The sequence below is a fragment of the Phyllobates terribilis genome, unplaced genomic scaffold (genome assembly GCF_046119375.1).
Source record: "Phyllobates terribilis strain yellow unplaced genomic scaffold, ASM4611937v1 Scaffold_3__8_contigs__length_932513732, whole genome shotgun sequence".
In the NCBI taxonomy this organism is placed as follows: Eukaryota; Metazoa; Chordata; class Amphibia; order Anura; family Dendrobatidae; genus Phyllobates; species Phyllobates terribilis.
The window spans coordinates 306,836,064-307,412,779 of NW_027362763.1; the positions used below are offsets into that span (position 1 = coordinate 306,836,064).

The 576,716-nt window shown below is 42.9% G+C and overlaps 1 protein-coding gene across 4 annotated transcripts; it reads right to left on the reverse strand.

Moving 5' to 3' along the window:
* Positions 1 to 19,129: 19,129 nt before the first annotated feature.
* PEX5L (peroxisomal biogenesis factor 5 like) lies at positions 19,130 to 427,727 on the reverse strand. 4 transcript variants are annotated; one of them, XM_073674969.1, is made up of 15 exons: positions 427,289 to 427,727; positions 158,198 to 158,263; positions 153,868 to 153,972; positions 120,021 to 120,132; positions 103,890 to 104,099; positions 100,333 to 100,456; positions 99,895 to 99,994; positions 57,973 to 58,059; positions 41,264 to 41,380; positions 40,695 to 40,838; positions 37,062 to 37,132; positions 36,422 to 36,619; positions 33,288 to 33,450; positions 32,077 to 32,234; positions 19,130 to 25,601 (listed from the first exon to the last, which is right to left on the reverse strand). In XM_073674969.1, exons 1-15 carry the CDS (start codon positions 427,307 to 427,309, stop codon positions 25,397 to 25,399), a joined length of 1,881 nt encoding a protein of 626 aa, XP_073531070.1. In that variant the 5' UTR covers positions 427,310 to 427,727; the 3' UTR covers positions 19,130 to 25,396. The 4 variants fall into 4 exon arrangements, with proteins under 4 accessions (XP_073531070.1, XP_073531069.1, XP_073531071.1 ...); XM_073674968.1 differs by having other exon boundaries at positions 33,288 to 33,453; positions 427,289 to 427,725; XM_073674970.1 differs by lacking the exon at positions 158,198 to 158,263 and having other exon boundaries at positions 33,288 to 33,453; positions 427,289 to 427,725.
* Between the last annotated feature and the right edge of the window lie 148,989 nt (positions 427,728 to 576,716).

The window sequence follows — 576,716 nt, forward strand, 5'->3', positions numbered from 1 at the left end:
TTATTCATCTGTGTATCGATGGAATGAATTTGGTCAGTAGATAGATCTACCTTGGCACTCACATATGTCGATTCGAGAGTCTTATCAATCTCAATAATGGATTTGAGGTTGAGTTGAATCAAAAGTTCCATGAATTTCCTGGATGTATCATTGCACACCTGCTCCCAATCTATAATAAAATCCTTGTCCTCAATAGAAAAGGATGGTATGGCATGTACCCTCAGGCCCCTAGGTATCAACTGTTTCAGGATATAATTTTCTAGAAAGACCTTATTCCACCATAACCGGGTCCTCTTAAACAGTAGGTTTCTAATTGTATTAGTAACTGTGTCAGCCTGTGAACCAATAGAATCCATAGCACCACTGTTACTAAACACTTCTTTGATTTGTCCCTGCCAGGATAATTCCCTGGCTTTAAGATCCATATCCAGAGTAGATGAAGCCTGTGTAAAGCACAGCAAAAGTATGAGATACAAAAAACACTGAATGTAGCAACACAAGTTAATAATCATAATAGGACCCGCAAGTCGCCAAATCCATGGGAAATAGTGTGCTTGCTATATGGACCAATTTAGAATGGCAGACCATTCGGTAAGAAATATAACAAAAGAAGAACCACCGAATGATTGGTCCAAATCAGAAAAGAGACAAAGTAAATTACATAAAAGAACCTGATTAGTCTACTAGAACGTGGCTCTGGCAGAGGCTAATATCATACTACCATAATTGGAAGACCTGAAAGCCATTGTTACACCTTTGTAGCTGTCAGGTACAACAGCTACTGCGAAAATCAGATGGCACAGCTTCTAGGCCTGTACTGCATATGTGAATGTCAAGTACTTGAAGGGGTTTTCCCACGAACAAAGTACACTTTAATTAATAGATCTCGGACTAATAATAAGTTCCACAATTGAATGTGTTAAAAAAAATGTTCCTGTGCTGAGATAATCTTATAAATGTGCCCCGTCAGGAACATGGTCTTATCATACCACAGCTCCTGGGCAGGGGAGGAAACAAAAGACAATACAAACAGGACAGCATGAGATCCCAGCTAATTCTTTTTGTGATGTAAAATATTTCACTGCTTGTTTTTAAGCAATGTTTCACCTCAAAGAAAGAATCAGCTGTGATCTCATGCTGTCCTGTCTGTCTTGTGGGAAAACCCCTTTAAGGTGAATTCACATCCGAATATGTTATGGCATATCACTAGGATGTCTAAGATGTAAAGGAACCTAAACATTATAATTGATATGAGTTTGACCTCCTCATCATGGGAATGAATGGTTCATGATCCACCTTAGCTAATTTAATGAGCAGCGACAGTCTCTACACAGTAGGTAAATAGGAACATCACTGAGCACTGTGAGGTGCTTATTCATTCTATGTCTGATCCCCATTTGAACCTTGGCCCTCAGTTTGTTTTATGTGGTAGATCAATAAATGTAGGACACAATCACTCTACCAAACAAATCTCTCTGGCGTTTATTTTTTTTAACGGAATAGTGCCCTCTAATTAAGGAAGTTTTAAGAAGAAAACTAATTAAATGTTACATTTGGGGTAGGCAAAATATTATACCTTGTTAGGAGAGGGAAGTGGTAGTTTTCTTGTATTTCACTTATAATAGATGTGTCACCAGGTCAAAAGTGGCCAGTTTTTGCTGTTATTTTATTCCCGCTGATCCATTGAGTTTTCAATCTGCCATATGGTTCTAGAAATAAGGACTTTTTTTATTTAGGGCTACTTTTTATATTCTTTGCCAAGTGGGTGTTGCTCACAGGGTAATCATGCAGCGCAGCCTAAAGACATTTGTTCCGAGCACGCTGCTAGGTTTAAATAGGGGCGAGACAGGTTTCATGAATTTTTTGGAATCCTGGGGGAACCGTCACTCAAGGCGACCATATACTGAAGCTTCTCTCAGGCACAAACACGTAGGTGGATTCTCTTGCTGACCAGACACATTTGACAAGAGTCTTCATGAACAATGGAACAGTAGATTTTAATGCAACAGCTCGGACAGTCCAAAACATTAGTCTCTTAAAGCAACAGGCTTCAATAACAGTAATAGCTTCTTCTTGCAAAGGCACATTAAAAAACAGTCTTTCTTAATAGCACAGTACAGCACAGATCAAGTCTCTTTAGCAGCACCCTTCTATGCACCCACAACAACAGGTTTTTCCTTCACAAAGGCACAATACTACACAGCATTCTTTATCCTGCATTGAGATGGAGGGGGGAGGGCTTGATGAGGGAGATGATCCCTGTAACACAATTCATTCCAGTCCTTATCTTCCTGCCAGATGACAGACTTCCTGAACTAGCAATGCAGGGTAGCTGACCTTTGCCTAGCTTTACCCTTGACTTGACTTCTGTTCACTTGCCTGCTCTTCTGTCAGGAACAGATCACGCACATCTCTCTGTTTGGCTGCAGCCATAATAGTAAACAACTCCCCCACAATTCCCCTGGGGCTCTGCTAACCACTCCCTGTCTCCTGTGACTGTGTTAACCCCTTTATTTTCTGGATGCTTCTGAAGCAGCAGCACTACTTCTGCATGTCACACTGTTCCCTCCTTTTTGAATGTCGCCCTCGACATTCGCCTTAATTGATCCATTGACCAATTCTGAGACAGTGGTGAAAGTTAAGTAACTTTATATACAAATTGGCATTGTCAAATTGGTATAACATTTATAAATATTGATAACTTATTCTACGACCTTTTTCTTGTAGTACTACTGTAAGAAATAAACAATTAGCACAATTAATGTCTCTTCAGCTAGAGCTTTTCATACATCTTCAACCAGCTTTCTCTCTCACTAGGCCAAACAAGTCTTTCCACCAGGTAACATTGTCCATACTGTCTCTCAGTGGTGAATACCACTCAAGTGGGCTTACCTGGTCCATAGGCAGAGATACCTGTTTCCAATCGACAGATTTGGCACTTGGCTTGGTTCACCAACTGTCTCAAACGTCAGCATCACAGGCCTCCTCACTTCTCGAGTCGACATCCTCCTGGTAGGTTGATCCTCAGATATCACGGGTTCCTCGGTTGCAGGAGTTCCTTCTGCCGCACTCATTTCTCGTACTTCCTCAGATGATCTTGGAACTGCCTCTATAAGTTCCTGTACTTCTCTTGAATCATCCATTTCCACCTAGTCTGGTAATTCTGCTACTCCTAAGTGTCGATCGGTCTCTTCAGTGACCAGTGTTTGATCATCAGATCTGAATTGGACTTCATCTCTACTGCTTGGTACAAACTCTGGAGCCTCGGGACTTAGTTCAGTCTCCTGAGGATGGTACGTCCCTCTCCTTGCCAATCCGAGAAATACAATGGTGTGCTCTTCCTCATCGGAACTTTCAAGGTCACTATCCAACTCCGGAGCTTCAGTCTGTGGTGGTCCCTTAGTTGATCTCGGTCGATGTCAGTCTGCTTCTGGGAAGTTTTGTTGTGGTGGGAGATAATCACAGAGTAGTAATAAATTCCGATGGACTATTCTGGTTTTCTTGTCCCCTGTTTTCAATCGGATTTCATACGCTGGACTGTCATCGGCTTTCTTCTTTATGACCACATACACCTTGTCTTCCCAGTACAAAGAAAGTTTTACTGGACCACCTTTTTCACTTACGTTCTTGACTAGTACCCGGCTTCCCGGTGTCAATTCTGCTCCATAATATTTTCGATCATAGTACTCCTTACTCTTGCTCTGCCCTTGCGTAACCACCTTGGACGCTATGTTGTATGCCTCTGCCATCCGTTCCTTCCATTTCTGAACGTACTCCGGATAAGTTTTGTAAGTCTCTGACACCGGAGTATCGAACATGGTGTCCATTGGCAGTCTTGGCGAATGGTCCATACAATAGGAAGAAAGGTGAGTAACCCATTGCCTCGCTCTTTGTACAGTTATATGCATGTACAACTTTTGACGGATAACTCTTCCAGTCTTTCTTCTCATCAGCTGTTAAAGTGTGCAAGATCTATAAAAATGTCCGGTTAAAATGTTCCACTAGTCCATTCCATTCTGGATGATAGGGTGTTGTGTGGGATCTCTGAATTCTACAGTACTTTCCTAACTTGGCCAAGAGCTGGTTCTCAAATTCTCTTCCTTAGTCATGGTGTAACCTCGTAGGGAACCCAAACTTCAAAGCAAAATCATTGAAGATCTTCTTTGCCGCTGTTCGACCCGATTTATTGGTGGTGGCATATGCTTGAGCAAATCGAGTAAAATGGTCCATCACCACCAATATGTATTTGTAACCACCCTTGCATGTCTCGAGATGTAGAAAGTCTATTGAGACCATCTCAAATGGGTACGTAGTTTGGATGTTGCCCATAGGTGCCCGGGTTGATGTGTTGAGACGTTTATCTTTCAGACACCCACACTCCTTGGTCACGTACCTCTCAATATATCTCTGTATGTACAGCCAGAAGAAACGTTCATGGATCAATTTGGTTGTCCTTTCCACTCCCAGGTATCCCATATTTTCATGGAGTTCTTTGAAGACCAACCTACGGAATACTCTGGGTAGTACCAACTGCCGGTTTTGTCCTCCTTTACGATACAGGATACCGTTTTCACTGAGGTAGAGCTTTGTCCATTCTTTAACTAAAACAGATACTGCTGGTGACTCATTATCTCTCTCCCATTTACTTGAAAACCGATTTTGGTCCACATAAGGTAGTATTCTGCCTATTATCTGATGTTCCTGTTGTGCTTTATGGATTTTTCCTTTTGGTACTTGTTGAATGGACAGGGGGTGATCTTGTTCTTTTGCTCTTACACTGGTTTCCACTGTCAACAGACACCACAATGGTGTGTATTCCTCTTGATGAGCTTGTACTGCTTGAGTAGTGCTCTCAATAGCTTCCAGACTGACTTCCTCTGAACATTCTTGCATGAACTGCTCAGGCTCTAGTGTCATTCTCGACAATCCATCAGCATCCCCATTGCATTTTCCTGGCCTGTACTTCATACTGAAATTGAAGTCAGCTAGTTCAGCGACCCATCTCTGACCCATTGCATTCAATTTCGCTGTAGTGAGGACATAGGTCAGAGGGTTGTTGTCAGTGTATACCTCAAACTCTTTGCTGTAATAGAGATAATCTCTAAATCGTTCACAGATAGCCCATTTCAATGCCAGGAACTCCAATTTTCTGGAATGTAGATGGTAATTCTTCTCGGCGTCTGTCAACGTTCTGGAACCGTAACCGATAGCTCTCAATTTTCCATCTTGATGCTGATACAGGGCAGCTCCCAGTCCAACTTGAGAAGCGTCACAATGAAGGACAAATGTTAGGTTGAAATCAGGATATCCGAAGATGGGTGGTTTTACCAGGTAATCTGCTAGTTCTTCCAATGCCTCCTGGTGATCTGCTGTTCAGAGAATAGGCTGTTAGGATGAAACTGTGTTGTTTCTTTTAGGCCCAGTCCTGCCCGCATTCTTTTTCTCCATGGGTGTTGTTGACTCTGTCGTCCCCCCCAAGAGGAGGTATAGTGGGGCGGCAATCCTGGAGAAGTTCCGAATGTAAGTACGATAGTAGAAGAGGAATCCCAAGATTTGCTTCAACTCCCCGACAGTAGAGGGCTGCTTGTCTTTTAAGGCCAGTACCGGAGCAATTTCTGCTTGGTCCATGGTATATCCTTCTCCGGACACAATTTTCCCTAGAAATCGGACTTGCCTTTTGAACAGTTCACACTTCTTTTGGGGTCAACTTAACACCGTGTTGTTGATAACGCTGGAGTACAGTCCTCACATGTTCAACATGCTCCCAGAAGGTTTTGCTGTGTACCACATTGTCATCCAAGTACGGCTGGCAGATATCATCCCTCAATCCTTCTAAACATGTCTCCATGCTCCTCTGGAATTCTGCTGGAGCTGAACTGAGCCCAAATGGTATGCAGATCCACTCATATAATCCCCACAGTGTGATGAACGCTGTCAAGGGTCTACTGGACTCTTCGACAAACCCTTGCTGGTATGCCTTACCCTGATCGAGGACAGAGAACCGGGTACTTTCTGTTAGGCTATCCAGCATATCTTGGATCTTTGGTATAGGGTGCCGATCAGGTACTGATATTCGGTTTAGTTCCCGGTAATCACAGCATGAACAGAAATAAACACTTGAAATAGATCACTCTGTTGGTAATGACTCTATATAATATATGTGTTTTACTTTTTGTATTGAAGAAATGAAATAAATAAACTTTTTGATGATATTCTAATTTTGTGAGAAGCACCTGTACTTGCTTTTCATGAAGTGTGGTTTTCACCAGGATTCAAACTCACAATCTCTAACATGGCAGACAGAAACTGTATGAGTGAGCCACAGACAGCTCTACTAAATATTGAAGAATTTTCTTTGCCTACAGATCTAAATATGTGTAAATATGTAAATGCACATGCAATGCATTAGCATGTTTATGTTTTATATATCTGAGTCTAATGTAAATATACATGTAAATGTGTGTGTGTATATGTAGGTGGAGCCTGATGAGAAGGATGAGAAGGAGGAGTGGAGGGGAGATTAGATATAAGTCCTGCACATTGACCCTTCACTGTCGATGTCCCCCACACTAGTGAGTTAGAGTTCCATTTGAATATTGTGAGTAAAGATGGAGGTAATGTACATAGGAAACATTGGTCTCTCTTTTGAAAGTCAAACTCACAATTAATGTTTGTAACACCGCCTCAGACTTCTCCACAAAGCTTTAAGTCACCTTGAATTTATGGAGTTGAAGGTGGATCCTGCTTGCCCTTAAAATTGTAGACTTTCAGCCCAGGAGAGGCATGTGAGGTTAGGGTCCCAACAAAGGGGTACGCCTTGTCACGGCTATTGGGCTCTCATGAATTGACCAATTTGTGCGCTAAGTACCCTCAATAATGCAGTTACAATTTAATATATTCAATGTTTGCATATTTTAGCATCTCAGAGTGTATCTGTATTTTCTTGGTTTTATTGAATAGTTGTGACGGCTTGCACCTGTTCACAGAGTTACATAGGTTGAATATGATGGACCTAGATCTTTTTTCAACCTTTCTCCACCAATTGTACATTTTGTCACTAATTTAACTATAACCCACAATTTTATGAGTACTGAGGAAATCATCCAGCCCTTTTTTGAAACTGTTATAGTGTGTGCCATCACTACTTCTTGTGGTAGGGTATTCCACAGTCTGAATGCTCTAACTGTAAAAAAACCTTTCCTATTTAGCTGCCGGAATCACCTTTCTTCCACCAGTAATGAGTACCCCCTGGTCCTTAGTGTGGTCTTTGGGATGAATAAGTCATGTGCCAGTCCTTTGTAGTGGCCACAGGTATATTTATAGATGTAAATGAGATCTCCTCTGAGGCGTCGTTTTAAACAAGTTAAACAAGCCCAACTTTTTCACCCTCTCATCATATGAGAGGCCTTCCATCCCTTGTAATAATCTAGTTATTCACCTTTGAAATGAATATAACTTCTGAATACCCTTTTTAAAATATGGAGCCCAAAACTAGATCCCATATTCTAGATGTGGCCTCACAAGTGATTTATAAAGGGGTAACAATACGTTGGGATCGCAGGATTTTATTTCTCTTTTTATACATCATAAAATCTTGTTTGCTTTTGTGGCTGCTACTTGACATTGAGTATTGTTGCTTAGCAGTGATGGGCGAGCACTAAAATGCTCGGATGCTCGTTGCTCGGGTCGAGCACATTTGAATACTCGGGTGCTCGATCCGAGCAATGAGCCCAATGTAAGTCTATGGAAAACTCGAGCATTTTTCAGGCGGCTCCCTCTGGCGGTCTGCAGAGGGCCTAAAAATTGCCCAAATCGATGGGAACAGTGTTTAAATGGGAAGGGAACAGCATGGGGAAGACCCCTGGAAGCATTTCTGACTCCCAGGTCACTGCTGTCAACAATGTTGTCAGAGGTATTACGCCACTTTTACGGACTCACAATAAAACAATAAAACAAAACCAAAATGGATTTTCCTGGGAAATATGTTAAGGAACATCCTTTCCAGGGTAATGACTTGTATATAAGGCAAAATAAATAACCAAAAACAAAAATGCTCCTCCACACCTTGGGCTATGTTCACACGTAGCGTTTTTGATGCGTTTTTGCACTTTTGCATTGGTTTCAACCATGATAAATGCATTCACCAGGAAATGTCATTTTAACATTTTGCAACCTAATCTGGCCACGTGGTGTGTGAGACATGATCAGACGCATTCTGTTTCATTTATGAAGGAGGGACTTTGAAAGTCACAAAGCCTATTTTTATAGGGCCATCAGGCGGCCTTTACTATTCTTAAAGGGCCGGCAGTCGGCCCTCGCTATTCTTAGAGAGCCATCAGCCGGCTATGCTTTGTTGTTCCCGTTACTAAAGATTGGGTCTCCTATACTGTTATTGTGTATGCAGTGAGTGGCAGGGCTGTCCAAAATTTGGACACATTTAATACCCCTTTGAAAATTTGGATGCACCCCAATACCCCTTGGAAGAGACTTAGAGGAGGGCCTCCTGAAAACCATGTTCCCATTATTAGTAAGTGAGTCTTCCATACTGTTTGCCTATGCAGTGAATGCAAGGGCTGCCAAAAATTTGGAGGCACTCCAATGCCCCTTGGAAGAGACATGGAGGTCAGAGGGCCTCCTGAAAACAATGTTCCCTTTATTAGGAAGTGAGCCTCCATTGTGTTTGCCTATACAGTGAATGCAAGGGTTGCCAAAAATTTGGAGGCACTTCAATGCCCCTTGGAAGAGACGTGGAGGTCAGAGGGCCTCTTCAAAGCAATGTTCCCATTATTAGGAAGTGGGTTTCCCATTGTGTTTGCCTATGCAGTGAATGCAAGGGTTGCCAAAAATTGGGAGGCACTCCAATGTCCCTTGGAAGAGACGTAGAGGGCCTCATGAAAAAATGTTCCCATTATTAGGAAGTGGGTCTCCCATAGTGTTGGCCTGCGCAATGAATGCAAGGGTTGCCAAAAATTGGGAGGCACTCCAATGCCCCTTGGAAGGGATGTAGAGGGCCTCATGAAAAAAAGTTCCCATTATTAGGAAGTGGGTCTCCCATAGTGTTGGCCTATGCAGTGAATGCAAGGGCTGCCAAAAATTTGGACCTACTCCAATGCCCCTTGGAAGAGACGTAGAGGAGGGCCTCCTGAAAAAACAATGTTCCCATTATTAGGAAGTGGGTCTCCCATTGTGTTTGCCTATGCAGTGAATGCAAGGGTTGCCAAAAATTTGGAGGCACTCTAATGGCCCTTGGAAGAGACGTGGAGGTCAGAGGGCCTCCTGAAAACAATGTTCCCATTATTAGGAAGTGAGTCTCCATTGTGTTTGCCTATACAGTGAATGCAAGGGTTGCCAAAAATTTGGAGGCACTCCAATGCCCCTTGGAAGAGACGTGGAGGTCAGAGGGCCTCCTGAAAACAATGTTCCCATTATTAGGAAGTGGGTTTCCCATAGTGTTGGCCTATGCAGTGAATGCACGGGTTGCCAAAAATTGGGAGGCACTCCAATGCCCCTTGGAAGGGATGTAGAGGGCCTCATGAAAAAAAGGTTCCCATTATTAGGAAGTGGGTCTCCCATAGTGTTGGCCTATGCAGTGAATGCAAGAGTTAAACTGCAAAAATATGGAGGCACTCCAATGCCCCTTGGAAGAGACATGGAGGTCAGAGGGCCTCCTGAAAACAATGTTCCCATTATTAGGAAGTGGGTCTCCATTGTGTTTGCCTATCCAGTGAATGTAACGGTTGCCAAAAATTGGGAGGCAGTCCAATGCCCCTTAGAAGAGATGTGGAGGAGGGACTCATAAAAAAATGTTCCCATTAGAAAGGCATAGGTCTCCTATACTTGTAATGCCAATGCACTAAGTATATGGTCTGACAAACATTTACCGCTGGGGGGTATACATGAACATTCTGTATAATTTTTTTTTTACGGGCATCATAAACACCCTTTAAAAAAATTATGCGGATGTTGCATCACGGACACCCTGGTGATGTGGTGGTGGAGGATGAGGATGAGGAGAAGGAGGAGAACAAGAGCAAATAGCCAAAATCAGGAAGCATATACCCATGTGTGGGTGTGAAAAGGTGCATGGGAATGCACCTCCCAAAAAAAGACATTGGATTTGAGTTTATGTTACGCTGCTATCATTCGGTGGTGTTGACAAGTCTGGCCCAATCCAGCCCTTGTTCATTTTTATAAGAGTCAGTCTGTCAGCATTTTCAGTTGACAGGCGGATGCGCTTATCAGTTATAATTCCACCAGCGGCACTAAAAACACGCTGTGATAAAACGCTAGCGGTAGGTCAGGCCAGGACCTCCAAGGCATAGAGAGCCAGTTCATTTCACGTATCCAGTTTGGATACCCAATAATTATAAGGCACAGAGGAATCACGGAGGACATTGGTACCGGTGGCAAGGTACTCCCTCAGCATCTTCCCAAACTTTGCACTCCTTGTGAGAGTACCCCGCGCCTCAGGGCCTGTGCGATGGGAGGGGCTGAGAAAATTCTCCCAGAACTTTGACAGTGTTCCCCTGCCTCTGCTGGATTGGAGTTGTGTCTCTCTCACCTGTAGTCCTTGGTTGTCCAACGAACTGTGACCTCTACCGCCAGGGTTTTCAGATGGGAATTTTTTTAATTGTTCCGCAACAAGGGCCTTCTGGTACTGCCCCATTTTTGTAGACCTGTCTGCCTCAGGAATAAGAGATATAAAGTTCTCCTTGTAGTGCGGGTCTAGAAGTGGGTCTAGAAGTGTCACCAACTGTCTCCCAAAATTTTGAGAACGCGAGGGTCATTAGAAGGTCAACGTAGCATAAACTCAGCCATGCGTGCCAGACTGCTAACAGGCAAGACTTCCGTGTCCTCACCCAGAGGACGAGTGACCATGCTCTCCTTCTCTTTCTCTCTGTTCTCAGGCCATCCATGCTGAACAGACGTATGACAGTTGTGCAGGTAGTACCATCTATAGAACATGAAACTGGCTCCTGTTCTTCCTCCTCCTCTTCCTCATTGTCACCCAATCCACGCTGGGATGCGATGTGGCTGGGTTGTGTGAAATCACCCTGTATGGTTCCTTGCTCCATCTCATCGTACTCCGCCTGCAATGCATCCTCTTTGATTGTGAGCAGAGAGCGTTTTAGAAGACAGAGAAGTGGGATGGTGATGCTGATTATGGTGTCATCGCCGTTCACCATCTTGGAGTCCTCAATGTTTTGGAGGATGGTACATATGTCTGACATCCATGTCCACTCCTGAGGTCTTATGTGTGGAGTCTGAACTGAATACCGACAGCCTTGTTGATGATGGTACTCAACAACTGCCCGCTTCTGCTCACAAATCCTTCCCAACATCTGCAGTGTAGAGTTAGAACGCGTTCGGACATCACACACCAGTCTTTTAGCCAGAAGCTGCAAACGCTGCTGAAACACGGCAAGGGCGGCGGAAGCTGTAGGGGACTTTATAAAATGGGCACACAGGTGGCATACTTTAACAAGTAGATCCGGCAGCTCCAGGTAGGATTTGAGAAACCGCTGAACCACGAGGTTAAGCACATGGGCCAGGCATGGTACATGTGTGGGCTCTCCTCGCCTCAGAGCTGCCACCAGGTTCCGGCCATTGTCACACATGACCATGCCTGGCTGTAGGTTCAGCGGTGTGAGACACATTTCTTCCTGCTCTTTCTGAGCTGTCAACAACTCTTCAGCATTGTACGGTTTGTCACCTAAGCATATTAGCTTCAGCACACCCTGTTGCCGCTTGGCCGAGGCCGTGCTTCAGTGCTTCCAGCTTGTGACTGATGTGGTCATTTCAGAGATGGAGGCTGAAGAGGAGGAGGAGGCTGAGGAGGATGAGGTGCAGGAGCTGTAGACTGTGGGGGAAACCCTGATTGACCTAGGGCCTGCAATCCTTGGCGTCGGGAGGACGTGTTCCGTCCCAAGGTCTAACTGGTTCCCGGCTTCCACTATGTTAACCCAGTGTGCTATCAGCGAGATGTACCATCCCTGCCCACAAGCACTTGTCCACATGTCAGTGGTTAGGTGGACTTTCTCGGTAACTGCGTTGTTGAGAGCATGGCTAATGTTTTGGGACACGTGCTTGTGTAATGCGGGGACGGCACACCGGGAGAAATAGTGGCGGCTGGGGACCAAGTACCGAGGGACTGCCGCCGCCATCAGGTTGCGGAATGCTTCCGTCTCCACGAGCCTAAAAGGCAAAATTTCAAGCGCAAGCAGTCGTGAAATGTGGGAATTTAGTAGTGTGGCCTGTGGGGCGTTGGCTGCGTATTTGCGCTTGTGTTCCAAGGACTGGGGCATGGACAACTGAGCGCTGCACTGGGACAAGGACGTGCTTCCTGATGCTGCTAATTGAGAGTGTGGAATGACAGGTGCAGGGCAGGAGGCATCTTCGCATGCACCATGGACAGGGGATTGGCTTGCATGCACAACAGTGAAAGAAGCAGTGATGCCACCCACATACACTGTTCCTGGACCCTGGGGTTCGGCCCACAAAGTTGGGTGCTTTGCTGCCATGTGCCTGATCATGCTGGTGGTGGTCAGGCTGGTAGTTTTGCCACCCCTGATGATGCTGGCCTGGCAGGTGGTGCAAATGGCCTTTTTGGGGTTATTGGCAGAGTCTTTAAAAAAACAACCAGACTCGGGAAGACTTAACAGTTGTACTGGCAACTTCCTTTGTGTTGGTGTTACAGGAAATGGTTGCCTGCCTTCTGTCTGTGGCCATCACACTGCTTCTTTCTGCCTGTTGGGGTGCTCTGCCACCCTCCCCCTGTGTGCTGCTGTCCTCGCTCTGCATGTTCTCCTGCCAGGTTGGGTCAGTTATTATTTCATCCACCCCCTCATCTTCCACTTCTGCACCCTGATCCTCCTCCTGACTTTCTGGCAATTGTGTCTCATCATCGTCCATCTCTTGTGACACTTTCCCACTCTTGCCTTCATGTGACCGTGGCTGTTCAAATATTTTGGCATCGCTACATGCGATCTCCTCTTGCCCCGCTTCAAGTGACCGGGCGAGAGGCCCAAATCTATAAATGGAAAAGTGAACAGCTCTTCGGTGTGTCCAAGTGTGGGATCAGTTGTCTCTGGGCACTTGGCATGGTGGGAAGAAGGAGGTTCAGGGTGAGGACTATGCGGTCCAGACTCACGGCTACTCAGAATTGATCGTGTGGAAGACAGGGTGGTGGTGGTGGTGGTGGCTAAGTGACTGGAAGCATTATCTGCTATCCAACCAATAACCTTTTCACACTGCTCTGTGTTCAATAGTGGTGTTCTGCGGTCACCTATTAATTGGGACAGGAAGGTCGAGTGAGAAGATGTGGGTGTTTGTTGTGGCACAATTTCAGCTTGCCCACGGCCTCGGCCTCTGCATGCACCATCACTATCACGTCCAGTTCCCTGTCCCTTGCCACGTGCCTTGCCCATTTTAAATGGAGGACAATATCTTCCACGCTCACTACAAATGGCTGAATTTGGAGTGAACTTATATGTGATCAGTGTGACGGACAATCCACAGTTTTAAATAGCTGGCCTGTAGGTAACCATTTTTAACAGCAAACTGGTGTCAATTGCTTCACTGACACACTGGAACAAATTTTTAATGGAGGCCAGAAATGGCAGTATTTTCTGAAAACGTATATGTGATCCGTGTAACGGAGAAAACACAGGTTTAAATACCTGGCCTGTAGGTAACTATTTTTAACAGCAAACTGGTGTCAATAGCTTCACTGACACACTGAAACAAATTTTTAACCCCTTTACCCCCAAGGGTGGTTTGCACGTTAGTGACCAGGCCAATTTTTACAATTCTGACCACTGTCATTTTATGAGATAATTACTCTGGAACGCTTCAACGGATCCCCCTGATTCTGAGACTGTTTTTTCGTGACATATTGTTCTTCATGATTGTGGTAAAATTTCTTCGATATCTTTTGCGTTTATTTGTGAAAAAAACGGAAATTTGGCAAAAATTTTGAAAATTTTGCAATTTTGAAAATTTAAATTTTTATGCCCTTAAATCAGAGAGATATGTCACACAAAAGAGTTAATGAATAACATTTCCCACATGTCTACTTTACATCAGCACAATTTTGGAACCAAAATTTTTTTTGTTAGGGAGCTATAAGGGTTAAAAGTTGACCAGCGATTTCTCATTTTTCCAACAAAATTTTCAAAACCATTTTTTTAGGGACCACATCACATTTGAAGTCACTTTGAGAGGTCTTTATGACAGAAAATACCCAAAAGTGACACCATTCTAAAAACTGCACCCCTAAAGGTGCTCAAAACCACATTCAAGAACTTTATTAACCCTTCAGGTGCTTCACAGGAATTTTTGTAATGTGGAAGAAAAAAATGAACATTTAACTTTTTTCACAAAAATGTTACTTTAGACCCAATTTTTTTTATTTTCGCAAGGGTAACAGGAAAAAATGGACCCCAAAATTTGTTGTGCAATTTCCCCTGGGCACGCAGATACCCCATATGTGGGGAAAAAACACTGTTTGGGCGCACGGCAGGGCTCGGAAGGGAAGGAGCGCCATTTGACTTTTTGATTGTAAAATTTGCTTGAATAATTTGCGGACGCCATGTTGCATTTGGACAGCCCCTGATGTGCCTAAACAGTGGAAACCCCCCACAAGTGACCCCATTTTGGAAACTAGACCCCGAAGGCACCTATCTAGATGCATAGTGAGAACTTGGAACGCCTAGGTGCTTCACAAATTGATTCGTAAAAATGAAAAAGTATTTTTTTTTCCACTTTTTCATTTTTACAAATCAATTTGTGAAGCACCTGAGAGTTGCAAGTGCTAACTATGCATCTAGATAGGTGCCTGGGGGGGTCTAGTTTCCAAAATGGGGTCACTTGTGGGGGAGCTCCGCTGTTTAGGCACATCAGGGGCTCTCCAAACGCGACATGGTGTCCGCTAACAAATTGAATGGAAAATCGTCTCAAATTGTTAGCGGACACCATGTTGCGTTTGGAGAGCCCCTGTGTGCCTAAGCATTGGAGCTCCCCCACAAGTGACCCCATTTTGGAAACTAGACCCCCAAAGGCACCTATCTAGATGCATAGTGAGCACTTGGAACTCTCAGGTGCTTCACAAATTGATTCGTAAAAATGAAAAAGTGGAAAAAAAAACACTTTTTCATTTTTACGAATCAATTTGTGAAGCACCTGGGGGTTCCAAGTGCTCACTATGCATCTAGATAGGTGCCTTGGGGGGTCTAGTTTCCAAAATGGGGTCACTTGTGGGGGGTTTCCACTGTTTAGGCACATCAGGGGCATATGGGGCGGACACTCGAGCACCCGCGATACTCAGTGCATACCCGAGCACCCGATGCAAACTCAAGTAGCGAGCACTTGCGTTCAACACTAGTTGCCATATCGTCATTTTTTTTTTTTTTTTTTTTTTTACTTTTGAAAAAAACAACAACCCCAAACCTAACATTAGCACAGCTCCAACCCCAGCCCTAGCGTTTATTTTTTACGCCATTCCTCGTGCGGTATAAGTGATGAGATTACTTTATTCTTCGGGTCGGTGCGATTACAGCGATACCAGAATCATATCGGGTTTTTATGATTGACAGCTGTCACACACTAAAAGACACATATTTTGTAAAATCTAGTTTTTGTATCGCCATATTTTGGCCGACAGAGTCATGTGATGGCTTGTTTTTTGCGGGATGAGTTGACGTTTTTATTGGTGCCATCTTCAGGCATGTGACATTTTTTGATCGCTTTCTATTCCAGCTTTTTGGAGGCAGAATAAACAAAAACCAACAATTCAGGAATTGTTTTTTTTTACATTTTTTTATGCTGTTCCGCGTGTGGTAAAATTGATAAAGTAGCGTTATTCTTCGGGTCAGTACGTTTACAGCGGTACCACATTTATATAGTTTTTTATGTTTTGGCGCTTTTACACAATAAAAGCTATTTTATAGAAAAAATTATTTTTTTGCATCGCTTTATTCTGAGAGTTGTAACTTTTTGATTTTTCGGATGATGGAGCTGTGTGGCAGCTTGTTTTTTGCAGGACAAGATGGCGTTTTCAGCGGTACCATTTTTATTTATATTCGTCTTTTTGATCGCGTGTTATTCCATTTTTTGTTTGGTGGTATGATGATAAAGTATTGTTTTTGCTTTGTTTTTTTGTTTTTTTTTACCGTGTTCACTGAAGGGGTTAACTAGTGAAACAGTTTTATAGGCCAGGTCGTTAAGGATACGGCAATACCAAATATGTGTACTTTTATTGTTTGTTTGTTTTTTTTCAAAATAATATTTATTGATGGGTACATTATATTTTTATTTTTAGTGGATTATTTTTTTTAAATATTTTTACAAATTTTTTTTATTTTTTTTTTCACTTTCTGGGAGTTTTTTTTACTTTTTTACTTTGTCCCACTATGGGAATTTCACTTTTTTTATTCTGATCGCCTGCATGGCACAGGAATGCAGCACCATCCCTGTGCCATGCAGGCAGTCAGCGCTGGACAGGGAGAAGATAGTTTGGAGATGCACTGCGCATGTCCAAACAATCTTCGTGCTGTCTGGTGACCCGGATGTTGTCATGACGACATCGGGTCATCATGGCAACACCCGGGAAGCCGCGGCAGACAGCGCTGGAGGCCGGAAGAGGAGGTGAGTATTCCGATCACCTCCCCTTGCCACCGCAATGCTGCGATCGACTTCGATCGCAGCATTGCGGGGGTTAATGTGCTGGGTGTGGTGCAGGACCGCTCCCTGCACATAGTACCGGGTGTCAGCTGTGACGATCAGCTGACACCCGGCGGCGATCACGCCCGCACAGCCTGTGTGCGCGCGTGATGACGTACTAATAAGGGTCAGGCTCTTAAAGCCCAGGGCACAGACGCGTATTAGTACGTCATGGGCTTTAAAGGGGTTAATGGAGGCCAGAAATGGCAGTATTTTATGAAAACGTATATCTGATCCATGTGATGGAAAAAACACAGTTTTAAATAGCTGGATTTTTAGCGCTGTAATATGGAAAGGACCTGGCTGTATTCTGCAGTGCCAACAAGCAAATGGCGCAGAAAAAACGTGTTCTCTAGATTGCTTTTTAAGCAAATAATGAGGATTAAGATCCAAAAAAAAATTATTGCTGGCCCCTGAGACCTGGGCCTATGTCTAGAAATATCTAACAGCAGCAGACAAAAATGGAATGGAGCCTCTTGTGCTACATGCACTGCAGTCTGCTATATACCCTACCTGCCTGCCTATATACACTGCCTGCCTGATATCTCTGCAGATGGATTAGTCCTCAGAAGGACTGATTGTTGAGATAGATATGTGTCTCTAATATAGTTTTGTACACCTACACTAACTAGAAACAAGCAAATCTCTCCCTAGCTCAGCAGCACCTCTCCCCACACTGCCTGATTCCAGAGTGACTGTGAGACTCTGATATAGACCTGATGACGCTGTGCGGCCAGCCAATCACTGTAATGCCACAACCAACATGGCTGCGGCATTACAGTGAGTGGCAGACAATCCCTGCATGTTCATTGGCTCTGTAAAGTGTGCCAAACATGCAGGGAGGGGACCCGAGCTCCCGCCGAGCGACCCCGGAAATACTCGGCAGGCGCCGAGCATCTCGAGCAGTGAGATGCTCGGGCGAGCACCGAGCAGTAGCGAGCATGCTCGCTCATCTCTACTGCTCAGCTTACTTGTAACCAGAATACCCAAGTCCTTCTCCTGCTCTGTAGTCCCACGTATACTCCCATTTAATGTGTATGCAGCAATAGGATTACTTCATCCTAGGTGCATTGCTCTACATTTATCTACAGTAAACCTCATCTGCCAAGTGTTAGACCATTCAGACATTTTAACCAGATTATTTTGCAATACTGTAATGTCAAGGTCAGATTTTAATAACCTACATAGCTTGATGTCATCAGCAAAGACTGATACTTTACTCTCAATCCCATCCCCACGGTCATTAATAAAGAGGTTAAAAAGAATCGGTCATAGCACAGATCCCTGCGGCACCCCACTGTTGACTGTATCCCAAATAGAGAATGTACCATTTACGACGACTCTGTTTCCTGTAATTTAGCCAATTCCTTACCCATCTGCATATAGTTTCCCCTAGTCCTTAATTCTGTAGCTTCAGTATAAGGCTGTTATGTGGTATAGTATGAAATGCCTTTGCAAAGTCCAGATATATCACATCAGCCGTGTTACCAACATCCAGATTTGCACTTACCTCCTCACAGAAACCCAACATGTTGGTTAGACATGACTTATCTTTCATGAATCCGTGCTGGGTGTCAGTTGTTATATTATTCTCTGCAATGTATTTCTGCAAGTCATCTCTTATAATACCCTCAAAAACTTTACACACTACTGATGTCATTCTTACCGGGCAGTAGTTACATGGATCCACCTTCTTACTTTTCTTAAATATCGGTACCACATCGGCCATTCTCCAACCCTGTGGCACCACCCCTGTTGCAATAGAGTCTAAGAATATGAGATTCAGTGGTTTGTCAATTACTGAGCTCAATTCCCTCAGTATCCGTGGAGGAATGCCATCTGGGTCAGGGGATTTCTCAATGTTTAATTTGCTCAGACGCAGGCGTATTTCATCTTGTGTTAAACTAGTTATATCAGGTGGTGAACTTTGATTTTTTTGCCTTTTTGAATGATCCCTGGAACAGACAATTCATTGGTGAACATGGATGAAAAGTATGTGTTTAATATCTCAGCCTTTTCTTTGTCCTCTATAATTATCTTATTATCGTCTTTCTCATTTGTCTTTTTCTATTTGGAGGTGCTGGCCAGTTTTTTGATATTTGCCCCATTTTACACTGTCAAATTTCTCTCCATAATGAATAACAACATAATAACTCAATCAGCCCTTATTTAAAGGTCCTTTTACGTAGGCTGATGGAAGCTGTATGGGCACAAACAATCGCTGCCATCTTTTCACAGGCAAATGATTAGAAACAAGAGCTGTTATGATTGACTCTTTGGTCATGGTTGGAGGATGAGGAATAAAATGTCCTCTGCAAAGTGACTTACTTTATATGTAAAACACGTTACTGTTCAGACAAAACACATTCACACAATAAACCCAATAAAGCCAGAAAGCAAGTGTTCTCTTTTGCTAGTGTGATTTAATTGTGCATCATGGTTATATGTACAATAAATACATCATAATGCATGCTTTTGGTTAATAGACTGAAAATACATATATGTTATGTTAAATACATGCAACAAGGCAATACCTGAGGTTATAATATTCTCTTAGAAAATGTCCTTTTTACAAATCAGATGCCTTTGACCATCAAAGGATACACGTTTTAAAAATATAAATTTTTCTTTCATTACCTTTGGGTGTATAAATATCATATTGCATGGAGATTACTAGAACTGTCGTCTTAGAAAAGTTGGGAGAAATATGACCTAGAAATGGACCTTATTAAACAATGCCTGTGAACTGGCTTCAGATGGGATGTGGCACTGTGCCATCTGACAAATTCCTGTTTTTTCACCGATGTGAAGTATCAGAAGTTGTCCACTGATTGGGCTTAATACATAGCCTTTATCACTATCAAAGTGGCAGCAGAAAACAGAGAACATGTTGTTGTTCAGTAGATTGAAATGGCTAAGTGCTCTTGAATCAAGGCTCCATTGACTCGTGGAACATTATAACTTATGTTCTGTAATTATATTTTTCAGCACTGTATGGGCTTTATGGGAGCGGGTTGGGGATATACAAGTAATAAGGCCACCGGTTTAGCTACTTCCATTTAACTTCTAGTACTATTAGGAATTGATCTGAGGGTAGATCGCTATGGCAGTGAAGTTTTTGTAATGATAATGCATAGGTGATTAATCCATATCTTCCCTGGGTAACCAGCTAAATTTGTTACCTACTTGGAATGTATTAGAGGGGTCCTTAATGATCAATAGATGAGGCATTATGCATACAGAATTTGTTCATCACTTATTACCAATAAATGATATTCTCTTAATTCAGCTCAATTTTCCTTCTATAATTAACTCGTAAATATTAGTTACGCACAGTATAGAATAGTTATGGACAGGGCACTGCAATCTGTGGGGCTCCAGATTTTCAAATGAGTATTATGTAAATGGGTTGAGACGCAATATTTTCTTTCTTATGAATTTTCCATAAATGTCACAGATAAGACAGCCACAGATCTGTCATGATAATTTACAATGCAAACTGCATACGTTATTAAAACGATGTATTGGACCTGATGAAGCTGGTGTACTAACTTCAAAAATCTATGGCAGATTGACTGTCATTCCATTTTAAAATTTTTACTGGCTGACATAAAAATGAGCTGCTCATTTCAATATCAGGATTATTCAGCCATTCTCTGATTACTTTTCAGAGTAAATACACCATCCTCATCAGGACTAAGAGTTCTATATAATAATATATGGCATCTGTAGTGATATCTAGTGACAGATCTCTTTAAAGAAGAATACATTCTCAGTCCTGTTTACTGATCTTTCTTAAAGGGAATCTGTCACCAGGTTTTTGCTATGTAATTTGTGAGAAGCATGACGTAGGGGCAGAGATCGTGATTCCAGTGATGTGCAACTGTATGTTGTCATTTTGATGAAATCACAGTTTTATCCACTGCAGATCTACCAGTTCTCTGAATGCAGACTCTGTATACCCCCGCCCACACCACTGATTGGCTGCTTTCTGTGTACACTGTGCATAGGCAAAAAGCTGCCAATCAGTGGTGAGGGTGGGATTATATAGAGCAGGAGGACTACATGGCACGAGACAACTAGTCCTCTAGTGATAATGTTCTGCTGATAATACAGTGATTTTATTGAAAAATCAACACACATCCCTGTAAGTGACAATCACTGTAATCAATGTTTCAGCCCCTACATCATGGTGCTCTCAGATTACATAGCAAAAAGCTGCTGATAGATTCCCTTTAAGCAATAAAAAGAAGATTTACAGATATATGACTGGAAATTTAGGTTATGTAGGTATATTTAACCAAAAAGTTGTTATCTTCATAACAGAGTCCCTTCAAAAATAGAGCAATCAAACAGGGTTATTTTAAGACGGCAACATAATCACAGCAGAGGAAGAAGCTAATCAAAACGAGGATTAGAAGGAGACTTAGAGCAGTAGGACACCGTATGAGAAATATCTGCGCAGACATTAGATTCTGATTAGGAGGTATTGAGGAATGTACTGTAAGAACGTCTATGCATTGATTCCTATTTTAATAAAATCTACTTATAGAACATTTTGTACCATGATACTCAGAAGTCTAGGCTAAAATAATTAACAAAGATTACATTACAAAACTGGATTTCTTATTAATTTCAGTATATTTAGAACCATTTGGCTTTCTACAAAATGCATTAATTTAGGCTAGGGCTGCACGGCGATGTGACACTAAGGTCAGTATCACACTGCAACATTGGGTCCAATTATTTCCCATGGTGTCGCCCTGCAACGTGCGATCTATCGCAACTGCAGCATAGTCGCAAATGTTTCCAAATGTGTTGGATTTTATATCGCTGGTTTCAAGATATACATAGACTCCAATGCAAGTTGCATGTAATAGCGACTTGTCGGTGATTTGTTGCTTTGTTGAGCAAGTCTCAGACAAGATTCATAGATGTGCTTGGTCGAACAACACATGTAGCCCCAGCCTTAATAGAATGTGTAATAAACTTTTTCTACACATATATGATTATGGATTTAAAACAAGCAAACTCCTATAAGAGTAATTAGTGCTTCTACATAATTAAAGGGAAGTTATTGTCAGAAAATTACCTATTGTGTAAATCTAATTTTTGTGTTAAATGTATTTTTTAAATCATTTTTGGTAATGTTTTAATTTTTCAGTATCACAATCTATGTTAAAAATTAAAAATAGAAATCTTACAATTTTCACATTGGTCACTGGGGCTTTTTTTAGACTCCAACTTCCTGTTGTTTCAGGAAACAACACATGTACATAGCCACAATGGTTAGATCCTGCCTGTATTGAAGCATCTAATGAGCATGTGCAAAGGTCAGGGTCAGCTGTGACATTGCCTTCTGTGTTTGGTGGATCTTGTGCTATCAACTGTCTATTAGGGTTATCAATCACTGTGATCTTGCCTTTGATAATAAAAAGCACAAAAAAATGGCAATGTGAAAATTGTAAGATTACTAATTTTGCTTTTTAATAATGATCTTGACATAAAAAAAAACTTTTATAACACTAATATAGTTCCAAGTTTATATGAAGGTCACATGCAACATATCAAAGATAATATAGCCCTAAAAAAACTGTGACAAAACAAAAATACATGTAAATCAAAACCCTGATTTAAACAATAAGTCATTTTCTGATAATACACTTCCTTTAAAAAGCCACTGTAAATGACTTCTATAAATCACCTTTCTCTTCTTAAACAGTCACATGTCACTAATTTCTCATAAGAAATAAATGATAGATGGAAACCTGGAAAATGACTATTACTAATGTATACAGCAGTTTGTGAGTGGTATCAGAGGGGAACAAGCAAAATGGGCCACATTTTTGTAACAAGTTGTGCCAAAATATGAAGTAGATGGCATGCACCAAAAATGTTATGTTTTGGCCGGTTGTTACACCTTCCTCGTGCGTTACTTCAGTCATGAGATGGCTTAGGGAACAGAAACATTTCTACGGCTCACAGTACTGTTCTAGATTCTGTCTCTAAAAGCACTATGTCCGCTGTGACAGATCTATTTTGAAATGGATCCTAATAATTCCAGACACTTCCCATTCACCTAATGAGGTTTGTCAAGTTTTCTGTTTGTTTATTGCAAGAACAGAACCAGAGACTACTTTATTCTTGCTATCAAAAAGTTATGGAAACCCAATGGAATAGAGTCCATTGCTAACGTGAAAAGAGCCTAAAATATCTATTGAGTTGCACCAAATTTATTGTCTAATTCATGATGAGCTGTGGCATTCCTTGCGCCAGAAATCTTATTCCAGTCACTGACTAGAGTGAGATTTGTTGCTATGATCACAGAGGCGCATGACACTTGTCAGATGCTCCTGATTCATTAAGAGGCATGCAATTGTTAATGAGTCAGGAGCATCTGACACCGCCACACACCCTCTTATCAAGACCGGAGTGAAAATCGCTAGTCTTGATGAATGGGGACCTTAATGTGTATATTTATGTCTCAAATATACCTTAATAGAAAATGTTAAGGTAACAGGTATCTGGTGTTTTGGATTTTGACATGCCTGATCCTTTGTTCCTAAGTGTCTTGTAGCAGTTTATTTCCTTCTCCCCACTGAATCCTACTAACAGACAGCGTTGTGCAACTGATATCCAGATGAATATAGCTCACAAATCAATGCCAAGATTAGGTATTATTGTATCCACTTTTCAGCAAGATTAGATACATAGGGATTTCAGCATCTACATGTGAACATTGGCTACATTTACTTACAGCAAAATTATAATACTGAGGAATTAAAACATAAAATATATAAGAAAGATGTATAGCTTTTAATTTATATTGTGATAAAGCATTAGTAAAGGAGGGTCCACACGGAGCGCGGAGCAGCTACAGTCACCGCTCATGGCACTGTGAGCGGTGACTGTAAGCACGCCCGGGCACTTTGACAGCTCAGGCTTCAGTACATCTATGCAGAGCAAGCAGGCAATGACTGAAAGTCAGCGGCTCCTAGGAGGAAAGAAGTTAATTTTCTCCCAGTAGCTGCTCTTTCAATAATGTGGCCAGGCAGCATTGTAATGCTATTCACCTGCAGATTAACCCTATAGGGTTATACCTTACTAGTTTTCTTACATCTAAATCTGGAAATTGCTTCAACTTGCAATTCACTTCCCATCAATGACTGGCAGAGTGAGAAGGCTAAAAGGTAGAGTTCAATAGTTACCATTTTTTGCTCAGAGAGCCAGGAACGAAGATGGGAGCAGAAGGGGACAGAACCTATTGTGGTCCTAGATCTATAGGTGTAGAAGAAATGCCAGCTCTGTCTATGATGCAAGAATACCTTCCCATTTATAACATGACCGCATGCACACTACTAAAGAAGCATTACCAGCGCTACTCCTGTATGGTCACATTTAAAAGAAACGTCAGTAAGTTTGCAAAATAGATAACATTAATAATATAATAAAAATATAATTACCATATAATATAAATATAAGCGGAGCTGTGTTTTTGAGGCTCTATACCATGTTCTATCATGAAATCCTGGAATGCTGTTGGTTTGGTTCATTCTATCAAATCTTCTCATTGCAATGGTTTAGCAGTATCTAAATTAGGAGCTGGCGTCCTTTGGTTGTATAGTAGTAATAGCAAGTTCCAGCTTGCCGCACAAATCTCAGGTTACCACTGGTCGACATGGGATTTTGGAGAACCTCAATCTGCCAAGCTCAAGTCAATATGAAGCTATTTATGTATATAATTTCTTTCCATTTTCTACACTAAAGCAATTTTATAATTCAGAGTACACAAAATGGTAACTAAATGTCTACAAAATATAGAAGTAGAATATATTTGGTCCTATCCGCCATATTGGCCAGACTTTACAATTCTTCAATACTACTTGATGCAGAAACATTGCATAAATAAAACATAGACTAAAGTGCAAATGTACAGTCACAAACAGGCATGTTATAGCCTCATTCAGTGCAATTAACTGATTGTGTAGTAAAGTCAATATCAAATTTGGCAGTTGGCTATACCTGCGGACAATACAACTGATATATCTGCTAAGAAAGGCAACTACCGTCATTCTAACAGCTCTCTTGGCTGTGAACGGGATTTCTGTAGCTTTATTGTGACGTGCATTGCATCGTATAGGTAGCATTTCTTGGAAAGTGCAACCTTACGTTTTTTTTTTTTATTCTATATGGTTATGCAAAACAGTACTAATAAAACTACATAATATCAACTAACATGTTTAAAGATCACACAGGCTGTGAACGATATATAGATCCTCATGCATTGGTTAGGGCTTCTTCCATGTTCTGCAGGTGGTTGCGGTGCTAGTTTATATAGGAAGCACCTCCTAAACATTGACATCCAATAATGAAGAAGAAGAGCACTAGTTCTGCCTTAAAACAGAATTCGTCCCCTGTATACCAGTCATCTAATATAAGAATATTTCTATGCAAATAGTCATCAATGGAAATATGTGAGTCTTCAAACTGTCCATAAAGTAGGATCCATGTACAACTTCTTGTCAATTGTGCTTTTTGTGTCAGATATAACCCAGCAAGCTTTGGGAAAAAAAGCCAAGTTATCTGGTGGAAGTACTGGATATCATGCCCAGCTGAATTCAGTGAGCATAACTTTCTTAGTAAAAAATAAAACTGTCCTTGAGACCTAGAAACTTTTTCAAGATTCTATATTGAATGCTCTTAAGAGGATATCCAGGTCTCCAACATTGGCGGCATGAAAGAGTTCTGGTTGGTCCATCATGGATAGCGCTATCCTGAGTGCTGCCCAGATGTTGCCTGATATTACGGGATGCTGAGCTGGCTGATGAATTTTACTTTTCCTCTGCAGATTTAGAGCTGTCAAGAAGTTGCTAACGGCCTCTCTAAAGAAAAAAAACATACATGTTATAAGGCGATCAGCAGCGTCACACATGTAATACTAGGGCTAAATAATCACCGTACTAATCGCAATTACATTAATGTGATCTTCTCTTATATTTTATGGTGTGAAAATTGAATCTTCAGTAATTGGTATCAAGAAGAATAGTAGTCATTGGGCAGTCTTCTGGTATTGTAAGATAGTGAACCATTAGGGGCACACATCCCTTTAATTCTTTCTTTGAGCATTGCACTGTAATGTACAGTACAGACCAAAAGTTTGGACACACCTTCTCATTTAAAGATTTTTCTGTATTTTCATGACTATGAAAATTGTACATTCACACTGAAGGCATCAAAACTATGAATTAACACATGTGGAATTATATACCTAACAAAAAAGTGTGAAACAACTGAAAATATGTCTTATATTCTAGGTTCTTCAAAGTAGCCACCTTTTGCTTTGATGACTGCTTTGCACACTCTTGGCATTCTCTTGTTGAGCTTCAAGAGGTAGTCACCGGAAATGGTCTTCCAACAATCTTAAAGGAGTTCCCAGAGATGCTTAGCACTTGTTGGCCCTTTTGCCTTCACTCTGCGGTCCAGCTCACCCCAAACCATCTCGATTAGGTTCAGTCTGGTGACTGTGGAGGCCAGGTCATCTGGCGTAGCACCCCATCACTCTCCATCTTGGTCAAATAGCCCTTACACAGCCTGGAGGTGTGTTTGGGGTCATTGTCCTGTTGGAAAATAAATGATGGTCCAACTAAACGCAAACCGGATGGAATAGCATGCCGCTGCAAGATGCTGTGGTAGCCATTCTGGTTCAGTATGCCTTCAATTTTGAATAAATCCCCAAAAGTGTCATCAGCAAAGCAACCCCACACCATCACACCTCCTCCTCCATGCTTCACGGTGGGAACCAGGCATGTAGAGTCCATCCTTTCACCTTTTCTGCATCGCACAAAGACACGGTGGTTGGAACCAAAGATCTCAAATTTGGACTCATCAGACCAAAGCACAGATTTCCACTGGTCTAGTGTCCATTCCTTGTGTTCTTTAGCCAAAACAAATCTCTTCTGCTTGTTACCTGTCTTTAGCAGTGGTTTCCTAGCAGCTATTTTACCATGAGGCCTGCTGCACAAAGTCTCCTCTTAACAGTTGATGTAGAGATGTGTCTGCTGCTAGAACTCTGCTTGGCATTGACCTGGTCTCTAATCTGAGCTGCTGTTAACCTGCGATTTCTGAAGCTGGTGACTCGGATAAACTTATCCTCAGAAGCAGAGGTGACTCTTGGTCTTCCTTTCCTGGGGCGGTCCTCATGAGAGCCAGTTTCTTTGTAGCGCTTGATGGTTTTTGCAACTGCACTTGGGAACACATTCAAAGTTTGCCCAATTTTTCAGACTGATTGACCTTCATTTCTTAAAGTAAAGATGGCCACTCGTTTTTCTCTACTTAGCTGCTTTTTTCTTGCCATAATACAAATTCTAACAGTCTATTCAGTAGGACTATCAGCTGTGTATCCACCAGCCTTCTGCACAACACAACTGATGGTCCCAACCCCATTTATAAGGCAAGAAATCCCACTTATTAAACCTGACAGGGCACACCTGTGAAGTGAAAACCATTTCCGGTAACTACCTCTTGAAGCTCATCAAGAGAATGCCAAGAGTGTGCAAAGCAGACATCAAAGCAAAAGGTGGCTACTTTGAAGAACCTAGAATATAAGACATATTTTCAGTTGTTTCACACTTTTTTGTTAACTATATAATTCCACATGTGTTAATTCATAGTTTTGATGCCTTTAGTGTGAATGTACAATTTTCAAAGTTATGAAAATACAGAAAAATCTTTAAATGAGAAGGTGTGTCCAAACTTTTGGTCTGTACTTTATGTGTATATGGCCTTCTCTGTGTTATTGGGGTTGCAGTTCTTGCAATTCAATGTTGTTGGTTTTTCAGATAAAAATACCAGATTTCTAGGAGGTTTTTATATCAAATATGACTTGACTCATATACAGATACAATGACAGCAACACTCCAGGGTTCAAACAAAGCAGTGTTCTTTATTCACCCACGTATGCAGATAGCATGTGCAGTGCTGCTCCTTGCATACATTGTGATTCATGTTTGTTACCGGATTGGGGGTTGGGTTTCTCTCTTGTAAGTCAATTTGCTGGCCTCAAAATCTGCAGTATTAAAGGGACCCTGTCACTATTCATGCTGCCAAATACACGGGCTGCATAAAGCAGAGCCTGGCTATCGGAGAGACCTGTCAATCACTGAGAAAAGCAAGAGCTGGACTAGTCTCATCTCTGGATATGTTTCCCAGCTGGATCCTCTAACTACCGTATATACTCGAGTATATGCCGACCCGAATATAAGCCGAGGCACCTAATTTTACCACAAAAAACTGGGAAAACTTATTGACTTGAGTATAAGCCTAGGGTGGGAAATACAACAGCTACTGGTAAATTTCCCCATACTGGTAAGCATTTCCCCCTCATCCCCAGTCCTGGTATGCATGGCCCCCTCATCCCCAATCCTGGTATGCATGACCCCCTCACCCCTAATCCTTGTATGCAGGGCCCCCTCATCCCCAATCCTGGTATGCGTGGCCCCCTCATCCCCAATCCTGGTTTGCATGGCCCCCTCATACTCAATCCTGGTATGCATGGCCCCCTCATCCCCAATCCTGGTATGCATGGCCCCCTCATCCCCAGTTCTGGTATGCATGGCCCCATCATCCTCAATGCTAGTATGCATGGCCCCCTCATCCCCAATCCTAGTAAGCATGGGTCCCTCATCCCCAATCCTGGTATGAATGGGCCCCTCATCCCCAATTCTAGTATGCATGGGACCATCATCCCCAATCCTGGTATGCATAGGCCCCTCATCCCCAACCCTGGTATGCATGGCCTCCTCATCCCCAACCCTGGTATGCATGGCCCCCTCATCACCAATCCTGTTATGTATGGCCCCCCAACCCAATGCACATGAAAAAAATAAACACTTCTATTCACCTTCCTTCCTCCCCTCTGCTCCAGCGCTGCATCCTGTTCTCAGCTGATCTCAACATCACTGCCATGCTCCCTCAGATGCCGAGGTTAGCTGCCGGAATATTCACTCCTCTCCACGCAGGGACTATGGGCGTGGAGAGGAGTGAATATCCAAGTTCTTTAATAGCGGATGCACAGTGTCAGTGGCGCCGCAGCTCCTGCAGCTGCTCAGGGGTCCTCCGTGCCCGCTACTACAGAGAATGAATATTCACTCTTCTCCACACCCATGGCAGTGGAGAAGAGTGAATATTCATACTCTCTAATAGTGGGCACGAAGGATCGCTGCAGGAGCTGTGGCGCTGCTGACACTGTGCGCCCGCTATTAAAGAAATTAATATTCACTCTTCTTCACTCCCATGGGCATGGAGAAGAGTGAATATTAATTTTCCTTTAGCAGCGGGCACACGTGGTAGCTGCCGCAGCGGCTATTGAGTGTGCCCCGCTCCTCCGCAGCAACTTCCCCCCACCACTACCCACCACCGGAATGTACATACTATACCCGAGTATATAAAGTATATACCCGAGTATAAGCCGAGGGGGGCTTTTTCAGCCTAAAAAATGTGCTGAAAAAGTCAGCTTATACTGGAGTATATATGGTATATTTTTTCTGAAACACCAGAGCATTTCAGCGAACAATATGCCTGTCTATGATGGTACAACTAAATTTTGTTCATGCTGCCTATAATTTGGGCAGAATAAATAACTTGATAGATTGCCTTTAAAGGGAATCTGTCAGCAGGTTTTTATTATGTAATCTAAGAGCAGCATAAAATAGGGTAAGAGAGCATTATCCCAGAGATATCTCACTTACTGGGCTGCTTGGTGTAGTTTTGATAGAATCCGCCTTTTATCTGTTGTAGATGTAGCAGTGGTCAGAATGCTGAGCTGTGTATAACTTTGCCCACATCCCTGATTAGCAGCCTCCTGCGTACACTGTGCATTGTCAGCAATCTGCTAATCAGTGATGGGGCGGGGTTACACAGATTAGCCTGACTGCCCTGCACATGGGGCCTAATCAGGAAGTGATCATTTTCTGCTGATAAAACACTGATTGCATTGAAAGTACAACACACATTCTTGTAAGTGACAGTCCCCTGGAATCAGGCTCTTCGCCCCTACATTATGCTGCTCTCAGATTAAATAGCAAAAACCTGCTGACAGATTCGCTTTAAGCAAATTTTCGGGTAAGTTAGTAAGGATTGTATCGTATGAAACGTTTTGCCATTTTAAAACAAATGCAAGAGGAAGAGCCATCATCTAGGCATTAAAGGGAACAGTATATGTCCCCAAATGTTACCTGCAAATATAGGGTTAATCTGCTGCTTAATAGCTGAAAGCGTGGGTATCGGAAGCAGATGAACTTTATTCCTCCCAGGAGCTGTCAGTTTACAGTCATAGAGGAGTGCACTTAGTAGTTAAAGTAACTTTTCAATACACAGTGCAGAGCAAGCTGTCAATCAAAGTACAGCTGCAACTCACTGTGTACTGAGTGGTGTCTGAAGCGGCGCCAGCTGCGCCTCTATGACTGAAAGCCGGTAGCTCTTGGGAGGAATCAAGTTCATTTTGTAGCCGGACTTTCAGTAAAGTGGCCAGACAGCATTGTAATAGTATAAACTTGAAGATTAACCCTGTGGGTTAATAGCATCTGGGGAATGACAGGTTTCCTTTAAGGTCCCAATGCATGTAAATAAGTTGAGCTGTTTGGGAACCCCTTTATGTAATTTTTAGATGTGCATCCACATTCTTGTTTAGACATGAAGCTTAGATGGAGTGCTGTTTCACATAATATTAGCCTGTACTCACCTCCGGTGTGGGCGCTGTTCCAGCGATGAGGCCACTGGCTCTACTGGGGCTCCGTGATGTTGTCATCCAGGTCCAGCAGCCAATTAGCAGCAGCTTCACTCTCACTTCTACAGGCGAAATTGAAACCCAAAAGAAGTGAGTGCTGCTGCTGATCTCTGACTTCCTTTGAATGGCAGTGACGTCCAAAGGAAGTGAGAGTAAAGGTGCCGCTAATTGGCTGCAAGACTCGAATGACATGACAACATCACGCAAGCCCCAGGAGAGCCAGTGCCATCATCGCTGGAACAGCATCGACACCGGAGGTGAGTATAGGCTGCTGTTATTTTATAAGGGGGAATATAGCAATTGAGAAGGGGATGAGCGAGTAGTGGACACCTCCTTTAAGTAAACTGTTGGTCCAGTAAGAACTGATTTTTAGGGGCGTGATTATATCCCTCTTAGATGTGCACCCAGCTTAGGGCCTTAAGATGTCACTATTACACAAGTCTCAAACACATTTTTCACAGCATGTAGAATAGTCCCCAGGAGGTTCTGTGCTACTCATGTAGAAGAACAGAGTTGTAACTTTTCATCAATGTCTGAGCATGCAGGAAAAAAACACATTGTTATCATTTCACGTTCATTCACCAATTTATTCCCTTTGCATTACTAAAAGTCTGATGTTATTAACAGGAGAAATGGCTAGCAGATTGTTCCTGTAATGCACACAATCATCGTGACTATTTCTCCTGAACACTGGAGAAATAACCGTTTTATGCAGCTTCTCTCCTCTTCAGCACAAAAAACAAAAGGATTCCCAAAGGAGAATCTTCGTACATTATATCCATGAGCTCTTATTAAGCTAAACATATAAAACTTGCTAAATGGTTATAATAATTGGTCTTGGTGGTAAGTCCTGTGTGTAAGTCCTAGTTTATATAGAACGTAGAAAGAAATGTAGTAAGAGATAAGAAAATGATGGGTGACATAATTTGGGAGAGGTGAAAAGTGTGTTCACCGACTCTAAACACCAATGAAAGATAAATTCTTCAAACATAACTTTTATTTCAATACTTAAAAAGTACTTAAAAAGTAATACAAAGAAAGAATAAAAAACAAAAATATTTCATCCAATATTCACATAGGCAGATATGGGGACATAGCCCTACAATGATACTATTGTCTCCCTGCCTAGCAGCGGAGGTTGGCACCCTTTACCTACGCAATGACGCCCCCGCTCAACGTCGACTGTCCCGGTCTGACCCTATTGGGCCCTAACCAGGGATAGGTGAGGTGCAATGATATGTATAAGGGAATAGTAAACCTATGGAAAAAATTCAGTCACCTGAATTTTTTCCAGAGGTGGATGAGGAAGGACATTGCTCCCCTCCCTGTCTATTATGACTACATTTATAAGCTAAGGCCATGATCTTTTTGACTTGATTTGTGTGTTTTAAGGGCCATCTGAAAGTATTCTCTCCTGCTGAACCTATCTAAGGGGAAACGCGTTGAGTCTAATGGCATACTAGAGTCGATGATCAGAGTTGTTTTTCTACACCTAGTCCTACTATTAGTCTGTGACAAGAGGTGAAAGGTGTGCTGAAATATACAAACTTTTCGTAACTCTTTGCATTACTAACCTGTAAGCACCAAGGTTAATGCAGCTTATTCCTAAATTGTATCTTGATCTAATGAAGCCTGGTTGTATTTCCAGAGCTTTTGTGTAGGCTTCTACGGCTTCTTCACTTCGATCTCCATTTGCTAATGTTGCGCCTAGACGGTTCCACAATGAATAGTCCTGTCAAAAAAAACAAAACATTTTATACTAATACATGAATTTTCAAAAATCCTTTATTGTGCCCTATTTATGAAAATAACAGGATGTACTGCTGCAACCTGCAGCTTCTACTGCTATCAGCCCTTCCTTTAAAATGCCAGAAAGTGATGTAATAAGCATGGCAGTTTTTTTTCAAAGACTATGAGCCCAATTCATCAAAGTGTTTTGTTAGTTTTCTGGAGTAAGATTCCTTGAAATTTAGCAAAAATTCTCGGCCAGCTTCGCTAAAATCAGTAGAGTTTTGTTGTGGTGAGACCCGCCTGTCAAATTCACCAAAATTTATGTCACTCTAGTCTCTGACTGGAGTAGCATTTCTGGCAATTGAAAGGTGCACATAATTCATTTAGCTTAAAGAATTAGGTTAATTTTACTCCAGTGGTGCCTTCATTAAGACTGGAGTACAAAACGACATTCTTAAACCACCACTCCAGTGTTTTATTTTTATTGCAGCATTGGAGTGGTGCCAGTAATGTAAGGTCCCTGTACTTACCAGGCGCTGCCTTTATCTGTTCCCAGAGCCGCTCTGGTCAGTCTCCAGCAGTTTTTGACCTGTTTGCTGGGGGGATTCAGAAGTCACAACTCAATGTAAGTCTATGAGAGCCAGAATAAGGGCAGAATGAGTCTCTCATGGAATTACATTGAGAGGTTATGACCGTTACCTCTAACTTCTAGTCATTTAGAAGTTGTGATAACAAGATGGTGGAGCAGGACTGGAGCGGCGCTGGGAAGAGCAGAAGATGGTAGGTGGTGAGTATAATACTAAGTGCAGTGACCTTACATTAGTAGCTGAAATAAAAACCACACTGCAGGGGTGCTGTAATGAATCGGGCCTGTAAGTATACTTGAAACACTTTTATTTTACAGTACAGTGGAAAGTAAAGGAGGGGGTGCTTACAGGTATTCATTCAAAACTTAAAAAAAAATTTGTTTGCAATAATTTGAAGATAGAAAATAACAACATGCTAATGAAAATATTAGCTCTGTTTTTTCTTTAAATTCTAAAAAACTACTTACATCTGGTCGGACCAATAAGGCAGAGTTGAAAGCATCCACAGCTCTTTCAAACTCTCCACTAAGGTTGAATAAGACTCCCAGCCCAGTCTGCAAGTCAGGATCTACTAGATCACCGTTCTGATGTGCTGCTTCCAGGTACAACTCTTTCACCTCTTCTAGAGAACTACTAAATTAAACAAAAAAAAAAAAATCAGGATCAATAAATTATTACTTGAGACATTGGAGTCTCATCCTGCATTGCAATGCAATCTTTTAGAAAACGTAGCTTATATATACAGTATACTCCTATTTATGCAAAGACAGATTTGACAGCAATATTTCTATGTTAACTGTGAAATAAATGTAAAAAAAAAAGTTTAATTATATTAGAAACTGTGAATTGTAATATGCATTGTTTTCTCCCCACTAGTGTTCCATATTTCTGGGTGATTGTTTAGTAATTTAGTGAAATATAGCCTAGTGTGATAACGCAGAGCTCCATCGGTTATAAATTATTTTTTTTGTGGATAAAATGTATTTCATTGTGGTTATTCTTTTTACTGGGGAATAACAAACTGCCGCAGTGTTGATGATTGACCCCCAGATGTCAGATGTGTCAGTCAGTCTCGTCTTACAGCTAAAATGAATCTCATCTAGAATATGGATAAGGAGTAATACCAATGACTGCACATGGCATAAGTGTATTGGCATTTTGTGAACTCTTGTCTATTTTTATACATTTGTAATTTTTGGGTGGTCCTCTGGTGTAAACAGCACTAAATTGTTAAACACTTAATGAGAGATTTAATTTTTAATCTGCTACATGATAAATACAATCCTTGCAGCAGGGAAGTAGTTTCAAGCATTCAGGCAGCATTTCAGGTTTGTATTTTGGTGAACACGTTTCCTTAAGCTTGGAGATATCTGCTGTCAATACACATTAATTCCATGAGCTGACCTTCCTGATTAAGCTGAAGCAGCCTCCATAAATAAAGTATTCTTCAATAAGTTCTGAGAATCAAATTGTAAAACCAGTTCCATGGAGTAGGCATACAAATGAAAAATTAGGTCTGGAGCGACTACAGTTGATATTAAAATGCCTTCTATCACACTCAGGGGTCAGGAGAAGATTGCCGTCCTGATGAGGGGGCGGTGTGGAGTGCGAAGCAAACGCCTCATAATGAATCAGGATTATCTGACAATTAGTGTACACCTCCATGTGCACCTCGTCACAAATCTTACTCCAGTCCTGGCTGGAGCGAGAATTATGGTGTAGTGGACCGCCACCACTCGTCATGAATTTGATGAGCGGCGTCTGCCATCCACCTGTTGCAGCTCAGCCTACTTCTTTGGAGCTGGGCAAAAGTGGTGTGAGAATGCCAAAAGTCGCAACATTTTGACGCATCATATATTGTCAAAATTTTGCAACTTGTCAAAGCTTTTAATGCCAGAATTCTGACATAAAAGCTTTGATGAATCGGGCCCATTGAGTTTCAGAAGCAACAATTCGGAAGCTCTATCAAGTATTTAATTTAGTTGATAATTCTGTTTCAAGACTTGATAAAGAGTTATAAATGTAGCAGTAAAGGGGTTGTCCACTACTCGGTCAACTTCTCCTCAATTGCTATACTCCCCCATGTAAAATAATAACAACAGCCTATACTCACCTTCATTTATCAGCGCCGGGTCTCCTGGGGCTTGGATGACGTTGTTATGCCATGTGAGCCCTGTAGCCAATCAGCAGCCACTTTACTCTCACTTCCTTCATACAAAATTGACATTTGGAAGAAGTGAGAGTTGCTGCTGCTCTTACGTCCAGAACACCACCATGAATAGAGAATGGTATCTAAACATTGTCCATGAGCATCTGCTCCTAATGATCCAGTAACAATTTGGTGATGAACAATGGTTTTTCCAGCATGATGGAGACTGTGTCATAAGGCAAAAGTGATAACTAAGTTGCTCGGTGACTAAAACATTTAAATTTTGGGTCCATGGCCAAAAATTCCTCAAGAAACTCCTCAGGTATCAATCACATTGAGAATCTGTGGTCAATCCCCAAAAAGCAGATGGACAAACAAAAACACAGAAATTATGAAAAACCTCAACCACTGATTAAACAATAATGGGTTGTGGTCTGTCAGGATTTGGCCCAGAAGCTGATATCCAGATGTCAGGGTGAATTGTAGAAGCTTTGAAAAATAAGGGTCAACACTGTAAATATTAAGTCTTTGATGTATTTGTCAATAAAACTGTAAAAACGTCTGAAATGCTTATAATTGTACTTCAGGAAAAATATATATATCTTTGTACCGTGTTAGCCAGTAGAGAAAAAAATATTTAGATTTGAGAGTCCTCAGTGGTTGATACCTTTTAATGGCTAACTGAAAAATGGTAACAAATTGCAAGCTTTCAAAACTACTCAGGTCTCTTCATGAGGAATAGTATAACACAAAATCTGAAGAGTAACATATTTATACAAAGCAAGACACATAAATACTGCAATAGATGAGACAGGTGACGTAAAGTAGAACTATTGCTATGGGAGAGGGATAAATAGTTGTGGCCGTTAATATTGGAATAGTTCATAGATAAGGAGTGTGAAAGTTTTATTATCCTGTGATTAAAGTCTGGTCCAGGCTGTGATGCCCCCAAAGGTCTGAGGGGCACATTCTTAGTTGATGTAGAATGACATAAATCCATTCGACACATTCATTCCTGCTCTGAAGTTGGCAAAGGTCATCATGAGTTTATATTCCCAAACTTTCACACTCCTTATCTATAAACTATTCCAATATTTACAGCCACAACTGTTTATCCCTCTCCCATAGTAATAATTCTGCTTTACGTCATTTATCTCATCTATTGAATTATTCTTGTGCCCAGTTGTGTATAAATACGTGAGTCTTCAGATTATTTGTTATACTATGCCTAATGAAGAGACCTGAGTAGTTTCGAAAGCTTGCAATTTGTTACCATATCTTCAGTTAGCCAATAAAAAGTTATCAACCACTGAGGACTCTCAAATCTAAATATTTTTCTATAATTGTACTTCAGTAACCATAGAAATATCCGATTAAAAGATCTAAAAACAGCAAAACTTTGTGAAAACCAAAATTTGTGTCAGTCTTGAAACATTTGCGCATGAATCTCACCTCTCCCAGACAGATTTTGACATTCTCCGTGTCAGGTTTGGGGATTCAGATTTACCCTTTACTAGGTACTTATATCTGTGATTTTGCCTCATCCACATCTTCAGCGCTTCATATGCTTCGTTTTGGTGTCCCATATTGGTATAGCTGACAGCTAAGGCCATGAGAGCTTTTAAATTATTTGGTTGTAGCTGTAAGCACCTAGAACATAATACAAACTAAGAAAATTAATTCCCGTTAAAATCACAAAATTAATCATATAAATGAATTATGTACAGTGGGGAAACATTGTTAAAGATGACATTCCTTCATTATAATCAGTCATTTTTACTTTCTGAATTATTTACCTGATTGGTTAAATAGTTTGAACCTAAAATTAGTATCTGCTAATGGAAGAATTGTGTTGTGAGTATAGATTCCTATTAATAAGGGTAAAATCACACAATCGATTTGTTGCAGTAATTTCTGTGCTTGTCCTATTCATCTCAATGGGATTACAGAAAAGCACGTGCTTGCCACCTGAGCAATCCTATTCGATTCAATGAAACATTCTCTATTTAAATAAGGATATATTAAAGATAATTTCTCATGTACATGCTGAAGTGGATTCTTTTACAGTTTAATGATTTAATTTGAAACTCACCTCTGTAAAGATACAATCGCTGCCTGTTCATTTTCATTCTCCGCCTGTGTAATGCCAAGGTATTGCCATGCCTGTAATAGAATTATTTACAATTTTCTAATAATTCTAATTTCTCTTCAAATGGTCACTGTCGGTTTCAAAAAATTTCCACAAATCAATAGTGTAAGTGAACATGACAAACTTTGTAATATATCTTATCAGATAAATTTTCTGCGTTCTCCACTTATGAGCCACTTCTTTACCTCCCCTCTGCCTCCTGAACTTACCATTCACTCTGAAAATCATCCTAAGGCTATGTTCCCACACGTTATGCTCTTCAGCGTATTTTGCTGCAGATTTATATGAAAAATTTCAGCTGCTTTTTGCAGTACCAGCAAAGTCTATGAGAAACCAGAATTCTCTGTTCCCACAAACTCTTGTGTTTTTTTTACTGCGTGTCTTGTGCCTTGGTTGTGTTCTTGGAAAATAGAGTATGTCACTTCTTTCAGCATTTCTGCGGCGTTTTTTCGCCCATTGGAAGTAATGGGTGGTGAAAAAAACGCAAATGCGTTTTTTCAGCGTTTTTGATGGCAAAATAGAATGGGTTTCATTTTTTCGCAGAACTTTATGTACATGCCTAAATAGAGACAGAAGGACGGTGAAAAAAACACTGAAAAAACGCATCAAAACCACATAAAAAACACAGCAAAACCTGCAGATTTGACGCAGCTGATTTCCTGCGTGAGATCAGTTTTGCTGCAGATTTCTGACTGAAAAAAAACACAACATGTGGGAACATAGCCTTAATCTGTCTCAGTCAAGACAGACTGACAGCACACAGACATATAAGGATACAGGTCCTATTAAATTCTATGGCGACAAGAGGAGGGAGGAGGAGTGAGGCGCACCCAGCACAGTGAGAAACAAGGCACGCACAGGAAGATTTTACTGCAGCTTCTAGTAAGTTTTACTTCAGTGTTGAATTCACAGCTACACTGCTAAGTACTGCTAAATAATGTCCTCCAAAATGCTGCTGATTCTGTGTGCTACAAAAAGACAAGAGAGCAGGAAAGCAGGAATCCATCTCTCTGTATGTAAAGTATACAGAAGACATCACTATAGCTCGCATCCACACACTATCAAAGAGACAACTAGAAATTAGAGATAGATCCTGCATAGGGAAAAACTGGAGAAAATTACTAGCTATAAGTCAATTAATGACCGGAAATAGTCTTGTTTCTCATATGAGAGCTTATTCTGAAAAGATATCTCAAGCAAAAGGCACACTTTAAAGTGGTATTTTCAGTGTACAATGGGGCCACAATTTTGAGTTAATTGTGGGCACAGTCTGGAGGGAACAGAACAGGTTAAACCCAGCTTCTTTAGATTCAGTCTTTCATTTTGCACTCCCGTCCTTAAAGGGGGTCCACATCTGGGGATATTTTTTTTTCTTACTTAAACGCATGCAGTTGGGGCTAAAAATCATTTTTGCAATTGGGTTTCCTTAAAAATGTTGCACCGTTTGCCACCTATACCCTCTGTATTATACTGTCTATTGTTGGATACAGAATGAATTGCCGAGGTTGTCCACTTCATCTTTATTTTATCAGATGTGTTGGGGACATGATTTTGTAGCACTTACTACCATACAGGTACGACAGGTTCTCCTCCTGCTCTTTCCCCACAGACTGCACAGATCTCCAGTCCATACAATGGCTGCTGGTGGAGGAGCCGGTGACCAGACCTGTCCATCAGTCTCATCCAACAGAACAGCAGGCTCATGTGAGATTGTCAATTGTACAAGACTGATGGACAGGTCTGCATTAGGCAAATAGTGTAGGTGCGCTATATAAGCAGCTTTGCACTTCATGGTGGTCATGTTAATGAATGATGCATGTGTATATCTGATATTGCTGTAATTATACTGACAGAAGGAATAAAGTTAGCCTGTAAACTGTGCTAGTAATCTTATGTTTTAGCATCTCAGGGCATTTGGAAACCTGAAATGGTGCCTGACAAACATCCTAATAAAGTCTGTGCTTGAGTCAAGGTGCACATTAGGGCCACATATTGGACTTTTCTAAAATGTCTAAATTACTTTTTGAATATTTAGAAGTGAGCAATTGGTGGGCAATTTTTTTGGATGCTTCTTATTAATAGCCCCCTCAAAGCCAATTCAGAACTAAATTGGTCTCTAAAAAATATTTATTTTTACAAAATGATGCCAACATAATATTGGTGCTAATTAAACTCGTTGTGTAGTATGACCATCTGTGTTACCAGCAGAGAAATTCAAATTGAAAAACACATTTTCCCAAATTATCTGTAAATTTTAGGACCGCTGTGCAGTGTGCGTAGAAGACTGTAAGAAACAAGTGGCAGCAGAGTAAGCAAGACATCGGTGTTGATCTCATAATACCAATGTATTAGCAAGTGATATAATGCAGATTAAAACCCATATGTGAAAACGATCTTAGAGTGGCAACCCTCTTTAAGGATTAAGTAAAATTCATTCACGTGTACCTATGTGAGTACCTTGCAGTGGTCCTTTTTTGGCAGCTGACATCTAACTGCCAAGTGTTGGCTTCTTCATTAGACTCAAGGCCCCGTCACACTAAGCGATATCGCTAGCGAGATCGCTGCTGTGTCACGGTTTTGGTGACTCACCAGCGACCTCACCAGCGATGTCGCTATGTGTGACACTTTGCAACGATCAGGCCCCTGCTGTGAGGTCGCTGATCGCTGCAAAGTGTCCTGGACCATTTTTTGGTCGTTGGCCTCCCGCTGGCCAGCACACATCGCTGTGTGTGACCAGCGGGACCAACGATCTGGCTGGTAACCATGGTAAATATCGGGTTACTAGGGGCACGCGCGCACTTAGTAACCCGCTGTTTACCATAGATACCACTCTGCTACGGTGAGCGGAGGCTCCAGCGCACCGTAGCAGAGTGGTATCCATGGTAAACAGCGGGTTACTAGGGGCACACGCGCACTTAGTAACCCGATATTTACCATAGTTACCAGCCTGCTCCTGCTTAAGCAGCAGGCTGGGAACGGGAGCAGGATATCGTGGAACGATTCTTTCCACGATATCGCTGCTCCCCTCATCGCTGGTGAGCCTGCCTGTTTGACAGCTCACCAGCGATGTATTAGCGATGCAGCAACGATCCCTGACAGGTCGCATCGTTGTCGGGATCGCTGCTGCATCGCTTAGTGTGACGGGGCCTTAAGCCCTTAACTGCAGTATCTCATGCACTACCTTGATGGCAGCTCTGCTGCCAAGTGACTTTGTACCACTGCTATTGACTTTCTTTAGGAGAACCTGAGAAATAAATCTTATGTCAAGGCTTATTCAAACTAATCTTCCTTGACAAGTCTCTTAAATTATCTCCCGGTATAAAAGTAGTGCATATCCTTCCTAGAATTTCCATTGTGTGGATTAACAAGGGTGATTTCCAATACATTAAGTTACTAATTGGCTTTTATTCTTTAATCCGTTCTTTGTAGCCTAATTGAGCTTTCTAAACGAGCATCCTTTGTATAATTAGCATGCAGGATTTTACGTTACAGACTTTAGAAAAAAGCATGTATCACCTTGAGAATTAAAATTGCTAAACTATTAATATAATGAAACAGCTATGTAAACTTAGCTACCTCGGCATCATTAGGGTCTTGTAAAATGGCAGCCTCCAAGTACAGGATGGTCACTGGTAAATCCCCTTCTTTTAGTTTCTTCATTCCTTCTTCAAAGGCTGCAGAACACTCTCTAAATGGGTTCTCCGTATGGAAATAGTAACCCTGCACCGGAATAATACAAATTACATAGTTTATTTTATTTTTTTATGTCAACAATAAATTGAAAATAAACTATACTAATAACATTTATCTATCTTTGAAAAATAGAAGCAGCACTCCAAAAGATCCAATATATTGTGCTTTTATTGATCCATCATGTCAAAGGTGGCAACGTTTCATCCCTAGTTAGGGACTTTTTCAAGACTTGTGAACAGAGGAGCTTCTTTACACTGCGCAATATTAATATGTATGTCTACGCCTTTGTCCACTTTGTCCAGACCTCGCTGAATGTTATGTGCAGCTCTATAATGAAGTCCTGGTCGCCTTTAAGACTGCCATATTACACCAAAATAACCACCACAAAGCATGAGCAATTGGCATGAGCCTTTCGTGATCTGCCACAGAATCACTGCCTACAATGTACATACCGTTTCTTTGGAAGATGTTCCAGATGGATTGGATGAACTTGAATTATCAGAAATCCAGTTTCGTCTTGCCATTTCCTCCCATTCAGCTTGCATCTTATCCCAAAATTCTGTGTCTGACTAGGAAAGATATAATGAAATCTTTAGCTCATTTTACAATTCATCTATAGGTTTCTTCTATAGTGCCTTTAAAAACATTAACCACAATATGGCAGTGAGTATAAAAAGCAAGATTAGCATACAGAAGAACAATGCACTACACACAATTAGTCACTCCTGACTAGAGGTATAACACCTGATAAGTGAATGTTGGAGCTTCTATAAAGCCCCCGTCACACTAAGCGAGATCGTTTTGTGACGCAGCAGTGACCTCAGCAGTGATCTCGCTACGTTTGACACTTAGCAGCGACCAGGCCCCTGCTGTGAGATCGCTTGTCATGTCGGAATGGTCTGGACATTTCTTTGATCGGTGAGGTCCCGCTGGGTAGCAAGTATCGGTGCGTTTGACACCTTACCAACGACCTTGTTAGCGACCCAGACACAGAAACACATAGGCGTGCATTGTTATACAGATCGTTACGGGTCGCCGCATCGTTGCTGCGTCGTTGGGAAGATCTGACTGTTTGACATCTCACCAGCGACCACATAGCGACGCAGCAACGATCCCTGACAGGTCGTATCGTTGTCGGGATCGCTGTAGCATCGCTTAGTGTGACGGGGCCTTAATGTACAGAACAAATGCAATATATTACATATGAATAGAGATGTACTGTACATTATCAAACTCATTTCTGTATCTGCCCTGTGTCATCTTCTTCTGTTAACATTTAAAAAACTGTATGCAACTTTATAGTAAAGAATACAAAGTACATAAAGTATTAGCAGATCACTTAGACCTTATGCGGCTGGTATATTTACTTTGATAATGTCAGAATGGCTGCATAATCCTTTCTCAATGTTAAATTTCAGTCTCTACCCACTTAACTTGACTGACAGTTCATCAGTCCCTACTCCCTGAGCTCACACTTTGTATAGCAGTACCTTATTACATAGTTTACTGTCTTATTATGCATGGCACCATCCTTTATTACATAGCATCCTCTCTTGTTATGTACAGCGCCATCCCTTATTACATAGCATCCTCTCTTGTTATGTAGTGTCATCCCTAATTACATAGCATACTCTCTTGTTATGTATAAGACCATCACTTATTACATAGCATCCTCTCTTGTTATGTACAGTGCCATCACTTATTTCATAGCATTCTCTCTTATTATGTACAGTGCTATACTTTATTACATAGCATTCTCTCTTTTTATGTACAGCCCCATCCTTTATTACATAGCACCCTCTCTTGTTATGTACAGCACCATCCCTTATTACATAGCATCCTGTCTTGTTATGTACAGTGTCATCCCTTATTATGTAGCAGCATCCACTCTTGTTATGTATAAGACCATCCCTTATTATGCAGCATCCTCTCTTGTTGTGTACAGTGCCATCCCTTATTACATTGCATTATCTCTTGTTATGTACAGTGTCATCCCTTATTACGTAGCATCCTTACTGCAGCTGTCAGTAAGGCTGAGTGGGTAGAGACTGAATACATGTGAACTCATGAGCTCTATTACTTTTTAGCATGACTCTGTCACTTTAATTTCAGAATAAGAAAGCCATTCTGAATGGATTAACAAAGTGCACCATGTCTCCAACTGTAAGACACCAGTATATTAAGGCATGTATATCTGTACTAAAAAAAATCTTGATGCTTAGGAATAGGTAATGACCCTTATGACCAATACAGCTTTGGCTGGTGCTGTTAACTTGATTTCTTTAAAATTCTAAAAAAAATCACCTGCAAATATAGAACCTAGAGTTATCCTCTTCTGCCAAGCTTTTCAAATTCTTTTCAGTCATTTCCTAGTCAAAATTACAGACAACTTAGTGAAAATTGGCTGACAACTGATTAATGCTTCCCGGAAAGTTAACTTTGACATTTTCATTGTGGTATCAAAATTTCACCCAAAAATGTAAAATCTGAAAATTTAAGAACTTTTAATTACAATAGATTTTTTTGGGGAAATGATAATATCGAACAACAAAAACTTCCAGTTTCAGTAAACTAGACAGCTAATGAGCTTAGCGATTGGCTGCAGCGCTGTTGATGTAATGTCAGTGCAGCAGACAAACAACAAAGACTAGGGCAAACCCCTGTTTTTTCTACACTAATTCCTTCCTGGGAACAATAGTGTACTGAAACAGGAAAACTCCTTTATATATTTTTCATTGTAGATGAGAATGAATAAGGTTAAAGCTCTGATAATGTGCAAGCTACATTTTGTTTTCATATAGCTAATCAGAGAGAAGCAAGAGCGCTTCATCATATCTTCCAATGCTCTGTCGAGGAGAGGCCACTCTGTCGCTTAATATGTTTACATATTTAATCAAGTATAGATTAGTTAGAAATAGCAGAGACTTGATGGGTTCCCTTTGTGGATTTTAAAGCAGCAAATTAAGAGCTGGGTAAAACAATTCTTTGAAAATATAGAGAAAGATGACCTTCTTTCAGCGGTAGGGAGTCAGTAGTTAGTAAAGGAAATATATTTTGTAATACAAGAAGATAATTTTCTCTCACAAATGTCAAATTAAATAGTTCCAATTTGTTCCTTATATGGCAAACAATCACCCATACTTATTAAATGGGAAACCGTTGGGGAAATCTGACATGGAGAAGGACCTGGGCGTCTTGGTTAATAGCAAATTAAATTGGAGTGCCCAGTGTCAGGCAGCAGCTGCGAAGGCAAATAGAGTCATGGCATGCATCAGAAGAGGAATAGGGGCATATGATGAGAACATTGTTCTTCCTCTGTATAAAGCGCTGGTAAGGCCGCACTTAGAATATTGTGCACAGTTCTGGGCTCCGGTGCTCAGGAAAGACATATTGGAGCTAGAGAGGGTACAAAGGAGGGCGACTAAGGTAATAAAGGGAATGGAGGGACTAGAATACCCAGAGAGGTTGTCAAAATTAGGTCTATTTAAGTTGGAAAAGAGAAGGCTTAGGGGAGACCTCATAAACATGTATAAATACATCAGGGGGCAGTACAGAGATCTCTCCCATGACCTGTTTATACCAAGGATGGTGACAAAGACGAGGGGGCACACTATGCGTCTGGAGGAAAGGAGGTTCCTGCACCAGCATAGAAGGGGATTCTTTACGGTCAGAGCCGTGAGACTCTGGAACTCTCTGGGAGAGGAAGTGGTGATGTCCAACTCACTTAAAGAGTTCAAGATAGGCCTGGACGCCTTTCTTGAGAACAATAAAATTACATCTTATGCTTAATTAATTAATCCAGGGATTTAATCTGACTGCCAGATTGGTGTCGGGAAGTGAATTTTTCCTCAATGATGTAAATTGGCCTATACCGCATGGTTTTTTTTTGCCTTCCCCTGGATCAACGCTGCGGAATAGCTGTAGTGCACAAGAAATAGGCTGAACTGGATGGACGCTAGTCTTTTTCCGGCCTTACAAACTATGTAACTATGTAACTATGTATGCCAAAAAAACCCCACAAATACATAGTAAAATAGGGGATCACATTTTTAATGTAGAGGTGAGGGAAAAAGTAAGTAAACCATTTGTAATTACCTATATATTGCATTGATTAGTAATAAATATAGTGTTTAAGTAAGCACTTTGACTAAACATCAACATTGAGAAAAGTAAGTGAACCCTTGAAATTAAAAACCTGTTTATAACCTCAAAATTATCACCTTCAAATGTTGATGGTGAATTTTCAAACTTTCCACTCAGCAAATATGTTTTAGTTCATCTATATTCTTGGGATTTCTTACATGTGAGGCCTCTTCAGATCTTATGACATCTTTATAGGGTTTAGCTGAGCACCATTCTTCAGTTTATTTACTTGTACACTTTGAGTCATTGTCTTGTTGTGTATACTGTCTGCTGCACTTACATTCTCCTGTAAAATATTTGATATACCATTGAATTAATTGTCCCGTCAATGATCACAAGCATTCTAAGCTCTGAGACAGCCAAGAAGTCCCAAATCATTATCCATCCACCATGCTTCACAGTTAGGATGAGGTTTTGTTATTAGTGTAATGTGTTATCTTTTCTACAATATAGCATACAACATAGTGTTATGTATCCATATAGTCTTGGGCAAACTTGACTTGCTTTGTGAACACTTTGTGAATTTGCTTCCTTAAACACTATCCTTGTTCAGTGTTTTTTTATTAGTGGTCACATGAACAAAAGTACTTTACTCTTTATAGAGCCTTCAGTAGTTTTTTTGTATTTATTATTTAATGACATTCGGCTCGATTTCAAGCCATGGCAACTTGATAGATGAATGTTCTGTAGGAAGAGCGATCTTGTGCAAGACTAGATAGGTCCACCAGGGTCTTCTCCTCTGTTATCTTGATAGTATCAATCCATCGGGTTGCTGGTCTTCCTCTTCACTTTAGTCCTTCTTATTCTTCCAACCACGAATTCCTTCCAGTGATAACTCTGTTCGTATGGTATGTCCAAAGTAGGCAAATCATAGCTTGGTTATCCTTGCTTCGAGTGACATGTCTGACTTGATTTGCTCCAAAATTGATTTGCTTGTTTTTCTTGCCAGCTATAGTACTGATAAGATCCTTTACCAGCACCACATTTCGAAGGCGTTGATTCTTCTTCTTTCTTGCTTCTTTATCGTCCAGGTGTCGCATCTGTATGTTTCAAATCTGTATGTTTTTGTATTTACTCTTGTTTTTTTCTCACCCTTTTGAGGTTTACCTGTTGGGTTCTTGAGGAAATCTTAACAGGACACTCATTCATAGGAGGAGTAAGAATAGTTTCAAATAGTCTCCATTTGTAGACAAATTGTTCAATGGTGGATTAATGTACACCCAGATATAATTTAGAAATGGCGTTGGTTCTTTTTCTAGCTTCATGCTATGACTCATCTTTATATGGGCATGCAGGTCATTGAAAGTTAAATAAACTGAAACCTTGATATCTGCAATCTTAAGACTTACTGCAGAAAAATTATCTTTTTTCTTAATATGTTAGGACAGAAACCTTCCTGAAAGTCTGCCTCCAAAGCTTATTTTAATGCTTAGTGCAGTCTCTGTATGTAAATTCATCCCCTTGATGCATGTGTGACTTCAAGCATCGTTCATGAAAGCTTGGGTCTGCGCAGAACGCCACTGTCCTCACTTCAGCACACTGTTCGGGTACTGGCTTCAAATTTCTTCTGTGCAAATTTAAGAGCAAAAGAAGTCTGCGAATACAGGGATACCCATGATGAAGCCATAATCCTGGTGGCAATACGCGTGGGTGTTCTCCCTCACCACTGTTCACTTAGGCAATCACATATAGGTGACTATCTGTTTGTGCCAACAATAGGTTTTTATTTGCTGCTATATATGTTAATATCCTCTATTGCTGTTTAAGTGATTGTTGCACTTGGTATCCCTTATTGCAGGTCAGATAGTCGGTTTATCCTGTTATGTACTCAAGTATTCACAACTCTGTATTGCATTTCAGTACTATCTGAACTATTTTCCAACTAATTGCAGAAATTGGTTTTCCTCTTTTTTCATTCAATACTTGTGTAGGTGCCTTATAATAATCTATCAGTTAAGAACAGTGGAGATCTTGTTTTATTTTAACTTGATCTTGTTTATTATAGCCAGTTGTGCTTTTTAAATGGTTTTAATTGTTTTTCTATGCTCTGGTTTGTCTGTTATCTACTAAAGATTTGATATTTATTAATATTTGGTGTACCACTGTATTCGCAGACTTCTTTTGCTCTTACATTTACTGTCTACTGGTATATGGTAGGTTGATCCCAATATTTTATTTTGAGTGGTGCCCACTATCATAGTATTTAAAATTTCTTCTGCGCAGGCGCAACCCAGATATAGTGGAGAGAACCTAATCAAAGTGAACCTGTCAGTCAATTCACAATGTCAAAACCACCGGCAGCATGTATCGTGCAGTCAGGTTTGATTTTCTCAAAAACACTATGGTATTTCAGAGAAAACACATTTTGAAAATTTGGCTTCTTTCCGCACCACTCTTTTTGAATTTACACACAAGGGAGAGAACTGTCAATCAACTATAGCAGTGTAGAGAGAAGTCAGCCGAGGGCGGCATTAGACTAGTCGCACAACTTCATCAATGGAAAAATATAAAAGTTACGAATCAGTTGATGGATAGGTTTCTCCTGTGTGTACGTGGGGAGAGACCTGTCAATCAACTGCAGAGGGTGGGGAGAAGCCAGTCAGGGACCTCATTAGAGTAGTCAGGTTTCTCTCTATAGTCCCCAGCTGGATCTTTATACAATGTTTTCACTGAAACGGAGCAATTGTTTTTCTAAAAAAAAACATACCTGGCTGCAATGGTAGAGCCAGGCTCTGTCCCATAGTGCGGTCAGCATGAATCAACTAACAGATTACCTTTAACAAAGTATGCATGTCTCCAGAAGCACAAGCTGGGCTCAAGATACTGTATTGGGCTTTATTCTGGCATATTTGCAATTTTCTCTGTGCAACATTCACTGTGTACTTATTACATAGGGTCAAATTAGTCTGCGCACTTATAGTTTAATTCCCTGATGGGTTTAATTTCCCAAATTGGGACACTTTGGAAGCTTTTATGCTGTTATGGCAGCTTAGGTTCTCTGCAAATAGTACGTTTGATGTATTCTAACAAAATCTGCACTCCAAGGCTACGTTCCCACGATAAGCTTTTGATGCGTTTTTTACGCAGCACATGTTCGAAAAAGATGCAAGTAATCTACTTTACTTAATGGGTGCAGAAATGGTGCAGAAAATCTGCAATATCAAAAACTCACCAAAAGCTCAGCGTGGGAACGTAGCCAAAAAGAAAAAACTTTGCTTCCCTTCCAAGCCCTGCAGTGTGGCAGATTCCAACCACATATGGTATATTACTGCATTTGTAAGAAATTGTGTTACATATTATAGGAAGCATGTTCTCCTATTTCCCCATGTGAAAATGAACAATTTGTGGAATTTTTTTTGTGAAAAAAAATCTAATTTGTTATTTATTTTCACAACCCAGTGTTATAAAATTCTATGAAACACATATAGTGTCAAAATTCTCCCTATACCCCTAAATGATTTATTTGATGGCTATAATTAGTAAAATTTAGTTGTATTATTGGGGGGGTTTCTGCCACCTACGGGAGCTCTGCAAATGGAATCTGCAAACTATTCCATAAAAATCTGTACTCCAAAAGTCAAATAGAATTATTTCCCTTCCAAACCTTGTCATTTGGCAAAATAGTGGTTCACAACAACATATGGTGTACTGCCGCATTTGGGAAAAATTGGGTACCAAATTGTGCGGTACATTTTCTCCTATTACTTTTGTGAAATGAAAATTTGAGGCTGAATCAACATTTTAGTGGAAAACATAATTTTCCATGGCTTTTGGTTATAAAATTCTTTGAAAACACCTGTGGGCTCAAAAAGCCTTTTATACCCCGAGATGAATACTTTGAGGGGTTTAGTTTCCAAAATTGGGTCACTTTTCAGTTTATATTATTTTGGCACCTCAAGGGCTCTGCAAATCCAAAACGGTGTGCTCAAAAAGTCAAATTGTGCTCCTTCCCTCCTGACCTGTTTTGTGTCCAACAGCAGTTTCCGACCACATATGAGATATTTCCGCATTTGTGAGAAATTGTGGTTTCATTTTTTCCTATTATCTCTTGTGAAAGTTAAAATTTTAGGGCTAAATCAATATTTTAGTGCAATAAATGTAATCTTTCATTTTTTTCTTTCCACTTTGCGTTAATTCCTGTTAAGCTATTTTGTGTGGCGTGACTATCTGTTTTAAGGATATTAAAATTTATATTTTGAAAATTGCTAATTTTTCAAAATTTGAAACAATTTTCAGATATTTACATATATAAATGCCAATCATATCAACCTAAATTGGCAACTAACATAAAGGGCATTGTGTCACAAAAAACAATCACTTTACGCGATAAAAGCATTACAAATTATTATCACATATGGAGACACGTCAGATTTGAAAAATGCGGCTCGGTCAGGAAGACCAAAACTGCGGTGGTATAGATACAGTATGTGCACATAACGTATTTTAGACATGTGTTAACTCAGTGTATTTTTCAGGAGGGAGATACTTCAAGACATGTTGACGTCTTCTGTCCTGAACAGTCTTTTTTGGAGTCCTTTCTGAGAGTTGTTTGCGTCATCTTTGGCTATTGGCTTTAGATGGCTAGTAAGCAGCTTGCAAGCGGAAGCCACCTGAACAATGGTCCGGGCACGTTTAGCTATTTCACATCTTTGGAAACGAATTAAAAGAAGCTCAAAAGACTAAACAAAAGCACACAAGTCAATTTTACCTTGCAATACATATGTTCATTGTTTTAGCATTTATTTAGCGCTTTTTCAGGGGGTTATGGAGTGTTACCACCTGAAAAAGATGTTTAACCCTCTTTGCACATATTTGCAACTGTTGAACCTATTTAAGATTTAAATATTGATATCGATGGTGATTTGAATCCATACCAGGTATTAATGTTAACACAACAATGTATATAGAACCTGTCAGTACTGAATTTTGGACTTCATATTTAAATTTTTTTGCTCACATTTGTAAAATACACTTATTTTGGTGGCCCCTTTGACCAATAAATATTCAGTCAAACAGTTTTTTTCATTGCCTATTTGTAGGGATGGCAGCCCTTTTGTGGTCTGATTGATAAACTTAGAAAATGGAGTGTGAATTTTTGTGTAAATCTAGATGACTACAAAATTACTGTACTGTAGGTCTCAGAATAGATGAACTTATACATCGGAAGCTGATATATAGTCTTTAAATGAATGGCTTCTGAGTAATTACATCTGCCATCTCGCTATGCCCACACTATCCATAAATAAAGCCTTCACTATGAAATAACCATCATCTCCCAGAGACTTTTTCATTTTATCCAGATCAAATATTTGAGCGATAAATAAAGCTCACTTTTTTGTGCAACAATCACCCGTCACCTTCATCTAAATCTCATATTTTGTAGAGTAAAATGTTGATTTTGTACAATAAGAAAATTTCCCAGTAAGATTCTGGTGGTTTATAAATGTATGTCTTGTGAAAAATATGTTGCTTACATGTCCATGGTTTCAGCACAGGTGACACTGATGAGTAGATTAAGATCAGAGCTTCTGAAATTATTGCTAATATGTTAAAGGCCTTGATGCATTATTAACTCGCTTTATCCCCCCATATCATCCCCTAAAAAAAGAAGAAAAACCTTAACGTAACATTAAATTTTTTAGCACTCCCCAATACTATATAAGGGAGTTCTAAATAAAAGAAGTGACGGTGACAACAGCCGTGTTGCGATTACCTTGGCTGCCCTTGTCTTTGTCATTATTGTCATATCACTAAATTTACAGCATAAGAAATTATGAAATTAGAGCTTTGGTGCATGAGACTGAGCCAAAACGAATGAAAGGGAAAGTAGAGCAGTGGCTCATAGCAACCATTCAGGTTTCAGCTTTTTCTTTTCTAAATGACCTTATAAAATGAGAATTGGAATGGAATGGATGACTTCAACAACTGGTCCACTTTCTATTACACTACTTTTGATCAATCTCCCTGATTATGATTACCTCTTGAAAGACAGTTAAAATCAGAAGAGAAACCTTTAACCCCTTCATGACCGGGCCATTTTCTGTTTTTGCGTTTTCGTTTTTTTGCTCCCCTTCTTCCCAAAGCCATAACTTTTTTATTTTTTTGGTCATTATGGCCATGTGAGGGCTTAATTTTTGTGGGACAAGTTGTACTTTTGAACTACACCATTGGTTTTACCATATTGTGTACTGGAAAAAGGGAAAAAAATTCCAAGTGCGATGAAATTGCAAAAAAGTGCAATCCACAGGTGTTGTTTTTTTTTTACCATGTTCACTTAATGCTAAAACTGACCTGCCATTATGATTCTCCATGTCATTACAAGATCGTAGATACCAAACATGTATAGGTTCATTTTTATTTAAAGAAGTTGTCCATTACTTTCACATTGATGCCCTATCCATAGGATAGGGCATCAATGTATGATCGGCCGGGGTCCCACACGCAGCACCCCCGTCGATCAGCTGTTACCGGTGCTGGCGGCGGCGGCCGCCGGCCAGAAGTACTCACCTGCGGGGCTCTGCCGTTAAGTGGTAGTGGCCGCCACGGTGTACTGCACATCCGCCTACCATTAAATTGAACAGGAGACGGATGTGCAGTACACTATGACGGCCACTACCACTTGACGGCGGAGCCCTGCAGGTGAGCACTTCTGGCTGGCGGCCGCCGCCGGCACCGATAACAGCTGATCGGCGGGGGTGCTGCTTGCGGGACCCCGGCCGATCATACATTGATGCCCTATCCTACGGATAGGGCATCAATGTAAAAGTAGTGGACAACCCCTTTAAGTGGTGAAAAAAAATCCAAAGTTTGTTAAAAAAAATAAATAAAAAATTGGCGCCATTTCCGAGACCCATAGCATCTCCATTTTTCAGGATCTTGGGCCGGTGAGGGCTTATTTTTTGCGTGCCGAGTTGACATTTTTATTGATATAATTTTGGGTAGATACAATGCTTTGATCGCCCCTTATTGCATTTTATTGCAATGTAATGGCGACCAAAAAAACGTAATTCTGTCATTTAGAATTTTTTTCTGTTACGCCGTTTACCAATCGGACTAATTCTTTTTTTATATTGACAGATCGGGCAATTCTGAATGTTGCGATACCAAATATGTGTATATGTGATTTATTTTTATTGTTTTATTTTGAATGGGGCGAAAAGGGGGTGATTTAAACTTTTATATTTTTTTTATATTTTTAAAAACATTTTTTTTTTACTTTTTGCATGCTTCAATAGTCTCCATGGGAGACTTGAAGCTGCAATTGTCTAATTGCCTCTGCTACAGACAGGCAATCATCAGATTGCCTGTGTGTAGCAGAATTGCTCATCTGCTATGAGCGCTGACCGCTGGGTGGCGCTCATAGCAATCTGGCAATGACAACCGCATGGGTCTCCTGCAGACCCCAGGTTGTCATGCCAGCCCATAGGCAACCCGAGATCATGTGACGGGGTCGCCGATGGGTGGGGTTAGTGACACGCTTCCGGTAAGCACGAGTTAAATGCAGCTGCAGAGATTGACAGTGGCATTTAACTAGTTAACAGCAGTGGGTGGATCACGATTCCACCCGCAGCTGTTAGGAACACATGACAGCTGTACCGGTCTGCTGTCATGTGCCCGGAAAGGTGCGGGCTCATCGCTGGAGCCCGCACTAAAGGGATGGACCTGACATGTGCTGTACTATTACGACACACATTGGAAAGGGGTTAATGAAGCAATCCCATGAGGTTTTTTCACTAAATCTGTGTATATGTAGTGTAGTTTGTGTGTGTTAACATTCTCACCTACTGCAGCGTTTTCCAGTATCCAGCGCCGTTCCTTTCCACTTCTGCGTGACGTGTCCGCTCTTCAGCCTATCTACTTCACTTTATGCTCTGTGTGCGGGAAGTCTCTTTTACTATGTAAGTCTATCAAACCTCGCTCTGACGCTCCAAAGGCTTATATTGTAAAAGCCACTTGTGGGTCACACAAAGTACAGTGTGTCCCGGAGAGTGTGAAGAGCGGTGACGTCACTCAGAAGTGGAGCAGAACGGCGCTGGGATGCAGGATAAAGGAGAAGGTGGTGGTGGGTGAGTATATTAACACACACTACACTACAGACACATATGCACCGATTTAGTGAAAAAAAAAAACTTCATGGGAAGGCTTCTTTAAGATCGGTTAGGCTATGTGCCCACGATGCATAAATGCTCAGGATTTTTTCCTGAGCGTTTCTGCATCTCCCTGGCAGAAAAAACGCATGCGGATTGTACATGCGGATTGTACATGCGGATTGTACATGCGTTTTTCCTGCCAGGGACATGCGGATGTGAAGCGTTCTTCACTTGCATTTCCGCATGTGGGTTGACAAGCGCTTTCCAAGAGATTTTAGCATCACTTGGAAAGTGCTTGTCAACTTGGTCACACTATATAAATCCATGCAAACAGCATGGATTTATATAGTGTGACCCGAGAGAATGTCAAAAAAATATATATATATACAGTACAGACCAAAAGTTTGGACACACCTTCTCATTTATAGATTTTTCTGTATTTTCATGACAATGAAAATTGTACATTCACATTGAAGGCATCAAAACTATGAATTAACACATGTGGAATTATATACTTAACAAAAAAGTGTGAAACAATTGAAAATATCTTATTTTCTAGATTCTTCAAAGTAGCCACCTTTTGCTTTGATGACTGCTTTGCACACTCTTGGCATTCTCTTGATGAGCTTCAAGAGGTAGTCACCAAAAATGGTCTTCCAACAATCTTGAAGGAGTTCCCAGAGATGCTTACCACTTGTTGGCCCTTTTGCCTTCACTCTGCGGTCCAGCTTACCCCAAACCATCTCGATTGAGTTCAGGTCTGGTGACTGTGGAGGCCAGGTCATCTGGTGTAGCATCCCATCACTCTCCCTCTTGGTCAAATAGCCCTTACACAGCCTGGAGGTGTGCTTGGGGTCATTGTGCTGACCAATGATGGTCCAACTAAATGCAAACCGGATGAAATAGCATGCCGCTGCAAGATGCTGTGGTAGCCATGCTGGTTCAGTATGCCTTCAATTTTGAATAAATCCCCAACAGTGTCACCAGCAAAGCACCCCCACACCATCATACCTCCTCCTCCATGCTTCACGGTGGGAACCAGGCATGTAGAGTCTATCCGTTCACTTTTTCTGCTTCGCACAAAGACACGGTGGTTGGAACCAGAGATCTCAAATTTGGACTCATCAGACCAAAGCACAGATTTCCACTGGTTTAATGTCCATTCCTTGTGTTCTTTAGCCCAAACAAGTCACTTCTGCTTGTTGCCTGTCCTTAGCAGTGGTTTCCTAGCAGCTATTTTACCATGAAGGCCTGCTGCACAAAGTCTCCTCTTAACAGTTGTTGTAGAGATGTGTCTGCTGCTAGAACTCTGTGTGCCATTGACCTGGTCTCTAATCTGAGCTGCTGTTAACCTGTGATTTCTGAGGCTGGTAACTCGGATAAACTAATCCTCAGAAGCAGAGGTGACTCTTGGTCTTCCTTTCCTGGGGCGGTCCTCATGTGAGCCAGTTTCTTTGTAGCACTTGACGGTTTTTGCAACTGCACTTGGGGACACTTTCAAAGTTTGCCCAATTTATCAGACTGACTGACCTTCATTTCTTAAAGTAATGATGGTCACTCATTTTTCTTTACGTAGCTGCTTTATTCTTGCCATAATACAAATTTTAACAGTCTATTCAGTAGGACTGTCAGCTGTGTATCCACCTGACTTCTGCACAACACAACTGATGCTCCCAACCCCATTTATAAGGCAAGAAATCCCACTTATTAAACCTGACAGGGCACACCTGTGAAGTGAAAACCATTTCCGGTGACTACCTCTTGAAGCTCATCAAGAGAATTCCAAGAGTGTGCAAAGCAGTCATCAAAGAAAAAGGTGACTGCTTTGAAGAACCTAGAATATAAGACATATTTTCAGTTGTTTCACACTTTTTTATTAAGTATATAATTCCACATGTGTTAATTCATAGTTTTGATGCCTTCAGTGTGAATGTACAATTTTCATAGTCATGAAAATACAGAAAAATCTTTAAATGAGAAGATGTGTCCAAACTTTTGGTCTGTACTGTATATACTTACCTTCTGATGGCCCCCGGTGTCCTGCTTTCCCTCTGTTCTCTCTTGCCGGCAGCGGTACACTGAAGGACCTGCCGACGTCAGCGTCGCGTGACCCGTCACATGACTATGACGTCAGTGCAGGTCCTTCAGTACATCGCGAACTGCCGGCATGCGAGGAGGAGCGCACCGCGGGCCGCCAGAAGGTAAGTATATATTTATTTTTTATTTTATTCTTTTTTTTTACAGTTTTCTATGGTACCCAGGTCAGGAGGAGAGTCTCCTCTTCTCTACACCCGGATACCATCCGCACATTAGAACGCGTGGATTACGCATCTACATATACAGTGATGCGTAATCCATGCGATCTAATGCAAGTCAATGGCGGCGAGGACGCAGCACTTACGCAAAATAATTCGTAGTGCTGCTTTTTTTTCCGCAATGATAATCCGCAGCGGAAATTTCCGCAGCATGTGCATAGCACATGCGGATTATCATTGAGGAACATGGCAGGCCTTCTACCATGCGTTTTTTAAGCATTTTTGCAGCGTTTTTGCCACTGCGGAAAAGCTTAAAAAACGCATCGTGGGCACACAGCCTTACATTTTTTTTTCAAGATGCAGCTAAGAAAAAAAAAACACCTAATGTATGAACCAACCCTAAATGATAGTAGTTCCCAAATGAGATGGTAATTGTAGTGACTGCAAATCCATAGTTTTTGTTTTTTTCCTGAATTGGCTTTAATTGAAGGAGTTTTGAGATTAAACAAAATCTATAATACAATTCTTATTTACTATTTACTTATTTTACTCGCTTATATAGCGCCATCATATTCCTCAGCACTTTACACTCATTATCATCACTGTCCCTATTGGGGCTCACAATCTACATTCCCTATCAGTATGTCTTTGGAGTGTGGGAGGAAACCGGAGAACCTGGAGGAAACCCACGCAAACATGGGGAGAACATACAAACTCCTTGCAGATGTTGTCCTTGGTGGGATTTGAACTGAATCCTTTCCATTATTTGCAATCCTCAAAAATAAATTGAAGTGGTATACAAAAAAACTTTTTATACTCACCTGCCTAGGCGCTGTATACTACCTACTGTTACTATGGGAGCGAGAAAAACTGTAACAAAATCCCATTTGGTGTGGATTTGTTGCTCAGGGTTTCTGTCGATTTGTAGAAACTCTTCAGCAAATCAGCCGGTGATGAATGTATCTTTAAGGTGACCACAGACATAAAACACCTCTTTCCTGTACAACTGTGCAGCCAACTGTGACTCTTCTGACTTCTCTGTCAACATGTCTGTTTGAACCTAGTTGAATTTGCATGTGAATTTTACTGATGGAGGGGGATCAGTAGTGGTTAGATGGCTCTTGTAGAGCTTATCTTATAGGAAACAAAAAATAAAGATACAACCAGCTTGATACCCTTTTTTTCCTAAAAAGAAATATAAGGCTGTGTGCCCACGATGCGTTTTTTAAGCGTTTCCGCAGCGGCAATTCCGCTGCAGAAACGCTTAAAAAACGCTTGGTAGAAGTTCTGCCATGTTCCCCAATGATAATCCGCATGTGCTGTGCACATGCTGCAGAAATTTCCGCTGTGGGTTATCATTGCGGAAAAAAACGCAGAACTACCAATTATTTTGCAGAAGCGCTGCGTTTTCGCCGCCATTGACTTGCATTGGAACGCATGGATTCCACATCACTGCATCTGTACATGCGGATTACATGCGTTTCAATGTGCGGATGGTACCCGGGTGTGGAGGACAGGAGACTCTCCTCCGGACCCGGGTTCCATAGTACCTGTAAATAAAAGAATAAAATAAAAAATAAATATTATATTTACCTTCTGATGGCCCGCAGTGCGCTTGTCTTCGCTTGCCGGCAGATCGCGGTGGACTGAAGGACCTGCGCTGATGTCATAGTCATGTGACGGCAGGTCCTTCAGTGTAGTGTACCGCGAGCTGCCGGCAAGCCAGGACGGAGCGAAGCAAGACTCCGGGGGCCATCAGAAGGTAAGTATAGATTTATTTTTTTATTTTTTACCATTCTTTACGGTCACACTATATAAATCCATGCTGTTTGCATGGATTTATATAGTGTGACCAAGTTGTCAAGCACTTTCCAAGTGATGCTAAAATCGCTTGGAAAACGCTTGTCAACCCGCATGCAGAAATGAAAGTGAAGAACGCTTCACATCCGCATGTCCCTGGCAGGAAAAACACATGTACAATCCGCATGTACAATCCGCATGCGTTTTTTCTACCAGGGAGATGCAGAAACGCTCAGGAAAAAATCCGGAGCATTTCTGCATCGTGGGCACATAGCCTAAGAGAACTTTTGGGCTGAAATTGTTGGTGGAATCCTCGCCAGCTTCAGCTTTCATTCATCTTTGGATAGATGGACTTCAATCAGGTTCTCAACTTAGGCTATGGGCCCACGATGCAGAAATGAAGCGGAAAATTTCCGCTTCATTTCTGCATGTCCTTGCCAGTAAAACCGCGTGCGGAATTTAACACGCGTTTTTGACATGCGGAATTGCCATGCGTTTTTCTAATGCATTGAGTAGGCGATTCCGCATGCGTAAACGCACAAATAATGGACATGCTACGGATTTTTCCGCACATAAAATCCGCTACGGAAAATTCCGCAGCATGGGCACAGAACATGCGGATTGTCATTGGGGACCATGGGGCACGTATTACCAAGCGTTTTTCAAGCGTTTCCGCAGCAGAAATTCCGCAGCAAAAACGCTTGAAAAATGCATCGTGGGCATGAAGCCTAAGGTTCATGCTATTCAGATTTTTTTTTTTAAAGAAAATGGGAGTAGACTACAAATGTGTTTTTTTAATTAGTAATTGACATTTTCTGCCTTTATGGTGATATGACATGAACATACATTTCTACAGTATGTGATACACATTACCTCAACTGCAGCCTTTGCTCTCTCAAATTCTTCTTCTAATGACTGGTTTCTAGACAAATATGCTCCTCCCAAGCGCGATTCTCTACCCTGAAAAAAAGCATTAAACATTATGTTATAAAGCACTCTAAACATTTACTGTTAATGCAGCATATTGTGTATATTGTATATTAATCATACTAGATTATTCCCAATTCTGAATCCCTAATTCTACATTTGCTTGCTTAATTAGTACCTTGCCCTTTCTATAATCAGAAGTCTGATATTCCATGAATTCTAATAGTCTAGAACTTGTTAGCCCATTTGTTTGAAGGCGAACGTGGAGAACCCTACACTGACATGACAGTACTATACTGTATATCAACATTTTATTTGACCTTGTATTGGTGCAGTGTCATGAAAGACCTCTGATGGCACTTGTGAGCCTACATATTTGGCCAAAATTCAAACTAATATTTCATTTTAGCATTTGTGTAGGACGCACCTTGGCCTTATGTTGTTGGGAAGAATTGGGTGTCAGTGCTTTGTGTAGTGTACTTAGAAGACACTAGACTGCCCACCTAATCTAACACTATGGGTGTCACTAATAGTCTGTAAGCTGGCACTACACGGGCACTACATGGAACTGTATGACTGGCACCCCATAGAAACCCTATGTATTTGTGAGTATAATTTTATGCAGGTACACCATCATTAATAGTAGTTGTAAATTGATGTTTATGAGAGTTATCCACCTGCGCCATGTGTCTGAATTCTGAACGGATTTGGAATTTTAACCTTTCCTTTTATCACCACCTATGACCTATTTGTGTGATTAGAAATATATTTTATCCCATTTTCTGTGATTTGCTTTCCTTCCTTCAATCTCTGATGATTTCAGGAATATAGCTGGAAGTTTATCATGACTGGCATTTCATTTACCAGTCTTGTACCCACAGTAAGGTGTGCCATATTTACTAAGAGGTACATGCCTCCTAACCAATTTGCCACATCATTGGGCTGTTTGTGCACCAGAAAATGAAATCTGACCTATCCATGAGCTACCCTAACCAAAAGTAAATTTATAGTGTTATGGCATGCCCTGCTTTTTTCTATTTTTTATTTTTTTAGAAAAGTGCTGTCACAAAAAAGGCAAAAAAGTCGCATAAATGTTTGCAGGTTTCACCTGCGATAAATTTTGTGACTTTTTGTTGCCAGTTTTTTTTGGGTGTAATGGGGATGATAAACTCCATTTATAGAGTGACCCCTAACACGCATAATCAGTGCAAAAAAATACCAAGTTAATCAAGATACGCATTAGGTTGTATGTAGCTTTTATATAAAAGTACACCATATGTAAGTACAAATGACATTTAATTCATGTCCTCTCTCAAACCCCCTTTCATAGTGATGTTCTTTAGCCTGTATTGAGATGCCCATTCTTCTGAAATCATCTTGTATGTCATATCATGCCACTGTTACCAGGCTCTGCTATCTCCTGTCTCTAATCTTCTGTACCTGCGTCATCATGGTGTTTTTGCGGTCTCGCTAGTGAAGCACTTACAGTCTGGTTTTAATGATTTGCATCTACCAGAACAGCATTTAGAAAAATCATACAGTCTTAGACCTTCTGATTGACAAGTTATAATTGATCTGAATATGTCTGTTGCATTGGAAACAATAGATAAACTCACTATTGATTCTTTTGTCCTATGGACTTATGTTGTGTACTATCGCTCTCATCATTTAAGTAGGGTTCCTCCTTGCCTCCCCTTTCCCTTTTTTGCTAGGCTACCCGGGGTTTACTATTACGTTTTCCTTCTGCATCTCCAGATGGAAACACAATAAACAGTTTTGATTTCCAGGACATTTTTTATGCTGAAGATTCCCAATTGTACACTACTACATTTATACCGGAGCTGTCTAATTTGTCAATCCTTCTCTCTAACTGAATCTCAAGTTTTCCAAAACTGTAAGGTCACATTCAGATGTCCATTTTTCATGCACATGTCCTATCAGTGTATTTCACAGATTGAAAAGTACTCTTTATAACCTATGAAGCTGTTCACTCGTTCGTGATTTTTTTTTGCGAACCAAAAATTCGTCTGAATGAGGCATAAACCTTTTTTTTTACTTTTTTTTCCTGAAAATTGCAAAAGCTATAATGCCTCTTTCATGTCCATTGCAATGAACGAAAATAAATGTTAATATTCCAATTAATATTTGTAGAGATGAATGCCCTGGATATTTGTAAGATTCTCCTTCTTCTGCAGCCCAGAAATAGCATAGAAGATAGAGAGAAGGCAAAGTGGCATGGTGCATTCCTAACACTGCTGTGAAAATGCATGCGGTCAGATCCATAAGCAATACGTTTATAACATCTGTCAGGTGCACACAACCCATTTAATATTTTTATAGTTTTTTTTAAACCAATATAAAGCTGTGTGGAATATTTTGGAGCTACAGTATGTAATAATGAAAAAATCTTTGCACTGATTTTCAATAATACTTGCCTTGTAAGAAAATAATAATAATAATAATAATAATAATAATAATAATATCATCATTATCATCATCATACACTAACTCCTAGAAAAAATAATAAATCAGGTGAAGTATAGGTTAAAGTATTATTCCCATCCCAAACATTTATGAGATGTCCACAGGAAATATTATTGCCCAACTGTGGGACCTGCATCTATCTCGAGAACAGCACATATACCATAAATATCCAAGATGGGACAACACCTTAAATGTTGATGTTAAAGGCAGTAAATGGTAGTTTTATCAGATTTCTTGCCATTCATGTGCAAACTTTATGTATGCATAAACAGGATTTACAGTGGGAATAAAAATAATATCTCATTTTTCAAACGCCTATATGGCTTTATACTGCATTAATGTAGGTGTTTTATTTGACCTTTACAGGTGTAGTCATGCTTTTATGATCTATTGTGTAAGAAAATTTTCAGGACATAAGTCAAGAGTGCATGTCCTTTGAGTATTGCCAAAATAGAAGTAATGGTTCACTAGCTGGTTGGATATACATTAATATGCAAAAGTTTTAGGCAGGTGTGAAAAAATGTTGTAAAGTTAGAAAGGTGTTAACAGTTTATTTTTATCAATTAAAAAATGAAAAGTGAATGAACTTGCATAGTTGTTGCAGGAACTCAAGAAGGAGGTTGCTGCAAACATCTTAGAAAACTAACCACAGGTCTTTTGTAGACATAGGCTTGTGCAATTACTTCAGTATCTTCATGTAATCCCACGCAGACCCGATGTTGAAATCAGGACTCTCTAGAGGTCATACTATTATTATTTATTATTATAGCGCCATTTATTCCATGGAGCTTTACATGTGAAAAAGAGGTATACATACAAAAACAATTACAATGATCTTTAACAAAACGTTACGGCGACTGGTACAGGAGGAGCAAGAACCCTGCCTGCGAGGGCTCACAGTCTACAAGGGATAGGTGAGGATACAGTAGGTGGGGGTAGCTAGTCATGCAGCGGTATCGTGGAGCGATGGTTACTACTGGAAGCCATGATTAGGGTCTTGAACTGGAGGCTCTGGGCAATGGGGAGCCAGTGGAGGGATTGACAGAGAGGAGAGCCCGGGGAATAGCGAGGGGACAGGTGGATTACTCAGGCAGCAGAGTTTAGGATAGATTGGAGGGGTGCGAGAGTGTTGGAAAGAAGGCCACAGAGCAGGAGTTTGCAGTAGTCAAGGCGGGAGATGATGAGGGCGTGCACTAGTGTTTTTGCAGATTCGTGGTTGAGGAATGTGAAGATCTGGGAAAGATTTTTGAGTTGAAGTCGTTAGCAAGTGGAAATGGCTTGAATATGTGGTTTGAAGGAGAGATCAGAGTCCAGGGTTACCCCAAAGCAGCGAGCTTGCAGGACTGGGGAGAGTGAACAGCCATTGACGTTGATAGGTCAGATGGGGGGAGATGAATGAGCTAGTGGAAAGATGATTAATTCAGTTTTATCCATGTTAAGTTTTAGAAATCTAGCAGAGAAGAAGGATGAGATAGCTGACAGACATTGTGGGATTTTGGTTAGTAGGGAGGAGATATCGGGTCCAGAGAGGTAGATCTGTGTGTCATCAGCATAGAGGTGATACTGAAAGCCGTGAGACTCTATGAGCTGCCCCAGGCCAAAGGTGTAGATGGAGAAGAGCAGGGGTCCTAGAACTGAACTTTGGGGGATACCGACAGATAGTGGGCAAGATGAAGAGGTGGTGTGTGAGTGGGAGACACTGAATGTCCTTTCTGCTAGGTATGACGCAATCCAAGATAGGGCCAAGTCTGTGATGCTGAGAGATTACAGAGTTTGTAGTAAGAGGGAATAATCAACTGTGTCGAAGGTAGATGACAGGTCTAGGAGGAGGAGAACAGAGTAGTGTCGCTTTGATTTGGCGGTTAGTAGGTCGTTGGTGACTTTAGTCAGGGCAGTTTCAGTAGAATGGTGCAGTCAAAAGCCAGATTGGAGGCGGTCAAAAAGAGAGCAGGAGGAGAGGTGGGAGGACAGTTCAAAGTGGACATTTTGTTCCAGTAGTTTTGAGGCATAGGGGAGAAGTCATATGGGGAGGTAGCTTGTCAGAGAGGATGGGTTAAGGGAGGGCTTTTTGAGGATGGGTGTGATTGAGGCATGTTTGAAGCATGAGGGGAAGACACCAGTTGTTAGTGACAGGTTAAAAAGGTGGCTTAGGGTTGGGATGAAGATAGTGGTAAGGTTGGGGATGAGTTGGGATGGGATTGGGTCAAGTTCACAGGTGGTGATGTGTGATTTGGTGAGTAAAGAGGAAAGTTGATCTTCCGTAATGGTGGAGAAGCTGGTTTTGGAGGAGGAGGATTGAGTAGGTGTGAGGAGGGGCTGGAGGGACTTTAGGCAAAAGCTTTGTCTGATGGTGTCAATTTCCTGCTTGAAGAATGAGGCAAAGTCTTCGGCTGAGATGAGAGGAGAAGGAGGAGGCGCTGGGGGGCGGAGGAGAGAATTGAAAGTGTTAAATAGCTGTTTAGGGTTGTGAGACAGGGAGGATATGAGAGATGAGAAGTATGTTTGTTTTGCTGCAGTGAGTGTGGACTTGAAGGTAGTGAGGGACTGTTTGAATGCAATGTCGTGCTCATTGGAGTGGGACCTTTTCCATCTACGCTCAGCAACCCTGGAGGCCCATTGCAGTTCTTTGGTTAGGCTGGTGTGCCAGGGTTGCCTGTTGATTGTGCAAGCTTTGGTATGTGTGAGGGGGGCTACCGAATTGAGAGCTGCAGCTGTTGTGGTGTTATATAAAGCGGCAGCAACATCTGTGTCATGTAAGGAACTGATTTCTGTAAGAGGGAGGAGGGATTCAGAGAGTGAGTGTAGGTCAAGGTGTTTAAGATTTCTGCGAGGGTATGCAAGTTTGTGGAGTGGGGATTGTTGCCCTGGAGAGGAGAGGGTAGAGAATGTAAGTAGGTTGTGGTCAGAAAGAGGGAGGGGAGAGTTAGAGAGGTTAGACAGGGAACAGAGGCAGGTGAAGATGAGGTCCAGAGTGTGGCCATCTTTGTGAGTGGCTGCGGAAGACCATTGAGTAAGGCTGAAGGAGGAAGAGAGATAGAAGCTTAGAGTCAGCTGAGAGGGAAGTATCGATGGGGATGGTGAAGTCACCCATAATGATAGTGGGGATGTCAGCAGAAAGGAAATGAAGTAGCCAGGTGGTGAAATGGCCTAAGAAGGTGGTGGCTTGTCCTGGGGGACGGTAAATGACAGCCAGTTGGAGGTAAGATTGTAAGAAATACAGGCAGATACTTATCCGTCATGCAATACTATCAGGGAGGTGTCTGATAAGTTCCAAATTTATTCGGCAGCAGGACAGTGAGCCCAAACAGCCATTGTCATTAAGATATATATTCATTGTAAAGAAGAAAGGAGTCCTGGAAGTGATGCTATGGCCCACAGAGCTGTAATCTCAACATCACTGAGTCTGTTTGGGATTAAATGAAGAGACCGAAGGACTTGCGTAATCTACATCCACAGAAGATCTGTGGTTAGTGTACAAGATGTTTGGAACAACCTCCCTGCTGAGTTCCTTCAACAACTGTGTGCAAGGGTACCTAGATGAACTGATGCAGTTTAGATTTATCTTTTCTTCATTCACTTTGCATTTTGTTAATTGATAAAAAATAAACTATGTACACTTCTATTTTTGAAAGCATTCTTACTATTCAGCATTTTTTCCCACGTCTAAAACTTTTGCACAGTATTACGTGTTGGTGTTAGGCATATTAATAGAATGTTATCAGGACAGATCCCCATAAATAAGTTGATCTGTTAGAGGCTGTACAAGACATACCTACTGTACAATTGCTCTAATACTCTGTTCAGGCGCTACAATACCTCTTCTCAAAAGCCACAAGTATGAACACATTTTCTACAATGATGTTATCATCGTCAGTGTTGGCTGCATGCGTGATTGAGACAATAGACACTCTACCCAGCAGAAGTAAAGGCCAGGGAATAATAATGAATCCAATCTCCCTCAGCAGTCAGGCAATAGATTCTGATCAGTCCCATAATAGGAATTCAAGTAATAAGATTATGTTAGGGATTTCAGTATCCTGTCCTATTGTGAAGACGCTCTATGCACAAATTATCCATTACAAATCATTTTGTCTTTACAGCAGTACAGTGGTTCCCTCATTAAACTATCAGTCCGTCTAAAAATAAATGTAGAACCATCGAATCCAAGCTTAGTATATAAGGCTTAGGCCAGTTTTACACCACATTTTTGCAATTTTTAACATCTTCAAGTGTATTGTAAACAAAACAAAGCGATCCATTGTAAAACTGATACAAACTGATGCATTTTATTTTCAATTACGTATGTCCATTTATTTAAAATATATGTTCTATCCGTTTATATATTTTGTCAAAAATAAAAACAGAAGTTTTTTTTTTTAACGACAAAGGGAAGAATGTGAGGAGATCATGGGACTTGTTTTCTGGAAAAAAAACTCAGTGGCATTATAAGAGGTGACCTGCAAAAATATATTGCAGAGAATCATATAATAACTGACAACCAGCACGAATTCATGAAAGATAGGTCGTGTCTGACCAACATGTTGGGTTTCTGTGAGGAGGTAAGTGCAAATCTGGATGTTGGTAATGCGGCTGATGTGATTTATTTGGACTTTGTAAAGGCATTTGATACTGTACCACATAGCAGCCTTAAGCTTTTATCACGTTTTTGATGGTGCGTGTTTTCCCTGCGTCAAAAATGCCACGTCTTATAGTTCCAGCAAATTGGATGTGATTTATAGAAACCTCATGGCCACTGTACTTCTTATTTATGCTGCGTAAACTGACCTGCGGTGCGTTTTTCAAATCTGCACCTTGTCAATTTTTCTTGCGGGTACGCCGTTTTCTGTGCAGGTTTCCCCATAGACTTACATTAGATGCAGAAAATCTGCACGTAAAAAACGAACATATGTTTCTAGTGCTTTTCCGAGGTGGAAACGCATCAAAAACTCATGTAATCTGCACCTACATATGTCAATAAAGTTTTAGAAGCAAGGCAGCTTTATTTAAAGAATGGCACAACAATCAAGAGACAAACACTGCAGCGTTAAAAACACGATAAAACCGTATTAAAAAAAAAAAAACACACAAAAACACAGTGAAAAAAGCAAGTAGCCTAAATAATAGGTGCAGAAATTCTGCAACATCAAAAACGCACCAAAAGCTCATAATCTCATGATGAGAAATTGGAAAAGTTGGGCTTGTTTAGCTTAGAAAGACATCTCAGAGGAAATCTTATTTATGTGTATAAATACATGTGTGGTCAGTACAAAGGACTGGCACACGACTTATTTCTTCCAAAGACCATACTAAGGACCAGGGGGCATTCATTACAGGTGGAAGAAAGGCGATTCCGGCACCTAAACAGGAAAGAGTTCTTTACAGTTATAGCAGTCAGACAGTGGAATGCCCGACCACAAGAGATAGTAATGACTGATACTTTGACAGCATTGAAAAAAGGGCTGGATGATTTCCTCACAACAAATGGCATTGTGGGTGATAAATAATCTATCAATATTGAAGGTATAACTGGTGGAGAAAAGTTGAACTTGAAGGACCGGAGTCTCTTTTCAACCTATAAAACTATGTAACTATGTAACTATTTGCATCACACACAATGATGATGTCGCGCCAGGCCAGCTAATCAGCAAAGGAGCAGTGGATGCTGTCAGGAAAGAGGTGGTTCTCAAAGCTCCTATGTGTAGGCCACAGACTACTGATGTGGCTGGGTCTTGCAAATCAATTTACATCAACTCTACAATGTATATTAAGACTAATATTCATATTTAATTACAGAATCCATGAATCTAAGGCTCTGTTCACATGTCTGTTCAGACATTCCATTTGTAGGTTCCGTTTAAGGGACAGACTGTAGCGCCAGCATCCCTGCACACTGTCCCTCTTCCCCAGCAAGGACGCCGGCTCACTCACTGCTGCGGGCCACGTCCCGCTCTTCCTCCTTCTTCTGGGTCTGTGAGTGCACAGGGTGCGCACATGGTGCACAGATCTCAGGGCAATGTGCTTAGAGCGTGCGGCCACTTTAAGAGACGGGGAGCATGTGCGCTGTCCCAAAGTGTCCCCGGCCAATTGCTGGAGGACATTTAAAATTTAAGGCACCTCCTCCAACACGGAGGTGCCTGAGCAACGTTATATGTTCGTTATTAACACGCTTACTATTTCTCAAGCCCCAGTGCTCATATCCTGTATACCTGCCAGTCTATCAACTGTGCCCGCCTGCCTATCTATCACCTGTGCCTGCCTGTCCATCAGTCGTGCCTGCCTGTCTATGGAAAAAAAAAATGAAAAATGGAAATGAAGATTTAAAGAGGCTGAAAGTAAATTGCAAGGCAGTACTATAAGCAGTGAGCAAATGTAAGGAATAAGCATAGCTTGTAAGAGACAAAAAAACTTTGTGAGAGAAAACATTACCAATAAGGCTTACCATTTGGCCTCAGCTAGTCTTTAAATTTTCCTAAAAACAACACGCTGGGCACGGCCATCAGGCTACCACATATACTGCTCCTATACGGGTCTGCCCCCCTTCTTAAAAAAGATCCAGAAGTCCACTGTGTACTGCCCGGTTCAAGTATCCTGGATTACCATATTATTGTCCTCAGAAGCACTTACTCTCTTTTTAAGAAACTCAAAGATGCTGCAGAAGAGATATCAGAATTGGAGGTGCAACTAAGGTGCCTTGAGGGTTAGAAATACCTGACACTTGAATATTGACCTATGTTTTATAAGTGCTGGCACCAAGGCCTGCCAAAAATCCTGGACTACTTCTTTAAATGTAGTATGGAACTGTGAATTACACATTACATTTTAACAAAACCAACATGGAACCAATGTTATCTGTCCCCACCTGCTCGATAACAAGAACATGCACTACTACATGCTCTACTTTATACTGAACGTACAAAAAACTCTATTGAGATAGAGGTAACTAGAATATGTGTAAACATGAAAAAAACTCTAAAATAATAATTTTTATTCTGATTCCTTTTAAAACACACCAAAAAACCCTGTGATATGCAGGTAAGAAGGTTCATGATTATATCAAGATCTGTCCAATATCCCTGTAATGCAGGTACCGGAATGCAACGCACAGAGACACAAGGCGAGAACAGTCAGAGATGTTTGTAAACAGTTTTATACAACAGGTATACTGAAACAAGGGATTAGCAACAAGGGTAATGAACAGTGGTTTGAAATATCAGAAAAATACAAAATTTCTCAAAGTAAGGCGCAGTCTCTTAAAATAAGGCGCAGTCTCTTAAAGTAAGATGATGCCCTCAAGCATGAGAGACACCACACAAGTTCTTTAACTGTGAATTTGGCCCTAGCGGGGGTCACCGGTTATTCCCGCTAGGCCGTGAGTCTCTTTCAGGATGAATTCAATTAAATCACGTTGTGCTACTTTAGCCCCAACCGTTCCCCTCCCAACCTGAGTACTTAAACCCAATTGTCCCCGGTAACGTGAGTGAGCAGTGGAAGTGACGGCCCTGCTCACGTATGCACCTCCTCTCTGCTTGGCCGTTGGAGGCAGTCTCTCGAGCCTTGGATAGGGGGGTCCAGGCCTCGTCTGTCGGCGGCCGATGTCGGGTTCCACGAACTCACTCAGCACCGCGATCAAGTTCCTAGTATCCTCAGCAGGCACAGCACTCGGGTCACAACTGTGAGGGATCCGGAGCTCTTTTACCGGTGCCCGGCTGGAGCACCTCTCAGGCCTCTGGATTTGGCCTGTCACGCGGGGTTTCTCAGGACGCAGGGAGCACGTCTGCTCCTCTCTGCTGCTTGGCGCCAAAGACCCCTCAGGTTTGGCACGCTGGCCTCTTATCTCTCTGAACTCCTTCCTGGAAGTCACCTGATCGGGTCCAGCGTCTGAATCTGCCCTCCCTGCAACATCCCTTGTATATTTTGGTTCCGTTTGACTGTCTCTGGCCAGTAGATGGCAGTCTCGCTCCATCCTTGAAACATCATGTTGAAGTTCTTTTACAAGCTTTCTTGCTCGTTCTACATCCCTTAGGGACTATTTAACATTGAGTCAAAAAATAGAAATAGATAACCACACATGGGCCAGGAAGTCTTAAACATGATAAACATTCATATACAATATAGACTTAAAACTGCCCTATCTTAAAAAGCCTCAACTGATACTGCCTGTCATGGAGGTTGGCACCCTAGTATACCAATCTGGCGCCCCCATTCAACGGCGGCTGTCCCTCACTTTCCCTGCTAGACTCTGATAATGTGAGTTATAAACAGGTAATGAGTGACTGCCTACTCTAATACATTTTTCATACTATGCTAATAGATAAATAGAGAATGCAGCATAATGGCAAACTTATCTCATATTCTGGAAATCACCCCAACGCGTTTCCCCTTCCTGTAGGTTCATCAGTAGGACAAATGTACAGGACTCCAGAAAATTATGAGTGAAGATCTTGCTCAATGAAGAATATGGCAGGCTATGCTAGTATATGCCACGGCTGTATTTAAATATCGTGCTCAATCATAGCCCCGTAAATCTCATACACCTACTTCTGATACCGTCCTCCCCATCCTGTATTGTCTCCTGTCTGCAGATTGAGACTGCGCATGCCCAGTACCCAGGACGCTAGAGGTTGCGTCGTCAACGAGCAGCACACATCGCTTTCTAAACCGGAAATGACGTTTGCGTTCCACGATGACCCGCAAAGGAGGTCGGCTAAGTTCGAAAGATTATTGCACACACATCTCCCTGGGGTATCCGCATCAATATTGCGACAATAGAGAAAAGACTTCCCCGCCTATATTCATTCCTGGCTTAATAGTTATGATAAGAAGTAACTCCTCATGATCCAATTAAAGGAGAATAGTATCTTTATCAAGTATAATTATATATATACATAACAAACTCACTACGCCCAGGGAAGTTCTAGTCCCTATGGAGATGATAAAAATAATAGAAAGGAGAGGAGGGGAGAGTAGATTTTTTTGATCTACTCAAGGAGATTAAAGATTGATATACAGTACAGACCAAAAGTTTGGACACACCTTCTCATTTAAAGATTTTTCTGTATTTTCATGACTATGAAAATTGTACATTCACACTGAAGGCATCAAAACTATGAATTAACACATGTGGAATTATATACTTAACAAAAAAGTGTGAATCAACTGAAAATATGTCTTATATTCTAGGTTCTTCAAAGTTGCCACCTTTTGCTTTGATGTCTGCTTTGCACACTCTTGGCATTCTCTTGATGAGCTTCAAGAGGTAGTCACCGGAAATGGTTTTCCCTTCACAGGTGTGCCCTGTCAGGTTTAATAAGTGGGATTTCTTGCCTTAGAAATGGGGTTGGGAATATCAGTTGTGTTGTGCCGAAGTCAGGTGGATACACAGCTGATAGTCCTACTGAATAGACTGTTAGAATTTGTATTATGGCAAGAAAAAAGCAGCTAAGTAAAGAAAAACAAGTGGCCATCATTACTTTAAGAAATGAAGGTCAGTCAGTCTGAAAAATTGGGAAAACTTTGAAAGTGTCCCCAAGTGCAGTTGCAAAAACCATCAAGCGCTACAAAGAAACTGGCTCACATGAGGACCGCCCCAGGAAAGGAAGACCAAGAGTCACCTCTGCTTCTGAGGATAAGTTTATCCGAGTCACCAGCCTCAGAAATCGCAGGTTAACAGCAGCTCAGATTATAGACCAGGTCAATGCCACACAGAGTTCTAGCAGCAGACACATCTCTACAACAACTGTTAAGAGGAGACTTTGTGCAGCAGGCCTTCATGGTAAAATAGCTGCTAGGAAACCACTGCTAAGGACAGGCAACAAGCAGAAGTGACTTGTTTGGGCTAAAGAACACAAGGAATGGACATTAGACTAGTGGAAATCTGTGCTTTGGTCTGATGAGTCCAAATCTGAGATCTTTGGTTCCAACCAACGTGTCTTTGAGCAACGCAGAAAAGGTGAACGGATGGACTCTACATGCCTGGTTCCCACCGTGAAGCATGGAGGAAGAGGTGTGATGGTGTGAGGGTGCTTTGCTGGTGACACTGTTGGGGATTTATTAAAAATTGAAGGCATACTGAACCAGCATGGCTACCACAGCATCTTGCAGCCGCATGCTATTCCATCCGGTTTGCGTTTAGTTGGACCATCATTTATTTTTCAACAGGACAATGACCCCAAACACACCTCCAGGCTGTGCAAGGGCTATTTGACCAAGAACGAGAGTGATGGGGTGCTACGCCAGATGACCTGGCCTCCACAGTCACCAGACCTGAACCCAATCGAGATGGTTTCGGGTCAGCTGGACCGCAGAGTGAAGGCAAAAGGGCCAACAAGTGCTAAGCATCTCTGGGAACTCCTTCAAGATTGTTGGAAGACCATTTCTGGTGACTACCTCTTGAAGCTCATCAAGAGAATGCCAAGAGTGTGCAAAGCAGTCATCAAAGCAAAAGGTGGCTACTTTGAAGAACGTAGAATATAAGACATATTTTCAGTTGTTTCACACTTTTTTTGTTAAGCATATAATTCCACATGTGTTAATTCATAGTTTTGATGCCTTCAGTGTGAATGTACAATTTTCATAGTCATGAAAATACAGAAAAATCTTTAAATGAGAAGGTGTGTTCAAACTTTTGGTCTGTACTGTATACTTACCCTCCGATGGCCCCCGCAGTCTTGCTTCGCTCCGTCCCGGCTGCCGGCAGCGGTAGAGTGAAGGACCTGCTGACGTCAGCGTCGCGTGACCCGTCACATGACTCTGACGTCAGCGCAGGTCCATCATTCCATCGCGAAGTGCTGGGAAGCAAGGAGGAGCGCAGCGTGGGCCGCCGGAAGGTAAGTATACATTTATTTTTTATTTTATTCTTTTTTTACAGCTTTTTTAATGGTACCTGGGTGTGGATGAGACTCTCCTCTCCTCTACACGTGGGTACCATCCGCACATTAGAACGCGCCAATTACGCAAGTAAAGATGCAGTCTTGCGGAATTGGCGCATTCTAATGCAAGTCAATGGCGGCTAAAACGCAGCACTTCCGCAAAATAATTGGTAGTGCTGCGTTTTTTTCCGCAATGATAATCCGCAGCGGAAATGTCCGCAGCATGTGCACAGCACATGCGGATTATCACTGAGGGACATGGCAGGCCTTCTACCATTAGTTTTTTAAGCATTTCTGAAGCCGAAACGCTTAAAAAACGCATCGTGGGCACACAGCCTAAGACTGATTTTTCAAAGGTTTTATGGACTGATGAAATGAGAGTGACTCTTGATGGGCCAGATGGATGGGCCAGAGGCTGGATCAGTAAAGGGCAGAGAGCTCCACTCCGACTCAGACGCCAGCAAGGTGGAGGTGGGGTACTGGTATGGGCTGGTATCATCAAAGATGAACTTGTGGGACCTTTTCGGGTTGAGGATGGAGTGAAGCTCAACTCCCAGACCTACTGCCAGTTTCTGGAAGACAACTTCTTCAAGCAGTGGTACAGGAAGAAGTCGGTATCGTTCAAGAAAAACATGATTTTCATGCAGGACAATGCTCCATCACATGCATCAAACTACTCCACAGCGTGGCTGGTCAGTAAAGGTCTAAAAGAAGAAAAAATAATGACATGGCCCCCTTGTTCACCTGATCTGAACCCCATAGATAACCTGTGGTCCATCATAAAATGTGAGATCTACAGGGAGGGAAAACAGTACACCTCTTGGAATAGTGTCTGGGAGGCTGTGGTGGCTGCTGCACGCAATGTTGATTGAAAACAGATCAAGCAACTGACAGAATCTATGGATGGAAGGCTGTTGAGTGTCATCATAAAGAAAGGTGGCTATATTGATCACTAATGTTTGGTTTTTTTGTTTTTAGATGTCAGAAATGTTTATTTCTAAATTTGTGCACTGATATTGGTTTACCTGGTGAAAATAAACAAGTGAGATGGGATTATATTTGGTTTTTATTAAGTTGCCTAATAATTCTGCACAGTAATAGTTACCTGCACAAACAGATATCCTCCTAAGATAGCCAAATCTAATAAAAACCCACTCCAACTTCCAAAAATATTAAGCTTGGATATTTATGAGTCTTTTGGGTTGATTGAGAACATAGTTGTTGATCAATAATAAAAATAATCCTCTAAAATACAACTTGCCTAATAATTCTGCACACAGTGTACATAACTGCATGGGGAAGATGGCTTTTGGCACATATTTTTCAATAGCTTCTGGTTTGCGAAAAAAGACAGAAAAATTCACAAACTTTTCAGTCCATTTTATACAATACAAGATTGGTAGTAAACATACAATGTAATACATCTCCCATCTGCTGACCCGAATGAAACACTGACTTGATTTACGGTTTGTTACAAATGAATTTTTCAACATGTATTTATTTGTTTATTGAGTTAATTCTTGCTGCTTTAGTATTTTACCAGTTGTTTATATGTTTTTTTTGTTCCCATACGTAGAAATAAAAATAATTTTTCAAGTTTTATTTAAATACTTGGACTCATGTTGCTGAATAAAGAAACACCAGACCTGAATAGAACAGTTTTACCAGTTTTTGCAACTGATGTTTTTTTTAATAGAACATTGAAAGTTAGGAAATGCAAACATTTTTCTGGAACAAAAGGAAAGAAGGAAAAAAAGAAGGTATGAAGTGAGGAAATCAACTAGTCTCTGTATGATGTCATAAGCACAGATATGGATAAGGACAACCAGAAAGTTATACAGAGCTGTGATGGCCCTTATAAATAAGGACCTTATTGACATATTTGACCCAAGAAGTTAAGAGAAATACTCTTTACATTTTACTTTGTCCTCATGACCATTTATTACTCTACAGTGGCCTGCGAACTTATTTTTCGCGTTTTGCTACCTCACAACCTGGAAGTTCACTGTTTTTTTTAGAGTTTGCATCAGTTCATGTAAAGAACATGCCTACAACAGTGAACATTTGGTTTTCTTTATATTGTGAAGCAAACAACAAATAGGACAAAATAACTGAAAACTGCAGTATGCATAACTATTCACCCCCCTAAAGTCAGTACTGTGCAGAGATTAATTTTTCAGCAATTACAGCAGCAAGTAGCTTTGGAATAAGTCTATATGAGCTTTCCACATCTTGCCATTGGGATTTTGCCCGTTCCTCAAGGCAAAACTGCTCCAGCTCCTTAAAGTTAGATGGTTTCCTCTGGTGAACAGAAATCTTAAAGTCTGACCACAAATTCTCAGTTGCATTAAGGCCTGGGCTGTTACTAGGCCACTCCAAAACATTTACACGTTTCCCCTTAAACCATTCGAGTGTTGTGTTGCAGTATGCTTTGGTCATTGTCTTATTGGAAGGTGAACCTCTGTCCCAGTCTCAAACCACTGACAGACTGAAATAGGTTTTGCTCAAGATTCCCCTCGACTCAGACCATTTTCCTTGTACCTGCTGCTGAAAAACATCCCCACAGCATGATGCTGCCACCACCATGTTTCACTGTGGGCATGGTCAGACTGGACTGGCAGGGTACCGGGAATTTTCCCGGTGGGCCCCGCCCCCTGCTGCAGAGGAGAGGGGGAGAAGAGAACGAAAAAACAAAACAAAAAAAACCTGCGGTTTTAAGGGGCACAGGCCCTTTAAAAGTGCAGGCACAGTGTATGCAGGGACGTGCGCACGCGGCGTTTATTACCTGAACCGCCGCGGCGCACGTCCCAGTGAAGCAGCTGAAGCTACGCATCTCCCTTCGCCGGCCGGCGTATGACGTCATCGTCATGCGCCTGCTGTGAAGGAGGCACGCAACTCAGCCGCCAGAGAAGGAGGACACCGCACGGGAGCGCAGGAAGGTAAGAGGTATCTCTGTGAGTGTGTGTGTGTATGTATATGAGTGGATGCAGAATGGGATGGGCCCCTGGCTGGACACACAAGTGGAAACCCTGGCTGGACACACAAGGGGGAGCCCGGCTGGACACACAAGGGGGGGCCTGGCTGGACACACAAGGGGGGGGCCCTGGCTGGACACACAAGGAGGAACCCTGGGTGGACACACAAGGGGAACCCTGGCTGGACACACAAGGAGGGGCCCGGCTGGACACACAAGAGGGAACCCTGACTGGACACTCGAGGGGGGGCCCTGGCTGGACAAATGAGGGGGAACCCTGGCTGGACACACGAGGGGGAACCCTGGCTGGACACACGAGGGGGGCCCTGGCTGGACACGAGGGGGAACCCTGGCTGGACACTCGAGGGAGGGCCAGGATGGATATGTGGGGGGGCAGGCTGGACACATGGAGGCCAGGATGGATATATGGGGGGGGCGGATATATGGGGAGCGGGGCAGGCTGGACACATGGAGGCCAGGATGGATATGTGGGGGGGCAGGCTGGACACATGGGGGCTAGGATGGATATGTGGGGGGGTGGACTCGATACACGTGGGTTAGGATAAATATATGGAGGGGCCATGCTGGACATATGGGGGCCAGAAGGGATATATGGGGGGTGTCAGGATGGATATATGCAGGGGGGAAGGGCAGGATGGATATATGAGGGGGAAGGCTGGACACATGGAGGCCAGGATGGATATACTGTATGGGGGGTCAGGCTAGACACATGGAGGCCAGGATGGATATATGGGGGGGGGATGGACACATGGAGGCCAGTTTGGATATGAGGGGGCAGGCTGGACACATGGAGGCCAGGATGGATATATGGGGGGGCAGGCTGGACACATGGAGGCCAGAATGGATATATGGGGGGCCAGGCTGTACACATGGGGCGCTAGGACGGATATATGGGAGGGGGCAGCCTGGACACATGGAGGCCAGGACAGATATATGGGGGGCAGGCTGGAAACACGGAGGCCAGGATGGATATGTGGGGGGGGCAGGATGGATATATGAGGGGGCAGGCTGGACACATGGAGGCCAGGATAGATATATGGGAGGGGGCAGGCTCGATACACATGGGCTAGGATAAATATATGGAGGGGCCACGCTGGACACATGGGGGCCAGAAGGGATATATGGGGGGGTGTCAGGATGGATATATGCAGGGGGGAAGAGCAGGATGGATATATGAGGGGGCAGGCTGGACACATGGAGGCCAGGATGAATATATGGGGGGGCAGGCTGGACACATGGAGGCCAGGATGGATATAAGGGGGGGCAGGCTGGACACATGGAGGCCAGGATGGATATATGGGGGGGCAGGCTGGACACATGGAGGTCAGAATGGATATATGGGGGGGCAGGCTGGACACATGGAGGCCAGGATGGATATATGGGGGGGCGGGCTGGACACATGGAGACCAGGATGGATATATGAGGGGGCAGGCTGGACACATGGAGGCCAGGATGGATATATGGGGGGGCAGGCTGGACACATGGAGGCCAGGATGGGTATATGGGGGGGAAGGCTGGACACATGGAGGCCAGGTTGGATATATGGGGGGGTAGGCTGGACACATGGAGGCCAGGATGGATATATGGGGGGGCAGGCTGGACACATGGAGCCAGGATGGATATATGGGGGGGCAGTCTGGACACATGGAGGTCAGAATGGATATATGGGGGGGCAGGCTGGACACATGGAGGCCAGGATGGATATGTAGGGGGGAAGGCTGGACACACGGAGGCCAGGATGGATACATGGGGGGGCAGGCTGGACACATGGGGAGCTATGACAGATATATGGGGGGGGGCAGGCTGGAAACATGGAGGCCAGGATGGATATGTGGGGGGGCAGGCTGGCCACATGGGGGACTAGGATGGTTATATGGGAGGGGGCAGGCTCGATACGCATGGGCTAGGATAAATATATGGAGGGGCCACGCTGGACACATGGGGGCCAGAACGGATATATGGGGGGGTGTCAGGATGGATATATGCAGGGGGGGGAGGGCAGGATGGATATATGAGGGGGCAGGCTGGACACATGGAGGCCAGAATGGATATATGGGGGGGCAGGCTAGACACATGGAAGCCAGGATGGATATATGGGGGGCAGGCTGGACACATGGAGGCCAGGATGGATATGTAGGGGGGAAGGCTGGACACATGGAAGCCAGGATGGATATATGGGGGGGCAGGCTGGACACATGGGGCGCTAGGACAGATATATGGGGGGGCAGGCTGGAAAAATGAAGACCAGGATGGATATGTGGGGGGGCAGGCTGGCCACATGGGGGACTAGGATAGTTATATGGGAGGGGGCAGGCTCGATACACATGGGCTAGGATAAATATATGGAGGGGTCACACTGGACATATGGGGGCCAGAAGGGATATATGGGGGGGTGTCAGGATGGATATATGCAGGGAAGGGGGGGCCAGGATGGATATATGGGGGTGCCAGGCTGGACAAGGGTCTTTATTACTGTTTGGGGGCCAGATTGAGGAACATACTTTATTAGTTTATGGTGGCCAGTGGGGAACATTATTATTTTAGAGTCCAATTAGGGACATGTTTACTTCTGTAATATAATTTACTTTTTAGGAAATTGTTTTCCATGGGATGGGACAAAAGAGGGGTCCTGTTACTGTGCAGGGTGGCACTATATCGCTTTTTTTCTTCAACTGTTGTAGTGTAGAAGTCGGAGGGGGGTGGGGGGGAGTGGGAATGTGCTCTAGAAGAGATCAGTTGTTTATAACTGTGTGCTATTTTCTGCAGAGATGATTCCACTTACACTACACACGTGGTTAAAATTGTTGGTACCCCTCGACTAACAAAAGAAAAACCCACAATGGTCACAGAAATAACTTGAATTTGACAAAAGTAATAATAAATTTAAAATCTATGAAAATGAACAAATGAAAGTCAGACATTGCTTTTCAACCCTGCTTCCACAGAATTTAAAAAAAAATTAAGCTGATGAAATAGTCCTGGACAGAAATCATAGTACTCTTAACTTAATATTTTGTTGAACAACCTTTTGAGGCAATCACTGCAATCAAACGATTCCTGTAACTGTCAATGAGACTTCTGCACTTCTCGACAGGTATTTTGGCCCACTCCTCATGAGCAAACTGCTCCAGTTGTCTCGTGTTTGAAGGTTGCCTTTTCCAGACAGCATGTTTCAGCTCTTTCCAAAGATGCTCAATAGGATTTAGGTCAGGGCTCATAGAAGGCCACTTCAGAATAGTCCAATGTTTTCCTCTTAGCCATTCTTGGGTGTTTTTAGCTGTGTGTTTTGGGTCATTATCCTGTTGCAAGACCCATGACCTGCGACTGAGACCAAGCTTTCTGACACTGGGCAAAACATTTCTCTCTAGAATCCCTTGATAGTCTTGAGATTTCATTGTACCCTGCACAGATTCAAGACACCCTGTGCCAGATGCAGCAGACCAGCCCCAGAACATAAAAGAGCCGGCTCCATGTTTCACAGTAGGGACAGTGTTCTTTTCTTGATATGCTTCATTTTTCCATCTGTGAACATAGAGCTGATGTGCCTTGCCAAAAAGTTCCATTTTTGTCTCATCTGTCCATAGGACATTCTCCCAGAAGCTTTGTGGCTTGTCAACATATAGTTTGGCAAATTCCAGTCAGGCTTTTTTATGATTTTTTTTCAACAATGGTGTTCTCCTTGGTCGTCTCCTATGAAGTCCACTTTGGATCAAACAACGATGGATGGTGTGATCTGACACTGATGTTCCTTGAGCTTGAAGTTCACCTATAATCTCTTTAGAAGTTATCCTGGGCTCTTTTGTTACCATTCATATTATCCGTCTCTTTGATTTGTTATCAATTTTCCTCCTGTGGCCACGTTCAGGGAGGTTGGCTACAGTCCCATGGATCTTACATTTCTGAATAATATGTGCAACTTTGGTCACAGGAACATCATGCTGCCTTTAGATGGTCTTATCACCTTTACCTTTAACATGCTTGTCTATAATTTTCTTTCTAAGCTCCTGAGACAACTCTTTCCTTTGTTTCCCCCGGTCCATGTTGAGTGTGGTACACACCATGTCACTAAACAGCACAGTGAGTATCTGTAGCCCTATATACAGGCCCACTGACTGAATACAAGATTGTAGACACCTGTGATGCTAATTAGTGGACACAACTTGATTTAACATGTCCCTTTTGTCACATTATTTTCAGGGGTACCATCATTTCTGTCCAGGCCTATTTCATGACTTTAATTTTTTAAAAATTCTGTGGAAGGAGGGTTGAAAAGCAATGTCTGACTTTCCTTTGTTCATTTTCATAGATTTTTAATTTATTATTACTTTTGTCAGATTCAAGTTTTTTCTGTGACCATTGTGTTTTTTTCTTTCATTAAACGAGGGGTACCAACAATTTTGACCACGTGTGTTTATAGTATATATAGAGCTCCTGTGTATGTCACTGGTGATCACTGTATTACCTATACACTATATACAGAACTCCTGTGTATAATGTCACTGGTGATCACTGTGTTACCTGTACACTAACACTATATACAGAGCTCCTGTGTATAATGTTACTGGTGGTAATAACAGTGTTGTTAGTATTGTGGTTTGTATTCAAGATCAGTATTGTAGTATTTGGTCACTTTGGGGTGGTAATATGTGGTCTGGTCATGGTATTTGTTCCTTGTATGTGGTATTATTCGATCACTATGTGGTGGTAATATGTGATCTAGTCATGGTGTGGCGATATTTGTCCCTTTTGTATGTGGTATTATTGGTGTTGATATAGTGGACTGTGTTGTGTATGGCGGTCATTTTGTTCTCGCTGATATTAACTAGGAAAAGATTTTTTTCCATTAGGCCTCAGCCCCACCATCAGTATTTGGTCAGTATTTTTTCTCAGGAGTGGCTGTCAAAACCAGGAGTGGGTGATAAATGCAGAATTGGTGACTTGTTTCTATTAGCCATTTCTCTGATTGTTCCTCATCTGGTTTTGGCTCCCACTCTTGAGAAAAAATACTGACCGGATACTGACCGAATACTGATAGTAGGGACGTGGCCTTAGCGATTAAATACTTGGACCAGAGCGGCAGAAATGCACTTACAGGGGTTCTACGGTGAAAACAAGTAATCACCTCTCCACAGGATTAGTGATAATATTGATTGGTGGGGGTCTGATTGCTGGCACACACTGGCAGAATGTGGAGATTTTCTCCCCATTAGACTGGAGCGGCATGTGAGATGCGACCACTGATCCATTCATTCCCTCAGTGGCTGTGAGCGCTGCTCTTTTTTGAAAGTCCCCAAGAGAATGAATGGAGCTGCGGTCAGGCGTCCCACCTGTCGCTGCATTTTAAAATGGGGATAAGTATCCTGACAGGGATAAAACGTCCCCATTCTTCAGATAGGTGCGTTTTCCAATGTTTGAACACAAACGCTCAATATGTGATCACCTATCCTGTGGAGCCAATGGATCGGTGATAACTTGTTTTAACCAAAGAATTCCTTTACTGCAAACTACAGTAATTGTACACCCCAGTTATAGTGTCGCATAGTAGATGTGCAGGAGCTGCCAGTCAATGCTCCACTATAACAGGGATAGCGGATAACAGATATTTGCATATTGCTGTAGGTGGGCCCCAGACACCCAAGTCCGACCCTGACTGTGGTCTTGAGGTGATGAGCTGTGCTGGTTTGGCGCCAGACATAGCTTTACCTTGGTGACCAAAAAGTAAAATTTTGGTCTCATCTGACCACAGCATCTTCCTCTATACATTTGGGGAGTCTCCCACTTGTCTTTTGGCAAACTCAAAATGAGCCTAACAATTTTTGTGTGTAAGTAAAAGCTTTTCTGTGCCCACTGTTCCATAAAGGCCACCTATTTGGAGTGTATGGCTTATTGTGGTCGTATGGACAGATACTCCTTTGGTCTCTGTGCTGCCTCTCTTATTAATGCCCTCCTTGCCCAGGCTGAGAGTTTTGGTGGGTGGCCCTCTCTTGGCAGGTTTGTTGTGATACCATGTTCTTTCCATTTCATGATAATGGATTTGATGGTGCTCCGGGGATCATCAGAGATTGCTGTACCAGTCGCCGTCACATTGTGTTCAAGATTATTGTAATTGTTCTTGTATGTATACCCGTTCTTCACATGTAAAGTGCCATGGAATAAATGGCGCTATAATAATTATAAATAATAATAATAATAATTGGGATATTTTTTTAGAACCCAACCCTGACTTGTACTTCTCAACAACGTTGTCCCTGACTTGTTTGGAGAACTCCTTGGTCTTTATGGTTTTTGGTTAGTGGTGCCTCTTGCTTAATGGTGCTGCAGCCTCTTTTCATAAAAGGTATGTATATACTGACAGACCATGTGACACTTAGATTGCACACAGGTGGACGTCCTGTCACTAAGCAAGTGACTTAAGAAAGTAATTGCTTATACCAGAAATTATTAGCTGCAAAAGGGGAGAATACATATGTAGCGCCCCGAGGACTTGGTCGCTACAGAGGTATTGCACCTCATCCAGAGGTGTGATATCCCACTCCCGGGTAAGGATGGAGTATGGATCAAGGCTCAGTAGGCTGCATACAGCACACACACCCCATTTCCGAGGGACAGCTCAACGGTGCTCCCACTAGACAGAAGTGCAGGCACGACAGCATCTGTCCCTGGCTGGAGTGGGGAGGGGGGTGGAATACCCAGTGCTGTAGGGGCAGATAGGGGTTGGGTCCTGAGCATAGGTAGGAGCCCATTGGTTGCTAGTCACCTGGGCTCATGGTCGGAGGGAGGTATAAAAGGTGGGCACCATCTTAGGACAGTCAGTCAGTTCGGTTCAGTCTGTGAGGAGAAGTGGAGAAGACAGGGAGCAGGGGCTCTGTAGGAGCTCTGCTCAAAGGCGGGCCTGAGACGAGGCCGGGGCCAGAGAGAGAGAGAGGAGAAGGAACAGTGGAAAGGAAAAGGGAACAAGACCAGAACAGAAGTAACAAGTGAAACAGAAAGGCTCAGGAACGAGAAGAAAGAGAGACCCCTAAGGACCCAGGAGATTGCGGGTGACGGGTTGGCAGAACAGGGTACCGGATCCCAAATTGGTAGAAGCAAATCATCTTCAGCCAAGAACCGGAGGTCGTGACCAGCCCTTGGTGCGACCCCTCGCTACACCTTGCTAGGAAGGCATACCATAGAGGGTCAGGGACGTGGGCACGTAGCCCTCCCAAGAGAAGGCCCGCAGGAGCTGGACATAAGCTTGGTCACTGGTGGGGCACGAGCCAGAGAAAGGACGGAAAGGAGCTTTGAGACATACTCCAGAAAGACCTGGGAGTTGACCGAGTCCCCTGCCTGGTGGACGCAGCACGGCTTGGGTGGTCACTGCTTCACGAGAGTAACCTGGAGAATACAAACTGTGAGTAAAGGACATTGGATTGCAACACGTTGTCTGTGACTTCTTGCTTCTCCGGCACTGTTGGTATTGGGACTATCTGCACTATCACCCCCACCATCCACGACACTGCCCTGGGGCTGTACTCTTCCAGTGGGGAGTCACATTACCTAAGCTGCATACACCATCTGCCCCAGCGGTCTGCCTTGCAGCGGCGGTCCACACTGACCGCATTCCACGGGTGGCGTAGTCGGACTATTATCTCACTAATAAGACTGCCACTGAATTGACCACCCTGGGCACGGACCGGGTCAGCGCCACGGAGACTACAACCCCCAGCGATCCGGCTCCGGGTATTCCCTGCACACACGTGCACGCACGACACAGGCCCAGGGAGCGCGTCACATATGCACATGCCAATTTTTAGTTATTTGATCCCATAAATTAAATGAATGCCTATATTTTTCTTACTTTACTTCACCAAATTAGATTATTTAGTCCTGATGCATCACTCACAAATCGGATTACAAAAATATTTAAACACAGGTTGTAATGTAACAAAACAGGCAAAAAGCCAAGGGGGGGGGATACTTTCGCAAGCGACTTTATGTCATCAGAAGCCTGCACTGGCTCAGAGCTACAGGACTCAATCCAATTGGTCTCAGTATAAGCCTGCTTTTCTGCACACTGAGCTGCACCGATGTGGCTCATGCTGCTGTGTTGAACATCCCCAGATTTTGTTGATCATTCTCATATTTTTTTTTATTTCTCCCGGTTTGACTTGCTTAGGACCACATAGACTCTGTGGTTATGTTAGGCATTTACAGATAACGAGAAGCAGATGGCAAATTGAAGGAATGGATGCTTAAGTGACTTATCAATAGGTCAGCATATGGATGTGCCTCAGAATAGCTTCAATTCCCTTAATACCATTTCCAGGTATTTTAGAGCACACTGTCAGCACCACTGTATTAGTTCTTCTCCTCAGGGGTGATTTAATAAGGCTCTTCCCGCAGAAGGTTGAGAAACTTTTACTGTGTTTTTAGATAACTGTGCTGATAATTTAGCTGTTCTGGCAAAGATTCATGAATTACATTTTATTAAGATTTATTTTCACTTTGAAAAACTTCTGTTCAGTGTCTGCTTACCCCAATGAGTGCTGCTATAGGGAAAATTAAGAATATTCCCTTATCCCTTGTATATGGATTTATGTGAACAATCACATTGGGTTTGCAGGTTTTGGCGTTTTTTTATTTGTGAAAAAACATTGTGTTTACCTGATCATTGCATTGCATCTGTTTGTAATTGTTACGTCACTCTCTGACTCTTATGAAGGTCAGGACTGACATTCTGATTGATTGTACCTGAAGAAGGGGACGGACCGTCCCTGAAATGCGTAGTCCAATAAAGTCCCAAGTTTACTGTTATCCTGTACCAATCATTCACGGTAGCGTCTGGATGATACAGTGATTTTCTCTCTTCTCTGGCTTCTAAAACTTTTCCATAGTACTGTAGTTTTCAAATAATTCTGCCATATAATGACAAAATTATACGAAATAATACTGCCCACACACAGATCAAAAAATCCCACCACAGTAACCATATAATACTACCATCTAGTGACTTAAGAATACCACAATAATGTGAGCAAATACCAGCGACATACTATCATTCAGTATATAACCACAAGGTAGTCATATTGCCCCAGAGTCATTCTGGAGAATAAAGTTATACAGCAGTAATCAGGCACAGTCAAAAGCATAATAAAGTTTAGTTCTGATCTATATTCAACAACGTTTCAGATTCTAGTTGTTTTGCAACATATCTCTATTGTCTCAGGCAACACTGTGCATTCACAGATGGTGTATATGGCAAAGTAACCCATTACAATGTCAATTTTATTTCCCCATAGTAGATTAAACGGAATCAGTCAGCATATTTTTGCTACCTCATCTGAGAGCAGCATGATGTAGGCAAAGAGACCCTGAATCTAACAATGTATCACTCAGTTTACTGGGTGCAGCTGTTGTGACACAATCAAAGCTCTTAGATGCAGCATGAAGCAGAGCTGAGAAAGCTAACCCCGCCCACACCAGTATAGATTTCTCTAAACAGTGAGCAGCTTATCACAAAAGGGGTTGGAGTCAGACTAGAATGCATGCGCAGCTGTAGCTGCTGTAGATAATTAATTATAATAATCACCAGGTAATAAAACTTTCATTGTAAGCAAATAGCACACAGCCTGGCATATGACACATCGTTGAAATCTGTGTTTTAACCCCTACCTCATGCTGTCCTCAGATTACATAGCAAAAACCTGCTGACAGATTCCTTCTAAGGGCCCGATTCAACAAAGTATTCATGCCAGAATTCTGTCGTAAAAGCTTTGAAAAGTTGCAAAATTTAGGCTCAACTCGGAGTTGAGCCTAAAATTTTGGAACTGTTGGTGTTTACAGCAGTTTATCCCAGCTTCGACAAAATGGGCGGAAGTGGGGCAGGATGGGAGCGTGGCAATCTCCACTCATCAAATTCATGACGAGCAGTGGATTTGTGGTGAGGCGCACACAGAGATGTACATTGCTCGTCCAATGCTCCTGATTCACGAGCATATACCTCTTCATGAATCATGAGCATCTGACTCCAGCGTGCTCTCTCCTCAACACCGACATGAACAACACCGGTCTTGATGAATCAGCACCATCGTTTCTCAAAGCAACGACTTGGACTCTCATTGGTACCTGACGATTCTCTAAACATTGCCTATCAGGTGCCTGTGTCAGCTATGTGCCTCTAAACCATAATGCCATTAAAGTACTTACCACGCTCTGGAGGGTTAAACAACTGGACTGAAATGATCCTGATAATTTATTTTAATAATAACATATGATCATAAGGTTAAACTTATGGGACAATGCAGGAAATTAGTGGTAAAGATCATGAAGAAGTTTACTTGCACTAACTAGATAAAACGGGGCTGTCATCTGACATAGAGGGTGTAGGGGCCATTGCAAGCTGGGCAGTTCAGTTTTTGTGGTGAGGCCATCAGTACGAATAGGACCCTGCATAATACGTGATGTTGAGTGGTGCTAGTTTTGCAACTATTCTGCATATTGTCCAGTAGTGTCTCTACATGCAAGATATTGGATCACACTGGAGAATATATCAAAACAAACTCTTTACTGAGCAAATATTTGGCAGTTCTCATACGCATACATATTGGCAAGTTATCGTACTGCATCAACCTCACGTAGTGAATGTTTCCCTCCAGTTATTCTTAGTCGTCCTCCTCACTATGGCAAAGTGTGCACTAATGTAAAAGTTTTTTCTTTTAACTATAACAATGATGGATTACCTATCCTTAAGATCAGGAATATGGAGGAGCCATGACACTATAACTCACTTCTGAATAGTTAAGCTTTACTACCACAACCTAGGTCCATGTACAGAAGACCAGTTGTTTTGTCTGGAAAACTTCTTTAACTTGATGTCACTGCATTTTGTTGAAAAAAACAAAAATCTTTACTGTTTTAAAGTATAAGATGAGACATGGGTATAAAGGGCCTTTTTCTTGTACTTGTGGAGACTAGAGAAGAGCGAGCATGCTCGTTTAACCCTTTCGCCGAGCACAATCGGGTGCTTTCCGAGTGTCTTCGGCATGCTCGTATATTAGGTTTGAGTCCCTGCGTCTGCATGATTTATGACTGTTAGACAGCCTGTACACATGCAGAGATTGTCTGTTTGTTAGAGAATCCTCACATGTGTTGAGGCTGACTAACAGTCATAAATCATGCAGATGCAGGGTCTCGAACTTAATATACGAGCACGCCGAAGATACTCGGAAAGCACCCGAGTGTGCTTGGCGAAAGGGTTAAACGAGCACGCTCGCTCTTCACTAGTGGAGGCCACCAGCATACAGAATGTGTTTATATATCCCAAACTTTGCGGAGTTTACCGCGCTTTAGATGCTTTGTGAGTTCACTGGGAGATCAGCAGCTTGTTAATGGTAACCCTGCAAATGGACTTTAATATGTCATGGGAAAATTGATATGCAAATTAGCTCACATCCAGAACAAAGATTGCCATCTCTCTAGTGCCATCTACTTAAGGAAGCTACTCTATAAGTCAATTTTGACCCTTTAAAAAAGTTTGCACAATGACTTAGGGTGTAGGCCATCCCATAGTTTCCTCTTTCATTTGGAGAAGACTCTAGTTTGGTTTGCATCCTTAGACACGTTGCAAGACTTGTGAAAGGTTCGGACATTGCCTTATTGGCTGGCACTGGAATTACATTTTTTTCATCTGGAGGAGAGCTATTTTGCATATGAAGAAATATGCAAATTTGAACTATTATTGTTATAGAAGACACAATGATTGGATGTTTTTTATATCACTGCAGATCTATTTCTTTAGAACCCGAAGGCATCATGTTGTAATAGTGAATGTAGTAATGTAATGGTAAATGTTACTAGGAATGATTATTACTTGCAGATATTTCTATACTGAAACTATTCAAAAGATGTATGTTTGATGGGTTTCAGGGAAAGTGGACATTAACTTAGCATTTTATGCGGCTCAAATAAACAGTGTAATTTCCAAATGGGGAGCCACGGGATGCATAAAATCCATTACATTCAAATTCTAATTTGGGAGAACTTCAGAAGTACAGAATCAGGAATAGAGATGTCAGACACTCATCTACTATTTAACACGACAGGAGGCTGATTGTGTTGTCTCAACAACTGCCATTCTGTATTCATGCTAGTTGTTTCTTACTTGTCAAGACTAGCCCACCATTAACCTGTCACTTTCCACGACTGAGCGGCCAGGAGATGCAGCTTGCAAGAACAGAGCCTGTGAATCTCTGCATAAATATACAGTAGGTTTGGGACCACAAAAACATGAGCAATGAGCATGCAAATATATTTTCTAATAGAAGCCATACTTCTCCCGGACATGCAGGAGGCTGATTATGAAGCACCAATAAAATTATGGCAAGAAATGAGTAACGCAATTTGTCTGTGTACCTAAGGAATTCCTTAAATGAGCTGTTCGGTGACTATGTATTGGTGCACAGAGACTTCCTAGAGCTCCATGGAACAGCAGTGCAGCTCCAAGGGAGTCCCTCCGCCTCTTCTGTGACGCACTGGTGACTGCGCATACATGATGATGTCATCATGTACTCGCCGGCATATACGCGCGCCACTCATCAGGAGGATACCTGAAGTGGAGCTGGAGGTAAGTATGAAAAACTTTTTTTTAATAAAACAAATTAAATAGATGTGGGGGGAGCAAATGATGATGAATTTAGGGTGGTGGACGGGGGACAGCAAATAATGAAGGATTGGAGGTGGGGGACAGGGACAGCAAATAATAATAGATTGGGGCTGGGGACAGCAAATAATGATGGATTGAGGTTGGTGGACGGGGGACAGAAAGTAATGATGGATTGAGGGTGAGGGACAGCAAATATTGATGGATTGGGGGTAGGGGACGGGGAGCAGTGAATGATGATGTATTGAGGGTGCGGTGGGGGAGTGCAAATCATTATGGATTGATGGTGGGGAACAGGGGACAGTGAATGACAGATTGAGGCGGAGGAGAGCAAATAATGATGAATTGGGGGTGGGGGACAGCAAATGATGACTTGGGTGTGTGTAGGGGAGAGCAAATGATGATGAATTGAGGATGGGGTACAGCAAATGATAATGAATTGAGGGTGGGTGGGAAGAGCAAATGATAATGAATTGAGGGGGGGAGCAAATGATGATAAATTGAGACTGGTGGATGGGTGACAGCAAATGATAATGAATTGAGGGTGGGGAGACTAAATGATTATGTATTGAGACTAGGGGATGGGAGACAGTAAATGATAATGAATTGAGGTTGGGGGACAACAAATGGTGATGAATTGGGGGTGCAGGAGAGTAAAGGATGAATTGAGTGTGAGGGAGAGCAAATGATGCTGTATTGAGGATGGGGGAGACCAAATGATGATGAAGTGGGGGAGGGAGAGAGAGGACATTACATAATGAATTATGGGGGAGGGATCATGTTAATATAATGAATCGGGGGAGTGGGAAGTACAGAGTGGGGGTATTGAGGATGCAGGAGTGTGACTGGTAGTCAATTGTGGGAAAAGAGTACAGGTGTTAATTTATATATATATTGAGTGGGGAAAGTGGTTATTTATAGCTAGTTGGGTGCACAGTGTTGGATTACAATTTATATTTGGAATGGTGGGTTGCATAATAACTAATTACATATTAATGGTGGGTGAACGTCTGTATTCAGCTGTGTAGTGTAGAAGTTGGGGAAAAAATGGGGAATGTGCTCTGGAAGAAGTGCTCTAGATAACTATGTTATTTTACACAGAGACGAGTCCTGGCTGGAAGAAATGATGGAGGTCTGTGCTGGATGAAGAAGAAAAGCGAACATGATGGACTTAAACTAGAGACGTCACCGGTGAGTCAGTGTATTACCTGTACACTTACACTATACACTATATACTATATACAGTACAGATCTCCTGGGTATAATGTCACTGGTGATCACTGTATTACCTGTACACTATATACAGAGCTCCTGTGTATAATGTCACTGGTGATCACTGTATCACCTGTACACTGACACTATATACAGAGCTCCTGTGTGTAATGTCACTGGTGATCCCTGTATTACCTGTACATTGACACTATATACAGACCTCCCATATATAATGTCACTGGTGATCACTGTATTACCTGTACACTGACATTAGATACAGAGCTCCTGTGTATAATGTCACTGGTGATCCCTGTATTACCTGTACACTGACACTATATACAGAGCTCCCATGTATAATGTCACTGGTGATCCCTGTATTACCTGTACACTGACATTAGATACATAGCTCCTGTGTAAAATGTCAGTGGTGATCCCTGTCTTACCTGTACACTATACACTATATACAGAGCTCATGTGTATAATGGCACTTATTGTAATATTAGTATTGTGTTTTTTATTTTTTATTAATGATCAGTATTGTAGTATATGGTCACTATGTATGTGACACATTCCCTTAAAGAAAAATATACCTAAAAAGAATATTGGATATTTTAAGAAATGTTTAATAGGTTAAAGTAGAGTAGGGCCCTGCCAAAAGAGTCTTCTTGTCGTGGTGGTGGCTTAAAAAATCTTTTGGCCAAAACAAAAACTGCTGGCTATTTATGTGATATGGGATATGGTGTTTGGTGGGAACTGTTAATGTGTGATTAGTGAGGATGTGGTGCAGAGGTGGAGTTTTTCCAAGAGTGGGCGGTGGGACTGTGGAAGGTTCAGTGGTGGAGCTGGGGTGGAGCCTGGGCAGAGACTCAAGGGGGCCCAAAAATTTTGTCAGTATGGGGCCCTGAAATTCCTGGTGGCAGCCGTTTGTATGTATATTGGTGTACAGAGTGTGACTAGTGTGATTCAGGAGTGCAAGTGAATGGTGTGTGTACTGATGTACAGAATGTGTCTAATTTATATGTATACTGGTGTGCCGAGTACAGATGAACTTCGAAACTTGCCATTAATCGATTCTGGGAGGCGCGATAAGTAGCAAAAGTGATGAGCACCAAACAACATTTTCCCCATAGGATTATTATGGTTCCCAAACCAAAGACAATGCAGTTTTTAAGGCAATATGTAAAAACTGATTGTGTCATATATCATCACTTTACATGAGAGATAAAAATGAACAAATACATGAATTAAATAAAATAAAAACTTCATTTTATCTGTATAAATAAGAATCCATAGCCTAATGGGATAGTGGAAGGAGAGTGGTAAGAAAGAAGGGACACCTCTAATAGAACATTGGAGTTTGCACTTCAGATGTTCTTTCTTTTTTTCTGCCTGTCCCTGATAAGAAATGCACAGGGCAACAGCTACTGCGTGACTAGTGCATGACCCTTTGTCCAGGATGGAAAAGGTAGTGAGTCATGAGACAATATCTAACTCACATGTCGATTACCAAATAAACGACGTGTACTGGGACAACACTTTTACGGCACAATGCGTCAAGTGCCAAATTAGATGAGTTTCAAAGCAATTGAGTACCAAGGGGTGACTGTATATGGATGTGTGCAGGTTTAAAGTGTGTGTACCCTGGTGTGCAGTGTATGTGTAGTGTGTCTGTATATTGGTGTGCAGGTGTACAGTGTGTGTCTGATGTGTATGTAGACTGGTGTGCAGAGTCTCTGGAGTGCATGGATGTGTGCAGGTGTACAGTGTGTGTCTACTGGTGTTCAGACTGTGTCTGGTGTGTATGTATACTAGTGTGTAGAATGTGTATACTGGACAGAAAGTCTGAAATGTCAGCGGTTGTGCAATGTATATATACAGATATATACACTATGCTTAGTGTGTTGTGTGTATACAGATGTGCACAGTGTGTTATGTATATACAGATGTGCAGTGTGTCTAGTGTGTTCTGTGTATAGAGATGTGCACAGTGTGTTATGTATATACAGATGTGCACAGTGTATTGTGTGTATACAGATGTGAACAGTGTATGTAGTGTGTTGTGTATACAGATGTGCACATTGTGTTGTGTGTATACATATCTGCACAGTGTGTTTAGTGTGTTGTGTGTATACATATGTGCACAGTGTGTTGTGTGTATACAGATGTGCACATTGTGTTGTGTGTATACAGATGTGCACAGTGTGTTGTGTGTATACATATGTGCACAGTGTGTTGTGTATACACATGTGCACATTGGGTTGTGTGTATACATATATGCACAGTGTGTTCAGTGTGTTGTGTGTATATAGATGTGCACAGTGTGTGTAGTGTGTAGTGTGTTGTGTATACAGATGTGCACATTGTGTTGTGTGTATACGTATATGCACAGTGTGTTCAGTGTGTTGTGTGTATACATATGTGCACAGTGTGTTGTGTATATACAGAAGTGCACATTGTGTTGTGTGTATACAGATGTGCACAGTGTGTTGTGTATATAAAGATGTGCACAGTGTATTGTGTGTATACAGATGTGCACAGTGTGTGTAGTGTGTTGTGTATACAGATGTGCACATTGTGCTGTGTGTATACATATGTGCACAGTGTGTTCAGTGTGTTGTGCGTATACATATGTGCACAGTGTGTTGTGCGTATACAGATGTGCACAGTGTGTTCAGTGTGTTGTGTGTATACAGATGTGCACAGTGTGTTGTGTATATACAGAAGTGCACATTGTGTTGTGTGTATACAGATGTGCACAGTGTGTTGTGTATATAAAGATGTGCACAGTGTATTGTGTGTATACAGATGTGCACAGTGTGTGTAGTGTGTTGTGTATACAGATGTGCACATTGTGCTGTGTGTATACATATATGCACAGTGTGTTCAGTGTGTTGTGTGTATACATATGTGCACAGTGTGTTCAGTGTGTTGTGTGTATACAGATGTGCACAGTGTGTTCAGTGTGTTGTGTGTATACAGATGTGCACAGTGTGTTGTGTATACAGATGTGCACAGTGTGTTGTGTGTGTACAGATGTGCACAGTGTGTTGTGTGTATAAAGATGTGCACAGTGTGTTGTGTGTATACAGATGTGCAGTGTGTTGTGTGTATACAGATGTGCACAGTGTGTTGTGTATACAGATGTGCACAGTGTGTTGTGTATACAGATGTGCACAGTGTGTTGTGTGTATACAGATGTGTACAGTGTGTTTATACAGATGTGCAGTGTTGTGTGTATACAGATGTGCACATTGTGTTGTGTGTATACAGATGTGCAGTGTTGTGTGTATACAGATGTGCACATTGTGTTGTGTGTATACAGATGTGCACAGTGTGTTGTGTATAAAGATGTGCACAGTGTGTTGTGTGTATACAGATGTGTACAGTGTCTTGTGTATACAGATGTGCACAGTGTGTTGTGTGTATACAGATGTGCAGTGTTGTGTGTATACAGATGTGCACATTGTGTTGTGTGTATACAGATGTGCACAGTGTGTTGTGTATAAAGATGTGCACAGTGTGTTGTGTGTATACAGATGTGTACAGTGTGTTGTGTATACAGATGTGCACAGTGTGTTGTGTGTATACAGATGTGCACAGTGTGTTGTGTATACAGATGTGCACATTGTGTTGTGTGTATACAGATGTGCACAGTGTGTTGTGTATACAGATGTGCACAGTGTGTTGTGTGTATACAGATGTGCACAGTGTGTTGTGTGTATACAGATGTGCACATTGTATTATGTATACAGATGTGCATAGTGTGTTGTGTGTATACAGATGTGCACAGTGTGTTGTGTGTATACAGATGTGCACAGTGTGTTGTGTGTATACAGATGTGCACAGTGTGTTGTGTATACAGATGTGCACAGTGTGTTGTGTGTATACAGATGTGCACATTGTGTTGTGTGTATACAGATGTGCACATTGTGTTGTGTATACAGATGTGCACAGTGTGTTGTGTATACAGATGTGCACAGTGTGTTGTGTGTATACAGATGTGCACAGTGTGTTGTGTGTATACAGATGTGCACAGTGTGTTGTGTATATACAGATGTGCACAGTGTGTTCAGTGTGTTGTGTGTATACAGATGTGCACAGTGTGTTGTGTGTATACATATATGCACAGTGTGTTCAGTGTGTTGTGTGTATACATATGTGCACAGTGTGTTGTGCGTATACAGATGTGCACAGTGTGTTCAGTGTGTTGTGTGTATACAGATGTGCACAGTGTGTTGTGTGTATACATATGTGCACAGTGTGTTGTGTGTATACAGATGTGCACAGTGTGTTCAGTGTGTTGTGTGTATACAGATGTGCACAGTGTGTTGTGTGTATACAGATGTGCACAGTGTGTTGTGTGTATACAGATGTGCACAGTGTGTTGTGTGTATACAGATGTGCACAGTGTGTTGTGTATATACAGATGTGCACAGTGTGTTATGTGTATACAGATGTGCACAGTGTGTTGTGCGTATACAGATGTGCACAGTGTGTTCAGTGTGCTGTGTGTATACAGATGTGCACAGTGTGTTGTGTGTATACATATGTGCACAGTGTGTTGTGTGTATACAGATGTGCACAGTGTGTTCAGTGTGTTGTGTGTATACAGATGTGCACAGTGTGTTGTGTGTATACAGATGTGCACAGTGTGTTGTGTGTATAAAGATGTGCACATTGTGTTGTGTGTATACATATGTGCACAGTGTGTTGTGTGTATACAGATGTGCACAGTGTGTTGTGTATACAGATGTGCACATTGTGTTGTGTGTATACAGATGTGCATAGTGTGTTGTGTATACAGATGTGCACATTGTGTTGTGTGTATACAGATGTGCACAGTGTGTTGTGTATACAGATGTGTAGTGTGTATACAGATGTGCACAGTGTGTTGTGTGTATACAGATGTGCACAGTGTGTTGTGTGTATACAGATGTGCACAGTGTGTTGTGTATACAGATGTGCACATTGTGTTGTGTGTATACAGATGTGCACAGTGTGTTGTGTATACAGATGTGCACAGTGTGTTGTGTGTATACAGATGTGCACAGTGTGTTGTGTGTATACAGATGTGCACAGTGTGTTGTGTGTATACAAATGTGCACAGTGTGTTGTGTGTATACAGATGTGCACATTGTGTTGTGTGTATACAGATGTGCACATTGTGTTGTGTGTATACAGATGTGCACAGTGTGTTGTGTATACAGATGAGCACAGTGTGTTGTGTATACAGATGTGCACAGTGTGTTGTGTGTATACAGATGTGCACAGTGTGTTCTGTGTATACAGATGTGCACAGTGTGTTGTGTGTATACAGATGTGCACAGTGTGTTGTGTGTATACAAATGTGCACAGTGTGTTGTGTGTATACAGATGTGCACAGTGTGTTGTGTATACAGATGTGCACATTGTGTTGTGTGTATACAGATGTGCACCGTGTGTTGTGTATACAGATGTGCACAGTGTGTTGTGTATACAGATGTGCACAGTGTGTTGTGTGTATACAGATGTGCACAGTGTGTTGTGTGTATACAGATGTGCACAGTGTGTTGTGTGTATACAGATGGGCACAGTGTGTTGTGTGTATACAGATGGGCACAGTGTGTTGTGTATACAGATGTGCACAGTGTGTTGTGTGTACAGATGTGCACAGTGTGTTGTGTGTATACAGATGTGCACAGTGTGTTGTGTGTATACAGATGTGCACAGTGTGTTGTATATACAGATGTGCACAGTGTGTATACAGATGTGCACAGTGTGTTTATACAGATGTGCAGTGTTGTGTATACAGATGTGCTCAGTGTGTTGTGTGTACAGATGTGTACAGTGTGTTGTGTATACAGATGTGCACAGTGTGTTGTGTATACAGATGTGCACAGTGTGTTGTGTGTGTACAGATGTGCACAGTGTGTTTATACAGATGTGCACAGTGTGTTGTGTATACAGATGTGCAGTGTGTTGTGTATACAGATGTGCAGTGTGTTGTGTATACAGATGTGCTGTGTGTACAGATGTGCACAGTGTGTTGTGTGTGTACAGATGTGCACAGTGTGTTGTGTGTATACAGATGTGCACAGTGTGTTGTGTATACAGATGTGCACAGTGTGTTGTGTGTATACAGATGTGCACAGTGTGTTGTGTGTATACAGATGTGCACAGTGTGTTGTGCGTATACAGATGTGCACAGTGTGTTGTGTGTATACAGATGTGCACAGTGTGTTGTGTATACAGATGTGCACAGTGTATTGTGTGTATACAGATGTGCACAGTGTGTGTAGTGTGTTGTGTATAAAGTTATATGAAAAAGTTTGGGCACCCCTATCAATCTTAAGCTTAATGTTTTCTAAAAATTGGTGTTTTTGCAACAGCTATTTCAGTTTGATATATGTAATAACTGTTGGACACAGTAATGTTTCTGCCTTGAAATGAGGTTTATTGTACTAACAGAAAATGTGCAATCTGCATTCAAACAAAATTTGACAGGTGCATAAGTATGGGCACCTCACCAGAAAAGTGACATTAATATTTAGTAGATCCTCCTTTTGCAAAAATAACAGCCTCTAGTCGCTTCCTGTAGCTTTTAATGATTTCCTGGATCCTGGATGAAGGTATTTTTGACCATTCCTCTTTACAAAACAATTCCAGTTCAGTTAAGTTTGATGGTCGCCCCCGAGCATGGACAGCCCTCTTCACATGATCCCACAGATGTTCAATGATATCCAGGTCTGGGGACTGGGATGGCCATTCCAGAACATTGTAATTGTTCCTCTGCATGAATGCCTGACTAGATTTGGAGCGGTGTTTTGGATCATTGTCTTGCTGAAAGATCCATCCCCTGCGAAACTTCAACTTTGTCACTGATTCTTGAACATTATTGTCAAGAATCTGCTGATACTGAGTGGAATCCATGCGTCCCTCAACTTTAACAAGATTCCCGGTGCCGGCATTGGCCACACAGCCCCAAAACATGATGGAACCTCCACCAAATTTTACTGTGGGTAGCAAGTGTTTTTCTTGGAATGCTGTGTTTTTTTGCCGCCATGCATAACGCCTTTTTGTATGACCAAACAACTCAATCTTGGTTTCATCAGTCCACAGGACCTTCTTCCAAAAAGAAATTGGCTTCTCCAAATGTGCTTTTGCATACCTCAGCCGACTCTGTTTGTGGCGTGCTTGCACAAACGACTTCTTTCGCATCACTCTCCCATACAGCTTCTCCTTGTGCAAAGTGCGTTGTATAGTTGACCGATGCACAGTGACACCATCTGCAGCAAGTTGATGCTGCAGCTCTCTGGAGGTGGTCTGAGGATTGTCCTTGACTGATCTCACCATTTTTCTTCTCTGCCTTTCTGATGTTTTTCTTGGCCTGCCACTTCTGGCCTTAACAAGAACTGTCCCTGTGTTCTTCCATTTCCTTACTATGTTCCTCACAGTGGAAACTGACAGGTTAAATCGCTGAGACAGCTTTTTGTATCCTTCCCCTGAACAACTATGTTGAATAATCTTTGTTTTCAGATCATTTGACAGTTGTTTTGAGGAGCCCATGATGCCACTCTTCAGAAGAGATTCAAACAGGAGAACAACTTGCAAGTGGCCACTTTAAGTAGCTTTTCTCATGATTGCATACACCTGGCTATGAAGTTCAAAGCTCAATGAGGTTACAAAACCAAAAAAAGTGCTTTAGTAAGTCAGTAAAAAGAAGGTAGGAGTATTTAAAACAATAAAATGATAAGGGTGCCCATACTTATGCACCTGTCAAATTTTGTTTGAATGCAGATTGCACATTTTCTGTTAGTACAATAAACCTCATTTCAAGGCAGAAACATTACTGTGTCCAACAGTTATTACATATATCAAACTGAAATAGCTGTTGCAAAAACACCAATTTTTATAAAACATTAAGCTTAAGATTAATAGGGGTGCCCAAACTTTTTCATATAACTGTACAGATGTGCAAATTGTGCTGTGTGTATACATATATGCACAGTGTGTTCAGTGTGTTGTGTGTATACATATGTGCACAGTGTGTTGTTCGTATACAGATGTGCACAGTGTATTCAGTGTGTTGTGTGTATACAGATGTGCACAGTGTGTTGTGTATACAGATGTGCACAGTGTGTTGTGTGTGTACAGATGTGCACAGTGTGTTGTGTGAATACAGATGTGCACAGTGTTGTGTGTATACAGATGTGCAGTGTGTTGTGTGTATACAGATGTGCACAGTGTGTTGTGTATACAGATGTGCACAGTGTGTTTATACAGATGTGAACAGTGTGTTGTGTGTATACAGATGTGCAGTGTTGTGTGTATACAGATGTGCACATTGTGTTGTGTGTATACAGATGTGCAGTGTTGTATGTATACAGATGTGCACATTGTGTTGTGTATACAGATGTGCACAGTGTGTTGTGTGTATACAGATGTGCACAGTGTGTTGTGTGTATACAGATGTGTACAGTGTGTTGTGTGTATACAGATGTGCACAGTGTGTTGTGTATACAGATGTGCACATTGTGTTGTGTGTATACAGATGTGCAGTGTGTTGTGTATACAGATGTGCACAGTGTGTTGTGTATACAGATGTGCACAGTGTGTTGTTTGTATACAGATGTGCACAGTGTGTTGTGTATACAGATGTGCACAGTTTGTTGTGTGTATACAGATGTGCACAGTGTGTTGTGTGTATACAGATGTGCACATTGTGTTGTGTGTATACAGATGTGCACATTGTGTTGTGTATACAGATGTGCACAGTGTGTTGTGTGTATACAGATGTGCACAGTGTGTTGTGTGTATACAGATGTGCACAGTGTGTTGTGTGTATACAGATGTGCACAGTGTGTTGTGTGTATACAGATGTGCACAGTCTGTTGTGTGTATACAGATGTGCACAGTGTGTTGTGTGTATACAGATGTGCACAGTGTGTTGTGTGAATACAGATGTGCACAGTGTGTTGTGTATATACAGATGTGCACAGTGTGTTGTGTATACAGATGTGCATTGTGTGTTGTGTGTATACAGATGTGCTCAGTGTGTTGAGTATACAGATGTGCACATTGTGTTGTGTGTATACAGATGTGCACAGTGTGTTGTGTATACAGATGTGCACATTGTGTTGTGTGTATACAGATGTGCACAGTGTGTTGTGTATACAGATGTGCACAGTGTGTTGTGTATACAGATGTGCACAGTGTGTTGTGTGTATACAGATGTGCACAGTGTGTTGTGTATACAGATGTGCACTGTGTGTTGTGTGTATACAGATGTGCTCAGTGTGTTGAGTATACAGATGTGCACATTGTGTTGTGTGTATACAGATGTGCACAGTGTGTTGTGTATACAGATGTGCACATTGTGTTGTGTGTATACAGTGTGCACAGTGTGTTGTGTATACAGATGTGCACAGTGTGTTGTGTATACAGATGTGCACAGTGTGTTGTGTATACAGATGTGCACAGTGTGTTGTGTGTATACAGATGTGCACAGTGTGTTGTGTGTATACAGATGTGCACAGTGTGTTGTGTGTATACAGATGTGCACAGTGTGTTGTGTGTATACAGATGTGCACAGTGTGTTGTGTGTATACAGATGTGCACAGTGTGTTGTGTGAATACAGATGTGCACAGTGTGTTGTGTATATACAGATGTGCACAGTGTGTTGTGTGTATACAGATGTGCACAGTGTGTTGTGTATATACAGATGTGCACAGTGTGTTGTGTGTATACAGATGTGCACAGTGTGTTGTGTATATACAGATGTGCACAGTGTGTTGTGTGTATGCATATGTGCACAGTGTGTTGTGTATACAGATGTGCACAGTGTATTGTGTGTATACAGATGTGCACAGTGTGTGTAGTGTGTTGTGTATACAGATGTGCACATTGTGTTGTGTGTATACAGATGTGCACAGTGTGTTGTGCGTATACAGATGTGCACAGTGTGTTGTGTGTATACAGATGTGCACAGTGTGTTGTGTGTATACAGATGTGCACAGTGTGTTGTGTGTATACAGATGTGCACAATGTGTTGTGTGTATACAGATGTGCACAGTGTGTTTATACAGATGTGCACAGTGTGTTGTGTGTATACAGATGTGCACAGTGTGTTGTGTATATACAGATGTGCACAGTGTGTTGTGTGTATACAGATGTGCACAGTGTGTTGTGTGTATACAGATGTGCACAGTGTGTTGTGTGTATACAGATGTGCACAGTGTGTTGTGTGTATACAGATGTGCACAGTGTGTTGTGTATATACAGATGTGCACAGTGTATTATGTGTATACAGATGTGCACAGTGTGTGTAGTGTGTTGTGTATACAGATGTGCACATTGTGTTGTGTGTATACATATATGCACAGTGTGTTCAGTGTGTTGTGTGTATACATATGTGCACAGTGTGTTGTGCGTATACAGATGTGCACAGTGTGTTCAGTGTGTTGTGTGTATACAGATGTGCACAGTGTGTTGTGTGTATACAGATGTGCACAGTGTGTTGTGTGTATACAGATGTGCACATTGTGTTGTGTGTATACAGATGTGCACAGTGTGTTTATACAGATGTGCACAGTGTGTTGTGTATACAGATGTGTAGTGTGTATACAGATGTGCACAGTGTGTTGTGTGTATACAGATGTGCACAGTGTGTTGTGTGTATACAAATGTGCACATTGTGTCGTGTGTATACAGATGTGCACATTGTGTCATGTGTATACAGATGTGCACATTGTGTTGTGTGTATACAGATGTGCACAGTGTGTTGTGTGTATACAGATGTGCACAGTGTGTTGTGTGTATACAGATGTGCACAGTGTGTTGTGTATACAGATGGGCACAGTGTGTTGTGTGAATACAGATGTGCACAGTGTGTTGTGTGTATACAGATGTGCACAGTGTGTTGTGTATACAGATGTGCACAGTGTGTTGTGTATACAGATGTGCATAGTGTGTTGTGTGTATACAGATGTGCACAGTGTGTTGTGTGTATACAGATGTGCACAGTGTGTTGTGTGTACAGATGTGCACAGTGTGTTGTGTGTATACAGATGTGCACAGTGTGTTTATACAGATGTGCAGTGTTGTGTATACAGATGTGCAGTGTGTTGTGTATACAGATGTGCAGTGTGTTGTGTGTACAGATGTGCACAGTGTGTTTATACAGATGTGCACAGTGTGTTGTGTATACAGATGTGCACAGTGTGTTTATACAGATGTGCAGTGTTGTGTGTATACAGATGTGCACAGTGTGTTGTGTGTATACAGATGTCCCGCTGATGAGTATACAGACATGCATGATAAGTATACAGAGGTGATAAAGGTGTGGATTGTGTGCAGGTTGTATATGTGCGCTCCTGTGCAGTCTATGTACATACAGAATGTTTGAAGGGACTTAGATTTTGTTATATTCACCTTTTGCTTTTAATAAAAGTTAACACATGAAAAATCAAACATTTGAAACTTTTCATAGTGAACTGCGCAGAAGCAGGGAGGGCTGCATGCTGACGCCATTGCCTGGGGAGCTTGTTCCTATATCAGGGTATTTTTAAACAAGCCCTTAAAAGATTATAAGAAATAATAAAAACAGTACTGCTATCCCACACAAGCCCATTGCTTGCCCAGGAATAGGATTTCAGATTCTGCTGATACCTTAGACTGTGACTGTCACACTTACTTTTACAGCAGGTGCTATTTCAAAGTCAGATGTTTGTTCTGTTTCCACTACATTCCTCCTGTCTCTGGTGGGCTCAGCCGGTGATCTGCCATCTGTAGACCTGGGAAAAGAGCCATGGACACATCATAATGTTATTAGTAAGGACCGAAGGCTGGAATCACACAAGCAGTTTCTGATAAGAGTTTTTGGCCCAGTTTTTATATTCAGTTCTTGGAGAAAGCTTAAAAAAAGAATGAAAAGTATAAAGATAAGCCGGATGCTTTCAAGTAATCACGAGAAACATGACATATATTTTCTTTAACTACGTTGTGCCAAACAACTATATTTCTTATATAGTCACAGAAGCATTGCCTAGAAATTATTTAATTAGCATGTACACCCTATTATTTCATAGCTTCAGTATATGCTTTTTCTTCTATTAGAGGACACCACATTTACCATAAAAGCTCTTTAGAAGATCCCTTGGATGATAATTTTCTCTCCTGGACCCGATGACTGTCGCTGCTTTTATCTCCTCGAAAACATCCATCACCCCATTTCTCCAACTGTGTCTGAATGTGGACTAAAAGGAAGCAAGAGATGTTCACACAAAAGACAAATAAGAACAGCTTCTTTTATTTTATATAGGATTCAGAGCAAAATCGGACATACAGTGATGTGGTATTATATTCAAGCCTATCAATGAATACACACCACTATTGCCATCATTTATAGATGTACTAAACACTATGGCACTGAGTAAACCATAGTATAAATATAAAAGCTATCACAAAAGAAAAAGTTTAATAAGTAATCCTCTGCTCCCCCAATAATTCTCTGCTCCCACTCTTTAGAATCAAGACTTTTTAGGAGGCACTTATTGTACAAAGGCATGGAAAACCATTGGCCCTAAAATAATAAGAAGAATTGTTATGAAAACGTAAAAGGGTTGTCCTCTACTTTTATTATTTTCTCCTTACAGTTTTCATTTTCTCCTCCTCTTCATCCGAGAGCCATAACTTTTTTATATTTCTGTCAATATAGATGTATGAAGGTCTGTTTTTTGGGGGACAAGTTGTAGTCTGAATGAAACCATCATTTTACTATATAGAAATAGGGAAAATTGGAAAAAGGTCCAAATAAAATGGTGAAAAAAATGCAATTTCACCATGGTTTCTTGAGGTTTATTTCCAGGTAAGTAATTTCCAGGTAAGTAATACCAAACATAACTTATTAAGTTATTTTAGTGACTTAAAAAATTGTGTGTGAGGGCTTGGAGGATTTTTGTGTTGCAAATTGGAAATTTTAGGGTAGATCTGATGTTTTATTCGTTTCTTATTGCACTTTTTGTTGTGTTATGGTGACTGAAAAAATGCAATTTTGTAGGTTCAATGCATTTCCTCTTTACAGCGTTTATTGATTGGGTTAATTCATTTTATATTTTGATACATAGTACTTTTATTGCTGTCATCACAACCCATCGACTCCCAATGATGATGTCGTGGGGTGGAAAATGGGAGCCCAACGAATGTCCAGGCCAGATTGCAGCACTTAAATGCCCGTTATTGACAGTGGCATTTAAGAGGTTTACAGCAGTAATCAGCTTTAGCTCTGATCACAGCTGTTAAGAGCAGATGCCAGCTATGCAATACAGCCAGCATCTACTTTATTTGGAGTGGGCTCAGCACCTGAGCCAGATACAAACACCTTGACACTCTCCATGACACATAACACATTATGGAGCGTTAAGAGGTTAATAAATGGGCCCATGGTAGACTGAAAATTAAAAAAAAATTCTACTATATTGCACCACCCCATTCTTCTGTGCTGCTTCCCATATCTTTGTTGGTCTCTTCACTCCCTCTTCTAGCATGGAATGCCATGTGACTTATGCAGCCAATCAGCAGCCAATGGTTGGCAGCAGCGGTCAAGTGCCCTTTAGGATGAACAAGAGAGCTAGGAGACTGTTTCCTCAGGCTTAGATATCATATGACTGATCCAACTAATCAGTGGCTGCTAAATGGCTGCAGCAGTCAGTGACGTTCACTGCCTGAAGAAGGCAAAAGACCAGCAGGGCATATGGGCAGTAGTACTGAGGTCTATTAGGAGAGTGTACATTTTTTTTTATTTTAAGACCATCATGGGCCCATTTTGACAATAATAAAAAGTAGTGGACAACTCATTTAGGAAACTTCTATGGCCCATTACATGGAGTTATAGAGTTAAAGTAAAAAAATTGATTTGGATTAAGGTATCTGAGAGTTATATGAAAATAGCATGGTTGGCTGCAGCAATTGTAAGCAACGTCAGTCACATTCTATAGAATGAAACACGCAGTAAATTGTGAAATTGTTTACTTGCAAAGTCAGAGATGAGTTAGGCCAGATTACCACATCTGTGTGTTGGACCGAGTACAGTCCGTGAAGCATGGGCTGGCTGCAGGTCTCTTAATCGGAACTTGTTAGCTTCATATAACGCCTATAAAGCTGTTGAGTTCGGTCAAGAGATCCGTGGAGACCATGCACATGGACTGTGACATACAGGTGTGTGAATGCAGCCTAGGAGTGCATTTACATTGCAAGAGTATTGGGAATGTGCTCATAGGTTGTCGATCACCCAACAAACAGGGAAAATGACTGTTCATCAGATGAAATTACGTTTAAAGGAAACCTGTCCTGTGAAAAAAGCTATTAACCTGCAGATATGGAGTTAATCTGCAGGTTAATAGCATTCTGAATTTTAGGGCCCCGCACTTTGGGCCCCGCTGCTGGGAGGAAATTAACTTTATTCCTCCCAGCAGTGTTTGGATTTCAGTTACAGGGGCGGCACCGGCGTGGGTTCAGTCACTGTTCTGTACATAGAGAGCAGGAGCTGTAACCACGCCCCCCGGCCAAGACTGACAGCCGGCCCTTAATGCTGAGCTGCTGTCAGTCCGTGCTGGCCATGTTTGCCGACATTGCTCTCTATATACTGAGCTGTGACCGAAGCCGTGCTGTTGACACTCCTATCGCCAGCGTGACATCACAATGCATCTATAATCTTTCACTGGTACGGTGAGTTACGCGACATTTGTCATTATGAACATTCAAAGCTTTTACATTACAGACAACTCAGGTAAAATGTATTCAGACTTTACTTTAAAATTAAAGGAATCTTCCAACTTTTATTAAAAAAAAGCTAAAAAATAGTTAAAGGGAATCTGTTAACAGGTTTTTGCCACCTCATCTGAGAGCAGCATGATGTAGGAAAAGAGACCCTGATTTCAGCGATGTATGACTTATTTTACAGAGTACAGCAGTTGTGACACAATTAGAGTTTTTAGATGCAGCAGAGCTGATAAAGCTGCCCCTGCCCACACCACAGCTTTCTGTCTACATTGTCTATTGACAGTGAGCTTCTTATCAGAGAAGGGGGCATGGTTGGGTCAGGGCTCACGTGCACTGTGATCCGAGCAATGATAATTTCCTGGTGATAAAACCTTTGTCGCATGGAAACAGCACACAGACTAATAAGTGACACATTGCTGAAATCTGTGTTTAGCTGCTACATAATGCTGTCCAGATTACATAGTAAAAAGCTGCTGACAGATTCCCTTTAAAATGGTTAGAAAAAAAATAAACAATACTGACAGCTTCTCCAAATCCAGCGTACTTGGTCTGATGGACCCTCCAATTTTGCCAAACTACTGTCTCAGTGATGGGAGCCATAATGCCAGTAGTATGGCATGTGATTAGTGTGCCCACTGATTAAATGAAGCAGCCACACGTTGACCGCCTGTATACAAAGATAGAGAGGGCCGTCAAAGAACCGATGTTTGATCTGGGGGAAAATAAGGATACAAGGGGTTTATTTTTTCATTTTATACCAGTGATAGCTGTCTTTTAAATAAATGTTGGATGACCCCTTTTATATAGGTATAAACTGCCTAAGTGTTAAATACTGAGACATACGTAGAGTGTCACCATGTGTAATTCTCTTCCAAATGCTGGTGACTACATCTGTATTGTAATCATTACCTAAATCCAAAGAAGATTTTTCTGGAATTTTTATAGATTTTGTGCTTCTTTCAGCTTCAGGTTTAATGAGGTCAGAGTCATCCGCCTTCTTTTTAATGGATTGTCCTTTAGAGGGTTCACCTTTTAGAACTGTTTCTGTCTTTTTCCCTTTACTCTGAGGTGGTGGAATTGGTTCACTCAAATCAAGAAGATCCAAACCTGGAGATAAAACTAAGGAGAAATTCAAATTTATATTTTTAGTAAATGTTATCTACTAAAGTAATTTTCATAAAATTTATATTTTCATTTGTGAAGTATATTGTACTAAGAATTTTATACGATTAATTTTAAGGCAGCTTCTCAGTAGTCTTTAAAGGGGTTGTCTACTACTAGGACAACCCGTTCTTGATCTAAATGTTTGGACCCGATAAAATAAAAAAGCTTATACTCGCCTCCCATGCCGGCATTGTTCCAGCTGTGTCACCACTTGTGGTCTCGGGGCTACCGTGTGGTTGTTATGACAAGTGAGCCCGTCACCCAGTCAGCGCTGGTGTCACTATCCCCACCTTCACACGAATTAAACATGAAGAGGAAGTCAGGCCGGCAGCTGATCTTTGACTTCCTCTTCATGTTTAATTTGTACAAATCTGGGGACAGTGACGCCAGCACTGACTGGGCGACGGGTTCAGTGTCACAGCAATCACACGGGATCCCCATGATCACGAGCGCCGACACCACTGGAACGGCATTAGTATATGTGAGTATAAGCTTTTTTATTTTATCAGGACAAAGATTTTGTTACGCTCACGCCCGGACTGACTGGCGTGAGCGTGATTAGTGATCCCGCTGTACCATGAACCGAGGAGTGCCTGGAGGGGCGTAACTAAGTATCAACCTGATCCGACCAAGGTCGCACGGTGGCTCAGTCGACTCCGTGAACCAAGGAGGAACCGAGCAGAGGGACCAGGTGCTACTCCAGGTCAGACCCCGGTCACAGCTGTTGACCCACACCGGGGAATGCAGGAACAGGCAGGTTAGACTGGCATACAGATAGGTGGGTATTGGCAGGCACGGCTGGTATGCAGACAGGTGGGTACTGACAAGCACGGCTGGTATGCAGACAGGTGGGTACTGGCAGCACGGCTGGCATGCAGACAGGTGGGTACTGACAAGCATGGCTGGTATGCAGACAGGTGGGTACTGGCAAGCATGGCTGGAGTGCAGACAGGGAGATACTGGCAAGCACGGCTGGAGTGCAGACAGAGAGGTACTAGCAGGTTGAAGCGCAGGCTGGGAGACAGGAACAGAGCCACAGATGCGGTAGACAAGCAGAGTAAAGTGAAACCGCTGGAGCGGAGGACAAGGCAGAGCCAAGGGGAACGACCGAAGCGGTGGACAAGGCAGAGCAGAGCAAAACCGCAGGTGCGGTGGACAAGACAGAGCAGAGCGAAACCGCCGGAGCGGTGGACAAGGCAGAGCAGAGAGGAACCACCGGAGTGGTGGTCAAGGCAGAGCAGAGCGAAACCGCAGGTGCGGTGGACAAGGCGAAGCAGAGCGAAACCGCAGGTGCGGTAAGCAAACAGAGCAGAGCGAAACTGCAAGTGCGGTGGACAAGGCAGAGCAGAGCGAAACCGCCAAAGCGGTGGACAAGGCAGAGCAGAGCGAAACCGCAGGTGCGGTGGACAAGGCAGAGCAGAGAGGAACCGCCGGAGCAGTGGGCAAGGCAGAGCAGAGAGAAACCGCTGGCTCGGTGAGCAAGCAGAGCAGAACAGGGCTGAAGGTGCAGGCAGAGAGGACAGGGCTGTGTTCACATGTAACAGACTGGAAGATACAGGAAGATGGCTAGAACACAGGAGGTAGATACGGAGGAAGGGAAAAGGGACGAGCAGAACCAGATACACACAAGGTACTTATAATGAAGTAGCGAATGGACACAAAACTCACAAACAGAAGTGCAGAGACAACGAGTTGGAGTTAGGTGCAGGTTCAGACACTGCAGGAAAAGGGAGGGCATGGACATAGAGACAAACAGGTAACAGGCTAGGAGACAGTTCAGACAGGAACTGAGACTGCAACGAGATACAGGAACGAGCCTGGGTATACGGCCCCCAGGGTGGCGGAAATAGACTAGAAGTCACAGATAACAGGCCTGGGTATACAGTCCCTAGGGTGGTGGAAACAGACAAGAAGTCAGAGATAACAGGCCTGGGTATGCAGCCTCCAGGGTGGCAGAAACAGACTAGAAGTCAGAGATAACAGGCCTGGGTATGCAGCCCCCAGGGTGGCAGAAACAGACAAGATACAGGACAAGACCTGGCAACTCAGAGGCAAGGAGAAAACTGATAGTTAGTGTTGCTCAGGCACCTCCTTCTGGGTGGAGGGGGTTTAAATATCCAGTGACTCACGGCAATAGGCTGGAGACGCATTAGGGGTGCGCCCACAGCAGCTATAAGAATCAGGAAGTAATCGGGCTGCTGCCCTAAGCAGTCAAACAAGAGACATGCAACCAGCATGAACTGGAGCAAGGTTTGCAGGCTGGACTGATGGGTAAGATTGCGATCTTGCATGGTGGGAGGTGGTGCACTATGCAAGCACGCTGCCAGGGATGTTACAGTACCCCCCCTTTAAGCCCCCTCTTCTTCAGGCCTGCAAGGGTCTTCTGCAGAGAATTTGGAGGCCAATCCTTCTCTTCAAGAGGATTACCTCTTCTGTCTACTAGAGGAAACAAAACTGGTCTCATCATCTTGGTGACTAGTATGCTTCCTCCTATCAAGCCATCCTCAGCAACAGATGAAGTGAGTGAAGTACCAGGAACAGCACACAGGAAAGTCTCTCTCCATTTGTTATCAGGTAGCACCCTGGTGGATTCAGGAGACAACTGGAGGTCCTCCGCCTGGTTAGAGGGGTGCAGAGACATGGGGGTAACCACCGCCTTAACGTACACTTTGCCAAGCTTACTGGATGAAGTGGGCGGTGTACCAGGTACCAGGTGTAGGAAAGTCTCTCTCCGTTTATCAGGTATCACCCCGGGGCATTCAGGACACAACTGGAGTTCCTCCGCCTGGTTGGAGGGGTGCAGAGACTCGGGGGTAATCACTGCTTCAAAGTACACTTTGCCAAGCTTACTGGATGAAGTGGGCGAAGTACCAGGTACAGGGTGTAGGAAAGTCTCTCTCCATTTGTTATCAGGTAGCACCCCGGAGGATTCAGGAGACAACTGGAGGTCCTCCGCCTGGTTGGAGGGGTGCAGAGACTCGGGGGTAAACACTGCCTTGATGGACGTAAGACCAGATTTATTAAAGACGGAGGGTCCTTGCTTTGAGACCATCTTCAATCTGGTTTCAGAGATGACATGTCTGTGAGGCGGGACGGTACCTGAAGCCAGACCATTAGTACAATTGTCGAGACTGTGTGGGGACATCGCCTCCGCTTCTCTACCTTCAGAGACATCAGCGCACAGCGAGTCAGCGACTAGCAGATCTGGTGAAGAAGAAGAAGAAACTGCTGACTGTCCTGAAGATATGGGGACTGGACACCCCTTGTACCTTAGCAGTCCCCCAGGATACACCATGCAGGATCTCCAGACCTGAGCGGGCACTAGATCTCTCGGCTCTGGACGACCTGTAGGTAAGCCAGTCAGCACCTGGAATGTGAACTTCTTCATGTGTAATGCTCCAATCTGGAGCCTAATTTGTACAGACATATTTTGACTGTTTCTGAGTAGGGCTCGTCCTTCCGCTGACAATGCCCAAACCGGCTTCTGGAGTTTTCGGACGGGAATCAAACACTGATTCTTCAAGGCTTTAAGCCCAAAACTTCCGGTTAATCCGAGGCCTTCACTTGCCACAGAGACAGTCACGGTCATCTGTGGAGAGGAAACACTAACGCCAAGGGCAGCTTCTCCTACAGGCCTAATGTCTTGGGATTCTCCAACCTTCGCTGGACAAAGAACGTCAGTGGGTCCCAAACAACCGCAGCGGGACCGCAATCTGATTTTGTGACTGAGTTCTGGACTCTGCTTTGCCTGACGAACATAGTCATCCTTCATGGATTCAGTGCGGGTAGCTGCCTTTACAGGCTGGGAAACAGGAGGACTTTGGGAGGACAGAACCTAACGTGATGGTTTACCTCTACGACTTGCATGTCTGGACTGCCTCTTGAGGTTGGGAAGAGAAGTATTCTGTGGAGCATAGTCATCCTGTGTGGATTCTGGGTGGGCAGCAGTCTCTTCAGGCTGGAGAACTGGTAGGCTACCTACACACATTACCCATTGGGGCTGCTCTGGGATATTGGGAAGGGAAGCTTTAGCAGAGGCTTCAGGATTAGAGTCATCGAAGACCATTAGAAAGGCCACCAGGAAGGTCTGCAGGTCAAAGACGATAGGATCCCATGCTTCCAATAGGGGGGTGATCCATTTCAAGGCATCACCCGCTAGGTAGGACATCATAAATGCCACTTTAACCCGATCGGTAGGAAAATAGTGAGCATAGAACTTGAAATGCAGCATGAATTGCTCCACAAACGCACAGCTTCGTTTTGGATCCCCATAGTACTGTGGCGCATCAGCAGGAACGAGTGCTGATAGATTAATTTGGGCTGGTGCGTAAATCGCCGGGACCTCGGCTTGCAAAAAAAATTTTTCTTGGTGCACGTAATCGCCAGACAAGGATTCAAATGTCTCTGAGAGCGAAGGGCCGTGGGGCTCAATGGGAACCATGGCCTGAGCAAACTGTTACACTCGCGCCCGGACTGACTGGCGTGAGCGTGATTAGTGATCCCACTGTACCATGAACCGAGGAGTGCCTGGAGGGGCGTAACTGAGTATCAACCCGATCTGTCCAAGGTCGCACGGCGGCTCAGTCGACTCCGTGAACCAAGGAGGAACCGAGCAGAGGGACCAGGTGCTACTCCAGGTCAGACCCCGGTCACAGCTGTTGAACCACACCGGGGAATGCAGGAACAGGCAGGTTAGACTGGTATACAGACAGGTGGGTATTGGCAGGCACGGCTGGTATGCAGACAGGTGGGTACTGGCAGCACGGCTGGTGTGCAGACAGGTGGGTGCTGACATGCACGGCTGGTATGCAGACAGGTGGGTACTGGCAAGCACGGCTGGAATGCAGACAGGTGGGTACTGACAGCACGGCTGGTATGCAGACAGGTGGGTACTGGCAAGCACGGCTGGTATGCAGACAGGTGGGTACTAGCAAGCACGGCTGGTATGCAGACAGGTGGGTACTAGCAAGCACGGCTGGAGTGCAGACAGGGAGATACTGGCAAAAACGGCTGCAGTGCAGACAGGGAGGTACTAGCAGGTTGGAGCGCAGGCTGGATAGGGTCCAGTACAGACTGGGAGACAGGAACAGAGCCGCAGATGCGGTAGACAAGCAGAGTAAAGCGAAACCGCTGGAGCAGAGGACAAGGCAGAGCCAAGCGGAACCGCTGGAGCGGTGGACAAGGCAGAGCAGAGTGCTGTGAGCAAGCAGAGGAGAGCGAAACCGCAGGTGCGGTGGACAAGGCAGAGCAGAGTGAAACCGCTGGAGTGGTGGACAAGGCAGAGCAGAGAGGAACCGCCGGAGTGGTGGTCAAGGCAGATCAGAGCGAATCCGCAGGTGCGGTAAGCAAGCAGAGCAGAGCGAAACCACAGGTGCGGTGGACAAGGCAGAGCAGAGCAAAACCCCTGGAGCGGTGGACAAGGCAGAGCAGAGCGAAACCGCAGGTGCAGTGGACAAGGCAGAGCAGAGAGGAACTGCCGGAGCGGTGGGCAAGCAGAGCAGAACAGGGCTAAGGGTGCAGGCAGAGAGGACAGGGCTCTGTTCACATGGAACAGACTGGAAGATACAGGAAGATGGCTAGAACACAGGAGGTAGATAGGGAGGAAGGGAAAAGGGATGAGCAGAACCAGATACACACAAGGTACTTACAACGAAGTAGCGAATGGACACAAAACTCACAAACAGAAGTACAGAGACAACGAGTTGGAGTTAGGTGCAGGTTCAGACACTACAGGAAAAGGGAGGGCATGGACATAGAGACAAACAGGTAACAGGCTAGGAGACAGTTCAGACAGGAACTGATACTGCAACGAGATACAGGAACGAGCCTTAGTATACGGCCCCCAGGGTGGCGGAAATAGACTAGAAGTCACAGATAACAGGCCTGGGTATACAGCTCCCAGGGTGGTGGAAACACACAAGAAGTCAGAGATAACAGGCCTGGGTATGCAGCCCCCAGGGAGGCAGAAACAGACAAGATACAGGACAAGACCTGGCAACTCAGAGGCAAGGAGCAAACTGATAGTTAGTGTTGCTCAGGCACCTCCTTCTGGGTGGAGGGGGTTTAAATATCCAGTGACTCACGGCAATAGGTTGGATACGCATTAGGGGTGCGCCCACAGCAGCTATAAGAATCAGGAAGTAACCGGGCCGCCGCCCTAAGCAGTCAGACAAGAGACATGCAACCAGCATGAACTGGAGCAAGGTTCGCAGGCTGAACTGATGGGTAATAATTGCGGTCTTGCATGATGGGAGGTGGTGCACTAAGCAAGCACGCCGCCAGGGATGTTACAGATTTAGATCAAGAAGGGGTTGTCCTAGTAGTGGAGAACCCCTTTAATGGTTCAAGCCAAATTCACAATTAGCTAGCCTATATTGATGAGCGAGCGTTTCTATTAACCCCTTCAGTGTCTGTCTGACAGGCAGTCTCTGTGTGTCAGCTGTGAAACAGTCATGACACTAGCAGGCGCGGCAACATAAAAAGAAATGACAAGCACGCCAAAATACTTGGCGAGCACCCGAGTGTGCTCGCCGAAAGGGTTAATGATGAGGCATACTCACTCATCACTACTAGCCTACCATTTTAAGACTGGCTATACACATTATACAGTGGTCCGAACAGTTAGCTCTGCCTACCCCACTATACACAAGGCCAAGTGTGTATGTATTCTCAGTAGGAAAGAAGAAGTGAAGCCGCTGCCAGATTCCTGGTAGGTCATATCTTCTTGAGAGCAAAAGAAATACAACAAAAGTTGGATTTCAACTGCCCAATCTTTGTTTTCCCAATCATCAGCTGTTGGAGTAAATTCTACATATACTTTATATATAAATTCTACATATTGTGAGGCAGTGACTGGGATCGTATACGAGGGACGGTACAGTTATATGAAAAAGTTTGGCACCCCTATTAATCTTAAGCTTAATGTTTTATAAAAATTGGTGTTTTTGCAACAGCTATTTCAGTTTGATATATGTAATAACTGTTGGACACAGTAATGTTTCTGCCTTGAAATGAGGTTTATTGTACTAACAGAAAATGTGCAATCTGCATTCAAACAAAATTTGACAGGTGCATAAGTATGGGCACCTCACCAGAAAAGTGACATTAATATTTAGTAGATCCTCCTTTTGCAAAAATAACAGCCTCTAGTCGCTTCCTGTAGCTTTTAATGATTTCCTGGATCCTGGATGAAGGTATTTTTGACCATTCCTCTTTACAACACAATTCCAGTTCAGTTAAGTTTGATGGTCGCCGAGCATGGACAGCCCTCTTCAAATGATCCCACAGATGTTCAATGATATTCAGGTCTGGGGACTGGGATGGCCATTCCAGAACATTGTAATTGTTCCTCTGCATGAATGCCTGAGTAGATTTGGAGCGGTGATTGGATCATTCTCTTGCTGAAAGATCCATCCCCTGCGTAACTTCAACTTTGTCACTGATTCTTGAACATTATTGTCAAGAATCTGCTGATACTGAGTGGAATCCATGCGTCCCTCAACTTTAACAAGATTCCCGGTGTCGGCATTGGCCACACAGCCCCAAAGCATGATGGAACCTCCACCAAATTTTACTGTGGGTAGCAAGTGTTTTTCTTGGAATGCTGTGCTTTTTTGCCGCCATGCATAACGCCTTTGTGTATGACCAAACAACTCAATCTTGGTTTCATCAGTCCACAGGACCTTCTTCCAAAAAGAAATTGGCTTCTCCAAATGTGCTTTTGCATACCTCAGCCGACTCTGTTTGTGGCGTGCTTGCAGAAACGGCTTCTTTCGCATCACTCTCCCATACAGCTTCTCCTTGTGCAAAGTGCGTTGTATAGTTGACCGATGCACAGTGACACCATCTGCAGCAAGTTGATGCTGCAGCTCTCTGGAGGTGGTCTGAGGATTGTCCTTGACTGATCTCACCAATCTTCTTCTCTGCCTTTCTGATGTTTTTCTTGGCCTGCCACTTCTGGCCTTAACAAGAACTGTCCCTGTGTTCTTCCATTTTCTTACTATTTTCCTCACAGTGGAAACTGACAGGTTAAATCTCTGAGACAGCTTTTTGTATCCTTCCCCTGAACAACTATGTTGAATAATTTTTGTTTTCAGATCATTTGACAGTTGTTTTGAGGAGCCCATGATGCCACTCTTCAGAGGAGATTCAAACAGGAGAACAACTTGCAAGTGGCCACTTTAAGTAGCTTTTCTCATGATTGCATACACCTGGCTATGAAGTTCAAAGCTCAATTAGGCTACAAAACCCCAAAAAAGTGCTTTAGTAAGTCAGTAAAAAGTAGGTAGGAGTATTTAAAATAAGAAAATTATAAGGGTGCCCATACTTATGCACCTGTCAAATTTTGTTTGAATGCAGATTGCACATTTTCTGTTAGTACAATAAACCTCATTTCAAGGCAGAAACATTACTGTGTCCAACAGTTATTACATATATCAAACTGAAATAGCTGTTGCAAAAACACCAATTTTTATAAAACATTAAGCTTAAGATTAATAGGGGTGCCCAAACTTTTTCATATAACTGTATATATCCGCCAGAATGTGTAGAGAGACCTATTAAACCCATGGGAGTGCATTGCAGTCACAAACTCACCTGCGGCTGCAAAGCAGGAATGAAGGTGAGCATTGACCTGGTCAGGCTATCTGGCTAAGGCAGATTAGTAAAACCCGGCAGGGCCTTCATTTCTTGGAGGAGGCTACAGGAAGGCAGTGGGGCGGCCTCCTCCCTCCAACCCGGTTTTTCCAGTGGCTCTTGCCACAGGTCCTTTAAAAAAACCTGCATTAAGGATTAGTGTTGTTCAGTGTTGGGACCTGCTAGAAACATAGCAGGAAAGCTTGGCGGGCCTGTGTGTAGCTGAACCTACATCTGGGAAGGCTCTGCACCCGTCAGGCTCTGAGTGGCGCGGCCGTTGCCCAGGGCAACCGTTGTTATGGACTTATGTTAACCTGTCTGCGAACCAGAGGACTTTCTGTTTTACCCGTGAGTGCTGAATAAAAGCTGCTTATGTTGGACTTGCTTGGGTCACTGCCTCAGTTACTGCACGGTGTGAACACCGCCGCCTTACAGTATCCTATACTTTAGCCTTTGGAGTAAATTCTACACATACTTTATATATAACTTCTACATATCCTATACTTTAGCCTTTGGAGTAAATTCTACACATACTTTAGAAGGTTGGCTAGTCACCGCGATATCAGATATATATCTAATGTGTATGGCCAGCTTTAGTTCAGATTTTTAGAAAACGCTTCTTGAATAATTTAGCAAAGATCTCTACAACACAGTTATTTTTTTTTTAATGTATAAGCCTTAAAGTGGATCTCTCAACAGATTTAACAATACTAACTGCATACATTATTAAATAGATCTATCCTACCTAATGAAACTGGTGTACTTATTTTGAAGATCCAAGTAAGGATTGATATATTATTGTTTTGAGTTTTCCTGTCTAATATTAAAATGCTCAATATTATAGAGTTATTCTGAAATGGATTTTCAAAGAAATTACACCAGTCTAATCTTTATAATAATGTATGCAGTTTTTATTGCTTAATTTGGTGATGGATGCACTTTAGAGGGAAATTTGTCAGCAGGTTTTTGCTATTTAATCTGAGAGCAGCATAATGTAGGGGCAGAAAGCCTGATTCAAGGGATGTGTCACTTATTAGGCTGTGTGCTGTACTTTCAATACAATCATTGTTTTATCAGCAGGAAATTATCACTACTGGACTACATGTATCATGCAAAACAGTCAGACTAATCGGTATTATTTTCGCCCCCACCAATGATTGACATCTTTCTGGAAATTGACGCTGTACACAGGAGGCTGCCAGTCAGGGGTGTGAGTGGGGTCATACACCGCCCAGAAATCTTAACTCGGCTATATCTACAACACATGGATTCTATCAAAACTGCACCAAGCAGCCCAGTAAGTGATATGTTGCTGGAATCAGGCTCCCTATCTGTACAGATTCCCTTTAAGTTTTTGGACCATGTAAATGAATAGATTGTATTTCATTATTCTGTGCATTAGTGTGTTGTTATTTTCTATAGTCAGCAACTAGAAGAAAGCATTGTGCAGGTAAAAATTAGCTAATATGGAAAGCTGAGATTGCCAGACTGGATGTTGTTTAGGTGCATAGCTCCAATATCTGCTAGAGAAAATGCAAAAATCCATCTGGAGTCCCAGCAGATCTTGGCATCCAATTGTGTCTGATATTCTTAAATTAAACATAACACATTCTTCCAAACTCTGAAAACAGCTGGTCTTGGTCAACTGGGGAGTCACAGTGCAATACATTCCAGTAAAATAATTGTGTGATTACATCGTACAGTTATCATTAATTCATGTAATCCTAAACGTGGACAATACTATCCGTGTTAGCAAAACTGAGCTTATTTTAACAAGTCGATACAAAGCAGCCTTGCTTACCAAATCCCGATGGGACTAAGGCTGGCTTCTAGTTTGCTGCGCTGGAACATAACTGTGATTACAAGGCTATTTGTGCATTAAATGTATCAGATCACATTTGAGATCATTAAAATAATGATTATTGGATGAATTGAAGATGCAAAAAAAATGCAAATTTTTGTAACATTTTGCCTGCGTTCTTTCATAAACTTCGAATTAGTCAAATCAGATACACAGTGTTGTAAAATATCTCTGAAGAGCAGTTCTGCTAAAATATATAAAACATATAAGCAAAATCATTTTATTTGTAAAGCAGCTCTGAAGTTTTCAAGTTATTTTTTACATGACCTCTACTAAACGTTTAGAAGGTCCTGGTCCTTAGGGCAAGGGCTGGATCCCCTTGGCCTGGGTGGGCCTTCAGCTCAGCCAAGTGGTTGATTTGTGAACTCAAATGTCTTTAACTTTTTAGTCTATATGAAACATATTGTAGTACATATATAATATATATATATATATATAATATATATATATATATTTATATATATATATATATATATATATATATATACAGTTATATGAAAAGGTTTGGGCACCCCTATTAATCTTAAGCTTAATGTTTTATAAAAATTGGTGCTTTTGCAACAGCTATTTCAGTTTGATATATGTAATAACTGTTGGACACAGTAATGTTTCTGCCTTGAAATGAGGTTTATTGTACTAACAGAAAATGTGCAATCTGCATTCAAACAAAATTTGACAGGTGCATAAGTATGGGCACCCTTATAATTTTCTTGTTTTAAATACTCCTACCTACTTTTTACTGACTTACTAAAGCACTTTTTTTGGTTTTGTAACCTCATTGAGTTTTGAACTTCATAGCCAGGTGTATGCAATCATGAGAAAAGCTACTTAAAGTGGCCACTTGCAAGTTGTTCTCCTGTTTGAATCTCCTCTGAAGAGTGGCATCATGGGCTCCTCAAAACAACTGTCAAATGATCTGAAAACAAAGATTATTCAACATAGTTGTTCAGGGGAAGGATACAAAAAGCTGTCTCAGAGATTTAACCTGTCAGTTTCCACTGTGAGGAACATAGTAAGGAAATGGAAGAACACAGGGACAGTTCTTGTTAAGGCCAGAAGTGGCAGGCCAAGAGAAACATCAGAAAGGCAGAGAAGAAGAATGGTGAGATCAGTCAAGGACAATCCTCAGACCACCTCCAGAGAGCTGCAGCATCAACTTGCTGCAGATGGTGTCACTGTGCATCGGTCAACTATACAACGCACTTTGCACAAGGAGAAGCTGTATGGGAGAGTGATGCGAAAGAAGCCGTTTCTGCAAGCACGCCACAAACAGAGTCGGCTGAGGTATGCAAAAGCACATTTGGAGAAGCCAATTTATTTTTGGAAGAAGGTTCTGTGGACTGATGAAACCAAGATTGAGTTGTTTGGTCATACAAAAAGGCATTATACATGGCGGCAAAAAAGCACAGCATTCCAAGAAAAACACTTGCTACCCACAGTAAAATTTGGTGGAGGTTCCATCACGCTTTGGGGCTGTGTGGCCAATGCCGGTACCGGGAATCTTGTTATAGTTGAGGGACGCATGCATTCCAATCAGTATCAGCAGATTCTTGACAATAATGTTCAAGAATCAGTGATAAAGTTGAAGTTACGCAGGGGATGGATCTTTCAGCAAGACAATGATCCAAAACACCGCTCCAAATCTACTCAGGCAACAATTACAATGTTCTGGAATGGCCATCCCAGTCCCCAGACCTGAATATCATTGAACATCTGTGGGATCATTTGAAGAGGGCTGTCCATGCTCGGCGACCATCAAACTTAACTGAACTGGAATTGTTTTGTAAAGAGGAATGGTCAAAAATACCTTCATCCAGGATCCAGGAAATCATTAAAAGCTACAGGAAGCGACTAGAGGCTGTTATTTTTGCAAAAGGAGGATCTACTAAATATTAATGTCACTTTTCTGGTGAGGCGCCCATACTTATGCACCTGTCAAATTTTGTTTGAATGCAGATTGCACATTTTCTGTTAGTACAATAAACCTCATTTCAAGGCAGAAACATTACTGTGTCCAACAGTTATTACATATATCAAACTGAAATAGCTGTTGCAAAAACACCAATTTTTATAAAACATTAAGCTTAAGATTAATAGGGGTGCCCAAACTTTTTCATATAACTGTATATATATAAATAAAAATGTATATATATATATATATATATATATATATATATATATATATATATACAGCACAGACCAAAAGTTTTGACACACCTTCTCATTTAAAGATTTTTCTGTATTTTCATGACTATGAAAATTGTACATTCACACTGAAGGTATCAAAACTATGAATTAACACATGTGAAATTATATACTTAACAAAAAAAGTGTGAAACAACTGAAAATATGTCTTATATTCTAGGTTCTTCAAAGTAGCCACCTTTTGCTTTGATGACTGCTTTGCACACTCTTGGCATTATCTTGATGAGCTTCAAGAGATAGTCACCGGAAATGGTTTTCACTTCACAGATGTGCCCTGTCAGGTTTAATAAGTGGGATTTCTTGCCTTATAAATGGGGTTGGCACCATCAGTTGTGTTGTGCAGAAGTCTGGTGGATACACAGCTGATAGTCCTACTGAATAGACTGTTAGAATTTGCATTATGGCAAGAAAAAAAGCAGCTAAGGAAAGAAAAACGAGTGGCCATCATTACTTTAAGAAATGAAGGTCAGTCCGATAAAATTGGGCAAACTTTGAAAGTGTCTCCAAGTGCAGTTGCAAAAACCATCAAGCGCTACAAAGAAACTGGCTCACATGAGGACCGCCCCAGGAAAGGAAGACCAAGAGTCACCTCTGCTTCTGAGGATAAGTTTATCCAAGTCACCAGCCTCAGAAATCGCAGGTTAACAGCAGCTCAGATTAGAGATCAGGTCAATGCCACACAGAGTTCTAGCAGCAGACACATCTCTACAACAACTGTTAAGAGGAGACTTTGTGCAGCAGGCCTTCATGGTAAAATAGCTGCTAGGAAACCACTGCTAAGGACAGGCAACAAGCAGAAGAGACTTGTTTGAGCTAAAGAACACAAGGAATGGACATTAGACCAGTGGAAATCTGTGCTTTGGTCTGAGGAGTCCAAATTTGAGATCTTTGGTTCCAACCACCGTGTCTTTGTGCGACGCAGAAAAGGTGAACGGATGGACTCTACATGCCTGGCTCCCACCGTGAAGCATGGAGGAGGAGGTGTGGGGGTGCTTTGCTGGTGACACTGTTGGGGATTTATTCAAAATTGAAGGCATACTGAACCAGCATGGCTACCACAGCATCTTGCAGCAGCATGCTATTCCATCCTGTTTGCGTTTAGTTGGACCATCATTTATTTTTCAACAGGACAATGACCCCAAACACACCTCCAGGCTTTGTAAGGGCTATTTGACCAAGAGGGAGAGTGATGGGGTGCTACGCCAGATGACCTGGCCTCCACAGTCACCAGACCTGAACCCAATCGAGATGGTTTAGGGTGAGCTGGACCGTAGAGTGAAGGCAAAAGGACCAACAAGTGCTAAGCATCTCTGCGAACTCCTTCAAGATTGTTGGAAGACCATTTCAGGTGACTACCTCTCGAAGCTCGTCAAGAGAATGCCAAGAGTGTGCAAAGCAGTCATCAAAGCAAAAGGTGGCTACTTTGAAGAACCTAGAATATAAGACATATTTTCAGTTGTTTCACACTTTTTTGTTAAGTATATAATTTCACATGTGTTAATTCATAGTTTTGATGCCTTCAGTGTGAATGTACAATTTTCATAGTCATGAAAATACAGAAAAATCTTCCAATGAGAAGTTGTGTCCAAACTTTTGGTCTGTACTGTATATATACAGTTGAAACCAGAAGTTTACTTACACTATATAAAAAGACACATATGCTTGTTTTTTTCGATATCTAACATGAAATCAGAATAAACCTTTCCCGTTTTAGGTCAATTAGGATTACCATAATTTTTAATATTTGCCAAACGCCAGAATAATGAAAGAGAGAGAATGTTTTAAGGCATTTGTATTACTTACTGCAAAGTCAAAAGTTTACATACACTAAGATTACTGTGCCTTTAAACAATTCTGGACTGCCCATATGATGACATCATATGTTTGGAAGCTTCTGAAGTTCTTGTGAAGATGATAGCGGAAGCTGGTAAGATTGTGTCAATATCCACAGTGAAATGAGTACTGTATCAACATGGGCTGAAAGGCCACTCTGCCAGGAAGAAGCCATTACTCCAAAAGAAACATAAAAAAGCCAGATTAATGTTTGCAAATGCACACAGGAACAAATACCTTATTTTTTGGAAACATGTCCTTTGCTCTGAAGAAATTAAAATTGAACTTTTGGGCGTAATGACCATTGTTACGTTTGGAGGAAAAAGGGAGAAGCTTGGAAGCCTAAGAACACCATTCCAACTGTGAAACATGGGGGTGGCAGCATCATGTTGTGGGGTTGTTTTGCTGCAGAAGGGACTGGTGCACTTCACAATATAGATGGCATCATGAGAAAAGAAGATTATGTGGCAATACTGAAGCAACATCTCAAGACATCAGCCAGGAAGCTAAGCTTGGGCGGAAATGGGTCTTACAAATAGACAATGACCCGAAGCATACTGCCAAAATGGTAACCAAGTGGCTTAAGGATAACAAAGTCAATGTTTTGGAGTGGCCATCACAAAGCCCTGATCTCAAATCTATTGAAAATTTATGGGCAAAGCTGAAAAGGCAGATGTGAGCAAGGCGTCCTACAAACCTGGATCAGTTACACCAGTTTTGTCAGGAGGAATGGGCCAAAATTCTGACCAACTATTGTGAGAAGCTTGTGGAAGGATATCCCAAACGTTTCACCCAAGTCATTCAGTTTAAGTGCAATGGTACCAAATACTAATGAAATGTATGTAAACTTTTGACTTTGCAGTAAGTAATAAAAATGCCTTAAAACATTCTCTCTTTCATTATTCTGGCATTTGTCAAATATTAAAAATGATGGTAATCCTAACTGACCTAAAATGGGAAAGGTTTATTCTGATTTCATGTCATATATAGTGTATCTAAACTTCTGGTTTCAACCGTGTACTGTATATATATGTATGTATGTGTATATACCGTAGCTATATACTGTATATGTGGCTCTGACTTCTGTTTAATTTCCCAGCTTGGAAGAAAATGAAATAACTGGATTATCAAGCTGTGGATTACTCTTTGTACAGAAGAGAATGGGAGAGATTCTAACTTCGGGACTCTCTCACAATTGCAGGCTTTCAGTGGAACACAAACACTTTATTTTAACAATCATGATTCCAATTTTGTACAAGCAGTTTTTTTTTCAGATGGAGTAAAGGCTGCCAAAAGAAATGATTCCATCCCGGAGACAAGAGTTGATTACACTATACAATTACCTGCTGTATTTGAAGTTACTGGCCTGGCCTTTGCTTCTGATTTGGTTTCGCACAGAAAGTCATCAATAGATGGGCTGAGAAGAGGCCTGCTTTCTTGTTGTTCATTCACCAGCTGGAAATTGAATAGAAAAAGAAAAAAAAAGAAAAAAATCTGTCAGATAATCACTGGCAGAAAACTCCAGATGATGAAAATGGAGCTATGCTGGAGAAACAGGATGTCTAGGAAGCTTGCATGGTAAGATTATTACAATTATTAATCTGACAATCTAACTGTCCTGTGTTGATTTGTATAGTAGTGTATGGATATGGTCAATTTTGTAACCAGAGAAATCAGCATCATACAAATTTCAAAAATTAATGGAAATGTAATATATCTAAGGGTTGATAGACAGATGACTTGTAAGGGTATATACACATGTAGCATATTTGTTGCAGACATTATTGTGACTGTACCGTCATCTGAATGGAGTTTATAGAAATCCATGTGTTTCCTGTCAAAACATATGCTTTTAGATGTATGGATCTAAATACGGTCATGGAAATTTATGCAACTAATTTGCTCAAACTTTGTAAAAATATTTGATGTTCAAGAGTTGATTTTAAGGATGTCAGTTGTGAGGGATATGATATTTTAGAGCTTTGCCCATGCATAGTTGGATTGACATAACTTATCCTCATAGCCAGTCATTCAATGTTAAAGGGAATCTGTCACCCTCTCCATGCTGCCCAAACCATGCGTAGCATGAATCAGAAGTATGCAAATAACAAAAGTTCACCATCAGCTCACCAGAACGGGTAGTTGTTCACAATGGGTGTGTTGCATTGGAAGGATCCCAGGTGAAGCAATTCAGTACATACAAACAGGTATCCAGCCTCTGCCCAAAAGCTTTTATTTTCTTAAAATCATTAAATCATTAAAAACAAAGGGAAACACATGACCTACGTGTTTCAAGTATTAAAAGCTCTTAGTCAAATTACTAGTGTTTCCCTTTGTTTTTGACTACTTCTATTTTTAGAGAATACCAATAAATAATGATTTTAAGAAAATAAGAGCTTTTTGGGTAGAGGCTGGATACCTGTTTGCATATAGCATGAATAAGAGCCTTGCTTCATGATTGCAACTCCAGCGTATCATAGAAAATATAGTTAGAAGATCCATCTGGGGACCATAGGGGGAGTTTAGACTAGTCTGGCGACTCCCCTAAACGGTTTCTCCCTACTCCACTCTATGTGATTGACAGATCTCTCCCATAGTGAGGGACCTGTCAATCACCTGAAGCAGCCCTGTAAAAAAACGGGCTCTTCTAACTATATTTTCTCTGAAACACATCGGCTTGCAGCCAGGCTCTGATTCATGCTGCCCATTGTTTGCGTAGAATGAATCGCATGATCAATTCCCTTTAATACGTACTCATACATCCAACATAGATGAGGCAAAAAGAGATCCCTAAGAAAATAGATGAATTCTGAATGGTGCATCTAGGCAATACTATCAATTTGTGTCTGCATTAGATATAGACATTAAACCAATAGTGTGTCTACCTACTCCCATCAGATCAGTGACCCTCTGAAATGTACGTAAATACAGTATTAGTTTCAGTAAGTTCTATCTGAAGAGGTTTGGGTCTGGGATCCAAATTTTTGAATACATAGATTAAAAAAGTTGTTCGATTCACTTGCACATGTAAATATTGTTTGGAGAATTCTTTGCAGAGTGCACCACACAGCAATTACAGATGTAGCCAAGTTTAACTATACAAAAAGCTTGATAAGTTGGCACAGAAAGTTACCTTACTTTAGTGGATTAAGATAAGTTAACATTGTTATCTGATGCTTAACTTGAGATTGATCAATGGCTTTTGCACTTTTCTGGGAGTGCTATGTTACCGGCTGTCTCTTAAACATGGTTATATCTGTACATCATCTTATTAATATTTACATGCAATTTGGGGAACTTACCGTAAAGGGTGGAGGAGGGGTTTGTTTGGGGATAAGAGCAAAACTTTTCAACAACTTTTCAACAACTACCAATTGGTAACATTTTTTTTAAATGAAAAGTCACATTTATGGGTTCTACTATAGCCCAGGCCACCTCCTTACACTGACTTTGATTCCATGCTCTTACACACTAGGAATATTTAAAAAGATTGTGATTTTATATATTAGTTTATAACACCACTTGCAGTTTATTTAACATTTTCAGCAAATAACCAGCTAGAACTCTGATGACCCCAATATGAATATGCAGCGCGCTTTCTTTCTTTTTACCTTCAGTAAGGATTGTGAGAACCATAATGCAAACTTTCCAAATATACCAAGTGGCACAAATGGACCTGACCTGCTTCTAAGGTTCAGTACGAAAGTGAGATAGACGAGACAAGGACATGAGGTTATTCTTTGAAGATGTGAGTCATCTAAAACTCATCCAAGGAATATAACATTTCCATTTTGATAGTTGCAATCTTGTAAATTATTTTCTGTTAGAACACACAGAAAATGTATTTTATCCTATAAAATTACTGATGTGGGAACACTGCACTGGTAACACACTAGGAGTGATGTAAAAAACTAGTACAGATAAAAACATTATGCGCTGTCATTAGTAACCTTATCAGAATTCAGCTTTTATTTTTTCAAAGCACATGTTATCTTATCATAAAACAAAGATAACGTTGGCTTCAATAAGAAATATCTCCTGTCGAATCCATATTAGGGTATGTGCACATGCTCGGTATTTGCAGATTTGTCTGCTGCAAGAACCAGAGTGTTTTTAGGAAAAACGCTTTGTAAAACAGGTACATTTTTGTGTACGTTTTCTATGCGTTTTTGCTTTCATTCTTTTCTCATTCATTTGAATTGGTGAAAATTGTTGCAAAAACGCTGAATTAACACTCTGCAGATTTGAAAAAACGCTTTGAAGGTTCTAATCGGCAAGGAAAAAAATGAGCAACATGTGCATGACATCAGAAATCACATTCACTTTGTTAGTACTATAAATTGCAATTGTTTTTTTCTCCGGCAAAAAACCCCGGAAAAACAAAGCAAAAACACAACGTATAAACAAGTCCTTAGGGAGTTATGTAAATGGTAACTATGTCAAATAAAGTTTCCAAACCATTAGGTAAATTAGTAGTCATAGCATACAGCGCAGTAATTCTGCATTGAGGGATTTTCTCTGGATTAAAAATTCTAAATGACTTTATGATTGTTGATTTCTGAGACACATCACACAGTCAGAGCATGAATCGAATGTGTTCTTACGGGAGGCTATTTTTAGAAGTGGAGATCATCTTCTAAGTGAGACATTCAGGGTGTATCTAAGTAGAAAATCAGCAGAGACAAGAAAACTGTCGCAAGAGAAGAAGAATGTCACAGGAGATAGCTGAGGGTCACTAAATGTAGGAAACATTGTCAAAAGTACAATAAAAACTCCAATTCTTTTGACAATAAAATCTAAACTGGATCAATAATATAGAACTGCAAGAATAAACTGGTAGAAGAGGAGAGTGATGTAGGAAGATGAGAAAGTAAAAAACAGAGTGAAGGAAAATAAATATTGTGCAATAAAGAAGAAAAAAGATAATTGTTTAAAAAAGAAGAAATGGCATGAATGAATGAAGGCAAAAAGCAAAATATGAAGGAGGCAAAAGTCAAGGAATTAAAAGAAAAAACTAAAGGTAGAGAATTAAAATTGTAAAGTTTTTTTGTGATTGTTCATATTAAACTGTTGTGAACAAGCAGCAGCTACAAGATCTTTTTCTAAGGCTACAAAAACTGTGAGTGTAACGCCGGTGTCCAACTGTGCTAGGGTTTAGAGCAGGTTTCTCTAGTTAGGACGCTGTAGCAACGTGGCCCGATTATCAGAAGTCAGGCAGGAAATTAGCAGAGAGTAGTTGACAGAAATTGTTTATTCTGTTTATAGCATTGCATAGCTGGAGCACGGCTTGTGTGACGCGCTCCAGCTGTGTCTTCTTGTAACCACTATTGTATTTATTATTACAATTTTTAGTCTTATTTTCTGGCATATAAACCTCTGTCTCTCAATAAAGCCGGTGCATTGATTCTGTCTCCTCGTCTACTGTACCGTATTTGAGTCCTGCCCACCGGTGTCGTTCAGGCACCGCTACACTAGCAACCTGGGAGAGTGCAGAAATCAGAGCAGATGCATGAACATGCTCTGGTCCAAACTGTCTTCAGGAGCGTATTGCACCCGCCCCTGGCAAAGCAGGAAGCCCGAAGAATCACATTTAATGCCTGTGGATTTAGAATGGGATATTATAATTTATAAAGGAATGTTATAAGCTCCTGTAGGTGTAATATGTAGGCGTCCAAATACTTTTGTTCATTTAGCGTATTTTAAATAATTGAAAATAGAGATAAGTAACAGAAATAACCTATTTTTAAATCATGCATCTGAATGAATGATACAATCAATAAAACGCTGCTTTCAAATGCCTTGTAGAATTTGAACTACTTCCCTGAGACATTTGTGTATTTGTCCATGCTAATGTGATTAACCAACATGATTTCTAAAGAACTACACTCCGAGCCCTTGGAGGAGAATGTGTGTGTGGGAGTAAAGGTCTACTTCATTAAATGTTGTCACTGATCATGCAGCTTACACTCACTGTAATCTTGCCATGATTTAACAGTTCACTAGTTTTTTGGCAACTAAGTATATCTTTTATTCTGTAGAAAGGCCTGAATGAAAATGACTGGATTCAATTTATTAGTCTCCATACCGAGATAACAGTAAAAACTGCATAGCAATGAAAAACTTGTAATTTAAATTGAAATTCCAGAATTAGATGGATCTAGTAGAGCAACTTCTCATATGTGATGGTGATTAAAATAGATATGCTTTTACAGCACACCGAGCATTATCACTTGCAAGAAAATGATGACGCTACTCATTTTTCCGCTAGTAGTTAATTGGTTCTGTACTTTACATGTTCACAAACCCTTTCAATAAAGAAACGCTAATTATTTCTGAATTATAGGAATTATCTTATTTTTAATGTTTTGCTTGAAAATTGTTAATTTTCAAAAGGGACATATCAACTAATTTGTCCTGTGCATTTTATAATAAAACATGTTGATAAATGTTGTCTTATCACATTGTACAATTCAATGTTGTTGCTACATGTTGATAACATTTTTGATTGGGCCATTTATTAGTTAAATTGTGCAGGTCATGAGCTGCTTACATTGTTCTACTCTGTACAGTATATACACAGGTAGCCAGACACACATTTAATGGACACTTTCAGGTACAGAGTTTTAAATTATGCAATTTGTCATTCTGAGTTTATCAATTAGGTTACTACTGAAAGCAGTTCTCTAGCCTTTACCATACACATACAGCCCCTTACAATTACCAGATCTTAGTCTAATAGAATGTGCATAATTATGTATCCAACCAATCTTCACAAACTGCTTCATTCACATTTACTACATCAATTGTAACATAAGAATATTTAAAGGCGTTGCACTAAATTTGGAATTGATACCTATCTTTGGGATAGGGAATAACTTCTTGATATGCTTGGGGTTCCTGCCGCTGGGACCCTCACTGATACAAAAAAACAGGACTCTGAAGAGCAGGGGTAGATGATGCGCACCTCTGCTCCATTCATTTTCTATGATATTGCTAGAGATAGCCAAGCGCTGCGTTTACTGGTCTTCAGGTTCCCATTAAGAATTAATGACGCAGAGGTGCGAATGACTGACCAGCTCTCCATGTAAATAGAACTCTTCAGAGCCTTGGTTTTCAAGATCACTGAGGGTCCCAGCTGTCGGTCCCCCTGCGATTGGAAAGTTATTCCCTACCCTATTGATAGGGGATAACTTTCAAACACAGTACAACCCCTTCTAATTCCTCTCCCAGGATCAAAGGCAAAAATTGTTGGTATTAATTTGTTAACATAAGAAAAACCCACAATGGTTACCGAATAACTTGAAACTGACAAAAATAATTTTCAATTTAAATGTACTGAATATCAACTAATGAAAATCAGACATTTCCTTTGAATTGTGGTTGAACAGAAAAAAAAACAAAACCATGTAATAAAAGTGACTTGCTTGGAGATGGTCTCATAGTCTTTACCTTTAGGCATGTTTGTCTATAATTTTCTTTTTAATCTCCTGAGACAACTCTCTCCTTAGCTTTCTTTCATCCTTGTCCAGTGCAGTACACACCATGATACCAAACAGCACAGTGACTACTTTTCACTCTGTAAAGCACCACTTCAGTGCTTTTTTTATTTCAGTGCTGGAGTGGTGCCACTAATGTAAGCTACCTGCCCCTAGTAATATACACTGTGTTCCAAATTATTATGCAAATAATATTTTCTCAGATTTTCCCAAATTACCTATATGAATTGCAGTCATTGTAATTTTCCAGTCAAATAACTATTAGAGTACAATTGAAAGGTTTTTGTACAAACTGCCTGTGATAACAGTATATTTTTAAAAAAATAAAAAACTCAAACTGCACTCAAAATGCATGTTCCAAATTATTATGCACAGCAGAGTTTTCAACCTTTTCATTTTAATAAAGAACAAAAAAATGGTCATTTTTGAAATTATAAGCATTAGCAGGTTATTACAAACTGAAATCAAACAGTTTTCAACTCAAAACTTTATTCTAGGTGATGTTACATTTGCACATAGGACCCCTTGTTCGAAAGGAGCTTCTGAACTCTCTCGTCCATTGAATTTGTCAGGTTTTGGATGGTTTCTGCTTCAATTGTTTTGCATGAGGACAGAATACCCTCCCAGAACTGTTGCTTAGATGTGAACTGCCTCCCGCCATCATAGACACTCCTTTTGATGATGCTCCAGAGGCTCTCAATGGGGTTGAGGTCAGGGAAGCATGGGTGCCACACCATAAGTTTGTCCCCTTTTATGCCCATAGCAGCCAGAGATGCAGATGTGTTATGTGCAGCATGAGACGGGGCATTATCATGTATGAAATGATCTCGATGGTCCAGATGGATGGAGTGGAGGATGGCTGGTTGATGGACACCCCATGCAAACACGGCTACGGCGCTAACAAGGAGGAGGTGGAGTAATGTTTTGGGCTGAAATCATGGGGAGAGAGATTGTCGGCCCTTTTAGGATCCCTGAAGGGGTAAAGATGAACTCCATAATGTATGTTGAGTTTCTCAAACAGCACTTCCTTCCATGGTTCAAGAAGAAGAACCGTGCATTCCGCAGGAAGATCATTTTCATGCATGATAATGCCCCGTCCCAGCTGCTGTCTTCAGTTCTTCGTGGTGCCACTTTGGTACTGATCTGTCATTTTGTGACCCCAACTTCTGACTCAGGAAGTCAGAGGTAATGGTCACAAGTTCCCAATGGAAGCGTATAAGAGCCTCGTTCTGGCTCTCATAGACTTACATTGAGTAGTGACCCCTGGCTCACCCAGCAAACATTGAAGCGATCCGGGAGGTCACAAACTGCAGAAGACGACCAGAGTGGCGCTGATAAGAGAAGGAGATGGCGGCTGGTAAGTATAGTACTAGGGGCAGGGAACTTAGATTAGTGATACCATTCCAGCGGTAAAATGAAAAAAAAATGCTGGAATGGTGATTTAACTAGGCAGACTATGAATTTAAATTTAGATCCAGTTGAAAAAGTTCTAAGAAATTAATTCCTTGAATGAATTCCATAATGCTTTCATCGTCAAGAAGACATCTATAGCAATGTACAGAATATGCTAATAGTTCCGTCAGCAAACCATCCACTACTATTCCATATGAGAAACAAAAATAAAAAAAAATGAAATGTCAATTTGCCAGCAATTTCCCACTGGCAGTTCATGAATATTTTACGGAGCAGGAATTAAAAGCAATTCTATGAATGTGTTAACCATGTGAATTGCTTCATATGCCTGTAGCGTATATGTTTGTAGCTGAGCTGACATTTGCATCAGAATATAGACTGTATATTATACATAAGACTTTGTATCTATAATGCCTCCTTAGGTTTGTAAAGAAGTAATTATAGTAACTCTAAGGCCGGTTTCACATATACTTCAAACACAGATCATGGTGCATTACCCAATCCGACTACCGGGTCTCCTGAGCTGAATCCATATCTACTTATAAGGGGGTTAGCCGATGTCAGGAGACCCAAGTGTTGCAGTACGAGTACAGTCTTTGTTTCACAAATGTGTAAAACTGGCCTTACTGTATGCAAAACTGAACCTCAGAGTAAGAGATTTACAGTGCAACAAAAAAAAACGAATAGAAAATGCACAGCAACTATATGTCAAAAACATAACTAGTGATTGCATCACATAAGGGCTATGGCGGCATACACACATACCCTCCAGATGGTGTATGGTAGGAGAGCCCATGATTATGGCACATGACCGTTTAATTATGACGCTGCTAGAGTAGCTTGTACCTGTGGCCATATTTTTTATATATGGATGCAAGTTTTCTGCATCCTGTTATTACAGCTTATTCTGAAATATTACCTGCAACATGTGTGCACATGAGAAATAACACTAGTTTTGACCATTATTTGAGCTACATCACAGATTTTTATACAATTTTAGCTCTTTGCTGGTTCTACCCATATCTTCCAGTGTCTCTGGGCTGGGTGATGGAGACTAGCTGCTATGATGCATTGCATACACTGCACACAGTGATACAAGAGATTCCTGCTCTCCTATCTCTGTGAAGCACATGTTCAGAAGCAGCAGCATGGAGGACATTATAGTACTGAGCAGTGTAGCTTTGAATACAGCTCTGGGGGGAAATAAAATACTTAAAAATACTTAATAGAAAGCAGAAGCACAAGTACGTGTGCATTTCTCTACAGCTCTCTCTCTCTCTCATATTTTGCTCTTCCCTCCACCCCTTTCTACATACTTTAGCAGACAGCTGTATCTTGGTCCCTTGTCTTGAGTAAGAATGATTTTATCTGAGTGAATGATAAGTGCAGGAAGCAGGGGGATGAGAAGTGGCTCATAAGAGTAGAAAGCTATATTGCAAAGTTTGTACTATTGATTACATATGGATTTCAGTAGTTTGTCTAGAATAATTTGCGTGTGGTGCAGTTTTAGAGAAATGTATACTTTATTATTTGTAATGCTTGTATCCTCTCACTATAATGCATGATCTGAGTTTTCAGTGTACATGAGATGTAAACTAACCCCAACCTCAAAACAATGATTGACAGCTTTCTCCTTATAAATATAAGGTGACCCAGCGAGGTAGCCGTGGGTGAGCTGTAGCCCCTGCTCTCTTTGACACCCTACAGACAATTTGTGTCCTCGCTCTGATGTATGGCTGGGTATGTGACATTCTTCACTTACTTCAAACCATCCGATCACAGCTGTCTCCAGGCATTTCTCTTCTGGGACCAGGGCAGCAATAAATTCAGAGGACACGAAGTTCTTAACCATAACTGGGATTTTACTTGGGGGAGAGGCGTATATACAGTATTTACAGTCAGATACATTGGATAAGGCCCAACAGGTTTTCATCTCCCATACAGGTGCTAGAAACATCTTCAGCCCTGGTGCCCTCTTTAGGTGAAGCATCTCTCTGATTGTATTCTCTGTCCCAAGAGATGTTTCCTCACCAGTGACAGTGTGTCCGGATCTTATATCTCCCTCACGGCTTAACCTGGAGTCCTATCTTCCTCTGCTGCCTGCAGACTAGAAGTGCCCTGGGGTCTTCAATACCTCTGATGAGTTTCTCCGGCCGGCTAATGTGACTCCTGCGTGAGGATAGGGAGCCCCCATCTACCCTAGCAGCCAATTTCCCTGGCTGTCCGCCCGTAAGGCTTCCTATCACAACTCTGACAGGGCTCCAACTGACACTTTCTGGAAAATTCTCCAGATGTTACCTAGGATGCCCCGCCCCCTGCGGCAGTTAATTCCTCACTGTCATTCTGGTAGCAGGCTCTCACTAACAGCAGCACCCGACAGTGGCATCATGTGGCCGATTAAAAGTACTACAGCCCCACAAGGAAATATGTCAAACTAAACCCTAGATATACTCCATGCCTGAGCGAGACACTGTGTTCCCCCCTCTACTCTACTGACTGTACCACTGAAACTAACCCCTTAACTTGACCAAACAGCAGTTCAGAAAGATCTAACTATGGGAACATGTTATTCTAACTACTTTAGTACCAAAGGAAGGTTACACTCGTCTTCACTATTACATAACTATGCTTAGGGAGAACTGTAACAAAGGACTGAACAATGGGCTTAGTCCACAATTAATGAAAGGTGTAAGTTTTTCTAAAATTACACCAAACTCATACATATTTTTTTTTATCGAAAGCCCTAGATCATGCTCTCTACCTAAGTGCATAAAAATGTGTCAGTGCCATAAAGTACACTAGGTTGCGGTCTATTACAGCCCAGTCCCAAAGGAGAAGGGCCTCCAATGATCCTATCCCTCTGGATCAGAAGGCCAAAGCAAGGGTCATTTTGGTTGTACTCCCAGCATCCACCTAGAACGCAAACAACAGTGGAACAAGGAGCTCATTCTAGATTGACTCCCTTACTGAAGGATAAGAGACAGTGGTTTGCATGGGGAAGCAGAAACTGATGGCCACACACTTTCCCCTAAACCAATCAGGAGAGAACCCATAAGGGAAGAGCACCCCAAAAATTCAAAGTGACAAAATACACATACAAAGAATGGAAGACAGTGCAAAACAAATAAAATAAACTGTGAGGATGTTTACAGTGTAATTCTGCCTGGTCCTTCTGTCTCAGCCAAGAGGCCCAGAAAAAGGGGCGGTGCTTAAAAAAGCATGAAAGAAGAGGTGCATGCTACTGTGCCATGAAATTAATTTGGGATCCCATACCCAGTAAATTAAAGGGGCGGTCCAAAGTCAAAATAAATTCTTTTCTAAATCCTTATCTGTTTAGTGTCATAATCTAGAATGATTTATAATATACTTTCATTAAAAATTCCCTACTGTTCCCTAACTACACTATCTAACAGCAATTCTATTTTTTTCCCTACTTCCTTTCGGATGACACTTTGTTTGAGAATCCCAGTGCATGCTGGGATACTCAAATGAAGCATCATCACGGGGCAGAGGCTGCCGTCACTGCCATAGTCGCTGACTCCTCCCTGAAACAAAGCATCATCAGTGGTGCTTGCTTCACGAGCAGGGCTAGTCCCTGCTCTGCTCCTGCGCGCGTTGTGGACTGTGCACAATCACAGTGCACAGTGTTGCTAGCTCAGATCAGCAGTGAAGAGGCGGCAACAGAACGATGTCATAATACCCAGCGTGTAAAGACCCGTGACGTCACCTGTGAGGAGAAACAAGTTTCCCTATTTGCGACCCCCATTTTCTCTGAAACACTGCTTACGTATATAGTATAACATAGATGTCATGTGGCTTTGTCCATGGTCGCCTTGTATCTATTAATAAGGTTTTCATGGGCAAGCTTTGTACTAGCTACTCCAAGTATCAGATCCCAAGGGAACCTTGGCCTTTACTCTTTAAACCCTACAGAGATGTGGACCTACACAAGTCCTCTGTTTTGAGTTAATGGAGCAGCTGCTAGCCAGTGGAATGGACTGTCAGAAATGGTCAGATACACCAGGTCAGAACAGGTGGTACAGACAAAGAACAAAATCATAAGTCAGAAGAATAGTCAGTAAACGGTCAGAGGTCTTGAAATTGGACAAAATGCTAAACTATCAAAGCTGAACACAGATGTGTGACCCATATTAAGAAGTACTTATAACTGGCAAGGAGACAGTAACTCAGGGGTATAAATAGTGAGTAGTTCAATTTAGGCTCAAAGAGGAAGTAATTAAGAATCAAACCAAGGAATTAACTTCATAGCTCCCTGCCTGGGATGGCATCACAAGTCGTCGGGAATCAAACCAGCCCCCCCAGTTGACAGTCTGCGTTGCCCACATTGAAGGTGCAGCGCTGCCCAGCAACTGAAGCAGAAACAGAGGAAGTAGATACTGACATGGTTGTTACAATACATATCTACAATGAGGCAGCCTGGCCCTGTTTAGAACTGTCTATCGTTCCGGGAACGTGAATCACCTGACAGGTGTACTTTAATATTTGCTTATTTTAACACCCCTTACAAATTAGAAGATGTGTTTATATATAGGGGTCGTTATCTCGCTAATGGTAAAAGAAACTGGGCAGTTGAATATCTAGTCGATCCATGTTCCTTATCAAGCTATTTGTCCGTTTTTATGAATGTCTCATTTTGAACTTTTATTTATTAATTTAATTTTTACTGTGCAGCTAATGCTAAGTTTTGGTAGGATTTATAGCCACAAATGACACAATCTGTCTTTTCAGTTTCTGTGCTTGATGCAAAATTGCATGAAAGCAATCAGAATGTAAATGCAGCTTTTTCTTGTGTTGAAAATGTGAATTTTTTTTAAAGTGATTTAGCAATTTATAGTATTTGGAGAACTTTTACTGCATTATTTAATTAAGTATCTTGATTTCCAATAGTAATTGTAGTTTTACTATAGCTATTGGCGTTTACACAAAAATGGAGCAGTTGCCCAACCAATCAGTTAGCGGCTTTTATTTTCCAAAGGGGCCCTATATGTTAGAGTTAAAATGCATACAATAGGCAACTCTTTTATCTTTTTCCTACTGCTTTAATTTATATGTCTTTCATAATATGTCCAGATATGCTCAAACTGTAAAGATCTGTGGGGAACAAATAGGAGCATAATAAAAAAACAAAATGTATTGAAGGAGGGCAAAAAATAAAACAAGGACTAAGCAGCTATATATAGATGCAATAGTCCGATTTAGAACTGAATTGGGAATATTTTATTAAAGTGAATCTGTCAGTAGGGTCAACCCTTCTAAGCCGTCTATATGGGCATGTAGGTCATAAAACGTTGGATAAAATGATACCTTGATATCTGCAATCCGAGGTTTTGTTACAATGAAATCCATGTTTTTCTTATATGTAAATGAGTTGTTCCAGGCTATGGGTCAGACACTGATCTCCATGAGAATCTTCCTGCAGAGATTATTTTAAATGAAAGGGGGCACTACCAGTGTAAATCAAGTAATAACAGACACTTTGCGCTGATAATTACACAAAACTCTACAGTGATATCACAGCTAAAACAGTACAGCAGAAATAAAGCTTGTCTCATTACAAAAAGATTTGCAGTCCTCTCAAAGTGCTTCAGCTTCCATCTCACAAGCAGCCAGTCTGTGTGTTGGTTACAATCAGGCACAGCTCTGTAGCAGAATTGACAGCACCATGTGAGGATAACTGCTGCAAATGTTTGTAATCAGACAAAAATTCACTTCTGCTGTACCGTGTTACTTCTCATCTCACTGCAGAGCTGTGTTTGATGAGAGCAAAGTGTCAGTAATTACATGTCTCACACTGGTAACTCCCCCTTTGATTTAAAATATGCTCTAAAAGCAGATTCTCATGCAGATCAGTGTCCGGCCCATAACCCTGAACAGCTCATTTACATATAAGAAAAAGTGGATTTCTCTGTAATTAGACATTGGATCACAGAATTCAAGGTTTCATTTTATTCAACATTCTAGGACTGCTAAAACTTATAGAGCATCAGAAGGAGGCTCCATAGGCTTTATATGACTGATTTGGGAAAGGTTGTGGGAAGCGTTGGACTACGTCCAACCTGCATTTTTTTTTTATAATAAATTGGTGAAGGAGGGACAATGTCTTGTTTTTATTTCTCTCTTTTTATGTTTTTTTCAGGTTTCCATTTGAGGACTACGTCGGATTCCCTAGACTACATCGGACCTGTATGTTTTTTTTCTTAATAAATTGGTGAACCAGAGAAAGTGTTGGGGAGTGATGTTTTTAAATAAAGTATTTTTGTGTGCGTGTTTTTTACTTTTTCTTACTGAGTTAGTAATGGGGGTGTAATTTTTGGTTTCTTTTTGGTTGTCTTTTTCCACCATTAGGAATACTTAAATGGAAGAAAAGGGAAACACCAGACAACAGTTTCTCTAAATAAATATTACAACCCCAGGTCGTTAGGCAAGGGGGTAGGAAATTGGGCCAAAAGTTAAAGGGGTTGTAGACATATGATGTTTTATTTTTAGATTATCAATATTAGATCAGTGACGGTCAGTCACCCCTAATCACTAGTTGCTATAAGCTCTTGCAGCAGATGGATGTAATCATTGAGCAGATCTGAACAGCTCAGCTCTGTTCAATGTGTAGTAGGCTCTGTAGGGTACTGCAGAACAGCTTCTGCCCTGGGTGGCAAAACTTGGTGGCACCATCACAGAGACATATTGTGATCTTTGTTATGAGGGCCCCCTGTCTTCTATTCACACCACCCAAAATACTTCTCACATCTGGATGTTTTTTCTGTCGTAAGTAATATAGGGAATTGTAGAAGCTAAGATGACAGTTATGATGTGTTAATATAAAGTGATTATAGCATAACTATTTCAGATAAAATATTTTATTTTAATTTTTGTGATATTTTTGTTGCAGTTACTCACAGATGGCAGTGTTATTTGCAGCATTTTTTTCTTTATTATCACACCATACTGTAGATGTGGCATTTTTATGATTATTTTACCCATTGTTTTCAAATGTGAAAAACGTCCCTACATTTGGTACATTTGGTTCTGTGCATTGAAATGGGAAAATTGTACTCGTTGTTCAGTAGATTTGTTTGAGTGATACAACTGTCCTGCACTATTACTGCAGAATTACTTTGTCAGAGGCTTTATAGCAACAGGCTGTAAATTGTCACTTTTTTAGTAACAAGCCATGCAGTTTATGTTGTCAAAAGGATTATAACAGAATATGAAATGTCAAATGGCCAAACAATGATAACAACAGAATTACCATGCTACTGTATGTCATATGTCTCACAGGTTCCAATAATGGTAAGCTGTTCGGCAGCACATTGACTGTAGTGTTAGCCATTATTATGCTAAAGCTTTACGAGGTCTCCAATGTGTAGCAATAATATGCTTGCATTATCCCAAGTCAGGGATCTCATTTTCCCCTAGCAGGAAAAGAAAAAAATCTCACCATTTTGGCGGTTTTTGTGATTACCAAAAACTTTTTCCCCAGCAAACAAACATTTGCTAGTGCCCCAATTTGTAGCAGGACTATCAGACTATCTACTAGCGCCACTGTACTCCTTTTTTAAGGTACTTATTAAACATTAAATGAGTTATATCCTTTCAAATATAATTGGCCCCATGCTGGGTTTGGTTTTAAAATAAACAAACTGTGCTGTACACTTCTTCCCCAGGTCCACGGCGAGTCTCAGCCACTGTTTCCGATGCCCAGCATTGCTTGCTGAGCTGATGTCACATCAACAGCATGGCAGCCAATCAGTGAGCTCAGTGCCTCGGAACCTGGTGTTACTTCTACATTGGAATGATCCGCTGAACTCACTGATTGGCTGCCATGCTGTCAAGGTGATGTCAGCACTGCAGCAAATGCAAGACATCGAGAACAGCGGACGATGCTCGTCGTAGACCTGGGGAGGGAGAGTACAGTACATTTTTATTTTTTCCAAATAAAATGCAGCTAGGGACAAATCATATTTGAATGGGAACCACTCCTTTAAGGTCACTTGGATAAGTCTTCAAAATAGCCTTCAAAAAAGTGCAATAAAAAGTTATCAAAAAGTCATATGTGCCAGAGATTCAAATGAAAACTGAATTTTCGCCTGCAACAAAATAAGCCCTCATATAACTTTATTGACAAAAAAATTGTAAAACTTATGATTCTCAGAATATGGTGACACAAAAACTATTTTTGTATTTATTGTACAAAAGTAGTAAAACAAATAAAACTATAAATAAACTGTAAAAATTTGGTATCGCCATAATCATGCTGACCAACAGAATAAAGTTAAAACCTTGTTTGTGCAGCACATGAATAGCGGAAAATATAAAATATCAGAAGACATTAGCAGGACTGCTGGCTTATTTTCTATTTCTCACCATAAAGAGTAAATAAAAGATAGGTAGTAATAAATTCTATGTCGACAAAAAAATAAAAATATTATAGCCCCAAGAATATAACAATGAAAAAAATAAAAAAATAGCTCTGTCCTAAAGCCCCAAAATGGGCAAACCCTTAAAGGGGTAGTCCGGTCAAAAGTGATAAGTCTGCAGTCACACTGATAATAGTGTTAAAAAATAGAAAAAAAAATCAAAATACACATATTTGATATCGCTGCATTCGTAAAAGTCTCATCTATCAAAATAAAAAGTAAATTAATTCGTTCAGTAAACGTCGTAATGAGAAAAAAATCAAAACGCCAGGATAACTTTTTTTGGCAGCCACAACATTGCAATAAAATGCAAATCATATTTGCCCTGACAAGGTATCAGTAAAAACATCAGCTCAGGGCGCAAAAAATAAGCCTTCATACAGCCCCATATCCCAGAAAAAGAAAATGTTACGGGTCTCGGAAAATTGCGACAAAAGCAACATTTTTATTTTTACAAATTTCAGAATTTTTTTTCACCACTTAAATAAAAAAAACTCTACATGTTTGGTATCTTCGGTTCTTCGAACTCATACTGACCTAAAGAATCATATTGCTAGGTCTGTTTTACCATATAGTGAACATGATAAATAAAAAACTCAAAAAAACATTGTGGAACTGCACTTTTTTTGCAATTTCAACGCACTTAGTATTTTTTTTCCTGTTTTCCAGTACACTATGCGGCAGAATGAATCATGTCATTGAAAAGTACAACTTGTCACGCAAAAAACAAGCCCTCATATGTCTATGTGGACGGAAAAATAAAAAGTTATATGGCTCTTGGAAAAAGGGGAGGAAAAAACAAACAAAACAACAACAAAGAAATCGACCGGGGATGAAGGAGTTAAAATCCTTGTAATAGCCATATAATAGCAGCACGAGAGCTCCCTGCAGACTTCATACTTCGGATGTTCATGATGGGTTTACTAACAAAATGAAAACATAATCATCTATAAAATGTAGTTAGGGTTAGAGTACCTCCTTAATTCCTAAATGTGTAGACAGTTATCAGGCATTAAGTTCAATATTTTCACTTGAAACCACCCTAGTGACCCCATAACAACACTAGGCAGGAAGTGTTGTCATAGGGATTTTGGAACACCAGGATGGTGCTTAACAATTCAAATGTAACTTTTTTGTGTAAAATAGACTTTAGTAAGAAGTATGTAGGAGCTCTCTGTTAAAAATTACATTTAACTAGTTGATCCTATGAAAAAGTTCTTCTTACTGACTCTCCAGTTTGTAAAACCTATTTTATCAAACATTTTTAGGTCATTCTTAATTAATACAAGGAGTTCTGTGATTAGAGTCCTCATCTCTTGGTCAGAGCTTAAGTGGTTATAAAGAGCATCTCTATCTGGAGGACCTGTCCTGTAGGACAGTGGTCCCCAACCTTTTTTGCACCAGGGACCGGCTTTAAGCAAGACCAGTTTTCCATGGCCCGGTGGGGGTGGGGGCGGGGCTTTGGTCATATGAGGGTGGGGTTATGGAGGGGTGGAGCTGTATGGGGAGGATGCTGGCGGGACCTCGGTGTACAGCGCTGTTAAGTAGCAGCATTGTACATTGAGCGTCAGTGTATACAGCGCTGCTGCTTAGCAGCGCTACACACTGAACACCGGTACCGGGAGCCGCGTCACTGAAGCCAGTCTGCTGCCCCAGCACGCCCCACATAACATGTTCTGCCGGGGGCGTGTCAGTGAGGAGAGCCTGCCGCCCCACCCCGTCAGGAACACACCATGCTGTGCAGGAGGGCCGCGTCACTAAGACCCGCCCCGTGACGTACAACAGGTACCATGCTGTGCTGTGGAGGGCTGCGTCACTAAGACCCACCCGACGCCCCACCCCGTCCTGCATAATGTTCTCTGCCGGGAGCTGCGAGCTGTCACGGCTATGGCAGAAAACATTATAAATCCACACAGAGCGAGTTCTGACCAGGCGCAGGGCCGCGGAGCTAGCTGTCAGCGGCAGGGCCGGCTCCAGGTTTTTCTGGGCCCCGGGCGAAAGAGTCTCAGTGGGCCCCTTTAACACATACCACGATTCATGATGCAGAGATACGGCGGAGAAATATATATATATAGTACAATGCAAAGATTTCACTTCATGAGTGATATCTATTGTAAATTCTACAATAGCTCAGAAACCGGTGAATCGCTCCACACAGAATAGTGGCCCCCATATAAGGCTCCATACGGAATACTGGCCCCCATATAACGCTTCATACGGAATACTGGCCCCCATATAACGCTTCATACGGAATACTGGCCCCCATATAAGGCCCCATACGGAATACTTGCCCCCATATAAGGCCCCATACGGAATACTTGCCCCCATATAAGGCCCCATACGGAATACTTGCCCCCATATAAGGCCCCATACGGAATACTGGCCCCCATATAAGACCCCATACGGAATACTGGCCCCCATATAAGGCTCCATACAGAATACTGGCCCCCATATAACGCTCCATACAGGATACCGGTCCCCATATAATGCTGCATGCAGGCTGTTACCCCCCACATAATGCCCCATACAGGCTGTCCCCCCCCTTATAATGCTCCATGCAGGCTGTTACCCCCCACATAATGCCCCATACAGGCTGCCCCCCCTCTTTATAATGCCCCATGCAGGCTGTCACCCCTCCTCTTTATACTGCCCCATGCAGGCTGTCACCCCTCCTCTTTATACTGCCCCATGCAGGCTGTCACCCCCCCTCTTTATAATGCCCCATGCAGGCTGTCACCCCTCCTCTTTATAATGCTCCATGCAGGCTGTCACCCCTCCTCTTTATACTGCCCCATGCAGGCTGTCACCCCTCCTCTTTATACTGCCCCATGCAGGCTGTCACCCCTCCTCTTTATACTGCCCCATGCAGGCTGTCACCCCTCCTCTTTATAATGCCCCATGCAGGATGTCCCCCCCTCTCTTTATAATGCCCCGTGCAGGCTGTTCCCCACCTTATAATGCCCCATGCAGGCTGTTCCCCACCTTATAATGCCCCATGCAGGCTGTCACCCCTCCTCATTATAATGCCCCAAGCAGGAATCCCCCCCTCTTTATAATGCCCCATGCAGGCTGTTCCCCACCTTATAATGCCCCATGCAGGCTGTCACCCCTCCTCTTTATAATGCCCCAAGCAGGATGCCCCCCCTCCCCTCTTTATACTGCCCCATGCCTCCATACATTAAAAAAAAAAAAAAAAATCAAATACTCACCTCCCTTCTCCTCACCTGCTACCTGCTGCCTGCTGCCCGCCGCTCGCTGCTCGGCTCCGAACTCCAGCGTTGTAGTTTCTTCCCGCTCAGCGCTCCCTGTGACGGCTCATGGGAGGGCGCGGTGTAAAGACGTCACCGCGCCCTCTGACCTGAGACGTCACAGGGAGCGCAGAGCAGGAAGACAGCTGATCTGCGGAGGCACGGGGAGAGGTAAGTATCCAGCTGCCGGGGCCCTGAGCAAGCGGCGGAGAAGGGCGGGCGCTGACACCGCTCTCCTCCGCCCATAGCCCAGCGGGGTGCGCGACCGCCAGTGGGCCCCTCTGCCTGCTCAGAGCCCCGGCATTTGCCCGGGTGCTGACGCAGGCCCTGGTCAGCGGCGCCGCGGACCGGCTGAAAAACCCCAACGGCCCGGTCCTGGTCCGCGGACCGGCGGTTGGGGACCTCTGCTGTAGGACACAGACAGCTCAATGGACGTGTGTGTGTGTGTGTTTCTGTCTATCTATGTGTGTCTGTGTGTCTATCACTCTGTTTATAATGACTTCACTTTTTGAATTGAAGAACTGAAATAAATAACTAAATAACTTTTTGAAGATATTCTAATTTAGTTAGATGCACCTGTATATGAATGTGTGTGCTCTGTGTATACATGGGTGTGTGCTATGTGTTTATGTGCTCTGTGTATACATGGGTGTGTGCTATGTGTTTATGTGCTCTGTGTATACATGCGTGTGTGCTATTTGTGTGTATACATATGTATGTGTATGTGCTCTGTGTATACATGCGTGTGTACTATGTGTATGTATACATATATGTGTGTGTATATGCTCGGTGTATACACACGTATGTGATATATGTGTATGTGCTCTGTGTAAACAAGCGTGTATGCTATGTGTGTGTATACATATGTGAGTGTATGTGCTCGGTGTGTACATGCGTGTATGCTATGTGTCTGTATACATATATGTGTGTATATGCTCGGTGTATACATGCGTGTGTGCTATATGTGTGTGTATGTGCTCTGTGTATACATGTGTGTATGCTATGTGTCTGTATACATAGATGTGTGTATATGCTCGGTGTATACATATGTGTGTGCTATGTCTGTGTATACATATGTGTGTGTATGTGCTCTGTGTATACATGCGTGTATGCTATGTGTGTGTATACATATGTGTGTGTACAGTACAGACCAAAAGTTTGGGCACACCTCATTTAAAGATTTTTCTGTATTTTCATGACTATGAAAAGTGTACATTCACACTGAAGGCATCAAAACTATGCATTAACACATGTGGAATTATATACTTAACAAAAAAGTGTGAAACAACTGAAAATATGTCTTATATTCTAGGTTCTTCAAAGTAGCCACCTTTTGCTTTGATGACTGCTTTGCACACTCTTGGCATTCTCTTGATGAGCTTCAAGAGGTAGTCACCGGAAATGGTTTTCACTTCACAGGTGTGCCCTGTCAGGTTTAATAAGTGGGATTTCTTGCCTTATAAATGGGGTTGGGAGCATCAGTTGTGTTGTGCAGAAGTCAGGTGGATACACAGCTGATAGTCCTACTGAATAGACTGTTAGAATTTGTATTATGGCAAGAAAAAAGCAGCTAAGTAAAGAAAAACGAGTGCCCATCATTACCTTAAGAAATGAAGGTCAGTCAGTCCGAAAAATTGGGAAAACTTTGAAAGTGTCCCCAAGTGCAGTTGCAAAAACCATCAAGCGCTACAAAGAAACTGGCTCACATGAGGACCGCCCCAGGAAAGGAAGACCAAGAGTCACCTCTGCTTCTGAGGATAAGTTTATCCGAGTCACCAGCCTCAGAAATCGCAAGTTAACAGCAGCTCAGATTAGAGACCAGGTCAATGCCACACAGAGTTCTAGCAGCAGACACTTCTCTACAACAACTGTTAAAAGGAGACTTTGTGCAGCAGGCCTTCATGGTAAAATAGCTGCTAGGAAACCACTGCTAAGGACAGGCAACAAGCAGAAGACACTTGTTTGGGCTAAAGAACACAAGGAATGGACATTAGAAAAGTGGAAATCTGTGCTTTGGTCTGATGAGTCCAAATTTGAGATCTTTGGTTCCAACCACCGTGTCTTTGTGCGATGCCGAAAAGGTGAACGGATGGACTCTACATGCCTGGTTCCCACCGTGAAGCATGGAGGAGGAGGTGTGATGGTGTGGGGGTGCTTTGCTGGTGACACTGTTGGGGATTTATTCAAAATTGATGGCATACTGAACCAGCATGGCTACCACAGCATCTTGCAGTGGCATGCTATTCCATCCGGTTTGCATTTAGTTGGACCATCATTTATTTTTCAACAGGACAATGACCCCAAACACACCTCCAGGCTGTGTAAGGGCTATTTGACCAAGAAGGAGAGTGATGGGGTGCTACGCCAGATGACCTGGCCTCCACAGTCACCAGACCTGAACCCAATCGAGATGGTTTGGGGTGAGCTGGACCGCAGAGTGAAGGCAAAAGGGCCAACAAGTGCTAAGCATCTCTGGGAACTCCTTCAAGATTGTTGGAAGCCATTTCCGGTGACTACCTCTTGAAGCTCATCAAGAGAATGCCAAGAGTGTGCAAAGCAGTCATCAAAGCAAAAGGCGACTACTTTGAAGAACCTAGAATATAAGACATATTTTCAGTTGTTTCACACTTTTTTGTTAAGTATATAATTCCACATGTGTTAATTCATAGTTTTGATGCCTTCAGTGTGAATGTACAATTTTCAAAGTCATGAAAATACAGAAAAATCTTTAAATGAGAAGGTGTGTCCAAACTTTTGGTCTGTACTGTACATATGTGTGTGTATGTGCTCTGTGTATCCATGCGTGTATGCTATGTATGTGTATACATATGTGAGTGTATGTGCTCTGTGTATCCATGCGTGTATGCTATGTATGTGTATACATATGTGAGTGTATGGTCTCTGTGTATCCATGCGTGTATGCTATGTGTGTGTACACATATGTGCGTGTATGTGGCACATACCATGTATATGTAGCATCCACATTTATAAATCCCAGCAGCGCAGACGAGAATTCATAGGTGTAAACATATCAGCAATCGCCCAATGATTGGTCAAAATGCTGCTCATTCATCGGGTGATTGGATTGTTTATGGTAGAACAAAAACAGCACATCGCCTGGCAAAAACTGCAGATATGCTGCTGATAACATGATATGTATGGGGACAGATTGATCTACTAGTGATTGTTCTGTCCCCCACATTCTTCGTCAGCCTGTGTAACAAGGCCGGTAAATAAGCGCCGAAGGACTTCAATATTGTCGATAGCTCTCTTTGAACTGCCTAAACTCAGCGCATGTTAATGCAACCGAAATGTTTCTGTGTGATGGTTCAATATGTCAGCATTTAGGACCCCACTTTAAACTTTTGCCCAGGGCCCCACTATGTCTAAAACTGGCCCTGCATACTGGCCATTGAATCTAAGAAGGAAAATTTCTGCTTGTGAAGAGTGCCAATCCAGCATAAGGAGACTTTTAGGCCATGCAATGCTCCTCTTGAAATTTAAATATGCAACTAGTCTTTTCAACGAAGAAGAGAACTTGAACTCTAGTGTCACCTAATGAGAGTAGCAGCCCTAAAAGTCAATGTTGATTGTTTAATGAGCCTTACACATGACTTAGGATAAGAAACCAAACCCGACGTGTTTCAGGGTGTTTGTCCCTCATTAATGAAAAGCAGGCGGTCTGATTTGGTTAGGTGAGATGCTTCTGACAGAAGGTCTAAGGGGGAATGTTTCTTCTTGTGGGGAGTGCTAAGCCAGTGAAGGGAGACTTATAGGCAATGTTCCTCTGGAAATTTATATATACAAATAGCCTATTCGGAGAGTTTATGTACTTCCTCTCTGAAGAGGGTTTTTTGCATATTTAAATTCCTAGAGGAGCATTGTATGGCCTATAAGTCTCCTTACACCGGCTTGGCACTTTGCACAAGGAGAAACATTCCCCGATAGACATTCCAACAGAGGCTTCCGCCCCTAGCTAGGTCATACACACCAAAACACAAGTCTGCAAATGGAGTGTCTCCTTTGGCTTCTTATTCTAAGTCATGTGGCAAAGCTCATTAAAGGGTCAATACTGACTTTTAGGATTCCTTTTCCTCTCTGAAGAAGGTATTTGCATACTGGCCATTTAAATGGGGCCAAGTTTGCAAAAGTACTCATTATTAGGGAAAATGGGAGATCACTAAATGCCATCTCTGTGGTCATATAGGGCATAGGATCAGTAATTAAGACAACCCCTTTACATTTTTCAGGTAAATAAAGAAATTCAGATTATTATACACTGAACAGTGTATGGGCACGGGCAGACGACCATAGATTCTCTCATCTGAAAAAATCTGGTCAATTATGCAAATGACACTTTGATCAAACTCTGAACAGAGTTTGATCAGAGTATGATCACAGTATGATCCGATTCTCTTGGATGAGTAGAAGATGGAGAAAAAAATGTGTCCATCTTCTCCATTCTGTCAGACCGTGGATTCGGGCAGCACTCAGATGTCACCCGAGTGCAGTCAGATGTTTTCCATGGACTTATTGACTTGCACGCCCAACGCAATCCAAACATCAGATCAAACTCGGGCATTCAGTGATTTTTCCCTCAGACAGACTCTGTCCGAGAAAAAAATTCGGACATGGTACTATAGAATAACATTGGTCCGAGTGCGATCTGATGTTTTGCCAGATTGCACTCTGACCTATAATATGGTCGCCTGCACGAGCCCTAAGACTGATAGGGCATGTATATTTCAATATAACCTATATCCTAAAGTCCATTATTTACTATAACAAGATATAGAACTATTTGCCTTCACCCTCAGCAGTTATAAAATGTAATGAAATTCATGGGTCACAAAAACATATCACAATGTACAGTTATAGCACAGATTGCTTTGGGTGGATTAATGATCACTCTGAAATTGGACCATCAGCATAATATGATCAGCTTACTATAGATTCTTACCATAGTATTTATTGAGAGGTCGTCCCAGAGTTTATGCTCTCGGAGATTATAATGCCAGACGCAATGCAATTAGCTAATAGCAGCTTTAATCCTCTATTCATATTGACAATCTCTCATTAAAGACATTGCTCAATTGAAAAGAGAAGCTCATTTTAAAGAAGCGTTTCCCTATAATTCGATGTATTATAGATAACCAATGGAGAATAAATGCAAATATTGGATAAAATATTTGTAATATGTGTTCAATGTGTCCTCGTAATTTGGGATAATAAAGGCTAAGTCTTCCTTTGGAGGCAACTTTTTATTTATTCTCACAGTGAAATATGAACTAGTTTTTGAATCTTGATCAGCAATGGCAGAAGATTTGTTTCTACAGTAAACATGCAGAATTATGTGTCTCCATGGTAACAAACTCTTGACAGTCTGTTCCTGCAGTCATACCTCATGTTATTTTCTCCCTACGTTTTGCTAAACTACTGAATGCATGTAGGGGAAAATTGGGGACAAAAGGAAGGGAGTATAAGTTTCTAATATGTCTCTGAAATGGCACTGATGAATTTATTTGTATAAAGAGAATAAATTCATGGCTCTAGACAATTTCTCTTTTGTTTTTAAAGGGGTTGCCAAGCCTTAAGCTACAAGTCTACAGTCACTCAATGGGACTGCAGACTTGTGAATCCTGACATTGCACGCACTGTGTGCTGTGATGACTCTCTACTGCCAGTGCTGGGAGCTGCGGGCACGTGACCCCAAGTATGTGATTTGTATACATACGGTCACGTGCCGACTAGACGTGCGCAGCCTTGCTCAATGCATGTATGCACAGTCTAGTTGGAATGTGGCTGGAATATGACTGCCGGCACCGGCATCGGAAAATCCGCACAGCGTGCAGTGCAAGCGATATGAGGATTCACAAGACTACAGTCACATGAAGTGACTGCAGACTTGTAGCCTAAGGCCGGACAACTCCTTTAAATGATTTTTAGCATAGGATATGGTCTCAATTCATGTATGATTTTGCAGGCATGTGTTCTGGAAAAGCCACTTTCCTGATATTGAAGAGGCTGCAGTGCTGCTTATAGCACTCCAGTCACTTTTCAGCACAGCCATGCTCCCGGCCTCCAGGCACTGCACAGCTGAGTGGCAAAGACTGCTGTGCAGGAGAAAAACATTAAAGGAGTGATATAGTGCTTTGGATCAGCAGGAGTTCCAGAGGTCAGACCCTCTAAATATAAAGTGATGACTAGTGATGAACGAGCGTGCTCGTTTAACCCTTTAAACGAGCAGGCTCGAGTATTCGCCGAATATTTTCGGCGTGCTCGGCATCTAGGTTTGATCCGCCGCGGCTGCTTGTGTCACGGCTGTTAGACAGCTGTGACACAAGCAGGGATTTCATGTTTGTTAGGCAATCCCTGCAAGTGTCACATCTGTCTAACAGCAGCGACAGCTGCGGTGGATCAAACCTAGATGCTGACCTCACCGAAAATACTCGGGGAGTACCTGAGTGTGCTCGTTTAAAGGGTTAAACGAGCACGCTCACTTATCACTACTGATGACCTATCCTAAAAATATACCATCACATTGTATATTTTGGAAATATTTTATATGAAAGACTGACTTTTGCACAATAAACTGTGTGTACTCATCTTTTTGAAGGGAATCTGTCACCAGTTTTTTGCTATGTAATCTGAGAGCAGCATGTTGTAGAGGCTGACTACAGCATCTCAGCTCTGCTAGAACTGCAACAGAGAAAACTGTGATTCTATCATAACTACTGCTCCTAGTAAACTACAGTGGAGAAAATAAGTATTTGATACACTGCTGATTTTGCAAGTTTTTCCACCTACAAAGAATGGAGAGGGCAGTAATTTTTATCGTAGGTATACTTCACCTGTGAGAGACAGAATCTTAAAAAAAATCCAGAAAATCACATTGTATGATTTTTACATAATTAATTTGCATTTTATTGCATGAAATAAGTATTTGATACTATAGAAAAACAGAACTTAATATTTGGTATGGAAACCTTTGTTTGCAATTACAGAAGTCAGATATTTCTTGTAGTTCTTGACCAAGTTTGCACACATTGCAGCAGGGATTTGGGCCCACTCCTCCATACAGATCTTCTCCAGATCATTTAGGTTTCAGAGCTGTCGCTGGGCAACATTGAGTTTCAGCTTCTTCCAAAGATTTTCTATTGGGTTCAGGTCTGGAGACTGGCTAGGCCACTCCAGGACCTTGAAATGCTTCTCTTGGAGCCATTCCTTAGTTGCCCTGGCTGTGTGTTTTGGGTCATTGTCATGCTGGAAGACCCAGCCACGACCCATCTTCAATGCTCTTACTGAGGAAAGGATGTTGTTGGCCAAAATTTTGTGATACATGACGCCATCCATCCTCCCTTCAATACTGTGCAGTCGTCCTGTCCCCTTTACAGAAAAGTACCCCCAAAGTATGTGGTTTCCCCCACCATGTTTCACGGCTGGGACGGTGTTTTTAGGGTTGTACTCATCCTTCTTCCTTCAAGCACGTCGAGTGGCGTTGATACCAAAAAGTTCTATTTTGGTTTCATTTGAACACATGACCTTCTCCCATGCCTCCTCTGGATCATCCAAATGGTGATTAGTGAACTTCAAACAGGCCTGGACATGTGCTGTCATGAGCAGGGGGACCTTGCGTGCCCTGCAAGATTATAATCCATGACGGCATAGTGTGCTACTAATGGTAATGTTTGAGATAGTTGTCCCAACTTTCTTCAGATCATTGACCAGGTCCTCCCATGTAGTTCTGGGCTGATTTCTGACCTTTCTCAGAATCATCCTTACACCACAAGGCGAGATCCAGCATGGAGCACCAAACCGAGGAAGATTGACAATCATCTTGTGTTTCTTCCATTTTCTAATAATTGTGCCAACAGTTGTTGCCTTCTCATCAAGCAGCTTGCCTATTGTCCTGTAGGCCATCCCAGTCTTGTGAAGGTCTACAATTTTGTCCCTGGTGTCCTGAAACAGATCTTTGGTTTTGGCCATGGGGGAGAGGTTGCAGGGTGATTGACTGAGTGTGTGGACACGTGTCTTTTAAACAGGTAATGAGTTCAAACAAGTGCAATTAATACAGGTAATGAGTGCAGAGTAGGAGGGCTTCTTAAACAAAAACTAACAGTTCTGTGAGAGCCTGAATTCTTGCTGGTTGGTAGGTGTTCAAATACTTATTTAATACAATAAAATGCAATTTAATTATTAAAAAATCATACAATGTGATTTTTGGTTTTTATTTTTAGATTCTGTCTCTCAGAGTTGAAGTTAACCGTGATTAAAATTACAGTCCTCTCCATTCTTTGTAGGTGGGAAAACTTGCAAAATAGGCAGTGTATCAAATACTTTTTTTCCCCACTGTAATTGACACATCACTGGAATCAGGTTTTCTGTCCTTGCATCATGCTGTTGTCAGATTACATGGCAAAAACCTGCTGACAGATTACCTTTAAATGTTAAAAGGAATAGTATAGCAATCTTTAGATTTTGAGGTTTGGCATCACTTGTAAGTGTGTATAGCCAACTGAGTTTTGCACAATAATTTATATGTATCCTTATTTCACTATTTTAAATGTTAGAGAGAATCTGTCATCACGATTTTGCATGTTAAAGTAAAGGCATGACCATAATGACGCTGTTATTCAGATTCAATAAATATCTTTAGAGAAGAAATCCGCATAGTGGTTTAATCAGCATTACAAGATTGGGTGAAATAAACGTTCAGTGCATATGGGTGGGACTGTGGGTGGGGTCTTTGGCTTCTGCTCATACCCTCTGCCTAACTCTGGTGTTTGGATCTTTGACGTGTTTTAAAATTCGCTCAGGCTCACTAGCAGGCAGCACTTGCACAGATTGGTCTCCTGGCAGTCTTAAGTAGAATTGCACAGGTGGTGCATCCACATATTTCAATCTTGATTCAATGACGAGCCAAGATCTAAATCCGCATGCACCGCCACTGGCGCCATTTTACTGAAGATGGCTGCAAGGTCAATCTGAGAATTTACGCCGCCACCGGTGCCATTTTACTGAAGACCGCCGAGATATCAATCTGTACAAGCACCGTCCATGGTGAGGACAGCGCCGGTGCAAACTTTAAACCATGAGGAAGATACAGACACTAAAACCAGGCAGAGGGACAAGGCGAGAGCCAAAACCCTACCCAAAATCCTGCCCCTATGCACAGTAAGTTTATTTCACCCAAACTTCAAATGCTGATTAAGCAACAACCGGAATGTGGATTTTTTCACTAAAGGTACTTATTGAATCTGTATAACAGCATTAAGAAAGCAGGCGGTAAGATCCTGAATGACAGATATGTGTCATCAAGGTGGTTGGCCTCAGTAATGTAAAGTTTGTACTAGTAATACTAGGTTACTGAGAGAATTTTAATTTGACTAGATTTTGGGTGCGGAATTTAGGAGAATTCAAAAGAGTCTCGATGAGAAAGATCAATCCAATAATCCAGCCCAGGGCTTACAGGCCTAATAACAGCAGCTAGGTTAGCACAGCAGAGTGGAGTTTGGGCTGGGGATCAACAGAGGTGTGTTTGTTTCATTATTCTGAGGAAGGCTGTTTTCATTTTAGAGCTGTAAAGTTTATGATGGACAATAAACTTTATGCTGTTTTGATGTAAAAATCCTGTGCGGGTGCATATCAAAGCTGCTAACAGAGAGCTGAAACCTCACACAGCGCTATTACGGCCATGTCTTTACTTAAAACGCGCAAACTTGTGATGACAGGTTCTCCTTAACGTATGATATACGTTGCAATCTTAATGTTTTTAGTTTTTGCATCACTTATAAGCCTGCTATATCTGTGTATAGCTATAAGAGACATACAGTTGTACTCAAAAGTTTACATACCTCGGCAGAATTTTTCCTTTCTTGGCCTTGTTTCAGAGAGTATGAATGATAACAAAAAATCTTTTTCTCCACGCATGGTTATTGGTTGGGTGAAGCCATTTATTGTCAAACTACTGTTTTCTCTTTTTAAATCTTAATGACAACCAAAAACATCCAAATGACCCTGATCAAAAGCTCACACACCATGGTGATTTTGGCCTGATAACATGCACAGAATTTGACACAAATGGGTTTGAATGGCTACTAAAGGTAACATCCTCACCTGTGACCTGTTTGCTTGTAAACTTTTGAGCACAACTGTATATACCTTAGGGCAGAGGTCCCCAACCGCCGGTCCGCGGACCAGGACCGGGCCGTTGGGGTTTTTCAGCCGGTCCGCGGGGAGAGGGGGCCCCTCCAGCCTCCAGCAGGGCCGCCATCAGGGCATGACTGCCCTGACTCCAGTATGGGGCCCGGCCGGTAGGAGCCCCCTCGGAGCCCCCCTCTTGTGCGTCTCTCTCCTCATGGGGCCCCCGGCCGCATGCTAAGCGCCGGGTCCGGGACACCTTAGCGCTGCGCTGCTGCGGCAGCACCTTCATGATTCCCCTGACTTCCGGTCATGTGACGGCGCCGTCACATGGCCGGAAGTCAGGAGAACCTGGTGTCAGCGATTTGGACGAGCGCCAGGATTCTGCAGGGATCGCATGGGGGTAAGTATAACAAGTCTTATTTTTTTTTAAATACAATTAACTAGGAGTGGGGGGAATGGGAGATGCACATGGGGGGAGGGGAGAGATGAGAGATGCACATGGGGGAGGGGAGAGATGAGAGATCCACATGGGGGGAGGGGAGAGATGAGAGATGCACATGGGGGAGGGGAGAGATGAGAGATCCACATGGGGGGAGGGGAGAGATGAGAGATGCACATGGGAGGGAGGGGAGAGATGAGAGATGCACGGGGGGGTGAGAGATGCACGGGGGGATGAGAGATGCACGGGGGGTGGATGAGAGATGCACGGAGGGGGATGAGAGATGCACGGAGGGGGATGAGAGATGCACGGGGGTGAGCTGCACATGGGGGGGTGAGAGATGCACATGGGGGGGTTATGTTTACATAACTTTGTTGCCTTATGAAGGGCGGGGGGGGCCCCCAAAAATTTCTTGCACAGGGGCCCACTACAGTCTGTGTCCGCCCCTGGGATGAAGTAAATGCAGCTGAACAGCAGCTGTCAGGACAGCTGCCCTGTCCTGCTGCAGGGCGTGATGGGGCCTCAGTGATGCGGCTCCTGGCACAGCACATTATGTGGGGCTCCTGGCATAGCTCCTGGCGGAGACCTGGTCTACACTATATGATAAGTATGCACTAAACTCCAAATCCCTCCATTACCCCGCCCCCATATGACCAAAGCCCCGCCCACCCCACCCCCTCCTTGCTGGGCCATGGAAAAATGATCTTGCTTCAAGCCGGTCCCTGGTGCAAAAAAGGTTGGGGACCACTGCCTTAGGGTATGTGCAGACGATCCAGAGACGGCTGCGGCCCCGAGGCGGCGGAGAAGCAGCCTCCGGCTTCCGCTCATTATGTAAATGAGCGACGGCCGGGTTTTTTTTTTTCTCACAGGTGGGCTTTCCCCATAGAAATTAGGTCTACGGGGAAAGCCCGCATTCAGACCCGCAGGAGGAAATAGACATGTTGCGGTCTGGAAAGACGCGCCGCATGTCTGTTTCCGCGGGTGTGCCGCAGAAACATAGTGGGTATGGGATTTGTATAAATCTCATCCACTATGCTGTAACATCTGGTCACTGCGGATTGCATGCAGCGCACTTGTGCTGCATCCAATCCGCAGCGAACACTGATCGTGTGCACATACCCTTAGAGTTGCCCTGCAATATGTAGAACATGTATGCCTATTGCCCACGCAAGAAAGTGCAAAGTTCTAATGTTTATAGATTATGAAATACATGAAGGAAATTTGTCCTTATTCTAGCAAGAGACTATTTCTCTTTGTTTCAGTAATCTGATGCATAGTTTAAATGTAAAGAAATAAATGATATTATCTTTATTATAAAGTCAAGAAACACAAGCAGTAGTATTCTCAATGTGTAGATGTGTAGATACAACATTTATAGCATCCCTGAACTTTGGGATAGTAAAAAAAACACTTTTTGGGTGTTGTAAATGCATGAAAAGGGAATCTGTCACCACATTTGACTTATCTAAACTATTAATATGGGCACACAGGTTATAGACTGCTGAGGAGAGTGATACCTGTATGTTTCACATCAAATGTGTTGTTGTTGAGAAATCATCTTTTATCATTTTATATAAATGAGCTCTTCCAGGCTATGGGGAGGATGCTGCCTGGATGATAACTCCGCCTCCAGAGATTATTTTACATGAAGGGGGAGTTACCAGTGTGAGACAAGTAACTAACACAAAACAGGAGAATAAAATTTGTCTTCTTCCAAGCACATTTTTTGCTTCCCTCTGAGATCTGCTGTATTGTAACAATATTGCAGCCCTGTCTGCCTGTGAGATGGAAGCTGAAGCTGAGAGGCACCTGCAGATGTGTCAGGTATAATCATACATAGCTCTGCAGTGAGATCAGGAGAGCAGAGAGTGGCCATTACATATCACACTGATAACTCTCTCTTCATGTAAAGTAATCTCTGGAGGCAGAGTTATCATCCAGGCAGCATCTTCCCCAGAGCCTGGAAGAGGTCATTTATATAAAGTGATAAAAGATGATTTCTCAACAACATGACATCTGATATAAGACATGCAGGGAGGAATTTTTTCAGCATTCTATAACCTGCATGCCCATATTAATAGTTTAGATAGGTCAAATGTGGTGACAGATTCCCTTTAACGGAAGAGTCAAACAGCTGTATAACTCAGACGGGGATTGCAATGCAATGCTCGGACTGGCCGTTGGCTCTGCCGACCTGAGCTTGACAGCATATATTTCTAAGCAGCTGTCACGCTTGGGTCAGGAGAGTCAATGGCCAGTCCGAGCATTGCATAGCAATCCCCGTCCGAGTTATACGGTTGTTTGACTCTTCCCTAATACATACCGATCAAGGAATTCTGACAGTTTATTGAATTGTAATATGAATAAAAATACAAGTTAAAAGCTATGGACATCTCTGAAATGGAAAACTTATTTTTACATTTGTTAGTAGGTACCTTTAGTTAATAAAATTGTCCTAAGTTATATGATATGCAGTTGGCAGCTTGACCCAATTTTCAGATTTTCCTCTTGTGGGAGTGTCTCTGCCAGTAACATAGGCTGGTTCTGAGGTCTGTATATATCCAGGGTACGGCTGATTTCACTGGCATTCATCAGCACAGCTTCAATTTTGTACTTTCCTCTCCATGTGTTTTCTTCCTTGTGCTCTTTGATATATTTTCCCTTCTCTCCACTGCAAGTCTATAAAGCCCCTCTTTCTCCTGCTATCTCTAACACTGAGAGAAGTGAGGGAAGGAGCAGAGAGCCTCCAGGAGCAGTAGCAGGAGCTCTGACAAATCTGTATCAGTTTTGCAAAATCACTGAGCTAGATAAAAGACTTACAGACACTATGTAGCAGCAAAATGGTAGAACATTTTTAATGAAGACTATTTAGCAATTTTTTTTAACTTTTCATTTAGAAAGCAAACAAACAATATAAAATAATACTATGTGAAGGTTGTTTAACTTTTTATTTAAAAGGAACCTGACAGATCTCCAATGTCCTTCAACCCACCAGCATTTGTATATTCCTCTTTAAACACCCTGCCTAACAGTCCCTTTATCCTATTCAACACATACAGATATTTAAAAAAAAGTCTTTTTACAGTCCGCATATTAAAAAACGGACTGTAAAAAGACTTTTTTTTTTAATCATCTGTTTATGTCAAATAATATAAACCGACTGCTAGGCAGGGTATTTAGAAAGGAATATACAAGTGCTGGTGGGTTGGATGGCATGGGGGACCTGTCAGGTTTCCTTTAAGATGCAACCAAACAAACAAAAAATAATTGTGTGTGAAGGTGTACATAGCCTTTAAGGTACATATATAAAATTCAAATTTCCCTGAAATGTTCAGAGTACTATGTAAAACAAAAATTGCATTTAAATGTGTTTGTTAGAAACTGACCTTAGGTTCTGTTTTTGTAGAGAAATCTCTCATCTTCACATTGATCAACTAAAATGACACAGACAATACCAACATAAAACCAATTTAGGGCTCCCATGTCTCCACTTCTAACCACCCCTCATAATCTGGATAACTCTGGATACATTAGTAAAAGCAATATATATGATACCAGTGATCAGTAGGGAAAATGATTTCAGACCTGAGCAAACTTCAGTAATTTACCTCCCAAACATTTTAGCTTACATTTATGGGAGCCCTATACACAACACACTGTCACAAACACCACATCACGTCATTTAAATGATCTCCCAGACTGGTCCACCAGGTAAATCAGTTAAATGTAGTTGCACCAAAAAGTCACAGAAATAATAAAAGAAACCACGTTACTGTAAAACTGACATATGCATGCTGTGCCCATGAGTGCATGGTTCATTCATTCAGTGCTTTTAATTGTCATCCTTTGACATATCATTACTCATATAGTAGAGGATATTTGGTGGAGACATTCAGAACACAAAAGCTGTAGATGCTTTTTTTAATATTACTGTTGGAAATAATCATAGATATTAGCATTTAGATACAAGAGCCAGGTGCATGTGTCAGTTTCTTGAAATCCAAGGTGGCGCCCACCTGTGAGGTCATAGTAAGGAGGGGCTTTTCCTCTGCAGACGGCTGTTTCGGTATCTCCTTCATCACCATGGCAACAGCCTTGTCTGCCGCCCTAGCGCTTTTCCCCTACAATAGTGAAATCAACAATGACTTGTGTCAGGAACATGTGATCTTGGCAGAAATCCCCAAAAGAAAATCCCACTAGCCCCAGATAGAGTAAAACACAGTGATCTAATGGCAATGGTATGTAGGATAGTTTCACGCTAAGAAAGGAACATAGAGCATTCAAATAAACATACATGTTGAGAATAATGAGAATAACCACTAGATTTTTTTTTAGGCGGCAACTTGATTGGTTTCTAGGGGTTTTGAGAAGTTTGGGTTTGTGGAACGTCATAGAGGGTTTCTCTAACTTTTGAGAGTTAAAGGGGTTGTCCACTACTTTAGATTACCCCCCAATGTTTCCCCCTGGGGCCCTAAGACTTTTTGTAAATACCTTCCGTTGCAGATACTGCCTGTGAGTGGCGCTATCACTGGCCGCTCACAGGCATCACGTGACCCCCGGCTGCTGCCGACTCTGACATCCGCTGATGTCACAACAAGTGCTGGCAGCAGCCAGGGGTCTTTTTCTTCCTGGTTCCATGGTGGATGCCAGGCTGTGGGCTGGGTTACCCCTCCGTGTCACACCCGGCATCCACCGTGTGCTTTGCCTTTCCCCATTCATTGGGAAAACTCGCGGTGGATGTTGTGTGTGATGCGGGAGGTAACCCCGCCCACAACCCAGCAGTCACTGCGGAGATCCCAGCACTGAGTCATGCCTCACTTGTCGTGACATCAGCGCGGGGTCACGTGAAGCCTGTGAGTGGCCACCGATAGCGCCACTCACAGGCATCATCAGCAATGTAAGGTAATTACAAAAAGTCTTAGGGGCCCCGGGGGGAAACATTGGGGGAGCAGACAGAACCACTGCAAGGACCTCTCAGTGGGATGAGAGTGGACTGGTATTACGTGATCAATAATATATTTGAGTAGGCATGATATAATACTATATTGGCTGCCTGCAAACTTCACCAGTAGATCACCTAAAGTTAAAGCAGTCAATCTACTTGGAACCCCTCTTAGTAATTCATATAATATAAAAACTCTTTTCGAAAATTAGTACAAATTGGACCAAAGTAGTGAAAAACAGTCTACTAAAAAAACATGTATAGTAACCATATTGTCATTATGTGTCAAGTATAGGTAAAAAATAATGAATCTGCAATTTTTAAGCCATGAGTACCATTTTGGTTTCTTTGAAGTATGTAGTGTAGATGGAAATCAGTGGGTTTTATAGTGATTGCTTACAATTTGTAATCTTCACTAACAATATGAAATTTAGAGAATGACTGGTTGTTTGGTGGATATCTCATCTGCACAAATTTGTGACAGATTTGTCATCACCTTTTCAGTAAACCATAGAAAGATATCAATCACTGAGGACTCTTAATTTTTTTTTTATTGTCATTAGTTCATACATGCCATGTCTAAATTAGGCAGCAATTTATTTTTTTTTACACATTTCATAAATACGGTATTGTAAAGAAAGCAAACCGCAAAAGAAAAAGGAAAAGTTATTGGCATTAAATTACACATGGTATAAATACATCAATCTCCTTTTCTTTGATAAATCTAATGCTTCAGGAGAAAACTATGCATAAGCTAGAAATAATAGTACGTAGTGTAAGTTCTTCCATCAAAGAAAGAATGCATGAGATTTACCAAGGAGAATTACTCATGGGAATCCACTTCATTAAACCTGCATATAATAGCTGCGCTATAATACAGTGATTCATGCCTGTGCGTAGCTGTGTACTGAATCCCATATTAACTGCAGAACTAAGTAACCTGCGGAGAATTCAAACATGTCACATCTTCGGTAGTGCACCCCGAGCCTGAAACATGCTATAAATACAGGTAAAGTCCCATGCCATTAAGCACACAGTGTAGCAGTAGGTTAAAGCGGCATTATTCTGGTTAAACAGTTCTCTGATTTATAATTAGATCTAATTGAACTAAATAATCATCTTTAATTCGGTGAGATATATTTGTATAGGTATGCTATAGGCAATGTTAGCACTCGTACATAATTAAAGATGCTCTTTGGGTATTTGTAATTATGCATGAAAGCTAAAGAACAATACTCAGAAGTAAGGATGGGTGAATCAACAGACAAATCAAATTTGTTTCGAATTTACCAAAATTCGGCATTTTGCTGGATTCATATGGACTGCGAGGGGGTTAAAGGCAAATAAAAATGAATGCTCACCTTAGCTTCTCACCTGTTCCTACTGTCTTCTGGCTTACTAGGTCCCTCCTCATACTCTACTGGAGCCAGCATCTGAAGTACAGGTGAAGAGTGGAGTCCGGCGCCTGAGCCTAAAAAGGCAGCAAAAATCTGCGGCAGCAGTGACAGGTGAGGTGCTATGTGAGCATGAATTTTTATTGTTTTTAACCCCTTCCTGGCCCATCCGTTTATTATGCTTTGGGGTCAGGAGAATTCAGAGCATAAAAAATAGCTTTTTTAATGGCAATCATTAGTGATCATTGGATGCAAATTGAATTTCCTGGTCAATTTTGAGCGATTCTGCAGAATAGAATTTTGGCAGGTTCACCCATCTCTACTTAGTAGATATCGTTATTTTTAAATTCCATAATAATAGTTTATAAACAAGATGATTTAACCATGGTAAAGATGGATTATTTACAACGTGGAATTAATGATGAACTCGTCACTACGAAAAAGCTGTCCAATCTGCAGGCAATGTGTAACAGAGTAGAGCTGATTGTTATATAGTTTTATAGAAATAGGTTTGCTAGAACTTGTAATTTATTGATTAAAGTACAGTTTCTTTGTATGTGTAGGCGTCCAGTAGGTAGTCCTATTCTGTGATTGACAGATATCTTTGAATGCATACTTACTGTATAGAGTAGGACCACCCATTGGATGCCTAATGATAGAAAGAGCTATACTGTATCCTTCCTACAAAAATATACATCAGTCTGCTCAGCTCCTCCTCCTTTATCTATATAATGCTGGCGGATTGGACACCATTTGCATAGTGACATGTTTCCTTTAAGGCTTATTCTGTTAGGTATAGCCCATATCAAAATAAGGCTTGCAGCCCAGTCTACTGAGGATCAGGCTAGATAATATCAAAGTTATTCATCTAAACTATGAGAAGATTTTGGAACCATTTCAGAATTTGTCATTATTCCCATTTATATGGGACTTTTTCTTTACTCAAATGCAGCTTTAACACATGATACACAAAGAGAAACACAGTCAACAGCATTGGACACTGGAAACTTACACGTTCTCTAGAGCACACACAGAGGAGAAACTATTTTAATGGCTGAAACATAATTTTGCAAAAATGCACTCAAGGTCAGTTTTGCCTACTGTGTTCCCCAAAGCTGCTATGCCCTAGGTCGCTGTACAACCTCTTGGTCTTCACTTTAAAGAGGACTTATCACTTGCCATTGAAACACTTTTTTGCTTGGTTTTTTTTTGTTCCCGCACCTCTCTATCCCTGAGATGTGCCCCCTCTTTTAAGCCAAGTGGGTGGGGTCCTCACTTCTTTTCTATGGGAATCTCCTTAAGGACCAGTTGGCTAAAAAAAACCTAGATTTGTATATAGGAAAGGAGGACCTCGTCTCAGGAATGAGAGGCACAGAAATAAAATAAAAATAAAAAAGACCAAGTAGAATCATATATATATATATATATATATATATATATATATATATATATATATATTTATTTATTTATGGCAAGTGACAGGTCCTCTTTAACATGTTAGGGGGGCATTTATGGCTTGTTGTTATCTGCTATTTGTTATGTGCCAGTGATTTATTTTATAGTAAATTGACAGAATACATGAAGACACCAACAATAGTTGCATCCACTGTGTGTAAGTTGCAGATTAAATTTGCAGAAGTTCAAATCAATATAATACAATTCTACTTTTTGTTACAATTTCTAATAAAAATGCACTTTATCATGCTGAGATGAATAATTAAAGACCAGTGTCGCCTTGCTCTATGATTACGGTAGTTATCTTCATGACATTATCAGTAGCTCATTATTTATATGTAGTGCACTGCAAACGCATACTGATCATTGATTAAAGATTACGGAGTATTAGTATATTTCATTCATAGCCTAACCTATATTTTAGTACATCTATCAGCATGCATCTAAATGCAAACATTACTATACTCCGACACAAAGCAATCTAGAGCATATCTATATGGTTTTAACAGCTATGCATGCAAGTGAATAGTTTTCTTGTATAGAAAAACAACCCACCAAAATTGGGGTCAAGTCACTTTTTGGAAGATTGAACCACTTTTTCTTCAAGGTCACACCTACTACCTGAAAAAAGCCATGACACTTTATTAGATCACATCTGTTGCCGTTTAGCAACTATGTAGAATAGAGATGCAGTAGATTTGCTTGAGAACTACATATAATTACTCGCTTATGAATTTGAAAGAAATATAGCATGCTGTATACTATTGTATTATTTATAATACACATCATATTCGGGTCTGATGCAGCGCTGTCTTGCCACTACTGTTACAGTCATCTGTGCCAATACTTCTATCTACATTTACAGGGGTTGTCAACGACTTGGACAAGCCCTTCTTAAATAATGTGGTACCCCAAGTAACCTTATACTGACCTTCTGCACCAGCACTGTTCCAGCGATGTTGGCACCGGGTTTTCTGGAGCTTGCATGACATTTTTATATATGAGCACTGCAGCCAATCAGCAGCAGTGGCCACTGATTGACTGCAGTGCTCATGTAACATAACAATGTCATGCAAGCACGGACATCGCTGGATTATTGCTTGTGTGGGAAGTATCTGTTTTTTGTTTTTTTTTGTATTACATTGGTGACTACCGTATTAAAGGAGGGGTTGTCTAATTAGTGGACAACCCTTTTATGATGATGATGATACATCTCAATATTACCTGGATGCATACACCTGCTTATTATTCATGATATTGTTCTTGTTGGAAAATTATGTGTGAAATTTGTAAGTCTTGGGTAATATGTATTCACCAGATTATAGGTCTGAGGGTGTGCAACTGCCAAGACAATGCTCTTCGATAACAACCATTGTTGTGTCCATGGAAAAGGTTTTATATCTGTAGGCACACTGGATGCAAGCAGATAATCCATGTAGCTTAAAGGGAATCTGTCAGCAGGGTTTTGCTATGTAATTTGACAGCAGCATGATTTAGGGACAGATTCCCTGATTCCAGCGATTTATCACATCATTTACTGGGTGCAGTAGCTGTGATAGAAGTACAGTGTTCTCTGCTGCAGAATGTTGATCTGTGTATAATCCCTCGCACCCCTCTGATAAGCAGCTTTATGTGTACACTGTATATTAAAGTCCTTTAGTGATAATCTCCTGCTGATAAAACACTGATTTTATTGAAACAGCAAAACACAGCCCAGCAAGTGACACATCCCTGGAATCATGTTCTCCGCCCTTATTTCATTCTGCTCTCAGATTACATAGCAAACAAAAACTACTGATGGATTTCCGTTAAGTCTTCAATATCTGCACTTGGGTATCAAATTGCCATAAACTATTACTATTTCACATTGAGGTCAAACCTCTTTTTACTAAGGAACCAAACATTTGCTGAGCTACTGAATGTGAAAGCTATCTTAACCCCTTAGTGACCAGGCCAAATTTTTCAAATCTGACATGTCAGTTTATGTGGCAATAACTCAGGAATGTTTCAACGTATCCAAGTGATTTTGAGATAGTTTTTTTTGTGACACATTACCTACCTATCCTGTGGATAAATGATAACTTTTTTCAGCAGATAACACCTTTAAGTATAACTTATAGTTTATTAAATAGCAGTCAAGAAGGCGGCCCTGATCAGTGATTGACAGCCATTTCTGTATGCACACTTATACAGGGATAGCTGTCAATCACATTAGACCGCTCCCCTGGACCGCTAAGCCCAGAATGATCTGGGATTTCAATTAAAAAAACACAAATTATACTGAATCATTCTCCATAAATCTATATATCAATCAACTCAGCTTCTCCTACTCTAGAACATGCTGCTCATAGATTGCACCACATTTCCAAACTGACTTGTTCCATTGAAGCATGTATTTGAAGATTTAATATGCTAATCAACACACATATTGTGTCACTGAATGCAATGCAATGTATTGGTCATTTATAGCCAATGGAATCTAGCGGCTGCCACAGACATAACAACCCGTAACAAAGCAAATATAAACAGGGATCAATAACAATAGTCATACGATTTTTTGCTTCATATGCCAGAACAAATATTAAACTTGTTTTAATTTTACTTTAATTGCCAATGTCCAAAATGGAAAAACCTTATGAAATTATTGGACGTGGTGTATTAATGCTAAATAATTAAAAAATATATATATTATTGATCAAAAAAAGTTTTTCTTTTGCTGAAAAAAAGTTGTATTATTGTTACCATTTCATGATACACATATTATTGAGTTCCGGCACCTGCTATGTAAAGTCATACCATAATTCGAGTGCCCGCTGCTCCTGTTTTGCTGAGGCACTGTTGATTTAAAGGGGTTGTCCAGGTTTATCCTGAAAGTCTGCAGTCAGTCTATGCAGACTTGTGAATCCTCACATACAAGTGAATTCATTGAGGCAGCCCACGGCTAGTCAGAATTCGGCCTGGAGTATGCCTATGCATATCTGCAAGCTGCACTGGTGGAGGAGACATCATGGCCTGTATCTTTGAGCGGTGCGGACACTGTCCAGCCAGGGTTCAGTGTGGCCTGTGGTGTTACCCAGTCAGTCTGGTGGGTGTGCACCACACCTAAGTTAAAGAGGATTTGTCACCAGATCAACAGTGTCTTGCTTTTGCTCTTATTTTATTTTGACTGCTCCCTGGGCATTTTTTTTGCATCCAGAGATGTGGTCCTTAGTATATAGTGCTAATTTTTATGGTCTTTACTAAAGGGGCATGACTCACAGAATCCTTTGGGGTATGTCTTTAAGATCATAATTACCTTGAAAGCCACACCCCCTTGGTAGAGACCATAAAAATTTGCACTGAGTAGAAAGGACTATATTTCTGGAACTGAGTGGTGGATTTTAACAAAATAGAAAAACGAATACTCACAGGATTGGTGGAATAAAATAAGCACAAAAACTGGACACATGACCTAGAGTCTGGTCCCCTTTAAACACCCCGCTTACTGCAGGGAGTCACCAGATATTGTGCCTGGATTACTCCCTGAACTATTTCTGCCTCTGTGACCGCCCCTGATAATAACCTTGGCCTGTCTGACTACGCTTTGACCAGATCATCTGGTATCTGACCATGGCTATTTCTCTGACTATGGTTTTGTCACCTGGTTCTGTCGCTGCAGTTCCTGACCCAGCTAGTAATACTACTCTTTTCTCAGGCTTACTCTTCTGCTCAACAGCTACTTTATGTATACGAACCAGTGGTCCCCTCAGTAAGTCAAGATCCCCATATAAGGGGTATAGGATGAAGACTGGAGTACCTCTGGGATCTGCTAGACCGGGGATGTCAAACTCAAACACACAGAGGGACAAAATTAAAAACTTGGACAAAGTCGCGGGCCAACCAGTATACAGTATAATGGCCCCACAAAGTCCTCCATACAGAATAATGGCCCCCACATAGCCCTCCATACAGAATAATGGGGCACATAGTCCTCCATACAGAATAATGGGCCCCACATAGTCCTCCATACAGAATAATGGGCACCACATAGTCCTCCATACAAAATAATGGGTCCCACATAATGCTCCATACAGAATAATGGGCGCCATATAGTGCTCCAGTCAGACTAATGGCCCTACATAGTCCTCCATACAGAATAATGGGCCCCACATAGTCCTCCATACAGAATAATGGACACCACATAGTCCACCATACAAAATAATGGGGCCCACATAGTCCTCCATACAGAATAATGGCCCCATATAGTCCTCCATACAGTATAATGGCCCCACATAGTCCTCTATACAAAATAATGGGCCCCATATAGTCCTCCATACAGTATTATGAGCACCACATAGTCCTCCATACAGAATAATGGCCCCACATAGTCCTCCATACAGTATAATGGTCCCTCATAGTCCTCCATACAGAATAATGGGCCCCATATAGTCCTCCATACACAATAATGGCCCCACATAGTCCTCCATACAGAATAATGGCCCCACATAGTCCTCCATACAGTATAATGGCCCCCACATAGTCCTCCATACAAAATAATGGGCCCCACATAGTCCTACATACAGCGTAATGGCCCTACATAGTCCTCCATACAGTATTATGACCACCACATAGTCCTCCATACAGAATAATGGCCCCACATAGTCCTCCATACAGTATAATGGCCCCACATAGTCCTCCATACAGAATAATGGGCCCCATATAGTCCTCCATACAGAATAATGGGCCCCACATAGTCCTACATACAGCGTAATGGCCCTACATATTCCTCCATACAGAATAATGGGCCCCACATAGTCCTCCATACAGTATAATGGCCCCACATAGTCCTCCATACAGAATAATAGGCCCCACATAGTCCTCCATACAGTATAATGGCCCCACATAATCCTCCATACAGTATAATGGCCCCACATAGTTCTCCATACAGAATAATGGGCCCCACATAGTCCTCCATACAGTATAATGGCCCCACATAGTCCTCCATACAGAATAATAGGCCCCACATAGTCCTCCATACAGTATAATGGCCCCACATAGTCCTCCATACAGAATAATGGCCCCACATAGTCCTCCATACAGTGTAATGGCCCCACATAGTCCTCCATACAGAATAATGGCCCAATATAGGAGAGGTGTTTCTGCTGTTGCGGACCAAATCTAACTACCCTGCAGACTAGATTTGGCCCACGGGCCAGAGTTTGACATGTATGTGCTAGAAAGAGTGGCTAAAGCCAAGTCTGTTCGAGTTAGCCTTTTTGAGATGACAGCCTCAGACTTTGCAGAGATAAAGTAATGATCATGAATCATACATACTGTGTGTCTTAAATTACTGTCAGCCTATGCAATGTCTAAAATGCCTGCTTTGGATTTCTTCACAAACAGTAAATTGCTATTTTGTTTAGATTTTCTGAAAATCTAATGGAAAATGATTTGTTATAAAAAATCATGCATCCTTTCTCTTAAGCAATATTGTATTATAAAAAACTGTTCTATCGTACCACTCCAGAAATAGACAATGCAAGCAGTTTCTGGAGTCCATTCAGCCTTCCTGCCTGTCAAGCACAGAAAATCTGATATATAAAAGGCTGTTAAAAATATACTATATCTTCCCTTGTTAAACAAGAACTATGAAAGACATCTGGAGGAGACATGCATTGTCTACAAGATCATGATCATAATGGAGGAACATTACCTAAAAATACAGTTGTTGGCATGAACATACGTAAACAGGTAGAAAAGGGACCCCATGCAAGAATTGTACATGGATCCTTTGCAAGCTAATAACTAATAATGAAGAACCCAATTCATGTGTCTCTAGCAAACATTACCCATAAATGTAAAGTATGAAATTCATTAGCTTAAGATTTTCATGCAAAATTCTAGACAGTAGGAAGCTGCTTCTTGCTTGCCAATCTATTACCAACTTGATATCCAAGTTGAGGACTTCAATGATTAGGACTTACTATAATATGAAATGTAAATGACTACCGTATTTTTTTGACTATAAGACGCACTTTTTTCCTCCAATATTTTGGAGGAAAGTGGGGAGTGCATCTTATAGTCCGAACCTTTTAATTTAATGTCTTGTTGCTGTGGGTGGTGGGGGTGTGGGGAGAGCGGCAGCAGCAGAGGAGTGAGGCACAGGAGGCAGGAGCTGCTGCAGTCTACACTGTCCCCGCTGCTAAGGAAAATGAATATTCACTGCTCCCCACGCCCACGGACGTGGGGAGCACTGAATATTCATTCTCCTTAATCACGGCGTACAGTGTCTGCAGCAGCTGCGGCTCCTGCAGCGCTCATTTGTGCCCGCTGCTAAAGAACATGAATATTCACCCCCTCTCCACACCCATGGGAGTGGAGAAGGGGTGAATATTCATGCTCTTTAATAGCGGGCACACGTGATTGCCTGGCAGCTGCAGGAGCTGCGGCATGGCTACAGTGTGCGCACGCTATTAAGGAGAATGAAATCACTGCTCCCCAAGTCAATAGTAACCGCGTGGGGAGCAGTGACTATTTCAGCAGCTGATCTCCCTATGTGAGCGCGCACGGCAGTGACATCATATGCGTTGCTCACACAGAGAGATCAGTGCTGGCAGCAGAGCAGGACGCGACGCTGGAGCAAAGGGAAGAAAGGTGAGTAGGAGTGTTTATTTTTGTGTGTGATGGGGATGGAGGTGCCATACATATCAAGATGTGGGGGTGCGATTCATACCAGGATGTGTGGGTGCCATGCATACCATGAAGAGGGGGGCATGCATACCAGGATGAGGGGTGCCACGCACATCAGGATGAGGGGTGCCACACACACCAGGATGGGGGGTGCCATGCATACCAGAATGAGGGATGAGGAGTGCTAAACATACCAGGATGGGGGATATTAGTACAGAATTGGGGGATATTACCCCTATAACAGTGTTAGCAGTAGACCCCCTCCCCATAACAGTGCATCATGACCACATTTGTTGCTTACATTTTTTTTTCTACATTCCTCCTCTAAAACCTAGGTACGTCTTATGGTCCGGTGTGTCTTATAGTCCGAAAAATATGGTAATTACAAGTGTAATGGGTAAAAATCAGTTCAGCAAAACTATAGTTGACAGGATTGATCCATGGAGGATTGACTTTGAGTCATTTTTCACATGGCCTAGAGCAGTCAATCTAGAGCATTATCACTGTAAGTATAAAAGATGGGGGCTGGCAAAGGTGCGCCATTTTATTTTTCCACAGTTTAGGGTTAGGAGATCACAGCTCATTCCTCGTGGGAATAGATAAAGGCTTAGGGCTCGCTCACACCAGCGTGAGGGATTGCACTCGGACCAATGTTATTCAATGAGACAGTGCAGATCTGAGTTTTTTTTCTCAGCTGTATTCGGCGTGAGAAAAAATCAGAGCATGCTGCAACTTCACTCTGAAATCGGATGGGTGTGAGAAAAAAATCAGATGCTATATGGACCATCAGTATAATATCCAATTTTTACTGATAAATTACAATTCTGTTGCATAGGAAAGTGTAAATGGTCCTGTAAATGATTAATAACTGAATAGTAAAAAAAAAGACTGCACACGGACAGCAAACGGATGACAAGTGAGAAAAAATCGTACCACTTTTCTGAATGAAAATTGGACAGATTTTTTATATGCTCGTGTGATCCCAGCCTTAGGCCACGGCCCCACTATCAGTATTTGGTCAGTATTCAGTCAGTATTTTTTCTCAGGAGTGGGAGCCAAAACCAGGTGAGGAACAATCAGAGAAAAGGTATAATAGAAACAAGTGCAGCAATTCTACATTGATCACCCACTCCTGAGAAAAAAATACTGACCAAATACTGATAGTGGGGTCTTGGCCTTAGCCAGATAAGTTTAGGTCACTTGGACATTACTAAGGCTGTAATGGCATCACAAAGCTTAACACAAGTTCAATGCACTCCCAGAAAACCTAAGAATGTTACACTTATTTTCCGGGCAATTAGAAGCTTTCCAGTATTGCGTTTCATGGTGAATTAATTTGACGCAAATCAAATTTTTTGGGGAAAATTCATAGAAACAGGCAAATTAGAATTTTAAATAATCCGCTCATCTATAAGCAAAAGCATACATGAGCATAAAATAAAGCATTTTATATGGAAAAGGAAAATAAATGAATGGTGGAATAGTATCACTAAATACTTCATACAATCCAAAGCCCTGGAAGTCAGATAAATAAAAAGGCATCATAAATTAGCTTAAAACGTCAGTCACTAACATCAAACTGGAGTGCAAATCCATTTGTGTGTAAAGTCCACGTAAGTGTGTAATAAATTATGTAAAGGGATTTTTGTAGAATAGTAAAACAATATGTTAGTAAAATAGCATAAAAGAAATAGCATAGTGTAAGTATGGAATCGTCCTAGGGTTAAAATGAAATGCAATTAACTGCAAAAAAATTTGTTTTTTTTCCAGTTACTTATTGGAATAAAACTAGTTATATTTCTTAGGTGACGAGTAAATGTCTAAAACTAGAGCCAAATAACAGAAATGCTGGCTTGGTTCATTCCTATATAAAAGAAAGTGCTGAGGACAGCAAAATTGAAGATATTGGTTCATTAGATGACTCGACACAGCTACATCAGTGTGGTTTGACAGACTACTGAAAAGATTGGTTTAGGATTCAGGAGAAATTATAACAGGACGCCTGAGGCTACTACCGTATGGATTTCATCCCCAAATGGCAAGAGAGGGTTTATTGGTATAGGGTTTATAAAACCATCATTAATACTATATCACACAATAGCTTTATTGCAGAATGTGTACTTGGTCAGATTTTTATTAAAAAAGGTGTATATATTGTGATCGGGGTGGACACATCACATATGAGCAGAATATACAACATATCTCCATTATAATACATTGGACACCCTAAAGTTCAAACTATTCCAAAAAAGAATACGAATAGTTACATTGGCAAAAAGTAGTCAATAATCAAACAACTTTATTATATAGTTTATATAAATCATTAAAAATAAATGTATTATACAAAACACAAAAAAGGAGAAGGGACTGTTACATACACGCCGCTAGATTCAGATAGGGGCGAGACAGGTTACATGAATTCTTTGGAATCCTGGGGGGACCGTTACTCAGGGCGACCATAGACCATGTGCTGCAGATTCTCTCAGGCACACAGGGGTATTGACCCTCAGGCACAGACACGTAGGTTGTTTCATTTGCTGACCAGACACACTTGACAAGAGTCAAGTAGAACAGCAGCATTTAATAAGAAGCTGCACAGCCAGTACAAGTTAAGTCTTATGAGCAACAGGCTCCAGTGACAAACAGTACAGTTTCCTTAGCAGCACAGCAGTTCACAGTTTTCCCAGTAGTACAGAACAGCACAGTTCTAATGCAAAGGCACATTAATGAACACAACATTCTTTACAGCACAGTGAGATGGAGGGTTTGCTGAGGGAGATGATTGCTGTGACACCATTTCTTCCAGTCCTTATCTTTCTGCCCGACAATACTCTGCTCTGTTAGTTCAGGAACTCTACCTGACCTGTGCTTAGCTTCACGCCTGACTTGAATCCTTTTCACTTGCAGGGGCGCTTCTATGAGATAGAGAACACACGCACCACTTTTCTCTTCGGCTCCAGCCAGACCTTAAACAACTTCCCCACAATCCCCCTGGGGTTCTGCTAAAACACTCGCCTTCTCCAGTGACTGTGTTAACCCCTCTAGTTGCTGGATGCTTCTGGAGCACAACACTTCCTGTCTCATGTGCATGTGTTACTTCTAATAGTTGCTGAATGTTTTTAAAGCAACAGCACTACTTCTGCATGTCACAAGACTCATAGTCAAAAAGATGTTATTGCCCAATACACTGCTAAATCAGTACGAATTCTCCAAAGGTCAGACCATAAATCAATATAAGAGTTACATATAGGGTACATAATCAAACATATTGATCATAATTAGAGATGAGCGAACTTAAAAGTTCGGGGTTTGCACCAGTGGTAAATGCCGAACACGGGCTTCTCCTGGAAGTCCGTTGCAAAGTTCGGAGTTCCAGGGAAAGTCCATTGCAGAGAGAGTTTTTTTCCAGATCGGGTCTCTATTGTTTTCAATGAGGTTCGGGTTCTGGTTCAAGTTCGGGTACAGTTCTGGTATCCAAACTGAACTTTGGACTAAAGTTCGGGTCAGGCACCAGAACCTGAACTTCCACGGGACCGCTCATTCCTAATCATAACATATTTGAATTTTACCAGATTCAGTATAATATGCTTGAATTCATTATAAAAACATAGGACTATAAAGCTGAACCTAGATACAAACTTGAGGGATTCCAAAAATTGATCTAAGATAAGTATTTAACATAATTTTAATATTTTGTAAACCATTATATTCATCATTTTGGGTTAGAAAGTGAAGATTGTAATTTCTCTTTTTGAATTGTGAGGAATAAGGAAAAATAATATGTGCAATTACAATGCGTTTTGGTTTGTGGTTTGTACTATATGGTCGAGATCACATATGAATGAAGAATGATTTACACAGCTCATTGAAACAGCGAAGTTTCACATCTGTCTGACTGTAATGAACAATTTCCAGCCTTGGAAACCTGATTTTAAAACCATTATTTCACTGCTATTCACATACCCGCTAACTAGGAAAGAATGGAATGCTTCCAAGGGATATTGAACGTGCTCAGTTAATGTTATGAAATAACATAGCAGCTTTGTCTAAGCAGACAATGGTCTACAGACAAACACTACATGATTAATAGGAAAAAATATCTAGAAAGTGATTGTCACATGAATTTGCAATTGTCTTCCAAGGCAGGAGACAATTTGAATGTATCATCTCGTCACAAACTGAACACAATTATTGTAGCTCAAACTCACCAATAACCTGCAGATTTATTCATTCGGTGCTTAGCAAGTACACAAGGATGTGCTACCATCATCTGTTATCAGTCGTACTGAAAACCAAGTCAAATGAGATAATTAAGGAATCCACGCCCTCTATCTGACATTCCCATACGTTTAATGTTGCCATATCTTAGGTTTAAAAAAAATTGGAGGACATCCAGCTATGAAGCCTCTCGCAATAAATATCTTGTGTCAGACAACATCTTACAAGGATGATAGCCAAAACACAAATAGGTTGTTTTTGGTCCCTTTAAGGTAATCTCTCACCAGGTTTTTGCTACCCCATCTAAAAGCAGCATGATAAAAAGGAAGAGATCCTGATTCCAGCCAATCCTACGATGTATCACTTACTGGGCTGCTGGCTGCAGTTTTGATAAAATCACAATTTTATGCTGCAAATCTATCACAAACCTGGTGACAAGTGGAACACACTTAACAAATCACATATGCCCTGAAGTCAGTGGAACAGCAACATATTTCCAGATGTCCAAAAAGAAGATTTGGCCATAAAATTCAGTGTAAATGAAAAATATCCTTTATTTAATATCCATTAAAATTCAGTGGCATCGTGATGGTACATATGTGTTGACACGTTTAGACCGTAAAGTCTTAATTGTTACGATATGTCACAATTAGGCTATGTGCCCACGATGCAGAAATGCTCAGGATTTTTTCCTGAGCATTTCTGCATCTCCCTGGCAGAAAAAAACGCATGCGGATTGTACATGCGGATTGTACATGCGGATTGTACATGCGTTTTTCCTGCCAGGGACATGCGGATGTGACGCGTTCTTCACATGCATTTCCGCATGCGGGTTGACAAGCGCTTTCCAAGCGGCAGGGATTTATATAGTGTGACTTTAAAGAATGATAAAAAATAAAAAATAAATCTATACTTGTGATGGCCCCCGCAGTCTTGCTTCGCTCCATCCAGGCTACCGGCAGATCGCGGTACACTGAAGGACCTGCCGTCCAACCGCCATCTGCTGGCAAGGGAAGACAAGCACACCGGGGACCATCAGAAGGTAAATATAATATTTATTTTTTATTTTATTCCTTTTTTTTACAGGTACTATGGTACCAGGGTCCGGAGGAGAGTCTCCTCTCCTCTAGACCCGGGTATCATCCGCACATTGAAACGCTTGGATTCCGCATCTACAGATGCAGTGATGCGGATGTCATGCGTTCCAATGCAAGTCAATGGCGGCGAAAACGCAGCTCTTCCGCAAAATAATTGGTAGTGCTGCGTTTTTTTCTGCAATGATAACCCGCAGCGGAAATTTCCCCATCATGTGCACAGCACATGCGGATTATCATTGGGGAACATGGCAGGCCTTCTACTGTGCGTTTTTTAAGCGTTTCTGCCGCTGCGGAAATGCTTAAAAAACGCATCGCGGGCACACAGCCTTGGGACCTTACAGTCAAAACGCGTCAACGAATATTCATCACCATGATGCCTATTTAATATTAATGCATATTAAAAAAAAGGATATTTTTCATTATACTGGATTTTTCAGCCTTTTTTTTCTTTGACATTTTGCCTGGAAAAACCAATGGACCGGCCGACATCCCAGTACTATGCGGTGAGCTAATATCCCCTTTTTTTTCCTTGTATACTCACAAATTATCAAGGATTTTGTCTTCCCATATGAGTTGAACTGTTTTGCCTCTATGTGTTGTATACCAATTTGTTGGCTCTTTATTATGAAATTGATTTTAATACACACAGGTATATATATATATATATATATATATATATATATATACAGTGAAGAGCAAAAGAGTAACAATGATTTGAACTTGTGACTTTAAGGCTCCATATCTCAACATCCACTACTGCTTTGCATTTCAGATTCCCATCATTTTATAGACAATCATCTTGGCTATCTCATACATTAATTTGACTTACAATTATTTAGCATATGATTAGCTATGCAGATTCTCGGTATGTCACTGCATTGTTACTGTTTAGCTCCTGGTGGTGGAAAAATCTCTCTCTTCCTGCATACTACAAAATACAACCTGTTCTCACATTCCCTAATAGCTCAGTATGTTGTTAGGTTTATTCCCAAGTGAAAGGTCAATGGTTCAAATCAAAGAGCAGCCATGAGGATTTCCCAGGAAAAGAGAAACAGCATCATCCAGCTCATCGAGAGCGGTCTCTCGGCCAATAAAATTGCCAAACTGCCTTGTGTGAGTGCCATAACAGTTGGAAGAATACGAAATGAAGTCCGTCCATCCATTCAAAAGCCAAGAGATGGACATCCAAGCAAAATATCAGAGTCAACAAGTCGGTTCATCATAGGGTCAAGGCAGCACAGTGGCTCAGTGGTTAGCATTATAGCCTTCCAGCGCTGGAGTCCTGGGTTCAAATCCCACCAAGGACAACATCTGCAAGGATATATGTTTGTATGTTTTCCCCATATTTGTGTGGGTTTCTTCCGGGTTCTCCGGTTTCCTCCCACACTCCAAAGACATACTGATAGTGAATGTAGATTGTGAGCCCCAATGGGGACAGTGCCCATAATGCCTGTAAAGCTATGTGGAATTAATGGCGCTATATAAGTGAGTAAAATAAATAAATTAATAAATTAATCCTGGTGCGACAAACACGGCAGTGGAGATGCTTCTTAATAATGAGATCTTAGACATCCATGCTAGCACCATGTGATGCACGTGCTGGGTTGTGCACGCGTCTTCTTGTGCAAAGTGGCTTCGGAGATAAGTGGCAGTTATTTCAGAGGCCATGGACTAACATCCGTCTTCTTCTTCTCTTTTCACACAGGTACATGCTCTTCTCCTGCATAATTCCTCTGCTTGCTGTATGCCGCCATCTAATGCTCTGCTCTCCTGATTCAACTCACTGGTAGAATTCTCTGCTTGATATTTCTGCTTTATCTGTCCCTTTCCACTCAATACTCACATATGTCTGTCCTTTCCCCACTGTAGACTTTATCTGATGTTTAGAGGTGCTAAACTGCAGAGCCTGCAGAGTCTTAGCCCTGTCTTTGATCACCCAGCCATCTCCTGGTGAGATGACCAGCTGCTAATTTAGCCACAAACAGCTCCCACAATGCCCCTCACCTGATGGTTTAGTGTTCCCTATATATTTAGAAGCTCTTTAAGGGGTGCACGCATCTTCTTGTGCAAAGTGGCTTCGGAGATAAGTGGCAGTTATTTCAGAGGCCGTTAGTCAGGGCAGGAGTCAGGTAACCAACACTTTGACCACTTACTCTCTTTTAACTATGTTTCTGTTAGCTCTCACTTTTTCCTCTATTGTCCTCCACTTTCTAATAACCCCTCAAATCCCTACACCTAGTAAGAAACTCTTCATCTCTCCCTCCATCCTCCCCATTCATCTCACCTCCTCCTCCGAATTATTCCTCAACATTCAATCCTGGATCTCCAAACACAGACAGCCACCTCATGCTCTCTCTTGCTCCCACCTGCTAACACTTTCTCTGCTCCTCCTCACTGCTGGAGATATCTCTCCAAATCCTGGTCCTCCTCGCCATATCCCCACAGTTACTTCTACCTCCTATCCACGACCTTCCACAAACTGTCGCAACCCTTCTAACCTCATACCCATCCAACTAATCCCCACTTCCTTAGTTGCTCTAACAGGAGCTCTATGGAACGCTCGCTCCGTCTGCAACAAACTTTCCGACATCCACGACCTTTTCATTACTAACAAACTTTCCTTCCTCGCCATTACCGAAACCTGGCTCACCCCCTCTGACACAGCCTCCCAAGCTGCACTTTCATATGGCGGATTCCACCTTTCCCACACCCCCCGCCCCAACGGCAAACATGGCGGAGGCGTAGGCTTTCTCCTGTCAGATACCTGCGCTTTCACCCAAATATCACTGCCACCCTCTGTTACACTCCCCTCTTTTGAGGTGCACTGTGTGCGCATCTTTTCCCCCTCTGACCTCCAACTGGCCGTCATCTACCGACCCCCAGGGCTAGCCACCACTTTCTTAGACCACTTCACCACCTGGCTGCTTCACTTCCTTTCCACTGACATCCCCACTATCATAATGGGTGACTTCAACATCCCCATTGACACTTCCCACTCGTCTGTCTCTAAGCTCCTATCCCTCACTTCCTCCTTCTGCCTTGCTCAATGGTCTTCGGCAGCTACTTATAAAGATGGCCACACACTGGACCTCATCTTCACCCGCCTCTGTTCCCTATCTAACCTCTCTAACTCTCCCCTCCCTCTCTCTGACCATAACCTCCTCACATTCTCTTCCCTCTCCTCTCCAAGTGCACAATCCCCACTCCACAAACTTACACACGCTCGCAGAAACCTCAAACACCTTGACCTACACTCACTCTCTGAATCCCTTCTCCCACTTACAGACATAAATTCCTTACACAATGCAGATGTTGCTGCCGCTTCATATAACACCACAATAGCTGCAGCTCTCGACTCGATCGCCCCTCTCACACATACCAAATCTCGGACAATCAACAGGCAACCCTGGCACATCAAACTTACTAAAGAACTGCGACGGGCCTCCAGGGTTGCGGAGAGGAGATGGAAAAGGTCTCACTCCATCGAGCACTTCATCGCATTCAAGCAATCCCTCACTATCTTCAAATCCGTGCTCACTACAGCAAAACAAACCTACTTCCCATCTCTCATATCCTCCCTGTCTCACAACCCTAAACAGCTATTTAACACTTTCAATTCTCTCCTTCGTCCCCAGCACCTCCTCCCTCTTCTCTCATCTCAGCCGAAGACTTTGCCTCATTCTTCAAGCAGAAGATTGACACCATCAGACAAAACTTTTGCCTAAAGCCCGCACAACCCCTCCTCATATCTACTCAACCTTCCTCCTCCAAACCCCACTTCTCCACCATTACAGAAGGTCAAGTCTCCTCTTTACTCTCCAAATCACACCTCACCACCTGCGAACTTGACCCAATCCCATCCCACCTCATCCCTAACCTTACCACAGTCTTCATCCCAACCCTAACCCACCTTTTCAACCTGTCACTAACAACCGGTGTCTTCCCCTCATGTTTCAAACATGCTGCAATCACACCCATCCTCAAAAAGCCCTCCCTTGACCCATCTTCTCTGACTAGCTACCGCCCCATATCATTTCTCCCCTTTGCCTCAAAACTACTAGAACAACATGTCCACCTTGAACTGTCCTCCCACCTCTCCTCCTGTTCCCTCTTCGACTGCCTGCAATCTTGCTTCCGACCGCATCCCTCGACTGAAACTGCCCTTACCAAAGTCACCAATGACCTACTAACTGCCAAATCCAAGTGACACTACTCCATCTTCCTCCTTCTGGACCTGTCATCTGCCTTCGACACAGTGGACCATTCCCTCTTAATACAGATTCTCTCATCTCTTGGCATCACGGACTTGGCCCTATCTTGCATCTCCTCATACTTAACAGACAGGACATTCAGCGTCTCCCACTCACGCACCACCTCCTCATCTCGCCCCCTATCTGTCGGTGTCCCCCAAGGTTCAGTTCTAGGACCTCTGCTCTTCTCCATCTACACCTTTGGCCTGCGACAGCTCATAGAGTCTCACGGCTTTCAGTATCACCTCTATGCTGATAACACAGATCTACCTCTCTGGACCCGATATCTCCTCCCTACTATCCAAAATCCCACAATGTCTGTCTGCCATCTCATCCTTCTTCTCTGCCAGATTTCTAAAACTTAACATGGATAAAACAGAGTTCATCATCTCTCCACCCTCTCATTCATATCCCCCATCTGACCTATCCATCAACGTCAATGGTTATTCACTCACCCCAGTCCCACAAGCTCGATGCCTTGGGGTAACCCTGGACCCTGATCTCTCCATCAAACCACATATCCAAGCCCTTTCCACTTCCTGCCGACTCCAAATCAAAAATATCTCCCAGATCCGTGCATTCTTCTGCAAAGACTCTGCAAAAACACTAGTGCATGCCCTCATCATCTCCCACCTCGACTACTGCAACCTCCTGCTCTGTGGCCTCCCATCCAACACTCTTGCACCCCTCCAATCTATCCTAAACTCTGCTGCTCGACTAATCCACCTGTCCCCCCGCTATTCTCCAGCCTCCCCCCTCTGTCAATCCCTTCACTGGCTCCCCATTGCCCAGAGAATCCAGTTCAAAACCCTAACCACGGCATACAAAGCCTCCATACATCTGTGACCTAGTCTCCCGGTACTTACCTGCACGCAACCTCTGATCCTCACAAGATCTCCTTCTCTACTCCCCTCTTATCTCCTCTTCCCACAATCGCATACAAGATTTCTCCTGTGCATCGCCCCTACTCTGGAACTCTGTACCCCAACACATCAGACTCTCGCCTACCATGGAAGCCTTCAAAAGAAACCTGAAGACCTACCTCTTAAGACAAGCCTACAACCTGCAGTAACCACCGCTCCACCACATTACTGCATGACCTCCTCTACCCTCACCTACTGTATCCTCACCCATCCCTTGTAGACTGTGAGCCCTCGCGGGCAGGGTCCTCGCTCCTCCTGTACCAGTCGCTGACTTGTTTTGTTAAGATTATGTAAATGTTTTTGCTATGTACAGTACAGACAAAAAGTTTGGACACACCTTCTCATTTAAAGATTTTTCTGTATTTTCATGACTATGAAAATTGTACATTCACACTGAAGGCATCAAAACTATGAATTAAGACATGTGGAATTATATACTTAGCAAAAAAGTGTGAAACAGCTGAAAATATGTCTTATATTCTAGGTTCTTCAAAGTAGCTTTGCACATTCTTGAAATTCTCTTGATGAGCTTCAAGAGGTAGTCACCGGAAATGGTTTTCACTTCACAGATGTGCCCTGTCAGGATTAATAAGTGGGATTTCTTGCCTTATAAATGGGGTTGGGACCATCAGTTGTGTTGTGCAGAAGTCTGGTGGATACACAGCTGATAGTTCTACTGAATAGACTGTTAGAATTTGTATTATGGCAAGAAAAAAGCAGCTAAGTAAAGAAAAACGAGTGGCCATCATTACTTTAAGAAATGAAGGTCCGTCAGTGCGAAAAATTGGGAAAACTTTGAAAGTGTCCCCAATTGCAGTTGCAAAAACCATCAAGCGCTACAAAGAAACTGGCTCACATGAGGACCACCCCAGGAAAGGAAGACCAAGAGTCACCTCTGCTTCTGAGGATAAGTTTATCCGAGTCACCAGCCTCAGAAATCGCAGGTTAACAGCAGCTCAGATTAGAGACCAGGTCAATGCCACACAGAGTTCTAGCAGCAGACACATCTCTTCAACAACTGTTAAGAGGAGACTTTGTGCAGCAGGCCTTCATGGTAAAATAGCTGCTAGGAAACCACTGCTAAGGACAGGCAACAAGCAGAAGAGACTTGTTTGGGCTAAAGAACACAAGGAATGGACATTACACCAGTGGAAATCTGTGCTTTGGTCTGATGAGTCCAAATTTGAGATCTTTGGTTCCAACCAAGGCGTCTTTGAGAGACGCAGAAAAGGTGAACGGATGGACTCTACATGCCTGGTTCCCACCGTGAAGCATGGAGGAGGAGGTGTGATGGTGTGGGGGTGCTTTACTGGTGACACTGTTGGGGATTTATTCAAAATTGAAGGCACTGAACCAGCATGGCTACCACAGCATCTTGCAGCGGCATGCTATTCCATCCGGTTTGCGTTTAGTTGGACCATCATTTATTTTTCAACAGGACAATGACCCCAAACACACCTCCAGGCTGTGTAAGGGCTATTTGACCAAGAAGGAGAGTGATGGGGTGCTACGCCAAATGACCTGGCCTCCACAGTCACCAGACCTGAACCCAATCGAGATGGTTTGGGGTGAGCTGGACCGCAGAGTGAGGGCAAAAGGGCCAACAAGTGCTAAGCATCTCTGGGAACTCCTTCAAGATTGTTGGAAGACCATTTCCGGTGACTACCTCTTGAAGCTCATCAAGAGAATGCCAAGAGTGTGCAAAGCAGTCATCAAAACAAAAGGTGGCTACTTTGAAGAACCTGGAATATAAGACATATTTTCAGTTGTTTCACACTTTTTTGTTAAGTATATAATTCCACATGTGTTAACTCATAGTTTTGATGCCTTCAGTGTGAATGTACAATTTTCATACTCATGAAAATACAAAAAAATCTTTAAATGAGAAGGTGTGTCCAAACTTTTAGTCTGTACTGTATATCCCTATCACATGTAAAGCGCCATGGAATAAATGGCGCTATGATAATAAATAATAATAATAATAAGTCTTAAAGTTGAAGAAGCCTCGACTTCAATATCGTCATGAGAAGCGTTGGCTCGAGTTTGCAAAAAGGTACAAGAAGTGAGCAGTATAAGATTGGAAACAGGTGATTTGAAGCGATGAGACAAAAGTCAATACACTTGGCTCTGATGGCTGCAAAGGGTCTGGAAGAAACAAGGGAAAAAGGGGTTAACGGATGGAGAAATTGAAGGAACTGTTAAATTTGCTGAAGGAAGCCTGATGATATAGGTTGTTTCGCAGCCAAAGGTGTTGGATATTTGACCAGGATCGATGGTTGTCTCGAAGTTGAGCTATATGTGAGTTTCTTACAATACAAATTACTTTGTACACTTGAGTATTATGGATAGGAAAAAGAAGACATAGTGTTCCAGCACGACAAAGACCCAAAGCATACATCAAGATTGGTGAAGAAATGGTTCAATGACAAGGACGTAGAGGTGCTGGATTGGCCCTCATATTCCACAGATCTCAACCCAATTGAACACTTGTGGGTAAAGTTAAAGAAAAAACTGTATACATACCCAAAACAGTCAGCCAGTATGCACCAACTTTAGGAACATGTAAAAGAAACCTGGGATCAGATGTCGGTCAAGAGCATGTTTGAATCTGACTGAGAGCATGCTCAGAATGATCCAGACAATGTTGAAGCCAAAGGTGGATTTACAAAATACTGACAAAATAATAAAAATTTAAAGTTAGATTTTTAGGAGCAAAACAGTAACAATGAGGTGACATGACAATAATTACATAACTAATCATATGCTAAATAGTTGTAAGTCAAATTTCTGTATGAGATAGCCAAGATGATTGTCTATAAATTTATGGTAGTCTCACATTCTAAACAGTAGTGGATGATGAGCTATGGAGCCTGAAAATCAAAGTTCAAAACATTGTTACTCTTTTGCTCGTCACTATAAATATAACCAATTCCTATACGTTTAAATATGTTCTGACCCTGCATTGTTTATGTATATTATTGTCCATAGAGGTTTCCCACAGTAGCTCCCCCCACCAAATTGTAGTCTTTTTGTATTCTTGAATTGCTTGTACCCAAGATCTCACAGCCCGGGAAGGTCACGCAGAACTACCCACTGTGATCTTTATGTCGAACAGCTCTCTGCTGCTCCCTATCATTTGGACAATTTCACTATTGACTGATGATTAACGTAGGAGGCGGTGGGCTGTTTGCATTAACAGGTGCATGGTATATACATCTCTGGATTCCAACACATGGTATATATGTGTATACCCCCCATATGATCACTGCTAACTTCACGATAATACAAGAAAGATTATTAGCTGCCACCACCAGTTGGGTTTTATACAGGCTGACTGGATGCCTGGTTCTGGTTCTGGTAGCGTATGGCTTTGAGCGCAGTTTACAAAACAAAAGGAACAGAACTATTTCATTTTATATTTAATTCAGAATGATAGGCAGTAGTTATAAAAAATATACAAAATATTTTACAACGGGGAAACTTACTAAATCTATTTTGACAGCAATAGCTTCAGATTTAGGGAGAGAAGAACTCCAGGGAAAAATGAACAGCACCTACAGTGAACTGTGCCTCCACGTACTGACTACGCCCAACAGTTGCATTTGCCTTTTATTAGCTCCTACGTTACACCTACACACCTCCCCTTCATGACTCCCTACAGGGCTGGGCTTGAGATGTGGCTTCAGTTTCAGAAAATTATAAGATTACTTAAATTGACTATATCTTTGCTCCAGAGAGTCGCATGTGCTTAATATCGACATCATGATTTTATCTTTACATAGAGACCAAATATGCCAGGTGTAGCCTCGTCTATCAGGTCCGTATTCAATTGATATGATTCTGGTCATCGCTCAGCAACGTTAAACCATGATTTGCATTCTCCACTTCATCACATTTTCAAAAATCAGATTTTCCTATCTATTCGATTGACACAGTTCATGCAAACCTCCCTTCTTAATTTTCTTGTAAGCAGACAGAGGATCCCAGATCTTTACGTTTTTTAAAACGCTTATCTCGATCGTAAATCTACTCCACATTCCAAAAGCAGGGCCTCACATTTGTTAGCCATTGGAAGGTTCCCTTGGTTACCTAATTCAAAAGGAAGAGTGAGAGAATTCTCCTGCGCTCACTGCAAGCGCAGGAGAATTCTCCCACGCTGTCAGTGACATGCATGAGGTGAGCTGAGTTCATTGGACATGAACTCGGCTCATCTGGATGCCGTCACAGCGAGACACTGAGGAGCGCAAGCATGCCTGCCCTTCTCAGTGTCTGCGCTTCTCAGTGTCTTCGGCATGGCAAGCTGGATGGCAGCTTTCTGCTGCGATCCAGCCTGTCATGTGAATGTAGCAGAGCAGGAGCCGTCCTGGGAACCATGGAAAGGTAAGGATGAGGTTGGTTTATTATTTTATTTTTATTGCAGGAGATCGTTGGCTTCAGCTGGAATGGGCGTGATGGTAAGTATGGTTTAATTTAGAACATTAAAGAATTGTGTGTTTATTTCAATTAAAGGACTTTATTCTGGGTGTTTGTGTTTTATTTTAACTTTGACTGTGGGGTTAGTAATGGGAGTGTCTTATAGACGCCTGTCCATTACTAACCCGGGCTTGATGTCAGCTGGCATTATTAGCTGACATCAACCCCAGCCCTATTACCCCACTGCCACCGCTACAGGGCAGTGGGAAGAGCGAGGCTAAGTGCCAGAATTGGCGCATCCTATGGATGCGCCATTTCTGGGACGGCTGACGGCTGGTGTTTCTAGCCTGGGAGGGGGCCAATATTCATGGCCCCCTTCCTGGGCTATTAATATCAGCCCCCAGCTGTCTGCCTAGCCTTTGCTAGCTATTAAAATAGGGGGGACCCCAGGTCATTTTTTGGGGGGGTCCCCCATTTTAATAGCTGGTAAAGGCTAGGTATTCAGCTGGGGTCTGATATTAGTAGCCTGGGAAGCTCCGTGGGTATTACCCCCTTCCCAGGCTTCAAACATCTGCCCCAGCCGTCTGCTTAACCTCCGCTAGAGCCTAAAATTACGGGGAAGCCTACGCCAATTTTTTTTTTAATAAATCCTTTATTTTAACACTAAATGACAAGTACAGTAACCAACACTGTCACTCTACTTATATATAGTTATTATATATGTGACTGACATCTTTCTATCTATCTAATCTATGTGTGATGCTCTATTCTTTCTGTTCTAAATTGTCGGGTACCAATGTATGCCGCTGAAGAATTGCCGGCCGGCTTTTTTAAAGAGACGGGTGCATGAAAACACTATTATTTTTTTTTTAATAAATCCTTTATTTTAACACTAAATAACAAGTACAGTAACCAACAATGTCACTGTACTTATTATATATGTAACTGACATGTTGTTATCTATCTAATCTATGTGTGATGCTCTATTCTTTCTGTTTTAAATTGTCAGGTACCGGTGTATGCCGCTAATGAATTGACGGCTTTTCATGTTTCACTGTGAGCACTGTTCCCATTGATTTGGGCAATCACTGTAATGCCACAACCACCATGGCTGTGACGTTACAGTGAGTGGCAGACAATCCCTGCATGATTGGTGCTCTAAATAGAGCCAGACATGCATGATGGGGACTCGAGCTCCCGCCCGAGCATCTCGAAAGTACTCGGCGAGCTCCGAGCATCTCGAGTACTGAGATGCTCGGGAGAGTACCGAGCAGTGGCGAGCATGCTTGCTCATCACTAGTAGGAATCCATCTCTTTGTGTGTACTGTGTATGGGAGACACCCACTAGCTCACAGACAACTAATAAGTAGAGAAAGAGCCCACAGAGAGGAAAACTTGCAATAAATCCAAGTAAAAAAGTATATAGTGGCCAAAGAAAGATGTGCATACACATGGCAGCTTATTCTGAAACGTACTCTACCTGGAATGACAGCTACACTTTAAACTGTTCTCCATTTTCTAAGAGGGAGAATACTAGGTACATTTTATTACAAGAAAAGCAAAATAATTCTATAAAAAAAAAAAGGAAAAAAAAACTGCCTTAGTACAAACTGAAAACATTTCCAAAGGAAAAAATTGATAACTTCAACATTTGTCATAAAAGACTATAAAGCTACTCATAATGGGAAGTGGACAGCAAATGCTGTAGATATACTATATGTTCTACATCTATTGATTAAATCAGGTTTATGATTGCATGTATTTTTTTAAATTTAGCATTGTATTTTTTTTTTACATATCACAATCTGTATTAAAAATAAAAAATAGTAATCATCGAATTTTCACACTCGCCACTGGGGCATTTTTATATTTAGAATTTCTTTTGTTTCAGGAAACAACAAATGTACATAGCCACAATGGTTGGATCCCGACCCTATTTTTTGTTTAAAGTGTCTAATGAGCATGTCCAAAGGTCATTGTGAAGGGAGGGAAAGAGGAGGGATGATCACCTGTGACCTTACCTTTTTTGAATGGTGGATCCTGTTTTATATACCTGTCATTGTAGTCCTGCCATTGCTAATGAAAATCCTTGTCTTCATGAAAATGAATACTGAAAGGACAATCAGTGTGAGTTTAAAAAGTTTAAAAAATTCCTAGTGGCCAGTCTGAAAATTGCAAGATTACTAATTTTGATTTATATTTAATAAAAATTGTAATGCGAAAAAAAGCCAAATATTTTTTAAAAAATACACGTAACACAAAAACCTGATTTAAAGAATAGGTCATATTCTTATTCTTTTAAATTAATACATTCTGAGTACTGGATACAAAATCTTTCATTCCTGTCAACCATAGTGGGAGGTGAGAGGCAACAGAACCTCCTGGGTCCTGTAAGTAGCAAACAGGCAATAAATCTAGTTCATCCATAAATGTTTAAATTTACTTTAGTCTCAGGTATCAGCAACTTGACCATTTGGGATGAAATGTAATAGGGCTGCGTAAGGAACAACACCTGCACATGGGATCTGTTTTCTTTGTTAGGAATTTGTTAATTCCGCTGTGTCTTATGGGGCTAAAAATAAAATAAATGTTGGCATATAGAACATTTAGCTTCTGTGCAGAATGTTGCAGTGCTATTAACATTATGGACTACTAAAAATTAAGCATTGAAAATGACTCAGTGAAAATGCAAAGTGAGACAGGTGTTATTGAGACGCAGGAGAGAAATGCTGAGGATATTTAACAAACTTCTCAAACAGCTGGTGGTAAATTGTTATGCGAGATTAACATTTTTGTTACGGCTTTTCTTACAAAATATTATACAGAAAACTATTGGTAATTTGGTTTTTAAGCAATTCATATTCCTCCCATTCTTCAAAAACATACTGATCAATTTAATGTCTTCCTTTGAGATTAGCCTAGGTGTGGGTCTGTCGATAATGGGCTTTATTGTGATTGTGGTAGAAGGCAGTGATGTTCATCTGTTTGTTCTTTGACTTAAGGCCCCGTCACACTTAGCGACGCTACAGCGATCCCGACAACGATACTACCTGTCAGGGATCGTTGCTGCGTCGCTATGTGGTCGCTGGTGAGCTGTCAAACAGGCAGGCTCACCAACGATCAGGGGAGCAGCGACATCATGGAAAGAATCTTTCCACGATGTCCTGCTCCTGGTTACCAGACTGCTGAAGCAGGAGCAGGCTGGTAACCATGATAAACAGCAGGTTACTAGAGGCACACGCGCACCTAGTAACCCGCTGTTTATCATGGTTACGAGCCTGCTACGGTGAGCGGGAGGTTACCGCTCACTGTAGCAGAGTGGTAACCATGATAAACAGCGGGTTACTAAGTGCGCGTGTGCCCCTAGTAACCCGCTGTTTATCATGGTTACCAGCCTGATCGCTGCTCCCGCTGGTCACACACAGCGATGTGTGCTGACCAGCGGGAGGGCAACGACCAAAAAATGGTCCAGGACATTCTGCAGCGATCAGCGACCTCACAGCAGGGGCCTGATCGCTGCAAAGTGTCACACATAGCGACATCGCTGGTGAGGTCGCTGTTGCGTCACCAAAACCTTGACTCAGCAGCGATCTCGCTAGCGATCTCGCTATGTGAGACGGGGGCTTTAAAGGGAACCTGAGAGTAGCTTCATGCTGCCCCAACCATAAGTCAGGTACTGGCCGCATTTATACTTTGAAAAGCTGTTTTCTTTTATGACTTTCTCAAAGCCATTCCCAACGGATTCTCCCTGCCTCACTCCCCTGGACTGACAGATCTCTACCCTTTTAGGTGTATAGGGAAAGACCTGTTAGCGTACAGGAGTGGGGCGAGGAGAAGCCACCACGGACCAGCTTTGGACTAGTCATCCAAGCCACATAGGGGCCGACATGCCAGTCTTAATGAAGGGCTTGCTGCAGTACAATGTGCCAAATTCATTAGGAGGCATGTGCCTCCGTGCGCCTCTTGAGAAATGATGTTCCAGTCAGAGACTGGAGTAGCATTTCTAGACTAAGAAACACCGGCAGTTTTTCCACTTTTTACATGCGGCATGACCACACACTGTGCTGGCTCCTAACCACTCTGCCCATTTTGGTGGAACTGTTTTAAGCTTGTGACAAAAAAAAAAGATTTTTCAAAGTGTTTTTCAACAGTTTTTTGCCGAAAGCACTCTGATAAATCGTCCCGATTGTTCCTGACCAGCATTTCAAAGTATGTTTTTTTCTGAAACGTATTTTAGCGTAAAATATACATATTTGCAATAACTTTGCCAGTGCCTTATTCATGTTTCCTGTAGTTCGGGCAACAGGATGGTACTGTCAGGTTCTTTTGAACTTCATTGTTATTACTCTACTTGATCTGCTCTTGCGCTTCTCTGTTACTTTGATTTCTTTTTTGTCTATAGATGATTACATCAAGAGTCGTTCCATCTAATGTGCTTTGGGGGGAATGTCTTTATAGTGGTCAGAAACCTGCATTGCAAATAGTTATGTAATAAACTTTTGTCTACCTACTAAGGCGAGCCTATCAGCCTATCAGCTTGTGGCGTACTGCTTATACAGGTAACTCAGTAATAAGACTGTGCATCCAGACTGTCAGGATTGTTGCCTAAAAGCATATGACTATGCGGGGCATTTGGTGAGCAGTATAAGTAAACTAGAGTTCTACCCAAAATTAAGATTTATTCTTATTAATTAATACAAACAGCAAAGCATACAGAACTTAAAAAAACAGGCGGATGTTTTGTTAAAGAAGCACTCCCATCAAAGTTTTTATCCTCTTAATATATTGCAATCATCATATTATATAGCACTGTGTACTTGCAATTGCTCATTTTGTCTTTCTACCCAGCTAATTTTTCTCTTTTCCATTAGGTCTATAACATCACATGATTAAAAACAAACTAGCCGAATCCTTCTAAGCTCTATGTAGAAACAGGAGGTCAATTTTCCTGCATGAGTCAACAGTCACTGCAAAAGTCCCTGGCGGGAGGGGGGGGGGGCGCGGCTGGGTCAGGAGCGGAAGAGAGGGATGACTCATGCAAAGAAAAGAGACTTCCTGTTTCTACATAGAGCAGAGAAATGATAATTAACTGGGTAGAAAAGCAAAATGAGCAATTGTAAGTACACAGTGTTATATAATATGATGATTGCAATATATGAGGAGAATAAAAGCTTTGATGGGAGGAGTGCTTCTTTAAAGGTTTAAAAATGAACATTGAATCTTCTTCTAGTTTAACAGTCAAACCCTGTTGAAAAAAAAATAAATCCCAGTAAAAAAAGGCAAATGTTTTTATAGGAATTTATTCAAAAGATTATGCCCAATGGGTCCAGGCAGAATATGGCAATTATGGTGTGGTGCTTAGCTCAGTTATGAAGCTGATAGGGCGCATTCCAGTTCAGCCCAAGTTGTATGAGGTTGAGCAGCAATACCATATACAACCTATGGACAAGAGTGGTGCTGTCCCTGGTAAAAAAAAAAACGGTTTAGAATCCTAGACAACCCAATTACAGCCAAAACAGGGTTGTAGAATTAAAGGGAGAAACAAGAATGATTATGAAGAAAATCTTTTATGCTTTGTCAACAGTACCTGTGGGTAAAAGTCTTTAACAACATTGTTTCCTGCTGCCGATAGCTGTGTTCTAGTCATTATCACCACTGCCTCATTGTCAGCTATGTCTGTGCTGCACTGGGATCTTCCACTACCATCTCAATTGTCTGGCCGCCTACCCCCATGTATCTGTAAGCAGTGGTGCACCCGCATTCTTCCTTAGATGCTGCATTATTTTTAGCTTTACTCTAATAGCTTTCCAGACATGAAAGCAAAGAGGTAAAACCCGATCATGTCAGCTTCCTATGACCCAGCTGTACATATTTCGCAGTTACTTCTCCTTGTTATTTCTAATGCAAAAAATAAAAATGCAGAATCCTGAAAATCAGTCATAAATGAATGGAAAATTTTACACTGTGTGCACAATTTTTAGGCAAGTGAGTATTTTGACCACATCAACATTTTTAAGTTGATTTTCCAACTCAACGCTGTATTAACATGAATGATTATTGGATGGAGCAGATCGGGTGATGTGTATTTGTGTAATGAGGAGGGTGAGGCCTAATGATATCAACACCCTTTATCAAGGTGTGCAGAATTATTAGGCAGCTTGTTTTCCTCAGGCAAAATGGGACAAAAAAAGATTTAACTGACTCTGAAAAGTTAAAATTCATTAAGTCAGAGGAATATAGCAGTCTTGAAATTCCTAAGATATTGGAGCGTAGTCACAGAACCATCAAAATGTTTGTTGCAAATAGTCAACAGGTTCCAAAAAATGTGTTGAGAAAAAAAGATGCCCATTAACTGCCAAAGGTTTGAGAAGAATGAAATGTGAAGCGACCAAGAACCCATTTTCCTCCAGTGGGGTCAAATTCCAGAAAAGCAACCTCCCTGGATTGCCGAAAAGTACAAGGTGTTCAGGGCTCAGAGACTTGGACAAGGTATGGGAGGCCGAAACCCTACTGCCATTGAGCAAGACACAGAAGTTGGATCATCAAGACTGGGCCCTTCCTGGTACAATGTCTCCCTTTCCTGGTATAATGTCCTACATCCTGGGGCCCTTTCTGGTATAATGTCTCCTAGGTCGACTGGTGTTCTCTTCCATAGCCAACACAGAAGCCGGCAGCTGACTTCAGCGTGCAAGTGACGAACAGTGCATGACATCACTGCCATGCGCTGCCAGTGACTTGCAACCCGATGTCAGCTACCAGCCTCTGTTTGGCCTGCAGCGTGTATTGCAGTGCAGTGACCTGATGGGTTTGTGCGCCTAAATATATTTAGGCTGATTGTGCGCCCTAGCTGTTGGTGTTAGCAGACCCCCCTCCTGCATGGGCCCGGTTGCAGTCGCACCCTTGGCAACGGCGATCATTACGCCTCTGCTATAGATACAAAGCCACACATTTAAAAAGAGTACTTAACCCCTTCACGACATCCGCTGCCCATGTACGGCGCAAGTCAAAAGTAGGTGTACGGAGCGGGCTCACATGGCGAGCCCGCCCCATACCCAGCAGGTGATGGCTGTGTATTACAGCTAGGATCTGCCACTAACTGCCACGATTGTTAACCTGTTAAATGCCACTGTCAATCTCTGACAGTGGCATTTAATAAGCGCCGGCATGCGTGCGTGTCCTTCTGCGCCCATCTGCACACCCGGCCTGTGGCCGGTATTCGAAGGAGACTGTGATTTTTGCTATATGCAGTGATGCTGCGGCAATACTGTATATAGTACAAGCGATCGCATCTTCAAGTCTTCTAAGGGGGCTAACAATAACAGTGAAAAGTAAAAAAAAAATATTTTAAAACATATGAAAAAAAAAATTGAGTTCAAATCACTCCTCTTTTCACCCTTTGAAAATAAAGATACTAAAAAAATACACGTGTGTTATCGCTGAATTCAGAAAAGTCTGATCTTTAAAAATATAAAAACAATTGCCCCTTTTCGGTAGACACCATAAACGAAAAAAATTAAAGAACACCAAAATTATGTTTTTTTTGGTCTCAGCAATTCCACAAAAAAAAGGCTGTAACAAGCGATCAAAAAGTCACATCTATCTCAAAACAAAATAGTATCAATAAAACATTATCTTGCCCCGCAAAAAATAAGCCATCACAGAGCTCCATTGGCATAAAAATAAAAATGTTACGGGTCTCGGAAAATTGCCACACAACCCCAAAAAAATTTTGGGGAAAATTTCTGATTTTTTTTTACCACTAAAATAACAAAAAAACTGAATATGTAGGGTATTGCCATAAAGGTATTGATGAGGAGAATCATATTGCATGGTCATTTTTACCACAAAATGTACATTGCAGAAACAATTCCCAAAAAACAAAGTCAGAATTGCGTTGTTTTTTTTTTCACAATTTCACCGCACTTTTTTCCCATTTTCCAGTACACTATGTGGCAAAATGAATGGTGTCATTCAAAAGTACAACTCGTCCCAAAAAAAAACAAACCCTCATATATCTATGTGGACAGAAAAATAAAATAGTTGAGGCTCTGGGAGAAAGGTGAGGAAAAAAAGGAAACACAAAAACAGCCTCATCGTGAAGGGGTTAAGTAGTGCTCGTCAGCGGCTACAACACAATCGATGGAGTTGTCCTGTCCGGTTCTGCACTTGATAATATCCGGCCACCGCCAGGGTCAAAAGTAGCTGATCGGACCTCCACCAATCTGGTATTGATGTCTTATCCTAATGATGGGTCTTCCATATGCCAGTACTAGAGCAACCCTTTAAATAGATAAAATAATAGAAACTATATATGTAATTACATATTAATGACAATCTTGTAATGGTATCTATTATATTACATATGTAACCAATAAAAACAAACAAAGCTTCCTGTTAGGATATAGGAAGGGTTAATCATATTTTCCATGCATTTCAAGTATTATTTTCTCTTAATGTAATTTGTGTGTTTTTTTTTTAAACTTTTATTCCTTGTTCATTGCTTTGCACACCAGAATATAACAGAGAAGATTATATGAAATGGCATCTCCAATATTCTCTTGAGGAGAAGGAGAAGGGAAAAAATACCACATCTAGGGAAATACAATACACTCTGCTAGACGCTGAGATGAAAATACAAAGCTAGAAGCAAAAAATAGCCAAGTATGTTAGTGATATTGTGCCGATTTTATTGTCACTTAGTGTGTGCTGGATTAGGACACAAAGAATATGGTTGACAACAGATGTAACAGCAAAGAAACAAGTGACAAAGTTCAACTGTTAGGAAATATCTGTGTATTACATGTAATGAGAAGTCTTATAGTAATGATATAGTCATAGATAACAAGGTAGACTGATGTCAATAAGGAAGACGTCCACTATGCTCGTCAATCAGCGGACACCTATGTACTTTATCTCTCCAGAATTCAGGCCAAACTTCTCTTCTCACTAGTCCGCAGTGGCGTTTAGGTTCTGTCCTTGATTAGCCTAGTAGATGAGGTATTAGCATATGAACGTCTCTCCTGGATGACCGCTCTTCTCACCAGTCACGTTTCTTCTATTAACATTCTATTAATATCCTTTATGAATAATTAGCCGGACACAATGTCCTTTAGTTAAGCACATTGAACTTTTGGATCTTTACATGATATTTAATGTCTTTATAATATACACAATATCAAAATGAGTTTCTATTTAATATCCAGAATTCTTTTTTTAATAAAGGTTAGCATTCATTTCCTACAAGGGATTCTACATTGCTCTTGCATCTTAGAATTTTAACTTTTCCACTATTCAGTTACACTATTAAAATTGAGGTATACTTAACAATCGTTTTAAACATCGTATGCAATCCTATGCAATATTGTGACAAGGGGTAGTCAAAAGTAAGCATTTGCCCAGGATACCACTTGTAATGTAAGCAGACATAATTTGTTTTATAAAAAAAAAATCACAAAAAAATCTATATTTCAGATGCTTTATGCCATGTCAGCGTGACTACCTATACAGTGTAATCTGGTGATTCCTTCTCTGCACTATAGAGGAGCGTTCTTGGGCACCTTTGCTCCAATCAGCCTGAAATGACACGATTATGGGGTACTGATGGATTTCCATGGCATCTGCTGAAGGCTTTCGACTCTTCTTGAAGGCTCAGCATTTGTGTGACTACAGTGTCTGCAGGTGTGCAATGCATGTGTGACTGGAGGGTGTGCAGTGTGTGACTGGGGTGTGTGCAGGTGTACAGCTTGTGTGTGACTGGACGGTGTACAGCGTATAAATGACTGGTGCATGTGTAGGTGTGCAGCATTTATGTGACTAGAGAGTGTGCTGCATGTGAGTTATTGGAGTGTGTGCAGATATGCAGCGTGTGTGAATGAGGTGTGTGCAGGTGTATAGAATGTGTGTGACTTAAGTACGATATGTCCTGGTGTGCAGTGTGTGTGAATAGAGTATGCAGGTGTACAGTGTATGTGCAGATGGGCAGGGTGTGTGACTGGTGTGTGCCAGTGGTCAGTGTGTGTGCAGTGTGTGTGACTAGTGCATGTATGTGCAGGTGTGTAGTGGTACTGGTGTGTGTGCAGTATGTGTGACTGGGGTGAGTGCAGGTGTGCAGTATGTGAGACTGGGCTGAGTGCAGGTGTACAATGTGTCTGTTGGTGCCTGTGCAGGTGTGCAATGTGTGTGATTGGTGTGTGTGCAGGTGTGCAGTATGTGTGACGGGTGTGTGTGCAGGTATGTGGTGTGTGACTGCTGTGTGTACAGTGTGACTGGTATGTGTGCAGCAGTATGTGTGACTTTGGTGATCGCTGGTGTGCAATGTGCCTGGTGTGTGTGCAGTGTGTGACTGGTGTGTGCAGGTGTGCAGTATGTGTGACTTGGGTGAGTGCAGGTGTGCAGTGTGTGTGACTGGTGTGTGAGCAGATGTGCAGTGTGATTGGTGTGTGTGGAGCAGTATGTGTAACTGGGGTGAGTGCTGGTGTGCAGTGTGCCTGGTGTGTGTGCAGTGTGTGACTGGTGTGTGTAGGTGTGCAGTATGTGTGACCCTGGTGTGTTCAATATGCAGATTGTCTATAGATATTGTATTGTAGTTGTGTAGTGAATGGAAAAGTGTCTCCGTTTGTAAAATATATACAGATGTTTGTATGACAAGTCATAGTATTTCCTTCTTCCCTAATGCTTTTGCTTTTAGAACTCTCCTGTTAGGTTTTTTCTAGTTTGCTGGTCACATGACCTTTTTTGCCTATTTAATCCGGCTCCGCCCTCCTGGCCTTGCTGGACTTCATTGTAATTTCTACTCTTGAGCTAGCTTGGTGCTCTGTTACCTTTCTTAGTCAGTTTTGCTAGGTCTTCGGACCTCTATGTTCTATGTTGTTTGTTTGTCTTTTCTGCTACAATTTCTGCTAGGAGGTGTCCATCTTTCTCCCAGTCCCTAGTTCTTGTAGGGATCCCTTCCTCACATCTATAGGTCTTCGTTCAGACTAGCCGAGGACTTTAGCGGGTCTGATCGCAGGATCAGGTTCCCCGTTACATCGTAGGGATCCAGCTTAGTTTTATTGTAGGGACAGATCTCCTGTCTTTCCTTAGTGCTTGTAGCAGATCATAACAGTAAGTCCCGCCAAAAAATTTCTCTAAGGAAAGACCTCCAGTTTCCATCATGGTCTCGGTTCAGGATTTGGCTCAACGCTTGCAGGGACTCTCTCTGGAGGTGGCTAAGCTCCAACAACACGTGAGTAGCTGTTCTGGAGCAGATTTTGTAGAGCCAAAGGTACGTCTGCCTGATCTATTTTTTGGTGAACAACAGGATTTTTTTTCCTTTAAAAATGCTTGTTTATTGTATTTTCGTTTGAGACCCGGATCCTCTGGTGATGAATCACAGCGCATAGGGTTCATAATGTCACTTTTGCGCAAAGAACCTCAGGGATGGGCCTTTTCTCTCCAACCTAGTGATCCGTGCTTTAGATCAGTGGATAGTTTTTTTTCTGCTTTGGGGTTGTTGTATGATGAACCTGATCGTGTCTCATCTGCTGAGTCTGAATTAAGACGTTTGAGGCAGGGATCAGGTAGTGTGGAAAATTATTGTACTCACTTCCGTTGGTGGTCTGCTCAGGTTGGGTGGAACGATTCAGCTTTGAAATGTTTGTTTCTTGCGGGGCTAGGTGAAAGGGTTAAGGATCTGCTGATTGCTTATCCTTCACCTGGAAACTTGCAGGAGGCAATGCAATTAGCTATACGGGTGGACAGGAGACTGCGTGCAAGGGTTAATGAGAGTAAATCCTCTGCCATGTCAGCTCCGAGTCTTGAGAGGGTCTGTACTGACATTGGAGAGCCGATGGAGATTGGGGCGATGTCACCCCGCTCTCAGGAAAAAGACCGCAGACTTTCTGAAGGTTTGCGCTTTTATTGCGGTGGATCTGACCATTTCATTAGGAACTGTGTGCTTCGTGTGAACAAAGAAAAAAAAAGGTCAGTTACGCCCGTATAGCCTGTTTAAATACTAAGGGTGTACTTCTTTCTGCTACTACCACTGCTCAGGAAGAATTAATTGAATTTCGGGTATTTGTGGATTATGGTTCTACTCTAAATGTGATTGATGGGGGGTTCTTGGAAAAACTTAAATTAGAACCCAAACCTTTGTCATCCCCTATTGCTGTGGTTTCTGTCAATGGCTCTCCCTAAAAGAGTGTTACTTACAAGGTCTGTGAATTTCCCCTCACTATTAATGGTATTCACCAAGAGAATTTGGATTTGGTAGTATTAAATAATTTGCCTTCTCCAGTAGTGTTGGGGTTACCCTGGTTAAAATTGCACAATCCTGTACTGGATTGGTCTACCAATGAAATTAAGTCCTGGAGCCCTAAGTGTTATGACAAGTGTTGTAATGGGCGCATTGCTGCTGTGGATAAAGGGGAATTACCTGTACCTATTCAGGATTTTTGGAAAGTTTTTTCTGAGAAAGAATCGCAAATTTTGCCTCCCCATAGAGACTATGATTGTACCATTGAATTTGTCCCTGGAGCGACTCTTCCTAAAAGTCGTTTATTTAATCTTACTATTCCTGAGAGAAAGGCTTTGGAGGAATACATACAGACAAGCTTGGCCGCAGGTCACATTAGGCCTTCCAAGTCTCCTGTGGCTGTTGGATTTTTTTTTGTTAAAAAAAAGGACGGCGGTTTACGTCCTTGTCTGGACTTTCGTGAGATTAATAAAATTACTGTACGCAATCCTTACCCACTGCCATTGATTCCTGATTTGTTTAACCAGTTAGTGGGGGCCAAGTGGTTCTCTAAAATTGATCTCCGGGGGGCATACAATTTGTTGCGCATGAAGGAGGGTGATGAATGGAAGACTGCTTTTAACACTCCTGTGGGTCATTTTGAGAATCTGGTTATGCCTTTTGGTCTTACCAATGCTCCAGCATTTTTTCAGAATCTTATTAATGACATCCTTAGACCTTTGATCGGCAAAAATGTGGTTGTGTATTTGGATGACATTTTGATTTATTCGCCGGATCTGGAGTCTCATTGGCGGAGCGTACGTGAGGTTTTACAGTTATTAATGGACAATTCGCTTTTTGCTAAGCTAGAGAAATGTGAGTTCGCTGTACAGAGAATTAGTTTTTTGGGTTACATTATCTCCAGTGAAGGTTTTGAGATGGATCCGGTTAAAGTTCAAGCTGTGCAGGAATGGCCTAGGCCTATTGGTTTGAAATCGATACAGAGGTTTTTGGGTTTCGCCAATTATTACTGAAAATTCATAAAAAAAAATTCTATTATTGTCAAACCACTGACCGATCTCACCAGGAAAGGTGCTAATGCGGTTCAGTGGACTTCTGAGACCATTGAAGCTTTTGTGTTTTTAAAGGAGAGGTTCACCTCTGCTCCCATCCTTATGCAGCCTGATGTGACTAAGCCGTTTTTGGTTGAGGTTGATGCTTCTTCTGTGGGGGTCGGTGCGGTGTGGTCTCAGGAAAGCAAGGATGGAGTACATCCCTGTGCCTTTTTTTCAAAAAAATTTTCTGAACTTAATTACGATATTGGTAATCGGGAATTGCTGGCTATTAAACTCGCATTTGAACACTGGCGTCATCTCTTGGAAGGTGCTGAATTTCCCATTCAGGTTTTCACTGATCATAAAAATCTGATCTATCTTGATGCTGCCAAGCACTTGAATACCCGTCAGGCTAGGTGGGCACTTTTTTTCTTGCGGTTTAATTTTTCCGTTACTTACATCCCGGGTACCAAGAATGTTAAAGCTGATACTTTGTCTCCCAGCTTTTCTCCCATGGTCGGTGCTGAGGAGGAGGAGGAGAGCATTTTACAAGAAGGTGTTGTGATTGCTGCTTTGGACTCCATTTTGGAGGATGAGATTCTTAAAGCTCAAGAGAATGCCCCATCTAACACTCCCCATGGGAGGTTGATTGTGCCTAGGACCTTTAGGAGAGATTTGTTTGTTGAGTGTCATGAGTCTCGGTTGGCAGGTCATCCAGGAATTTCTGAGACCAAGAGACTTGTGGGTCGCAGTTTTTGGTGGCCTGGATGGCAGAAGGAAGTCATTAAGTGGGTGCGTCAATGTACTGTGTGTGCTAGATCTAAGTCTTGCTCCTGCAGCGGGGTTGCTTTGCCCTCTGGAGGTTCCTAGTGCACCTTGGACACATCTGGCTATGGACTTTATTACTGACCTTTCCCTCTCTGAGGGTTTCACCCCCATCTGGGTGGTCGTGGACCGTTTTAGCAAGATGTGTCACTTGGTTCCCTTCATCAAACTGCCTTGCGCTAAGACACTCGCTAAGGCCTTTGTCAAGGAAATTGTCAGACTACATGGCGTTCCTACTGACATTGTTTCTGATAGGGGACCTCAGTTCGTGGCTCGTTTTTCGCGTGCCTTTTGTGACAGGTTGGGAGTTCATTTGTCGTTTTCATCCGGATATCATCCTGAGTCTAATGGCCAGACAGAAAGAAAGAACCAGGATGTTGAGCAGTTCTTGCGTTGCTTTGTGACAAACAATCAAGAGGGGTGGTCTGAGTTTCTGCCACTTGCTGAATTTGCTCTTAACAACCATACATCCTCTTCTGCTGGGTGTTCGCCTTTTTTTTGTTGTTCTGGGAGACATCCGTCTTTTGGGTCATTCTCCAAATTGGTATCGGCTGTGCCTGAGGAGGAGAGTTTTTCCGGTGATTTGGAGAGAGTTTGGACGGATGTGCGTGGTAATCTTCAGGAGGCTAACAAAAAATCTAAGAGGTACTTTGATAGGAAACGGCAAGAGGTTTCATTTGCTATTGGTGACATGGTTTGGTTGTCCTCTAAGAATCTGCGATTGCGGATTCCTTCTAAAAAATTGGGTCCCAAGTTTGTAGGGCCCTTTAAGGTGCTTCAGATAGTTAACCAATCTGCTGTTAGGTTGGAGGTTCCTACCTCCTGGAAGATTAATCCGGTGTTTCATGTTTCTCTGTTGAAAAGAGCTGATGTGTCGGATGGTGACGCCTCGGCCACTGTTCCTCCGGTGGTGGAGGACGGGGAATATGAAATTTCCCGCATCCTAAATTCTAGACGGTATAGAGGGAGTTTGCAGTATCTCGTCGCTTGGAAGGGTTTCGGACCCGAGGATAACTCATGGGTGAGGGCGGATGATGTTTCTGCTTCCAGACTTGTCAGAGCGTTTCACAGGAGGCTTCCTGATAAGCCCCGGCCTAGGGGATCCGGAGGATCCTCTTAGAAGAGGGGGTACTGTTAGAACTCTCCTGTTAGGTTTTTTCTAGTTTGCTGGTCACATGACCTTTTTTGCCTATTTAATCCGGCTCCGCCCTCCTGGCCTTGCTGGACTTCATTGTAATTTCTACTCTTGAGCTAGCTTGGTGCTCTGTTACCTTTCTTAGTCAGTTTTGCTAGGTCTTCGGACCTCTATGTTCTATGTTGTTTGTTTGTCTTATTTCTGCTACAATTTCTGCTAGGAGGTGTCCATCTTTCTCCCAGTCCCCAGTTCTTGTAGGGATCCCTTCCTCACATCTATAGGTCTTCGTTCAGACTAGCCGAGGACTTTAGCGGGTCTGATCGCAGGAACAGGTTCCCCGTTACATCGTAGGGATCCAGCTTAGTTCTATAGTAGGGACAGATCTCCTGTCTTTCCTTAGTGCTTGTAGCAGATCATAACATTTGCTTGTTATACAACTTGTGCATCCCCAATGTAACAAACTAATGTACATATGCCATTCATTATGAGACTTTGCCTTGGGTAGGAAAAGTACTTGTCCTGCCACTGATCTAATGCATATGTGTACATAAAACCTCAGAAGAAAAGCAGACAGAAAATTACACTGTATCATTACTTTTTTAGCAGAAACTAGGCCAAAATGCTGAGGCAGATTATGAAAAATGATGTACACTCCATGAATCAATAGCGTGTAGATCCACCTTTAGCAGTAATATTTTGTAATTGTTTTCTACATGACTATTAGTCTCCCACATCATTCTGGAGGAATTGGTACCCAATCTTCTTGACAATGTAGCTTAAGATCATTGGGGTTTGTAGACAATCGTTTTTCAATGGGGTTGAGGTCTGGACTTTGACTGAGCCATTGCAACATAAATAATGAAAAGTTGCAATTTATCATGTATTCTTGTTCTTCGGAGGTTGTACTTACCTAATTTTAAGACGTTCTACGGACCAGATTTTTTACATGCCCAGATACTTAAAGGGAATCTGTCACCACTTTGGAGTTATCAGACCTCTACTATGGCCATACAAGTGATAGAAAACTAAATCTATACATACCTGTATAGCCCATGACAGATTCCCTTTAATTTCATAGCACTCAAAGAGGGTGTACTTAATTTTTTTCATGACTTTTTTTACTGGACGCCATCAGTTTGTTTTGAATTAACGTAATGAAAAAATGATATAACAATGTAATTCAAAAAAGTTAATGGTGGAAACATCTCTACATTTATTGTATGATATATGAAAATTGATAAACTGAATTTACATTCACGGTGCTCACAAATGTTTTTACCCCCATCCTTAGTTCTAGCATTGACTTTGCTTTCTTCTTAACCCTATATTTTTTTTTATAAAATATCCTTGACCACATTACTTTCATTCTTTCCCTATAAGTTTAAGATTTTCTCTTCTTCATTTCTAAACACGGTAAGATAAGTTGTCATAGATCTCTCTTTGTAGCCAAGACATCTCAGGACCTGGAGCATGATCCTCTGCTTGCTATAGTTCTTCCATAAATGCTAATTTTCACCTCTTTCAGTTGTTTTTATAAAGCGCTAGACATTTTACTGGTGCAGAATAAAATAATTCTTGCAGGAGCCTTCTGTATTAATGGAACACTTGTGTGACTCCAATTAGAAGGTCATCTTCTCAGCCTGAAACATTTTATGATATTGTATAAATTACAGTCTGTAGCCTCCATGTCATCTATAAATGTTACAGTTCTCTAAATAAATGGGATTTCCGTGCAGGCGAGGGCCGAGCACTACAGCAAATTGTTTGGAAAAAGGCAGTAGATCTGTAGTGTGCATGAATCTAGATGAATATTAATGAGGTCTCCTGCAATAATGTAAGGCTGAAAAGTTCAATACTCAATTCTCTTTCTCTCTGAAATGCTGGAAATAAGAAAATGTTTTCCTTTACCCTATGAATGCATCATGGTGTATCAATAATTCAGCTGCCTCAGGTGACCTTGTACAGCTCTTTCCTTCATACATGTCGGATCGTTAGTTCATTGTAGCTGATCTCTTTAAAAGTTTGAAAGGTTTGTAGGATAATGCTTGTTGTCATAAATTAGATATGAGAATGTATTATATATATATATACAGCTTAAAGGAAACCAGCATCTAAATATCAATCACATTTCCTCTCCTCAAAAGTAGTCAAGAGTTGGTCCTACAACACATGGTACATTCTTACTACCACTAACCTCTTGGTATTATTATTGCGGCACATCAGGTTTCTATTCTAAAAATGAATGCATTGATAATTAATTTAACTCACCACTTTGGTATAATTAAGTAATAATATATAAGCACTAGAGTTTGCAAAATTTCTCATAATTACAAAATATTGTATTTTAACATAAATAAATACAGTATAAAAGTATATACAGGTATTCCTATTCCAACTTAGAAGAGTGTGATACAATTGGATGTTGCATCATCATGTGTCACCGCCCATTAAATGATGTGTTAGGCACAGACTTGGAACACCTTCACGTAGTTCCTGGTTGCCAAATTCCAATATTTGATGAGATTGTCCCAATATATTAGAAACAGTCTCTGCAAATTTGTGAATGCGCTAGGCCAAAAGGGTGGCAAGGTTCTTTAGTATTAGGGTCATTCCTGGACAGGACTGTAGATGAAACTTAAAGGCCACTATTTTGGTAACAACAATATTTTTAAATATGGTATTTTGGTCAGCACTTTGCATCAATATTTGTAAACCAAAACTATAAGTAGAAAATAAACAGCGAAAATTTATAATGGAAAGATTTGCACCTATTCTGTGTTTTAGATCCAATGCTGGCGTTGGCTTACAAATACTGATCCAAATATGTACCAGACTGCTGTCATGTGAAAGCAGCCTTAATATGACTAGGTCTTCATTAGTGATATATAGTGAAGGAAATAATTATTTGATCCCTTGCTGTTTTTGTAAGTTTGCCCACTGACAAAGACATGAACAGTCTATAATTTTAAGGGTAGGTTAATTTTAATATTGAGAGATAGAATATCCCCCCCAAAAAATCAAGAAAATCACATTGTATAAATTAGATAAATTTATTTGCATTTTGCAGTGAGAAATAAGTATTTGATCCCCTACAAACCACTATGAGTTCTGGCTCCTACAGACCAGTTGGACGCTCCTAATCTACTTGTTACCTGCATTAAAGACAGCTGTCTTACATAGTCACCTGTATAAAAGACTCCTGTCCACAGACTCAATTAATCAGTCAAACTCTAACCTCTACAACATGGGCAAGACCAAATTGCTTTCTAAGGATGTCAGGGACAAGACCATAGACCTGCACAAGGCTGGAATGGGCTACAAAACCATAAGTAAGACGCTGGGTGAGAAGGAGACAGTAATAGTAAGAAAATGGAAGAAATACAAAATGACTGTCAATCGACATCGATCTGGGGCACCATGCAAAATCTCACCTCAAGGGGTATCCTTGATCATGAGGACGGTGAGAGATCAGCCTAAAACTACACGGGGGGAACTTGTTAATGATCTCAAGGCAGCTGGGACCACAGTCACCAAGAAAACCATTGGTAACACATTATGCCTTAAAGGTTTAAAATCCTGCAGTGCTCGCAAGGTCCCCCTGCTCAAGAAGGCACATGTGCAAGCTCATCTGAAGTTTGCCAATGAACACCTGGATGATTCTGTGAGTTATTGGGAGAAGGTGCTGTGGTCAGATGAGACAAAAATTGAGCTCTTTGGCATTAACGCAACTCACCATGTTTGGAGGAAGAGAAATGCAGCCTATGACCCAAAGAACACTGTCCCCAATGTCAAGCATGGAGGTGGAAACATTATGTTTTGGGGGTGTTTCTCTGTTAAGGGCACAGGACTACTTCATCGCACCAATGAGAGAATGGATGGAGCTGTACTGTAAAATCCTGAGTGACAACCTCCTTCCCTCCGCCAGGTCATTAAAAATGGGTCGTGGCTGGGTCTTCCAGCAAGACAATGACCCAAAACATACAGTCAAGGCAACAAAGGAGTGGCTCAAAAAGAAGCACATTAAGGTCACGGAGTGGCCTAGCCAGTCTCCAGACCTTAATCCCATAGAAAACTTATGGAGGGAGATGAAGCTCCGAGTTGCCAAGTGACAGCCTCAAAATCTGAATGATTTAGAGATGATCTGCAAAGAGGAGTGGACCAAAATTCCTCTTGACATGTGCGCAACCCCTATCATCAACTACAAAAAACATCTGACTGCTGTGCTTGCCAACAAGGGTTTTGCCACCAAGTATTAAGTGTTGTTTGCCAGAGGAATCAAATATTTGTTTCTCACTGCAAAATGCAAATACATTTATCTAATTTATACAATGTGATTTTCTTGATTTTTTTTGGATATTCTATCTCTCAATGTTAATTAACCTACCCTAAAATTACAGACTGTTCATGTCTTTGTTAGTGGGCAAACTTACAAAAACAGCAAGGGATCAAATAATTATTTTCCTTCCCAGCTGCCTTGAGATCATTAACAAGTTCCCTCCGTGTAGTTTTGGGCTGATCGCTCACCTTTCTCATGATCAAGGATACCCCACGAGGTGAGATTTTGCATGGTGCCCCAGATCGATGTCGATTGAGAGTCATTTTGTATTTTTCCATTTTCTTACTATTGCACCAACAGTAGTCTCCTTCTCACCCAGCTTCTTACTTATGGTTTTGAAGCCCATTTAAGCTTTGTGCAGGTCTATGATCTTGTCCCTGACATCCTTAGAAGGCTCTTTGGTCTTGCCCATGTTGTAGAGGTTAGAGTCTGACTGATTAATTGAGTCTGTGGACAGGAGTCTTTTATACAGGTGACTATGTAAGACAGCTGTCTTTCATGCAGGTAACAAGTTGATTAGGAGCGTCCAACTGGTCTGTAGGAGCCAGAACTCATAGTGGTTTGTAGGGGATCAAATACTTATTTCTCACTGAAAAATGAAAATACATTTATCTAATTTACACAATGTGATTTTCTTGATGTTTTGGGGATATTCTATCTCTCAATGTAAAAATTAACCTACCCTTAAAATTATAGACTGTTCATGTCTTTGTCAGTGGGCAAACTTCCAAAAACAGCAAGGGATCAAATAATTATTTCCTTCACTGTATATATATATATATGTATATATATATATATTTTTTTTTTATATATCTGAGTATCTATCTCCATTGTGTTATACACACTTTAGTATATTACCTTTTTATAGTATGTTAAATGCAGATGGTCTGTACCCCTTTCTTTTGAGGCACCCCTGTCATATATGGTTTTATTTTTAATGTTTATCTAAATAAAAATTCAATGTTTTACATGACCATAGATCTCGTCTTCATCTGTGAAATAATAGTCTCAGAGTTTTGGATTTTCATGTATTAATGAAGTGCTATGCTACAATTGGAAATATAGTATAGTTTTTCTGATTCGCTATGTCTCTTTCCTCATGTACAGGCATTGCAGGACATTAGGTATCCATGGTTACGACCACTGATATAGTGACAGTTAGTAAGCTAGTTGCTAGTGGTTGTAACCATGGATACCTAAGGTCCTGCAATGCCTGCACATGAAGAAAGAGACAAGGCATAGAAAGAGAAAAACTATACTACATTTCTAATTGTTAGCATTTGCTAATATTATTATTATACCTACTACGTATTGGTATAGGATCTTGGAGATGGGAATACCCCTTTAAGCATGTATTTGCCCCTAAAAATCCTCAATGGGGTACTAACACTTGTGCTATTGTGAATGTAGTCACAGACTTTTGTCACAGTAGCCTTTTGGGCATTTCTGAATGAGATCATAAATTAAATTAATACTATTTATATGCTTATTACTAATTATGTATATGGTTGCTGTGATTTTTTTAATGACATGAGTTTTTCTTCTGTCACAATTCTGTCGTCAGATTATTCGGGGCCAGGGTCTCCTTCCGTGTTCCTAACGCTAGGGGGGACCTGAAATCAGACGCTGCAGTCTCCTGGACGCTCTCTGTTGCGGTAAACCTGTGATAGTACCCCCCCCTTCTACCCGGGGCCAGGGGCTCCTTCCCTGTTCCTAAAGCTATGGGGGACGTGAAATCAGAAGCTGTGGTCTCCTAGACACTCTCTGTTGTGGTAAACCTGTGCCAGTACCCCCCCTTCTAAGAGGGACCTCTGGAACTTCAGGGCTGGGTTTATCAGGGTGTACCACGTGAAAGGACTAGATCAACCTGACCGCATGGACATCAGATGCTGGTACCCACATCCTCTCTTCAGGACCGTAACCCTTCCAGTGTTCCAGATACTGAAGAGACCGACAAACCAAGTGAGAATTCACGATCTTAGCTATCTGAAACGCCAAATTCCCATCAACAATGACCGAAGATGGAGATGGTGATGATGTTTCAGAGGAGGCTATTTAAAGTAAAGTTTACAGGCCTCCCTGAAAGCAACAATCTTGTCACCCCCCAGAGAACCTGTCAGGCAAAGTGACCTTGGGCTCCTCCAGGGATTGTTTTGGAGTTGCAGTCCACAAACCAGACATGTTCAAGTGCTGCAAAACAACAGAGCAAAGATCTGCCACCTCTAGACTGAGCTGCTCCAGTTGCCCAGTCAGAGCAGTAACACGATCCATGATGGATCAAAAAATAGTATGAGCCAGTGTTACTGTCACGATTCTGTTGTCAGATTACCCAGGGCCAGGGGCTCCTTCCCTGTCCCTAACGTAAGGGGTACCCTAGCTATCCCTGCTCCCCAGATTACTTTTGATGGTGAAGATGCTGGAGCCAAGTACCTTGCTGAACACCTGAATGAGCCCTATATCTGTCCATTTCTCCCACCAAGGGAAGTGGGGAGAAATAGTGTATGTATATACAGAAACCAGACAAATAAGGAAGGACAGACAGAGATAAATGAAAATACCAGTCATACAAATAAGCACTCACAGACAACAGAGAGGAATACTGGAAAGAAAAGGAAAGGAAACTAAAGAGAGGAGAGGATGAGGATTTGGACACAGCTGAAACACCTAGCAACTGTCACAGATAAACACTCCAAGCTCCTCTACCAACAACCAACTCCTCCACTCCTCACCAGGCAGTACAAGACTTAACACTGGCAATTTAGTATATATAGGGAAGGGGAGTGGCCAATACTGAACTGCTGAGATCATCTAAGCAGGGAAGCTTCCGAGACTCCAATATGAACAGATTAACCCCTGTACTGCTAACATAAACCTACACCGCTTAATATGATGAAGAAGTGCTTCTGATCATGCAGGAGTACATGAAATCAGATGCTGTGGTTGTAATTTCAAATGCTGGAGTATATGACACAAGTTTTGGCATTTTAGCTGTTTACCAAAACATGTTCAAGATACAGTTATCTAATCAATATAGGCTTGAAGTGCAGAATTGCAGCTTTAATTTGAGGGTATTCACACCCTAATTGGAGTAATGGTTTAGGAATTACAGTTCTTTAATATGTAGCTGACTATTTTTCAGGGTACCAAAAGTAATTGGACAATTATCTCAAAAGCTGTTTAATGGGCTGGATGGGCTATTCCCTTTTTAATCCATCATCCATTACGCAGGTAAAAGGTCTGAAGATGATTCCAGGTGTGGCATTTTCATCTGGAAGCTATGGCTGTGAACCCACAACATGCGGTCAAAGGAGCTCTCAATGTAACAGAAATGACGTCATCCACACAGTGTTCCTCTTCATGCTTCTGCACAGGTGCACTTCTCTCTGCCCTGCTGAGGGCAGGGCAAAGTATTGCAGTATGTATGCACTGGGAAAGGTCAAAAGAGTGCCGACGCATGCACACTGCAGTACTTTGCTCTGCACTCAGCAGGGCAGAGAAAAGTAGCGTGAAGGGGAGCACTGTGTGGATGACGTCATCCACAAGAAGCACAGAAGTAGAACAACATCGCAAGAAGAGAGGAGGCACAGGACCAAGACCAGCGACGCCCATCGGACCGGACTGCCCCGTAGATGAGTATAATAAAAGGTATTTTTTTTGCCATGCAGGGCGAATTGGAAACATATGTGCAGCATTATAGAATGCTGCCACATGGGTCTGAAAGGTGGTGGCCATAGGTTATATCGTAAAATACTGGTGATAGGTTCCCTTTAACTTGTATTAGGTATAAAATATGCAAAATGTATGCACTGCCTCTGAGCCAAATTCCTCAATATTGAATCGGTTCGTTTAGCTTTGAAACATTTTTTTTTCTAAGGCATACTGTGCAAAAAATGTCTACAGTGAAATGATTAAGTGGTGCACTTTGTCACACATGTCAAATATGCATCCGGGAAACTAGGCATCGGCACATAAAGATGGTTAATTAAACAAAGAGGATTGAAGCACCTACAAAACCAAGCCTACATGTTCTTTCCCAAGTGACATGACCCCACCAGAAATGAATGTATGCTTTGCAAAGCGAATAGTGAACTCTGACATCAGTTATGATTAGCAATATGTGAAAAGTGCCAAAAGCAGCAATTCGTGCTCTGCCATAGACACCCATATCATTAGATATACATTATAGCAGATGGAATATTTGTCAGCCACTCATGTTTGAAGATTTCTGGATTTCTGCCAATGTTAAGATTAAATTGCTCAGTCAAAGAGAAAGCAGCTGGTTAATGGAAGTGATAAAACGTGAAACATATATTTTTATCTGAACAAGGAGACCAAACATGCCCTAATAATTTCTTGACCTCTGCTTGTCAAAAGACTATATGAATCACACACGCACAATGATCTATTGGGCAACCTATGACTGTTCTCTATTACAATATAGTCTATAAGTAATTTGTTGGTCACCCTCCTTGAAGAATCAGGCATGACTGAGAAGTGGCGTTTTCATGCGCCTCACCACAAATCCTACTTCTGTCAGGGACTGGGGTAAAATTTTTAGTGTAAGGTTACGTCATGAATTAGACAAGCTGTGGTGTCATGCCCCCATTCTGCCCTGCTACACCCCAGCTCTGCCCATTTTAGCAGAGTTGGGCAAAAATGGCATGAAAATGACAAAAATTGCAACATTTTTGCACAACTCAACAAAAATTTTGCAACTCTTCATAGCGACTTATGCCAGATTTCTGGCATGATAAATTGGGGCCATAGTCTTAAAATGCTTAGATCGATGCCACAGTCTCAAATACCAATATTATTGGAGGATAAGAAACTGCATTACATACTTAGTTCAGGCTGTCAGGTACTTGCCCGTCGTACAGGTACGTTGGGTAACAAATAGCCTAACAGTCACTTTGAGCAACGTGAAATGTGCAAAACTTGGTTACATCACAAGGATTTTTGAATTGTGGCGGAATGCCTTATAAGATGTGCAAGTATGCCTTTCCTATTAGGTCTTTTTCTAATTTTGGTAACACACAGTCCTTTAATATTGAGAGTTATATAAATTGCAACATTGATCATGTGGTTTGTGTTTTTCGATGTCATTTGAATTTTAGTTGTGTTTTTTTATGGGATTTGATTTATAAATCTTTTTGTCTTATTGCTAATTAAGATTTTACATTATGGAGTGAGTACTATGTTTGTTGAATGGTTAACATGAATATAATTAGATGTATTTATTCTATTCATATGTTCTAAGGTTACAAAGGATTGGTAGTCATGTATATATCACTATGCTTTCCTTTATATACACCCATTGATCATGCTTATATGTGTCTGTTTAGGTGTATGGGATGTTCCCAGGTGATTAGCTTGGAACTAAGTTACATTTGTTTCCAGTTGCTATCAGATCACGGAAATTCCATTACCTCTATGTTCTGTGAGGAGTTTTCTTCATTATTTAAACAAAGTTCATTTTAGTAGCATGACCCATAAATAAAGAGGAAATTTGGTCTGAAAAGTATAGCAAAATGCTCATATTAGAGTATTGTTTGTACCTGGAATGATCTTTTTAATTTTTGCTGGAATAAAGATTGCCAAAATATTATTTAAGTCAAAATATGGCTGTATTCATTGATATTGATGATCTACCTGGCAACCCTACTATTAAGCCTGTTTTCACTGGGGGTGGATGTATGTAAGTAAACACGTAGAGCAGAGCTGCAAAGCACATCTCCATTCACTGTGTAGCAGCCACTGGCTGGTGCTGCAGAACAGCTCCTAATCTTCTGAGCAGCTCCTATTTGTTTGGGAACTGTTTTGCAGCACTCATCAGCTGCTGCTACACATTTAATGGAGCTGTACTTTGTAACTATGTTCATAATGTTTCCATCTGACCATCACCGATCTGATATCGATGACCTAGCCAAAGGATAGTTGACGAATATTCTTTACCCAAGCAGCCTCTTATTCCAGGGTACCTTTACACTAAGGTAACCAGATTTAAGTACTAAAAGTTCAGATCTACACACTTTTATGTGATCTGGAGGTCACAGATTGTCCCATTGATCCTAAAACAACGCAGTGTTTAAGTGGAATGTATGGCTACGGTTCTTTATATTAGATCCCTTAGCACCGAATGTAAAGCGATATGATGTTTCCTGTAATTGATTATGTTGAAAAATCATGGATGTGCTGTATATTGCTGCAAAGTTTATGGCTTCTTCCAGCAACCAGTCAGTATATTAAGAAAGAATACAAATTGTGAAGACCCGAAGTCTTCCATGGGCGTAACGCTACTCAGACAACACAGGGTGAGGATAAAACAATGTGGCAATACTTTATTGAACCACAAAGCGGACAATAAACATATAGAACAGTCCCAGCAAATACTCAAGATGATACAACATTACACAGTCTTACCCTTCCTTGTCCGCCCACCTGGGATAGAACAGCTGCGACTTTGATTCTCTCTCAAGTCTGACTGCCACAAAAAACACATGTCCCTCCTGCTTCTCTGGGCTCAGCCCCCTGAATGGCAGAACTGCTCTCACCCTCCCCTTCCCAAAACTAAGTGTGCATTAGTGGAGGTATCTTTCTCAGGTCGACCGAATCACCTGGGTCTACAAGTGAGACTCCCTGTGGTGAAGGTTCCGCCGGATCTTCTTTCAACAGTTACCCAATGGGCCTAGACGATTTTTGAACAATGGTTAGAGGCTCCTGAGATACTAATGAGCTTAGTGGAATGTTGAACACTTTACAAGTTAAATTAGTGTACATAAACTGATGAGCAAGCAGAACATTAGTAAAACACAGCCAGCAATCTCTAATAAAACACAATAAGGTATTTCTCTTGGATTAACAAATCTAATCGTCTGGCTAATTAAGATTTTAAGTTGTATCGTCACACAAGTTATTTACGAGATTTTCTCAAAAAATGGTAATAGGTTTCTGGAGTGGGGAGAGAAGAGAGGGTCCTCCACAAAATCCAGACAAACCAGGTATTGGGATATAATCAGATCAAGGGTTAACTTCATAATCATGTAGAGGATTGGGCTTATTCATGCTGAATTACACAATCATGTAATATCTACACTTTCCTGAGACAGAACTTTTATTACATTTATATATAGTACATTTCCAGCACCATCTGACAACCATCTCTGGGATTCGGCAGAAGGAAGCCCTTTGGTTATCAGCAGGCTATCAGTGAGAGTGACTGACACAGACCTTTGAATCGGTACGTTTTCTAATGGTAATTCCTGTCTGCGTAGTATAAAGGTAGCTATAAATTCATATAATACCTCAGGGCTTTCCGGTCACCCTGAATTATCTTGTTATTAAAGCAATATTTCTTTTTATTTTGTCACTTAAGAGAATTGTTCTGTTCTACTTAATATAGGCAACAGTACTACAAGTCCCACAACAGTTCACGAGGCACAAACTGGCTACCTGCTCTATTCTACATTTTCTACAGAACTAGTATTTCTCTGGCATTTTGGCCACTCTTTATATCACTCTAAAATAAACTGAAGCAATATATTAAATCAGAGCCAGGGTTGTAATCCTCGATAAGGAGCTTTTGTGCATATTTTCTACTTTGGTATCTACAGTTTAATTTACAGTAACGACTTCACTTTTATTCCTAAAAGGAAATATTGAGCTTTGGCATGCTACCTAAAATCTAAAAGTTGTCTTAATGTACTGATGGATTCATATAATGAGTGGCCCATTTTCGTGCAAACATAATTAAAACATCTTAATGCAGTATAAAAATCTGGAATAATCTGTAATGATCTGGAAAATATTGTGCAATAATAAATAATATGCCTGGCAAAAATAAAGAATAGAAATATAGAAATTATAATATATAATAGATACATTAACACCTGGCTGAGAAATCAAATCCGATCCATAAAATTATAAAAATTGTCTGGACTCCAAGACACCCATTCACATGATACTCAAAAATGTCTTATTGGGGATCAGTCGTATTAATGCACACTATTTACTGAAGTTATAGGGTACTACAGGTAGAGTTTAAATTCTGTTTAGAGGCTTAGTAGAGCACCCCCTACAGGGCAAAAATAAAGTTTTATTGTCCTTGCAGCTGCTGGCTACTATTCATTGGGGTGGTACAGGGAGATGTTACAGAAAGGGAATGTTTACAGTCACCGCTCCTGTATGTAGCTGTCAGTCAAAATGCTAGGGAATGACTATAGTGTGCTCACTTTATAGTGAGCGGTGACTGTATTAGCTCTTTGCACTGCACCAACTGGAAGTGAGAGATGAGTAAACATTTTGTGATTTTTGCCATTTTTATGCCATCTTGTCCACATCCTCCAAAATAAGTGGGAGGAATGAGATACCTCTTAAAGGGAATCTATCACCAGGTTTTTGCCACCTAATGTGAGAGCTGCATAATGTAGAGACAGAGATCATGATTCCAGCGATGTGTCACTTACTGAGCTGCTTTGTGCAGTTTTGATAAAATCACTGTTTAATCAGTAGGAGATCATCATTAGAGGACTACATGGCCTGCTGCCAGGTAGTAAAGCATATTCATGAGCTGTCTATAAGCCAGTCCACACCACTGATTGGTAGCTTTCTGAGTACACTGTACATGGGCAGAAAGCTGCCGGTCAGTGGTGTCGGCGGGGTTATAGAGCTCCACATTCAAATAATCTGCAGCAGAGAAAATAGTAATTTTATAAAAATGACAGCATGCAGACCAGCAAGTGACACATCACTGGAATCAGGGTCTCGGTCTCTACATCATGCTGCTCTCAGACGGATAAGCAAAATCCTGGTGACAGATTCCCTTTAATGAATCAGGTGCATCTCACTCCACCAGGGCTACCAACCGTCCGAAAATTCCTGTACCGTCCGTAAAAATAGGGCAAAAAATAATGAACATGTCCGTGATTTTTCTGAAGCTGGAGAGGCTTGTACAGATTTTTATGACTGCATTTATCACCTTTTTACAGTTCACAGTGAAGGCAGCTGATGTCTTCATACCAGATTTATAGTCTGTAGACATGTATCATTTATAATACTAATTTATTATGCTCATTTAATGTGTCCATAAAAAAAAAGTTGTCTGTTTGATTTTTTGACAAGTTATCCAGAAAAAACAAAAAAATAAAGTTGGCAACTTGCATTCCACTATGTTCCCTATCAATACCAGTGTAAATGATGGCGATCTTGAAAAATCAGGACCATAGTGTTTTTGGATGTGACAGGTTCCCTTTAAAATTTTAAAAGTTCTCTTACATGTGCTATCATTTTAATGCTAGCATTGATTCCTGTTTAAGTTTATGGTATTTCTTTGACAGACACCATGAAAACCCTTCGAGATGCCTTTGGCTATGATTCCAGTAGAGTCTTGTTATTCTTTGTCTAATTCTGAATGATTATTATTTAAAAAATCAGTAAACTCCTGGTTTTATCTGAATTCACAATACTTTCCCATCAGGTAAATAACTGTACTTAGTTATCTTAGCACAGTAGGATTCATAAAACATTAGGCTAGATAATTTCTTTTGCCTAGGCATAGACTTCAGTATACAGTACATCAGACAACTAACTGCTGTGCGCATCTATTTTAGATTCCCAATGGCCTGTACACACAGTGGGCTCCGATCAATAAAACCGTGAGAAATGCTAGTGACAATCTAATAACCCTACAGACCATTAGACATTATATCATTGACCTACAACATCCATAGGATCCGATAAAAACACATACAAACAACAAAACTCAATTTATGAAAACACAATTAAAATTGGAAAATTCAATATTATCCCCGAATACAGTGTGCATTACCAGGAAGATGAACATAAAATGCAAAGTTCAGCTAGTTCACAAGGGTCACAATGTAGCTATTTGTGAAAAGAAAAACTGAGCATTCATGTAAGAAGAACATGTATTTTATGCACATCAATGCATTCTTATTTACTATATTATTTGCTATAAAAATAAAGGGGCCGATTCATTATTCGCTTTGTACCAATTTTGTGTCCACTATTTTGTTGTTTTGCTCTTGTTTGCACCATATTCATTTTTCCATTTGCGCATTGTGTGAACCAGGGCGATGGGGAACAGCCAAGGCAAAGCATCAGAATTGGCATATCTAATGTGGTGCGCCACTTCTGGGGCAGCTGCAAGTTGGTATTTTTTAGGCTGGAAAGGGCCCAATAACCAGGGTCCTTCCCAGCTTGATAATATCAGCATACAGCTTGTCTGCTTTACCTTTGCTGGTAACAAAAAGTGTGGGGGACCCCACCCCATAAAAAGCTGTCCAATAAGTTCTACAGGGTGCGATTTTATAATCTGTCAGGGGTTTATGCAATTATATGTCTCTCTATAAGTATTTCTTTCTACACTGTGTGCAGAATTATTAGGCAAGTTGTATTTTAGAGGATTATTTTTATTATTGACCAACAACTATGTTCTCAATCAACCCAAAAGACTCATAAATATCCAAGCTTAATATTTTTGGAAGTTGGAGTGTTTTTTTTTTTAGATTTGGCTATCTTAGGAGGATATCTGTTTGTGCAGGTAACTATTACTGTGCAGAATTATTAAGCAACTTAATAAAAACCAAATATAATCCCATCTCACTTGTTTATTTTCACCAGGTAAACCAATATCAGTGCACAAAATTTAAAAATTAATTGTTTTGGTTTTTGTTTTTGCATGTCAGAAATGTTTGTGATCAATATAGCCACCTTTCTTTATGATGACACTCAACAGCCTTCCATCCATAGATTCTGTCAGTTGCTTGATCTGTTTTCGATCAACATTGCGTGCAGCAGCCACTACAGCCTCCCAGACACTGTTCCGAGAGGTGTACTGTTTTCCCTCCCTGTAGATCTCACATTTTATGATGGACCACAGGTTCTCTATGGGGTTCAGATCAGGTGAACAAGGGGACCATGTCATTATTATGTCTTCTTTTAGACCTTTACTGGCCAGCCACGCTATGGAGTAGTTGGATGCATGTGATGGAGCATTGTCCTGCAAGAAAATCATGTTTTTCTTGAACGATACCGACTTCTTCCTGTACCACTGCTTGAAGAAGTTGTCTTCCAGAAACTTGCAGTAGGTCTGGGAGTTGAGCTTCACTCCATCCTCAACCCGAAAAGGTCCCACAAGTTCATCTTTGATGATACCAGCCCATATCAGTACCCCACCTCCACCTTGCTGGCGTCTGAGTCGGAGTGGAGCTCTCTGCCCTTTACTGATCCAGTCTCTGGCCCATCCATCTGGCCCATCAAGAGTCACTCTCATTAATCAGTCCATAAAACCTTTGAAAAATCAGTCTTAAGATATTTCTTGGCCTATTCTTGACGTTTTATCTTATGTTTCTTGTTCAAAGGTGATCGTGTTTCAGCCTTCCTTACCTTGGCCATGTCCCTGAGTATCGCACACCTTGTGCTTTTTGATACTCCAGTAACGTTGCAGCTCTGAAATATGGTAAAACTGGTGGCGAATGGCATCTTGGCAGCTTCACGCTTGATTTTCCTCAATTCATGGGCAGTTATTTTGCGCCTTTTTTGGCCAACACGCTTCTTGCGACCCTGTTGGCTATTTGCCATGAAACACTTGATTGTTCAGTGATCACGCTTCAAAAGTTTGGAAATTTTAAGACTGCTGCATCCCTCTGCAAGACATCTCACAATTTTGGACTTTTCAGAGCCCGTCAAATCTCTCTTCTGACCCATTTTGCCAAAGGAAAGGAAGTTGCCTAATAATTAAGCACACCTTATATAGGGTGTTGATGTCATTAGTCAACACCCCTCCTCATTACAGAGATGCACATCACAAGATTTACTTAATTGGTAGTTGGCTCTCAAGCCTATGCAGCTTGGAGTAGGACAACATGTATAAAAAGTATCACGTGATCAGTGTATAGTCTGTCTGTCTATGTCTATTTTTATCTATTATTTCTATGTATTATCTATATCTATCTATTATCTAAAATAAAGGTTGAAAAAACACATGCAAAAAATGCATCGAAAACGCATCAAAAATGCACATTTTTGCCACTGCGTTTTTCCTGCCAAGTGATGCAGAAATGGTGCAGAAATTTCTGCATCCAAATACTCAAAGTGTGCACACAGCCTAATCGTACTTCAGTAACCATACAAACATCGGATTAAAAGATCTAAAAACACTACAGCAGTAAAACTTTGTGAAAACCAAAATTTGTGTCAGTCTCAAAACTTTTGGCCATGACTATAGAAAAGAAACAAGTATTTTCTGGGAAAATTAGAGAATACATTAAGAGAAGATATAATGAGAACTAAAAATGTACTGGTGACCGGTGGAGAGGTTGTTAGATGAAATTATTAGCACAATTTATTCACATACAGCGGGGGGGGGGGGTATAGATGAAATTTACAGAGTTACAGCTAAACTTGATTTAAATATATTATTCACTATAGAACAAGTCAGCAAATGATGGGGAAAAAATTGAAGATAGAAAGCTGGAATTGAGTTAAATTTATGCTTTATAAATTTGTATTCTGCACCCCCTAGTGGCAACCTTGAATTGCATAAATGTATGCATTTAAAGTACCATTCTGGGGTATTTTTTTTATTTCACCACTGGAATGGCATCAGCAATATATGTTCCTTGTGTATAGTAAAATATTTACCGGTCACTGTTTTCTACGGGTCCTTCTCTCCCATCTTATGACCATATCTCTGACTGGCTGAAAATCACTGCTAACGGTCCTTATTTGTCTTAATGTAAGTCTATGGAGTCTCGTTCTGAGTCTCAGACTTACATTGAGAAGTGTCTTCGGTTCTGAATAGTAGACACTGAAGTAATCCGGTTAGTCACAACTCCGGTCACATGGGGCAGAAGAGGACCAGAGCAGGACTGGGAAGAGCAGGAAATGGTGGCCAGTAAGTATTTTACTATACGCAGGGAACATACATTAGTGATACCACCCCAAAATAAAAAAATACCCCAAAGTGGTACTTTAACAAATCCATGCATGTATGTTTTAATAATTTTATATTACATTTAATGTTAAATTAGTGAATTAATTTATTCAATAAAAATTGGGTTGATAAAACTTTAGGTTATGTTTACAATTTGTATGTATCAAAATTTGCAACATGGAAACCTTCCACTGCAGTAAAGAAGTCTTACTAGTATTTTCTATCACTTACTTATTGATCAAGGTCTAACTGCTGTAGGGATTTTACTCACTTGCTTGCCATGGGAGGCAAACTGGAGGCATGTTCCTTTAAATCTTCATGTTGGTTTATTACATCATAAACCCAGCAAAAGTAAAAAGAAATACAAACAGCCTTTAGTTCAGGCAAAACAAAGTAAAATGTCCTTTAAGCAAGTCTCTGCTTAAGTCAGTCCTGTGGGCACACAGGCTGCGTAGCATTCAGCTCACTGGCTAAGTCCGGCAAAACAACACACAGTAGGCCTTCTCCCTCCAAACACACAGACCATGTGCCAAACAACAGCATCCATTTTAAAGGCTGCTAACCATACCCAGAGGTAAGGTATGTGGGTAGCTGGACACGCCCAACTCTCCAAGCTACCCATAACCCGGTCGCAGGTGCACCAAATGATCCTCTTAGTGCTTAAGTGCACTAGATAAACACTCCAGGTTACATCACAGAGGACAGCCATCTCTGTGATACATATCTCCCATCGACTATGCAACCATTAGCCACCTCACACTGCATTGGCTGCAGTATCATTGTGACACTGGGATATGAACACTTATATTCTCTGCATTTTTCTTTCATTCCTGTCTGTCTTCCCTTGTCTATTTGGTTAGTGTAATCCTATACACTTCAGCCTCACACCTCCTTGGGTAGGGGAGGGAATAGATAAGGTTTAAGATAGGTGTCAGCAAGGTACGTGACCCCGACATCTCCACTTTCCGGGGTAATCTGGGGGACAGGGAAAGACTAGGAAGCCCTCTAGTTTGAGGGATCAAGTAGGCGCCCACCATCAGGCAATCTCTAATGCCCGCCATACAAATTAAATAACTGTTGGCCAAACGGCCATCTCTGCTATCTCTCCTTTACACAGGAGCACTTATTCGGTCCAGTGCTCCTGTGTTCTCTATGAGAGGGCCTTTGCTAGAGCAGTCAGGAGGTGTCTTATCTACAGGGGAACAAAAGGATCGTCAGTCTGAAATTGGATATGGCAGATTCTAACCCGACAATTGTCGAGGGCCAACACACAGATTAGACTGTCAGTGTTATTGGCGGTTTTAGCCAACATTAGTCTAATGTGTCTGGGGGGAGGTTACAGTCCCTAAGATATTTCACATCTCTTCAAAAAATGCTAAGTTTTTACCCCTATGATGGGAAAGAAGAAAAACAAAAGTTTACCTGATATTGGGATGTGAAAATAGATAAAATAATAGCAAAAATATCCTATTGCCCACCCAATAGGTGAAATATGATACATTTTATTAGACACTGAATATTAACTGCATTCTACATGACAAAAATGAGCCAAGTCTGCAGTTATTGGCAGTAAATGGCTATTTCTTGAATTTAATTAGCTGACACCCTCCTTTAAGCGTGATTTTTCTTGGTTCATATTACCACTTACAGCTATATTACATCTTATTAGATTGTGGTCAAAGATGGACACTGATGTCTTGTGTAATGACATTTTACCTTGGTGCAGAGGCTTAATTGTTTTCATCAGAGCTGGGATTAATATAATCAAAGACCAGCCACATGTTCCATAAGTGTATTTTTAATTACAGAGCCCTGACATCAAACAGTTTGTTCTGTATTTCTGCCCGTTAGATTTATTTTTAGATCTATGAGTTATGAATAGGGGATATTATTATAGTGTACAGAATGTTACATTGGTCAAGAGTGAATTTTACAAATTAATCCATGACACCCTCTCTAAAAGTAGGAAATTAATTTCTAATAATTTGACAAAAAAAAAAATATTTTAACTTTTTCAATTATTAATTTATTGAAAATAAGTTATCATGAATATATGTTTTTCTAATCTACTATTATTCAACATTTAGCATATTTACTGGATTTTTGCTACCCAATCATGACTACAATGTCTTTAAAAAATTAGATGTTTCACCAAATTTTTCATGATGATCTGGACACACGATGTAATTGTGGCTGCAGAATGGAATTTTTTTTCGCCTCTCTGTTGTGCAGATATTAGCAATAAAATTATTTGGCACCTAATGAGTTAAATTTTGTTAAGTCCCAGTGGGTGCTATCAGATGGCAACAGTGAAAGTACACACCCCTAGTGAAAACACCCAACTGGACTTAACTAAAATTAACTCATCAGGTGCCAAATACTTTGATTGCTAATATCTCCGCAATGGAGGGGTGAAACTAAAAACAAACCAAAATGTTTTATTCCGTTCTGCAGCCACTATTACATGGCGTGTCCAGCTCAACATGTAAAATTTGGTGAAAGGTCCTCTAAACTGGCACCAAAGGCAAAAATCTAAGTGTCCAGTTTCGTCAATAAGACTCTGTGATAACTTGGATCAGATTGTAATTTATAAAATGTATTCTTTATCCATAATGTCAATGCCCATGCCATATTGTGCTCATATTAACCTGAAGGTCATTCAAACTAAAAAAAAAAATTCTTGTCCTCCTTATTGGCGCCTAAAATGCAGTGTTTTCTGCCCTAACCACAAATAATTTTTACCAAGATACTCTAAACAAATTTACAGATGTCACACATTTGCTATTTGAGGAGAACAGTGTAGAACATATATAGGGATCTTTGTTTTTTTTGGGACTTAAGGGTTATGTCGGGAGACAAATTAGCCTTAATATTTGCCATATTCAGAATTAAAAGATTATTTTATGTAATATATTTTTTTGGCTACACCATCTACATTAGCATAAACCCCCCCAAAAATATAATTTCTCCCCAATGTTTTGCCATATTTATTTGTATATTTTAAAAAAAAAATCCCAAATAGAAAGTGGTTCAGTTTTAATGCGGTAAGTTCTCCATGCTCCACAAAATAAAACCATTTTTCAAGACTATGGAATAAAAAAAATTAATCTTTAGAATCTGATATTAAAAACCACTGGTAAATTCCCGAGATTGGGAAAAACACTGTCAATGTGGTATGTGACTGCTAGTGGCACAGGGCCGTGTACAGAGGTTAGGAGGTAATAAAATTAAACTATCCTTTTCATATTTTTACTTTATAATTTTAATAAATATCATTTTGGACATTTTTTTCCTCAGTGCCCCTTTTGTGATGGGTGCTGTTCGAATATATTATTAATTCTACTATATTTTAGGGTTGTAAAGCAGAGGCCTCGTTGTTTTAACCTCCTTAATGGGTACAGGAGTATCTATGCGGCGAGACTTCCCACTTTCACTGAACTTTAAATGACGGTTGAAGAGTAGAATATTATGATGAATATTTTTGTCCGACTTTGATTGAGCTACCTCACAAGTGCTCAATGCAAGTCTATCAGAGCCAGAACGAGACCAGAACGAGGCTCTCATAGATTTGTGTTGAAAAATTACCTCCATGATACACTGCAGCTGCCGGCAGATCACTTTGCTGGAGACAGACGGGAGCGACGCTGGATAACGATGAAGGTGGCGGCAGGTGAGTATCAGACAGGGGGCAGGAGAATTACATTTAAAGCACCACTCCAGTGGTGCAATAAAGAAAACGCTGGAGTGGTGCTTTACGATATTCAAGCACAAGACCCTGAAATATTAAAGAGTCAAAGCAACTCAATTAAGAGCAAATTAACTATCTGAATATGAATAGATAAAATTAGCCATGACTTTCTCAAGGTTGAACATGTTCACGTACTGACAGTTGGACATTATCAGATATTTGACTCTCGGATGTGGACTGCATGAGGTTGACCAATCATAAACAGGCAGCTTTATACATGGGAAAAAAAGAACACACCCTCCTCTCCTCACTGATTTCTGCAGCTACTGTCTAGAGGTACAGCTGAGTTGAGTTATGTATCATTACAAACACTTCCATACCTCTTATCACAGTTCTGTCAGCTCTCACCCCCCCCACACTGACTGTCCTGAGATTAGCTTTGGAAGTGTTTGTAATGATAGATATGCAAATTACACATGCTGCTATAGAACACTGTGAAGGGGAAAGTGGAGCTGGAGGGAAACAAAAGAAGAAGGGCACAAGTAGAAACTGCTGAGGCTTCTAGTGCAGTGGGAAAACTGGTAAAAGTCAAGTCATATCATGGCCAGAACTAGTGTTATTCCTCATATACACACATGTATTCTGAAAAGTATCATGAAAGTACAGTTACATGTTAAATTACTCAGAAACATATTGCCCAAAAGTAAGCACACATTTAAAGGGGTATTCCCATCTCCAAGATCCTATCCCAATATGTAGTAGGTGTAATAATAATAATATTAGCAAATACCTCCAATTAGAAATGTAGTATAGTTTTTCTGATTCACTATGTGTCTTTCCTCATGTCCAGGCATTGCAGGACCTTAGGTATCCATGGTTATGAGCACTGATATAGTGACAGTTAGCTAGTTGCAAGTGGTCGTAACCATGGAAACCTAAGGTCCTTCAATGCCTGCACGAGGAAAGAGACCTAGCGAATCAGAATAACTATACTACATTTCTAATTGAAGGTATTTGCTAATATTATTATTAATACACCTACTACATACTGGGATAGGATCTTGGAGATGGGAATACCCCTTTAATTCTGGATATCAGCATAATACCAAGATCAAAACAGGAGTGTCAAGAAGAGGGGGTCTAATACTGTACATATAGTTGCTGCAAAGCAACTTCATATCACTTGGAGCACATGGGAACCTACTAGATAAGTCAAACAAACACAGCATACGCTAACAGAAGTCATCTAAACACTGCTACAAGTTTTTACCATTTCCTTTTCTTACTGCACTAAAAATACTGATTATTTTTGATTGATTGATGATCTTATTTTTTCAATGTGCAGTGTTCACTTTTTATCGAGGCATTTGACATTATTGGGCCAAGCTTCAGAGTTGGAAAGGAAGAATTGTGACTGACATGTACTTTACAATCACCGAGAAAATTCTGGAATAATTGTAAATATATATAAAGTCCTATTTTCATTGTAAAGCAGTTATAGGACACAGGGGTCTAATTCCATATTCTGCTTGAGAAATCCTAATTTATTGAATACAGCCTTTTTACATAGAGAACATTATAAGAGATACGCAGAACATTAGTGGAGAACCATGGCATCATGGAAGCTTTTCACTGTTATGCCCATGTTATGTACTGAAGGATGTCTGCAGACTTCAATAAGTGTAAGCCCCGAGGCTTTACTCTAAAATGAAAGGAAAGGAGGATTAGACGGTTATTTTCTTGCTGAAATAGTGGCTAACAAGATTAGGACAGATCCAGATTCCTCTAAGCTAAAGAAGGTTAGCCAGACCATTTCACAGAATAAGCACAAAAGGATCCTGTGCCAAGATGTACACTTCTTTCCTTAAAATTGCTCCTCTTAGTGTATTTATATTAGTCATTACTTAAACGATGAAAATTGAATTTTATGGCAATATTTTTTTTCCTTTCCTTAGAGATTGTGAACGTTGTATGTGTTTCAACGTGGTTTATGGTTGTTGGAGTGAAGATCAACCGCTATAAAAAATGTGTTTTGTACGGATTGCAGAGAACAGTAAGCCCTGCTTTACTAGTAATGTGCATCAAACTGTCTCTAAGGAAACATAGGGCAGAATATGCCTGAAGTTATGAGCCTATTTAAAATTATGATATATAAATGTATAGCACAAGATTAAATGTCAAGATGTTAAATGATGTCAAAGCAGAATTTTAGTACATTTTCAATAGCCTTTACTGTACATGGGTATGTTTCATTGATGTCAAGTTCTATATAACTCTGAATGTATCCTGTAAATCACAAGTCTGGAATAAAAAAAATGACTGCAACAACACCATGATGCTCATTCCTACGAGACAAGCCTGGACTACTATTAAGTCAGCCCCCGACTGATCACTTCAACATACAGCCAAGTAGGTCTTAAAGGGGCTGATCACAGATTGTAATCCTGATGAAACCAAAATCAGCTGTAATCTGCTATCAAGCATAGCAGCATGGGTTTAATTACTCTTACGCCAAGTGCACACTTTCAGTATTTGGTCAGTTTTTTACTTCAGCATTTATAAGTCAAAACCAGGAGTGGAACAATCAGAGAAAAGGTACAATAGAAACACGTCACCACTTCTGGATTTATCACCCACTCCTGGTTTTGGCTTATAAGTGCTGAGGTAAAAACTCACCACTCAACATGTGCATGTGGCCTAAGGCCACGGCCCCACTATCAGTATTTGGTCAGTATTTTTTCTCAGGAGTGGGAGCCAAAACCAGGAGTGGGTGATAAATGCAGAATTGGGTGGCCCTCATTGCAATCTGGTCATGACAACCACAGGGGTCTGCTGCAGACCCCGGGTTGTCATGAAAACCCATTGGTGACCTGCGATCATGTGACGGGGTCATCGATGGGCGGAGTTAGTGGCGCGCTTTAATGATGCTGTCAGAGATTGACAGCGGCATTTAACTAGTTAACAGCCACGAGTGGATCGCGATTCCACCTGCGGCTGTTGCGGGCACATATCAACTGTATAAATCAGCTGACATGTGCCCGGTTCAGTGTGGGCTCGGCGCCGGAGCCCGTGCTGAACCGGGGGTTCCGACGTGGTACATAATAGTTAAAACATGACATACCTAAAAGAGATGGAAAACACAGAATCAAAAATGTGATAAAAATTCATGTAAAAAACGCACTCAAAGACGCAATAAAAAATGCAAGTAACCTAATTTACATAATAGGTGCAGAAAATCTGCAACATCAAAAACTCATGAATACAAGACTTACCAGGCGACAGATTTCCCCTGATAAAACTAGAAGTGACACAAAAATAGGATATAAAAACATACATTTTATTATCAAAAAATGAATAAAACAACAATAAAATAGGAATAAGGTGCTAATGAAAAAAGGAAACATGAGAGCTTCAAAGTGTTGGTGTGTGTCAAATCCTCAAACTGCATGTAAATGGATGGACTGGCCCGTTTGAACCATTAGGCTATGTGCCCACGATGCAGAAATGCTCCGAATTTTTCCTGAGAGTTTCTGCATCTCCCTGGCAGAAAAAACGCATGCGGATTATGCATGCGTTTTTTCAGCAAGGGAAAAGCGTTTGTGAGATGTTTTTGCATGCATTTCTGCATGCGGGTTGTACATGCGTTTTCCTGCCAGGGACATGCGGATGTGAAGCGTTCTTCACATGCATTTCTGCATGCGGGTTGTCAAGTGCTTTCCAAGCGATTTTAGCATCACTTGGAAAGTGCTTGACAACTTGGTCACACTATATAAATCCATGCAACCGGCATGGATTTTATATAGTGTGACAAAGTTAGTTAAAAAAAAGAATAAAAATGGTAAAAAAATAAAAAAAAACATTATACTCACTTTCCGATGGCCCCCGGCCTCCATCTCCGGTCTCGCCGGTGGCCCGCGGTGGTGTAAAAGGACCTTTCATGCCGTCATTTAGTCATGTGACAGGTCACGCGACCGCCGACGGCAGCGGTCGTGTGACCTGTCACATGACTAAATGACATCATGGAAGGTCCTTTTAGACCATCGCGAGCTGCCGGGGAGCCAGGACGCATCATACAGGAGACAGGGGGCCATCGGAAGGTGAGTATAATAGTTATTTTATTCTTTTTTTTACAGGTACTATGGTACCCAGGTCTGGAGGAGAGTCAGCTCTTCTCCAGACCCGGGTACCATCCGTACATTGAATCGCTTAATATTCGCATGTGCACATGTAGTGATGCGGATATTAAGCGATTCAATGCAAGTCAATGGCGGCAAAAACGCAGCGATTATGCAAAATAATTGGTAGTGCTGCGGATTTTTCCGCAATGATAATCCGCAGCGGAAATTTTCACAGCATGTGCACAGCACATGCGGATTATCATTGGGGAACATAGCAGACCTTCTACCAAGCATTTTTTAAGCGTTTCTGCGGCGGAATTGCCGCTGCGGAAACGCTTAAAAAACGCATAGTGGGCACACAGCCTTAGTGTCAGATCCTCAAACTACATGTGAGTAGGAGTGAATGGACTGGCCCTTTAAGGGGGAAAAGCCTCCTTATAAAGTGCTCATGTGCATTACAAAGAAATAGTTTTTATTAAGCTGGCCATGTAGTTTGAGGATCTGACACGCACGAATATTTTGAACTCAGCCAAAATGCACCTTATAAAGAGGCTTTCTTCTCCCCTTAAAGGGCCAGTACGTCCATTCACATGCAGTTTGAGGATTTGACACACACCAACACTTTGAAGTCATTTATATTATATTATCTAGCATTGTATCTATATTATATAGTAAAGATACAAGTTGTATATTCCAGATGACCTCATGGGAAACCAGTTAAATGAATTATTCACAGTGAGGATATGAATTTTGCTCCCTACATGATCTCATAGGACACCTTGTTGCATTTGATGCTAAGTATATTATTCAGTGAGTCTCAGTGAGTCTTTCCTAACATTGTGTTCTAGTGGACATATACTGTTTCATTATTGAGTTGTTTAGATTTGGAAATATCTTTTTGTTTACGATAACATTGACTATTATTACAATATTTGTCTTTTACTGTGATATTTATCCTTAGGGACAATTTATAGAAAATAAGAGCAACATCATTCATTTGATACTTATCTGTCACGTTGTTAATCATGAGCTCCCATGTTTCCTTTTTTCATTAGCATCTTATTCCTATTTTATTGTTGTTTTATTCATTTTTTGATAAGAAAATATATGTTTTTTATATCCTATTTTTGTGTCACTTCTAGTTTTATCAGGGGAAACCTGTCACCAGGTTAGTCTTGTATTCATATGCTTATTCTGAAGTGCAAAGACTTTATGCGTAGTAGATAAAAGGACGAACTCTTTACGTAACATCAAAAACTCACCAAGAGCTCATCATGGGAACGTAGCGTTAGAGTTTGAGCAATTGCTAGCGACCTTGTTTTTCTCCAATCAACACGGCTTTTAGTTAGCTACAACATATGAGTTGTAAAAGTTTAATAACATATTAACTGTACTCCTCAGTGCATTATTTCTGGTGATAATACTGTTGTTGAATATACTGTAACAGTCCTTACTTTGCTGAAACTGCGATCAACATTGATCAGGGTGCTGAAGGGTTAAACAACTGGAAAATGGCATTTTCAACATGAAAACAAGCAAATCTTTTAATTGCTAGGTAAAGCACAAGCTACACACAGCATCCCGGCTTCTAGATAAACTTCTTATCATTTTTTAAAAGGACTAATAAAAGCAAAACAGAAAATTCTCCCATTTTCTTTATTTTTTCATTATTAGCATGCCAAATAATTTACATACAGAAACAAAATTATGAGCATAAGCAGATTTACGCTTCTGTTGTGCAACTTCTTAGAATATTTTTTCCAATCACTGCTCAGTCTGTATGGAGAGAATTTTCAAACTACTTAACATCTCATGCGAAACCAAAGATTCTCAATTACATTGTTACCATCTGGTCCCATCAAGTATTACTGTTTGCATGGGTTTTCATCAGTTTTCTTTGAGAATCCTGGAGCAGACTTTTGTAGCTTTGAAGTGCTTCACACAGTCGGCTGGCACACTGCAAACTTTACTACTGAGTATGCAAAAACTTGTGATGAAATGGATTTATTGGCTTCGGTGACAATGAGGTTTAATGGCGATATGTGACTATTTGCAAAATTGTACTGTTTAATTTTGATTTTAATAAAAGTATTTTTTTTTTCATTGACCCTCCAGGAGAGTGGTGGGCAGATTGCTAATTGCATTCCACAAGACGACCGCCCATTGGCAAAAATGTAATCCATACTGACATAATAATCAATACTGAAATAATACTAGGAGATTTTTCAGATTCACCAAGAGGCAGTTAGCCATGCATAAGCTATGCGCCCACATAGCATAAAAGCTGTGGGTTTTTATTTTAGCAAAAAATCCACTGCATTTAAGGCTACGTTCCCACAATGAGCTTTTGGTGAGTTTTTGAGGTTGCAGATTTACTGCACCATTTTTGTACATATTAAGTAAATTAGGCTAGATGCATTTTTTTTCATTGCGTTTTTGTTTGCGCTTTTTTTACATGCGTTTTTATTTACTTTTTATCTCCTGTAGGTATATCATTCTTCAACCGTCATCAGTTGTGTCCCTGCTTTTAATGCGGGCTTCGGCGCTGAGCCCGCATCTTTCCCTGCACATGACAGCTGATCTGATCAGCTGTCATGTGCATCTAACAGCTGTGGGTCGGTGCGTGATCCACAGGCGACTGTTGACAAGTTATAATGCAGCTCACCATTATTGGCACCTCTTCATTTTTTTCATTGACTGTACAATATCTTCAATAGCTTCTCAGAAATAAATGGAAATGCACCAAAGTTATATCCTCAGGATTTTTTAATTAGTGGTCCAAAGTAATACAACAATAATACATTGTTTTTCAACTTCCATGCTGCAATTTCAAAGAAAAAACAGAATAAACAGCATGTGCAGCAATAAAGGCACCCCTAACTAATACTTGGTTGCGCACCCTTTGGCATTGCTGACAGCCTACAAACATTTCTTGTAGCTATCTATAAGCTTTTTGCACTTCTCAGCTTGAATTTTCTCTCACTCTTCCCTCGCAGTTTGTTCAATGGCAGATTTCAGGTCACCCCAAAGAGTTTCAATGGGATTGAGGTCAGGAGTCAGACTCATTGCTGGACATTTTTTCTTTTTCAACCATTCGTGTGTACTTTTGGATGTGTACTTTGGGTCATTGTCTTGCTGGAGGACCCATGATCTTCAACTCTAACCAAGTTTTCTTACACTGCGAAATTTTGCTCTAAAATCTCTTGATAATTCTCTGATTCATGATTCCTGTGATATGGTCAAGGTCTCCAGTACCAGACACAGCAAAGCAACCCCACAGCATTATGGATCCTCCACCGTGCTTAACTGTTGGTAAGGTGTTCTTTTCCTTATAAGCTTCATTGCGTCGTCTGTAAAAAAAACTGTTGCTTTGCATTGCCAAAAAGCTCTATTTTTCTTTCACCTGTCCACAGAACATTTTCCCAGAAGGATTGTGGTTTGTCAAGGTACTCTTTGGCAAAGATCAGTCATTCCTTTTATGTATTTTCTTCAGCAATGGTTTCGTCCTTGGCCTTCGCCCATAAAGCTGTGCTTGGTTTAGTGTGCGGCGTATGGTACTTGTTGAAACCATGACCCCAGACTGTTCCAGGTTGGCCTTCAGGTCTTTGGATGTTTGACATGGTGCTTTTTCCACCATTTGCACCAACCTTCGAAGACATCGCTTGTCAATTTTCCTCTTTCCCCCACATCCAGAGAGGTTCTTGATGGTTTCATGCTTGGCGAACTTCTTATTAACATACCAAAGACCTTGGTATTGAAACTGGGATACCAAGGTCTTTGGAGATGGCCTTCTAACCTTTGGAAGGCTTGCGCTTGCTAATAATAGCAGTTCTGAGGTCCTCAGACAGCTGCTTTGTCTTCACCATTGTGACAAAAGAACAGGGCCTACTATGTACCTTTTTAAAACACTGAAGTCATCATTCATTGGCTAATTCATGTAACATGGGCACCGACAATCACAGGTGAATCTCTTCTGTGATTTACCACAGGTGAGTCAAAATGTTTTTCCATACTAAATTAATGTAAAGGGTGCCAATACCAGTGTCACAGCAAGCTTTAGGTTTTTATATTTTTCCCTCCCATTGTTTTTGTTTTAAATTATTGTTTATCATTTGCTCTTTTGTATTTAACACGAGTGATCTATACAAAAAAATATATTTCACTTGATTCATTTTTTTCAGGAGATATTCCACATTATGTACTTAAACTTCATGGGTGCCAATAATGATGAGCAGGACTGTAAATGCCGCTGTCAATCTCTGACAACGGCATTTAACACACACTGCCCGGAAGCACGCCACAAGATGGGTTGTCATGAGAGCTGAAGACCCCCATGACTGTCATTGTAAATCTATGAACTCCAGCCTGTGGGCGGCATTCATAGGAGATCATGATTTATGTTACACATAGAATGGCTGAAGCACTGCTATGTGTAGCACAGGCGAGCTCATGATCACAGCTTCAAGTCTCCTAAGAGGACTATTGAAGCCAGTAAAAAATATATATATATTTAAAAAATATATATATTAAAAAATAAACAATACACAAAACTTCAAATCACCCCGTTTTGGCCCATTCAAAATAAAACAACTAAAAAAAAAAAAAAAAATAGACATATTTGGTATTACTGGGTTCTTAAATGTCTGACCTAATAATAATAATAATAATTTTTATTTCTATAGTGCCAACATATTCCACAGCACTTTACATTTTACCTAAAAATATAAAATAAATGAATCCAATCGGTAAAAGGCATAACGACAAAAAAAATTGAAACGCCAGAATTGAGTTTTTTTAGCAGACGCAACATTGCAATAAAATGCAATAACAGGCGATCAAAACATCGTATCTACCCCAAAATGATATCACAAAAAACATCTTCTCAGTGAGCAAAAAAAAAGCCCTCACTCAGCTCCATATCCCGAAAAATGGAGATGCTACGGGTCTCGGAAAATGGCGACTTTTTTTTTTTTACAAACTTTGGATTTTTTTTTCACCACTTAAGTAAGAAAAATATTTGATATCTGTGTACTCGTACTGACCTGGAGAATCATATTGGCAGGTCAGTTTTAGCATTTAGTTAACATGGTAAATAAAAAAAACAAAAACAATTGTGGAATTGCACTTTTTCTTACAATTTCACTGCACTTGGAATTTTTTCCCATTTTCCAGTAAACTATATGGTAAAATCAATGGTCTCATTCAAAAGTTCAACTCATCCCGCAAAAAACAAGCCCTCATACAGCTATATTGATGGAAAAAAAAAAAAAGTTATGGCTCTAGGAAGAAGGGGAGCAAAAAACGAAAAAGAGAAACGGAAAATCGCCCGGGGTGAAGGGGTTAAACAAAGCTGCTTTGTTTTAGGTATTTCACTTTGACAAACCTTTATTGATAATGATAATATTTGTTTTTTATGCGTTTCAGCAATGGAAACGCACCAAAAACACATCTTTGTGTTTTTACTTGCAGTTTTCCTCATCTAATGCAAGTCTATGGGGAGAATCTGCACATAAAACTCAGCGTACTCGTAGAAGAAAATTTATATGTTGTGGATTTGGAACACGCACTGCAGGTCAGTTTATGCTGCGTAAAATAAAAAAGCTCAGTGGGTATGATATTTCTACAAATCACTTCCACTTTGCCGGATCTGTAAGACAGAGAAGATACGAAGTGTCAAAAACTCACCAAACGCTTATCATGGGCAGACAGCCTAACAGTTAAAATAATGTATGTGATTTGATGCTTAGTGTACATTTAAAGATATTGTTGAACTGTATATTTTTTGGTGTGTTTTTTTTCCTAAAGGATTCTATGGTATGCCTGAAAAAAAGCATATAAAAATGTCTTCGTGCTTTTAAGTGCAGAATTCCAGTGTATTTGTACAAAAAAATCTCATTAAAATCTGCGCTAAAATCAGCTTCAAATCTACACCAAAAATGCATCAAAAAAGGATAAAAAATGCAGCAAAAACACAATAAGAGCAGATTGCTATTATTTTGCTGCATATTTTGATACAGACATCTGAATAAAAAAAACAGCGGAAAAGAACATAATTTTTGCACATGGGAACAGGGCCTAAGGCCTCTTTCACACATCTTGATATTACTGGTACTGGAAAAAACAGTACCCATGCTATCTGTGTGTCCGTGTGTCACATCCGTGTGGCATTCGTGTACCATCCATGTGCAGCATTAGTGTGACATGTACCGCCATCTTGGAAAAAGCAGTATAGTTAGCGCTGTTCCCAACTCTCATCATTGTCACCTGGTCTCCCTGCGATCAGCAAGACCAGGTGACGCTGATGACACTTGTAGTCAGGACCCACCATCTGATGACACTTGTAGTCACCACCTGTTGTCTGTGTATCACACGTATTAAACAAATAATTTTTAACAAAAAACTGAGTGTGGTCCCCCTTAATTTTCCTAACCAGCTGAGGAAAAGCCGACAGCTGGGTGATGTCAATATTATTCTTGAAAGGGGAAAATAGCCATAAAGTTTCCCAGCCTATTACTAACAGCTCACAGCTGTCTGCTTAGTCTTTACTGGTTAGTAAAAAGGGGAGGCCAAAAAAAAATGTTCCCCTAACTTTACTTACCAGCAAAGGCTAAACAGACAGCTGTGGGCTGATATTAATAGGCTGGGAAGGGGCCATGGATATTGGCCCCCTACCAGACTAAGAACACCAGCCCTCAGCCATCCCAGAAATGGTGCATCCGTTAGATGCACTGGTGCATTGGCAAGTGAGGTAATAGTTTTGGGATTGATGTCAGCTTTATTATGGCCGCTGACATCAAGCCCAGAGGTTAGTAATGGAGAGGTTTACCCATTTAGTAACTTAAAAATCAAAAATCAAAGAAATACTCATCTGTCCATCGTTAATTCATAATGATGAGGTCCCATAACGATCCCCAACTGTGCTACATCCGAATGGCGTGGTGAGCGGTGACATCAGTAACGTGACCGCACACCATGCCAGCCGGAGCACAATGAGAGTAATGTGAGAAATTTCCGGCTGCAGTGAAGAGTGGTGGCATAATTAAGGTTACTCAGGTCACAGGCAGCGGTTCTCAAGGTAAGCTCTGTGTGAGCCCGCCTGTGAACTGCTTTAACCTTACTGATGACATGACTCGAAGTATGAGAAACATCTTCTTTTTTTTTTCAGTCACAACTTTTTACTAACCAGTAAAGACTAAGCAGACAGCTGTGAGCTATTATTAATAGCCTGGGAACCTTTATGGCTATTGGCCCCTTTTCAGCTGGTTAGGAAAAATAAGAGGGGACCACACGCCATTTTTTAAAAATTATTTATTTAATACGCACAATACACAGACGGCGGGTGTGACAATAATGAGAGTTGTAGTTAGCGCTTTCACAGATGGCGTATGCTGATTACAAGTGTCATCAGCATCATCTGGTCTTACTCTTCTCAGGGAGAGCAGGCAACAATGATGAGAGTTGAATTCAGCACCTGGTGCCTGGGAACAGCGCTAACTGTACTGCTTTTCTCAGGCGCCAGTACATGTAACACGGATGACACACAGATATTATCCGTGCACAGTACGTATTGCGGACTGTGCTGCCGGTAAAAAACGGACATGTCTACGTGTTTTGCACACATGGGAACACACTGACATGAACGCAGACCCATAGATTTGAATGGGTCTATGTGTGTAAGTGTCTCCAGTACGTGTGAACACTGTCATCACATGTACTGGAGACATTGACATGTGAAGGAGGCCTAAAAGGGGTTTTCCAGGATTAGAAAAATTTGGTTGCTCTTTAAAAAAAAAATAAAAAATATACCACCCCTCACCACAGGTTTTATGTGAAATGTCAGCTCAGCTCCATTTGCTTTAATAAGGCCTATTTACAATACCACTTCACAATTTTTTTCTAACATTTTAAAAACATTTAGCACAAAAATTAGACCTTAAAAGTCAGTAACAATTTTCAACATATATGGCATATTTACAGCTTGCACATGACTACCTCTACAGTCACTTCTATTCATAGAAGTGACACTATTGATACATGAGCATTAACATGACTCATTAAAGGGCCCCACTGAATTGGGAGTAATGAGTGGCTGATACCTCGTGCATCACATGGGACTTGCACCTGCACAGTAACTAGTAAAAAATAAATACAATAAATACATGATGTGTCATTTTATATAGTTTATTACACTACTCCTCAACATCTGCTACTCTAGTTTAATTGTATATATACAAATTAATAATACCAAAGTTAAAGTCAGGCTATAAAACAGAGTTGTAAGTGCACAAGGATTTAGGTCACTGAAGAGAGTGAATTTGTCCTCATTTTCTAAAGCATTTTTCTGTTTATGCTGCAGAGCAATGTGGAGATAGCAGCTGTGTGACCAGCATTTCCATTTATCACTGATGCCTCCATTGTTCTTGTCAATAGAGAGCAAGTACATCTTGCTCCTGCTGGGTTTGTTGTTATTTTTTGGTGCTGACTTGTATTCCTTACATTTGGGCTCATAGTTATACTTATTTCTACAATCTTATTAGTTAAATAATAAGATGTTTAAAGTAAAGAGCATCTGATATTTGATGTTGTAAAATTGAATTACTGAAATGTATTGCAGCTATATTGCACAAACACCTTAGTGCTGTCATCAGAATTTAATGATGTCATCATAAGTCACCTCATTGTTTCATAATCCGCATAAAACAGCAACAACAAAAATTAAATCAGAGTTTTAGTTCCAACTCTATTCAATTAATATTCATAAATGACTTTCTGTGTCGCTGTACATCTCATTACTTTTTTCTTTTATTCCTCTCGTTGTGCAATGGTTTTATCACTGGAGTTCTGCAAAGGGCTTTGTAAAGGGAGGGAGTTCTCAGCCAAGAATAGGCACTAAGCATGGTCACCCTTGTACACACTTATCAGAAGGTATGGCTGACCTCTTAGAGTAATGCAGCTATCAAAGATTCTAAATGCTCTGCTGTGTAAATTAACCTGTGAATGGCTCAATAAGATGTACAGTACAGATGAATAGTGCAGACCCCTTTCCATATAGTGCCATGTTTTCACCTGGAATGAATGCTACTAGAGCTAAATACCTAGTGTAGACCCCGTTTCCATATATTGCCATGTTTTCACCTGGAAGCAATGCAATTAGAGTAAAATACCTAGTGTAGACCCCTTTTCCATATAGTGCCATGTTTTCACCTGGAAGCAATGCAAATAGAGTAAAATACCTAGTGCAGACCCCTTCTCCATATAGTACCATGTTTTCACCTGGAAGTAATGCTACTACAGTAAAATACCTAGTGTAGACCCCTTTTCCATATAGTGCCATGTTTTCACACGGAAGCAATGCAACTAGAGTAAAAGACTTAGTGCAGACCCCTTCTCCGTATAGTGCCATGTTTTCACCCGGTAGCAATGCTACTAGAGTAAAATACCTAGTGCAGACCCCTTTTCCATATATTGCCATGTTTTCACCTGGAAGCAATGTTACTAAAGTAAAATACCTAGTGCAGACCCCTTCTCCATATAGTGCCATGTTTTCACCTGAAAGCAATGCTACTAGAATAAAATACCTAGTGTAGACTCCTTTTCCATATAGTGCCATATTTTCACCTGGAAGCAATGCTACTAGAGTAAAATACCTATTGTAGACCCATGTTCTATATAGTGCCATGTTTTCACCTGGAAGCAATGCTACTAGAGTAAAATACCTAGTGCAGACCCCTTTTCCATATATTGCCATGTTTTCACCTGGAAGCAATGTTACTAAAGTAAAATACCTAGTGCAGATCCCTTCTCCATATAGTGCCATGTTTTCACCTGAAAGCAATGCTACTAGAATAAAATACCTAGTGTAGACTTCTTTTCCATATAGTGCCATATTTTCAACTGGAAGCAATGCTACTAGAGTAAAATACCTATTGTAGACCCATGTTCTATATAGTGCCATGTTTTCACCTGGAAGCAATGCTACTAGAGTAAAATACCTAGTGCAGACCCCTTTTCTATATAGTGCCATGTTTTCACCTGGAATAAATGCTACGAGAACAAAATACCTAGTGCAGACCCCTTTTCCATATATTGCCATGTTTTCACCTGGAAGCAATGTTACTAGAGTAAAATGCCTAGCGCAGACCCCTTTTCCATACAGTACCATATTTTTACCAAGAAGCAATGCAACTAGAGTAAAATACCTAGTACAGTCTCCCTTTCCATATAGTGCCATGTTTTCACCTGGAAGCAATGTTACTAAAGTAAAATACCTAGTGCAGACCCCTTCTCCATATAGTGCCATGTTTTCACCTGAAAGCAATGCTACTAGAATAAAATACCTAGTGTAGACCCCTTTTCCATATAGTACCATATTTTCACTTGGAAGCAATGCTACTAGAGTAAAATACCTAGTGCAGACCCCTTTTCCATATATTGCCATGTTTTCACCTGGAAGCAATGTTACTAAAGTAAAATACCTAGTGCAGATCCCTTCTCCATATAGTGCCATGTTTTCACCTGAAAGCAATGCTACTAGAATAAAATACCTAGTGTAGACTCCTTTTCCATATAGTGCCATATTTTCAACTGGAAGCAATGCTACTAGAGTAAAATACCTATTGTAGACCCATGTTCTATATAGTGCCATGTTTTCACCTGGAAGCAATGCTACTAGAGTAAAATACCTAGTGCAGACCCCTTTTCTATATAGTGCCATGTTTTCACCTGGAATAAATGCTACGAGAACAAAATACCTAGTGCAGACCCCTTTTCCATATATTGCCATGTTTTCACCTGGAAGCAATGTTACTAGAGTAAAATGCCTAGCGCAGACCCCTGTTCCATACAGTACCATATTTTTACCAAGAAGCAATGCAACTAGAGTAAAATACCTAGTACAGTCTCCCTTTCCATATAGTGCCATGTTTTCACCTGGAAGCAATGTTACTAAAGTAAAATACCTATTGCAGACCCCTTCTCCATATAGTGCCATGTTTTCACCTGAAAGCAATGCTACTAGAATAAAATGCCTAGTGTAGACCCCTTTTCCATATAGTGACATATTTTCACTTGGAAGCAGTGCTACTAGAGTAAAATACCTATTGTAGACCCATGTTCTATATAGTGCCATGTTTTCACCTGGAAGCAATGCTACTAGAGTAAAATACCTAGTGCAGACCCCTTTTCTATATAGTGCCATGTTTTCACCTGGAATAAATGCTACGAGAACAAAATACCTAGTGCAGACCCCTTTTCCATATATTGCCATGTTTTCACCTGGAAGCAATGTTACTAGAGTAAAATGCCTAGCGCAGACCCCTTTTCCATACAGTACCATATTTTTACCAAGAAGCAATGCAACTAGAGTAAAGTACCTAGTACAGTCTCCCTTTCCATATAGTGCCATGTTTTCACCTGAAGGCAATGCTACTCCATCAAATACTGCTATATTCAGACTGGTGTTGAAGTATATTTTCTTCTCAAAAATTTAAATGGCACAAATATACATTACCATCGAACTTGCATACCAAAACAAAAAATACATACTGCAACAAATCTGTTTATACTCCCACACAAATCTACATACTATGGCACATACATCTACGCTCTGTGACACTTACACATGTGTAGTACATTCAGACACACTTGTGACACTGTGGCACACATACTGTACATTCCCACATATCGGCTGCTATTTCTTGCTAGAAAAAATGTTGTACAGAGCCTTAATGTCCGTAAAAGTCTATACAGTCATACTATTTCTCATGCAAATTCCAGAGTTATAAATGTTTTTACTACTGAGGTATTTCTTACTTGTAAGAGATCCCCTACAAAACAGTGACATATTGTGGGACCATTGTGCTAGCTTAAAGGGGTTTGTCAATTTATCTTTATTTTAAAAAATTGAGTTTGGAACATGATGATTATGGATATTATACTAATACATAGTTATTACAGGTTCTCCAGCTATCACTGCAGAATGCACATAGCTCCTGTTGTAAAACTATCTTCTGATCATGTGACCAGACCTGTCTTTAAACTATATGCAGTATATTTCAATTAGAGAAGGCTGATGGAGAGTTCTTTTCATGCTCCTCCATCAGCAGTCATTCTGAGAAAAGGAGATCTTTGCAGCCTGTAAGCAAGGCTGCTCTAACAAGTGCAGGAGGGAAACCTATGCTATTTTTATATTAGTGTCACAAAATCATGTCCTCAACATATTTCTTAAAATAAATATAAAATGGCCAACCCCTTTAATGTTTTCTGACATAATATTTCTCATGGATTCTCCTTTATACAAAATCAGAACCAGTACCAAGCAACTATATGAAGCTCTGTACAAACTCATAGGCACACAAAAGTATGTGTACATCACCTGTTTTAGATCTTGCACTGGGCCTTTCTCCTTGTCCTGTGACTGACTCTCTGTACTAGTCCGTACATCTCTGAGGTCATCACCCAAGGCTTTTAAAGGCTAACTCAGGCACTCATGTGTTCCTGAGTATTCAGGAAAAATTGCTCCTAAGTAGCAGATGTTTTATGGTAGTTTGCCTAATCATCCACTTCTCTTACCTCCAGCCAGTTGTCCAATAATCTCTCTGGCAAACTAAACTCCTGTGTGTTTTCCAGCAATCTGCAACTACTTGTCAGTATTCCGGGTTTTCTAGGTAACCTTGTGAATGATTTTGCCCTCTGTTAAGATGGAGTTTGCTGTTTTGTATGCCCTACTTCCTGTTCGTTTGTTTAAAACCTGGCTCAGGTGCTGGCTTCCTTGCTGGAGTATTCTGCTTCCGTTTCCCTTCAGTCCAGCTGCCTTACTATTATCTCCCAGATCTCTTGTGTATTTACCAGGTTAATCTTCATGTGTTTCTCAGCAGCAGCCAGTGGCTCTGGACATTCTCTGCCTATGTAAGCTACACTCACTGTGTTATCATTAACCTGTTGACTTTGGAATTTAACCCTTGGCTCACTCTACCCGGTAAGAACTGTGTTTCTGAACTGTGTTGTTGCTTAACCCTTCGTTCACTCCCTCCGGTGAGGGCTGCTGGAACTATTTACTGGAATATTACTTAAATGTGAACTTGTTTCTGGACTTCCCTGAATCTACGCCACATCTAGGATTAACTTGTGAACTTGTTCTTGGACTTCCCTGTGGCTACTGCATACCTGGATCTGACTTTTACTACACCCGCAGTGTTTGAATCAAGCCACGTCACCAGTGTGTCAGACTTTCCTTTTAATCACATTTGTGTGAGGACTCCGTCGTAAGAACATTACCGACTTTGCTATATAGGTTTCAAAGACTTAATATTGCTGGACTTATTTCATTGTATGTCACTACGGGTTATCTGCATATTGTTTTTGGGTGTTATTGCTGTTGCACAAATACACTATTTGCACTAAAGAAACCCGTCTCTGCTTGTTCATTGCCCCACGCTATCAGAATCCTCGAGTTCCTACAATAGTATTACACTACTTTTCAGCTTTGTCCTTTGCATCTTGATGTATTGCATTTTCAACTTTGTTGTTACAAGCTTAATAATAACGACATAATCTCTACTAATACTAGTGCTATTCACACCTTGGGCTTTGCAAGCACTGTACCTGATTTTAATTCATCTCTGCTATTCCTATGCTGCCTATACTCACACCTGTTCTGTTCCTCTGTATATAATTGTATTTCTGCAACACATTACTGAACTGCCTATATATCTATTACTATTGTGTATAACTGCATTTCTCTAAGCAAGATTCCCAATTGCCTATACAACTATTATTCCAGTGTATAAGTGCATCTCTGCAAGCAAGTTACCAGATTGCCTATACTTCTGTTCCTTTATCTACACACCTGTTTCTGATTCATATGGTGCTTTCTGCTCCACTTGTCTGTTTGCCATCCTGCATAACCAACTGTCCTGGTCATCATTGGTCTATGTGGTGTCCAAATAGACATGCTCAGCTGCACTATTGCCTCCAGTCCATGCTTAATTTTATTGTTCAGTTGTAGCATATAAAACCTAACTTCAATCTCAATATTGAATAGCATTTAATTAGTCATTTTAAACCAATACAAATGATCAAGATTCATTTGTCATTTTATGTTTGAAGCACCTTAACAATTATATAGTAAAAAATAACCAATATAATTAGGACTTAAAAAAAATAAATATCTTTTTAGGTCACTTGAATGACCAATAGCTATTATATTTACTATAATGTCGGGACCAAGAGCAGAGAGAACATATTATCAGTGTATAGCTCATGGTGAACGGTAGATCAATTCTTTAATCAGGTAAACACATGCATGGTGACCTAGAATCTAGAAACCTGACACAGACTAGAGAAAACAAAATAAGCAAGGAACTGCTGTAAAGACACACAACTACAAAAATTACTATGTATAGCAGGCTTCATTTGTAGAAAAATAAAAGCTTTATAGTGTTTGGTTCTTCCATACTCAATTTACCCAAGTCGCTCTCCCCACATCAACTTAGCCACAGATAACAAATATTACACAGGAAAAGTAAGCTCATCCACCCCCAGATAGGACAAAGCACAAGGAAATTTTGGAGCATTGCAATTTCAAGCAATATAAATAAAAAGTATAAAAGTATATACAGTATCAAAGTCCTTTTCTTACAAAAACAACAATTTATGATCATATATCAAAATCCAACATCAGTACTATATACAACGCACACACATTTTAAATGAAGGAAGTCTTTAGTCTTCAAGGTCATCCAATTAGAAACTTTTAACCCCAGAATGATGATAAACTGAGAATATAGTACTATTTCATATTTATTATTTCAATAATCATTCAGAATGGTATGTAATACTTTGTGTAACATTAATTCCTAAAGGTGACCTAGGCTTCAAAGTATAAATCCACTATAATTCCCAGTTAAGGAGTTATATTCTATAATCTCCACTCATCATTTTTTCCCTGACTTTTTCAATCTTTCCCAAATGATATGAGGTTGTGGAAGATCTCAATTTTCATTGATTTACTGCCTCAGAATGCCGTCTTCTGAAACATATTTTAAAGTGGACTCATAGTACAATCCGCAAATTAAATACTGCAACATGAGCATATGACCAAATAGGTCCCATAACATGTATTGCAGTACGGACAACTCATTTCATCCAAAACATGTAATAAAAAATGTGGGTGAATTAATTAGAACAAAAATAAATACCACAGATAATGAAAGATTTTTCTTCAGAATCAAAAGAAGGCATGTAGAAATTTAAAAGAAACACATTATCTGGATTGGATGTTAAAGGGACTCTATCAGCACAGAATGACTGTTCAAACTAGTCCTGCCACTAGGTGCATCACGGCAGGCCAATCGTTTATATACACCTTCCCACCTGCTTTTTGTCCCTCTATCTCTACCACCCCTTATTTGATTGACAGCTCTGGCTTCATAGAGCGAGAGATAGATGGAAAAGAAGCAGATGGGAAGATGTAGTTAAATAATTGGCCCTGCCATGATGCACTGAGCGCCTGTGCTTGGTTTGAACAGTCATTCTGTGCTGTGAAAATCCCTTTAAGAACGGTAGTTAAGAAAATGAATATAACAGCTGTACTAGGTGAAAAGAAAAAGCAAAATATACACAAGGGTGTTCTCAATAGAAATACTTTTATTACATATACATTGTGACAAAGTCACTGGCAAAGTACTGGAGGGAAGATGTGTAGCACTGAGATCATTAGCTCTAGTAATATAAACACAGAAAAATGTTCCAGCACACAAAGTAAAGAAAGAGGTCAGCCATGTTTAGTGCTAGGGTGATTAAACACCTGTATATCTGGAGCTGTCTTGCCAGGTGAGGAAAAGCTAAACCTTGGGTTGTTTGTTTCTGAAACAGGTGGTTTCCCGAAGCAACAAGGAATATGCCATATGTTATGTTTTTCTGTTAGGCCGGGAAGGCCGTGTTTGTTTTGCTAACATTGCCGTGGTTTATGCCGTTCCCTTAATAAACCACGATGGAAAATTTAAAGAGACAGTGTTCCTGTGTCTACCTCTATGTGCAGCCTAGTGAGGCGATCAATCACAACAGACATTACGTAATTTTATGATATAAGAAGAATAATTAGAAAATGTGTTTCCATATTATACCAGGATTAAAATATTAACCACTCTGGTAAATTTTGTAGCTAAAAAACTCCCACAGTTGATAATTTGCTATCCCTCCATTTTCATCAGAGAGATCAATAATAATATTACTTTCAGGTTAAAAACGCTTGTTTTTTTCTGTCTCGGTCACCGCAAATGCACGTTGTAAACAAGTAGCAAAAACTAAAGTGTTTTCATTCACGTTCCCTAAAAAAAACTTATCAGAATATTAGCAACATCAATTGCAATATGTACTACATAATCTAATTTGGCCACATGTACATGTTGTGATAATTAACATGTGGTCTGTTGTACGCAACTGCTTTAAACTGGGAATTGTGGTGAATTTATACTTTGAAGACAAGATCACCATTAGATATTAATATTAAACAAAATATTATTGACCATTATAATTAAATAATAAATACTAAATCATAAGATAAGATAAGATAAGATAAGATAAGATAAGATATACTTTATTTATCCCGGAGGAAATTGCGGTATCACAGCAGCAGAACACAGATCTCGAACATGACACATATGATAACAAAACATTTGGAATGCTTTAGACATTGCTTTTCAGACATTTGTTAAACACCCCCATAGCTGTTGGAACAAACGATCTCCTGTATTTTTCCTTTTTACACCTTAGTTGTATTAGGCGATTGCTGAATGTGCTCTTCTGTTTCGCAAACAGTTCATAAAGCGGGTGTGTGTTGTTGCCCATTATAGCTCTGCACTTCTTCTTAATCCTATCCTCTACCACCTCTTCAAAAGTCCCAAGCTGTAGGCCCACCGTCGCGCTAGCCTTCTTTATAAGTTTGTTGAGCTTGTTGGCGTCAGCAACACGCACACTGTTACCCCAGCAAATTATTGCCGCAAAGGTGGCACTAGCCACAATGGATTGGTAGAACACCTCAAGCATTTTGCCACACACATTAAAAGACCTTAACTTCCTTAGGAAGTACAATCTACTCATCCCCTTCTTGTAGACCTTCTCCATGTGGCACTTCCAGTCTAGCTTGCTATCCAGGTAAACCCCCAAATATTTGAAACTGTCCACCATCTCCACATCCTGACCGTCAATGGTAACAGGTAGGCATACCTTCTTGCACCTTCCATAGCTCATCACCAACTCCCTGGTTTTCTTAACATTTAGTTCTAGATGGTTAGCCTGGCACCATACTACAAAGTCCGCAACCACCCTTCTATATTCCTCTTCGTCCTGGTCCTTCCCAATACCGCCAACTATCACAGAGTCATCCGAGTACTTCTGGAGGTGACAACGGTCTGATTTATACTGAAAGTCAGCTGTGTACAATGTAAAGAGGAATGGCGACAGCACTGTTCCCTGCGGGGCTCTGACACTGCTCAGTACACTATCTGATGTAGCCGTCCCCCACCTAACAAACTGTGGCCTATCCGACAGGTAGTCAATTATCCAATTCACAAGTCCCTCATCCACCGCCATTTTAATCAACTTTCCTCGCAGTAAGAGTGGCTGTAATGTGTTGAACGCACTAGAGAAATCAAAGAACAAAGCACGCACTGTGGTTCCATCATTGTCCAAAAAGGAATGTACTGTTTGTAGCAGAGACGCTACAGCATCGTCCACACCCAGTCCCTGCCAGTACGCAAACTGAAGAGCATCAGTATGCGCCATCACCCTCGGACACAAGTGAGCAAGTACTATTCTCTCCAAGGACTTCATCGCATGCGATGTTAAGGCCACCGGTCTATAGTCCCCCGGGGAAGCCGGGAAGGTAGTCTTGGGAATCGGCACCAGGCAGGAAGTCTTCCATAGCACTGGTACTCTCTTTGATTGTAAGCTCTGGTTAAAGAGATGCTGGAAGACAGTACATAACTCATTTGCACACACTCTGAGGACACGTGGACTGAGACCGTCAGGCCCTGCTGCTTTGCCAATGGCCAGCTTACTAAACTGGTCCCTCACGTCATTTTTGGAGACCGAGAAATGATCTATTTCACCCCCTGTTAATTTAGCTAGTTGTTCCCCGGCCTCCTCCCCCTTCCCTGCTGCTACCGCACCTTTATTGCTGAATCTATTGAAGAACTGATTCATTTCATTAGCCATTGTAAGTCCACCACCCCCCTGCTCCGACCTTGCCTTAAACCCAGTCACTAGCTTCATTCCAGCCCACACCTCTCTGGAGCTTTTTTGTGCAAATTGATTTTCTAATTTAACTCTGAATGCCTCACGGGCAATCTTAATTTTCCCCTTTAGGTCTCGCTGTATAATTTTCAATGCCTCCTTGTCCTTCCTTTTAAAAGCCAGTTTTTTCATGTTTAGTAAATGTTTCAACTCTTTTGTAATCCATGGCTTATTGTTTGCATAACACCGAATCTCTTGAACAGGTACTACAATATCCATACAGAAGTTGATGTAATCAGTAACTCTGCCAGTAATCTCATTAACATTACATTTCTCTTTCATGGTACACAACACCTCCCAGTCTGTACAGTCAAAGCAGTCTTGTAACGCCTCCTCTGCTGCTGGACACCACTTCCTTATCTTTTTAATTGTCACTGGTTGTTTGCGGACGTCTGGTTGGTAAGCAGGAGACAATAGTATGAGGTTGTGGTCAGATTTCCCCAGGGGGGGTAATGCAGCCGATGAATAGGCATTCTTAACATTAGCAAAGAGGAGATCCAGTGTGTTGTTGTCCCGTGTAGGACATTTGACATATTGATAGAACTTTGGTATTGCAGATGAGATCTTTACTCGATTGAAATCCCCAGAAATTACAGTTAGAGAGTTTGGGTGTTTAGTCTGAAGCCGGGCCATCACCCCTGACAACACATCCCCAGCAGCCTCTGGGTTCGCAGATGGTGGTATATACATCACAACTACAATAACAAGAGTGAATTCTCTAGGCAGATAGTAAGGCCTGAGGCCCACTGCTAACAGTTCAATATTTGGACAGCAATGTTTCTCCTTAACAGTTACATGCCCCTGATTGCACCATCTGTTGTTAATGTAGAGTATCACTCCTCCACCTTTTTTCTTGCCGCATCTAACTCTCTCTCTATCAGCCCGAACCATTTGAAACCCTGGTACCGAGACACATGAATCTGGGACCTCCTCATGCAGCCAGGTTTCTGTAAAGCACATGAGACTGCATTCCCTAAACTCCTTCTGGGTCTTACTCAGAGCCAGCAGTTCATCCGACTTATTTCCCAGCGATCGTACGTTACCCATGATAATGGATGGGACCACTGGTTTAAACCTTCTCCTCCAGGACTTGATCTTCTTGCCTGCTCTGCAGCCTCTGAAAGGTCTCCTTATTTCCCGTGGAACATTCAGTATTGCCACTGCTGGAGAAGACTTTATCCTGCGCAGTTCCAGAAGACGATCCCTAGAATACACTGCTCGTTTAGCAACAGACCTAGGGTCCACCATCCCATCATTATTTCCACCCGTCACACCAGTCCTCTCCATGGCAAATCGTATACAGTGACCTCCACCGCTCACATATGGCTGTATCCCTGTCACAGGCTGTGGGTAGCAGCATGCATCCTTCAGTAGCATTAGCTGAGATGGTCCGTATTGCGTGCCCCAGAGTGTCTGTACCTGCAGGAGACTTGTAAGTGGTGGAAGAAGATCCAGGTGCAGATCTCGTGCTGTGTGCCCAGCAGCAGTTGATAGTGTGGGAAGTGTTGTATCTTCCATCCCCAATAGACGAGTATACAGGAACGTTGCAATCCAGAGAAGGTAATAAAATAATAAAATAAAATAACTGTAACAAAACTGTAACTAAAATAAAGTAGAAGCTTCTGCTGCTGCAATGGGCTGCCAGTAGTCCGGCGCCGTATTGTCTCCACAATCTAGCAGAGAGGCAGACAGGCATGTCCACACCCTCCGGAGTCAGAAAGTGAAAGTCATATTATATTCTCAGTTTATAATCACTCAGGGGTTAAATCTTTCTCGATAGAATTGCATCACCATGTGAGCCCGCAGATAACAAATATTACAGCCACAAGCCTTTCTTATTATATCAATGCTTCATATCTATAATCCCCTTTAACAAACCTAGTGTAAAGCCAAAACAATGTAGGCTCCATCCTAACAAATGTCTTCTCATGATCACTAATGCTTTGTACCTACAATCCCCTTCAATAAACCTAGAATAAAGCCAAAACAATGTAGACTCTGTCCAAACAAATGTCACATGTTCTCATACATTAAACCTGCAGAAAGACAAAATAGCAGGATGATGATGATGATGATGATGAAATCAATTACAGAGCTTTAGACTGGTATTTCCTCGTACAACATATGAGCCGAAGACCCTTTTACCTAAAAAAACACCTTTCACATGAAGACAGACATAAATTGCACTTGGACTCAACATTATTCTGTTGCCTTAAATTCAACAAGGACAAAATCCAGCAAGTAACATGAAACAAATGTAGGTCATTTTCTACTTATCAACATGATGATGATTACTGGGCATCTTACTATAATATATTATTTTGCTCTACATCTGCACAAACTCAACAAAACTCTTGTAAAAATACAGGTCAGTTTTCCACATCTTGCCACTGGAATTTTTGCCCATTCATCATGTCAAAACTGCTCCATCTCATTTGAGTTAGATGGTTTCCTCTGTTGAACTGCAATCTTCAAGTCTGACCACAGATTCTCAATTGGATTAAGGTCTGGGATTTGACTAGGCCACTCCAAAAATTTTACACGTTTCCCCGTAAAACATCCCCATAGCATGAAGCTGCCACCAAGTTTCAGTGTGGGGATGGTGTTCTTGGGGTGATGAGCTGAGTTGGTTTGGCGCCATAGCGTTTACCTTGGTGGCCAAAAAGTTACATTTTGGTCTCATCTGACCACAGCATCTTCTTCCATACATTTGGGGAGTTTCCCACATGTTTTTGGCAAACTCAAAACGAGCCATAAAATTTTATTGTTATTTTTTCTGCCCAGAAGACCCAAAAAGAACATATAACATACACCCTAAAATGTAACTTTTAATAGATATTTTAAAAGATAATATCAATAGATCAAGGACAATAATCCAGATAAAAGTATCGGGGAGGGATAAAAGTAGGGTAGCACAAATCGCATCCAAACTTACCCTATAGGGCCCTAAGGGAGGAATGCTCTACCCAACAGCGGAGTAGTCACCCTAATGTGTCGACGTGGTGTCCCCACTCCATGGAGGCTGTCCCTTACCTGTCCCTACCACTCCCCTATACAGACATACAAACATAAAAAACCAAAGGCATCCCAATGGTAGGAGACCAAACAGTCATATCAGGAGAACTGACATGCTGTGAAAAATATACATAACCATGCATCAGCTATGATCAGGTGGGAATAGAATATCACTAGTTCACCAAAAATATACTTTGTTGCGTGGAAAATAAAAAACAACAAAATAATGGGTGAAAAAATTAACAAATGAAAAAGATCACCATCAGTCAGTATCAATATTTCCCACAATATCAATATTTCAGTTGTGATCAGGTGGGAATAAAATATCACTAATTCCCCATATGTATAATTAAACTAATTTGTTGCGTGGTGGGTAAAGGACATCAAGATGGTGGTCGACTATAGGTGAAAAAAATGGAAAAAATCACCATCAGTCAATATCTATATTTCCCACAGAGCAAACAATAGATAATAAGGAAGATTGAAATAAGCAATAAGAATGTTCATTGGAAAATACCTGGTAAATAGTATATATGCCAGCAGCGGCCGCTAAATAGAGGGGGATAATGTAGGATATCCTATATACTTATAGAGAAAAATACTGTAAGCCCATTAAACCGTATGTCTTGAAAAAAACTTGTACAGATATATTAAAGACTAACAAGAGATATCTATTGTCTAATTGTCCCAGACTCATGGACCAGGGATACCGACCATGAGGAAAATATATACAGTCAACATGACATAATGCCGATAATGATTTCTTAAAAATTGGGTATAGTGGTAGACGAGTAGACTTTAAATGAAGCTAGAGAAGTTCAACTGTTCATTAATACCCCCTGGATTTTGGGATTCCAGCCAGAAAATCCATCTACATTCTTTCTGCAGGATCATTCTGTCCCGGTCACCCTGGCGAACCGACGGGCTGATGACTTCAACAGAGCGAAACGAGATAGAATTTAAATCTCCGCCATGGTAAGTATTTACGTGTTTCGCTAGAGGTGTGTCCCTTTTGTGTCTAATATTACCTAAATGTTTTCCAATACGGATTTTTAAACTGCCTCTTGGTTTTCCCAACATAATCTTTCAGGCAGGTGCAAGTACAAAGATATACTACACCTGCAGTTGTACAATTAGCAAAAAGTTTGTTCTTATATACCCGTTTGGTTACTGCACTGGAGAAAGTGTCAGAAGGTGAAATAAATTTGCAAAAGCTGCAGTGGCCACATTAAAGGTACCAACCGATCTTCTATCCAACCAGGTGCCCTCCCTCTTTGGGGGGGGGTGAAGTGGCTATGTACTAGGTGGTCCCTGATTGACCTCCCCCTCCTAAGCGTGACTGAGGGCGAATCTGAAATCCACTTCTTAATATCGGGCTCAGTTTGCAGTACGCCCCAGTATTTTTTTCTGCCCACTCTTCCATAAACGCCACCTCTATGGAGTTTATGACTTATTGTGGTCGTATGGACAGATACTCCAGTCTCTGCTTGGGAACTCTGCAGCTCCTTCAGGGTTACCTTTCGTCTCTGTGCTGTCTGATTGATGCCCTCCTTGCCCGGTCTGAGAGTTTTGGTGGGTGGCCCTCTCTTGGCAGGTTTGTCATGGTATCATGTTCTTTCCATTTCATGATAATGGATTTGATGGTTCTCCGGGGGATCATCAGAGATTGGGATATTTTTTTTTATAACCCAACCATGACTTGTACTTCTCAACAACGTTGTCCCTGACTTGTTTGGAGATCTTCATGGTGTTGCTTGGTTAGTGGTGCCTCTTGCTTAATGGTGTTGCAGCCTCTGTGGCTGAAAAGGTGTGTATGTACTGACAGACCATGTGACACTTAGATTGCTCACAGGTGGACTTACTTTCACTAAGCATGTGACTTATGAAGGTATTTGCTTGTACTAGAAATTTTTAGGGGCTTCATTGCAAAAAGGGTGAATATATATGCACATACCAATTTTTAATTATTTGATCCCATAAATTTAATTTATGCCTATATTTTTCACTTCACCAACTTAGACTATTTAGCGCTGATGCACCACACACAAAATCAGATTTCAAAAATATTTTTTAAACACAGGTTGTAATGTAATAAAATAGGTAAAAAGCCAAAGGGGGTAAATACTTTGGCAAGCCACTGTAAATCACAGGAAATTGTAAAGATAACTAACTATCTGCTAATAAAACCTATTCTCCTTTGCACCTATAGACCAAATATAATGCAATGTATTTTAAAAAGTTGTAGAGAATTATATGTGATCTGTTACATTAGTCACATTTATATAAAATACAGCAAGCAGTTTGATCTTACTGTTCATGTACACCACATCTCTCCTTCAGCATTTATTTATTTCCTTCTGTTCTCTGCATGGGATCTGTAGGATGAGAGTCCTGCAATGACTTTACTTCACAAACAGAATAAAATGCCAACATTTCATGAAAACAGAATTTTTCTTTTGTTATGCTGGAGCCGTGATCCTGCTTGTTATCCAGCCACATAACTTCTGAAGTCGAAAGTATAAATATATCAAAAACACATTCATTGAAAACACAATAGTTAGCTCCACGCTACCCATTGACACCACGCCAATCCGAAGGGAATATGTAGCAATCTTTTCTGTGACCTAGAAGTGGCTGTAATGGTATTCAAACCTTAAACAGTCAATGGTAGAAAATGTATCCGGTTCATAAGAAGAGGTAAATAGTGCATTTTAAGCATACGTGTGATCTATTGATAATCAATAAAGCAATTTACCAATCATTTTGTAAAGAAAAGAAAATGTTATATTTTTGATAAACACAATTGCAGATGATATTAGGTTTCCTACGGTTACAGAAATCAAGAAATCACTATAAAGCTATTAGGAATTGGGCAATGTTATAGAATTGTGAGAATGCTGCCTGAACCACGGGCAGCATGAATAACCAGACATGTTCCCTTTAAACCCTTGAAGATGGGGCCATTTTGTTTCACTTTTGATTTTTTTTTCTCGGCCTTCAATGGGTGAAATTTAAAAAAAAAATAGCAATTCTTTCATTATTTTTTGTTTTCACTACATTTATTTTGTGATTAAAAAATGACATGGTATCTTTGTTCTCTAAATCAGTATGGTTATGGTGATACCACATGTACAGTATATGTACACACGCTCATATAGTGTCACGATTAAGAGTAGGGATGAGCGGACCTGTGCAAGTTTGGGTTCTGGTACCTGACCCGAACTTAAGTCCAAAATTCAGTTTGGGTACCAGAACTGTACCCAAACTTGAAACAGAACCCGAACCCCATTGGAAACAATGGAGACCCGAACTTTGGATCCAGAAAAAAATCTTTCTCTCTCTCGCTCTCTGCAACGGACTCCCTCCAGAACTCCGAATATTGCAACGGACTTCCAGGAGAAATCCGTGCTCAGCGTTTAGCACCGGACAGTGTCCAGTACAAACTCCAAACTTTTAAGTTCGGGTTCGCTCATCTCTAATTAATAGCGTTTTGCTCGAAACGCATAGACCAGATGTCTGGACTAGTGTTGAGCCACCCCCGTAGTGTTCGAGTTCGGTTCGGTTCGTCGAACACCCGTGTGTTCGCCGAACTGTTTGTCGAACTGTTCGTCGAACACCTTCGAACACCGTTAAAACCAATGGCAGGCAAACAAAAACACATAGAAACACATAGAAAACACCTTCAAAGGTGTCCAAAAGCTGACAAACTGCTCAGAAGACACAACTAACACATGGAAAAGTGACAAGTACATATAGTCATGCGAAAAGAAAAGAGGTGGAGGAGTAAAAGGAGGGTGAGACACAGATATAGGCATGTCATGCCCTTCTAAAATCCAAAAAGTGAGAAGCCGAGACGGCCAGTCCGCTCCTGCCCGTGCCACCTCCGTGTCGCCGGGTTTGTGCCAGAGCCGCGGTGAACCCTGACGGCCAGCCCCCCTCTCCCAATACTGGTGCCTGTCCGCTGGTGGGTCGAGAGAGCCCCCCTGTGGTGGAGGCAGCTCTAAGCTTTTTAATTTAAATTGTCCCTCTAATTTGAATGAATACACTTTAAATCCATTTACAAGGATCTATTGGAGGGCAAGTCTCATGCCAGCAGCCGCGTAATTCCAGCTCCAGTAGCGTCCACTAAAGCTGCTGCAGTTAAAAAGCTTTTATAAGGATCGAGCTCGGCTGTCCACCGCAAGGCATCCTAGTGCCAGTCCCAGCCCCTATGCCTTGGGGTGCCTCCTGATGCTCTTCACTGAGTATCCCGTGGTCCCAAAGCATTTCCTTTGAAAAAATTAAGTGTCCAAACTACAGGTGGTGTAGCTTGCTTAACAGCCGGGATAATCCGCTGACTAGCAGACACTGCTACTAGGCACAAAGTATTTCCTGGGCTAGATGCAGTTAAAAATTTGTAAGTAGATACTCTCGTTGGATGCTGAGAAAGCATTCCATAGAGTCTCCTGGCACGCCATATATGATTCTCTTAAAAAGATTGGGGTAGGGGTCTAGGGGACCCTTTTATAGCCAAAATCACGGCCCTGTATCACAATACGTCACCTAGGCTGAAGATAAATGGAACTGTAGCACCGAGGGCTCGGTTGCTACAGATGTATTGCACCTCACCCAGAGGTGTGATATCTCACTCTCAGATAAGGATGGAGTGTGGATCAGGACCCGACACCTGCATGCATTACACCACATTGCCGTGGGGCAGGGCGACCAATATGCCCCTGAGATGGGCACGACAGTCCCTGTCCCTGGCTGGAGTGGGGGGAGGGAACACTGAGGAAGGGGAACCCTGCAGTGCAGGAGCAGGGAGGAAGCAGTTCCTGGGTGCATTGAGAAGGGAGTATAAAAGGTGGGCACCATCTTAGTTCAGTGCAGAGAAGTCTGAGCAGAAGTGGCAGGGAGCAGGGGCTCTGCATGAGCTCTGCTCCGGAGGCGGGCCTAGTAACAGAGGCCCAGGCCTGCAAGAGGGAGAAGGAAGGAAGAGGAGCGGAGAAGGCTCCAGGAACGAGGAATGAAGGGATCCCAGGGGTGCGGACGGGCGAGTCGCCACCGCACGCCCGAATCCACCTGCGTGGAGGGGTCAGGCCAAAGGGGGAGACTGGTCCCCGAACTAGTGGAGGCAGGAAACGACCCTCAGCTAGAAACCGGAGGCTCTGACATTTTATGTGGCGCAGCCCCTTGCTCCACCCGCTAGGAAGGCACCACATAGGGTCAGGGAAACTGGCGCCAAGTTTACCAAGAGGAGGCCCGAGGCAGCCGGACAGAAGTGTTGGTAAGAAAGGCCAGACAAAGGACACACAAAGGGGGTCCTGTGAAGCGCTCCAAAGTTATCTGGGAGTTGTCTGAGCCCCTCACCTGGTGAGCACAGTACGACGTGGGCAGCCGTTACCTGCAGACGTGGTCTGGATAATAAGAACTGTGAGTAAAGGCCCTGAACTGCATCACTGACTCCGTGTCGTTACTGCTGCTGCCCTGCACCATCACCCCCATCCTCCGCATACACTGCCCTGAGGCTATACTCCTCCCGTGGGGAGTTATGCTACGCTCTGCTACACCCACAACACCAGCCTTAGCGGTCTGCCCTGTAGCGGAGGTTCACTCTGACCGCAATCCACGGGTGGCGTAGTCGGACATTTAAACATCAAAACCACATAAATAGTTCCGCCACTGGTTTGACCGCCCTGAGCCACGGAACCGGATCGCCGCCACGAAGACTACAACCACCAGCATCCACCAAAAAGGGTCCGGCTCCGGGTGTCCCAAGGCCCAGGGGGTGCGTCAGAACATTTTCATCACCTTTCACAATCACCAATGGGACAAGACAGGGATGTCCTCTGTCCCCTCTCTTATACATCCTAGTGACGGAGCACCTGCTCTCATCAATTCGCCATAACCCCAATATTAGGTGGATTGAGGTGGGAGGCACCGAGTACAAGTGCTCTCTATTTGCTGATGATGTCCTAGTATATATCACTCAATCACATATATCCATCCCTGCTGTTATGGCTGAAATAGATCACTTTGTTACATGGTAAAATTTTAAAATCAATGCAGCGAAGTCTGAGGCCCTCGATGTCTCCCTCCCTAAATCCATATAGGATTCCATCCAGTCCAACTTTCCCTTTGCCTGGCCCTCACAGGGTATCAAATACTTAGGAATTCCTATTCATAGAGACCTCTCCCATCTATGTTATCTTAATTTTGGGCCCTTTATTGAACAATTCCATACAGACCACGGTTGGCAAGTTAGAACTGTAAGATTCACTACGTGAACCACTGGTGTTTTGTGGAAAAGCACATGTACACCGCGTTCCAAATTATTATGCAAAAAGTGTTTAGGAGTGATAAGGGAAGAATTTGTTTGTTTGTCAGTTAAACTCATTGATGGTGATGTGTGTCAGGGCTCTTTATATCACTGTAAGCAATTGCAGACACCTGTGCTAATTAGTTTGGCAGGTGTGTCCCATGAAAGGCAAGACTACTTAAGAAGGCTCTCTCACATTATTAAGCAGCCTACATTTTCTGCCAAAATGGGAAAGAAAAAGGATGTGTCGGCTGCTGAGAAGCAACAAATTGTGGAGTGTTTAGGTCAAGGCATGACTACAATCAACATTGTGCGATGATCAGGATGAAGTGTCTTGGCAATCAAGAAGTATGTAGCTGATTCACATTACACACGTGTGCGTGCTGATAAGGGCAAATTGAGGACTCTTTCCTACAGGCAATTACGTCAGGTTGAAAGAGCAGCGGCAAAAAAGCCTTGTCATAGCAGCAGACAAGTTTTTGAAGCTGCTTGTGCCTCCAACGTCCCCCGAACAACAAGATGCAGGGTCCTTCAGAGGTTTGCAGCTGTGCATACGCCATCCTGTCGACCTCCTCTATCCACTTCACACAAGCAGAAACGGCTCCAGTGGGCCAAACATTACATGAAGACTGATTTCAAAACTGTTTTGTTCACGGATGAGTGCCGTGCAGCGCTCGATGGTCCAGATGAATGGAGTGGAGGATGGCTGGTTGATGGACACCCCACGCAAACACGGCTACAGCGCCAACAAGGAGGAGGTGGAGTAATGTTTTGGGCTGGAATCATGGGGAGAGAGATTGTCGTCCCCTTTAGGATCCCTAAAGGCGCTAAAGATGAACTCCATAATGTATGTGGATTTTCTCAAACAGCACTTCCTGCCATGATTCAAGAAGAAGAACCGTGTATTTCACAGCAAGATCATTTTTCTGCATGATAATGCACCATCTCATGCTGCACATAAAACATCTGCATCTCTGGCTGATATGGGCATAAAAGGGGACAAACTTATGGTGTGACCCCCATGCTCCCCTGACCTCTACCCCATTCAGAACCTTTGGAGCATCATTAAAAGGAGTGTCTATGATGGCGGGAGGCAGTTCACATCTAAGCAACAGCTCTGGGAGGGTATTCTGTCCTCATGCAAAACAATTGAAGCAGAAACCATCCAAAACCTGACAAATTCAATGGACGAGAGAGTTCAGAAGCTCCTTTCGAACAAGGGGTCCTATGTGAAAATGTAACATCACCTAGAATAAAGTTTTGAGTTGAAAACTGTTTGATTTCAGTTTCTAACAACCTGCTAATGCTTATAATTTCAAAAATGACCATTTTTTTGGTCTTTATTAAAATGAAAAGGTTGATCGAAAAGTTTGGGGGATCTAAGAGTGTGGCAACCCAGTAGTCATGATTACTTCGAATTCTGACAATATGAGGGTCATGCTGCAGGTAGTGCAGCAAGAAGGCACTTATGTGTCTTGCGCATCTCGGAGCCCCAAAATTATTTTCCGGGCTAGATGCAGCTAAAAATTATTTTTAATTTTAAATCTGGTGAAGCTTATTATAGATGGCCTAATAGGATCAGTGCTGCACACTGCTACAAAGCCCAAATTATTTTCCAGTCAAGATACAGATAAACATGATTAGTAATTTGAAAGCTTAAAACGGTTGGTAGGGTGATTTTAACCAATCATCAAGCTTTTACTCTCCCCAGGATGACACAGGGGTAGAAAAGTCGTTTCGGATCCATGATTTGTTCATCTTTATGAACGTGAGTCTGTCTACATTATCAGTGGAGAGCCGCGTGCGCTTATCTGTCAGCACACCACCAGCAGCGCTGAACACACGTTCAGACAGAACGCTGGCTGCGGGGCATGACAAGATCTCCAAGGCGTAAGTGGCTAGCTCCGGCCATTTATCCAGATTGGAAGCCCAAAAAGAGCAAGGGTCCAGTGACACAGTCGTGGCTTCAATGTTTACTTGGAGATACTCCTCACCATCGTCTCTAGGCGTTGACTATGTGTCAGACTTCTTGTCTCCTGTGGCCTTGCAAAGGATGGGCTAAAAAAGTGGTGAAATGATTCCGCAAAATTGATGTTACCAGCAGATACTGTGGTTCTGTTACGGTTTGAGTGCTGAACACTTGACGGTCCCACGGTTGGCAAGTTGGAACTGTGAGATTCACTACGTGCACCACTGGTATTTTGTGGAAAAGCACATGTAAGATTCTGCAACAGTCTCTGCTGATACTCCTGCATGCGTGCATCCCTTTCTATGGCAGGAATAATTTCTGCAAATTTACTTTTGTACCGGGGATCTAACAGTGTGGCAACCCAGTAGTCAGGATTATTTCTAATTCTCACAATTCGAGGGTCATGTTGCAGGTAGTGCAGCAAGAAGGCACTCATGTGTGTTGCGCATCCAGGAGCACCAAGTCCCTGTTGTGTTGGTGGCGAGGTAACAATCATGCTTCCTTCCTCTGTCCTCTCCCCCCAACCTCGCACAACAGAAATGTGATCAAGGTCTCCTTCATCTGATGAGTCTTCCATCAGTTCGTCCTCCACTTCTTCCTGGGCTCCTGCACCTTCCTCACTAGTTTGGCTGCTACCATGCGCCCTGGTAAAATCATCTCCCCCACCCTCACATGCCTGCCGCCTTGGTGCTGCCGACCGTCTGGACCTTGCAGATGTTAGCCCTTCCGCATACAACTCCTCCTCCTCTACTTCCTCCACCTCCTCTTGTGCCACCACCTGACTCCGAATTCTGTTTAACATGTGCTCCAGCATGTAAATCACCGGAATAGTCATGCTGATAATGGCATCGTCAGCATTAAACATCTTCGTCGCCATTTCAAAACTGTGCAGAAGGGTGCATAGGTCCCTGATCTGAGACCACTCCTCCAGCGTGATTTGCCCCACCTCTGAATCTCGTTGGCCCAGGCTATACGTCAGAACGTATTGCACCAGGGCTTGTCGGTGCTGCCACAGTCGCTGCAACACGTGCAGAGTTGAATTCCACCGGGTAGGCACATCGCATTTTAGCCGGTGAAGTGGCAGGCCCAACGACTTCTGTAGAGATGTAAGTCGCTGAGCTGCGGGATGCGAACGGCGGAAGTGAGCACACAGCGACCGTGCCCTCTGCAGAAGGCCATCTAGTCTGGGATAGTGGGCTAAAAATTGCTGGACAACCAGGTTCAACACGTGAGCCATACAAGGCACGTGTGTGACATTGCCCCGGCGAAGGGCCGCACCCAGGTTTGCAGCATTGTCGCACACGGCCTTCCCTGGTTTCAGGTCCAGTGGAGACAACCATTCATGAAATTGGTTCTCCAGAGCTGACCACAACTCCTCAGCTGTGTGACTCACATTTCCCAGACATTTCAATGTAAAAACCGCCTGATGACGTTGAGCCCTACTGCCAGCATAGTAAGGAGGTGTGCAGGATCCCTTCTGCGCAGTTAGAAAGCTTGTGGCATGACCAGACAGGCTTTGGGTGCAGGTGGAAGACCGAGAGGAGGTTGAGGAGGCAGAAGCAGTGGAGGAACTTTGACATAAAGAGGATTGACGCACAACTCGTGGGGACGGCAAGACTTGGACAGCAGCCCCTTGTCCTGCTGTCACCATAGTTACCCAGTGCCCAGTCAGCGACATGTAACGCCCCTGTCCATGCCTACTCGTCCAAGTGTCTGTGGTGAAATGCACCCTGTCACACACAGAGTTTCTCAAAGAAGCGGTGATGTTGTGTGCGACATGCTGGTGGAGCGCAGGCACACCTTTCTTTGAGAAGTAGTGCCGACTGGGCATCTGGTACTGGGGCACTGCGACGGACATAAGGTCTCGAAAATCCTCTGTGTCCACCAGGCGGAAAGGCAGCATTTCTGTAGCCAAGAGCTTGCAGATGGTGAAATTCAACCTCTTAGCTTTCTCATGGCTAGGAGGAAATGGTCTTTTACTTGTCCACATCTGAGGGACCGAGGGCTGGCTATTGTGCTTAGACGGGGTTGATAAGGGTGTCCCCGGCAAACTGCCGGTCTGTGAGGAAGATGCAGGCGGACATGTTAGGTTGCCTTGATCCAAAGGTGGTGCTATCGATGTCGGACAGCGCTCAAGACCAGCTGGTGTTACCACCTCCAAAGAAAATGATGACTTGCCAATCACGCTGGCTGTTGCGGGTAAAGAGGTGGCAGGTCTGCGCCCCAAAACAGGTGTGACTGCTGTCCCCCCAGTCACAGAGGATGAAGAGGCCGCGGATGCACAAGATATGGCAGACGGTGGTTGGCCCGGCCGGCTAGGCCGCATTGTAGCACACTGAGCTTCCCACTGCAACTTATGCTTCATGTCCATGTGCCGGTTCATGCATGAAGTACTCAAACTATGTATTTTTTGGCCTCTACTTAGCTTTTGCTGACAAATGTTACAGATAACATGAGTTGGGTCATCTTTATAGATCTGAAAAAATGCCCAGGCTATGCAAGGCTTAGCACCCATGCGACCTGAAGAGCCACCACGACTTGTGGTGAGAGGCAGAGTTGTGTTTGAGGATGCAGTTGTTGACGTGCTTCCAGTACTACGTCTCTGTCCAGGAAGGCGCAACCTGACCTCGTCGTCACTAGCATCTTCCTCCACCTCCTCTGCTGACCTCATCTCTTGGCTGACTGTGCGTTGACAGTAAGTGGGATCTCCGACCTCATCATCATCACCCTGTGCGTTATCACACCCGTCGTCCTCAGAGCCAACCTGTTCCTGCCCTGACAAAAAACTAAAGTTGTCGCTCCAATCAGGTATTTGAGTCTTATCATCGTCTTCCTCATTGTCTCCACCAACAGGAGTTACAGTTTGGGAATGAGGGTCTACATTATGGTCAGAACCTTCTGCGTCTGGTCCTGGATCCGACTCATAAAGATTCTGGGCATCAGTGCAGATCATTTCCTCGTCTGGATTCACAGAAGCGCTGGAGTCGACCTCTGATTCCCAGGCTATAGTATGAGTAAACAGCTCTGCAGACTCAACCATCTGTTCTACCTCATACTCAGACGGGCAGCTGGAGATTTGGGAGCTGTGAGGAAGCAAGTGCGATTTGGGTGACACCTTTGAGGACTGGAGTATTTGTGATGTTGAAGTTGATGTGGAGGAGAGCCCACTTAAAGGAGCACTTGATATCCGTTGAAGCACCTGCTGTTTTTGTGCCTCATCTGGAATTTGTAGCGATTGGCGTGGCCGTAAGAAAGGGATCTTATCACATTGTCCGCTAAAAGAAGTAGACATTTTAGTTTGGCTGGAAGATGGTCTTTCTTCTGCACCTACCCCACGGACACAACCTTTTTTCCCCTTCCCAACACGCCTATTCCCCTTTCCACCAGCAGCAGGCCTTTTTCCACTCATTTTGGTGGTTAACTAATTCACAACTCTGGAGTTGTTTGCACAAAAAAACAATGGATGGTAACCGAGCAGAGCTGAGTGGCCAAACTGTGGTATTAGGCCAAAACTATTGGCTGGGTTAGATGCAGAAAAAAATTATTTTTAATTTGCAACCTGATGGAGGTCAGTATAGATGGACTAATAGACCAAGTCCCACACACCGCTAGAAGCCCAAATATTTTTTCAGAGCTAGATGCAGAAATTTTTTTTATTCAATTTGCAACCTGATGGAGGTCAGTATAGATGGACTAATAGACCAAGTCCCACACACTGCTAGAAGCCCAAATATTTTTTCAGAGCTAGATGCAGAAAAAAATTATTTTTAATTTGCAACCTGATGGAGGTCAGTATAGATGGACTAATAGACCAAGTCCCACACACCGCTAGAAGCCCAAATATTTTTTCAGAGCTAGATGCAGAAAAAAATTATATTCAATTTGCAACCTGCTGGAGGTCAGTATAGAAGGACTAATAGAACAAGTCCCACACACTGCTAGAAGCCCAAATATGTTTTCAGAGCTAAATGAAGAAAAAAATTATTTTTAATTTGCAACCTGATGGAGGTCAGTATAGATGGACTAATAGACCAAGTCCCACACACTGCTTGAAGCCCAAATATTTTTTCAGAGCTAGATGCAGAAAAAAATTATTTTTAATTTGCAACCTGATGGAGGTCAGTATAGATGGACTAATAGAACAAGTCCCACACGCTGCTAGAAGCCCAAATATTTTTTCAGAGATAAATGAAGAAAAAAATTATTTTTAATTTGCAACCTGATGGAGGTCAGTATAGATGGACTAATAGACCAAGTCCCACACACTGCTAGAAGCCCAAATATTTTTTCAGAGCTAGATGCAGAAAAAAATTATTTTTAATTTGCAACCTGATGGAGGTCAGTATAGATGGACTAATAGAACAAGTCCCACACGCTGCTAGAAGCCCAAATATTTTTTCAGAGATAAATGAAGAAAAAAATTATTTTTAATTTGCAACCTGATGGAGGTCAGTATAGATGGACTAATAGACCAAGTCCCACACACTGCTAGAAGCCCAAATATTTTTTCAGAGCTAGATGCAGAAAAAAAATATTTTTAATTTGCAACCTGATGGAGGTCAGTATAGATGGACTAATAGACCAAGTCCCACACACCGCTAGAAGCCCAAATATTTTTTCAGAGCTAGATGCAGAAAAAAATTATATTCAATTTGCAACCTGCTGGAGGTCAGTATAGAAGGACTAATAGAACAAGTCCCACACACTGCTAGAAGCCCAAATATTTTTTCAGAGCTAAATGAAGAAAAAAATTATTTTTAATTTGCAACCTGATGGAGGTCAGTATAGATGGACTAATAGACCAAGTCCCACACACTGCTAGAAGCCCAAATATTTTTTCAGAGCTAGATGCAGAAAAAAATTATTTTTAATTTGCAACCTGATGGAGGTCAGTATAGATGGACTAATAGACCAAGTCCCACACACCGCTAGAAGCCCAAATATTTTTTCAGAGCTAGATGCAGAAATTTTTTTTATTCAATTTGCAACCTGATGGAGGTCAGTATAGATGGACTAATAGTCCAAGTCCCACACACTGCTAGAAGCCCAAATATTTTTTCAGAGCTAGATGCAGAAAAAAATTATTTTTAATTTGCAACCTGATGGAGGTCAGTATAGATGGACTAATAGACCAAGTCCCACACACTGCTAGAAGCCCAAATATTTTTTCAGAGCTAGATGCAGAAAAAAATTATTTTTAATTTGCAACCTGATGGAGGTCAGTATAGATGGACTAATAGAATGATGCTATGCCCAAAAGATTTTACTTCACTAGGTGCAGTAAAAAAATTGGTATTCTATACACAGGTGGTATATCTTGCAACACAGATAGGCTACTCCACTGACTAACACACTCTGCAATAGGCCAAAAAGGATTAGCTTTGCTAGATTCAGCCAAATGCTGTGAAAAAAACTTGCACAGCACTGGCACAGACCTGCCTGGCAAAAACTGATAGGAACTGATGTAACCTAGTCCTGAAAAGGACTCCAATTACAATTAGTCTTTACTCCCACAATCTATCTATTTAAGAGCACAGACCTGCTTGATAAAAGTCGTAGGAAATGCTGTAACCTAGTCCTTAAAAGGACTGCAATCACAACTATTCCCTACTCCCAAGCTATCTGTATATTTGTGCGAAAATTGGCTTGAAATTAACAAGGTATAGCGCACACAGCAACAGCGGTGCCGTCTAACACGCAGCTGCAGCAGTGAGAAAATGGTGGCGACGGGGAAAATGGCTTGGTCTTATAGGGCAAGGACATGTGACATACACTGCCAATCACACATGCCCTTGCTTGTGTGAAAAAAAGCACTTCGCTCCGTGTGTGCGCTGCTGATAGGCTGACAGATTGCACCTCCCCACTGCAAATGCGGGAAAGAGAAAAAAAAATGGAGATCTTCATTGTTCCTGCAGAGATCCATCCCCTGCCCCTCCCCCCGCCCCGCTGTACACTCAAACTGCGTATTAACATTAATTTTCATCATTACTGAGAAAAAATCCAGTTATGATTTTGGTGCACGAACAGTTATCGAACATAACCTCGAACAGCCGAATTTTATTTAAATTGTTCGTGTTCGCCGAACGGCTCGAACACCGCCCAAAACAGCTCGAATTTGAGATTGGCGAACAGTTCGAGTATAACAACGCTCATCTCTAGTCTGGACGCTTACTGCGATGATTTTACTTTTTTACAGTTTTTAATGTTACTCCAAGTAAATGTGTAGTTTTAGATTTTTTTGTTTTGATATAGCGACTGCTGGATGAAAACCTTTATCACACACACACTATATATATTTTATATATGTGTTTTTTCTTTGTTACTTAAAAAGATGGGCTTAAATTGCCTTATTCTAAGAGCCATCACTTTTTTATTTTTCTTTTATAGAGTTGTATCATATTTTTTGTGAGATGAGCTGTAGTTTTTCTTAGAACTATATTGAGGTCAATAAGACTTTTCGATCTTTATTCCATTTTTTCAGATGTAACAAAACAAATGTAAATTCTGCCATTTCCATTTTAGCATTCACTCTAAGGATTAAATATTATATTTTATTAGCGTTGACCAGGTGGCAAGACCAAATATGTTCAATTTTATTCTTTTAGATTTAGTTACTTTTCAAGTAAAAGGGGCAATTACAATTTGATAGTCTTTTTAATATTTTTATATTTTTCATGTTTTTATTGCTTTTTACATTTTCCTATGTTAGATCCCTTAGGTGACTTGAACCAGCGATGACTTATACACACTGCAATATTAGTATCACATCATTTTTGGTTCCCCTATAAATCTTGATAATGCATTGGTAAGCATTCAGCTGCAATGACAACACCATCAGCATTGGGATCATTGGCACCTTTTCCGTTTCTAATCTCTGAATGGAAATGTAAACTTTCCCAATTTGTTAAATTTTCTTCCTAAATGCAGAGCTAAGCAACTTTCTAAATAGTCTTCATGAACAATTTTCTACCATTGTGCTATTGCACCATAAGTCCCTTATCTATCTTTGACAAAACTGATATAAATTTGTCAGAGCTTCTTCTCCTTCTCCTGACAACTCTCTCTTCTCCCTCTCCCTGCCCTCTGTGTTAGAGATAGCAGGACTGAGTGGGGAGGTGTTGTACAAAGATCTGCATTGGAGAGAAGGGAAAGTATCTCCGGGAGGGCAGAAAAAAGCATAAAGACAAGGAAGAGGAGAGGAGAGGAAAGTACTGTATTGGAGCTGTGTTAATACATAGAAGCAAGTGAAGACAGCAGCACACAGGGGTCACCCAAGACCTCACATCCAGCTTGTACTACTGGGAGAGAAACTCCCACCCAAATAAAATCTCAAACTTAGATGATTCTGTAAACTGCACATATGGAGGTGTGAAAATGGATGAAACAATGAAGATTGCAGACTGAAACTTAGTGCAAATGAAACCACTAACAAGCAAAAATCATTTTTTCACATGTAAGGTGTCAGGTTTGACAAAAGCATCTAAGAGGTTAGACTGTTCAGATCAGATGTAGCTCCATTTGCAGGTTACTCTCAGGTGCAGGCTGTACAACACAGTTGGCACCTAGCTGCATAGAGCAGGCTCAGCTTCTCAGTCTGCTGTATACAGCAAGTATGAACATACACTGAACATAAATGCCGATTGTCGTCAACTGTTGAAAAAGGTCTTTCCATTTTCTTTACATCCATGTAGAAATCTCCTGTATGAGCTTTGTCAAAAGAGTGACATTCATTTTCAGAATTGAACATATGCACTAAAATGTTGGCTGTTTCCAACACCTGAATGCTATCACCATTCGCTACATTAATAAACTTCCATTACATGTATCGTAAAATACTTCGGCATTATTAAAAAATACAGCAACAGTTTTTAATGGCTTTTATTTTACATTGCATCGCTTAAAACATATCTTTTTTTCTGACATTTTTAAAAGTCCATAGAGAAACATGGGAAAAATGCCAGGGAAAAGAACCTATTCCTTGAGAATATTGCATTTGGATGAAAATCTAAAAATGCTAGAAATGCTCAAAAGCAACACAAAAATGCCTCTTAAAATGTGTTGCCTGAAACATGTTCAATAATGCACTATAGAATTGAAAGCATCAGGTTGCCTAATGAAAAATCCTAAAAACACCCCAAAGTGTTTGTTCATTGATGTCTGAAACCCTTTAAGCTGTTTGTACAGGACAGTATGTTTTACTTACTACACAAAATCAATTAATTATTAACTGAGATTCCCCAGGCAATGATAAATGAGATCGTACAAAAATGAGGGATTCTGTCTCATCAGTTGTCTAGGAAATTTGTAAACGTTTTCTACATCTGAAGACGATGACAAACTGGCAAAGACGTATCTGGACTAATTTGTGAATTTAGAAAATAACAGCAAGATTTTTAAATGAATGAGATGTCAGCAATGACAAGCTTAGCATGGGGCAATCTGATCTAATTACTACAGGCTTTCATCTCAGGTCACACCGAATAACAGTCATTTCTTTTCCTGGCCCAGGCTTTGATTGGAGAGCCGTGGTCACAGACAGGGATGCAGAACTGGATCAGGTTATTCACATATGAAGAGGATCTGAATTTATATTCCAAAACATTTGCTGATATATTATTGCTCAAATAATAAAACTCTCCTAAATGCTCCTCCTGCATTAGGGCTCATGTACTTGCTTTATAGGATGGTATGCATCCAAAATATAGGGACTCTCCACTGAGTTATTATAACTACTATTATTCAAAATAATAATAATGATATATATACACACAACAATAATATATTATACACCTCATTTCAGCAATTCCTATTAAGTACTTTACCAATTAATATATTACTATTTTGTAATAATAATAATAATAAATAGTAACATATTAATTGGTACAGTACGTAACAGGAGTTAAATCAATTGTACGCTATGGCAGAGTCTTTCCTACAGAGTAAATACATTGTTAATAACCAGAGGAGTGGAAACTTGTCCCATGAATCATGAAATGGGCATAGAGAGGAAAAGAAACACCAAACTCTACATAACAGACATTAATCATAATGATAGAGGTCATTTTGACTTTTCCTTTAGTCTATGAACGCCACAGCAATGACATATGTGAAAAGTCCTAATCCCCGGGCAGAGAGCTTTTCTGAAGCTCCACTGCCAGCAATACAGAATAGCAGAGCAGCTCCAGGGGAGATCCCGTCGCTTTTTCTGTGACGGCCACAAGAAGAAATAGATCCCCGGGGACCAGAGCAGAGCGCCAAGGGAATGGGAGCAAGGTGAGTATGTGTTGTTGTTTTTATTTTTTGGTTTTATATGTGTGTGTATGGGATATGTGCCTGTATATAGAGACGCTAAGTGGGGGCTCAACTGTATATTGAGGTCTATGTGGGGTCTCATACTGAATATAGGAGGCTATGAAGAAGATCATTTTGTATATAGAAGGCTATGGGGGCTCACATTATATAGGGGGATTTGTGGGGACCAGGGCCGGCTCCAGGTTTTTGTGGGCCCTGAGCGAAAGAGTCTCAGTTTAACACATACCATGATTCATGATGCACATATACCGCAGAGAAATAAATATATATATATATATATATATATATATATATATAAATATATATATATATAGTTATAGTACCATGCCAAAGATTTCACTTCTTACATTACACGACCGATATCTATTGTAAATTCTACAATAGCTCAGAAACTGGCGAATCGTTCCATACAGAATACTGGTCCCCATATAACGCTCCATACAGGATACTGGCCCCCATAAAATGCTCCATACAGGATACTGGCCCCCATAAAATGCTCCATACAGAATACTGGCCCCCATATAACGCTCCATGCAGGCTGTGCCCCCACATAATGCTCCATGCAGGCTGTTCCCCCCACATAATGCCTCATGCAGGCTGTTCCCCCCACATAATGCCCCACGCCGGCTGTTCCCCCCACATAATGCCCCATGCAGGCTGTTCCCCCCCATATAATGCCCCATGCAGGATGTCACACCCCCTCCCTTTTAATGCCCCATGCAGGATCTCACTCCCCCCTCCCTATTAATGCCCCATGCAGGATGTTACTCCCTCCCCCACCCTTTTAATGCCCCATGCAGGGTGTCACACACACACCCCCTTTTAATGCCCCATCCAGGATGTCACTTCCCCCCCATTTAATGCCCCATGCAGGATGTCACACCCCCTCCCTTTTAATGCCCCATGCAGGATGTCACTCCCCCCTCCCTATTAATGCCCAATGCAGGATGTCACTCCCTCCCCCACCGTTTTAATGCCCCATGCAGGGTGTCACACACACACACCCTTTTAATGCCCCATCCAGGATGTCACTTCCCACCCATTTAATGCCCCATGCATGATGTCACCCCCCCTCCCTTTTAATGCCCCATGCAGGATGTCACACACACCCCCTCCCTTATAATGCCCCAGGCCTCCATACATAAAAAAAAAAAATCAAATACTCACCTCACTTCTCACCTGCTGCCGCTGCTCTACTCTGGACTACAGCGTCGCCTTAGTCTTCCCGCTCTGCGCTGTGAAGGCTCAGGAGAGAGCGCGGTGGAAAGACGTCACCACGCCCTCTGACCTGAGACGTCAGTCAGAGGACGCGGAAGACACCGGAGCTGCTGCGGAGGCACGGGGAGAGGTAAGTATTGTTTCGCCAGCTGCCGGGGCCCTGAGCAAGGGGGAGTGCCACCACACCGCTCTCCTTCGCTCACAGGTCCCATAGCGAGGCGGAGTGCCCGACGGCGAGTGGGCCCCCCCTGCCTGCTCAGGGCCCCGGCACTTGCCCGGGTGCTGACGCCGGCCCTGGTGGGGACTCATACTGTATATAGGGGGCTATGTGGGGGCTCATACTGTATATAGTAGGCTATGGGGGCTCATACTGTATATAGAAGGCTATGTAGGGACTCATACACTCATGGCCAAAAGTTGTGGCACCCAAGAAATTGTTCCAGAAAATGAAGTATTTCTCCCAGAAAATTATTGCAGTCAGACATTTTTTAGACACCTTTATTTCCTTTGAGCCTAAAAAAAGCAAATTGGACATCATTTCACACAAAATCCCAAAAATGTGCAGGACAAAATTATTGGCACCCTCAACTTAATATTTGGTTGCACGCCCTTTGGAATAAATAACTGAAATAAATCGCTTCCTATGACCATCAACAAGCTTCTTACAACTCTCAAAAGATATGCTTTACCAAAAAGCTCTAACTATGTCTCATCTGTCCACAAGACGCTTTCCCTGAATGATTTTGGCTTACTCATGTACATTTTGACAAGTTGCAGTCTAGCTTTTTTATGTCTCTGTGTCAGCAGTGGGGTCCTCCTGGGTCTCCTGCCATAGCGTTTAATTTCATACACATGTTTCACAGATAGTTTGAGCTGTAACTGATGCACCCTGAGCCTGGAAGACTGCTTGAATTTATTTGGAACATGATTGGGGCTGCTTATCCACCATCCAGGCTATCCTGTGTTGCAATTTTTCATCAGTTTTTCACTGCCATCCACATCCAGATTAGCTGCAATGCCAGGGGTTGTAAACTTCTTATGTTGCACATGGTGGACAAAGGAACATCAAGATCTCTGGAGATGGACTTGTAACCTTGAGATTTTTGATATTTTTCAACAATTTTGGTTCTCAAGTCCTCAGAAAGTTCTCTTCTCCTATTTCTGTTCTCCACGCTTAGTGTGGCACACACAGACAAACAATGCAAACATTGAGTCAACTTCTCCCCTTTTTATCTGGCTTCAGGTGATTTTCATATTACCCACACTGATTACTTGTCATAGGTGAGTTTACACGAGCATCACATACTTGAAACAAAGTTGTTTACTCACAATTTTTGAAAGGTGCCAACAATTTTGTCTAGCCCATTTTTGGGGTTTTGTGTGAAATTATGTCCAATCTGCCTTTTTTTCCTTTTCTTTTTTGTGTTGTAGCAATATGCAGAAATGAAATAAATGTGTATAACAAAGCATGTGCAATTGCATTAATTTTCTGGGAGAAATATTTCATTTTCTGGAACAATTTCAAAGGTGTCAATACGTTTGGCCATGACTGTATATAGGAGGCTATGAAGGGCTCACACTCTATATCGGAGGCTATATGGGGTTCATACTGTATATAAGAGGCTATGTGGGCTTATACTGGACATGGGGGAGTTGTGGGGCTCATACTATATATTGGGAGCTATGTGGGGGCTCATACTGTATATAGGAGGCTATGTGGGGGCTCATAATATATATCGGAGGCTATATGGGGTTCATATTGTATATAAGAGGCTATGTGGGCTTATACTGGATATGGGGGAGTTGTGGGGCTCATACTATATATGGGGCTATGTGGGGGCTCATACTAGATATAAGGGGCTATGTGAGGGCGCATGCTGTTTATAGGAGGCTATGTGGATGCTCATACTATATAAATAGGAGGCTATATAAGGGCTCATACTGCATATAGGAGGCTATCTGGGACTCATACTGTATATTGGAGGCTATGTGGCACCTCATACTGTATATAGGAGGCCATGTGGGGACTCATACTGTTATAGGGGGCCATGTGAGGGTTCATACGTATATAGGAGACTATGTGGGCTTATACTGTATATAGGGGATTTGTGGGGGCTCATACTATATATGGGGGGCTTTGTGGGGGCTCATATTGTATATAAGGGGCTATGTTGGGGCTCATACTGTTATAGGGGGCCATATGAGGGATCATACTGTATATAAGAGGCTATGTGGGGCTCATACTGTTATAGGGGGCCATGTGAGGGCTCAAACTGTATACAGCAGACTATCTGGGGGGTCACACTATATATAAGGGGCTGTGTGGGAGCTCATATTGTCTATAGGGGGATGTCAGCGTACTTAATTCTGCTCAATATTAAGTGATACAATTAATATTAATAAAAAAAAATTAATCAATATGTTAATATTAATATTGAGCAGAATTAATTTCAGCCTATTGGTTCGGCCCTTTACAACAGTCACTCCACAGGAAAATTAATTTCCAACCCCTGCTTTATGTATAGCGCTATGTTATATATAGCATTGTGCATACTGGAAAAAAATTGGCACAACGCATATAGCACTCTGCTTTCTCTCTCTTTTTGCATCTGCAGATGTGCACCAGAGCACTTGTGTGTTAATCACATAACCTAGCACATGACACATCAAGAGGATCATGTGACATGTCATGTGATACACTGGGTGCTGGGGGGAATGGGTGACACATCTTCTAAACTGCACGGGGCCCTGGCTTTTCTTAATCCACCCTTAATCATTAATAATACTTTTTATTAAAGGGGTTGTCTCAAGTTCATAAATGGGTAAAATTGCAAAGTGATTGTAAAAACAGGTGATTTTGCAGTTTACTCTTTATTAAAAATTCTCTTGGTTCTAAGAAAGGAGGGATTTTTAGTTTCATAGAGAATAACTTGTTGCCTAGGTTACCGGCCACCCTTCATTCACAGCCTGGGTGTTTACTTAGGCAAGGAGAGCATAGCACGAGTAGACTTCATACTTTACAGCCTGCTAATGTCAGGCGGGAACTGGCTGGATCGCTGGATCCAACCAGCTTCAGTGTCCCTGCTCTTCTTCCATACTGCAGGGCAAAGATACCTCTACTAGCAGTATAGGAGGGAGCTCCCCGTTCATTCCACTGGCCTGAACTGTCAATGTTCAGGTGCACACTGTCCCCCAGCCAAGAACGAAGATGGGGGCTGGGAGTAGTGCTCTCCTGAAGATTCATAGTGAGAAAACCCATTTAAAGTCAAATAAGATGAGATATGGTCAGCCTAGTGGAATGCTCTTTCAGTGGTATGTGAATGCATGATTTCCTTATTTTAATCATTTGTTGTGCACCTACTGCCTAGGCGCTAGATGTTATTCTACACTGCATAACACCTAATATTACAAAATCCACAATAAGTAGGTATGAGTATAGACTAATGTTTGCCATTAGTCTAACAGAGTGAAAAGGGTTTTCCCACGATTGGTAGAAATGCCTGTTTATATCATATAACAACTCACATGTATTGCGGAATACCGACATGCAATACCCACAGTAACTGACTTCCTGGTTGATACTGCAGATGCTTAATCTTTATTTAAATTGTACACCCAGTTACACTGTTCTACAGCCAAATTAGTTCAGAGACGAAAACAGTTGAACGTAACTAATGTTGTGGTTCTGAAAACGAATATGATGCTTAAATTTACTGATTGGCTCTAATTTTCAAGATTAAGGAGGTTGTAATTACTAATGACACCTTTTATGCAGGCTTATAAAAAAATTGCGTGTTTATTATTTCATCATCATTATTTCATTGTTAGTAGCTAGTCTATTACATCATCTATTTAGTCATCTTAGGGTGACCAATAGTGATGAGAGAGTATGTTCTGTTAACCCTTTCGGCATGCTCCTGTACTCGCCGAGTATCTCCAGCGTGCTCGACCGTTATGTTTTAGTCAATCCGTGCGCATGATTTGCGACTGTTTGACAGCTTTAATACATGTGCGGAATGCCTAAGAAACAGGCATTCCTCATATGTATTAAAGCTGTCAAATAGTCGCAAATCATGCGCACGGAGTGACTAAAACATAATGGCGGAGCATGCTGAAGATACTTGGAAAACACCTGAGCATGCTCGTAAATCTTGAGTAACAAGCATGCTCGCTCATCACTAGTGACCAACCAAAAAACGCTAACTCAGCTCCGATCACGTAATCCTAATTACAGTTGCATCACCTACTTTTATAAATGCTTGGTGTGTAAGGTATACAGTTTTAGGATTTCTTAGCTTATTTTCTTAGCATATTGACATGTTTCTATATGTTTTTTCAGATATGTCTCATTCTTGCATTAACAAAGCGGATAGTTTTTGCTACATATGCAAAGAAGTCACTTTCGCGTCACAAAGGCGAAACTTGACTACCATGATAAGGAAAGCCTACAACCTGTATTTTGGCGGCAGAATATTAGATCAGGGCAAGAGTTAAGCTCCACATATACAATGTAATCGATCTGCATCACATCTTACCCAGTGGTTGCATGGGAAGAGGCAATCTATTCCTTTTGCACTTCCAATGATATGGAGAGGGCCAACTAATCACACTACCAATTGCTATTTCTGCATGATGTCCCCCATTAGGAAAGGAGTTTCAAGGAAGAAGAAGTGGACTTTACAGTATCCAAACATTCCATCTGCAATATGCCCAGTAACATATGCAGAAGAATTGCCGGTTCCAAAAGCACCAGAAACATTTTCAGTCGAGTCAAGTGAGGAAGAAAAGGGCGCTTGGCGTCATAAGGCATTTTCCTCTCAAGACCCACACTTTCTGTCGGCAACCGCAACTGAATCACAACTTTTAACCCAAAGTGAACTGACGATCTTGTTAGAGATTTTGATTTGCCCAAGAGTAAGGCTGAGCTTTTAGATTCCAGGCTACAGTGCAATCTCCTAGCAGGCGATATTCGTATTTTATTGTTCCACATCCGTGATAAAGTCCAATACTTCAACATGGAGGGTCATCTTGTGGCATGCAACAACATCAACAGTTTAATGGAAGCTCTGAAGATAAGTCATAATCCAGTGGAATGGAGGCTTTTTATCGATTCATCCAAAACAAGCCTAAAAACCGTCTTGCTGCATAATGGCAATGCTCTACCTTCAATTACAGTTGGCTATGCAGTCCACATGAAAGAAACATATGACAACATGAAACAGCTGTTGAGGTGCCTGAACTATGACCAAAATTTGTGGTCCCTCTGTGGTGACTGTGGTTGCCCTCTTACTTGGTCTCCAGGATGGATACAAGTCATGCAAGAGAATATCACTACAATAAAAGAGATTGGCCTCTCTGACATTCACTTCAGCCAGGGAGTAAGATTGTCCTGCATCCAGCACTTTTTGACCCACATAAGATATTTTGTTACCACCACTGCATATCAAGTTGGGCCTAATGAAGAACTTTGTAAAGGCAATGGATAAAAATGCAAAAGCATTCAAGTATCTCATTGATTAATCTCCAGGGTTGAGTGAAGCAAAGATAAAGTAAGGAGTCTTTATTGAACCTCAGATTCATAAGCTTCTTCAAGATGAGGAGTTTCTCTGTTTGTAGCAGGGCAAGGAAAAGGCTGCATAGGTAATATTCACATTAGTGGTAACTAATTTTTTCGGAAACTCAAGAGCAAATAACTATGAAGAGTTGGTAAAAATCTCTTCAAAACATATAAGAATCTTGGCTGTAACATGTCCTTAAAGATTCATTTCTTACATTTGCATCTAGACTTTCTTCAACCAAACTGCGGAGCAGTGAGCGACGAACACGGTGAAATATTTGCGGAGAAAAGAAATCAAGGAAAATGGAATCCACCAATGCTTGCAGATTACTGTTGGACAATTGTAAGAGATGATCTGATGCAGGAGTACAAGAGACAAACAATGAGGACCAAATTTGTAGTGCAATTTCAGTAACTGCTTAGAATTCGCAATGGTGCTTAGACATGTTTTAGTTATTTCAATTGTTGCTAAGATTCCTCTAAATAAATATCAAAAAATTGGCATAACAAAATATTCTGCATCTTTATATTTGCAAAAATACTAAAGTTTCAAAGTACTGAAACTTTTATGCATTAATTATATGTAGCAGTAAAGGAACACTCTTTGATATAGAAACAAGAGGTATTAAAAATTTTCATTGTCAGATTTGAATTTAGGTCAAAATCATTACGAAATGGCTCATTTCAGAACTGAACCTGACAACTTTTGAAAATATGTAGAACAGTGTTATTATAGCGCATAATCTAAATAAGTGTTGCTCTTCATAACACTATGAACCAGTCATGGTTTGTGATGTCTCTTAGGTTTCCATTTTCAGAGCAGTAAAATATCATGTTAGTATACAACACTGGGATATCCAGACAAATAGCCATAAATCTCCAGAATGGGGGTCCTCCTACCCCTGTACCAGCTGATGGGGCAGCGACATTCAGGCAGAGAATCACGGAAGAGGGGACCATGTGACGCGCCCCCTGGGCCAGTGTTGTTGGGGATACCCGGAGCCGGATCAGATGGGGGTTGTAGTCTCCGAGTGGCTGTGACCCGGTCCGTGCCCAGGGTGTCAAGCTCAGTGTGTGGCAGTCCTTATGATGTTTCTAGATGTTTTTTTGTGTCGACTACGCCACCCGTTGATTTGCGGTCAAAAGGCCGCCGCTGCAGCAGGGTCCACTGAGGCTGGTGATGTGTGTGCAGCTTAGGTAGTATAACCCCCAACGGGAGGGGTATAGCCTCAGGGGGTCAGTTGCAGAGGATGGGGGTTGTGGTGGTGCAGCGAGGATGGAAATGAGACTCAGAGTCGGGCTGTGCAGTTCAGGGTTTTTTTTACTTACTGCAGTTGTTCTGGTCACTCTGGCCTTGAGTGACCACCCGAGCCGTGCTGCGTCCACCAGGTCCTGGACTCGGTCAACTCCCAGGCAACTCCGGAGTGTGGTCCTGAGCTCCCTTTCTGTCCTGTCCTCTTCTCTGGCCTTCCCCACCAGGGATCCACCTATGTCCGGCTCCCTCGGGCCTCTTGGTGGTAAACCCTTGTCTCTGGGTTCCCTGACCCTATTCCTGGTCTGCCTTCCGGGTGGATTTAGTGGGTGATCGTGGCAGATCGATCCTGCCCACGACCTCCGGTTCCTGGCTAAGGTGTGCTGTAGCCTCTGCCAGCTTGGGATCCGGTACCCTGTTGCCAACTCTTCACCCTCTGGTCTAATTTGGGCTCTTGGAGTTCCTTCTTTCTCCCCCTCTGGGTCTTTCTTTCTCCTCTCTCTCTTTCTCTTGGCCTTGGAGCTGCTCTTCTCCTCTGCTCTGCTTCTCTGACTCAACTCTGACAGACTGACCCTGATCTAAGATGGTTCCCACCTTATATACTCCCTGTATGTGTGAGCTCAGGTGACCAGCACCCAATGAGCTCCTAACTTTACCCAGGCTGCTCCCCCTATCTGCCCCTACACTACTGGGATGTTCCACCCCCCTCCCACTCCAGCCAGGAATAGACACTGTCGTACCTGCACATTTCTCTAGTGGGAGTACCATCGGTCTGTTCCCCGGAAATGGGATGTGTGTAGTGCATGCAGCTAACTGAGCTCAGTTCCACACTCCATCCTTACCCGGGAGTGGAATATCACACCTCTGGCTTGAGGTGCAATACCCCTGTAGCAGCCGAATCCTCAGGGTGCTACATTCCCCCCTGGTAAATCACAGCATGTCCTCGGGCTGTAAGAGAACAAAAACATCCACAAACATACAATTATTTTTTTTTCATAAACATCATAAACATATAAAACAATATATATATTATCAGCAATAAACTTTTCATATAAATAACTTTTCATAAATAACATTCTTGTTCCTCCGGCCACGGTGCAACTTGTGACCGGGTAAAGTGCGACAGTCTCTTGAAGAAACACGGTTTCCTATAAAACCGGTAGGGGGCGCTTTAGGAAGCGCAACTATATACAAAGGGAATATGGCCGCTCTCAGTCCTCGGCCAGGTAATGGGAATAGGGACACACGGGGTTAACAGTTCACTCTTGTCCCAACGGGGACATATTTTAAGCAGCAACAGTTCTTGGTACCCCGACGGGCAACTTTATACAGTCTCTCTCTACCGTACTTCAACGACGGCGTCCTCCTGCTCCTTCTTTAGATTCTTCAGACCCGTCCGGGTCCTCTTGCTCCTCCTCACACCGCAGCTCCTCCTCCATCAGGTGATGCACATGGAGGGCGTAGGGTCCTTTGGCACACTTGTGCCGGGTGAAGGTGACCTCGTCCCCTACATACAGGTCACGACCTCTGTGTCCCTCCGGCAGATGGCTTTCTACGTCTCTGCGAGTTACAAAGACGTCGCCGGGGGTCTGATGGTCTCTGATAAAGCCCCATCCGTGCTGCATGTTGAATTTTATCACAGTCCCGGTGGAAGGGGGACCATGAGCTGCACGGGGATTCCTCCTGGTCCGGCTCTTCTGCTCCGCGCTCCTTATCTGCGCTTGCTGTTCCCGGACCCGCCTCTCTCTCCGCTCCCTCTCGAAGACCTCGAGCTGCTGCCGGCAGCACTCTGCACGCTCCGCTGCGGCCGCCCGAGTCTCCTGAGTGAACCCCATGAGGTCTTCTCCGGTGGGGTCCCACTCAAACTGTGCCTCTTCCAGCGGGGGTGAGGTCCTCTTTACAGGCTTCGGAGCCGGAATCAGGGGCTCGCACATGGGCCTTGCTCTCTGGAGTTCCAGCTGAATGTACTCCTGGGGCCATACAAAGGGCTGCCCATCCGGGCACGTATGCTGGGCAAATAGATTTTCACCCAGGTGCGGCACTCTAGATGTTGTGGGCGCGCTGATGGTAGTGGCGCCCGGGTCGACCAGGCCTTGCGACCAGGCTTGGGGCACCCTAAAGGCAAAGGGCACCGTAAGAACGGCGGCGCCCGTGGTTACTCGGCCCTGCGGCCAGGCCGGTGGCTCCGCGGAGGTAGGGGGCGCTGTTGGTATTGCGGCGCCCGGAGGTACTAGGCCTTGCGACCAGGCCGGTGGTATTTCCTGCTTGGCCACGCTCGAGGTCGAGGCGTGCGACGTCACAGGGGTCGCGGCCGCGGTTTCCGGTTGAGGCCTAGTCGGCGGCGGTGACGATGCAGCGACGGGCACGGCAGGGGGAACTTCGGGCTCTGCGACGGGGAGCTGGGGCAGGCACGCGGTTTCCCGGCTCGGGGTAGAGACGTCCCCTTTACCTGCCTCCGTCCGTTCAGCTCCCTTCTCGGCGCCGTCTCCTGCCTTCATTCCTCCTGCGCCATCCTCAGAGGCGGTCTGTCTCCTCGTCTCGGGTGGCGTGCTCCGCTGACGGGTTTCGGTCTGCTGGGCCATCTCTCGGCTCCACTCCGCCAACGTCTCTCGCTGCACCCGGGCCATCCTCCGTGCGAGGCCCTCCAGCGCGGTCTGTGCACACACCCGGTCTCGGGGGAGCTGTGTTAGGATCTCCAGCAGGCCTTCTGGAGTGGCGACCTGCAACAGGCTCCTGACCACTGGGTCGGTGCTGCCTGACTCTCCCTCCATCTCCGGGTAGGCTCTCTCTGGACTCTCTTCCAGACGTCTTGTCTCCGGGTGCGCTCTCTCCAGACTGCTCCAGGTGACACCCATCTTTGTTCTCTTCTTCTGTCTCCGCCCACATCGAGGGTGGTCCCGGGGCAACTTCAGTTCCAGGGGCAGTTCTCTTACGCTGATGGACACTTCCAGCATCACAGTCTCTGTTGGTGGGCGCGGTTTCCGCTTTTGGCGCCATTCTTCGACCTGGCCCACGATGGGAGGTGGCCTCTTGCCACCCTCTGGCACGCCCATAATGGCGTCCGCTCTTCCAAGGCGGGAATCGTCTCCCAGTGGCGGGAAACTCCATGGATGGCGGGAAAAAGCTGCAAATGGCGGACAACCGGCGGGAAACAACCTGTGATGGGGTCCGTTGGCGGGGACCCTCCGGAACCGGCAGGAGACTTCTTTTTAAGGTAACGGTGAACTTTTCTTCAGGCACGCAGTACCCGGTTGTTGTGGGCACGTGATCCTGCCGACTACGCCAAAGTTGACGCGCCCCCTGGGCCAGTGTTGTTGGGGATACCCGGAGCCGGATCAGATGGGGGTTGTAGTCTCTGAGTGGCTGTGACCCGGTCCGTGCCCAGGGTGTCAAGCTCAGTGTGTGGCAGTCCTTATGATGTTTCTAGATGTTCTTTTGTGTCGACTACGCCACCCGTTGATTTGCGGTCAAAAGGCCGCCGCTGCAGCAGGGTCCACTGAGGCTGGTGATGTGTGTGCAGCTTAGGTAGTATAACCCCCAACGGGAGGGGTATAGCCTCAGGGGGTCAGTTGCAGAGGATGGGGGTTGTGGTGGTGCAGCGAGGATGGAAATGAGACTCAGAGTCGGGCTGTGCAGTTCAGGGTTTTTTTTACTTACTGCAGTTGTTCTGGTCACTCTGGCCTTGAGTGACCACCCGAGCCGTGCTGCGTCCACCAGGTCCTGGACTCGGTCAACTCCCAGGCAACTCCGGAGTGTGGTCCTGAGCTCCCTTTCTGTCCTGTCCTCTTCTCTGGCCTTCCCCACCAGGGATCCACCTATGTCCGGCTCCCTCGAGCCTCTTGGTGGTAAACCCTTGTCTCTGGGTTCCCTGACCCTATTCCTGGTCTGCCTTCCGGGTGGATTTAGTGGGTGATCGTGGCAGATCGATCCTGCCCACGACCTCCGGTTCCTGGCTAAGGTGTGCTGTAGCCTCTGCCAGCTTGGGATCCGGTACCCTGTTGCCAACTCTTCACCCTCTGGTCTAATTTGGGCTCTTGGAGTTCCTTCTTTCTCCCCCTCTGGGTCTTTCTTTCTCCTCTCTCTCTCTCTTGGCCTTGGAGCTGCTCTTCTCCTCTGCTCTGCTTCTCTGACTCAACTCTGACAGACTGACCCTGATCTAAGATGGTTCCCACCTTATATACTCCCTCTATGTGTGAGCTCAGGTGACCAGCACCCAATGAGCTCCTAACTTTACCCAGGCTGCTCCCCCTATCTGCCCCTACACTACTGGGATGTTCCACCCCCCTCCCACTCCAGCCAGGAACAGACACTGTCGTACCTGCACATTTCTCTAGTGGGAGTACCATCGGTCTGTTCCCCGGAAATGGGATGTGTGTAGTGCATGCAGCTAACTGAGCTCAGTTCCACACTCCATCCTTACCCGGGAGTGGAATATCACACCTCTGGCTTGAGGTGCAATACCCCTGTAGCAGCCGAATCCTCAGGGTGCTACACATGCATGTGTGCGACTCTCTATATTCAGTTTTTTGGAACTTAGCTGAGCGAGCTTTCCTAATTGTTACACTGAGTCCCATAAAAGTGAATAGAAAAAGCAACAGTGACCTGTCATTCAAAAACAGGATCATTGTCTGAGATACCAATCTAATTGGTTTGGACTTGATACAGCACAACACAACTTGTTAACTGATAGTACATACAAACTATATTGCAAGTGTATATGGCAGGAGGGTCTGTCATTTTGATACTTGTAAATGTGCTTGAATTCTTTGGGTGCTGGTCACATATGTTGTTGAAGTCACTACCGTTTTCTTTGGAATACTTTCATGCATTTTTTTCTAGGATGTTTTTTGGACTTGATGTCCCTTTTTGTAAATTGCTTTTAATTTTAGTGCAGGGATTTACAAAACATGGAGAACTACTGACGCAGGTTGCCACCTTGCATATTCTGGCCAAAATATCAACTAATACCTGATGTATGTTATTTTTTCTTTGCAGGATGCAGCCAAGCCCTGTAGTGTTGGTGAGGGAAATTGGGGTTCCTGTCCTTGTGGAGTGCATAGAGTTATAGAGTTCACTCCACAAGGCGCCGCTCCGATCATCTTCTGCAGTTTGTGACCTGCTAGATCACTCCAGTCTTTGTTTGGCAAGCCAGAAGTCACAACTCAATGTCAGTCTGTGAGAGCCAGAATGAGGCAAGAATGAGGCTCTCATAGACTTACGTTGAGAGCTTGTGACCGTTATCTCCGGTTAGTCAGAAGTTATGGTCACAAAATGTCAGCGGGAGACCGGAGCTGTGCCAGGAAGATTGAAGACAGCAGCTGGTGAGTATAATACTAGGGTCAGGGAACTTAGATTAGTGGCACCACTCCAGCGCTGAAATAAATATAATGCTGGAGTGGTGCTTTAACATGGGAGCCTGATGCATCCTGCAGTACATTAGTGTTGTGACCAGGTATTGGTAACCATGGCTGCTTTTTTTCTGTGATTTTTTTTGGATATATTGTCTATTTCAGTGAAATATTTTCATGCATGCCTGGTGCAACATTGTTCAGATCACAATGCATGAATATTTATAGAATCTACTCAATGACTCCAAAGGGTCCTGGCACCCCTCCAGATCACTTGGGAGCTTTCATTCAGTGACCAAGAAACCAAAGTCATTCCTAAAATAAAGCTGTCACAGTAATGGCCTTTTTAAAATAAAAATCTAAAGTTCTAAAGTGACAGTGTATATATAGATTTACCATTACACCTAGATTCAATATCATACAACCTAAATGATGTGTACTGTATGTGCCATTTTTATATGATATGTATATTATCAGATTTACGTGAACTAAATGCCTTGAGATTTACTTATATTAGTCATTTAATTTGCATTTTCTCTAGTTTTTTCAAAGCATCATTAATATAGCAATATATTTGTTAAAACTCCTAAAACGGGTGTTAATTTACGTTACTAGTAGAGTTAACTGTAAGTCAAAAAACAAAAGTCAATTTTTCACTGATGCAGCAATCCAAGCTAATCTGGTGAAAGGCATCTCCAATCTTATAATGAGCCGTCTGAAATGCTGAATTTCCATTTTGCTATAATAACATGAAGTCATTGGGAATTTAGTGACGGGACATAAAAAGAGGCTTCTGTATAAGAGAGATTACCAGAGTCATCTTTATGGGTAATTGGCAGAGCCAATTCAAAAGATCCCTCAAAGCAATTTAAAGTAGTGCATTTTAATTGATTCTAACTTGGCAGTGATAAGAATTCATGGATGTGGACATTTGCTTTTTCAGTCAAGTAGCGAGGTTATTCAGATTGCCACACAGTATTTTGTCTCCCCACATCAGTTATTTCAGCACCAGTATTGCCTCAAAGAAAATGCCACTTGCAATCAGCCAAAACGCAATGCTCGCTTTTTGTCTAGCACCAACCTTTCTCCGAATGAAGAGTTGCAATACATAAACTTTAAGCAGTGTTGACATGTGTAGCGAGTAAAGTTTGCTCGAGCTGATTCTAAGCGATAGAAATTCTTTCTTTGAAATTGTCTTTTTCTGTGAAGTGGTCAATATCTGGGCTAGTAATAAGGTGAGATTTTGGACAAGATCTCAAGCAATGCAAAGGTGTAAAAATAAAATTAGGTTCTGTAAAGATCACGTCACTTATTTTTTATTTTCATCAAAGAAACTTCTAGAAGTGTCAGCTATAGAATATGAAAACACAACTTTTCTTTCTTGAAGAGGCAGCAAGAATGATCCACAATTCCTTGCAGGTACACACATTACATATTTATATTTATTTATTTTACTCACGTGTATAGCGCCATTATTTCCACAGCGCTTTACAGATATTATTGGCACTGTCCCCATTGGGGCTCACAATCTAGATGGTCTTTGGAGTGTGGGAGGAAATCGAAGGAAGCCCACGCAAACACGGGGAGAACATATAAACTTCTTGCAGATGACGTCCTTGGAGGGATTTGAACCCAGGACCCCAGCGCTGCAAGACTGCAGTGTGTGTATGTGTTCTTAAAGCGCACCTATCACTAAATTTTAATTTTTTTTTTAATTTAAATTAAATGCAGATGTAATAACATTTAGAATTTGACCAAAACATAATAACCAAGGCATATACCAAGTGGGAGAAAAACTCCCTTTATTGGCACGAGCCTCTGATTCAACTGAGCTGACTCCAGCTGAAGTCGCCTCCGGGCTTGGGATTCCTCAGCTTCTCAAGCAGTGATGAAGGTTGTCCGCAACCGAAACGTCGCCACACCGGGCTAATAAAGTCCATATTTTTTCAAAGAACTTTTGGTGGTGCTGCCTGACGTTTTTTTGCTATAGATATAGAGATATATGGAAAAATATCAGCATCAGCCAAAAACCTTCAAATTAGGAAAAAATAGAATGGAAACAGCCCCTCAATCAAAATAAGTGATACAGACTTTATTCCCCCATCTGATCTGGATGGATTCGGCCTTTCTCACTTATTTCCACTGCAGCGCTGCTTCAACTCTATTATTCAACTTGCTCCATTTTTAGCCAGGAGATGTAAATGTGGATCTTTATTAGCAGATATGGGTGATACATGCTGTGGTTACTCTGTAGTCTTCTCTCTGACTCTACACATAGTATATATAGACAGGAGACCCCTTTATATAGATTGTCCTCCTTTCTATTACGACCATTTGATAAATGAGCTCTTAGGGTCACTACACTGCTGACCAGAGGCGCTGCCTAGCAACCAGCCGCTGTGGGCGTGTCTCAGAACACAGCACGCTGAGCTGCCAATCCCAAGATGGCCGCTCCCATAACTGTGATTCTCTAATTTCATAATGCAAGTAATTCTTCCAAAGGTAATTTATTTCATGTTAATTTAGATCTATAATCTCCTTACTGTAATATACCATAATATGTGTGAAGGTGATAGGTCCGCTATAAAGTGGTTAACCACTACTTTCCATGTCCCTTTCATATGCTCTACCTGTCATAGATCAGCACTTCATTAAATCCCTTGCTTTGTCATATCCTGCTGTAACCTGAGCTGCTCTTCTGGTCACATGATCTCTGGCGGAGAATCTCCTGCTTCCTGTGATGTCACCTCAGATTCTCCCTCACTTCCAGGCTGAATACGGGGCTTAGCGTGTGAGTGGGCGGAGTAGGTGGGCAGGGCTTAGCGTGTGAGTGGGCGGAGTGGGTGGGCAGGGCTTAGCGTGTGAGTGGGCGGAGTGGGTGGGCAGGGCTTAGTGTGTGAGTGGGCGGAGTGGGTGGGAAGGGCTTAGTGTGTGAGTGGGCGGAGTGGGTGGGCAGGCCTTAGCGTGCAAGTGGATGGACTAATTCAGCAGACCTCACTGTTTCTGTGAATGGTGTACACCAAAGACAACTGCTTAAAGGCAATGCCATATACCACAGACACCTGCTTAAAGACAACGCCGTATACCAAAGACAACTGCTTAAAGGCAATGCCGTATACCACAGACACCTGCTTAAAGGCAACGCCGTATACCACAGACACCTGCTCAAAGGCAATGCCGTATACCACAGACACCCGCTTAAAGGCAATGCCGTATACCACAGACACCGGCTTAAAGACAACGCCGTATACCAAAGACAACTGCTTAAAGGCAATGCCGTATACCACAGACACCTGCTTAAAGGCAACGCCGTATACCACAGACACCTGCTCAAAGGCAATGCCGTATACCACAGACACCTGCTCAAAGGCAATGCCGCATACCACAGACACCTGCTTAAAGGCAACGCCGTATACCACAGACACCTGCTCAAAGGCAATGCCGTATACCACAGACAACTGCTTAAAGGCAATGCCGCATACCACAGACACCTGCTTAAAGGCAATGCCGTATACCACAGACACCTGCTTAAAGGCAATGCCGTATACCACAGACACCCGCTTAAAGGCAATGCCGTATACCACAGACACCGGCTTAAAGGCAATGCCGTATACCACAGACACCTGCTTAAAGGCAATGCCGTATACCACAGACACCTGCTTAAAGACAACGCCGTATACCCCAGACATCCGCTTAAAGGCAATGCCGTATACCACAGACACCTGCTTAAAGGCAATGCCGTATACCACAGACACCTGCTTAAAGGCAATGCCGTATACCACCGACAACTGCTTAAAGGCAATGCCGTATACCACAGACTCCTCCTTAAAGGCAATGCCGTATACCACAGACACCTGCTTAAGGGCAATGCCGTATACCATAGACAACTGCTTAAAGGCAATGCCGTATACCACAGACACCAGCTTAAAGGCAATGTCGTATACCACAGACACCTGCTTAAAGGCAATGCCGTATACCACAGACACCTGCTTAAAGGCAATGCTGTATACCACAGACACCCGCTTAAAGGCAATGCCGTATACCACAGACACCGGCTTAAAGGCAATGCCGTATACCACAGACACCTGCTTAAAGGCAATGCCGTATACCACAGACACCTGCTTAAAGACAACGCCGTATACCCCAGACATCCGCTTAAAGGCAATGCCGTATACCACAGACACCTGCTTAAAGGCAATGCCGTATACCACAGACACCTGCTTAAAGGCAATGCCGTATACCACCGACAACTGCTTAAAGGCAATGCCGTATACCACAGACACCTGCTTAAGGGCAATGCCGTATACCACAGACAACTGCTTAAAGGCAATGCCGTATACCACAGACACCAGCTTAAAGGCAATGTCGTATACCACAGACACCTGCTTAAAGGCAATGCCGTATACCACAGACACCTGCTTACAGGCAATGCTGTACACCACAGACTGAATGCATCTACTTGCTATATCCATAGGACAACCCTCTCATCACGAGGACACATGTTGAACTTTCATAACACATATGATGAAGGCAATTTACTTCCTATCTCTCACCTTAGTATGATATTTATAAATATTTTGTTCTGTTTAGTAACCTTATTTTTATTATTTAATCTGTGATACAGCCATCATTTTCCTACGAGGTGCTTTAAAAATTTTTAGTTATTGGCAGCAATTTAACCAGGCTGTTGCCTTTAAGCACTTGTCTTTTGTGCATGGAATTACCTGTTAAGCAGTTGTATTTTGTGTATGGCATTTCCTGTTAAACAGTTGTCTTTTGTGTATGGAATTGCCTGTTAAGCTGTTGTCTTTTGAGTATGGTATTGCCTGTTAAGGAGTTGTCTTCATTATACTAATAGTTGTAATGCACACGCCCGGGCTGAGTGGCGTGTGCGTGTATGTGTAGTGATTCCACTGGACTGTGCCGGAGAGTGAATGCCTGGAGGGGCGTAACTAAGTATCCATCCGATCCGACCAGGGTCGCACGACGGCATACGACGCCAGTGCACCAAGGAGGAACCAAGCAGAGGGACCAGGTGCTACTCCAGGACAGACCCCGGATACGGCTGTTGACCCACACAGGGGAATACAGGAACAGGCAGGTTAGGCTGGCACACAGACTGCTGGGTATAGGCAGACACGGCTGGTATGCAGACTGGCGGATGCTGGTAAGCACGACTGGTATGCAGGCAGGGAGGTACTGGCAGGTACGACAGGTTGGAGCACCGAGTGGATAGGACCCAGTACAGACTGAGACTCAGGAACAGAACCGCAGATGTGGTGGAAAAACAGCAGAGTGAAGCTGCCCAGAGCGGCGAGCAAGAGCAGAACAAGACGAGGCCGCCTGGAGCGGTGAGTGAGAGAAGAGCAGGACAAGGCCGCCTGGAGCGGTGAGCGAGAGAGGAGCAGGACGAGACTGCCGAAGCAGCGAGCAAAGGGTCAGAGCAGAGCGAGACTGCCGGAGCAGCGAGCAAAGGGTAAGAGCAGAGCGAGACTGCCGGAGCAGCGAGCAAAGGGTCAGAGCAGAGCGAGACTGCCGGAGCAGCGAGCAAAGGGTCAGAGCAGAGCGAGACTGCCGGAGCAGCGAGCAAAGGGTCAGAGCAGAGCGAGACTGCCGGAGGAGCGAGCAAAGGGTCAGAGCAGAGCTAGACTGCCGGAGCAGTGAGCAAAGGGTCAGAGCAGAGCGAGACTGCCGGAGCAGCGAGCAAAGGGTCAGAGCAGAGCGAGACTGCCGGAGCAGCGAGCAAAGGGTCAGAGCAGAGCGAGACTGCCGAAGCAGCGAGCAAAGGGTCAGAGCAGAGCGAGACTGCCGGAGCAGCGAGCAAAGGGTCAGAGCAGAGCGAGACTGCCGGAGCAGCGAGCAAAGGGTCAGAGCAGAGCGAGACTGCCGGAGCAGCGAGCAAAGGGTCAGAGCAGAGCGAGACTGCCGGAGCAGCGAGCAAGGCAGAGCAGAGGGGACAGGGCTCTGTTCACATGGAACAGACCGGAAGGGAAAGGCAGAACCAGGTACACACAGGATACTTGCAAAGAAGTAGCGAGTGGACCACAGACACCAGCTTAAAGGCAATGTCGTATACCACAGACACCTGCTTAAAGGCAATGCCGTATACCACAGACACCTGCTTAAAGGCAATGCTGTATACCACAGACACCCGCTTAAAGGCAATGCCGTATACCACAGACACCGGCTTAAAGGCAATGCCGTATACCACAGACACCTGCTTAAAGGCAATGCCGTATACCACAGACACCTGATTAAAGACAACGCCGTATACCCCAGACATCCGCTTAAAGGCAATGCCGTATACCACAGACACCTGCTTAAAGGCAATGCCGTATACCACAGACACCTGCTTAAAGGCAATGCCGTATACCACCGACAACTGCTTAAAGGCAATGCCGTATACCACAGACACCTGCTTAAGGGCAATGCCGTATACCACAGACAACTGCTTAAAGGCAATGCCGTATACCACAGACACCAGCTTAAAGGCAATGTCGTATACCACAGACACCTGCTTAAAGGCAATGCCGTATACCACAGACACCTGCTTACAGGCAATGCTGTACACCACAGACTGAATGCATCTACTTGCTATATCCATAGGACAACCCTCTCATCACGAGGACACATGTTGAACTTTCATAACACATATGATGAAGGCAATTTACTTCCTATCTCTCACCTTAGTATGATATTTATAAATATTTTGTTCTGTTTAGTAACCTTATTTTTATTATTTAATCTGTGATACAGCCATCATTTTCCTACGAGGTGCTTTAAAAATTTTTAGTTATTGGCAGCAATTTAACCAGGCTGTTGCCTTTAAGCACTTGTCTTTTGTGCATGGAATTACCTGTTAAGCAGTTGTATTTTGTGTATGGCATTTCCTGTTAAACAGTTGTCTTTTGTGTATGGAATTGCCTGTTAAGCTGTTGTCTTTTGAGTATGGTATTGCCTGTTAAGGAGTTGTCTTCATTATACTAATAGTTGTAATGCACACGCCCGGGCTGAGTGGCGTGTGCGTGTATGTGTAGTGATTCCACTGGACTGTGCCGGAGAGTGAATGCCTGGAGGGGCGTAACTAAGTATCCATCCGATCCGACCAGGGTCGCACGACGGCATACGACGCCAGTGCACCAAGGAGGAACCAAGCAGAGGGACCAGGTGCTACTCCAGGACAGACCCCGGATACGGCTGTTGACCCACACAGGGGAATACAGGAACAGGCAGGTTAGGCTGGCACACAGACTGCTGGGTATAGGCAGACACGGCTGGTATGCAGACTGGCGGATGCTGGTAAGCACGACTGGTATGCAGGCAGGGAGGTACTGGCAGGTACGACAGGTTGGAGCACCGAGTGGATAGGACCCAGTACAGACTGAGACTCAGGAACAGAACCGCAGATGTGGTGGAAAAACAGCAGAGTGAAGCTGCCCAGAGCGGCGAGCAAGAGCAGAACAAGACGAGGCCGCCTGGAGCGGTGAGTGAGAGAAGAGCAGGACAAGGCCGCCTGGAGCGGTGAGCGAGAGAGGAGCAGGACGAGACTGCCGAAGCAGCGAGCAAAGGGTCAGAGCAGAGCGAGACTGCCGGAGCAGCGAGCAAAGGGTCAGAGCAGAGCGAGACTGCCGGAGCAGCGAGCAAAGGGTCAGAGCAGAGCGAGACTGCCGGAGCAGCGAGCAAAGGGTCAGAGCAGAGCGAGGCTGCCGGAGCAGCGAGCAAAGGGTCAGAGCAGAGCGAGACTGCCGGAGGAGCGAGCAAAGGGTCAGAGCAGAGCGAGACTGCCGGAGCAGTGAGCAAAGGGTCAGAGCAGAGCGAGACTGCCGGAGCAGCGAGCAAAGGGTCAGAGCAGAGCGAGACTGCCGGAGCAGCGAGCAAAGGGTCAGAGCAGAGCGAGACTGCCGAAGCAGCGAGCAAAGGGTCAGAGCAGAGCGAGACTGCCGAAGCAGCGAGCAAAGGGTCAGAGCAGAGCGAGACTGCCGGAGCAGCGAGAAAAGGGTCAGAGCAGAGCGAGACTGCCGGAGCAGCGAGCAAAGGGTCAGAGCAGAGCGAGACTGCCGGAGCAGCGAGCAAAGGGTCAGAGCAGAGCGAGACTGCCGGAGCAGCGAGCAAGGCAGAGCAGAGGGGACAGGGCTCTGTTCACATGGAACAGACCAGAAGGGAAAGGCAGAACCAGGTACACACAGGATACTTGCAAAGAAGTAGCGAGTGGACTCTAAACTCACAAACGGGAGTACAGGGACAACGAGTAGGAGTTAGGTACGGGATCAGATTCTTCAGGAAAAGGGAAGGTACGGACATAGAGAAAAACAGGTAACAGGCTAGGAGAGTATTCAGACAAGAACAGACACAGCAGCAAGATACAGGAGCGGGTCTAGGTATGCGGCCCCTAGAAGGCGGAACGAAAAGGCTAGGAGCGTGTTCAGACAGGAACAGGCAAGATACAGGAACGGGTCTAGGTATGCGGCCCCTAGAAGGCGGAGAGAACAGGCTAGGAGCGTGTTCACACTGGCCTGGAAATACAGCCTCCAGGATAGGCAGAAGACAACAGGCTAGAAGATAGTTCAGACAGGACACAGTTCAGACACGGGAACTGATACCGCAAGGCAGGAAGCATAGACAGGACCTGGCACATCAGTGACAGGAAGCCAACTGACAGAACACAATGCTCAGGCATGGATTCCAGGGAGGAGCTGGGTTAAATACCAGGTGACAGACAGCAATAGGCTGAGGACGCACAAGGGGTGTGCCTGCAGCAGCTACAAGAAGCAGGAAGTGATCGGGCGCCGCCCTTAAGCAGCAGAAACAGAAGCAAGCAGACAGCAAGGAGGGAAGCCAGGCTAGCAGACTGGACTGGAGATCAAGTGCGCGCTCTTGCACAGTGGGAGATGGGCCACTATGCAAGGACGCCGCCAGGTATGTTACAATAGTGCAGAGATTCTTTACATTCAGATCTCTCCCCATCCATCCATTGTTCCATCCCATCATCCATGTCAGTGAGGGGGGGAGCGGGGGATAATCTTTATTGGCAGGGCAGGTTTTGTGCATTACTTCTATTCCCAGCACTATCCTTTAATAGAGATTGTGCTGGGCATGAGTGTGACGCTGGGGGAAAAGTGGGAGATGTTTCAGCGGAGTTACAGGGAAAATGCTCACTTCTGGCTTGCAGCCCAGCACAAGGAATGATTGGAAATGTAGTAAAAAGAGAGCTAAGGATTCTGAACAGGAAGTGATCACTATGACAACAGAGCGGCTGCCAGGACACAGAAAGTGAAGCAAATAGGCATAAAACAACATGAGACGTAGCAGAAGAGGTATAGGGGGATCTTTAAGGGCATTATCCTTAAGCATTTATGGCAAAACTAGTAATTAAGTCTGGGTACTGGACAACCTCTTTAATGTCAGATTCTACATTGTGGACCATAACTAATAATACTAATACCCTAAAAGGAGAAGTGCATTTTGCAAACATTTGTCCAGGCATTCAATTTGTCTAGACCACGGTAAGCCCATTAGGCCCTGGTATCTGCCCAGGTTTGCTATATATTGATGCAAGGCTTAGCTTAGCCATTTGTGTTCCTTATTATGTCCGACTTAAAGTACACTCTACCAAACTTGCTATAAAATCTGCAAACTATCATGGGATGCTGAGACCTAAGGTTTACCAGCAGAGAGGCCATTTATTTCACACTACTGAAGAAAATGTCTACTATAATCCCAGAAATGAATAAATATAGCCATACACATAAATAATATATTTAAACATTGAAAGAACGCATTGTACAATATGGAGACAGGCAATGATAGCTTTCAGTTAGTGTATCGGGCACTGTAGTTTGTTACTGACATCTTTGCAGGAGGGTGACAGTTTTTGGATACTCAGATCTTCTATGGAAACATTGTTTATTCTCTCAATATGTGTCCATGTGCTGGATTTAGTAACAAAAGTGACTGCAAACAGTATTTTTAGGAATTTCAGTCAAGTATTCTAACTTATTAATATAAGTGCATACTACTCATCAATAAACAAGCCAATGATATCACGTGGATTCTATACAACCAGTGAAAAAAGCAAAGGTATAAGGGATTCACTAATAACTGGAATATCTGCTTTTCTTTTGACACCCAGTAAAAACATAAAAATGGATCATTTTAAGTAAGTATATAACTTAGACTTTGTAGTTTAACCCCTTTACCCCCGAGAGTGGTTTGCACGTTAATGACCGGGCCAATTTTTACAATTCTGACCACTGTCACTTTATGAGGTAATTACTCTGGAACACTTCAACGGATCCCCCTGATTCCCTGATTCTTAGATTTTTTTTTTTTCGTGGCATATTGTACTTCATGATAGTGGTAAAATTTCTTGGATATCAGTTACGTTTATTTGTGAAAAAATCAGAAATTTGGCGAAAATGTTGAAAATTTTACAGTTTTCTAAATTTTAATTTTTATGCCCTTAAATCAGAGAGATATGTCACACAAAATAGTTAATAAATAACATTTCCCACATGTCTACTTTACATCAGCATAATTTTGGAACCAAAATTTTTTTTTAGTAGGGAGCTATAAGGGTTAAAAGTTGACCAGCGATTTCTCATTTTTCCAACAAAATTTACAAAACCATTTTTTTAGGGACCACATCACATTTGAAATGACTTTGAGGGGCCTTTATGACAGAAAATACCCAAAAGTGACACCATTCTAAAAACTGCACCCCTCAAGGTGCTCAAAACCACATTCATGAAGTTTATTAACCCTTCACGTGCTTCACTGAAATTTTTGGAATGGGGAAGAAAAAAATGAACATTTAACTTTTTTCATAAAAATGTTACTTTAGACCCAAATTTTTTTATTTTCGCAGGGGTAATAGGAAAAAAATGGACCCCAAAATTTGTTGTGAAATTTCCCCTGAGCACGTAGATACCCCATATGTGGGAAAAAATACTGTTTGGGCGCACGGCAGGAATCAGAAGGGAAGGAGAACCATTTGACTTTTTGAATATAAAATTTGCTTGAATAATTAGCAGACACCATGTTGCATTTGGGGAGCCTCTGTTGTGCCTAAACAGTGGAAACCCCCCACAAGTGACACCATTTTGGAAACTAGACCCCTTAAGGAACTTATCTAGATGTGTGGTGAGAACCTTGAACCCCTAGGTGCTTCACAGAAGTTTATAACCTTGAGCCGTAAAAATAAAATTTTCACATTTTTCCAACAAAAATGTTTTTCAGCCTCCAATTTTGCATTTTCACAAGGGTAACAGGAGAAATGACACCATGCAATTTGTTGTGCAATTTCTCCTGTGTAAGTCGTTACTTCATATGTGGGGGAAAACCACTGTTTGGGCACACGGCAGGGTTCGGAAGGGAAGGAGCGCCATTTGACTTTTTGAATGTAAAATTTGCTTGAATAATTAGCGGATGCCATGTTGCGTTTGGGGAGCCCCTGATGTGTCTAAATAGTGGAAACCACCCCTCTCCCCCACAGTGACTCAATTTTGGAAACTACATCCCTCTATGATTTTAGCAAGGGGTATAGTGAACATTTTGAACCCAGAGGTACGACACAGAATTTGATAACATTAGGTCATCATATTGAATAAGTTGTCATTAGTCTTGAGTGCAAGTGCTCGCTATTTGAGTTTGCATCGGACACACGGGTATGCACCAAGTATCGCGGGTGCTCAAGTGACATGTTCGAGTCCCTGCCCTGCATGTTTCACGGTTATTGGACACCCAAAAAAACCCATGATCGCTCGTGCATGGCAGGCAATCCCAGCAAGTTTTTTTGGGCTGTATAACAGCTGCAAAGCATTTGGGGCGGAGACTCGAGCATGTCACTCGAGCACCCACTATACTCGGTGCATACCCAAGCACCCGATGCAAACTCAAGTAGCGAGCACTTGCGCTCAACATTAGTTGCCATATTGTTGTCATTTTTTTTCTTTACTTCTGAAAAAATCCCAACCCTAACCCTAGCACAACCCTTGCCGAACTCTAACCCTAGCCTAACCCTAACCCTAACCTAACCCTAACCCTAGTCTAACCCTAGCACAACCCTAACCCAACCCTAACCCTAGCCCAACCCTAACTCTAGCCCAACCCTAACCCTAGCACAACCCTAACCCTAGCACAACCCTCACCCTAATCCTAGCACAACCCTAACACTAGCACAATCCTAACCTTAAAGTTTTTTATGCTGTTCCTCGTGCAGTATAAGTGATTAGGTGTCTTTATTCTTCGGGTCGGTGCACTTACAGCGATGCCAGATTCATATTGCGTTTTTGCATTGACATATTTTGAGAGCTATAATTTTTCCATTTTTCGGCCGACAGAGTCTTGTGACGGCTTATTTTTTGTGGGACAAGTTGACGTTTTTATTGGTACCATATTCTTCGGGTCAGTACGTTTACAGCGGTACCATATTTATATTTTTTTTTATATTTTGGCGCCTTTACACAATAAAAACTATTTTATAGAAAAAAAATTTGTTTTTGCATCACTTTATTCTGAGAGCTATAATTTTTTTATTTTTCGGCCGTTGGAGCTGTATGGCGGCTTGTTTTTTGCTGGACAAGATGATGTTTTCAGCGGTACCATTTTTATTTACATTCGTCTTTTTGATCGCGTTTTATTCCATTTTTTGTTTGGCGGTATGATGATAAAACATTGTTTTATGTTTATTTTTTTAGTTTTTACCGTGTTCACTAAAGGGGTTAACTAGCAGGACAGTTTTATAGGTCAGGTCGTTCCGGACGCAGTGATACCAAATAGGTGTACTTTTATTGTTTTGTTTTTTTTCAGAAGATTGTTTATTTATATGATGGGTACGATATATATATATTTTTTTTGATTATTTTTTTTTTCACTTTTTTAAAATATTTTTACAATTTTTTTTCACTCTCTGACATTTTTATTACTTTTACACTTTGTCCCACTATGAGACTTTGACTTTTTGCAGCCTGATCGGCTGTATAGCACAGGAATGCAGAACCATCACTATGCTATTCAGCCTATCAGCGTGGCATAGGGAGAAGTTACTTTGGTCGCGCACTGCGCATGACCAAAGTAACTTCCTGCCTCCTGGTGACCCGGATGTTGTCATGATGACGTCAGGTCACCATGGCAACATCTGGGACCGGACTCAGATGCTGCGGGATGTCGGCAGAGAAGATAAGTATCGCGCTTACCTCCTCTTGCCACCGGAATGCTGCGATCGATTTCGATCTTCTAAACTTGTACAACTTGTACAGAAGCCACAGCAAGAGAGCAGGATATCCTCATGTGTCTATGTGCTGCATACAGAAGACAAAGCAGCTAGTCTCCATCTGCTAACTCATGGAAAACTGAACTAGAGATAGAGCCTGCAGGATTCAAGATACAAGTCATATAGTGGCTATAAATTTTGAAATTCATGTACACACGACAGCTTATTCTGAGAAGTCGCTTGAAAAGACAGATACTCTCTAAAAATATGTTATCGTTAAATTTATTAAAGGTGTTACTCAAACACCCCTTTTTTAACCTGGGCCCAGTGTGGTCTGTAAATAATACAACCCCCCCCCCCAAAAAAAAACAAACTTTCCCTACCATTCCCCTAGTGTTGCCCATCTTTTTTTTTTATAACAGCCCTGCATTGTCTGGGGAAAAAAAACCTTTTTACTTAAGATACCGAATCCCCACCATTCCTCCATACTGCTGCCTGGATCCACTGCTATTCCCCTTACTTTTTCTTGCAGTGGACACTTTGCTTGATTCTTGTAGTAATTCATTGGATGAGAGTCTCCACTGTGGCCACCGATGTGGCAATTTTTTAATGCATGAAACGTTTTTTTTTTAAAGAAGTGTAAATTGTCAAAATCTTTGTAGCATTATTTCCAGACTGCCATTTTACTTTATCAATTGAGGGTTTATGTTCTTAGAAATCAATTTACAGATTACCGTATATTACAAGTATACAAGAATACATAAGAATGCCTAGCATGGAACACAAACAGAATAGACGAGTTTCCCCTGGCGATTCATCCCACAGTATAGATTGCAAATAATGAGGCTATTTTTGCTTTCGGGTTGGGTCATATTTTTATAGTATAGTGATACATTGGTTATATTTGATTTATACTACTAGTACCAGTGAATAGGATAAGTTACAGTACCAGATACAACTATACTGGCGCAATACTCAAATTGTTTTCCTAAGAAAACTCTTCTTTTTCTAAGAGATTTTACATAGTTAAAAAAAACAAACAAACAAAACTATTTTGACTGGTTAAAAGGGTACTCCGGAGAGATAAATCATTCTAAATGCCATGCCTTCATAAACAATAAAGTTAACATCAATAGTGCTGTTTGTAACCCTCACAATGCATGCTATTCAATGTGATGCTGGAGCTGCTCCTCACTGCTCCTCCTCCCTTCTGAGACGTTATGTCACAGGTCAGGGTGCGTGGCCTGCTCCCGTCTTCTAGTAGCAGCCAGCCCCTGATAATGTCTCCTTGTCTGCAGTCCAAAATAAGGGGATGCCGAGGGCATGGTCTACTCCCTGCTAGAATCAGACAGTCCCCTGATAATGTCTCCTTGTCTGCAGTCCCAGATGAGGGGGCATGGCCTTTTCCCTGCTAGTAGCAGCCAGCCCCCTTATAATGTCTCCTTGTCTGCAGTCTGAGATGAGGTGGCATGATGCAGGCATGGCCTGATCCCTGCTACTAACAGTCAGCCCCTGATAATGTCTCCTTCACTGCAGTCTGAGATGAGGGGACATGGCCTGCTCCCTGCTAGTAGCCCTGCAGTGAATGAGAAATTATCAGAGAGCTGGCTACTACAAAACAGGAGCAGGCCATGCCCCCTGATCTGTATTGTAACATCCCAGAAGGGAGGGATAGCAGTGAGGAGCAGCTTCAGTGTCACACTGAATTGCAGGTACTGTGAGGCTGTGAGGGTTAAAACAGCACTATTCATGTTAACTTTATTGTGTATGAAGGCATGGCCATTAACATTTTTTTTTTTCTCCAGAGTACCCTTTTAAACCAATCCTATTTTCCTATTTTCTTATTTCATGGAGTCAAAGGCAGTAACAGATACAGCTAAATCACCTCTCCAATGGTTAGACCCTATCTTAAGTTTTCTGAGCGCATATAAATATGAAATTTGAGCATTGGAACTGCATTTAACTGCAGTGAGAAATTCAGTTTTAGATTGTAAATGTAAATTCAAGGCTAGAACATAAGTTGACACTTTATGACTTTTTATGTAGAGAATTCATAATTAAATCTCTATGATTAAAAATAGATTTTTTCCATTATACTTCGCATATTGACATTATACATGTGCTTTCTATAGTCAAAACTTCATTTAAAACCATTCCTGTTCTAACATGAGAATATACATCTGAAAATGGATTCATCATGGATAATTTGTCATTGCTTTCACTTCATTCATAATGCCATGACCTGATTACTTTTTCCATCAGAGTCTGCCTCTATTTTAGTACAGTGTACACACACACATTCTATAACAAGTCAAAGTTAAAATATTCTAAAATAAAGGTAATTTTGTGGAAATGAATTATCATGCTATGTGTTTAACAAGCGAAAGTGGCATTAATTATCTAGAAAGAAAACATCTGTTGAGATAATTGCATGGAATGAAATATTTCTGCACGGCTTAGGAGATGTCGAGTCTACCACCGAGACATGCAATTACTGACATTTTGTCTATAAAATATGCGTAGAGTTCTAGAGATATATCAAAGTATCATAGAATAGAAAAAATGGTACAAAGGCATTATAATGATTGCAAAAAAACTGAAAATTAGTAAGAAAAGGTTAAAAATCCATAACAACAGCACATACAGTAGTTGCCTGGTTGTTTCTTGAGTGAACCGTGCTGTTAATTGCCAAAAATGTGTTTTAGGTGAATTATTGTCCAGAGGGCTAGATCGGAGGCTTAGACTGGAATCCCACATTTTTATGGCAGTTTTTGAGCTAAATATGGGATCGGATTCACAAGAGAGAAGTCTCAGGCTTTCCTTTAGGCTGGAATCACACATGTAGGTTTCATGGCAGTTTTTAAAGGAAAACTGTTTATCATGGTGCCTACACCACCAGCGTCATAAAATCCTGTCGGGCCCTAATAACAGAAAACTATCAGTAAACATAGGGCCCCATTCATTAAGACTGGACAGATTCCCTTAAAAATTAAAACATTGGTTACTCTTTATTTCATAAATCTACAATACATATGAAAATAAGCAACTTTGTAATATGTCTTTTCAGAGAAATCGTCTTCTTTCCCCTCCTGGATTGATCTTTCATTTACAATGGCTAAAATCAGTCAAATCTGTATTCAATGAAGACATATTTTTCCATTATTAAGATAGGAGATAACAGTTGGTGCTCATAAAGCTTTATGGAGGGGGGAGGAGGAGGGAGGAGCTGGAGAAAGACACAGACCTTCTACTGCAAGTTCTCCTGAAATGACAGTTACACTTCAAAGTATAACGTACAAAAGTTTAGGTGTTTTTTTAAGGTAAACTTGCAGTAGGATGTCTGTATTTGCCTCAGTCTCTATCCTCACCTCCACTATCCATAGAACTTTATGAGCACCAACTGTTATTTCTTATCTCAGTAACGGAAAAATCTATATTCACTGAAGACATATTTTACCCTTGAACTCAGAATATTGAAAATAAAAATCAGTTCAGGAGGAGAAAGAGTGCAGAGGGAACTGGGGAACAAAAAGCGCAATAGGGTCTTATCTGATGATAGAAGGCAAGAAATAGCGCAAGGAATTGCTCACCTGGTTCAGTTGTGTTTCCCACAACATAAATGAAGCTTGAACAAATCAGCTGCTGTAGATCCATTGAATGTAAGACCATAGATAGACAGAAGTACAAAGAACTTGTGGTTCCTCTGCGCTGCTGAATAAAAGGGGTTGTCCACTACTAGGACTCAATTTACCCCCCGTTAAAATAAAAACACTTATACTCACCTCTGGTGCCGGTGCCGTTCCAGCGGTGTTGGCACTTGTGTTTCTGGGACTCACGTGACCAATCAGCACCGGCTTCACTGTTCCCACCTTCGGACAAATCAAACATCAAGAGAAAGTCAGAAAGCAGTCGCAGCCATGACTTCCAGTTGATGTTTGATACATCCGAAGCCGGGGACAGTGAAACCAGCACTGATTGGGCGCAGGGCTCAGGTGATGTAACAACCTCACATAAGCCCCAGGAACGCGAGTGCTGACACCGCTGGAATGGCACCAGCTTGGGAGGTGAGTATAAGTGTTTTTATTTTAACGGGGGCAAACATTCAGATTGAGAAAGGGGTGGTCCCCGTAGTGGACAACCCCTTTAAGATCCAAAGGAGAATCCCAGGAGACACGATCAGGCAAAAATGTGGTTGTATCCTGTTGAATAAGTTGGATGACTTCGAAACGCATTAATAATAAAAGCGAATCAAGTTTATCGTGCCTCCTTGATGTCTCCTTTCGATCTTCATCAGCAGCACAGAGGAGCCACATATTCTTTGTCCTTCTGTCGGAGGAGAAAGAAGTAGATTTCTCTGAAATATTACACAGTTGCTTATTTTTCTGTATGGTATTGATTTAAAATGAAAATGATGGTTACTCTTAAAACAAATATGCATCAGATCTATAACGGGATTTAATGAAATATTATATTAAATACTCTAAATGATATACAGTATATACCCTATAGATCACATTGCCATGTGATGGAAGTATTACATCTATTATGCTTTGGCAAGATCATGAGTAATGTCATAATAAATGTTAATTATAAATCACTAAATCATTTAGACAAGTTCAATTCCCAGTTTATAAGCCTTAACTATGAAAAAAGTTGCAAAACAGCAACACAAAAAAGGCATACCGCAACATTGGAGTAAAATTACATCTCAGAATATTGTACTGACATTACCACAGCTAATGCCAGCTTCTAATGTGTTTAGCACAGCTGGATTTTAGCATCTGTGTATCGGATGGAACAGCTGGACCCGCACAAATTAAACTAAGATCACTATAGAACCGTATGTGAATCCGGCCTAAGGTCTCACGCACACTGCCATATTATGGTCCCTGTTGTATGGATTAAAATATGGCATCCATAGTTTGCAGGGAGTCACTGATGTGCCTATGCATGCCTCCAATTCCATAAGAAGGTGCATACAGATGTTTCCATATGAAATCGTCCGGGCATGTTACAACGTATCCTGTTTACTGAGGACTTCTCCCCTAGGAGCATTATGTTACTGGGAAAATACAGTACCTTATGAAGGCACCAAACACCGACGAAGGGAGGGCCAAGAGGTTCATAGCACAAAATCATATGGATTCTGTATCCCTGTATGCAGCAAAGCCATGTGCATAAATGCCTTAAAAACATACTGCTAATATGGCTAAAAATGTCTTTACGCTCACCCTGTCTGTTAAAATAATTCCTGTATTATTATCATCCTCTGACACCATTATTCTGTCCCTCGCTCTATGATTTTACCACCTTCTCCTTTTAAAATACTATACAATACATGGATCAGCCATAACATTAAAGAACCTATCCGGTTCTCCTTTTGCTGGCAGTCTTGTGCATGTGGAATGGGCGCAGTAACATACCGTTCGCTGGTTTTTGGTGTTTTTAGCCACTCTCTGAAGACATATGACAGCATTTGTGACCTTCTAAATAGAGCACCTGATTCATCAAAGCTTTTATGCCAGAATTATGTCATAAATAGCTTTGAAAAGTTGCAAAATTTTGGCACAACTTGAGGCTGCCCTAAAATGTTAGGCCTTTTGGCATTCTCACACCATTTTTGCTCAGCTCTGACAAAGTGGGTGGAGCTGGGGTGGGGCAGAGGCGTGGCAATCCCCACTTGTCAAATTCATGACAAGCTGTGCCCATGGGCAACCGCTTGTGGTTGCTGCTGAATATAAGCCCTGGACAACCCCTTTAATGATATGATTGTGTATAAGATCTGATATGTGCTTTTATTTTTGTATTTAATTCAATCTGATTGATAAAGCCCATTTTACAACAGAACTGCTGAAATGTCAATAATTTTCTTAGAAAACTCAAGTACAGAACCTGCAAATATACTATGTACTATGTCCATCATATAGATATAGATTTAAATACCTTAATTGTCTTGTAAAAATTCAGTAGATCTGGACAACTCCACTGCAACTTCTACAATAGATCCCTTATTATAAAGAACTTCTACAATAGATCCCTTATTATAAAGAACTTCTACAATAGATCCCTTATTATAAAGAACTTCTACAATAGATCCCTTATTATAAAGAACTTCTACAATAGATCCCTTATTATAAAGAACTTCTACAATAGATCCCTTATTATAAAGAACTTCTACAATAGACGGCTCATTATAAAGAATGTATCCACACATGAATATTGATATGATTCCGATAGCCAATCATCATTTACATAGGGTAGGGAAAAGAAATAAGAGTACCTGTCTCCATTGCTTCTGCAAAATAAATAAAGGCATAACCATTCTGAAATAAAACTAGTTCTCATCTTATTGATTTTCATTAATTTTCATTGTATATTAGCCTGAGAAAAGAGCGTCTTTTGCACTGAATGACTCGAAATGTCTGTGTATTACATGGACAGTGTATTGCTTTCTATGGGAATGGTATAACGCTCCATTTAATCTGCCAGGTTCTACACCGATCTCATCTGACCTCTGGGTATTCCAGCAGTAGGACACCTTGCACCTTGTGATCTTTTTATTGTCGAAGGACAATTCTAACAAAAATTGTCCACAGTGGACAAAGGCTGTAAATTCCGGCAGACCTGAAAGTTATACATCTGAGAGAAGCGAAATTGTTTCTAACGTAAAATCAGTGCCTAGAGGGATATGCAAACTTGCCTCCAGTTTACACTGCAATATTTAATATGTATAAATTAGTTTTACTTTCACATTTTCATAAATATGTTGCAAAGGCTTTACAAATACATTTTCATAAGACCAAGGAGGTCACCACTTCCTTAGCTGTCATTGGTAGTGCATTAGCAGTTTGAATGACATGTGGGTATTATAGGTGCGAAAATATTACCCTTTTACAAGTACTCATGTAGTTTTTCAATAATGCCTATTTACTATGCACACTGTAAAAAACACCTGCGTCCACGATATTGCTTTGTACCTGCCGTAACATGAAAATACAAAAGGAACCCATACATTCAGTAATACCGCAGTCTGTGCATGGTACTTTTACAAAGTTACTAAACAGATAGATATAGGTATTCTTAAACAATATCATGGCACAGAAATGTAACTCTCAACACAAAAGTCACTGGATTTACATAGCTAAGTGTCAAGTTTGTCCCTGTTCATTCAGAATAAACAAACAATTTTTCATCAGAATTGTCATCTATATGCAATCCGCAGGTCTGTTTTGTTTTTTGTTTTTATGCAATCTGTATGTCCTTATTTTTACAGCTGTATGACATATGGCATCCATTTTTTACATCAACAATTTGATAAATAATAAAAGGACAAATACAATTTTCTGTGTTACTAATTGTTGTGGACCAGTGAAAGACGCATGGTGCAGGGACAGTAATCCATATGTAATCCATTTTTTGTGCACTCATTGACTTACAATAGATGAGCCTGATATGAAAAACACATCAAGGTGGAGCATGCTGTTATTTTTTTTTCAAGTGAACCAATGGTTTGTATGTAAAATGTTTGTGTGAACTCACACATTGGCTTGCATCGCATATGCTTATGGTCAGCTCAGCACATGGACAGATTATTATTCGCATGTCTGAATGAGCCCTTACATTCTTCTGCATTGGGATATCTTTCTGCATCATTATATTATTGTCATGTTAAGAATTGTGACATCTGTACCATAACCTATTGTTCTGGTAAAATATTTCATACCTTGCTTTGATTATCATTTAGATACATTGGGGAAAATAAGTATTTGATACACTGCTAATTTTGCAAGTTTTCCCACCTATAAAGAATGGAGAGGTCTGTAATTTTTATCGTAGGTACACTTCACCTGTGAGAGACAGAATCGAAAAAAAAATCCAGAAAATCACATTGGATGATTCTTACATAGTTAATTTGCATTTTATTGCATGAAATAAGTATTTGATACAATAGAAAAACAGAACTTAATATTTGGTACAGAAACCTTTGTTTGCAGAGGTCAGACTTTTCCTATAGGTCTTGACCAAGTTTACACACACTTCAGCAGGGATTTTGGCCCACTCATCTATACAGATCTTCTCCAGATCTTTCAGGTTTCAAGGCTGTCGCTGGGCAACATTGAGATTCAGCTCCCTGCAAAGATTTTCTATTAAGTTCATGTCTGGAGACTGGCTAAGCCACTCCAGGACCTTGAAATGCTTCTTACAGAGGTACTCCTTAGTCGTCCTGGCTGTGTGTTTCGGGTCATTGTCATGCTGGAAGACCAAGCCACGACACATCTTCAATGCTCTTACTGAGGGAAGGAGGTTGTTGGCCAAAATCTTCAGATACATGACCCCATCCATCCTCCCTTCAATACGGTGTAGTCGTCCAGTCTCCTTTGCAGAAAAGCACCCCCAAGGTATGATGTTTCCCCCACCATGCTTCACAGTTTGGACGGTGTTCTTGGGGTTGCACTCATCCTTCTTCCTCCAAACACGACGAGTGGAATTGATACCAAAAAGTTCTATTTTGGTCTCATCTGACCACATGACCTTCTCCTATGCCTCCTCTGGATCATCCAGATAGCCATTGGTGAACTTCAATTGGGCCTGTTGGACTTCAGCTAGCGTGAGCAGGGGGGCCTTGTGTGCTCTGCAGAATTTTAATCCATGACGGCGCAGTGTGTTACTAACGGTAATGTTTGAGACTGTGGTCCCAGCTCTCTTCAGGTCATTGACCAGGTCCTCCCATTAGTTCTGGGCTGATTCCTGACCTTTCCCAGAGATTTTGCATGGAGCCCCAGACCAAGGAAGGTTGACAGTCATCTTGTGTTTCTTCCATATTCTAATAATTGCGCAAACAATTGGTACTTTCTCAACAAGCTGTTCGCCTATTGTCCTGTAGCCCACCCCAGCCTTGTACAGGTCTACAATTTTGTCCATGGTGTCCTTAGACAGCTCTTTGGTCTTGGCCATGGTGGAGAGGTTAGAGTGTGATTGATTGAGTGTGTAGACGGGTATCTTTTATACAGGTAACGAGTTCAAATAGTAATGAGTGCAGAGTAGGGCTTCTTAAAGAAAAATTAACAGGTCTGTGAGAGCCAGAATTCTTGTTGGTTGGTAGGTGATCAAAAACTTATTTCATGCATTAAAATGCAAATTAATTATGTAAATATCATCCAATGAGATTTTCTGGATTTTTTTTAAGATTTTGCCTCTCACAGTTGAAGTGTACCTACAATAAAAATTACAGTCCTCTCAACTCTTTGTGGGTGGGAAAACTTGCAAAATTGGCATTGTATCAAATACTTATTTTCCCCACTGTACCTATAAATCTTTGATAATTTTGGATTGGCTTTATAAGTGTTATTCATAAAAGCAATAGCACAGGGCATTGTCTCTGATATAGAGGTGTCTTTGTGTTAAGCTTTCCTTTGTTGCTAAAGTATAGTAAACTGGATAGAACTAGTTTGAAGGAATTCAGCAGAATCCATAATTTACGACTTTGTTATTCCCAACTTACATATCTTTTTCCATAGATAATGTATTAAGCCATTCCCCTTTTCTTTGTGTTTGTAATAAAAACTTGTGACTGGGCATCTGAGATTCAGACAAGCTGGGTACACTGGTTGTATGCCCTTGCCTATGATCGATTGATGCCTTGATTTGATCAAAACTAGAAAACGTGTGAAATCTTTTGAGCTTCTCCACTTCTCTTCTCAGCAAGCAATAGATGCTACTGCGCACGCGCGGGCGCCATTTTGATGGATTCTACCGGCCGCGCTTGTGCGGTAACATGTCTTGGCAAACAAGAGATGCGCATGCGCGGGCGGCGAGGCAGTTTTGTTGCGGGCAAATTTCCTGATGTGTACCACAATTATACAGGTAGTATTTAAAATAGGAGGCCGGTCACTGAAAGCACAGTGATCTGTCAGAAGCCATACATATGAATACATAAGCAGAGCACCAGATAAAGCCCCTCACCAAAGGCCGCCCCGAAGCACAGGCATATCATTATCTCAGGAATGAAAATAAAGATTATAAAAGAACCACTGGATGGATTTAATCAACCAAGATATCATTTTACTCAGTGTAATGTCGCCCACCTGACAGTGTATGTGGTTTACTAAGCACAATCCTGCTGACAGGTGCGCTTTAAATTTTAAAGTCTGAGAGACTCAAGTTATGTCAAAAGCAGTTCCACAGTTAACTCAGGCACAGGTGTTGCAGTCATGAGTACTGGCAACGGTAAGGGATCTACTGCCAAAGGGCATTGTTCCAGTCCCAGCATGTGAGATAGTGGAGACACTGAATGGAAAGAAAGCAGTGAATGGATGAAGTAGTAATGAAGAAATTTGGTATGGGCAAGTGGGGGGAATCTGGAAGAGGGGGAATGGGAGAAGTGTATCGGTAATTGGGAAGGATGGTTGAAAGATAAGAACAAACTTGAGCATGTGGTTTGAAGTAGCCCAGCATCTTTCAATGAGTGAGTATAAATCAGAACAAGCCAAGCACGGTACTGGGTGTGTGCCCTTGCCTCTGATCGATCAACGCCTTAATTTGATCAGAACTGGGAAACGTGTGAAACCTTTTGAGTTTCTCCTAAAGCTTTTCCTACAGAGGGTTTTCCACTTCACTATTAAGTTTAAAAATGTACAATCATATTTATAAGGCTGTGTTCACATGTCAAATAGTATTTCTGATTTGTTACCATAAATATGGAATACATTTTTTTAATGGGGATGAAGGTGTTATAAAATGCCTTTTTCCATCTGCTATGTGTTTTTTCACATTGAACAAAACATGTAGTTGGCAAAATGTTTTTTTCCCAGCAAGAAAAAAATAAAATAAAAAAGGATAGGAAATGGATCCATTTTCTTTAACATTGAAGTCCATGAGAAATTATTACAGATGATCATCCATTATTGATCCATTTTTGTCACTGTGTATGCCCAGAACACTAGAGGTGTTCAGAGTCACCTCTAGAAAAACCTAATCCATTACACATGCAGCAAAAATGGATGCAAAACGAAAATCAAATTGTCCATTTTTAAATGTATATGTTGGTTTTTTTTTTTAAAAAAGTTTCTGTTCAAACATGGAAACTTTAATTTCTATTTTACATCAGTTTTTTTTTGCTCCATTTTTCTTTAAAATACTGGATCCAATTCAAACAGATGACAACTGGACATGTGAACAGAGCCTTATTTTGCCAGTAAATGTTGTACATATACTCCTGATATAGTATTATCTATTTTCAAAAATGCTTTTGCGCTTAATTTTTTCAAAACTTGAGAGACTAGAATGTAAATGTCCATAGACACAGGAGTTATGGCTGAGAGAGCGCAATAGCACAAATGTAAAATGAGAACATTTATGGCTTATTAGGTTTAAAAAGATGAAAGATGCCTGCAAGAAAGCTTTTTATATTTTTTTACATTAAAACCTGTGCCTACAAAATCATTATACACAGCTGACTGCATTGCTCCAGTTTCTTTTTGCAAGTTGCAAGGGATTTAAAAGTAAGTAGACCTACAAAGAATAAAGTATAAATGTTCTTTAGTACTTCAAATGTAAAACAGTGTACTGGCATTATTGGAAGTACACATACTACTGCCATCAAATCATACAAAGTCTCTCTCTCAACACCGGACTTGGTATACATAAAAAGGGGCATGCTAGTATAGTACAGCTAAATATATATACATGGTATGCATATACAGCCACATAGACAGGTAATGTATATATGTGTGTTTGTGCATGTGTTTGCATGTATACATGTGTGTATATATATATATATATATATATATATATATATACTGTATATATATATGTTTATTTAATGTATATACATCCACATAGACATGGATTTTCTTTAGTTTGGGATATAGCCATGCAGTTTATTCAGTTTAAACAGTTTATATTTCCTCTACTTGTTTTCTAAATTATCGGTATGTAGCAATGATAGCATAAAATTTTTTAAACTGAAAGAAACACTTGCAAAAACATTAACAAATTGACAAAACATTGGCAGATGTAACTGAACAATTGGCAGAAACACTAGCAAATTCATGCTATACTGCAATCCAAAATGGTCAAATTGTCGTGGTGGCTTTCTACGTGCCAATTCAGTGTTTCAGAAATATGAATAAGAGGTTGACGGAATATCAGAGCCAATGCACACTGGTGATGGAGTCAGTATGGCAGTGCACAGGACCTTCTTTAGTACAAAGACATACAACATGGCTCTTTGTGTACCCCTATTCATATGAGTTTTGATGGAGCATAGCACAATTACTTTATGTATCAGTATGACATCTGATAATAACTAGTGTTGAGCATTCCGATACTGAAATATCGGGTATCGGCCGATATTCGCGGTATCGGAATTCCGATACTTAATTCCGATACTTTTACAATATCGAATACCGGAATCGGAAGTTCCCATAATGCCTGCTCTCTGCAGTGTCTCTGAAGGATGACAAGCTGGATGGCAGCGCTCAGCTGCGATCCAGCCTGTCATCAGAATGCCATCCCAGCGTGAGAGAATTCTCCTGATTGTTTAAAAGCCGGCGCGCGGTAAAAAGCCGCCGGCTTTTAAACAATCACTCAGCCCCATACTGCTTACCCGCAGCCTCCCACCCTGATCCTCCTCTCCCCTCGCCACCTCCCATCCTGATCGTAAGTTAGGACCGGGGAGCACAGCACCAAGGAGCGGGGAGCGAAGGACCCGGGCGGGGAAGCCGGCAGTGAAAAGACTTCACCGCCGGCTTTCCTGTTCTGTGCTGCGCTTTCCCGCCGGTTATTTCAAATGAACAGTTGAGGTATCAGGTGATGCCGATCAGCTGTTCGCCGCGGTGCCCTCAGAGGGTTCATGTGAGTTCATGCTTGACTGCATGAACTCACATGAACTTTCCCACGGCCGCTCAGGTCAGCCACACCTCGCAGACCATCAGACCCGTCATGATTGGTATGTGCGGGTGTCTGTGCGATGTCTGCGGGGGTGTGCGCGGTGTCTGTGCGATGTCTGCGGGTGTGCGCGGTGTCTGTGCGATGTCTGCGGGTGTGTACGGTGTCTGTGCAATGTCTGCGGGGGTGTGCGCGGTGTCTGTGCAATGTCTGCGAGTGTGTGCGGGTGTGCGCGGTGTCTGTGCGATGTCTGCGGGTGTGTGCGGTGTCTGTGCGATGTCTGCGGGTGTGTGCGTGCAGGCAGACATAGGCCGATGTGACACTACTACTCCCATCGGCCTATGTCTGTCCCCCGTCCACTCGTGCCAGCAGGATCAGCTCGATGGGAGCAGTAGTTTCCTTCAGCCTGATCCTGCTATTTAAATTGCCCTACTGTGTCCCCAATAAATTTTAAATACATGTCATTGGTGGCCAGTGGTTACCTACAATAAATTAGTTCATACATTACCTGTCTCCGCCGATCGCCACCTAAAATAAAGTAAAAAATAAAAAACTACACCTATACTCACCTAGACACCTAATTCCCCGAAGCCATCGATCTCCTGTAATAAAATATAAAATAATAAACCACAACCTTATCCTTACCCCTCCGTAGTAGTCCACGAGTGTCCCACGATGATCTCCAGTTCAGAGCAGCCACATAGAATGTGACCGCTCTGAACCGCTGCCGTCGCTAGAATGATGGGGCTGTAAAGCAGTCCCGTCATTGCATAAGCGGGTTCGCCGGAGTTCAGGCAGCGCTGCTCTGGTTAGCTCCTTTACGGCCCTGCTGTATCGTGAGAAATTCCCACGGTACAGCACTGCCGTAAAGGAGGTCTCCGGAGCTGCGCTGCCTGAATGCACTCCGGTGACCTCAGTCAGTAGCTCCCGCTGCCGGGAGCGGATGTGTTCCCGGCAGCGTGAGCTTACAGCAGCCATGCACAGCTGTCACCATCTCCAGATGTGACAGCTGTGCATGGGAGATCAGCGCAGGAACGTGGACAGGTAACTATTTTTTTTTTTTAGTAAACTAAGAATTAAATAAAATGGTGTGTTTTATTTCAAATAAATTATTTTTTTCTGGGTGTAGGGTGTGTTTTTTCTTTTTAACACTTTGTAGGTTAGTAATGGGGGTGTCTTATAGACGCCCATCATTACTAACCTGGGCTTCATGGCAGCTGGCGCTGACATGAACCCCAACCCTATTACCCCCTGCCACCGCACCAGGGCAGCGTGGAAGAGCGAGGCTAAGTGCCAGAGTTGGCGCATCCTATGGATGCGCCATTTTTGGGGCGGCTGACGGCTGGTGTTTCTAGCCTGGGAGGGGGCCAATATTCATGGCACCCTTCCTGGGCTATTAATATCAGCCCCCAGCTGTCTGCCTAGCCTTTGCTAGCTATTAAAATAGGGGGGACCCCACGTCATTTTTTTTGGGGGGTCCCCCATTTTAATAGCTAGTAAAGGCTAGGTATTCAGCTGGGGGCTGATATTAGTAGTCTGGGAAGCTCCGTGGGTATTACCCCCTTCCCAGGCTTCAAACATCTGCCCCAGCCGTCTGCTTAACCTCCGCTAGAGATTAAAATTATGGGGGATCCCACGCCAATTTTTTTTTTAAATAAATCCTTTATTTTAACACTAAATGACATTTGAGGAGTTAATAAAGATGCAGTCCCTAAATTATTATTTATTTTTTAATTAATTTTTCCCAAAAATTTTGACGTGGGCTTTGCCATATTTTTGTATGCCAGCCAGGTACAGCATCCAGCTTCTATGAACGCGCCATTTTCCGGGGTGGCTGCGGACTGCAATTTACAGTGGGTGGGGGGGGGGGGGGCAGAAAGCTTGGGTCTCCCTGCGCTGCAGATTCCATCCCCCAGCTGCCTAGTTGTACCTGGCTGGACACAAAAATAGGGAGAGGCCCCATGTATTTTTTTTTTAAATTATTTCATGAAATTCATGAAATAATTAAGAAAAAAAGGGCTTCCCTATATTGTTGTGTCCGGCCAGGTACAAATAGGCAGCTGGTGGTTGGGGGCAGCCCGTTCCTGCCTGCAGTACCTGGCTGGACACAAATATAGTGCGAAGCCCCACGTCAATTTTTTTTTAATTATTTCAGGAAATTCATGAAATAATTTTAAAAAAATTGATGTGGGGCTTTGCCCTATATTTGTGTCCAGCCAGGTACAGCAGGCAGGAACGGGCTGCCCCCAACCACCAGCTGCCTATTTGTTCCTGGCCGGACACAACAATATAGGGAAGCCCTTTTTTTAAAAAAATATTTCATGAAATAATTTTAAAAAAATTGACGTGGAGCTTCGCACTATATTTGGGTCCAGCCAGGTACAGCAGGCAGGAACGGGCTGCCCCCAACCACCAGCTGCCTATTTGTACCTGGTTGGACACAACAATATAGGGAAGCCCTTTTTTTCTTAATTATTTCATGAATTTCATGAAATAATTAAAAAAAAAAATACGTGGAGCTTCGACCTATTTTTGTGTCCAGCCAGGTACAACTAGGCAGCTGGGGGCTGGAATCTGCAGCGCAGGGAGACCCAAGCTTTCTGGGCCCCACCCGCTGCAAATTGCAGTCCGCAGCCGCCCCGGAAAATGGCACGTTCATAGAAGCGCCATCTTCTGGCGCTGTACCCAAGTCATCCAGGGCCCTGGTGCGGTGGCTCACTGGGTAATAAAGGGGTTAAGGCCAGCTTGGAATTATCAGCTGGCCCTAAGCCCGAAATTCATGGGGTCATGCCAATATTAGACATGACCACATGAATTTCTAGTAAAGTATTTAAAAAAAACACAACACCCAGAATAAAGTCCTTTAATTGAAATAAAGACACAATTCTTTATTGTTCTAAATTAAACCATACTTACCATCACGCCCATTCCAGCTGAAGACAACGATCTCCTGCAATAAAAGAAAAATAATAAACCAACCTCATCCTTACCTTCCCATGGATCCCACGACAGCTTCAGCTCTGCTACATCGAGATGACAGGCTGGTCCGCAGCAGAACGCTGCCATCCAGCCTGTCATCCCGCAGACACTGAGAAGCGCAGGCTTGCTTGCACTCCTCAGTGTCTCTCTGTGACGGCATCCAGATGAGCCGAGGTCATGTCCAATGAACTCTGCTCACCTCATGCACGTCACTGACAGCGTGGGAAAATTCTCCTGCACTCAGCGCTTCAGCGTGAGAATTCTCCCACGCTGTCAGTGACGTGCATGAGGTGAGCTGAGTTCATTGGACATGACCTCACCTCATGCACGTCACTGACAGCGTGGGAGAATTCTCCTGCACTCAGCGCTTCAGCGTGAGAATTTTCCCACGCTGTCAGTGACGTGCATGAGGTGAGCCGAGTTCATTGTCGGCTCATCTGGATGCCGTCACAGAGAGACACTGAGGAGCGCAAGCAAGCCTGCGCTTCTCAGTGTCCACGGGATGACAGGCTGGATGGCAGCGTTCTGCTGCGGTCCAGCCTGTCATCTCGATGTAGCAGAGCTGGAGCCATCGTGGGAACGATGGAGAGGTAAGGATGAGGTTGCTTTATTATTTTTCTTTTATTGCAGGGGATCGTTGGCTTCAGCTGGAATGGGCGTGATGGTAAGTATGGTTTAATTTAGAACAATACAGAATTGTGTGTTTATTTCAATTAAAGGACTTTATTCTGGGTGTTTGTGTTTTTTTTTTAACTTTGACTATGGGGTTAGTAATGGGGGTGTCTTATAGACGCCTCTTCATTACTAACCTGGGCTTGATGTCAGCTGGCATTATAAGCTGACATCAACCCCAACTCTATTACCCCACTGCCACCGCTACAGGGCAGTGGGAAGAGCGAGGCTAAGTGCCAGAATTGGCGCATCCTATGGATGCGCCATTTCTGGGGCGGCTGACGGCTGGTGTTTCTAGCCTGGGAGGGGGCCAATATTCATGGCTCCCTTACTGGGCTATTAATATCAGCCCCCAGCTGTCTGCCTAGCCTTTGCTAGCTATTAAATTAGGGAGGACCCCACGTCATTTTTTTTGGGGGGTCCCCCATTTTAATAGCTAGTAAAGGCTATGTATTCAGCTGGGGGCTGATATTAGTAGCCTGGGAAGCTCCGTGGGTATTACCCCCTTCCCAGGCTTCAAACATCTGCCCCAGCTGTCTGCTTAACCTCCGCTAGAGACTAAAATTAAGGGGAACCCCACGCCAATTTTTTTTTAAATAAATCCTTTATTTTAACACTAAATGACAAGTACAGTAATCAACACTGTCACTGTACTTCATATATATGTGACTGACATGTTTCTATCTATCTAATCTATGTATGAATCTCTATTCCTTCTATTCTAAATTGTCGGGTACAGATGCTGAATTGCCGGCCGGCTTTCTTAAAGAGACGGTGCACGAAAACACTATTATTTTTTTAAATAAATCCTTTACACTAAATGACAAGTACAGTAACCAACACTGTCACTGTACTTCATATATATGTGACTGACATGTTTCTATCTATCTAATCTATGTGTGATTCTCTATTCCTTCTATTCTAAATTGTCGGGTACCGCTGCTGAATTGCCGGCCGGCTTTTTTAAAGAGACGGTGCATGAAAACACTATTATTTTTTTTAATAAATCCTTTACACTAAATGACAAGTACAGTAAGCAACACTGTCACTGTACTTCATATATATGTGACTGACATGTTTCTATCTATCTAATCTATGTGTGATGCTCTATTCTCTCTATTATAAATTGTCGGGTACCGGTGTATGCGCTGATGAACTGCCGGCTTTTCGCATAATACATTCTACATTATTCTTAGTTGTTTTACTTCATGTAGAATTAACCTACAAGGAAAGAAAGGGTTTATTTTCATTCCGATATTAGTGTCCCATAGTGTTGAGCCACCCCCGTAGTGTTCGAGTTCGGTTCGGTTCGTCGAACACCCGTGTGTTCGCCGAACTGTTCGTCGAACTGTTCGTCGAACACCTTCGAACACCGTTAAAACCAATGGCAGGCAAACAAAAACACATAGAAACACATAGAAAACACCTTCAAAGGTGTCCAAAAGCTGACAAACTGCTCAGAAGACACAACTAACACATGGAAAAGTGACAAGTACATATAGTCATGCGAAAAGAAAAGAGGTGGAGGAGTAAAAGGAGGGGGAGACACAGATATAGGCATGTCATGCCCTTCTAAAATCCAAAAAGTGAGAAGCCGAGACGGCCAGTCCGCTCCTGCCCGTGCCACCTCCGTGTCGCCGGGTTTGTGCCAGAGCCGCGGTGAACCCTGACGGCCAGCCCCCCTCTCCCAATACTGGTGCCTGTCCGCTGGTGGGTCGAGAGAGCCCCCCTGTGGTGGAGGCAGCTCTAAGCTTTTTAATTTAAATTGTCCCTCTAATTTGAATGAATACACTTTAAATCCATTTACAAGGATCTATTGGAGGGCAAGTCTCATGCCAGCAGCCGCGTAATTCCAGCTCCAGTAGCGTCCACTAAAGCTGCTGCAGTTAAAAAGCTTTTATAAGGATCGAGCTCGGCTGTCCACCGCAAGGCATTCTAGTGCTAGTCCCAGCCCCTATGCCTTGGGGTGCCTCCTGATGCTCTTCACTAAGTATCCCGTGGTCCCGAAGCATTTCCTTTGAAAAAATTAAGTGTCCAAACTACAGGTGGTGTAGCTTGCTTAACAGCCGGGATAATCCGCTGACTAGCAGACACTGCTACTAGGCACAAAGTATTTCCTGGGCTAGATGCAGTTAAAAATTTGTAAGTAGATACTCTCGTTGGATGCTGAGAAAGCATTCCATAGAGTCTCCTGGCACGCCATATATGATTCTCTTAAAAAGCTTGGGGTAGGGGTCTAGGGGACCCTTTTATAGCCAAAATCACGGCCCTGTATCACAATACGTCACCTAGGCTGAAGATAAATGGAACTGTAGCACCGAGGGCTCGGTTGCTACAGACGTATTGCACCTCACCCAGAGGTGTGATATCTCACTCTCAGATAAGGATGGAGTGTGGATCAGGACCCGACACCTGCATGCATTACACCACATTGCCGTGGGGCAGGGCGACCAATATGCCCCTGAGATGGGCACGACAGTCCCTGTCCCTGGCTGGAGTGGGGGGAGGGAACACTGAGGAAGGGGAACCCTGCAGTGCAGGAGCAGGGAGGAAGCAGTTCCTGGGTGCATTGAGAAGGGAGTATAAAAGGTGGGCACCATCTTAGTTCAGTGCAGAGAAGTCTGAGCAGAAGTGGCAGGGAGCAGGGGCTCTGCATGAGCTCTGCTCCGGAGGCGGGCCTAGTAACAGAGGCCCAGGCCTGCAAGAGGGAGAAGGAAGGAAGAGGAGCGGAGAAGGCTCCAGGAACGAGGAATGAAGGGATCCCAGGGGTGCGGACGGGCGAGTCGCCACCGCACGCCCGAATCCACCTGCGTGGAGGGGTCAGGCCAAAGGGGGAGACCGGTCCCCGAACTAGTGGAGGCAGGAAACGACCCTCAGCTAGAAACCGGAGGCTCTGACATTTTATGTGGCGCAGCCCCTTGCTCCACCCGCTAGGAAGGCACCACATAGGGTCAGGGAAACTGGCGCCAAGTTTACCAAGAGGAGGCCCGAGGCAGCCGGACAGAAGTGTTGGTAAGAAAGGCCAGACAAAGGACACACAAAGGGGGTCCTGTGAAGCGCTCCAAAGTTATCTGGGAGTTGTCTGAGCCCCTCACCTGGTGAGCACAGTACGACGTGGGCAGCCGTTACCTGCAGACGTGGTCTGGATAATAAGAACTGTGAGTAAAGGCCCTGAACTGCATCACTGACTCCGTGTCGTTACTGCTGCTGCCCTGCACCATCACCCCCATCCTCCGCATACACTGCCCTGAGGCTATACTCCTCCCGTGGGGAGTTATGCTACGCTCTGCTGCACCCACAACACCAGCCTTAGCGGTCTGCCCTGTAGCGGCGGTTCACTCTGACCGCAATCCACGGGTGGCGTAGTCGGACATTTAAACATCAAAACCACATAAATAGTTCCACCACTGGTTTGACCGCCCTGAGCCACGGAACCGGATCGCCGCCACGAAGACTACAACCACCAGCATCCACCAAAAAGGGTCCGGCTCCGGGTGTCCCAAGGCCCAGGGGGTGCGTCAGAACATTTTCATCACCTTTCACAATCACCAATGGGACAAGGCAGGGATGTCCTCTGTCCCCTCTCTTATACATCCTAGTGACGGAGCACCTGCTCTCATCAATTCGCCATAACCCCAATATTAGGTGGATTGAGGTGGGAGGCACCGAGTACAAGTGCTCTCTATTTGCTGATGATGTCCTAGTATATATCACTCAATCACATATATCCATCCCTGCTGTTATGGCTGAAATAGATCACTTTGTTACATGGTAAAATTTTAAAATCAATGCAGCGAAGTCTGAGGCCCTCGATGTCTCCCTCCCTAAATCCATATAGGATTCCATCCAGTCCAACTTTCCCTTTGCCTGGCCCTCACAGGGTATCAAATACTTAGGAATTCCTATTCATAGAGACCTCTCCCATCAATGTTATCTTAATTTTGGGCCCTTTATTGAACAATTCCATACAGACCACGGTTGGCAAGTTAGAACTGTAAGATTCACTACGTGAACCACTGGTGTTTTGTGGAAAAGCACATGTACACCGCGTTCCAAATTATTATGCAAAAAGTGTTTAGGAGTGATAAGGGAAGAATTTGTTTGTTTGTCAGTTAAACTCATTGATGGTGATGTGTGTTAGGGCTCTTTATATCACTGTAAGCAATTGCAGACACCTGTGCTAATTAGTTTGGCAGGTGTGTCCAATGAAAGGCAAGACTACTTAAGAAGGCTCTCTCACATTATTAAGCAGCCTACATTTTCTGCCAAAATGGGAAAGAAAAAGGATGTGTCGGCTGCTGAGAAGCAACAAATTGTGGAGTGTTTAGGTCAAGGCATGACTACAATCAAGATTGTGCGATGATCAGGATGAAGTGTCTTGGCAATCAAGAAGTATGTAGCTGATTCACAGTACACACGTGTGCGTGCTGATAAGGGCAAATTGAGGACTCTTTCCTACAGGCAATTACGTCAGGTTGAAAGAGCAGCGGCAAAAAAGCCTTGTCATAGCAGCAGACAAGTTTTTGAAGCTGGTTGTGCCTCCAACGTCCCCCGAACAACAAGATGCAGGGTCCTTCAGAGGTTTGCAGCTGTGCATACGCCATCCTGTCGACCTCCTCTATCCACTTCACACAAGCAGAAACGGCTCCAGTGGGCCAAACATTACATGAAGACTGATTTCAAAACTGTTTTGTTCACGGATGAGTGCCGTGCAGCGCTCGATGGTCCAGATGAATGGAGTGGAGGATGGCTGGTTGATGGACACCCCACGCAAACACGGCTACAGCGCCAACAAGGAGGAGGTGGAGTAATGTTTTGGGCTGGAATCATGGGGAGAGAGATTGTCGGCCCCTTTAGGATCCCTGAAGGCGCTAAAGATGAACTCCATAATGTATGTGGATTTTCTCAAACAGCACTTCCTGCCATGGTTCAAGAAGAAGAACCGTGTATTTCACAGCAAGATCATTTTTCTGCATGATAATGCACCATCTCATGCTGCACATAAAACATCTGCATCTCTGGCTGATATGGGCATAAAAGGGGACAAACTTATGGTGTGACCCCCATGCTCCCCTGACCTCTACCCCATTCAGAACCTTTGGAGCATCATTAAAAGGAGTGTCTATGATGGCGGGAGGCAGTTCACATCTAAGCAACAGCTCTGGGAGGGTATTCTGTCCTCATGCAAAACAATTGAAGCAGAAACCATCATAAACCTGACAAATTCAATGGACGAGAGAGTTCAGAAGCTCCTTTCGAACAAGGGGTCCTATGTGAAAATGTAACATCACCTAGAATAAAGTTTTGAGTTGAAAACTGTTTGATTTCAGTTTCTAACAACCTGCTAATGCTTATAATTTCAAAAATGACCATTTTTTTGGTCTTTATTAAAATGAAAAGGTTGATCGAAAAGTTTGGGGGATCTAAGAGTGTGGCAACCCAGTAGTCATGATTACTTCGAATTCTGACAATATGAGGGTCATGCTGCAGGTAGTGCAGCAAGAAGGCACTTATGTGTCTTGCGCACCTCGGAGCCCCAAAATTATTTTCCGGGCTAGATGCAGCTAAAAATTATTTTTAATTTTAAATCTGGTGAAGCTTATTATAGATGGCCTAATAGGATCAGTGCTGCACACTGCTACAAAGCCCAAATTATTTTCCAGTCAAGATACAGATAAACATGATTAGTAATTTGAAAGCTTAAAACGGTTGGTAGGGTGATTTTAACCAATCATCAAGCTTTTACTCTCCCCAGGATGACACAGGGGTAGAAAAGTCGTTTCGGATCCATGATTCGTTCATCTTTATGAACGTGAGTCTGTCTACATTATCAGTGGAGAGCCGCGTGCGCTTATCTGTCAGCACACCACCAGCAGCGCTGAACACACGTTCAGACAGAACGCTGGCTGCGGGGCATGACAAGATCTCCAAGGCGTAAGTGGCTAGCTCCGGCCATTTATCCAGATTGGAAGCCCAAAAAGAGCAAGGGTCCAGTGACACAGTCGTGGCTTCAATGTTTACTTGGAGATACTCCTGTACCATCGTCTCTAGGCGTTGACTATGTGTCAGACTTCTTGTCTCCTGTGGCCTTGCAAAGGATGGGCTAAAAAAGTGGTGAAATGATTCCGCAAAATTGATGTTACCAGCAGATACTGTGGTTCTGTTACGGTTTGAGTGCTGAACACTTGACAGTCCCACGGTTGGCAAGTTGGAACTGTGAGATTCACTACGTGCACCACTGGTATTTTGTGGAAAAGCACATGTAAGATTCTGCAACAGTCTCTGCTGATACTCCTGCATGCGTGCATCCCTTTCTATGGCAGGAATAATTTCTGCAAATTTACTTTTGTACCGGGGATCTAACAGTGTGGCAACCCAGTAGTCAGGATTATTTCTAATTCTCACAATTCGAGGGTCATGTTGCAGGTAGTGCAGCAAGAAGGCACTCATGTGTGTTGCGCATCCAGGAGCACCAAGTCCCTGTTGTGTTGGTGGCGAGGTAACAATCATGCTTCCTTCCTCTGTCCTCTCCCCCCAACCTCGCACAACAGAAATGTGATCAAGGTCTCCCTCATCTGATGAGTCTTCCATCAGTTCGTCCTCCACTTCTTCCTGGGCTCCTGCACCTTCCTCACTAGTTTGGCTGCTACCATGCGCCCTGGTAAAATCATCTCCCCCACCCTCACATGCCTGCCGCCCTGGTGCTGCCGACCGTCTGGACCTTGCAGATGTTAGCCCTTCCGCATACAACTCCTCCTCCTCTACTTCCTCCACCTCCTCTTGTGCCACCACCTGACTCCGAATTCTGTTTAACATGTGCTCCAGCATGTAAATCACCGGAATAGTCATGCTGATAATGGCATCGTCAGCACTAAACATCTTCGTCGCCATTTCAAAACTGTGCAGAAGGGTGCATAGGTCCCTGATCTGAGACCACTCCTCCAGCGTGATTTGCCCCACCTCTGAATCTCGTTGGCCCAGGCTATACGTCAGAACGTATTGCACCAGGGCTTGTCGGTGCTGCCACAGTCGCTGCAACATGTGCAGAGTTGAATTCCACCGGGTAGGCACATCGCATTTTAGCCGGTGAAGTGGCAGGCCCAACGACTTCTGTAGAGATGTAAGTCGCTGAGCTGCGGGATGCGAACGGCGGAAGTGAGCACACAGCGACCGTGCCCTCTGCAGAAGGCCATCTAGTCTGGGATAGTGGGCTAAAAATTGCTGGACAACCAGGTTCAACACGTGAGCCATACAAGGCACGTGTGTGACATTGCCCCGGCGAAGGGCCGCACCCAGGTTTGCAGCATTGTCGCACACGGCCTTCCCTGGTTTCAGGTCCAGTGGAGACAACCATTCATGAAATTGGTTCTCCAGAGCTGACCACAACTCCTCAGCTGTGTGACTCACATTTCCCAGACATTTCAATGTAAAAACCGCCTGATGACGTTGAGCCCTACTGCCAGCATAGTAAGGAGGTGTGCAGGATCCCTTCTGCGCAGTTAGAAAGCTTGTGGCATGACCAGACAGGCTTTGGGTGCAGGTGGAAGACCGAGAGGAGGTTGAGGAGGCAGAAGCAGTGGAGGAAAAATGACATAAAGAGGATTGACGCACAACTCGTGGGGACGGCAAGACTTGGACAGCAGCCCCTTGTCCTGCTGTCACCATAGTTACCCAGTGCCCAGTCAGCGACATGTAACGCCCCTGTCCATGCCTACTCGTCCAAGTGTCTGTGGTGAAATGCACCCTGTCACACACAGAGTTTCTCAAAGAAGCGGTGATGTTGTGTGCGACATGCTGGTGGAGCGCAGGCACACCTTTCTTTGAGAAGTAGTGCCGACTGGGCATCTGGTACTGGGGCACTGCGACGGACATAAGGTCTCGAAAATCCTCTGTGTCCACCAGGCGGAAAGGCAGCATTTCTGTAGCCAAGAGCTTGCAGATGGTGAAATTCAACCTCTTAGCTTTCTCATGGCTAGGAGGAAATGGTCTTTTACTTGTCCACATCTGAGGGACCGAGGGCTGGCTATTGTGCTTAGACGGGGTTGATAAGGGTGTCCCCGGCAAACTGCCGGTCTGTGAGGAAGATGCAGGCGGACATGTTAGGTTGCCTTGATCCAAAGGTGGTGCTATCGATGTCGGACAGCGCTCAACACCAGCTGGTGTTACCACCTCCAAAGAAAATGATGACCTGCCAATCACGCTGGCTGTTGCGGGTAAAGAGGTGGCAGGTCTGCGCCCCAAAACAGGTGTGACTGCTGTCCCCCCAGTCACAGAGGATGAAGAGGCCGCGGATGCACAAGATATGGCAGACGGTGGTTGGCCCGGCCGGCTAGACCGCATTGTAGCACACTGAGCTTCCCACTGCAACTTATGCTTCATGTCCATGTGCCGGTTCATGCATGAAGTACTCAAACTATGTATTTTTTGGCCTCTACTTAGCTTTTGCTGACAAATGTTACAGATAACACGAGTTGGGTCATCTTTATCGATCTGAAAAAATGCCCAGGCTATGCAAGGCTTAGCACCCATGCGACCTGAAGAGCCACCACGACTTGTGGTGAGAGGCAGAGTTGTGTTTGAGGATGCAGTTGTTGACGTGCTTCCAGTACTACGTCTCTGTCCAGGAACGCGCAACCTGACCTCGTCGTCACTAGCATCTTCCTCCACCTCCTCTGCTGACCTCATCTCTTGGCTGACTGTGGGTTGACAGTAAGTGGGATCTCCGACCTCATCATCATCACCCTGTGCGTTATCACACCCGTCGTCCTCAGAGCCAACCTGTTCCTGCCCTGACAAAAAACTAAAGTTGTCGCTCCAATCAGGTATTTGAGTCTTATCATCGTCTTCCTCATTGTCTCCACCAACAGGAGTTACAGTTTGGGAATGAGGGTCTACATTATGGTCAGAACCTTCTGCGTCTGGTCCTGGATCCGACTCATAAAGATTCTGGGCATCAGTGCAGATCATTTCCTCGTCTGGATTCACAGAAGCGCTGGAGTCGACCTCTGATTCCAAGGCTATAGTATGAGTAAACAGCTCTGCAGACTCAACCATCTGTTCTACCTCATACTCAGACGGGCAGCTGGAGATTTGGGAGCTGTGAGGAAGCAAGTGCGATTTGGGTGACACCTTTGAGGACTGGAGTATTTGTGATGTTGAAGTTGATGTGGAGGAGAGCCCACTTAAAGGAGCACTTGATATCCGTTGAAGCACCTGCTGTTTTTGTGCCTCATCTGGAATTTGTAGCGATTGGCGTGGCCGTAAGAAAGGGATCTTATCACATTGTCCGCTAAAAGAAGTAGACATTTTAGTTTGGCTGGAAGATGGTCTTTCTTCTGCACCTACCCCACGGACACAACCTTTTTTCCCCTTCCCAACACGCCTATTCCCCTTTCCACCAGCAGCAGGCCTTTTTCCACTCATTTTGGTGGTTAACTAATTCACAACTCTGGAGTTGTTTGCACAAAAAAACAATGGATGGTAACCGAGCAGAGCTGAGTGGCCAAACTGTGGTATTAGGCCAAAACTATTGGCTGGGTTAGATGCAGAAAAAAATTATTTTTAATTTGCAACCTGATGGAGGTCAGTATAGATGGACTAATAGACCAAGTCCCACACACCGCTAGAAGCCCAAATATTTTTTCAGAGCTAGATGCAGAAATTTTTTTTATTCAATTTGCAACCTGATGGAGGTCAGTATAGATGGACTAATAGACCAAGTCCCACACACTGCTAGAAGCCCAAATATTTTTTCAGAGCTAGATGCAGAAAAAAATTATTTTTAATTTGCAACCTGATGGAGGTCAGTATAGATGGACTAATAGACCAAGTCCCACACACCGCTAGAAGCCCAAATATTTTTTCAGAGCTAGATGCAGAAAAAAATTATTTTTAATTTGCAACCTGATGGAGGTCAGTATAGATGGACTAATAGACCAAGTCCCACACACCGCTAGAAGCCCAAATATTTTTTCAGAGCTAGATGCAGAAAAAAATTATATTCAATTTGCAACCTGCTGGAGGTCAGTATAGAAGGACTAATAGAACAAGTCCCACACACTGCTAGAAGCCCAAATATTTTTTCAGAGCTAAATGAAGAAAAAAATTATTTTTAATTTGCAACCTGATGGAGGTCAGTATAGATAGACTAATAGACCAAGTTCCACACACTGCTAGAAGCCCAAATATTTTTTCAGAGCTAGATGCAGAAAAAAATTATATTCAGTTTGCAACCTGATGGAGGTCAGTATAGATGGACTAATAGAATGATGCTATGCCCAAAAGATTTTACTTCACTAGGTGCAGTAAAAAAATTGGTATTCTATACACAGGTGGTATATCTTGCAACACAGATAGGCTACTCCACTGACTAACACACTCTGCAATAGGCCAAAAAGGATTAGCTTTGCTAGATTCAGCCAAATGCTGTGAAAAAAACTTGCACAGCACTGGCACAGACCTGCCTGGCAAAAACTGATAGGAACTGATGTAACCTAGTCCTGAAAAGGACTCCAATTACAATTAGTCTTTACTCCCACAATCTATCTATTTAAGAGCACAGACCTGCCTGATAAAAGTCGTAGGAAATGCTGTAACCTAGTCCTTAAAAGGACTGCAATCACAACTATTCCCTACTCCCAAGCTATCTGTATATTTGTGCGAAAATTGGCTTGAAATTAACAAGGTATAGCGCACACAGCAACAGCGGTGCCGTCTAACACGCAGCTGCAGCAGTGAGAAAATGGTGGCGACGGGGAAAATGGCTTGGTCTTATAGGGCAAGGACATGTGACATACACTGCCAATCACACATGCCCTTGCTTGTGTGAAAAAAAGCACTTCGCTCCGTGTGTGCGCTGCTGATAGGCTGACAGATTGCACCTCCCCACTGCAAATGCGGGAAAGAGAAAAAAAAATGGAGATCTTCATTGTTCCTGCAGAGATCCATCCCCTGCCCCTCCCCCCGCCCCGCTGTACACTCAAACTGCGTATTAACATTAATTTTCATCATTACTGAGAAAAAATCCAGTTATGATTTTGGTGCACGAACAGTTATCGAACATAACCTCGAACAGCCGAATTTTTCTCAAATTGTTCGTGTTCGCCGACCGGCTCGAACACCGCCCAAAACAGCTCGAATTTGAGATTGGCGAACAGTTCGAGTAGAACAACGCTCATCTCTAGTGTCCCATTGACTTGCATTGGTTTCCGGTATCGGAATCGGCGATATCCGATACTTTTTGAGTATCGGTCCGATCCAATCCGATACGATATTTCCTAATATCGGAAGGTATCGCTCAACACTAATAATAACATATGCACAGTAGAGGGAATCAAATCTCTCCACAGAAACTCTATGGTACAGTTCAATAACATGGTCAAGGTATTATGGCCATGTGCATGAGCTCTGATTTCCATCTAAAACTGTATAAAATTCTGATATAGATGGAAAAAATGTACTGAATCCAGTGATTGGCTGCAGTGGTCACATAATGTTGTCATGATGTCACTGCTGCTTTGGTGTCAAGACTGGCGTAAGCTGTGGAGAACTAGTGCTAGAGCAGTATGGGAAATTAAAGGTAGTTTTCTTATTTTTGCATAGAGCATATATGTAGGCTGAAAAAAAAGTTAAAAGTGAAAATCCCCTTTAACCCCTTTACAGCCTGTGCCGTATTTGTACGCAACAAGCCATCACCACCGGTTCAGTGAGGGCTCCAGTTATAAGAAGTTTCGCCCCCAGCAGTTCGCCCCCATCAGTTCGCCCCCAGGTACATTTCGCCCCCGCACATTTTGCCCCCAGGAAGATTCGCCCCCACACATTTCGCCCCCGGACGAACTGCTGGTGGCGAAACATCCGGGGTCAAACTGGGGGCGATATGTGCGGGGGTGAAAAATGCGGGGGCAAAACATCCTGGGGGCCAAATGCTGGGGACGAAATGTGCGGGGGCGAAATGTACCCGGGGGTGAACTGCTGGGGGCGAACTGCTGGGGGCGAAACATCCAATTCCCAAAGGCTCCGGCGCTGAGCCCGCACTGAACCGGGCACATGTCAGCAGATTCTTACAGCTGACATGTGCCCGCAACAGCCGTGGGTGGAATCGCGATCCACCTGCGGCTGTTAACATGTTAAATGCCGCTGTCAATCTCTGAAGCTGGAAGCGCGTCACTTACCGCACCCATCGGTGACCCAGTCACGTGATCGTGGGTCACCGATGCGTGGGCATGACAACCCTGGGTCTGCAGCAGACTCCAGTGGTTGTCATGAGCTGATCGCTATGAGCGCCACCTAGTGGTCGGCGCTCATAGCACAAGACCATTTCTGCTACATAGAGGTGATCTGGTGATCACCTCTATGTAGCAGAGGGGATCAGACAAGTGCTGCTTCTAGTCTCCTATGGAGACTATAGAAGCAAGCAAAAAGTGAAAAAAAAAGATTTTAAAAATATAAAAAAATATAAACGTTTAAATCACCCCCCTTTCGCCTCATTCAAAATAAAATAATAAAAAAAAAAACCACATACACATATTTTGGTATCGCCGCGTTCAGAATCGCCCGATCTATCAACATAAAGAAAGAATTAATCCGATCGGTAAACGACGTAAAAAAATACAAAACGCAAGAATTACGTTTTTTGGTCGCCGCAACATTGCAATAAAATGCAATAATGGGCGATCAAAACATTGGATCTACCCCAAAATGGTATCAATAAAAACTTCAGCTCGGCGCACAAAAGATAAGCCCTCACCCGGCCCCAGATCCCGAAAAATGGAGATGCTACAGGCCTTGGAAAATGGTTACATTTTTTATTTTTTTTTTTTAAGCAAGCTTTGGAATTTTTTTTCACCACTTAAATAAAAAATAACCTATACATGTTTGGTGTCTACGAACTCGTAATGACCTGGAGAATAATAATGGCATGTCAGTTTTAGCATTCAGTGAACGTGGTTAAAATTTTTTTTTAAAAAATTCTGTGGTATTGCACTTTTTTTGCAATTTCACCGCACTTGGAATTTTTTTCATGTTTTCCCGTACACGATATGGTAAAACTAGTAATGGCGTTGAAAAGTACAACTCGTCCCGCAAAAAATAAGCCCTCACACAGCCATATTGACCAAAAAATAAAAACGCTATGGCTCTGGGAACAAGGGGAGCAAAAAACGAAAATGCAAAAACGACAAATCCCAGGGTTGCGAAGGACAATGTTTTAAAGTGTAATTTCATGAAAACAAATTTTATCATTGATAATTATTATTGATATTAAATATTCCTCTAACTCCGTAATGACCTATGATATTCATTTTCACCATAGGTTGCTAAAGGTTGTATAAAGCCTGCAGATACGTCTGGATTACATAGCTGGTATGTTTTTCTAACTGCAGCAACTGGAGCTACCTCTGATTGCAGCAAAAAAAGAAGCCCTCATCCAGCTCCACGGATTGAGAACTAAAAAATGTGTATGTCTCAGAAAATGGCGTCACAAACATTTTTTAAAAGGTTCTTATTTTTAACCATAAAAATATAAAAAAACCTGCCATATTGCCATAATACTGACCTGAACAATTATATTTTCAGATAATTTATACCACTTAATGAATGCTGTAAAGACAAAACTCAAATGCTATGTTAGATTTTTTCAACTACTTTACCCAACTTTTCTCCTATTTTTCATTACAATATGTGGTAAGATGATAGTTATTATTCAAAACTACAACTCTTTCCACAAAAGCAAGCCTTCATCCAGAAACGATGATTTCCCTTTTTTTCTTTTTGTACTATGAATTTTTTGCATTGTGTATTGAGCACTCATCTTTTTTCCTCACCTTTTTTAATACAATAATAGGAAAAAATGAAAGCGCAAAAATAAAAAAAAAATGTCTGGAGACTTAAAGAATTAAAATGTGCCCATCTTCTGTTTATAAATATAGAGATCCAACATAAATATGAATACATGTGAACTATGGTGATGATCTGTCATTTATTGTGACTTTTTTATACAAGGATGTGGTTTTTGCTGGAGTCTTATTATGGTGGATAGATACATAATTAAAAGCATTGCACAAGAGTGATTACAGCTGAATCTTTCCCTGTTTGATTCTGATCAAAAGTGAAGCATGAAACATCAGAGATAAAGCTGCATAAACCTCAGGATAGAATAAACAAAATGCTAATCACAATTTATCTTTGATCAAGATTATATTTCATGTTACAGTGACAGAATTAGCCCACATATACCTTGCTTTAATTTATTTTTTGGCTTGAATCAGAATATTAATGAACACGGTTTAAGGCAGAAACCCAGCAGCATATCTAGATTTGGAAAAACATTCCCAACTACTGAACAGAATTTAGAAGAAATGCAAACCAATAATTACAATATTATACCAGTTAAGTTTTCGATAAATTAAAAAGCATATAAAAAATGCATTGTGATGGATTCCATTATATTTTCTCCATAGTTAATGGTTAGGTGTTAGAGCAGTTAGACCACTGGCATTTACACCGAAAGATTATCGAGCATGAACGTTCTTAACCGTCAGGCGCAGCTGATCTGACAGGCAGAGCTCAATTAGTTTTGTTTGTCTCTCCTCTCCAAATTATCATAAAATCTCCCCTTCCCAGTTATTTCCGGTCTTCACATGCTGTTTGAAACCTGATCTCAAGTGTTACAGCAGACCTTCTGGAGAGCAGGTCTGACCTTTGTGGCTTCTCAGGCTCGCTGCGCCTGAACTCGTCTCATATTTGAAAATTACTATTTTCTCTTTACATTCACCACAATTGTTTATTTAGCTTTTTTATGAATGAATAATGCAACATTTGTGAAAATAAGTAGGGTTTTCTTAGAAAAAAAGAGGGTGGTCTCTAAGGCACAATGTTTAGTAATAGTTATTTCATGAAAACTGGAGGCTATTTGGCGGTAGTTGAGACATTTGATACTTTATGTTTTAATATGTTTATGTTATTAAATGTTTTTTTTTTCGGCATCTGATTTTGTGTACTCTCTTTTAATACATCCCTATGAAGGTCACTGATTACTTTTAGAGTCCTGAAATTGAGATAATTAAATATTATAGGTGGTTTTATAGCCTGCGCCTGTCAGGCGCACTATGCCTGAACTCAGGAGTGCCAGAGATGCACTTGACGGAGGGTTAAGAATGCCCTTATCACAATACTCTTTATGTGTAAACAGGCTGTCACCCAATGAATGAGAAATATACTCATTCATCAGATGAAAAATTATTTTGCACAGCACAAAAGATCATTGTTCTCGGTGGTGTATCGTCCTATGTAAATAGGACTCTCACTGTTGATAAAAATGCCAGCCTATGCGCACTGAGCGAACCATTACAGATCGCTCAGTGCGCATCATTTACTTTGGTCTGCCTATGTAAACAGGCTATTAAATTAGTGCTGATTAATATTACTAGTGGTAAAAATTAAGTTGGTGTAGACAGATCCATAGTGATCATGTGCTCGCCTGTATAACTAGCTTGCAGAAGGTAGCTTTTCTCATGAGATAACCACCTAAATGTCAAAAAAGAAGATAGTTACCATTTTTTCCATATGATTCCTATGCTGCCAGTACCAAAACCTACCACTATGTTTTCTTATTTTTATTCGAGGGACATATGAAGTTCCTAGTCTGTACAACAATGTCACTAAGACACAGAAAGGTATTCTGGTACTGATATGTGGGAAAATGTTGCTGAACTTAAATGGTTAGTGTACAGAATTACAAGTTTTAGCAAGATCGAACATTAGGTCTTGCCATCAGGTTGGAAACCCCCTTTAATGACTCCGTAACGATTATTGTAGCCTACCAACTTCTTTAACATGGCTGGTTTCAGGCGTAACACAATAGGTCATTTAACCAATGGTTCCCATGTCTGCCAACAATTATAATGAAAGTGAGACCCTTTTGTTTTGATCAAGACTTCACACAAAATAAGGAGCTATCCATTATTACTATCTTTAATGAGCTCTTACTGCATGGACTGTAATGTATTGAGGATCATCTCCTGGCAACTAGACGCTAATTAATTAATAATGACTTAAAATAGAAATTTACTGCTACTTTATTATGGTATCATCTGACACATACAATGCATGCTAAGCTGCCTTAAGTGGCTGTGAAGGTTTATTAACTGGAGACTGAATCTCAAGACAGCAGTTTAATATAAAGTGAGAAATAAGGACAGAAAAACAAACGGTTAAACATATGATAAAGATGAAAGCTTAGAAAAACAAGGTAGAAAATTCTAGAAAAAATATTACTTATTAGAGGTTGGGAAATGAAAAATAAAAATATCTAAATTATCTTGAAAATACAATCCTAAATGAATCACCGACATAACTACAAAAGTTCATGACATCACCATGTAGCATTCAATAGGAAATTCATCAATTACATGCTTCTTTTTTATTCATATCTTCAATTTTGTCTAGATTTTAGGCAACCCTCCCTCCTCAAAGTAATATTTTCAGGGTTATGCTCACATATGACACATATATTGTAGACATTTTTCTGACTTTCCTATTCATTTAAATCTGGCTTCCACCAGCTGTAGAAACTACACAAACAACCCTACAATACATTCTGGTGAGCTGGAGCTGGGACTGCCCTGTGGGTTCCCCTCCTATCCATTCAATTTCTTCATGATTAAATAGGCACTATAATTTAAACTTTTTGTATAAATCAATAGTATACAAGAGTGAAACTTTGTAATATATTGTTATAGAAAGTTTCTTCTTTCTCCACTTATAATCAACTTCTTTCCCTCCCCTTACCTCCTGAACTCATCATTCACTCTGAAAAACAGCTCAAATCCATATTGCTCAACACCAGAGAACTATATGAAGAATAAGATGTCAGGTAGCACAACATATTGCAGTTTTTAGGGTGGTGACAGGTGAAAACAAGAGAGGATAATAGCCAGACCTAAGTACTAAAACACATGTTGCTTTAGTTTTCTAAACAGTATTCTTATACCAGAGGTGGATTCACAGCTACACTGCTCAATACTGCTGTGTAATTTCCTCCATATCTCTCCTGCTTCTATGTGTTTTAGTGTATGGAGACATCACAGCAGCTAGTCTACCTCCACTTTCTCTGAGTCAACTGCAAATTAGAGATTGATCCTGTAGATGAGAAAACGTGTGAGCAATTCAGGATACAAGTCATATAATAGACAGAAATAATGTTAACCCTAATGTACACACACATTGCAGCTTATTCTGAAAAGGTACTTGAATTTACAGTTCCTCTTTAGATGAAGAGTTAATTTGTAAAGCAGCTTGTGCTATAAAATTTATAAAATGTAATGACTTTGGTTTCATCATATTTCATGTTAGTAAGCAGTATGTAGTGTATTGCATGTTGTTTTTTGTATTTGTTTATGTTTGTTATATGACTGCATTGTAAGCTGAAAGCTGCTAATATGTACTAGTGATGGAATTCATCAGTAAAAATTAAAAAATATTGGTCTGTTTAAAATTGTTTAAAGGGTAACCGTCATTTTCATTTTAATTTAATGAATCAATAGTATACATGAAAATAAGAAACTTTGTAAAATATTTATCAGAAAACGTTGCTTCTTTCGCTGCCAAAATTGATCAGTCATTATCAAAATTCTCAACTGTGAGGTAAAACTTGTTAAATCCCATTGTCAATCTAAATTAACACTCCCATTTGCACGCCCAAGACAATTTTTTTTACACCACTTAAAAAAAACAAGTATACATGTTTGGTATCTGCGTAAGCGTACTGACCTGGAGAATCTTATTGCAATGTCAGATTTACCATATAGCGAACATTGCAAATATAAAAACTAAAAAGCAATTGTGAAATTGTACTCTTTGCAGTTTGAACACACTTGGAATTTATTTCCCATCTTCCAGTACACTATGTAGTAGAATAAATTGTGTCATTCAAAAATACAACTCGTCCCGCAAAATACAAACCCTCATACGGCTATGGGGACGGAAAAATAAAAATGTTATGGTTCTTGGGAAAAGGGAAGGAAAAAATTAAGAAAAAAAGGAAAATTTCCATGTCATGAAGGGGTTAATAATACCCCCCTATATTTTTTAATATACAGGGTGGGCCATTTATATGGATACACCTAAATAAAATGGGAAATGGTTGGTGATATTAACTTTCTGTTTGTAACATAGTAACATAGTAACATAGTTTTTAAGGTAGAAGGAAGACTAAGTCCATCTAGTTCAACCCATAGCCTAACATGTTGATCCAGAGGAAGGCAAAAAAAAACATGTGGCAAACACTAAGCTCCACATTGGGGAAAAAAAATTCCTTCCCGACTCAATACGACAATCAGACTAGTTCCCTGGATCAACGCCCTATCAAGGAATCTAGTATTTATAACCTGTAATATTATACTTTTCAAGAAAGGCATCCATACCCTTCTTAAATTTTAACAGTGAATCACTCATTACAACATCATGCGGCAGAGTTCCATAGTCTCACTGCTCTTACAGTAAAGAATCCCCGTCTGTGATTATGATTAAACCTTCTTTCCTCCAGACGTAGAAGATGCCCCCTTGTCCCCGTCTCAGGCCTCAGAGTAAAAAGATCAGTAGAAAGGTCTTTGTACTGTCCGCTCATATACTTGTACATAGTAATAAGATCACCCCTAAGCCTTCTTTTTTCCACAGTAAATAATCCCAAGTGTAATAACCTGTCTTGGTATTGCAGACCCCCCAGTCCTCTAATAACCTTGGTCGCTCTTCTCTGCACCCGCTCTAGTTCAGCTATGTCTTTCTTATACACCGGAGACCAGAACTGTACACAGTATTCTAAGTGTGGTCGCACTAATGACTTGTATAGAGGTTAAGTTATGTTCTCCTCATGAGCATATATGCCTCTTTTAATGCATCCCATTATTTTATTTGCCTTTGCAGCAGCTGCCTGACACTGGCCACTAAACGTGAGCTTGTCGTCCACCAATACACCGAGGTCTTTTTCAGTTACAGTTTTGCCCAGTGTTTTACAATTAAGCATATAATTATACATTTTATCTCCTCTGCCCAAGTGCATTACCTTACATTTATCCCCATTAAAGCTCATTTGCCATTTATCAGCCCAAGCTTCTAGTTTACATAGATCCTCCTGTAATATAAAATTGTCCTCCTCTGTATCGATTACCCTGCAGAGTTTAGTGTCATCTGCAAATATTGAAATATTACTCTGTATGCCCCTACAAGGTCATTAATAAATATGTTAAAAAGAAGGGGGCCCAATACTGACCCCTGTGGTACCCCACTGTTAACTGAGACCCAGTCTGAGTGTTTTCCATTAATAACCACCCTTTGTTCCCATCACTGAGCCAATTCTTAACCCACATACATATATTTTCCCCTATCCCCATTGTTCTCTTTTTATGTATCAACCTTTTGTGTGGAACCGTATCAAAAGCTTTTGAAAAGTCCATATACACAACATCCACTGCATTTCCATTGTCCAGTCCAGAACTTGCCTCCTCATAAAAACTGATCAGATTAGTTTGACAGGAACGGTCCCTCGTAAACCCATGTTGATATTGGGTCATGAGGTTATTCTTCTTCAGATACTCTATTATAGCATCTCTTAGGAAACCCTCCAGGATTTTACCCACAGTAGAGGTTAAGCTTACCGGCCTATAATTTCCAAGTTCAGTTTTTGTCCCCTTTTTGAATATTGGCACCACATTTGCTATACGCCAGTCCTGTGGTACAGACCCTGTTATTATGGAATCTTTAAAGATCAAAAATAATGGTCTATCTATGATGTTACTTAATTCCTGCAGTACTCGCGGGTGTATCCCATCCGGGCCCGGGGATTTGTCAACTTTAGTGATTTTTAGACGCCGCCGTACTTCCTGCTGGGTTAAGCAAGTGATATTTACTGGAGAATTTTTGATATCACTAATCAAGTTTTCTGTCATGCGATTTTCTTGTGTAAATACGGTTGAAAAAAAATCATTTAGCATATTGGCTTTTTCCTCATCCTCATCCACCATTTCACCCAGACTATTTTTAAGGGGGCCAACACTATCATTTTTTAGTTTTTTACTATTTATGTAGTTAAAGAATATTTTGGGGTTATTTTTACTTTCTCTGGCAATGATTCTCTCTGCCTCAATCTTTGCTGCCTTTATTTGTTTTTACATAATTTATTTAATTTTCTATATTTATTTAAAGCCTCATCACTACCTACTTGCTTTAGTTCTCTAAATGCTTTCTTTTTGTCACTTATTGCGCCCCTTACAGCTCTATTTAGCCATAGTGGTTTCCTCCTATTTCTAGCATGTTTATTCCCAAGGGGTATATATTGTGCACAGGTACTATTCAGGATGTTAATAAATGTCTCCCATTTGCTTTGTGTAGCTTTATGTCTCAGGATATCGTCCCAGTTTATTGCACTAAGATCATCTCTTAACCGTTGGAAATTTGCTTTCCTGAAGTTTAGTGTCCTTGTAACCCCTCTACTACACATCTTATTAAAGGTTACATGAAAACTTATTATTTTGTGATCACTATTACCCAAGTGACCCCCAACTCGTATATTTGATATGCGGTCTGGACTATTGGTTAATATTAGGTCTAGCAGTGCCCCCCTTCTTGTTGGGTCCTGAACCAGTTGTGAAAGGTAATTGTCTCTAATCGTAGTCAAAAACCTATTTCCTTTGCTTGAACTACATGTTTCTGTCCCCCAATGTATTTCAGGGTAGTTGAAGTCTCCCATAATAATAACTTCTCCTTGAGTCGCTGCTTCATCTATTTGCTTTACGAGGATATTCTCTGCTACTTCCATTATTTTTGGAGACTTCTAACAAACCCCTATCAGTAATTTATTATTTTTTCCCCCTACCCTTATCTCCACCCACAGGGACTCTACATTTTCATTAGATTTACATATATCCTCCCGCAAGACAGGTTTTAAGGATGATTTTACATATAAACACACCCTCCCCCTCGCTTGTTTGTACGGTCATTTCTGAACAGACTAAAGCCCTGTAATTTAACTGCCCAGTCATGGCTATCGTCCAGCCACGTCTCAGATATCCCTACCATGTCATAATTATTTTCCAACAAAATTAATTCTAATTCCTGCATGTTTTCAGATTTTCTTGTGTAAATACGGTTGAAAAAAAATCATTTAGCATATTGGCTTTTTCCTCATGCTCATCCACCATTTCACCCAGACTATTTTTAAGGGGGCCAACACTATCATTTTTTAGTTTTTTACTATTTATGTAGTTAAAGAATATTTTGGGGTTATTTTTACTTTCTCTGGCAATGATTCTCTCTGCCTCAATCTTTGCTGCCTTGATTTGTTTTTTACATAATTTATTTAATTTTCTATATTTATTTAATGCCTCATCACTACCTACTTGCTTTAGTTCTCTAAATGCTTTCTTTTTGTCACTTATTGCGCCCCTTACAGCTCTATTTAGCCATAGTGGTTTCCTCCTATTTCTAACATGTTTATTCCAAAAGGGTATATATTGTGCACAGGTCCTATTCAGGATGTTAATAAATGTCTCCCATTTGCTTTGTGTAGCTTTATGTCTCAGGATATCGTCCCAGTTTATTGCACTAAGATCATCTCTTAACCGTTGGAAATTTGCCTTCCTGAAGTTTAGTGTCCTTGTAACCCCTCTACTACACATCTTATTAAAGGTTACATGAAAACTTATTATTTTGTGATCACTATTACCCAAGTGACCCCCAACTCGTATATTTGATATGCGGTCTGGCCTATTGGCTAATATTAGGTCTAGCAGTGCCCCCCTTCTTGTTGGGTCCGGAACCAGTTGTGAAAGGTAATTGTCTCTCATAGTTGTCAAAAACCTATTACCTTTGCTTGAACTACATGTTTCTGTCCCCCAATGTATTTCAGGGTAGTTGAAGTCTCCCATAATAATGACTTCTCCTTGAGTCGCTGCTTCATCTATTTGCTTTACGAGGATATTCTCCGCTACTTCCATTATTTTTGGAGACTTATAACAAACCCCTATCAGTAATTTATTATTTTCTCCCCCTCCCCTTATCTCCACCCACAGGGACTCTACATTTTCATTAGATTCACATATATCCTCCCGCAAGACAGGTTTTAAGGATGATTTTACATATAAACACCCCCCCCCTCACTTGTTTGTACAGTCATTTCTGAACAGACTATAGCCCTGTAAATGAACTGCGCAGTCATGGCTCTCATCCAGCCACGTCTCAGATATCCCTACCATGTCATAATTATTTTCCAACAAAATAAATTCTAATTCCTCCATTTTGTTGGTGAGGCTTCTGCCATTAGTGTACATGCATTTTATGTATCTTTCTGTACCTCTATTCCTTCTTACTTTATTGACTGTTCTAACCCCATCCCCAATTTCTTTATTTGTGCCCAGGTCACTATCTGCACTATCTTTCCCACCTATAAAATGAATACCCTCCCCCTCAATCCCTAGTTTAAACACTCCTCCAACCTTCTAGCCATTTTCTCCCCCAGCACAGCTGCACCCTCCCCATTAAGGTGCAGCCGGTCCCTAGCGTAGAGTCTGTAGCCAACTGAGAAGTCGGCCCAGTTCTCCAGGAACCCAAATCCCTCCTTTCTACACCAGTTCTTGAGCCACTTATTTATCTCCCTAATCTCCCATTGCCTCTCTGGCGTGGCACGTGGTACCGGTAGTATTTCAGAGAATACCACCTTGGAGGTCCTAGCTTTCAGCTTGCAGCCTAATTCCCTGAAATCATCTTTAAGGACCTTCCACCTACCTTTAACTTTGTCATTTGTGCCAATGTGCACCATGACCGCTGGGTCCTCACCAGCCCCTCCCAGTAATCTGTCAACCCGATCAGCGATGTGCCGGACTCGAGCGCCAGGTAGGCAGCACACTGTTCGACGATCCCTGTCTTTGTGACAGATTGCCCTATCTGTTCCCCTAATAATTGAGTCCCCCACTACCAGCACCTGCCTGGCCTGCCCTACTCTCCTATTTCCCTCTTTATTGGAGCTGACACTCCTCCAGCTTTCAGGGGACATGCCTTGCTGCAGTAGTGCTACCCTTGTACCGTCACTCCCCTCATCTGCCAACTTTGCAAACTTACTGGGGTGTGCCAGATCAGGACTAGCCTCCCTGGCACTCTTCCCTCTACCCCCCCCTCTAACTGTCACCCAACTAGCGACCTCACTGTCCTGCAGCTCCCGACTACCACCCTCCCCCACATCTACCCCAGTGAGTTGTTGCTCAGTGAGCAGCAGACTCCTTTCCATGTTGTCAATGGATCTCAGTGTTGCCAGCTGCTCATTTAGATCCAGTATCTGGGCTTCCAAATGCACAACGTGCACACATCTCGCGCAGCAGTAAGCAACCCCGACCGACTGTTCAAGGAATACATACATGTGGCAAGATGTACACTGGATAGTATTGTCAATAATGGAGCTCATTTCCTAATAGGGATTGCAATAGACAGAATGTTAAGTAAAAAGAAAAGTAAAGAATTAATGAAATACAGACAGCAATTCAGTCCAAAGTCCTCCCTTCCAAACTCCCTGAATCCAAAGTCACTGAAAAACAAGTCACACACTTACTTTCGTTTGCACTTATACTCCGGTCACACTCAGCTCGTTCACCATTGCAAACTAAGAGATTTAAAGAGGTTTTTTTTTTTTTTTTTTTCCCTTTTCCAGCAATGCACCCTTCACCTCAATGCACTTCCAAAGGACTGGATGCCCAACCAGCTGCCCCTTATAAACCCTTAATTATGACCCCTTCCCCTTAATTAACCCCTTGTGAGTAAAGCTACACCTCAGGATTTTAGTGCAATGTAGTTAACCCTTAAATACACAGGTAGTAAACTAAGAAACTAAAACTGTAGTGAGAAAATAGGTTTTAAAAAGCCCAATAAATCTAAACATGTAGAAAATCACTCAGAAGGTCACAATGCAGCAACTCACCGCAATTCACACAGGCATTTTCTGCAGGATTCCCAAATACCTCTTCACTGAAAACCAAGTCACACACTTACTTTCGTTCGCACTTACGCTCCGGTCACACTCGCAAACTAAGAGATTTAAAGAGTTTTTTTTTTTTCCCTTTTCCAGCAATGCACCCTTCACCTCAATGCACTTCCAAAGAGCACATTAGTATATGGGAGGGGGAAAATTTTTCCAGATTGTTGGTGACCATGGTGGCCATTTTGAAGTCGGTCATTTTGGATCCAACTTTATTTTTTTTCAATGGGAAGAGGGTCATGTGACACATCAAACTTATTGAGAATTTCATAAGAAAAGTAATGGTGTGCTTGGTTTTAACGTAACTTTATTCTTTCATGAGTTATTTACAAGTTTATGACCACTTATAAAATGTGTTAAAGTGCTGCCCATTATGTTGGATTGTTAATGCAACCCTCTTCTCCCACTCTTGACACACTGATAGCAACACCGCAGAAAAAATGCTAGCACAGGCTTCCAGTATCAGTTGTTTCAGACGCTGCACATCTCGTATCTTCACAGCATAGACAATTGCCTTCAGATGACCCTAAAGATAAAAGACCACCCATCATCTCCCATGCTACAGTTAGCAAACTGCTTGCCAAATTTCGTGAAACAGGTTCAGTGTTGGATTTGCCAAAATGTGGACGCAAGAAAACTGTCACTAATGAAGAAACATCAGTGGCTGTCCTAGCTTCATTCAGCAAGAGCCCACAGCGTAGCACTCGCCGCATGTCACTGGAGAGTGGCATCAGTCGAACATCCCTTCAGCGGATATTAGCTACTCACAAATGGCACCCTTACAAAATTCAGCTGCTGCAGCATCTCAACGAGGATGACACAGATTGGTGCACTGAATTTGCAGAATGGGCAAAACATTGGAAAATTGGAACATGACCCCCAGTTTACACAGAACATCATGTTCAGTGATCAGGCAAACTTTTTTGTGAATGGTGAAGTTAACAAACAAAACCACCGCTATTGGTCTAACACTAACCCACAGTGGATAGATCCCTCCAAGACTGTTGGAACACAAAAATTGATGGTATGGTGTGGTATATGGGGTACAAAGGATAGTGGGGCCATTCTTCATCAATGGAAACCTCAATGCCACTAGATATCTGAAATTTCTACATGATGATGTGTTGCCCTCTTTATGCACTGAAGATGGCATGTTCCCTGAGTTTTTCCAACAAGATGGTGCACCACCACATTATGGGTGTCAGGTCGGAGCATTTCTACATGAACAGTTTCTTGGAAAGGTGATTGGTCATTTTGGGTCAGTTGAATGGCCACCAAGGTCTCCCGATCTGACCCCCTTAGACTTTTATCTTTGGGGTCATCTAAAGGCAATTGTCTATGCTGTGAAGATACGAGATGTGCAGCATCTGAAACAACGGATACTGGAAGCCTGTGCTAGCATTTCTTCTGCAGTGTTGCTATCAGTGTGCCAAGAGTGGGAGAAGAGGGTTGCATTGACAATCCAACACAATAGGCATGGACTTTGAACACATTTTATAAGTGGTCATAAACTTGTAAATAACTCATGAAAGAATAAAGTTACATTAAAACCAAGCATGCCATTGTTTTTCTTATGAAATTCTCAATAAGTTTGAGTTGTCACATGACCGTCTTCCCATTGAAAAAAATAAAAGTTGGATCCAAAATGGCCGACTTCAAAATGGCCACCATGGTCACCATCTAATTTAGGTGTATCCATATAAATGGCCCACCCTGTATATATATCATAATAAAAACAACCTTTAGGGGACAGTGGTGGGTGTATTGCTCCTCAGTACCTCTTCTTTAACAAACACCGACCATTCCTCCCTCCTTGAGGATCAGTCCTCATACTTCTTCCCGAAAATTCTATTAGCCCTAAACAAACTCACTTGCAGTCCTAGGAACTTTCCTTAACTAGTTCAGGTCAATTAAAAGACAGCTAAGCTGTGCTGTGATTGGTTGCTTGGATAGGAAACAAAACAGTTGTTGTTTTAGGTGATTTTATAAATCTTCACCGGTATCTTCTTTTACATATTCCATGTTTGCAGCTTACGGGTAAATAATTGCGTGTAATTTCATGCAACTGAATTCTTTACGATTTGAAAGACTGAATTATGAATGAATGGACTTAAGAGAGCTCATAATTTCTTTGACCTTTGAAGCATCGCTGTCAGCCATCCTTGCTGTGCTATTTCTCTTACATATCTCATTTAGACAGTTGTTCATATATAAAGAGAGGAATGTTATCACTACCCCAAGAAGTGTGTGTTTAATGGCGTGTGCCATCATACATATTCCCTGGTATTATTCATTCTTGTAACCTTTCTCCATGACAAAAATATTTTGCTCAATCAGCGATTCTGGCTCATTAACTTCATGGTTCTTAGAAGACTCCATGTGTTGTGGACTGGCCTCATGTGAACTCTCCCACCTGGCAGTCAGAGGAGCACTGTAGGGAGCTGGCCCACATGACTATGGCTGACCCTTATGATTATTTGATTTATTGGTTCCATAAAAAGACTTTTGCCCCACTGATAATAATTAATATGCTAGAAGACTTCATGCTGACATGTAATGAAACATGAAAGGCTCACTAACCTCAGCTGGCGTAAGTAAGAATTAGCAAACACGTGTTTGCAAAGTAGAATTGTGATTTAAAAATTATCTAGGAAAAGAGAAGGACTTATATAATTGAATCCAAAGGAGGTTATAGGATTTGGCTTTAATTACATTAGTAACACGCACACCGGGGTTTCTGCAGATTCATGTGTTAAATGAAATTCTGTAATCGTCAGTTCCTCCGTGACCAGCTGGAGTTATATAGTGTATGTACTGGCACTGGAAGGATTCTTGGGATCTAAGTGACTGAACATATATATTTTTTCTATTTTGATGCTTTTACTATTTGTAAATCTCAGGCACTAACTGTATTTAGGGCAACCAAATATATCACAACATAGGATCTTATCGTTCATTCATACTGCACATGAGCGGCCCTGGCACCTGCACTGCAATACTCCCTCTTTAGGCTATGTTCCCATGATTAGTATTTTGTGAGTTTTTGATGTTGAAATTTTTTTGCACCATTTCTATACTTGTTAGCTAAATTAGAATGCTTCCGTTTTTTTTTCATTGTGTTTCAGTTAAAAGAGGTTATAAAAAAATTGGAAAATATACACAACAAGTTGTTTTGACATTGCTGTGCATATGTTACTTCTTTTTTAAATTTGATTTTTTTAAGAATCTGCCTTAGGCCACATGCACACATTAAGTATTTGGTGAGCTTTTTACATTTGCATTTTTTTCTCATTTCCACCACACTTGGAATTTTCCCCCATTTTTCAGTATATTGTTTGGTAAAATGAATGTTTTCATTCAAAACTACAATTTATCCCACTAAACATAAGCTCCCATACAGCTCTGTAGACAGAAATGAATCCTGACCAAATCTCCAACTCTATTTTCTGAAATGTAGCCCCAAACTTGCAAGGAACCTCCACTATGTCTCATTGTTGCCTGTATAAACTCATTATTGTACCACTCTCCATTAGAGATGAGCGTTGTTCTACTCGAACTGTTCGCCAATCTCAAATTCGAGCTGATTTGGGTGGTGTTCGAGCCGTTCGGCGAACACGAACGATTTGAGAAAAATTCGGCTGTTCGAGGTTATGTTCGATAACTGTTCGTGCACCAAAATCATAACTGGATTTTTTCTCAGTAATGATGAAAATTAATGTTAATATGCAGTTTGAGTGTACAGCGGGGTGGGGGGAGGGGCAGGGGATGGATCTCTGCAGGAATAATGAAGATCTCCATTTTTTTTTCTCTTTCCCGCATTTGCAGTGGGGAGGTGCAGTCTGTCAGCCTATCAGCAGCGCACACACGGAGCGAACTTCTGTTTTTCACACAAGCAAGGGCATGTGTCATTGGCAGTGTATGTCACATGTCCTTGCCCTATAAGACCAAGCCATTTTCCCCGTCGCCACCATTTTCTCACTGCTGCAGCTGCGTGTTAGACGGCACCGCTGTTGCTGTGTGCGCTATACCTTGTTAAATACAAGCCAATTTTCGCACAAATCTACAGATAGCTTGGGAGTAGGGAATAGTTGTGATTGCAGTCCTTTTAAGGACTAGGTTACAGCATTTCCTACGACTTTTATCAGGCAGGTCTGTGCTCTTAAATAGATAGATTGTGGGAGTAAAGACTAATTGTAATTGCAGTCCTTTTCAGGACTAGGTTACATCAGTTCCTATCAGTTTTTGCCAGGCAAGTCTGTGCCAGTGCTGTGCAAGTTTTTTTCACAGCATTTGGCTGAATCTAGCAAAGCTAATCCTTTTTGGCCTATTGCAGAGTGTGTTAGTCAGTGGAGTAGCCTATCTGTGTTGCAAGATATACCACCTGTGTATAGAATACCAATTTTTTTACTGCACTTAGTGAAGTAAAATCTTTTGGGCATAGCATCATTCTATTAGTCCATCTATACTGACCTCCATCAGGTTGCAAATTAAAAATAATTTTTATCTGCATCTACCTCTGAAAAAATATTTGGGCTTCTAGCTGTGTGTGGGACTTGTTCTATTAGTCCATCTATACTGACCTCCATCAGGTTGCAAACTGAATATAATTTTTTTCTGCATCTAGCGCTGAAAAAATATTTGGCCTTCTAGTAGTGTGTGGGACTTTCTCTATTTGTCCATCTATACTGACCTCCATCAGGTTGCAAATTAAAAATAATTTTTATCTGCATCTAGCTCTGAAAAAATATTTGGCCTTCTAGCAGTGTGTGGGACTTTCTCTATTAGTCCATCTATACTGACCTCCATCAGGTTGCAAATTAAAAATAATTTTTATCTGCATCTAGCTCTGAAAAAATATTTGGCCTTCTAGCAGTGTGTGGGACTTTCTCTATTAGTCCATCTATACTGACCTCCATCAGGTTGCAAATTAAAAATAATTTTTATCTGCATCTACCTCTGAAAAAATATTTGGGCTTCTAGCTGTGTGTGGGACTTGTTCTATTAGTCCATCTATACTGACCTCCATCAGGTTGCAAACTGAATATAATTTTTTTCTGCATCTAGCTCTGAAAAAATATTTGGCCTTCTAGCAGTGTGTGGGACTTTCTCTATTAGTCCATCTATACTGACCTCCATCAGGTTGCAAATTAAAAATAATTTTTTTTCTGCATCTACCTCTGAAAAAATATTTGGCCTTCTAGCAGTGTGTGGGACTTTCTCTATTAGTCCATATATACTGACCTCCATCAGGTTGCAAATTAAAAATAATTTTTATCTGCATCTAGCTCTGAAAAAATATTTGGCCTTCTAGCAGTGTGTGGGACTTTCTCTATTAGTCCATCTATACTGACCTCCATCAGGTTGCAAATTAAAAATAATTTTTATCTGCATCTACCTCTGAAAAAATATTTGGGCTTCTAGCTGTGTGTGGGACTTGTTCTATTAGTCCATCTATACTGACCTCCATCAGGTTGCAAACTGAATATAATTTTTTTCTGCATCTAGCTCTGAAAAAATATTTGGCCTTCTAGCAGTGTGTGGGACTTTCTCTATTAGTCCATCTATACTGACCTCCAACAGGTTGCAAATTAAAAATAATTTTTTTTCTGCATCTACCTCTGAAAAAATATTGGGCTTCTAGCTGTGTGTGGGACTTGTTCTTTTAATCCATCTATACAGACCTCCATCAGGTTGCAAACTGAATATAATTTTTTTCTGCATCTACCTCTGAAAAAATATTTGGGCTTCTAGCTGTGTGTGGGACTTGTTCTATTAGTCCATCTATACTGACCTCCATCAGGTTGCAAACTGAATATAATTTTTTTCTGCATCTAGCTCTGAAAAAATATTTGGCCTTCTAGCAGTGTGTGGGACTTGTTCTATTAGTCCACCTATACTGACCTCCATCAGGTTGCAAATTCAAAATAATTTTTTGTCTGCATCTAGCTCTGAAAAAATATTTGGCCTTCTAGCAGTGTGTGGGACTTTCTCTATTAGTCCATCTATACTGACCTCCATCAGGTTGCAAACTGAATATATTTTTTTTCTGCATCTACCTCTGAAAAAATATTTGGGCTTCTAGCTGTGTGTGGGACTTGTTCTATTAGTCCATCTATACTGACCTCCATCATGTTGCAAATCGAATATAATTTTTTTCTGCACCCCAATCGCACTTGCTTCCTCACAGCTCCCAAATCTCCAGCTGCCCGTCTGAGTATGAGGTAGAACAGATGGTTGAGTCTGCAGAGCTGTTTACTCATACTATAGCCTGGGAATCAGAGGTCGACTCCAGCGCTTCTGTGAATCCAGACGAGGAAATGATCTGCACTGATGCCCAGAATCTTTATGAGTCAGATCCAGGACCAGACGCAGAAGGTTCTGACCATAATGTAGACCCTCATTCCCAAACTGTAACTCCTGTTGGTGGAGACAATGAGGAAGACGATGATGAGACTCAAATACCTGATTGGAGCGACAACTTTAGTTTTTTGTCAGGGCAGGAACAGGTTGGCTCTGAGGACGACGGGTGTGATAACGCACAGGGTGATGATGATGAGGTTGGAGATCCCACTTACTGTCAACCCACAGTCAGCCAAGAGATGAGGTCAGCAGAGGAGGTGGAGGAAGATGCTAGTGATGACGAGGTCAGGTTGCGCCTTCCTGGACAGAGACGTAGTACTTTAAGCACGTCAACAACTGCATCCTCAAACACAACTCTGCCTCTCACCACAAGTCGTGGTGGCTAGTGTTGAGCCACCCCCGTAGTGTTCGAGTTCGGTTCGGTTCGTCGAACACCCGTGTGTTCGCCGAACTGTTCGTCGAACTGTTCGTCGAACACCTTCGAACACCGTTAAAACCAGTGGCAGGCAAACAAAAACACATAGAAACACAAAGAAAACACCTTCAAAGGTGTCCAAAAGCTGACAAACTGCTCAGAAGACACAACTAACACATGGAAAAGTGACAAGTACATATAGTCATGCGAAAAGAAAAGAGGTGGAGGAGTAAAAGGAGGGGGAGACACAGATATAGGCATGTCATGCCCTTCTAAAATCCAAAAAGTGAGAAGCCGACACGGCCAGTCCGTTCCTGCCTGTGCCACCTCTGTGTCGCCGGGTTTGTGCCAGAGCCGCGGTGGACCCTGACGGCCAGCCCCCCTATCCCAATACTGGTGCCTGTCCGCCGGTGGGTCGAGGCCCCCCACGGTGGGGGGGGAGTAACATCTGCAGAAGAAAGACCATCTTCCAGCCAAACTAAGATGTCGACTTCTTTTCGTGGACAATGTGATACGATCCCATTCTTACGGACACGCCCATCGCTACAAATTCTAGATGAGGCACAAAAACAGCAGGTGCTTCAGCGGATATCAAGTGCTCCTTCAAGTGGGCTCTCCATCACCTCAATTTCAACATCACAAATACTCCAGTCCTCAGAGGTGTCACCCCAATCGCACTTGCTTCCTCACAGCTCCCAAGTCTCCAGCTGCCCGTCTGAGTATGGGGTAACACAGATGGCTGAGTCTGCCCAGCTGTTTACTCATACTATAGCCTGGGAAACGGAGGTCTGCTCCAGAGCTTCTGTTAATCCAGATGAGGAAATGATCTGATCCGATGCCCAGAATCTTTATAAGTTGGATCCAGGACCAGATGAAGAAGGTTCTGAGCATAATGTAGACCCTTGTTCCCAAACTGTAACTCCTGTTGGTGGAGACAATGATGAAGACGATGATGAGACTCAAATACCTGATTGGAGCGACAACTTGACTTTTCGGTCAGGGCAGGAAGAGGTTGGCTCTGAGGGCGACGGGTGTGATAACACACAGGGTGATGATGACAAGGTTGGAGATCCCACTTACTGTCAACCCACAGTCAGACAGTCGATGAGGTCAGCAGAGGAGGTGGAGGAGGATGTGACTAGCCCTGAGGATGGGGATGACTCGGTACCCGGGCATTTGCCTGGCCTTGGGGATGTCGCGGTGGTCGGCTCCCTGGCCCGTACCCTAGGGTCTCTCTTTAAAAGGGTGGATAATTGTTAATTTTATAAGAGTTCATGACGCCACCTGTGGTATCTGGTGACAAGCACCAGCGCTGCAGCAGTCCACTGAGGCCGGTGATAAGGCAGCTCGATGGTATAGCTCCCCACAGGTGGAGCTAGGTCTCAGGGCAGCATATGCAGGGGGAATGCAGGACAGGCGAGACCCAGCTGGGTCAGAGCAAGAACGGGAACGGACACGGTAGTCACTTCAGTACCTTTTACTGGTGGAAATTCAGGCACATCCCGGAGCACTGTAGGGTGAAGGGTGCATATCAGGATCCTCCCCAATGAGCGGGTGTAGGGCCTCCTGTTTCTTGCCTCTGCGTAGTAAGTTTCTGACCTGCCTGGAGCTAGGCCTAACTTTGTCTCTGTCCTGCGCTGGCTGACCTTGTGGTAGGGCCTTCTATTGGAGTTCACGCTCCCAGTATGCGGGGCCTAAGCGTCTCCTGGCTCTGTTACATATCAGCACCTTAGCAATCCTGGGACTTGTAGTTCTCCAGGGATTCCGATTATTCCTTACTGGGTCATAGAGATACCGGTAAGCTCGGATCCTGTGTCCGGTAAATGCTTCGGGGTGAGCTGGTTAAGCTCCTCTGCCCCTTATGTACTAACTCGCCACTCGCCTTCGGCCTACTCGGGCCCTCACTAGGCTATACACACTAACGGCAGCTTGCCGCGCTTCACTGATCTTACGGCACCGGCACACCTTAAGCTCTATCTGGGCTCCCTGAATCTAGCAAGCAGGAGCCTCGTGCTCCACTGCTGAACTATTAACTGCGTTCTCTAGACTAGACTGAGCTCCACTGCAGACTGACCTCTCTTAGGCTTCTCTACTGCAGGAACTCTTCAGAGGAACTGAACTGCCTAGCTCCACCTTCCCTATTTATATCCCTAACGGGCTCCCTCTGCTGGTCTGAGGTGGAAGGTGGAGATGTGTGAATGTTTATGGGGGCCTCTTGTGGAGGATTCCATCAATGCACTCTTGTAGGATCTGTGATACCAAGCGCAGCGGGGCATCACAGATGCTATTGACGACGAGGTTAGGTTGCGCCTTCCTGAACAGAGACGGAGTACTGGAAGCACGTCAACAACTGCATCCTCAACCACAACTCTGCCTCTGACCACAAGTCGTAGTGGCTCTTCAGGTCACATGGGCTCTAAGCCTTGCATAGCCTGGGCATTTATTCAGATCGATAAGGATGACCCAACTCGTGTTATCTGTAATATTTGTCAGCAAAAGCTAAGTAGAGGCCAAAAAATACATAGTTTGAGTACTTCATGCATGTACCGTCACATGGATATGAAGCATAAGTTGCAGTGGGAAGCTCACTGTGCTACAATGCGGCCTAGCCGGCTGGGCCAACCACCGTCTGCCCCATCTTGTGCATCCGCAGCCTCTTCATCCTCTGTGACTGGGGGGACAGCAGTCACACATGTTTTTGGACGCAGACCTGCCACCTCTTTACCCGCAACAGCCAGTGTTATTGGCAGGTCGTCAGTTCATTGGGAAGTGGAAACACCTGCTAGTGTTGAGCGCTCTCCGACATCGAGAGCACCACCTTTGGATCAAGGCAACCTAACATGTCCGCCTGCATCTTCCTCACAGACCGGCAGTTGCCGGGGACACCCTACTCAACACCGTCTAAGCACAACAACCAGCCCTCGGTCCCTCAGATGTGGAAAAGTAAAAGACCATTTCCTCCTAGCCATGAGAAAGCTAAGAGGTTGAATTTCACCATCTGCAAGCTGTTGGCTACAGAAATGCTGCCTTTCCACCTGGAGGACACAGAGGATTTTCAAGACCTTATGTCCGTCACAGTGCCCCAGTACCAGATGCCCAGTCGGCACTACTTCTCAAAGAAAGGTGTGCCTGCGCTCCACTAGCATGTCGCACACAACATCACCGCTTCTTTGAGAAACTCTGTGTGTTAGGCTATGTGCCCACGTTGCATTTATGAAGCAGAAAATTTCTGCTGCATAAATGCAAGTCCTCTCCCGGAAAAACGCATGCGGAATTCCGCACGCGTTTATCGCGCATTTTTCGCGCGTTTATCACGCGTTTTCCACATGCGGAATTGCCTTGCGTTTTTTATGCATTGGACTAAGGCAATTCCGCTTGCGGAAACGCAAAATTAAATGACATGCTGCGGATTTTTGAACGCGGCATAAACGCTGCGGAAAAATCCGCAACATGTGCATAGAACTTGTGGAATCCCATTGGGGACCATGGGGTGCGGATATACATGCGTTTTTCAAGCGTTTACGCTGCGGAAATTCCGCAGCATATATGCTTGAAAAATGCTACGTGGGCATGACAGGGTGCACTTCACCACAGACACTTCGACGAGAAGGCATGGACAGGGGCGTTACATGTCGCTGACTGGGCACTGGGTAACTATGGTGACAGCAGGACAAGGGGCTGCTGTCCAAGTCTTACCGTCCCCACGAGTTGTGTGTTAATCCTCTTTATCTCGAACTTCCTCCACTGCTTCTGCCTCCTCAACCTCCTCTCGGTCCTCCACCTGCACCCAAAGCCTGTCTGGTAATGCCACCTGCTTTCTAACTGCGCAGAAGGAATCCTGCACACCTCCTTACTATGCTGGCAGCAGGGCTCAACGCATCAGTGTTTACTTTGAAATGTCTGGGAAATGAGAGTCACACAGCTGAGGAGTTTTGGTCAGCTCTGGAAACCCAGTTTCATGAAAGGTTGTCTCCACTGGACCTGCAACCAGGGAAGGCCATGTGCGACAATGCTGCAAACCTGGGTGCGGCACTTCGCCGGGGCAATGTCACACACGTGCCTTGTATGGCTCACGTGTTGAACCTGGTTGTCCAGCAATTTTTAGCCCACTATCCCGGACTAGATGGCCTTCTGCAGAGTGCACGGTCGCTGTGTGCTCACTTCCGCCGTTCGCATCCCGCAGTTCAACGACTTACATCTCTACAGAAGTCGTTGGGCCTGCCAGTTCACCGGCTGAAATGCGATGTGCCGACACGGTGGAATTCAACTCTGCACATGTTGCAGCGACTGTGGCAGCACCGACAAGCCCTGGTGCAATACGTTCTGACGTATAGCCTGGGCCAACGAGATCCAGAGGTGGGGAAAATCACGCTGGAGGAGTGGTCTCAGATCAGGGACCTATGCACCCTTCTGCACAGTCTTGAAATGGCGACGAAGATGTTTAGTGCTGACGATGCCATTATCAGCATGACTATTCCGGTGATTTACATGCTGGAGCACATGTTAAACAGAATTCGGAGTCAGGTGGTGGGACAAGAGGAGGTGGAGGAAGTAGAGGAGGAGTCGTATGCGGAAGGGATAACATCTCCAAGGTCCAGACGGTTGGCAGCACCAAGGCGGCAGGCATGGGAGGGTGGGGGAGAGGGATTAACCAGGGCGCATGGTAGCAGCCAAACTGTTGAGGAAGGTGCAGGAGCCGAGGAAGAAGTGGAGGACGAACTGGCAATGGGCATGGAAGACTCATCAGATGAGGGAGACCTTGATCACATTTCTGTTGTGCGAGGTTGGAGGGAGAGGGCAGAGGAAGGAAGCATGATTCTTACCTCGCTACCAACACAACAAGGACTTGGTCCTTCTGGATGCGCAAGACACATGAGTGCCTTCTTGCTGCACTACCTGCAACATGACCCCCGGATTGTCAGAATTCGAAGTAATCCCGACTACTGGGTTGCCACACTCTTAGATCCCCGGTACAAAAGTATATTTGCTGAAATAATTCCTGCCATAAAAAGGTATTGACGAATGCAGGAGTATCTGTTGCAGAATCTTACATGTGCTTTTCCACAAAACACCAGTGGTGCACGTAGTGAATCTCACAGTTCTAACTTGCCAACGGTGGGACTGTCGAATCTTCATCACTCAAACAGTAACAGTAACACAGTATCTGCTGGTAACAGCAATTTTGTGGAATCGTTTCACCACTTTTTTAGCCCATCCTTTGCAAGGCCACAGGAGACAAGAAGTCTGACACATAGTCAATGCCTAGAGAGGATGGTACAGGAGAATCTCCAAGTGAACATCGAAGCCATGACTGTGTCACTGGACCCTTGCTCATTTTGGTATTCCAATCTTGAAAAATCGCCGGAGCTCGCCACTCACGCCTTGGAGATCTTGTCATGCCATGCAGCCAGCGTTCTCTCTGAACGTGTGTTCAGCGCTGCTGGTGGTGTGCTGACAGATAAGCGCACGCGGCTGTTCACTGAGAATGTAGACAGACTCACGTTCATAAAGATGATCAAATCATGGATTCGCAAGGACATTTCTACCCCTGTGTCATCCTTGGGAGACTAAAAGCTTGGGGATTTGGTAAAATCACCTCACCAACCGTTTTAAGCAACAGTGGGGCAATTGATGCCACTTAACCCTAGAACGCATGACCATAAAAATCTACACTTTCACATACCTGGGGCCCTTTAGGCCCGTGTGCAAATAACATGGAATAACTCAAACTCAAATGACAAACAACTATATACATGAAGAATACCTAGAGTTTCAAAATTCTAACTAAAGCAATCTTGCAGAAAATAGAAAACAATTAACTGGGCGGGCCTGCAAGGCCACAGGTATGCGTTCTAGGGTTAAGTGGTGTCTGTGCCACAATTTTGGGAGTCCCCTTGCTGTGTCTTACGTGACGTTGGCATCGTCAATTCCAGGTGGGTTGGGTCGCACCCCCCCTTTTAACTGTAAGAAACTACATACACTATGGCTTGGGGTAACACAGATGGTTGAGTCTGAAGAGCTGTTTACTCAGAGGTCTGCTCCAAATCTTCAGTGTCTGCTAGTCAGCGTAGAATTTTTAACTGCATCTAGCCTAGGCAATACTTTGGGCGTAGTAGCCCAGCTGCGAAGCAAGCTGCACCGCCTGTGTATCTAATAAGAATTTTTAAATTAATCTAGCCTAGGCAGACTGTGGGGACCCCCAACCAAACCCAGATGCTCAGCCCCCCTACCGCCCCCCTTTCATGGACAACCCAATAATGTAACTCTTACAACTGGATGGGTGAGGATCGGTCACAGCTTTATTAACTCTTTATACTCATTCCATTAGAAAGGCATTTTATTTCTAAAATAATTCAGCTGGTTGCAGCATGCCCTGGGTCCCCACTCCGGCAAGTTGGCCAACAAGTGTAACTCTCCAACATGTCCTTTCTATTTCCAGGCCACGGAGGATCCAGCGTACTCGTATGTAGGACTCTGACCCCCACCCATCACTCTTAACGCTTGTTCCACTCCGTCCTGGAGTCCTGACAGGAATATGTCCAGTCCAATATCTATTAAGTGAACACCATCGGAACGTATGAGGCCTGCTTTATCTCCTTCCAGTTGTCGGTGTCGTATCACTACACCGCCTCTGTCTCTTCTAAATTTTGCCATCCGAATATTTATTACCCGCCTTGTTCATTCGATGGCCGTGATGTCTTGTGCACCTTGCCATACCGCTATCGGCACAATCTCTGACCATACTATAGCTAATTTTGTGAAAAATTCTCTGAAGCGCTCAGTGTCTAGTTTCATTATTGCCATTAGTTATGCGCTCTTGTGATGACCTAGGTTGTTTCCCCCGGCCTGTATAACTAAGATGACCAGACCTCTTGCCTCTCTCCCTACCTTGATTACCTCCATTAGTACCTGTGGCCATAGCAGGCCTCTAATACCTCTCCAGTTGAAATATGTGTTATGAAACTCTAATTTCCTCCCGCCTGGGCGGACTTTCGCCCTTTTTTGTGCCCAATATATATACGAGTGGCCTATCACTCACACTGTTGGCTTAGCGTCACCTGTAAAAGAAACAAACCACGTTAGGATAACAAGTCCGGTCTTATGTATCTCGCCAAACACGTGGATCGCCATCTCCCTATCCTCTGAACTTCCGTTTCTGACAGTCCTGCTCTTGCTGCTTCCGTGGCCGCACCTATGCGGAATGAGTGTGTCCCGTAATCTTTGGGGTGGTTCCCTGCCGATGTTATGCATTTATTAAATATAGCTTGGAACAGGTATCTTGATAATGGCGTTCCATCAATGTGTGATACGAAGAAATTACTTTGTGATCTGATGGTTAGATATGTTTTTACTATTGTTACCCGACTCAGTGTACCGTTTGTGGGTTGTAGAAGTACCCAAGTACCCCTGCCCGCTGGAACCGTTTTCGATTGGTGTATGCGTACACGTATTGCATTATTGGCTATGACTACTTCCTGGTGTAATAAGCGTCCACTGGTGGTAATTTTGGATTGAGGGACTAATTCGCTTATACATAGCACCCCGAAGAAGGCGATCACAAATGCAGTAGACATTAGTGTTGCTTCAAATTGTGAGTGTCATGTTAATGGTGTTAGGGATAAGATGTGAGAAATCAGTTTTAGTGACACGGGACGGGACGTCTACATTCCTGACTTGGCTGACCCCTTTTCCACCCTTTTATGGATTGTCTGATGATGAATCTTTGTCACATCTCCCCAATTCAGTAGTTGGAAGTGAAATGCTACTCCGGTCAGACACCGCTGCGCTGACGCCCCTGATATGCCCCTCATCATTAGCTGGTGGAGAAATTCTATGGTGACTTGTGATCTGGCTTGTTCACATTGGTCAACCCGTCTGCCTGCTACTAGTCGTGTCCACTCTTCCCATGCCTTACCGTATGCTTGCCACGTTGACGGGGCAACTGACGCTCTGATTAATGGCATCAACTATTCGCCACTAGATCCCATAGGGAGGGTGGGCAACTGTTGCCCGATGGGTGGGCGTTGTGGAAGAGCTCTGTGAAAATCTGCCAATTGAATTGTTATAAAGCGTTAGCAGCAGCTTTATACCCCTCAGCATAGTTGCTAGCGCGGACCCATACATTGTGTTTTAGGCACAGGAATACTAGCCTGCGTAGTAGGCCTAGCACTGGGAGAGACGATGATGCCATCTTATTAATGCAGTGCGCAAGGCTGGTGTTTTGTGTTATGAAGCGTATATTTTTGTTAGCCAGGCGCGCGCCCCATATTTCTATTGCTACCACTATTGGGAAAAATTATTTTCAGGGCTAGATGCAGCTAAAAATTATTATTAATTTCAAAGCTGGTGGAGCTTGGTATAGATGGCCTAATACAATGAGTCCCACACAATGCTAGAAGCCCAAATATTTTTTCAGAGGTAGATGCAGATAAAAATTATTTTTAATTTGCAACCTGATGGAGGTCAGTATAGATGGACTAATAGAGAAAGTCCCACACACTGCTAGAAGGCCAAATATTTTTTCAGAGCTAGATGCAGATAAAAATTATATTCAATTTGCAACCTGATGGAGGTCAGTATAGATGGACTAATAGAACAAGTCCCACACACAGCTAGAAGCCCAAATATTTTTTCAGAGGTACTGTAGATGCAGATAAAAATTATTTTTAATTTGCAACCTGATGGGGGTCAGTATAGATGGACTAATACAACAAGTCCCACAAACAGCTAGAAGCCCAATATTTTTTCAGAGCTAGATGCAGACAAAAAATTATTTTGAATTTGCAACCTGATGGAGGTTAGTATAGATGGACTAATAGAGAAAGTCCCACACACTGCTAGAAGGCCCAATATTTTTTCAGAGGTAGATGCAGAAAAAAATATATTCAGTTTGCAACCTGATGGAGGTCAGTATAGATGGACTAATACAACAAGTCCCACACACAGCTAGAAGCCCAATATTTTTTCAGAGGTAGATGCAGAAAAAAATATATTCAGTTTGCAACCTGATGGAGGTCTGTATAGATGGTTTAATAGAACAAGTCCCACACACAGCTAGAAGCCCAATATTTTTTCAGAGGTAGATGCAGAAAAAAATATATTCAGTTTGCAACCTGATGGAGGTCTGTATAGATGAATTAATAGAACAAGTCCCACACACAGCTAGAAGCCCAATATTTTTTCAGAGGTAGATGCAGAAAAAAATATATTCAGTTTGCAACCTGATGGAGGTCAGTATAGATGGACTAATACAACAAGTCCCACACACAGCTAGAAGCCCAATATTTTTTCAGAGCTAGATGCAGACAAAAAATTATTTTGAATTTGCAACCTGATGGAGGTCAGTATAGATGGACTAATAGAGAAAGTCCCACACATTGCTAGAAGGCCACATATTTTTTCAGAGGTAGATGCAGAAAAAAATATATTCAGTTTGCAACCTGATGGAGGTCTGTATAGATGGATTAATAGAACAAGTCCCACACACAGCTAGAAGCCCAATATTTTTTCAGAGGTAGATGCAGAAAAAAATATATTCAGTTTGCAACCTGATGGAGGTCTGTATAGATGGATTAATAGAACAAGTCCCACACACAGCTAGAAGCCCAAATATTTTTTCAGAGGTAGATGCAGATAAAAATTATTTTTAATTTGCAACCTGATGGAGGTCAGTATAGATGGACTAATAGAGAAAGTCCCACACACTGCTAGAAGGCCACATATTTTTTCAGAGGTAGATGCAGAAAAAAATATATTCAGTTTGCAACCTGATGGAGGTCTGTATAGATGGATTAATAGAACAAGTCCCACACACAGCTAGAAGCCCAATATTTTTTCAGAGGTAGATGCAGAAAAAAATATATTCAGTTTGCAACCTGATGGAGGTCTGTATAGATGGATTAATAGAACAAGTCCCACACACAGCTAGAAGCCCAAATATTTTTTCAGAGGTAGATGCAGATAAAAATTATTTTTAATTTGCAACCTGATGGAGGTCAGTATAGATGGACTAATAGAGAAAGTCCCACACACTGCTAGAAGGCCAAATATTTTTTCAGAGCTAGATGCAGATAAAAATTATATTCAATTTGCAACCTGATGGAGGTCAGTATAGATGGACTAATAGAACAAGTCCCACACACAGCTAGAAGCCCAAATATTTTTTCAGAGGTAGAGGCAGATAAAAATTATTTTTAATTTGCAACCTGATGGAGGTCAGTATAGATGGACTAATAGAGAAAGTCCCACACACTGCTAGAAGGCCAAATATTTTTTCAGAGCTAGATGCAGATAAAAATTATATTAAATTTGCAACCTGATGGAGGTCAGTATAGATGGACTAATAGAACAAGTCCCACACACAGCTAGAAGCCCAAATATTTTTTCAGAGGTACTGTAGATGCAGATAAAAATTATTTTTAATTTGCAACCTGATAGAGGTCAGTATAGATGGACTAATACAACAAGTCCCACACACAGCTAGAAGCCCAATATTTTTTCAGAGTTAGACGCAGACAAAAAATTATTTTGAATTTGCAACCTGATGGAGGTCAGTATAGATGGACTAATAGAGAAAGTCCCACACACTGCTAGAAGGCCAAATATTTTTTCAGAGCTAGATGCAGAAAAAAATTATATTCAGTTTGCAACCTGATGGAGGTCATTATAGATGGACTAATAGAGAAAGTCCCACACACTGCTAGAAGGCCACATATTTTTTCAGAGGTAGATGCAGAAAAAAATATATTCAGTTTGCAACCTGATGGAGGTCTGTATAGATGGATTAATAGAACAAGTCCCACACACAGCTAGAAGCCCAATATTTTTTCAGAGGTAGATGCAGAAAAAAATATATTCAGTTTGCAACCTGATGGAGGTCAGTATAGATGGACTAATACAACAAGTCCCACACACAGCTAGAAGCCCAAATATTTTTTCAGAGCTAGATGCAGATAAAAATTATATTCAATTTGCAACCTGATGGAGGTCAGTATAGATGGACTAATAGAACAAGTCCCACACACAGCTAGAAGCCCAAATATTTTTTCAGAGGTACTGTAGATGCAGATAAAAATTATTTTTAATTTGCAACCTGATGGAGGTCAGTATAGATGGACTAATACAACAAGTCCCACACACAGCTAGAAGCCCAATATTTTTTCAGAGGTAGATGCAGAAAAAAATATATTCAGTTTGCAACCTGATGGAGGTCAGTATAGATGGACTAATAGAATGATGCTATGCCCAAAAGATTTTACTTCACTAGGTGCAGTAAAAAAATTGGTATTCTATACACAGGTGGTATATCTTGCAACACAGATAGGCTACTCCACTGACTAACACACTCTGCAATAGGCCAAAAAGGATTAGCTTTGCTAGATTCAGCCAAATGCTGTGAAAAAAACTTGCACAGCACTGGCACAGACCTGCCTGGCAAAAACTGATAGGAACTGATGTAACCTAGTCCTGAAAAGGACTCCAATTACAATTAGTCTTTACTCCCACAACCTATCTATTTAAGAGCACAGACCTGCCTGATAAAAGTCATAGGAAATGCTGTAACCTAGTCCTTAAAAGGACTGCAATCACAACTATTCCCTACTCCCAAGCTATCTGTAGATTTGTGCGAAAATTGGCTTGAAATTATCAAGGTATAGCGCACACAGCAACAGCGGTGCCGTCTAACACGCAGTTGCAGCAGTGAGAAAATGGTGGCGACGGGGAAAATGGCTTGGTCTTATAGGGCAAGGACATGTGACATACACTGCCAATGATACATGCCCTTGCTTGTGTGAAAAAAAGCACTTCGCTCCGTGTGTGCGCTGCTGATAGGCTGACAGATTGCACCTCCCCACTGTAAATGCGGGAAAGAGAAAAAAAAAATGGAGATCTACATTGTTCCTGCAGAGATCCATCCCCTGCCCCTCCCCCCACCCCGCTGTACACCCAAACTGCGTATTAACATTAATTTTCATCATTACTGAGAAAAAATCCAGTTATGATTTTGGTGCACGAACAGTTATCGAACATAACCTCGAACAGCCGAATTTTTCTCAAATTGTTCGTGTTCGCCGAACGGCTCGAACACCGCCCAAAACAGCTCGAATTTGAGATTGGCAAACAGTTCGAGTAGAACAACGCTCATCTCTAGTGGTGGCTCTTCAGGTCGCATGGGTGCTAAGCCTTGCATAGCCTGGGCATTTTTTCAGATCGATAAAGATGACCCAACTCGTGTTATCTGTAACATTTGTCAGCAAAAGCTAAGTAGAGGCCAAAAAATACATAGTTTGAGTACTTTATGCATGAACCGGCACATGGACATGAAGCATAAGTTGCAGTGGAAAGCTCAGTGTGCTACAATGCGGCCTAGCCGGCCGGGCCAACCACCGTCTGCCATATCTTGTGCATCCGCGGCCTCTTCATCCTCTGTGACTGGGGGGACAGCAGTCACATCTGTTTTGGGGCGCAGACCTGCCACCTCTTTACCCGCAACAGCCAGCGTGATTGGCAGGTCATCATTTTCTTTGGAGGTGGTAACACCAGCTGGTGTTGAGCGCTGTCCGACATCGATAGCAACACCTTTGGATCAAAGGCAACCTAACATGTCCGCCTGCATCTTCCTCACAGACCGACAGTTTGCCGGGGACACCCTTATCAACCCCGTCTAAGCACAATAGCCAGCCCTCGGTCCCTCAGATGTGGACAAGTAAAAGACCATTTCCTCCTAGCCATGAGAAAGCTAAGAGGTTGAATTTCACCATCTGCAAGCTCTTGGCTACAGAAATGCTGTCTTTCCGCCTGGTGGACACAGAGGATTTTCGAGACCTTATGTCCGTCGCAGTGCCCCAGTACCAGATGCCCAGTCGGCACTACTTCTCAAAGAAAGGTGTGTCTGCGCTCCACCAGAATGTCGCACACAACATCACCGCTTCTTTGAGAAACTCTGTGTGTGACAGGGTGCATTTCACCACAGACACTTGGACGAGTAGGCATGGACAGGGGCGTTACATGTCGCTGACTGGGCACTGGGTAACTATGGTGACAGCAGGACAAGGGGCTGCTGTCCAAGTCTTGCCGTCCCCACGAGTTGTGCGTCAATCCTCTTTATGTCAAAGTTCCTCCACTGCTTCTGCCTCCTCAACCTCCTCTCGGTCTTCCACCTGCACCCAAATCCTGTCTGGTCATGCCACAAGCTTTCTAACTGCGCAGAAGGGATCCTGCACACCTCCTTACTATGCTGGCAGTAGGGCTCAACGTCATCAGGCGGATTTTACTTTTAAATGTCTGTGAAATGTGAGTCACACAGCTGAGGAGTTGTGGTCAGCTCTGGAGAACCAATTTCATGAATGGTTGTCTCCACTGGACCTGAAACCAGGGAAGGCCGTGTGCGACAATGCTACAAACCTGGGTGCGGCCTTTCGCCGGGGCAATGTCACACACGTGCCTTGTATGGCTCACGTGTTGAACCTGGTTGTCCAGCAATTTTTAGCCCACTATCCCAGACTAGATGGCCTTCTGCAGAGGGCACGGTCGCTGTGTGCTCACTTCCGCCGTTCGCATCCCGCAGCTCAGCGACTTACATCTCTACAGAAGTCGTTGGGCCTGCCACTTCACCGGCTAAAATGCGATGTGCCTACCCGGTGGAATTCAACTCTGCACATGTTGCAGCGACTGTGGCAGCACCGACAAGCCCTGGTGCAATACGTTCTGACGTATAGCCTGGGCCAACGAGATCCAGAGGTGGGGCAAATCACGCTGGAGGAGTGGTCTCAGATCAGGGACCTATGCACCCTTCTGCACAGTTTTGAAATGGCGACGAAGATGTTTAGTGCTGACGATGCCATTATCAGCATGACTATTCCGGTGATTTACATGCTGGAGCACATGTTAAACAGAATTCGGAGTCAGGTGGTGGCACAAGAGGAGGTGGAGGAAGTAGAGGAGGAGGAGTTGTATGCGGAAGGGCTAACATCTGCAAGGTCCAGACGGTCGGCAGCACCAAGGCGGCAGGCATGTGAGGGTGGGGGAGATGGTTTTACCAGGGCGCATGGTAGCAGCCAAACTAGTGAGGAAGGTGCAGGAGCCCAGGAAGAAGTGGAGGACGAACTGATGGAAGGCTCATCAGATGAGGGAGACCTTGATCACATTTCTGTTGTGCGAGGTTGGGGGGAGAGGACAGAGGAAGGAAGCATGATTGTTACCTCGCCACCAACACAACAGGGACTTGGTGCTCCTGGATGCGCAACACACATGAGTGCCTTCTTGCTGCACTACCTGCAACATGATCCTCGAATTGTGAGAATTAGAAATAATCCTGACTACTGGGTTGCCACACTGTTAGATCCCCGGTACAAAAGTAAATTTGCCGAAATTATTCCTGCCATAGAAAGGGATGCACGCATGCAGGAGTATCAGCAGAGACTGTTGCAGAATCTTACATGTGCTTTTCCACAAAACACCAGTGGTGCACGTAGTGAATCTCACAGTTCCAACTTGCCAACCGTGGGACCGTCAAGTGTTCAGCACTCAAACCGTAACAGAACCACAGTATCTGCTGGTAACATCAATTATGCGGAATCATTTCACCACTTTTTTAGCCCATCCTTTGCAAGGCCACAGGAGACAAGAAGTCTGACACATAGTCAACGCCTAGAGACGATGGTACAGGAGTATCTCCAAGTAAACATTGAAGCCATGACTGTGTCACTGGACCCTTGCTCTTTTTGGGCTTCCAATCTGGATAAATGGCCGGAGCTAGCCACTTACGCCTTGGAGATCTTGTCATGCCCCGCAGCCAGCGTTCTGTCTGAACGTGTGTTCAGGGCTGCTGGTGGTGTGCTGACAGATAAGCGCACGCGGCTTTCCACTGATAATGTAGACAGACTCACGTTCATAAAGATGAACAAATCATGGATCCGAAACGACTTTTCTACCCCTGTGTCATCCTGGGGAGAGTAAAAGCTTGATGATTGGTTAAAATCACCCTACCAACCGTTTTAAGCTTTCAAATTACTAATCATGTTTATCTGTATCTTGGCTGGAAAATAATTTGGGCTTTGTAGCAGTGTGCAGCACTGATTCTATTAGGCCATCTATAATAAGCTCCACCAGATTTAAAATTACTAATCATGTTTATCTGTATCTTGACTGGAAAATAATTTGGGCTTTGTAGCAGTGTGCAGCACTGATCCTATTAGGCCATCTATACTAAGCTCCACCAGATTTAAAATTAATAATAATTTTTAGCTGCATCTAGCCCGGAAAATAATTTTGGGGCTCCGAGATGCGCAAGACACATAAGTGCCTTCTTGCTGCACTACCTGCAACATGACCCTCATATTGTCAGAATTCGAAGTAATCATGACTACTGGGTTGCCACACTCTTAGATCCCCAAACTTTTCGATCAACCTTTTCATTTTAATAAAGACCAAAAAAATGGTCATTTTTGAAATTATAAGCATTAACAGGTTATTAGAAACTGAAATCAAACAGTTTTCAACTCAAAACTTTATTCTAGGTGATGTTACATTTTCACATAGGACCCCTTGTTCGAAAGGAGCTTCTGAACTCTCTCGTCCATTGAATTTGTCAGGTTTTGGATGGTTTCTGCTTCAATTGTTTTGCATGAGGACAGAATACCCTCCCAGAGCTGTTGCTTAGATGTGAACTGCCTCCCGCCATCATAGACACTCCTTTTGATGATGCTCCAGAGGTTCTGAATGGGGTAGAGGTCAGGGGAGCATGGGGGTCACACCATAAGTTTGTCCCCTTTTATGCCCATATCAGCCAGAGATGCAGATGTTTTATGTGCAGCATGAGATGGTGCATTATCATGCAAAAAAATGATCTTGCTGTGAAATACACGGTTCTTCTTCTTGAACCATGGCAGGAAGTGCTGTTTGAGAAAATCCACATACATTATGGAGTTCATCTTTAGCGCCTTCAGGGATCCTGAAGGGGCCGACAATCTCTCTCCCCATGATTCCAGCCCAAAACATTACTTCACCTCCTCCTTGTTGGCGCTGTAGCAGTGTTTGCGTGGGGTGTCCATCAACCAGCCATCCTCCACTCCATCCATCTGGACCATCGAGCGCTGCACGGCACTCATCCGTGAACAAAACAGTTTTGAAATCAGTCTTCATGTAATGTTTGGCCCACTGGAGCCATTTCTGCTTGTGTGAAGTGTATAGAGGAGGTCGACAGGATGGCGTATGCACAGCTGCAAACCTCTGAAGGACCCTGCATCTTGTTGTTCGGGGGACGTTGGAGGCACCAGCAGCTTCAAAAACTTGTCTGCTGCTATGACAAGGCTTTTTTGCCGCTACTCTTTTAACCTGACGTAATTGCCTGTAGGAAAGAGTCCTCAATTTGCCCTTATCAGCACGCACACGTGTGTACTGTGAATCAGCTACATACTTCTTGATTGCCAAGACACTTCATCCTGATCATCGCACAATGTTGATTGTAGTCATGCCTTGACCTAAACACTCCACAATTTGTTGCTTCTCAGCAGCCGACACATCCTTTTTCTTTCCCATTTTGGCAGAAAATGTAGGCTGCTTAATAATGTGAGACAGCCTTCTTAAGTAGTCTTGCCTTTCATTGGACACACCTGCCAAACTAATTAGCACAGGTGTCTGCAATTGCTTACAGTGATATAAAGAGCCCTGACACACATCACCATCAATGAGTTTAACTGACAAACAAACAAATTCTTCCCTTATCACTCCTAAACACTTTTTGCATAATAATTTGGAACACAGTGTACATGTGCTTTTCCACAAAACACCAGTGGTTCACGTAGTGAATCTTACAGTTCTAACTTGCCAACCGTGGTCTGTATGGAGTTGTTCAATAAAGGGCCCAAAATTAAGATAACATAGATGGGAGAGGTCTCTATGAATAGGAATTCCTAAGTATTTGATACCCTGTGAGGGCCAGGCAAAGGGAAAGTTGGACTGGATGGAATCCTATATGGATTTGGGGAGGGAGACATCGAGGGCCTCAGACTTCGCTGCATTGATTTTAAAATTTGACCATGTAACAAAGTGATCTATTTCAGCCATAACAGCATGGATGGATATATGTGATTGAGTGATATATACTAGGACATCATCAGCAAATAGAGAGCACTTGTACTCGGTGCCTCCCACCTCAATCCACCTAATATTGGGGTTATGGCGAATTGATGAGAGCAGGTGCTCCGTCACTAGGATGTATAAGAGAGGGGACAGAGGACATCCCTGCCTTGTCCCATTGGTGATTGTGAAAGGTGATGAAAATGTTCTGATGCACCCCCTGGGCCTTGGGACACCCGGAGCCGGACCCTTTTTGGTGGATGCTGGTGGTTGTAGTCTTCATGGCGGCGACCCGGTTCCGTGGCTCAGGGTGGTCAAACCAGTGGCGGAACTATTTATGTGGTTTTGATGTTTAAATGTCCGACTACGCCACCCGTGGATTGCGGTCAGAGTGAACCGCCGCTGCAGGGCAGACCGCTGAGGCTGGTGTTGTGGGTGCAGCAGAGCGTAGCATAACTCCCCACGGGAGGAGTATAGCCTCAGGGCAGTGTATGCGGAGGATGGGGGTGATGGTGCAGGGCAGCAGCAGTAATGACACGGAGTCAGTGATACAGTCCAGGGCCTTTACTCACAGTTCTTATTATCCAGACCACGTCTGCAGGTAACGGCTGCCCACGTCGTACTGTGCTCACCAGGTGAGGGGCTCAGACAACTCCCAGATAACTTTGGAGCGCTTCACAGGACCCCCTTTGTGTGTCCTTTGTCTGGCCTTTCTTACCAACCCTTCTGTCCGGCTGCCTCGGGCCTCCTCTTGGTAAACTTGGCGCCAGTTTCCCTGACCCTATGTGGTGCCTTCCTAGCGGGTGTAGCGAGGGGCTGCACCACATAAAATGTCACAGCCTCCGGTTTCTAGCTGAGGGTCGTTTCCTGCCTCCACTAGTTTTGGGGACCGGTCTCCCCCTTTGGCCTGACCCCTCCACGCAGGTGGATTCGGGCGTGCGGTGGCGACTCGCCCGTCCGCACCCCTGGGATCCCTTCATTCCTCGTTCCTGGAGCCTTCTCCGCTCCTCTTCCTTCCTTCTCCCGATTCCAGGCCTGGGCCTCTGTTACTAGGCCCGCCTCCGGAGCAGAGCTCATGCAGAGCTCCTGCTCCCTGCCACTTCTTCTCAGACTTCTCTGCACTGAACTAAGATGGTGCCCACCTTTTATACTCCCTTTTCAATGCACCCAGGAACTGCTTCCTCCCTGCTCCTGCACTACAGGGTTCCCCTTCCTCAGTGTTCCCTCCCCCCACTCCAGCCAGGGACAGTTACTGTCGTGCCCATCTCAGAGGCATATTGGTCGCCCTGCCCCACGGCAATGTGGTGTAATGCATGCAGGTGTCGGGTCCTGATTCACACTCCATCCTTACCTGAGAGTGAGATATCACACCTCTGGGTGAGGTGCAATACCTCTGTAGCAACCGAGCCCTCAGGGTGCTACAGTTCCATTTATCTTCAGCCTAGGTGACGTATTGTGATACAGGGCCGTGATTTTGGCTATAAAAGGGTCCCCTAGACCCCTACCCCAAGCTTTTTAAGAGAATCATATATGGCGTGCCAGGAGACTCTATGGAATGCTTTCTCACCATCCAACGAGAGTATCTAATTACAAATTTTTAACTGCATCTAGCCCAGGAAATACTTTGTGCCTAGTAGCAGTGTCTGCTAGTCAGCGGATTATCCCGGCTGTTAAGCAAGCTACACCACCTGTAGTTTGGACACTTAATTTTTTCAAAGGAAATGCTTCGGGACCACGGGATACTCAGTGAAGAGCATCAGGAGGCACCCCAAGGCATAGGGGCTGGGACTGGCAGTAGGATGCCTTGCGGTGGACAGCCGAGCTCGATCCTTATAAAAGCTTTTTAACTGCAGCAGCTTTAGTGGACGCTACTGGAGCTGGAATTACGCGGCTGCTGGCATGAGACTTGCCCTCCAATAGATCCTTGTAAATGGATTTAAAGTGTATTCATTCAAATTAGAGAGACAATTTAAATTAAAAAGCTTAGAGCTGCCTCCACCACAGGGGGGCTCGCTCGACCCACCAGCGGACAGGCACCAGTATTGGGAGAGGGGGGCTGGCCATCAGGGTTCACCGCGGCTCTGGCACAAACCCGGCGACACGGAGGTGGCACGGGCAGGAGCGGACTGAACGTGTCGGCTTCTCACTTTTTGGATTTTAGAAGGGCATGACATGCCTATATCTGTGTCTCCCCCTCCTTTTACTCCTCCACCTCTTTTCTTTTCGCATGACTATATGTACTTGTCACTTTTCCATGTGTTAGTTGTGTCTTCTGAGCAGTTTGTCAGCTTTTGGACACCTTTGAAGGTGTTTTCTATGTGTTTCTATGTGTTTTTGTTTGCCTGCCATTGGTTTTAACGGTGTTCGAAGGTGTTCGACGAACCGAACCGAACTCGAACACTACGGGGGTGGCTCAACACTACTCTCCATCCCTTCGGTGAACAAATGCCCTTCTGTTTCAGCTAAATATATCATATTTGGAATCATACCTCTGACTACAATTCTACAAAATACTTGACTTTGTGCAAGTGTACTTAGAAGAATTAATGCAGTTTTGAAGGCAAAGAGTGGTCACCCCAATTATTGACTTGATTTAGCTTAGTCTTTTGATCAGACACTTTGAATTGTGTTCATTGATAAAATAAATTGTGTTAATTGATGAAAATAAACCACTAACACTTTAATTGTTAAAGCTTTCTTACCGTGCATCATTTTTCCACACATGCTTAAAACTTTTACACAGTACCATATATATATATATATATATATATATATATATATATATATATATATATATATATACACAGTGTGTGTATATATATATATATATATATATATACACACACACAGTGGCTTACAAAAGTATTCACCCCCTTGGCTGTTTACCTATTTTGTCTGTTTACCTATTTTTACATTACAACCTGTGCTAAATATTTTTTTAATACGATTTGTATGTGATGTATCAGCACTAGATAGTCTAAGTAGGTGAAGTGAGAAAAGTGAAAAATATAGGCAAAAATTTAATTTATGGGATAAAATAAATAAAAATTGGCATATACATATGTATTCATACCATTTGCTATGAACTTCATTAAAATTTCTGATGCAAGAAATTATCTTCATAAGTCACATGCTCTGTCAGTATAAACATACCTTTTCTGAAAGGCCGCAGAGGCTGCAACACCATTAAGCAAGAGATATGACTAACCAAACAACACCATGAAGACCAAAGAGATCTCCAAACAAGTCAGGGACAAAGCTGTTGAGAAGTACAAGTCAAGTTTGGGTTACAAAAAAATATCCCAATCTCTGATGATCCCCGAAGCACCATCAGATCCATTATCATCAAATGGAAAGGACATGGTACCACAACAAACCTACCAAGAGAGGGCCGCCCAACAAAAATTTCAGCCCGCCATGAAGGCCATTAATCAGAGAGGCAGCACAGAGACCAAAGTTAAAACTGAAGGAGCTGCAGAGTTCCCAAGTAGAGACTGGAGTATCTGTCTATATGACCACAATAAGCGGTACACTCCATAGAGGTGGCCTTTATGGAAGAGTAGGCAGAAAAAAGCCTTTACTTACACACAAAAATTGTAAGGCTCGTTTTGAGTTTGCCAAAAGACATGTGGGAGACTCCCCAAATGTATGGAGGAAGATGCTGTGGTCAGATGAGACCAAATTTACTTTTTGGCCACCGAGGTAAACGCTATGTCTGGAGCCAAATAAAGACAGCTCATCAACCCCAAGAACACCATCCCCACAGTGAAATATGGTGGTGATAGCATCATGTTGTGGGGATGTTTTTTGGTAGCACGGACAGGGAAAATGGTCCGAGTCGAGGGGAAGATGGATGGTGTGAAATACAGTGATATTCTTGAGCAAAACCTGTTTCAGTCTGTCAGTAATTTGAGACTGGGACGTAGGTTCACCTTCCAACAAGACAATGACCCAAAGCATACTACTAAAGCAACACTCGAGTGGTTTAAGGGGAAATGTGTAAATGTTTTGGAATGGCCGAGTCAAAGCCCAGACCTTAATTTAATTGAGAGTATGTGGTCAGACTTGAAAATTGCTGTTCACCAGAGAAAACCATCTAACTTAAAGGAGCCGCAGCTGTTTTACCTTGACGAATGGGCAAAAATCCTAGTGGCTCATAGAGACTTATCCAAAGTGACTTGCAGCTGTAATTGCCAGAAAAGAAGGCTCTACAAAGTACTAACTTTAGGGGGTTGAATAGTTATGTACACTGAAATTTTCAGTTATTTTGTCCTATTTGTTGTTTTCTTCACAATAAAAAGAAAACCAAATGTTCCCAGTTGTAGGCATGTTCTTTACATTAAGTGATGCAAATCCTGAAAAAAAACAGTAAAAATTTGAGGTTGTGAGGTAGCATAACACAGAAAATGCCAAGGGGGGTGAATACTTTCGTAAGTCACTGTATGTGTATATAGGTATGGTACTGTGCAAAAGTTTCAGGCAGATGTGGAAAAAAATATACAAAGTAGGAATGCTTTAAAAAAATTAGTGTTAATATTTTATATATATATACAGTACACCTACCAGTTCATACTGGACTTATTGCATGAAAGCAGGGGACACTTTTTCAAACATGCAATGGAAAATGACAGGTGAAAGTGGAATAAAAATGTAATCTTAAGTCAATCCTTTGTTGTTATCATACAGAGGCTGCGCAGTTTTCCACATAGATCAATTTCAAAGCAAAGAAGTGACAAAACAAACATTTCAGCACTGTAAAGATAGATTTATTCACTTCCTTCCTGCAAATGATTGATGTGGTAATTTCACAGGATCTATTTTATTTCCTACTGTTCCACATTGTTTTCAAATACTACTATTAAAGTGGATATCCAGTGTGGGCATACTTACAGTAATATAGGAGGGAAGCTGATTATATGTTTTTAAAATGATGAATTGTTCCGGTTAAAATCATGAGTGATCTTCACCTAAAGAGAATGGATATCGGGAAAACAAATTTGTGGTTTTCCATGGTTTTCAATGTGGTCTTTAAATGAAAAAATTGTGAGATTTACTACATTTGGGGACAATGAGGGAGAAATACTAACCTATTTATGCATAGTTTGTATAAAAAAAACATACTAGACACATACTATGCACTAAATTTGTTACATGTTTAGGGTATATTCTAGTGATGATCAAATCGTTTGAAATGCTACTTCACCAGGTTTAACAAAGTTCTCAAAAATTAGACTTTTAGCGAATTGATTCACTGTGAATCGCAAGACTACGAAGCCATCAATTGCACGGAATAGATGCCCTGAATATGTATAACACGCTTAGATCTCCTAAAACTGTATCCAACCTCTTTCAAGCTCTTTAACATAAACATAGACTTAGTAATGTGAAAGAGACCACACCACAGAAACAAATGGTAACCTAGTAGTAACCAACAGGCCATTCAATAACACAGCATACTGACAAACTGAAAGACTTTTCATGTTTTTTTTTTTTTTTTAAACAGTCCACAAATTATTCCTTTTAGTAATTTTTGATTAGATAGACTGTTCTGTGCAGAACACTGACAGTGTCGCTGTCAGTGGTAATATATTTCTACTGTGACTGAGATGAATGATGTGCCATATATTCATTCATATACACATTCAAATAGATGCCCTGAATGTGCATAACACTCTTAGATCTCTTAAAACTGTATCCAACCCCTTTCAAGCTCTTTAACACAAACATAGCCTTAGTAATATGAAAGAGACAACACCACAGAAACAAATGGTAACCTGGTAGTAACCAACAGGCCATTTAAAAACACAGCATACTGACAAACTGAAAGACTTTTCATGTTTTTTTTTTTAAAACAGTCCACAAATTATCCCTCTTAGTAATTTTTGATTAGACAGACCGTTCTGTGCAGAACACTGACAGTGTCGCTGTCAGAGGTAACATCATTCTGTTGTGACTGAGATGAATGATGTGCCATATATTCATTCCATAATACCTCCACTTGGCCAGTGGTGGTGATAGTACTTCAGCTAGCGGCTCCCTCATTTTTCGCCATGACACTATCCAATCCATTGCAATTGTCACTTTTTCTTTTAACATACATTTTTAACAACACTTTAATTAACTTTTGACAATCCTAACAACTCTAATTATTTAACCCTTGCCAAATAGAAAGTAGCAAGAAATGGTAAGTAGGTAGGTACAAATACAGAAAGCACAATGTTGCGGCAGATCAAAGTGTAGATGTGGCATGTATGGCTGATAAATTGGACTAGTAAAATGGTGTGTAAAAATAAACATTCACAATTGTTTATATTTTATTTTAAAAAATTTGTTCCATTTTTTTTTATTCAGCCCTCTTCAAAAATGAACGTGATAAGAAATGCTAGGTAGGGACACATCCAAAAAGTTGCACAAGCAGAGACCTGTGAATTTCATAAAACTCGATTCTCAAAGAACTAATGCGTTCATTTCTAGTATATTCATGTGCTACACAATTAATTGCAGACATTTCTGGGACTATACTTTTCTTCTGAATAAAGTTTTTTTTTCAGAAATCTGTACATGTGATGCAGAAACAAGTTGTACGAGAAACTGATTTTCAGTTGCAAACATTTCTACAACAAATCTATCTCTTTGGAACACATTCTATAAGTGACGTGTTCCAAAGTTGTCAAACTGCTAAAGACAAGGTTCCTCATTTACTAAGATATTAATGTACTTGTTTTATGGCTTTATTCTGCTGCTAAGCTTTTTAGTCAAATTTATTAAACTGTTGCATGCTTAATTAAAATTACCTTGTGCTTAGCAGTTTCTGTTGGTTCAAATATGGTTGCAGCTGGGCAGAGGGTCAAAATTTATTTTTGGCATAGGTTAGTTTTTAATGCTAATTATTTGTCAAAAAAAGTCTGAGACTTGTTGATAGTTACAGAAAGGCTGATTAATTAAGCTTCATGCACCAGAATTCTGGCTTAATTTATGCCAACAAACTTACATGCTTTGAACTATGTTCTGTGGCCCAGATTCATCAATGTCTTTGTACCTTTTATCTGGAGTAACAATAGTTTTAATAGTGACTTTTAAGTTTGTGTTTTATCAGTTATTTAATTTGTACTTTAAGTTATTTTGTAGTTTGTATTTTTTTTTTATTTGTTCATAATTATGGGGGTAGTTTTGGTAATACAGATATTTTAGCCTAATTCATGAATTTCGACTTTTCAAAATATTTTTTTACCCAACTGTTTTCCAGTACTCTATTGATTAAAGAAATCTGTCTAATATTTTTTTGCACAGTTGAAGATTATCGTGCAACATTTTAAGGGATTGTGTGATTTTTTGCTCGAAAAGGACACAAATAAAGTAAAATACAACACCGAGCATTTTTGATTGTGCATAAAATTTATCAAACCAGCGTGAACCATTTTAAAGAATTTGTTGAGAAAAAATGGCAATGAAGAGCACAAGACAAAAAACATAAGTTACTTAAAAAAACTCACAAATCATGAATCCGCCACTATGTGTTTCAGTAATGTTTTTCAGTAGAATTGACAAGGAGCGTGACTATAAATGAGTAAATTTATCTGAGTGGAATTTAATTCTCATCAAATTTTTTAAAAATGTATATTCTCCAAGAAACCGATATAAGGCAATCAAAATGTTTTAAAAAAATAATACTACTACTACATACCTCACCGTTCACCTGTCCTGTTGTCGCCACAGCCCACAATCCGGTTTTCCACTCCTCTTTCTTTTGCCTTCCACTACCACGCATGCTCTTCAATCTACTACACTCTACGCCTGGGCTTCCCGTGCTGGCAAGGCCTCTGATATCTCTCTGCGCCATGCTGTTGCAGTACACATCGTGACGTCAAGACGTTATAATGTCTGCTGTCTGAGGTCTAATCAGTGCCTCTGTGGACGCAGATTGTGATGTCTTAACATACGCCTTGACGGCATGGTGTGCTGAGACTTCAGAGGCCTAGAAGCACTGGCATATAGTGAGGACAGGCCAAAGAGGATACATGCAACTTGGAAGTTAAACAGAAGAGGCTCTGAGAACAAAATGGTGGGCTGCAGGGGTGGCAGGGCAGGTGAGTAGTGAGGTGAAAGGATAATAATAAACAATTTATTATAATTGAATAACTTTGATACAAATGGAATTTGTATGATTTGCCAAATTCGAATAGTGGCAAATTAGATTGCCTCTAAGTGTAATGTATTGGAAATAGCTGGGAAAAGGGCGTGATTTACATTTTGATACTATATGCCAAAATTTGCTCTACAATGTTGGCTAGATAGTCTAATGATATGTGAAATTGATCATGTAGCATGAGCCACTTTGATAAATTTGTCATATTTTAAGACTGTTTCGTTTGCATCATCTAAAAGCTAGACAGCTTCAGTAACATAGCCCCAGTGTCTTACTTAGTGTGTGCAAATGTGATAAATTAGGTATACCTACAGACCTCCTGAACTAAATTTACAGTCTTCAAATGTTCAAAAGAATTAGTAAATGAGGTTTTGTCTTTCAAAAGAGAGATTACATGCCATGAATATTGTTTCTTAATCACAACTGTAAATATTAGGGTGCATTTACTTATACTAAAATACTAAACAATGTATCAATTGGTAATACCAATCTAATGGGCGTCTTATTCCCAACTCCCCAGCACAGGGAGCATCATTTGAGAAATCTGCCAAGTTTCTTCATTACACTTATTCACCATTAGCCTTGTGCCTGGAAAAGCAACTTCTGTAAGCATGATGTCTTTTATGGAGTAGATGCCAAAGGGAATTTATTCTGATGGTTATGCCGCAAGGTCTTACTAAAGTGAAATACATCTATGATATCTCATACTTGGCAGAGTCTGTGCCCATGATGTGCCACTTGTTAGAAATACCATTAGTTAAAATAAAGTAAAAGAGAATCAATAGTCTTGAAAATATTCTAACTAAAATGGTATGACTAAGTTTATTTTTAGCCTATATCCTTGTTACATATACACGACATTCCACTCAATATAAGAGCAGTGAACCAGCGTAAATTAAACAATTGTTCAAGTCACAAAGCAATTCTCACACAATTTATAATGCTTAATGCTCTGATTACTCTGATTACAGCCTAGCTTGGAGCTAGCTTCTGGCTGGACAAATAGTGCAGTAAAACACATCTATAGATCATGCGGTTTTGCAGCTATAGGCATCACAGAAGTTGCAAGTTTAAGTAGGCCTGCATGCTTGGGGATCCCATCAACCCGCTTGTCACATTGACTGAAGTTACCATGGCAGAGAGCAAACTGTGCTTTTCAGTGTCTACATGTGCAAGCAAAAAAACAGAGGAGGGAGGATCTCTCCAGCGTCTAGCTCCTAGATCATTTCATTGTACTGTTTAGCCCTTTGAAGTACAGTGATCCATCACTTATTGCGCGTATCACGTTCTAGACCCCCCCGCGGTAGGTAAAAATCCGCAAAGTAGGACCCTTACATTTACTTTAGTATTTATACATATTTTAAGGCTTTATAAACCAGTATGAACCCCCTCCTATTCTTCAACCCGTTGTTCGTCTTGTTCCTCATCTGGTTCTTCACTTGCTGACTTAGTCAGCTCCTCCAGGTCTTCGTTCATCAACGGGTGAGAGTGCACATCGATCAGGGTATTTACATCTTCAGTAGTCATATGGAATAGCAGACACTGCCAATCGTGTGCAGTGTACAATCTCACGTAGGCAAACAAGCTCGAAATCCCGCCATACAGTGAAGCCGCAATAAGTGAACCACGATTTAGAGAGGGACTATTATAGTAGGAAAAGTAAAAACCTGGATTAGATAGAGTACTTAACATGCCACCAAGGAAATTTTTGTCTCACGCCTCTTTCATGTTTGTGAGTATAATTGCAGTTCTTTGCTCAATAAATTAGATGTTTTTACAGTATTACACCAAGTGGAGCTGTTTTATTTATAGGCAGTGTTATTGCCATATAATGGAATTATTGGTAGGCTATTGCAACAAGCTACTAAGTGAAAATATCAATTACATCGTCTAGCGTAGACACCACCTTTGGGAATACATCTTGTAAACCACCCAATCTCTGGTATTTGGCCGTTTAAACCCATTCAGACTGATACCATTGTGTGTTCAGCAGTCAATTAAAAAAAAATTAAAAACTTTACTGCAAAGCTGAATATACATGGAACAATTTCTTTGTTGTATTAGAAAAAGATAGCATACGATTTATTAAGTCCAATCATAATTATTCCGTAATCACTTTTTCTAACTCAACATTTTATAATGAAAATGTATCTGAGAGTAAAAAGGGTTTTTTTCTTCTTTGTTTTCGAAACAGCACCACTTCCATCCACTGGTGATTTTGGTATTGCTGAAAAGCTTTACTCAAGTAAATGAGGGTGAACCATAATAGCAACTCAGCCCATGGATATGATAGAGTGATGCTGTTTTTGGAAAAGCAGACACAATTGAATTGTCTCAGGCATCTCCTTTAAGGGAGATATGATTGCAAAATATCCCTCGTTTCTTTACATGACTCGGCAGCATACTCTTATTGAGTGCTCATTCACATGTCCGTATGAAAATACAATCAAATACATATGTGCATTAGGGATATTTTTATTACAGTTTGTTTAGTTTTTTGTTGCCCTGTTGTTTTACATTTGGTTCCATATTGTGTTCAGCATTGTCAGCTTTTCATCCAGTGATGCCTCATACACCCATTGCAACCTCAATTTCAAAAAAAGTTGAAATGCTGCGTAAAATGCATAGAAAACAAGAATGCAATGATTTGAAAATCTCGTATAGGCAGATTTTATTCAGAAAAGAACATTAAACACATATCAGAAGTTGAAAGTTGGACATTTTTCCATTTCATTTTAAACATTAACTCATTTAGAAATTGCCCACAAAAAGAAAAATGGACACAAACTGTTGGTGGTTAAAGCTGCTGGTAGTTTGGCAGGCCGTGTGTGTATGCCTGTCTATAAAAGGATTGAAATATAGCAAAGACAAAAACTACCGTGCTGTTAAAAATTAATAAATGGTAAGTGAATAGGCACGGCAGTGAAGTGACGTCATGCTTGCCACATTCCACGCTCGCTTTGTGATCCAGTGGCAGCGCATCTGGCTGGAGCGCACCGCCATTGAACACCTTCACAAGCCACAAGTAGGGACATCAATGGAAGGATGCTCCCGCAGCATACCACCTGCTCAACCAGGACCCTGCCACTGGTCCAGTGCATACCGCCTGCTCCCGCAGTGCACACCGCCTGCTCTCGCAGTGCACACAGTCTGCTACCATAGCATAATGTCTGCTCAACAAGGACCCTGCCATTGGCTCAGTGCATACCGCCTGCTTCCGCAGTGCACACTGCCTGCTCCCACATATACCGCCTGCTCAATCAGGACCCTGCCACTGGTCCAGTGCATACCGCCTGCTCCCGCAGTGCACACCGCCTGCTCCCGCAGTGCACACAGTCTGCTACCATAGCATAAAGCCTGCTCAACCAGGACCCTGCCACTGGCTCAGTGCATACCACCTGATCCCGCAGTGCACAATGCCTGCTCCCACAGCATACCGCCTGCTCAACCAGGACCCTTCCACTGGCTCAGTGCATACCGCCTGCTTCTGCAGTGCACACTGCCTGCTCCCACATATACCGCCTGCTCAACCAGGATCCTGCTACTGGCTCAGTGCATACCGCCTGCTCCCGCAGTGCACAATGCCTGCTCCCACAGCATACCGCCTGCTCAACCAGGACCATGCAACTGGCTCAGTACATACCGCCTGCTCCCGCAGTTCACACCGCCTGCTCCCACATATACTGCCTGCTCAACCAGGACCCTGCTACTGGCTCAGTGCATACCACCTGCTCCCGCAGTGCACACTGCCTGCTCAACAAGGACCCTGCTACTGGCTCAGTGCATACCGCCAGCTCCCACAGCATACCGCCTGCTCAACCAGGACCCTGCAACTGGCTAAGTGCATACTGCCTGCTCCCGCAGTGCACACCGCCTGCTCCCACATTTACCGCCTGCTCAACCAGGACCCTGCTACTGGCTCAGTGCATACCACCTGCTCCCGCAGTGCATACTGCCTGCTCCCACAGCATACCGCCTGCTCAACAAGGACCCTGCTACTGGCTCAGTGCATACCACCTGCTCCCACAGTACACAACACCTCCTCCCACAGCATACCGCCTGCTCAACCAGGACCCTGCCACTGGCTCAGTGCATACTACTTGCTCCCGCAGTGCACACCGCCTGCTCCCACACATACCGCCTGCTAAACCAGGACCCTGTTACTGGCTTAGTGCCCTGATGGAAGCTGCAGGATCTTCACATAAGGAAGTACCTCACTCACAACAATTACAATAAACATCTATGCGGCACTTACTATAAAAAATCTGTTGGCTGTTAATCCTCCCTGTGTTTGGTCTGAGAGCTGTTTGGGCACGTTGAATCTATTTACTATTTACTGTATCCACTCTATGTTGTGTGCCCTTGCATTACTGATGGTGTAACCCACCATCACTAGTCTAGCGAATTCATACATATATCTCCTCTATCAGCTGTCTAATAGCATATTTCTAGCATTATCCTATTGGATCTATTCATATACCTGCTTTAAGACTTACCATTTATTCATTTTTAATAGTGCGGTAGTTTTTGTCTTTGCTATATTTCAATAATTTAGAAATTGATTGCAGCAACACATCTCAAAAAAGATGCTCATGCAAATCACTGAATGAGCTCAGGAATACTTCCAGAAATTATTTTCTTTAAACAGTTAACTGTGCAATCCACAAATGCAAGTTAAAGCTCTATCATGCAAAGAAGAAGCCATATATCATCTCAATCCAGAAATGCTGCCGTCTTCTCTGGGCCAAAGCTCATTTAAAATGGACTAAGGCAAAGCGAGAGACTATTCTGTAATCAAATTAATCAAAATTTTAAGTTTTTCATAGAATCCTTGGATAGTGTGTCTAGCAGACTTAAGAGGAGAGGGACCATTCGGATTTTATCACCGCACAGTTCAAAAGCCTGTATCTCTGATGGTATGGTGTTGCATGTGTGCCTATAGCATGAGCAATGTACACATCTTGAAAGGCACTATCAATATTAAGCATTATATATAGAGAGGTTTTAGAACAACATATACCACATAAAGTCAATGTCTATTCCAGGGAAGGCCTTACATATTTCAGCAAAACTTTGCTAAATGACATTCTACACACGTTGTCAAAATTGTTGGTACCCCTCGTTTAATGAAAGAAAAACCCACAATGGTCACAGAAATAACTTGAATCTGACAAAAGTAATAATAAATTAAAAATCTTTGAAAATGAACAAATGAAAGTCAGACATTGCTTTTCAACCCTGCTTCCACAGAATTTAAAAAAATTAAACTCATGAAATAGTCCTGGACAGAAATGATGGTACTCTTAACTTAATATTTTGTTGAACAACCTTTTGAGGCAATCACTGCAATCAAACGATTTCTGTAACTGTCAATGAGACTTCTGCACCTCTCGACAGGTATTTTGGCCCTCTCCTCATGAGCAAACTGCTCCAGTTGTCTCGTGTTTGAAGGTTGCCTTTTCCAGACAGCATGTTTCAGCTCTTTCCAAAGATGCTCAATAGGATTTAGGTCAGGGCTCATAGAAGGCCACTTCAGAATAGTCCAATGTTTTCCTCTTAACGATTCTTGGGTGTTTTTAGCTATGTTTTTTTTGGTCATTATCCTGTTGCAAAACCCATGACCTGCGACTGAGACCAAGCTTGAGACACTGGGCAGCACATTTCTCTCTAGAATCCCTTGATAGTCTTGAGATTTCATTGTACCCTGCACAGATTCAAGACACCCTGTGCCAGATGCAGCAAAGCAGCCCCAGAACATAACAGAGACTCCTCCATGTTTCACAGTAGGGATAGTGTCCTTTTCTTGATATGCTTTATTTTTCCGTCTGTGAACATAGAGCTGATGTGCCTTGCCAAAAACTTCCACATTTGTCTCATCTGTCCATAGGACATTCTCCCAGAAGCTTTGTGGCTTGTCAACATGTAGTTTGGCAAATTCCAGTCTGGCTTTTTTATGATTTTTTTTCAACAATGGTGTTCTCCTTGGCTGTTTCCCATGAAGTCCACTTTTGATAAAACAACGACGGATTGTGCGATCTGACACTGATGTTCCTTGAGCTTGAAGTTCACCTTTAATCTCTTTAGAAGTTATCCTGGGATTTATTCGTATTATCCCTCTCTTTCATTTGTCATCAATTTTCCTCCTGCGGCCACATCCAGGGAGGTTGGCTACAGTCCCATGGATCTTAAATTTCTGAATAATATGTGCAACTGTAGTCACAGGAACATCAAGCTGCTTGGAGATGGTCTTGTAACCTTTACCTTTAGCATGCTTGTCTATAATTTTCTTTCTAATCTCCTGAGACAACTCTTTCCTTTGCTTCCTCTGGTCCATGTTGAGTGTGGTTTACACCATGTTACCAAACAGCACAGGGAGTATCTGTAGCCCTATATACAGGCCCACTGACTGATTACAAGATTGTAGACACCTGTGATGCTGATTAGTGGACACAACTTGATTTAACATGTCCCTTTTGTCACATTATTTTCAGGGGTACCATCATTTCTGTCCAGGCCTATTTCATGAGTTTAATTTTTTTTTTAATTCTATGGAAGCAGGGTTGAAAAGCAATGTCTGACTTTCATTTGTTCATTTTCATAGATTTTTAATTTAGCATTACTTTTCTCAGATTCAAGTTATTTCTGTGACCATTGTGGGTTTTCCTTTCATTAAATGAGGGGTACCATCAATTTTGACCACGTGTGTACACCCATCATAACAGAATGGCTTTGCAGAAGAAGAATTCTGATGATAAACCAACCATCTTCGGTCCTGACCTATCACCAATAAAAGACACTTGATGTATTGTGAAAAAACAAAAAAACAAAGACGACCCAGGACTTTTGGGTTGCTAGAGTTCTACATTAGACAGACATCAGACATGAATTGGACATCATTCTATTTCCCAAAACTCCAACAATTTGTCTCTTCACTTCACAGATGTTTACAGATGATTGTAAAAAAAGAGAGTATGCTACACAATCATAGACATGGCCCTGTCCCAAGTTTTTTTAAATGTGTTGCTGCCATCAATTTCTAAATTAAAATGAAAAGGGTTTAACTTTCATCACCGGATCTTTGTCTATGTTGGAGTGTAAATAAAATATGCCTATAAGAGATTTCCAAATCACTACATTCTTGTTTTCTTTAGATTTTGGACAGCAAACCAACTTTTTTGGAATTGGGGTTGTATGTATACAATGGATTTAAAAAGTCAACACCCTTCTGTTAAATTGCCAAGTTTTTGTCATATAAAAAAATCATACCTAGAAGAATAATTTAAGAAAGTGATGAAATAATGTCATCTATAATCTGTATAATTCAATGGAAAAACAAACTGAAATCTTTTTGGGTGGAAAAAGAAAAATAAAGAACTAAAATAATGTGATTACATAGAGTTATTTCAAAGGCGGGCAACTAGAATATTACAAGGGATGGAAGGCCTCTCATATGATGAGAGGTTGGAAAAGTTGAGCTTGTATAGCTTAGAAAAGCGACGGCTCAGAGGGGATCTCATTTACATGTATAAATATATGTGTGGTCAGTACAAAGGACTAGCACATGACTTATTTCTTCCTAAGACCATACTAAGGACCAGGGGGCACTCATTACGGGTGGAAGAAAGGCGATTGCTGAACAATATACACTTACACGCTTTGACATGCTATCAGTGAGGTTATTTATTGGCATGCAAATCATCCAATTGCATTTGCAGATCAATGAAATCCCTGATATGTTGAATGGAAGACAAGTGCAAAGACGCCGCAGGCCATAGTAGCACGTTCAGGCCACGCAGTTTTGAGAAATGGCTGCTGGTACATTTTGGAGAAATTGTGGTGCTCATACTCAATATTGTATAAATCAACTTGTTTTGAATATTTTTGCATTTTTACATCATTTGTATATGATTAATATATCTACCGATCCTGTGATTTTCATAATTCCACAACTTTTCTTTCTTAGTGTTGCAGTTTCAATGTTGATTATAATACATAATAATAATAATACATAATAAGGAAATTGGGAGAAAGTGGGCACCACCTAAAGATAATTGGAGATCAACCCAATGCATATAAAACATAATGTAAGCAAAGATTAAATGTACATTACCAACCATGGAGGTTGCGGGTTAACCACCCTTTTTCACTGCATACTAATGTAATCATGACTATGTGGTTTGTCTGTTCTAAACTGATGATTTCATGAATAGATATCTTCACTGATACCTGTTGTTGTTGTTGGTTTGGGGAATATTTGTGCCTATATTGTTGGGCCAGTATTGTATCACCTTGGGGTGTTTTTTAATGTTTTTAGATGTTCGTGTTGTCTGTATTTAATATGCGTTAATAAAACATTTCATGTATATATATTTTTTTGTGAGATCCCCGTTTTTGCATATCTTTCTCTTTTCCTTCTTTAATAATACATAATAATACATACGTATATATATATATATATATATATATATATATATATAGATATACACAGTAGATATATATATATATACAGTACAGACCAAAAGTTTGAACACACCTTCTCATTTAAAGATTTTTCTGTATTTCCATAACTATGAAAATTGTACATTCACACTGAAGACATCAAAACTATGAATTAACACATGTGGAATTATATACTTAACAAAAAAGTGTGAAACAACTGAAAATATGTCTTATATTCTAGATTCTTCAAAGTAGCCACCTTTTGCTTTGATGACTGCTTTGCACACTCTTGGCATTCTCTTGATGAGCTTCAAGAGGTAGTCACCGGAAATGGTTTTCACTTCACAGGTGTGCCCTGTCAGGTTTAATAAGTGGGATTTCTTGCCTTATAAATGGGGTTGGGATCATCAATTGTGTTGTGCAGAAGTCTGGTGGATACAAAGCTGATAATCCTACTGAATAGATTGTTAGCTGCTTTTTTCTTGCCATAATACAAATTCTAAGTAAAGAAAAAGGAGTGGCCATCATTACCTTAAGAAATGAAGGTCAGTCAGTGAGAAAAATTGGGAAAACTTTGAAAGTGTCCCCAAGTGCAGTTGCAAAAACGAGGAAAGGAAGACCAAGAGTCGGAGGATAAGTTTGTCCGAGTCACCAGCCTCAGAAATCGCAGGTTAACAGCAGCTCAGATTAGAGACCAGGTCAATGCCACACAGAGTTCTAGCAGCAGACACATTTCTACAACAACTGTTAAGAGGAGACTTTGTGCAGCAGGCCTTCATGGTAAAATAGCTGCTAGGAAACCACTGCTAAGGACAGACAACAAGCAGAAGAGACTTGTTTGGGCTAAAGAACACAAGGAATGGACATTAGACCAGTGGAAATCTGTGCTTTGGTCTGATGAGTCCAAATTTGAGATCTTTGGTTCCAACCACCGTGTCTTTGTGCGACGCAGAAAAGGTGAACGGATGGACTCTACATGCCTGGTTCCCACCGTGAAGCATGGAGGAGGAGGTGTGATGGTGTGGGGGTGCTTTGCTGGTGACACTGTTGGGGATTTATTCAAAATTGAAGGCATACTGAACCAGCATGGCTACCACAGCATCTTGCAGCGGCATGCTGTTCCATCCGGTTTGCGTTTAGTTGGACCATCATTTATTTTTCAACAGGACAATGACCAGTCATCAAAGCAAAAGGTGGCTACTTTGAAGAACCTAGAATATAAGACATATTTTCAGTTGTTTCACACATTTTTGTTAAGTATTTAATTCCACATGTGTTAATTCATAGTTTTGATGCCTTCAGTGTGAATGTACAATTTTCATAGTCAGGAAAATACAGAAAAAATTTTAAATGAGAAGGTGTGTCCAAACTTTTGGTCTGTACTGTATATATATCCTTTAGAGCAGCATTGTAAACATTTGAACTTGTCAACAATTCAGCTGATGCAAACCCCTCAGACACCACTTAAAGTTTAGTGGGAGTTTGTGAGCTCTGGAGGTAAGCCTGCAGGTTACAAGCCTCAATAATGAGAGAGAAAAATTGACAGAGGCCAGCTAAATGTTCTGTACATCTAAAGAGAAATTTCCTTGGGACCAGTCTAAATAAAACGCATGATCTTTGTTCCATAAACAAGCTTCTTCAGCAGTTCATCTCCCACAGGATTTTTCTGATGCTTCTGTTCTGTTGACTTGGGATCCATGGAACAACTCTCCATTTCCAATCCATTTTAGAAACAACATAACTGCTTGTGCTTCAGTGCACCGAATGATTGAGATTTTGCTTACAGCCTGCCGCAGAAGAAATTCATGATACACTATTACCATTTGTCTTTAGCCCAAAGATTTTACAAAGGTCTTATAGTTTACATGTGAATTTAAGGCATTATATGAAGTAACACATTTAGGACAATAGGAATATTATAGAGCTCCTTGGAAAAAAAGACTCAGTTATAGCCCTAGCTATGTTACAGTCCTGCTCATTGTTATTGGCACCCATGAAGTTTAAGTACATAATATGGAATATCTCCTGAAAAAAAATGAATCAAGTGAAACAGTTTTTTTTGTATAGAGCACTCGTGTTAAATACAAAAGAGCAAGTGATAAAAAATAATTTAAAACAAAAACCAATGAGAGGGAAAAATAGAAAAACCTAAAGCTTGCTGCGTCACTGGTATTGGCACCCTTTACATTAATTTAGTATGGAAACACATTTTGACTTGCAGGGGGTAAATCACAAAAGAGATTCACCTGTGATTAATTGTCGGTGCCCATGTGACATGAATTAGCCAATGAATGACGACTTCAGTGTTTTAAAAAGCCAAATGGTAGTCCCTATAAGACTTCCAAAGGGTATAAGGCCATCTCCAAAGACCTTGGTATCCCAATTTCAAAAGTGCACAATGTTATTAAGAAGTTTGCCAAGCATGGAAATGTCAAGAACCTCCATCGACGTGGGGGAAAGAGGAAAATTGACAAGAGATGTCTTCAAAGGTTGGTGCAAATGGTGGAAAAACACCACATCAAACATCCAGAGACCTGAAGGCTAAACTGGAACAGTATGGAGTCATGGTTTCAACAAGTACCATATGCCGCACACTAATCCAAACAGAGCTTTATGGGCAAAGGCCAAGGAAGAGACCATTGCTGAAGAAAAGACATAAAAAGGAACACCTGATCTTTACCAAACAGTACCTTGACAAACCACAATCCTTCTTGGAAAATGTTCTGTGGACAGATGAAACAAAAATAGAGCTTTTTGGCAATGCAAAGCAACAGTTTGTTTACAGACAGCACAATGAAGCTTATAAGGAAAAGAACACCTTACCCACAGTTAAGCATGGTGGAGGATCCATAATGCTGTGGGGTTGCTTTGCATGGGTCCTCCAGCTAGACAATGACCCAAAGCACACATCCAAAAGTACACAGAAATGGTTGAAAAGAAAAAATTGACAGTTTTAAAATGGCCAGCATTGAGTCCTGACCTCAATCCCATTGAAAATCTTTGGGGTAACCTGAAATCTGCCATTGGGAAAAAGAACCCTACAAACATTCAAGAGCTTGAACAAACTGCAAAAGAAGAGTGGGAGAAAATTCCAGCTGAGAAGTGCAAAAAACTTATAGATGGCTACAAGAAACGTTTGGAGGCTGTCAGCAGTACCAAAGGGTGTGCAACCAAGTATTCATTAGGGGGGATTTTATTGCTGCACATGCTGTTTATTCTGTTTCTTCTTTGAACTTGCAGCATGGAAGTTGAAAAACAATGTTTTATTGTTGTATTACTTTGGACCACTAATTAAAAAATCCTGAGGATATAACTTTTGTAGATTTCCATTTATTTCTGTAGATAATGTACAGTCTATGAAAAAAATGAAGGGGTGTCAATAATGGTGAGCAGCACTGTACATATAATATATGTCATTCAAATTACAAGTTAAAGTGAATCTGACCATACATCCTGTCTGAATTACAGGCAGCATGAATCAAAGCCAGCTTCGTCATTTCAGGCCGGTATGTTGTAACCTGGAATATAGCAGTATTTCACAGAAAACATACACTTAAAGTCTGGCCAGGGACTATGCTGCCTGGGAAACTAGTCCAAGAGACCGGTCCCCGGCGGCTTTCCTGTATCAATCCTCTGATATGTGTGTATAGGGAGAGATCTGTCACTCCAGGGGCCCAATGCTTGGAGAAGCCACCGGTGACGGACCTTTTGGATCATTCACCCAGGCAGCATAGTCCCTGGCCAGCATGTAAGTGTATGTTTTCTCTGAAACCAAGCAGCATTTCATGGTAAAACATACCAGCCTGAAATGATAGAGCTGGACTTATTCTTCCCAGTGGTTCAGGCAGCATGAATTAGCTGACAGGTTCATTTATGTCAGAGTTAAGGAAAAAAAGTATTAAATACTAGAATACTTTATTCTTCAAATGTATTCCTAAATGAAACCAAATTACATTCATCACATTCATCCATTGTAATGAAAAAAGTGAACATTTTCTTATGAAAGTCACACAAATGTTGTGAAGTCTCCAGACATATCATAAAAAACTGCACAGTTGTCATCGTCAGAGGTGACTTGGATGTCCTTGTAAGCTTGCCTAAGGTATATTAGTCCCTGAATGTATTCAAATATGCCCCTTATGGAAAAGGAACTGCTTTTGGGTCGCTACGAAAAGGTTACGATAGTTATTGGTACAGATTTCTATAGAAACCTTCCTAGCAAATGTAAATTCGTATATAGATTGTTCTGTGTTTAATATAGTCTCTATTTTCTCCAAAAGTACCGATTATAGATGAATGAATAAATTTGAGAGGAACTGAATTTTAATTGAATTTTACCAAAATCAACATTTGCAGAAATGCAGATTTTATGTAATTCACTTCAGTGTACATTCAGCAAAATGGCATCTGCTGGCCTTCAAAAAATTGAATAAAAACCTCATACTCACCTTACCGCTCATCTCTCCCTGCCCGCCACTCATCACTGTCAACCGTTAGTCCTCGATGCATCTTCTGATCCCCATCACGTGCGCTGAAATCCATGGGCGTCCCAAAGCGAGCCGGGATGTCTGGAGGCTTTAGACAGTTCTGTGCATGTACGCAAGAAGGTCACGGTACATGTTGTGATGCCATGACGTCGTGACCTTCCTTGCACTTGAGCAAAACCCTCAGAAGCACCATCAGAGCTGGAAGTCATAGCTACCTTGCCAAATCCATGATAAATGCATCCACTTTGTTCTAAATGGATTGGAAAAACATTTCAACAAGTAATATGTTACTTACTGAATTACTTTCCACATCAGTTACGCCCAAAAACTGTGGCAAGCACCCAAAGATAAAAGGGGCAATCCATATGGATCTGCAGCTGTCCAAACTGCAAAACCACAGTAGAACTTCAAGGTTCAGTCTTTCTGTATTCGATTCCAGGGTAAATACATGTTGGATTTTAGGAACGTACCTTAAGAGTATAACTAAGTAATTCTATAGTTTTTTACTACATCAATTGTTGTTTTATTCAGTGTCTTAGTATGAAAGTGTATATGTATATTACTGCATAATTCACTTGGGACGTAGTAGTCAGTATGAGTCACTGAACTGGTAAAAGTGAGTGTTTATCATTCTAAGCTTAAAGGGGTTTTCCCACAAACAAAAGCTGATTTTAATCAATAGATTTTGGAAGAATAATAACTTCCACAATTGGATGTGTTTAACTAAAATGTTCCTGTGCTGAGATAATCTTATAAATGTGCCCCTGCTGTGTACTGTGTAATGGCTGTGTCTGACTGTACTGGAACATGGTCTGATCATACACAGCTTCTTGGCAGGATGGGGGGAGAAAATTAGTATAGAGACATTACAGCACGGGATCACAGCTGATTCTTCTTGTGGAGTAAAACATTTCCCTGCCTGTTTTTAAATAATGTTTTACTTCAAAGAAAGAATCAGCTGTGATCCCCTGCTGTAATGTCTGTACACTCTTTCTTCCTCTCCTGCCCAGGAGCTGTAGTATGATCAGACCATGTTCCTGTACGGTCAGACACAGCCATTACACAGTACACAGCAGGGGCACATTTATAAGATTATCTCAGCACAGGAACATTTTATTTAAACACATCCAATTGTGGAACTTAATATTATTCCAAGAGCTATTGTTTAAAATTTACTTTGTTCATGGGCAAACCCCTTTAATCGGGACTTGCATGGTTCAGTATCTCACATTATTGTATGATTATTGCATTATATTATGTCTTTATATGAAGGTTGGTGGTGACCATGATAGCTATTAATGGCATTCTTCTTTTTCCAGGTTTCTTACAATATCTTGAACAGCAATGACTGCACTGTTCTCCTGTTTTATAATATCCTATAATCACTTTAATACCTATTACCATTCCGATTTCTTCTCTTTTAAACACCCACATACAGTAGTACAGCATTTTTCAGACTTTATTAGCCTAAATATATATCCGCATCTTACAGGAGCTATGTTTCCCCAACTCAGTTTTCTTATTCTTTATTGGAATAGCTTACATCATCCATAAGCTCCAGTGGAGTATTCCTATAAGTATCTGTCCAAATTACAGAGTGAATGGCATGTAACATTAATGGCTTTTTAGCTGTGATATCAGCAGATGTCATTCACTACATTGCTTTCACAATCATTTATGTATTGCCAAAAAAAAAAAAAAAAAATCCAAGCTAACAAAATCATGGCATGGCAGCAGCCCCATTCTCAAAAACAGAAAAGAACACATCGCCTGTGTCTAATTAGATTTTACAATAGAAGTACATTCAATCCACACTTCTCCCCATTCATACCTGCCTATACTGTTTCAACTGATATCTAATTACTTCCTCACTTTTCTGATTTTCCCTCAGAGATCAGAGGAAACACATCCGCATTAATGTGTTTTTCTGACAGGGATATGCAGAAAAACAAATCTGAATGTATAATACACCGCAATTCTGAGTGCGCTGTCTAGTTCAGAAAAGTCATTAATCTGTGAAATCCAGACACAGGCCTGTCTGTTCAGAAAATCGTGCAGCTCTTTGAATTCATATTTGAGTGTTTTATTTTTGGGAATACAGTGTTAAATGTGATCCAATAAAAAAAACTCAGATTTTGGAGCAAAAAGGATAAAATCAGTTGTGGAAGCACACATTGACTTCAAAATGTACATCAAAATATAATCAAGAGGTATGTTCACATGTAATTTTTTTTTACACAGAATTTGATGCGGTTCTGCTTTAAAAATTCTCATCAAAAACCACTTCAAATACTCTTTGAACACTTTTTGATGTGGATTTTTAAGATTATCTGCTTCAAAATCCTCATAAAAAAACTGTGAACATTAGAAGTGAATTTGAATCTTTTTCTGATGTTGCTTTTGAAGATCATCTGCTATACAATCCATGCTAAAACTCTATGTGAACATACTGGGGTCGGGGTTATTTTTTACATGGTTTTTATGTGTTTTTTTCTTTTTTAATTTATTAAATACTCAAATTTGGAGCATTTTTTGAACAGAAATATCCTAACAATACACATGTGCACTATAGGTATGTTTTTCCATTAAAATCAATAGGAAATGTATTCAGAGTATTTGAAGCAGTTTTTCATGTGGATTTTGGAATAGAATGTGTTCCAAAATCCATATAAAAAACTCCATTTGGAAATATAGTACCCAGGCCAAAAATGTTTCAATCCTGCATGTAACAAGCTTCATGTTCATTTAAATGAGAAAACGTGCCTATAGTGTACATGTCAAATACAGAAGGGTCAGTCGGAACTCCGTATGATCGTGGTGCTCATGGAGAGAAAGTAACAATGAAGAAAAAAGTCGGCTGCCAGGACTTCTTTCTTCACTATAGTGTACAAGTAGCTTTTTACCTTGTGTGTATTAGCGTGTGTTAGAAAAAGCATCATGTCAATTCCTTTCTGCATTTTTGATGTATTTTGGCATATTTTGTCTTGGTGTTTATGGTATAAACACACAATGTCTTTTTCAGGTGGATTGTGTCAGAAATTAGCCTGAAAAAGCACCGTAAAATTGCAGCAAAAAATTAACATAATGCACAGCAATGTAACAACAACATTGCTGTGCACATGTTCAAGTCTATTGTACTTCTTTTAACTGCTTCAGACTTCAGAAAACTTGCAGAGGTTAAAAGAATCAACACGTTCATTCTTTGGGCGGCTTCATTTGGAAACCGTCAGGTCTTTATACTTGAAATAATGGGAAAAAGATGCTGGAAAAGCCGCTGCAAAATATGATGTAAAAACCAACAGCAAAGCTTCTTCTTCAGAAAAAAAAAGTTTGTTATTCAAGTGAATGGGAATATTGCAAATAGATTTGTACTGGAGTGTTTTTTGATACAGATTTTGGCATAGATCGGTTTTGGGTCTCCTGATCTGAACTCGACAGCCTCAGATTTGCTGTTCAGTTCGGGTCAGGAGACCTACGACTGGTGTTTCTGGACTAAAGGAGTGATTTTTAGAATAGTGTACAAAACTGTAAAGGTTAAATGTCACAATACATCTCATGAGCCCTAAAAACAAATGATTTATTTTGGTTTGCATGTGCATAGATATGGCACCTCTAGAAATGGGTCTCAGTCTTCTAGGGGTTGGCCGCTACTTTTTTTAAGGCATAGGCTTTTAGTTTAGGCCATCAATATCTAATCAGTGCAATACCTGGCCCTCTCGCCAATTAGCTGTTAGGCTATGTGCCCACGATGCAGAAATGAAGCAGAAAATTTCTGCAGCATTTCTGCATCTCCCTGGCAGAAAAAACGCATGCAGATTGTGCATGCGTTTTTCCTGCAGAATACATGCGGATCCACATGCGGATTCACATGCGTTTCCGCATGCAGATTGACAAGCGCTTTCCAGGCGATAGCATCACTTGGAAAGTGCTTGACAACTAGGTCACACTGTATAAATCCATGCAAACAGCATGGATTTATACAGTGTGAACCGTAAAAATTAAAACAAATAAAGCTATACTCACCCCCGATGCCCCGGCGTGGCTGCAGCGCTCGTTCCTCTCTGCTTCCTGGATGCCGGCATATCGCGAGACAGAACGGTGAAGGGCCTGCGGTCACATGACTGTGACGTCACCGCAGGTCCTCAAGCGATGCCGGCATTCAGAGAGAAGCCGCCGGACAGGTGAATATAAACTTTATTTGTTATTTTATTCTTTTTTTACAGGTACAATGGTACCCAGGTCTGGATGAGAGTCTCCTCTCCTCCAGAACTGGGTACCATCCGCACATAGAGACGCATAGAAGCCGCTTGTAAAAATTTACAGTCGCGGTTTCTGTGCGTCTCAATGCAAGTCAATGGCGGGAGTTCCGCTGCGCTTCCGCAAAATTAAATGACATGCTGCGGATTTTTGTACGCAGCATAAACGCTGCGGAAAAATCCGCAGCATGTGCATAGAACATGCGGAATCCCCTTGGGGACCATGGGATGCGGATTACCTAGCGTTTAACAAGCGTTTCCGCTGCGGAAAATCCGCAGCAAAAACGCTTGTAATCCGCAACGTGGGCACGCAGCCTGACTGGCATCTGATCCTTCCAGAAGTTCTCGAATGCTGCCAACACACAGCAACTCTGACATTTCGATAGTGACCGTGGTTGGGTACTGCAGATCCACCCCCTATTTAAGTGAATAGGGATTCAAGTGAATAGGGGGTGAATCTGTAATACCCATCCGCGGCCACTATAGAAATAATGGTGCTGCTGCATTCTGGCAGCATTCGAGAACTTCTGGAAGGCGCAGGTGACGGTAACAGCTAATTGGCGAGGGGGCCAGGTATCGCACTGATTAGATATTGATGGCCTAAACCAAAAGCCTATACCTAAAAATGTAGTAACAGCTGATTGGATATTGATATATTGATACTGACCAAATACTGATTGCCTATCATAAAGAAAAAAGTAGTGGCCAACGCCCTTAAGACAAACATTTATCTGCATCCTGTGACCATACTGTACATGTCTGAGATTGGAATACTCCTTTATATAGGTTGTCTTGACAAGAAAGTTCCTCTCAAGGTCACATTGAATCAGAGTGGGAGCCACCTATGGGTTCGGGAGGGGAGTGTCTCCTTTATTGATGGCAGTCCTGACATATGTTATTTGGTAACTGTAGATTGCATCCGGTGCTCTGGGTCAAGTGCCAGTGGGTCATCCTGATGTTTAATTTGTCACTGGAACCTCAAGATTTACTCTGGCTTTAATAAAAAAAATGCTTCTAATTAATTAAGCTTTATCTTGTAATCTTAGGAAAATGTTTTAGGTAGCATTTTTCTTTGTTCTTGTTTGAGGCTTTCAATGCTGTGAAATTATCAGAAGGAAGACTGACATATAGGTTTTGAATATTGAAAGTAAATGTTGAATAAGGACACTATTTTTAATACACGCACTTTATAACAATCTATAAATCTACTGAAGCAAAGTATGACAATCCTTCATGCCTCATATATGGCAGGTAATAGAATACTACAGCAGGCACGTAGCCATTACACTATTAAAGCATCAACTTGATAAAAAATGCCCTTGTGTAGTAAGTCTGCACAGCAAGAGTCTGAAAGCATTTAGAAGACTTCTTGACAGAATGTACAAAAAAAACGAACAAACAGTACAGTTTATTTTTTTGTGCGGTTCAATTGGTAAAGCAAGGTATTTTATAAAGTAAGCAGACAAAACAAATTCAGTTAAATTAAAAGGTTCCTAAATCCTTAAACATGTTTTGATACATTATAACCACTGTTTAGTAGTGTTAATTAGTAGGGGGACAGGTCCTGAGGCCCCAATGATGGCTGAAACTAAGATGTAAAAATGCTCAATTAATCTTCAAAATGTGAACGGACCCATCGACTTTCTACTGAGCCCCTACACCTTTTTGTTTGCACCTCATGGTTAGGCAAGGCCATTATGCAACTTGTATTGAGCAATTGGTGGGGTCTAAAAACTCAATTAATTTCAATGGGTGATAAACTGCAGTATTTGGCAGCGGAAAGCAAATACTAACTAATCTGTGGGCACCTTAATTCCACCCTATTCTTCACTTATTGCCTCGTGTAAGATAGGTCATCAATTGTAAAGCCTTGGAAACCCCTTTAAAGGGAACCTGTTAGTTGGTTCATATTGCCCAAATCGTGACTATGCTCTGAAGATGCCAAGAACCACCAATTAAATGTGGAGTTTTTAAATAGCAATAAATACTGGTCAAATAATGTCTCACAGTCACTACATTAAAAACTATCAAGGGTCATCTCATACATGTAAATAAAAAAGTCCCATGTTGAGATCTGGCTCTCTCTATTAGGAAGCACACAGGAAAACAGAGAGAGGGGCATGTAGTACTGAGAAGAAGCAGTGTGCTGCTGGGAAATGAAGATCTTTCAGCTCTATGAAGCTGGATGATCTGAGGGCCGGAAGGAAATTAAACAAATACATAAGAAAGACATTTTATGCTAAGTTAGTACTGTATTTTACCAATAGTCATGCAGATACTGTGGTTCATAAAAAAAAAAGGCCATTGTAGAAATAACCCTTTAACTAAATTGAATCTTGTGTACAGAATATACACTGCTCAAAAAAATAAAGGGAATATTTAAACAACAGAATATAACTCTAAGTGAATCAAACTTCTGTGAAATCAAACTGTCCACTTAGGAAGCAACACTGATTGACAATCAATTTCACATGCTGTTGTGCAAATGGAATAGACAATAAATGGAAATTATTGGCAATTATCAAGACACCCTCAATAAAGGAGTGTTTCCGCAGGTGGGGACCACAGACTACATCTTAGTACCAATGCTTTCTGGTTGATGTCTTGGTCACTTTTGAATGTTGGTTGTGCTTTCACACTCGTGGTAGCATGAGACGGACTCTACAACCCACAGAAGTTGCTCAGGTAGTGCAGCTCATCCAGGATGGCACATCAATGAGAGCTGTGGCAAAAAGGTTTGCTGTGTCTGTAAGCGTAGTGTCCAGAGGCTGGAGGCGCTACCAGGAGACAGGCCAGAACACCAGGAGATGTAGAGGGGGCTGTAGGAGTGCAACAACCCAGCAGCAGGACCACTACCTCCGCCTTTGTGCAAGGAGGAACAGGAGGAGCACTGCCAGAGCCCTCACTGCCATTAGGTACCGAGATGAGATCCTCAGACCCCTTATGAGACCATATGCTGGTGCGGTTGGCCCTGGGTTCCTCCTAATACAGGACAATGCCAGACCTCATGTGGCTGGAGTGTGTCAGTAGTTCCTGCAAGATGAAGGCATTGAAGCTATGGACTGGCCCGCCCGTTCCCCAGACCTGAATCCGATTGAGCACATCTGGGACATCATGTCTCGCTCCATCCACCAACGTCACGCTGCACCACAGACTGTACAGGAGTTGGTGGATGCTTTAGTCCAGGTCTGGGAGGAGATCCTACAGGAGACCATCCACAACCTCATCAGGAGCATGCCCAGGCATTGCAGGGAGGTCATACAGGCACGTGGAGGCCACACACAATACTGAGCCTCATTTTGACTTGTTTTAAGGACATTACATCAAAGTTGGATCAGCCTGTAATGTGTTTTTCCACTTTAATTTTGGGGGTGACTCCAAATCCAGGCCTCTATTGGTTAATAAATTTGATTTCCATTGATGATTTTTGTGTGATTTTGTTGTCAGCACATTCAACTTTGTACAGAACAAAGTATTCAATGAGAATATTTCATTCATTCAGATCTAGGATGTGTTATTTGAGTGTTCCCTTTATTTTTTTGAGCAGTGTACATATTCTTAACATATGTATTTGTCAGGACTGACACAGGGGGGTGTTAGTTATTGGAGAACTCACAGTGAGCGTATGGTATATACACCTCCGATTCCAGCTCATGGAATATATATATTTATTCCGGTACGGTCACTACCTACTCCACAACAATCCAACAATTGTTTATACAGGCCAATTGGACACTCATTACAGGTAGCGTATGGCTTCAGAAGTGTGGTTTACAGAGCAAGAGGAACAGAGCTGTTAAATTTTACATGTTTAATCCGAAAAGGTAGGCAGTGTTTATAAAAAACATACAAAGATGATACAAAATGGGAGCAAAACAGTATGGTACATACAATTACATAAAATAAAAGAGATAACAAATAAAAATGACTAAACTTGTGTCACGGAAATGGCTCGCAGCTTAGTAGAGGGAGGTACTCTTTAGGAAAATGGAAAGCTGTACCTTCTAGGACTGCCAAAATGCAAAAACCCAATTTCTGCTTTTTATTAGATCAATTTATGCCCACATACCTGCCCTTGGTGGGCTCATATGGGGGCTGATTGTGGGATGTGCTAGGTCTTTTAGAAGATTATGAGATCCCCAACTTCCAGGATATCTTTGCCCCTGGAGGTCCCAGGCGGTAGATATTGCCGTCATGTTTCTTATCACGATTTTACCCTTCTATAGAGATGAAACATGGCATTGGTAATGTGGCATCCCAGTACCCGTTCTACTGCTGCTAAATGAGACAGTTGTCATGTGGAAGTAGATTTGTTCCATTGTGGGTACTGAGTTAGTGGATAGAATACATTGCATTGTAAATTGTACTTTCCTGCCATCTACTGGCCAATGTGTGTATATGAAAGTTAAGTGATTATTCTCCTCACAACAAGCTGCCATAAAAACAGCTGAGAGGAGCCTTCCAGCTCAGGGCTCACACACTTACTGAGGACTGGTACAAACCAGTTGTGGGCGGTTCAGTCTGCCTAAGGAAGATATAGGGGACAGACACTATTCCCTCAGAGAAGAGTTTCCATGCCAGTCCACGCTGGGGGGACATTTTTCCTCACATAATCTCCTTCACAAAAAGAGTGAAGCCTTTTCCAGTCAGGAGAGATAACGCTGTACATGGACTCTCCTGCACGCTGGTTATCCTGTTTTACTTCTAGCCAGGACCAGATCCACGTGGCTGCCACACCACCGACTTTGTTTAAACCTACCCCCTGCAAGAGGGAATGGTGGGCTAAAAACAGTGAGTACGTCCACACTTTAGTGTGTTTCCACAGAGTGCCAATCTGTGAAGGTCCCTCCATCAGTTTAATATTTCTTGGACTGCGAATAGCATTTCCTGTACTAGCAAGTGAAGAGAGCTCTTCTCCAGCCACCCTGAGAGGCCGCAACCTCGCTTGTCTCATGAGGAGAGAACCATTACTTTCATATGCACAATATACTGTGAACTTTGCCTGTAAGAGAGACCGTTACCTCCTTCAGTAAAATTGATATGTTTACAAGTTCACCTGCGTGTCTGGCTGCTTGAGAGTGCACACACATCACGGGTACTCCAAAACCTGTACCCAGACAGCACCACTACGGGAGATCCCACGGGGGTCCTATACCATCCACAAGTGCCACCTCCCGCTTTTGAAATTGTTGTGGACACGAGGGAAGTGTTGAGGGGTCCAGGAAACCACTTCAGCTACTGTGACATTACCTGCTGCCAGTGAGACTACACATCCCAGCTGGCCCTTGTGCAACATCTGGCGCCTCCCCAGTGGCCCACCAATGTAGCATTATCCATCAAATCGATATTAAGTTGGAGGGGTTAGAAGGGCTTTGCGGTGATGTGACTGCATGCGTTCTATTCATCCTTTTGCTACGACGCTGAAAATATATCTCCCATAAATATGGGATCAATGCAAACCCCAATATTCATCACTGACCACTAACTCTAAAGTGTCTCACAAAAATCCATTGAAAGGAGGAAGCTCCTTTACTCTGCCTCTGAGTAAAACAAATCCCAAGCTGAGAGTCTGGTTCTCAGAGTAGATCTGCTGTTGTAATTACCTTATCACTGAAGGAGGCCCCTACTTCAATTGATGTTGAAGTGTCATCTCTCTCACTTCCCCAGTTATAATTAATTTCTCATTTCCCCAGTTATAATTAATCCCATATGTTCAATGTAAAGTCCTACTTAAATGAAGGTTGAAGTATCAGTTCTTTATCACTTCACCAGTTATAATTAATCCAGTATGTTCAATGCGAGGGTGATATGTCCCCTCTCCGGAGATGTCTGTATGGATTTTATTTTTTCTCTACGACAGTATTATTTATAAGAGCTCATTCAGTTACAAGGTCAATCTGTGAACATGCTTTATATATTTTCGGATTTTTACCTATCGATCATGTTGACTTGACAGTACAATACTACAGTGCTGCCACAGATGATGGTAGGCACCAGAGCTGCATATTAGTGTTAATAAATACTATAAGAAATGCCCTATAATAAATTAACTTGACATTCACAAATAATGCTTGGTATTACCATAGCTGAGATAAGACTAAGTATTTTTTCCACATTTGTGCTTGATTTGATTTCAGAAACTCTGTACCACAAATAACATTTCTGTGTATAAACAGCATAACGTCGGCATTCATAACTCTATTTTATAACTAAAAATAAACTTGCCTAAAATAGACCGATTCATTATACTGACATGCAGCTTTTCTCAATGATTAAAGCAGCTCGTGAACAACACCTATCTTAAACAGCTGTGATGATCCGGGCTACATGCACTTTGTAAAGCCTGAATTGTCACTTTAGGTTTTCAAGTTTTCTTTTCAAAGGATGAGACAGACAACTTTTAATGTCGTATAGCTCTGACTTTTCATGGTTTGCCTTCAGTTCATAGAGATACAAACAGGATATCTTGTCTGATTGCATTTTTTAGCCACTCAACAGAAAAAGCCTATTTGGCCTTTAGCACATTTTTGTGTCCTTAGATGTTGCAGAAATGTCATAATGGTATGCTTTCAACACCTGAAGTATTAACTGCATGCACATCCCCGGCTTCCTTGTAATGTATGTGTAGAGTACAGTGTGACAACATGCTGAGTATTCTCATGCGGATTAGGTCATGAAGGAACGTATAGTAGCTGTCACTGGTGGATCTGTTCTTACATGGTCTCCCAGTAATGTAACTTTAAGTGCCTTTTCGCATTGTGCTGTGCATTGGTTTCTGGCCCTATCGGATAATAAACATTTTAATGCCTTTGCAATTCTACTGATATTTTAAGTATTTGGATTTCAAAATGGTCTCAATGGTTTCATTAATCGGAGTCTAAGAAAATTAATAGTTGATGAACCAGTTTTAAAAATATTTTTGATACTGTTTAATGAAGTATAAATTTTCCTACATTTATGGACATTTACTCCTTTTACTATCCTTTGGTTGATGAACCCACGGAGAATATTTTTGAATTGTGACTTCTTTTGAAGGTGTCATTTATGATAATAATGACACTTTGTGTAGGCTATACAATGTTATTATTTTATGGCTAATCAAGAAGTCTGAATATTATCTACTAAATGTATTGGAGGTGTATAATGACTTCCTTCGGGCCTTTCTTTTTCAAGTAAATTTAGTTATTGTATTTATCTCCTTGAAAATGTCACACCATGTTTTACATCTACCATTTAAGGGGTTGTCCAGGAAGTAAAAGGTGTTGACGATGGCACATGGCAGCTTCTACAAATACCGATTGGGAGATATAATGAACCTGTATTCTTTATTACAACAGAACACATACTTGCTAAACGGTGATCACAGGTCTTTTTTGATCTTATGAGGGGATACAATGTGAAAAGTGAATGAAAAATAAAGTGAATAAAAAATAGCAACTAAAAAATAAGGTTATAAATAAAATAAATAAAAATGCCACTGTGAATTAAAATCTCTGTTATTAGCCCTGCCTTGTCAAAAAAAGACATGTCTGATGTACAGAAAATATAAATAATTATTACAGAATGGGTAACAAATTATAAATGTACTTTAGTGGTCCTTTGTGGTCATAAAAAAATGGGAAAAACAGACACCTATTATTTTCCCACTGATATTGCACGATATGATCCAAAAAAAAGTGAATATGACTGAAACATAAAAAAGTCCCAATGTAAGCTGAAAAAAATATGTAACAATAAGTTGGATTTTTTTTACAGGTCTTTAAACTGCACATACGAAAAAAAAAATTAGCCTGGTCAGGAAATTAGATAAATGGGTGGTCTTGACCTAGTAAATAAATAAGTTAAATATTAGCAGACTCAACAATGAACGTTGGGATCGACCACTAATAACCGGAGACCACAAATGAGAAATAGTCAATGACTGACAATGAGACAGCGGAGGAAAGCCACAAGAGATAAAGTGCTGTGGGTCCTTATTAGTAAACCCGCCAATTTGTTATATCAATTGACAGAGTCACAGTGGTAGGACATGACCAACAGGACAATGATCACATATTCCACCATATTCTATGTATCAGTTTCTCCTCTGATACATTTTAATAAATGCTCTGATCACATCTTATCACAGCTCTATTGTTTTAACTAAAGCAAATGTTTGATTACTCACTGTCTCATATACATTCTATTAAAGAAAACACATGGAACCTTTCACTAAATAGTTTCCCAGACATATTGTTCACCAGCACAGACTCAACATCAGAATGCTGACTTGCAGCACATGAAAATAGTCTGAATTATTCCATAGGGGGCAGAGATTTATGGGGCAGAACCCACAGGCATAACGCTGCTCAAAGAATGATAGTAGTGTAGCACAGATCGAGTCAGCAAAATCAGCTCTGCTATTTGTTTTACCTATGAACAGAAACAAACTAAAATTTACTTTTCAAATAAATGCCACAATTTTTTATAGCAACATTTGCAGATTAAATTGGCAGCGTTGAATATAAATGTGTAATAAAAACCGCTGAGTTTAGAATAATGTAATCGGTAGACGGAATATAAAAGTGTATAATAAACATAAACTCTATAGGGGATCTGGGAGTAAATCCAGAAAATGCACAAATGCAATTAAAACAATAATATATTGCTAGAAGACTTAAATAATAATAACATTATTGTTCCGATACCAAATGGTCTGATGCCCTGTGGATTTGCTCACTAATTCTAAGTTATTCTTGTATTTTTAATTAGAGATATTATAATTATATATCAGACAGTATCACTGGTAGTACATCAGTATTAATAAATATACTCCAGTGTGTTAAACAATATGAGGCATCTAAGTGGACTTTCTTTCCTGAGTTAAGAAAACTGGCACCAAAGAGAGGGGCAACATTTATTTTGCTTTTGAACCCTTTCCTTTCCAGGTTTGACATCAGAAGCAACCATAAATGATTGTTTAGCGATAACTACAAAAAGTCACTTACTGTCATTAGAGCTACCCAAAAGAAGATCAGAACATATTTCCAATTAATAGCAATATTTCCAAAAATCATGCAGACATTAAAGAGTTTTTTCATTTGGAAAATTATTACCTATCCACAGGATAGGCAATAAGTTATTGATCATTAGTGGTCCAACTTTTGGACCCTTCACCATTCCAATAACGAGGCTCTGAAATGCAGATCATCCAATCCTATTAATTGCTGATGAGACTGCTTGACATAGTCAAGTACAATTCTTGGCTTTCTCCGGCAGGCCCACAGACAATGAATGGATTGGTGGTGTGCATACACGTGCACCCTTTAATTCCAATGGGTGCACGTGTATGCACACAGCAATGCTGGGAACTTCACTGCACACGCGTGGGGAGCCGAGGCTAGTGATGTAAAACTGCGCAAGCGCCCCACTTATATCAACGCTAGCCGGGAGCAAAATTCAGATGCTGCGCCAGCAGTGGCTGAATGTGGCACTGCCCCTGGCTGAATACCAGGATCACACCCCTATGACTAAAATGAGCAGGTAGGACATAAGTATATAAAATGTCCTAGACTCATTATATTACCACCAATTTTAATGAAAAAAGCGTGTTAGTGATGCACATTGCATCACTAATAATGCAATGGGAGCAGTGTAGATAGTACACAACAGGTTTCCTTTAACTTTCTTTCTTTTTTTCTATTAATTTGACTTATAATATGATATAATCAATGTCTGTGTTTAGTAGGGTTTCTCCTGCTTGTTTGGTTTATTCAGTTTGTTAATTCTGCTTGGTTTTTAATATCATGCACCATTGCACTAATTTGCTCCAGGATCTTTCCCTGTCACTGATTTCTGTGCTTCAGCAGACCACATTGCTGTATATCTTTTCCTTTCAGCAACGGTTCACTGACAAGGCCGCAAACTGTAAGAAAACCTAAAAACATAAAACCCTGGCATTTATTTATGAATGTGTGCGCAGAGTATATTATTATGAACAAGTAATCAAATTTAACTTATCTGCTTGAAAACATGACTTCAAATGTTATTTATCAAAGCCCTTGAGGCAAATGGCACATCACCTGACAACATCATTTTACCGACAGGTTTGACATCTTAGAAATATCACAAAGCAATAATGGAAGTGGCCATTTACATTACTACGTTATTTACACATAGAGACTTGTGCTATAAGCTGATAATTAAAGAGGTTGTCCACTATTTTATCATTGATGGGCTATCCTTAGGATAGGTCATCAATGTCTGATTGGTCGGGGTCCAACACCCAGCACGCCGCCGATCAGCTGTTCTCAGGATCGGAGTCGGCCAGCTGGAAATGCTCAATTGTGGAGCTGCTCCGTCTTCTGATAGTGGCTGTGGCCAGGTACTGCAAAGTCATCTCCTATTGACTTGAATAGGAGGTGGATGTGCAGTACCCTGCCACGGCCACTATCAGAAGACGGAGCAGCTCCACAATCGAGCATCTCTGGCCAGGCACCGAGAACAGCTTATCGTCAGGCATAGGTAATCAAAGATAAAGTAGTGGACAACCTCTTTAATAGTTGTAAAGGCGTCCATACACACAGTGGCAATGTGCCAAATGGACAAGAGCAACATGGCAAATTTTAATGACAGCATTTTTTTTTTGCTTAATTGACTTTTACAGGTAAAAAGAATTATAACTACTTGTTACACTTGTTCAAGCCATGTGGCATATACACGTGGCAAAGTCTTAGGCAATGTTCACACATTCAGTATTTGGTCAGTATTCTACATCAGTATTTGTAAGCCAAAATCAGGAGAGGAACAATCAGAGGAAAAGTATAATCTAAACACGTCACAACTTCTGTATTTATCACCCACTACTGGTTTTCGCTTACACATAGTGATGTGAAATACTGACCAAATACTGATAGTGTGAACATATGTTTTTATGGCATTTATTTGGTAGGACACCAATTGTCACTGTAAAATAGCTATAGTTCAGCTTAAAAGTAATCAAATCACACGAATCCCAGACATCTTCAATTCTAAAAAATGTAAAAATGGCATATTATTCTAGTATTACTTTATATGTTTGTTCTGTATGTATCAAGTACTATTGTACAACAGAGAAAACATATAGATTAATGGCAGTAACCAGGATACAGAACAGGCAGCAAAGTGATTATCCCCATAGCAAATCCTTGTTGCTGCTTACATGATGAATTTGTGCGTATGATGCATAAAATTACCACCGAGGGATATAACCCTTTCTGACATGGAGGTAAGATGTTTCCCTGTTTCTCTTTCCAGCTTACAAATATGTTTAGCTGAGTCAGGATTTACAGCAATGTAATACAGTGCATGTTCTACTGACTGTAACCTAGAACTTTACGGCATGTCAGCCCAATATTCCTAGGACTTTGGAAGGTCAAATAATAATGAATGAGCTACTATTTTATGGGTCACCAGGAATACAAGGACAAGGAACCTCTCATTTCCATGAAGTGTGAAATTAATATCAGTGAGATAAATGTTTGATAGAATATCAATTAACTTTGTATTGTTCTCCTATATCATATTTTTACTTAAATGGCCATTTACTACTTACAGAAAAATCAGACTAGAAGCCAAGCTATGTATATTTTTTTTGTTACTTATAAAGATAAATTATATATTTTTTTGTTTTCGGCAGCAGCAATTGTGACAGCAAAAGTGTCAGCAGGATGTGAAGGCATAATGGATGTCACCTATTTGTCACACCTTTACTAGTGCTACTACTACTCTAGCTCAGATCCCAACACAAAGTACCGACACCCCATAGTAAAGAGGTATTAATTGATATTTTGACCAAATAAACAAGCTAAACCAACACAAAAATGGGAAAGGTCCGGAGAAGCACCATCAAGCCAACCAGGAGATGGTCTAGGTAGACTAGACAATCTAAAAATGCTCTAAATGTATCTCCCAGCATGAGCCATTGTGATAAATCTGATGTATCTAGTCTTAGTATAAACCATCTAATTATAAGTTTTAGTAAATCTGCCCCAATATATCCATTGGCGAATAAACATAATTTCCATTATGTGCTATTCCTTAAAAACTTATTACGTTCACTGATGTTTATTATATATCCACAATATGTGCCATAAATATCTAATCTACCTCTGGTACTGGCACCTATTTTGAGAATAGGGGTCACTGACCTCTACAGAAGTTGCAGAAACAGCCAAGCAAGCATGCTGAATCACTCTATTGCTAGTGACGGACAATGTATGGTATATCAGATTCTATGTCTTAACTCCTGTAGCCCTTCAGTAAACTATAGTTGACCACTAATCATACCAGTCTATGCCTTTCCTACAGAGCTCAGACTACAGATATGTGCAAAACAGTTTGTAGCCAATTGGAAGGTTGCAGGGAAACAATGGGAATTTGATTGTCCCACAGATTCCATGGTCTGCAATAAGATTGGCAGGAAATATTCAGCTAGAGATACTCTATTGGGGAATTGAAGAATTAAAGAGCACCGGCGCATGCACACTACCACACTTTGCCCTGCCCTCGGTATGGCAGAGAGAAGTACACCTGTGTAGTGTCACGGTTCCATCCCTCACTGTGTCTGGGACGCAGTTGCTGACAGCTCAGCTATCCAATCTTGTACAGGGGCATGCTGGAGATGTCAGTACTGTGATTGACAGCTCGACCATCCAATCTGGTACAGGAGCGTGCAATAGCTGTCAGTGTGGTGACAGCTACCAGTGACTTCTGCCTGCTTGCTGTGTCCATCCGTCATACCGGTCAGTCCCAGCCATCTGACCCGTGGGAGCCACCTGCTCTTTTACAAGGTCGTCCCCAGAGTAGCACCTGGTCCTTCTGCCCGGATCCTCCCTGGTCACGGACTCGTTAGCCGCCGTCTGACCAGGGTCGGTTCTGGTTGATACTTAGTTACGCCCCTCTGGGTCCCTCCTTGCACCGCGGCACAGAGGTTCCACCACCCGGACCCGTAAAACTGTGGTAGCCATGCTGGTTCAGTATGCCTTCAATTTTGAATAAATCCCCAACAGTGTCACCAGCAAAGCACCCCCACACCATCACACCTCCTCCTCCATGCTTCACGGTGGGAACCAGGCATGTAGAGTCCATCCGTTCACCTTTTCTGCGTCGCACAAAGACACGGTGGTTGGAACCAAAGATCTCAAATTTGGACTCATCAGACCAAAGCACAGATTTCCACTGGTCTAATGTCCATTCCTTGTGCTCTTTAGCCCAAACAAGTCTCTTCTGCTTGTTGCCTGTCCTTAGCAGTGGTTTCCTAGCAGCTATTTTACCATGAAGGCCTACTGCACAAAGTCTCCTCTTAACAGTTGTTGTAGAGATGTGTCTGCTGCTAGAACTCTGTGTGGCATTGACCTGGTCTCTAATCTGAGCTGCTGTTGACCTGCGATTTCTGAGGCTGGTGACTCGGATAAACTTATCCTCAGAAGCAGAGGTGACTCTTGGTCTTCCTTTCCTGGGGCGGTCCTCATGTGAGCCAGTTTCTATGTAGCGCTTGATGGTTTTTGCAACTGTACTTCTGCTGAACTATGTATATCCCCACCCACATCACTGATTGGTAGCTTTCTGTGTACAATTTGCATAGGCATAAAGATGCCAATCAGTGTTGGAGGCGGAGTTTTACAGATCTCCAGTCGTTTAGTGATAATCTCCCTCTAATAAAACTGTGATTTTATCAAAACTACAGCAAGCACCACAGTAAGTTACATATTACTGTAATCAGGGTCTCTTTATCTACAGTACAGACCAAAAGTTTGGACACACCTTCTCATTTAAAGATTTTTCTGTATTTTCATGACTTTGAAAATTGTACATTAATACTGAAGGCATCAAAACTATGAATTAACACATGTGGAATTATATACTTAACAAAAAAGTGTGAAACAACTGAAAATATGTCTTATATTCTAGGTTCTTCAAAGTAGCCACCTTTTGCTTTGATGACTGCTTTGCACACTCTTGGCATTCTCTTGATGAGCTTCAAGAGGTAGTCACCAGAAATGGTCTTCCAACAATCTTGAAGGAGTTCCCAGAGATGCTTCGCACTTGTTGGCCCTTTTGCCTTCACTCTGCGGTCCAGCTCACCCCAAACCATCTTGATTGGGTTCAGGTCTGGTGACTGTGGAGGCCAGGTCATCTGGTGTAGCACCCCATCACTCTCCTTCTTGGTCAAATAGCCCTTAACACAGCCTGGAGGTGTGTTTGGGGTCATTGTCCTGTTGAAAAATAAATGATGGTCCAACTAAACACAAGCCGGATGGAATAGCATGCCGCTGCAAGATGCTGCAATAGCCATGCTGGTTCAGTATGCCTTCAATTTTGAATAAATCCCCAACAGTGTCACCAGCAAAGCACCCCCACACCATCACACCTCCTCCTCCATGCTTCACGGTGGGAACCAGGCATGTAGAGTCCATCCGTTCACCTTTTCTGTGTCGCACAAAGACACAGTGGTTGGAACCAAAGATCTCAAATTTGGACTCATCAGACCAAAGCACAGATTTCCACTGGTCTAATGTCCATTCCTTGTGTTCTTTAGCCCAAACAAGTCTCTTCTGCTTGTTGCCTGTCCTTAGCAGTGGTTTCCTAGCAGCTATTTTACCATGAAGGCCTGCTGCACAAAGTCTCCTCTTAACAGTTGTTGAAGAGATGTGTCTGCTGCTAGAACTCTGTGTGGCATTGACCTGGTCTCTAATCTGAGCTGCTGTTAACCTGCGATTTCCGAGGCTGGTGACTTGGATAAACTTATCCTCAGAAGCAGAGGTGACTCTTGGTCTTCCTTTCCTGGAGCGGTCCTCATGTGAGCCAGTTTCTTTGTAGCGCTTGATGGTTTTTGCAACTGCACTTGGGGACACACTCAAAGTTTGCCCAATTTTTCGGACTGACTGACTTTCATTTCTTAAAGTAATGATGGCCACTCGTTTTTCTTTACTTAGCTGCTTTTTTCTTGCCATAATACAAATTCTAACAGTCTATTCAGTAGGACTATCAGCTGTGTATCCACAAGACTTCTGCACAACACAACTGATGGTCCCAACCCCATTTATAAGGCAAGAAATCCCACTTATTAAAGCTGACAGGGCACACCTGTGAAGTGAAAATTATTTCCGGTGACTACCTCTTGATGCTCATCAAGAGAATGCCAAGAGTGTGCAAAGCAGTCATCAAAGCAAAAGGTGGCTACTTTGAAGAACTTAGAATATAAGACATATTTTCAGTTGTTTCACACTTTTTTGTTAAGTATATAATTCCACATGTGTTAATTCATAGTTTTGATGACTTCAGTGTGAATGTACAATTTTCATAGTCATGAAAATACAGAAAAATCTTTAAATGAGGTGTGTCCAAACTTTTGGTCTGTACTGTATATATATATATATATATATATATATATATATATATATATACACTGCTCAAAAAAATAAAGGGAACACTCAAATAACACATCCTAGATCTGAATGAATGAAATATTCTCATTGAATACTTTGTTCTGTACAAAGTTGAATGTGCTGACAACAAAATCACATAAAAATCATCAATGGAAATCAAATTTATTAACCAATGAAGGCCTGGATTTGGAGTCTCCCCCAAAATTAAAGTGGAAAAACACACTACAGGCTGATCCAACTTTGATGTAATGTCCTTAAAACAAGTCAAAATGAGGCTCAGCATTGTGTGTGGCCTCCACGTGCCTGTATGACCTCCCTACAACGCCTGGGCATGCTCCTGATGAGGTTGCAGATGGTCTCCTGTGGGATCTCCTCTCAGACCTGGACTGAAGCATCCGCCAACTCCTGGACAGTCTTTGGTGCAACGTGGCGTTGGTGGATGGAGCGAGACATGATGTCCCAGATGTGCTCAATCATATTCAGGTCTGGGGAAAGGGCAGGCCAGTCCATAGCTTCAATGCCTTCATCTTGCAGGAACTGCTGACACACTCTAGCCACATGAAGTCTGGCATTGTCCTGCATTAGGAGAAACCCAGGGCCAACCGCACCAGCATATGGTCTCAAAGGGGTCTGAGGATCACATCTTGGTACCTAATGGCAGTCAGGCTACCTCTGGCGAGCACATGGGGGGCTGTGCGGCCTTCCAAAGAAATGCCACCCCACACCATTACTGACCCACTGCCAAACTGGTCATGATGAAGGATGTTGCAGGCAGCAGATCGCTCTCCACGGCGTCTCCAGACTCTGTCACGTCTGTCACATGTGCTCATTGTGAACCTGCTTTCATCTGTGAAGAGCACAGGGCGCCAGTGGCGACTTTGCCAATCCTGGTGTTCTGTGGCAAATGCCAAGCGTCCTGCACGGTGTTGGGCTGTGAGCACAACCCCCATCTGTGGATGTCGGGCCCTAATACCACCCTCATGGAGTCGGTTTCTAACCGTTTGTGCAGACACATGCACATTTGTGGCCTGCTGAAGGTCATTTTGCAGGGCTCTGGCAGTGCTCCTCCTGTTCCTCCTTGCACAAAGGAGGAGGTAACAGTCCTGCTGCTGGGTTGTTGCCCTCCTATGGCTCCCTCCTCTCCTGGTATCTGCTTCATGCTCTGGACACTGTGCTGACAGACACAGCTACCCTTCTTGCCACAGCTCGCACTGATGTGCCATCCTGGATGAACTGCACTACCTGAACAACTTCTGTGGGTTGTACTGTAGACACCACCTCATGCTACTGTACCTCTAGGGGTGAGAGCAATGGCAAAATGAAAAAGTGACCAAAACAACAGCCAAAAAGGATGAGAACAGAGAAATGGTCTGTGGCCACCACCTGCAGAACCACTCCTTTATAGGGGGTATCTTGCTAATTGCCTATCATTTCTACCAGTTGTCTGTTCCATTTGCAGAACAGCAGGAGAAATTGATTCACAATCAGTGTTGCTTCATAACTGGACAGGTAGATTTCACAGAAGTGTTATTGACTTGGAGTTACATTGTGTTGTTTAAGTGTTCCCTTTATTTTTTTTTAACAGTGTATAAATATACACACACACGTGCTCAAAATTGTTGGTACCCCTCGTTTAATGAAAGAAAAACCCACAATGGTCACAGAAATAACTTGAATCTGACAAAAGTAATAATGAATTAAAAATCTATAAAAATGAACAAATGAAAGTCAGTCATTGCTTTTCAACCCTGCTTCCACAGAATTTAAAAAAAAATTAAACTCATGAAATAGTCCTGGACAGAAATGATGGTACTCTTAACTTAATATTTTGTTGAACAACCTTTTGAGGCAATCACTGCAATCAAACGATTCCAGTAACTGTCAATGAGACTTCTGCACCTCTCGACAGGTATTTTGGCTCACTCTTCATGAGCAAACTGCTCCAGTGTGTATATACCGTATTTTTCAGACTATAAGACGAACTGGACCGTAAGACGCACCTAGGTTTTAGAGCAGGAAAATAGGAAAAAAATGTAAGCAAAAAATGTGGTCATGATGCACTGTTATGGGGAAGGGGGTCTGCTGCTGACACCGCTATAGAGGTAATGCCCCCCAATTCTGTTAATATCCTCCATCCTAGTATGTTTTGCCCCTTTTTCCTGGAAAACGTGGCCCTCATTCCCATCCTGGTATGCATAGGACCCCTTGATCCCCCATCCTGGCATTCATGGCACCCCTTGATCCCCCCATCCTGGCACGCATGGCACCCCTTGAGCCCCCATCCTGGTATGCATGGCACCCCTTGAGCCCCCATCCTGGTATGCATGGCACCCCTTGAGCCCCCATCCTGGTATGCATGTCACCCCTTGAGCCCCCATCCTGGTATGCATGGCACCCCTTGAGCCCCCATCCTGGTATGCATGTCACCCCTTGAGCCCCCATCCTGGTATGCATGGCACCCCTTGATCCCTCATCCTGGTATGCATGGCACCCCTTGATCCCTCATCCTGGTATGCATGGCACCCCTTGAGCCTCCATCCTGGTATGCATGGCACCCCTTGAGCCCCCATCCTGGTATGCATGGCACCCCTTGAGCTCCCATCCTGGTATGCATGGCACCCCTTGATCCCCCATCCTGGTATGCATGGCAACCCTTGATTCCCCATCCTGGTATGCATGGCACCCCTTGAGCCCCCATCCTGGTATGCATGGCACCCTTTGATCCCCCATCCTGGTATGCATGGCACCCCTTGAGATCCCATCCTGGTATGCATGGTACCCCTTGATCCCCCATCCTGGTATGCATGGCACCCCTTGAGATCCCAGTCTGGTATGCATGGTACCCCTTGATCCCCCATCCTGGTATGCATGGCACCCCTTGATCCTCCATCCTGGTATGCATGGCACCCCTTGAGTCCCCCATACTGGTATGCATGGCACCCCTTGAGCCCCCATCACGCTGCCCACGGAAAAAATAAACAATCATACTCACCTCCTCTCTCCTCCAGCGCTGTCCCGCTCTGTTGCCGACACTCTCACTGTGTGAGCCGTGCATGGCAGGGCGCGCATGTTGTCCCTGCCATGCGCTCTTACACAGTGAAGTGTTGTGCCGGAATAGTCACTGCTCCCCATGCCGGGACTATGTGCGTGGGGAGCAGTGACCATTCAGTCTCTTCAACAGCCGGCGCACTGTACTGCAGCGCGGCTCCTGCTGCCGCTCTGCGGTCTGTATGCCCACTATTAAAGACCATGGATATTCACTACAACCCATGGGATTGGGTTGTAGCGAATATTCATGAGCTTTAATAGCGGGCACACTGACTGCAGAGTGCAGCAGGAACTGCATTGTGGCTACAGTGTGCCGGCTATTAAGGAAAATGAATACTCATTGCTCTCCACGCCCATGCCCCCACGCTGCTGCCTCCTGTGCTCCGCTGATCCCCCGCTGTCGCTACCCCACAACGCACAGCCATAGTATATAGTATTCGGACTATAAGACGCACCCCCCACTTTCCGCCAAAATTTTGGAGGAAAAAAGTGCGTCTTATAGTACGAAAAATGCGATACATATATATATATATGAATATAGTGTAACAGTGTTAATTTAATTTATATTATAAGAATAAAAAGACACAACAGTTGATAGTTTTGTTTTCAAGCCTCAATTTATTTTGTTACTTCACTAGATGGACCCATCTTGCTCCTAACTCACTTTGCGCCATTTATGGATTAAACAGCATTTAGACAGGACAATCTGATCTGTACAGTTTTGAGTCAAGAGGTCTATCATTTTGTACCTATGATTTGCTAGAAGAGAAAAAGAACTGGCTTGTTCTACACGAGAATAACATCTTCAAAGACATGTCCGACACATATTAAATGCAATCCAAAAATACTCCCAAATTTAATCTTTTAGCTGCCTGAAGCGTTCCACTGAAGCTTTAACTTGCCTTTTTAGCTAAATCAAGCCTATTTTAAGAAAAAATCATCTAATTCAAAATAAAACTATATTTGAATACAAAGCCTTGAGTCACATTTAATATAACTGATGCAAATGCTCTGGGTTTTTCAGAGAATAATAAGTAAAGCAATGAATCAGCAATTTCAAGAAAAGAATTGCAAACTCCCCATATTTAGACAGATGCTAACAATACCTTGGAGCCGTAGGACTTACACCTGTGTCAAGGGCCGTGTGTTTCCCAGATGTATCAGTCTGCAATTTCTCTGCATGTTAATGAACCTTGTGCATGTGATATTATTATATGCTGTTGTCAGTACTTTTCACTTTAGCCAAGTCCTATATTAATGTCTGAACATAGAATTTACAGATAGATGACAGATAGATTACGGTATATCTTTACCTACAAATTGTATTTTAATCCATATATTTAAGGGAAAAGAATTGACCTGATCCTGCCTGAACATGAAATGGCTGATGTGATAAAATATTATTTTCTTTAGAAATTGACAATTGTTCATAAATCATAGTTTGCTTGATCAACCCCTTTGTCAATACACATTGCACGAGGCTGCCAAATAAAATGGTAGTGTTGTGTCCGCTAAACCTCTAAGAAGTCATCTTGTCGCACGAAAATGACACTACTAGGGCTTTAACAGGACCTGTCACCAGGTCAAAAGTGGCCAATTTTTGATCTTGTTCTATTCCAATTTTATTCCAGCTGCTTCCCTGAGTAAAATTTTTTTAAATCCACCATACCGTTCCTGAGATATGGGCCTTTTGAGCCTTTGGTGTTCAAGGAATCATAGAATGTTAGCGTTGGAAGGGACCTCCAGGGTCATCTCTGGTCCAATCCACTGCTCAATGCAGGATTCACTAAACTATCTCAGACCGATGTCCAGTCTCTGTTTGAAGACTTCCATTGAAGGAGAACTTACCACCTCTCGTGGCAGCCTGTTCCACTGGTAAATCACCCTCACTGTCAAAAATGTTTTTCTAATATCTAATCTATATATCCTGTATCTAATCTCCTATCTCCTGTTACTTTTGGTCTCTACCTAGGAGGCGTTGCTCATAAGGTAATAATGCAGAGCATCCTATCAACACATCACCAGAGAATCCTGAGAGCCAGGCCTCTTTGCTAAAGACCTTAAGCAATTGCACTAAGCGAAAAAGTCAATATTTCTTTAACAGAATTTATTTTAACATTTAAAAAAAACTCCCCCAAAAACCGGAATACTCAGGGGAGCAGTATCATAAAATCTGAGCAAAAACTGATCCCTTTTGACCTGGTGACAGGTCAGCTTTAAAAACGTAACTTTCCAATATTGCAGATTCTCTAGTCTTTAATAAGCTCCTTCTTTTCTTCTGTGCTGGATCCTGGTCTGCTTTTATGGTTCCATCGTTGTATGCTGTTTTCATCATCTTTGCCTCTGATATCTTGATGAAGAATTTATCTGCTTATCTAGTAGATGTTATTTCTCACATGTTGTAGACATAGTAACAGTGTCCAAATCCCATGCTGGTGTCTAAGGTAAAACTAAGGGAACTTCTTAGATGTTACAACTGGAATCAGCCAGTGTCAATCTTGCAGGGATGTGGCCTTCTGCTCCTTATCCAACACCCTGCATCGGGTACTTCCACAGCCACTCTTGGTTTTCTACTTCGCGCCATTCTGTCCAGTACATCAGAGAACATCTTCCTCCAATTAAACTTTCTTAAAGGAAACCTGACAGCTCCCCCATATACCCCAAACCAACACCATATATTTATTCTGATGTTATATGGAGTCTGTACCAGGTTTTTGCTACCACATCTGAAGGCAGCATGATGTTGAGGCAGAGACCCTGATTCCAACAATGAGTCATTTGCTGGTCTGCTTTCTGCAATTTTGATACAGTCACAGTTTTATCTGCTACAGATCTAGCAGTTCTCTGAATGCTGAGCTCTGTATATCCCTGCCCCTTCACTGATTGCCAGCTCTCCGCCCATGCATAGTCTACACAGAAAGCTGCCAATCAGTGGTGGGGTGGGGTTATACACAGCTCATGAATATGATTGACTCTCTCGCAGCACGTTTACTAGGCAGCACACCTTCAAAGCTGGGGAACTTATTCCCGGCTTCATTGCACACTTGAAAGGACGAAAGTTACATGCATGCACAAGATTTGCAAAGAGACAGTAGTGTTGCTGGCTCTTGTAAATCGTATGGGTGTGATAACATGATTAGTGGCTGACTAGTCAATGGAAACCAACACCTCTTTGACTAGTCTGACACTAGTTAGCATATCACAAACAGATTTATAACATTGTCTTTTTGCCATATACTTAAAGGGGTTGTCTAATATAATACTCTTATATTTGTGAGCAATCCATAGAATAGGTAATCAATATGAGATCATTTTGGGTGTGATACCCGGCACCCCACTGATCAGTTGTTCCCAGTGCCAGACTGATATGATCAGTTGCGGAGAAGCACCCCACGGCTTCATCACCTGTTTGCCACAGCTGGGTGCTGCACATCTGACTCTATTCGAATGAATGGAAGTGGATCGGCTGCACCCTGTTTTGGCAACTAAAGAGTTGACGAAGCCGTGCTGTTCTGCTGCGCAATGATAACATCTGGTTGCCGGGACCAGCTGATTGGTGGGCTTCTTGGGTGTCACATTCCCACCGTCTTATATAGTGATCAATCCTAAGGATAGTTCACCAATATAAAAGTAGTGGACAACCCCTTTAATCCCCCCAAAATATTATTTTATCCATTATGATTCTATTCCCTTTGTCAATTTGTTTATTGTGAGAGAAATCGATACAAAAGATACTCCAGGAATTGCCAATTCTTGTAGTTGGCCTAGTTTGCATTATCTGGTGCTTTAAAAAGAACAAAAATAAATTTCGACTGGGTATTATAAAGTTAGATAATCATGGCATCAGGACTTTCTCTTCTTTGACTTTATTCTTGACTTGCTCTATTATAAATTTCCAAATACAAAATCTGATACACTGACAATTCCAGGCTACATGTACTTGTACACTTGTAAGAAGACACAACCTTTCCTCACAAGGCAGGTCATACACATTCCCAAGATATTTTCATCAAACAGGCTTTATTAAGTCAGCTATGATTTTATGTATAGCAGTCCTTTCATTCATTGTATTGATGTGCATCTAGTGATGTGCACATAAACTAAATGTCAAAACTGACATGTGAAAAATATCACATAAGCAAAAATCCCATGCCTTGACAAGTTCAACATTCTGCACGGAAATAAATGATTTGTGGTGACAGGAAATAAATGATAGTTATTAAAGTGAATTCTTGTGCACAACAGAAAAATAAGTAATGCCTTATAATACAGGGACTCATAGGTAAAAAAGATATATGCCGACCAAATCATAAGATATATATATAGATTCCTACTTTACAGACTTTACAGTATATGGTATAAATGGCAGATAGATGCAAATATGTCATACATACATTCCCTGATAGCGCGGCCACATGTATGCCCGAGAGCCAACATATCTATTAGTGACTTATGTATGCCATATTTAATGGCATACTTTTTTTTGAAGGATCCACAATTATTAAAATGCTAAGTCAATGCTATTCAGCACAGTTATAGACAGCATGCAGCAGTTCACAGCATATGTATGTCAAAAGACAATTTCTGGCATGTGTGGTTGGCCCATGTAATCTCATTTGTAAGTCTCAGACGTAGCCCATACATGTAATGTGAATGGAGTCTTTGCGCCTCCACACTCTTCACACATACAGTGTATGAAACCATATCAGATACCTGCTCTGTCCAATAAAAAGAAACTGGCCTATATGTTGGACTACTTTTCAACTAAGACCCAATTCACACGTTCAGTATTTGGTCAGTATTTTACATCAGTATTTGTAAGACAAAACCAGGAGTGGGTTATAAATACAGAAGTGGTGACGTGTTTCTATTATACTTTTCCTTTGATTGTTCCACTCCTGGTTTTGGCTTACAAATACTGACCAAATACTGAACATGTGAATGCGGCCTAAAAGCTGCACTCAATCTGTTGTGAAAATACAGCTACCGGCATAACCTGACGGCTTCTGGCTACGTTCAAATGTTTCTGTTACATTTCTATTTTTGGCCGCTATTTTCCAAAATGATAGCAAATACGCAGCGTTTTTACCATGTTCGCGGCAACAAAATGCATGCAACGTGTGAACGCAGCCTAAGGTTTCTGTTGCTCGTACATGGACAGAACTATTGGGACACACCTCTTAATCATTGAATTCAAGTTTATCAATCAGGTGTATAAAATTCAGCCTCTAGATTTCCAGTCTGCCTTTACTAACATTTGTAAAAGAATGGGCTGTTCTACAGAGCTCACTGAATTCAGGCATGGTACTGTAATATTATGCCAACAAGTCAGTTTGTGAATTTTTTGTCCTCTTAAATATTCCACAATCAGATCTTAGTTGTATTATTGAAAAGTGGAAAAACCGGTACCGGAGATATCTGTGTCCATGTGTGGCAACCATGTGCTCCATCAGGATCACACATACCGGCGCCTGGGAATTAGTGTACAGTTAGTTAGCACTGTTCCCAAGCGCCGGGTGATGAAAGCTGCCCTCATCATTGTCCCTTGCTTGCACTGTGATCAGCACGAGCAAGGGACAATGTTGGGAGTAGTAGTCTGCTCCCGTAGCGTCCATGTGTAAAAATAAGAATAAAATAATAAATCCTTATACTCACCTGCCCGGAGATGTCCCCTGCTGTTATCCTCTGACCACTGACACAGAGGAGCTGGGGAGAATGAGTCACTGAGTGACAGAACACCGATCCTGAGCTCAGCGAACTATGGGGCCCGATCACTGGATTCTCATTTTACAGTACCAGCAAAGTCTATGAGATTTCAGACATCTCATGCACGCACTTTTTTTTTTTTATCAGTATTTTGTGCTTTGCATGTGTTTTTGCATAATAGAGCATGTCACTTCTTTCAGCATTTTTACAGCATTTTTCACCCATTGAAAGTAATGGGCAGTGAAAAAAACGCTGAAAAAAACGTTGCAAAAATGCAGGTATCAGGTTTTGCTGCGTTTTTTTTGCCAAAACCTGATAAAATTGAATAGGCGATTTTTTTTTGTCATTAAACTTTATCAGCATGCATACAGAGAGAAATGGACAGTGACAAAAACGCAGTAAAAAAAGCAAACAAAAACCGAGCAAAACCTGCTTTTTTGAGGCACAAACTTTACTGACGAGATCAGAAAAAAAATCTGAAAAAAAAACACCTAGTGTGAACATAGCCTTAAAGTCTACGCTTTTGCATGAAAAAACAATGTGCAATGGAAATCTCTTCTATGTTTCTTGGGACACCACTCCCATCCACTAATAACTCATAATAATGGACCAGTCAGTGCACTCCAATCTGTGAAAATTCAAGTAAAGTCACAGAACAGGCTCTGCTGACTCAATGGCCGCATAGTCCAGAACCTCCTTTGACATTAACATCAGAACAAAAACTGTACACTGGGAGCTCCATGGTATAGGTTTCCATTGCTAAGCAGCTACATGTACAATGCTATGCATCAAATGGAGAGGTGTAAAGCATCCTGCCACTGGACTCTGGAGAGGTGGAGAGAGGAATAACGCCGGTCTATCTGCATTTATCTATATCCATATAGAATGGGGTGTCATAAAAGCTCCCGTATTGGTGTCTCAATACTTCTGTCCATGTAGTTTACGTCCTAACTAGGCTAAAATAATACACAAATAAACAATACATGAAAATAAAATAATAAAGAAATACCAGTACAATATATAATATTATTTATTGTGTATTTTAATATTTCTATTATAAACAATACTACTGGGAAATATGCACATATTATGCATCAAATGAAGAGACTAAACAGAAAAATTGCCGGGGACTGAATTTTGAAAGAAAAGAAAAATATATGCCATGTCATACAGTACTGGCCAGCAGAGATGTAATTTAGATGATATGTCTCACTTGGAATCTGTTTTATAAAATAATGGAAAACTGTCATTAACAGTGATACCAGATAAGCAACTGAATGTGCTTTATTACATGAATGTGTAATATCATAAATACTTGGATGATGAGGACAATATGAGCACAGGTATCCTCTTTGCATTCACCAAATGTGCTTTTGTTTTTCATTAGGAAATAATAAATCTAACTTGTTAAGCAGTGCTCTTCTCTCATCTAGTTAAAAGTGATATTTAACAAATATAAAATGATTATGATACAATACATAATTAATTATTGGATATGGTTCTGGAAGAGAACCAGTACCAACCCATTACAGCGGTCCACCATTTCTCTCAGACTCCTGAATGGCATATTAACCTAATTATAGAGTAATACATAGCCCGCTGCTATGCGTGTGCTGTAGCAGTCAGTCTATAGGCATTGTACTCAGTTTTATAGGGTCAAATATAACAATTCTAACAGCTTGTCGTTAGAGGGCAAGTCAAGGATACAGTCTGTGGATTTGGGCTGAAAAGCTTCTTAAAAAGTAGTTTACATTGTTGACTGTAAAGAATTTATGGGTTGCAATAATCGAGAGAAACATTTAGGGGGAACCTCAATCAAATATGGGGATGCCAAAAAAGCTCAGCCTAATCAGTGTGTAAGCCATCACAAAAATTTCTGCAACACCTAAGGGTCTGTGCACACGTTGAAGTTTTGTTACGTTTTTGTTGCGTTTTTTCTGCGCAGAGTTGACACAAAACCTGAAGGATTTCCAAGTGCCAGCAAAATGAATGAGATCTCTGAAGTCTCATGCATACGTTGCTTATTTTTCCTTGCCGATTTGCAGCAGCTTTAAATTTTTAAGACCACGTTCACACGTTCAGTATTTGGTCAGTATTTTACATCAGTATTTGTAAGCCAAAACCAGGAGTGGGTGATAAATACAGAAGTGGTGACGTGTTTCTATTATACTCTTCCTCTGATTGTTCCTCTCCTGGTTTTGGCTTACAAATACTGAGGTAAAATACTGACAAAATACTGAATGTGTGAATGTGACCTAAAAAACGCAACAAAAAAGCAGCAAAAACAAGCCTGTCTGTCAACTAGCTAATTAGTTTTGGGGCAGCCTGAGTGCCCCTGACGTCTACCATTGGGGGAAAAAGAGGATGGGGCATGTTAAATTTCCCTATGCCCAATCCTATGGTGACAGAGGTGTGTAACAGCAGTTTATTGCCCTTAATCCACTGAAATAAATATGCACTACTGACTGATCCGAGCTTGCATGCTTGTAGAGGAATCCTACATACATAGTTGTCAGCCAAGGTTCTGAACAAGTTATTTTATCCTTTATTATTTTTATTATGCTTTCTTGGCATGTTTTTACTAAAATGGCCAAAGTTTTGTAGGTATTAATATTTATGGGCAGTAACGTGGTGACGTTCATAAGTGTCGTTGGCACAGATCGATCCATATGTGTACAGTAAAAAGCTTGTTCTGTGTAATCATTACTATAGAACGAACATATTGAATATTAAATTGGTAACCCAATTTAAGTTCCCTTTTTTTCATTAATGTGGTCTGGCCATAAATAACAGGATGCCTCCTCATACTATATAAACCAGGCGTAAAGTTCATACATAATAATATCTGCTAACACTGTAATCCCAAGAGGAATGCCATGTGGCACTGCAATGGTTAAAGTAGAGTAGGATTACTGTAACAATGCAGAAAGATCAATTCTATAAATGCACATTAAGAAAATGCATACACCCGCCAAGCAGCGATCCTGAAGAATGCCTGAATATCACATTACTGCATTATGGAAAGGAAAAAAACAGCACACATAGCATGGCTCATTGCTGGCTGCTTGCTCAGGCACATTCATCTTTTTCACTATTACGTTTTCCTTATTCAAATATAGAAAGACATTTAAAAAGATACAAATGTATATTTGTGCATTTATACCAAGAAAAGAATAGCAACATTGCTCCTATATTCCTTTTTGACACTCTAGTACATTTTAGATGCCATTACTAAATTGTCAGATTATTAAATATATTGTCCAGCCTAGATATAGCACTGGGTCTGTTTATAAAACGGCCGTTTTCCTGTGCCCCATGTGTGGGCCATCAAAAGGGTCCTGTGTTTGGTACAATGGAGTGTTACATGTATATGGTAAAAAGAACAGTGCAATTTAATTTAATTTGACTCATAATCAAACACTGGCCGCCTCATAATATTTTTTATATTTAATTGAGGGTGTAGTTTCTATTCGATGTTTAACTGAAATTCTAGAAAGAAACTGTTAGAGAAGTCCTAACTCCAACTCAAACAATTCTGGGACTCAGTTTACGGCTGGTGAGAATAAGAACTGCTAAGTAGAGATGAGCGTTGTTCTACTCGAACTGTTCGCCAATCTCAAATTCGAGCTGTTTTGGGCGGTGTTCGAGCCGTTCGGCGAACACGAACAATTTGAGAAAAATTCGACTGTTCGAGGTTATGTTCGATAACTGTTCGTGCACCAAAATCATAACTGGATTTTTTCTCAGTAATGATGAAAATGAATGTTAATACGCAGTTTGAGTGTACAGCGGGGTGGGGGGAGGGGCAGGGGATGGATCTCTGCAGGAACAATGAAGATCTCCATTTTTTTTTCTCTTTCCCACATTTGCAGTGGGGAGGTGCAATCTGTCAGCCTATCAGCAGCGTACACACGGAGCGAAGTGCTTTTTTTCACACAAGCAAGGGCATGTGTCATTGGCAGTGTATGTCACATGTCCTTGCCCTATAAGACCAAGCCATTTTCCCCGTCGCCACCATTTTCTCACTGCTGCAGCTGCGTGTTAGACGGCACCGCTGTTGCTGTGTGCGCTATACCTTGTTAATTTCAAGCCAATTTTCGCACAAATCTACAGATAGCTTGGGAGTAGGGAATAGTTGTGATTGCAGTCCTTTTAAGGACTAGGTTACAGCATTTCCTACGACTTTTATCAGGCAGGTCTGTGCTCTTAAATAGATAGATTGTGGGAGTAAAGACTAATTGTAATTGGAGTCCTTTTCAGGACTAGGTTACATCAGTTCCTATCAGTTTTTGCCAGGCAGGTCTGTGCCAGTGCTGTGCAAGTTTTTTTCACAGCATTTGGCTGAATCTAGCAAAGCTAATCCTTTTTGGCCTATTGCAGAGTGTGTTAGTCAGTGGAGTAGCCTATCTGTGTTGCAAGATATACCACCTGTGTATAGAATACCAATTTTTTTACTGCACCTAGTGAAGTAAAATCTTTTGGGCATAGCATCATTCTATTAGTCCATCTATACTGACCTCCATCAGGTTGCAAATTGAATATAATTTTTTTCTGCATCTAGCTCTGAAAAAATATTGGGCTTCTAGCTGTGTGTGGGACTTGTTCTATTAATCCATCTATACAGACCTCCATCAGGTTGCAAACTGAATATATTTTTTTCTGCATCTACCTCTGAAAAAATATTGGGCTTCTAGCTGTGTGTGGGACTTGTTGTATTAGTCCATCTATACTGACCTCCATCAGGTTGCAAACTGAATATATTTTTTTCTGCATCTACCTCTGAAAAAATATTGGGCTTCTAGCTGTGTGTGGGACTTGTTCTATTAATCCATCTATACAGACCTCCATCAGGTTGCAAACTGAATATATTTTTTTCTGCATCTACCTCTGAAAAAATATTGGGCTTCTAGCTGTGTGTGGGACTTGTTGCATTAGTCCATCTATACTGACCTCCATCAGGTTGCAAACTGAATATATTTTTTTCTGCATCTACCTCTGAAAAAATATTGGGCTTCTAGCTGTGTGTGGGACTTGTTGTATTAGTCCATCTATACTGACCTCCATCAGGTTGCAAACTGAATATATTTTTTTCTGCATCTACCTCTGAAAAAATATTGGGCTTCTAGCTGTGTGTGGGACTTGTTCTATTAATCCATCTATACAGACCTCCATCAGGTTGCAAACTGAATATATTTTTTTCTGCATCTACCTCTGAAAAAATATTGGGCTTCTAGCTGTGTGTGGGACTTGTTCTATTAATCCATCTATACAGACCTCCATCAGGTTGCAAACTGAATATATTTTTTTCTGCATCTACCTCTGAAAAAATATTGGGCTTCTAGCTGTGTGTGGGACTTGTTCTATTAATCCATCTATACAGACCTCCATCAGGTTGCAAACTGAATATATTTTTTTCTGCATCTACCTCTGAAAAAATATTGGGCTTCTAGCTGTGTGTGGGACTTGTTGTATTAGTCCATCTATACTGACCTCCATCAGGTTGCAAACTGAATATATTTTTTTCTGCATCTACCTCTGAAAAAATATTGGGCTTCTAGCTGTGTGTGGGACTTGTTGTATTAGTCCATCTATACTGACCTCCATCAGGTTGCAAACTGAATATATTTTTTTCTGCATCTACCTCTGAAAAAATATTGGGCTTCTAGCTGTGTGTGGGACTTGTTCTATTAATCCATCTATACAGACCTCCATCAGGTTGCAAACTGAATATATTTTTTTCTGCATCTACCTCTGAAAAAATATTGGGCTTCTAGCTGTGTGTGGGACTTGTTCTATTAATCCATCTATACAGACCTCCATCAGGTTGCAAACTGAATATAGTTTTTTCTGCATCTACCTCTGAAAAAATATTGGGCTTCTAGCTGTGTGTGGGACTTGTTCTATTAATCCATCTATACAGACCTCCATCAGGTTGCAAACTGAATATATTTTTTTCTGCATCTACCTCTGAAAAAATATTGGGCTTCTAGCTGTGTGTGGGACTTGTTCTATTAATCCATCTATAAGGACCTCCAGCAGGTTGCAAACTGAATATATTTTTTTCTGCATCTACCTCTGAAAAAATATTGGGCTTCAAGCTGTGTGTGGGACTTGTTCTATTAATCCATCTATACAGACCTCCATCAGGTTGCAAACTGAATATATTTTTTTCTGCATCTACCTCTGAAAAAATATTGGGCTTCTAGCTGTGTGTGGGACTTGTTGCATTAGTCCATCTATACTGACCTCCATCAGGTTGCAAACTGAATATATTTTTTTCTGCATCTACCTCTGAAAAAATATTGGGCTTCTAGCTGTGTGTGGGACTTGTTCTATTAATCCATCTATACAGACCTCCATCAGGTTGCAAACTGAATATAATTTTTTTCTGCATCTAACCCAGCCAATAGTTTTGGCCTAATACCACAGTTTGGCCACTCAGCTCTGCTCGGTTCCCATCCATTGTTTTTTTGTGCAAACAACTCCAGAGTTGTGAATTAGTTAACCACCAAAATGAGTGGAAAAAGGCCTGCTGCTGGTGGAAAGGGGAATAGGCGTGTTGGGAAGTGGAAAAAAGGTTGTGTCCGTGGGGTAGGTGTTAAAGCAACAGTAACATCTGCAGAAGAAAGACCATCTTCCAGCCAAACTAAAATGTCTACTTCTTTTAGCGGACAATGTGATAAGATCCCTTTCTTACGGCCACGCCAATCGCTACAAATTCCAGATGAGGCACAAAAACAGCAGGTGCTTCAACGGATATCAAGTGCTCCTTTAAGTGGGCTCTCCTCCACATCAACTTCAACATCACAAATACTCCAGTCCTCAAAGGTGTCACCCCAATCGCACTTGCTTCCTCACAGCTCCCAAATCTCCAGCTGCCCGTCTGAGTATGAGGTAGAACAGATGGTTGAGTCTGCAGAGCTGTTTACTCATACTATAGCCTGGGAATCAGAGGTCGACGCCAGAGCTTCTGTGAATCCAGACGAGGAAATGATCTGCACTGATGCCCAGAATCTTTATGAGTCGGATCCAGGACCAGACGCAGAAGGTTCTGACCATAATGTAGACCCTCATTCCCAAACTGTAACTCCTGTTGGTGGAGACAATGAGGAAGACGATGATAAGACTCAAATACCTGATTGGAGCGACAACTTTAGTTTTTTGTCAGGGCAGGAACAGGTTGGCTCTGAGGACGACGGGTGTGATAACGCACTGGGTGATGATGATGAGGTTGGAGATCCCACTTACTGTCAACCCACAGTCAGCCAAGAGATGAGGTCAGCAGAGGAGGTGGAGGAAGATGCTAGTGACGACGAGGTCAGGTTGCGCCTTCCTGGACAGAGACGTAGTACTGGAAGCACGTCAACAACTGCATCCTCAAACACAACTCTGCCTCTCACCACAAGTCGTGGTGGCTCTTCAGGTCGCATGGGTGCTAAGCCTTGCATAGCCTGGGCATTTTTTCAGATCGATAAAGATGACCCAACTCGTGTTATCTGTAACATTTGTCAGCAAAAGCTAAGTAGAGGCCAAAAAATACATAGTTTGAGTACTTCATGCATGAACCGGCACATGGACATGAAGCATAAGTTGCAGTGGGAAGCTCAGTGTGCTACAATGCGGCCTAGCCGGCCGGGCCAACCACCGTCTGACATATCTTGTGCATCCGCGGCCTCTTCATCCTCTGTGACTGGGGGGACAGCAGTCACACCTGTTTTGGGGCGCAGACCTGCCACCTCTTTACCCGCAACAGCCAGCGTGATTGGCAGGTCATCATTTTCTTTGGAGGTGGTAACACCAGCTGGTGTTGAGCGCTGTCCGACATCGATAGCACCACCTTTGGATCAAGGCAACCTAACATGTCCGCCTGCATCTTCCTCACAGACCGGCAGTTTGCCGGGGACACCCTTATCAACCCCGTCTAAGCACAATAGCCAGCCCTCGGTCCCTCAGATGTGGACAAGTAAAAGACCATTTCCTCTTAGCCATGAGAAAGCTAAGAGGTTGAATTTCACCATCTGCAAGCTCTTGGCTACAGAAATGCTGCCTTTCCGCCTGGTGGACACAGAGGATTTTCGAGACCTTATGTCCGTCGCAGTGCCCCAGTACCAGATGCCCAGTCGGCACTACTTCTCAAAGAAAGGTGTGCCTGCGCTCCACCAGCATGTCGCACACAACATCACCGCTTCTTTGAGAAACTCTGTGTGTGACAGGGTGCATTTCACCACAGACACTTGGACGAGTAGGCGTGGACAGGGGCGTTACATGTCGCTGACTGGGCACTGGGTAACTATGGTGACAGCAGGACAAGGGGCTGCTGTCCAAGTCTTGCCGTCCCCACGAGTTGTGCGTCAATCCTCTTTATGTCAAAGTTCCTCCACTGCTTCTGCCTCCTCAACCTCCTCTCGGTCTTCCACCTGCACCCAAAGCCTGTCTGGTCATGCCACAAGCTTTCTAACTGCGCAGAAGGGATCCTGCACACCTCCTTACTATGCTGGCAGTAGGGCTCAACGTCATCAGGCGGTTTTTACATTGAAGTGTCTGGGAAATGTGAGTCACACAGCTGAGGAGTTGTGGTCAGCTCTGGAGAACCAATTTCATGAATGGTTGTCTCCACTGGACCTGCAACCAGGGAAGGCCGTGTGCGACAATGCTGCAAACCTGGGTGTGGCCCTTCGCCGGGGCAATGTCACACACGTGCCTTGTATGGCTCACGTGTTGAACCTGGTTGTCCAGCAATTTTTAGCCCACTATCCCAGACTAGATGGCCTTCTGCAGAGGGCACAGTCGCTGTGTGCTCACTTCCGCCATTCGCATCCCGCAGCTCAGCGACTTACATCTCTACAGAAGACGTTGGGCCTGCCACTTCACCGGCTAAAATGCGATGTGCCTTCCCAGTGGAATTCAACTCTGCACATGTTGCAGTGACTGTGGCAGCACCGACAAGCCCTGGTGCAATACGTTCTGACGTATTGCCTGGGCCAATGAGATTCAGAGGTGGGGCAAATCACGCTGGAGGAGTGGTCTCAGATCAGGGACCTATGCACCCTTCTGCACAGTTTTGAAATGGCGACGAAGATGTTTAGTGCTGACGATGCCATTATCAGCATGACTATTCCGGTGATTTACATGCTGGAGCACATGTTAAACAGAATTCGTAGTCAGGTGGTGGCACAAGAGGAGGTGGAGGAAGTAGAGGAGGAGGAGTTGTATGCGGAAGGGCTAACATCTGCAAGGTCCAGACGGTCGGCAGCACCAAGGCGGCAGGCATGTGAGGGTGGGGGAGATGGTTTTACCAGGGCGCATGGTAGCAGCCAAACTAGTGAGGAAGGTGCAGGAGCCCAGGAAGAAGTGGAGGACGAACTGATGGAAGACTCATCAGATGAGGGAGACCTTGATCACATTTCTGTTGTGCGAGGTTGGGGGGAGAGGACAGAGGAAGGAAGCATGATTGTTACCTCGCCACCAACACAACAGGGACTTGGTGCTCCTGGATGCGCAACACACATGAGTGCCTTCTTGCTGCACTACCTGCAACATGACCCTCGAATTGTGAGAATTAGAAATAATCCTGACTACTGGGTTGCCACACTGTTAGATCCCCGGTACAAAAGTAAATTTGCAGAAATTATTCCTGCCATAGAAAGGGATGCACGCATGCAGGAGTATCAGCAGAGACTGTTGCAGAATCTTACATGTGCTTTTCCACAAAATACCAGTGGTGCACGTAGTGAATCTCACAGTTCCAACTTGCCAACCGTGGGACCGTCAAGTGTTCAGCACTCAAACCGTAACAGAACCACAGTATCTGCTGGTAACATCAATTTTGCGGAATCATTTCACCACTTTTTTAGCCCATCCTTTGCAAGGCCACAGGAGACAAGAAGTCTGACACATAGTCAACGCCTAGAGACGATGGTACAGGAGTATCTTCAAGTAAACATTGAAGCCACGACTGTGTCACTGGACCCTTGCTCTTTTTGGGCTTCCAATCTGGATAAATGGCCGGAGCTAGCCACTTACGCCTTGGAGATCTTGTCATGCCCCGCAGCCAGCGTTCTGTCTGAACGTGTGTTCAGCGCTGCTGGTGGTGTGCTGACAGATAAGCGCACGCGGCTCTCCACTGATAATGTAGACAGACTCACGTTCATAAAGATGAACAAATCATGGATCCGAAACGACTTTTCTACCCCTGTGTCATCCTGGGGAGAGTAAAAGCTTGATGATTGGTTAAAATCACCCTACCAACCGTTTTAAGCTTTCAAATTACTAATCATGTTTATCTGTATCTTGGCTGGAAAATAATTTGGGCTTTGTAGCAGTGTGCAGCACTGATTCTATTAGGCCATCTATAATAAGCTCCACCAGATTTAAAATTACTAATCATGTTTATCTGTATCTTGACTGGAAAATAATTTGGGCTTTGTAGCAGTGTGCAGCACTGATCCTATTAGGCCATCTATACTAAGCTCCACCAGATTTAAAATTAATAATAATTTTTAGCTGCATCTAGCCCGGAAAATAATTTTGGGGCTCCGAGATGCGCAAGACACATAAGTGCCTTCTTGCTGCACTACCTGCAACATGACCCTCATATTGTCAGAATTCGAAGTAATCATGACTACTGGGTTGCCACACTCTTAGATCCCCCAAACTTTTCGATCAACCTTTTCATTTTAATAAAGACCAAAAAAATGGTCATTTTTGAAATTATAAGCATTAGCAGGTTGTTAGAAACTGAAATCAAACAGTTTTCAACTCAAAACTTTATTCTAGGTGATGTTACATTTTCACATAGGACCCCTTGTTCGAAAGGAGCTTCTGAACTCTCTCGTCAATTGAATTTGTCAGGTTTTGGATGGTTTCTGCTTCAATTGTTTTGCATGAGGACAGAATACCCTCCCAGAGCTGTTGCTTAGATGTGAACTGCCTCCCGCCATCATAGACACTCCTTTTAATGATGCTCCAAAGGTTCTGAATGGGGTACAGGTCAGGGGAGCATGGGGGTCACACCATAAGTTTGTCCCCTTTTATGCCCATATCAGCCAGAGATGCAGATGTTTTATGTGCAGCATGAGATGGTGCATTATCATGCAGAAAAATGATCTTGCTGTGAAATACACGGTTCTTCTTCTTGAACCATGGCAGGAAGTGCTGTTTGAGAAAATCCACATACATTATGGAGTTCATCTTTAGCACCTTCAGGGATCCTAAAGGGGCCGACAATCTCTCTCCCCATGATTCCAGCCCAAAACATTACTCCACCTCCTCCTTGTTGGCGCTGTAGCCGTGTTTGCGTGGGGTGTCCATCAACCAGCCATCCTCCACTCCATCCATCTGGACCATCGAGCGCTGCACGGCACTCATCCGTGAACAAAACAGTTTTGAAATCAGTCTTCATGTAATGTTTGGCCCACTGGAGCCGTTTCTGCTTGTGTGAAGTGGATAGAGGAGGTCGACAGGATGGCGTATGCACAGCTGCAAACCTCTGAAGGACCCTGCATCTTGTTGTTCGGGGGACGTTGGAGGCACAAGCAGCTTCAAAAACTTGTCTGCTGCTATGACAAGGCTTTTTTGCCGCTGCTCTTTCAACCTGACGTAATTGCCTGTAGGAAAGAGTCCTCAATTTGCCCTTATCAGCACGCACACGTGTGTACTGTGAATCAGCTACATACTTCTTGATTGCCAAGACACTTCATCCTGATCATCGCACAATGTTGATTGTAGTCATGCCTTGACCTAAACACTCCACAATTTGTTGCTTCTCAGCAGCCGACACATCCTTTTTCTTACCCATTTTGGCAGAAAATGTAGGCTGCTTAATAATGTGAGACAGCCTTCTTAAGTAGTCTTGCCTTTCATTGGACACACCTGCCAAACTAATTAGAACAGGTGTCTGCAATTGCTTACAGTGATATAAAGAGCCCTGACACACATCACCATCAATGAGTTTAACTGACAAACAAATTCTTCCCTTATCACTCCTAAACACTTTTTGCATAATAATTTGGAACGCAGTGTACATGTGCTTTTCCACAAAACACCAGTGGTTCACGTAGTGAATCTTACAGTTCTAACTTGCCAACCGTGGTCTGTATGGAGTTGTTCAATAAAGGGCCCAAAATTAAGATAACATAGATGGGAGAGGTCTCTATGAATAGGAATTCCTAAGTATTTGATACCCTGTGAGGGCCAGGCAAAGGGAAAGTTGGACTGGATGGAATCCTATATGGATTTGGGGAGGGAGACATCGAGGGCCTCAGACTTCGCTGCATTGATTTTAAAATTTGACCATGTAACAAAGTGATCTATTTCAGCCATAACAGCATGGATGGATATATGTGATTGAGTGATATATACTAGGACATCATCAGCAAATAGAGAACACTTGTACTCGGTGCCTCCCACCTCAATCCACCTAATATTGGGGTTATGGCGAATTGATGAGAGCAGGTGCTCCGTCACTAGGATGTATAAGAGAGGGGACAGAGGACATCCCTGCCTTGTCCCATTGGTGATTATGAAAGGTGATGAAAATGTTCTGATGCACCCCCTGGGCCTTGGGACACCCGGAGCCGGACCCTTTTTGGTGGATGCTGGTGGTTGTAGTCTTCGTGGCGGCGACCCGGTTCCGTGGCTCAGGGTGGTCAAACCAGTGGCGGAACTATTTATGTGGTTTTGATGTTTAAATGTCCGACTACGCCACCCGTGGATTGCGGTCAGAGTGAACCGCCGCTGCAGGGCAGACCGCTGAGGCTGGTGTTGTGGGTGCAGCAGAGCGTAGCATAACTCCCCACGGGAGGAGTATAGCCTCAGGGCAGTGTATGCGGAGGATGGGGGTGATGGTGCAGGGCAGCAGCAGTAACGACACGGAGTCAGTGATGCAGTCCAGGGCCTTTACTCACAGTTCTTATTATCCAGACCACGTCTGCAGGTAACGGCTGCCCACGTCGTACTGTGCTCACCAGGTGAGGGGCTCAGACAACTCCCAGATAACTTTGGAGTGCTTCACAGGACCCCCTTTGTGTGTCCTTTGACTGGCCTTTCTTACCAACCCTTCTGTCCGGCTGCCTCGGGCCTCCTCTTGGTAAACTTGGCGCCAGTTTCCCTGACCCTATGTGGTGCCTTCCTAGCGGGTGTAGCGAGGGGCTGCGCCACATAAAATGTCACAGCCTCCGGTTTCTAGCTGAGGGTCGTTTCCTGCCTCCACTAGTTTCGGGGACCGGTCTCCCCCTTTGGCCTGACCCCTCCACGCAGGTGGATACGGGCGTGCGGTGGTGACTCGCCCGTCCGCACCCCTGGGATCCCTTCATTCCTCGTTCCTGGAGCCTTCTCCGCTCCTCTTCCTTCCTTCTCCCTCTTCCAGGCCTGGGCCTCTGTTACTAGGCCCGCCTCCGGAGCAGAGCTCATGCAGAGCCCCTGCTCCCTGCCACTTCTGCTCAGACTTCTCTGCACTGAACTAAGATGGTGCCCACCTTTTATACTCCCTTCTCAATGCACCCAGGAACTGCTTCCTCCCTGCTCCTGCACTACAGGGTTCCCCTTCCTCAGTGTTCCCTCCCCCCACTCCAGCCAGGGACAGGGACTGTCGTGCCCATCTCAGAGGCATATTGGTCGCCCTGCCCCACGGCAATGAGGTGTAATGCATGCAGGTGTCGGGTCCTGATCCACACTCCATCCTTACCTGAGAGTGAGATATCACACCTCTGGGTGAGGTGGAATACCTCTGTAGCAACCGAGCCCTCAGGGTGCTACAGTTCCATTTATCTTCAGCCTAGGTGACGTATTGTGATACAGGGCCGTGATTTTGGCTATAAAAGGGTCCCCTAGACCCCTACCCCAAGCTTTTTAAGAGAATCATATATAGCTTGCCAGGAGACTCTATGGAATGCTTTCTCAGCATCCAACGAGAGTATCTAATTACAAATTTTTAACTGCATCTAGCCCAGGAAATACTTTGTGCCTAGTAGCAGTGTCTGCTAGTCAGCGGATTATCCCGGCTGTTAAGCAAGCTACACCATCTGTAGTTTAGACACTTAATTTTTTCAAAGGAAATGCTTCGGGACCATGGGTGTTATGTTCTGCTACCAGAGCTAAGGAAAGAGTGGAGATCTGTCCCTACGATAGAACTCAGCTGAATCCCTACGATGTAACAGGGAACCTGATCCTGCGATCAGACCTGCTAAAGTCCTAAGCTAGTCTGTACGGAGACCTATAGATGTGGGGAAGGAATCCCTACAAGTACTAAGGACTGGGAGGAATATAGGACACCTCCTAACAGAAATAGTAGCAGACAGACGAACAAACAAAATATATAGAACATAGAGGTCCGTAGACCAAGCAAACTAACAGAGTTAGATACAGAGCACAGGCTAGCTAGAAAGTAGTTATACAATGAAGTCCAGCAAAGCCAGAAGGGCGGAGCAGGATTAAATAGGCCAACAAGGTCATGTGACCAGCAAAAGAAAAAAAACCTAAGAGCAAGGTTCTAACAGTACCCCCCCTTCTAAGAGGATCGTCCGGATCCCCTAGGACCAGGCTTATCAGGAAATCTCCTGTGAAACGCTCTGATAAGTCTGGACGCGGAAACATCATCCGACCTCACCCAAGAGTTATCCTCGGGTCCGAAACCTTTCCAGGCCACAAGATACTGCAAACTACCTCTATACCGTCTAGAGTTAAGGATGCGAGAAATTTCATGTTCCCCGTCCTCCACCACCGGAGGAACAGAGGCAGAGGCGTCACAATCCGATACAACAGCTTTTTTCAACAGAGAGACATGAAATACCGGATTAATTCTCCAGGAGGTAGGAACCTCCAACCTAACAGCAGATTGGTTGACAACCTGAAGCACCTTAAAGGGCCCTACAAACTTGGGACCCAATTTCTTAGAAGGAATCCTCAACCGCAGATTCCTAGAGGACAACCAAACCATGTCACCAACAGCGAACAAAACCTCCTGTCGTTTCCTATCAAAGTAGTCTTTAGATTTTCTGTTGGCCTCCTGAAGATTACCACGCACATCCGTCCAAACTCTCTCCAAATCACCGGAAAAATTCTCCTCCTCAGGCACGGCAGATCCCAACTTGGAGAACGACCCAAACGACGGATGTCTCCCAGAACAACAAAAAAAAGGCGAACAACCAGCAGAAGAAGATGTATGATTGTTCAGAGCAAATTCAGCAAGTGGCAGAAACTCAGACCACCCCTCTTGATTGTCTGCCACAAAACAACGCAAGAACTGCTCAACATCCTGGTTTTTCCTTTCTGTCTGGCCATTAGATTCAGGATGATATCCGGACGAGAACGACAAATGAACTCCCAACCTGTCACAAAAGGCACGCCAAAAACGAGCCACGAACTGAGGACCCCTATCAGAAACAATGTCAGTAGGAACGCCATGAAGTCTGACAATTTCCTTGACAAAGGCCTTAGCGAGAGTTTTAGCGCAGGGCAGTTTGATGAAGGGAACCAAGTGACACATCTTGCTAAAACGGTCCACGACCACCCAGATGACAGTAAAACCCTCAGAGGGGGGAAGGTCAGTTATAAAGTCCATAGCCAAATGTGTCCAAGGAGCACTGGGAACCTCCAAAGGACAAAGCAACCCCGCAGCAGGAGTATGTGAGGACTTAGATCTAGCACATATAGTACATTGACGCACCCACTTAATGACTTCCTTCTGCCATCCAGGCCACCAAAAACTGCGACCCACCAGTCTCTTGGTCTCAGAGATTCCGGGATGACCTGCCAACCGAGATTCGTGACACTCAACAAACAAATCTCTCCTAAAGGTCCCAGGCACAAACAACCCCCCATGAGGAGTGTTAGATGGGGCATTCTCCTGTGCTTTAAGAATCTCATCTTCCAAAATGGAGTCCAAAGCAGCTATCACAACACCTTCTTGTAAAATGTTCTCCTCTTTCTCAGCACCGACTATGGGAGAAAAACTGCGAGACAAGGCATCCGCCTTAACATTCTTAGTACCAGGGATGTAAGTAACGGAGAAATTAAACCGCGAGAAAAACAGTGCTCACCTAGCCTGACGGGCATTCAGGCTCTTGGCAGCATCAAGATATATCAGATTTTTATGATCCGTAAGAACCTGAACGGGAAATTCCGCACCTTCCAAGAAGTGGCGCCAGTGTTCAAATGCGAGTTTAATAGCCAATAATTCCCGATTACCAATATCGTAATTCAGTTCAGTCTCCGAAAATTTTTTTGAAAAAAAGGCACAGGGATGTAATCCATCCCCGTTATCCTGAGACAATACTGCGCCAACCCCCACAGAGGAAGCATCAACCTCAACCAAAAACGGCTTAGTCACATCAGGCTGCATAAGGATGGGAGCAGAGGTGAACCTCTCCTTGAGATACACAAAAGCTTCAATGGCCTCAGAAGACCACTGAACCGCATCAGCACCTTTCCTGGTGAGATCGGTCAGAGGTTTGACAATACTAGAAAATTTTTTTATGAATTTTCTGTAATAATTGGCGAAACCTAAAAACCTCTGTATCGATTTCAAACCAATAGGCCTAGGCCATTCCTGTACAGCTTGAACTTTAACCGGGTCCATCTCAAAACCTTCGCTGGAGATAATGTAACCCAAAAAACTAATTCTCTGTACAGCGAACTCACATTTCTCCAGCTTAGCAAAAAGCGAATTGTCCATTAATAACTGTAATACCTCACGTACGCTCCGCCAATGAGACTCCAGATCCGGCGAATAAATCAAAATGTCATCCAAATACACAACCACATTTTTGCCGATCAAAGGTCTAAGGATGTCATTAATAAGATTCTGAAAAAATGCAGGAGCATTAGTAAGACCAAAAGGCATAACCAGATTCTCAAAATGACCCACAGGAGTGTTAAAAGCAGTCTTCCATTCGTCACCCTCCTTCATGCGCAACAGATTGTATGCCCCCTTAAGGTCAATTTTAGAGAACCACTTGGCCCCCATTAACTGGTTAAACAGATCAGGAATCAATGGCAGTGGGTAAGGATTGCGTACAGTAATTTTGTTAATCTCACGAAAATCCAGACAAGGACGTAAACCGCCGTCCTTTTTTTTTACAAAAAAAAATCCAACCGCCACAGGAGACTTAGAGGGCCTAATGTGACCGGCGGCCAAACTTGTCTGTATGTATTCCTCCAAAGCCTTCCTCTCAGGAATAGTAAGGTTAAATAAACGACTTTTAGGAAGAGTCGCTCCAGGGACAAATTCAATAGAACAATCATAGTCTCTATGGGGAGGCAAAACCTGCGATTCCTTCTCAGAAAAAACTCTCCAAAAATCCTGAATAGGAACAGGCAATTCTCCCCTATCCAAAGCTGCAATACGCCCGTTACAACACTTGTCATAACATTTATGGCTCCAGGATTTAATTTCACTGGTAGACCAATCCAGTACAGGATTGTGAAATTTTAACCAGGGCAATCCCAATATTACTGGAGAAGGCAAGTTATTCAAAACTACCAAATCCAATTTCTCATGGTGAACACCATTAATAGTGAGAGGAAATTCACAGACCTTGAGAGTAATATTCTTCAAAGGGGAACCATCCACAGAAACCACAGCAATGGGGGATGATAAAGGTTCGGGTTTTAAATTGAGTCTTTCCAAGAATCCCCCATCAATAACATTCAGAGTAGACCCACAATCAACAAACACCCGAAATTCCATTAATTTTTCCTGAGCAATCGTGGAAGCAGCTAAAAATACACCCTTGGAATTTAAACAGGCAATACGGGCATGACTGACCATTTTTTTTTTTATTTCTTCACAGTCTTTAATCAAATGACCAGATTTTCCGCAATAGAAACACAAGCCTTCAGAAAATCTACGATCTTTTTCTTGAGAGCGAGGTGCCACCGATCCAATCTCCATCGGTTCACCACTGTTAGTACACACATTCTCATAACCAGAAACTGACATAGCAGAGGATTTGCTCTCATTAACCCTTGCACGCAGTCTCCTATCCACCCGTATAGCTAATTGCATAGCCTGTTGCAAATCTTCAGGTGTAGGATAAGCAATTAGCAGGTCTTTAACCCTTTCATTGAGCCCAGCAAGAAATAGACTTTTCAGAGCAAAATCGTTCCACCCTGTTTGAGTAGACCAACGACGGAAATGAGTACAATATTTTTCCACATTACCTGATCCCTGTTTCAAACGTCTCAACTCAGTCTCAGCTGATGCGACACGGTCAGGATCATCATATAATAGTCCCAAAGCAGAAAAAAAACTATCCACTGATCTGAAGCATGTATCACTAGGTTGCAAAGAAAAGGCCCACTCCTGAGGCTCTTTGCGCAAAAGTGACATTATGAACCCTATGCGCTGGGATTCATCCCCAGAGGACTTGGGTCTCAAACGAAAATACAATAAGCAAGCATTTTTAAATGAAAAAAATTCTCGGTGTTCACCAAAAAATAAATCCGGCAAACATACCTTAGGCTCCAAGAAATGTGCTCCAGGACAGTTACTCACGTGCTGACGGAGCTCGGCCACTTCCAGAGAGAGTCCCTGCAGGTGTTTAGCCAAATCCTGAACCGACACCATGATGGAACAGAAAAATCTTTCCTTAGAGAATTTGCGGGCTGGACTTACTGTTATGTTCTGCTACCAGAGCTAAGGAAAGAGAGGAGATCTGTCCCTACGATAGAACTCAGCTGAATCCCTACGATGTAACAGGGAACCTGATCCTGCGATCAGACCTGCTAAAGTCCTAAGCTAGTCTGTACGGAGACCTATAGATGTGGGGAAGGAATCCCTACAAGTACTAAGGACTGGGAGGAATATAGGACACCTCCTAACAGAAATAGTAGCAGACAGACGAACAAACAAAATATATAGAACAAAGAGGTCCGTAGACCAAGCAAACTAACAGAGTTAGATACAGCGCACAGGCTAGCTAGAAAGTAGTTATACAATGAAGTCCAGCAAAGCCAGAAGGACGGAGCAGGATTAAATAGGCCAACAAGGTCATGTGACCAGCAAAGGAAAAAAAACCTAAGAGCAAGGTTCTAACAATGGGATACTCAGTGAAGAGCATCAGGAGGCACCCCAAGGCATAGGGGCTGGGACTGGCAGTAGGATGCCTTGCGGTGGACAGCCGAGCTCGATCCTTATAAAAGCTTTTTAACTGCAGCAGCTTTAGTGGACGCTACTGGAGCTGGAATTACGCGGCTGCTGGCATGAGACTTGCCCTCCAATAGATCCTTGTAAATGGATTTAAAGTGTATTCATTCAAATTAGAGAGACAATTTAAATTAAAAAGCTTAGAGCTGCCTCCACCACAGGGGGGCTCGCTCGACCCACCAGCGGACAGGCACCAGTATTGGGAGAGGGGGGCTGGCCATCAGGGTTCACCGCGGCTCTGGCACAAACCCGGCGACACGGAGGTGGCACGGGCAGGAGCGGACTGGCCGTGTCGGCTTCTCACTTTTTGGATTTTAGAAGGGCATGACATGCCTATATCTGTGTCTCCCCCTCCTTTTACTCCTCCACCTCTTTTATTTTCGCATGACTATATGTACTTGTCACTTTTCCATGTGTTAGTTATGTCTTCTGAGCAGTTTGTCAGCTTTTGGACACCTTTGAAGGTGTTTTCTATGTGTTTCTATGTGTTTTTGTTTGCCTGCCATTGGTTTTAACGGTGTTCGAAGGTGTTCGACGAACAGTTCGACGAACAGTTCGGCGAACACACGGGTGTTCGACGAACCGAACCGAACTCGAACACTACGGGGGTGGCTCAACACTACTGCTAAGCTTGTGATTGATAAAAATCTCCCAAAAATTCTGGAGTGTCAGTTTAATTTATAACCTTCATGAATTTCGGTGTTTCGCTGCATAATGAGTAAAAACACTCCCTGTATCCATCCAGCTTCAACAAGTCTTTATTTCAGTGTGCTGGGCTAGGGTCACATGAGCGATATTCTGTCATCCGAGAAAATCGGTTATTCTAATCATATTTTGATCAGTCTCTGATCAGAGTGTGATTAGAGTGTGATCAGATTTTCTCAGACATGGAGAAAAACAAAAGTTTCTCCATATTCTACATACAGTGTGTCCATGAAAATCGGACCCCGAGTATGATCCGATATTGTCCACGGACCCATAGACATGAGTGGACGATATTGTCCACGGGCCCATAGACATGAGTGGATGAGTGCCTTGGGCATGCTGCGATGTTTTTCCTTGGATCGAATCAGTCCGAGGAAAAAATCGGACATGTGCATGATGTCATTGACTGTGGTCAAATGACAGGCCAATCAGCTGCTGAATTATATAATCCAAAGAGGGCTGGACAGAGACCAAACACTGAATAAATATTCATGATCTGTAATTTGTATTTGATTCAAACTATTTGAATGATTTCATTAATGAATGAAAGTAACTCTTCAATAGTTTAACGTTGTTATTTTTAAATGTAAATGGGTATTTCTAGCTCAGGCATTCATGGGGTATTCATTAATTTTTATGGAAGTTCTGAAAACAGCCAGGTGTCAAGTGCATAGGTGTCTGATTAGCAAATACCCCTGTTGGATAAGGACGGAGCCGTTGGGTAAGGTCGGAGCCGTTGGGTAAGGTCGGAGCCGTTGGGTAAGGACGGAGCCGTTGGGTAAAGACGGAGCCGTTGGGTAAGGTCGGAGCCGTTGGGTATGGACGGAGCCGTTGGGTAAAGTCGGAGCCGTTGGGTATGGACGGAGCCGTTGGGTATGGACGGAGCCGTTGGGTATGGACGGAGCCGTTTGGGTAAGGACGGAGACGTTGGTTAAGGATGGAGCCGTTGGGTAAGGACGGAGCCGTTGGGTGCTTCTCCAGTGCAGCCTAACTACTCTCGACTGGAAAACTGCGGCGATGGGTTACAGCACAGGGTGACTATGAATACCAACCTGGCAAAATAACACTCCACCTGCTACCATGTATAATGGAACAGCTTGTGAGGGTTGTAATTGCTTTTAGCAGAATGCAAGGCCATGTTGTAAGTTTTTTTGGTTTTCAGATTAATCATGCTATTATATTCAATGAAGGCATAAAAAAAAGAAAAGGAAGACAAGGGAAACACAGTACGAGACGTATAGTACAATAATAACTAGTCACGCTCCATTATTGCATATCTAATCAAGTACTGAGGACTAAAAATGCATTTATGGAACATGATCTTAAAGGAGCACATATTCAGTATATGTTTCTTGTGGCTTTGCTAATCAATATCTGAGTCTACATTTCAGGGTTGGCTCCTTAGATTAGAGCTTATTGATTACAGAATAAACCCCCATTCTTTCCAGAAAACAGAGACATGGACAAGTCTTAAAAGAACATGACAACTATTGTCCCCAAGTCACCAGCATGTTATGTAAGGTCAAACTATAAGCTTATGTTCACATGTGCGTTTAAGCCTCTGTCGCTGATTTGACCTAAATACCTGTCAAAATTGTGCAGCTTGGAGCATTATTTTATCCAGTAATATGCCAGACACCATGATAAAAAATAAGAAACACCCCATAATAGTAGATGGGGTGGCAACTTGACGCTTCCTTTAATTTTGTTGTTCTGATCCTTTGACTAAGAAGAACAATAGAATTAAGAAACGTAGGTGTGAATAGGGCCTAAACCATTACAAAAGTAAGCAATATTTTCTATCCCTAACTATGCCAAAACTGACGGCGGATTGTATATCTGCTCACACACATGCATAAGACACCATAGGTAGTTTTTTTGTCCATAGTACTGTCTCAGCCTGGGTGAGCAAAGAAACTTACAGCAATATGATACTTTTATGAATGCCCCAAGAAATGTAGCAGAAATGGAGCACTGTGTAAGACATATAAGTCATGTAACACAAAATGTTAATTGCTGACCTCGGGTATGGAAGCAACACAATTACAATGTTGTCACTGCTACATATGCAGCTGTACAATACACGCATTACAGGAGATGCCCAGGTAATGGGATGTATACTGAGGATCTTGTATCAGGAAATCCACAATTTCATTTCAGTGATCAGCTACACACATGGCAAAGTTCAATTTGTCATTTAAGCACTTTTGTATTATAAAATCTATATAATCTAATCAGCCCTCCTCTGCTACACTTTTCAGCTCCGATAATATTATATGTTGGATCTATGTCTGTTCTACATTGACACCTAAAACTTATATTATAAAATATTGCCTAGACGAACAAAATTCTCAAGACGTCTGACCTAATAGCAGATACAATTTACTAATGGCAACAGGTCCAACTTCTGCCTAACTTAGAAGTCATTTGGACAGGGACTAGTATTTCTAATAACAACGTATGATAGCTCTGCAAGTGTATTATAAAGATAAATGTGAGCATTTACTCCTCTGCAACAGACAGAAATATACAAGGATGCAACTTTTAGCCCAAGCGTTAGTATCTTCAGTTGGTTTTCATTTTATGATAACAGTTTTAATAATTTGCCTTGAAAGTGATTCCATTACTATAAAAACAGTTTGGTAAATCAACAAGTATTTGTGTAATTATAAAATGTTGCTGCCCTTTATCTTGAGTTTTGGGACAGAGGATTCAGAGGAAATATTATTTATTTATGTTCATTCCAATAGGTTAGGCTATCTCAAGAGGGAAACATACAGGTGCATCTCACTAAATTAGAATATCATCAAAAAGTAAATTTATTTCAGTTCTTCAATACAAAAAGTGAAACTCATATATTATATAGAGTCATTACAAACAGAGTGATCTATTTCAAGTGTTTATTTCTATTAATGTTGATGATTATGGCTTACAGTCAATGAAAACACATAAGTCATTAACTCAGTAAATTAGAATAATTAACAAAAAACACCAGCAAAGGCTTCCTAAGCATTTAAAAAGGTCTCTTAGTCTGTATAAGTAGGCTCCACAATCATGGGGAAGACTGCTGAGTTGACAGATGTCCAGAAGGAAGTCATTGACACACTCCACAAGGTCCCAGAGTCTGGAGAAAGAGTGGAGAGGCACACAATCAAAGTTGCTTGAGGTCTAGTGTGAAGTTTCCACAATCAGTGATGGTTTGGGGAGCCATGTCATCTGCTGGTGTAGGTCCACTGTGTTTTATCAAGACCAAAGTCAGTGCAGCCGTCTACCAGGAAATTTTAGAGCACTTCATGCTTCCCTCTGTCGACAAGCTTTTTGGAGATGGAAATATCATTCTCCAGCTGGACTTGGCACCTGTCCACAGTGCCAAAAGTACCAATACCTGGTTTAAAAACAACAGTATCACTGTGCTTGATTGGCCAGCAAACTCGCCTGACCTTAACCCCATAGAGAATCTATGGGGTATTGTCAAGAGGAGGATGAGAGACCCCAGACCCAACAATGCAGACGAGCTGAAGGCTGCTATCAAAGCAATCTGGGCTTCCATAACACCTCAGCAGTGCCACAGGCTGATCGCCTCCATGCCACGCCACATTGATGCTGTAATTGAGGCAAAAGGAGCCCCGACCAAGTATTGAGTGCATTTACTGAACATAAATTTCAGTAGGGCAACATTTTGGATTTTAAAAACATTTTTCAAGCTGTTGTTATAAAGTATTCTAATTTACTGAGATAATGACTTTTGTGTTTTCATTGGCTGTAAGCCATAATCATCAACATTAATAGAAATAAACACTTGAAATAGATCATTCTATTTGTAATGACTCTATATACACTGTGTTCCAAATTATTATGCAAAAAGTGTTTAGGAGTGATAAGGTAAGAATTTTTTTGTTTGTCAGTTAAACACATTGATGGTGATGTGTGTCAGGGCTCTTTATATCACTGTAAGCAATTGCAGACACCTGTGCTAGATAGTTTGGCAGGTGTGTCCAATGAAAGGCAAAACTACTTAAGAAGGCTGTCCCACATTATTAAGCAGCCTACATTTTCTGCCAAAATGGGAAAGAAAAAGGATGTGTTGACTGCTGAGAAGCAACAAATTGTGGAGTGTTTAGGTCAAGGCATGACTACAATCAACATTGCCAAGACACTTCATCGTGATCATCGCACAATCAAGAAGTATGTAGCTGATTCACAGTACACACGTGTGCGTGCTGATAAGGGAAAATTGAGGACTCTTTCCTACAGGCAATTACGTCAGATTAAAAGAGCAGCGGCAAAAAAGCCTTATCATAGCAGCAGACAAGTTTTTGAAGCTGCTGGTGCCTCCAACGTCCCCCGAACAACAAGATGCAGGGTCCTTCAGAGGTCTGCAGCTGTGCGTAAGCCATCCTGTCGACCTCCTCTATACACTGCACACAAGCAGAAATGGCTCCAGTGGGCCAAACAATACATGAAGACTGACTTCAAAACTGTTTTGTTCACCGATGAGTGCCGTGCAACGCTCGATGGTCCAGATGGATGGAGTGGAGGATGGCTGGTTGATGGACACCCCATGCAAACATGGCTACGGCGCCAACAAGGAGGAGGTGGAGTAATGTTTTGGGCTGGAATCATGGGGAGAGAGATTGTCGGCCCATTTAGGATCCCTGAAGGGGTAAAGATGAACTCCATAATGTATTTTGAGTTTCTCAAACAGCACTTCCTGCCATGGTTCAAGAAGAAGAACCGTGCATTCCGTAGCAAGATCATTTTCATGCAAGATAATGCCCCGTCTCATGCTGCACATAACACATCTGCATCTCTGGCTGCTATGGGCATAAAAGGGGACAAACTTATGGTGTGGCCCCCATGCTCCCCTGACCTCAACCCCATTGAGAACCTCTGGAGCATCATCAAAAGGAGTGTCTATGATGGCGGGAGGCAGTTCACATCTAAACAACAGCTCTGGGAGGGTATTCTGTCCTCATGCAAAACAATTGAAGCAGAAACCATCCAAAACCTGACAAATTCAATGGACGAGACAGTTCAGAAGCTCCTTTCGAACAAGGATTCCTATGTGCAAATGTAACATCACCTAGAATAAAGTTTTGAGTTGAAAACTGTTTGATTTCAGTTTGTAATAACCTGCTAATGCTTATAATTTCAAAAATGACCATTTTTTTGTTCTTTATTAAAATGAAAAGGTTGAAAACTCTGCTGTGCATAATAATTTGGAACATGCATTTTAAGTGCAGTTTGAGTGTTTTATTTTTTTTTTAAATATACTGTTATCATAGGCAGTTTGTACAAAAACCTTTCAATTGTACTCTAATAGTTATTTGACTGGAAAATTACAATGACTGCAATTCATATAGGTAATTTGGGAAAATCTGAGAAAATATTATTTGCATAATAATTTGGAACACAGTGTAATATATGAGTTTCACTTTTTGCATTGAGGAACTGAAATAAATAAACTTTTTGATGATATTCTAATTTAGTGAGATGCACCTGTAGTGCAGCCATACCTTGCCCATACAGTGCAGCCATACCTTGTCCATACAGTGCAGCCATACTTTGTCCATATAGTGCAGCCATACCTTGTCCATACAGTGCAGCCATACCTTGTCCATATAGTGCAGCCATACCATGTCCATATAGTGCAGCCATACCATGTCTATATAGTGCAGCCATGCCATGTCCATATAGTGCAGCCATACCATGTCCATATAGTGCAGCCATGCCATGTCCATATAGTGCAGCCACACCTTGGCCATATAGTGCAGTCACACCTTGTCCATATAGTGCAGCCATACCATGTCCATATAGTGCAGCCATACCATGTCCATATAGTGCAGCCATACCATGTCCATATAGTGCAGCCATGCCTTGCCCGTATAGTGCAGCCATGCCATGTCCATATAGTGCAGCCATACAATGTCCATATAGTGCAGCCATACCATGTCCATATAGTGCAGCCATACCATGTCCATATAGTGCAGCCATGCCATGTCCATATAGTGCAGCCATGCCATGTCCATATAGTGCAGCCACGCCATGTCCATATAGTGCAGCCACACCTTGGCCATATAGTGCAGTCACACCTTGTCCATATAGTGCAGCCATACCATGTCCATATAGTGCAGCCATACCATGTCCATATAGTGCAGCCATACCATGTCCATATAGTGCAGCCATGCCATGTCCATATAGTGCAGCCATACCATGTCCATATAGTGCAGCCATGCCATGTCCATATAGTGCAGCCACACCTTGGCCATATAGTGCAGTCACACCTTGTCCATATAGTGCAGCCATACCATGTCTATATAGTGCAGCCATACCATGTCCATATAGTGCAGCCATACCATGTCCATATAGTGCAGCCATGCCTTGCCCATATAGTGCAGCCATGCCATGTCCATATAGTGCAGCCATACAATGTCCATATAGTGCAGCCACGCCATGTCCATATAGTGCAGTCACACCTTGTCCATATAGTGCAGCCATACCATGTCCATATAGTGCAGCCATGCCTTGGCCATATAGTGCAGCCATGCCTTGCCCATATAGTGCAGCCATGCCATGTCCATATAGTGCAGCCATACCATGTCCATATAGTGCAGCCATACCATGTCCATATAGTGGAGCCATACCATGTCCATATAGTGCAGCCATGCCATGTCCATATAGTGCAGCCATGCCATGTCTATATAGTGCAGCCACGCCATGTCCATATAGTGCAGCCACGCCATGTCCATATAGTGCAGCCACGCCATGTCCATATAGTGCAGCCACACCATGTCCATATAGTGCAGCCATACCTTGGCCATATAGTGCAGCCATACCTTGGCCATATACTGTAGAGTGCTCCATGAGCATACATAAGTCAGGACAGAATTTCTCCCTGCAGCTGCAGTCTCTAATATATTCTAAAGTCATATCATAGAACCCCTAATGAAATCAGTATTATTTATATGAATGTATACTGCATATATATAAGGAGGTATATTGATACCATAGGGTATTACTGCCATTACTTCTGTGTGGCATTACTGTTTTTAGTTCACATGTGATAATTAGAGATGAGCGAACCCAAACTTAAAAGTTCAGGTTTCATACCGGACAGTTAGTGTCCGTCTCTAAACCCTGAATACGGACTTATCCCGGAAGTCCATTGCAAAGTTGGGCGTTCCGGAGGAAGAGAGAGTGAGTTTTTTTTTCCAGATCCAAAGTTCGTGTCTTCATTGATTTCAATGGGGTTCAGGTTCTGGTTCAAGTTCTGGTATAGTTCTAGTATCCGAACTGAACTTTGGACTAAAGTTCGGGTCCGGTACCAGAACCTGAACTTCCACGGGTCCGCTCATCCCTAGGAATAACCACTAAATACAACAAACAAGGTAATACCATATTAAACAAAGCAAAACTTCTCTAACTATATTGCTCCGTGGCCCAAACATCTGCGCATCTCTCCGAAGACACGTGAAACATCACAAAGAGAGAAATAACAAAATATGGAAAATGAAAATCCTTCTTTTCTACAATCAGAGATATTTGTAATATACATATTACACCAACATATTGAATGGAAATAAAACAAAAACTGACACTATAAATAAAAAATAGTAAAACTAATATATGCACTATTTGGTAATCATATGTTTACTAAGGTCATTCCTATTAATAATAATAACGGAAACTCACAGGGTTAACAAACATCTACTAATAGGAATAGTCATTATAGCAATATTAATCTATCTCTGATACAATACCATGCATGGCACCCGTGTATGATGTATATGGCAGCTGTGATATTGGACTATAAAGTAGAAAGCTGATAGCTTTGATGTAGCAAATTTAGACTGAACTAATTCCCTGCTTTTATGGTATATATATATATATATATATATATAATTTTTTATCAATGTGGTTTCATATTGATTAGGACATTAAGGTGAGCTGTCGTTTAGGTAAATGCCATCTGCCAAGGCTTCCCTGGCACGCTTACAAACCAGGGTCCGTCCCTCCCTTGTGGGGGCTTGGATTTCTAAGCAGGAGAAGGTGGTGTGATTCAAGGTTACAGGGAGCAGCAGCCACAATTCCAGGACTTCACGTTTTAAAATAGCCACTCTCATTTCCCAAAGAAAAAAAAAATCAATAATCTCACTTAAATCCTTCACTGGGAGATGAAGCACTTTGTAAATAATGTATGAAATGCAGAAATTAGACAAAAGTCACATTAGTCTGGCACAAACTACTTTAGGATGGGATGACATGCCCTGGCAAAAGAACACTGTGGCGGCTTCAGTCCCACAACTGCACAATGCTGGGTGAAGCCTGCTGTGCATTTGTCCTTCAGGTGACATACACTGGGCCATGTGGTCCATTACATGACAAGTAGGCTATGCTAGCACCTCTACTAGTGATACTTGCACTCCAAATACACCCCATCATCTAACTTTATTTTTAGAAGTTGTCCCTGAGAGTCCTAATCCATCAGTGACTTTCTGCACCTGTTGCACATGGGCTGAGAAGCATGGTCTGCTCTTACCTGGATGTGTCCCTGGTACATTGTGCTGCAGGGTCCCCTGGAGAATGAGGGCTGATGACAGGGCAGTGACAGAGCAGGTCCTTGATCGCAGTCCTGGGAACTGTCCCTCCCTTTCTGGTGCTGAAATAAGCGACTCTGCTCTGAGCAGCAGCAGATGCAGCAGAGACCTCTGATGAGAACAACTCTGGCTCTGGAAAGAAACTCTCCTTCTCTATGTAACTCTTTCTCGCTTACTGTTCTCCTCGTTCATCTCTGATGCATGGACCCTCCCCGGGGATCACAGGGCACCTCCTCCTATTACTCTGCTGACTGCAGGACTCATGACAGCTGGCAGCGTGACATAGAAGTCCTACCTAGGACTCATCGGAGAGGATCTCTGTGCTGGTCTCTCCCATTGACTCCCCCCTCCTTCATGACATCAGCAGGACCTCCCCTCATCTATTCCTCCCCCTGGCACAGGACAGAGGACTCCTCTGTCACCTCCTTCCACCTCTGTACCAGCTCACAGGATACTGTTACACTTAGAAAAGACAGAGAAGAAATCCTCAGGGTGAGTGATTGCTAAATATACACCCAGGATCCCTGCAGATGATAAAGATGCTGCTGCAATTCATCACCAAGGGGTAATGTGTTACTACAATCTATAATGCAGCTGCTAAGTGCTCTGCACTGAGGATCTGCTGCTGACACAGACCTGGACTGGATCTGCTGCCAGGTCCCTAATGCACAATTATACAGGGGCCGGATGGGATTGCATTATACTGGCATTATACCGGCATTACACTGGCAGACTTCAGCAGTCTGGCTGCACAGGAGCTGTGCTTTGTCAGCCGCCCTAATCACAGCATCATGTCTGGATACATCAGGCTATCGCTACTGTCTGGGATTTTAGAAAGTTTCCAGTCTAAGGCAGCAATAATAAAATATATTAATGTACAAATGCAACAGAGATTGTTTCTCCTGCCATCAAATCCCATTAAAAACGTATGTCATTATCCATGTGCCACAATGGGGACAGGTGACCATGTAAGGAGATGGACATACTGCCCACGTTCCCTGTTGAAGGACATGAGTATTGTTATACTGTATAATGTGACCTGTGAACTGATATGCATTAATAGTGTTGGTATTGAGTTGTGCCCGGCAGTAGGGAGAGTTAGCGTTAATGACTGGGACTAGCCCAGAGTGGGATGGGTAAGGTGAAGGGAGAGGACGCCTAGCAGGGTGGCCCTTGAGTTTGTAATTCAGAGAGGTAACGGGCCAGGACGGGACAGAGAACGTGAGACGAAGAGAGTGTCCTAGACGGGAGTTCCAAAGTGCCAAAGCTAAGGATCGGCCATACTGGCAACATACTGTAGTTCCCTTGAGGGGAAAGAGGACGTGGAACCGCAGGTTGGGAATAGGACGCTTGCTACCTGGACTATAGTACGGAGCTGGGATGTGGGAAGGAAAGTGAAACAGTGGAGATAGAGAACAAGCGGGTAACGAGAGAGAAATTGAGACGGTGTATGAAATTGCTTCATATTGTGAAGGAACCATTCATAAAGCCGTGTACCCGCTACCTACTGTACATAATTCTCACAAAGTTATCGTTCAGTAAAAAGTTTATTTTTGACTAGTGGTCTCCCTCTTGAAGTCCTCAACATCTGGTTCTGGTCATCCAAAGTCATCGTAACATGTGACCTGCAATGGTGTAGTGCCCCATAGCACAAGTCCACACACCCAACCTGGACCCCAACTACATGTAACGTGTCGGGGCATAAGAGGTGAGTACCGTCACACGCCACATTACAACCAGATTCAGTATGTAGTCATTCCGCTCTGAGTGAGACTGTTAGGAGATGCAGCTGTATCTGCAATTCTGCTTGATATAAGGCATTATCCACACTTATATAGACCCTGCCTGACATACAAGAACAACATTTGCTATGTTGATGTTTGCAATATAATTCTATATGGGGTTAGAATAGATTCCCTTTAAATAAGTTGAGGGTGAATTTTAAACAAGTTGAAAGTGAATCAGTAAATAAATGGTTGCAACTTCAATTTCTATCTAGGGGGAAAGTGCATCATCCAATAAATTGATAATATTCCAGCCCAGTAGTTGCAAGGTTGCTTAGCAATTGCTTTCAGATTGGAAATAATTAAAGACACATTCTAATCATAATCATAATTCTGCAACCATACTCTGTAAGTAGGATCATTACTCCTAAGCCGTCTGTATGGGCATGTAAGTCTTACAAAGTTGAATAAAATGATACCTTGATATCTGCAATCTGATGTCTTATTCCAGAGAAATCCACATTTATCTTATATCTATGGGCCGGACATAGATCTGCATGAGAATCTGACTCCAAAGATTATTTTACATGAAAGGGGGAGTTGTCAGTGTGATAAGTGATGGCCGCTCTCCTGATCTCATTGCAGAGCTGTGTGTGATTATATCCATCTGCAGGTCCCTTTCAGCTTCCAGCTCACAGGCAGACAGGTTGTGAGAACTGCCGCTGCTAATGTGTTTGTAAGGAGACAAAGTTCAGTTCTACTGTTCTGTGTTAGTTACATGTCTCACACTGGTATCTCCCCTTTCATTTAAAATAATCTCTGGATGCAGATTCTCATGCAGATCAGTGTCCGGCCCATAGTCCTGCACAGCTCATTTACATATAAGAAAAACATGGATTTCTCTGGAAGAAGACATGGGGACGCAGATATCAAGGTATCATGTTATTCAGCTTCCTATGACATACATGCCCATATAGATAGCTTAGGAGGGTAGATCCTGCTGACAGATTTTCTTTAATCTTTAATAAAGGTATCAAAAGTTTCAATAGCTTTCCTTTTACATAAAAGAATTGATAGTCATGTCTAGTGATGAGCGAGTATGTTCTGTTAACCCTTTCGGCGATCATGCCCGGGCGCTCGCCAAGTATCTTCAGCGTGCTCGGGTGTTATGTTTGAGTCACTCTGTGCGCATGATTTGCAACTGTTTGACAGCTTTAATACATGTGAGGAATGCCTAAGAAACATGCATTCCTCACATGTATCCAAGCTGTCAAACAGTCGCAAATCATGAGCACGGTGTGACTCAAACATAACACTCGAGCACACTGAAGGTACTTGGAAAACACCCGAGCATGCTCGTAAATCTCGAGTAACGAGCATGCTCCCTTATCACTAGCCATGTCATATTGGAATCATCACAAAATGTAAAATTGGACCTCAAAGCTTGCATTCAGTTTCTGGAAATATAATTTTGAAAGTACTTTTACATTAGGAATTGCCATTGATGCAGTTTACTATTACAGTATGTTATACAAGATTCAGTTTCAGCACACAGGCGCCAAACATAGAATCCTCCATATATATATTAGAGAGAGATGTACGTGCCTAGATAAACTATGACAGAAATGAAGTAACAGTAAGCGATGTTTATGCATTTAAAAGGTGTTTCTCAACATCTTCTGCGGGAGAGCACAAGGCTAATGGCTTCCTGCTTGCTGGTAAATGGCGCTGTTGGTTGAGTGACAGATCAGACCAGCAGCATGGTCGCTCCCCTGGATCTCTGCGCCTCTGATGCTGCAAGCAGTTTTGCCTCTGCAGCATCGGAAGAAAGCAGTAGCACTGAATCACCTGCCACCGCTGATAGACAGTGGACAGTAACCTAGGCTACCAGCAGTAAACAATAAAATTAAAAATACCTTCATTCTTGAGAACGGAGAGAATTTTTAACAAGAAGTAAATGACAAAGTTTCTCTCTTTACAAGTATTTAGCAATTTTAACTATTAATGATTATGACAATTTCCCTTTGGATAAAGCTAATAGTTTCAGATAGGAAATGTGACTGAGTCAGTAAGTGAATGTGCTAAGTATTTTACCATGGTTTCTAGTAATGGGCCACAACAGTGATAAAGCCCTGTAGTAGTTACTTCATTCGCATTGGAGCAGCATGCGTTTACTATTTTAGGATGGATGTGCAATGGTTAATTCTCCATCTAAAAACAAATGCTTGTAATCTGCATGACAATGGTGAATGGATTATCTCATTACTTTAGGCCTCATTCACACATTAGTATTTTGCATCAGTGTTTGTACGACAAAGCCAGGAGTGGAACTTATAGAGAAAAAGTATAATTGACAGACTGACAGCCGTTCTGTGTTTTGGAGACACTCAGGTTTTGGCTTACAAATACTGATGAAATACTGATGCAAAAATACATGAATGAGGCCTTATTATGAGATTATGAAGTACAAGTAGAGGTGAAATGTGACACAAAAGACATTTCTTTCTGTGTAAAGAATAGAGGTGAGAGGGCTAACAGTCTTGCAATATATTCAATCCACAGGGAGGCAAAAAAGTCAAAACTACGTTATTAGTGTGCTGTGCACTCTGTAAAGGAAAGAGTTAAAACAACACCCTAATGGGGTCAGCAAGCCCAATAAGGGGATGATTTTACAGCTAGTTGACACATTTTTCAGCCACATGGCTTATATAGGTGAAACCCACTGAAACCATGTAGTTCACATATACCAGTTGCACGGACGAAAACTGCAATGTAAAACCATTGGTACAATCAGGTGCCAGGTACTCGGCAGCATGGCACAAATGTGGCGCCCCTGAGGGTTCGGTCACCACAGAGGTACTTCATCTCACCCAGAGGTGTGGTATCTCACTCTCAGGTAAGGAAGGAGTACAGCTCAGGACTCTAACACCTGCATTCATTACACCACACTTCAGAGGGCAGGGCGAGATTGCTTCTACGGGAGAGCACAGTCCCTGATCCCTGGCTAGAGTGGGGGGGAACCTAGTAAAGGGGAACCATGTAGTGGGTGTGGGTGGAGGACGTAGTTAAGGGGAGCACTTGTGAGGGAGTGATATAAGTAGAGAAGCCATCTTAGAAAGACATATCAGTCAGAGGAGGAAAGTGACAGGAGCAGAGGCTCTGTAGGAGCTCTGCTCCAGGGGCGGGCCTGGACAGTGAGGCCCAAATCTGAGAGGAGAAGGAGAGAAGAGAGGAGAGGGAGCAGAGAGGCTCCAGGAACAGAAGAAAGGACCCTAGGGGTACGGGCCGTGCAGAAGGCCACCCGTACACCCGCATCTACCGTGAGGTGGAGGTGTGAGGCGTGAGGCTGCATACAGGGAACCGGATCCCTCAACTAGCAAAAGATTGTACATCTTAACTAGAAACCGGAGGCTGCAGTATTTCATGGCCTGTAGCCAACATTCCATACCAGTCTCACCAGGAAGGTAGCTATATAGGACCCAGGGGATGGAACAGACGTCGCCCGCTAAGGCCCGCAGATACTGGACTGGGACACTTGGTATGAGGTTCAGGGAGACAGCCAGAGAGAAGACACAGAAGGGGGTCCTGCTATGTACTCCGGAGTTACCAGGGGGTGGACTGAGCCCCTCACTGAGTAAACGCAGCATGGCACGGGAAGTTACTTTGACGTCTGTAACTTGGCCTGCAATAACCGTGCGTAAAGACCCAGAGGACTGCACTTCCTTGTCTCTGTGTTTCTTGCTGCGCCATCAACCCCTGCACTACAATACCCAGCACAACCTGCAACATCATCTACACTGCCCTGGAGCTAGCTCTTCCTGTGGAGAGCCACACCATCCAGTTGCAGTAACATCAGCTTCAGAGGACTGCTCCGCAGCGGCGGCTCCCTTTAGCTGCATTCCACATGTGGCATCACGAACTCTATAAAAACTCTATAAATCCCCTATACATAACCCCTTTTATTGACCGCCCTGGGTCATGGACCGGGTCACCGCCACTGTGACATTCCCCCAGCATCTACCGGCCCGGCACTGGGTGCCCCATGGCCCAGGGTGCGCGTCATCTTTGGCGTCACAAACAGGATATGTAACCCACCCGTTATCACCGGGTATTGTGCGCCTAGAGACTGTGTTTAAAGACTGAATGTGGAGCCCGCCCCAGAAGAACGGGCGCCATTATGTGCGTGATCAAAGACAACAATACAGAACCTCCCATCGTGGGCCGGGTCCCAGAATGGCGCCAAAGGCGCAACCAGCCCCCTGCAATGCAACTGTGGCCATACACATGGATGTGTCCATCAAGGTGGGGAAGACGCCCCCAGGTGTAACCAACAGCAAGCAGCCTTGGGACCGCTCCAGAAAGGGGAGAGGAGAAACGAAAACTGGAAAACAGGGTGTGGTCTCCAGCAGATGAGATAGAACACACCCGGCAGGCAAGATGGAGGGAGGTGAGCCTGAGACCCCGGCCCGAGGCCTGCAGCCAATCGAGACACCTCTTACCCTTGCGGAGGTGATATACAAGCTGACCCTGGAGGACGTGGAGTTCCTTCATGCAGAGATGCGTGAGCTCAGCCGGCGGGTAGGAGAGGCCGAAAGAACAGCCATCGCCGGCTGGAAGAAGGAGGTGCTGGGGAAGATGGAGGCCAGGTGGCACCGAGTCCCATGTTCCACCGACAGCGGCCCGGACCCGGCGGAGCCAAACCAGGACCAGAAGGCAGAGAGCAGCCAAGGAGCGGCTGCGGGAGCAGGTAGGAAGAGTTTCCCTGTCCAGGGCACAGACCGCGCTGACCTGCTCCTGGGCCCATTACCAGAGCCGCCTATCTCCACATCCGAGTGGGGATACGGGACCCCCTCCTTCGACTGGTCCGCCAGGAATGAAGGTCAGCAGAGACTCCACCTTGCTCCAACACCTGCGCCCCCGATTGCCTGCGCAGAGGAAGAGAAGTTCCGATGGGACAACTGGGAGGGGGACCTCATCGAGTTCCTGCAGGAGACTCAGGCCCAGGCCCTCCGGCGAGAAGAGCACTGCAGGAGGGAGCTCCTGCAGCTGGAAAAGGAGTGATATGACTGGCAGGTACGATGGGAGCGCATGGAGGCCAGAAACATGGCGGCCAAGACACGGGCCCGCCAAGCAATGTCCACTAAACTCAGTCCCCGTTTGGAGGAGATAATAGTGAAGCTTGACTTGGACGCTGGGTGGGGCTTTATCCGGGAGCCGCAGACAGATCGAGACGTCTTTGTCAACCGGCGGGACGTAGAACCCCACCTCCAGCAGGGGCATCCCGGCCGAGACCTCTATCCCGGTGACCATGTCACTTTCACCCGTCACAAGGGAGAGCGCGGGTGGTATGCCCTCCAAGTCCACAAGGTGGCAAAGGAAAGAAAGGACGTGCCCCCGCAGTACCAGGCTGAACACCCGGCTGGGTCAGTTGGTAAAAATGAGGAGTTCCCCCGGCGGGAACCCCACTATTGAACATGTGTTGTAAGGAACTGTATATAGTTACCCATAAGGGTAAAGCAAGAATGCTGCAAGTTTGAAAAAGTTTACAATTAAGAAAAAAAAAAAAAAATTCTTCTTTACATATGCCTTTAGTTACCCGTGAGGGTATAGAGACGACATTAGGATAGAGGACAGTGATCTCCCTAAAAACTTTCCATTGTATATAATTGCACTTCTTAAAGTGCCCCTTATTGGTTTTATAAATGTACAACAATGACCTCAGAACAAAAACCCGTTTGGCGTGGCCGAAGACGTGGTCCAACACCTGGATCATCTATGCCCTGCAGCCATGCTCAGGGCCTACGTTGAGGGTTTTCGGACGGGTCCCTCATACCCAAGTTTGCACCTTAATAAAGAAAGTGGACACCTGGTTGCAGATCATGCTGTAACCTGTGAATAAATGTTTGATATAAAGAATGTTTATGAGAAAAAGTGAAAAGACTTTTATAATGTTTTGTATAGTAACCTGAAACGTTCAAGAAAATGTGCCTCCCATAAAGGGAAGAAATGTTGCGTTGGTAAACTTATATGTGATGCATCTAAAATTTTGCATGTCTTTAAAATGCTTTGTCTTTTACTCTGTTCCAGCCCGCAGACGTGCTGTGTTTTACCAGGGGGGTGTGTGGCGCCCCTGAGGGTTCGGTCGCCACAGAGGTACTGTAACTCACCCAGAGGTGTGGTATCTCACTCTCAGGTAAGGAAGGAGTACAGCTCAGGACCCTAACACCTGCATTCATTACACCACACTTCAGAGGGCAGGGCGAGATTGCTCCTACGAGAGAGCACAGTCCCTGGTCCCTGGCTGGAGTGGGGGGGGACCTAGTAAAGGGGAACCATGTAGTGGGTGTGGGTGGAGGACGTAGTTAAGGGGAGCACTTGTGAGGGAGTGATATAAGTAGAGAAGCCATCTTAGAAAAACAGATCAGTCAGAGGAGGAAAGTGACAGGAGCAGAGGCTCTGTAGGAGCTCTGCTCCAGAGGCGGGCATGGACAGTGAGGCCCAAATCTGAGAGGAGAAGGAGAGGAGAGGGAGCAGAGAGGCTCCAGGAACAGAAGAAGGGACCCTAGGGGTACGGGCCATGCAGAAGGCCACCCGTACGCCCGCATCTACCGGGAGGTGGAGGGGTCAGGCTGCATACAGGGAACCGGATCCCCAAACTAGCGAAAGATTGTACATCTTAACTAGAAACCGGAGGCTGCAGTATTTCATGGCCTGTAGCCAACATTCCATACCAGTCTCACCAGGAAGGTAGCTATATAGGACCCAGGGGACGGAACAGACCTCGCCCGCTAAGGCCCGCAGGTACTGGACTGGGACACTTGGTATGAGGTTCAGGGAGACAGCCAGAGAGAAGACACAGAAGGGGGTCCTGCTATGTACTCCAGAGTTACCTGGGGGTGGACTGAGCCCCTCACTGAGTAAACGCAGCACGGCACGGGAAGTTACTTTGACGTCTGTAACTTGGCCTGCAATAACCGTGAGTAAAGACCCAGAGGACTGCACTTCCTTGTCTCTGTGTTTCTTACTGCGCCATCAACACCTGCACTACAATGCCCAGCACAACCTGCAACATCATCTACACTGCACTGGAGCTATCTCTTCCTGTGGAGAGCCACACCATCCCTGCTGCAGTAACATCAGCTTCAGAGGACTACTCCGCAGCGGCAGCTCCCTTTAGCCGCATTCCACAGGTGGCATCACGAACTCCATAAAAACTCTATAAATCCCCTGTACATAACCCCTTTTATTGACCGCCCTGGGTCACGGACCGGGTCACCGCCACTGTGACATTCCCCCAGCATCTACCGGCCCGGCACCGGGTACCCCACGGCCCAGGGGGCTCGTCACAAACATTATGGGAACTTCAGCCGCAATAGCTGACTGCAGGATGTGGAGTTTTTAACCATATCATTTTCAGAGTGAACCATTTATAAGGAACAGAGATTATAGAAATAATAAGAATTATGTATGATATTGATGATGATATAAGATATAATGGCCTTTCTAGGAAGAGGTTAATATGTCCAAATAATCGCTAGACAGCGTAAAGATGCTGTAAAATATTCGAAGAATTGGAAGGAACACTGCGGTCAGACGGCTGTAGACTTTCTCACGCGAGAGAATCGGGCCGATTATGCTAATGACACTCTGTCAGAGTTTGATCCGAGTGTCATCTTAGTGTGATCTGATTCTCTAACATGAGAGAATCAGAGCACATACAGTACAGACCAAAAGTTTGGACACACCTTCTCATTTAAAGATTTTTCTGTATTTTCATGACTATGAAAATTGTACATTCACACTGAAGGCATCAAAACTATGAATTAACACATGTGGAATTATATACTTAACAAAAAAGTGTGAAACAACTGAAAATATGTCTAATATTCTAGGTTAATTCATAGTTTTGATGCCTTCAGTGTGAATGTACAATTTTCATAGTCATGAAAATACAGAAAAATCTTTAAATGAGGTGTGTCCAAACTTTTGGTCTGTACTGTATGTGGGCAAGATGGAGAACTTAATTTCTCCATCTTCTCCATTGAGTCCGCAGATGTTGGACTGCACTCGATTGACATCCCAGTGCAGTCCGATGTTTCACACGCACCCATAGACTTGTATGGGTACGCATGATCTGAATATCAGAGCCACTTGTAGCATGCTCCGACTTTTTTTCTCTTATGCTGCTGCAATCTTTTTCTCATGCCGAATCGGCATGAGAAAAAAAATCGCAGATCTGCACTGCCCCATAGTAAAACATTGGGCCAAGTGCTATCCGATAAAACATCAGATAGCATTCGGCCGTGTTATATGGTCATGTGTTCGAGCCCTTACTAGATCTCTTTGTACAGACACACATAGGAAAAAAGTATGTACACACCACACCTTTGTTCTTCTTGCTGAACTACCAAGTTTTTTTAGGTGAAGCCGCTTCAAAGTTTTTTTTTCCTGAAGCAGCTTCGCTGTTGTTTTTTGTGGCACTGACGTCTTTTCTCTGTATTTAACACTATAATGTTAGTTGCTTCCTAGAGGAAGCAGTCCGAAGAATGGGAAAGGTATTTCTTTTAACAACTTCACGGTTTTCAGACCCTGCAAAGGTAAAAAGAAGTAGAAGACTGAATATGTGCACAGCAATGTCGTCTTTATATTGCTGTGCGTTATGTTCATTTTTCTCAGCGGTTTTACATCACTTTTTCAGCGGGATTCCAGGTGAAATGAAACTGAAAAAGAAGTTGTGTACACATACCAAAACCACACAACATTTTGGTTAGGATCTTATGGCTTTTTTTGGCAAAGATTTTTATGGTGTTTTTTTATGCAAAAGCTCAGCGGCAATATGTTTTCTCTAAATGAACAGGAAAATAGTATTCCTTGCGGGGGTAGGTGGGGTGTTGGTAGAGTTTTTCTTGCAAAGATGGGGGGTGTTGAGTTTTACTTGCAATTTTAAGTCCACACCATAGCATAATAAAAGCGTGGCACCTTTTCTGGTATTACAGTGGCTTGCAAAAGTATTCACCCCCTTGGATTTTTACCTATTTTGCTACATTACAACCTGTGTTTAAATATTTCTGGAATCCAATTTGTGTGTGATGTATCAGCACTAAATAGTCTGGTGAAGTGAGAAAAATATAGGCATAAATTAAATTTATGGGATCAAATAACTAAAAATTGGCATGTGCATATGTATTCACCCCTTTTGCTATGAAGCCCCTAAAAATTTCTGGTGCAAGCAATTACCTTTATAAGTCACATACTTGGTGAAAAGAAGTCCACCTGTGTGCAATCTAAGTGTCACATGGTCTGTCAGTATATGCACATCTTTTCTGAAAGGCCACAGAGGCTGCAACACCATTAAGCAAGAGGCACCACTAACCAAACAACACCATGAAGACCAAGGAGATATCCAAACAAGTCAGGGACAAAGTTGTTGAGAAGTACAAGTCAGGGTTGAGTTATAAAAAAAAAAACCCAATCTCTGAGGACACCCTGGAGCACCATCAAATCCATTGTCATCAAATGGAAAGAACATGGTACCACAACAAAACTGCCAAGAGAGGTCCTCCCGCCAATACTCTCAGCCTGGGCAAGGAGGGCATTAATCAGAGGTAGCACAGAGACCAAAGGTATCCCTGAAGGAGCTGCAGAGTTTCCAAGCAGAGACTGAAGTATCTGTCTGTGAAGAATATTGGGGGGAATTTAATGGTGGCTTACAATCTTTCTTCAGCATGTATAACTGTAACAGGACACCTGGCTCAGCAGGTGATCCAGCCACACCAGCTAGTATTCAAGCTCATACAGAATGACCTCCTGTGGAGCCCACGCTGCCTAACTGCTTTGTTGGACCCGGCCAATCTTATCACTGGTCAACAGCATTTTTGGTGCCAAAGATATTTCAACGAATTTAGGGTAACTTTGGGGTGCTGATTCTGAATATGTCATCAGTTTTGCCAGATTGGCTCTAGTTCTTGATATTTTCTGTAAAATGTGTAAAAAAAATGACGTAATTTGCTACACGCGCATTAACTTTATTGATATTGTCATGAATACTATAAATTAAACAAAGTAAATGTTGATTATAGTTTATTTTAACTAGTTTTAGAAAGTAATCTTCAAAAATGAACAAGACATGAAAGATAGGAGACATTTAATCTCTGGAAAAGCGCTTTTTATATGATTTTCTTCTATGTGAGCTTTTCGGGCAGTCACGCTGTAGATTCCAGCAGTAATCAGTCATCATATGTCTATCCCATCTGCCTTGGTACCTTTCCTCCATCACCATAATATCCTGATGAAATCTCTCCCCTTGTTCTTCGCTAAAATCTCCAAGATTTTCTGGAAATCTGTCCAAGTGACTGTGAAGATAATGTAATTTAATGCTCATGTGTACACCCAGATTTCTAAATCTCAATAGCATGTTTTGTACCAGTTCTTCATAATTGTCTGCCTTTTTATTTCCCAAGAAGTTCTTCACTACCAACACAAAACTACACCATGCAGCAGCTTCCATGTCATTCATTTCCTTAGGAAAATTTGAATCTTTAATGAGTTTCCGAATTTGAGGACCATCAAAGATTCCAGCCTTCAGTTTTTCGCTACTAAGACCAGGGAAAGATCTGCAGATGTACATGAAGCAATTACCATCTTTGTCTAATGCCTTGACGAACTGCTTCATTATTCCTAACTTTATGTGAAGTGGTGGTAGAATGATTTTTTCCCTGTCCACCAAAGGTTCGTTCACTATGTTTGATGCTCCTACTGTCAAGGTGTCCCTTGGAGGCCAATTCACTTTCTCCCAGTGCTGATGTTTTGCTCTACTATCCCACATGCAGATGAAGCAAGGATACTTTGTGTATCCACTTTGCTGTCCAAGTAAAAAGTTGACCATTTTTAAATCAACACATATCAGCCACGAATGTTCATGGTAGCACAGTTTCTCCAAGACCATTTTGACATTTTTGTATTGTTCTACAAGTTTAGTTGAGTGAGCTACTGGAAGAGATGCACACTGATTGCCATTGTTCAACAAAACACATTTCAAACTCCTTTTAGAACTATCTATGAAAAGCCTCCAGTCTTCAGGACGATATACTTGTAAACCCATTTGCAGCATCAGGCCAGGAATATCCTTACAATATACAAGTAGGTCATCTTCACAGAAAAATTGAAGAAGTGCTTCTTCTCAGGTCCTGTAAGATGTAATTTTAGTTCCAGGCATCAGACAATTTTTCTCACTTAGCCTGGAAGCTAAAAGTTCGGATGCACTTTTTGAGAGGTTGAGGTCTCTTATTAGATCGTTGAGCTCTCCTTGGGTAAATTGCGTAGGTGTTCTGAAACTTCCTTCATATTCTGGTTCACTTCCAGAACTAATGCTTAGCTCCATACCCTGCATTTCATCATCATCAGGTGGGGGAAGGTCAGGTAACATGGTAAACACAGGTACAGGCACATCTTCACAATGAGGGACAGGCCTTCTTGCAGATTCCATGTTAGGATACTCCCATTTTCGTTTCTTATGCTTATTGAATCCTTGCACTTGCACTGCACAGAAATAACAGTCATCATGATGATTTTTTTGCTCTCTCCACACCATTGGAACACCAAATTTGAAGCTTTTTCTTTGTCGTTTGCTCCATTTTCGTAATAATTCGATACATGCTTTGCACACTATGTGTGGTACCCAAAACTTGTCTTGGTCCCCAAGCATAACCCCAAAATAGGCCAAATACACTTTTTTTACGAAGTCTGTTATGTTTCTTCTATGTTTTGGCAGTGTATATTCACCACAAATGTAACAGAATGAGTCTGGATCGTTAAGGCAACTTCTTCTTGATGAGTTCATGCTTTTCACTGGAAAACAGACAACAACATAAAGTTAGTATAAAAATCAAGCTATGAACAAACTTCTAGAACACTAATTAACACAAAACTATATTGAGAACTGCTCAGTTCAAGTACTAATCTAAAGAAATTAATGAGATGACGCGTCGCATTTACCAACACGTGCTATAAATAAGATACCAAAAATCTCAAAAACTAGAGCCAATCTGGCAAAACTGATTGCATATTCAGAATCAGCACCCCAAAAATACCCCAAATTCATTAAAATATCTTTGGCACCAGAAAAAAAATATTTTTTTGTTGACCTGTGAATTATCTATCCTATGAATAGGTCTCAATTTGTTATTCCTTTAAGGTCTATACATTTTATTCAACCCATTTAAAACTTGAATTTCAGCTATATATTACCTCACAAGCCCTATACGAGTTATAATAAACTGGGGAAAATAATGAAATTTTCTAAAAGAAAAAGCATAGCAAGTATAACCAATCACAGGGCCTCTTTCACTTCTAATAGTGCGCTTGAAAAAATAAATCTGTGATGCGATTGGTTATGGCCAACACAAAGTTATTTTTCTTTTAGACACTTTTCACAAACCTGCCCCATTGCATCAGTTTTGCTCGGAGCGTTCTATGTGGATTTACTGTATAAATGTGATCCTAGATTCTGTTCATATAAAGAAATGACCTTTTTCTCCTCCTGTTCTGTATTACTATAATGAAGTAATATGAGAAGAAAACCCTTTGCATTTGGTGACAATAGTAAAAACATCCATCTTATGACTGTATATATTCTGCCATTCACCTGATATTAATCTGTGGTATAAATGCCGATATCTTGCATATAAATGTGCCTATATCGTGCTTCTCCAGAACAGGAGAGATCCCTGGCAGCTATGTTCTCTTTATCCACTGAATGTTTCTACTAACGCAAAATTGCAGAGTGTGAAATTGAAAAACATCTTCCCTTTCAGAATAAATCCTGTTTTATGGATATTTCCAATATCTTGATTTTACAATTCAGCCTGATACATGAACAAAAGCAAAGTAAAGCTGAAACAAATGGCTTCTTTACTACACTCTTGTCTTTATGGAGTGAGGGTCTCCTGGTACATTTGTAGGGTTTACCCATGCATCCACACTATATATCAAAGGAAGGACCGTGTTAGATATAATGTACAGTTCAGTGGAGAAAATAATCCCACTGAGAAATACTGTAGGTAAAAGCAAGTCTTCAGAGCTTGTTGTGTTCCCTTGGTTTCTGTGCGCACATCCTGATCTCACAGCTTGTCACCAAGTGCAGGTTAATGTTGGGAAACAAGGCGCCGTATGTTCCATTAATAAACGAGGCTGACCAGTTCATTAATGAGCCACTGCCTATTCAACCCCTCTCCCGACCCATAATGACCAGTATGCACAGTTTGTCTTTTCTTCACTGGTTAGAACAACAGTTCATGTAGTAAAACATTGTCATCCTAATGACAAAAATCAATCAATATGTTTACAGATTAGGAATAAGGAAAAATGAGGCAGTGTGATCAAAGTGAAAGCCTGACTTTACTTATCCGGTGATGCTAAGTTTCCTCTAAATGATCTTTTTACAAGATTATTATAGTTTATTGATTGTGTAACACACGCTTAGGTCACCCTGTATCTGCAGTTTGATTAATCTGCTTGGAAGATATCCGTATTAGCTCAGCATCCATCCCATCTGTCCAATGCTGCTTTTAATTAGAGCAGGATCCTACCTACCTAGGAGAGGTACAGTCATGGCTGAAAGTGTTGGCACCCTTGAAATTGCTCCAGAAAATGAAGTTTTTCTCACTGAAAATTATTTCAGTTACACATGTTTTGTCATATACATGTTTATTTCCTTTGTGTGTATTGGAAAAACACAAAAAAAACAGAAAAAGGCAAATTGAAAATAATTTCACTTAAAACCCCAAAAATGCGCAGGACAAAATTGTTGACAACCTCAAATTAAAGGGAATGTGTCATCCCCCTGTGCAATATCAGACCTCTACTATGGTCATACAGGTGATAGAAAAGTAAATCTATACTTACCTGTATGGCCGATAGCAGAGGTCTGATTGCAGAGAAATCTGGTTTTATAAAGTCCGCTACCCAGAGGCTTGGCGTCCGGAAGACGCCAAGCAAACCCCTCCTGTCTGCTTACTATTCCCCTAAATTGCCACCTCTGTGCTAAATTACCATATTCCCCCCTCCTCTGCACATCACAGGGCTATGGCGCAGTACGCAGCCAAACGGGGTCGGAGGGAAACAAAGCACGCTCCTTGGGAGTGGCGCTTTGCACATGCGCCGGAGGGGAGGCAGAGCCGTGCACGTAACAGGGCCCTGTGACGTGCAGGGGAGGGGGGGAATATTGTAATTTATCACAGAGGCAGCTATTTAGAGGAATAGTAAGCAGATAGGAGGGGTTTGCTTGGCATCCCCAGGATGCCAAGCCTCTGGAAAACAGACTTTATAAAACCAGATTTCTCTGCAATCAGATCTCTGCTATGGGCCATACAGATAATTATCTATTTACTTTTCTATACCCTGTATGGCTATAGTAGAGGTCTGATATCGCCCAGGGGGTGGCAGATTACCTTTAGTATTTCGTTGCACACCCTTTGGAATAAGTAACTGCAATCAATTACTTCCTATGACCATCAACAAGCTTCTTACACTTCTCAACTGGAATTTTGGAGCACTCTTCTTTTGCAAACTGCTCCAGGTCCCTGATATTTGAATGGTGCCTTCTCCCAACAGCAATTTTAAGATCTCTCCAGAGGTGTTCAATGGGATTTAGATCCGGACTCATTGCTGGCCACTTCAGAACTCTCCAATGCTTTGTTTCCATCCATTTCTGAGTGATTTTTGAAGTATATTTGGCGTCATTGTCCCCTGGAAGACACATGACCTAGGGCGCAAACCCAGCTTTCTGACACTGAGCACTACATTATGACCCAGAATCCTTTGGTAATCTTCAGATTTCATGATGCCTTGCACACAATCAAGGCACCCAGTGCCGGAGGCAGCAAAACATCCCCAAAACATCTTTGGACCGCCACCATATTTGACTGTGGGTACTGTGTTCTATTCTTTGTAGGCCTCATTCTGTTTTCGGTAAACAGTAGAATGATTTGCTTTACCAAAAAGCTCTATCTTGGTCTCATCTGTCCACAAGACTCTTTTCCAGAAGGATTTTGACTTACTCACATTCATTTTGGCAAACTGCAGTCTAGCTTTTTTTATGTCTCTGTGTCAGCAGTGGAGTCCTCATGGGTCTCCTGTCATAGTGTTTCATTTCATTCAAATGTTGACAAATAGTTTGCGCTGAAACTGATGCGCCCTGAGCCTGCAGGACAGCTTGGGACTTGATTCCGGCTGCTTATCCACCATCAGGACAATCCTGTATGGCAACCTTCCATCAATTTTTCTCTGCTATCCATATCCAGGGAGATTAGCTACAGTGCCATGGGTTGTAAACTTCTTGATTATGTTGCGCACCGTGGACAAAACAGCATCAAGATCTCTGGAGATGGGCTTGTAACCTTGAGATTGTTGATATTTTTAGACAATTTTGGTTCTTAAGTCCTCAGACAGTTCTCTTCTTTTCTTTCTGTTCTCCATGCTTAGTGTGGCACACACAGACACACAATGCAAAGATTGAGTCAACTTCCCCCCCTTTTTATCTGGTTTCAGGTGTTATTTCAATATTGCCCACACATGCTTGAAAAAAAATTGTTTACCCACAATTTTGGAAAGGTGACAACAATTTTCTCCAGCTCATTTTTGGGGTTTTGTGTGAAATTATGTCAAATTTGCCTTTTTTTCTCAGTTTTTTTTTTTGTTTCAATACACACAAACGAAATAAACACGTGTATAACAAAACAGGTGTAATTGCAATTATTTTCTGGGAGAAATACTTCATTTTATGGAACAATTTTAAGGGTGCCAACACTTTCGGCCATTACTGTAAGTCTGATTCCCATCTATAGCGATCACTTTGTCATTTGCAGTTGGGCCTGAACAATTTGATCAAAATGTCTGCTAAGTTGCTCAGTTTTATAAGTATAGTCAGTATTGTGGTAATGCAGTTCAGCATTTATATATTCAATGTTCACATATACTTTAGAAGGCTCTGAGTGCCGTTGCATTTGTTTGTATGATCTAGCAATGCAGTGACAGAAACCTGCACATGGTTATGTATTTTATTTTATGGTGACTAGCTCCAAATTGGCTGAGCAATCATCAGTCCAGCGCTGCTTATAAAGAAGCACTCCTCCCATCAAAGTTTTCCTCCTCTTTTATATATTTCAATCATCATATTATATAGCACTGTGCACTTACAATTGCTCAATTGCTCAAAACAGACTAGCTGAATCCTTCTAAGCTCTATGTAGAAACAAGAAGTCTATTTTCCCTGCATGATCCATCCCCTTCTTCAACTCCTGACCCAGCTGCTCCGCTCCAACTTCCCCCTGCCAGGGACTTTGCAGTGATGTAGAATTGTAGTTCCAATGATAACTTACAGGGAAAGGAGACTTCCTGTTTTTACATTGATCTTCGAAGGATTCATCTAGTCTGTTTTTAATCTAGTGATGTCATAGACCTAATAGAAAAGAAAATAATTAATTGGGTAGAAAGGCAAAATGAGCAATTGTAAGTACATAGTGCCATATAATGCGATATATATATTAATATATATTAAGAGGATAACATTTTTGATGGGAAGAGTGCTTCTTTAATTAGAGCTGGATGTTACCTGCCCTTTAAATTTGTAGGTCTTAGCCCAGGGGAGTGAAGTCTGCTAGTGTCCTATTTAAAGTCGTCACATTATTGTTGGCAGATGGGCCCCAACCATTCTAAGTATATCAATTTCATAAATATAGTCTTTATAGCAGTAATGTAGTAAAAAATGCATATATTCAATATTTATATACAGTATATGTTATCACACTCAGAGTGTAGTAGTATATGTTTGTTTGTGTGCAGTAGGTATGATCAGAGCAGCTTAGAGAGAACCATTTAAGAATCTACAGATACTTAGCGAACCTAGACGGAGTTGTCAACCATCGTAAAAATAGAGCACTTTTTTCACCTGTTCGTACAGAAGAAAAAAAATAAACTGATTTGTTCTTGATTTTTTTTGAGGCTGGAGAAACTTGTACAGATTACTATGACTGTAATTATCATAATTTTACAGTTCACAGTGAATGCAGCTAATCTCTTGATCTGAATTATGAGCATTAGATATACAGTGTATCACTTAAAATCTTAATGATCTGCTACAATTTTCCAATGTGTTCCTGAAAAATGTTGTCTGGCCATGATTCATTGCTAAATTATCCAGGAAGATTAAAAAAAATCAGGTTGTCGACCCGGAGTCTGATTTTAAACATGCAAAAAGCACCAATGAAGTTCATGTGGACAGGAGGCCAACAGTATCAGCAGGATGTTTTCATGAAGTACAGTGATTGTGCGTAATCTACAAGCCATAAATACACAAGTCCAGTCTGTCAACCAGCTGTTACCGTGCACTGTCATTAATAATCGGAATATTCAGGTCTATTGGCAATTGTTTCAATATGAAAGGCAGTACAGTAATACTTGACAGCTATACCTGCAACAAAAAGATACATAAATGTTAGAAAGTTATTGTAATTGCTTTTTTACCTTAATTGTATGCATTTTATGTATATCATGTACTGTAGGTATATAGTGTGTTCTGGAACATGTTTGTTTTTTATGTTGTATATTAGCACCTGATTACTCAAAAATAGCAAACACTTGTTTCTTAGGTCTATAAATATTTTGGGCTGATTAATATAGTCAGAAAGCCTATTTACTAAAGGGGTTGTCCGGACCAAATAGATAAGTCTGCAGTCACTCTGTGTGACTGCAGACTTATGAATCTCCCCAGGGCAGGCACTGTGCGCTGCGGGGATTCGCTGGTTTCTGACCTGGGACCGGAGGGCATGTACAGTGCCTACAAGTAGTATTCAACCCCCTGCATATTTAGCTGGTTGACACATGCGGAATTAACTTGGCATTGTGACATTTGTACTGTAGATCAGCCTGGAAGTGGGAAATGCACTGCAGCAAATTTTGTTTTTGTTTTTGTTTTTTTTGTTTTTTTAAAACGTAAAAAGTTAATTCAGAGTGTCATTTATTATTCAACCCCTCAAACCACAAGAATTCTGTTTGGTCCCCCTAAAGTATTAAGAAGTAGTTCAGGCACCAACAATAATGAGCTTCATATGTGTGGATTAAAGATCTCTTTTGCCAGCCTTTTCTGACTATTTAAGACCCTCCCCAAACTTGTGAACAGCACTCAGACATGGTCAACATGGGAAAGACAAAGGAGCATTCCAAGGCCATCAGAGACAAGATCGTGGAGGGTCACAAGGCTGGCAAGGGGTACAAAACCCTTTCCAAGGAGTTGGGCCTACCTGTCTCCACTGTTGGGAGCATCATCCGTAAGTGGAAGGCTTATGGAACTACTGTTAGCCTTCCACGGCCAGGACAGCCTTTGAAAGTGTCCTCCCGTGCCGAGGCCAGGCTTGTCCGAAGAGTCAAGGATAACCCAAGGACAACAAGGAAGGAGCTCCGGGAAGATCTCATGGCAGTGGGGACATTGGTTTCAGTCAATACCATAAGTAACGTACTCCACCGCAATGGTCTCCGTTCCAGACGAGCCCGTAAGGTACCTTTATTTTCAAAGCGTCATGTCAAGGCTCGTCTACAGTTTGCTCATGATCACTTGGAGGACTCTGAGACAGACTGGTTCAAGGTTCTATGGTCTGATGAGACCAAGATCGAGACCTTTGGTGCCAACCACACACGTGACATTTGTAGACTGGATGGCACTGCATACGACCCCAAGAATACCATCCCTACAGTCAAGCATGGTGGTGGCAGCATCATGCTGTGGGGCTGTTTCTCTGCCAAGGGGCCTGGCCATCTGGTCCGCATCCATGGGAAGATGGATAGCACGGCCTACCTGGAGATTTTGGCCAAGAACCTCCGCTCCTCCATCAAGGATCTTAAGATGGGTCGTAATTTCATCTTCCAACAAGACAACGACCCAAAGCACACAGCCAAGAAAACCAAGGCCTGGTTCAATAGGGAAAAAGTCAAGGTGTTGGAGTGGCCTAGTCAGTCTCCTGACCTTAACCCAATTGAAAACTTGTGGAAGGAGCTCAAGAATAAAGTCCACATGAGACACCCAAAGAACCTAGATAACTTGGAGAAGATCTGCATGGAGGAGTGGGCCAAGATAACTCCACAGACCTGTGCCGGCCTGATCAGGTCTTATAAAAGACGATTATTAGCTGTAATTGCAAACAAGGGTTATTCCACAAAATATTAAACATAGGGGTTGTATAATAATTGACCCACACTTTTATGTTTAAAATTTAATAAAATTCAACTGAGCAACATAACTTTTTGGTTTGTAAGATTTATGCTTCTGTTCATAAAACCTACTCTCGTTTGCAGTTTGAAGGCTCTAACTTATTTGCATCTTATCAAACCAGCTAAATCTGCAGGGGGTTGAATACTACTTGTAGGCACTGTATGAGTTATACACACTCCCAGCAAGTGGGTGCAGCCTTGCTCCCATACGCTTGTATGGAGCATGGCCGCGCCCTATAGTCAGCCACGCTCACTGGCTGGCCGCGTCGCTAGATGGGAGCAGCCTCTCTTAATACAAGTGTATGGAGCAAGCCCATGCCCACTAGACAGGCTCTGGCCGGGAGTATGTATAATTCATACATAGCCTCCAGTCCCGGGTCAGAAACTAGCTAATCCCCGCAGCACACAGTGTGTGCACTGGGGGGATTCATAAGTCTGCAGTCACACAGAGTGAATTCAGATTTATCAATTTGGACCGGTCAATCGCTTTAATGATTTTGCTAGTTCAATGATACAAGAAGCTTCTACTATAAAACTGAAGACAATATGCTTTTGTTAAATATAGCTGTAATTATAGTATATTCAACCTACCCCTTTTTTCCACTAAGCGCAGCAAAGTGCAAGTCACTTTCTGAAAGTAAATTTATGTTTACCGCACTTTTACTGAAACTAAAAAAAATATCATTGCTGAAGAATCCTATGGATTTGAGGCCGTGCTCCAGATATTTAAATCCGCAGAATACCCAATCTGTCAAAGATTTAGCTGACGTTTTGGCAGGGATCTCACACATTCCATTGTGAAAATGAAATCCACAGTAAAGTTTCCTATTTAATGCATGTTTTCATAATTGGACATTTTTCAAGGATACATTGTGGAAATAAATTCTACGATGTGCAAACATGTCTACAGGGCTTTATGTCATCCTCTAACTTTACATGATAATACCACCGTTCACACATTTAGTAGTTAAATATCTTTTTCGTGAAAGTTAAATATAGTTAATAATGTTTCTGGTAAACGAAGAAAGGTAAGGTAGATGCACTATGGAGCTCTATGGAACCTTTTTTAAGGCTTCATACAAAACACAATCATAATATGTTAGCATGTACTAGCTCTTAATATTTTTACCACTTCTAGTTCAGAAATATTCTTTGAATGACTAGCATATCTGAGATATTCCCACCAATTTTGTAATCATTAACAAGTTTACGAACTATGCTGGCCTCGCCAGAGCCATGATCTTCTGGATCTCTAAATCTACACTATCCCAAGTTAATCCCCTAGTCTATCCTCCCACTAAACATTACGAAAACTACATAACCTCTCTCATCCTCTAAACAGTTTTACATTCTACCTAATTCCTTACCATCTGACACATCAGGTAACTGACCTACTCCCATACCCACAAGATATCATCCAACCTACTAACTGTCTGTACTCCAGGAAAAATAACCTCCTCCAGGACCGAATATAATTTACAGTACTTTTTTCCGTCGCTTTCATCTCACTCCAAATGGACACCATGAATATTTCCACCCATTCCATTCTAAGTAGACTAGAGGTTAAGACCACGATTCATCGAAGCAATTTTGACAGAATTCTGGCATAAATGGCTTTGAAAAGTCATAAAATTTTGCTGCAACTTGGAATTACGCAAAAATTTTGCAACTCTTGGTGTTTTCAAGCCAGTTTGTCCCAGCTCCACCAAAATGGGTGCCGCTGGGGAAGAACAATGTTGCACTGGGGGGCGTGATGCTACAACTTGTCTAATTCATGATGAGCTGTGGCGTTCCCTATGCCAGCAATCCTACTCCAAGGAAGGACTGGTGTAAGATTTCTGGCATGGCGCACAGAAGCACACGCCACTTATAGCATGCTCCAGATTCATGAAGAGGCATACACTTCTTCATGAATCAAGAGTGTCTGAAGCCAACACATCTCCTTATCAAGACCGGTTTCTGGTCTTGATGAATCGGAACCTTTATTTGTAACCATCTCCATTCAGGTAAGTCTTCAAATAATGAAGGATGACATTATCACTTTATGCATAACTATTTAAAGAAGACCTAACAGCTTTTGCTCTTATTTTATTCCCACTGCTCCCAATTTATCAGTTCTTAGTTAGTTATTTGATTTTTTTAAAATCTGCTATATGGTTCCAGACACATGGGTGTTTTTAATTAATGCTAATTTTTATATTTTTTAACAAGTGTGCATTGCTCCCAAGGTAATAATGCAGAGCAGCCTAAAGACACGCTCCCAGAGAATCTTGAAACCAACACCCCCTTGGTAAAGACCATAAAAAATAGGGTTATTTAAAAAGGTCTATATCGTTGGAATCATATCATGTTTTTTTTAAAAATAAAATACTCAGGAGAGCAACGAGAATATAATAAGAGAAAAAACAGGTGACAGGTCCTGTTTAACTATAAATAATATTACTGCATATACAGCCCCATTGCTCAGATTGTTTGGTCTGAATGAATCTGACCAGGAATTAAAGTTAAGTTTTCAAAATGTTCCCATTGGTCAACAACTGAAGATTTGTCAGCAAATAAAACCTGCCAACGATTAAGGGAATAGATTCCCACTCATAGGATTGTGTCGGTCTTTGTAAAGGATTTGCTGCGTGTTGTGACATTCCTCTGTCATTCCTCCTAGAAATTTATGGATAAATCAACAAATGGGCTTTACCTTTCCTTTTGTGAAATGGGTGTGTCCCTGCTCTCAGCACTGATTGGACCATATCAGACTGTGGGAGACACACCCCCAACTCGTACCATGATTTACAATTCTAGGAGGAACAACAGAGTAACAACTAAGAGTTCTGGAAAAGATGGGGCAGAACTGTAATTTCATGGGGATTTCTTTTCATTAAAAAGAACAAGTTGGGAAGAAAGATTTTGTGCTGTCCCGTGTTGTACAATCAGTTGCTGAGATTGCTCCTTTAACATTGCAAATTCGGGTTTTAACAGAACTATCATAGTGGAATAAAAACGGAGCATGGAATAAAAAAAGCAGTTACTGAATTATATCACATAAAATATCTGTACCACGACTGAGCAGGTGGTAAGGAGTCCATGACCCTTGGACAGCGCTCAGGTTTTCCCTTTATGGACTGCTGTCAGTACAACTTTACCAAACTTGGAAATGAAGCAAGACTGTGTGGTTATTTCTATAAAGCAAGTTAATGTGCTGCTGATTGCAAACCCGCTGTCTTTAGCAATGCAACTGTGAAGGGGGAGCATGGCTTTTGCATTTGGTTTACAAGTCTCCATGTAAATTATCCTGCCCTGTATTTATACATTAATTTGACAGGATGGAAAACGCTCCTGTCCGCTGCCTAGAAATGTCTTTTTCTCAGCTGACATTTTATTGCCCATTTCAAGCTCTGCTTATTTTTGGAAAATAACAGCCCATAGAAATACCATAACAATTCACAAGGGTAGTGATTTTCATTAAAAGAAAACCATGCCAGTTGTAAGGTTTTAAATTGAAGTGTCATTTTATGTCGGTTTTATGTGAAGCTTCTTATCTTTCATTTAAGCAATGTGTTATTTTTCATTAGTAAAGGACACATCCTATATAACGTATGTTTACACAATTCTTGTCCTCTCTGCTTCCACTAACCCAATGCCATGGGTATTCTGTTTTCTGTTGTGTTCAGCTTTCTCCCATTCTTGATATGTCTTGTTACATGCCCTTATATATAATGGAAAAAGTCTGACATCCAGTATGGATAAAATACATCAGGTTTTATTTTAGGTCCAGAATAAAATTTGTGAAAAGCAATAAACAGTTGATACGTTTCAGGCCTTCGCTAGCTTTTAGTCGTGTTAACACTTAGGGCCAACAAAGGCTTGAAACTCATCAATAGTGTTGAGCCACCCCCGTAGTGTTCGGGTTCGGTTCGGTTCATCGAACACCGGGATGTTCGAGGAACTGTTCGTCGAACTGTTCGTCGAACACCTTAGAACACCGTCGAACACCGTTAAAACCAATGGCAGGCAAACAAAAACACATAGAAACACATAGAAAACACCTGCAAAGGTGTCCAAAAGCTGACAAACTGCTCAGAAGACACTCTCTTTAAAAAAGCCGGCCGGCAAATTCAGCAGCGGCATACACCGGTACCCGACAATTTAGACAAGAAGGAATAGAGCATCACACATAGATTAGATAGATAGAAACATGTCAGTCACACATATAAGAAGCACAGTGACAGTGTTGGTTACTGCACTTGTCATTTAGTGTAAAGGATTTATTAAAAAAAATATTAGTGTTTTCATGCACCGTCTCTTTAAAAAAGCCGGCCGGCAATTCAGCATCTGTACCCGACAATTTAGAACAGAAAGAATAGAGCTTCACACATAGATTAGATAGATAGAAACATGTCAGTCACATATATAATAAGTACAGTGATAGTGTTGCTTACTGTACTTGTCATTTAGTGTAAAGGATTTATTTAAAAAAATAATAGTGTTTTCATGCACTGTCTCTTTAAAAAAGCCGGCCGGCAATTCAGCAGCGGTACCCGACAATTTAGAACAGAAAGAATAGAGCATCACACATAGATTAGATAGATAGAAACATGTCAGTCACATATATATGAAGTACAGTGATAGTGTTGGTTACTGTACTTGTCATTTAGTATTAAAATAAAGGATTTATTATTAAAAAAATTGGCGTGGGGTTCCCCTTAATTTTAGGCTCTAGCGGAGGTTAAGCAGACGGCTGGGGCAGATGTTTGAAGCCTGGGAAGGGGGTAATACCCACGGAGCTTCCCAGGCTACTAATATCAGCCCCCAGCTGAATACATAGCCTTTACTAGCTATTAAAATGGGGGACCCCCCAAAAAAAATGACGTGGGGTCCCCCCTAATTTAATAGCTAGCAAAGGCTAGGCAGACAGCTGGGGGCTGATATTAATAGCCCAGGAAGGGAGCCATGAATATTGGCCCCCTCCCAGGCTAGAAACACCAGCCGTCAGCCGCCCCAGAAATGGCGCATTCATAGGATGCGCCAATTCTGGCACTTAGCCTCGCTCTTCCACGCTGCCCTGGTGCGGTGGCAGGGGGTAATAGGGTTGGGGTTGATGTCAGCTTATAATGCCAGCTGACATCAAGCCCAGGTTAGTAATGGAGAGGCGTCTATAAGACACCCCCATTACTAACCCCATAGTCAAAGTTAAAAAAAACACAAACACCCAGAATAAAGTCCTTTAATTGAAATAAAGACACAATCCTTTATTGTTCTAAATTAAACCATACTTACCATCACGCCCATTCCAGCTGAAGCCAACGATCTGCAATAAAAGAAAACTAATAAAGCAACCTCATCCTTACCTTTCCATGGTTCCCACGACAGCTTCAGCTCTGCTACATCGAGATGACAGGCTGGACCGCAGCAGAACGCTGCCATCCAGCCTGTCATCCCGCAGACACTGAGAAGCGCAGGCTTGCTTGCGCTGCTCAGCGTCTCTCTGTGACGACATCCAGATGAGCCGAGTTCATGTCCAATGAACTCGGCTCACCTCATGCACGTCACTGACAGCGTGGGAAAATTCTCACGCTGAAGCGCTGATTGCAGGAGAATTTTCCCACGCTGTCAGTGACGTGCAGGAGGTGAGCTGAGTTCATTGGACATTTCATGAAATTTCATGAAATAATTTAAAGAAAATTGACGTTGGGCTTCGCCCTGTTTTTGTGTCCAGCCAGGTACAACTAGGCAGCTGGGGGCTGGAATCCGCAGCGCAGGGAGGCCCAAGCTTTCTGGGCCACCCCCGCTGCAAATTGCAGTCCGCAGCCACCCCGGAAAATGGCGCGTTCATAGAAGCGCCATCTTCTGGCGCTGTACCCAACTCATCCAGGGCCCTGATGCGGTGGCTCACTGGGTAATAAAGGGGTTAGGGCCAGCTTGGCATTATCAGCTGGCCCTAAGCCCGAAATTCATGGGGTCACGCCAATATTAGACATGACCACCATGAATTTCTAGTAAAGTATTTAAAAAAAACACAACACCCAGAAAAAAGTCCTTTAATTGAAATAAACACACAATTCTTTATTGTTCTAAATTAAACCATACTTACCATCACGCCCATTCCAGCTGAAGCCAACGATCTCCTGAAATAAAAGAAAAATAATAAACCATGACAGCTTCAGCTCTGCTACATCGAGATGACAGGCTGGACCGCAGCAGAACGCTGCCATCCAGCCTGTCATCCCGCAGACACTGAGAAGCGCAGGCTTGCTTGCGCTCCACAGTGTCTCTCTGTGAGGGCATCCAGATGAGCCGAGTTAATGTCCAATGAACTCGGCTCACCTCATGCACGTCACTGACAGCGTGGGAAAATTCTCCTGCACTCAGCGCTTCAGCGTGGGAGAATTCTCACACTGAAGCGCTGAGTGCAGGAGAATTCTCCCACGCTGTCAGTGACGTGCAGGAGGTGAGCTGAGTTCATTGGACATGAGCTCACCTTATGCACGTCACTGACAGCGTGGGAAAATTCTCCTGCACTCAGCGCTTCAGCGTGGGAGAATTCTCACGCTGAAGCGCTGAGTGCAGGAGAATTCTCCCACGCTGTCAGTGACGTGCAGGAGGTGAGCTGAGTTCATTGGACATGAGCTCACCTTATGCACGTCACTGACAGCGTGGGAGAATTCTCCTGCACTCACCGCTTCAGCGTGAGAATTTTCCCACGCTGTCAGTGACGTGCATGAGGTGAGCCGAGTTCATTGGACATGAACTCGGCTCATCTGGATGTCGTCACAGAGAGACGCTGAGCAGCGCAAGCAAGCCTGCGCTTCTCAGTGTCTGCGGGATGAGAGGCTGGATGGCAGCGTTCTGCTGCGGTCCAGCCTGTCATCTCGATGTAGCAGAGCTGAAGCTGTCGTGGGAACCATGGAAAGGTAAGGATGAGGTTGGTTTATTATTTTTCTTTTATTGCAGGAGATCGTTGGCTTCAGCTGGAATGGGTGTGATGGTAAGTATGGTTTAATTTAGAACAATAAAGAATTGTGTCTTTATTTCAATTAAAGGACTTTATTCTGGGTGTTGTGTTTTTTTTAACTTTGACTATGGGGTTAGTAATGGGGGTGTCTTATAGACGCCTCTCCATTACTAACCTGGGCTTGATGTCAGCTGGCATTATAAGCTGACATCAACCCCAACCCTATTACCCCCTGCCACCGCACCAGGGCAGCGTGGAAGAGCGAGGCTAAGTGCCAGAATTGGCGCATCCTATGAATGCGCCATTTCTGGGGCGGCTGACGGCTGGTGTTTCTAGCCTGGGAGGGGGCCAATATTCATGGCTCCCTTCCTGGGCTATTAATATCAGCCCCCAGCTGTCTGCCTAGCCTTTGCTAGCTATTAAATTAGGGGGGACCCCACGTCATTTTTTTGGGGGGGTCCCCCATTTTAATAGCTAGTAAAGGCTATGTATTCAGCTGGGGGCTGATATTAGTAGCCTGGGAAGCTCCGTGGGTATTACCCCCTTCCCAGGCTTCAAACATCTGCCCCAGCCGTCTGCTTAACCTCCGCTAGAGCCTAAAATTAAGGGGAACCCCACGCCAATTTTTTTAATAATAAATCCTTTATTTTAACACTAAATGACAAGTACAGTAACCAACACTATCACTGTACTTCATATATATGTGACTGACATGTTTCTATCTATCTAATCTATGTGTGAAGCTCTATTCTGTCTGTTATAAATTGTCGGGTACCACTGCTGAATTGCCGGCCGGCTTTTTTAAAGAGACGGTGCATGAAAACACTATTATTTTTTTTAATAAATCCTTTGCAGTAAATGACAAGTACAGTAAGCAACACTGTCACAGTACTTCATATATATGTGACTGACATGTTTCTATCTACCTAATCTATGTGTGATTCTCTATTCTTTCTGTTATAAATTGTCGGGTACCGCTGCTGAATTGCCGGCCGGCTTTTTTAAAGAGACGGTGCATGAAAACACTATTATTTTTTTTGATAAATCCTTTACGCTAAATGACAAGTACAGTAAGCAGCACTTTCACTGTACTTCGTATATATGTGGCTGACATGTTTATATCTATCTAATCTATGTGTGAAGCTCTATTCTTTCGGTTCTAAATTGTCGGGTACAGGTGTATGCCGCTGCTGAATTGCCGGCTTTTCATGTTTCACTGTTGGCACTGTTCCCATCGATTTGGGCAATCACTGTAATGCCACAACCACCATGGCTGTGGCATTACAGTGAGTGGCAGACAATCCCTGCATGATTGGTGCTCTAAATAGCGCCAGACATGCAGGACACGCTTTTGGTGCACGAACAGTTATCGAACATAACCTCGAACAGCCGAATTTTTTGCAAATCGTTCGGGTTCGTCGAACACCTCGAACACCGCCCAAAACAGCTCGAATTTGAGATTGGCGAACAGTTCTAGTCGAACACCGCTCATCTCTACTCATCAACTGTAATTTTGCATAGATCTGGACCTAAAGTAAAGCCTCATGCCTTTTATCTATACCGGACTCTGGACTTATTATATTATACATCAGTTAAGCTATTGTACATGCCAAGAGTGTAACTATCTGTGGGTGAACAAGATTGAGATTCTTTCCCAAATCCTTTGCCCTTATGTAACTACTGTTTTGAAATAATTCTGAAAAGTGCAGAATTACTTACGCATTCTTCTCGCCTGTAACTTCTCCAACATTCTAACATTCATCTGGTTTCTTGAAAAGTGCACAATGGAAAAGGGACAAAATTGGAGGTTCATAGTCTGATTATTTTAATCTTGGTACCTGTCCTAACCCTTCTTATGTATGCGCTTACTTACTGTACCGGGATCCAGAAACAAGTGCTCTGTTCTCTGTCTGCAACTACCAGTATTCTCTGTCTGCTGAAATCACTTAAAGGGAATCTGTCAGCAGGTTTTTTCTATGTAATGTGAGGACAGCATAATGTAGCAGCTGAGACACGGATTTCAGGGATCTGCGACTTATTATGCTGTGTGCTGCTGTTTCCATACAATGAAGGTTTTATCACCAGGAGATTAAGACTGCCTGGACTACAGGGCACATGACCCCTGGTCCCACCACACCACCTTCTCTGATAAGCAGCTCACCGTTACTAGACAATTTAAACAGAAAGCTGTGGGGCGGGTGGGGTTAGCTTTCTGAGCTGTCCTACATGCTAGATCTAAAAACTTTGATTGTGTCACAACTGCTGCACCCAGTAAACTAAGTGACACATTGCTGGAATCTGGGTCTCTTTTCCTAAATTATGCTACTATCAGATGTGGTAGCAGAAACCTGGTGACAGATTCCCTTTTAGTCTTATGGGATTAGCAAAATAGCAAGTGTAAGGTTGAAGTCTTTTTAACTCAATGGGTCACTGAATACTTTACACACTTTGATCTGTGCAACTTAAGAAATCCTCCCTCTCAAATTCCTGACGGAAAGTTGCTGGGTTCGTTACTAAGGACCACAGGAAGGCTTTGGCTCCAACTACTGGTCACTGTAGGTACATCTTTCTTGCATATTCTCCAGTAATCTCTGAAAATTGCTGCACCTTTACTGTGTGTTACAAGAGATCCCTGCTGAACATAACAGCTTACACTCTACAGGAGAGGGAGAGAGAGGACACCGCTGACCATAAGAGTTTACACTCTACTGAGTAAAGAGATTTACCTAGTGACTCCGGATATGGAAAACAACTCTGCCATACAAACTGTGCTCTGCTGGGAACTGTTGATCTCAGATGGCCCAGCTACTGACCTCCACTGTGCAAGGCATGATTGTCACGCAAGGTGTGGGAAAGACTTAGTGCAACACAAAGGGAAGAGGGAAAGGGAGCCAAGACACTAGGGAAAGGGGGGAGTGGAGACCTCCTAGGCTGATCTAATATCACCCTGTCTCCACTAAGGTCCCTATATTGGTTCTTCACCAATTGCTGCATGCAAACCTCGCCCTGTCTTTCCCTGGCGTTAGGTCCATTAAAGGGGGAAAAACAAGGGAATATAGTTTAGCTTTAAGTCGACTCCAGAGAGATGAACACCGGTCATTATAGCTCCAAAGAGGAAGAAGTAATGCACTTGCTCAGAGCCGCAATATTGTGAATATCGCCGCACCTTCCTCTAGCACATAGCAGGTATTTATACCCCCAGGCTAGGGTGTTAATTAGCAAGAGGAAGTTAGCCACTGGGTCCTAGAGAGACAGCCTCCAAGAAGGTGTCTGTTATGCCAAACAAAGAGATCTCCTGCAACCAACTGCAGGGCGACTGTCACTTCTGACACACCAGTGACAGTTACCCCCCCCCCTTCTACAAGTAGCCTCTAGACACTCAGGACCGGGTTTCTCAGGATAAGAAGTGTGAAATGACTGAACCAACCTGGGAGCGTTCACTTTGGATGCTGAAACCCACATCCTCTCCTCTGGACCATAACCCTTCCAGTGCACCAAGTATTATAGGGAAGGACGTTGGAGACGAGAATCTACAATCCTCGTAATCTGGAACTCGAGATTACCATCAACCATTACTGGGGGCGGTGGTAGAGGTGAAGGCTCAAGAGGTTCTACATACTTCTTGAGTAAGGACCTGTGGAACACGTTGGAGACCTTAAGGGCATGAGGAAGTTCAAGATGAAACGCTGCTGGTCGGTCGGCGGTTATTTTATAGGGACCAATAAACCTAGGTCCCAACTTCCAAGAAGGAACTTTTAATCTTATATTCCTGGTAAACAACCATACAAAGTCATTCACATTCAGGTTCGAACCTGGCAAGCGTTTTCTGTCAGCCATACGTTTACACCCGTCTCCCATGATCTTTAAATTACTCAGAACACCCTGCCATACCAAGGAGAGTGATGAAGCAAACCGTTCCTCCACAGGAACTCACGAAGCTCCTCCCCCACTAAAGGTATAAACTGTGGGTTATAACCATATGCACCGAAGAACGGTGACCTCCCAGTGGATGCTTGACGATGATTATTAATGGCAAATTCTGCCAGCAGTAAGTAGGATGCCCAAGATCCTGATTTTCGGAGACAAAACACCTGAGGTAGGTCTACAAATTCTGATTGACATGCTCGGTCTGTCCATTCGACTGAGGGTGCAAGGCAGAGGAAAAGGACAGCTGCACCCCCAGTCGAGAACAGAATGCCTTCCAGAACTTGGAAACAAACTGGGTCCCCCGATCTGACGCCACATCAGAGTGAACCCCATGAAGCTTCACAATCTCATTTATGAACACCTGAGCAAGTGTCTTGGCATTTGGAAGTGCAGGTAATGCGACGAAGTGAACCATTTTACTGAACCTATCTACAACCACGAAAAGCACCGTTTTGCCTGCAGAAACTGGTAGGTCAGTTATAAAATCCATGGACAAGTGTGTCCATGGTCTACTAGGGATAGGTAGCGGAAGAAGAGTACCAGACGGATGGGTATTCGAAACCTTAGAACGCGAGCAAATACTGCAAGCAAATACGTGTTCAATCACATCCCGAGGCAACCACGGCCACCAAAAACGATGAGAAGAGGTCCGCGGTTGCCTTACCACCTGGATGCCCTGCAAACACAGAGTTATGATGTTCCTTAATTACTTTGAGGTGCTGATTAGATGGTACAAATAACCTTCCTGAAGGGCAAGAGGCAGGGCGTCCCCCTGATCCTCCAACACCTCACTCTCCAGTTCAGGATACAGTGCCGAAATGACTACCCCTTTCTGTAATATCGGGGCAGGGTTCTCATGGTCACCGCCACCAGGGAAGCTCCGGGACAAAGCATCAGCCATGACATCTTTGACCCCTGGACGAAAAGTGGCAACAAAGTTGAACCTAAAAAACGGGGACATCTGGCTTGCCTAGAGTTGAGACGTTTAGCTGACTGGAGATATGACAGGTTCTTATGGACAGTAATAACAGTAATAGGATGGACAGCCCCCTCCAACCAATGTCGCCATTCTTTGAACGCCAATTTGATCGCCAAAAGTTCCCTATTACCCACGTCATAATTTCTCTCAGCCGAAGACAATTTTTTTAGAAAAGAAGGCGCATGGACACCATTTACCAGGGGGCAGACCCTGAGATGACACATCCCCAACCCCGACATCTGACGCATCAACCTCCACAATAAAGGGTTGGGAAACTGGGTTGACTGAGTATAGGTGCAGTGGCAAAATGATTCTTTAAGGTAGAAAAAGCCTGGAGGGAGGCATCCGACCATTTGGAAAAATCAGACCCCTTCTTAGTCATGTCAGTAAGGGGTTTCGCAATTACAGAGTAATTTTGGATTAATTTCGGGTAAAAAGTAGTAAAGCCCAGAAAACATTATAGAGAGCCTTCCGGTTCTCGGGACGGTCCCAATCAAGGACTGCACGGATCTTCTCCGGATCTATCTGAAAACCCGAAGATGACAACAAGTACCCCAAAAACTGCACCTCCTGAACAGCAAAAACACATTTTTCTAGTTTGGCATAAAATTTGTTATCCCTTAATATCTGGAGCACCTGTTTAACATGCCCCCGGTGTGTCTCAAAATTAGGTGAGTAAACCAAAATATTGTCCAGATAGACCACCACAAACCTCCCCACCAAATGATGGAAAATATCATTAATGAAATGCTTGAATACTGCAGGTGCATTGCCCAAATCGAAATGCATAACCAGACTCTCGAAATGCCCTTCAGGGGTATTGAACGCTGTTTTCCATTTGTCCCCTTCTCTGATTCTAACCAGATTGTAGGCTCCCCTTAAATCCAACTTGGAGAATACCTTAGCTCCCACAACCTAGCTGAACAAATCAGGAATCAGAAGAAGAGGGTATGGATCACGGATGGTAATTTGATTTATTTCCCGGAAATCTAAACAGGGACATAGGCCGCCATCTTTTTTCTTCGCAAAGAAGAACCCTGCCACCACGGGCAAAGATGAGGGTCTAATAGGTCCCTTCTCCAGACTTTCCGCAATGAAATCCTTCATGGCTTGTCTCTCAGGGCCAGAAAGATTATACAGTCTGGACTTCGGTAGTTTAGCTCTGGGGGTCAGATTATGGGTATGTGCACACGATGCAGAAATGCTCAGGATTTTTTCCTGAGCGTTTCTGCATCTCTCTGGCAGGAAAAAACGCATGCGGATTGTACATGCGGTTTCCTGCCAGGGACATGCGGAAATGAAGCGGTCTTCACTTTCATTTCCGCATGCGGGTTGACAAGCGCTTCCCAAGCGATTTTAGCATCACTTGGAAAGTGCTTGTCAACTTCACACTATATAAATCCATGCAACCGGCCTGGATTTATATAGTGTGTGATGTCAAAAAATAAAAAATAAATCTATACTTTACCCTCTGATGGCCCCCGGTGTCCTGCTTCATCGGTCTCGGCTGCCGGCAGTGAAGACTGTAGGACCTTCCGACGTCAGCGTCACGTGACCCGTCACATGACTCTGACGTCAGCGAAGGTCCTTCATTCAACCCCGAAGTACGCGGGAAGCCGGCAGGACGCAGCGTGGGCCGTCAGAAGGTGAGAATATATATATTTTTTATTTTATTCTTTTTTATTTTAATGGTACCTGGGTCTGGATGCGAGTCCTCTCCTCCACACCCGGGTACCATCCGCACATTAGACTGCATGAAAAGCGCATCAACATATACAGTGATGCAGATTCCATGCGGTCTAATGCAAGTCAATGGCGGCAAAAGAGCAGCGTTTGCGCAAAATTAATTGACATGCTGTGGATTTTTGACCGCAGCGTTTACGCTGTGGAAAAATCCGCATCATGAGCACAGCACATGCGGATTTCAATTGGGGAACATTGCTGCCCTTCTACCATGCGTTTTTCATGCTTTTCCGCGGCGATTACGCAGCTGCAAAAACGCCGCGGAAACGCATGAAAAATGCATCGTGTGAACTCAGCCTAATAGGACAGTCATATGCATGATGAGGAGGCAAATCCTGACAACCCCTCTCAGAAAAAAACGTCCTCAAAACCAGACAGAAATTCCGGTAATATTTCCGTAGAGACTGTGGCAAGGGAAATATCTAAACAGTTCTCATAGCAGTAATCTCCCCATTCAATAATCTCCCCGATTTTCCAATCCACCAACGGATTATGTTTAACAAGCCAAGGAATACCCTAAGCAATAGGTGTGGGAAGACTGTCAAGGACATAGCAAGGGATTATTTCACAATTATGTAAAATCTGAGTAAATGCTTTTTGTGCAAGTGGCGCAGAGTCGATGACGAAGATGGAAATAGGTTTAGCTAAAGTGCAGCAAGCAAGATCATGAGTTTTAATAAACTCAGCATCAACCATGCTGACTCCGGCTCCACTGTCAACAAACACAAAATTTTTCTCTGTTTTGCTCTCTAGCACCGCCCCTGCTGTCAGGAAAAACCGGGAACTGCAGGTTGGCAACAAATGCACCCCTTGTTTATCCAACTCCAGACTACCAAGAGTTAATCGAGCCTCCTTTTTTAGGAATTGAAGGACAGGTCCCAACAAAATGTCCCTTTTTCCCACAAAAAAAAATACGCCTTTTTTCTTGCGAATCTCCGGGGAAATGTATGATGCAGATACACCCCCTAACTGCATTGGTTCCTCCACCTCCCCCAGTACTGGCTCACGCCCAGACCGCTCCCCCGGTAGAGGTACATAACCCCGACAAGAAGACCCTGGAGAAGGTGGTCTCACCCGTCTATCCCGAAGGCGTCTATCAAGACGTATGGCCAACAACATGGCAGCCTCCAAGGATTGAGGGGTTTCATATACTGCCAAGACATCTTTCAACCTTTCAGTAGGACCCTCACAAAATTGACTTCCAAGGGCTGAGTCATTCCATTTGGAATCCGTTGCCCATCTACGGAATTCAGAACTTTATGTCTCCACTGACTGGATTCTCCTGCTGAAGACGACGTAGCATAGACTCAGCCAAGGCGACTCGGTCAGTGTCATCATAAATGAGGGCCCCTCCACAGACTGGAGAAAAAGAGTCTTGCGGTAAAGAAAACGCCCACAACTGAGGATCTCCCTGCAGTAGAGAGATCACAATTCCAACCTGTTGCTCCTCATTTCTGGAGGAATAAGGATGAAGTTTAAAATAGGGTTTGCGGGCTTCCTTGAATACAAAAAACTTGTCCCTACCTCCTGAAAACCTGTCCGGGAGGGCAACCTTGGGTTCTAGCTGGACAGGCCTACCTGCAGAGACCCCCACATTGGCGACCTGTAGCCGCTGATGCTGCTGAACCTCACAGCGGAGGTCATTCAGAGACAGACTGCGCAGATGCTCTGCAACTGAACCCATACCAAGGAGAAAGGAAAAAAAACACGCCCAACAAACACACACACAAAAAAATAACAGTCAGTTTTTTTTTCCTTTTCAAAATGTGCTCGGCCTGCGATAATGCCACGCAAGGTGTGGTAAAGACTTAGTGGAACACAAAGGGAAGAGGGAAAGGGAGCTCAGACAGTAGGGAAAGGTGGGAGTGGAGGCCTCCTAGACTGATCTAATATCACCCTGTCTCCACTAATGTCCCTATATTGGTTCTTCACCAATCGCCGCACGCGAACCTCGCCCTGTCTTTCCCTGGCATTAGGTCCTGGCTAAGGAAGGGATGGGGATGAGCGCTAGTCGATCCTCACTGACAACTAAAGACATTAAAGGGGGAACAAACAAGGGAAGATAGCTTAGCTTTAAGTCGACTTCAGAGAGATGAACACCTGTCCTCATAGCTCCAAAGAGGAAGAAGTAATGCACTTGCTCAGAGCCTCCACAAGGGGTAAAGTGAATATCATCGACACCTTCCTCTAGCACACAGCAGATATTTATACACCCAGGCTAAGGTGTTAATTAGCAAGAGGAAGGCAGCTGCTGGGTCCTAGAGAGACAGCCTCCAAGAGGGTGTCTATAATGCCAAACAAAGAGATCTTCTGCAACCAACTGCAGCGAGACTGTCTGTCACTTCTGACACACCGGTGACAATGATAATCCGCTAGATGTCATAGCTGCAGGGCATTATGGGGATTCTCGCAAGGCCACGCAAAAAGACAGCCCACCCTCTGATGCATCAGCTGAGTGGGAGATGGCGCTGGTCAAGTTTTTTTCTTTTACGAACCCTGAATCAAATCTTAAAGTTTTTGAATTCGCGTGAAACTGTGAATTTCTCAAAATTAAACTCAAACTGAATCCTCTGCGGATTGATCCGCTCATCATTATTTAAAAGGTTATTCTCAAGTTATTTCTTGAACAGCACACAGCTTTTCAGTCTCATTCACTTCCTGGTTTCTAGCAGGGGAGGCTCTCTTACTTGAGTGACAGTTCTGGTGAATAGTAGAACTGTAATATTAGTAGAATTATAAAGCTCGGTACAAGTTCTGCTGTAATGCATTCAGCTATCATTGTTTTTTCTCTGGAGTTTATAGAGGCTGCTGGCCTCCACTGCCTCCTGGCTTCCATCCTCAGGAGCCGCTGCACACAATGCATGGAACACCAAGTTGTTCCTTATGCTATATTCACATTATTCTCTAACACTTTGTATACTGAACACCACCATAATACATGATTTCACATTACATTAGACACACGTTACTTCACATATAAAACCACATGACTGTATTCACATAGTGTGTCTGTTGTCTTCTGGGTCAGGAACAGTGTAAGACAGTCTATATCCCTACATTCCTCCTCTCTTTAAACATGGTCGTCCTCGACCATTCTGGGACCTGGAAGAGAATACTTAAAACATTTAAACTATGTGATTGTTGTGTGCTGTATACTCTTCTGGAGTATAGAATGTCTATTGCCGGTGAGTACATTGACCTGAAAATCAAAGAGCACAAGTTCCTGGGTCCGCAGGCCAACTGAACAACCGCCCAACAGTCCAGGGACGCATACCATGTCCTTCTTCTGCACGAGACTTTAAGTATGCAGTCCTCTTGGTCAGAACAGCAGATATTGACAATGTAACAATGTCTATCCGATTCCATGTTACAGAAAAGCAATGCCCTTAAGCCGACACGTTAACAGTTGCCCGACAGTCCATGGGCATAGTTCAGTTCCTTCATAGGTCCATATGACCCTGATCTCACCAACTTGGAGACCCTGATCTCACCAACTTGGAGACCCTGACACCGTGTGTCTAAGTTCTTTGTACTCAGAAAGCAATTGGCCAATACAGCAATAGCTCCAGTAGTTCTGGAGCACAGTCCATACAGTCCCTCAACCGTCTTTTAAGACAAGGGTGCAATTAACACAGTCCTGACCCGGCTCGATCTTCGTTTCGTTTGTTTCCATTCCTCCCCATTTTGTGAACAACAGTCCCTTCGAGTTGCACAGTCTATAGGGACAGAAAAGGGTTTCTGGCCTTTTAAGCATTCGCAGTCCAGCAGGGGGGATGCAACATGCGTAAAACAAACTTGGAGGGGGAGAAATACACAAAAATACTTTGGCCATCCTGGCCAGCATCTGGGGGTTCCCAGCACAGTTTAGGGCCTCTTGCCCTCAGGAACGTTGAACAGTTCCTTCTGAGTGGCTCTTCTCTGATGCAAAGAGCACAACTGAACCTTACAGAGCAGAATCAGTTTCAGATGTTCACATTTTCTTCTTCCTCGGTAGTCTGTGGGGACTGTCTCCACCTGCCTGACGGAGCCCAGCTTCCAGGCGCCTGGGCCACAAGTGACTCGGCTTTGGGTAATGTCGGAGCCCCCGACATGTAGAAATGGGCTATGGCCCCTGCATCACCTGCACTGTTGCCTGCTCTCGTGTGGGTGGTGGGGACCCCCAGGGACCATCTGATGCCCCGGAGGTGGTGGGACCATCTCAAACTGCCTCAATGACTCTCTCTCAGGCTCTTTCATTCCACAGGAAAGGCTCATCCTGCTCTCTGCCTTCCCGGATCACACCGACGATGTGCTACCTCTGCTGACCCTCCATCTTCAGGAAGACGATCTTGGTAACTGCCGCCAGCTCCTGCAGGCTTCGGGGCAGGTGTTCAGTCTCAACCACTCTCTAGTCAAAGAGGACTTTATGGCGGGCCCCGAATTCCTCTATAAACCCCTGCCTGTGCTGCGGGTCATAAGCGACGACTACCTCCGGGAAGTCAGTTCACGGTCCCTTGAGGCTAGTGGTCACTAGAGATGAGCGTTGTTCTACTCGAACTGTTCGCCAATCTCAAATTCGAGCTGTTTTGGGCGGTGTTCGAGCCGTTCGGCGAACACGAACAATTTGAGAAAAATTCGGCTTTTCGAGGTTATGTTCGATAACTGTTCGTGCACCAAAATCATAACTGGATTTTTTCTCAGTAAGGATGAAAATCAATGTTAATACGCAGTTTGAGTGTACAGCGGGGTGGGGGGAGAGGCAGGGGATGGATCTCTGCAGGAACAATGAAGATCTCCATTTTTTTTTTCTCTTTCCCGCATTTACAGTGGGGAGGTGCAATCTGTCAGCCTATCAGCAGCGCACACACGGAGCGAAGTGCTTTTTTTCACACAAGCAAGGGCATGTGTCATTGGCAGTGTATGTCACATGTCCTTGCCCTATAAGACCAAGCCATTTTCCCCGTCGCCACCATTTTCTCACTGCTGCAGCTGCGTGTTAGACGGCACCGCTGTTGCTGTGTGCGCTATACCTTGTTAATTTCAAGCCAATTTTCGCACAAATCTACAGATAGCTTGGGAGTAGGGAATAGTTGTGATTGCAGTCCTTTTAAGGACTAGATTACAGCATTTCCTACGACTTTTATCAGGCAGGTCTGTGCTCTTAAATAGATAGATTGTGGGAGTAAAGACTAATTGTAATTGGAGTCCTTTTCAGGACTAGGTTACATCAGTTTCTATCAGTTTTTGCCAGGCAGGTCTGTGCCAGTGCTGTGCAAGTTTTTTTCACAGCATTTGGCTGAATCTAGCAAAGCTAATCCTTTTTGGCCTATTGCAGAGTGTGTTAGTCAGTGGAGTAGCCTATCTGTGTTGCAAGATATACCACCTGTGTATAGAATACCAATTTTTTTACTGCACCTAGTGAAGTAAAATCTTTTGGGCATAGCATCATTCTATTAGTCCATCTATACTGACCTCCATCAGGTTGCAAATTGAATATAATTTTTTTCTGCATCTAGCTCTGAAAAAATATTGGGCTTCTAGCTGTGTGTGGGACTTGTTGTATTAGTCCATCTATACTGACCTCCATCAGGTTGCAAACTGAATATATTTTTTTCTGCATCTACCTCTGAAAAAATATTGGGCTTCTAGCTGTGTGTGGGACTTGTTCTATTAATCCATCTATACAGACCTCCATCAGGTTGCAAACTGAATATATTTTTTTCTGCATCTACCTCTGAAAAAATATTGGGCTTCTAGCTGTGTGTGGGACTTGTTGTATTAGTCCATCTATACTGACCTCCATCAGGTTGCAAACTGAATATATTTTTTTCTGCATCTACCTCTGAAAAAATATTGGGCTTCTAGCTGTGTGTGGGACTTGTTCTATTAATCCATCTATACAGACCTCCATCAGGTTGCAAACTGAATATAATTTTTTCTGCATCTACCTCTGAAAAAATATTGGGCTTCTAGCTGTGTGTGGGACTTGTTGTATTAGTCCATCTATACTGACCTCCATCAGGTTGCAAACTGAATATATTTTTTTCTGCATCTACCTCTGAAAAAATATTGGGCTTCTAGCTGTGTGTGGGACTTGTTCTATTAATCCATCTATACAGACCTCCATCAGGTTGCAAACTGAATATATTTTTTTCTGCATCTACCTCTGAAAAAATATGTGGCCTTCTAGCAGTGTGTGGGACTTTCTCTATTAGTCCATCTATACTGACCTCCATCAGGTTGCAAACTGAATATAATTTTTTTCTGCATCTAGCTCTGAAAAAATATTTGGCCTTCTAGCAGTGTGTGGGACTTTCTCTATTAGTCCATCTATACTGACCTCCATCAGGTTGCAAATTAAAAATAATTTTTATCTGCATCTACAGTACCTCTGAAAAAATATTTGGGCTTCTAGCTGTGTGTGGGACTTGTTCTATTAGTCCATCTATACTGACCTCCATCAGGTTGCAAATTGAATATAATTTTTATCTGCATCTAGCTCTGAAAAAATATTTGGCCTTCTAGCAGTGTGTGGGACTTTCTCTATTAGTCCATCTATACTGACCTCCATCAGGTTGCAAATTGAATATAATTTTTATCTGCATCTAGCTCTGAAAAAATATTTGGCCTTCTAGCAGTGTGTGGGACTTTCTCTATTAGTCCATCTATACTGACCTCCATCAGGTTGCAAATTAAAAATAATTTTTATCTGCATCTACCTCTGAAAAAATATTTGGGCTTCTAGCTGTGTGTGGGACTTGTTCTATTAGTCCATCTATACTGACCTCCATCAGGTTGCAAATTGAATATAATTTTTATCTGCATCTAGCTCTGAAAAAATATTTGGCCTTCTAGCAGTGTGTGGGACTTTCTCTATTAGTCCATCTATACTGACCTCCATCAGGTTGCAAATTGAATATAATTTTTATCTGCATCTAGCTCTGAAAAAATATTTGGCCTTCTAGCAGTGTGTGGGACTTTCTCTATTAGTCCATCTATACTGACCTCCATCAGGTTGCAAATTAAAAATAATTTTTATCTGCATCTACCTCTGAAAAAATATTTGGGCTTCTAACTGTGTGTGGGACTTGTTCTATTACTCCATCTATACTGACCTCCATCAGGTTGCAAACTGAATATATTTTTTTCTGCATCTACCTCTGAAAAAATATTGGGCTTCTAGCTGTGTGTGGGACTTGTTGTATTAGTCCATCTATACTGACCTCCATCAGGTTGCAAATTAAAAATAATTTTTATCTGCATCTACAGTACCTCTGAAAAAATATTTGGGCTTCTAGCTGTGTGTGGGACTTGTTCTATTAGTCCATCTATACTGACCTCCATCAGGTTGCAAATTGAATATAATTTTTATCTGCATCTAGCTCTGAAAAAATATTTGGCCTTCTAGCAGTGTGTGGGACTTGTTCTATTAGTCCATCTATACTGACCTCCATCAGGTTGCAAATTGAATATAATTTTTTTCTGCATCTAGCTCTGAAAAAATATTTGGCCTTCTAGCATTGTGTGGGACTTTCTCTATTAGTCCATCTATACTGACCTCCATCAGGTTGCAAATTAAAAATAATTTTTATCTGCATCTAGCTCTGAAAAAATATTTGGCCTTCTAGCAGTGTGTGGGACTTTCTCTATTAGTCCATCTATACTGACCTCCATCAGGTTGCAAATTAAAAATAATTTTTATCTGCATCTACCTCTGAAAAAATATTTGGGCTTCTAGCTGTGTGTGGGACTTGTTCTATTAATCCATCTATACAGACCTCCATCAGGTTGCAAACTGAATATAATTTTTTTCTGCATCTAGCTCTGAAAAAATATTTGGCCTTCTAGCAGTGTGTGGGACTTGTTCTATTAGTCCACCTATACTGACCTCCATCAGGTTGCAAATTCAAAATAATTTTTTGTCTGCATCTAGCTCTGAAAAAATATTTGGCCTTCTAGCAGTGTGTGGGACTTTCTCTATTAGTCCATCTATACTGACCTCCATCAGGTTGCAAACTGAATATATTTTTTTTCTGCATCTACCTCTGAAAAAATATTGGGCTTGTAGCTGTGTGTGGCACTTGTTCTATTAATCCATCTATACAGACCTCCATCAGGTTGCAAACTGAATAAAATTTTTTCTGCATCTACCTCTGAAAAAATATTTGGGCTTCTAGCTGTGTGTGGGACTTGTTCTATTAGTCCATCTATACTGACCTCCATCAGGTTGCAAATTGAATATAATTTTTTTCTGCATCTAACCCAGCCAATAGTTTTGGCCTAATACCACAGTTTGGCCACTCAGCTCTGCTCGGTTCCCATCCATTGATTTTTGTGCAAACAACTCCAGAGTTGTGAATTAGTTAACCACCAAAATGAGTGGAAAAAGGCCTGCTGCTGGTGGAAAGGGGAATAGGCGTGTTGGGAAGGGGAAAAAAGGTTGTGTCCGTGGGGTAGGTGTTAAAGCAACAGTAACATCTGCAGAAGAAAGACCATCTTCCAGCCAAACTAAAATGTCTACTTCTTTTAGCGGACAATGTGATAAGATCCCTTTCTTACGGCCATACCAATCGCTACAAATTCCAGATGAGGCACAAAAACAGCAGGTGCTTCAACGGATATCAAGTGCTCCTTTAAGTGGGCTCTCCTCCACATCAACTTCAACATCACAAATACTCCAGTCCTCAAAGGTGTCACCCCAATCGCACTTGCTTCCTCACAGCTCCCAAATCTCCAGCTGCCCGTCTGAGTATGAGGTAGAACAGATGGTTGAGTCTGCAGAGCTGTTTACTCATACTATAGCCTGGGAATCAGAGGTCGACTCCAGCGCTTCTGTGAATCCAGACGAGGAAATGATCTGCACTGATGCCCAGAATCTTTATGAGTCGGATCCAGGACCAGACGCAGAAGGTTCTGACCATAATGTAGACCCTCATTCCCAAACTGTAACTCCTGTTGGTGGAGACAATGAGGAAGACGATGATAAGACTCAAATACCTGATTGGAGCGACAACTTTAGTTTTTTGTCAGGGCAGGAACAGGTTGACTCTGAGGACGACGGGTGTGATAACGCACAGGGTGATGATGATGAGGTTGGAGATCCCACTTACTGTCAACCCACAGTCAGCCAAGAGATGAGGTCAGCAGAGGAGGTGGAGGAAGATGCTAGTGACGACGAGGTCAGGTTGCGCCTTCCTGGACAGAGACGTAGTACTGGAAGCACGTCAACAACTGCATCCTCAAACACAACTCTGCCTCTCACCACAAGTCGTGGTGGCTCTTCAGGTCGCATGGGTGCTAAGCCTTGCATAGCCTGGGCATTTTTTCAGATCGATAAAGATGACCCAACTCGTGTTATCTGTAACATTTGTCAGCAAAAGCTAAGTAGAGGCCAAAAAATACATAGTTTGAGTACTTCATGCATGAACCGGCACATGGACATGAAGCATAAGTTGCAGTGGGAAGCTCAGTGTGCTACAATGCGGCCTAGCCGGCCGGGCCAACCACCGTCTGCCATATCTTGTGCATCCGCGGACTCTTCATCCTCTGTGACTGGGGGGACAGCAGTCACACCTGTTTTGGGGCGCAGACCTGCCACCTCTTTACCCGCAACAGCCAGCGTGATTGGCAGGTCATCATTTTCTTTGGAGGTGGTAACACCAGCTGGTGTTGAGCGCTGTCCGACATCGATAGCACCACCTTTGGATCAAGGCAACCTAACATGTCCGCCTGCATCTTCCTCACAGACCGGCAGTTTGCCGGGGACACCCTTATCAACCCCGTCTAAGCACAATAGCCAGCCCTCGGTCCCTCAGATGTGGACAAGTAAAAGACCATTTCCTCCTAGCCATGAGAAAGCTAAGAGGTTGAATTTCACCATCTGCAAGCTCTTGGCTACAGAAATGCTGCCTTTCCGCCTGGTGGACACAGAGGATTTTCGAGACCTTATGTCCGTCGCAGTGCCCCAGTACCAGATGCCCAGTCGGCACTACTTCTCAAAGAAAGGTGTGCCTGCGCTCCACCAGCATGTCGCACACAACATCACCGCTTCTTTGAGAAACTCTGTGTGTGACAGGGTGCATTTCACCACAGACACTTGGACGAGTAGGCATGGACAGGGGCGTTACATGTCGCTGACTGGGCACTGGGTAACTATGGTGACAGCAGGACAAGGGGCTGCTGTCCAAGTCTTGCCGTCCCCACGAGTTGTGCGTCAATCCTCTTTATGTCAAAGTTCCTCCACTGCTTCTGCCTCCTCAACCTCCTCTCGGTCTTCCACCTGCACCCAAAGCCTGTCTGGTCATGCCACAAGCTTTCTAACTGCGCAGAAGGGATCCTGCACACCTCCTTACTATGCTGGCAGTAGGGCTCAACGTCATCAGGCGGTTTTTACATTGAAATGTCTGGGAAATGTGAGTCACACAGCTGAGGAGTTGTGGTCAGCTCTGGAGAACCAATTTCATGAATGGTTGTCTCCACTGGACCTGAAACCAGGGAAGGCCGTGTGCGACAATGCTGCAAACCTGGGTGCGGCCCTTCGCCAGGGCAATGTCACACACGTGCCTTGTATGGCTCACGTGTTGAACCTGGTTGTCCAGCAATTTTTAGCCCACTATCCCAGACTAGATGGCCTTCTGCAGAGGGCACGGTCGCTGTGTGCTCACTTCCGACGTTCGCATCCCGCAGCTCAGCGACTTACATCTCTACAGAAGTCGTTGGGCCTGCCACTTCACCGGCTAAAATGCGATGTGCCGACACGGTGGAATTCAACTCTGCACATGTTGCAGCGACTGTGGCAGCACCGACAAGCCCTGGTGCAATACGTTCTGACGTATAGCCTGGGCCAACGAGATCCGGAGGTGGGGCAAATCACGCTGGAGGAGTGGTCTCAGATCAGGGACCTATGCACCTTTCTGCACAGTTTTGAAATGGCGACGAAGATGTTTAGTGCTGACGATGCCATTATCAGCATGACTATTCCGGTGATTTACATGCTGGAGCACATGTTAAACAGAATTCGGAGTCAGGTGGTGGCACAAGAGGAGGTGGAGGAAGTAGAGGAGGAGGAGTTGTATGCGGAAGGGCTAACATCTGCAAGGTCCAGACGGTCGACAGCACCAAGGCGGCAGGCATGTGAGGGTGGGGGAGATGGTTTTACCAGGGCGCATGGTAGCAGCCAAACTAGTGAGGAAGGTGCAGGAGCCCAGGAAGAAGTGGAGGACGAACTGATGGAAGACTCATCAGATGAGGGAGACCTTGATCACATTTCTGTTGTGCGAGGTTGGGGGGAGAGGACAGAGGAAGGAAGCATGATTGTTACCTCGCCACCAACACAACAGGGACTTGGTGCTCCTGGATGCGCAACACACATGAGTGCCTTCTTGCTGCACTACCTGCAACATGACCCTCGAATTGTGAGAATTAGAAATAATCCTGACTACTGGGTTGCCACACTGTTAGATCCCCGGTACAAAAGTAAATTTGCAGAAATTATTCCTGCCATAGAAAGGGATGCACGCATGCAGGAGTATCAGCAGAGACTGTTGCAGAATCTTACATGTGCTTTTCCACAAAATACCAGTGGTGCACGTAGTGAATCTCACAGTTCCAACTTGCCAACCGTGGGACCGTCAAGTGTTCAGCACTCAAACCGTAACAGAACCACAGTATCTGCTGGTAACATCAATTTTGCGGAATCATTTCACCACTTTTTTAGCCCATCCTTTGCAAGGCCACAGGAGACAAGAAGTCTGACACATAGTCAACGCCTAGAGACGATGGTACAGGAGTATCTCCAAGTAAACATTGAAGCCATGACTGTGTCACTGGACCCTTGCTCTTTTTGGGCTTCCAATCTGGATAAATGGCCGGAGCTAGCCACTTACGCCTTGGAGATCTTGTCATGCCCCGCAGCCAGCGTTCTATCTGAACGTGTGTTCAGCGCTGCTGGTAGTGTGCTGACAGATAAGCGCACGCGGCTCTCCACTGATAATGTAGACAGACTCACGTTCATAAAGATGAACAAATCATGGATCCGAAACGACTTTTCTACCCCTGTGTCATCCTGGGGAGAGTAAAAGCTTGATGATTGGTTAAAATCACCCTACCAACCGTTTTAAACTTTCAAATTACTAATCATGTTTATCTGAATCTTGGCTGGAAAATAATTTGGGCTTTGTAGCAGTGTGCAGCACTGATTCTATTAGGCCATCTATAATAAGCTCCACCAGATTTAAAATTACTAATCATGTTTATCTGTATCTTGACTGGAAAATAATTTGGGCTTTGTAGCAGTGTGCAGCACTGATCCTATTAGGCCATCTATACTAAAGCTTCACCAGATTTAAAATTAATAATAATTTTTAGCTGCATCTAGCCCGGAAAATAATTTTGGGGCTCCGAGATGCGCAAGACACATAAGTGCCTTCTTGCTGCACTACCTGCAGCATGACCCTCATATTGTCAGAATTCGAAGTAATCATGACTACTGGGTTGCCACACTCTTAGATCCCCCAAACTTTTCGATCAACCTTTTCATTTTAATAAAGACCAAAAAAATGGTCATTTTTGAAATTATAAGCATTAGCAGGTTGTTAGAAACTGAAATCAAACAGTTTTCAACTCAAAACTTTATTCTAGGTGATGTTACATTTTCAAATAGGACCCCTTGTTCGAAAGGAGCTTCTGAACTCTCTCGTCCATTGAATTTGTCAGGTTTTGGATGGTTTCTGCTTCAATTGTTTTGCATGAGGACAGAATACCCTCCCAGAGCTGTTGCTTAGATGTGAACTGCCTCCCGCCATCATAGACACTCCTTTTAATGATGCTCCAAAGGTTCTGAATGGGGTAGAGGTCAGGGGAGCATGGGGGTCACACCATAAGTTTGTCCCCTTTTATGCCCATATCAGCCAGAGATGCAGATGTTTTATGTGCAGCATGAGATGGTGCATTATCATGCAAAAAAATGATCTTGCTGTGAAATACACGGTTCTTCTTCTTGAACCATGGCAGGAAGTGCTGTTTGAGAAAATCCACATACATTATGGAGTTCATCTTTAGCGCCTTCAGGGATCCTAAAGGGGCCGACAATCTCTCTCCCCATGATTCCAGCCCAAAACATTACTCCACCTCCTCCTTGTTGGCGCTGTAGCCGTGTTTTCGTGGGGTGTCCATCAACCAGCCATCCTCCACTCCATCCATCTGGACCATCGAGCGCTGCACAGCAGTCATCCATGAGCAAAACAGTTTTGAAATCAGTCTTCATGTAATGTTTGGCCCACTGGAGCCGTTTCTGCTTGTGTGAAGTGGATAGAGGAGGTTGACAGGATGGCGTATGCACAGCTGCAAACCTCTGAAGGACCCTGCATCTTGTTGTTCGGGGGACGTTGGAGGCACAAGCAGCTTCAAAAACTTGTCTGCTGCTATGACAAGGCTTTTTTGCCGCTGCTCTTTCAACCTGACGTAATTGCCTGTAGGAAAGAGTCCTCAATTTGCCCTTATCAGCACGCACACGTGTGTACTGTGAATCAGCTACATACTTTTTGATTGCCAAGACACTTCATCCTGATCATCGCACAATGTTGATTGTAGTCATGCCTTGACCTAAACACTCCACAATTTGTTGCTTCTCAGCAGCCGACACATCCTTTTTCTTTCCCATTTTGGCAGAAAATGTAGGCTGCTTAATAATGTGAGACAGCCTTCTTAAGTAGTCTTGCCTTTCATTGGACACACCTGCCAAACTAATTAGCACAGGTGTCTGCAATTGCTTACAGTGATATAAAGAGCCCTGACACACATCACCATCAATGAGTTTAACTGACAAACAAACAAAATCTTCCCTTATCACTCCTAAACACTTTTTGCATAATAATTTGGTACACAGTGTACATGTGCTTTTCCACAAAACACCAGTGGTTCACGTAGTGAATCTTACAGTTCTAACTTGCCAACCGTGGTCTGTATGGAGTTGTTCAATAAAGGGCCCAAAATTAAGATAACATAGATGGGAGAGGTCTCTATGAATAGGAATTCCTAAGTATTTGATACCCTGTGAGGGCCAGGCAAAGGGAAAGTTGGACTGGATGGAATCCTATATGGATTTGGGGAGGGAGACATCGAGGGCCTCAGACTTCGCTGCATTGATTTTAAAATTTGACCATGTAACAAAGTGATCTATTTCAGCCATAACAGCATGGATGGATATATGTGATTGAGTGATATATACTAGGACATCATCAGCAAATAGAGAGCACTTGTACTCGGTGCCTCCCACCTCAATCCACCTAATATTGGGGTTATGGCGAATTGATGAGAGCAGGTGCTCCGTCACTAGTATGTATAAGAGAGGGGACAGAGAACATCCCTGCCTTGTCCCATTGGTGATTGTGAAAGGTGATGAAAATGTTCTGACGCGCCCCCTGGGCCTTGGGACACCCGGAGCCGGACCCTTTTTGGTGGATGCTGGTGGTTGTAGTCTCCGTGGCGGTGACCCGGTTCCGTGGCTCAGGGCGGTCAAACCAGTGGCGGAACTATTTATGTGGTTTTGATGTTTAAATGTCCGACTACGCCACCCGTGGATTGCGGTCAGAGTGAACCGCCGCTCCAGGGCAGACCGCTGAGGCTGGTGTTGTGGGTGCAGCAGAGCGTAGCATAACTCCCCACGGGAGGAGTATAGCCTCAGGGCAGTGTATGCGGAGGATGGGGGTGATGGTGCAGGGCAGCAGCAGTAACGACACGGAGTCAGTGATGCAGTCCAGGGCCTTTACTCACAGTTCTTATTATCCAGACCACGTCTGCAGGTAACGGCTGCCCACGTCGTACTGTGCTCACCAGGTGAGGGGCTCAGACAACTCCCAGATAACTTTGGAGCGCTTCACAGGACCCCCTTTGGGTGTCCTTTGTCTGGCCTTTCTTACCAACCCTTCTGTCTGGCTGCCTCGGGCCTCCTCTTGGTAAACTTGGCGCCAGTTTCCCTGACCCTATGTGGTGCCTTCCTAGCGGGTGTAGTGAGGGGCTGCGCCACATAAAATATCACAGCCTCCTGTTTCTAGCTGAGGGTCGTTTCCTGCCTCCACTAGTTTCGGGGACCGGTCTCCCCCTTTGGCCTGACCCCTCCACGCAGGTGGATTCGGGCGTGCGGTGGCGACTCGCCCGTCCGCACCCCTGGGATCCCTTCGTTCCTCGTTCCTGGAGCCTTCTCCGCTCCTCTTCCTTCCTTCTCCCTCTTCCAGGCCTGGGCCTCTGTTACTAGGCCCGCCTCCGGAGCAGAGCTCATGCAGAGCCCCTGCTCCCTGCCACTTCTGCTCAGACTTCTCTGCACTGAACTAAGATGGTGCCCACCTTTTATACTCCCTTCTCAATGCACCCAGGAACTGCTTCCTCCCTGCTCCTGCACTACAGGGTTCCCCTTCCTCAGTGTTCCCTCCCCCCACTCCAGCCAGGGACAGGGACTGTCGTACCCATCTCAGGGGCATATTGGTCGCCCTGCCCCACGGCAATGTGGTGTAATGCATGCAGGTGTCGGGTCCTGATCCACACTACATCCTTACCTGAGAGTGAGATATCACACCTCTCGGTGAGGTGCAATACCTCTGTAGCAACCGAGCCCTCAGGGTGCTACAGTTCCATTTATCTTCAGCCTAGGTGACGTATTGCGATACAGGGCCGTGATTTTGGCTATAAAAGGGTCCCCTAGACCCCTACCCCAAGCTTTTTAAGAGAATCATATATGGCGTGCCAGGAGACTCTATGGAATGCTTTCTCAGCATCCAACGAGAGTATCTAATTACAAATTTTTAACTGCATCTAGCCCAGGAAATACTTTGTGCCTAGTAGCAGTGTCTGCTAGTCAGCGGATTATCCCGGCTGTTAAGCAAGCTACACCACCTGTAGTTTGGACACTTAATTTTTTCAAAGGAAATGCTTCGGGACCACGGGATACTCAGTGAAGAGCATCAGGAGGCACCCCACGGCATAGGGGCTGGGACTGGCAGTAGGATGCCTTGCGGTGGACAGCCGAGCTCGATCCTTATAAAAGCTTTTTAACTGCAGCAGTTTTGGTGGACGCTACTGGAGCTGGAATTACGCGGCTGCTGGCATGAGACTTGCCCTCCAATAGATACTTGTAAATGGATTTAAAGTGTATTCATTCAAATTAGAAAGACAATTTAAATTAAAAAGCTTAGAGCTGCCTCCACCACAGGGGGGCTCGCTCGACCCACCAGCGGACAGGCACCAGTATTGGGAGAGGGGGGCTGGCCATCAGGGTTCACCGCGGCTCTGGCACAAACCCGGCGACGCGGAGGTGGCACGGGCAGGAGCGGACTGAACGTGTCGGCTTCTCACTTTTTGGATTTTAGAAGGGCATGACATGCCTATATCTGTGTCTCCCCCTCCTTTTACTCCTCTACCTCTTTTCTTTTCGCATGACTATATGTACTTTTCACTTTTCCATGTGTTAGTTGTGTCTTCTGAGCAGTTTGTCAGCTTTTGGACACCTTTGAAGGTGTTTTCTATGTGTTTCTATGTGTTTTTGTTTGCCTGCCATTGGTTTTAACGGTGTTCGAAGGTGTTCGACGAACAGTTCGACGAACAGTTCGGCGAACACACGGGTGTTCGACGAACCGAACCGAACTCGAACACTACGGGGGTGGCTCAAAACTAGTGGTCACACAAGCATGTCCCCAGCCTTGGTTCTGGCTTATCTCCTCTTTGCTTCCGACCAGCTTAGCACCCTCAGATCGCTTACCAGTTGCCGGATTCTGGCTCTTCCGTCCTCAGAACCCTGGCAGAGAAGGCTGGATTCGGGCCTTGGTGGCTCCATGAAGTCGGCCGATTCCAGACCACCTCTGCTGTCACACCAGCTTGCTCTGGTTCTGGTATTTTTCCAGTTGCATCTTGAGGGTCTCACTTGACTCCACCATGGTCTCACCCTGTTGTTCTCTCGCCGATTCCCTACTCACGAATGGCGTCGTCTCTTTTGGCTCTTGGGGCCCGTCTGGCTCTTGGCTCTGCCCTTTCTGGGGTGGAGCTACTTCCAGCTCACCTGCCTGTTTTCTGTCAGTCTCTGCCTGTTTTCTATTGAGTCGCTGCAATGGGAGTGGTTTCTTTTTCTTTCATTGTGCCCATTGGGGGCAGGCACTGCTCGGCCTCTCTGGACAAGCCTCTTACTAGGCTGGATGGACTTTCACGCAGTTTTTTTCTTCGGGTACGCCCATGATGGGCAGGTCCATCTAGCCATTTCGTGCCACTCACCGCCATCTTGTCTGTGTTCAGCGCCATCTTTATTTTCTCTGAATCCTTTCACGCAACTGTCAAATTTTCTTGATGCATGGATTGACCCTGCGGACTACGCTAAAGGTAAAGTGCTGCAGAGCATTAGTCGTAACCGAGCTACAGTCCAGTTGCACTCTGGCACTTTACAGACAAGGGGTGTCCCAGTTCTAGTGTGCTGAAGTGTGTGGGGTGCATCATACTCACTTGTAGGCAGCAATCCACCGCTGCCTCCAGGCTTCCATCCTCAGGAGGTGCCGCACACAATGCATGTGAAACCAAGATCATTGTAACAGTCAAACTTTTACTCTAACAGTCCAAGTTCATCAGGTGGGCACAGGTGGGATAGGGCACAGCAATTCACACTTTCCTCCTTCTTAACACAACTCCTCTTCAGTCCTGTCACTAGTTCACCCTGGACCAACACTAAGCCCACTGATTCTATCAGTCTCAGAGATTTCTCGTCCACCTCAGCAGTACACCTGAAACTGCTCATCACCTTCCGTCTATGCAAGTTCCTGTCCATCTTCCCCTGCGTGCCGGAGGACATGATGTGTCCTGCAACCCCTATGCCAGGCATTAGGCTCCAGACGTGACAGAAGCGACCGCTCACAATCCCAGTAATGCCTCCCACTGCCTGGAACAAGCGACACATGCTGCCCCTAGCAACCCACCCCACCTGAACCTGGACTCTCCTCCACACTTCACTGGCTGACACTGAACTCCCTCTAACCAGGAAGTGCCCTCCTTCTTATCAGCACTAGTACCCTCCCACTGGGCTAATCTTAACCTTAACCATTTCCTACCTACATGCTAAACTGTTCTACATCCTATGCTGTCCTAAGCTTATCATTATGCTATATTCGCATTATGCTCTAACACTTTATATACTGTACATCACCATGATACATTACATTAGACACACGTTACTTTTATACGTAAAACCGCACAACGGTATTCACATAGTGCGTCTGTTGTCTTCAGGTGCAGGAACAGGTTAAGACAGTCTACATCCATAGACAGTTATCACTGTATTTACACATAAAGATAGCAGGGCTTTGAACAAGTACTCATTTCCAGACAGCATAATTAGGAGACCAGCTCTCAAAGTTGTGGGCTTGTGATTTTGCAAGATTTATAACTGCATTTCTCCAGAAGATGAGAGGGGTGGGGAGGGAGGTGAGCAGGTAACTGCTTTGTAGAAATCAATGGACAGGAGAGAGGGGACTTTTATATTGAAGAGAATCTGTCACTGAGTTTATGCTATGTAAGCTTAGAGCACCATAATGTAGCAGCAGAGACCCTGATTATAGTGATATGTCACTTACTGGGCTGTGTTCTGCAATTTCAATACAATTAGTGTTTTATCAGCTGGAGATTATTATTGCAGGGCAACTGGCCTTGTGCATGTTAGCCCATCCACATCCCCACCAATAATTAGCAGCTTTCTGTTACTATACAATGTACACAGAAAGCTATGGTGTTAGCCTGGTTATACACAGCTCAACTACTGAGCTCAGCTAGAACTGCAGCAGTGAAAATTATGACTTTATCATAACTACTGCTCCCAGTAAACTGATATATCGCTCTAATCAGCTTCTCGGTCCCTACCTCATACTGCTGTCAAATTACATAGCAAAATCCTGCTGACAGATTAACTTTTAAGAGTTAACCCTTTTCCTGGAATGTATCTACTGCTCACACTCGGCCAGGGTCTGGATGCCGAGCGCCATGGACACAAGCTGCACATTATTAAAGATTGCAGGAGAATGACAGCAGGTTAAAAAAGCAAGTCAACTGCAAACTTGCTTATTTTCTTGTCTAATTTTAGAACTTGAAAATACTGTTTTATTATAGTTTTTACTTTAAATAATTCATGTTTTTTGGTTGTTATACACCCCCGATGCCTGTTCACTTTGTATAGCAGTTTATTATCCATAGTTAGACATAGCCAGACTGTCTGGTCCAGAAGACATTTAGCAACAAAACTCATTTACTCTGTTCCCATAGTAAACAATGTCAGATAAGAGTGACCCAGCCTTTACCCAAAAACAAAAACTCTCCAAATAATTGTTTTGGGAAAAATTAGGGCTTAGTAAGAACCATGATGCAAAAAATATATGAATAAATAATGAAGAGAGAAACAAAATAATCACATGGCAGCGTTTATTTTACTCGACCACTTATGTCAGTTTTAGCCAATACAACAAATTTTTGCATTTGCAATCAAATGAAATAGTAAAAAAAAACCTGCTGCAGTGGTGCTTTAAGGATTTGCCAAGCATGCAGGTATGTAATCCATCACTGCATAATAAATGTACAGAATTGCTTGTGGGAATTCTTTCAAATCCATATGTTTTCGAACTGGTTCCAGATTTGATCTTACAATGGGAACAATTCTAAATATTTTCTTTAGAGGAAAGACCATACGACACATACCATAAAGAATGCCATACAATTATTAGGTGAACAGATTATGAGACTGGAGCAACACTGGGATCCATCCACATATATCGAATGCATCCATCCACATATATGGAATACAAAAATTACCAATAATATATTTTATCTGGGGCATCAGTGTATGGAAAAACAATATCTCTCTCCTGGACTGTGTGCCCGGTAATGTTCAGCATAGATGACATGTAATATATGTTAACTCTCTACAAGACAAATCTCGTGTAAATCTTGTGGTCCATAAACATATTTCAAGAACAATCCATCTATAAATTTAGGAGTTTTTACCAGGATCTATTTTATTACTTTTGGACTTCAGCTCAAAGTCTATAAAGATCAATGTCTGGATAAACGCTCATTGACCTACTTCTCAAAAATTATACATGCCACTCGAGGGGTGAACACTAACACCAAAGGTCTTCTGTGCAGGCACAATCTGATCAACAAGTGACCCACAAGCCAAAGATATATCAGTAATGCAACTTATTAAAAATATGACATATTTCTGACTTTGTGTCTGGTTGCCTTTATATTGCAGTCAAAGCAGAGTAGATTCTTGTTGACGTTCAATGAGTTCTCCCCTTCCAGAAAATCTTAGTCCCTGGGTGCAGTTTGTTTTAAAAAAAAAAAATTGAGTTTTACTCACTGTCCGCGTGTCCATCGCCGACTCCCCGCCACTTCTCCTGGTGTCTAATATTGGGCAGCTCTGCCCATGTAGAGGGAACGTCCCGCTCAGAAACACTGAGCTCACTGATTGGTTGCTGCACTGTCGACGTGATGTCAGCGCTGCAGTCATTATTAAACACCAAGAACAGTGGCGGAGACTCAGCTCTGGACCCAGGTACGGTGACTAAAGCTTGTTTTATTTTTTAAAGCAAGTAGTGCCCGAATATGGAGATCTCCTGAAAGGGGACAACCCCTTTAAACTAATACAGTATTACATAGGCATTATCCTGAAGGCACAGTAAATTTCATCATGATGAAAGGCCTTGCCATATGGGCTTGTTCCATATTTTATACTCGTATATGTAACTGGTTAAGCTACACAGATGTCCAATTTGCAGGAGGAAATGGGCATTAGATTTTAGTAACAGTATTGTTGTGAGACATGGCTTTTGGGCACAACGATGCACTTGGCAGTGACTTTGCCTTGGCATTCTGCCTACCATGGGTGGCGCTAGAAAGCAGTAATCATAAGGTGAAGTCATAACACATTTTTTGCCTTGATTTTACATAAAAATTACTATCACAAAAAATGCTTTGTTAATTATGCAATAAGTCAAATGAATCCACATGAAAAATTTTTGGGTGCATGGAGGTACACAAGTATTTACCCAGAGTATCATCTTAAGGATTCATGTGACCTGAATCCTCAAAAGAATGTGTGCTGGAGGCTAATATTGCTATTACTTGATTATATAAAGGATCACAATAGGCAGATCATACAATGGATGAAACCGTTTTTGTAAACGCTCATTTGTCTTGCTGATTTGGCTCATTTTATGCTGAAATGACACATTTCATGCTGAACAGGCATATTGTGATAATGAAAATATCCATTTAATGACTAAAGAACGAAATAATTATCTCTAAGGTCATTCATACAAAATGTTCGCTAAATTATCATGTATGTAAAAATTCCATTAAGTAATACAGCCCAGATTAGAACAAATCCCACTGCATGCAGTTTTAAATTGTTCCTGCAAATTAAGTGTATAATACGCTATAACAATAGGCACCTTGGGTATAGGTTAATAAAATAGCGCAAAAAAAAATTACAGACAGCAGGAGAGAAAAAAGAAGAAATGTGCCAGAAAAAGATGGGTTAAACGCCTATGGATTGTTTTCTGGAAGCTTTTTCAGCATTGTCACCAGTGAACTGTGAGCTGATTGAATTTCTCCAGGAATTAATGCTGTATGCTGCCTAATCACTAAACCTGAAAAAGAAAAAAAACAGATGGAGCTAGTAATCTTCAGTAATTCCTCACTTGCCCAACTCTTTGAGTACTCTGGGGATTTACTTTGTTATGGGAAACATAATAATAGCAGCTTTTTCCGTCACCCACGAAAACCTTTAAAGTCTCTTGTTTCTGCCAATGGAATGAACGAGCAGTGATTTCAGGGACAGAGCATGTATTCAGAATGGCGTGTCATCTAGCAGGACATCTCTTTTTTGTCACCTGTCATCCGTTTAAGCCCTTTGTACAGAGACCTGTAAGATCTGTCTTTGGAGTCTGTGACAGTTTTCAGCTCATGGATACGACCCATGGGCTCCTGTCACTACCTGCAACCTCATGAGGTAGTGATAACAGAGAGAAGGAGAGAGAGAGACAGAATGAAAGACTTAAAGGGGTTTTCAAATCTACGAGATCCTATCCCGATATGTAGTAGGTGTGATAATAATATTAATATTAGCAAATACCTCCAATTAGAAATGTAGTATAGTTCTTCTGATTCTCTATGTCACTTACTCCATATGCAGGGCATTGCAGTAGCTTAGATATACAGGGTTGTGACCACTAACAACTAACTAATAGTGATGATCAAGCACTAAAATGCTCAAGTGCTCGATACTCGAATTGAGCCGGTCGGACACTTGGATGGGTTCGACTCGAGTAACAAGTATAATGGAAGTCACTGGGAAATGCAAGCATTTTTCCGGCAGACCCTCCCAGGATGTTTGTGTGGGGGGAGGCAAGAAAATTGCTGAAATGGATGGAAACAGCACTGAAATGGAATGGAGCATGAGGAAGACGTCTGGACGCAGCTCTCACTCTCAGGTCGCTGCTGGAAACAGTGTTGTTAGAGTATTACTCTACTCTTACAGACTGCCAATAAAACATACAAAACTGAAGATAAAATGTATTATACAGGAAAAAATGTTAGGAAACATTCTTTCCTGCATAATGACTTGTATATAAGGCAAAATAAAAAAATGAGAACAAAAAAACAAACAAAAAATGCCTTCTACATCCCTTAATAGCCAGACCATCTCTCACCGTATTTCCCCATCACCTATGACTACACTAGATGACATAGTAGAGAGGGAAATAAAACTACATCCACCGTTACTCACCGGTAAACTTAATTTTGACATTTTACTACCTTATCTGGGCATGTGGTGTGTGTGACATGGAATGATGCATAAAGTGAAGATTTTATTCACAGCCAACACAGAAGTAAACAGATTTAATCCAACGTTTCGGCAAATTATTGCCTTTGTCAAGATTGTCTGTATCAATATAAAACATAACACAAGATATAACGGCAAAAATCTGAGAAAATACAAAAAAGAAAGAAACAACAGAAAAATATACAGACTTATAAGCAGTCACAGAATATATCTATTGATTGTCAAAAAGGCCAAAATACAGTAATATTAGTGATAATACAGTCTGAGGAAAATTGTATGGGTGTGAATACATGCATAACAGACTAATATAAGAAATCGTATAAAACAGAAGGCAAGACTGTAGCAAAGAGAACAAGTGTCATGATAAATCTAGAGGCTAAAGCAACCACATATGTGGAGATAGGATTCCCCTATAGGTCTCATCTAATCTGAATTAAGACAAGTGGCAGTGTTTATGGAGGGGATCCAATGTGGGACCGGAGTCAGAAAGTAACATATAGAGACAAAATAGATTTATATAATAAAGCAGAGCAGGGATAATACAGACACCAGTGCTAAGGTTACATACCTGTAATTGTGAGAGTCGGCGCAGGGAAAATGAATGATACGTCCAGGTAAGAAGGATGTGTAAGAATGACTGGCCACGGCCATTGTATGTGCCCGCCAGGAATACCGCACTTCCGGGGTGCAGGAATCAGAGAAAAGGCAAAGAGCATGTGCGGTAAGCCGAGAGGTGCCGGAAAAAGCCAAAAGCCGAAGGTGGCCGATGGTGAAAGTGGCACAGTGCACATCACGGAGAGAGCCAAGAGATGCCGAAGACTAAATGCTGCTGGTTCATTGTCAGTAGGAATGGAATAGATGGAAAAAGGGAGACAAAAGAGATAATGAAGGGGAAAGGAAGGTAAAACAAAAGAGGGAATGAAAATGTAAGCAAAGGGGGAAAAAGAAGGGGGAAAAAAAGAAAAAAGGGAGAAGTGGAAAAAAAAGTAAGAACAGAAAAGGGAAAAAGAAAAGAAAAAAGGGGGGAAAAAAGGGGGGGGGGGGAAGAGGAAATAATTGACCTTGGAAGAGTCATAGTGGAATCTAAAAGATAAAAAGAGAATAGAGCACAGGTTATCAGAATGATATTAACAATAAATACAAAGAGTATTAATCATAGTTAATAACGGACTTCGTATTCCCTATTCATACCCCATGGTTCAAGAGTCTGCAAAATGTATATCCAGAATGCCTCTCTCATCTTAACTTTACCAGTTCTATTGCCCCCACGTCTGGGCATGGGCACATTCTCAAGGACCTTAAACCTTAATTGGGCAACACTGTGCCCAGCAGAATTAAAATAGAATGGAAAAGGAAGCATAAGTCGTTTGCAACGGATTGTAGACTTATGCTGAGAAATGTGGTCTCGGATATGCTGGGTGGTCTCACCAACATATCCAAGACCGAACGGACATTTAATCAAATAAATAACGTGCGTGGAGTCACACGTAAAGAACCATTTGATGGAAAAACGTTTCCCTGAACGAGGGTGCGAAAAACAGTTTCCTTTTGTAATATTATGGCACTGTAGACAATGAAGGCAGGGGAAAGTCCCCTGTCTTTGGGTAGAAAGTGTTCTTTGGGTACTGTACAATTTGTTAGAGCCTATATCATCTCGAACCAAAAAAATCCTCAAATTTTGTGGTCTTTTGTTACATATTAAGGGAGGGCTAGAAAATTCAGGAATAGAAGGATATGCCTATCCGAGGAGTTGCCAGTGTTTTATAATACAATTTTTCACCTTGTACATAAAAGGGTGAAATGTATTAATAAATGCAATCCTACGAGAATTATCATTTCGATTAATAGAAACCTGAGAAGGTTTAAAGATCTCGGAAGGATAACCTCGTTGTAAAAATTTATCTTTCATCTCCTCGAGCCGTAGTTTTTTCTTATGGTCATCTGACACTATATGTTGGATGCGATGGAATTGTGATTTAGGTAAAGCTCTTTTTATATGTGATGGATGGCAACTTGAATAATGCAACAGACTATTTCTGTGGGTTTAACGTATAAGTCTACGTTAAGTTAACCGTTATCCTTAATGGTGACCAAAGTGTCCAAAAAGTTTATGGACTGAAAACTATTGTGTAAGGAAAAGGTAAGATTTGGCACGAATGAATTGAGATCATGAAAAAATTGTAACAAGGTCATTTCGTCACCCTTCCAAATCATAAAAACATCATTGATGTATCTTTTCCAATACATTGCATGCTGTTTAAAGAGAGAATGGGTGTAAACAAAGGATTCCTTGAATACTCCCATATAGATATTGGCATATGGAGGTGCCATATTAGACCCCAAAGCAGTCCCAATTTTTTGGATATAAAATTGATCTGCGAAAATAATTTTTTTTTGTAAGAATTAGAGTAAGTAAAGACATACAGAAATCTTTTTGTGATTGTGAGAACATAGTATGCTCATTAAGAAACAGAAGTACAGCGTCCATGCCCTTTTGATGATCAATGCAGGTGTATGTTATTTACGTCCATAGTAACCAAAATACTTCCCAGGGATATTGGATCAAATGAACGTAAGTCTGCCAGGAAACTAGATGTATCTTTCAAAAAGGAAGGAATTTTACATAGAAATGGTGTTAAGATCTTCTCCATAGTCATAGCAAGTGGTGAGAGAATAGAATTGGTAGATGCCACAATCGTGCGACCAGGTGGTTCCTTAAGATTTTTGTGAATCTTAGGGAGAGTATAGAAGACAGGTGTGATGGGGTGCATATTGATCAGGAATTCTCCTAATTTGGAATCAATCACTCCCCGTCTTCTATACTCATCAACCAAGATTTTAATTTCACGTGCAATGTCAAATGAGGGGTCTCTGTCAACAGGCAGATAGGTGGCTCCATTGCTAAGTTGTGTTAGGATTTCAGAGACATATTAAGAATTATCCATGATAACAATGGAGCTACCTTTATCTGCAGGTTTAATGACTATAGATCTGTTGGTTCTGAGGTCAGAAAGCTCCTTCCTCTCAAGCTGTGAGATATTACAATGGATAGGAAATTGACCCCGATTAATTTGGTCCAGTTGACAAGAGACATCCCTTTTGACAAGCTCGATGTAAGTTTCAACTGGATGATATACATGCGGTGGATTAAATGTACTTGACACATGAAGTTTTAAATCTTTAAGTTTAAAGGAATGATCTTCTTCTGTAGTGGAAATAGTCTCAAGTAAAGGAGACTGCTTTTCCATAAAATGTACTTTCAACTGTAATGTCCTTAAAAAACGTAATTGTTGGTCTAAAACAAATTTATAAAATGGTGGAGTCGGGCAAAAGGACAGTCCTTTCTGAAGAACGCTTAGTTCGGGGGGGGGGGGGGGGGGGAATAGGATGAGATGTTATAAACGATTTGGTTCTCCCTACCTGGGATCGTGTTCGTATGCGTGTATTCTCGGTGTTGTCTGCGACCCCGCCTCGTCTGCCTCTGTATGATTTCCCCTTTCTTTGTTCTAAAAAAGAAGAGGTGATGGGAACACTGAAGTCGTTTTCTGAGCTGGAAGAGGTTGAAGAATTGCCAAGTCTGTACGGACGTCTGTCCCATGAGGAATAGCTGTCCCGTCATTTGTAGACCAAGTTTCGATGGTAATCGTCGGCGTCATGGAGGAATTTAGATCTCTTTTTCTCTTTGAAGTTGTGACTTGAAATCCTCGATGATCTTGATGATCTTCAGATTAATAGAATCCACTTTGTCCACCGCTAGGGTACTTTTTTAATTGTTGTATGGAATCAATTTGTTTGTCCACTTCAGTAATCTATTTTTCCAAATAATCGATTGTCAGTAAGATGATGTCCATTGAACATTTCTTCAGAATGCCTTCAAACTTTAAACAGAAGTCAGGTTTTTCTTGAAAAGGGGTAGGTCGTAGAGCAACATGAAGGCCTCGTGGTATACGTTTGACCTTGTGATATTCAGCTAGAGTTACATAATGCAACTCGAGTGCTGTTTTCCTTCTCAGTTCCCTTTCCAGGTCTCGGGATCAGAACTCCTCTGATGGAATGTGCAAGAGTTCACCGGGTAAAGTTACTTTCGAAATAATTTCATCAGCCTCAGATTGTCCATATGATAAAGTGTTAAATGACATCTAGCTTTGTCGTACAAGGTGCTGGACCACTTCAATAACACGTATATCCCAAAAGTCAGGAGTTTCCGCACTCAATAGAGGTGAAGGAGCAAATAATACTTTAATAGAAGTAACCTTCAGCACTCATAAAAGATACAAGGAATGATGCATAAAGTGAAGATTTTATTCATAGCCGATACAAAAGTAAACAGATTTAATCCAACGTTTCGGCAAATTATTGCCTTTGTCAAGGTTATCTGTATCAATATAAAACATAACAGTATTATTTGCTCCTTCATAGCACCTCTATTGAGTGCGGAAACTCCTGACTTTTGGGATATACGTGTGTGTGACATGGTCAGACACATCCTGTTTAATTTATGAAGGAGGGACTCTGAAACTCTCAAAGCCTGTGCGGACAACGCAAGAACGGCCAAAGATTAGAAAGAAGAGGGACTCCGAAACATGCGCATGTTTTTTTCAATATCTGACATGAAATCAGAATAAACCTTTCCCGTTTTAGGTCAATTAGGATTACCATAATTTTTAATATTTGCCAAATGCCAGAATAATAAGTGAGAATGTTTTGAGGCATTTTTATTACTTACTGCAGAGTCAAAAGTTTACATACATTTCATTAGTATTTGGAAGCATTGCCCTTAAACTTAATGACTTGGGTCAAACATTTAGGATATCCTTCTTCAAGCTTTTCACAATAGTTGGTCGGAATTTGGGCCCATTCCTCCTGACAAAATTGCTGTAATTAATCCAGGTTTGTAAGTCGCCTTGCTCACACCTGCCTCTTCAGCTTTGTCCAAAAATTTTCAATAGGATTGAGATCAGGGCTTTGTGATGGCTACTCCGAAACATTGACTTTGTTATCCTTAAGCCACTTTGTTACCATTTTGGCAGTATGCTTCGGGTCATTGTCCATTTGGGAGACCCATTTCCGCCCAAGCTTTAACTTCCTGGTTGATGTCTTGAGATGTTGCTTCAGTATTGCCACATAATCTTCTTTTCTCATGATGCCACCTATTTTGTGAAGTGCACCAGCCCCTCCTGCAGCAAAACAACCCCACAACATGATTCTGCCATCCCCGTGTTTCACAGTTGGGATGGTGTTCTTAGACTTTCAAGCTTCTCCCTTTTTCCTCCAAACGTAACGATGGTCATTATGCCCAAAAAGTTCAATTTTAGTTTCATCAGACCACAGGACATGTCTCCAAAAATTAAGGTCCTTGTTCCTGTGTACATTTGCAAACATTAATCTCGCTCTTTTATGTTTCTTTTGAAGTAATGGCTTCTTCCTGGCAGAGTGGTCTTTCAGCCCATGTTGATACAGTACTCATTTCAATATTGACACAATCTTACCAGCTTCCGCCATCATCTTCACAAGGTCTTTTGCTTTTGTCCTTGGGTTGATATACACATGTCGGGCCAAAGCACGTTCATCTCTGAGACACAGAAACCATCTCCTTCCTGAGCGGTATGATGGCTGGACATTCCCATCTTGTTTGTACTTGCAAATAATTGTTTGTACAGATGAATGAGGCACCTTCAGGTATCTTGAAATTGTACCCAAGGATGAGCCAGACTTGTGCAAGTCCACAATTCTCTTTATGATATCTTGGCTCATTTCTTTAGACTTTCCCATGATGCTACACAAAGAAGCAGTGTGTTTCAGGTATGCATTAAAATATATCCACAGGTGTGTCTCTAATTAACTCATATGTTGCCAAAAAAACTATCAGTAGCTTCCAAACACATGACATCATCATATGGGCAGTCCAGAATTGTTTAAAGGCATAGAAATCTTAGTGTATGTAAACTTTTGACTTTGCAATAAGTAATAAAAATGCCTTAAAACATTCTCTCTCCCTCTCATTATTCTGGAATTTGGCAAATATTAAAAATTATGACAATCCTAATTGATCTAAAATGGGAAAGGTTTATTCTGAATTCTTGTCAGATATTGAGAAAAACATGCATATGTGTCTTTTTATATAGTGTATGTAAACTTCTCGTTTCAACTGTATATATGTAAGAGAATTGTAAAGGTGGGCCTCATACACATTCTGTAACAATTATGAAGAAGGGCATCGTACACACCCAGGAAAAATTAAGAGTGAGGGTAGCATGATGATCCTCTAAAAAGTTTCAATGAGGGCCACCTGATGACCCGATAAAGATTTTGAGTGAGGGCCACCTGATGTCACTATAAAGATTTTGAGTGCGGTCCATCTGATGACCCTATGACTCCTCCTCAGCCTCCTCCTCCCCATTATCACCCAATCCATGCAAAGAAGATGAGATGAGACTGGGCTGGGTAGTATCACCCTGTGTATTTTCTTCCTTCATCTCCACCTGGTCCACATGCAAAGCTTTTGAGTAGACACAGAAGTGGGATGGTTAAGTTGATTATGATGTCATTGCCACTCACCATATTGGTTGATTCCTCAAAATTTTGCAGAACCTCACAGATGTCAGACATTCGTCGGTTGAGTAAAATAAACTCTGCCATGTGATTATTTTGTTCCCCTCTTTATTATTTATTCATATATTTTTTGCATCATGATTCCTACTAAACTCTAATTTTCCCCCAAAATATTATTTGGGGAGTTCTGACCGGAATACCGATGGGCATGTTGTAGCTAGTACTCAAGTGCTGCTCATGAAGCCTTGCCAACATATATAATGTCATGTTGCACACTAGTCGGTGAGCTGGCACTTGCAAGCGCTGCTGCAGCACTGCCAGACTGGCAGCATCGGTAGCTGACTTGCAGAAATGGGCGCAGATTCGGCGTACCTTCACAAGTAGCTCAGGTTTTCAAAAGGCACTGAACCTCTAAGTTGAGCACATTGGCTAGGCATGGTACGTGTGCAAGCTTGCCAAGCTTCAGAGCTGCCACCAGGTTATGGAACTTTTTACACACAACCATGATTGGTTGCAGGTTCAGTGTGGAGAGCCACAGATCTATCTGGTCTATTATACCTTTCAACAACTATGCAGTGGTGTGCATTTTGTCTCCTAAACAAATTAGTTTCAGCAGAGCCTGTTGCTGATTCATCGAGTCAGTGCTGCAGTGCTTCGAGCTTGAGGCTAATATGGACAATGTGGTCCGAGATGACAATTTGGAGATAGAGGAGAAGAAGGGGGTGCAGGAACTGGTGTAGGAGGTGGAGGAAACCCTGATGGAACAAGGGCCCGCAATCCTTGGCATCAGTGGCACATGTGCTGTCCCAGGGTGCAACTCAGCCATGGGTTCCACAAGGTTCATCCAGTGTGCTGTCAGGGAAATTAGCATTCCTGGCTACATGCACTTGTCCACGTGTCGGTCGTTAAGTGGACCTTCCCAGTAACTGCGTTGGTCAGGGCATGGGTGATGTTATGGGACACGTGCTGGTGTAAGGCGGGGACCGAATACTAAGGGACGGTCGCGTCATGAGGAATTTCCAGGGCAAGCAGTCTGGAAATGTGCCATTTTAGTGTTTCGGCCTATGGGTGGGTGGCTGGGTATTTTCTATTGGTTCCAAGGCCTGGGATAGAGACAGCTGAACGCTGCACTGGAACAAGGAATTGGATGTGGTTGCTGATGGTGCTTGCCAATGTGCAACGTCAGGTGCAGGGCAGGAGGCATCTGCGACTGCATCATGAACATGGGATTGGCAAGCATGTAGCACAGGGGATGAGACAGTGGTGTCATCCGCAGACACTGATTTTGGACCCAGGCATTCGGCCCACCTAGTCGGGTGCTTTGATGTTATGTGCCTGAGCATGCTGGTGGTGGTCAGGCTGGTAGTTATCAGTCCCTGCTGATCTTGGCATGGCACAGGTTGCAAATAACCAATTTTTTATCATATGCACTTTCTTTAAAAATGTGCCAGACTGGGGAAAACATAACTCTTTGTCTGGGAACTTGCCGAGTGTTGGTGCTCTGGGGAACAGTTGCCTGCCTTCTCTCTCTGGCCACCCCACTGCCTCTTCCTGCCTGTTGTGGTGCTGCAGATCCTTTCCCCTCTGTGCTGCTAGCCTTACTCTGCATGGCACCTTTCCAGGTTGGGTCAATGACTTCATCGTCCACCACCTAGCCTTCCACTTCTGCACTCTGGTCCTCCTGACTTGTTGACTTAACGTTACTTGTTGGCAACTGTGTCTCATTATCATCTCCCTCTTGAGACACTAATTGCTGTTCCCCACCATCGTCTTCTTCTGACCTTGGCTGCTCAAATATTTGGGCATTACTACACAGGAGCTCCTCTTGTCCCTTTTCAAATGTGCAGGGCGAGAGGCCAGAGTCAATAAATGGAAGTGTAAAGAGCTGCTCGGATTGTCCGAGTGTGGGAACACTTGTTTCCTAGGACTCGCATGGTGAAAGGAAGGAAGATCAAGGAGAGGCTTATGTGGTCCAGACTCTTGTCTAGTGAGACCGGACCGTGTGGAAGACAGAGTGGTGCTGCGAAGCATACTAGAAGCATTATCTGCCATCCAATTGACCACCTGTTTGCACTCTTCTGGCTTCAAGAGTGGTGTCCCATGCCCCCCTGCAAAGTGGGACAGGAAGTAGATCTTGTGGATGTGCGTGTTTCTTGTGCTCCCGCAGCAGGCACATTTTCACCTGGCCCACAACCTCGTCATCTGCATGCACCATCAGCAGCATGTCCACTTCCCTGTCCCTTACCTTACGCCTTGTGCATTTTAAATTAGGTATATATTTATATTCCTGCATACCTTCCGGTATTAGTAGGGAAAAGAAAATATTTAGCCCTGACAAGGACTATTCTTTTAACGGTGAAGCTGCAGTATACAAGTACTGCAATAGAAATATTAAACCCTGCCTATATGCCTCTAATCCAAAACTATCCCTCCACTGAATGCAGGTAACAGCAGTTCTACTACAGAAAGGAAAATATTTAGCCATGAAAAGGACTGTTGTTTTTAGGTTACAGCAGCAATATAGAAGGACTGTAAGGCAATAAACCCTGACTATATGCTTGCTCTAAAATACACTTTTCCTCCTATAACAACTCTCCCTGAACTGCTTCCTAAGAACAGTGTGCCGAGCATTGCATCACTGGGCCTTATATAAGACCCCCATGACGCGATGCGGCAGACCAAACACAGTAATCCAACATGGCTACTGCATTACCATGTATGTCAGGCAACCCCCGCATGTTTATTGGCTGTCTAACAGGCGCCAAACATGCATGATGGGGACTCGATCATGGCACTTGCGCACCTGCCATACTTGATCCAGTAACGAGCATGTCTGAGCACCCCGATGTTTGATCGAGTACCGAGCAGTGTCAAGCACGCTTGCTGATCACTACTATATAACTGTCACTATATGAGTGGTCGTAACCATGGATACCTAAGCTACTGCAATGCTCTGCACATAGGTTACGTGACATAGCTAATCAGAAGAACTATGGTACATTTCTAAATCTAGTTATTTGCTAATACTATTATTATTAGCTATGGTCACACTATTAGTATTTTACATCAGTATTTGTAAGTCAAAACCAGGTGAAGAACAATCAGAGGAAAAGTATAATAGAAAGGCTATGTGCCCACGATGCCGAATTGAAGCGGAAAATTTCTTATTATTATTATTTATTATTAAAGCGCCATTTATTCCATGGCGATTTACATGGGAAAAGGGGTATACATAGCAAATACAATTACAATAATCTTGAACAAAAACGCAACGGCGACTGGTACAGGAGGAGAGAGGACCCTGCCCGCGAGGGCTCACAATCTACAATGGATGGGTGAGGATACAGTAGGTGAGGGTAGGGCATGCAGCGGTATGGTGGAGCGAGGGTTACTGCAGGTTGTAGGCTTGTCGGAAGAGGTGAGTCTTCAGGTTCCTTTTGAAGGTTTCCACAGTAGGTGAGAGTCTGATGTGTTGGGGTTTAGAGTTCCAGGGTAGGGGTTCTGCATGCAAAGGGGAAGATGACATGAAGGTATGCAAGCTCTGGCATTGGTGATACCTTGTTGATGCTAAATAATATTATGCACAAAAAAAGAGCATAATATTTTGCTGTATTGCCCTTAGTTTTTATTTATTTGGCATCTGTATACAAAATTTCAATACTCCAAAATCTAGTACTTTCATGAAATTCACAAAGAAGCACGTAAAAGAATTGTGAATTTTGAATACATACAAAGACATCAGTGGTTGCAAAAGTAAGGGTATGAGTCTTTTTCATGTGGATTCTTTCTGGTACCTGCCTCAAAACACTAAAAAAGGTAGAATAAAATTAGAGCAAAATAATATATTCACTACAATGTCAAAGCGACTTGCTGTTTATTTTAGTTCCATCTTTTTTACCTTCTTTTAACAGCTTCAGGCTTCAAAATCAGTTAAGCGGCTTAAAGAAAGTGACCGGTCCTATTCTTCAGGCAGTTTCCACCTGGAACCCACCACTATGTTACATAGAAAAGAAGACATCTGCAGCAAAGCCACCAGAAAAACGACAATAACGATGACAAAGAAGACACTTTAGGAAAATCACAGCCGATGTTTTCCTGAAGCGTCTTCTGCTTCAAAAACTCAGCTGGTACGCTGGCATCTTTAAGACGTTTTGTGCACATTCTCTAATAAGATCAAAGTCTAGACTTCTGCCACTTTGGATTTAGTCTAAGGACACGAAACTAATTAGCAAAGCTCAATCCAATGGCCATGTAATGAGGCCATGTGCAAAGCACCTGATCTATTTCTACTTGTCAAGGTCACTTGGCTGCGGTATGGAGTTGTGCTTTGTACAAGTGAGGGACAGTGAACAGACTGTACCATGAGCTTTAGGGACTTAGACAAACCAGGGCTATGGGGGACCTGAGGCATGAAACAGGCATACAGAAAATGGGTTAGGAAGATTACATACTTATAATAATATTTCCACTTATGACCAAAACTAAAATATTACTTAACCCCTTCCCAACATGTAATATACAGTTGGGTCCTGAAATATTTGGATAGTGACCGAATCTTGATGACTTGGGCTCTACATGCCAATATTTTTTATTTAATATGAAACAACTGAGATGCAATTGCAACTTTCAGGTTTAATTCAAGTGTTGAACAAAATATTGTGTGAAACCTTTAGGAATTGCAGCCATTTTTCTACAAAGCCTCCTCATTTCAGAGGCTCAAAAGTAATAGGATAAATTAACTTTACCATAAATAAATTGTTAATTTTTAATACTTTGTAGGCAATCATTTTCAGGCAATGACTGCCTGAAGTTTGTAAGCCATGTACTTCACAAAACGCTAGGTTTCCTCCTTTGTGATGTTTTGCGTTTTTCTTGTTTGTGGGTCTTTCTACTTTAAGATTTGTCTTAAGCATGTGAAATGCATGCTCCATGGGGTTGAGCTCTGGTGATTAACTCAACCGATGTAGAATATTCCACTTCTTTGCCTTAAAAAACTCATGGGTTGCTTTCACAGTATGTTTTGGTTCATTGTGCCTTTGTACTGTGAAGCGGCGTCCAATCAACCTTGATACATTTGGTTGAATGTGAGCAGAAAGATTCACCCTGTACACTACAGAATTCATCCGACTGATTCTGTCTTCAGTCACATCATCACTAGTGACCCAGTGCCATTGATGTTATCACAGAGCTTTTAAGATAATTGTCCAATTACTTTTGGTCCCTTTAAAAAGAGGCAGCTATATATTAAAGAGCTGTAATTCCCAAACCATTACTCCAATTAGGATGTGAATACCCTCAAATTAAAGTTGAGAGTCTGTACTTTTAGCCCATATTGATTATATAACTCTAATTTGAATACGTTTTAGTAAACAGCTATAATGCTAAAACTGTCCAAATATTTCAAGACCTAACTGCTTCATATACTTCCAATGACTTGGGATGCGTATATGCAAAGTCGCCATCAGGAATTTAAGAGGACCCAAACAGCCAAAGACACTGGGCCGTGGACCAACCTTCATTACCAAAAGGGTCACTGGAAGTAGTGGGAACACAGTCAGTAATATAGTAGGCACCTCAGCATCTGACAATTCCATTATTGAATTAAACGGTCTATTAACATCATACAGTAAAAATATGGTGGTAGATACCAGTTCTGCCGACCATATCACAGATTGAAGTGCAGTTGAAAACCTTTCTGATAAGAGTCACTCACCTTTCCTGCCCATGTATCTGATCCAGAATTCCACCAGGACTCTATCATGACTTCTTCAAGGAATGAGTCTGCAGAGCTTAGCAAAAAGACACATTTAATTTCTCTGATTTCCGGCAACATCTCCGCCTGTTCTCAAACTTCAAAACTTCAAATTCTGCTACAATCGCCAGTTCTATACCTGTCGTTGCCCTATATGTCCCTGTTACTGTACTTGTTGTGTGGCACAGTACCCTAAATACTGTACTTCACAAATAATATCATTGGTATAATTACCTCCAGAGTATAGTGCAATTAGACTGCGTCCCAGAAACAATAGTGTTCAAAAAATTATTAGTGCTAAACATATTATTCAGAGTATTCTGTCCGCCCTCAAACAGTAATAATTTCCCGTGAGCAAATAATGTCCCAAGTGCCTCCTTAACAAAAATAATGCCCAAAATTCCCTTTTATTGAATAATAATACCACAACAATTAAAAGTGGCAGTCTGCCAAGTGTTATGGGTGACCTCTACTATATATACCCCTGCCCCCAGCTTCTAAGTTGCAGGCCTTAATTTGCCGGGCAGTACTAGAAGTACTATACTAATGCCCACTCTGAACAAACATACACACCGGGCCAAACTTGCATGTTTTCACAGTGGGGATAGGGGAATAGTGGATTATCTCCCCTGAAAAAAAAAGGATCAAAAACTTAATTTTAGCATGTCCAACACTTATTTTCATCAACTTCATCTGTCAAGAATAGTGTGTAGACTTAAGGAGGTTGTCCACTACTCAGACAACCCCTGCTCAATTGCTATATTTCCCTGTATAAAAGAAGTGATAGCTGAACATCAGTTACATCTAAAAGGAAGTGAGAGTGAAGTGGCCGCTGATTGGCAGCAGGGCTCACATGGCATAATAATGTCACGCAAGCCCCAGGACACCACACACTGACACTGCTGGATCAAAGCTGGCACCAGAGGTGAGTATAGGCTGCTTTTATTCTATTCAGGGGAATATATCAATTAACACTGGGTTGTTCAATTCTTGTAAAATAATCCAGCTGGAATTATTATGTTTGGAGTAGCAAAATAAATAAATATTACATCTATACATTGCTTGAGCTAATCCTACTATGCTTATAAATGTTTATGTAGAATTTTAAACTTTGTATAACATTGTAAACATAAGTAATGATTAGTGATGGGCGAGCACTAAAATGCTCAGGTGCTCGTTGCTCGGGTCGAGCACATTGGAATACTTGGATGCTCGACCTGAGCAACGAGGCCAATCTATGGGAAACTCGAGCATTTTTCAGGTGGCTCCCCCCCGGCGGTCTGCAGAGGGCCTAAAAGTTGCCCAAATCGATGGGAACAGTGCTCAAATGGCATGGGAACAGCATGGGGAAGACCCCTGGAAGCATTTCTGACTCCCAGGTCACTGCTGTCAACAGCATTGTCAGAGGTATTACGCCACTTTTATGGACTCACAATAAAACATACCAAAACGAAACCAAAATGGATTTTCCTGGGAAATATGTTAAGGAGCATCCTTTCCAGGATAATGACTTGTATATAAGGCAAAATAAATAACCAAAAACAAAAATACTCCTCCACACCTTGGGCTATGTTCACACGTAGCGTTTTTGATGCTTTTTTGCACTTTTGCATTGCTTTCAACCGTGACAAACGCATTCACGGGGAAATGTCATTTTAACATTTTACCACCTTATTTGGCCATGTGGTGTGTGAGACATGATCAGACACATCCTGTTTTATTTATGAAAGAGGGACTCAGAAAGTCACAAAGCCTATTTTTATAGGGCCATCAGGCGGCCTTTACTATTCTTAAAGGGCCAGCAGTCGGCCCTCACTATTCTTAGAGAGCCATCAGCCGGCTATGCTTAGCTGTTCCCATTACAAAAGAGTGGGTCTCCTATACTGTTACTGCGTTTGCAGTGAGTGGCAAGGCTGCCCAAAATTTGGATGCACCCCAATACCCCTCCTGAAAACAATGTTCCCATTATTAGAAAGTGGGTCTTCCATACTGTTTGCCTATGCAGTGAATGCAAGGGCTGCCAAAAATTTGGACCTACTCCAATGCCCCTTGGAATATACGTAGAGGAGGGCCTTCTGAAAAAAAATGTTCCCATTATTAGAAAGTGGGTCTCCTATTGTGTTTGCCTATGCAGTGAATGCAAGGGTTGCCAAAAATTTGGAGGCACTCCAATGCCCCTTGAAAGAGACGTGGAGGTCCGAGGGCCTCTTGAAAACAATGTTCCAGTTATTAGGAAGTGGGTCTCCCATAGTGTTGGCCTATGCAGCGAATGCAAGGGCTGCCAAAAATTGGGAGGCACTCCAATGCAATTGGAAGAGACATGGAGGAGGGCCTCATAAAAAAAATGTTCCCATTAGAAAGGAGCGGATCTCCTATACTTGTAATGCCCATGCACTAAGTGTATGGGCTGACAAACATTTACCCCTGGGGGGTATACATGAACATACTGTATAATTTTTTTTTTTACGGGCATCATAAACACCCTTTAAAAAAATTATGTGGGTGTTGCATCACGGACCATGGTCATCCTGGTGATATGGTGGTGGAGGACGAGGATGAGGAGAAGGAGGAGGACAAGAGCAAATAGCCAAAATCAGGAAGCGTATACCCATGTGTGGGTGTGAAAAGTTGCATGGGAATACACCTCTTAAAATAAGACACTGAATTTGAGTTTGTTATGCTGCTATCATTTGGTGGTGTTGAGAAGTCTGGCCCAATACTGCTCTTGTTCATTTTTATAAGAGTCAGCTTGTCAGCATTTTCAGGTGACAGGCGGATGCGCTTATCATTTATAATTCCACCAGCGGCACTAAAAACCCGCTCTGATAAAACGCTAGAGGCAGGGCAGGCCAGGACCTCCAAGGCATAGAAAGCCAGTTCATTCCACGCATCCAGCTTGGATACCCAATAATTATAAAGCACAGAGGAATCACGGAGGACATTCATACGGTCGGCAAGGTACTCCCTCAGCATCTTTCCAAACTTTGCACTCCTTGTAAGAGTACCCTGCGCCTCAGGGCCTGTGCGATGGGAGGGGCTGAGAAAATTCTCCCAGAACTTTGACAGTGTTCCCCTGCCTCTGCTTGGTTGTCCAACAAACTGTAACCTCTGCCGCCAGCATTTTCAGATGGGATTTTTTTTAATAGTTCCGCAACAAGGGCCTTCTGGTACTGCCCCATTTTTGTAGACCTGTCCGCCTCAGGAATAAGAGATATAAAGTTCTTGTAGCGTGGGTCTAGAAGTGTCACCAACCAGTAATGACTGTCACCCAAAATTTTGAGAACGCAAGGGTCATGGGAAAGGCAGCGTAACATAAACTCAGCCATGCGTGCCAGACTCCTAACAGGCAAGACTTCCATGTCCTCACCAAGAGGATGACTGACCATGCTCTCCTCCTCCTTCTCTCTGTTCTCAGGCCATCCACGCTGAACAGACGGTATGACAGTTTTGCAGGTAGTACCGTCTATAGCGCATGAAACTAGCTCCTGTTCTTCCTCCTCCTCCTCTTCCTCATTGTCACCCAATCCACGTTGTGATGAGATGAGGCTGGGCTGTGTGTAATCACCCTGTATGGTTCCTTGCTCCATCTCATCGTGCTCCACCTGCAATGCATCCTCTTTGATTGTGAGCAGAGAGCGTTTCAGAAGATGGAGAAGCGGGAAGGTGATGCAAATTATGGCGTCATCGCTGCTCACCATCTTGGTGGAGTCCTCAAAGTTTTGGAGGATCGTACATATGTCTGACATCCATGTCCACTCCTGAGGTCTTATGTGTGGAGTCTGAACTGAATACCAACGGCCTTGTTGATGCTGGTACTCAACAACTGCCCTCATCTGCTCACAAATCCTTCCCAACATCTGCAGTGTAGGGTTCCAATGCGTGGGGACATCACACACCAGTCTGTGAGCCATAAGCTGCAAACGCTGCTAAAACACGGCAAAGGCGGTGGAAGCTGTAGGTGACTTTCTAACATGGGCACACAGGCGGCGTACTTTAACAAGCAGATGCGGCAATTCTGGGTAGGATTTGAGAAACCGCTGAACCACGAGGTTAAGCACATGGGCCAGGCATGGTACGTGTGTGAGCTCGCCTCGCCTCAGAGCCGCCACCAGGTTCCGGCCATTGTCACACACGACCATGCCTGGCTGTAGGTTCAGCAGTGTGAGCCACAGATCTGCCTGCTCTTTCAGAGCTGTCCACAACTCTTCAGCATTGTGCGGCTTGTCACCTAAGCATATTAGCTTTAGCACAGCCTGTTGCCGCTTGGCCGAGGCCGTGCTGCAGTGCTTCCAGCTTGTGACTGATGTGGTCATTTCGGAGATGGAGGCTGAAGAAGAGGAGGAGTCTGAGGAGGATGAGGTGCAGGAGCTGTAGACAGTGGGGGCAACCCTGATTGACCTAGGGCCCGCAATCCTTGGCGTTAGGAGGACGTGTTCCGTCCCAAGGTCCGACTGGGTCCCGGCTTCCACTATGTTAACCCAATGTGCCGTCAGCGAGATGTATCGTCCCTGCCCATAAGCATTTGTCCACGTGTCCGTGGCTAGGTGGACTTTCCCATTAACTGCGTTGTTGAGGGCATGGCTAATGTTTAGGGACACGTGCTTGTGTAATGCGGGGACGGCACACCGGGAGAAATAGTGGCGGCTGGGGACTGAGTACCGAGGGTCGGCCGCCGTCATCAGGTTGCGGAATGCTTCCGTCTCCATGAGCCTAAAAGGCAACATTTTGAGTGCAAGCAGTTGCGAAATGTGGGAATTTAGTAGTGTGGCCTGTGGAGTGTTGGTTGCGTATTTGCGGTTGCGTTCCAAGGACTGGGGTATGGACAACTGAATGCTGCGCTGGGACAAGGACGTGGACGTGCTTCCTGATGCTGCTAGTTGAGAGTGTGCAATGACAGGTGCAGGGCAGGAGCCATCTTCGCATGCACCATGGATAGGGGATTGGCTTGCATGCACAAGAGCGGAAGAAGCAGTGGTGCCACCCGTAGACACTGTTCCTGACCCTGGGGTTCGGCCCACAAAGTCTGGTGCTTTGCTGTCATGTGCCTGATCATGCTGATGGTTGTCAGACTGCTAGTTTTGCAACCCCTGCTGATGCTGGCCTGGCAGGTGGTGCAAATGGCCTTTTTGTGGTTACCGACAGTCTTTAAAAAGCAACCAGACTCGGGAAGACCTAACAGTTGTACTGGAAACTTCCTTCGTGATGGTGTTACGGGGAACAGTTGCCTGTCTTCTGTCAGCAGCCACCACACTGCTTCTTCCTGCCTGTTGGGGTGCTCTGCCTCTCTCACCCTGTGTGCTGCTGTTCTCGCTCAGCATGTCCACCTGCCAGGTTGGGCCAGTTACTATATCATCCACCACCTCGTCTTCCACCGCACCCTGGTCCTCCTCCTGACTTTCTGGCAATTGTGCCTCATCATCGTCCACCTCTTGTGACACTTTCCCACCGTAGCCTTCGTGTGACCGTGGCTGCTCAAATATTTGGGCATCGCTACATGCGATCTCCTCGTGCCCCGCTTCAAGTGGACCGGGCGAGAGGCCCGAATCTATAAATGGAAAAGTGAACAGCTCTTCGGAGTGTCCAAGTGTAGGATCAGTTGTCTCTGGGCACTCGGCATGGTGGGAGGAAGGAGGTTTAGGGTGAGGAATATGAGGTCCAGACTCATGGCTACTGAGACTTGACAGTGTGGAAGACAGGGTAGTGGTGGTGGTGGCTAAGTGACTGGAAGCATTATCTGCTATCCAACCAATAACCTTTTCACACTGCTCTGTATTCAATAGTGGTGTTCTGCGGTCCCCTATTAATTGGGACAGGAAGGTCGAGTGAGAAGATGTGGGTGTTTGTTGTGGCACAATTTCAGCTTACCCACGGCCTCAGCCTCTGCATGCACCATCACCATCACCATCACGTCCAGTTCCCCGTCTCTTGCCACGTGCCTTGCCCATTTTAAATGGAGGACAATATCTTTCACGCTCACTACAAATGGCTGAATTTGGAGCGAACTTACAGTATATGTGATCCGTGTAACGGACAAACCACAGTTTTAAATAGCTGGCATGTAGGTAACTATTTTGAATAGCAAACCGTTGTCAAAAACTTCGCTGACACGCTGAAACAAATTTTTAATGGAGGCCAGAAATGGCAGTATTTTCTGAAAACATATATGTGATCCGTGTGACGGAGAAAACAGTTTTAAATAGCTGGATTTTTAGCACTGTAATATGGAAAGGACCTGGCTGTATTCTGCAGTGCCAACAAGCAAATGGCGCAGAAAAATGGTGGTGCCTGGATTGCTTTTTAAGCAAATAATGAGGATTAAAATCCCCAAAAAATGATTCCTGGCCCCTGAGACCTGGGCCTATGTCTAAAATATCTAACAGCAGCAGCAGCAGACAAAACTGGAATGGAGCCTCTTGTGCTATATGTACTGCAGTTTGCTGTATACACTGCCTGCCTGCCTGCCTATATACACTGCCTGCTTGATATATCTCTGCAGATGGATTAGTCCTCAGAAGGACTGTTTGTTGAGATGGATATGTGTCTCTAATATAGTTTGGTACACCTACACTAACTAGAAACAAGCAAATCTCTCCATGACGCAGCAGCAGCTCTCCCTACTCTGCCTGATTCCGGGGTAGACTGTGACGAGCATGGCGGCGCCAGGTCTGATATAGACCTGATGACAGTGTGCGGCCAGCCAAAAACTGTAATGTTTCTCGAGAAGTGAGAAGCTCAGGCGAGCACCAAGCAGTATCGAGCATGCTTGCTCATCACTAGTAGTGATCCTTCACCATCTCTGAGATTTCATGTTGAGATAAAAGTGCATAAAGCCTAAAAGGTACCATAAATAAAGTACTAACATTTTTTTTTATCACAAACAGCTGTAAGAAGCAACAGATTTGTTGAAAAGCTCAGTAGATTTTCTTTTTTCTCTATGATTTTTTGCTTTCTTTAGCTTTTCGCTTCTTTCTTCTTCTTAGCAATTACTAGCTTGTAATTATTGCCCTGCAAAGATGAAAGTCTGGCTAATATTCCTAATATTCCTATATTGTATGGCTTCTTTTCTGATCTATAAATGTTTAAATTAATCCACACTGAAAATAGGTTTATGATTTGCCTAGCTTCAGCTTATGCAAAGGAATGCATTGTCTACTTTAATAATACATTTTTTAATCATAGCGATTATATGGAGCCATGTGGAGATATGACGACATAGTATTCTTTCATGTTATGTTGTATTTTATTTAAATCATCTGAAGACATCAGGAGGTTGCATACCTTACATGCCTTTTATGTGTATAGAGAATGAAAAAAAATGTGGAGCATAGCAAAAAAAATAACCATTTCACCTAGTAATGATTGGAATTAATCTTATGTATGTACAGTAATTTTACAGCTGCAATGTGGCTTTAGCAATAAATCCGGTAGGAAATGTATATAATTAATTTTCAGTGAGCTACTAAATAGAGATGGAGCTAGGTTCTTGATTTACACAATAAAAGTATGATTGTGTTGGAACAGTGCAATTATAAATCTATTAGATATTAATATTATAGACACAGTAATTATGTTTACTTGATAGGCTCTGTGCATTCTGTTTGCCGCATACATAGATTTTATGCAAAAAACATAGTCCGATTTAGGTGTAAGATAACTGGAGCATAGCACTGGACATTCTGTCTGATCCTTCAGCAGCATGTTATAGAGCTGAGGAACTGAACAGATTGGTATATAGGTTTTGGGAATTTATATTTCTTGTATTGTAATCATTAAAATTCCTACTCTTTCTATGTTGAGTAGCCTCAAGGGTGGTCCTAATCAGCGATTGACAGCTATGTATGCACACTTATACAGGGAGAGCTGTCAATCATTGATTAGAACCTCCCCCATGGCTTTGTGGATTAGAAAGAACAGGAACATTCTGGTTTACAGTTAAATTGGTGTCAAAATGTATAATTGGTGGAGGAAGGTTGAACTTGATGGACCTAGGTCTTTATTCAACCTATGTAGCTATGAATTAAAATGAATACAATACAAGATATACTGAATTTTTCCCCACAATCCTATATACGAATCTGCTCAGCTCCACCTCCTCTATATTATGCTGTCCACTGATCAAACAGCATATCCAAGTTAACAAGTAGCTTTAAAATTACCAATATAGCAGCTGACTATATGTGACTGAGATCCAGCCTACCACCAATCTTCTGTTTAATTGTGGGCTTCCGTATTTTAACTTTACAGAAATCTTCTTGGTATGTATAAGAACAGATATAAAGATAAATGAACACAAACATAATGTATGTTTACCTATGTTCGTGTTCTAAGCTCCAATCACTATTATTTTGTTTTACTCCAAATCAGCCGATGGTTTATTGCCGCCTGATTGGGAAAGACTGATTGCTCCATCACATCAGAGAGGTGCACAAAACATAGTCTGATTGCTGAAAATTGGCACATTTACAGCAACACTTTCCATTAAACTTTTTTTTTTCCAAAAGTGAGAACTAAATAGACATGCAATCAAACGTTCTTCAAATCTGATGTATAGTATCTAAAGTTTGTACACAATCTCTTTATTTTCTGTATACATCAATGTTCAATTCTGTATACAATTCTGTCAACTATTCTTGGGAATGGCAGAACGAATGGGCGGTGAATCACATTTATATGTAAACTACCCGTATATTTAAATGAGGTCTTTTGTATACAGTGAAGGAAATAATTATTTGATCCCTTTCTGTTTTTGTAAGTTTGACATTGACAAAGAAATGAACAGTCTATAATTTTGAGGGTAGGTTAATTTTAACATTGAGAGATAGAATATCCCAAAAAAATCAAGAAAATCACATTGTATAAATTAGATAAATGTATTTGCATTTTGCAGTGAGAAATAAGTATTTGATCCCCTACAAACCATTATGAGTTCTGGCCCCTACAGACCAGTTAGATGCTCCTAAACAACTCATTACCTGCATTAAAGACAGCTGTCTTACATAGTCACCTGTATAAAAGACGGTAATGCCATTCTCCATGCCAGGGGCGGCGTGGTTGCCCCAGTACTCAGGAGAGTCACACACCCTGAGTGACTTTATAGAAAGACAAAGCAGGTTGTTTAAAGTGTACCCCCTGTCCGAGGAGCAGAAAGTGAGCATCCTCATAGGCCAGTTAATTGGAGCAGCCCACAGAGAAGTGAAGTCCTGGTCAGCCAGAGACAAAGGGACTGTGAAAGAGATACTGGCCCGCCTAAAGGACACCTTTGACACCCGTACTACAGCTGAGATAAAAATGAAGTTTTATAGGTGCAAACAACGGGCGCAGGACAGTGTACGGGACTATGCTTTAAACCTGTAGGAGGCGCTGAGGGTCATCAAACAGGTAGACCCCGACAGTGTGCGAGATGAGAACAGACTGTTAACTGAGCAGTTTATTGAGGGTCTACTGTCCAGCGCTCACTGGACACAGCTGCGCATAATGGCTCTGCAAAACCCTGATCTGGACTTTGAACAATTTAAGACAGAGTCATCCGGGTGCTACGAGAACCAACACCAGGTGGCGCCACATCCCACTGGCGCCCAGCTATCACCTACCACCAGGAGGTGGCATCCTTTTCCCCAGAACCTGTAGGGGCTGATGCACAGACTCTGGACGATGCCCCGTCTACAGACCTGCACCTTCAGGTCCAGTAGCTGACTAAAAGTGTAGCTGCACTGGCCAAAACGGTGCAGTCCATGCAAGTGTCCCCCCAGGAAAAGATCGAGCTTGCTTCCAGTCCAGATGACATCCCATGGTGACGACAGAAAAGAATTCCACCGATCAGCGGGAGGAACAGCGACCGCTACGACCAGGACGGACAACCCATCTGCCGCCGTTGTCACAAGGCAGGACACTATGCAAGATACTGCAATAATTTAAACGAGCAAAACCTGGGGCAGAGGGCCAACCCCCAGGAGTAAGACCACCAGGCCTACAAAGCTGGCGAGATACAGTTATATGAAAAAGTTTGGGCACCCCTATTAATCTTAAGCTTAATGTTTTATAAAAATTGGTGTTTTTGCAACAGCTATTTCAGTTTGATATATGTAATAACTGTTGGACACAGTAATGTTTCTGCCTCAAAATGAGGTTTATTGTACTAACAGAAAATGTGCAATCTGCATTCAAGCAAAATTTGACAGGTGCATAAGCATGGGCACCTCACCAGAAAAGTGACATTAATATTTAGTAGATCCTCCTTTTGCAAAAATAACAGCCTCTAGTCACTTCCTGTAGCTTTTAATGAGTTCCTGGATCCTGGATGAATGTATTTTTGACCATTCCTCTTTACAAAACAATTCCAGTTCAGTTAAGTTTGATGGTCGCCAAGCATGGACAGCCCTCTTCAAATGATCCCACAGATGTTCAATGATATTCAGGTCTGGGGACTGGGATGGCCATTCCAGAACATTGTAATTGTTCCTCTGCATGAATGCCTGAGTAGATTTGGAGCGGTGTTTTGGATCATTGTCTTGCTGAAAGATCCATCCCCTGCGTAACTTCAGCTTTATCACTGATTCTTGAACATTATTGTCAAGAATCTGCTGATACTGAGTGGAATCCATGCGTCCCTCAACTTTAACAAGATTCCCGGTGCCGGCATTGGCCACACAGCCCCAAAGCATGATGGAACCTCCACCAAATTTTACTGTGGGTAGCAAGTGTTTTTCTTGGAATGCTGTGTTTTTTTGCCGCCATGCATAACGCCTTTTTGTATGATCAAACAACTGAATCTTGGTTTCATCAGTCCACAGGACCTTCTTCCAAAAAGAAATTGGCTTCTCCAAATGTGCTTTTGCATACCTCAGCCGACTCTGTTTGTGGCGTGCTTGCAGAAACGGCTTCTTTCGCATCACTCTCCCATACAGCTTCTCCTTGTGCAAAGTGCGTTGTATAGTTGACCGATGCACAGTGACACCATCTGCAGCAAGTTGATGCTGCAGCTCTCTGGAGGTGATCTGAGGATTGTCCTTGACTGATCTCACCATTCTTCTTCTCTGCCTTTCTGATGTTTTTCTTGGCCTGCCACTTCTGGCCTTAACAAGAACTGTCCCTGTGTTCTTCCATTTCCTTACGATGTTCCTCACAGTGGAAACTGACAGGTTAAATCTCTGAGACAGCTTTCTGTATCCTTCCCCTGAACAACTATGTTGAATAATCTTTGTTTTCAAATCATTTGACAGTTGTTTTGAGGAGCCCATGATGCCACTCTTCAGAGGAGATTCAAACAAGAGAACAACTTGCAAGTAGCCACTTTAAGTAGCTTTTCTTATGATTGCATACACCTGGCTATGAAGTTCAAAGCTGAATGAGGTTACAAAACCAAACAAAGTGCTTTAGTAAGTCAGTAAAAAGTAGGTAGGAGTATTTAAAACAAGAAAATGATAAGGGTGCCCATACTTATGCACCTGTCAAATTTTGTTTGAATGCAGATTGCACATTTTCTGTTAGTACAATAAACCTCATTTCAAGGCAGAAACATTACTGTGTCCAACAGTTATTACATATATAAAACTGAAATAGCTGTTGAAAAAACACCAATTTTTATAAAACATTAAGCTTAAGATTAATAGGGGTGCCCAAACTTTTTCAAATAACTGTAAGTACATGGGAGGACGGCCGGTCCTACCTATCGTGGTTGACGGCTTTCCGATGAGCGCGTTGCTGGACACTGCATCCCAGGTGACCACTATGCCATATGTTCTTTATAAATGATACTGGACTGATTCAGACATTACGCGCCGTCCAGATGACCATCTTAGCATCTATGCCAGCAATGGTCAACCCTTACCTCAGGTGGGGTATAAAGAAGTGACCATAAAAATTGGCAGAGTAGAGTTGCCATCACGAGGAATGATAATTGTTGACATTGATCGCCTTGAAAGTCATCCCATGATAACCTTAATCACTAATGTCATTGAAAATTGTCTTTCAGAAATGATTGTCTTGTTACAGCAGGTTGCGGAGACCACCAGTTCCAGTCAGCAGCGGGTACTGCAGAGAGAGATCAGAGCCCTGATGAGAAGACAACAGGTAGAACTGTCTGGTGGTGAAATTGGCAGTGTCAGGATGAGTGACCCGCTCCCCATCGCCATGCCCCCAAGAAGTGAAATGTTGATATGGTGCCGGGCAGAAATCGGTCTCAGGGGTAGAGATTACCAGGCCCTGGTAGAGCCTGTATACTCTGACAGTAGGCCCACCATCTTGACAGCCAGGGGGGTGGTTGATGTCCGCCATGGGAGAGTGCCAGTTCGCATCCTAAATATTGGGGAGAAAGAAGTCCATCTGCCCCAGTATGCTACCCTTGCCAAATTATTCACCGTCAGCAACAATTCTATAAAAACAGTAGAACCCTTACCTGCATCCAAACCGGCGGAGGATAATGGCTCCAAGGGATTCATGGAGGACTGGTGTCAGAAGCTACACGTGGGCACTGACTCCATCCCTCAGCACCAAAAACATGGAGTATACCGGGTGGTCCAGGAGTATGAGCGGATCTTCAGCAAACACCCACTAGATTTTATGCAGGTAAAAGGGGTACAACACCATATCCCCACAGGAGATCATCCACCCATTAAATAGCGGTACCGGCCTGTACCCCCAGCTATCAATGTGCCAAAGGGATGTTACGGGAGATGAAGGAGGCTGGGGTGATAAGAGATAGTTGTAGCCCGTGGGCAGCTCCATTAGTCCTTGTCAGGAAAAAGGATGGTACAATGAGAATATGTGTTGACTACAGGCAAATTAACCACATTACACATAAGGATGCCTACCCGTTGCCCAGAATTGAGGAGTCCCTAGCTGCATTAAGATCTGCTAATTATTTCTCTACTTTGGATCTTACCAGTGGGTATTGGCAGGTTCCTGTAGCAGAGGCGGATAAAGAAAAGACCGCATTTACAACGCCGATGGGCCTCAGCGAGTTCAACTGCATGCCATTCGGGTTCTGCAACGCTCCAGGAACATTCCAGCAGTTGATGGAGTGCTGTCTAGGACACAAGAACTTCGAGACAGTCCTCCTGTACCAGGATGACGTCATTGTCTACTCCAAGTCCTATGAAGACCACCTGAAGCACCTGACAGAGGTGTTTGAAGCCCTAGCTGGAAGGTGAAGCCGTCCAAATGCCACCTGCTGAAGCCTAAGGTACAGTACCTAGGTCATGTGGTAAGCGCCAAAGGTGTAGCACCAGACCCTGAAAAGGTCACTGTAATCAAGGACTGGCCAAGACCCTCCACTATCAAGGAAGTGCGGCAGTTCCTCGGGTTGGTAGGCTACTACCGAAGGTTTATCAAAGGCTTCACCAAGATAGCGGCACCCATGCCGGACCTCCTAGTAGGCCAGTCCAGGAAGGCCAAAAACCCGAAGCCTCCGTTCATATGGGTTAAGCCAGAAGACGAATCCTTCAGCAGACTGAAGATGGCTCTCACGGGAGACGAAGTCCTGGCCTACCCCGACTATGGCCAACCCTTCATACTCCATAAAGACGCGAGCAACGTGGGGTTAGGAGTAGAGATGAGCGTTGTTCTACTCGAACTGTTCGCCAATCTCAAATTCGAGCTGTTTTGGGCGGTGTTCGAGCCGTTCGGCGAACTCGAACAATTTGAGAAAAATTCGGCTGTTCGAGGTTATGTTCGATAACTGTTCGTGCACCAAAATCATAACTGGATTTTTTCTCAGTAATGATGAAAATTAATGTTAATACGCAGTTTGAGCGGGGTGGGGGGAGGGGCAGGGGATGGATCTCTGCAGGAACAATGAAGATCTCCATTTTTTTTTCTCTTTCCCGCATTTGCAGTGGGGAGGTGCAATCTGTCAGCCTATCAGCAGCGCACACACGGAGTGAAGTGCTTTTTTTCACACAAGCAAGGGCATGTGTCATTGGCAGTGTATGTCACATGTCCTTGCCCTATAAGACCAAGCCATTTTCCCCGTCGCCACCATTTTCTCACTGCTGCAGCTGCGTGTTAGATGGCACCGCTGTTGCTGTGTGCGCTATACCTTGTTAATTTCAAGCCAATTTTCGCACAAATCTACAGATAGCTTGGGAGTAGGGAATAGTTGTGATTGCAGTCCTTTTAAGGACTAGGTTACAGCATTTCCTACGACTTTTATCAGGCAGGTCTGTGCTCTTAAATAGATAGATTGTGGGAGTAAAGATTAATTGTAATTGGAGTCCTTTTCAGGACTAGGTTACATCAGTTCCTATCAGTTTTTGCCAGGCAGGTCTGTGCCAGTGCTGTGCAAGTTTTTTTCACAGCATTTGGCTGAATCTAGCAAAGCTAATCCTTTTTGGCCTATTGCAGAGTGTATTAGTCAGTGGAGTAGCCTATCTGTGTTGCAAGATATACCACCTGTGTATAGAATACCAATTTTTTTACTGCACCTAGTGAAGTAAAATCTTTTGGGCATAGCATCATTCTATTAGTCCATCTATACTGACCTCCATCAGGTTGCAAATTGAATATAATTTTTTTCTGCATCTAGCTCTGAAAAAATATTGGGCTTCTAGCTGTGTGTGGGACTTGTTCTATTAATCCATCTATACAGACCTCCATCAGGTAGCAAACTGAATATATTTTTTTCTGCATCTACCTCTGAAAAAATATTGGGCTTCTAGCTGTGTGTGGGACTTGTTCTATTAATCCATCTATACAGACCTCCATCAGGTTGCAAACTGAATATATTTTTTTCTGCATCTACCTCTGAAAAAATATTGGGCTTCTAGCTGTGTGTGGGACTTGTTCTATTAATCCATCTATACAGACCTCCATCAGGTTGCAAACTGAATATATTTTTTTCTGCATGTACCTCTGAAAAAATATTGGGCTTCTAGCTGTGTGTGGGACTTGTACTATTAATCCATCCATACAGACCTCCATCAGGTTGCAAACTGAATATATTTTTTTCTGCATCTACCTCTGAAAAAATATTGGGCTTCTAGCTGTGTGTGGGACTTGTTCTATTAATCCATCTATACAGACCTCCATCAGGTTGCAAACTGAATATATTTTTTTCTGCATCTACCTCTGAAAAAATATTGAGCTTCTAGCAGTGTGTGGGACTTGTTGTATTAGTCCATCTATACTGACCTCCATCAGGTTGCAAACTGAATATATTTTTTTCTGCATCTACCTCTGAAAAAATATTGGGCTTCTAGCTGTGTGTGGGACTTGTTGTATTAGTCCATCTATACTGACCTCCATCAGGTTGCAAACTGAATATATTTTTTTCTGCATCTACCTCTGAAAAAATATTGGGCTTCTAGCTGTGTGTGGGACTTGTTCTATTAATCCATCTCTACAGACCTCCATCAGGTTGCAAACTGAATATATTTTTTTCTGCATCTACCTCTGAAAAAATATTGGGCTTCTGGCTGTGTGTGGGACTTGTTCTATTAATCCATCTATACAGACCTCCATCAGGTTGCAAACTGAATATATTTTTTTCTGCATCTACCTCTGAAAAAATATTGGGCTTCTAGCTGTGTGTGGGACTTGTTCTATTAATCCATCTATACAGACCTCCATCAGGTTGCAAACTGAATATATTTTTTTCTGCATCTACCTCTGAAAAAATATTGGTCTTCTAGCTGTGTGTGGGACTTGTTGTATTAGTCCATCTATACTGACCTCCATCAGGTTGCAAACTGAATATATTTTTTTCTGCATCTACCTCTGAAAATATATTGGGCTTCTAGCTGTGTGTGGGACTTGTTGTATTAGTCCATCTATACGGACCTCCATCAGGTTGCAAACTGAATATATTTTTTTCTGCATCTACCTCTGAAAAAATATTGGGCTTCTAGCTGTGTGTGGGACTTGTTCTATTAATCCATCTATACAGACCTCCATCAGGTTGCAAACTGAATATATTTTTTTCTGCATCTACCTCTGAAAAAATATTGGGCTTCTAGCTGTGTGTGGGACTTGTTCTATTAATCCATCTATACAGACCTCCATCAGGTTGCAAACTGAATATATTTTTTTCTGCATCTACCTCTGAAAAAATATTGGGCTTCTAGCTGTGTGTGGGACTTGTTGTATTAGTCCATCTATACTGACCTCCATCACGTTGCAAACTGAATATATTTTTTTCTGCATCTAGCTCTGAAAAAATATTGGGCTTCTAGCTGTGTGTGGGACTTGCTCTATTAATCCATCTATACAGACCTCCATCAGGTTGCAAACTGAATATATTTTTTTCTGCATCTACCTCTGAAAAAATATTGGGCTTCTAGCTGTGTGTGGGACTTGTTCTATTAATCCATCTATACAGACCTCCATCAGGTTGCAAACTGAATATATTTTTTTCTGCATCTACCTCTGAAAAAATATTGGGCTTCTAGCTGTGTGTGGGACTTATTCTATTAATCCATCTATACAGACCTCCATCAGGTTGCAAACTGAATATATTTTTTTCTGCATCTACCTCTGAAAAAATATTGGGCTTCTAGCTGTGTGTGGGACTTGTTGTATTAGTCCATCTATACTGACCTCCATCAGGTTGCAAACTGAATATATTTTTTTCTGCATCTACCTCTGAAAAAATATTGGGCTTCTAGCTGTGTGTGGGACTTGTTCTATTAATCCATCTATACAGACCTCCATCAGGTTGCAAATTGAATATAATTTTTTTCTGCATCTAACCCAGCCAATAGTTTTGGCCTAATACCACAGTTTGGCCACTCAGCTCTGCTCGGTTCCCATCCATTGTTTTTTTGTGCAAACAACTCCAGAGTTGTGAATTAGTTAACCACCAAAATGAGTGGAAAAAGGCCTGCTGCTGGTGGAAAGGGGAATAGGCGTGTTGGGAAGGGGAAAAAAGGTTGTGTCCGTGGGGTAGGTGTTAAAGCAACAGTAACATCTGCAGAAGAAAGACCATCTTCCAGCCAAACTAAAATGTCTACTTCTTTTAGCGGACAATGTGATAAGATCCCTTTCTTACGGCCACGCCAATCGCTACAAATTCCAGATGAGGCACAAAAACAGCAGGTGCTTCAACGGATATCAAGTGCTCCTTTAAGTGGGCTCTCCTCCACATCAACTTCAACATCACAAATACTCCAGTCCTCAAAGGTGTCACCCCAATCGCACTTGCTTCCTCACAGCTCCCAAATCTCCAGCTGCCCGTCTGAGTATGAGATAGAACAGATGGTTGAGTCTGCAGAGCTGTTTACTCATACTATAGCCTGGGAATCAGAGGTCGACTCCAGCGCTTCTGTGAATCCAGACGAGGAAATGATCTGCACTGATGCCCAGAATCTTTATGAGTCGGATCCAGGACCAGACGCAGAAGGTTCTGACCATAATGTAGACCCTCATTCCCAAACTGTAACTCCTGTTGGTGGAGACAATGAGGAAGACGATGATAAGACTCAAATACCTGATTGGAGCGACAACTTTAGTTTTTTGTCAGGGCAGGAACAGGTTGGCTCTGAGGACGACGGGTGTGATAACGCACAGGGTGATGATGATGAGGTTGGAGATCCCACTTACTGTCAACCCACAGTCAGCCAAGAGATGAGGTCAGCAGAGGAGGTGGAGGAAGATGCTAGTGACGACGAGGTCAGGTTGCGCCTTCCTGGACAGAGACGTAATACTGGAAGCACGTCAACAACTGCATCCTCAAACACAACTCTGCCTCTCACCACAAGTCGTGGTGGCTCTTCAGGTCGCATGGGTGCTAAGCCTTGCATAGCCTGGGCATTTTTTCAGATCGATAAAGATGACCCAACTCGTGTTATCTGTAACATTTGTCAGCAAAAGCTAAGTAGAGGCCAAAAAATACATAGTTTGAGTACTTCATGCATGAACCGGCACATGGACATGAAGCATAAGTTGCAGTGGGAAGCTCAGTGTGCTACAATGCGGCCTAGCCGGCCGGACCACCCACCGTCTGCCATATCTTGTGCATCCGCGGCCTCTTCATCCTCTGTGACTGGGGGGACAGCAGTCACACCTGTTTTGGGGCGCAGACCTGCCACCTCTTTACCCGCAACAGCCAGCGTGATTGGCAGGTCATCATTTTCTTTGGAGGTGGTAACACCAGCTGGTGTTGAGCACTGTCCGACATCGATAGCACCACCTTTGGATCAAGGCAACCTAACATGTCCGCCTGCATCTTCCTCACACACCGGCAGTTTGCCGGGGACACCCTTATCAACCCCGTCTAAGCACAATAGCCAGCCCTCGGTCCCTCAGATGTGGACAAGTAAAAGACCATTTCCTCCTAGCCATGAGAAAGCTAAGAGGTTGAATTTCACCATCTGCAAGCTCTTGGCTACAGAAATGCTGCCTTTCCGCCTGGTGGACACAGAGGATTTTCGAGACCTTATGTCCGTCGCAGTGCCCCAGTACCAGATGCCCAGTCGGCACTACTTCTCAAAGAAAGGTGTGCCTGCGCTCCACCAGCATGTCGCACACAACATCACCGCTTCTTTGAGAAACTCTGTGTGTGACAGGGTGCATTTCACCACAGACACTTGGACGAGTAGGCATGGACAGGGGCATTACATGTCGCTGACTGGGCACTGGGTAACTATGGTGACAGCAGGACAAGGGGCTGCTGTCCAAGTCTTGCCGTCCCCACGAGTTGTGCGTCAATCCTCTTTATGTCAAAGTTCCTCCACTGCTTCTGCCTCCTCAACCTCCTCTCGGTCTTCCACCTGCACCCAAAGCCTGTCTGTTCATGCCACAAGCTTTCTAACTGCGCAGAAGGGATCCTGCATACCTCCTTACTATGCTGGCAGTAGGGCTCAACGTCATCAGGCGGTTTTTACATTGAAATGTCTGGGAAATGTGAGTCACACAGCTGAGGAGTTGTGGTCAGCTCTGGAGAACCAATTTCATGAATGGTTGTCTCCACTGGACCTGAAACCAGGGAAGGCCGTGTGCGACAATGCTGCAAACCTGGGTGCGGCCCTTTGCCGGGGCAATGTCACACACGTGCCTTGTATGGCTCACGTGTTGAACCTGGTTGTCCAGCAATTTTTAGCCCACTATCCCAGACTAGATGGCCTTCTGCAGAGGGCACTGTCGCTGTGTGCTCACTTCCGCCGTTCGCATCCCGCAGCTCAGCGACTTACATCTCTACAGAAGTCGTTGGGCCTGCCACTTCACCGGCTAAAATGCGATGTGCCTACCCGGTGGAATTCAACTCTGCACATGTTGCAGCGACTGTGGCAGCACCGACAAGCCCTGGTGCAATACGTTCTGACGTATAGCCTGGGCCAACGAGATTCAGAGGTGGGGCAAATCACGCTGGAGGAGTGGTCTCAGATCAGGGACCTATGCACCCTTCTGCACAGTTTTGAAATGGCGACGAAGATGTTTAGTGCTGACGATGCCATTATCAGCATGACTATTCCGGTGATTTACATGCTGGAGCACATGTTAAACAGAATTCGGAGTCAGGTGGTGGCACAAGAGGAGGTGGAGGAAGTAGAGGAGGAGGAGTTGTATGCGGAAGGGCTAACATCTGCAAGGTCCAGACGGTCGGCAGCACCAAGGCGGCAGGCATGTGAGGGTGGGGGAGATGGTTTTACCAGGGCGCATGGTAGCAGCCAAACTAGTGAGGAAGGTGCAGGAGCCCAGGAAGAAGTGGAGGACGAACTGATGGAAGACTCATCAGATGAGGGAGACCTTTATCACATTTCTGTTGTGTGAGGTTGGGGGGAGAGGACAGAGGAAGGAAGCATGATTGTTACCTCGCCACCAACACAACAGGGACTTGGTGCTCCTGGATGCGCAACACACATGAGTGCCTTCTTGCTGCACTACCTGCAACATGACCCTCGAATTGTGAGAATTAGAAATAATCCTGACTACTGGGTTGCCACACTGTTAGATCCCCGGTACAAAAGTAAATTTGCAGAAATTATTCCTGCCATAGAAAGGGATGCACGCATGCAGGAGTATCAGCAGAGACTGTTGCAGAATCTTACATGTGCTTTTCCACAAAATACCAGTGGTGCACGTAGTGAATCTCACAGTTCCAACTTGCCAACCGTAGGACCGTCAAGTGTTCAGCACTCAAACCGTAACAGAACCACAGTATCTGCTGGTAACATCAATTTTACGGAATCATTTCACCACTTTTTTAGCCCATCCTTTGCAAGGCCACAGGAGACAAGAAGTCTGACACATAGTCAACGCCTAGAGACGATGGTACAGGAGTATCTCCAAGTAAACATTGAAGCCACGACTGTGTCACTGGACCCTTGCTCTTTTTGGGCTTCCAATCTGGATAAATGGCCGGAGCTAGCCACTTACGCCTTGGAGATCTTGTCATGCCCCGCAGCCAGCGTTCTGTCTGAACGTGTGTTCAGCGCTGCTGGTGGTGTGCTGACAGATAAGCGCACGCGGCTCTCCACTGATAATGTAGACAGACTCTCGTTCATAAAGATGAACAAATCATGGATCCGAAACGACTTTTCTACCCCTGTGTCATCCTGGGGAGAGTAAAAGCTTGATGATTGGTTAAAATCACCCTACCAGCCGTTTTAAGCTTTCAAATTACTAATCATGTTTATCTGTATCTTGGCTGGAAAATAATTTGGGCTTTGTAGCAGTGTGCAGCACTGATCCTATTAGGCCATCTATACTAAAGCTTCACCAGATTTAAAATTAATAATAATTTTTAGCTGCATCTAGCCCGGAAAATAATTTTGGGGCTCCGAGATGCGCAAGACACATAAGTGCCTTCTTGCTGCACTACCTGCAGCATGACCCTCATATTGTCAGAATTCGAAGTAATCATGACTACTGGGTTGCCACACTCTTAGATCCCCCAAACTTTTCGATCAACCTTTTCATTTTAATAAAGACCAAAAAAATGGTCATTTTTGAAATTATAAGCATTAGCGGGTTGTTAGAAACTGAAATCAAACAGTTTTCAACTCAAAACTTTATTCTAGGTGATGTTACATTTTCACATAGGACCCCTTGTTCGAAAGGAGCTTCTGAACTCTCTCGTCCATTGAATTTGTCAGGTTTTGGATGGTTTCTGCTTCAATTGTTTTGCATGAGGACAGAATACCCTCCCAGAGCTGTTGCTTAGATGTGAACTGCCTCCCGCCATCATAGACACTCCTTTTAATGATGCTCCAAAGGTTCTGAATGGGGTACAGGTCAGGGGAGCATGGAGGTCACACCATAAGTTTGTCCCCTTTTATGCCCATATCAGCCAGAGATGCAGATGTTTTATGTGCAGCATGAGATGGTGCATTATCATGCAGAAAAATGATCTTGCTGTGAAATACACGGTTCTTCTTCTTGAACCATGGCAGGAAGTGCTGTTTGAGAAAATCCACATACATTATGGAGTTCATCTTTAGCGCCTTCAGGGATCCTAAAGGGGCCGACAATCTCTCTCCCCATGATTCCAGCCCAAAACATTACTCCACCTCCTCCTTGTTGGCGCTGTAGCCGTGTTTGCGTGGGGTGTCCATCAACCAGCCATCCTCCACTCCATCCATCTGGACCATCGAGCGCTGCACGGCACTCATCCGTGAACAAAACAGTTTTGAAATCAGTCTTCATGTAATGTTTGGCTCACTGGAGCCGTTTCTGCTTGTGTGAAGTGGATAGAGGAGGTCGACAGGATGTCGTATGCACAGCTGCAAACCTCTGAAGGACCCTGCATCTTGTTGTTCGGGGGACGTTGGAGGCACAAGCAGCTTCAAAAACTTGTCTGCTGCTATGACAAGGCTTTTTTGCCGCTGCTCTTTCAACCTGACGTAATTGCCTGTAGGAAAGAGTCCTCAATTTGCCCTTATCAGCACGCACACATGTGTACTGTGAATCAGCTACATACTTCTTGATTGCCAAGACACTTCATCCTGATCATCGCACAATGTTGATTGTAGTCATGCCTTGACCTAAACACTCCACAATTTGTTGCTTCTCAGCAGCCGACACATCCTTTTTCTTTCCCATTTTGGCAGAAAATGTAGGCTGCTTAATAATGTGAGACAGCCTTCTTAAGTAGTCTTGCCTTTCATTGGACACACCTGCCAAACTAATTAGCACAGGTGTCTGCAATTGCTTACAGTGATATAAAGAGCCCTGACACACATCACCATCAATGAGTTTAACTGACAAACAAATTCTTCCCTTATCACTCCTAAACACTTTTTGCATAATAATTTGGAACGCAGTGTACATGTGCTTTTCCACAAAACACCAGTGGTTCATGTAGTGAATCTTACAGTTCTAACTTGCCAACCGTGGTCTGTATGGAGTTGTTCAATAAAGGGCCCAAAATTAAGATAACATAGATGGGAGAGGTCTCTATGAATAGGAATTCCTAAGTATTTGATACCCTGTGAGGGCCAGGCAAAGGGAAAGTTGGACTGGATGGAATCCTATATGGATTTGGGGAGGGAGACATCGAGGGCCTCAGACTTCGCTGCATTGATTTTAAAATTTGACCATGTAACAAAGTGATCTATTTCAGCCATAACAGCATGGATGGATATATGTGATTGAGTGATATATACTAGGACATCATCAGCAAATAGAGAGCACTTGTACTCGGTGCCTCCCACCTCAATCCACCTAATATTGGGGTTATGGCGAATTGATGAGAGCAGGTGCTCCGTCACTAGGATGTATAAGAGAGGGGACAGAGGACATCCCTGCCTTATCCCATTGGTGATTGTGAAAGGTGATGAAAATGTTCTGATGCACCCCCTGGGCCTTGGGACACCCGGAGCCGAACCCTTTTTGGTGGATGCTGGTGGTTGTAGTCTTCGTGGCGGCGACCCGGTTCCGTGGCTCAGGGTGGTCAAACCAGTGGCGGAACTATTTATGTGGTTTTGATGTTTAAATGTCCGACTACGCCACCCGTGGATTGCGGTCAGAGTGAACCGCCGCTGCAGGGCAGACCGCTGAGGCTGGTGTTGTGGGTGCAGCAGAGCGTAGCATAACTCCCCACGGGAGGAGTATAGCCTCAGGGCAGTGTATGCGGAGGATGGGGGTGATGGTGCAGGGCAGCAGCAGTAACGACATGGAGTCAGTGATGCAGTCCAGGGCCTTTACTCACAGTTCTTATTATCCAGACCACGTCTGCAGGTAACGGCTGCCCACGTCGTACTGTGCTCACCAGGTGAGGGGCTCAGACAACTCCCAGATAACTTTGGAGCGCTTCACAGGACCCCCTTTGTGTGTCCTTTGTCTGGCCTTTCTTACCAACCCTTCTGTCCGGCTGCCTCGGGCCTCCTCTTGGTAAACTTGGCGCCAGTTTCCCTGACCCTATGTGGTGCCTTCCTAGCGGGTGTAGCGAGGGGCTGCGCCACATAAAATGTCACAGCCTCCGGTTTCTAGCTGAGGGTCGTTTCCTGCCTCCACTAGTTTCGGGGACCGGTCTCCCCCTTTGGCCTGACCCCTCCACGCAGGTGGATTCGGGCGTGCGGTGGCAACTCGCCCGTCCGCACCCCGGGATCCCTTCATTCCTCGTTCCTGGAGCCTTCTCCGCTCCTCTTCCTTCCTTCTCCCTCTTCCAGGCCTGGGCCTCTGTTACTAGGCCCGCCTCCGGAGCAGAGCTCATGCAGAGCCCCTGCTCCCTGCCACTTCTGCTCAGACTTCTCTGCACTGAACTAAGATGGTGCCCACCTTTTATACTCCCTTCTCAATGCACCCAGGAACTGCTTCCTCCCTGCTCCTGCACTACAGGGTTCCCCTTCCTTAGTGTTCCCTCCCCCCACTCCAGCCAGGAACAGGGACTGTCGTGCCCATCTCAGAGGCATATTGGTCGCCCTGCCCCACGGCAATGTGGTGTAATGCATGCAGGTGTCGGGTCCTGATCCACACTCCATCCTTACCTGAGAGTGAGATATCACACCTCTGGGTGAGGTGCAATACCTCTGTAGCAACCGAGCCCTCAGGGTGCTACAGTTCCATTTATCTTCAGCCTAGGTGACGTATTGTGATACAGGGCCGTGATTTTGGCTATAAAAGGGTCCCCTAGACCCCTACCCCAAGCTTTTTAAGAGAATCATATATGGCGTGCCAGGAGACTCTATGGAATGCTTCCACAGCATCCAACGAGAGTATCTAATTACAAATTTTTAACTACATCTAGCCCAGGAAATACTTTGTGCCTAGTAGCAGTGTCTGCTAGTCAGCGGATTATCCCGGCTGTTAAGCAAGCTACACCACCTGTAGTTTAGACACTTAATTTTTTCAAAGGAAATGCTTCGGGACCATGGGATACTCAGTGAAAAGCATCAGGAGGCACCCCAAGGCATAGGGGCTGGGACTGGCAGTAGGATGCCTTGCGGTGGACAGCCGAGCTCGATCCTTATAAAAGCTTTTTAACTGCAGCAGCTTTAGTGGACGCTACTGGAGCTGGAATTACGCGGCTGCTGGCATGAGACTTGCCCTCCAATAGATCCTTGTAAATGGATTTAAAGTGTATTCATTCAAATTAGAGAGACAATTTAAATTAAAAAGCTTAGAGCTGCCTCCACCACAGGGGGGCTCGCTCGACCCACCAGCGGACAGGCACCAGTATTTGGAGAGGGGGGCTGGCCATCAGGGTTCACCGCGGCTCTGGCACAAACCCGGCGACACGGAGGTGGCACGGGCAGGAGCGGACTGGCCGTGTCGGCTTCTCACTTTTTGGATTTTAGAAGGGCATGACATGCCTATATCTGTGTCTCCCCCTCCTTTTACTCCTCCACCTCTTTTATTTTCGCATGACTATATGTACTTGTCACTTTTCCATGTGTTAGTTATGTCTTCTGAGCAGTTTGTCAGCTTTTGGACACCTTTGAAGGTGTTTTCTATGTGTTTCTATGTGTTTTTGTTTGCCTGCCATTGGTTTTAACGGTGTTCGAAGGTGTTCGACGAACAGTTCGACGAACAGTTCGGCGAACACACGGGTGTTCGACGAACCGAACCGAACTCGAACACTACGGGGGTGGCTCAACACTAGTTAGGAGCGGTGCTGTCCCAGATACAACAGGGCAGAGAGAGAGTAATTGCCTATGCCAGCAGGAAGCTCCGGCCCACGGAAAGGAACCCCGATAACTACAGTTCCTTCAAGTTGGAGTTTCTCGCCGTAGTCTGGGCTGTGACAGAGCGCTTCAAGCACTATCTCGCCTCCTCCAAATTTACGGTCTTCACGGACAATAACCCGCTGACGCACCTGGAGACTGCGAAGCTTGGTGCCCTGGAACAACGATGGATGGCCCGACTATCTAACTACGAGTTCACCATCAAGTATCGGGCTGGGCACAAAAATGCAAATGCTGACATGCTGTCCAGGATGCCCAACTTGCCGGATGGGGGAGAAGACCCGGAAGAGCTGGAGGAGATAGAGATCCCCGCTTTCCACCGTCATGGAGTAACCCAGTGCTCTCATTGTGTGAAGAACAGGTGCTTCGCCAACAGAGAGGCCACGTTCAATCCATTGCCCCACCATGGATGGGCAGAGACACAAGATAGTGACCCGGCTGTCTGCCTAGTCAAGGAGTTGCTGACACGAGCTGACTCGCACCCTGATCCAGATGCTCCAGAGGAGACCAAACAGTTGTGGAAGGAGAAGGGCAAGCTGTTCATCTACGAAGGGAAGCTGTGTCGAAGAAGTATCAACTCCCGGACACATGAACTGGTCTGGCAGGTGGTAGTCCCGAGGCAGGATGCGTCAATGGTCTTGGAAGCGTACCACGATGGAGCAGGGCACTTCGGATGGAAGAAGTTGGAAGTCCTGCTACTGGGCTGGCATGAGGAAAGCAATCGAGAGATGGTGTCGAGAATGCGGACCATGCAACCTGAGGTGAAAAGACCGTGACAGCCAGAAGGCTCCCCTGCAGCCCATCATTACTAAACAGCCACTTGAACTGGTAGCCTTGGACCACATGAAGCTAGCCCCAAGCAGGTTAGGCTATGTCTACGCCCTAACCATCGTAGACCACTACTCCCGGTTCCTGGTAATAGTGCCAGTAAAAGACCAGATGGCTCAGACGGCAGCCAAAGCTTTCCAACAGCACTTCTGTCGCCCGCACGGTTACCCTGACCGTGTGCTTACTGACCAAAGTCCAGCCTTCGAAGCGGAGGTGTTACAAGAATTCTGCAACCTGTACGGCTGCAAGAAAATCAGGACAACGCCGTATCACCCCAAAACCAACGGGTTGTGTGAGAAGATGAACCAGGTGGTGATAGACCTGTTGAAGACGTTGCCCCTGGAAGAACGCAGCCTGTGGCCAGAAAAGTTGCCATATCTGGTGGATCTATATAATCACATCCCGGTGAACTCCACCAATTGTACACCCACTTACCTGATGAGAGCTGTAGCATCGGCGTCTCTGCCCCTTGCTAGGCAGAGACGCCGTCCCTGTCACCTCCCCGCTTCTGGCACGGCGTCCTCCAGCGCTTCTCTCCCCGCTGCTTCCGGCACGCGCTCCTTCCCCGGCAGTGTGCTTAGGGCGCACGCGCGCGCTCTCCCCCTCTCTTAAAGGGACCGCGCGCGCCGTCCTAAAGAGTCCCCGGCCAATTGCCGTTGGACCTCCCATATTTAAGGCACCTCCTCCAAAATGGAGGTGCCCGAGCAATGTTGTTGCAAAGCCTTTCAACTCTGCTTCAGCCCTCAGGTCCCGTTACCAGATACCTGCCAGTTACCTGCCAGATCTCTGCTTGATACCTACCTGTTTCCTGTCTATCTGCTTGCATTCCTGCGGTCCGACAGTCTGCCTTCCAACACCTGTCAGTCTGTCTATGGATCTGCCCGCCCGCTCACCTGGGAGCGCTCATCTGCTACCTGCCTGCTAGCCTACCTGGAGGCTCTGCCGTCACTTGCCGTGACCACCTGCCTGTCCAGAGACTCTCGCCCGCTCACCTGGGAGCGCTCACTTGCTACCTGCCTGCTAGCCTACCTGGAGGCTCTGCCGTCACTTGCTGTGACCACCTGCCTGTCCAGAGACTCTTGCCCGCTCACCTGGGAGCGCTCACCTGCTACCTGCCTGCTAGCCTATCTGGAGACTCTTTCCCTGCTGTCACCTGCCCTTCTACCCAGAGACTGTCCCCATCACTTGCCGTGACCTCCTCCCCTTCTACCCAGAGACTGTCCCCGTCACTTGCCGTGACCTCCTGCCCTTCTACCCAGAGACTGTCCCTGTCACTTGCCGTGACTACCTTCCCGCCTTCCCTGGGAGCCACCTGCCTCCTTACAAAGACTGCTCCTTTGTATAATAGCTCAGAGGTTCCACCTCCCAGACCCATAACAGTTTGCTCGGGCCATGGAACCCGGTGGCACCCAAGCTCCCTCGCTCTCTGACCTATACCATGAAGTCTCCCGTCAGAGATCCCAGCAGGAGTCCATCCTGAACCACCTGCGGAATGTCAACTCCAGCCTGGACCCACTGTCTGCTCCACCAGCAACCACCGCTAGTGTCACGACTCGCACCCCGGCAGCGCCGCTGCCCACCAATACCATGGCATCCTGCCTCGGACCCCGGCTTTCTGCACCTCCTCGCTTCGGAGGCGACCCCGCTCAAGCTCGGGGCTTCATAAACCAGTGCACCCTGCACTTTGAACTCTTGGTTGACCAGTTTATCTCCGACCGGGCCAAAGTGGCATTCATCATGTCCCATCTCACTGGGGAGGCACTGGCATGGCTTAACCCCCTGTGGGAGAGAGGGGACCCCCTGGTGTCCGACCTGTCGTCTTTCCTCACTGCTTTCCGGAGAGTCTTCGATGAACCGGGACGAAAGACCTCATCTGCCTCCTCTTTGCTAAGTCTACGCCAAGGGAGTCTCACCGTGGGCCAATATGCCATACGGTTCCGCACCCTCGCTTCTGAGCTTGCCTGGGATAATGAGGCCCTGGTGTCTGTCTTCTGGGAGGGTCTTTCCAGTCGTATTAAAGATGAGCTCGCCGGTCGGGACATTCCTACCACCCTGGATGACCTGGTGTCGCTGGCTACCCGGATTGACATCCGGTTTCAAGAACGCACCAAAGAGACCATCCGTGAGAGAAGGTTTCCCCGCCTAGCTCCTACTTTCCAGAAACCTGTCTCCTCTTCTGTCACTCCCCGGGCTCACTCACCCGAGTCCATGCAGACCGACCAGACCAAGATGGTCAAGTCTCGCCAAGAGTCACGCCGAGCCGAGGGGAGCTGCTTCTCCAGTGTCTAGGACCGCTTGGAGAGGTCGCCCTAGACAAAAATAAGTCCTCTCCAACCCTGACTTTGTCTGTATCTATCTCCTGGGGAGAGAACCGTCATTTTGAACTCGCCCACCTGGATTCTGGATCCGCTGGTAACCTCATCTCCCAGTCCCTGGTTGAGAAATACCGTATTCCCACCAAGTCTCTGGCTGAAGCTTTGTCAGTCACCTCCGTGGATGGAAGACTCCTTCCGGTGACCATCCTGCTCGTCACGGAACCCATAACCCTGTAGGTGGGAATGCTGCACTCTGAGGTAATCTCCTTCCATGTGTTGCCCGGACTCTCCCACTCCCTATTGCTTGGACTACCTTGGCTCCAGTCACATGAACCCGTGTTGAACTGGCATTCCGGTGAAGTACTCTGGTGGGGGCCGGCCTGCCATAAGACTTGCCTGGTTCCGGTTCGTCCGGTTCGTCCTCCACCTACCCCAGCTAATTTACCCGGTCTTCCGGCTCCTTACTGGCCCTATGCTGACGTCTTCGGTAAAAAGGAAGCAGAGACATTGCCACCTCATAGGCCATATGATTGCCCGATCGACCTGGTACCTGGCGCCACTCCACCCCATGGGCGTATTTATCCATTGTCTGCGGCTGAAACCCGGGCCATGTCTGAGTACATAGAGGAGAATCTGGCCTGGTGATTCATCCGGAAGTCTACTTCCCCGGCTGGAGCTGGATTCTTCTTTGTCAAAAAAAAGGATGGCTCACTACGCCCCTGTATTGACTATAGAGGACTCAATCAGATCACGGTTAAAAATAAATACCCCCTTCCGCTCATCTCTGAGTTATTTGATCGCCTTAAAGGCACCAGGATCTTTTCCAAGCTGGATCTACGTGGTGCGTATAACCTGGTCCGTATCTGTCAGGGAGACGAGTGGAAAACGGCATTTGATACCCGAGACGGACACTATGAGTACCGTGTGATGCCATTCGGTCTCTGCAATGCTCCCGCCGTCTTCCAAGAACTGGTCAACGACATCTTCCGTGACCTTCTTTACTCCTGCGTGGTGGTATACCTGGACGACATCTTGGTCTTTTCTCCGGATCTTCCCACACACCGGAGGGATGTTCGTCAGGTCCTGCTTAGGCTCAGGCAGAACCACCTCTATGCTAAATACGAGAAGTGCCTTTTTGAGCAGACCTCTCTTCCATTCCTGGGCTATGTTATCTCCAAGACAGGCTTGCGAATGGATCCCGAGAAGCTCTCTGCTGTCCTAAAGTGGCCCCGTCCGGAGGGCTTGAAGGCGATACAGCGATTCGTGGTCTTCGCTAATTACTATCGTCTCTTCATTCCTCACTTCTCGTCTCGGACTGCGCCCATATCTGCGCTCACCCGTAAGGGAGCAAATCCCAAGGTATGGCCACCCGAAGCTGAGGAGGCCTTCCTTTCCCTGAAGCAAGCCTTCTCCTCTGCCCCAGTGCTGCACCGTCCGGACTGCAACAAACAGTTCTACCTGGAGGTTGATGCTTCCTCCTCTGGAGCCGGAGCGGTGCTCACCCAAAAGTCTTCTCCTCCTCCTAGCGTAATTACTCCATAGGAGACCGAGAACTGTTAGCCGTTAAATTGGCGCTGGATGAGTGGCATTACCTGCTTGAAGGGGTTCTATACCCGGTGATCATCTACACGGATCACAAAAACCTGGCATATCTCCAAAATGCCCAGAGACTTAATCCACGTCAGGCCCGGTGGTCTTTGTTTTTTGCCCGCTTCGATTTCATCCTTCATTTCCGCTCGGCGGACAAGAATGTCAAAGCTGATGCCTTGTCCAGATCCTTCCTGTCCTCTGACCAAGAGGAGGAGCCTATGCACATTATCGACCCCTCCAAGGTGATGAATGTGGCCCCCTTGGATTTGACTCGTCTTCCACCCGGCAAGACGTTCGTGGCGCCTCCTGACCGTGAGAGGGTTCTTCGCTGGGGTCATTCTTCTAAACTAGCTGGCCATGCCGGCCAAAAAAAAACCTTCCTACTCATTTCCCGACATTACTGGTGGTCTACCCTGCGTAAGGATGTGGTAGACTTCGTCTCTGCCTGTTCATCTTGTGGCCACAACAAAGTTCCCAGACACTTACCAGCTGGTCATCTCTGGCCGCTTCCCATACCTGTTGCCCCGTGGCAACACATCGCTATGGACTTCATTACCGATCTTCCTGTCTCTGCCGGATGTACTGTCATTTGGGTGATTGCGGACCGCTTTTTTAAAATGGCCCACTTCATTCCCCTGCCTGGTCTTCCGTCTGCACCTGAGCTGGCTAAGGACTTTATCCGGCATATCTTCCATCTCCATGGCCTACCCCTCCACATCGTGTTGGATCGAGGGGTTCAGTTCACCTCACGCTTCTGGAGAGCCACATGTAAACTGCTGGATGTCACCCTGGACTTCTCCTCCGCTTACCACCCTCAGTCCAATGGTCAAGTGGAGCGAATCAATCAGATCCTTACCAGTTATCTCCGGCACTTTGTTAATGCCCACCATTCTGATTGGGTGGACCTCTTCCCTTGGGCCGAATTCTCTTACAATAACCACGAGAGCGAATCCTCTTCCAAATCCCTGTTCTTTATTGTCTTTGGCCAGCACCCCCGGATTCCGTTTCCCGCCTCCGCCTCTGTGGACAACCCTGCCGCGCAATCTCTTGTCAGCGAGTTTTCCACCATTTGGGAGAGTACTAGGTCCGCACTTCTTCAGTCCTCCGAGCGGATGAAGAGATATGCTGATAAGAGACGTCTGGATCCGCCTCAATTCCGTCCAGGAGACAAGATTTGGCTCTCCTCCAAACATGTACGGCTTAAGATACCCTCCTACAAGTTAGGTCCTCGCTTCATCGGCCCATTCGAAATCCTCAGGCAAATTAATCCAGTGGCCTACAAATTAAAACTCCCGGCCACCTTACTGATTCCCAACTCCTTCCACGTATCTCTCCTCAAACCCGTTGTCTTTAACTCTTTTTCCAACAATCCAGGTACTCCACCTGCTCCGGTTTCCGCTGAAGACTAGAGATGAGCGTTGTTCGACTCGAACTGTTCGCCAATCTCAAATTCGAGCTGTTTTGGGCGGTGTTCGAGCCGTTCGGCGAACACGAACGATTTGAAAAAAATTCGGCTGTTCGAGGTTATGTTCGATAACTGTTCGTGCACCAAAATCATAACTGGATTTTTTCTCAGTAATGATGAAAATTAATGTTAATACGCAGTTTGAGTGTACAGCGGGGCAGGGGGAGGGGCAGGGGATGGATCTCTGCAGGAATAATGAAGATCTCCATTTTTTTTTCTCTTTCCCACATTTACAGTGGGGAGGTGCAATCTGTCAGCCTATCAGCAGCGCACACACGGAGCGAAGTGCTTTTTTTCACACAAGCAAGGGCATGTGTCATTGACAGTGTATGTCACATGTCCTTGCCCTATAAGACCCAGCCATTTTCCCCGTCGCCACCATTTTCTCACTGCTGCAGCTGCGTGTTAGACGGCACCGCTGTTGCTGTGTGCACTATACCTTGTTAATTTCAAGCCAATTTTCGCACAAATCTACAGATAGCTTGGGAGTAGGGAATAGTTGTGATTGCAGTCCTTTTAAGGACTAGGTTACAGCATTTCCTGCAACTTTTATCAGGCAGGTCTGTGCTCTTAAATAGATAGGTTGGGAGTAAAGACTAATTGTAATTGCAGTCCTTTTCAGGACTAAGTTACATCAGTTCCTATCAGTTTTTGCCAGGCAGGTCTGTGCCAGTGCTGTGCAAGTTTTTTTCACAGCATTTGGCTAAATCTAGCAAAGCTAATCCTTTTTGGCCTATTGCAGAGTGTGTTAGTCAGTGGAGTAGCCTATCTGTGTTGCAAGCTATACCACCTGTGTATAGAATACAAATTTTTTTACTGCACCTAGTAAAGTAAAACCTTTTGGGCATAGCATCATTCTATTAGTCCATCTATACTGACCTCCATCAGGTTGCAAATTGAATATAATTTTTTTCTGCATCTAGCTCTGAAAAAATATTTGGGCTTCTAGCAGTGTGTGGGACTTGGTCTATTAGTCTATCTATACTGACCTCCATCAGGTTGCAAATTAAAAATAATTTTTTTCTGCATCTAGCTCTGAAAAAATATTTGGGCTTCTAGCAGTGTGTGGGACTTGGTCTATTAGTCCATCTATACTGACCTCCATCAGGTTGCAAATTGAATATAATTTTTTTCTGCATCTAGCTCTGAAAAAATATTTGGGCTTCTAGCAGTGTGTGGGTCTTGGTCTATTAGTCTGTCTATACTGACCTCCATCAGGTTGCAAATTAAAAATATTTTTTTTCTGCATCTAGCTCTGAAAAAATATTTGGGCTTCTAGCAGTGTGTGGGACTTGTTCTATTAGTCCATCTATACTGACCTCCATCAGGTTGCAAATTGAATATAATTTTTTCTGCATCCAGCTCTGAAAAAATATTTGGGCTTCTAGCAGTGTGTGGGACTTGGTCTATTAGTCCATGTACACTGACCTCCATCAGGTTGCAAATTAAAAATATTTTTTTTCTGCATCTAGCTCTGAAAAAATATTTGGGCTTCTAGTAGTGTGTGGGACTTGTTCTATTAGTCCATCTATACTGACCTCCATCAGGTTGGAAATTGAATATAATTTTTTTCTGCATCTAGCTCTGAAAAAAATATTTTGGCTTCTAGCAGTGTGTGGGACTTGGTCTATTAGTCCATCTATACTGACCTCCATCAGGTTGAAAATTAAAAATAATTTTTTCTGCATCTAGCTCTGAAAAAATATTTGGGCTTCTAGTAGTGTGTGGGACTTGGTGTATTAGTCCATCTATACTGACCTCCATCAGGTTGCAAATTGAAAATAATTTTTTTCTGCATCTAGCTCTGAAAAAATATTTGGGCTTCTAGCAGTGTGTGGGACTTGGTCTATTAGTCAATCTATACTGACCTCCATCAGGTTGCAAATTAAAAATAATTTTTTTCTGCATCTAGCTCTGAAAAAATATTTGGGCTTCTAGCAGTGTGTGGGACTTGTTATATTAGTCCATCTATACTGACCTCCATCAGGTTGCAAATTGAATATAATTTTTTTCTGCATCTAGCTCTGAAAAAATATTTGGGCTTCTAGCAGTGTGTGGGACTTGGTCTATTAGTCCATCTATACTGACCTCCATCAGGTTGCAAATTAAAAATAATTTTTTTCTGCATCTAGCTCTGAAAAAATATTTGGGCTTCTAGTAGTGTGTGGGACTTGTTCTGTTAGTCCATCTATACTGACCTCCATCAGGTTGCAAATTAAAAATAAATTTTTTCTGCATCTAGCTCTGAAAAAATATTTGGGCTTCTAGTAGTGTGTGGGACTTGGTCTATTAGTCCATCTATACTGACCTGCATCAGGTTGCAAATTGAATATAATTTTTTTCTGCATCTAGCTCTGAAAAAATATTTGGGCTTCTAGCAGTGTGTGGGACTTGGTCTATTAGTCCATCTATACTGACCTCCATCAGGTTGCAAATTGAAAATATTTTATTTCTGCATCTAGCTCTGAAAAAATATTTGGGCTTCTAGCAGTGTGTGGGACTTGGTCTATTAGTCCATCTATACTGACCTCCATCAGGTTGCAAATTGAATATAATTTTTGTCTGCATCTAACCCAGCCAATAGTTTTGGCCTAATACCACAGTTTGGCCACTCAGCTCTGCTCGGTTCCCATCCATTGTTTTTTTGTGCAAACAACTCCAGAGTTGTGAATTAGTTAACCACCAAAATGAGTGGAAAAAGGCCTGCTGCTGGTGGAAAGGGGAATAGGCATGTTGGGAAGGGGAAAAAAGGTTGTGTCCGTGGGGTAGGTGTTAAAGCAGCAGTAACATCTGCAGAAGAAAGACCATCTTCCAGCCAAACTAAAATGTCTACTTCTTTTAGCGGACAATGTGATAAGATCCCTTTCTTACGGCCACGCCAATCGCTACAAATTCCAGATGAGGCACAAAAACAGCAGGTGCTTCAACGGATATCAAGTGCTCCTTTAAGTGGGCTCTCCTCCACATCAACTTCAACATCACAAATACTCCAGTCCTCAAAGGTGTCACCCCAATCGCACTTGCTTCCTCACAGCTCCCAAATCTCCAGCTGCCCATCTGAGTATGAGGTAGAACAGATGGTTGAGTCTGCAGAGCTGTTTACTCATACTATAGCCTGGGAATCAGAGGTCGGCTCCAGCGCTTCTGTGAATCCAGATGAGGAAATGATCTGCACTGATGCCCAGAATCTTTATGAGTCGGATCCAGGACTAGACGCTGAAGGTTCTGACCATAATGTAGGCCCTCATTCCCAAACTGTAACTCCTGTTGGTGGAGACAATTAGGAAGACGATGATGAGACTCAAATACCTGATTGGAGCGACAACTTTAGTTTTTTGTCAGGGCAGGAACAGGTTGGCTCTGAGGACGATGGGTGTGATAACGCACAGGGTGATGATGATGAGGTTGGAGATCCCACTTACTGTCAACCCACGGTCAGCCAAGAGATGAGGTCAGCAGAGGAGGTGGAGGAGAATCCTAGTGACGACGAGGTCAGGTTGCGCCTTCCTGGACAGAGACGTAGTACTGGAAGCACGTCAGCAACTGCATCCTCAAACACAACTCTGCCTCTCACCACAAGTTGTGGTGGCTCTTCAGGTCGCATGGGTGCTAAGCCTTGCATAGCCTGGGCATTTTTTCAGATCGATAAAGATGACCCAACTCGTGTTATCTGTAACATTTGTCAGCAAAAGCTAAGTAGAGGCCAAAAAATACATAGTTTGAGCACTTCATGCATGAACCGGCACATGGACATGAAGCATAAGTTGCAGTGGGAAGCTCACTGTGCTACAATGCGGCCTAGCCGGCCGGGCCAACCACCATCTGCCATATCTTGTGCATCTGCGGCCTCTTCATCCTCTGTCACTGGGGGGACAGCAGTCACACCTGTTTTGGGACGCATACCTGCCACCTCTTTACCCGCAACAGCCAGTGTGATTGGCAGGTCATCATTTTCTTTGGAGGTGGTAACACCAGCTGGTGTTGAGCTCTGTCCGACATCGATAGCACCACCTTGGGATCAAGGCAACCTAACATGTCCGCCTGCATCTTCCTCACAGACCGGCAGTTTACCGGGGACACCCTTATCAACCCCGTCTAAGCACAATAGCCAGCCCTCGGTCCCTTAGATGTGGACAAGTAAAAGACCATTTCCTCCTAGCCATGAGAAAGCTAAGAGGTTGAATTTCACCATCTGCAAGCTCTTGACTACAGAAATGCTGCCTTTCCGCCTGGTGGACACAGAGGATTTTCGAGACCTTATGTCCATCGCAGTGCCCCAGTACCAGATGCCCAGTCGGCACTACTTCTCAAAGAAAGATGTGCCTGCGCTTCACCAGCATGTCGCACACAACATCACCGCTTCTTTGAGAAACTCTGTGTGTGACAGGGTGCATTTCTTCACAGACACTTGGACGAGTAGGCCTGGACAGGGGCGTTACATGTCGCTGACTGGGCACTGGGTAACTATGGTGACAGCAGGACAAGGGGCTGCTGTCCAAGTCTTGCCGTCCCAACGAGTTGTGCGTCAATCCTCTTTATCTCAAAGTTCCTCCATTGCTTCTGCCTCCTCAACCTCCTCTCGGTCCTCCACCTGCACCCAAAGTCTGTCTGGTCATGCCACAAGCTTTCTAACTGCGCAGAAGGGATCCTGCACACCTCCTTACTATGCTGGCAGTAGGGCTCAACGTCATCAGGCGGTTTTTACTTTGAAATGTCTGGGAAATGTGAGTCACACAGCTGAGGAGTTGTGGTCAGCTCTGGAGAACCAATTTCATGAATGGTTGTCTCCACTGGACCTGAAACCAGGGAAGGCCGTGTGCGACAATGCTGCAAACCTGGGTGCGGCCCTTCGCCAGGGCAATGTCACACACATACCTTGTATGGCTCACGTGTTGAACCTGGTTGTCCAGCAATTTTTAGCCCACTATCCCGGACTAGATTGCCTTCTGCAGAGGGCATGGTCGCTGTGTGCTCACTTCCGCCGTTCGCATCCCGCAGCTCAGCGACTTACATCTCTACAGAAGTCGTTGGGTCTGCCACTTCACCGGCTAAAATGTGATGTGCCTACCCGGTGGAATTCAACTCTGCACATGTTGCAGCGACTGTGGCAGCACCGACAAGCCCTGGTGCAATACGTTCTGACGTATAGCCTGGGCCAATGAGATCCAGAGGTGGGGCAAATCACGCTGGAGGAGTGGTCTCAGATCAGGGACCTATGCACCCTTCTGCACAGTTTTGAAATGGCGACGAAGATGTTTAGTGCTGACGATGCCATTATCAGCATGACTATTCCGGTGATTTACATGCTGGAGCACATGTTAAACAGAATTCGGAGTCAGGTGGTGGCACAAGAGGAGGTGGAGGAAGTAGAGGAGGAGGAGTTGTATGCGGAAGGGCTAACATCTGCAAGGTCCAGACGGTCGGCAGCACCAAGGCGGCAGGCATGTGAGGGTGGGGGAGATGGTTTTACCAGGGCGCATGGTAGCAGCCAAACTAGTAAGGAAGGTGCAGGAGCCCAGGAAGAAGTGAAGGATGAACTGATGGAAGACTCATCAGATGAGGGAGACCTTGATCACATTTCTGTTGTGCGAGGTTGGGGGGAGAGGACAGAGGAAGGAAGCATGATTGTTACCTTGCCACCAACACAACAGGGACTTGGTGCTCCTGGATGCGCAAGACACATGAGTGCCTTCTTGCTGCACTACCTGCAACATGACCCTCGAATTGTGAGAATTAGAAATAATCCTGACTACTGGGTTGCCACACTGTTAGATCCCCGGTACAAAAGTAAATTTGCAGAAATTATTCCTGCCATAGAAAGGGATGCACGCATGCAGGAGTATCAGCAGAGATTGTTGCAGAATCTTACATGTGCTTTTCCACAAAACACCAGTGGTGCACGTAGTGAATCTCACAGTTCCAACTTGCCAACCGTGGGACCGTCGAGTGTTCAGCACTCAAACCGTAACAGAAACACAGTATCTGCTGGTAACATCAATTTTGCGGAATCATTTCACCACTTTTTTAGCCCATCCTTTGCAAGGCCACTGGAGACAAGAAGTCTGACACATAGTCAACGCCTAGAGACGATGGTACAGGAGTATCTCCAAGTAAACATTGAAGCCACGACTGTGTCACTGGACCCTTGCTCTTTTTGGGCTTCCAATCTGGATAAATGGCCGGAGCTAGCCACTTACGCCTTGGAGATCTTGTCATGCCCCGCAGCCAGCGTTCTGTCTGAACGTGTGTTCAGCGCTGCTGGTGGTGTGCTGACAGATAAGCGCACGCGGCTCTCCACTGATAATGTAGACAGACTCACGTTCATAAAGATGAACAAATCATGGATCCGAAACGACTTTTCTACCCCTGTGTCATCCTGGGGAGAGTAAAAGCTTGATGATTGGTTAAAATCACCTCACCAACCGTTTTAAGCTTTCAAATTACTAATCATGTTTATCTGTATCTTGGCTGGAAAATAATTTGGGCTTTGTAGCAGTGTGCAGTACTGATTCTATTAGGCCATCTATACTAAGCTCCACCAGATTTAAAATTACTAATCATGTTTATCTGTATCTTGGCTGGAAAATAATTTGGGCTTTGTAGCAGTGTGCAGTACTGATTCTATTAGGCCATCTATACTAAGCTCCACCAGATTTAAAATTACTAATCATGTTTATCTGTATTTTGGCTGGAAAATAATTTGGGCTTTGTAGTAGTGTGCAGCACTGATTCTATTAGGCCATCTATACTAAGCTCCACCAGATTTAAAATTACCAATCATTAGTGTTGAGCGAGCACTAAAATGCTCGGGTGCTCGAAGCTGGGGCCGAGCTCGCCGTGATACTCGGGTGCTCGACCCGAGCAACGAGCCCAATGTTAGTCTATGGGAGACTCGAGCATTTTTGCGGTGGCACCCCCGGCAGTCTTTTAAAAGCCTAACAAGTGCCCAAAACGATAGTGACAGTGCTCAAATGACATGGGGACAGCATGGGGATCGCCCCAGGAAGCATTTCTGACCCCCAGGTCACTGCTGTCAACAACGTGGTCAGAGGTATTAAGCCACTTTTACAGGCTCACAATAAAACGAAAGTAAAACTTTTTTCCTGTGAAATATGTTAAGGAACATCCTTTCCAGGGAAAAGACTTGTGTATAAGTTAAAATAAATGACCCAAAACAAAAATACTCCTCCACAACTTCGGCTATGTTCACAAGTAGCACTTTTTATGCGTTTTTGCACTTTTGTATTGCTATCAACTATGACAAATGCATTCACCGGGAAATGTCATTTTAACATTTTACAACCTTATCTGGCCATGTGCTGTGTGACACATGCATAAAGTGCTGAAAAGACATGGGAACAGCATGGGGAAGACCCCTGGAAGCATCTCTGACTCCCAGGTCACTGTCTAAAAGTGTGCCCATCATAAGTGATCCTTGCCGCATCAGAAGATGCAGACTTGCAACTATCCCCATGCAAGTTCTAGTCCCAGGGCAGTGTTCAATTGTACCTCCCCCATTCCTTGCAATACAAGCGCAAGTATGCAGCCTGCCACCCACCCACCCCCAGGCTGCAATACCATACTGCTTGCTTGCTTGAACTTGAAATTGGGCCTTTTAGGCATGTGGAGGCGGAATCTGGCCACCACGTCATGGCTGTGTTGGCGGCCTGGAATCCATACTCAGTCCCCAACCGCCCGGCGGCCGGGTGTCCATACTCAGTCCCCAGCCGCCCCACGGCCGAGTGTCCACACGGTCCCCAGCCGCCTGGGGGCAGTCGGGTGTCCATAAACGGTCCCCAGCCGCCCCCATTTCTCCTTAGAACATCCCCCCACACACTTTTCTTAGCCCGGCCTGCTTTAGGCAGCATTGGACGAGCCCACCAGAGAACCAGACTCCTCCGGTGGGCCCTGACTTCTCCATCGGTGGAGTTGAGAGTGCCAAGGTGAGGAGCATGATGATGATGACAGAAGTTAGCATCTGCTATGTTTTCTTTTAATGCAAGTGTAAGTGTGCAGCCTGCCACCCACCCACCCCCAGACTGCAATTCCATACTGCTAGCTTGCACTTGAAATGGAGCCTTTTAGTTTAGAGGAGGCCAAAGCTGGCCACTACCTCATGGCTGCTTTGGCAGCGAGGTATCCATACTCAGTCCCCAGCCGCCCCTATTTGTCCTGGTGTGCCTTATACATAAGATTAAGCGCGTATACCAAAACATTACCTGTGCCCTCCCCAGTGCATTTAGTGGGAAGGAGAGCCTATTCCGCTGTAGTGTGTGCATGCATGCCAAACCCCTGTTCATGGTACATGCGAAGATGCCTCCCACCTTGCACCTGTCATTGCAGACTTGCAACTATCCCCATTCAAGTCCTTGTCCCAGGGCAGTGTTCAATTGTACCTCTCCCATTCCTTGCAATGCAAGCGCAAGTATGCAGCCTGCCACCCACCCACCCCCACGCTGCAATACCATACTGCTTGCACTTTAAATTGGGCCTTTTAGGCATGTGGAGGCGGAATCTGGCCACCACGCCATGGCTGTGTCGGCGGCCTGGTATCCATACTCAGGGTGTCCCCGCTTGCTCCCCAGCCTCCAGGGGGTGGCCGGGTGTCCATACTCGGTCCCCAGCCACCCCTATTTGTACCGGTAACCTTTCCCACACTTTTCTTAGCCTGGCCTGCTTTAGGGCAGCATTGGCTGAGCCCACCGGACTATCAGACTCCTCCGGTGGGCCCTGGCTTCTCCATCAGGGGAGTTGAGAGTGCCAAGGTGAGGAGCATGATGAGGATGATAGAAATTAGCATCTGCTTTGTTTTGTTGTAATGCAAGCGCATGTATGTAGTAGCGGCTAGGCCTGAGGAGGTCAGCGTTTTGGCGCATATCCTACCTCCTCCGAGGATTGCTGGATGTTTTCCTGCTACTATCCAAGTTCTATGACTCCCGTTAAAACAAAGCTTCAGGTGATAAATGATGGATGAGGTAGTGGCAAAGGAGAAATAGCAGGAGGAACAGGGACCATTCACATCAATATCAGGCCAGTCAACCAGATATGTCTTGTAGGATATGTTTCTGTAACAAAAGGAGCGGTTTGGCTACACAGTTATAGGGCATACAGTGAGTGCAATGCCTACCAAAAATTTCGAGGCACTCCAATGCCCCTTGGAAATGACATGGAGGTCAGAGGGCGTTAACTAAACCTTTTTTTCCATTTATAGCAACTGGGTCTCCTGTGCACTGTTGGCCTAAGCAGTGAATGGAAGGCTTTCCAAAAATTATGAGGTACTGCAATGCCCCTTACAAGAGCCATGTGTGGCACCCCAGGGGTCTGGTCACCACAGTAATAGAGATATTACGTCGGAGAGCAAGTGGGAGGTTTCCTGGTCAGGATCCCTTAAACATGCAACATCCTCCTGCCCCAGTCCTGGGAGGGGAGAATTCTGCCCTTATAAACTGGATCTGGGGTGGGGTTGAGTGAGTCAGAGAACAGAGAACAGTCAGAGTCAGAGTGAGAGCAAGGGAAAGTAACAGCAAGGAGCTCTGTAGGAGCTAGGGGCTAAAGACGAGGGTCTGGAAGCTGAGCAGAGCTCGCCCTGGCAGAAGACAATAGGAACTGGACACAGAAGTCCGAAGCTGTGAAGACTTATATATCCAGCAGCAGAAACCAGCCGGCAGGGGATTTCAGGTCCTCTGGCCATAGAAGCCCGGAGGCTCAGTCACAAGCAAGGGACCAGCACCGCCGTCGTGGAGCGGAGGCTAACAGAAGGCCCCAAGTCACCAGCCATACGGGTGAGCTCTACACGGTACACTCAGGGACGTGGGCTACTTCTACCCGCTTACAGCAAGGTAGCCAGGAAGAGTGCAGACAGACGGGGAGGCCTACAACTCCACCTGGCCAGGGGAACTCCTGCTTGCTCACAGACTGACCAGGCCTCTTATGCTAGCCAGTACTCCCGGGAGGGTCTACCTTATAATCATCAGTAAAGACCCTGAACTGCACTGCAAAGACTCTGAGTCATTCCTGCTGTGCTCGTGCACCATCACCCCCATCATCCACACTCACTGCCCTGAGGCTATACTCCTCCCGAGGGGAGTTATCCCATTTTATGCTGCGCACACAACACCAGCCTCAGCGGTCTGCCTCGCAGCGGTGGTACTCCCTGACCGCAATCCACGGGTGGCGCAGTCGGACAATTAACCTCAAAACCTAAGAAAGATTGCCACTGGTTCAACCAGCCTGAGCCACGGGACCGGGTCACCGCCACGGAGACTACAGACCCCAGAGACCCGGCACCGGGTATCCCACACACGTGTACACATGGCCCAGGGGGCGCGTCACATGCAGTACAGCATATTACAAACATAAGTCCCATTATTGGGGAGTGGGTGTCCCATAGTATTTGCTTATGCCTTGCAAGCAAAAGCTGCCAAAAATTAGGACGGAGCAACTTGCAATGCCCCTTACAAGAGCCATGCAGTACAGCATATTACAAACATAAGTCCCATTATTGGGGAGTGGGTCTCCCATAGTATTTGCTTATGCTTTCCCAGCAAAAGCTGCCAAAAATTAGGACGGAGCAACTTGCAATGCCCCTTACAGCATATTACAAACATAAGTCCCATTATTGGGGAGTGGGTCTCCCATAGTATTTGCTTATGCTTTCCCAGCAAAAGCTGCCAAAAATTAGGACGGAGCAACTTGCAATGCCCCTTACAAGAGCCATGCAGTACAGCATATTACAAACTTAAGTCCCATTATTGGGGAGTGGGTGTCCCATGGTATTTGCTTATGCTTTCCCAGCAAAAGCTGCCAAAAATTAGGACGGAGGAACTTGCAATGCTGGCACCCTGGTGGTATAGTGGTGGTGGAGGCTGAAGATAAGGAGAAGAAGATTAAACAGCCGAAACGAGGAAGCGTATACCCATGTGTGGGTGTGAAGCGGTGCATGTGAATACACCTCCCGAAATAACACAGTGGATTTGACTTTATGTTACTCTGCTGTCATTTGGTGGTGATGAGAAGTCTGGCCCAATCCAGCCCTTGTTCATTTTGATAAGGGTCAGCTTGTCAGCATTGTCAGTTGACAGGCGAGTGCGCTTATGAGTTATAATTCCCCCAGCGGCACTAAAAACATGCTCCGATAACACGCTAGCGGCAGGGCAGGCCAGGACCTCCAAGGCGTACAGAGCGAGTTCATTCCAAGTGTCCAGCTTGGATACCCAATAATTAAAAGGCACAGAGGAATCACGGAGGACGCTGGTACGATCGGCAAGGTACTCCCTCACCATCTTTTGAAACTTTCCACTCCTTGTGAGAGTACCCCGCGCCTCAGGGCCTGTAAGCTGGGCGGGTGTCAGAAAACTGTCCCAGAACGTTGACAGTGTTCCCCTGCCTCTGCTGGATTGGAATTGCATCTCTCTCGCCTGTACGCCTTGGTTGGGCAACGAACTGTGACCTCTGCCGCTAGCGTGTTCAGATGGGAATTTTTTTAAGAGTTCTGCAGCAAGGGCCTTCTGGTATTGCCCCATTTTTGTAGACCTCTCCACCTCAGGAATAAGAGAGTGAAAGTTCTCCTTGTAGCGGGGGTCTACAAGTGTCACCAACCAGTAATGACTGTCACCCAACATTTTGACAACGCGAGGGTCACGGTTAAGGCAGCGTAACATAAAGTCAGCCATGCGTGCCAGACTGGTAACGGGCAAGATTTCCGTGTCCTCACCAAGATGATGACTGACCATGCTCTCCTCCTCCTCTTCCTCCTCCACCCTGTCCTCAGGCCACCCACGCTGAACCGACGATATGACACTTGTACAGGTACTACCGTCTACAACGCATGATAGCAGCTCCTGTTCTTCCTCCTCCTCCTCCTCCTCCCCCTCATTGTCCCCCAATGCACGTTGGGATGAGATGAGGCTGGGCTCTGTGTAATCACCCATTACGGCTTCTTGATCCATCTCATCATACTCTGGCTGCAATGCCTCCTCTTTAATTCTCTGCAGAGAGCGTTGCAAAAGACAGACAAGTGGGATGCTGACACTAATGATGGCGTCATCGCCACTCACCATCTTGGTGGCCTCCTCAAAGTTTGTCAGGATGGTACATATGTCAGACATCCAGGTCCACTCCTGAGGTCTTATGTGTGGAGTCTGACCTGAATATCGACGGCCTTGTTGCAGCTGGTACTCCACAACTGCTCTCTTCTGCTCACAAATCCTTTGCAACATGTGGAGGGTAGAGTTCCAACGTGTGGGGACATCACACACCAGTCGGTGTGCCGGAAGCTGCAAACGCTGCTGCAACACAGCAAGGGCGGCGGAAGCTGTAGCCGACTTGCGAAAATGAGCTGACAGGCGGCATACTTTCACGAGCAGATCTGGCAACTCGGGGTACGATTTAAGAAATCGCTGAACCACGAGGTTAAGCACATGAGCCAGGCATGGTACGTGTGTGATCTCACCTCGCCTCAGAGCCGCCACCAGGTTACGGCCATTGTCACACACGACCATGCCGGGATGTAGGTTCATCGGTCTAAGCCACAGATCTGCCTGCTCTTTCACAGCTGTCCACAACTCACAAGCAGTGTGAGGTTTATCACCTAAGCTTATGAGTTTCAGCACAGCCTGTTGCCGCTTGGCGGAGGCAGTACTGCAATGCTTCCAGCTTGTAACTGATGTGGTGATATCTGAGATGGAGGCTGAACATGAGGAGGAGGAGGATGCGCAGGAGCTGTACACTGTGGGGGCAACTCTGACTGACATAGGGCCCGTAATCCTCGGTGTGGGGAGGATGTGTTCCGTCCCAAGGTCCGACTGGGTCCCGGCTTCCACTATGTTTACCCAGTGTGCCGTCAGAGAGATGTACCGTCCCTGGCCACAAGCACTTGTTCACGTGTCCGTTGTCAGGTGGACTCTCCCAGTAACTGCGTTGTTGAGGGCACGGCAGATGCTTTGGGACACGTGCTTGTGTAGTGTGGGGATGGCACACCGGGGAAAATAGTATCGACTGGGGACCGAGTACCGAGGGACGGCCACCGCCATAAGATTGCGGAAGGATTCCGTCTCCACCAGCCTAAAAGGCAGCATTTCCAATGCAAGCAGTCGTGAAATGTGCGAATTTAGGACTGTGGCCTGTGGGGCGTTAGCTGCGAATTTCCGCTTTCGTTCAAAGGTCTGGGATATGGACAATTGAACGCTGCGGTGGGACGTGGACGTTGATGCTGTTTCTTGAGAAACTGCCATAACAAGTGAAGACTGAGAGGAGGGGGCATCTTTACATGCAGTATGGACAGGGGATTGCCTTGCACACACAACAGGGGGTTCTATTGCATGCACAACAGTGGAAGAAGCAGTGGTGACACCCGCTGACACTGGTCGTGGACCCTGGGTTTCGCCCCACAAAGTCGGGTGCTTTGCTGCCATGTGCCTGATCATGCTGGTGGTGGTCAGGCTGGTAGTTTTGTCACCCCTGCTGATGCTGGCATGGCAGGTGGAACATATGGCCTTTTTGGGGTTATCAGCAGAGTCTTTAAAAAAATTCCAGACTCTGGAAGACCTACCGCTTGTACTGGCAACGTTCCTCGTGTTGGTGTTACGGGGAACGGTTGCCTGCCTTCTGTCTGCGGCCACCACACTGCTTCTTCCTGCCTGTTGGGGTACTCTGCCTCCCTCCCCCTGTGTGCTGCTGGCCTCACTCTGCATGTCCTCCTTCCACGTTGGGTCAGTTACTAGATCATCCACCACCTCCTCCTCTTCCACTTGCGCACCACCATCCTCCTCCTCACTTCCTGGCAATTGTGTCTCGTCATCGTCCACCTCTTGTGACAGATTGCCAACGTCGACTTCCTGTGGCCGTGGCTGTTCAAATATTTGGGCATCGCAACATGGGTCTCCTCTTCCACCACTTCAAGCGTATCAGGCGAGGGGCCCAAATATGGAAATGGACCAGTGAACAGCTCTTCAGAGTGTCCAAGTGTGGGATCACTTGCTGTCTGACGACACTCGGCATGGTGGGAGGAAGGAGCATCAGGGTGAGGAGGAGTATGCGGTCGAGACTCACGGCTACTAAGAGTTGACCGTGTGGAAGACAGACCGGAGGTGGTGGTGCCCAGGTAACTGAAAGTATTGTCTGCTATCCAATTAATAACCTGTTCACACTGATCAGTTCTCAATACTGGTGTTGTTCTGTGCTTCCCTAGTAATTCGGTCAAGAAGTGGGAGCGAGAAGATGTGGCTGTTGGTTGTGGCACATTTTCACCTTGGCCACGGCCCCGTCCTCTGCACGAACCATCACCAGAACGTCCACTTCCACGTCCCTTGCCACGCGCCTTGCCCATTGTAAATGAAGTAAAATAGCTTACACTTGCACTATCAATGGAAAAAGGGTAATAAAGAGTAGATTAGAACCGTGGAAGAGGAAAACCACAGTTATTGTTTACGGGGGTATACCACACTTTTTTAAATAGAGATATTTGCGGCTGAACAGTGAGCGACACACTCAAACTGTTTTTTTTAGATACAAATGGCCCAAAAGTGGATAATACAGAAGTTTGTACCGTGGAACTGCAAAACCACACTTGTATTTCTCGTTCCTACACCAGACTATTTTCAACAGATATATTTGTGTCTGAAAAATCAGGGAGACACTATTTTTTTTTTTTTTTACAGCAAAAAATGCAAAAAGCAGGATAATAGAGATTTTTTACCGTGGAACAGCAAAAGCACACTTCTGTCTCTCTGGCCTACACCAGACTATTTTCAACAGATATATTTGTGTTTGAAAAATCAGGGAGACACTATTATTATTTTTATACAGCAAAAAATGCCAAAAACAGGATAATAGAGATGTTTTACCGTGGAACATCAAAACCACAGTAATAATTTACTGGTGTATACCAGGCTTTTTAAAATATATATATATTTGCGGCTGAACAGTGAGCGACACACTCAAACTGTTTTTTTTAGATGCAAATGGCCCAAAAGTGGATAATACAGAGGTTTGTATCGTGGAACTGCAAAACCACACTTGTATTTCTCGGGCCTACACCAGACTATTTTCAACAGATATATTTGTGTCTGAAAAATCAGGGAGACACTATTTTTTTTTTTTTACAGCAAAAAATGCAAAAAGCAGGATAATAGAGATTTTTTACCGTGGAACAGCAAAAGCACACTTCTGTCTCTCTGGCCTACACCAGACTATTTTCAACAGATATATTTGTGTCTGAAAAATCAGGGAGACACTATTATTATTTTTATACAGCAAAAAATGCCAAAAACAGGATAATAGAGATGTTTTACCGTGGAACATCAAAACCACAGTAATAATTTACTGGTGTATACCAGGCTTTTTAAAATATATATATATTTGCGGCTGAACAGTGAGCGACACACTCAAACTGTTTTTTTTAGATGCAAATGGCCCAAAAGTGGATAATACAGAGCTTTGTATTGTGGAACTGCAAAACCACACTTGTATTTTTCGGGCTCACACCAGACTATTTTCAACAGATATATTTGTGTCTGAAAAATCAGGGAGACACTATTTTTTTTTTTTTACAGCAAAAAATGCAAAAAGCAGGATAATAGAGATTTTTTACCGTGGAACAGCAAAAGCACACTTCTGTCTCTCTGGCCTACACCAGACTATTTTCAACAGATATATTTGTGTCTGAAAAATCAGGGAGACACTATTATTATTTTTATACAGCAAAAAATGCCAAAAACAGGATAATAGAGATGTTTTACCGTGGAACATCAAAACCACAGTAATAATTTACTGGTGTATACCAGGCTTTTTAAAATATATATATATTTGCGGCTGAACAGTGAGCGACACACTCAAACTGTTTTTTTTAGATACAAATGGCCCATAGAACTGCAAAACCACACTTCTATTTCTCTGGCCTACACCAGACTATTTTCAACAGATATATTTGTGTCTGAAAAATCAGAGGCACACTTTTTTTTTTTGGGGGGGGGGGGGGGACACCAAAAGGTTAATAAGATGGGTATTTGTACATTGTGAAGGAGGAAAAAAAAAAGAGGATTTAGATAAAAAAAAGGATTTTTCCTGGCCCCCGGGACCTGAAGCTAAGTCCAGCAATTTCAGCAACAGGAGCAGCACACAGGACTGTAATGCAGCGTTTGCTGGTATAACCACTGCGTCTCCTATACAGCCTGCCTGCCTGCCTGCCTGATATACCTGGGATGGATATTAGTCCTGAGAAGGACTGTTTGTTTGATCTGGCAGCCTTTACAGACCCTACACTAACTATTTTGCAGGATATATCTCTCCCTAATTCAGCAGCGCTGTCCCTACACTGTCTGATCCGGAGCGACTGTGTCCAAGATGGCGGCGCCCGGTTTTAAATACTCGAGGTGACGCTGTGCGGCCAGCCAATCACTGTAATGCCCACAAACAACATGGCTGCGGCATTACAGTGACTGGCTGGCAATCCCTGCATGTTCATTGGCTGTGTAAAGAGCGCCAAACATGCAGGGCGGAGACCCGAACTCCCGCCCGAGTAACCCGGAAATGCTCGGTGCTCGCCGAACATCCCGAGTAGCATGATGCTCGGGCGAGTACCGAGCAGTGTCGAGCATGTTCGCTCAACACTACTAATCATGTTTATCTGTATCTTGGCTGGAAAATAATTTGGGCTTTGTAGCAGTGTGCAGTACTGATTCTATTAGGCCATCTATACTAAGCTCCACCAGATTTAAAATTAATAATAATTTTTAGCTGCATCTAGCCCGGAAAATAATTTTCGGGCTCCGAGATGCGCAAGACACATAAGTGCCTTCTTGCTGCACTATCTGCAACATGACCCTCAGATTGTCAGAATTCGAAGTAATCATGACTACTGGGTTGCCACACTCTTAGATCCCCCACACTCTTCGATCAACCTTTTCATTTTAATAAAGACCAAAAAAATGGTCATTTTTGAAATTATAAGCATTAGCAGGTTATTAGAAGCTGAAATCAAACAGTTTTCAACTCAAAACTTTATTCTAGGTGATGTTACATTTGCACATTGGACCCCTTGTTCGAAAGGAGCTTCTGAACTCTCTTGTCCATTGAATTTGTCAGGTTTTGGATGGTTTCTGCTTCAATTGTTTTGCATGAGGACAGAATACCCTCCCAGAGCTGTTGCTTAGATGTGAACTGCCTCCCGCCATCATAGACACTCCTTTTGATGATGCTCCAGAGGTTCTGAATGGGGTAGAGGTCAGGGGAGCATGGGGGTCACACCATAAGTTTGTCCCCTTTTATGCCCATATCAGCCAGAGATGCAGATGTGTTATGTGCAGCATGAGACGGTGCATTATCATGCATAAAAATGATCTTGCTGTGGAAAACACGGTTCTTCTTCTTGAACCATGGCAGGAAGTGCTGTTTGAGAAACTCCACATACATTATGGAGTTCATCTTTACCCCTTCAGGGATCCTAAAGGGGCCGACAATCTCTCTCCCCATAATTCCAGCCCAAAACATTACTCCACCTCCTCCTTGTTGGCGCTGTAGCCGTGTTTGCGTGGGGTGTCCATCAACCAGCCATCCTCCACTCCATCCATCTGGACCATCGAGCGTTGCACGGCACTCATCCGTGAACAAAACAGTTTTGAAATCAGTCTTCATGTAATGTTTGGCCCACTGGAGCCGTTTCTGCTTGTGTGAAGTGGATAGAGGAGGTCGACAGGATGGCATACGCACAGCTGCAAACCTCTGAAGGACCCTGCATCTTGTTGTTCGGGGGACGTTGGAGGCACCAGCAGCTTCAAAAACTTGTCTGCTGCTATGACAAGGCTTTTTTGCCGCTGCTCTTTTAACCTGATGTAATTGCCTGTAGGAAAGAGTCCTCAATTTGCCCTTATCAGCACGCACACGTGTGTACTGTGAATCAGCTACATACTTCTTGATTGCCAAGACACTTCATCCTGATCATCGCACAATGTTGATTGTAGTCATGCCTTGACCTAAACACTCCACAATTTGTTGCTTCTCAGCAGTCGACACATCATTTTTCTTTCCCATTTTGGCAGAAAATGTAGGCTGCTTAATAATGTGGGACAGCCTTCTTAAGTAGTCTTGCCTATCATTGGACACACCTGCCAAACTGATTAGCACAGGTGTCTGCAATTGCTTACAGTGATATAAAGAGCCCTGACACACATCACCATCAATGAGTTTAACTGACAAATAAACAAATTCTTCCCTTATCACTCCTAAACACTTTTTGCATAATAATTTGGAACACAGTGTACATGTGCTTTTCCACAAAACACCAGTGGTTCACGTAGTGAATCTTACAGTTCTAACTTGCCAACCGTGGTCTGTATGGAGTTGTTCAATAAAGGGCCCAAAATTAAGATAACATAGATGGGAGAGGTCTCTATGAATAGGAATTCCTAAGTATTTGATACCCTGTGAGGGCCAGGCAAAGGGAAAGTTGGACTGGATGGAATCCTGTATGGATTTGGGGAGGGATACATCGAGGGCCTCAGACTTCGCTGCATTGATTTTAAAATTTGACCATGTAACAAAGTGATCTATTTCAGCCATAACAGCAGGGATGGATATATGTGATTGAGTGATATATACTAGGACATCATCAGCAAATAGAGAGCACTTGTACTCGGTGCCTCCCACCTCAATCCACCTAATATTGGGGTTATGGCGAATTGATGAGAGCAGGTGCTAGGATGTGTAAGAGAGGGGACAGAGGCCATCCCTGCCTTGTCCCATTGGTGATTGTGAAAGGTGATGAAATTGTTCTGACGCGCCCCCTGGGCCTTGGGACACCCGGAGCCGGACCCTTTTTGGTGGATGCTGGTGGTTGTAGTCTCTGTGGCGGCGACCCGGTTCCGTGGCTCAGGGCGGTCAAACCAGTGGCGGAACTATTTATGTGGTTTAGATGTTTAAATGTCCGACTACGCCACCCGTGGATTGCGGTCAGAGTGAACCGCCGCTGCAGGGCAGACCGCTGAGGCTGGTGTTGTGGGTGCAGCAGAGCGTAGCATAACTCCCCACGGGAGGAGTATAGCCTCAGGGCAGTGTATGCGGAGGATGGGGGTGATGGTGCAGGGCAGCAGCAGTAACGACACAGAGTCAGTGATGCAGTCCAGGGCCTTTACTCACAGTTCTTATTATCCAGACCACTTCTGCAGGTAACGGCTGCCCACGTCGTACTGTGCTCACCAAGTGAGGGGCTCAGACAACTCCCAGATAACTTTGGAGCGCTTCACAGGACCCCCTTTGTGTGTCCTTTGTCTGGCCTTTCTTACTAACCCTTCTGTCCGGCTGCCTCGGGCCTCCTCTTGGTAAATTTGGTGCCAGTTTCCCTGACCCTATGTGGTGCCTTCCTAGCGGGTGTAGCGAGGGGCTGCGCCACATAAAATGTCACAGCCTCCGGTTTCTAGCTGAGGGTCGTTTCCCGCCTCCACTAGTTTCGGGGACCGGTCTCCCCCTTTGGCCTGACCCCTCCAAGCAGGTGGATTCGGGCGTGCGGTGGCGACTCGCCCGTCCGCACCCCTGGGATCCCTTCGTTCCTCGTTCCTGGAGCCTTCTCCGCTCCTCTTCCTTCCTTCTCCCTCTTCCAGGCCTGGGCCTCTGTTACTAGGCCCGCCTCCGGAGCAGAGCTCATGCAGAGCCCCTGCTCCCTGTCACTTCTGCTCAGACTTCTCTGCACTGAACTAAGATGGCATCCACCTTTTATACTCCCTTCTCAATGCACCCAGGAACTGCTTCCTCCCTGCTCCTGCACTACAGGGTTCCCCTTCCTCAGTGTTCCCTCCCCCCACTCCAGCCAGGGACAGGGACTGTCGTGCCCATCTCAGGGGCATATTGGTCGCCCTGCCCCACGGCAATGTGGTGTAATGCATGCAGGTGTCGGGTCCTGATCCACACTCCATCCTTACCTGAGAGTGAGATATCACACCTCTGGGTGAGGTGCAATACCTCTGCAACCGAGCCCTCAGGGTGCTACAGTTCCATTTATCTTCAGCCTAGGTGACGTATTGCGATACAGGGCCATGATTTTGGCTATAAAAGGGTCCCCTAGACCCCTACCCCAAGCTTTTTAAGAGAATAATATATGGCGTGCCAGGAGACTCTATGGAATGCTTTCTCATCATCCAACGAGAGTATCTAATTACAAATTTTTAACTGCATCTAGCCCAGGAAATACTTTGTGGCTAGTAGCAGTGTCTGCTAGTCAGCAGATTATCCCGGCTGTTAAGCAAGCTACACCACCTGTAGTTTGGACACTTAATTTTTTTAAAGGAAATGCTTCGGGACCACGGGATACTCAGTGAAGAGCATCAGGAGGCACCCCAAGGCATAGGGGCTGGGACTGGCAGTAGGATGCCTTGCGGTGGACAGCCGAGCTCGATCCTTATAAAAGCTTTTTAACTGCAGCAGCTTTAGTGGATGCTACTGGAGCTGGAATTACGTGGCTGCTGGCATGAGACTTGCCCTCCAATAGATCCTTGTAAAAGGATTTAAAGTGTATTCATTCAAATTAGAGAGACAATTTAAATTAAAAAGCTTAGAGCTGCCTCCACCACAGGGGGGCTCACTCGACCCACCAGCGGACAGGCACCAGTATTGGGAGAGGGGGGCTGGCCGTCAGGGTCCACCGCAGCTCTGGCACAAACCCGGCGACACGGAGGTGGCACGGGCAGGAACGGACTGGTCATGTCGGCTTCTCCCTTTTTGGATTTTAGAAGGGCATGACATGCCTATATCTGTGTCTCCCCCTCCTTTTACTCCTCCACCTCTTTTCTTTTCGCATGACTATATGTACTTGTCACTTTTCCATGTGTTAGTTATGTCTTCTGAGCAGTTTGTCAGCTTTTGGACACCTTTGAAGGTGTTTTCTATGTGTTTCTATGTGTTTTTGTTTGCCTGCCATTGGTTTTAACGGTGTTCGAAGGTGTTCGACGAACAGTTCGACGAACAGTTCGGCGAACACACTCGAACCGAACTCGAACACTACGGGGGTGGCTCAACACTACTGAAGACGTCTTTGAGGTAGAGAGTATTCTGGCCACCAAGAGGGTAAGAGGAAAGACCTTTTTTCTGGAAGATTGGAAGGGGTTTGGTCCTGAGGAGAGAACTTGGGAACCCAGGGAGAACATCAACACCCCGCTTCTCCTTGAAAAATTTCTTTCTGGCCTAAAAAAGAGGGGGCCTAAGGGAGGGGGTACTGTAGCATCGGCGTCTCTGCCCCGTGTTAGGCAGAGACGCCGTCCCTCTCACCTCCCCGCTTCTGGCGAAGCGTCCTCCAGCGCTTCTCTCCCCGCTGCTTCCGGCACGCGCTCCTTCTCCGGCAGTGTGCTTAGGGCGCGCGCGCACGCTCTCCCCCTCTCTTAAAGGGACCGCGCGCGCCGTCCTAAGGAGTCCCCGGCCAATTGCCGTTGGACCTCCCATATTTAAGGCACCTCCTCCAAAATGGAGGTGTCCGAGCAATGTTGTTGCAAAGCCTTTCAACTCTGCTTCAGCCATCAGGTCCCGTTACCAGATACCTGCCAGTTACCTGCCAGATCTTAGCTTGATACCTACCTGTTTCCTGTCTATCTGCTTGCATTCCTGCGGTCCGACAGTCTGCCTTCCAACACCTGTCAGTCTGTCTATGGATCTGCCCACCCGCTCACCTGGGAGCGCTCACCTGCTACCTGCCTGCTAGCCTACCTGGAGGCTCTGCCGTCACTTGCCGTGACCACCTGCCTGTCCAGAGACTCTCGCCCGCTCACCTGGGAGCGCTCACCTGCTACCTGCCTGCTAGCCTACCTGGAGGCTCAGCTGTCACTTGCCGTGACCACCTGCCTGTCCAGAGACGCTCGCCCGCTCACCTGGGAGCGCTCACCTGCTACCTGCCTGCTAGCCTACCTGGAGGCTCTGCTGTCACTTGCCGTGACCACCTGCCTGTCCAGAGACTCTCGCCCACTCACCTGGGAGCGCTCACTTGCTACCTGCCTGCTAGCCTACCTGGAGGCTCTGCCGTCACTTGCTGTGACCACCTGCCTGTCCAGAGACTCTTGCCCGCTCACCTGGGAGCGCTCACCTGCTACCTGCCTGCTAGCCTATCTGGAGACTCTTTCCCTGCTGTCACATGCCGTGACCACCTGCCCTTCTACCCAGAGACTGTCCCCGTCACTTGCCGTGAAGTCCTGCCCTTCTACCCAGAGACTGTCCCCGTCACTTGCCGTGACCTCCTGCCCTTCTACCCAGAGACTGTCCCTGTCACTTGCCGTGACTACCTTCCCGCCTTCCCTGGGAGCCACCTGCCTCCTTACAAAGACTTCACCTTTGTATAATAGCTCAGAGGTTCCACCTCCCAGACCCGTAACAAGAGCAAGACCTGGTAAGCTGCCCATTGACCAGAACATGGGAGTCCTAACACCAGAGACAGCCTCACCAGATGCAGATTGGGACACTGAGCGGCAACAACAATACCGCAAAGTGCAAGAGAGTGTTGAAAGAAGTCTGTCCCAAGCAAGACAAAGACAAGAGAAGACTTACAATCAACACGCACCTGCTGTTCCATTGTCACCTGGAGAACAGGTCCTTAAGAGAAAGAGGCGACTCCACAAATTGGATGACCAGTGGGAGGTAGAGCCGTACACCATCCTACCCTCGAGTCATGATAACACCAAAGTGTGCCTCATCAGCAAAGATGAAGGAGAAACATCAGCGGCTGTTTCCAGAGATCACTTGAAGAAATGCCCTGAGCAGTTGCAACACACTAAGGAAGACCAAGATAACCCTCAGCCCACAGAGGAAGTGGAGGAAGTGGTCCAAACAGTACTCGGAGCATTTCCCCGGTCGTGGACACAAGTGAACAAGCAATTGTCATGCCAGTCCTTACCTTTCTCCAACCAGCCCCTCAGGAAGCTGCAGAAGTCCCAGAAGAGTTGGAAGACCAGTCGGCCCCAGAGACAGAAGCCTCATCATCAGCAGACCAGGAGAATCAACCCTTTGCTAATAGTGAACCTGTGGTACCCACGGTAAGCCAAAGAATCCGTAGGAAGTTGCCCAACCTACCAGTGTCACCTCAAAATACTAGTAATGCAGTTAACACTGAACCCACCACACCAGGGGTAGACACAAGTGACCAGGGTAGAGCACTGACAGATAGTGCATTACATAGATTTACCAGAGCTACAAAAGGTCATCCCCCTGCTCGTTGGACAATTTAAAAATGTAAAGTTTAAAGTATAAGAATATTAAAATGTATGCTGTATATAGTTACCCGTAAAGGTATACAAGAGACTTAAAAATTTGAAAAGTTTGATATATGTGTGCTTTTCCAGTTACCTGAAAGGGATCCAGAGACTTTTAGGTTATGGACGGTGAATAACTTAAGAACTTTCGCTTGTAAATAGTTGCACTTGTTAAAGTGCTCCTTATTAGAGATGAGCGTTGTTCTACTCGAACTGTTCGCCAATCTCAAATTCGAGCTGTTTTGGGCGGTGTTCGAGCCGGTCGGCGAACACGAACAATTTGAGAAAAATTCGGCTGTTCGAGGTTATGTTCGATAACTGTTCGTGCACCAAAATCATAACTGGATTTTTTCTCAGTAATGATGAAAATTAATGTTAATACGCAGTTTGAGTGTACAGCGGGGCGGGGGGAGGGGCAGGGGATGGATCTCTGCAGGAACAATGAAGATCTCCATTTTTTTTTCTCTTTCCCGCATTTGCAGTGGGGAGGTGCAATCTGTCAGCCTATCAGCAGCGCACACACGGAGCGAAGTGCTTTTTTTCACACAAGCAAGGGCATGTGTGATTGGCAGTGTATGTCACATGTCCTTGCCCTATAAGACCAAGCCATTTTCCCCGTCGCCACCATTTTCTCACTGCTGCAGCTGCGTGTTAGACGGCACCGCTGTTGCTGTGTGCGCTATACCTTGTTAATTTCAAGCCAATTTTCGCACAAATATACAGATAGCTTGGGAGTAGGGAATAGTTGTGATTGCAGTCCTTTTAAGGACTAGGTTACAGCATTTCCTACGACTTTTATCAGGCAGGTCTGTGCTCTTAAATAGATAGATTGTGGGAGTAAAGACTAATTGTAATTGGAGTCCTTTTCAGGACTAGGTTACATCAGTTCCTATCAGTTTTTGCCAGGCAGGTCTGTGCCAGTGCTGTGCAAGTTTTTTTCACAGCATTTGGCTGAATCTAGCAAAGCTAATCCTTTTTGGCCTATTGCAGAGTGTGTTAGTCAGTGGAGTAGCCTATCTGTGTTGCAAGATATACCACCTGTGTATAGAATACCAATTTTTTTACTGCACCTAGTGAAGTAAAATCTTTTGGGCATAGCATCATTCTATTAGTCCATCTATACTGACCTCCATCAGGTTGCAAACTGAATATAATTTTTTTCTGCATCTAGCTCTGAAAAAATATTTGGGCTTCTAGCAGTGTGTGGGACTTGGTCTATTAGTCCATCTATACTGACCTCCATCAGGTTGCAAATTAAAAATAATTTTTTTCTTCATTTAGCTCTGAAAAAATATTTGGGCTTCTAGCAGTGTGTGGGACTTGTTCTATTAGTCCTTCTATACTGACCTCCAGCAGGTTGCAAATTGAATATAATTTTTTTCTGCATCTAGCTCTGAAAAAATATTTGGGCTTCTAGCGGTGTGTGGGACTTGGTCTATTAGTCCATCTATACTGACCTCCATCAGGTTGCAAATTAAAAATATTTTTTTTCTGCATCTAGCTCTGAAAAAATATTTGGGCTTCTAGCAGTGTGTGGGACTTGGTCTATTAGTCCATCTATACTGACCTCCATCAGGTTGCAAATTAAAAATAATTTTTTTCTGCATCTAGCTCTGAAAAATATTTGGGCTTCTAGCAGTGTGTGGGACTTGGTCTATTAGTCCATCTATACTGACCTCCATCAGGTTGCAAATTAAAAATAATTTTTTTCTTCATTTAGCTCTGAAAAAATATTTGGGCTTCTAGCAGTGTGTGGGACTTGTTCTATTAGTCCTTCTATACTGACCTCCATCAGGTTGCAAATTGAATATAATTTTTTTCTGCATCTAGCTCTGAAAAAATATTTGGGCTTCTAGCGGTGTGTGGGACTTGGTCTATTAGTCCATCTATACTGACCTCCATCAGGTTGCAAATTAAAAATAATTTTTTTCTGCATCTAACCCAGTCAATAGTTTTGGCCTAATACCACAGTTTGGCCACTCAGCTCTGCTCGGTTACCATCCATTGTTTTTTTGTGCAAACAACTCCAGAGTTGTGAATTAGTTAACCACCAAAATGAGTGGAAAAAGGCCTGCTGCTGGTGGAAAGGGAAATAGGCGTGTTGGGAAGGGGAAAAAAGGTTGTGTCCGTGGGGTAGGTGCAGAAGAAAGACTATCTTCCAGCCAAACTAAAATGTCTACTTCTTTTAGCGGACAATGTGATAAGATCCCTTTCTTACGGCCACGCCAATCGCTACAAATTCCAGATGAGGCACAAAAACAGCAGGTGCTTCAACGGATATCAAGTGCTCCTTTAAGTGGGCTCTCCTCCACATCAACTTCAACATCACAAATACTCCAGTCCTCAAAGGTGTCACCCAAATCGCACTTGCTTCCTCACAGCTCCCAAATCTCCAGCTGCCCGTCTGAGTATGAGGTAGAACAGATGGTTGAGTCTGCAGAGCTGTTTACTCATACTATAGCCTGGGAATCAGAGGTCGACTCCAGCGCTTCTGTGAATCCAGACGAGGAAATGATCTGCACTGATGCCCAGAATCTTTATGAGTCGGATCCAGGACCAGACGCAGAAGGTTCTGACCATAATGTAGACCCTCATTCCCAAACTGTAACTCCTGTTGGTGGAGACAATGAGGAAGACGATGATAAGACTCAAATACCTGATTGGAGCGACAACTTTAGTTTTTTGTCAGGGCAGGAACAGGTTGGCTCTGAGGACGACGGGTGTGATAACGCACAGGGTGATGATGATGAGGTCGGAGATCCCACTTACTGTCAACCCACAGTCAGCCAAGAGATGAGGTCAGCAGAGGAGGTGGAGGAAGATGCTAGTGACGACGAGGTCAGGTTGCGCCTTCCTGGACAGAGACGTAGTACTGGAAGCACGTCAACAACTGCATCCTCAAACACAACTCTGCCTCTCACCACAAGTCGTGGTGGCTCTTCAGGTCGCATGGGTGCTAAGCCTTGCATAGCCTGGGCATTTTTTCAGATCGATAAAGATGACCCAACTCGTGTTATCTGTAACATTTGTCAGCAAAAGCTAAGTAGAGGCCAAAAAATACATAGTTTGAGTACTTCATGCATGAACCGGCACATGGACATGAAGCATAAGTTGCAGTGGGAAGCTCAGTGTGCTACAATGCGGTCTAGCCGGCCGGGCCAACCACCGTCTGCCATATCTTGTGCATCCGCGGCCTCTTCATCCTCTGTGACTGGGGGGACAGCAGTCACACCTGTTTTGGGGCGCAGACCTGCCACCTCTTTACCCGCAACAGCCAGCGTGATTGGCAGGTCATCATTTTCTTTGGAGGTGGTAACACCAGCTGGTCTTGAGCGCTGTCCGACATCGATAGCACCACCTTTGGATCAAGGCAACCTAACATGTCCGCCTGCATCTTCCTCACAGACCGGCAGTTTGCCGGGGACACCCTTATCAACCTCGTCTAAGCACAATAGCCAGCCCTCGGTCCCTCAGATGTGGACAAGTAAAAGACCATTTCCTCCTAGCCATGAGAAAGCTAAGAGGTTGAATTTCACCATCTGCAAGCTCTTGGCTACAGAAATGCTGCCTTTCCGCCTGGTGGACACAGAGGATTTTCGAGACCTTATGTCCGTCGCAGTGCCCCAGTACCAGATGCCCAGTCGGCACTACTTCTCAAAGAAAGGTGTGCCTGCGCTCCACCAGCATGTCGCACACAACATCACCGCTTCTTTGAGAAACTCTGTGTGTGACAGGGTGCATTTCACCACAGACACTTGGACGAGTAGGCATGGACAGGGGCGTTACATGTCGCTGACTGGGCACTGGGTAACTATGGTGACAGCAGGACAAGGGGCTGCTGTCCAAGTCTTGCCGTCCCCACGAGTTGTGCGTCAATCCTCTTTATGTCATTTTTCCTCCACTGCTTCTGCCTCCTCAACCTCCTCTCGGTCTTCCACCTGCACCCAAAGCCTGTCTGGTCATGCCACAAGCTTTCTAACTGCGCAGAAGGGATCCTGCACACCTCCTTACTATGCTGGCAGTAGGGCTCAACGTCATCAGGCGGTTTTTACATTGAAATGTCTGGGAAATGTGAGTCACACAGCTGAGGAGTTGTGGTCAGCTCTGGAGAACCAATTTCATGAATGGTTGTCTCCACTGGACCTGAAACCAGGGAAGGCCGTGTGCGACAATGCTGCAAACCTGGGTGCGGCCCTTCGCCGGGGCAATGTCACACACGTGCCTTGTATGGCTCACGTGTTGAACCTGGTTGTCCAGCAATTTTTAGCCCACTATCCCAGACTAGATGGCCTTCTGCAGAGGGCACGGTCGCTGTGTGCTCACTTCCGCCGTTCGCATCCCGCAGCTCAGCGACTTACATCTCTACAGAAGTCGTTGGGCCTGCCACTTCACCGGCTAAAATGCGATGTGCCTACCCGGTGGAATTCAACTCTGCACATGTTGCAGCGACTGTGGCAGCACCGACAAGCCCTGGTGCAATACGTTCTGACGTATAGCCTGGGCCAACGAGATTCAGAGGTGGGGCAAATCACGCTGGAGGAGTGGTCTCAGATCAGGGACCTATGCACCCTTCTGCACAGTTTTGAAATGGCGACGAAGATGTTTAGTGCTGACGATGCCATTATCAGCATGACTATTCCGGTGATTTACATGCTGGAGCACATGTTAAACAGAATTCGGAGTCAGGTGGTGGCACAAGAGGAGGTGGAGGAAGTAGAGGAGGAGGAGTTGTATGCGGAAGGGCTAACATCTGCAAGGTCCAGACGGTCGGCAGCACCAGGGCGGCAGGCATGTGAGGGTGGGGGAGATGATTTTACCAGGGCGCATGGTAGCAGCCAAACTAGTGAGGAAGGTGCAGGAGCCCAGGAAGAAGTGGAGGACGAACTGATGGAAGACTCATCAGATGAGGGAGACCTTGATCACATTTCTGTTGTGCGAGGTTGGGGGGAGAGGACAGAGGAAGGAAGCATGATTGTTACCTCGCCACCAACACAACAGGGACTTGGTGCTCCTGGATGCGCAACACACATGAGTGCCTTCTTGCTGCACTACCTGCAACGTGACCCTCGAATTGTGAGAATTAGAAATAATCCTGACTACTGGGTTGCCACACTGTTAGATCCCCGGTACAAAAGTAAATTTGCAGAAATTATTCCTGCCATAGAAAGGGATGCACGCATGCAGGAGTATCAGCAGAGACTGTTGCAGAATCTTACATGTGCTTTTCCACAAAATACCAGTGGTGCACGTAGTGAATCTCACAGTTCCAACTTGCCAACCGTGGTCTGTATGGAATTGTTCAATAAAGGGCCCAAAATTAAGATAACATAGATGGGAGAGGTCTCTATGAATAGGAATTCCTAAGTATTTGATACCCTGTGAGGGCCAGGCAAAGGGAAAGTTGGACTGGATGGAATCCTATATGGATTTAGGGAGGGAGACATCGAGGGCCTCAGACTTCGCTGCATTGATTTTAAAATTTTACCATGTAACAAAGTGATCTATTTCAGCCATAACAGCAGGGATGGATATATGTGATTGAGTGATATATACTAGGACATCATCAGCAAATAGAGAGCACTTGTACTCGGTGCCTCCCACCTCAATCCACCTAATATTGGGGTTATGGCGAATTGATGAGAGCAGGTGCTCCGTCACTAGGATGTATAAGAGAGGGGACAGAGGACATCCCTGCCTTGTCCCATTGGTGATTGTGAAAGGTGATGAAAATGTTCTGACGCACCCCCTGGGCCTTGGGACACCCGGAGCCGGACCCTTTTTGGTGGATGCTGGTGGTTGTAGTCTTCGTGGCGGCGATCCGGTTCCGTGGCTCAGGGCGGTCAAACCAGTGGCGGAACTATTTATGTGGTTTTGATGTTTAAATGTCCGACTACGCCACCCGTGGATTGCGGTCAGAGTGAACCGCCGCTACAGGGCAGACCGCTAAGGCTGGTGTTGTGGGTGCAGCAGAGCGTAGCATAACTCCCCACGGGAGGAGTATAGCCTCAGGGCAGTGTATGCGGAGGATGTGGGTGATGGTGCAGGGCAGCAGCAGTAACGACACGGAGTCATTGATGCAGTTCAGGGCCTTTACTCACAGTTCTTATTATCCAGACCACGTCTGCAGGTAACGGCTGCCCACGTCGTACTGTGCTCACCAGGTGAGGGGCTCAGACAACTCCCAGATAACTTTGGAGCGCTTCACAGGACCCCCTTTGTGTGTCCTTTGTCTGGCCTTTCTTACCAACACTTCTGTCCGGCTGCCTCGGGCCTCCTCTTGGTAAACTTGGCGCCAGTTTCCCTGACCCTATGTGGTGCCTTCCTAGCGGGTGGAGCAAGGGGCTGCGCCACATAAAATGTCAGAGCCTCCGGTTTCTAGCTGAGGGTCGTTTCCTGCCTCCACTAGTTCGGGGACCGGTCTCCCCCTTTGGCCTGACCCCTCCACGCAGGTGGATTCGGGCGTGCGGTGGCGACTCGCCCGTCCGCACCCCTGGGATCCCTTCATTCCTCGTTCCTGGAGCCTTCTCCGCTCCTCTTCCTTCCTTCTCCCTCTTCCAGGCCTGGGCCTCTGTTACTAGGCCCGCCTCCGGAGCAGAGCTCATGCAGAGCCCCTGCTCCCTGCCACTTCTGCTCAGACTTCTCTGCACTGAACTAAGATGGTACCCACCTTTTATACTCCCTTCTCAATGCACCCAGGAACTGCTTCCTCCCTGCTCCTGCACTGCAGGGTTCCCCTTCCTCAGTGTTCCCTCCCCCCACTCCAGCCAGGGACAGGGACTGTCGTGCCCATCTCAGGGGCATATTGGTCGCCCTGCCCCACAGCAATGTGGTGTAATGCATGCAGGTGTCGGGTCCTGATCCACACTCCATCCTTATCTGAGAGTGAGATATCACACCTCTGGGTGAGGTGCAATACGTCTGTAGCAACCGAGCCCTCGGTGCTACAGTTCCATTTATCTTCAGCCTAGGTGACGTATTGTGATACAGGGCCGTGATTTTGGCTATAAAAGGGTCCCCTAGACCCCTACCCCAAGCTTTTTAAGAGAATCATATATGGCGTGCCAGGAGACTCTATGGAATGCTTTCTCAGCATCCAACGAGAGTATCTACTTACAAATTTTTAACTGCATCTAGCCCAGGAAATACTTTGTGCCTAGTAGCAGTGTCTGCTAGTCAGCGGATTATCCCGGCTGTTAAGCAAGCTACACCACCTGTAGTTTGGACACTTAATTTTTTCAAAGGAAATGCTTCGGGACCACGGGATACTTAGTGAAGAGCATCAGGAGGCACCCCAAGGCATAGGGGCTGGGACTGGCACTAGGATGCCTTGCGGTGGACAGCCGAGCTCGATCCTTATAAAAGCTTTTTAACTGCAGCAGCTTTAGTGGACGCTACTGGAGCTGGAATTACGCGGCTGCTGGCATGAGACTTGCCCTCCAATAGATCCTTGTAAATGGATTTAAAGTGTATTCATTCAAATTAGAGGGACAATTTAAATTAAAAAGCTTAGAGCTGCCTCCACCACAGGGGGGCTCTCTCGACCCACCAGCGGACAGGCACCAGTATTGGGAGAGGGGGGCTGGCCGTCAGGGTTCACCGCGGCTCTGGCACAAACCCGGCGACACGGAGGTGGCACGGGCAGGAGCGGACTGGCCGTCTCGGCTTCTCACTTTTTGGATTTTAGAAGGGCATGACATGCCTATATCTGTGTCTCCCCCTCCTTTTACTCCTCCACCTCTTTTCTTTTCGCATGACTATATGTACTTGTCACTTTTCCATGTGTTAGTTGTGTCTTCTGAGCAGTTTGTCAGCTTTTGGACACCTTTGAAGGTGTTTTCTATGTGTTTCTATGTGTTTTTGTTTGCCTGCCATTGGTTTTAACGGTGTTCGAAGGTGTTCGACGAACCGAACCGAACTCGAACACTACGGGGTTGGCTCAACACTACTCCTTATTGAAAGACCACTGAACAAAAACCCATTGGAGGTGGCCGAAGATGTGGTCCAACACCTGGATCATCTATGCCCTTCAGTCACCCCAGGTCCACCGTGGAGGGTTTTGGACGGGTCCCTCAAATTACACCTTGCACAGTGGAATGGACACCTGGTTGCTGATTATACTGTAACCTATCAAGGACTGTAATGTTTGTAAATATTCTAATGAGCCTGTTATTGTTAATGCTATTGTTACTTTTGAAAAATATGTTCAGTCCCGGAGTACTGAAATTAACTAGGGGAAAATGTGGCACCCCGGAGGGTCCGGTTGCCACAGTGGTATTGCCTCCTTCAAAAGAGGTGATGCCATGTCTGGAAGCAAGCAGGGGTTCTTTTAGCCAGGTAACACAATACATGCAACACTTCCTGGCTCTAGACCAGCAAGGGGAGGACCCTCCCCTTGGCAACTGGATCTGGAGGTGGGGTTAGTTGAGCTTAGTGAGGAGTTGAGTTTAGGACATTGAAGAGAGAGGAGCTAGGGACTGGAGCTTGAGATAGCTCGTCCTAGCTGGACTACACCAAGAACCGGACACCGGAGTCCGAGGCTGTGGGACCCTTCAGGCCCAGCAGCAGATACCGCAGGGCAGGATATTGCAGGTCTCCTGGCCCCCATCAGACGCCCGGAGGCTCAGTAGCACAGAGGGACCAGCACCGCCACGGAGGAGCGAAGCATCCACAAGGCCCGAGCTGCCAGCCATACGGGTGAGCACCGCACGTTACACTCAGGGACGTGGGCTACAACGCAGCTACAAGCAGGGACGCCAAAGAGTATAGTGAGAACCGCAGGCCTACAACTCCACCTGGCAAGGAGAACTCTACGCTTGCTTCCAGGCTGACCGGACTCTTATCACTAGCCAGTACTCCAGTCCAGGCCTGTCTAAAGTGTCATCAGTAAAGACCCTGGGACTGCATCACACTGGCTCCGTGTTTATTATTGACTTCCTGCACAATAACCACCATCATCCACACACACTGCCCTGAAGCTACACTCTTCCTGTGGGGAGTTATACCACCCTTGCTGCCAAACCATTAGCTTCAGAGGACTGTTCCGCAGCGGCGGCCTCATTAGCCGCACTCCACAGGTGGCATAGTCGGACATTATATCACCTACATATATATATTACCCTTGGAATGACCGCCCTGGGTCACGGACCGGGTCACTGCCACTGTAACTACAACCCCCAGCATCTACCGGCCCGGCACCGGGTACCCCACGGCCCAGGGGGCGCGTCACTGTACAAATACTCTTTTGATTGAAATAGAATAAAAAAATCTATATACATATAAGAATAGCTCCTTCGCACAAACTCTTTTTTTCTCAGCATCTTGCATGTAAAAAAGTGCTGTGCATTTCAAGCAGTTTTCATGGGACTGTTTTTTTTTAAACATGTTAAAATACATTTCTGATGTTTTAGGAGCCCGTAGTAAAACTGACTGAAAATGTGCCATTTCCAAGGCAAACACTTTGAAAAAAATAAAAAAGAAGCCATTGACCCAAACAATGCTACAAATCCAAATGCCTTGTATGTAAACTTGTCAATATTTTTTATATAGTTTAAAAGATAATATCTGCCAATAGATTACTTGACATAATACAGGAGTGAAAGATGTCAAAATCCACAAAAAAAGCTTGAGGCTTTCTGTATTTGACAATCTTTTGTAATTTTCTTCACTATGGCATGTGTAGGTAAGATAGAGTCTGAAGACACAGTGGCCATTATGTAAAGCCTTATAGCTGCAAGGAGAATTGTATGGCATTTAAAATGTGCCGCTGGTAACAGCTAATCATAGCAATTACTGCAGCAGAAGTGATATATAGCAAAACATTAAAGGGAATCTGTCACTACATTTCACCAGTCTAAACTATTAATATGGGTATACAGATTATAGAATGCTGAAAAAAGTCCTACCTGTATGCCTCATATCATATGTCTTGTGGAGAAATCATCTTTTATTACTTTATGTAAATTACCTCTTCTAGGCTATGGGGCAAATGCTGCCTGGATGATAACTCTGCCTCCAGAACTTACTTTACATGAAGGGAGAGTTACCAGTGTGAAGTGTAAAGGCCGCTCTCTGCTCTCCTGATCTCACTGCAGAGCTGTGTGTGATTATACCTGACACATCTGCAGGTTCCTCTCAGCTTCCATCTCACAAGCAGACAGGGTTGCAATATTGTTACAATACAGCAGAGCTGAGGGAGAAGCAAGAAATTTGTTTGCAAGAAGACAAATTTAATTCCTCCTGTTCTATGTTAGTTACTTGTCTCACACTGGTAACTCCCCCTTCATGTAAAATAAGCTCTGGAGGCAGAGATATCTTCCAGGTAAAGTCCTCCCCAGAGCCTGGAAGACGTCATTTATATGAAGTGATAAAAATGATTTCTCAATAACAAGACATCTGATATGAGACGTGCAGAGATGACTTTTTTCAGCAGTCATTTCAGCAAGTGCCTTCAAGATATGATTTTCAAATTGAAGGATTTATTAAGAAAAAGGACTAAGACCTGGTAGAACAGGGCCTTTCTAGAGAAATACTTACAGGCGGGTTTAATACCTAGAGGAATTCGCATTCAAGTGTTTCCATCTTTTGAGATAATGGATGATTCCTTTAAAAATAGCTAGGAGGAACTTTCCAATACATATTCCAGGGGCTTTATAGAACTTTTAAGTGAACTGAATCGCAAGTCTTTGGTTGAGATGGAATTAGAGATAGAGGAATTGCAATTAACTATAAAGAAGGAATTTTCTGGTGAGGCTCTAAGTAAATTTAATGATGATATTGATCAAGACCTTCATAAATGGGCCAATGAAGCACAGTCAATTAAAACAAAGAAATTCCAACGAGATCTCAATGATCTTCGTGTGGGGCGTGTGTATAAATGGAGAAATCCAATCGAGTACTCCCGCCTTCGTTCTCGTTACAATTCTCAATCAAGATCTAGATCTACCTCTATTAGATCCTCTATCTCTGGGGATGAACTTCCTACAACATCTAGAGACCCTCCTGATAATGAAGATTTTACAATAAAAAACTCTAAAAGAGACAATATTCGTCAAGCTGCTAAAGCTACCAGTAAGAAGGGCCCTAAAAATGTGCTAAAGATAATAAATTTATCAAATCATATACTTACCGATGCACAAATGGATGTACTCTCCAGAGGGCTAAAATTTGCGCCAACTAATTCTTTTAATTTTTTTGTACCTGTAAAAGATTTGTATATGTTTGCACGCAAACTGATCTTGAAAAAGCTGCATAATCGTGACCCTACTTCCAATGTTCTTGTGACTGATGCCGAGAGGGAGGCATTGCAGGCTCTGGAGAATTTACTGAAAGAACAAATTCCAGATAATGAAGGTACGTTCCCTCAGACAATTTTGGCTAGATCTGCGATGTTTCCCCCCTTGTCCCTGTGCCCGGCAGTGGAAATATTCACCCGCCTGGTATTGGAAGATTTTAAAAAGTTGTCTACCAGGTGTAGGTTTGATAACTTAACCCATCAACAAAGAATTGCGCTCGATCAATTACAATCCCTTAATGATGTAGTTTTCAAGGCGGCGGACAAGGGGGGGTAACATCGTGATCTGGCCAATTGAAAGTTATGAAAAAGAAGTATTCTGACAGCTGAGGGACCGTAATACCTATAAAAAACTGTCCTGCAATCCTGCCGCCTCCTTCTCGGACCAGTTACAATGTATATTAACTTCTGCCTTCGAGAAAGGCATTATTGACAAAAAAATTCTGGAGGGTCTTACAGTTAAGTTTCCAAGAGTTCCCACCCTATATCTCCTCCCCAAAATCCACAAGGATCCCGTCAGCCCTCCAGGACGCCCAATCGTGTCTGGTCTCGAAGGGCTATGCCATCCTGTCTGTTTATTTGTAGACTTTTACCTTAAGCCTTTGGTTGAGACCCTTCCGTCTTATATACGAGAAACGACTGATATGTTGAGGAAGGTTGACGGGATTTTTGTGGAGCCAGATTTTCTACTTGTAACTACATATGTAGAGTCCCTGTATACCTGCATCGGACATGAGGATGGACTTGAGGTGGCCCGCTTCTTCCTGAGGGGCAGCAACTGGGACAGCACGACCCTGATCTGATACTTGAGCTGCTCCATTTTGTCCTTACGCACAACTTTTTTGTTTTTAAAAATAAATTTTATTTACAGATACACGGCACTGCGATGGGCACGTCATGTGTGCCTTCGTATGCTAACCTCTTCCTTGGCTTTTGGGAGAGGACCCTATTTGGCAGCGAGGGCGCACATGTCATGGAACCCATCCAGTGCTGGTATATATATACAGATGATTTATTTTTTCTTTGGAAAGGGACGGTGGAGCAGCTTGAGCGGTTCATGGGTCGTTTAAATAAAAATTAATTTAATAGCAAATTTACATACAGGGCAGATAAGAAGAGGTTGGACTTCCTGGACATTAAGTTGGAAGCAGATGATGATGCATTTATGCAGACAGATGTGTTCAGAAAGTCCACCTTTGTTAACGCCCCGCTACATGCGTCATCTGCACATAGTGCGGCAACTATTCATGCTGTCCCAGTTAGTCAGTTCCTCAGGATGAGGCGGATTTGTTCATCCAAGGCTAAGTTCGATATGTAGACGAGGGACTTGAGATCTCATTTTGAGGACAGGAGCTACAGTCAGAGATGCATCAAGGTGGGCTATAGACGGGCCAAGAATTCCTCACGGAATTCACTTCTTTACACTCTTTCCGAACGACAGAGGTGCGATGGGAGAATTTGATTAATCTCTACTTAAAATCATGAATGGCATAATATGAGAACTATTTTAAAGAAACACTGGCCTATTCTTAAGACAGAATCGTCCTTGCAATCGAGTCTACCAATCGCCCCTCTAATGACATCTAGACGTTGTAGAAATTTAAAAGATTTGTTAGTTAAAAGCTACTACACACCACCTGTGGCAAATTTGTTTGGAAATAGGGGTCTTAATTTGGGATTTTTTCAGTGCGTCCGCTGTCTTGTCTGCAGCAATGTCCTTTGCAGTTCTTCCTTCACGTCGGCTGATGGACTCTGCCAATTTACAATCAAACATCATATCACTTGTACTAGTACAAATGTCGTTTATTATGCTACTTGCGGATGTTCAAAGATATACATCGGACTCACAACCTGAGAATTGCAGGTACGCGTACGGGAACATGTGAGAGACATTGCTGCGGCCAGGACAGCAGCTGATATTACCCAATTAAAACTATCCTGACATTTTAAGATGCATCATGACTGTAGCCCCAAGTCCTTCAAAGTGAGGGGAATTGACCTTATCCATGCTGGCATACAAGGAGGAGATATAGGGAAACATTTGGGCAGTGCGAGACCAAATGGATTGTCACCCTGGGGACTCTAGTTCCATGTGGTCTTAATGAAGCACTCAGCTTCTCATCCTTTTTATAAGTTATGACTTTATTGATACTTGCCACCACTGTCACCAAGCAGTCTGTGTCTTGCTTTTCATTTTCCTTGTGTAACACCTGCACATGGAACTGTCAGAGCAGCTACTGGTATACTGGGACTTACAGACACTAATCGTTTTTTCCCTGAGCTGCAGTGGACTGCAATTCCCATGGACCCTTGTATCAGTCAGATGACACAGCCTGGAAGGATAGGAGGAAGGAGGGACTTGGGGGAGGGAGCTGGAGAGAAAGTGAAAGTAAAACTAGAGAGGAAAGGGAGTGTGGCAGCTTGTTGTTGTGAAAGACGGAGCGCTGTGGACTTGTATCCCTCTACCCTGCGGAGCGTTGCCGTCCCCTCTGATATACCCGCGCTGCTGGAGAGAGCGCGGCCCCCCCACCCGGTGAAGCAAGTGACATCAAGGACTCGGAGAGTTCTGCCGGCACTCCCACCGTATAAAGGCCTGAATCCTGCCGCCCCCAGCTGGAGTCCAGGGAAACATACGACCGGTTGAGACGCATCGTGAGTGCCCCTTTTGAAACTTGTGGTTCTACCAGCGCCAGTTACAGTGAGTACACCACGCCCCAGACTTTTTACGTTAATGTTCATCTAAGTGCACCAACGGTTATAAATTTGCGCGCCAACATCCGCGGCAACTGGGCCCCAACGTTTGGACTGAGTTAATACAAGAAGAGGTAAACCCTGCTACGTTAGTTATATTTGCAGGGTCGGGGACGAATTAGATTGTGATGTGTATATGATTTTTATAGAGCACCGTTACCTGTATTGTATGTTATTTCTTTAAATCCACCTCATTTCTGCTGCATAGCAATAAACCTGTTAAACCGTTTTACTCCTGTGCCGGATGAGTTTGTACTGAGCTCTTGGCAGGGGCTTCCCGAATCAGCCCCTGGCAGAAGATACCAGTCCTTCTGCAGTCCCAGTGAGAGCTCCAATCAAGATTCGGGTGGAGGCACTGCGCCCTAGAGAGGTGAGACCCCCCATAACACCCAGCGTACCGTGGTAGCCCAAAAGGGGTGTTACACTTGTATTTTTAATTTTATGCTAATTTAATTTTCTTTTGTGAATCTATCTGCAGTTTCTGGTTTCCTTTACCTGAGACTGATTCTATGCAATCTGAAGCAGCGGATAATATCTACAGATGCTTACCGTGCTTTCTGTATACCATCATACAGCTCTAGGAATGATCAGCTTGAGTGAAGGATCGACATAAAATAATTTCCTTATACTTTTGTCTAGTCAAAATGTAATTTTATTAATTATGTAATGCCAAGAGTGTGCAAAGCAGTCATCAAAACAAAAGGTGGCTACTATGAAGAACCTAGAATATAAGACATATTTTCAGTTGTTTCACACTTTTTTGTTAAGTATATAATTCCACATGTGTTAATTCATAGTTTTGATGCCTTCAGTGTGAATGTACAATTTTCAAAGTCATGAAAATACAGAAAAATCTTTAAATGAGAAGGTGTGTCCAAACTTTTGGTCTGTACTGTATATATGGTCAATCTGCACGCAAATAGTGCTACAATGCTGTCTGGCCTCCTTAATGAAAGTGGAGCAACCGGGAGAAAATGAAATTACTTACTCCCAGGAGCCACCGGCTTTCAGTCATGGGGACAGTGCAGAGAACCGTTACAGTCACTGCCCACAGCACTGCTCACTATAACACGCCATGGTACTTTGATTGGTTGCCAGCGTTGCAGCACATCTGTGCAAAGAGAGTTGTCAATCAAAGTGCCAGAGGAGTAATTACAGTTTAGTGAGCGAAGACTGTAGCCACCCTGTGCACACCTCCATGAATGAAACCTGGAGACTCCTAGGAGAAAATAAGTTCATTTTCTCCCAGTAGCCACAATTTCTGTAAGGCGGCCGGGCAGCATTGTATTGCTATTTACCTGCAGATTAACCCTATGTCTGCAGGTAAGTAGCATTTTCCAAGGTGTCAGGTTCCCTTTAAAGGTTACCTTTAAAGGGAACCTGTTAGGATGATTTTACTAATCAAGCAAGTGGCATGGTATAGGTTGTAGAACAGCAATAAAAATAAATGATACCTGTCTTATAATGTTCTGGGGTGCCATTGTTGTAAAATTGAGCTTTAAAGCTTGAAAGTGCATTAGAGATGTGTAAGTGTACTTGAAGTGCATCAACATGCCTCAAATGCACTTCCAGACTAATTTACATGTATATCAAAGCTCAATTTCTTATGGCCAACCAGAATACAAGACATGTATAATTTTTCTTGGCATTTTTTGGCCTATACAGACATACGACTAAGTCATTATTATTATTATTATTATTATTATTTATTATTATAGTGCCATTAATTCCATGGCGCTTTACATGTGAAAAAGGGGTGTACATAGCAAACAACAAGTACAATAGTTGAAGCAAAAACAAGCCGCCGACTGGTACAGGAGGAGAGAGGACCCTGCCTGCATGGGCTCACAATCTAGAAGGGGGGGGGGGGTATACAGTAGGTGAGGGAACAGCTGGTCATGCAGCGAGCGTTACTGCAGGTTGTAGGCTTGTTGGAAGAGGTGGGTCTTCAGGTTCTTTTTGAAAGTTTCCACGGTAGGGGAGAGTCTGATGTGTTCAGGTAGAGAGTTCCAGAGTAGGGGGGATGCACAGGAGAAATCTTGTATACGATTGTGGGAAGAGGAGATAAGAGGAGAGCAGAGAAGGAGATCATATGAGGAGCGGAGGTTGCGTGCAGGTAAGTACCGGGAAACTAGATCACAGATGTATGGAGGAGACAGTTTGTGAATGACTTAGTATGCCAAGGTTAGGGTCTGGAACTTGAGTCTCTGGGCAATGGGGAGCCAGTGCAGGGATTGACAGAGGGGAGAGGCCAGGGAATAGTGGGGAGACAGGTGGATTAGTTGGCCGGCAGAGTTTAGGATAGATTGCAGGAGTGCGAGAGTGGTGGGAGGGAGGCCACAGAGCAGGAAGTTGCAGTAGTCAAGGAGAGATAAAATGAGGGCATGCACTAGTGTTTTTGCGGATTCATGGTTGAGGAATGTGCCGGGAAATATTTTTGAATTGGAGTCGGCATGAAGTGGAAAGGGCTTGGGTATGAGGTTTGAAGGAGAGATTAAAGTCAAGGGTTACCCTGAGGCAGCAAGCTTGCAGGACTAGGGAGAGTAGACTGCCATTTACTTTGATAGATAGGTCAGGTGGGGAGGTTAAGTAAGATGGTGGAAAGATGATGAATTCAGTTTTATCCATATTAAGTTTTATGAATCTAGCAGTGAATAAAGATGAAATAGCGGACGGACATTGTGGGATTCTTTTTAGTAAGTAGGTGATATCAGGTCCAGAGAGGTAGATCTGTGTGTCATCAGCATAGAGGTGATACTGAAAGCCGTGAGACTCTATGAGATGTCCCAGGCTGAAGGTGTAGATGGAAAAGAGCAGGGGTCCTAGAACTGAGCCTTGGGGGACACCAACAGATAGGGGGCGAGATGAGGAGGTGGTGTGTGAGTGGGAGACTCTGAATGTCCGGTCTGTTAGGTATGAGGAGATCCAAGATAGGGCCAAGTCTGTGATGTCGAGAGATGAGAGAGTCTGTAGTAAGAGGGAATAGTCCACGGTGTCAAAAGCAGAGGACAGGTCCAGGAGGAGGAGGACAGAGTAGTGTCGCTTGGATTTGGCTCTCAATAAGTCGTTGGTGACTTTAGTCAGGGCAGTTTCAGTGGAGTGATGCGGTCGGAAGCCATATTGTAAGCGGTAATAGGGGGAGCAGGAGGAGAGGTTTGAGGACAGTTCAAAATGGACGTGGTGTTCCAGTAGTTTTGAGGCATAGGGGAGAAGTGAGATGGGGCGATAGCTGGACAGAGAGGATGGGTCAAGGGAGGGCTTTTTGAGGATGGGTGTGATTGAGGCATGTTTGAAGCATGAGGAGAAGACGCCAGTTGTTAGTGACTGGTTGAAGAGTTGGGTTAGGGTTGGGATGAAGACTGCGGTGAGGTTTGGGATGAGGTGGGACGGGATTGGGTCAAGTTCACAGGTGGTGAGATGTGACTTGGGAGTAAAGAGGAAAGTTGATCTTCTGTGATGGAGGAGAAGCTGGTTTTGGAAGCGGAAAGTCGAGTAGTTATGAGAAGGGGCTATGGAGACTTATGGCCAAAGCTTTGCCTTATGTTGTCAATCTTCTGCTTGAAGAATCATGCACACGTCTGTGTTTAAACACGATCATGAAAAGATAGTACTGGTGTCATCAGTGTTTTGCAACCTTGTATGATTATTATTTATTATTATAGCGCCATTTATTCCATGGAGCTTTACATGTGAAAAAGGGGTATACATACAAGAACAATTACAATAATCTTGAACAAAACGTGACGGCGACTGGTACAGGATCATCCATGAGTCAGTTTTTTCCATCAGTGTTTTCATGGATGTATAAATAAATTACAAAGCTTCTCATTTACTTTCTAATGTTAAATACGTACAGCTCACATATGACACACTGATGCCATTCGTGTGCTGTACATATTTTTCATGGACCCATAGACTTGTATTGACCTTTGTCATGCTGCTAGACATGTCTCTATGTGTTTTGCATGGACATGCAGTTCGTGTAAAAACACGGACATGTGAATAACACCATAGATTATAATGGGTTTGCGTTGCATCTATTAAAAAAAACCTGATACAACTCATATGTGCAAGACAAACGTGTGAATGATTGCTTTACTTGTCCTGTTAAATTCCCTTTAACCGCTTCCTGACCGCCCACTGTAGATAAACATCCGCGCTGCCTGGGCTCTGTGCAGCGCGGACGTTTAAAAACGGTGGGTGGTCTCGCAGCGCTCAGGACCCCCAGCGTCCTGCAAGCACTGCGGGAGCGGTGCAGAGCGATAGCTTTGACAGGGAACATCATCGGGACCTGATTAGATCAAGTCCCAGTGATGTTAACCCTTTGCTGTCTTCTATATACCGCGATCTATAGTGATCGCGGCATATAGAAGACAGCAGGAGGAGAGGGGGTCGTCCACTTACCTCTCCGACGACCCCTCATTCCTTTCAGGACCTTGGGTTGCTATGGCAGCTGGAGGTCACATGACCGCCTCCAGCTCTGCCATATATGGTGTCCTTCCTGGCTCAGCATGCAGCTGTAGCCTGGCAGGAGACTGACTGTGAAACAGTCAGTGAAGATCTCATATAATGTAATATATGTCTATTACATTACATGAGATCAGGGATCAGAAAGATAAAAATTAATGTCCCATACAGGGACTAAGTAAAAATGTAAAAAAAATGTTTTGAAACTGTTAAAAAAATAAAAATAAATAAATTAAAATAAATAAAATATTATACCGATAAATCCATATATTTATGCAAAAATAAAAAAAGTACACATATTTGGTATTGCCGCATCCGAAACAACCCGAGCTATAAAACTGTCACACTAATTAACTCCTTCTGTGCACACCGTAATAAAAATAAATAAAAAAACGGAGCAAAAAACTATACTTTTTCCTCATATCGCCAAACAAAAAGTGGGAAAAAATGCGATCAAAAAGCAAAATGGAAATAAAAATGGTACCACTGAAAACGTAATCTTGTTCCGCAAAAAACAAGCTGCCATACAGCTCCATCAGCCGAAAAATAAAAAAGTTATACCTCTCAGAATAAAGCAATGCAAAAAAAATATTTTTTCTATAAAATTGTTTTATTGTGTAAAAGCGCCAAAACATAAAAAAATATACAGTACGTGTAGTATCGCTGTAAACGTACTGACCCGAAGAATAACGCTGCCTGATCACTTTTACCACACGCAGAACGGCATAAAAAAAACCCTCAAAAAACAATTCCTGAATTGTTGGTTTTTGTTAATTTTACCTCCCAAAAAACGGAATAGAAAGCGATCAAAAAATGTCACGTACCCAAAAATGGTACCAGTACAAATGTCAACTCGTCCCGCAAAAAACAAGCTGTCACATGACTCTGCTGGCCGAAATATGGAAAAATTATAGCTCTCAAAATATGGCGATGCAAAAACTAGATTTTGCAAAAAAAAAGCGTCTCTTAGTGTGTGACAGCTGTCAGTCATAAAAACCCGATATAAATCTGGTATCTCTGTAATCGCACCGACCCGAAGAATAAAGTAATCTAATCAGTTATATCACACTAGGAACGGCGTAAAAAAAATAAATAAAACCAATTCTTCACCTGCTACTGATTTGTTTATTATGTCTCCCAAAGATCGCAGTATGGCTCGGCACACATTTATCCTGCGCTCTGCGCTGAGCACTTACGCCAGAGTTTCCATGTAAATCTCTGAAATATGTGATTCAGCCGGAACCCATGACGGAAGATTCCCTGTAATGAGGCAGATATAGGCCAGTGTGGATGCCGTCTGGCCTGTGATCCCACGGTGTCATTTGTTTTAGGCGTGCATAAAAGTGCGGTTGGCCACAGTTTTGTGCACTTCTGAAAAAAAGGACACCGCTAAACAGAGGCCAGACGGAGTCCAGAGTAACTCTGCTGCCTCATTGCAGTGAATGGATCCCGCAGGGGTTTCATCTGAATTACATCACTTGGAAATTTAGATGGAAACCTCGATGTAAGTGCTCAGCCTAGAGCGCCGGATAAATGTTACGTAAAATGTTCCCAATAAAAGCTTCAACTCAGCCCTCAAAAAAAGCTAGTCCCAACTCAGGTCCGTCATCTGTTAAAAATATAAGGGACTTCCAAGTTACTGGTAGCAGAAAGGCTCTGGAAAAGCGAAATGGTCCTTGCCCCCCAAAAGAAATTCAGAAAATTTTGTGCTCCCAAATCCAAATGCCTATTCTACAATAATTTGTTCTCCAATTGTCAAATAGCGCTCCGTCCCCCCCAGATCTCGCCGTATGGCTGAGCGGTACGATACAGCCACATATGGGGTATTGCCACTTTTAGAAGAAATTGTGTGACACATTTCGGCACCATTTTTACCCATTGCCCTGTGTGAAAATGTAAAATCTGAGGGTAAAACATTTTTTTGTGGTAAAAATACAATTATGTTTTCTTCACTGCCCAATGGTATAAATTTAAAAATTAAAAAATACTTACTACTTCCCTAGATGAATTCCTTGAGCGGTATAGTTTACAAAATGGGGTCACTTGTGGGGGTTTCTGCTGTTTCAGCATGTCAGCGACTCTTCAAATGTGACATGGTGTCTGCTGCCTATCCCAGCCAACATAGCGCTCCTTTCTCTTCTGAACCCTGCCGTACACCAAAGCAGTGGTTTTCCCCCACATATGGGGTATTTCATGGTGCAATTTATCATGTTACCCTTATGATAATGCAAAATTAGGGAATGAAAAACATTTTTTGTGGGAAAAATGTGAAAATGTTATTTTTATGGCTCAATATTATAAACTTCTGTGAAGCAGCTGGGGGTGCAAGGTGCTCACCACACATCTAGATAAGTTCCCTAAGGGGTCTAGTTTCCAAAATGGTGTCACTTGTGGGGGGTTTCCACGGTTTAGGAACATTAGGGGCTCTCCAAACGCAACATGGCGTCTGCTAATTATTCAGACAAATTTTACATTCAAAAAGTCAAATGGCGCTCCTTCCCTTCCAAACCCTGCCGTGCGCCCAAACAGTGGTTTTCCCCCACATATGGGGTATCGGCGTGTTCAGGAGAAATTGCACAACAAATTTCATGGTGCAATTTATCCTATTATCCTTATGATAATGCAAAATTAAGGGATGAAAAACGTTTTTGTGGGAAAAATGTGAAAATTTTATTTTTACAGCTCAATATTATAAACTTCTGTGAAGCACCTTGGGGTTCAAGGTGCTCACCACACATCTAGATATGTTCCCTAAGGGGTCTAGTTTCCAAAATGGTGTCACTTGTGGGGGGTTTCCACTGTTTAGGCACATCAGGAGCTTTAACATGGCGTCCGCTAATTATTCAAACAAATTTTACATTTAAAAAGTCAAATGGCGCTCCTTCCCTTCCGAACCCTGCAGTGTGCCCAAACAGTGGTTTTCCCTCACATATGGGGTATCAGCGCGCTCAAGAGAAATTGCACAAAAAATTTTGGGGTCCATTTTTTCCTGTTACCCCTGTGAAAATAAAAAAAATTGGGTCTAAAGTAACATTTTTGTGAAAAAAGTTAAATGTTAATTTTTTTCTTCCACATTCCAAAAATTCCTGTGAAGCACCTGAAGGGTTAATAAAGTTCTTGAATGTGTTTTTGAGCACCTTGAGGGGTGCAGTTTTTAGAATGGTGTCACTTTTGGGTATTTTCTGTCATAAAGACCCCTCAAAGTGACTTCAAATATGATGTGGTCCCTAAAAAAATGTTTTTGTAAATTTTGTTGGAAAAATGAGAAATCGCTGGTCAACTTTTAACCCTTATAGCTACCTAACAAAAAAAAATTTTGGTTCCAAAATTGTGCTGATGTAAAGTAGACATGTGGGAAATGTTATTTATTAACTATTTTGTGTGACATATCTCTCTGATTTAAGGGCATGAAAATTCAAAGTTTGAAAATTGCAAAATTTTCAACATTTTCACCAAATTTCTGATTTTTTCACAAATAAACACAAGTGATATCAAAGAAATTTTACCACTATCATGAAGTACAATATGTCACGAAAAAACATTCTCAGAATCAGGGGAATCCGTTGAAGCGTTCCAGAGTAATTGCTTCATAAATTGACAGTGGTCAGAATTGAAAAAATTGGCCTGGTCACAAAGGCAAAAACAGGCTCTGGTGCGAAGTGGTTAAGCCTCTAACTCATGTAACCTGTAGAGCAGAACAGCACATGATCAGAGACTCTACTGGTTTTACAGACCAATAGGCACACTAGCTGCTATTGTGTACTACAACTATGAAGCATCACTTCTACCTAAATACATCTCTAATATAGCATGAATATAAATAAATGGTAAAAAAACCCTGTGTGTGCCTAATATAAAATTTGAGGTTTGTGGTGATGTATTACAGATCAACATAAATCTGGTAGATTTTTGCTGCAGATTTTGCTGCACAGCCTGCAGAGGAAATCAGCAGATAATCTGCCCATTGTAACTATGTCCTGTCGCAGACAGCAGTGGAACATTTCTGCTCTAGGGCTTATTCTCAGCCTGTCTGTTTTACCTCCCATTCTTTTCACCTTTGCTATCTCCTTTTCCCATTGTGTTAGTGTGATTTTACAGCAAACAAGGATTATTTTTTATGAAAACCACAGACTTGCTATATCTAGGCCTAAATAAGCATATTTGACAGCATTTTTTATGATACTGTGAGGCAGTGACGGGGATCGTATACGAGGGACGGTATTTATCCCCCAGAATGTGTACAGAGACCTATTAAATCCATTGGAGTGCATTGCATTCACAAACTCACCTGCGGCTGCAATGCAGGAATGAAGGTGAGCATTGACCTGGTCAGACTACCTGGCTAAGGCAGATTAGTAAAACCCGGCAGGGCCTTCATTTCTTGAAGGAGGCTACAGGAAGGCAGTGGGGCAGCCTCCTTCCTCCAACCCGGGTTTTCCAGTGGCTCTTGCCACAGGTCCTTTAAAATCCCTGCACTAAGAATTAGTGTTGTTCTATGTTGGAACCTGCTAGGAGCATAGCAGAAAAGCGCAGCAGGATTGAGTGTGGCTCAACCACCGCCTGGGAAGGCTCTGCACCCGTCAGGCTCTGAGCGGCCCGGCGCGGCCGTTGCCCCTGGCAACTGTTGTTTATGGACTCATGTTAACCCGACTGCAAACCGGAGGACTTTTCTGTTTACCCGTGAGTTGCTAAATAAAAGCTGTTTATGTTGGACTTGCTTGGGTCACTGCCTCAGTTTCTGCACGGTGTGAACACCACCGCCTTACAATACATATTGTCTTTACAATTTTCTAAAAGAACACTGTAGGTAGATGTGACTTAAAATGTGATTTACTTTGCAATGATAACATTTTTAAAGTGACAGAAAACTTTCTCGCAGGTAACATTTATAATAGGGTTTTTTTGCCGTTACACAGTATTCAGATCATAATCATAGTGTTGTATAGTGTAAAAGTTTGGGCACCCCTGGTCAAAATTACTGTTACTGTGAACAGTTAAGCAAGTTGAAGATGAAATGATCTCGAAAAGGCCTAAAGTTAAAGATGACACATTTCCTTTGTATTTTAGGCAAAAAACACAAATATATTCATCTTTTACATTTTAAAAATTACAAAAAAAAGAAAATGGGTAGATGCAAAACTTTGGGCACCCTGCATGGTTAGTACCTAGTAGTGTGTAGCCCAGGGGATGGGGAGAACTCGGCACCCGGGCCTTGTTGCCTGACTCTGGGGGATGTTGCGGTGGTCGGCTCCCAGGCCCGTACCCTGGGCCTCTCTTTAAAAGGGGTGAAAAATTATATAGAAGTTTGTGACGCCACCTGTGGTGTCTGGTGAGGATCACCAGCGCTGCGGCAGCCCACTGAGGCCGGTGTTAAGGCAGCTGGCGTGGTATAGCTCACCACAGGTGAAGCTAGGCCTCAGGGCACCGGGGATGTAAGGATGCAGGACAGATGGGACCCAGCCGGGTCAGAGCAAAAACAGGGACAGACACGATAGTCACTTCAGTACCTTTTACTGATGGAATTTCAGACACATCCTGGAGCACTGTAGGGTGAAGGGTGAACATCAGGATCCTCCCCAGTGAGCGGGTATAGGGCCTCCTGTTTCTTGCCTTTTGTGTGGTAAGTTTCTGACCTGCCTGGAGCTAGGCCTAACTTTTTGTCTCTGTCCTGCACCGGCTGACTTTGTGGTAGGGCCTTCTCTTGGAGTACACACTCCCAGCTTGCGGGGTCTCCATGACTCCTGGCTCTGGTACGTATCAGCTCTTGGGTGATCCTGGGACCTGAAGTCTTCCAGGGGTCTCCGGTTGTCTCTACAGGGGGATATACGGCCCTAGAGAACCCGGACCCGGTGTCCGGTATATGTTTTCTGGGGTGAGCTTGTACAGCTCCTCTGCCCGCAACGCTACTCATTCCTCTAGCCTTCGGCCTACTTGGGGCCCTCAATACACGTAGGCTATATACACTGGCAGCTAGCGGCCGCTTCTGACGCTCTTTGAGCGTCGGCACGCTCCTAGCTCACTAACCTGAGATACAACTGAGTCTGACTGTGCTCCACTGCAGGATGGCTTCTGCAGGAGCTCCTCTCAACAGGCTTCCTTCTCTGTTGACTCCAGACTAGACTGAGCTCGACTCTGTATTCAGATCTGTACTTGCTGAACTCTCCAGAGGAACTGAACTGCCTAGCTCCACCTTCCCTATTTATATCTCTAACGGGCTCCCTCTGGTGGTCTGAGGTGGAAGGTGGAGGCGTGTGTGTGTGCTGTGGGGGCCTCTTGTGGAGGAATCCGTTAATGCACCCCTCTAGAATCTGTGGCACTCATGCACAGCAGGGGCACCAAAGTAGCACCCCCTTTTGAAAAAATCACAGCTTGTAAATGCTTTTTGTAGCCAGACAACAGTCTTTCAATTTTTGTTTGAGGGATTTTCATCCATTCTATCTTGGAAAATTCTTCTAGTTCTGTGAGATTCCTGGGTCGTCTTGCTTGCACTGCTATTTTGAGGTCTAGCCACAGATTTTCAAAGATGTTCAGATCAGGGGACTTTGAGGACCATTGTAAAACATTCAGCTTGCACCTTTTGATGTAGTCTATGTGAATTTTGAGATGTATTTAGAATCATTATCCATTTGTGGAAGCCATCCTCTTTTCAACTTCATCTTATTTA

Bases quoted from the DNA above. Each gene is read 5' to 3' on its own strand.
- PEX5L (XM_073674968.1), bottom strand. From the start codon at position 427,309: ATGTACCAGGGACACATCCAG. The intron at 99,995-100,332 runs GTAAATGTGGTG...CTCTTTTCCCAG, and splicing joins TCTTCTAAAGAGCTTTTATG to GTCTACAGATGGCAGATCAC. The intron at 58,060-99,894 runs GTAAGTGTGACA...GCTTTTTTTCAG, and splicing joins AAATAGCACCTGCTGTAAAA to GGTAGAGAATCGCGCTTGGG.